The sequence below is a fragment of the Puma concolor genome, chromosome D1 (genome assembly GCF_028749965.1).
Source record: "Puma concolor isolate L17-30 chromosome D1, mPumCon1.1.hap2, whole genome shotgun sequence".
Lineage (NCBI taxonomy): Eukaryota > Metazoa > Chordata > Mammalia > Carnivora > Felidae > Puma > Puma concolor.
The window spans coordinates 66,581,595-67,158,310 of record NC_141676.1 but is presented as its reverse complement, the minus strand read 5'-3'; the positions used below and the strand labels follow the sequence as shown (position 1 = coordinate 67,158,310).

At 39.6% G+C, this 576,716-nt stretch overlaps 7 protein-coding genes, 1 long non-coding RNA gene, 1 other non-coding gene and 2 pseudogenes across 22 annotated transcripts; 4 read left to right on the top strand and 7 right to left on the bottom strand.

Annotated features, from left to right (window-relative positions):
• The first annotated feature begins 53,785 nt into the window (after nucleotides 1-53,785).
• Nucleotides 53,786-103,082, top strand: CCDC90B (coiled-coil domain containing 90B). Of its 3 annotated transcripts, none has more exons than XM_086678448.1 (9): nucleotides 53,786-54,266; nucleotides 58,968-59,087; nucleotides 61,309-61,412; nucleotides 80,735-80,836; nucleotides 81,479-81,520; nucleotides 81,613-81,684; nucleotides 81,781-81,827; nucleotides 83,295-83,409; nucleotides 102,569-103,082. In XM_086678448.1, the coding sequence occupies exons 1-8, from the start codon at nucleotides 54,167-54,169 to the stop codon at nucleotides 83,359-83,361; spliced, it is 654 nt and encodes a 217-aa protein (XP_086534574.1). In that variant the 5' UTR covers nucleotides 53,786-54,166; the 3' UTR covers nucleotides 83,362-83,409; nucleotides 102,569-103,082. The 3 variants fall into 3 exon arrangements, with proteins under 3 accessions (XP_086534574.1, XP_025783725.1, XP_086534575.1); XM_025927940.2 differs by having other exon boundaries at nucleotides 53,789-54,266; nucleotides 81,774-81,827; XM_086678449.1 differs by lacking the exon at nucleotides 61,309-61,412 and having other exon boundaries at nucleotides 53,789-54,266; nucleotides 81,774-81,827.
• Nucleotides 59,428-86,171, bottom strand: LOC147576785 (uncharacterized). The gene is made up of 3 exons (XR_015241131.1): nucleotides 85,371-86,171; nucleotides 59,887-60,102; nucleotides 59,428-59,687 (listed from the first exon to the last, which is right to left on the bottom strand). It is a non-coding gene; the product is annotated as an uncharacterized LOC147576785 (long non-coding RNA).
• Nucleotides 103,083-106,528: 3,446 nt separating the features above from the next.
• Nucleotides 106,529-180,541, bottom strand: ANKRD42 (ankyrin repeat domain 42; the record flags this gene model as incomplete). The annotated part of the gene is made up of 12 exons (XM_025928613.2): nucleotides 106,529-107,741; nucleotides 111,281-111,422; nucleotides 114,498-114,624; nucleotides 137,091-137,266; nucleotides 140,689-140,794; nucleotides 145,348-145,473; nucleotides 149,266-149,466; nucleotides 159,068-159,203; nucleotides 160,790-160,909; nucleotides 164,053-164,160; nucleotides 176,256-176,419; nucleotides 179,509-180,541. Coding segments are annotated over 12 exons (2,538 nt in total), but the record flags the coding sequence as incomplete, so codon positions are not given.
• A 7,647-nt stretch (nucleotides 180,542-188,188) lies between these two features.
• Nucleotides 188,189-211,998, bottom strand: PCF11 (PCF11 cleavage and polyadenylation factor subunit). Of its 4 annotated transcripts, none has more exons than XM_025928324.2 (16): nucleotides 211,480-211,998; nucleotides 207,638-207,763; nucleotides 205,539-205,727; nucleotides 204,991-205,185; nucleotides 202,928-204,045; nucleotides 202,360-202,540; nucleotides 201,770-202,253; nucleotides 199,671-201,235; nucleotides 198,060-198,159; nucleotides 194,676-194,795; nucleotides 194,064-194,166; nucleotides 191,981-192,164; nucleotides 191,312-191,467; nucleotides 190,969-191,061; nucleotides 190,421-190,456; nucleotides 188,189-189,310 (listed from the first exon to the last, which is right to left on the bottom strand). In XM_025928324.2, the coding sequence occupies exons 1-16, from the start codon at nucleotides 211,669-211,671 to the stop codon at nucleotides 189,095-189,097; spliced, it is 5,058 nt and encodes a 1,685-aa protein (XP_025784109.1). In that variant the 5' UTR covers nucleotides 211,672-211,998; the 3' UTR covers nucleotides 188,189-189,094. The 4 variants fall into 4 exon arrangements, with proteins under 4 accessions (XP_025784109.1, XP_025784107.1, XP_025784110.1 ...); XM_025928322.2 differs by having other exon boundaries at nucleotides 188,785-189,310; nucleotides 194,064-194,169; XM_025928325.2 differs by having other exon boundaries at nucleotides 188,785-189,310; nucleotides 194,064-194,169; nucleotides 202,163-202,253.
• Nucleotides 211,999-237,306: 25,308 nt separating this feature from the next.
• On the bottom strand, nucleotides 237,307-237,598 carry LOC147576784 (cytochrome c oxidase subunit 6C pseudogene; annotated as a pseudogene).
• Nucleotides 237,599-290,319: 52,721 nt separating this feature from the next.
• Nucleotides 290,320-374,039, top strand: RAB30 (RAB30, member RAS oncogene family). 4 transcript variants are annotated; one of them, XM_086678444.1, is made up of 5 exons: nucleotides 290,320-290,539; nucleotides 349,566-349,666; nucleotides 353,010-353,093; nucleotides 359,976-360,159; nucleotides 364,842-374,039. In XM_086678444.1, exons 2-5 carry the CDS (start codon nucleotides 349,574-349,576, stop codon nucleotides 365,090-365,092), a joined length of 612 nt encoding a protein of 203 aa, XP_086534570.1. In that variant the 5' UTR covers nucleotides 290,320-290,539; nucleotides 349,566-349,573; the 3' UTR covers nucleotides 365,093-374,039. The 4 variants fall into 4 exon arrangements, with proteins under 4 accessions (XP_086534570.1, XP_086534571.1, XP_086534572.1 ...); XM_086678445.1 differs by lacking the exon at nucleotides 290,320-290,539 and adding an exon at nucleotides 322,784-322,982; XM_086678446.1 differs by lacking the exon at nucleotides 290,320-290,539 and adding an exon at nucleotides 335,799-338,082.
• Nucleotides 374,040-380,041: 6,002 nt separating this feature from the next.
• On the bottom strand, nucleotides 380,042-403,272 carry DDIAS (DNA damage induced apoptosis suppressor). Its single transcript, XM_025929078.2, has 5 exons — nucleotides 403,163-403,272; nucleotides 392,091-392,219; nucleotides 385,798-385,959; nucleotides 384,788-384,905; nucleotides 380,042-383,449 (listed from the first exon to the last, which is right to left on the bottom strand). Exons 2-5 carry the CDS (start codon nucleotides 392,201-392,203, stop codon nucleotides 380,873-380,875), a joined length of 2,970 nt encoding a protein of 989 aa, XP_025784863.1. The 5' UTR covers nucleotides 392,204-392,219; nucleotides 403,163-403,272; the 3' UTR covers nucleotides 380,042-380,872.
• Nucleotides 390,684-392,061, bottom strand: LOC112865051 (zinc finger protein 232 pseudogene; annotated as a pseudogene).
• On the top strand, nucleotides 403,271-544,176 carry PRCP (prolylcarboxypeptidase). Of its 6 annotated transcripts, XR_015241129.1 has the most exons (12): nucleotides 404,412-404,593; nucleotides 446,977-447,117; nucleotides 450,354-450,455; nucleotides 456,535-456,716; nucleotides 457,772-457,929; nucleotides 458,501-458,673; nucleotides 469,484-469,648; nucleotides 470,339-470,526; nucleotides 513,419-514,912; nucleotides 520,047-520,133; nucleotides 535,577-535,717; nucleotides 543,376-544,176. XR_015241129.1 is itself a non-coding variant. In XM_025928077.2 (10 exons), the coding sequence occupies exons 2-10, from the start codon at nucleotides 404,426-404,428 to the stop codon at nucleotides 478,895-478,897; spliced, it is 1,494 nt and encodes a 497-aa protein (XP_025783862.1). In that variant the 5' UTR covers nucleotides 403,271-403,364; nucleotides 404,412-404,425; the 3' UTR covers nucleotides 478,898-479,426. The 6 variants fall into 6 exon arrangements, 3 of the variants coding, with proteins under 3 accessions (XP_025783862.1, XP_086534568.1, XP_086534569.1); XR_015241128.1 differs by lacking the exon at nucleotides 535,577-535,717; XM_025928077.2 differs by lacking the exons at nucleotides 513,419-514,912; nucleotides 520,047-520,133; nucleotides 535,577-535,717; nucleotides 543,376-544,176 and adding exons at nucleotides 403,271-403,364; nucleotides 478,681-479,426.
• Nucleotides 472,217-472,323, bottom strand: LOC112866272 (U6 spliceosomal RNA). Its single transcript, XR_003224107.1, has one exon. It is a non-coding gene; the product is annotated as a U6 spliceosomal RNA (small nuclear RNA).
• A 4,139-nt stretch (nucleotides 544,177-548,315) lies between the features above and the next one.
• Nucleotides 548,316-550,178, top strand: FAM181B (family with sequence similarity 181 member B). Its single transcript, XM_025929208.2, has one exon. It carries the CDS (start codon nucleotides 548,469-548,471, stop codon nucleotides 549,747-549,749), a length of 1,281 nt encoding a protein of 426 aa, XP_025784993.1. The 5' UTR covers nucleotides 548,316-548,468; the 3' UTR covers nucleotides 549,750-550,178.
• The last annotated feature ends 26,538 nt before the right edge of the window (nucleotides 550,179-576,716 follow it).

Here is a 576,716-nt window from a genome sequence, read left to right as displayed (position 1 = left end):
TGCTCATCCCAAAAGGTGCCCTCCTCAATACCCATCACCCACCCACCTCTCCCTCCCACTCCCCATAAACCCTCAGTTTGTTCTCAGTTTTTAGGAGTAGCTTTCCTTTTTAGAGGTATAAATCATGATTTGTTTATTTTTGTTTTAGTTTTATAAACCCTACCTAGTACTTTTCAAATCTACCTGCTCTTTTTTGCACAGTGCCTTTTTCTTAGAATTTCAATTTCTTTTTTGTGCTTCTTTAACTATCTCTAAACAATACTTATAGTCTCTCATTTGGTTATGAAATTCTTGGCGCTCTCTCGTTTTTGTTCATTTTTGCTCATTGCTTCCTTATGGATTTGAAAGTTTGCTATCTTAAGCTCGCCTCCAGCCAGGCTTTGCTCTTAGAATCCTGTACAGCTTGGGATGAGAGAGATTCCTCTGAACTGTGGCAAAAGGAATCAGGAGCCAACTTGAAGCAGCTCCCACTGGACAAAAATGGGACAACTCAAGCTTAAGAAGAATAATAGCTGTAATTGTTGGTGGGAATGCAAGCTGGTACAGCCACTCTGGAACACAGTATGGAGGTTCCTCAAAAAACTAAAACTAGAACTACCCTACGACCCAGCAATTGCACTACTAGGCATTTATCCACAGGATACAGGTGTGCTGTTTCGAAGGGGCACATGCACCCCCATGTTTATAGCAGCACTATCAACAATAGCCAAAGTATGGAAAGTGCCCAAATGTCCATCTATGGATGAATGGATAAAGAAGATGTGGTATATATATATACAGTGGAGTATTACTCGGCAATCAAAATCAAAAAAAGAATGAAATCTTGCCATTTGCAACCACGTGGATGGAACTGGGTATTATGCTAAGTGAAAGTCAGTCAGGAAAAGACAAAAATCATATGACTTCACTCATATGAGGACTTTATGAGACAAAACAGATGAACATAAGGGAAGGGAAACAAAAACAGGGAGGGGGACAAAACGGAAGAGACTCATAAATATGGAGAACAAACTGAGGGTTACTGGAGGGGTTGTGGGGGAGGGATGGGCTAAATGGGTAAGGGGCACTAAGGAATCTACTCCTGAAATCATTGTTGCACTATATGCTAACTTTTCCAAAATTTAATTTGGATGTAAATTTTAAAAAATAAAAAATAAAATTAAAAAAAAAGGATAGCTGTAATTGATTGGGATACTTCATATATGTTTAAAGTCATGAGTTATGACACATTAAAAAATTTTATTAGTCACCTTTTGGTGACTTATGTAAAGGTAACTGAAGAGTTGATAAGAAGTGTTCCTTTATAGAAGAATTCCAATAAATAGATGGAGAATAAAGAATACAATGAGAAATCACCATTTTGTAACTTGAGTTGATATAAAAGTTGTCAATGATCATCAATGACTGCTAATGTCATACAGAAGTATGCAGGACCAAACATGCTTTTAAATAGAAATATACAATCCTATTGTCACCATTGCAACTTTTAACACAAACTTGAGTGCCACAAAGTTTCAGTTTGTGAATGGCAGAATATGATTTTAAGCATTTAAACATGTGGAGAGACCATTAGGCTTATTTTGTACTGAGTTATCAATATTTTCCTAAGAGGTAGTCATTGACATTGAATCATTTTCCTGTAGCATATAGCTACACAATTCAAAAATATATATTCTATATTCTGTAGGCCCAGTTATTTGAGCACACCAGAAATCTCAATTTGCTTCCTTTAGGTGCTTTACAGGTAACAACCCATACCTATTGGGTCCCCCATTGGGTAACCACATGGTATCCACAGCCATTTATAGGACAACTTCCTATACCCATTAACCCTGCCCCTAGGCAGATAAGCTCATCTTTAAATGACCTCATAGAGATAAATAGATTAAGAAAGAAATTTTGAAACCCACAAACATTAACAGGACTTAGTTGAGGCAGCAAAAGAATTGTGGCATCTAATTTTCTGTGAACCCAAGCATAATTTAACAATAGCAGTTTATTATTCATAGTCTTAGGAGACGCTCAGAGCCACAGAAAGTAGCTGAGCCCTTGGTGAGAAATGAAATCAGGCATCCCAAGAGAAAAGCTTCTAGAAAAGTCTGTTGCAGTTGTCCTCTTCTGATTGATACAATGAATTTTATTAACTCTTTTCTATTAATGATGTGAGGACCTAACCAACTCAATCAAAAGTCCTTATTTTTAATCCTCTCTGCCATTTGTTTCTGGTACACTGGGTTCCTGGGTCTTTTGTGAAAAGGCTGGGAATGTGAAAGGCAACGTGTCAAGGTCTGAATGGAAATCAAGCATGAGGACTTAATATAGACCCAGGTGAACTGGAAATGAAATAAACAGTCACTATACCCCAAACAGGAAACCACTAATTAGATTTTTTTTTAGCTGAGCATAAATGCCTCCTAAGCTGCATGTTAATACAGGAACTCACTGTATATTGATTCAATTTACTTGAATCAAAGGATGCACTGGCTGATTGTGTCCCCAGAGGCTTAATTGTGCTGAACATCCTACATTATTAGTTGTATTGAAATGTAAATAATGTCATAAGCCACCATTTGTGTCTACAGTGTTTTGAAGCTGGTCATTCTAAATTATCATTTTTGTCTTGGCCTTGGGAAAGTGTCAAAAATGGCCAAAACTCATTCCTAGGTCAGACATAAAAACACATCTGTATTAATAACATGCAGAGCAGGACCATAAGTTTAAGTCCCTGGACTAGTCTGACAATCCACTAAGAAACTTCATCCATGAAACAGTCCTCAGTAAGGATGTGAGATTGACGAAACTTAGAGTTGTTGTCAGGTAACAACGAAGCTCTAAAAGCATAGCCTGCTTTTGATAATTGTATTACATCAGGAGGGAAGCAGGAAGGATCTGAAGAGAGCTCAACAAGGACCTAAAAAAAGAGTAAATGCAAAGTGGGGAACTATTTGCTTGGTAGAAAGGCAATACAGGAAGATTGAACACATAACACTTGAAGACATAAGACTAACTTTTCATCCTGATACAGCTGAATTCAGTCCATCATCAGAATAAACTGAGAACCAATCAGACATACACACAGAGCTCAGAGGATAGGGCAAATATTTTGGATGGATGGATGGATGGATGGATGGATGGATGGATGGATGGATAGATAGATGGATGGATGGATATCCTTGGGTTAACTTTCTGCCAGAACAATCTGTCTCCCAGGATCATCAAGGTTTAGAGAACAATGGTGGCTACCTAATTTTGAAACTTCCTCATATGCCCTCCACTGCATCCCCTACCCCCTGAGGCAAGAAATCTGCAGGGAAGGAGCTTGAAACTATATGAGACCAGATATGGTAACCCCAGGAAACATTGCTTTGGGGAGAAGTACAAGATACAAAGAAAAGGGGTGGACTAATTGGAGACAAGGCCATCAGTAATAGGAAAGAAATAATGGAGGAAAGTTAAGGATCCTACAGAAACAAAATATAAGACATGCCCATCCCCCCATCAGAGCACCATTAGATGACACTATTTTCCATAAAAGAAACTGCATAGAAGAGGATAAAATTCATAGAAGAGGGTGCTCCTACACTATCAACTTTGTCCATGAAGTTAATTGGGATAGAAGCAGACACATCCATACAAAATTAACATAAAAATGAAAATGAGAAAATGCAAATCAAAGCCTTTCTACTGATGAAAATTCACTCTAAAACCAATCACAAAACTTAAGAAATCTGTACAGAGAGTGTAGCCTGCTTGGAATTCTCTTTCTCTCTCCCTCTCACCCTCTCTCTCCTCTCTCCCTCTCCCTCCCTTCCTCTGTCCCTCTCCCCCACTCACAGATTCTCTCTTTTTAAAAAAATTTTTTTTCCAAACGTTTATTTATTTTTGGGACAGAGAGAGACAGAGCATGAACGGGGGAGGGGCAGAGAAAGAGGGAGACACAGAATCGGAAACAGGCCCCAGGCTCTGAGCCATCAGCCCAGAGCCTGACGCGGGGCTCGAACTCACGGACCGCGAGATCGTGACCTGGCTGAAGTCGGACGCTTAACCGACTGCGCCACCCAGGCGCCCCACAGATTCTCTCTTTAAAATAAAATTTTTTAAAAAAAATTTTAAATTTTTAAAATTTTAATTTTAATTCAATTCAATTAAAATTAATTTACTAAATTAAATTAATTAAAATTTTAATTTTAATTTAATTAATTAAAATTTAATTAAAATTTAAATTTTCTTAAATTTAAAAATTTAAGAAATCTGTAACACAGAACTCCAAGCTGAAGTAATATTCTCAAACAAGTATTTAAGACTATGGAAGACACCATGGTTCAGAAACACAAAACTTAAGAACATAAACGGGGTATGGGGGAAATTAAATGAGAGTTGACTGAGCTAAAGGTGGAAAGAGAAGAAAAAGACAAATCACATGAGAAAAAAAGATCAGAATCTTCCCTCCTGAAAGTGTCAGAAAGAGTCTCTCTTTTGCCTCCCTTCCTTTATTTCTCTCCTTCCTTAAATTTTCAGCTCCATCCTGCTCTGCCTGCTATGTTTATGAGGACAAGTTCTATACCACTTCACCACTGCTACAGCCACCATGTGAAATCCCTGAATAAGTGTCCTTCATCCTGGAGCTTCCTTATTTTCTTTCTTTTTTTTTTAATATTTAAAATTTTTTATGGGGCGCCTGGGTGGCTCAGTCGGTTGGGCGGCCGACTTCGGCTCAGGTCATGATCTCCAGTCCGTGAGTTAGAGCCCCGCATCGGGCTCTGTGCTGACAGCTCAGAGCCTGGAGCCTGCTTCGGATTCTGTGTCTCCCTCTCTCTGACCTTCCCCCATTCATGCTCTATCTCTCTGCTTCAAAAATGAATAAACATTTTTTAAAAATTTTAAAAAAAAGAAAAAAATATTTAAAATTTTTTAAATATTTATTTTTGAGAGAGAGAGAGCGTGCACGTGCGCGTGAGCGTGAATGGGGGAGGGGGAGGGGCAGACAGAGAGGGAGACACAGAATCTGAAGCAGGCTCCAGGCTCTGAGCTGTCAGCACAGAGCCTTATGTGGAGCTTGAACTCACGGACTGTGATATCATGACCTGAGCTGAAGCCAGACGCTTAACCGACTAAGCCACCCAGGCCCCCCAGAGCTTCCTTATTTTCAGAGTGGAGCATCTACGAAATAAATAAGCAACATAATTTTATAGCATTGTTATGCTAGAAGAGCCCATCCAAAGAATGTCAATTTCTCTCTTTTCTTACACCCTACCCCACCCCTACTTGAATTTTGAGGTGCTAGTATTTATCTTTCCCTTATTTATGCATTTTATCAGGTAAATACAGTCATATGAATAGAAACTCTCAGGAGTGTACAAAAATAGTCCCTAGTGTAAACATAGGCTCCTGGGTTCCTATCATATTGTCCAATACTCCACACTCAGGTGAGCCTAACAAGGAGATGGTTTAAGAAACACTATGTAGGAGAGCGGAAGATGGCGGTGTAGGAGGACGCTGGGCTCACCGCGCGTCCTGCTGATCACTTAGATTCCACCTACACCTGCCTAAATAACCCAGAAAACCACCAGAGGATTAGCAGAACGGAGTCGCCGGAGCCAAGCGCAGACGAGAGGCCCACGGAAGAGGGTAGGAAGGGCGCCGAGGCGGTGCGCGCTCCACGGACTGGCGGGAGGGAGCCGGGGCGGAGGGGCGGCTCGCCGGCCAAGCAGAGCCCCCAGTCTGGCTTGCAAAAAGCGGAGGGGCCTGATGGACTGTGTTCCGACGGCAAGCGCGACTTAGCGCCTGGGAAGTCATAAGTTAACAGCTCTGCTCAGAAAGCGGGAAGGCTGGAGGACAAAGGGAAGGAGAGCTGCTGAGCCCCCGGACGACAGAGCTCAGTTTGGTGGGGAACAAAGGCGCTCGCCAGCACCATCTTCCCCGCCCATCCCCCAGCCAAAATCCCAAAGAGAACCAGTTCCTGCCAGGGAACTTGCTGGCTCCGCGCGCAAACACCCAACTCTGCGCTTCTGCGGAGCCAAACCTCCGGCAGCGGATCTGACTCCCTCCTGCTGCCACAGGGCCCCTCCTGAAGTGGATCACCTAAGGAGAAGCAAGCTAAGCCTGCCCCTCCTGCCCCTGTGCACCTTGCCTACCCACACCAGCTAAGACGCCAGATCCCCAGCATCACAAGCCTGGCAGTGTGCAAGTAGCCCAGACAGACCACCCCACCCCACAGTGAATCCCGCCCCTAGGAGAGGGGAAGAGAAGGCACACACCAGTCTGACTGTGGCCCCAGCGGTGGGCTGGGGGCAGACATCAGGTCTGACTGCGGCTCCGCCCACCAACTCCAGTTATACACCACAGCACAGGGGAAGTGCCCTGCAGGTCCTCACCACGCCAGGGACTATCCAAAATGACCAAGCGGAAGAATTCCCCTCAGAAGAATCTCCAGGAAATAACAACAGCTAATGAGCTGATCAAAAAGGATTTAAATAATATAACAGAAAGTGAATTTAGAATAATAGTCATAAAATTAATCGCTGGGCTTGAAAACAGTATAGCTGACAGCAGAGAATCTCTTGCTACAGAGATCAAGGGACTAAGGAACAGTCACGAGGAGCTGAAAAACGCTTTAAACGAAATGCATAACAAAATGGAAACCACCACGGCTCGGATTGAAGAGGCAGGGGAGAGAATAGGTGAACTAGAAGATAAAGTTATGGAAAAAGAGGAAGCTGAGAAAAAGAGGGATAAAAAAATCCAGGAGTATGAGGGGAAAATTAGAGAACTAAGTGATACACTAAAAAGAAATAATATACGCATCATTGGTATCCCAGAGGAGGAAGAGAGAGGGAAAGGTGCTGAAGGGGTACTTGAAGAAATAATAGCTGAGAACTTCCCTGAAGTGGGGAAGGAAAAAGGCATTGAAATCCAAGAGGCACAGAGAACTCCCTTCAGACGTAACTTGAATCGATCTTCTGCACGACATATCATAGTGAAACTGGCAAAATACAAGGATAAAGAGAAAATTCTGAAAGCAGCAAGGGGTAAACGTGCCCTCACATATAAAGGGAGACCTATAAGACTCGTGACTGATCTCTCTTTTGAAACTTGGCAGGCCAGAAAGAATTGGCACGAGATTTTCAGTGTGCTAGACAGAAAAAATATGCAGCCGAGAATCCTTTATCCAGCAAGTCTGTCATTTAGAATAGAAGGAGAGATAAAGGTCTTCCCAAACAAACAAAAACTGAAGGAATTTGTCACCACTAAACCAGCCCTACAAGAGATCCTAAGGGGGACCCTGTGAGACAAAGTACCAGAGACATCACTACAAGCATAAAACATACAGACACCACAATGACTCTAAACCCATATCTTTCTATAATAACACTGAATGTAAATGGATTAAATGCGCCAACCAAAAGACATAGGGTATCAGAATGGATAAAAAAACAAGACCCATCTATTTGCTGTCTACAAGAGACTCATTTTAGACCTGAGGACACCTTTAGATTGAGAGTGAGGGGATGGAGAACTATTTATCATGCTACTGGAAGCCAAAAGAAAGCTGGAGTAGCCATCCTTATATCAGACAAACTAGACTTTAAATTAAAGGCTGTAACAAGAGATGAAGAAGGACATTATATAATAGTGACAGGGTCTATCCATCAGGAAGAGCTAACAATTATAAATGTCTATGCGCCGAATACCGGAGCGCCCAAATATATAAAACAATTACTCATAAACACAAGCAACCTTATTGATAAGAATGTGGTAATTGCAGGGGACTTTAACACCCCACTTACAGAAATGGACAGATCATCTAGACACACGATCAATAAAGAAACAAGGGCCCTGAATGAGACATTGGATCAGATGGACTTGACAGATATATTTAGAACTCTGCATCCCAAAGCAACAGAATATACTTTCTTCTCGAGTGCACATGGAACATTCTCCAAGATAGATCATATACTGGGTCACAAAACAGCCCTTCATAAGTTTATAAGAATTGAAATCATACCATGCATACTTTCAGACCACAATGCTATGAAGCTTGAAATCAACCACAGAAAAAAGTCTGGAAAACCTCCAAAAGCATGGAGGTTAAAGAACACCCTACTAACGAATGAGTGGGTCAACCAGGCAATTAGAGAAGAAATTAAAAAATATATGGAAACAAACGAAAATGAAAATACAACAATCCAAACGCTTTGGGACGCAGCAAAGGCAGTCCTGAGAGGAAAATACATTGCAATCCAGGCCTATCTCAAGAAACAAGAAAAATCCCAAATACAAAATCTAACAGCACACCTAAAGGAAATAGAAGCAGAACAGCAAAGGCAGCCTAAACCCAGCAGAAGAAGAGAAATAATAAAGATCAGAGCAGAAATAAACAATATAGAATCTAAAAAATCTGTAGAGCAGATCAATGAAACCAAGAGTTGGTTTTTTGAAAAAATAAACAAAATTGACAAACCTCTAGCCAGGCTTCTCAAAAAGAAAAGGGAGATGACCCAAATAGATAAAATCATGAATGAAAATGGAATTATTACAACCAATCCCTCAGAGATACAAACAATTATCAGGGAATACTATGAAAAATTATATGCCAACAAATTGGACAACCTGGAAGAAATGGACAAATTCCTGAACACCCACACTCTTCCAAAACTCAATCAGGAGGAAATAGAAAGCTTGAACAGACCCATAACCAGCGAAGAAATTGAATCGGTTATCAAAAATCTCCCAACAAATAAGAGTCCAGGACCAGATGGCTTCCCAGGAGAGTTCTACCAGACGTTTAAAGCAGAGATAATACCTATCCTTCTCAAGCTATTCCAAGAAATAGAAAGGGAAGGAAAACTTCCAGACTCATTCTATGAAGCCAGTATTACTTTGATTCCTAAACCAGACAGAGACCCAGTAAAAAAAGAGAACTACAGGCCAATATCCCTGATGAATATGGATGCAAAAATTCTCAATAAGATACTAGCAAATCGAATTCAACGGCATATAAAAAGAATTATTCACCATGATCAAGTGGGATTCATTCCTGGGATGCAGGGCTGGTTCAACATTCGCAAATCAATCAACGTGATACATCACATTAACAAAAAAAAAGAGAAGAACCATATGATCCTGTCAATCGATGCAGAAAAGGCCTTTGATAAAATCCAGCACCCTTTCTTAATAAAAACTCTTGAGAAAGTCGGGATAGAAGGAACATACTTAAAGATCATAAAAGCCATTTATGAAAAGCCCACAGCTAACATCATCCTCAACGGGGAAAAACTGAGAGCTTTTTCCCTGAGATCAGGAACACGACAGGGATGCCCACTCTCACCACTGTTGTTTAACATAGTGCTGGAAGTTCTAGCATCAGCAATCAGACAACAAAAGGAAATCAAAGGCGTCAAAATTGGCAAAGATGAAGTCAAGCTTTCGCTCTTTGCAGATGACATGATATTATACATGGAAAATCCGATAGACTCCACCAAAAGTCTGCTAAAACTGATACATGAATTCAGCAAAGTTGCAGGATACAAAATCAATGTACAGAAATCAGTTGCATTCTTATACACTAACAATGAAGCAACAGAAAGACAAATAAAGAAACTGATCCCATTCACAATTGCACCAAGAAGCATAAAATACCTAGGAATTAATCTAACCAAAGATGTAAAGGATCTGTATGCTGAAAACTATAGAAAGCTTATGAAGGTAATTGAAGAAGATTTAAAGAAATGGAAAGACATTCCCTGCTCATGGATTGGAAGAATAAATATTGTCAAAATGTCAATACTACCCAAAGCTATCTACACATTCAATGCAATCCCAATCAAAATCGCACCAGCATTCTTCTCGAAACTAGAACAAGCAATCCTAAAATTCATATGGAACCACAAAAGGCCCCGAATAGCCAAAGGAATTTTGAAGAAGAAGACCAAAGCAGGAGGCATCACAATCCCAGACTTTAGCCTCTACTACAAAGCTGTCATCATCAAGACAGCATGGTATTGGCAGAAAAACAGACACATAGACCAATGGAATAGAATAGAAACCCCAGAACTAGACCCACAAACGTATGGCCAACTCATCTTTGACAAAGCAGGAAAGAACATCCAATGGAAAAAAGACAGTCTCTTTAACAAATGGTGCTGGGAGAACTGGACAGCAACATGCAGAAGGTTGAAACTAGACCACTTTCTCACACCATTCACAAAAATAAACTCCAAATGGATAAAGGACCTGAATGTGAGACAGGAAACCATCAAAACCTTAGAGGAGAAAGCAGGAAAAGACCTCTCTGACCTCAGCCGTAGCAATCTCTTACTCGACACATCCCCAAAGGCAAGGGAATTAAAAGCAAAAGTGAATTACTGGGACCTTATGAAGATCAAAAGCTTCTGCACAGCAAAGGAAACAACCAACAAAACTAAAAGGCAACCAACGGAATGGGAAAAGATATTTGCAAATGACATATCGGACAAAGGGCTAGTATCCAAAATCTATAAAGAGCTCACCAAACTCCACACCCGAAAAGCAAATAACCCAGTGAAGAAATGGGCAGAAAACATGAATAGACACTTCTCTAAAGAAGACATCCGGATGGCCAACAGGCACATGAAAAGATGTTCAGCGTCGCTCCTTATCAGGGAAATACAAATCAAAACTATACTCAGGTATCACCTCACGCCAGTCAGAGTGGCCAAAATGAACAAATCAGGAGACTATAGATGCTGGAGAGGATGTGGAGAAACGGGAACCCTCTTGCACTGTTGGTGGGAATGCAAATTGGTGCAGCCGCTCTGGAAAGCAGTGTGGAGGTTCCTCAGAAAATTAAAAATAGACCTACCCTATGACCCAGCAATAGCACTGCTAGGAATTTATCCAAGGGACACAGGAGTACTGATGCATAGGGGCACTTGTACTCCAATGTTCATAGCAGCACTCTCAACAATAGCCAAATTATGGAAAGAGCCTAAATGTCCATCAACTGATGAATGGATAAAGAAATTGTGGTTTATATACACAATGGAGTACTACGTGGCAATGAGAAAAAATGAAATATGGCCTTTTGTAGCAACGTGGATGGAACTGGAGAGTGTGATGCTAAGTGAAATAAGCCATACAGAGAAAGACAGATACCATATGGTTTCACTCTTATGTGGATCCTGAGAAACTTAAGAGAAACCCATGGGGGAGGGGAACAAAAAAAAAAAAAAAAAAAGAGGTTAGAGTGGGAGAGAGCCAAAGCATAAGAGACTGTTGAGAACTGAGAACAAACTAAGGGTTTGTTTGGGGGTGGGAGGGAGGAGAGGGTGGGTGATGGGTACTGAGGAGGGCACGTTTTGGGATGAGCACTGGGTGTTGTATGGAAACCAATTTGACAATAAATTTCATATATAAAAAAAAAAATAATAAAAAAAAAAAAAAAAAAAAGAAACACTATGTAAAACCACATACATTCAAGACCCAAGATTTGTGATAGGTCAAATTCTAACCATTGGAGATTATTTTATGTTGACCACTATTATCATTCCACCAAGAAAAAAAAAATTGCCTTTTATTGCATACCCAAATACATTCAATGTATTCTCCCACTTGATTCCAAAAAGAAGCAAGTACTATTCTTTTTCCCTTTTTTCAGATGAGGAACTTAGAGAATGTTCATAATATTTCCCAAGGCTACACAATTAGGAAGGGGTAGAGCCAACATTCAAAACCCAGGTTGGTTTAGCTCCAGTGCCGAGGATCTTTTCCTCCACCACACAGCTCTGGAGAAAACGAGAACTTTACTTAAATTGTGCATAGTGATAACTTCTGACTCTGAAAAAAATCCAATGGAAATTTTTTAAATTAAAAAAAATTTTTTAACCAAAAATAAAAAGCAAAACCAAGTAGTTTAGACACAGATGAAAGGAGACTTTGTAAATTAGAAGACAGAATATTTTTTTTTTAGATTTTTTTTTTTAAGTAATCTCTATACCCAACATGGGTCTCAAACTCAAAACACTGAGATCAAGAGTCACAAATTTTTCCAAGTGAGCCAGCCAGGTGTCCCTAGAAGACCAAATTTTTTAATTCCCAGAATGTGGCACTGAGAGGCAAAAGGATGAGTAATATAAAAGAAATAATAAGAACACATGGAGAATACACACCAAAGTCTCACATGGATCTAATAGAATATTCAAAAAGAAATTAAAATAAATGGAGACAGGAAATCTTCAAAAAGATTATGGTTGAAAATTTTCCCAAATCTAATAAATCTATGTGCTCTCATTTCAAAAGTTCAAGTGACAAACAAGATTTTTTCAAAAACATACTACTAGATACAGTCCAGTAAAATTTGTGAGGATTAGAGATCAAGTAAAAGTATTCAAGTCTACAAGAAAATGAGAATTGGTTAGCAGAAGTGTAAACTAGGAATGGCTAAGAGGCTGTGATGTAGTCCAGGTAAGAGATGTTTGGACAAGACTGGCCTCAACGGCATTGTTGAGAAAATAAACCCATTCAGGATATATTTTGGAAGTCAAAACTAACAGAATTTTATTCCTTTGTCTATTAAGTATTAGTGTCTACCATTTGCTAGAGGTATGCCAGTAGATAAAACAAGTGGAGAATGAAGGAAAGAAGTTAATCAAGACTGATTCTTACATTTGGAGCTTGAGCAGTTGGGTAGAAAGTGGTACAATTTCATACAGTTAGGAGCAGCAATTAGCCTTTATTAAGCCCTATTAAGACTATATACTAGGTACTTTATTAACATTATCTAATTTAATTCTCACAATAAACTTATGAGATACATATTTTATCCCTCTATTTTATGCACAGAGAGGGTAAATTTGTCCAAGACATCACATTGGACTAAGCCAATATTCGAACACGGGTCTGTTCGAGGCCATACCATATCAAGCAGCTTTATGATTTACAAAGTGCTTTCATACCTGTCCTTTTATTCACTCTCACAGCAATCTCATTACATAGGTAGGGAGCTCTCATCATTTTTCCCATTCCATGAATAAGGAAATTCAAGTTCAAAGAAGTTCAATGATTTGTCCTGCATCACGCAGGTAGTGAATGACAAGTCTTACACTCATACCCAGGACTCTCCTTCTCCATCTTTTGTAATCTCTCCAGTATACCTTGATGATGTCTCCAAAACCAGAGTCCAAGTGATTTCAGAGAGGGCAGTGTGATGTTTCTCCATTCCTAACATGGAGGAGACCCTGAAAAGAATAAGAGGCAGAGAGTAAGAAGAAGAAGGAAGGAAACTTACCAAAAATGGATAAAGGCAATCAAGCTTCTCCCAAATCATTGGTTCTTAAAGATGGGTCCCTGGATTTATTAGCATCTGCATTATCTGGGAACTTATTAGAAATGCAAATTCTTAGGCCCCACAGCAGACCTATTATATCAAACTCTGGGTGTAAGTCTGGCAGCCTGTTTTTAGAAGCCCTCCAGGTGATTCTGATACAAGGCAGAGTTTGAGAAACACAGTCTTAAATCATTATCTTCCCAAGACTGTGCCCCTTTTCTTTTTTTTTTTTTTTTTAATTTTTTTTTTCAACGTTTATTTATTTTTGGGACAGAGAGAGACAGAGCATGAACGGGGGAGGGGCAGAGAGAGAGGGAGACACAGAATCGGAAACAGGCTCCAGGCTCTGAGCCATCAGCCCAGAGCCCGACGCGGGGCTCGAACTCACAGACCGCGAGATCGTGACCTGGCTGAAGTCGACGCCTAACCGACTGCGCCACCCAGGCGCCCCACTGTGCCCCTTTTCTAACCCAGCTGAGGAAGTCCCAGCAGCTCTCAAGTCAGCTGCATTTACTTCTAACAGAATAGTATGAATGCTGCTTAAAATCTGATACTGAAACTACATCTGAAGCTTTAGGAAAGGAAATTCAAATAGAACTTCTCTAGCAAACCCTTACCCTGGGGTATCTACTCTTTTACTCCATGTGTTCATGAACCCTGATCTTCTAAACTCAAGGTGTATAATTTGATTTTTCTTCCTAATTTTATTGTCTTGCCTTACAGAAAGGTTCTGCAAAGAATCCTTCCAGGAAATAACCAGGTTAACTCCATGCATTTTTCAAGGCTAAATTAGGCAGCATATTGATGTGGCCTCCAGAAAATTAAATGAGTAATGTGTCATCATATATTCATAGTCATGGACATTATTCTTTCATAATTTAGAAGCTCCATCTTATTAAGTATTTTTAAATCTGCTTATAATTTTTTCAAAGGATTTCTAGTATTATGTGTATAAACTTATATGTAAATATATATATATATATTTTTTTTTTCCTGAGGATTCCTATTTTAAAAACTTTTGGCTTTCTCACCTTTAAAATTAAATAGCAATACTAAACCCTCAAGATTATTGGGAAGACTAGACACAATACAGTGTTTGTCACCAGTATACACTTAATAAATTGCATCTAATGTGATATTTTCAGCTTAATCTATTAAATCTAAATTTTCCAAATGGCCCCAAATTTTTCACTCTAATAAAATTATTAATAGCCTGGGAGAATAATAGGAACTTAAATTTTTAATTTTAAGAAACTTTAAATATAGGAGAGAATAAGTACAGTAAAATAAACTTTATATTTCTCTTTTTCTTAACCATAATACACCAAGTAAGATGTTTTTAAGAGCTGTGGGTTGTCACTATCTAAGTGGGTGTGGAAGAGAAGAAATCACTAACAGAATGGCCCTAGTAGGGGAGAAAGTGCTCACAGAGTGAGGAACTTGAGGACTAATACGAAAGTGAATGGTTTCCATCCTACTTCTTCTCTACCAGAGAAGGGTAATGAATGTGTGCAGCCTGTGAGCTCAGGCTGACTGCCTTGGAATTTGGGTTCTATCACTTGCTAGCTCTGTGCTCCTGTGCAAGTCACTTAACGTTTCTGCACCTCATCTCTAAAATGGAAACCAAGGGGTGCCTGGGTGGCTTGGTTGGTAGAGCATGCAACTCTCAATCCCAGGGTTGTGAGTTCAAGCCTCATGTTGGGTGTAGAGCCTACTAGATAAATAGATAGATGATAGATAGATAGATAGATAGATAGATAGATAGATAGATAGACGATAGGTAGAGGCACCTGGGTGACTCAGTCAGTTAAGCATCTGACTCTTGATTTCAGCTCCGGTCGTGATTTCATGGCTCATGAGTTCGAGCCCCACATCAGGCTCGGCACTGACAATGGAGGAGCTTGCTCGGGATTCTCTCTCTCCCTCTCTCTCTGCCCCTCCCCTGATTGCTCACTCTCTCTCTCAAAAAATAAGCTAAAACAACTAATTAATTTTAAAAAGTAAATAAATAAAATGGAGACCAAGAAGCACTTAAATTGCCTGGCACATAAGACAAAAATGTTTTCAAGTGTTTTATATGACCCAAGCACTCTAAGTATATGTGTACAAATTTTTTTAATCCTCAGAACAGTCCTAGGAACTATGATCATTCTACAGCTAAAGAAACTAAGTTACAGAGAAGTTGAATGATTTCCCCCCACGGTCCCATAGCTAGTTCAGTTGCATATCCAGGATTCAAACCAAGACAGTCTGGATCCAGAACCTTCTTTTCATCTGCTACCCTATGTCTCCCTTATAGCAAACAGGAGCATTTATTATCGTCACCACCACCACTTCTGCAGATGAAGATGTATATGTTGTAACTCCACAAAACTGACAACATTGACCAAGTGCCCACTGTGTTCAGAACACAATGTCAGGAACAGTTCTAGAACTCTGTCACTCCCGTCAGCAGCTTTTTTTTTTTTTTTTAATTTTTTAAATGTTTATTTATTTTTGAGACAGAGAGAGAGCATGGACAGGGAAGGGTCAGAGAGAGAGGGAGACACAGAATCTGAAGCAGGCTCCAGGCTCTGAGCTGTCAGCACAGAGCCCGACACAGGGCTCGAACTCAGAGACCATGAGATCATGACCTGAGCCGAAGTCGGAGGCTCAACCGACTGAGCCACCCAGGTGGTCCCCATCAGCAACTTCTAATCTATTTGAGGAGATAAAATACACAGAAGTAGGCCAGAATCTACTCACTACTTATCAGATGTGCAAAGGAAAAAGAGGAGGAAGGGAGGAGAGAGAGAGAGAGAGAGAGAGAAGGAGAGGGAGAGGGAGAGAGAGAAGGAGAAGGAGAGGGAGGGAGAGAGAAGGAGCCTGTAGCTCTCATTTCCTATCACTTATTTCACCTTGCTCTCAAGCACTCATCCCACTGATGTGATGGGGGAGAACGTGGGAGGGAGACAGTTGGAAAACATAAAACCTAAGACAAGATGTGCTTCTTCGTCTTGTTTCCTTCCAGTTCCTGCTGCCTCTGCTATTCCTTGGTCCCTGACTAGCATCCTGTAGGCCTTTCTTTCACTGAAGTTAAAGACTGATGTCTTGCTCACTAGCGTGGCCCTACCCTGGTTCTCACTGGAACCACTGGTCCTCTAAGACATCTGCAACTGCTTTGAGGTCACCAGTGCAGGTAGCTGGCCCTGCTCTTTGCTGTGGTATCTCTTCACTTTTAACTACTATGGACAACCCCCCTTCACCTTCTCAGTTCGTCACCCAACATCTCCCAAGTATCCCAATGCCCCAAGACCACACAGAACTTCTGGATCCCCTAGGGAACAGACCATAGAAAACTAAGGCCAAACTCTTGGGCACTTCTTTCAGCAATTCCTACTCTACCATCTAAGCACTTCATAGTTAGGAATGTTATGCTAAATTTTGTATTTCTCTTTGGGGTTTACACTGTCTTTGGATCATGTGTGAGGACAGCAGGCCAGGAGATTACATGTTTTCTATCTTTATATTTCTATCTTCTTATCCACCAATATCTGATCCCGGGGGGCGGGGGGGGACATCATTTGTATCTGCACTTTGCCTCCTCTCCTGATTCCCCTCTTTCACCCAGCACCAGAAGGTCTTCTGATTTCATCTTCCCTCCAGGAAGGGACATTCCTTATATCATAGACTCCTTTCCTCATTCTGGCCTTTTGGTCTAGTCCTATTAGAGAAAATATTTTGGGAAAATAAACAGAATTAAGAAGAGAGGAAAATGCAACAGGAGTTATTTGAAAATATTTTCTGTTTCATAGACACACACCATTAAGCTGCCAAGGGGGGTTGGGTTAAACACTTGATAAGGTGCTATAAAGTTCAAAGGAGTTCAAAGAGGGAACAATCATCAAAGGTAAAAATAATCCAGGAAGGCTTCCTGAAACCAATGGGATTCAGGCTGAATTTTTAAAATTTTATATTCCTTGGACAAAAGGAAAAACCTAGCATTGCAGGAAGGGAAAACCAGGTGAGCAATGGCATGGTGTGTGTAAGGTTTCCTGTTTGAAGAAAGTGCAAAGGGTTTGTTTAGAAGAACAATGCAATGCAAATTGAGATTGGGCACTAACGGCCAGCTCATGATGGACTTTGAATGCCAGACTAGATGCTGTCACAAATGCTGCCTTTTTCATCCTCTCAGAAACCCCATTAGGTGGGCAATTCCTGTATCCCCATTTTAGAGAGGAGGACAGAGGCTCCAAGAAATTAAGTGGCTTAAGACCAAACAGCCAGTTAGTTGCAAAACTTTTAAGTCTCAATCTTCACGCAGACCAAATAAAGTTATGTTTAACAGCCAGTGCTTCCATCTTCCCCTGTGATGCCTTGCTGAGGAGAAGTTGATATCCATACACCTGGAGTCGTTTTCAGCCTCACCAACACACATGTTCACACACGTGCACAAATACATACACATGTGCACACAGAGTTAGTCTGAGGTCAGCATGGATTTTTTGTGCAGCTTGAACTTTCATCTGTGTGATGTAGGCAGGACAGATACTGTTGGTACTGACAGTTGAAGGCAAATTGAATTTTCTCCTCGACTTTTCCATAGGATGTCGTTTACCAAGCACATCCCTTTTCCATATGCCACAGGCTCTGAAAACATGACCACACAAGGCACAATCACATAATGTTGCTGTTACAAGCTCCATTCAATTTACTTTGAAATGTCATTAAAAATTGCTCCTGTCAGAGTACAGACCTTGGAAATGAGAAAGGCCTGTTGGTTGTTGCTGCAGCTGATGGGCTATCACTGTTTTAGGCCACAGATGGAAACGGGGCAAGGTGGAGAGCTGGGCACAGGGAGAGCCTTTCAACAGGGGATGAATATAAGGGTGTGGGGAGGCTAACAGGCACTGGAGGGGTGGATAAGGTGCTCAGAAGGGACCAGAGTAAATCAAAACACCCCTCCCAGTCTCCATTCCCACCTCCCAACTATCTATATGATGAGTAAGACTCTCAAAGCCCTACTCCTTCTCCACTCAACACCTCCACTTGGAAAATTGATAGAGGTCTAGGTATCCTTGAAATGTTCAACTCCAAATTTCCCTTAACCTAATTACAGTTACTTCGTCCCAATTAGGTTAAGTGTACCTACTTTCAATCCTAATCAATTTTTAGCATAGAGGTGTGGATTGTTTGATTCACATTCCTGTCCTTTCCTGCTCATTCCCTCTCTATTTTTAGCTTTTTCTCTTCAACTTCTCTCAGAAAATGGGGCAGAATTCTCAGCTGACTCTGTATTTTAATGGACTCCTGTTTCTCTTGCTTTTTTTTCTTGTTTTTAAGCCTATTTACTTACATTATATAATCATACCTATAAGCACAAGCCATTTGTTCTCTAAATCCTACACCAATGGATTTGAGACAAGGAGCAAAGTATATTAAATGTCAGTGCTTTTTAGCACATATTCACCATGAGGGTCAAACCGGGGGTGCCACACACAGAAGACTGTCCTAGTCATAGGTGCTTATGGGGAGACCACTCTGAACTCAGAGCTCCCTCCAGCTCTGGATAAGGCAGGCCAGTTTCTCTGGGTGTGACATGAGTGCTATCTCAGCATTTGTTTGCCTGGTTTCCATCACTGGACTCTAGTGTACAGTGAACTCTTTTCCCCAAGGAGAGTCTGTCTGTCCAGAGGTGTACACAGGCATATTATTGCTTTTCTTAACTTTTGAGTATTTTGTTCAATTGCTACATTTTGAATTTCTATTTGTCACCACTTTGTCCTGCACACATGGTCCTCAGGACACACTTTTCCCACACCTTTGGACATTTTCACATTGATCTCTCTAAGACCCTACCCTCCTAGAAAACAACTCCTGGAAAGCCTTCCCTAAGTATGCCCACAAGAGTACAGATGCTTCTTTGTGCTCTCATCATATTTTATACATGAAAGCAACTTTTAGGGCAATCTTCACACTGGAATACAATTGCTTGTTTGCATCTCTGTTTCAAGAGATGCTGGGTGCTAGAGAATAGGGACTCTATTAGGGTCTCCAGAGAAATAGAACCAACAGAATGTGTGTGTGTATAGAAAGAGAAATTAATTTATTCGATGACATTGGTTCATGTTACTGTACAAGCTTGGCTAGTTCAAAATCTGATGGGGGAGGAGGGTAGGTGACAGGCTGGAGACTCAGGAAAGATTTGCAGTTCAAGTCCAAAGGCAGTCTGCTATAGAACCAGAAAGAGGCGATGTTGCAGATGAAGTATGTTAACAGTCTGCTGGAGAATTCCCCTTGCTCAGGGGAGGAGGTCAGCCTTTTGTTCTATTAAGGCCTTCAACTGATTGGATGAGGCCCACCCATATTAGGGATGGCACTCTGCTTTACCCTATGCACATTGGTTTAAATGTAAGTCTCATCCAAAAACACTCTCACAGAATAATGTTTAACCAAATATCTGGGCTCCATGGCCCAGACAAGTTGACACATAAAATTAACATATCCCATGAACTTTGTCTCATTTGTCTTTGACATCCTCAGCACCCAGCAAAGTCTTAATAGACAGGATTTTTGTTGAATGAATGATGTCCAATAATTAGAGAAACAACTCTCAGAGACTTGAAACATCCAGTTTAATGTGACCCACACATTTCTTTTTGACTTATCAATAGAATTTTTTAAAATATCCTCTATAAAGTAGCAGTATTCTATTTAGAAATTGATGGAAAATCTGGACCTATTTAGAAATTGATGGAAAATTGAGACAAAAATGTTAGTAAAAAATCCTATTAAGAGAAAAATAAGCCTCTGTTCAGGGATAAGAAATGGTATGTCATGGCTGTCCTTAAAACTGAGACCGTATACTCTCATGGTCCTTCTCCTTCAAGGGCCCTGAGTAGAAATGGAAATACATACAGCAATAACTTTCAAACTAATCCCTAGGCACAGCCTGCACCTTCTCTACCATTGCTGTTACTCTTAAGCCACATGAACCACCGGTAGAGATAGTAATTGATAGAGTGCCGGGTTTTGTCCAACAAATTTGGAGAGGCCACTTTCCCACTTCCTCATTCTTTGGTCTGTGTTTGACTCTTCAAACCTTATATATGTCCCCTGAACTCAGGGGGAGAAGGGAGGTGAATTGGATGTACCACTGTGAATTATACTAAGACTATACTTAATAGAATGTCTTTGAAAGACCCATTATGATATCATAATACAGAGATCACATGTGAGCATTCTACCTAACCAGCAAGAGAAGAAATACTCCCAAAGTTGCTTGAGGATTTTATTCATTTATTCCAGTCCCTTGTTTAATAGCACTAGTGAATTGAGCTCCTTCTTTGGGACTCATTTTTGCAGTTTTGATGTAGCTGTACAGTTTTCGAGAGGAGCAAAGTGAGCACTTATTCATTCATTCAAAACCCACTTATTGATGCCCTGTGTTAAGCCATGAAGATGAGTATGAAATAGCTCCTGGCTTCAAATAGCCCAGTGGGTGGAGGCAGCCATATACAGATGGTATGGTAGCATTATCTGTGTTAACAAAATACTGGACACCAACCAAATGTCTCCAAGAAAAAATAGCAATTATGGAACAGACCCATAATCCCTAAACTTTGGAAACTGGAAGTGACTTCATAACTTACTTGGCAGCAGAGCCTGATATGATCTAACACAAAGCTATTTAATATCTGTATTATTCCTCTTAAAGTGAACATTCTCTACCTTTTAACCAGAAATATTCATGTGTTTGATTACCAAATGCCTCTCAAGACACTACTGGGGACATTATATAATTGATGGAATATATATCCTATTATCTTTATAAAAACAAGCAAAAAAGGCTGTATTTGGGGGACTCCTGGCTGGCTTAGTTGGTAGAGCATGTGACTCTTGATCTTGGGGTTGTGAGTTCAAGCCCCACACTGGGTGTATAGCTTACATAAATGAATGAATGAATGAATGAATGAATGAATGGCTATATGTGAAAACATATTTGGCCCCAGGGATTTTTACTAAAGCCCGAGGACCTGTGTACTGATAGAGTGGGATTCTATCAGCAATGACAATGAATGAGTCACATATAACATCATTGAGTTACAAAAACATGATGAATGAAAGAAAGCAAGTCACAGAACAAAACATTCAGTATGATACGTGTTTGCTAAAGTTCAAATCCTAACAAACTTAACACTATATTGCTTAGGAGTATGCATATTTTGCCAGTACTTAAAATTGTAACTAAAAGCACAGGACTCATAAACACAGATTGTGAATGGTGGTTCCTCTGTGAGGGGCCCTCAGTTTAAAAGTGATAGAGCAGTTGGTGCACTGGCAGCATTCTGGCAAAAATGCTTGATGAAGGCATTCAGGCAGGGTCCCCACTTGGGGCCAGAGAGTATAGGAAGAGAGCCAGTGGGGTGTGAGATGGAGTTATGTGCTCTGCTAATGGGAGGCCGTTATAGTTCTCCTACAATGACTTCTTTGCAAAGTTACTGTGTTGAACCCGTACCTAACCAGACAAGTGACTCACTTTTCTAGGCTCTTCTTTCTCTTTGCCCTAGTCTTAACTTCACATGCCCTGATTAGACTAAAGTGGAGTTGGTTCAGATAGAAGCTGGCAATAGGGGATACGCTAAAAATAAAGGCTGCAGTTGTGTGGGGAGCTCTGATGAGAAAGTATGCAATTAATAATCTCCACTCAACAGGAAGCCAAGGTATAATTGATTCATCTCTAAGTTTGCATTCCTGATGTTATGAGAATTTCAAACAATTTATGAAAATTGCTAATGAGAATGCAAACCAATTTGATATTTAGAACAGTTAGCCTCATTAAAAACCAATCACAATCTCTACTCACAGTCCCCCTACCTCATTCTACTTTTGCACACAGAGGCTGCCTCATTGGATCTGACTGATGAGTGGAGCCTGAGATGAAACTGTAGAATTCTTAAATGTTATAAACTTTAGAGTCAGATGGCAGTGCCCTCAGTAGTTCTTGGGGAAGATGTAAACCTGATTGGGAACAGTGGATGTGAGAGAATAATATTTATCACATATCCTTCATTGTAACTTACTGCAGATTTTCATTCATCCATTTATCCATTCATTCTCTCCTTAGACAATGTCCCAGGCACTGTGCCAGACAGTGCCAGACTGTGCCAGACTTTCCAACCTGCAAAGTTGAATATGGCCCATGCTCTTAAAAATGCTCCCCATTAGAAATGAATACAGGGGCACTTGGGTGGTTCAGTTGGCTAAGTCTCTGACTTTTGATTACGGCTCAGGTCGTGATCTCACAGTTCATGAGTCTGAGACTGCATCAGGCTCACAGCATGGAGTCCCTCTCGCTCTGGCCCCCCATCTCTCTCTCTCTCTCTATCTCTCTCTCTCTCTCTCTCTCTCTCTCAAAATAAATAACTAAACATTAAAAAATGAATACAAACAAGAGAACAGATGATTACAAGCAATATAATAAGTGCTGTTACAGAATAAACACAAGAGCCAACCACTGGACAATTCTATAGAATAAATAGACTGCTATTTACTTACGGAATAAAATTAACTGTGCTCTCTGGAGATGTGCATTAAGAGGACCAAAGGTGCTGCTGAAATATAAGGAAGTGCTAAGCAAGGACAGAAAGGCTCCATTAGAAGGTGATAGTGAGTTTTGAAGAATGAGTAGCAACCAGCCACGTGAAAGAAGGAAAACGGGAGAGAAGCATGAAGGAACAGTTTTGTTCCTCATGAAATAAGGTTTGTTCTTTAGCTTGAATTATTTGACCATGAAGATATCAAATCTACTTCCTGTCAGTTCCCTTCATTTTTGAGAAATTTTAAGTTAAAATTTTTTAGGTTATAAATCTGCAAATTCCATTTGGACAAGGAAAAATTCCTGAAGGTCCAACAGACCAAGTATACGTAACTATCCTGGGGAATCTGGAATTGAAAGCCTATGTGGGAACAAATAAGTGTAAAGAATAATAAAAATAGTTTCTATTACTTTAGTGCCCACTCTGCCCCCAGGCCCTAGATGGGGCACTTTGTAAATAACATCTCAGTGAGCCCTTGCAAAAACTGCAAGTGGTGTGCTTTATAGACGTTGCAACTGAGGCTCAAAGCAATAAATTTACCTGCCCAAAGTCACAGAGATAGTACGGGAAGGACTAGTTTTGTTTGATCTCAAGGCTTTGCTCCTGAAGAAAATGAAATGAATTAAGAAAGAAATAGTAGAAAGCTTTAAGAAGTCATATAAAGCTCTCGCTGTTCTGGATCTCTCTAACTGTAATTGTGTAGGAGAATCTAACCCACTCTATCACCTCCCATGACCTACAGAAGGACCCACTTCTCCTTGTGTAAATGTAATCAGAATAAAGTAATAGTTTTAAACTTGTATTCTTTTACACTCTTATCTTAAGTGATGCACATTTTTGAGAAGCATTTCCATCACTTCCTTACAGGTACAAAATAATCTTTGTAAGTTCCAAAGAAACCACCAGATGGTAACGCTGGCTTCAATAAAATAATCAAGAAGTTACTGTGTGCAGTGGATTTTATTACTGGTGAGAGTTACACAAATATATCCCACTTTCTCCAATGTACAACAACAGAATCCCAGAGAGAACATCGTCCAACAGCTCAAGGGAATAAATAAACAGTATTGATATCGAACCACAATATCCCCTGGCATAAACAACAAAAATAAGCCTTTACTTTCTCTTTTAAAAATTCTGAAGATTTACTTCAGCAAAACATTTCTGAATCACAAGCGTGAATAAAAAGACACCCTCCTGTAACGGTCAAGGTTGTCCAGAGAAACAGAACAAATAGGATGTATATCGAGAGAAAGAGACATTTATTTTAAGGAACTGGCTTACACAATTGTGGGAGCTGGCACTCCCAAATCTGCAGGACAAGCTGGCAGGCTGGAGACTGAGGGAAGAGTTAATATTGCAGTCTTGAGTCTGAAGGCCATCTGGAGGCAAAATTCCTCCTTCCTCATTGGACCTGTCTTTTCTCTGAAGGCTTTAGACTGATGAAGCCCATCCACGTTATGGAGGGTAATCTTCTGTACTCAAAGGCTACTGATTTAAATGTTAATCATAACTAAAAAATACCTTCACAGCAACATCCAGACTGGCATTTGACCAAATAACTGAGTGCCACAGCCTGGCCAAGTCAACACATAAAATTAGCCAGCACATCTCCCATATCCCAAATCTCAATAAATGGCAGCACCATGCACCTGACTGCCCAAGTAAGAAACACGAAATCTTCTAGATCCTTTGTCTTCCCTCACCCCACATATGCAAGTTCTAAAAAGACTAACTCCCAAATATTTTTAGACTTAGTTTCTTCCTCCTCATCCCCATGCCTACCACTGAACACATGTATCTTACCTGAGTTATTAAAATGGCCACCTAATAGGATTTCTTGCCTCAAATGTCCTCCTCTTCTTACATTTTGAAATCATTAGACTCCTTTCCCTTCTTAAAATGCTTCAGTGATTCTTCATTGTTTTCTAAAGAAAATCCAAGCTCCCTAAATTATGACCTACAGGTCCCTCATGATCTGGCCTCTGTTTACTTCTCCTGCTTCATCTCCTACCTCTTAATCTTACCCCAAACCTGGACAACTATTTGAAGATGCCAAATACTCCATGAATTTTTCATATTGTGGTGACAGTTCACATGCTGCTCCCTCTGCTAGTAATGTCATGTTCATCTGGCAAATGCCTACTCCTCCATGATCACGTCCCAAATTTTCCTTCTTCCTTGATCATGCCCACCTTTGCCACCCACACCTCATACCATGCATAGTTACATTCTCCTTTCCCTGAGTTCCCATGGTACTTCGTTCATATTTCTATCAATCTCATTTCATACACACATAATACATCTATTTATATGCTTGTCATCAGTGATCTTGTTAAAAGATTAGATTTTAGTCTTTATCTTTGTACCCACAGTTCAAAAGACAAAGATAATGCCCAGTATAATGCCCAACACAAAGCAAACACCCAACAAATGTTTGCAATGGACTTTTTACTTGTTTGTAAACATATCCTTTTAGACTTAAGCTCCTTAAAAAATGAGAAAAATAATGGTGTCTGTTTGGTTTACCTGATGTTTTTGGCATAGTGCCTGGTGCATAGGACACAGCTAATAAAGATTTGTCCAATGAATGAGCACCTTTGCTATTAAATTTCATCATCTCAATCTCAAATATTCTTTCAATTTGTCTTTTACTGAAGTCTTCAGCTAGGTAGAAAGGCTCTTGTTGGTATGAACTAGTCTTCTACTTTTTTGTTGTTCTTTATCCTCTTTCCCCCTACCCATCCTAGGTCTAGAAGAATGTTGGATACATGCTACGGATTTAATTGATGCTTTCTGATCAAATGATGAATAAGTTTTACACCTTTCTTGTGTATTCTTTTCTCTGAATCAGAGCTTCCCTATACCAAAACCTATCCCTGAACCTGTTATAGTGAACTGTTGAAAATCAGGCTGAGTGAGTCTACCCAACAAAGTCCACTCTATTCAAGAGAGATGGAGTGCATATCTCTTGTGATTAACCTGTACACATCTCAGAAAGGCACACACCCATACTCTCCAAGAGGATTATATTTCATCCTGATGCTCAAATGGATGATGAGGGCAGGGAGAGTCAGAAGGAGGAAAGCCTCTGCAGAAGAAGAGAGTTTCAGAAGTTACCTTGGGACTAAACTGAAGCCAGAGCTTTATGAAGTTGTGGCTTTATCTAGAACCAAAAAGCAACAGCTCACCCTGAGCCGAGCAACTCACTGGTACCTCATGGGCAAGCATCACCCGGGAGGTAATAAGCCCTTTACATCAAGAGTCTTTGATCAGAGTTCTGGGCATCCCAGCCACGTGTACAGCTAAAACTTTGGACTCCCACATCTCATTCCCACTTTGACTCCTCACTTCTGCTCTATTCCTTTTGACCGTGTCTTCTATTTTAGGTCCAAGGTCATACCTGAAAGGCCTAAAAACAAATATGACTTCTCCAATGTCACCCTCTTGAACATGGTTTTATAGGATAAACAGTATATCAGAATGGGGCTTTGGGTTAAGGCAGATTTAATAATATCTACTCCATAGATAATCTTAGTCCATTCAGGCCCCTACAACAAAATACCATAAACTGACTGTCTAATAAACAGCAAACATTTCTTGTAGTTCTGAAGGCTGGAGGGTCTAAGATCAAGATACTGGCAGATTCAGTGGTGAAAACCTACTTCATGGTTTATAGATGGAGACTTCTTGCTGTGTCCTTGCATGATGGAAGGGCTAGGGAGCTTTCTAAGGTCTCTTGTATAAGGACATTAATACAATTCCTGAGGACTCCATCCTTAAAGTCCTGCCTCCAAATATCACATTGGCCATTAGGTTTCAACATATGAATTTTGGAGGAACACAACATTCAGACCATAGCAGGGTAATTTTGTTTATTAAATGAGATAAACAAGAGTAGCTATTAGCATCATTCACCTCTCTTTGTCCTCAAATGTAGGGGTAGATGAGCATATAACCAGACCCAGTCAATTGTCCCACCCTTTCCTTCTGATCACAGTAATTGATAAATGGGCATAAGGCCCAGGTATAACAAATGAGCTCAATGTTTATGAAGTTTGGAAATGGAAGATGGGAAATTAAGTCTCACTTTTCTTTGGAATCATAAGCTCTAAGAATGACATAAGACTCTAAAAACAAACTCGATAGCCATCTTTACTCCCACATAGAAAGACCCTGGCTGAGAATTAAGCCAATAGATGAAATCTAACCAATACTTACAGGAACTGTATCTTAATACGTCTGAACTTCAGAATCTAGCAGTACGTAAAGCTAACTCTGATCTTAGATTTTCCAGTACATGGACTATTGTCTTCCAGTACATGGACTAGTGTCTCTTTTTTGCTTACTCTAATTTGAATTGGGTTTTCATCACATGAAACAGACTATGGAACTATATAGAAGAAGTTCATTTCCTCAGTTTCTAGGGGCCAGATTCCAAAGATGAACAGTAAGGGAAAGGAGTCAAAATCCCTGCTTACTACCATTTGTTCTCAGATCAGGTACCATCTGGCCTTTCTGAAAAACTGTGCATTCTAAAATTTACTGAATCATGTGTTATATCAGGAGGATGCGTAACAAGGAGGATGATAAGAATTTTTAGACAAAAGGATCTACTCTTCTCAGCTAACCAATAAGAAAACCGGATCGTGTCTACAGATCCATTTTTATATCAGTCTGTGTATCTGTCTGGGTTTGGTCTGGCCACTCTAAGCACTCCAACAGAGGGACCTTAAGATAGGAACTACTTCATGATTTATCCTGGTATTCAGAGATCTTGGAAGCCATGTAATTCATCTCCAACTTTGTATAGAGAGAAACTGATGCTCAGAGAGACAGTGGGGCATGACCAGAAGTAGAGCTGTTAGAGCTAGATTCAAGTCTAGATTCCTATCTAACCACCTGTCCCACCAGAAAAAGGGCAACCATGTATTTTCAATGCCACCAAAACCACCCCTTAGAAGCACAGATAATGGTAAGACACTAAGCTTTAAGGATTTCCTTCTTTCATGCTATGAGATCCTGAGCAGGTTATTTTTTTTATATAAATTTTCTTAACGTTTTTATTATTTTTGAGAGACAGAGAGAGACAGGCCATGAGCAGAGAAGGGGCAGAGAGAGAGGGAGATACAGAATCTGAAGCAGGCTCCAGGCTCAGAGCTGTCAACACAGAGCCTGATGTGGGGCTCAAACCCATGAAGTGGGAGATAGTGACCTGAGCCGAAGTCAGCTGCCCAACTGACTGAGCCACTCAGGCACCCCTAAATCGTGAGCAGGTTATTAACCTTGCTCCTCAGAGTGTGACCCCCATACCAGCAGCCTTAGCAATATCTGGGAGGCTGTTGGAAATGCAGAATCTCAAGCCCCACACCAGACCTAATAAAACAGAATCTTATTTTAACAAAATCTCCAGGCAATGTACATACACATTAAAGTTAGAAAAGTATGGACTTAAATTATCTGAACCTCTATTTATTTCTTCATCTGTTAAATGGGATAATAGTACCTACCTTGTGAGATTGTTCCAAAAATTATAAGGTAACTTGCAAACCATCAGATGCCTTGATTGAAAAGTTTAGATTTTTTTCAAGGAGATTTAAAGTTCAGCCACCTGGCAACATTACATATAAAGGAAATCTTGATACACTGCTTTAATTTAATTCAAATTTCTTATAGCTTATAGTAATGATTACAGTAGGAGCTAGAAAATAATTCAAATTAAGAAACAATATATTTAGTTGTTGGGTTTGGTGGGGGGAGTCTGCTGTCTTGGCTCATTCCCTAGAGAGACAACCTGGCGCAAGGAATTTACCTTCATTCACTTCAGTGTCTGCATCTGTGAAGCAAGGATAACAATGTGTTATGTAGTGATGAGAATTCAGTGAGATAATCCACGAGAAGCACTTGGCACATAGCCTAGCACATGGCATGTTCCCAGAGAAAACCAGCTACCATCACCGTCATCATCATCTTTGTCACCATCTTTCAGTCGTGTCTTCTAATACGTCCCCCAAGGACTGTGACTTGGGGAGGTCCCAACACAAACACTCAGGATAGGAGCCTGTCTCTCTTTGACGTGAATAATGAATTGAAATCTTCATTTTCCTTCCATAAACATACACTCATCAAGGGCAAGTAAACTCAGGTTTCTCATATTTAAACTTCTCTAACTGCTCACTAGTTCTCTTTGTCCTGGCTAAGGACATTTTTTTTCTAAATGTTGTGTACAGAAAAGCTCAAGATGTTTACATGCAGCCTGCTAACTTCGTTTTTATCTCCTTCAATAGAGCACAAATGATAGCATTTCAGGTGTTGCACAGCTACATTCAGTTCGGAATTACTATATTTTCACCAAGTTTTCATACTATCTGCAATGTGATTCTCCACAGGGGCTTTGCAGAATACTAGGATTCTAGTTACTTAATTTATTTTCCTGCCCCACCAATTATATAGAAAGAGCCACCTCCATTTTTCATATCAGAACAAGTTCCAGAAAAGGAGATTCAATCAGCTCACATTTTGGCATACATACTATATTACCTCAGTACAACCCCTAGGAAGTAACTGAGTCCCAGAGACCTTTGATAACTTAGTAAATGGTAACTGAGTCATGTTGGTAACTTGCCCAAAGTTGCAAAGTTGCAATGTTGTTAGAAAAGACAACACTCAGGTCTTAAAAAGTTCAAAGTCACACAGTCCAGGGTCTCCCAAACCATAAAGCTGGGTTATTCTTCCCAGTGTTTGACCTAATCTCTTCTTCTGTAGTCTCAGCCTAATTTATCTTATCCTGCCACCTACATACAAATCTTCAGGAATTCCTTTTTAAGTCTCACTCACCTTGCCCTTCTCACAGATATCTTCTTGGGAAAAAGTAGTTCAATCCCACTAACCTCAGAGCCAGCCATCTTTGAATGGGAGCAGGTGAACCAAAGTGTGATATGTTCACTCCCTTGAGGGTTAGGGTAAAGAAAGGAGAAGCCTGTAAATTGTGAACACCCTGCAGTCACAATCTGGGTTTCTGACTCTGAGCAACTGAGAGCACAGGGAGTAATTGTAGACTCTTGCTTTTGTATTACGTCCGACAATTTTCAAAGCACATTCACATCCTTTGAATCTTCCAACCATCACATGAGGAGGGCAGAACAGAATTATGGTGCCTCACACTTTCAGGTGAGTAAAATGAGGCTCAGAAAGGCCAAATGATTTTTCCAAAATCACGAAGCTAGTGAGCAATCAGGCTGAAACTAGCTGGAACCAGGCTATCTCTCACACATATTGAAAAAAAAAAAAAAAAGCTCAGGATGGATCCTGCTTTAAGCTACTGTTAGAAATGTTCTGATCATCACTTGCTGCTTTAATGGAGATGAACTGGCAGTTAGCTGAGAACAAGAATAGTACACAAACCTACTATCACAAGGAAGCCTGGAGTGGGGTTGGATGTAGAAAGGGGGTGTAGAGAGGAGTTACTAGAGCCAATATCTCAAACTCCATCATTTTATTGAAGACAAGATCTGACCATGCCAGACCAACCCATTTGCAAACGTTTTGGGCTCTGGTCCTAGATCAGGTTCCTGGGGAACAGGGACTTTATGTCTCCACTGGCCAGCACTCTGCTAAGCACAGAGTACATTCTTATACAGGTTTGATGAATGGATTGATTAATTGATTGATTAAAATGTGTCCATGATAACTCTTGGATTTTCTATTTTAAGGTCATTGCCATCAGCTTTGGTTTTCTCCCCACTTCCTCTCTAGTCTGTCTAGCCCAGGGTGGTGTCCGGGCTCTTTTAGCCTATTAAATAGTGCAAGCATCCCTGGTCCTGAGACAGCAGCTTTCAGCTGAACCAGCCAGCAGTTCTTGTTCATTCCTCTCAGACACATCAGATTTGACATTTCCCCCAGCAGAGGGATTTCTTGCTGCAAAACAAAATGAAATCAATACAGTTTTATTAGCCATCTAGTGTAATAAATTTGACCCAGATGACAGCCTCTAGGCTCAATCCAGGCTGAGTCTGAGATCCCAAAGGAACATGTGTAAATACTGTCTACACCTCCAGCCCTCTCCTCTCTGTTCCCAGCACAGTCATCCTGATTCCATCTTTTATCACTCTGCCTGAACTTATGCACAGTCTCTAAATCACTCTCTAGGGCTCCAAGCGCTCTGTTTTCTGCCCTTTCTGCACCTGACTCAACATTTCTCCCTCGTGTGGCGTTCAAGGTCCTTCACAATGAGGCTCACCTCTCCTGCTTGATTTTCTCACTGCTCTTTCCTTGCTTGATCATCCTACAGATCAATGGAACCATGCCCCAGATGTAGCCCATGATATGTAGTCCTCACCTCTGGGCCTTTGCTCATGCTAGTCCCTCTGCCTACAATGCCCTTCTTTACATCTTTACTAGAATTCCTACTCATCTTTCAAGACCCAGGTCTTCTGGGAAGCCTTCCCTAAGGGCCCCAGAAAGAGGCAGTTTCTCTCTCCTCCATGTTCTCTCAGTATCTTATGTATATCCTGATACCTGGCATATTATCTTTTACTTTTCATTTACTTGTCTCTTCCTCTGCTTGTAAACTTCTGCAAGATGGAGTGTTATTCAACTTCTAGGCATCCTTGAAGTCTCCATGCCTGCCTTAGTACTCATAAAAGGCACACAAAAGTGTGTTGACCTACACTGAAAGAGTTATTGATTGCCCACATCTCTGGAGAACTTGGGAACGATTGATTCAGGCAATTCACATGTTACAGGCTGGTAAGAGCTACTGAAAGTTAAGGAATGCCCTCATAAGAGTATGCAAATTAGTGAAGACTTTTAGGGTACAATATAACAATATATTTCAACATTTTCAATGTGCAAACCCTGACTTGGCCATTCTACTTCTAGAAATTCTTCCTATAGACATTCTCACATACATGTACTAAGAAATACCTACAGGAATATTCAGTGGAGTTTTGTTGATATCAGAAAAAAAAAGATACAACTTAAGTTCCATTAATAGAAAGAGCAGCTAAAAGGATAATGCCTAACCTTTACCATGTAACACTATGCAATTACTAAAAAGAATGAAATAGACCTGTATGTACTGATTCAGAAAGACATCTGAGATATGACAGGAAATCAAGTTGCAGCACCGTGGAAAGAAAAATACCCCAAACTGTGAACAATGATTATCTTTAGGACATTTCCATCTTTAGAACAATTTCATTCTGAACTCTATAGATTTCCATACCTTTTTTTTTTTTTAAGCAGAAGCCTCCCCACTTCCTCTCCAGCTTTCAGACTGGATGGACTGGAAGATAAGCCTGGGGCTATTCACAAATCAGAAAAGCTTTTCTGCAGGTGCTCCAAGAAGGAGGTACAGCTGGGACTGATGCTCCCTCCCAGTTGCCAATCAAGTCCCCTCTTTTTGTGCTTAAACATGGGGGGATGGGCAAAGGGAAGGAGAGTGGTTGGAACTGAACAGGAGGCAGGTTGGTGGAGAACTGTGACATCAAAAGCTGCTTCTGCCTCTCTATCCCCTCAAGGCTGCCTTGTCTACACCAGAATAAGAAAGGAAATGAACTTCAAGTACATCAACTAACTGCAAAAATAATCCTCCACCTTCACTTTCAGAGGTATTTCATCTCCCACCCCCCACCCCTCATCCCTCACATCCAGGGCAGTGTCACCCATGGCAGAGAATTCTGTAGACACAGAGGCTGGCCCACCCAGCACTGCCTGCAGAAGACAGGGACACAGCTCCTTGAAAAGAAAAAGGATACCACCACTGAGTGAATTACATGATTTGGTAAATTGCCTAATCTAAACTTTCTCTTTGGATGTGTCCCTTGTCTCTGCTTTAAATGGTGGAAAACGGTGCATCTCTAACAAGTTTAGTCAAAGAAAAGAGCCCAAAAATGAATATTAAGCTAAATGTAGGGAGATATTATAGACGCAAAGATTATTAAAATCATGAGAATAATTCTTTTCTGATACATTTGAAAGTCTAGATGAAAAATACTACTCTGTTAGAAAATATAAATTGCCAAAAATGATTCAAGAAAAAAAGATGAATTTCTGAATAAGCTACCAATAACCAAGGAAGATACTGAGAAGGGTTTCAAAATATCCCCTTTCAAAAGACACTTAGTTCAGACAGTTTTGCTTGAGAGTTCTACCAAACCTTTAGGAATAAATCAAAGGCACAGCAACAAAGAGCTATAAAATACCTAGAAATAAGCTTAATAATATGAAAAAAACAATAAAACTTACTGAATGACACTATCGGTCTTGACACACCATATTCTGAATTGGAAGACTTGATATTATGAAATATTGATTCTCCCTAAATTGATCTATAAATATAATTCTTTTTCCAAGGATAATTTCAGTTGGATTTTTAATAGAATTTGGAAAGAATGAGGAATACACTAAAAACCCTTTTTAAGCCTTTAATCGTTTCAATCCAAATATCACCTTTACTTGTAATTTTCTTTATAAAACCTGTGTTTTTTAGTTAAAAATCACCACTTCCTTATATTCTCTTTATTTCCATAAGCAATTAGGTTTCTTCATTGGACTACTATTTTGCAAAAAAAGAAACAAAATTCATTATATTTATAAAATAAACATAGCCTATTTAATATTTATTATATACCTTACCCTCTGTGTGAATGTATAAGATTTACATTATCTCATGTAATTCATGCATCCCTCTATAAGACCCCTTCAGTTATAGAAAGTACCATTTCTTTATTTACCACTAAGAAAGAAAAATCCCCACCATTTCATCTATACATCCCAATGTCAGAGCCAATAAAATAAAAAAAGGAAATGTTTTTCAAATCAGTGAAGGATGCTATTATCCCCATGGTGTAGATAAGAAAACTGAAGTTTATTTAGATTTAAGCCGCTTCCCCTCTATTAGTTTCTTCCGTGCTCTGGCTTGGAAACATCCTGTGTGGATTTTGTTTCCCCATCCATCCCCATCCCACACTTAGAGCTGGTTTTTTGCTTGTTCATTCATTTTTAATTAAGTATGTGCACAAAAACTGCACCACACTTTTCCAAGTAGAAACATTCAATATACTTAACTCCACAAAGGCCAGTACTGTTTTAGGCACTGGGTTCTCTGTGTTGAAAGGCAATTTTAATGTTTCATAGAACCTAAAGACTGGACCCCTCCCTCAGACTATTTCAGGTGCTAAATAGGGCTTTCCCTTTTAAAGCAAACATCTCAGTTTGGGGTAAGGCTGAACGGAACACTTGAAAAGAGAAGCAGCTTTCCTTAGTTAAAAAAAAAATTTTTAAAGCATTTAGGGACATCTGGGTGGCTCAGTCGATTAAATGACCAACTCTTGATTTCAGCTCAGGTCATGTTCTCATGATCAAGCCCCAAGTCCAACTCTGTGATTAGCATGGAGTCTGCTTGGAATTCTCTCTCTCTCTCTCTCTCTCTCTCTCTCTCTCTCTCTCTCATTCTCCTCTCAAAATAAATAAATAAATATTAAAAATAACATAACCAGGAAATATCATTTATTATTAACTACCTGCAACTTCCATCTTGTCCACTTCCTTGGTTATGACTTCTTGAACCATGCAGACTACGTTTGATTTGCACATAAGTGAAGAATGCACTTCACCCAAGTCTTTCCCAGATTAAACTGCACAGTCCCTTCAATCCTATTTTTTTGTGACATGATTTTTTGGAACCTCATGAACCCAGTCATCCTGTTGAAAATGCCATTTGTAAAATGTTTCTCTTTTAGTTTTTTAAGTTTTTATTTCCATTCCAGTTAGTTAAAATACAGTGTAATATTAGCTTCAGGTGGACAATATAGTGATTCAACACTTCCATACAGCATCTGGTGCTCATCACAGCAAGTGCCCTCCTTAATCCCCTCACCTGTTTAACCATCCCCCACTCCCTCCCCTCTGGTAACCATCAGTTTGTTCTCTATAGTTAAGAATCTGTTTCCTGCTTTATTTCTTTTAAAATATACATATTACTAAAGTGTCAACATAGAAAAAAAATGACAGATTATGAAAAAATATTCATAGCATATGTTAGAGGAAGGATAACTATTTCTCTAGTATTTAAATGCCAAAAAAATTCTATACCATATATATACAATATATAATTTTAAAAAATTTAAGAACCTAATTGATACCTGGACAAAAGATATGAGGCCAAAACTCATACAAGGGGATTTACAACTAGTAAACAAACATCTAGAGAAATAATCAACCTCATTAATTAAAAATATAAAGACTGGGGCGCCTGGGTGGCGCAGTCGGTTAAGCGTCCGACTTCAGCCAGGTCACGATCTCGCGGTCCGTGAGTTCTAGCCCCGCCTCAGGCTCTGGGCTGATGGCTCAGAGCCTGGAGCCTGTTTCTGATTCTGTGTCTCCCTCTCTCTCTGCCCCTCCCTCGTTCATGCTCTGTCTCTCTCTGTCCCAAAAAAATAAATAAAAACGTTGAAAAAAAAAATTTAAAAAAAAAAAATATATATAAAGACTAAAAATGATTATGAGGTGCCATCCTATATGTGAAATTAATAAAGAAAAAGAACTTTTTGTCACAATAACATTCAGTGGTATTAAGGGTACAGGGAAACAGATGAATTCAAAAGTACAAATACCAGGATAAATGTATGCAATTGCTTATAAAACAATTTGACAATATATAAAACAAGCAATAATATATATGCTCTTATCTCATAAAGTCAATTCTGGAAGTCAGTCTTAAAAATTGAAAATATGGGGCGCCTGGGTGGCGCAGTCGGTTAAGTCCGACTTCAGCCAGGTCACGATCTCGAGGTCCGGGAGTTCGAGCCCCGCGTCAGGCTGTGGGGCTGATGGCTCAGAGCCTGGAGCCTGTTTCCGATTCTGTGTCTCCCTCTCTCTCTGCCCCTCCCCTGTTCATGCTCTGTCTCTCTCTGTCCCAAAAATAAATAAACGTTGAAAAAAAAAAAAAAAACTTAAATAAAAAAAAATTTGAAAATTGAAAATATTCTGGGGCGCCTGGGTGGCTCAGTCGATTGAGCGTCCGACTTCAGCTCAGGTCACTATCTCACAGTTCATGAGTTCAAGCCCCACATCTGGCTCTGTGCTGACAGCTCAGAGCCTGGAGCCTGCTTCAGATTCTGTGTCTCCCTCTCTCTCTGCCCTTCCCCCATTAACACCCTGTCTCTCTCTTTCAAAAATAAATAAACATTAAAAATGTTTTTTTAATTGAAAATATTTTATATTGTTTATAAAAGAAGACTCAAATGTCCAAGAGTTTAAAACCAAGAGATTGGTTTTAAAAATTCAATCTACAAGGACACCTGAGTGGCTCAGTCGGTTAAGTATCCAACTATTGGTTTAGGCTCAGGTCATGGGATCGAGCCCCTCCTTGGGCTCTGTGCTGATAGAGCATGGAGGCTGCTTGGGATTCTGTCTCTCTCTATGCCCTTCCACCATTCAGGCTCATGCACATGCAAGCTCTCTCTCAAAATAAATAAAATAAACTTAAAAAAAATCCAACCTACATTGTCTAATATAATGGTTTAAAAGTCTCTGTGCCCACACGAGAAAATGGCAATAATATACAACTTATATTAAACAGTTAATAAATATTAAGTTTTTTAAAAAGTAAGTTATAAAGTTATACATGCACTGTTATTTATTGCAACTATGCTTTAAAGAAAAGAACTCATAAGAAAAAAGACTAAATAAATACACCAAAATGTAGATAATTGTTTTATTGAGATAGTGGAATTATTTTTACTTTTTTATTTACACTCTAGCCGGGAGATACACGGAGACTGTAGTCTGGTATACTCTGAGAGCCAGCAAAAATATCTAACACCTCTTCAGGAAAATTCAGTTCAGTGAATCTTTGCTTTGACTAAGAAATTTTATCAAAAGCATTTTTAAAATCACAATAATGCATTTATTTCAAAAGCAAGTGTTTCCAAAAACAATTTTCCTAAAACCACTTTACTCCAGTATCTGGAGGCTGGTAAAAAAAAAAAAAAAAAAAAACATATCAGTTCGTGAGGGATGCATATATATTTGTATAAAAAAAAATGTCATGGCTATTTTCATTTGGGAACAGATCTTGCAGTTGAAATTATAAATCTGTGCTGTTTTTACCAGAAGTAGATAAAAATATTAAAAGGACAGCCAGGGTAATATCTTGTTATGAATAACTTCCCAAACAGCTCCTTGAGAACATTTCGCTCTACCCATTTCATTCGCTGCCTATGGTGGAAAGGATCTGAGAGACCCTCTGATCCCACTTGGGACTCTGACCCCAATGCTGACAGATAATAAGGCCTTGCGCAAGTTACTTCACTTCTCTAAACCTTAGTTCTTTCATCTGTAGAGTAGGAATAAGAATACTTAGTTACAGAGGCATTGTATCATAAGGAATAAATGAGAAAAGGTGTGCATTTTCAAGAACCTAGCAAAGCAGATGGTTGGACACAGCATCCCATCCTCCTAACAACGGCCCTGAAGATCAGCCAATGGGGCAACTGGCAGGAGATTGGAGACTGGAGGAGAGAAAGGTCACAGTATTTAATCTTTGCACACCCCAGGTCTGGTGACATCTGCCTTCCCCTGCAGCCACAGTTCCCCATGAGACAGTCTTTAAATGGCAGCAACTCTCATCCAGCCTCCAAGACCACCATCTCTTCTCCTTGCTTCTATCAGCCCAGGAGTGATAATGGCTTCCTTCCCTTGCTAGTTTCCAGGGACTCCTTGTGGGATCCTTATCTCTACACCTTTACAAACAATCCCTTCATTTCACACTTGTTTCAAAAATTCCAGCTGAGGAATGCCAGCCATCTCCTTCTAGGACCTGGACGGATCCAAAGCCTTACAAAGAGAAACAAAGAAATAGCACCCTAATGGTCTAGCAATAGAGAGAGGAGCTACACAGTCCTGCTCCTGAGGCCCTGGGTTCTTAATGCACCTCCTGTTGATAATGCGTCCTCCTGTGCCTCTTGGGCTCCCTTATGCCTGACTGTGCTAAGGATACCTCGTCTCCCACAAGGTGAGGCCTGTCTTTCAACTTTCCAGTGCTTGGCTCACACATCTGTTTTCCTCACTACTACATATCTCTTCAATAAATGTCCCATTTTCTTCTCCTCACACCACCTTCAATGCCCAAGAGCCTGGAGGACAGGCCTTCACACATTGCTGGTGGCCCCTAGAGCCAGAAAAGCACTTTGCTGCAGCCCCCATTAGCTTAGCACTTAGCCCGTCAGAAGGAAGAGAGGATGAGGACTCAGATTTGGGCCAGGAGACCTCATACTGTTATCAAGGAGACAAAATAAATGAAATAGGAGCAATTTAGGTCCTGTTACTAAAAGGAAGCTCATGTATATACATTCTCTTCTGACCTAAGCAGTATCCTCTCCAGCTCTTTCTGTGACCATGATTTTCCCATCCTCTACCCTTCAGAGAGGATGCTAGAGCACAGCCTCACATATGTATTCACAATGATCTGCCGCAGTAACTAAGCTGCAGTGGGAAGCAAGCTCTTAATATTCCTTTGTGTCCTGATTTCGTTAACATTTTTAAACTTGCTGTTATCTAATTTTCCTTCTTACACCTGTTCACATATTTCATCTGGATGGCAGCTTGCCACATATTGACCCATAAAATGAGAACCTAAAAACTAAAGGATAAAACCAAGAGTCTGGAGAAAGCTGAAAATGATTTTAACTACTCTTCAGGGATGCTGGAGAGGAGGAAGCCTGTGTAACCACCACGGTTGGACCAGCTAACCACCAAGGCCCTTCCAGCTCTGAGAATCTTTGGAAGAGTGGCTTTTGCCTGGAAGGTTAATCTCATGCTAGCAGGCCCAGCCTCATTTACTGCCAGCATCTGTAGCCCCGGCCCTCCAGTGGATGGGCGCTAGGGGTGCTCCTTGACTCCTGCCTGCATCACCATCCTCACCCGGCCTCTAGAGCTGGTCCTGTCCAAAGGCAGGTCTGAGAGTTTCATCCTGAACATCTCCGCACAGGGTAATATCTTGCCCAAGGGGCAGGAAACAGGCCTCTGTACCTCTTCCAGTGCATGCCCTAAACACAGTGCGTTCTCAGAGAATATTTGCTGAATGAATAAGGCTGTGTAGTTCCCGATGCCTCATCCACATCTGGCAGCCTTCCCAGCAGCCACAGGGCAGACACAGTGGTGCACTGGTTTGTGCAGGCCCCTCCAAGGGTCTTTGAACAGGGGCTTCAAAACTGAAAACATAATTGCCCAAACTTCCTTTCACTGAGGTTCTGAATGTGATTTAGTTTCCCTAATCAGACGCCCTGTCCTGAGACTTAAATTCAGAAATTAATTTTGAATTAAATTCTGGGGAGAGAGACAAAGTATGAGGCATCAGTTCTCAGAGTAGAACATTGTTGAACCTCCTTAGGTTCAGAGACCACAGCTGGGACAGCAGCTTCCTGATTTTGGCAAAGGGAGGAACACTGCAGTGTGATTGGGGGAGTCATTTCTGGAAGCTCGTTTTATATTCTGTTTCTTTGACCCTCCCAGTAATTCTGTGAGCCATACGTGCTTTTTCACAAACCCTTTTCTGCTAATCAGGTGAATAGAGTCTGTTATTTCTATGACCTATCCATACACCCTCTCAGACTGATCCTGGCCTTTCACCTTCCATGATTATTCCCCAGATTCAGACTCGTACATGCTTCATCATGACTCAGTTTCCCTAAGCCATATTAACAACTTACTTTGCTAAGGGTCCTGGGCTAGACACTGGAGTTATGGGCATGACAAGGACCTAGTCACTGCCCTCCTGGTGTTTATAGTCTAGTGAGGCAGCTAATTATGTATTCACATATGTATCATCAGAGATAGGGACTCCAAGAAGGTTTTACATGGGAGATACGTATGTTCTGGAAAGTTCAGTTGGAAGGCGGCACATCTCCAATGCACAAGTGTTCACTGCACACCACTCTGAGCATCTTCTGGAAAGTGAAACAAAGATGAGGAAATGTTTTACAGGATGAAGAATTTTTAATTTTTTTTTCAACGTTTTTTATTTATTTTTGGGACAGAGAGAGACAGAGCATGAACGGGGGAGGGGCAGAGAGAGAGGGAGACACAGAATCGGAAGCAGGCTCCAGGCTCTGAGCCATCAGCCCAGAGCCCGATGCGGGGCTCGAACTCACGGACCGCGAGATCGTGACCTGGCTGAAGTCGGACGCTTAACCGACTGCACCACCCAGGCGCCCCAGGATGAAGAATTTTTAAATCTAACATGTGAAAACAACACTTGCTCACCGTAGTGACGCTGACTTCCATAAGGACAACACACACACGTGCCCCACCAACTCTACCCTGTTTCTTCATAATATAAGCTCCTGCCCATTGTTTACAACAGTGCAAGGGACACTCAAGATTTTACCCACCTGTGGCTGCTGGAAAAAAGTATGCTGCTTGTCTTGGAGCTTCCAATGTCCACATTGTGCCATCTCAACCTTATTTCCTGCCACCTCTCCATTCACCCTGAGGCTTGGGAACATCCAACTTTCACCATCCCCAAAACATGTCCTGCCCTGTCCCCTGTGCCTTTTCCCCTTTAACTCTTAAAGTTCTACCCATCCTCCATAGCTCCTCTGAGTGCCACCTGCATCAAAAAGACTTCAATCGATCCCTATAGACAGGAAGAACTTTTCCACGTCTGTATTGTAGACCCTTGACATTTACAGATTTTAACATTTTCCATTTTGAACATTTTCAAACCACCCTAAAGGTCTAAGACATGGGCTTCTCTGAAATTTTGTTAAGAAGATTTTGAATCACAGCTGCTGTAAGGCTAGTGTACAGGAAGGTGTCACTGAGCTAAAAGGATGTTGAGAAGATTGATATAAACAAGGCCCTGGAGGACAAAGAGGGCAGAGAATGGTGGTGCTTTCTATTTCCACCATCACCTTTATCCCACTCTGTTAGAGAAAAAATTATAAGAGGGTTGGTAAGAGATTAGAATCTAGTCCGTGAGCCCCAACAAATGGATCTGGAGGCATCAGGAGATACAAGCCAGGCTCTCTAAGAAGAGAAAAGGGGAAGGCTGGGTAGGGGGGATAGCCAAGGACCAAGGGGAGAACTGAGGCACTGCTGATTGTAAATCAGGGCTCAAGCACCAGATGTCAGGGAGAAGCTCAAGGCCTTAGGACCAGAGAGCTGACCAAGTCCCCAGGAATCTAGCATCAATTGTATTTCCGTAGTCCTTCATCATATCTACAAATAGAGCCTGATAGGATCACAATATTTCTGTTATATTTTTTCTGAATTCCATGTGTAATATGAAGCTATCGAGGATTCCTCAAGTGCAGAGACCCCAAAGACATTGGTACCCTCTGAAATATGAAGGTCCGTGGGACTTGGTGAATGCTTCCATCACTGTGCCTATTACTTGGGGGAGGTTGGGATCCAGCCTTCTTCAATAGACTGGCCAGGGACTTTATCTTGATGGTCTTTTGTGATCTCTATGAGACCACAGATCAAAGTGGGGCAATCATGGCAGTTGTCCACTTGACTATGTTGATTGGTCCGGGAGCAAAATCAAATTAAAGCTGTCCTGCGAATCTTTTCCCTTTGGATGTTTGGACTTGGGACCAGAGAAAACTCAGTCAGTCTCTCTCTGATGGCCAAAGTCAGATGTAAAACTTCTGAGCTGTCAGATGCTGTTTTCCTATCATATAGGAAAAGCCAGACTGCAGTTGAAGAATAGTAATAATTGCTAGAGCTTTTTAAACACCTTCTATGTACCAGGGACCATGCCAGGCTCTTTATGTGCATTAATTCACAACAACCCCAAGAGGTAAATAATATGATTATCCTTGTTTATGAATGAGGAAACTGAGGTAAAGCAAGGCTAAGTAACTTGCTTCATATCACACAGCTAGTAAGTAACAGAGCCTGAGGTCAGCTGGCTCCAGAGCCCATCATCATAACCACGACTCTACCTTGCAGAACTGGCAAAAATAAGAGAGTGAAAATAAGAGATAGCAAGAGGCCTGGTCATGTTCAAGCCCCTGTTCCCGATGTTCCAGACTGCATCTGGAACCATTCTGCCCTGTGTGGGTAGAGAAGGAAGCATGTGCAACCAATATGCAATTGGCTGTCAAGGTGAGTTGGTGCCTCTAGCAACCAAAAAATTCCTGACAAAAAGGTAGAGTCTCCCCAACATGTAGCATGGTGTCCACCACCTTCTTACTCTAAATCTTACTCTTCCCACTCAACTGGACAATCAATGTGAGAATACAAGTTCAAATAAAATCATAATTTTAAAACCTACAAACAGCCTTCCAGTGCCCCAGAAGAAAGTCAAAAGTTCTCTACGTAACAAACAAGGTCCTTCAGGGTCTTGCTCCTGCTTCACCTCTCGCCAGTCCCCTGCCCTTGCCCCTTTCCTGTGGTGATCTACAACTAGAAAGAGAAAAATGAGTATCTATGCTCTCGGGTCCTCTCCCAACCCCACCACCATTTTATCTAAGCTCACCTCAGTTGCTCACAAGTAGTTTGCAGGATTGGTGTCTGCTCTCTGTCCTATTACTATTCCTTTATCCAGGGACAGAATGCCAAAGACAGAAGCTCAAGACCTTTGCACTCCCAAAAAAGGACTGCTCCCTTGGCTGACTCTCAAACACTGTACCCTCAACATTTTCTTTCTTTTAATGTTTATTTTTGAGGGAGCGAGAGAGAGACAAAGTGTGAGTGAAGGAGGGGCAGAGAGAGAGGGAGACACAGAATCTGAAGCAGGCTCCAGGCTCTGAGCTGTCAGCACAGAGCCCAACACGGGGATTGAACTCATGAACTGTGAGATTGTGACCTGAGCTGAAGTCGGATGCTCAACCGACTGACCACCCAGGCACCCCCCGTCAACATTTCTGCCTACTGTGCCTGAGATTTTGCTACCTAATTAAAATGACATATGAGAAAGTGCCCTGCACAGTGCCTAGAACATAGTAGTTGCTCAGTATGTGATATTATCCTTCATTTTTCCTCTCGTCATGTCCTGAGATCCCTATTATTGAAGGGCTATTGTCCTCATCCTGCCCCTGTGAAAGCAACTCAGACCAGACTCCCCACTTGATCTGCCCTGTGGCATATCTGAGAACTATCAGGCCTCCTGTCCAAGTCCTAGTGTCTGATAAGAATGGTTCAAATCCCATTGTTTTAGGTCAGTGTGGGTGCTACTCTGGGTCTGGGTCTGTGGCTGCAGGTGGGCACCAAACAGCCTAGCTGTGCAGAGGGAAGAGCTTCAGAAGCTGACACCCCAGCAGACTCGATAGGGCCTGCCCACACAGCACCTTTCCCTGACCCTAGAGTCACTATAAAAAGAACAAGCTCAAAGCAAGCTGTTCCGGAAGTACCATTCCATCTTCATAGCAATTCTATTTGTGTCAGCAGAAGAAAGAGGGCTGGAGCATCCCATTCTGGTACAATTGGAACAATTACCCCTTAAATGTGATAATTACAGTTTGATCATTTTGTAGGCAAAGGCAAGATTAGTTCCAAGATTTTCTCCTCCTTGTTGGAACTTTCTGTGAAGAAACTGTTTATGTTTCAGGGCCACAGGCTCCATATTTCAGATCCAGATGTGAATGTGCCTGCCTGTCCAAAAGGACATAAATTCTGATGTTTATCTTTGGTGCTGTGCTGCTATTTTAGGAGTGAGCCAAAGCAATTGTCTGGATAATTTAAACCAGAAAGGCTAGACCCTTTGCATCTGCCCATCAACTTAAGAGTTAGCTGTCTTGTCAGACACCATACTGACATCTTAACATCCATTTGACCAAGGTGGCAACATAAATAGTGGCGTTTTTTAACGTTTTATTTAGTTTTGAGAGAGAGAAACAGACTGCAATTGGGGGGGGGGGAGGTGGGCAGAGAGAGAGGGAGACCCAGAACGTGAAGCAGGCTCCAGGTTCTGAGCTGTCAGCACAGAGCCCAATGCAGAGCTCAAACTCATGGACCGTGAGATCATGACCTGAGCTGAAGTTGGATGCTTACCTGACTGAGCCACCCAGGCGCCCCATAAATAGTGTTTTTATCAAGGTCTTGAATACAGAAAAAAAACTGTATTCAGATCACATTTTGTACCTGTAAGTTGCATAAATGATCTGCCCATTCTGGACATCAGAATCTTATCTGCATGATTCAAGGTTTGAAACCTTGATCATGGCCACAAAAAGTTGGGAATAAACAAACCTAACCCATCAAATAAAATACATAGAAATTACTATGCAAATTTTTAAAGCATAAGTATATGTGAAATCAATTATAACCACCACAGTGGGATGGGAAGTTATCTTCAGGAATGGCAAAACCATTTGATCCTGAGCCAGGTATATCTGAAGAAATATTTCTTCCCTATTCCTGTCCAGAAAGTCTTCATTTGTCATCCTGATTCTGCCTTACGATCCTTTTCTAGGCCCACACAGCCCATGTTCTGCATGTACTTGCCTTTCATGTCCACCTCTTAGTGTTGAGGTTTTGAGAATTATCAGTCACCCTTTCTGTAGTTCAAGTAAAACCTTAGATTGCAAGTAACTTGTTCTGTGAGTGTTCCTCAAGACGAGCAAACATTTCTAACAAACTTTAACTTGGTAAACGAACAATGTCTTGCAATATGAGTAGTTTGTGAGGCCGAATGTCACATGATCACAACAGGGCCAATGGTTCTTGAAATTCGCTTTGATGTAGAAGTGCTTTGGATTACAAGCATGTTTCTGGAACAAATCATGCTTGCAAACCAAAGTTTTACTGTAGTTCCAAGCTCATGCCTTAAGTGCTGATAGAATCACTACATCATTATTTTTATGGTTTGCATTTATGGCCATCATTCCTAATCTGCCAATACAAACATCCACAAAATGCTCAAACTTAAAGAGGTTCACAGTCCTGCTGTGCTTTCTGCAGCTGCTTAGAGCTGAGAAGTGTCACAAGTGGGCCTTGGGAAGAGTACCACCTCTAGGTGAAGGGCCATCTTCAAGAGATGCCCACCACCCACAGGCTTTCTACCCCAGGCTACTTTTCACGCCTCACAAACATCCCTTCCTGCCCATAGCACTTTGGGGTACTATAGTTTCTCCACTTCCAGTTCTGCCATATCCAGCCACACCTGTTCTGTTCATCTGTAGAGGATACCCTTTTTCATCTCTGGATCTTCCAAAAGCAAACGTTCCCTTTCATAAGGACTTCCCCATCTACTTCAACAAGAAATGGGTCTTGTTGGGTCCAAATATTAAACAGAATTACCATATGACCCTGCAATACTCCTAGGTATTTATACCAAGGAATTAAAAACAGATACTCAAGCAAGTACATGCCCACACATGTTCACAGCAGCACTATCCATTATAGTCAAAAGGTGGAAAGTGCATAAATGGATAAACAAATTGTGGTATGTATATCCAAAGAAAATTATTCAGCCATAAAAAGGAATAGAGTACTGATACATGCTACAACTTGAATGAAACATTATGCTAAGTGAAAGAAGCCAAACACAAAAGGTTGCATGTTGTATAATTCAATCGATTTCATATGAAACACCCAAAATAGACAAATCCACAGAGACAGAATGCAGAGTGACGGTAGCTAAGGGCTGAAGAGCAGGGGGCAGAGAAACCCTGCTTACTAGGTAAAGGGTTTTACATTGCAGTGATGGAAACATTTTGGAACTAGATAGAGGCGGTGGTTGTAAAACATTGTGAATGTATTAAATGATACTGAATTGCTCACTTTAAAATGCTTAATTTGGGGGTGCCTGGGTGGCTAGGTCAGTTGTGTCTGACTCTTGATTTCAGCTCAGGGCGTGATTTCGTGGTTTGTGTGTTTAAGCCCTGCATCAGCTCCATGCTGACAGTGTAGGACCTGCTTGGAATTCTCTCTCTCCCTCTCTCTCTCTGCTCTTCCTCCCACTTATGTACTCTCTCTCTCTCTCAAAATAAATAAATAAATAACTTTACATTTTTTTTAAATATTAAAAAATAAAATGCTTAATTTTATGTCATGTGAATCTCACCTCAAAAAGATAATTGTTTTTAAAGGAAAGAGGCTAAGTTACAGAAGAAGAAGCTACTAGTTAAAGGATGACTTTCTTGATGATGAGAGCTGAAAACAGGGTCAGGATGACTTGGCAAAATTAATCAAGGGCCCCCAAATTCTCACCACAGTGGTGAGATCAGCTTCTGCAAGGGCTGTGTGGAGTCCAGGGCTCCTCTTGAGAGCCTGGCGAAGCAGGCAGGTGAAGCCCTAAACCCGGAGTCTGAAGTCAGGGCTCCGCAGCTTACGAGCCAGCTTGACTTCTCTCGGAGGCTCAGGATCCCTCAGCTGCAAACTCAGAGAACTACCTCCCAGGGCTGTTGTGAGGGTCAGAACAAACAGTAAATAAGAAGGGACTCGTGGCCCACCACAAATACACAATGCTTACTTTTTGGTTCAGGGTTCAAACTCTAACTTCCTCATAGTGTGCCCTTGAACAAGTTATGTAACCTCTCTAAACCTTGTTCTTATCTCTACCTAGCTTGCAGGCTTGTTGTGAGGCCTGGCAATAATATGTGCACAGCTTCACACCCTACCTGCTCAGTCCATTGAAGCTAGTATTAAATGGGCAGGGACAGGTCCTGCAGGGAAGGGAAGGAATAAGGGAAAGTGAGCAAAATGAATATTGGGGGTGAAGGTGGGTGTCAGTGGACATGTCACGACCTAGCGCAGGATTGTGGAAACCCAAGGGAAGCATGATCTTTATCTACTAGAAATGGCATACGTCCTGCCCCTTCCCTCTCCTAGATCCATAGCAGACATTGCCAATCAACAGTAGTGTTCTTTCCTACTGCACCGGGATGTGGCCTTGTACAATCCAATGCTTTCTTCTGAGTGGTCCATCGAAAAGAGTTGTCATGAAGATGAAACCTATTTGCCACCCCTGTCTTAGAGAGTTTACATACTGAATGAATGAAAAAAGATGTGAAATAGCCTTTTGGAGGATGAGAGGTCATGTGTCCCTAACAGTAGCCATGATTTCACAGTTTGTGCCCTGTGCCCGATGAAAATAAATGGTGGAGGGGAAAGTGATGGTGCGACTTCTCTGTACCACGTATAGTGCGTTCAGTTCTGATCTCCACTCCTTACTTGCTCTGTGACCTGAGACACAGGTCACTTTAGTCTTCTGAACCTCAGTTTTCCCATCTGTGAAATAGGAGCAATAATCCCCAACTCATGGAGTTGCTAAGGAGCTCAAATGCGTTCATGTATATGAATGGGCTCCCATGAAGAGATAAAGCAACGTATCAGGAGTTCTTTGGAGACGAATGTCCCACTCCATGGTTAGGGAAGGGAGGACATGAGCCACGTGAGGCTTTGGCGAGATTTGCCAACACCAGCGCAGAAACTGGCCCTGAAGATGAGAAGACCCTGAAGTCTTTTTTCCCAGGCAGTTTCCTTTGAGATTCAAGGCAGCCAAGCCATCCCATGAGGAAGGTTTCTCTGATCAGGCACCTTGAGGCTGGAGCTATGGACTCTTCCAGGCAAGGGTTTATCTCTGGCCAGGAAAGATCCTGGCTCTCGAAGATCCTCCAGGTTGGTATCTAGGACAAGAGACCTAGGTGAAATGCATGGCCCTGATTCCCAGAAGTCTAGACTAAAGGAGTGAGTAAAGAACAGGCAAACACCCTTTCTTTTTAATGACACTCCCCAGCCTAACACCCTTCAGCGAATCCTCCATAGCCACAAAAGGAGTCAAAGAGAGCTTGAGGGCCAGCCCCACCTGTTCCAACCCCAGCCTCTGAATCCCTCTATCCTCAGCCCATTCTCTCCACCAGCAATTCTCTCAAAAGAATCAGACTCTCCCACGTGTACTTCTGGGCTTTTGCAAGTGCTGTTGCTCTTTGCACACTTCATACCACTATCCACCAACTCCACTTAACTAAATAATTTTTTTACTCATCCTTGCAAATGAAAGACTTCCCAGGGCTTGCTTCCTGCTTTGGGTAGTATAAGCCTCTCTTACACATCCCCTTGGCACCCTTGTCCTTCATCATACTATTGACTACAGTTAGGCTGATAGCAATCTGAGGGTAGGACTGTGTCTTATGTCTGGATTCTCATGGCTTAGCACAGTGTCTGATACCATAAATAGTGCTCAATACGGATTAGTTGAAGGAATAAATGAATAATCAATGAGAGACACTGTCAGGTGTGATGTAACATTGCAAAATATAATAATGTTTTACCAATTCTTTTGTTTTCTTTTTCTTTCCTTTTCTTTTCATCTTTCTCTTTGCTGTAATCAGCAAACTTGTATTGGGTGTCATTGTGTCAGTGCCAGCTCCCTAGTACAATCAGGAAAAAAAGGTCCCAGATTTGTAGGGGATAGAGGATGGTCACTTTCAAGCCGTGAAAGTGTGAACTGAAATATAAAATAGCACACAACTTTTGTGACAATGGGCTCTTCTGACTCAAGGATTCACAAAAACTGTAAAATTAGTTGCAGAAATAAAGACAAAGGATGGTCTTCTGTTCTGTCCACATACTCCCTCTAGTGTCAAAAACTCAGAGTAAACTAGGGAAGGAAAAGGAGCCCATTGGGTCCCACCTGTGTCTCAAATCCTCATTCACCTGCTTTAAAAAATGCATTTGGATTCCTTCAGATCACCTATTCTGAGAGAAAAGGATAATGCAAGGAGTGGCCCAAGCTGCATCTTCTCTCCCTGAGGTCACCAGAGCTACATTCACAGAACTGGAAGGCTACTGGCCATCTCTTGCAATTATGTCCAGCCTGGGTTCCCAGACCTCTGGGCCTCAGAAGAAAAGTATTGGGGTCCTCAGGAGGGACTTGGAATTTCACAATGCCTGAGGAAATTGTACCATCACTGGAGATGAAACTGAAAACCACCAAAAAAATAGGCAAGTATTTTCGCCTTTAGTTGGACATCATCAGCAAAGTGTTGGATCAGCACTACATATGTCCCACTCACTAAGTGGTAGTTATCTATGTCTTAAAATGATAAAAAAATAGGAAATTAAGTAATGGCTTCATGTATGCAGTTGGTAAAGAGTGTAAGATAGCTTTAAATTTGGGATTCATAGGAATAAAAACATAATTAACAGTGGTCCTTCACAATGAAAAAGGTAAGACCCACTCCCCTGCTACACTGTTGGCCTCTGAGGTGTGGATAAACTAGGCCAGGCCACGTCTTCAGACACTGAGAAGAGCAATGATTCATAAGCCTGTACTACTGAATGGCAAAAAGTGTTTCCTGGAAAGGTACTCAAACCGGCTTTTATCAGTTTGGGTTTAAAAACTCAAAATCAGGGCACCTGGGTAGCTCAGTAGGTTAGGCACCCGACTCTTGATTTCAGCTCAGGTCTGCAGAATATCTGTGAGTGATAGAAATGAGTATCTCATTTCGTTTAATAACTTCTCTGAGACGCTTCCAGAGTCCTGTTTCAATATCAACATTTTGTCCTCAAGACTTTCATTTCCTGTTTTTGTTTGGAAATCTCTGAGGTCTAGAGGTACCTGGGCGGTGCAGTCAGCTAAGTGTACAACTTTTGATTTCGACTCAGCTCATGATCTCACAGTTGGTGAGATCGAGCCCTGCGTGGGCTCTGTGCTGACAGCACAGAACCTGAGATTTTCTCTCTCCCTCCCCCTTTCCCTCTCCCCTTCTCCTGCTCTTCCATGTGCTCTTTCTCTCAAAATAAATAAATAAGCATGTTTTTAAAATAAATGATTTTTTTAAAAAACTTGCCAAATCTCCTGAGAGTCTACTGTACAAACTCACTTCCTTAGTCTTTTTATTCTTGTTTTCAGTTTTATCTCCACCCATCCCACCCAATCTTCCAAATGAATCCTGTGCCCCAGTCTATCAGATCTCCTCACCAAACTATGACTATATTTCAAACATGTATTGGTTCATTCAACACACGTTTACCGAAGGCTTGTTATGAGCCAGGCATGATGCCAGGTGTTGGAGAAAACAGTGACAGATGTGTCTCTGCCACCATGGAGAATACAAATAGGAAGTGCAGGGGCACGGGCAGGGACACGGGTTCCAACAGGAATTCCTAACAAAAACACAAAGTCTACATGTGACTGGGGGCACAAAAGAGCTGGCATTTAAACTAGGGTCTGAATGATAGGAAAGAATTCACCAGGTAAAGAGGAGGAGAAAGTGCTCCAAGTTGAGGGAAAACCATTTGTAAAAGCCCCGAAGTGAGGACTGTGGAGATTACTAAATTATCCTTATTTATGCCAATCCTTTCTCCTAGATCTTATCCCTACAATCTGTGCCTAAGGAAAGCCATTAACACGGGGCTTAAATCTTCTCTCTCCTCGATAACCATGACTGAGAACTATCATCCACAATTGAACTGAAGGATTTCTTCTCTATAACACTTAGATGGCACTAGTCCATCACTGCATTGTGTGGAAGTTATTGGTATACTTGTTCTATTCTCCCAACTAGGTTACAAGTTCTCAGAGAGCAGAAATCTTTGCAAATAGTAGGAACACAAGCAATTGATCAAGCTATGTTTCTTTTAAGTTTTTTTTTTTATTCTTTATTTCGAGAGAGAGACAGAGAGCGTGTGTATGCACACGACAAGAGAGGAGCAGAGAGAGAGGGAGAGACAGAGGGAGTGAGAGAGTGAAAGAGAGAGAATCCTAAGCAGGCTCCGCAATGTCAGCACAGAGGCTGATGCAGGGCTCAAACTCAGGATCCAGGAAATTGTGACCTGAGCCGGAATCAAGAGTTGGTCACTTAACCAACTGAGCCACCCAGGCGCCCCTGAGCTGTGTTTCTTTGCACTCCTCACAACATCTAGCCTTAAAGCTAGCTGGCACTCAGAGATTTCTGTGAGTGAAACTGAAAAAATGAAAATTGTCTTCAAGTCTAGAAAGGCAGTGATTGTTAAGAACTGTGAAGGGTCTGAGATCTTACCCTATTTGCAAATAACAAGTTAGCCAGCCACAATTTCATGAATGCTGACGGAAGACACGAGACTCCTTGGCCAGAGACAGGATGTAATTACTTAAGGCATGGCCAGCGGCCTGAGCCTCGGCATATTACACAGCTCCCCCAGCCCCCACTCCCATGGTGGTGACATACACAGGCCCAGGCGTGTGCCTGAGTGTGCACTACATCACAGAGAGGAACTCTGAGCAGAAAAACCCAAATCTTTTATAATAGGCAGTAAGCATGGGACGTTTTGCTCCAGAAGGACACTGAATTTCCCAAGGCTCCTCATTATACAAAATTCTTTAAAAAGAGAGTCCATAGCAAAAGGCAGGGAGGGCCTCTATGTGCAAGACATGCAGAAATGTGAGAGACTCATGGAGAATTACTTCCCAATATTGAGTAAAGTCAACAGGCATTATTAATAAAAGTAGCTCTTGCTTATTGGGTGTTTGTATGCGCCAGGCACTGTGCTAATTATTTTACATGCGTTACGTCTTTTATTCCTGCCAACAAACTTATGAGGAAATATTAACAAATATATGTGAAAATATTTTTATAAATTAAGGCTTTCACATACAAATGGAAAGCAACAATGGAGAGTTTGGAAACACTCACAGGTACATCAGGGAGGTCTCAGGGAGTGGTTAGATCTGTTAGCTGAATACTGTCTGGACTCTCGCTCTATCTGCTATTCCTGCTTCTACTTCTGTGCACTTCTCCTGCCCACTGTCAGAGTATGGCTGTCCCAGCTCCCAAATTCACTTGCTGTAGTGCCAACCAGCTTCAGAAGATGATTAAGAATTCCTGACTCGGCTTGCTCGTTCCATGAAAGAGAATGATTGGTGCAGCTTTGGTCACGTGACTAATCAAAACTTCATTTCTGTCGTGGAGTTTTACAGTAATGTAAATAATAACCAATAAATATTAATGTATAAAGAGGTGTAGCTTTTTTCATAATCATTACTTTAGGTAATTAAAAATATTGTGGTCCCACTTACTGGTCTTTATCCTCCAGTAGTCTGTAAGCTCCTCCAGAACAGTAATCATCATAACATTAGGCAGAATTACAGTCATATTGGATATATATATATATATATATATATATATATATATATATGATGTGCATATATGTATACCTATATATACACATACGTATATAAATATACGCATGTGTATATGTCATAACTTTGATGTATGTGTGTATATATAAAGAATTTTTTTAAATAATGATATCATACCGATGAGGTTTTGGGGTGATGGTGGGGGCTCGGGAGCTGGTGACCAAGAAAGAATTCTTGAAGATATCTTTGGTGCAAAAAAGTGATTTTATTAACACACAGAACACGACCCGTGGGCAGAAAGAGCTACGTGGGTTCTGTGAAGAATGGCTGGTTTTACACTATGGAGTTGGGAAGGTAAAGTCAAAAGGGAGGCCTCCAGAGGGACTTTGATATGCTAAAGACGACTCCTAAGATACCCAAAAACTTGCTATTGTCAAGCTAAGATTGTTGTCCCTCTAGTAAGGCATTAACATTAAGACAGTAGGGGGTTCCTGGAGAAATATTATACTCTGTATTTGAGAATTTAATTTTACCTGCCATTTCCTTCTTGCCTTTGTTTCCCATATGACTATGGAGGGGTGATGTTGGGGCTCCAGGAAACAGTCTACAGGCTTCTGGAGATTAGCAGAATAGATAAGATTGCCTTTTTCTTGGAACTTACTAAGATATTTGTAAACTGATGGAGACCCATGGTCTGTATGACTGTGATCTCTATCAATTGGCCATTTGTTTTCTTTCCTTTCCTTTGTCCTTGGTCAGCCAGAAGTGCCTGAAGAATCCCACCTTGGGGGTGGGAGGGGGGATGCTAGCTTGCACTTTGTCCTTAGCCCGCCCCATGTTCCCTCATCTATAGTGACGCTCATAGAATATTCCATGATTCTATAATATTCCCATTTGTATAATAATTCCAATTATATGACTGTATACTATTCCAATTTGGAACATTTGTGCAAGTTGCTGAATCACCTTGAATATTTAAATTATTTCTAAAGTTTTACTATTATAAATAACATTCCAGGGTTTTAATTCTTAAAAATCTTAGCTACAGTTACGGTTATTTTTTCTCAGAACAGATTGTTAGAAGTGAACCTCTGGCTATTCATTTTTATTAGAATTTCATATATATTATTAAATTGCTTTCTAAAGGTACTAACTTACATTCTTGCCAGCAGGGTAAATGACCTGATGTAATTGCATATTTGCTGGCATCGATAATTTTTTTTTAATTTTAATCAGTAAAACTGGTATATCTTTATGTTTGCTTTTTCATTTAACTGGTGAGATTAAACTGAGTTTTGTTTTGTTTTTCAATTTTTAAATAACCATTTATATTCCCTCTCCATAAATTGCCTGTTAAAGCCCTTGCTGGCAGGAATCAAGTGCTGTTCTTTAATGTGCCTCAGTGCTTACAATGGTGCTTGTTATGCAACTGATGCTGACAAAGCTTTGAAAACAAATAGCTAGAAAAATCTTAGAGTAACTGTTTACATCCTTGTGAGAATAATTAAGTCACTAAAACCCAACCATTGTGTACCACTTAAGAATTTACGAAGAACATATCAACATACTTGAACCCCAGAATTACTGTGTGTTGTTATTTTTAACATTTTTTCCGTGTGGAACAAAGTCTGAGGTAACAGGTCTCAGAGGGTAAGTGATGAAAAGCAGCATCGCTCTGGAAACGGAGAAATTGTTTCCCTCAAGACCGGAACTAAACTAACTGCAGTTCATCCTCCTGTACACAAGAGGGCAAAGGAGTAGGCCATGAAGCAGCAAGAATGAGCACCTCGCTGGACTACGTTTCCCAAGTTTCTGCGCGATTGCCCGGAACACTCAGCGGATGAGGATTTCAGGTCCCGGGTTGCTGGGCGGTGGGGTGTGACGCTATCTCACACCCAGGGGCGTAATGGCCTCTGGGTTTTCCCGGGGGTCTTCCGCTGTTGAACTGTACCTCATTGCTAGGAAACGGGCACCAGAAGGTTCTCAGACAAGGTCCCGCTTTCTTAGAGTGGTAACGTCGTGCGCCGGTTGGGAAAGAGCGGTGGAAGGAGCGGAGCCTCTGTGAACCATGCTCGCGAACTGTGGGTCCGTCTGTAAAGAGGCCCGTCTTAACGGTACCGAAGTTAGAATCTGCGCTGGGAAGGACGTTTGCTGCAGGCCGAAAACTACACTTCCCAGAATCCTCGTGGTGCCAGAACTACGTTGCCCGAAAGCCTGAGCGTGATTCAGCCAGCCTCTCACCTCCACCCGCTAGCCTGAAAACAGGAAATGTGGAGTCGCAGTGTTTGGCGGCTCCTGTGCTCTGACGGCCGTGCCGGCCGCCGGGTTTCCATCCTCGGCGGGCGTTTCTCGCCGGCCCTGCGGAGAGGTGAGACGAAACGGCTTGGTGTCGATGCCTGCGTGCTATTTGGGGATATTGCGGGTGGTTTGTGCCAGCTCCGGCGAGCGGTAGATAAGAGTGCCACGCCCCTCCCAGTCCCTGGTCCTGGCGACCCCGCCGCTGCATCTCGCCGGCTTAGATTGGGGCGGGAGGGGTCAGGACTGAGTAGAGAACCCCTTCTCCTCTTTTGCGAGCGAGCCCGTGAAAGCCTGGGGCTCCCACCTGGCTCCACCACTAGAGTCCCTCGGGCTTTTCTTTCTCAGCGCTTGGTTCCTTTTTATTATCAAATGAGGCTGGCAATCCCCGCCCTCTCCGAGGTCTGTCTGGAGTAATCTGTGTTCTGAGAGTTCTGGTTTCTTTCGTGGCTTGTTCAGACTTAAGCTGTTATTTGGGTGCTGTCTCGGACCCGGGTTTTTGGTAGACACAGCGTGCATTTCAGGTCAGGCCAGCTGTATTTCGCTGTTATTTCCAGTACTCGGCAATCACATTGTAGCCTTTCAAAGCAAAACAAAACGTGAATACTGGAACCTGCAAGTGTTGAACTTGTTACACCACTGTTAGCATTGTGTCCTAAAGGACAACCTGACTTGAGAGGTTAAAAGATGTCCAGAGTCTCCCCGCACTCTAAAAATTCTTTAAGGTTGTCCGCGGAATGGGCACTTAGGACTAACCTTAGCATTCTCTGTTCCCCTTCTTAAATCTTCAGTGCCATGAGAAATGAGCCACCCTGTACCCACTATACTTTGTTCCATTTTGCTAATTGCTTCATTTTACTCACACAGTAAGATTGCAGTGGTTGATCTTGGATCTGAGACCGCTGTTTAGCTGCCAGTGTCTGTCACAAGGTATTTGGTTATATATTTATATATACTAAATGTGTTTAGCATACATACACATTATGATGGACTAATTTGAAAACCTTGACCTTGACCCACAGAGGGATCTCCTTTAATATTCAGTTTCTTTTTAAAAGATGAATAAGAGAAGGCATGGGAGGGTAATGCAGTTTGTCTAAGTTTTAATAGTGCTGGATTCCTAGGTCATTACTACTTCCCAAACTAGGCAGAACAGAAATCCTGGGGGTACTTTTTAAAAATACATAATTTTAAGTCCCACTCCAGAATAACTGAGTCAATCTTCAGGGGTGGAGCCCAGGGATCTCTGTGTTACTTCTTAATTCTGGTAATTCTGATGTAGCTAGCAAAACACATGTCATCTGACCAGCATATAGAAATAATGTATTAGTAACCAGCTGTGTCACTGAAGTGTTGCAACTCTGAATGTTAGTAAGTTAATATAAAACTTGTAGCTTAGATTTAATGAGACATCATTTTACTTGTGTTATCAAAAGTAAAATCTGGCCTTTTCTGGCAGTCTTGGTGCAAGGTAGGCCAGAGTGCTAATCCAAGATATACGACTTAGTAGCTTTGTGATGCTGGTTAAGTCTTTAAACTGTGAGTTTTTTCTCAGTCTTAAGAAAACTACAAGATAGATATGAAAGAATCGGAAGAAATAAGAATGAAAGGAAGGGCTTGGGGTTTTGTACAATTGTATACGTTTTGGGAACTTTAAGGTATTAAGGACCTGTTATCCCACCCTGAGCTAAGAACAGTGATTCTGGTTATTTGTCTCGTCTACCTATTAATGTGCTTTCAAAGACTTACTCTTAAAAGTGCTTATGAGTTGAAGTACTTGTGACACCCTACTATGGATATCAAATGGCTTTTCCATTTCCTTATTGCCTCTAAAGAAGAGTGCTCTCTAAAGTCCTACTGCAAAGGAGGGGGTCAGCACCCATCTCTTAGGATTGTGAAGATTTAACCAAAGATTACATGACTATTTGAGTACACCAAAGGAATGAATGGTCCACAGATCCTTCTGAATTCTCGGCCCTCCTCATCCCCATAGTAAATAGTGCCCAAGGTAGGAACAGCAAAGGTAATTCACGCATTGGTGAATTTTGCTCATCCTGTTCCTCCTGCCTGGATAACTCCTCTTTAAGATTTACTATCATTAGTATCTTTTCCAGATAGCCATTCTTAACCCTTTATTCTCATTGAGGGCCAAATGTCTCTTCCCTGTATTCCCTTATGGATATACCTTGATAGCACATGATTTAAAACCACAGCCTTTATCTTCATTGTACCCGTAACACCTAGCACAGTTCCCTTTCAATGAGCAGCTTTCTACAGAACACTCAGAATTGTATTAGGCATTGGGGATTCAGTGATGAGCAATAACAGGTGTGGTTCTTGCTCACAGGGATTTCATAGTTTAATGCAGGGGTCAGCAAAGTTTTTCTGTAATGAGCCAGGTTACATTTTAGACATTGTGGGCAATACGGTCACTTGCGACTACTCTTGTCATGTTAACATGAAAGCCGCTGTTGATAATACGTAAATCAATGAGCATGGCTGGGTTGCAGTAAAGCTATTTAGAAAAACAGGTGGTGGTGGTGACGTGCAGGCTGTAGTTTTCTGATGTGATTCCTGACCTAGTGGGAAAGGTAAGCAGTTAACAGTCATATAAATGTGTAATTCATGAGGTGTGGCAAAACAGTGTTCTAGGATCCTGTGAACAAGCAACACCTGACGTAAAAGAGTCTGGGCAGGCTTTCTGGAGGAGGAGACATTCAAACTGAACTCAGAAGGATAAACATGAGCAGGCAAAGAAAAGGAGAGCTTTCTTAAGTTTTTCAGAGAATTAGAGAGTTAAAAGAATCCTTAAGAGCAGAGAGCCAAAGAGGGGAGACAGGAGACTGCAGCTGCACCCTGCAGATTGTGGCTGTGTTAGGTATTTGGTATCTCTCCCATATTCAGTAGGAAGCTGCCTTTTGTGAAAGGCATTCAAATGTTTGTTGACTGAAATCAGAGGAATTGTGCACTAACCTGCCTAGCTCTGAGACCATAACATCTCTGGCAGTTACTTAGCACTTCTGAGCCTGTTTTCCTCATCCATAACATGAGAATTTTAAGGATAAGTATTAGGTGTGAAAGCAGTATCATGTCATATAAATATTACCCTCTCTCCTCCCCCACCAAGTAAACCTTGAATAAAATACTAAACTTCTAATCAAGGAGAGATAACTTCAGGTACTAATCAATCCTAATACAATTGTTACTGGAAATATTGCTGAAACCTGCCCCTCTTTTTCCTCCAATTTTTTCTTTTCCTCCTCAGGTCTAATATTGACACACAGGCACATTGCTGAATTCTTCTAGATGGCACTCAAAGCCAAAAAGATTGCTGACTGCTGTGCTAATATGTGTGTGTATGTGTTCAAAATTGTTCCACTTTTACATCTGATTCCCATTATCTCTAAACAATTTATCTGAGTATTTAAATAAATTGATCTAAAGGACTGGCCATCACTTTTTCATCATTTGAATTTAGAGTTTATATTTAGATAGATACTGTTTTAAACCTATCTTTCCTGCCCACTTACTAGTCCACAAAGTCAGCAAAGACATCAGTTATGTCTGGTTTTCTCATCATCCTCTGTACCTGGTGCTCAAGTGTCTGTTGGCTGGAAGGATATTGCTGGAAAGATATAGGAAAGAATTGCATTTTCCCTACAGTACCTACCAGAAAAGCAATACTTGAGGTTGCAGCTGTGTCTTTAAGTACCTACGTATATTAAGTGGTTTGGGATAAAAAAGAGAGACAGCACAGGGTGACAGAGCCTGAGCTTTGGAGTCAGAAGACCTGAGTCTGAATCCACTAATGACTCTGTGACTGGAGGTAAAATGCTTTACCTTAGGTTCACTTACCTTATCTAAAATGGATAATGCCACCTTGCCTTTGTAGTATATAAAACATCTAGTACAGTACCTTGTGTTCAATTAATAATTATACTAATTAGCTGTTATTTTACTTAATATATAGTAATAGTAATGAAGTTGAATGTAAACAGAGTTCTTGCTGAAAGAGAATACTTTTTAATGAAATTCACCAGCAATATATGGAAAAGGACCGTACTGTGTCTAGGTTAAAAATTGGGAATTTATTGAAATGGTACATTTATTTCAAAGATAAGAAATTTGCTAGGGCTTTTGTGTTGCCTCTAGTAAATACTCCAGGATTTAAAATCAGATTAATTGATTGATTCAACAAAATATTGTGACCCAATTATTTGCCGAGTACCGTTCTAGGTACCGAAGATACAGTGATGAAAAACACAAAGTGTCCTAGAGCTTGTACTCTGGTTCAGAGAGACGAACAAGACGAGTTCAGATTAGAACTGAGGACTGTGATGGAAATAAGCTGGATATGTAGGAGAGTGGGAGTTCAAAAAGCTACTTTATGTGAGGATGTAGGTATAAATAATTATCATAGCTCTGTGAAAGACATCTTGGCACCTAGGAGAGTTAGATGGTTTCCACTCTTCCAGTAATGAGAGACATGACAGTGATATCCAAAGCTTTTGATGTATATTACATTACAACTTTTTACTGACTCTTAACAAATAAAACATCATACTGAAAGAAGGAAAGGAAGCATTTATTGAATGCCGTGTACAGAGTACTTTTAGACACTTTTCAGATAAAAGAGTCCAAGGCTCAGCGGAACCCGTTTTCTTCCTTGAAATTACAGAATTCCTAAGCAGAAGATGAGAGAAATGCTTGAGAAGCTAAAGTGGCACACTTGTGTTAGTTCCTACAAGGAAAAAACCCTGTCTTCTCTTTTCAGACTTTTTCACCACCACAACCAAGGAAGGATATGATATGAGGCGAGTGGACCTAACTCCTTTAGAACAAAGGAAATTAACATTTGATACCCATGCACTGGTTCAGGATTTGGAAACTCATGGTAAGAAACGGATAACTCTTGAAAGAATTTAACAACAGTCATAGTAAATTACCTAGTCAAGACAGTATAATTATTATGGACAATTAAGAATCAGTTGAAATACAAGTGCTGTCCATACAGTGGAATATTTTACAGTCATGAAAATGGTATTGCTTGAAGAATATTTACTGATAATGAGAAATACTCAAGATAGAGAACTAACATATAACATTACATATGCAGTATGATTTCAATTATGTAGAAAAAAACTGCAGAGTTTCTAGGCTGATACTAAAGTTCATGTGTAAGTACAAGGACTGCTTAGGAATAGCGAAAAAGAAAAAGGAACAAGCACAAAAAATAACCAGTTGTCAAAACAATAATGTAAATTGTGTGATAATACAGGAATAGAAAAGTTGATAAATGGGGCACCTAGGTGACTCAGTCAGTTAAGTGTCCAGCTTCAGCTCAGGTCATGATCTCACAGTTCATGAGTTCGAGCCCCATGTCAGGCTCACTGCTGTCAGCACAGAGCCTGCTTTGGATCTTCTGTCCCCCTCTCTCTCTGCCCCTTCCCTGCTCATGCACATGCTGTCACTCTCTCTCTCAAAAATAAATACACTGTAAAAAATAAAAAATAAGAAAAGTTGATTAATAAAATAGAGTTGTATTCAGATAGGTAAACATAGATATTTTTAGCTAACAATAAGGCATTACAAATTAGGGAAAGGAAGAGCTATTTAATAAATTGATAAGATACATGACTAGCCATTTGAAAAAATAAATTCCAGGTTGATTAAAAGTCAAATGTATGGGTTACCTGGGTGGCTCAGTCAGTTGAGCATCCGACTTCGGCTCGGGTCATGATCTCGCGGTCCATGAGTTGGAGCCCCATGTCGGGCTGTGTGCTGACAGCTTAGAGCCTGGAGCTTGCTTTGGATTCTGTGTCTCCCTTTCTCTCCGTCCCTCCCCCACTCATGCTCGCTCTCTCTCTCTCTCTCTCTCTCTCTCTCTCTCTCTCTCTCTCGCTGTCTCTCTGTCAAAAATAAACATTAAAAAAAAGTCAAATGTAAAAATATGAAGGAAAAGTTAAAAAAAATGCTAGAATACTTTAAGACTTTTAGATTGAGGAAACAAGACATAAAACTCAAAAGCAGTGAACTAAAGACTGACGTGTGACTACTGAAATATTTAAATCTGTATATCAAAGGGTGTCATCTGTAAAGTTAAAAATATTAGGAATAGACATAATAATGAGCCTATTGCTTTAATACACAAAATTCATATGAACCAATAAGGAAATGTTCAGTATCTTATAGGAAAATGGGTAAAGGCCATAAATAGCACACAGAAAAATATAAATAGGCAATAAATATATGTAAGGTGCTTAACTAAGGAAATGCAAATTTTAAGTATAAAAATGCTATGCCATTTCATTTTTTAATGCCAATTATAAACTGAAAAAAAAAAAAAACTAGCAGTATCCAGTGTTGATATAAATATGGGGAAATGGATCAGTGGGAATTAAAATTGCAGAATTCTTTTAGAGAGTAATTTAGCATAATCTGAAATTTTTTATTGTAACCATTTTTTAAAAAGTAAAAAATTTAAGGGTGCCTGCGTGACTCAGTCAGTTAAGCCTCTGACTTTGAATCAGGTCATGATCTCACGGTTTGTGAGTTTGAGCCCCACGTTGGGCTCTGTGCTGACACTTCAGAGTCTGGAGCCTGCTTCAGATTTCTGTCTCTCTCTCTCCCTCTCTCCCTCTCTCCCTCTCTCCCTCTCTCCCTCTCTCCCTCTCTCCCTCTCTCCCCCTCTCCCCCTCTCCGCCCCTTCCCCACTCATGCTCTATCTCTCCCTCTTTCAGAAATAAACAAATATTTTTTTAAAAAGTAAAAAATTTAAATGATGAGGAAAGTTATTCTAGCTGTCTATGTTGATATGGATATCATTTTTTAAAAATATAAACATATGTTGGGCGCCTGGGTGGCTCAGTCGGTACACGTCCCACTTCGGCTCAGGTTGTGATCTCGCAGTCTGTGAGTTGGAGCCCCACGTCGGGCTCTGTGCTGATGGCTCTGTGTTGACGGCTCCAAGCCTGGAGCCTGTTTTAGATTCTGTGTCTCCCTCTCTTTCTGACCCTCCCCTGTTCATGCTCTGTCTCTCTCTCAAAAATAAATAAACGTTAAAAAAAATTTAAAAAATATATATATATATACACATATGTATTTGCTCTCTACAGGATTTGACAAAGCACAAGCAGAAACAATTGTATCAGCATTAACCACTTTATCAAATGTCAGCCTGGATAGTATCTATAAGGAGATGGTCACTCGAGCTCAACAGGTAATATTTTCATTATTATCAATTGTGACCATTTCATTAGACAATCTTTTTCATATGGCATCTCTGTCAACCCACCCACCTGCCAAACATACCTGCATCTTTCTCTCTACAAAGGGACCAAAGAACAAAAGCAAAACTCTTCAGTAAAGTTAGTATCTAAAGAGATTGAGGAGTTAGAAGAGTCATAATAAAATTATGGTCACACAGAGAATGAAATTTTGTCAAAGCTTTCATTGTGTGAGATAATTATATATTATTTGAATTATTTGAGGTGGTGGTAGGTGATGAGTGAAACAACTTCTTCCCCACAGAATACCTACCACAGTAGAAAAGCTAACCTATTAGATAAAAACATTTAACTGCAGTCAGGTGTATGTTCTGGTTAACTTTCACAAACGGAAGAGACTTAATTAAACATGGCTGGAAAGGATTTCATTAAGATGCTTTAAATTTGGATACACAAATTCTTAAAGTCAGATAATGCCGTTTACTAAGAACTTACAGTGAGAGATGCACAGGGCTGTGGATTTCTCACATATTATCTTATGTAATCCCTCTAACAACCTTGCAAAGTAGATAGAATTATTCTACTTTGCCACTGAGGAGAGAATCAGATTAATTTTTTACAGTTGTCATTGTGGTGCTATGGAGAAAAAGAATAATTTTATATAAAACATAGAATAAGCTAAATGAGCTTGACTGTGGAATATAATTGATAAAACTCATAATCGTGAATTAATCACTATGCTTAAAAATGTTTACTTTCTGTAATTTTATACACACACACACATACATGTATATTTTCTTTCCCTTGGACTTGACAAATACTTCATTTTTACTTAGGAATTAAGATTTTCCTTCTTTTTTTATTCCTCCTCTCCCAAGTGATGCACTGTTAATACAACGTTGCATTAGTTTCTAATGTACAAAGTAGTGATACACCAATTCTATACATTACTCAGTGCTCCCCCATGATATATGTAGTCACTATCTGTCACTATACAGTTTTTTTATAAGAGTCTGTTTCTTGGTTTGTGTCTCTCTTTTTTTACCTTTGCCTATTTGTTTCTTAAATTCCACATCTGAGTGAAATCATAAGGTATTTGTCTTTCTCTAACTATTTTACTTAGCATTGTAGTCTCTGCCTCCCTCCATGTTATTGCAAATGGCATGGTTTCATTCTTTTTTATGGCTGAATAATATTCTATTGTGTATATATACCACATCTATATCCATTCATCATTCGATGAGCACTTGAGCTGCTTCCATAATTTGACTATTGTATATAATACTGCAATAAACATAGGGGTGTATGCATCCCTTTGAGTAAGTGTTTTTGTTTGTTTTTTAACGTTTGTTTATTTTTGAGAGACAAAGTGTGAGCAGGGGAAGGGCAGAGAGAGGAAGACACAGTAGCCAAAGCAGGCTCTGGGCTCTGAGCTGTCAGCACAGAGCCTGATGTGGGGTCGAACTCACAAACCATGAGACCATGATCTGAGCCAAAGTTGGATGCTTAACCAGCTGAGCCACCCAGGTGCCCCTTGAATAAGTGTTTTTGTATCTTTTGAGTTAAATACCCAATAGTGCAATTACTAGATTATAGGCTATTTTTCATTTTTTGAGGACCCTCCCTACTGTTTTTTATAGTGGCTACACCAGTTTGCATTCCCACCAACAGTGCAGGAGAGTTCTTTTTCTCCACATCCTCGCCAACATGTGTTGTTTCTTCTGTTGTTGATTTTAGCCATTCTGACAAGTATGTAAGGTGAAATCTCATTGTAGTTTTAATTTGCATTTCCCTAACAAGGACTGATGCTGATTGAGCATCTTTTCATGTGTCTGTTAGGCATCTGTATATCTACTTTGGAGAAATGTCTGTTCATGTCTTCTGCCCATTTTTTAATTGGATTGTTTTCTTGGTGTTGAGTTGTGTAAATTCTTTATATATTTTGGAAACTAAGCTGTTATCAGATGTGTCATTTGCAAGTATCTTCTCCCATTTCATAGGTTGCCTTTTAGTTTTGTTGATTGTTTCCTTTGTGCTGCAGAAGCTTTTTATTTTTATGTACTCCCAGTAGTTTTTTGTTTTTTTTTTATTTCCCTTGCCTTGGAAGACATATCTAGAAAAATGTTGCTATTGCTAATGTCAGAGAAATTACTGCCTGTGCTCTCTTACAGGACTTTTCAGTTTCAGGTCTCGTATTTATGTGGTTAACTCATTTTGAGTTTATTTTTGGTATGGTGTAGGAAAGTGGTCCACTTTCTTTATTTTGCAAGTAGCTTTCCGGTTTTCCCAGCACCATTTGTTGAAGAGGCTGTCTTTTTCCCATTGCATATTCTTTTCCTCTTGTGTGAAAGATTAATTGACCATATAATTGTGGGTTTATTTCTGGGCTTTCTATTCTGTTCTATTTTGGGGACAATACCATACTGCTTTGATTACTACAGCTTTGTAATATAACTTGAAGTCCAGAATTTTGATACCTCCAGTTCTGTTTTTCTTTTTCAAAACTGCTATGACCGTTCGAGGTCTTTTGTCATTCCATACAAATTTTAAGGTGGTTTGTTCTAGTTCTGTGAAAAATGCTGTTGGTATTTTGATAGGGTTACATTAAATCTGTAGATTGCTTTGGGTAGTATAGACATTTTAACAGTATTTGTTCTTCCAGTCCATGAGCATGGAATATCTTTGCATTTCTTAGTGTTGTCTTCAGTTTCTTTTATCATTGTTTTGGAGTTTTCATAGTACAGGTCTTTTACCTTCTTGATTAAAGTTATTTCTAGGTATTTTATTATATTTGGTGCAATTGTAAGTGGGATTATTAATTTCTCTTTCTACTGTTTCATTATTAGTGTATAGACTGCAACAGATTTCTATACATTGATTTTGTATCCTATAATTTTACTGAATTCATTTATCAGTTCTAGTGGGTTTTGGTGGAATCTTTAGGGTTTTCTATATATAGTATCATGTCATGTACAAATAGCGAAAGTTTTCCTTCTACCTTACTGATTTGGATGCCTTTTCTTTTTGTTGTCTGATTGCTGTGACTAGAGCTTCCAGTACTGTGTTGAATAAAACTGGTGAGAGTAGACATTCTTGTCTTGTTCCTGACCTGTGGGGAAGAGCTCTCAATTTTTCTCCATTGTGTATGAAGTTGGCTGTGGGTTTGTCATAAAGGCCCTTATTATGTTCTCTCTAAACCTATTTTGTTGGGGCACCTGGGTGGCTCAGTCGGTTAAGCATCCAACTCATGATTTCAGGTAAGGTCATGATCCCACAATTGTGAGACAGAGCCCCACGTCAGCAATAGAGCCCACTTAAGATTCTCTTTCCCTCTGCCTCTCCCCTGTTTGCACTCTCTAAACAAACAAACAAACCTACTTTTTTTGACGGTTTTTATCATGAATGGATGTTGTACCATCTTGAATGCTTTTTCTGCATCTATCAAAATGATCATATGGTCTTTATCCTTTTTTTTATTATTAATGTGATGTTTCATGTTGATTGATTTGCAAATATTGAACCAGCCTTGCATCCTAGGAATCAAACCCACTTGATTGTGGTCAGTGATATTTTTAATATATTGTTGGATTCAGTTTGCTAATATTTTTGTTGAGGGTTTTTGTATCTATGTTCATCAGAGATACTGGCCTCTAGTTCTCTTTATTTATGATATCTTTATCTAGTTTTAGTTATCAGTGTAATGCTAGCCTCCTAGAATGAATCTGGAAGTTTTCCTCCCTCTTCTGTTTTTTGGAATAGTTTAAGAAGAGTAGATATTAATTCTCCTTTAAATGTTTGGTAGAATTCACCTGTGAAGCCATCTGGTGCTAGATTTTTGTTGGGAGTTTTTGCTTACTGATTCAATTTCATTACTGGTAATTGGTCTGTTCAGATTTTCTATTCCTGCTTCAGTTTTGGGTGATGATTTGTTTCTAGGAATTTATCCATTTCTTGTAGGTTGTCCAGTTTGTTGGCATATAATTTTTCACAATATTCTCTTACATTTGTTTGTATTTCTGTGGGTTAATTTTCTTCTTTGGTGATTTTGTTTATTTCAGTCTTTTTATTTTAATGAGTCTGGCTAGAGGCTTATCAGTTTTGTTGATCTTTTCAAAGAACCAACTGTTGGTTTCATTGATCTCTTTCATTGGGGTTTTTTGTTTTGTTTTGTTTGTTTGTTTTTTAGATTCTTTGTCATTTATTTCTGCTCTAATCTTTATTCCCTTCCTTCTGCTGGTTTTAGGTTTTGTTCTTTTTTTAGCTGCGTTAGTATGAGGTTAGGTTGCTTATTTGAGATTTTTCTTGCTTTATGAGGTAGGTCTATATTGCTATAAACTACCTTCTTAACACCACTTTTCCTACATCCCAAAGATTTTGGACCTTTGTGTTTTCATTTGCATTTGTTTCCATATAATTTTTTATTTCATCTTTGATTTCTAGGTTTATCAATTCATTGTTTAGTAGCATGTTATTTAACCTCTGTGTATTTGTGCTCTTTCCATATTTTTTTCTTGTGGTTGATTTCTAGTTTCGTGGCATTGTAGTCCGAAAAGATACATAGAATGACTTTGATTTTTTTTTAATTTGTTGAGACTTGTTGTGTGGCCTAATATGTGATCTCTTCTAGAAAATGTTCATGTGCACTTGAAAAGAATGTGTATTCTATTTTAAGGTTGAATGTTCTGAATATATCTGTTAAATCCATCTGGTCCACTGTGTCATTCAAAGCCACTGTTTTCTTGTTGATTTTCTGTATGGATGATCTGACCATTGATGTAAGTGGGGTGAAGTGGGGTGTTAAAGTCCCTTACTGTTGTTGTATTACTACTGATTAGTTCTTATGTGTTTGTTGTTAACTGTTTTATGTATTTGGGTGCCACCATGTTGGGTCCATATTTACAGTTGTTATATTTACTTGTTGGATAGTCCCTTTTATTACAATATTGTGTTCTTCTTTGTTTCTTATTACCATCTTTGTTTTAAATTCTATTTGGTCCAGTATAAATGTTGCTACTTCAGCATTCTTTTGATATCCTTTACATGGTAAGTGTTTCTTTGTCCCTCACTTTCAATCTGCAGGTGTCTTTAGATCTGAAACAAGTCTTGTGTGGGCAACATATAAATGGGTCTTTTCTATCCACTTTGTCACCCCATATCTTTTGATTGGAGCATTTAGTTCATTTACATTTAAAGTAATTATTGATAAATATGTATTTATTGACATTTTGTTACTTTTCTGTGGTTGTGTTTTGTACTTTTTCTCTTATCCTCTTCTTGTTCTCTTTCACAGTTTGCTGGCTTTCTTTAGTGGTAAAGTTGAACTCCCTTCTCTTTAGTCTTTACATATCTGTTACTGGTTTTGATTTCTTTGTATACCATTAGGTTTGCATATAACATCTCCGTGTGAAGTTGATGGTCTCATAAGCTTGAACCCATTCTTTACACCCCCGCCCACCCACATTTTATGTATTGATGTCCTATTTTGCATCCTTTTATTTTGTGATTTCCTTGACTGATTTTTACTGATACACTGATTTTCACTTCTTTTGTGTTTCCTGCTTTTTATACAGTCCTTCATTTAGTCCCCTTTAATAATTCTCGTAGGACTGGGTTAGTGGTCGTTCACTCCTTTACTTTTTCTTTTTTTTTTTTTTTTTTTTTTTGAGAAACCATGTCTCCTATTCTAAATTATTGCCTTGCTGGATAGAATATTCGTGGATGCAGACTTTTTTCTTTTCAGCACTTTGAACATATCATGCCACTCCCTTCTGGCCTGTAAAGTTTCTGCTGAAAAATGCACTGATAGCCTTATGGGGTTTCCCATTTATGTAACTGTCTTTTACTGTGTTTAAATTTTTTTTTTAACTTTTTAAATTTTTTTGAGAGAGGGATCATGCACACATGAGCACAGGAGAGGAACAGAGAGAGAGGGAGATAGAATCTCAATCTCCATACTCCATGCAGAGCCTGATGCAGGGCTCAGTCCCATAGCCCTGAGATCATGACCTGAGCCGAAATCAAGAATCAGACACTTAACTGAATGAACCACCCAGGCATCCCTAAAATTCTTTATCACTACTTTTTGTTGTTTTAATTACTATGTGTATTTTTGTGCACCTTCTTTGGTTAATATTGTTGGGGGTTCCCTGTGCCTCCTGGATCTGGATATCTGTTTCCTTCCCAGATTAGGGAAGTTTTGAACTATTATTTCTTAAGATAAATTTTCTGCCCCCTTTTCTCTGTTCTTCCTCTGGGATCCCTGTATTGTGAACATTAATTACACTTGTTGGAGTCACTGAGATCCCTAAGTCTGTTCTCATTTTGCATTTTTTTTTTTTTTTTTTTTTTTGTCTCTCATATTTGCTCAGCCTGATTACTCTCTCTTACTCTGTTTTCCAGGCCATGAATTCATTGTTCTAATTCCTCTAGCCTGCTATTTAGCCTGTCAAGTGTATTTTTGTTTTAAATTTATTGTTCTCTTCATCCCTGAGTGTCTTTTTTGTCTTTAAGGGTCTCACAGAATGTCCTCCACTCTTCTCAAATCCCATGAGTATCTTTATGGTCATTACTTTAAATTCTCTATCAGGCACATTGTTTATCTCTGTTTTACTTAAGTCTCTTGCTGTGATTTTATCCTTTTCTTTAATTTGGTTTGGTCTCTTCACTTTACCTAACTCTGTCTGTTTCCGTGTGTTAGGAAATTCAGCTACATCTCCTCCTCTTGAGAGTAGTTGGTGGGATGCTCACTTTTAACAAGCTGGCTGGTCCTCTTTTATGCAGCTGCTGTGGGTACTGGAGTTGGCTTAAGGACATTCCACAAAGCACACGTGGGTGGGTGATGCAGTTTTAACAAGGTGCACACATCCCCCACAGGTGGTCGGAACACATTGTTGGCAAGGTTTGTGCTAGTCTTCTGGGGGAGGGGACCTTTAGCTGCTGGATTGAGGCAGGTTTAGCTGGAGAAGGTTGGGGTGGTGCAGTGTAAGCAAATTAAGCAGTGAATGCCCACAGGTGCTGGTTCCCACCAGTGGAAGGGTGATTGTGCTGGGGTTGGTGGAGGGAAATGGTACATGCCAGCTCCTTTTTCCCTGGAGATGTCCCTTAAGGAACTCTGAGATTACTAACTCTCCTTCTCAAATGCTCTCATTTTTCAAACTGCTGCCAGTTTTTTTATTGTGTGTGTTTAGGGTTTTTTGTTTTTTTTTTTAAACAAACTGATGCTTCTAAGCTGTATCTCCTGGGCTTTTGGGGGGCTATCTATTTAAGTGTCTCTTTAAGTGTGGGACTCAGCGTTCTGCTGCTCTCAGGGATTTTTAAAGTTGTAGGCTTTAAGTCCTGCTGGTTAAGAAATCACCAAATCTACCCCCTCTCATTTTCAAAGCCAAATCCTGTGGAGATTCATCTTCCCTGTGTAGGTTCCCTGATGTGATATTCTGTTTCTCACCCCTCTCTGTACCTCACAGCTCCCTTCCTCTGGCAGCCAGACCCATGGGGTTCAGCTCCCCACAATTTCTGTGCCTTTCTACCCTCTTTGATGTGGCTTCTTCTCTACAGTTACTTGTGGAGTTTGTTCTGCTAATCTTGGGTCATTTTCTGGGTTATTTGCATTGATGTGAGTGTCACCAAGTTGTATTCATGGGACAAGGAAAATTTAAAGGCTGCCTATTCTGCCATCTTCCTCAAAAGTCCAAGCTATTGACATTTTTTATAATATTCTTAAATTAGATTTTTAAGTTTACCTATAACCAGTGAATTAAAATTGTGGCTTAAGGAAGTTTTATGCTGGCAATACCATTTAATCCTACATTCAAAATGCTAAATTTTTGGTGTTTTTATGATTAGTGTGTGAAATTAACATCTCATTCCGTCATTGAGCCTAAACCAATTGTTGACCCCACCCCCACCCCAAAGATGTCATGAAAGATGGGTTTGAGGCTTAGGGCCTTGTACTTGATCACTGCAGAAAAACTATACTGTTAAGTACACTCAATCCAAAAATTCAGTTATATTCTGAATTCACATAAAAACTGAATTATAGGGTTTTTTGTTTTTGTTTTTGTTTTTTTGGTGGAGTTTAGGGCTTAGGGTTCTATGTATAGTATCATGTCATCTGTAGACAGTGAGCATTGTACTTCTTCCTTACCAATTTCTATGCCTTTTATTTATTTTTCTTGCCTAATAGCTGTGGCTAGAACTTCTAGTACTATGTTGAATAAAATTGGTGAGAGTGGGCACCTTCATCTTGTTCCTGATATTAGAGGAAGAGCTCTCTGTTTTTCACTATTGAGTATGACATTAGCTGTCGGTTTCTCATATGTGGCTTTTTATTATGTTGAGTTATATTCCCTCTGCACCCACTCTTTTGAGAGTATTTACATGAATGGATGTTGTATTTTATCAAATACTTATTTTGCATCTATTAAGATGACCATATGGTTTTTACCCTTCCTATTGTTAATGTGATGTACCACACCAATTGGTTTATGAACACTGAACCATCCTTGCATCCCTAGAATAAATCCAACTTGATGGTGGTAAATCCTTTTAATGTATTGTTCAGTTCAAAGTTTGGTAATATTTGTTGAGAATTTTGTATCTGTGTTTATCAGAGATGGGCCTGTAGTCTTTTTTTTTTTTTTTTGTAAAGTCTGTTTGGTTTTGGTATCAGTGTAATGCCGGCCTTATAGAATGAATTTGGACGTTTTCTGTCATCTATTTTTTGGAATATTTTGAGAAGAGCTGTTAACTCTTCCTTAAATGTTTGGTAGAATTCACCTGTGAATTTGTCTAGTTCTGGACTTTTGTTCATTGGGAGGTTTTTTTGATTATGTGTTCAGTGTCATTACTAGTTCAGATTTTCTGTTTCTTCCTGGTTTAGTTTTGTTTTTTTATCTCTCTTTTTTTTTTTTTTTTTTTTTTTAACGTTTTATTTATTTTTGGGACAGAGAGAGACAGAGCATGAACGGGGGAGGGGCAGAGACAGAGGGAGACAGAATCGGAAACAGGCTCCAGGCTCTGAGCCGTCAGCCCAGAGCCTGACGCGGGGCTCGAACTCACGGACCACGAGATCGTGACCTGGCTGAAGTCGGACGCTTAACTGACTGCGCCACCCAGGCGCCCCTTCCTGGTTTAGTTTTGAAAGTTTGTATCAGTTTCTAGGAATTTATCTGTTTCTTCTAGGTTGTCCACTTTGCTGGCATGTAACTTTCTGCAGTATTCTGTTATACGCTTTTCTATTTCTGTGGTGTCAGTTGTTACTTCTGTTTCATCTGATTTTGTGTCCTTTATTTTATTCACAATGAATCTGGATAAAAGCTTATCAGTTTTGTTTATCTTTTCATAGAATCAGTTTTTTGTTTCATTAATCTTTTTCTATTGTTTTTTAGTCTGTATTTCCTTTATTTCTCCTCTCATCTTTATTATTTTCTTCCTTCTACCAACTTCGGGTTTATTTTGTTTTGTTTTGTTTTTTCTAGTTCCTTTAGGTATAGGGTGAGATTATTTGAAATTTTTCTTGTTTCTTGAGGTAGGCCTGTTTCACTATGCATCTCCTTAGAACTGTTTCACTGTGTCCCACAGACTTTGGAGTATTGTGTTTCATTTTCATTTGTCTCCGTATATTTTTTTTTTCTTTCCTCTTTGATTTCTTCATTGAAGAAATTTGTTGTTTAGTAGCATTTTGTTAACCTCCCTCCCCCCACCCAACACCCTGCCAACAACCCTGTTTGTTCTCTATATATGAGTCTCTTATGGTTTGTTCCCCCCTACTTTTTAAAATCTTATTTCTGCTTCCCTTCCCCTATGTTCATCTCTTTTGTATCTTAAATTCCACATATGAGTGAAATCATAGAATATTTGTCTTTTTCTGACTCACTTATTTAACTTAGCATAATATATTCTAGTTCCATCCACATTGTTGCAAATGGCAAGATTTCATTTTTCTTGATCACCAAGTAATATTCCATTATGTATGTAATTATATATACATATATATATACCACATCTTTATCAATTTATCAGTCAATGGACATTTGGACTCTTTCCATAATTTAGCTATTGTCAGTAGTGCTCCTATAAACACTGGGGTGCCTGTGCCCCTTCAAACCACCACTCCTGTCTCCTTTGGATAAATACCTAGTAGTACAATTGCTGGGTCTAGGGCTAGTTCTATTTTTAATTTTTTGAGGAACCTCTATACTATTTTCCAGAGTGACTGTACCACTTTGCATTCCTACCAGCAATGCAAAAAGGTTCCCATTTCTAGGGGCGCCTGGGTGGCTCAGTCGGTTAAGCGTCTGACTTCAGCTCAGGTCATGATCTCACGGTCCGTGGGTTCGAGCCCCGCGTTGGGCTCTGTGCTGAAAGCTCAGAGCCTGGAGCCTGTTTTGGATTCTGTGTCTCCCTCTTTCTCTGACCCTCCCCTGTTCATGCTCTGTCTCTCTGTCTCAAAAATAAATAAATGTTAAAAAAAAAAAAAAAAGGAAAAAAAGGTTCCCCTTTCTCCACATCCTCGCCAACATCTGTTGTTGCCTGAGCTGTTAATTTTAGCAATTCTGACGGGTATGAGGTGGTATCTCATTGTGGTTTTGATTTGTATTTCTCTGATGATGAGTGATGTTGAGCATCTTTTCATGTGTCTGTTAGCCATCTGGTTGTCTTCCTTTGAAAAGTGTTCATGCCTTTTGCCCATCTCTTCACTGGATTATTTATTTTTGGGGTGTTGAGTTTGATAAGTTCTTTATAGATTTTGGATACTAGCCCTTTATCAGATGTGTCACTTGCACATGTCTTCTCCCATTCCATTGGTTGCTTTTTAGTTTTGCTTATTGTTTCCTTCACTGTGCAGAATCTTTTTATTTTGATGAGCTCCCAATAGTTCATTTTTGTTTTTGTTTACCTTTGCCTCTAGAGATAGGTCAAGTAAGAGGTTGCTGCAGCTGAGGTCAAAGAGGTTGTTGCCTGTTCTCTCCTCTAGGATTTTGATGGCTTCCTGTCTTATGTTTAGGTCTTTTCATCCATTTTGAGTTTATTTTTGTGTATGGTATAAGAGAGTGGTCCAGGTTCATTCTTCTACATGTCACTGTCCAGTTTTCCCAGCACCATTTGCTAAAGAGACTTTTTTCCATTGGATATTCTTTGCTGCTTTGTCAAAGATTAGTTGGCCATACGTTTGTGGGTCCATTTCTGGATTCTCTTTTCTGTTCCATTGATCTGTGGGTCTGTTCTTGTGCCAGTACTATACTGTCTTGATGATTACAGCTTTGTAATACAGCTTGATGTCCGGAATTGTGATGCCTCTAGCTTTGGTTTTCTTTTCCAGGATTGCTTTGGCTATTCGGGGTCTTTTCTGGTTCCATACAAATTTTAGGATTATTTTTTCTAGCTCTGTGAATAAGGCTGGTGTTACTTTGATAGGGATTGCATTGAATGTGTAGATTGCTTTGGTAGTATAGGCATTTTAACAATATTTGATTTTCCAATCCATGAGCATGGAAAGTTTTTCCATTTCATAAGTTTTCTATAGTTTTCAGTGTATAGATCTTTCACTTTTTTGGTTAGGTGTCTTATGGTTCTTACTACAGTTGTAAATGGGATCAATTCCTCAATTTCTATTTCTGTTGTTTCATTATTGGTATATAGAAATACAACCTATTTCTGTTACTTTGCTGAATTCATGTATCAGTTTATATGAGGCTGAGCATCTTTTCATATGTCTGTTAGTCATCTGGATGACTTCCTTTGAAAAGTGTTCATGCCTTTTGCCCATCTCTTCACTGGATTATTTATTTTTGGGGTTTTTTGGTGGAGTCTTTCAGGTTTTCCACATAGAGTATTATGTCATCTGCGAAGAGCAAAAGTTTGACTTCCTCCTTGCTGAGTTGGATGCTTTTTATTTATTTGTGTTGTCTGATTGCTGAGGCCGGACTTCCAGCACTATGTTGGATAACAGTGGTGAGAGTGGACATCCTTGACGTGTTCCTGACTATAGAGGGAAAGCTCTTAGTTTTTTCCCATTGAGGATGATATTAGCAATGGGTCTTTTGTATATGGTGTTTATGATCTTGAGGTATGTTCCTTCTATCCCTACTTTCTTAAGAGTTTTAATCAAGAAAGGATGCTGTATTTTGTCAGATGCTTTTTCTGCATCTGTTGAGATCATGTGGTTCTTAACCTTTCTTGTATCAATGTGATGTATCACATTGATTCACGTGCAGATATTGAACCAGCCCTGCATCCCAGGAATGAATTCCACTTGATGGTGGTAAATAGTTCTTTTAATGTATTGTTAGATCCTGTTTGCTAGTATTTTGTTGAATTTTTGTATACATGTTCATCAGAGAAATTGGTCTGTATTTCTCCTTAGTGGGATCTTTGTCTGGTTTTGGAATCAAGGTAAAACTGGCTTCATAGAATGAGTTTGGAAGTTTTCCTTCCATTTGTATTTTTGGAACAGCTTCAAAAGAATAGGTGTTAACTCTTCTTTAAATGTTTGGTAGATTCCCCCGGGAAGCCATCTGGCCCTGGACTTCTGTTTGTTGGGAGATTTTTGATTGCCGATTCCATTTCTTTTTTTTTTTTTTTTAATTTTTTTTTTTTTTTAACATTTATTTATTTTTGAGACAGAGAGAGACAGAGCATGAACGGGGGAGGGGCAGAGAGAGAGGGAGACACAGAATCGGAAGCAGGCTCCAGGCTCCGAGCCATCAGCCCAGAGCCCAACGCGGGGCTCGAACTCACGGACCGCGAGATCGTGACCTGAGCTGAAGTCGGACGCTGAACCGACTGAGCCACCCAGGCGCCCCATCCATTTCTTTACTGGGTATGGATCTGTTAAAAAATTTTTGTTTCTTCCTGTTTCAGTTTTGGTAATTTATATGTTCTTAGGAATTTGTCCATTTCTTCCAGATTGCCCAATTTGTTGGCATATAATTGCTCATAAAATTCTCTTAATATTGTTTATATTTCTCTGCTATTGGTTGTGATTTCTCTACTTTCATTCATGATTTTACTTATTTGGGTCCTTTCCTTTTTCTTTTTGATCCATCTGGCTAGATTAACAATTTTGTTAAATGTTTCAAAGAACCAGCTCCTGGTTTCGTTGACCTGTTTTGTTTTGTTTTATTTTAATATCCTTGATTTCTGCTCTAATCTTTATTATTTCTCTTCTGCTGGTTTTTGGCTTTATTTGCTGTTCCTTTTCCAGTTCCTTTAGGCATAAGATTGTGTATTTGAGACCTTGCTTCCCTCTTTAGGAAGGCCTGGATTGCTACATACTTCCCTTTTATGACTGCCTTTGCTGCATCCCAGAGGTTTTGGGCAGTCATGTTTTCATTTTCATTCACTTCCATTTAATTTTTAATTTTTAATTTTTAATTTCCTCTTTAACTTCTTGGTTAACCCATTCATTCCTTAGTAGGATGTTCTTTAATCTCCAAGTATTCATGGTCTTTTCAAATTTTTTCTTGTGGATGATTTCCAGTTTCATAGTGATGTGGTCTGAAAATATACTAGGTATGATCTTGATCTTTGTGTACTTGTTGAGGGCTGATTTATGATCCAGGATGTGATCTATTCTGGAGAATGTCCCATGTGCACTCCAGAAAAATGTGTATTCTGTTGTTTTACAATGAAATGTTCTGAATATATCTGTTAATTTCATCTGGTCCAGTGTGTCACTCAAAGCCATTGTTTCCTTGTTGATTTTCTGCCTATATGATCTGTCCATTGTTGTCAGTGGGGTATTGAAGTCCCCTACGATTATAGTAGTATTATCAATTAGTTTATGTTTGTGATTACTTTATATATTTGGGTGCCTCCACATTGAGGGCATAAATAAATACAATTGTTATATCTTCTTGTGGATAGATCCCCTTTATTATGATATAATGCCCTTCTTCATCTCTTGTTTCACTCTTTTGGTTTAAAATATAGTTTGTCTGGGGGCACCTGGGTGGCTCATTCGGTTAAGCATCTGACTTCAGCTCAGGTCACGATCTTGCAGTTCATGAGTTTGAGCCTCACATCGGGCTCTGTGCTGACGGCTCAGAGCCTGGAGCCTGCTTCAGATTCTGTCTCCCTCTCGCTCTCTGCCCCTCCCCCACTCACACTCTCTTAAAAATAAATAAACATTAAAACACATTAAAATAAAATCTAGATTGTCTGATAGAAGTATGGCTACTGCAGCTTTTTTTGATGACCATTAGCAGTATAGACAGTTCTCCATCCCCTTATTTTCAATCTGAAGGTGTCTTTATGTCTAAAATGAGTCTCTTGTAAGCAGCATATAGATGGGTCTTGTTTTCTTATTCATTCTCATACATCTTTTGATTGGAGCATTTAGTGCAATGACATTTAGAGTGAGTACTGAAAGATAATCATTTAGTGCTATTGTGTTGCCTGTAGAGTTGGTGTTTCTGGTGATGTTCTCCGGTCCTTTCTAGTCTTTGTTGCTTCTGGTCTTCTTTGTCTTTTTTCCACTCAAAGTGTCCCCCTTAAAATTTCTTGCAGGACTGGTTTAATGGTTATGGACAGCTTTAGTTTTTGTTTGGGAAATTATTTCTCTCTCCTGCTGTTTTGAATGATAGTCTTGCTGGATAAAGAATTCGTGGCTGCATGTTTTTCCAATTCAGCATGTTGAATATATCCTGCCATTCCTTTCTGGCCTGTCAAGTTTCTGTGGATAGGTCTGCTATGAACCTGATCTGTCTTCCCTTATAGATTAAGGATGTTTTTTCCCCCTTGCTGTTTTCATAATTCTTTCCTTGTCTTGTGTATTTTGTGAATTTGAGTATGATATGCCTTGGTGATGGGTTTTTGTTGAATCTAATGGGAGTTGTCTGTGCTTCCTGGGTTTTGATGTCTGTGTGCTTCCCCAGATTAGGCAAGTTTTCCTCTATAATTTGCTCATATAAACCTTCTGTCCCTTTTGCTCTCTCTTCATCTTCTGGGACTCCTATGGTTTAGATGTTATTCCTTTTTAATGAATCACTGAGTTCTCTAAGTCTTGTATTGTGATCTTTTGCTTTGTTTCACTCTTTTTTTAATCTACTTTGTCTCACTCTTTATCTACTTCATTATTCTCCATAATTTTACCATCTATATTGCCGATTCGCTGTTCTGCTTTGTCCATCGTTGCCATTGTGGCATCCATTGAAGATTGCATCTCGGTTATAGCATTTTTAATTTTGGCCTAACTAGATTTTATTTTTTTATCTCTGTAGAAATGTATTCTATGGTGTCTTTGCTTTTTTCAACCTGAGTTAGTATTCTTATTATCGTGGTTCTAAATTCTAGTACAGACATCTTACTTATGTCTGTGTTGATTAAATCCCTGGCTGTCATTTCTTCCCATTCTTTCTTTTGGGGTGAATTCCTTTGTTTTTTTCATTTTGGAGGAAGGATAAAAATTAATAAAATAAAAAATAAAAATTATAAACAAAACAAAGTCAAAGGAAGCCAGATCCTAGGTTTGTTTCAATCTCCTTGTTGAAAGAAACTTTATAGAATGTAGAAAATAAAGGAAAAGGAAAGGGGGGGGGGGAAGTGTAAATAAATAAGTTTTTTCTCTGTATTCAAGAGATAAAAGAAAACCGAAGTAAAGAAAATGAGCAAATAAATGAGCCAGCAAATAGAATGAAACCCAAAAGAATTTATATCCACTTTCCCCTAGAACTGAAACTATGAAGCACTCTATAGTCCACATACTAAGCAGATGGAGTGATTTGTGCTGGTCTTCTAGGGGATGGCTTGGAGGGCACAGTTGGGCAGGGCTTGGTGTAACAGCTCCGTTCTCCACTAGATGGTGCTGCTTAGCTTGCTGGGCTGGATCTGTGTGTCTGTGTACCTGTGCATGCGCGGTTGAGGTGGAATTGACTTCACCCAGCTCCCTAAGCTCTGGCTCAGGAACTTCGCAATCTCACCAACCCACAGTCAAGCACCGCTCCTTTGTCTCAGGTCTTGTTCACTCCCTGCCTCTACCCTGTCTGTCTAAGCTGTCTGCCTGCGAGACAAACCTCCTTCTTGAGATTTATCTCAGATGGGGTTGTGTTTCAAAACCCCACACTTTGGAAACCCCCACCGACTCTCTGGGGAGGGTCTCACTGAGCATTGGCCGGAAGCCAGCTTGCCCCAGAAAACGTTTGTGTGGTCATACGGTGGCAGAGGTTCAGAGATTATGGCAGTCCTTAACACACAGTTGGTGCCAGGTTTCACAGCGCTCTGGCATCTTTGTCCCAATACCAGCAAACATGGCTGCTCTCTGGGGTCCTCTGGGACCTTTGCCCACCAGGAGGCCGTATGGTGTCTACCAAATGCACTCCATGCAGGGGAACCACTTTTCCCTATGTGGCATATGGACCCCTCAAACCCCACTGCCTGCTCCTGGGGATTCTCTCTACTTCCTCACCAGAGCACCACCAGGCACGGGGCTCTGAATCTTCAGACTCTGTGCTCCACTGTGTATAGAATCCTGGTGGTATTGAAGCCCTTTCCTTTCTCCCTGTCAATGGTTTTGGGGAACAGATTTCTTGTTCAGTCCCCTGCGAGTATTTTCACTCTTTCTCTCTCAAACTACTTTCAGGGCAAGTGCTTTTCTTGTGCACAATCCTGATGTACCACACTCTACCCCTTTATTTTTTCTTAGTCTTCTCTCCACAAAAACAGCTCCCTACCCTCTGTGGCTTTTCTGTCCCCCAGTTCACCTCTGCACACCATGTATCTGCCGAGTTCTGTGGCTCAGGTTATACGGATTGTTGCATAAATCCTCAGATCAATTTCCTAGGTGTTCAAAATGGTTCGGTGTTGATCTAGCTGTGTTTCAGGGATGAGACAAGCTCAGGGTCTCTATACTTCTCTGCCATCTTAACTCCTTCCTCTGGCCTGTATAATTTCTGCAGGGAAATCAGCCCATGGTCTTATGGGGTTTCCTTGTATGTAACTCATTGCTTCTGTCTTTCTGGTTTTAAACTTCTCTCTATCTTTAATCTTTGGTATTTTAATTATTACTTACTGTGTGGACCTCCTTGGCTTCATCTTGTTTGGTACTTCTGCACTTATCGAACCTAGATACCTGTTTTCTTCCCAGAGATAAGGGAGGTTTTCAACTATCATTTCTTCAAATAAGTTTTCTGCCTCCCCCCGCACCCCGTGTCTTTTCTCCTTCTGGGACCTCTATAATGCAGATGTTCTTGCTTGATTTTGTCTAAGAGAGTTCTTAACCTATCCCTGTGTTTTTTTTCTTTTTACTGTTCAGCTTGGGTGCTTTCCATTACCCTCTTTTCCATATCATTAATCTGTTCTTTTCCATTCTCTAATCTGTTGATTCCCTCCAGTTTATTTTTCATTTATTGTGTTCTTCAACTTGGTTCTTTTTTTTTTTTTAATTTTTTTTTTTTTAACATTTATTTATTTTTGAGACAGAGAGAGACAGAGCATGAACGGGGGAGGGGCAGAGAGAGAGGGAGACACAAAATCGGAAGCAGGCTCCAGGCTCTGAGCCATCAGCCCAGAGCCTGACGTGGGGCTCGAACTCACGGACCGCGAGATAATGACCTGAGCCGAAGTTGGACGCTCAACCGACTGAGCCACCCAGGCGCCCCAACTTGGTTCTTTTTTATATGCTCTTTGTTCAAGTTCTCACCAAGTTTATGCACTCTGCAGTCCAGTGGGCATCTTTATGTCCATAATTTTGAAGTATTTATCAGGCATACTTATTTCCATTTTATTTAGTTCCGTTTCTGAGGTTTAGGCTTTGTTCATTCGTTTGAAGCAAATTCTTTTGTCTCTTCCTCTTGCTTTACTTTGTGAGTTACATACAACAGCTACCTTTTCAAAGTAGGATGATCTTGTGTATAGTCAAGTCATCCCCTGTGGAGAATGTGTGTCTGGTGACATTAGCTGGCTTTCTGAATATGTGGCTGTCATGGGTGTTGGGGCACTTCATGTTAGGGCCACTTTGGTGGGATGGCCAGAGCCAAAGTGGGTACAGGCCAGAACTGTCTTCGGGCTTTCCACATAAAGGTGCATCCTGGCCAGACAGCTGAAGTTGAAGTGGGTGCAAGCTGGAGGTTCCCAAGGCTCTCAGTGCAGAGGGCCCCCAGGCAGGACAACTGGTGCTATAAAGGGTATCATTTGGGGGGCAAGCCCAGTGTTCTTGCCATGGAACATACCCTGGTAAGATAACTGAAACTGAAAAGGTTCCAATCTGGGAGGTCTTGCGACTCTCTGTGGAATTAGTGCCCTGGCAGGACAGCTTAAGCTGAAGTGAGCATGAGCCAGGGTGGTCCGGGGGCTCTCTGCATAGACGGCACCATAAGAGAGTACCTGGTGCTGAAATGAGCGCAAGCCAGGGGTAAGTGCAAGCCCAAGACACACCCTGGTCAGGTTGCTGCAGCTGCTGCAGGGTATGGACCACTGGATCGCTGGACACACTCCACAGAGTGTGCCCTGATGAGTTGTCTGGAGTCAAATTAGCCACGAGCTAATTTGGAAAGGTAACAGGATGCTCTGAGCTGGGGGTGTCATGCCACATCATCTGGAGTTTAAGTGCTGGGATCCTGGAGTGTTCTGGGGTGCTTTGTACCTGCCTCACCTCGGAAGGTGAGCTGTTGTGAACACTGACCATGGGTATTCTGGTGTCTCCACGCTGGGGCCACGACACTGTGCTGGTTTGGGCTGGGGGCCTAGTGTTTGCTGAAGTGGTAGGCTGGCTATGGTGCCCAGACCCTACTCCTGTCTGTGCTCTAAAAATGGAAGGGGAATGTAAACAGTGATGCTCACCAGCCCCTCAGAACTAGAGAGTCCCAGCAGCACTCTCTAGAAGAGTTCGAGGGCTGGATCTTTTATATTCTAGTTGCCCTTTTAAACCTCAGCATTTGTTCTTTATCCCAGGGCAGGTGAATCTGCTCATGGTCATTCAGTACTGTCCCTCTTACTGCAGTTCTCAGTGTCAGGATTAGGGATTCCCTTCATTACTGTGCTTCTGTCTCTCTTGCCTTTCTCTTTGTGGTATATTTTTTGTTGTGCAGAAGCTGGCCGGTTAGCCCTGAGGTGTCCTTCAGGAGGAAATGCTTTATAAATAGGTATAGATTTGGTGTATCCATGGAGGAGGTGAGTTCAGGGTCCTCCTGTGTCACAACCTTGGACTGGAACCTCCTTTTCATTTTTATATATAGGTTTCATATGGTTTTGTTTAGTTGGCCAAGCAACATTACACCTTGTACCATAACAACAGATTCTTTTACATTCCATGAAAACAATTCTGTGTAAGGTGAAAGCATTCCATATATCACTAGGTTATTTCAATTTTGTTTTCCAGGAAATAACAGTACAACAACTAATGGCTCATTTGGACTCCATCAGGAAAGACATGGTCATCCTAGAGAAAAGTGAATTTGCAAATCTGAGAGCAGAGAACCAGGTGATACTAGTTTGTTTATTACTAATAAAATAACTGATTTCACATGTGTTCTAATAGGACCAAGTAATGATTTTATGTGGTCATTCAGTAACTTTCAACAAGTTTTTTGATCAAAGTATGCTAGATGTTTAACCTATAACTAATCTTTCTATGTATCAATCATAGTCTAGACCAAAGAATAAGAGTTGTATCTTACACATGTAAAAGTCAAATGTAAGGGGAAATCTTTATATATAAAATGTTTCATATTATATATAAAATTTCTAATATAGCTCAATATAATGTTCTCAAAATTTAAAGCAATGTGCCATTTTATATGAATCTGCAGTAATTTTTGTGAGTTAAGAGAAAACTTCTGTAATTCATTTGGAGTTTTAATTTTTTTTAATTTTAAATATTTTAAAATTTCAAATATCAGTCATGGTTTAAAACTAACTAGAATACATTTTTTACTGTTTTGTTCATAAGAATTTTCTGAATATGATGAAATACTACTTTTCTTTTTTGTCTATTTTTAGTGCTTCATTAGAAAGCTGTAGATCATCCAGTTTTTGCTAATGCAAGGTTTCAGATTTGTTGAATAAATCATGCTACGGGCTTTTGGCTTAATGGCACTTGCATGTGATTTTTTCCTATACCTAGAAAATGAAAACTGAATTGGAACAAGTTAAGCAGCAACTGATAGTAAGTTTTACTTTTCTCACTTTAAAATATTTTATTAATTTAAGAACAAACATTATGAGATTGCTTTTTTAATATTTTGATTTTCTGTAAAGAATGAAACCAGTCAGATCAGAGCAGACAATAAACTGGACATCAACCTAGAAAGGAGCAGAGTAACTGATATGGTAATGTGCTTCTAAATATACTTTCTTGGCAACTTATTCCTTCTAGTCTTTTTTTTTTTTTTAACCTTCTGATTTGTCATATCCTTTAGTTTACAGATCAAGAAAAGAAGCTTATGGAAGCAACCACAGAATTTACCAAAAATGTAAGCTAGTATGTAAAAATTCTCTTTTATACCACTCATGTATTTTATGTGTTGTATCTGAGCTTTTTTTTTTTCTTTTACATTTATTTATTTTTTTCTTCAACGTTTTTTTTGTTTTTTTTTTTTTATTTTTATTTTTGGGACAGAGAGAGACAGAGCATGAACGGGGGAGGGGCAGAGAGAGAGGGAGACACAGAATCGGAAACAGGCTCTGAGCCATCAGCCCAGAGCCCGACGCGGGGCTCGAACTCACAGACCGCGAGATCGTGACCTGGCTGAAGTCGGATGCTTAACCGACTGCGCCACCCAGGCGCCCCTACATTTATTTATTTTGAGGGAGACAGAGAAGGCACCTGCAGGGGAGGGGCAGAGAGAGGAAGAAAAAAATTCCAAGCACTAAGCCCAACATAGGGCTCAAACCCACAAACCATGAGATCATGAGCTGAGCCCAAATCAAGAATCAGGTGCTTAACTGACAAAGCCACCCAGGTGCACACCCCGCTCCCCCTGCCAGCTTATTTTTATATAGAAAAAAACTATTTTTTGGAAGACCTGGATTCACATTTAAATGAGGGCACAGGTTCAATGAAATTATCTTTAAAATTTTAAAATAGTGAATATTTATTGAGTGCTTACTATATATCAGATAGTTCTACCTGCTTTACTTCTATTAATTCTCCTTATCAGCCTCTGAAGTAGGCCCTCTTTTTTCTCATTTTACCAGTTTGGAAAATGAGACACACGGAAGTTAAGGTCACACAGCTAATAAATGGTGGAGCTGGAATGTGAGCCCGGATTCTAAACTCCATACTCCACTACTATTTACTTTCTCCTAATGCTAAATGGTAATCATTGCTTAATCTCTATGGTTTGAGTGAAATGTAGCTTTTTTACTCAGCCATCGTCTTAATAAAAGCCATTGGGTCTACATTCTAACAGAAGAGACCTCGTTCTTAAATAGAAGGGAGGGTCTCATTTGCCTTTCCATGTATTCTGTTATATTCTCTTCTTGTCAGGATAGAGGAGATGAACAAGGAAATCAACAAATTCTCTCAGGGCTAATTTCTGAGCTCTTCTACCCCTTAACCCCTCTACACATAGCATTTGTTTTTACCCAGCAAGCATTTCTGCCAGTTCGCATTGTAAGTCTGGTTGAGTTTTTTTCTTTTACACAATTGAAAGTTTTAACTGTGATATCCTAAGGAATTTAAGTTCTAGGACTAAAAATTTTCCCTCTTAGGTCTCAAATTTCTTCCTATGAGGCTTTTAATAGAATGTACTCAAAATGTGATAATCCTAATAAATAATCTCCAAATATTAAAAATAGAAGGAATTTTTGTCAGTTTATAATGTTCATGTAATGTTTTTTTTATCACCATTAAAATTTTTGCAATACACAGCCCATAAGTAAGGGTTTCTAATGTAAATATTTATGTCATATGGACAAAATTTTCTCATTTACTGCAGGATACCAAAACCAGAAGTATTATTTCAGAGACCTGTAATAAAATTGACACTGAAATTGCTTCTTTAAAAACACTGATGGAGTCTAACAAGCTTGAGACTATCCGTTACCTTGCAGGTAAGGTAATTCCATATTTTGTTAAAAAACAAAAATCAGTGGGGTACATCTGAAGATCTAATTGTTTTGTTTTCAAGTTTATTTCAAGAGAGAGCACAGGTGGGGGAGGAACAGAGAGTCTGATGCAGGGCTTGAATTCACAAACTGCAGACTTCTAACTGACTGAACCACCCAGGTGCCCTCTAATTGTTTGGGTTTTTTTTTGTTTTTGAATGATTTGAGCATTCTCTTATCTAGCAAGTAGAGGGAAGGTGGGACAAGAAAGTTACTAGCGAAAGAAAAGGATTGTTCCAGGCAAGGTCACTTTCTCTTAAGGGTAAAAAACAAGAAGTCTTACGCAGATTACACTTTGAGGAAAGGGAGAGGGCTGTGTGGCAGACCCACTATAACTAATGGGAAAATTCTTGACTGACCAGTTTGGACCAGTTAAACTACAATTAGATTAGCCATTAAGCCCTGGTTTTCAGACTAGGCCTGAGTGACACCATCTCAGTTTAACAGTTCACCCCCTTTGTTAAGTCTCAGTTTAACTAAAAAATACGATCAAAACTTAAAGCATTAGTGCTACTCTCAGTTACCACTATTTTGTTGTTCTTTTCTACGGTATTATCAGGGAGGAAGAATGTCCTTTGCAGTTGACATCAGACAGATTAACAGGAGAAAACAGACATGAAATTCCAAAGACATTCAAGCAACATAAGGCTTATATGACATCCTGAGCTAAGGAAAGGGGTTTAGGGGTCTGAGGATACATAGAGAAGGACGGCCATTGGCAGGAAGGTGAGAGGAGATGTTTGGAAAATAAAAGTTGCTGTTATGCAAATACTAGATATCTTAGGTAAAGAGGAATCTCCACTAATAGTTGTGTTCCTGGTATATAGGCTGTCCGTTATGTAAATGTAAATTTAGGCAGTTGAATGGGAGTACGAAGCTTTTCCTAATCTGCTACGTTTGACTGCTTTTAACTCAAAGTAATATTCATGCCAAAATCACCTGTCTTGGGGCAGTCTGCCCTTGGCACTTGAAGGAAACTTCCCTGAAGTTTCACACATGAAAGTTGAGCACTGGTAGATTGTTCTGTCTCATTGAACCAGTCTGTACAACAGATCACCTAGTACAATAGATCAGCTCAGTTAAACTCATTTCAGAAGGCTATGAGGTAGGGATATTCTCAAAGCTAGGCTTGTGATTTAAGTAATCAGGTATTAAATAAGTAATTGGGTGTTTTGGTTCTGTCAGAACAAAAGAAAACAATGGTTAATGATTGGGTCAAGTGTAGTCATGACTTCTAGTTGTCAGGCTGGAAGCATTTTCAGACTGAGAGCAAGCAGTGAGTCTGACGGATTTTCATTTATAGTTCAACTGTCTCTGATCTTTTGAGTGACCCATAGAATGACAGGCATGAAGGTTGTCTCTAGGTGTGAGCTAGTGTGATTTTTCTGAAGTTTAGTTTGTAGGGTTTCAGGGAAAAGAAAAGTTTTAGTTCTTAACATGATTCCAAGTCAGAAAGGTAGGAGAAAAATTGAAAATACTAGTTTAGACAGTTGTAGCCAGTCATTGGAGGAAACTAGAGGCAATCAGGCTCTACTCCAGTTTGATGAATAATATTAAAATCTAATACACAGGTATTAGACACAGGTGTGTCTTTCTTTCTGTAATCACCTTCATAGCCAAATTGACACTAATTGTATTGTAAAGTAAGTTTAATTTAAAAACAAAAAACAAAACAAAAAAATTTGGCCTGATTATTTACATAAGTGCAGTTGACTCTGTAGGCTCTTTAAGATCTCCTTTGCTGCAACTACTCATCAGGATTTCCAGATTGAACTTTTAACAGCATCTCAAAGCCAGAAGCCAAGCCAAATACTTGCGGTCAGACTTCACCTGCAATACCTGTATATTTGGGTGAATTCTCTTCTCAAGGTTACTGCACTGACCAGGAAGTGACCTTCTTTACTCACCTGGTAAAGCTGCTGGGTACTCTGTAAGCAAGGTATCAATCAGGATGATATTTCCAAAGGGGCTTTTTAGGCCCCATAAAGTCCATCTTAGTTCCTTAAAGCTGTCTGCTCATATCTGAATCTATGCAGATCTGTCTAAAATACAACATTCTAGTCAAAAGGAGAAGAGATTTTTAGTTAACTTATGCAAATATACTGTCATGAAAATAGAATACTCACTGGGTTTCTGAATGCTGGAGGGATCAGGTAGGGAGAAAAAGATAAATGTTTCAAATTGCTATTAGTTAGCTTAAGAAAAAAAGTTTCCATATATCTGGAAAAACAAAAATCATTGTTTCAAATAAAGTCTTAAAAATAAATCTCCATTCATTCAGTCCTATTTAATAATTCTTGTTCTGCTTAGATCTTGTTTTTTCACTAGTTCAAAAATTCTTACCTGGTTCAGTTATCTTAAAATTATTGGAAACCTGTACTCAGAGTTCTTTACATGAGTCACTAAAGACATTTGCAATAGCATCAGACTAAAACAGTAACATGACAAGACTTAAATATGACCATGGTTCTAGATCTGATTACAGTTGATAAGGAAATTTAGTTATTTCTGTGGTATACACTTCAAAGATAATAGATTTTTAGGAGTTTCACCCATTTTAATAACATATCTATATAAACAATCTAAGAGGGTTTAGTGTTGACAGTGCTTCCCATGCAATTTAATATACCAAATTTTCACAAAATCTTTTACATTTAAGATCATGGTCCAAAAACTTCAGAATTTTATTTTTGGAAGTTTATCAAAAATATTTAAAAGGTTTGTATATTTGATTAAATAGGGTCACAAATTATTTTGAAACATATTTATTTAGCCAAAGTGACAGTAAAAGATTCCAAAGGCAATTAGAGACAGTTACATAGTTGTGAGCAAAATTTAGCGCTTTTTTGTTTATTTTTTAGAGTGGGAGAGTGAATGGGGGAGGGGCAGAGAGAGGGGGAGACAGAATCTGAAGCAAGTTCCAGGCTCTGAGCTGTAAGGACAGAGCTTGACATGTCATATGTGAGATCATGACCTGAGCCAAAGTCAGACACTTGCAGGCGCCCCAAAATTTAGCCCTTTTAATATCAAGACTCAGTTTTCTTAAGTCATTGAAGACCAAACACAGAATCCTTGTTTTCTAGGCAGGTAACTTTAAATGTAAAGAAAAACTTTGTTTGCAATTACTTATTAAGAACAGACCAGTAGTTCAGGAAAATTTTGTTCTTATTTACTTAACTTCATCCTAATCTTAGCCAGTACTTACCACACATAGAATTCTTTTCTCAAATTTCTTGTTCCATAAACCTTCTACAACTTTCCGTCTTTAAATAACCTTACTCACTTTAGGACAAAATTATTTTCTTTTCCCTTAGCAAAACTGTATTTTGTCAAGTGAAAGAAAACCAACTTCAAAGTATGCTAATAAATGCTTTTTTTTTTTTTTTTTTCTTACTGAGGACTGTAGTCTGGGAGATGGTCTTTCAGATTGCTCTGAAGAACTGCTCAAAAACTTGTGAGCTACAGATTATATACATAAAAAGGAAGGAGTTTATGGGCTTGTAAGCATTCTCCAAATACTTGGGTGTCACAAGGTATAATCTGTTACAGTCCTTAAAATTCAGGTTTACTGATAGACACAAGAAAGACCCTTAGGTCATCTTAATACATTGTTTCTATCATATCTGATTGTTTGAAAATATTGCTTGCAATTTTGCTTCCAATTTGCCAGTTCTACCTGTGTGATTCCTCCTTAAGGTCACCTGAGACCTCAAGTCAGAGAAGGGTGACATCAGTTGCATACTGCAATTTTAGTGCACAATTTTTATTCCTCGTACTTTGTCTCACCCAAAACACCTATCTTACTTTCCCGGCATACACAGTTGTTTCCTTTATTTCTAGGAGTCTTAATTATTACCATTTATTAGAATCCTTAACTCTTAGAAACCTTAATTTCTAGTGAAAACTAAATAGTAAACAATTGTGAACTGTTTTGTGAGTACATTTCATAATTTCTAGAAACATGTGCTTTTTCACAATGAATTCCAAAACATGTTTTCTAACATCTAAACTTATCTCTAGTTTCTCTGTAATAAAACAAAAGTAGATAAATTTATGTTTAGCTTAGCAAAAACATTAAAGTTTCAGGTTACCAAAGATTCTGGAAGCAATTTAAAAGTTTATATGCAGGGGCGTCTGGGTAGCTCAGTCAGCTAGGTGTCTGAGTTTGAGCCCCACATGAGGCTCTGTGCAGACAGCATGGAACTGCTTCAATTCCTTTCTCTGCCCCTTCCCAGCTCGTGTTACCTCTCTCTCAGAAGAAACAAATTTTTTAAAAAATCAAAAGTTTACATACAAACCTTTTTTTAATCTTACTTACATCTAAATTTACTTGTTCTTAACAATTATGTTTACCCACAAAAGTTCATGAGGCAATAAAGTTACCCACTGTCCTCTAAGTTTTTTTTTTTCTGATAAATTTTCCAACAGAGATAACATGGACTTTTTTTTAATACTGATAACTCTTAATTCAAGATGTGTCTTTAATAACTTTAAATTGGCCTTAATACTGAATTTTTTCCCAGATCATATGAACTTGAAATTAGGGTTAGTTTCTAGCTTTCTGAGTTTTAGAACACTCAATTATAACCACTTGCCTTCACACCAACTGAAATAGAGCTATTACAGATTTTAATGTTACCATTCCTAGGTAGAGAAAATATCTCACACTTACAACATATACAGACCCATATATCCAGACAAGATGCAAAGAAAACTCTTAACTTCTGTTTTTACTCGTATTTGTGGAGAGGACATTACAGTCCCAATTTCCAAATACTTCCCCCTTTTTTCTCCTGATAAAAAGCTCCCTAATGTTTGTATTTCAAAGAATGGCTCTGACATCCTAGAGATGATGGGGGTAGAAATTTTATATCCCAAAGGTATGGAGATATTATCCAAGTTTTCTCCAAGGTGGAGATGGGACATATCTACTCCATTATCAACGGTCCTAGAGTCTGGACACAAGAGCCCATTTAGAAGTTTGCATTTTTAATTTTCAGTCTTAGGCAATTATAGACTATATTTCCATTTTAAAGACATGGTAAGATTTATAATTTCGAGAGAGTGAAAGAATACAAAACTATTTTTTTCTTTCAGTTTCAGGGTAACTCCTATTTAAGATTTAGCTTTTTTTCTTTCTTTAAGCAGGACAATTTCATTCCAATATCCTGATCTTTTCTAACACCTACAGACGTTGTGAGAGGGATAGGATTTGTTTCTGTAGTTGCATTTCTGGCTTTATAGAGTTTTTTTAAATGTTTATTTTTAAGAGAGAGAGAGCAAGCAGGGGAGGGGCAGAGAGAGGGAAACAAAGGATCTAAAGCAGGCTCTGCATTGACAACAGTGAGCCCGATGTGGAGCTCGAATTCACAGACCTCGAGATCATGACCCACTGAGCCATTTAGAGATTTTTAAGACAAAGACAGTTGTTACCAATTCCCAAAGAATGGAATTATAGCCTGAATATCAAGGGCTTGGCCTGTTTTAACTAAATTTGCTTCTTTATATCAGATTTTTAACAAAAATTGGAATCAAAAGCTTTATGCCTTGGTAAAATCTTTCTAAAGCACTTTATAACAAAAGCCTGTTTTCTGGGTATACAATTCAACCTTGGCTTTATCCCCTATCAGCCCCTGAATATTGGCTCTTCACAGCCCATTTGTAGGAGGGTCTAGGAGAAATTTTGGTCATTGTTTCTCTCTGAAGAGGGTTTGTGAATAGTCATTAACCTTTTCAATTCTCTAAATTTGGTAGGATCCTCTGAGAGGTAGAAGGGCTATATAACTTAAAAGACTTTTCCGCTGGCCAGATTTCTTTCATGTGATTTCTTTTGTGGTGAGTGGTCTGGAATATACTTGTAAAGGACATTGCATAGAAAGGCCTAAAGCTGGTAGAGCCCGATTACAGAGCCCTGGAAGGTAGGAGCAAAGAGAGCCTTACTGACAGTGTTGGGCATTTTAGTTAACATTCGTTTTCTGGCTTTCAGCATTCACGTGAGCAACCTGTATACTTTTAACCTAGAGATTATGCCAGACTTCTCTGTAAATCTTATAGGGAAATGGAAGTTTAAAGAGGCAGATAAGGCTAGATTTTAAGAAGGGGCATTATGTTGGATGTGGACATTGATTTTTGTCTTCAGTTTGATTTCTGTTCATCTCGTAAGGGAAGTCCCTAAGGCTAGTCATTATACTAATAAGATAATTGAAAAGCTCACTATAAAATATACATTTTTAAAATACAGCCAATTTAAATTGGCCATTGACAAATAATATCTATTAATAGCAACTCAAACCAATAAGCCTTTTAATAGCTTAGCCAAAGCCACAGGAGGCACCCAGAGAACATGTGGATAATGTAGCCCCTGTGATCCAAAGGTTCACTCCCAAAATTAATCGAAGGAAGCAAAGCCCTTTGTTGCACAGGTAGTGAGGATAATGCAATGAAAACAGTGTCTCTGGTCTCCCACAAAAATGAGACTCTTCCCATCACAAACTCACTAATCTCTTAACACCAGGCAGGCCCTACTAGAATGGAACTTTCTAATTACTAATAAGCAACAGAGGTTGAGATGACAAAGGTCCCTATGGCCTGGGACCTCTCATAAGACACCTGTGCTGAGCTGGCATGGCAGGGTAGAGAGACTCAGAACCTAATGGTGCATTAGGGTGCAGCCTGGATGCTGGAGACCAAAAAGGATATACTCATTGGTCACAAAGCTATGCTCTTAGGACATACAGTAAGACAAAGGAAAAAAACCATCTGGTTTTTCTTTTCGCTAAGCCTGTGTCTCTTGGAGCCACACTAATACATAGGAGGCTTATGTTATGGATTGTGAGGATTGAGGACTGTGTGTGTTTTACAGTGTACCTTGTTGCACAGAAGTTTTCTTGAAGTTGACAGGTGACCCAGTGCCAGCCTCCCCTGTTCCATGACCAGCTTATCCTAACCTGGGAGTCTTTGAGCTGGGTGGCAAGCACTCTAACAGCTTTTAAGTGTCCAACCTGTGCCCACTAATTTTGCAACTTTGGCTTCCAAGATGTCCCTTAGCAACAGCCTTTACCTAATGTATGACAAACGACATAAAAGACACAAGAATACAAAGACCACTCCCAGGATGAAATGGATCAGTAACCAAAAAGTTCTCTGACAAATTTATCAAGAGTCACTAAGGCCAAGGAACTAATTCCACAGATATTTTCTCCTGCTCGTATAAATTTAGAAAAAGGGTTCTCACCAGTGTCACTCTCTCAGACTTCAAAGATAGAGATTCCAGGAGACAGACAAGATAGGAAATCTTACCTCCTGCAGGCTGCATTTCAGATTTCCTGGGGAGCTCTCTGCTGCAGCAGCACCCAGGGATAATGCCATCAGCAGGTTATCCCACCAACTATGCCAGCTGTCTGGAAGAAGGAATGTCCTCTGCCCTTCAAGGTTCTTTTAGCTGGACTAAGAATCAAATTGACATGAGACAGTTTAATGGGAGGAAATCAGATTTAGTTTCACATATACACAGGGAGTCCCTACAGATATGAAATCACGAAGATAGGCAATGTGAGGTTACGTGACATCCTACGCTAAGGAGAGGGGTAGGGGTGTGGGAATACAAAGGAGAGGAAGACCATTAGCACCAGTCAAAAGCAAATAACTCAAAGACTCTGGAAGGAATCCACTTTTTAAGCTAAGCAACCTGTTCTTCGATCTTATATAACTGAGTTTCCGCTTCCCCGTATTACTCTAGGCATAGCAGATAGCTCCCACAGCATAGACACCTCTTTGCTCAACTAAAACGTAAGAGGTATTCCATTATCAAGGACAACTTTGGCTGCAGAATCTAAGATCTTTGCTGGGCTGCTATTTCTTTAGCAGCAAATTTTATAATTTAAGAATTAAGGAGAAGTTCTTGATCGCCGTCTCATTTACCTTTATCCCTAACCAGGGAAATACAGGGATCTGCCAAAAGGAGTGAATCCCAAATCACAAAAGCATCCAGTGTAGGTCCTTTTTAACTCAACAATTTAAATTTAGGGGAGCTAAAACAATGAAATGTCTTACTTTGCTTGTGAAAAGTTGAAGGCACAGTTGTTAGATTTTCTCCTACCCTGAAATAAAAGGTTGTTTAAATTCCAGAGGTTACCCTACTTTAGCAGTGGCCTGGGAGCTACAGATGAGGGTGTTATCTTTACAGGCCAATGTAGAATAAAGGAAAGGAAAAGAGGAAGAAGGTTTTATGTTGACTTAGAGTATGAAGTCTTGATCTGTCATCTTGGGCAGAAGCATTCTATGATGTCAGCTACTTCTCTTTCTTGTCAATTTGATTTTGAGGTCGATAGCATCTTCTAGATTTGCAACAGTGCCAGGAGCACTTGGGAAGGAAGGTCTCTTCCAATAGGGCTCAAGGGTTGTCTTCCTCTGGTGATATTTTTAAAATACCCAGTCACCAGGCTACAGATTGTGACTGAAGGTTTCCTTTGAATTAGGATCCAGGAAGGCTTCTCTAACCTGTTGATGACAGGCTTGAGCATAAGACATTAGAGACGTACTGTAGCTGGTCATGCCAGTGTGAGACAACAGAGACTCAGCAGAAGGTTGTGTAGAATTACGATAGAATTGAATTCAATTCTAATAGAATTCCAAGAAGTTGGTGAGGTTTTCATTAAGGCTAATTGATTTGCCCAGTGAAGTGTGATTTACGTAGTGCTTTGATTATTAGAGACCATGGAAGGTATACCCCAAGAGAGTATTTCACATTTTCTAGCAGTTTGTTTTTTTCAATGTGCCTTACAGCAGGAAAAGGCTTCAGCACATCTGGAAAACACACATACAATAACAAGAACACTGATAACCCATACGAAGTGATAGTTGAATAAAGTCCACCTGCAGGTATTAAAAGGGTCCAGAAGGAGATCTGAAGCCTCCAAATACAAACAATTTTTCCATGATTATGGACCAGACAGGTCAGGTCTTGGTAGACCGTTTTTGTAATTTTACACAAGCCTCACACCAATGCCTTTTCATAATTTGAGTCCTTTTAAATGTACAGTAGGTGAAGGTGTGCAAAAAATGGGAAATGGGGTTTGTCAGGGAGCCAGAAAGAACCAAGCTGCTGTCTTCAGTTTCTTTTGCCCCAACTGTAATTTACAGCCATTGCTTATCCCCTCTTACTTTCTCAGATTTGAGTACATTGTTGCCATGTTACAAGGACATTAGGATGGCAAAAGTCTGGCAATAAGGGGCCATTTTTGCAGCAACCAAATGGACTTCATCCACATGTGCCACATCTTACAAATATAAGCAAGACTTTGTATTACTTGTTTGCCAGTGCTTTCCATGTAATATGCATATCAAGTAAGCCTAATTGGTTTAGCAAATCCTTTGGTGTATGCGCTGTCAAAAAAAGTTTTTAAAGCACTTGCGTGAAGGATCACAGATCATTATGAAATTTAAATATAAAAGGTAAAGAAACTTTTGCAGTCTTATCAAAAGCAGACCAAAAGTGTAAGAAAACTTCATCCTTTTTTACAGAGGGAATACTACTTTCTAATTTTGTACCAGCTTATTTTTGATATTAAAACATTTTAAATAATTTTTATCTTAACCACCTTGACCACACATAAAACTCCTTTTTAAAGATTGCTTTTTCACAAACCTTCTATCCAACATTTTCTTTTTTCCTGCATTCTGATTTTGTCCTGTTTTTTCTCTTTAAACAACCAGGCTCACTTTAGGACAAAATTACTCTCTTTTACCTCAACAAAAAATACAAAATACGTCTCTGTTTTTCATACCTTTTTTTTTTTTTTTTTTTTTTTTTTTTTTGTTTGCTGAAAACACATCCTGTTTTCCTGGCATATGGAGATGTTTCCCTTATTATTTTTTTTAATTTTTTTTTAATCTTTATTTATTTTTGAGAGAGGGACAGCATGTGAGCAGGGGAGGAGCAGAGAGAGAGGGAGACACAGAATCTGAAGCACGCTCCAGGCTCTGAGCTGTCAGCACAGAGCCTGACACGGGGCTTGAACTCACAAACTGTGAGATCATCACCTGAGCCGAAGTCAGACACTCAACTGACTGAGCCACCCAGGCGCCCCTCCCATATTATTTTTAGTAGCTTCAACTACATATATTAATTAGAATTCTTAACTTTTGGCCGCCTGGGTGGCTCAGTCATTTAAGCGTCCCAACTGTTGATTTTGGCTCAGGTCAGGATCTCAGGGTTATGAGATCAAGCCCTGCATTGGGCTCCCCACTGGGCATGGAGCCTGCTTAAGATTCTCCCTCTACCATGCTCTCTCTCTAAATAAAAAAATACTCTTTAAAAAAAATTGTTAATAAAAAAATTTAAAAATAATTCTTAACCCTTAGAAACCTTAATTTCTAGTGAAAATGAAGCATTTGTGAACATCTGTTTACCAGCATGCTTTTAATTTGCAAATTCATGAATACATTTCAAATTTTCTAGAATCATTTTAAATGATTTAAAATTTTCTAATGTAGCTTTAATACATCCAGATGTCTTTTAGTTTCCCTGTAGTAGAAAACCAAAAGTAGATAAACCTATGTTTAGTAAATTAATGTTTTAGTATTTTGTTTTATTTGGAAGTAATCTAGATATTTAATGGATTTAAGTCATTTAACTTAGCAAAACTTTAAGGTTTCAAGTTACCAAAAAGATTTGGAGAAACTTTTTTAAAAGTTTCCTTAAAACTTTCTATTTACTCTACTTGTTCTTTAAAATTATATTTAAATTACTGGGGTGTCTGCCTGAGTGACTCAGTCAAGCGTCTGAATTTGGCTCAGGTCATAATCTTGCAGTTTGTGAGTTTGAGGCCTGTTTCGGGCTCTGGGCTGACAGCTCCGAGCCTGGAGCCTGCTTTGGGTTCTGTGTCTCCCTCTCTCTCTGCCCTCCTCTGCTCATGTTGTCTGTCTCTCTCTCACACACACAAATTTTTTTTTTTAATTTAAAAGTGCTTAAAAAATAAAATCATATTTAAATTACTTACTAAAACCTCATTGAAACATTAGGCAAAGTCAGCCATTATCTTAAGCTATTATTTTTTATTCACAGATCTTATAAAAGAACATGTACTTACTTACTTGGCTAGTAAATTCAAAAGTTTTATATATAATGTTGATAACTCTAAAGACATGTTTGTCTTTTTTTTTTTTTTTAATGCCTATTTTCTGAGAGAGAGCGTGCGCACGTGCACAGATTATGGAGGGGCAGAGAGACAGAGAGGGAGACACAGAATCTGAAGTAGGCTCCAAGCTGCTTCAGCACAGAGCCCGACGCTGGGCTTAAACCCATGAACTGTGAGATCGTGATCTGAGCCAAAGTCAGACTCTTAACCCAGTAAGCCACCCAGGCGTCCCAAAACATGTTTGTCTTAATTAAACCATCAACCTTAAACTAGCTTTCCTATCAAATATTTTTCCAGAATATATGAACTTGGAAAATACTTGGATTCGTTTTTATCTGAGAGTTTCAGAGTCCTCAGTTTTGTAAGTGCTTGCCTTCAAACCAACTAAATAGAGCTCTATTACAAATTAATTTTAGCAATACTGTCCAGAGGTAGGAAGTAACCACATAATTACAATGCACATATATAGACTTATGTAAACATACCAATGCTTATAGAGATCTTATAGCTTGTTTTAAAATTACTGCCATGAAATAGGTACTAAATTTGCTAGTTATAAAACTTGGGTCTGAATTTGTTTTTCTGGTAGATGGAATAATAGACATCTGGCAGATGTCTAGATGGCTAGAGCTGTTTCTAGTATGAGTGGAGAAGACACTTAAGATTTATATTTGTCCTTGGGGCGCCTGGGTGGCGCAGTCGGTTAAGCGTCCGACTTCAGCCAGGTCACGATCTCGCGGTCTGTGAGTTCGAGCCCCGCGTCGGGCTCTGGGCTGATGGCTCAGAGCCTGGAGCCTGTTTCCGATTCTGTGTCTCCCTCTCTCTCTGCCCCTCGCCCATTCATGCTCTGTCTCTCTCTGTCCCAAAAATAAATAAACGTTGAAAAAAAAAAAAAATTTAAAAAAAAAAAAAAAAGATTTATATTTGTCCTTAGCAAGTCAAGTTCCACAAGATTCTTCCCTTTTGTTTTTACTTGGTAAGAATTACCTCCCTGAAATTTGCATTTTAATGAGATGGACTAGGTAAGAGTTCCTGGAGAAGACCTGGTAGAACATTTTAAAGGCACAGGGAAATAAAGTACAAGGTTCTCATAGAAGAAATTTTTGTTTCCTTAAGGCCAGAATTTTTACATTTAAAAACTTTTGAGATAAATAGGGGAGGTTTGGGGGGTGGTAAAAAAAAGATTGGAGGTCTTTGAATTGTTTCTGGAATCACGGTCCTGATCCTGTAAAGACTAGATATATAAAATAGGACAGCTATTTTTAATTCCTCCAAGAATTGGGTTGCCACCTCAGTGATGCCAAAGGACTGACAAACCCATCCACCTATGAGAATGTCTTCTTTCCCTCTGGTACATATAACTGAGGGGAGAAGGCCTAAAAGTACTCTGTCAAGCTATCAATGTCAGCTTTCAGTTTAAACTCCTGGTTATTGAGTCAGTCTGTCAGGTTTCATCTGGGACAAATAGTAAATATTTCTGGCAGTATTAAAGAACTTCAGGGACCCAAGAGGCATCCTCAAAGAGGGTGTAAAAGGTACTACCTTCACAAGGTCTAGAGTCACTCCCAAAGAGAGCAAAAAGAGGAACCAACAACCTTCAAGTCCTAGGCAGGCAGAAAACCAAGCCATATTTAGGATATAAAAATAACAAGTAAGAAGGAAACAGCTCTTCCCACAAAAGATCAATAATCAGTGGATCTAGATTTGGAAAGGAAGTGACAGTGTGAAATTTTATTACCCTCTCTCAAGTGAGCTCAGGAGGTCAGGTGTTCAGAGAAACTCTTAAGGATCCTCCCTGAGTTTAAGAAATTCTCTAACTACAGCCCTTAATTTGGCCTTTGACCAAAGGGTGAAAGATCCTCTATAACCTCAGGTGGTCTTATTTTAAAAGGTAATTGTTGCCATAGTCTCTTTAGAGTGGAAAGGCAATGTAGACAGAGGATCACTGGGATGAGTACTCAAAGGATAGAGGGGAGAAGTAGGAGTTACAGCACATCTTATTAGTCTTGTTTTAGATACCTTTTCTCTTTTTCATTAGTTTTTTTTTTTTTTTTTAATTTTTTTTTTTTTAACATTTATTTATTTTTGGGACAGAGAGAGACAGAGCATGAACGGGGGAGGGGCAGAGAGAGAGAGGGAGACACAGAATCGGAAGCAGGCTCCAGGCTCTGAGCCATCAGCCCAGAGCCCGACGCGAGGCTCGAACTCACAAACCGTGAGATCGTGACCTGAGCTGAAGTCGGACGCTTAACCGACTGAGCCACCCAGGCGCCCCTTCATTAGCTTTTTTAATGAAACTATTATAGAATTTTAAAACCTTTTAGAGGATTCTGCTTGCTAATTGGACCATTTGTTCTGTTTAATTTGAGAGCCCTTGCTTTCAAGTATTCTTCTTAAATGAATGAGGTTGTCTAATTGGAGTGCTCCCCCATAATGGCCATTGTAATTCCACATTGTTCTCAGTAAAATTTATTCATTTTACTAGTTATCTGCATCTTTTAGGACTAAGTTTTTAGACACAAAATAAGCAGCTGTGCCAGAAGGTGGCACACTCAACTCTCTGAACATAAAGAATCTCATTTCTTTAGCTAGGCCTTTGGGTTTCTCAGAGCCAAACTAACACCTAAGAGGGACTTGCTGCTGTTTTGGGGGTTATACATGTGTTACAGTGTGCCTCGTTACACAGTTTTCTTGACGTTGGCAGTTGACCTAGTATCATTCTACCTCTTCCGTGACCATCTTTCAAACACAAGAGTCTTTGGGTCAGGTGGGCAAGTACCCTAATAGCTCTTAAATGTCAATCTGTGCCCACCAATTTTTGCAGCTTTTTGGCCTCCGAGATCCTAGCAGTAACCTTTATGTACACAAGACAGACATACATGCACCTCAGCACACCAGTAGTAACCAAAATAATGTCCCTGCAGACTGTCCAAAAGAAGGCCATGCACACCACCAGCAACTCCTAAAGTGTACTCCAGCAGATTCAAGGAGACTGTGGACTGGAACTGGGGGAAGGATTCCAATGTGGAATTATAGATTGAACCAGGGCACTCCATTAGAGCCTCTGCTGTAGGTCTAAACTGACTCCTGAACCCAGGACTGGAGAATCAATTAGATCCGCAACTTGAACACAAAAAGTGGAGCTGAAACTGAGAGGGACTTACCCCAGTGGTCTTCAGAAATGGCAAGGACAGCACACTCTAGGGTTTTCTGGGTGCCACACCTGTATTTCTCATTGTCCCCAAATGCCAACAGATGTTCGCTGCCACCGGATGTGTTAAAAAACAAAACTAAGTAAACTTGAAGATCTAATTGGCTTTATTAAACAGTTCATGAATTGGGCAGCATCTCATCTAGCAAGTAGAGGCGAACTCTCAGAAGTTGTACAAAATGGAAGGTTTGGGGGCACCTGGCTAGCTCAGTTGGGAAAGCATGCTGACTCTGGCCCTGAGTTTGAGCCCCACACTGGGTACAGAGATTAAATAAATAAAACTTGGGGAAAAAATAGAAGGTTTTTGTAGAAGGAGGGTCGGGCAAGAAGGTTACTAGCAAAAGAAAGGGACTGTTCTAGGCAAAGTCCCTTTCCCTTAGTGGGAGTGCAGGTAGTTTTATCATGCAAATTACTTCATCTTCTTTTAGGGGATGGAGGGGACCCTTGCGGATAACTGCAAAATTCCCACTGACTGGTTAAGACTACACTTCTGGGGCAGGTTTAAACTGCAATTAGATTAGGTAATAAGCTTCAGTTTGGGGACCCAGCCTAAGTGACATTTGGGGTGTGTGGTTTTTCCTTTTTAATACTGTGTTTGTCAGAGAAAGTAATTGCTGACATTTGATTTTGAGATCTGTTAGCTACTATCTCCCAGGGTAACTATGGAGCACAAGAGAAAAAAAGGAGGAAGTATAACAGGTTTCCTTTATCACTTGCAGTGGAAGTTTAACAAGCAGTTAGTATATAAGTTTAACGGGCAACTCTGCAACCTACTAATAGGAAAAAGCATATAGATGTCTAAGAAATGTATAAAAACAAGTACAGAATGATGCAAAAAAGATAAATTGGTTGCTCCACAGTGGAAAGAAATGGAAATTTTATTTTTATTCCTACATTCTTCCATAAGGATTTGAGTGGACCTCCAGAGAACGATCACTAAAATAGATACAGGCAAAAATGATAACAAGTATAGGGGGGAAATTACCTTTTTACCTTAAATCCAGCTGAGCACAGATACTACCCAAAAATTAGACTGTCACATACTGAGCTCAGGTACCATGTGACCTGACCCAGTTACAGGGCCCGAAGGAATGAGAAAAATGCCCTACATTCGTAGTACTTTCTTTTTATAAAAAGTAATGTGTTTTCATAAATTGTGTCCTATAACCAAAAGCAATATAGTTGAAGTGAAAGCCTTCCACTCCCTCCCCACATGTATTTACTATTAGTAGATCTCTTTCTAGGCTTTTTCTTATGTATATAAACATTACAGATTATTAAAAACAATAGATTGTATTGTACAGACTACAACTTTTTCAAATTTAACCAAATGTTTTAAGTATCTTTCCGTGGCAAAACATATGTATCTTTTTACTCAAAAGCAGAGTATTCCATTATATGAAAAAGCCATAGTTTATTTTTCCAAACCTCTATTAACATTCTGCCAGTTTTTCATTATGAGAAATAGTGCATCCAACAGCCATGTATGTGTAAACATTACATTCACAGACACACATCTTTGTGTCTTTATGCTAGTATTTCTATATAATAAATTGTTTATGAACATCTAAAATTGGGGGTCAAAGAGATAATGCACATTTAAAATCATTTATATTATTTTCCAAAATAAATTGCTGATTTATACCATCAGTGGTTTTCTGGGCAGCCACTAATTATGTTGACCTGGCAGGAGTAGAAGTGGAGCCTGCCCCGCTCCCCTGCCCTCAGTTGATACATACCCCCTTCCTCTCTTCAACTTGAATCTTTTATAATGTTTTGTCTTTTTAAAATACTGAGCTTCTGTTGAAGATTCATTTGAAAAATACTTCTAAGACTAAAACAGGTTTTGAAAACCACTTTTCTAGCAAAGTCTCTGGAACCAGACATCTTTAGTTCATTGGTGATGTTCAGGGGAAATTACAAAATAGCCCAGTTTGCAGCATTCAATTCCACCTTCAAAACAGATCTCCGAGCAACCCAGGTTAGGAGGAGCTTCAGATTCCACTCAGCTTCCTCTAGAATATTTATCCAAAGATCAGTATCTTAGTTAAAAATAAAGTCCCTTTTACCTTCAGTTTGAAGATGGTGGTCATCTCCAGAAAGCTTTCTTTCAGTAATGGCTGTATATAAGACAGACTTGTATAGATTTATTGGCAGTGACAAAGAAATTAACAAGTTATTGTTTAGAAATTAGCCAGTCATTCGGGCACCTGGGTGGCTCAGTCTGTTGGTAATCCAACTTCAGCTCGGGTCTTGATCTCATGGTTTGTGAGTTCTGGGCCTGCGTGGGACTCTGCTGACAGCTCAGAGCCTGGAGCCTGTTTCGGATTCTGTGTCTCCCTCTCTCTCTGCCCCCCTTTCCTGCTCACATGCTCTCTCGCTCTCTCTCTCTCTAAGATAAATATTTAAAAATTAAAAAGAAAAAAGAAATTAGTCATTGTTTACAAAAATACATCTAAGTTACCTTCGTTTCCTTCTTTTCACTGAGGATTTGGAATCATCCTCTTTGAAGGCATTTTCTTTCCTCCTTTTCCTTCAAATATATGTTATTGCTGAGGTTATTGTTAAGTCTTTTAGGAAATTAGAATCTCATACTCAGCAGGTGGGGAGGTAATGTCATGAGTAGATCAGTTGGACATAGAATACCTGAGATGTTGCACATAAAACAGTAATACTCCACTTACCTGAGATTCACATACTGAATTCAGTCTTGAGCAGAAGGAAAAAAATACTAATAAAGCCCCAGCATTAAAGATCTTAGATTTCCCTTAGAGAAGAAACCCTTATAAATTGTAATCAGTTTGGATAATTTGATTTCCCATCATGTATCAATCAAGACTCTTAGTTTCAATGATCATACATCCAACTTGAACTAGCTTAGGCATTGAAAGAAATTCATTAGTTTACATATTGAATTCTGGAAGGGCAGAGGTATAGCTTGAACTCCAGGATAATTAGAATCACAGTTTACTCATTATCTTGTCCCTGAATATCTGCCTCATTCTCTTATCCATCTTTCTTCCTGGGTTGGAAACATGGCTACTAATAGCTTCCAGACTCCTATCGTACCAGTTTCACCAACCAAGAAAATTTACCCCTTTCCTTATGTCCAATTCAGAAAATCCCCAGGAGGAGTCTCTATGGCCCATCTTGGGTCAAACACCAACCTTTGACCCAGATCACTGTTGCCAAGGAGATAAGAACTGTTAAGACAGTGGCAGTTTCCATTTGATCTATATAGTTAATGTGGTAGATTCTGTTCTAGGCAGACAAGTAATAACAGGAGCTAACATTTACAGAGTATTTAAGAGGTACCAGGTACAAGGTCACCTGAGCATCCTGTATAGGGATGTGTTCTTTACAGGCCATAGAAAATAACAAATGTGAAAGCTATTTGGGTGGCAGGGTAACAGTAATGGGAAGTAACAGCTGACAAGAGAAATGAGAAACTTAAATACAGAACCATTATGTTGTATATTGTACACATCAGGCTCTGCGCTGACAATGCAGAGCCTGCTTGGGATTCTGTCTCCTCTCTCCCTTTCCTCCACTCGTGCTCTCTCTCTCATGCTCACTCTCTCAACATATAAATAAACGTTAAACAGCTTTGGACATAGGTACACATAATGTTGACTCCTTGTCCACCACTTGCCAGCAATATAACTTGGAACTTATTGGCTTATCTATACAGTGGGACACCACCAATCTTGTATGGTTTTAATCGTGGCTACATAAGATAATGTTTATAATTGTTCAGCACACTGCCTGGAACATGGCAAATAGTTTCAGGATCCAGTAGGTGAATGTATAATTGAATTGACCAGTGGCAATAAGATAAGAAACTTAAGTGTTATTCTTCCTCTTCAAATATCCAGCCTCCCTGTGTGTTATCGTTAACCAAGTTTCAGTTAATCTTAGGATCACATGGATATATATTATATATTAAAATTACAGTAGCTTTATCATGAAAGGCTGTTTCTTGCATCTTTAGTCAAAAAAGTTTGCCACTCATCTCAGAGTCTCTATTTTAAAAGTTAAGGCTGTTAAAACACACTAGAAAAACTAAGGAGTCACTAAAAGCCTCACCCAGATTTAACTTCTTAAAGGAGAACAAGGTTTTCTATCTAGAATGATGTAACAAAGAATAGGTAGTATGTTAACTACTTGAAAAGCCTGATGCCTTTTCTGCCTTTTCATCTACCTCACTGAGATTTTTTTATAGGCTTTTCATTAAAATTTCATTTATAAATTTGTTAATCATGAAATTGTTTTTAAATGTACTGAAAAAGCAATTAAAATTTTTTCATGGATAATACAGATGTCTATTTTATTAGCTTCACATCATTTTTTCATATATAAGAAAGTTTTTCCACTTACAAGATCTAAAATTCAATTTCATAATTATTTATAGTCATTAAATAAAATACTTTATTTAATACAGTATTAAAGTAGCATTGTTAATGCTAATTATAATGACTTTAAACACTGTTCACAGAATCTAACTGACATAATTTGTAAACTATCATCCTTACTGAGGTTTTAAATACAGGAAGCTTTTAAAAATTGGTATTAATCCTGCCCTAAAAGATAGCCTTTATCCTTAGCTTAATTTTCTGGGAATAAAAAACGTAAGGTAGAAAAAAGATTGGATTTCCTTTGTCTTTTGCTCTTCATTTAAATTGAAGATGACATTGTTGTGTTTGTCTCTGTAAAATAATCACAAATGCATGACCCATAACCTGGATTCTTTTCACAGCCTCAGTGTTTACATGCCTGGCAATAGCATTGGGATTTTACAGAATCTGGAAATAGCAGAGAAACTACTATATTCTTCTACTGCTGGCCACTGCTATTGACTTCTTAAAACACTACACCAGGAGAGATTACTTGGAGTGAAATTTGCAGCAGGTACTTAGTAAAACAAGATTATTCAAAGCACATATGGACTAAAAAGAAATGTTTTAGAATGGGAAGATGTATTTTGTGTTTGTATTTTATATGTGTCTTTATTTTATCATGTTGAAAAGCTGTTCAAAGTCCTATTGAGATAAAAGGCCTTTTGTCTTTATCCTTTTAATAGTTCATAGAAGCTGAGCCTGAGCTTTCTTGTGTTTGCTTGAACAACTGTATATCATATAGGATTTCTTTGATGTCTGTTGCAAATTTAAAAACTATTCCTAAGCCTACATACTTGTTACTTTACTCAACTTTCCTGGTAACTACTGCACCATTACCTTTTCATGTAAAATAAAATGTTGTCCTGGATGGAACTGGAGAGTGTTATGCTAAGTGAAATAAGTCATACAGAGAAAGATACCATATGTTTTCACTCTTACGTGGATCCTGAGAAACTTAAGACCATGGGGGAGGGGAAGGAAAAAAAAAAAAGAGGTTAGAGAGGGAGGGAGCCAAAACATAAGAGACTCTTAAAAACTGAGAACAGGGGCGCCTGGGTGGCTCAGTCGGTTGAGCTTCCGACTTCGACTCAGGTCACGATCTCACTGTCTGTGAGTTCGAGCCCCGTGTCAGGCTCTGTGCTGACAGCTCAGAGCCTGGAGCCTGCTTTGGATTCTGTGTCTCCCTCTCTCTCTAACCCTCCCCTGCTCATGCTGTGTCTCTGTCTCAAAAATAAAACATTAAAAAAATTTTTATTTATTTTTTTTTATCTTTTTTTTTTTTTTTTTTTTTTTTTAAATTTTTTTTTCAACGTTTTTTATTTTATTTTTGGGACAGAGAGAGACAGAGCATGAACGGGGGAGGGGCAGAGAGAGAGGGAGACACAGAATCGGAAACAGGCCCCAGGCTCCGAGCCATCAGCCCAGAGCCCGACGCGGGGCTCGAACTCACGAACCGCGAGATCGTGACCTGGCTGAAGTCGGACGCTTAACCGACTGCGCCACCCAGGCGCCCCTAAAAAAATTTTTAATAAAAAATAAAAAAATGAGAACTGAGGGTTGATGGGGGGTGGGAGGGAGGGGAGGGGAGGGTGGGTGATGGGTATTGAGGAGGGCACCTGTTGGGATGAGCACTGGGTGTTGTATGGAAACCAATTTGACAATAAATTTCATATTTAAAAAAAAAAAATTTATGGGGCACCTGGGTGGCTCAGTTGGTTAAGCGTCCAACTTTGGCTCAGGTCATGATCTCGCAGTCTGTGAGTTCGAGCCCCACGTCAGGCTCTGTGCTGACAGCTCAGAGTCCAGAGCCTGTTTCAGATTCTGTGTCTCCCTCTCTCTCTGACCCTCCCCCATTCATGCTCTTTCTCTGTCTCAAAAATAAACATTAAAAAAAAATTTTTTTTAATTTAAAAATTAAATAAATAAATAAATAAAATGTCATAAAAAAATTGTTTGGATTTTAAAGGCAACTTACCATCTAACTGGAGATTTGGGGTTTTTTGGTAGTGGATTAAAACAATAACCTTTAAAATCATGTGTACCCTAGTGCAATTATATGACAGTATGAAATCTAAAGAGTTGCCAATGTCTTGAACTCTGAGTATTACATACACTTTTTTTGATTCACAAAAGCCAGTTTATCCCTGCTTTTTAGGAATTCATCTTAAACTTATTACATAAAATGAAGGGTTTTGTTTGTTTTTTTTATGATTCCCTTAAATTCAGTAAACTTCCATTCGGTGACCAAGTAGATCAGGCAGAGTTTTATAAGGATCAGTTGAGAGTCAGTAAAAACCCTTCAGTGTATTTAAAAAGCAAATCAAAGTTTATAATTCCCCTTTTGTCTTTAAGAATTTAGATATATAAAAGTTTGCAGTATTTTTTTTTTTAATATAAAGAAAAAATGAGGCAACGGAAAAAGCTATGGTCACCAACACTAAACTGATTGTCATTTTATGGACTAATAAATAAAAGGTTGAAACTCTTGATTTCAGCTCACCTCATATCTCACGTGTGGGTTCGAGCCCTGTGCTGGGCTCTGTGCTGACAGTGCAGAGCCTGCTTGAGATGCTCACTTGCTCTCTCAAAAAGTAAATAAACTTTAAAAAACACAACAATATTTCTACTTCTATCTCTAACATCTTTTTTTCACTTCTATTTTTGTTTTTCATTAACATAATTTGGCATAATAAAAATATATTTGGTCTTTGTCCCCAGTTCCTGGCACAGATCTCCTAAAACCCTTACCATTTCTTGATAGAGGTAATTACAGGCTTCTTTCCGTTTTCTTGGCACACAGCTCCTGAAATCCTTTAAATCTTTGGAATGATAAGAGTGGGTTTTGTATGCTGAGATGACTGGTGGCTGGGAACCCTTATATAACTTCAGAATGGGGACCGGTTGCCAAATAGACCAAGGCATGATTAGAGGGTGAAACTTTCAGCCTCCCCGACCTCCCAACTCAACTCAACCTTTGGGGAAGGGAGAAGGACATGAGAGGAGCTGGAGGTTGACTGAGTTCAGTCACTACTGGCCAACCCAAGGAACACATGAGGCCACTGGTGACACAACGGGAGAAGGCATGGAAGCCTCATGCACTGCTCACTCCATACCTTGCCCCCTGCCTCTCCTTCATTTGGTGGTTCCTGAGACGTAGCCTTTCTAATAAACTAATAGTAAAGTGTTTCTCCAAGTCCCTTCCAGCAAATTGTTGAACCTGAGGAGAGGGTTCCTGAAACCTCCAAAAGTACCGCTGATTAGTCAGAAGTACCAATGACAACCTGGGACTTGCAAAAGGATGTCTGAAGTGGGGGCATTCTTGTGGGACTGAGCTCTTAACCTGTGGAGTCTGATGCCAACTCTGGGTAATGTCAGAACTGGACCGTTGAACATCCGGATAGTGTCAGAAAATCCAAGAACTGGTTGTGCTGGAAACAGCACACATGACAATACATGTATGCGATTTATGATTAAATACATGTAATTTGAGGGTATTACAATCTTGATCTAGCTGCTCTCCTAAGACCCAAAATAATAGTTGTTTAAAGAACAAAGAGGTTTAGTTCTCACTTACCTGCAGTCCAAGTGTAAGCATTCCAGGGCTAATATGCCAGCTCCGGGGTATCTGGGCACAAGATCCTTTTCATCTTATTACTCTACCCTTCCTGGTGTTGCCTTCATTCACAAGGTCCTGTGACTCACCACCATATCCACATTCCAGAAGTAGAAAAGGGCAAGATGTAGGCAAGCCCTTTCCCTTTAAGGGCAAGACCCTGAGGTTTTATACGCCATTTTGGTTCATACTCTATTGGCCACAACTTGGTGTCTTAGCTGCAAAGGAGATTGGGAAGTTAGCCCTTATCCTGAGCAGCCACAAGCCAGGTAAGTCCTAACACTGGGGGAAAAAGGGAGAACAGGTACTGGGGGGCAACCAGGGAACCTCTGCCTCAAGGGTGCACGTTTCTATGACCACACTCATCTAGTTCTTCCCCACCTCTCTGCTACAGAGAGAGACGCGAGATGTGGCCTGGAGAAAACCAGAGCAAGAATAACAAACTAGAGTATAAAGCATTAACTTAGGGTCACCGGGTGGGAAGGAAGAAGTAAGGCTGTACGTAGTCCCAGAAGGTGAGAAATAATGGATTTGGGAATTCCTGTGGTGGTCAAGAATGCAGATGCTGACCCTTCCCCACTAAGGTTAGGGTCTTCCACATTGCTGTGTGATTCTGAGCAAATCAATCTTCCAGCTATAAAATATACCTGTCTCCCACTGCTGTGGTGAGAATTAAGAGATAATATGTGGAAAGGACTTACACATAGTAAGTACCAAATAAATGTTTTATTATAGATTGAAGGCCTATTGGAAACCACAGAGAAACTAACACTAATGACTATAAAGGTTATCAAAAGGATAGTTCAGGCATTTTTTAACACCTGTTTACAAACCCTTGATCAGCCTGATCTTAGCACTCCGATGCACCCATGTCAGGGCAAACTGGTCCTGATGACACTGTGTCAGAAAGGCCTTCAGCATCCATGTAAATAAAGCACATGCCAGGACTCAGAGGGTGAGCATCTGGTGAATGGTGAGAAAGCTGCTCCCTGGGAAGCCCAAAGCCAACAATCAGCTCTTCAGGAGGAGGCAAGATATAGACAACTGCCCCACGACCAAATCGGCTACATCAAGGAGGGAGCAGGTAGAGGTAGGAAGGGAGGGAATGAAGTCCGAACTGAAATGAAATGCTGGGTTCTTTTTTGGTCAGCAATGTCGGGGGGAAAGGAGGAAGAAAGAATAACAAAACCATGTGTCTTTTATCCTGTCCAGTCTGCCTCATTTCTGTGTTGCTTTCTTATAAAGCTTGTGAGACAAGGCAGTGGTTGAATTCTAAAACAGATTATTTGAATAGGTATCCTTAGCAAACACATACTATGATTTTTTTTTTCTTTTACAAGAACAGATTTTCACTTTACATAAAACTTCCCTGAGATACTTGGTTGTTATTGTAAAGACGTCCTTTTCTAAAATTTACTTGTCTGATGCTGCATTTTCTCCTAAATCCACATGCTTTCTAAAACTCATTTGAAAAGTTAAAAAATGATAGTCTCTAGAAAGTTAAAGAAAATTCTCTTATGGCTTCATAATAATTTTTAATGTCTACATTTCTTTTGATTACTGACTGTACCACCTTATAGTTTAAAGTTTGTGTGATTACTTGCAAAATTAATTACTCATAAATGTGGAGTCTTGCCTACATAAATATATAAAAGTATATTGGGAGAGGGAGTATAGCTAAGTGCATGCAACTTTAGCAATCCCTTTGATAGTCTATATTTCTGCCTTCATAACTGGGATAGCATATATAAGAGTAACTCTGAAGAGAACTTATATAGGTTTTATATCAATTTAAAAATGAAAAACAAGTTTATTTAAAGTTATTTCATTGATGAATACCTTCTCACAAAAACTCCCCCAGAAGACACTTTTTTCTTCACTCGCCTTTTATCTTTGCTTGAGTCAGTAGAGTCCTCTTCCTACAAAGAAAAAGGCCAAATGAGAGATCTGCAGTAGACACAATTTCATCTTTCTACATGATCTGTTCCAAAAGAAGAAATTTAGCCATACCGTTTATTTTCAACTCTGGGTTAAAATTTAGGCTTTTGTATAAATAAATTCTCAAATCTGAAGTATCAGTCCATCATACTGTGCTGATTCATGGACTAGGTAGGAGACACCTAGAGAAACCAACCAGTGCTGGCTCTGCCTGATACATCCCCAAAAGAGAACAGCCCTATTTCTGCTTTTTTTCTTAGCCTGTCACTTCTCAATATACTACTAAATGACACACACAGTGTTAGAATGTCATCGCCTGGATTCTTTGCAAGCCCGGTAGTAGTAGAAACCACATCTAGTTCCTTCCATTCCTTCATTCCACATCCACTTCATTCCTTCCTCTGTGTTCATACAACATCCTTCTACTGCCCTTGTCTCACTCTCCACTCTGCCTGCCACCACTGTTTCCAAATATTTCTCATCCATCATGGTATTCTCAGGACCTATCACAGAAGATTCACTTAATGCCACAAGGAGCAAGAGAGAGCTAGAAATAAGGTGACACTCAGCAGATGCTACTCATCCATGAGTAATTCTCCCAGTCAAAAATGCTCTGCACCCAGCTGGTCAGGACACAGCTGAATGCAGGGGCTCCAAGAACCACACAGGGCACATACATGTCCATGGGGAGAGCTCGTGGCTGGGGTTAGGATTCCACCAGGTGTTCCTGCCCACACCTTTGCACTATAAATATGGTCACTATTATCAAAACCAATTGCTGCTGTTGTTACTATTATCAAAAACTATTTAAGTACATTACAGATGTCAGACGATCCTAAGAAACTACCCTGAGAATTTTTTCCTGGATAAAAATATACTATTACAGACTGTTGCAGAGAAAAGTCTTCAAGGCACAGCTGAATGCAATCATAGGTCCTGACCAGAAGGTGGCAGAAGATTTGGTCAAAATTTCTTAAATCTGTATAAACGAGCACTGAACGGGAAGTTCATTTTATTTATACGTTATGTATTTAGACTCCCAAATAAACTAATTCTTCCTACTCTCAAGTATAGGGCTCCACACATTTATTTATCTACCGACAATGTTTATGCAGCTTGAACATGGAAATGAAAAGGAAAGAAAAAGAAAAGGATATGAAAAAGCGTGAATGTACTCCTATGAATACTACGAGACAGAAAATACCTCAGTATTGCCACTTAGTCTTTCATTTAACATCAATACAACTTTGTGAGACCGGTGTTATTCCCATTTCAAAGATGAACTGAAGGCTCAGAAGTTTTGCAGAAAAGAAGCAGTGGCAGGACTGCAGCTGCCAAAAAAGGTTGGTGACATTTGCTCATTTATGAAAAATCGATTAACCTAAAGTAGGACTGCAAAAGACGGTGAGCCCAGAGTACAGTGAGCTTGAGTCGGCTCTCCTGAAAACCACATGGTTGGTAGAGAGCAGAGCTTTAGGGGAGATGTGCGGTAGCATGTGGAATCGAGCCCAACCATGAGAACAGATGTTCTGGGGTAAGAAAACAATATTTTAAATAGCTACTAAAAAATAAAAATTTTCTAGGTAGACAAATCAATTTGGAATGACTCAAAGATGGTGAGGCTTGGGTAATCTCCAAAAGATGTAGGATCTGGTGCTGCCAGGAGGCGGAGGTGGCGGATCTCCTGCCGCAGGTTGAGGCGGCACATCAGGATTCAGACTGTAGGGGGTAGTTTATGAAATGTGTGTGTCCTCAGGTCCCCGGCCAATACCCAGTGACCGCAGAGGCTGGCCTCTCTACACAAAAGCTTCCCACAGTGGCTAGGAGTGGTGCAAGGTAAGCACTGCAAAAATGAAGAGAATGGGTTATAATTAATTCTGTCTCTTGGAAAAGTAAGGGCTGGTAAGATACCAAAACTGAGAGAAAGCGTGTGAATGCATGCATGCAGAGAAATACACACACGTGTTTGTAGATGAATAGAATGCTGTTGACACGAGACACACCAAACCATTACCAGTAGCTTCCTCTGGAGAGTTGGACTTGGTATGGGAAGGAACGACTGCCCTGCTTTTAACATTTTATAACAAGCACATGTGTTAATATTTTTAAAGTGGTTATTTATAAATCAGAGCTGAGAATTAACTCACCCACAATGACCAAAGAAAACATTTCCCTACGGAAAGAAAACACGAAATGCACCTGAATCGCTACCCTGTGTCACATGAGCTTCCACAAGGGCTACATCAAGCTGTCTTCGTTCACAAGAGAGAGTGAGGGTCACAGAGTCTCCCCAGTTTGCATTCTGCCTGCTCTGAGACCAGAGGGCCATGATATGAGCACCACTGTGGGTCACCTGCTGTCACTTTCACTCTATTTTCCATACTCTACCTGCTTTCTGTATTTGTTCTTTGTATCTTTCTTTGTTCTTTGTATCTTTGTATCTGACTCTTATATCCATTTCTTTTCAGCTTCCTCCTACACATTTGTCCTTTTTATTTGTCACTCTAAAGCATTTTTCTAGATTTTAGAGCTACATTTTGAATTCCAAATTCATAATTCTAGCCGAGAATTATAAGCAGAGCTAAAACTATGGGATCAAAAAGTAGAGATTAACTACTGATCTCACCATTACTAGCTGTGTGAATTTAGACAAGTCACTTAAAGTCTCTGAGCCTCGGTTTCCTCACATTAAATGAGGGCAGATCAAATGACATATGCTAACACATGAAAGAACTTTGTGAAGGTGAAGCGTTACAGATGTTAGTTTTTACTACTCTGCAATCTGAACAACGGGATGCTATGACCACTCCCACGTTGGCTCCTTTCTACTGTTCCAACTGCTTTTGCATCCAACTGCTCACATCGGCAGCACATATACTAACAATTTCTTTTGAGGAGCTGAAGCTTTCTTACATGGAATCATTATTCTGGCTATTTAGAATGTTAAAGTATACAGATTCCAGCTGTCTGAGAATTATTATTACTCTGCTTATAAAAAAATATTTTTCCTCAGGGCACCTGGGTGGCTCAGTCAGTTAAGCCTCCGGCTTCGGCTCAGGTCATGATCTCACAGTTCATGAGTTTGAGCTCTGCATTGGGCTCTGTGCTGACAGCTCAGAACATGGAGCCTGCTTCAGGTTCTGTGACTCCCTCTCTGTCTGCCCCTCCCCTGCTGAAGCCCTCTAAATAAATATTAAAAAATACATTTTTTCCTCATGTGTCACAAACAATGACACTGCACACCTCTGAGGATGCTATACTAGCCAGTATATATGTATATGTAAGTATGTGTGTGTACATATAAAGTTTTATACTGTTATACACATAACTCCTTTAATCTTTACAACACTTTACCAAGTACAAATTATTAACTATGGCTTAAAAATAAGGCACAGAGAGGTTAAATGACTTGTCCAAACTAAAAAGGGTTATGACCAAGATTCAAACCCTAGCTTAGACTCTTAGCTACTCTTATATACTACTTCTTGAGAGAGATAAATGTGTTAAGAAGGACACCAACCACAGCAAAGCTGGAGACCTGAATCTTTTCCAGTGTCTTCCTGAGTTGATCTACCTCTGCGCGATACTCATCCAGCTGACCTTCTAATTTTTCTCTGCGTAGCCGTTCATACTCCAGCTGGCCCTGCAGCTCCTTGATTGTCCTATCAAAAAAAGTTGTTTTCAGTCAGTCTTCAGTATGAGCTACCAATTATTTTTGGCAATAGCGAAAAGCATACATGCATTGTATTTAAGGCAAATAAAACAAAGAAATAATTTATTCAACAAATAGGTACTGAGAGTCTAGTATGAGCCAGCACTGATCTAGACACTGGGGAACGAAACAGGCCAAATCTGCCTTCCTCAGGCTTAGCTTAGCTATGGAAGAAGACAGTAAAGAAACAAGTAAATAATATGGTATGGGGAAAGGTGATGAATGCCAAGGGAGAAAAAATTTAAGCAAGAAAGAGTAATATAAAATGTCGCCAAGGAGGGGATTAATACTTCAGACACAGTGGCCAGGGAAGGCCTTCCTGAGAAGGGGGCTTCTGAAAAAAATCCTAAAGGAAATGAGAGAGGTAACGACGTAGACATCTGGGGGAAGAGCATTCCAGAGGGAATAGCATGTGCAAAGGCCCTAAGGCAGAAGTATGCCTGGCGAACTGGAAGAAAACCAGAAGCCAACGTGGCTGGAGTAAAGTATAAAAGGAAGACTAGTAGGTCACAGAGTCAAAAGAGAGCCAGAATAAGCAGGGCCTTCTAAGTCACAGCAAGAATCTAGGCTTTCACCCTGGATGAAGTGGGGAAGCCATTGGAGGGTCTGGGCAGAGAAACAGCATGAGCTTAGACTTTTGTTTTGCTTTCGTATTTTTTTGATGATCTACAATTTGAGTAAAATACAAATATTAACTGAACAATTCAAGGAGTTTTGATTAATGTGTAAACCTTGTAATCACCACAACTGCCAAGATACAGACTATTTTCATTGCGTCAGAAAGTTCCCTCATGTCCTTCCCAAGTGATCTTCATTTCTCATACGCAACCACATTCTGAATGTCTATCACGTTAGATTAGTTTTGCCTATGCTTATAAATGAAATTGCATATTACATACTTTTGTGTGCTTGACTTCCTTCAGTCAACAGTATGTGAGATTTACTGGACCCAGATTTTAACATGATTACTCTGGATGCTGTGTTGAAAAAGACTTCAGGGTTTGGGGACAGAGAATTAGGGGGCAGGGACAGGAAGCTGGAAATGCATCAGGGAGATGTTAAAATAAATCCAGACAAGAGATGATGACACTTGAACCGGGATATTTTTCTGCCTTGTTGCTGGATGGGGGGGGGGGGGGGGGGGGGGGACAGAATTTCCGAAGCAGGCTGGGTGGGATGTCAGGTTCCTGTGAGGGTGATCTAAGAGCATCAGTAGTAGCTCTCTCATGGAAGTGAGCGGGGTTGAGACTGGGAATAGGGAAGAAGAATGTCAACTGATTCAGCAAACAAGATTCAGCAAACAAGAAGGGAAATTCATTCCTAGGACAGAGTAACACCACTGGTGCTTTGCTGTATTGTGACTCTGATCTAACTAAGTGATAACAACAAAATCAAAAGGACGTCCCTCAAACCAATACTTGTCCAGTGTTTCTTTCCAATTAGACCTAAAAGCACGGGTTTGTACCTAAAGAATAAATGTCTTAAGATGTACTCAACACAAAGTGGTGAACAAATGCTACAGAAGAATTAAAGCTCACTCAGAAGACACTGAAGTCTCAGCTGACATGAAACTACACTCGGCACAAAGGCTAAAGCAATCTTTGGGGGAGAATCTGTTCAAAATCACATCAACAGGATAACCATTTCACAGTGAAATGTGAATATTAGCATTAAAAGTTCCGTTAAGGACTGTTAAAAATCATAATCATCTCAGATAACAGGTTTGGAGTCAAATAGACTCAGGCTCAAATCCTGGCTCCACTTCCCATCCTTTCTCCTGCCTTTGTGACTTCATGAGACTCACTTAACCTCTATATTAAGTCTTGGTTTCCCATACACGTAGTAAGACAATAGCTCCTGGCCCCGTGAAGGCTGCATGAGATAATGTATCTAAGAAGCTTATCTAGTGCTCAGCATACAGTAGTGCTCAGAAGTTATACAAACAGCCATAGAAGTACTAAGCTACCTTAGAAGGAAAGCAAAGAAAACCAAAGTTTAAAGCTCATTATCTAGGGGAAAAAATGCTCCAGTGTGAAGAACTTTTCCAGACCACAAGGGTTTTCACCCAGGCTCTTAAGCAAAGGCCAATACTAAAAATATTCTACACCTCAAAACACTTTAATCAATGTAGAGGCAGTGAACACCTGAGATACCAAAAAGGCCTCTAATTAAAAAGCAGTTCTTCTTTTTGTTTTGTTTTGTTTTGTTTTGGTCTGCCACAGCTTCCTAGTGTCTAAAATCCCACTAAGAGGGTATTTTGGCTTACAGCTTTGACTTCAGTTTAAATTCCCAAGTACCTGAGGCTACATTGAGAAGACGGTGGAGGAAAAGGAAACAGGTCCTAAGAGTGTGAGGGACTCAAGCAAAGGAAAGGGAAAGCAGAGTCCATGTGGGCTGCTCTTTACAGACCCATGTTTTGATTAGGCCAGAATCCCTTGTCCCGTCTCCCCTTGTTCCCCGTCTGGTGGGAGGAAGTGAGCACGAGGCACCCTCTCTTCCAGCAACACCAAATGTGCAGCAAGGCGATTCAGGGTGTAGGCAGTGACAGGTGAGGGCAGCTATGGAACCCCTCACTGCCCCTGGACACGACCACATTCTCTGATTGGGCAGGACAGTCGGGGAGCCCAGGACCGGGTCTCAGATTTACAAGCAATCAGTCCAATTTGACAGGAACAGGTAGAGACTGTTGGTTGATAAGCTCAAAGTAGGTGTGGTCTCAAAAAAATAGAGTTTCAGTTTTACAAGATGAAAAGAGTTCAGGAGATCGATTGTGCAAAACTGTGAAAGTACTTAACACCACTGAATTGTACCCTTAGAAATGGTAAAGATGATACATTCCATGTTATGTGTATTTTACCACAACCAAAAATCATCTTAACATCTTCTCCATCTGGGGGCTTAAGAGAAAAACTGGCTGGAACCTTACACCCTTTGGTGAGGATGGAAAAACAGGTGGTCAACAAACCCTTACACAGCGTTTAGAAAGGTAACTAAAAGCAAACCATAATAGTTCGGAGGACATTACTTTTCTGACTCAAGCTGTTCTTTCTTCTGCTTTAGATCTTCTTCTGTTATCCCTCCCAAATGTTTATAGTTGCTCTCAGCAATTTCCAGCATGTGTCTCAATTCAACAATTTTCTTATAAGCTCTCACTGCAAGACAAAGTTGAATAGGAAGCTTGTTTAGACAGATAACAGCTCATGTGTTCACAGGATGCTGGTCCTGAAACATGCTTCTTTGAGAGTGCCTCAACGCTCTGGGGAAGGGGGTGAGGGGAAGATGGCATACACATAGAGGATAAATATCAGCAACAGAAGATTAGGGTGAACAAGCAGTGAAATACCTGAATTGAGGATCCTTTTCTTGCTATGGGAGGATGTATCAAATTGCTATGGTTATTAATACTACAAACAGGAAGGCTTAAAAAACACCCTGGTTTCTTAGGATTAGTGGTGTATTTCAAGACCATGCACAATCTACTATAAGAAAATTAGAAAAACTGAAATATGCTTGATTTATTTTTTTTTAATTTTTTTTTTAACATTTATTTATTTTTGAGACAGAGAGAGACAGAGCATGAACAGGGGAGGGTCAGAGAGAGGGAGACACAGAATCTGAAACAGGCTCCAGGCTCTGAGCTGTCAGCACAGAGCCCGACGCGGGGCTTGAACTCACAGCCCTCACGGACCGCGAGATCATGACCTGAGCTGAAGTCGGCCGCCTAACCGACTGAGCCACCCAGGCGCCCCAGAAATATGCTTGATTTAAAATAAACCAGATCTAACCCAGCCCCCCAATTTTTTTTTAAGTTTATTTCTTTATTTTGAGAGAGCGAGAGCACACAAGCAGGGGAGGGGCAGAGAGAGAGAGGGAGAGAGAGAATCCTAAGCAGGGTACACACTGTCAGCAAGGAGCCTCATGTGGGTTTCAATCCCATGAACCATGAGATCATGACCTGAGCTGAAATCAAGAGTCAGGCACTTAACAGACGGAGCCACCCAGGAGCCCCAGCCCCCTAATTTTATCATTAGTCACTTGTAATATCTATTTAAGCAAGAGAATACTGAGGGAAGGAAGTTTTGAAAGCTGCTTTTAGCTATTATCCAACTACCAAAACTTTTTTTTTAATTTTGTTTTCTAATGTTTATTTTTAAGAGAGAGAGAGAGGGACAGTGTGAGTAGGGGAGGGGCAGAGAGAGAGGGAGACAAAGAATCTGAAGCAGGCTCCAAGCTCTCTGCTGTCAGCACAGAGCCCGAAGCGGGACTCCAACTCACAAACCACAAGACCATGACCTGAGCCGAAGTTGGACACGTAACCAACTGAGCCACTCACACGCCCCCCAAACTGAGTTTTCTATCCTTGTAGCAGTGGTTCTTAACCTTGGGTGATTGTCTCCTCCAAAGGCCATTTTTGCTCGTCATACTTGGAAAGTAACAGACTGTTGGCAGCTAGAGGCATGGGATGAAACTAAAATCTTAAAATGCACAGGAAAATCTCCCTCAACAAATAAGCATCTGGCCCAAAAGATCAATAGTGCAGAAGTTGAAAAACCCTGCTTTATGGGACCAGGTTAGCAAGTCACAGCCTCTTCTCCCTAACACTTAACACGTGGATTTCTCTCTCAATAGGTTATAGAGCTTCAGGTTCCAAGCTACATACATCAGAATCAGGGTCTCTTTAAAAATGTATGTGTTTGTGCCTCATACCAGACTTACAACTTCAGGTACTGGTACTAAGCCCCTCAGACAATGTTGATGGGCAGACAGGTTTGGGAACCACGATAACCAGCAGCAACAAGTAGAATTTAAGAAAAGAGAGGTTAAAGAAGATCAAAAGAACTGTGGCTATTTAGCTCATATAAGAATTCTTTAATATCCAAACGCTATGTTTTAAAAGAGCTGTTCTATGGGGTCATCAGAGTTAAGAGCTAGGATTAAATGAGATTAGCTCCAGGAAGAGAGATTTTTAACTCAACAAGGAGAAACTTGTCAGCAAAAACAGTAAGAGCTATTATGTATTTCTGGAGTGCCTGTGATGTGCAAGACATTACATTAAGTTCCCTACACATTTTAATCCTCACAAGAATTCTGTCAGATGAAAATGGGATCCCTGGAAAACAATGAGTGTCTTGTCACTGAAGGTGACTCAGTGGATGCTGGATGACATGTGACAGCCAAACTTCAAATGGGTATAGGGTTCTATGATTCCATAGTCCTAAATATAATTTATTAAAGAATGCTCTAAATTGAGGCTCAGTCCCAGGAATTGTCTATGTCAAGTAATCCAATTAGTCCCCTACAGGTGCTCTGGCAAAATGCAGTGTCCCAAGAAGAGGTCGTCTTGTCCTTCAGGTTTTGTTCTGGAATAAAATTAAATAAGGACGAGAAAAAAGCCCATGGTTTCATAACTTCACTAGCTACAAGCACGCCAGCTAGGTACCAGTGAGCTTCACTGTACGGCAAGAGTTTAAGACTGCATTTGTATCAAACACACCACAGTAGGAAATGGTTCTAGTCACATTCTTGGTCTGTCCTAAAACATCTTTTCAAAATGTTGTGATTCACTGACAATGATCCCCTTACAAATCTCTCTTACTCAAATAATTTCAGAAGTAAATTGAAAGTCTACAAATCAACTACTCATTCTCTGAGGCTCTAAGTTCATGCTACTTCCCAAAAGAATCACCAAAAATTAATTTCAGTACAAACAAGAAAATAAAAAGTAGATAATTGAACTTTATCAAAATTAAAAGCTTCTGCAAGATTTCAGTCCAACAGACATATCAAATCTATACCTATTTATAGAGCAGTTGCTTCTGAATAAGAAATGAGGGCTGACTGAGCAGCTTCTGCACAACAAAGGATGGAGAGACCACATAGAAAACAGCAAGAGAAACAGAGACATGGTAATGAAGGGAATTCCCACTCCCGATGTTGTAAACTACAGTAGGAAGGGACCATGAGCAGATTCATCTGCCCAGAGGCACAGAAAAAAAAAAAAAAACAGAGTTTAAAGGGGCAACTAGATGGGGCGCCTGGGTGGCGCAGTCGGTTAAGCGTCCGACTTCAGCCAGGTCACGATCTCGCGGTCCGTGAGTTCGAGCCCCGTGTCAGGCTCTGGGCTGATGGCTCAGAGCCTGGAGCCTGTTTCCGATTCTGTGTCTCCCTCTCTCTCTGCCCCTCCCCCGTTCATGCTCTGTCTCTCTCTGTCCCAAAAATAAATAAATGTTGAAAAAAAAAAATTTAAAGGGGCAACTAGAATATAAAGGAACCACCATTAGAACCCTGCCAAACAACAGGGGAGCTGTTGGAACTCTCTGTGAATCAGAAGGGCTGGCGAGCAGCACAGTTCATGTTCCCACTCTACCCTGATAGCACAGATAGATGCAGGGTCTGATGTCCATAGCCAGCCTATCCCCTCAGTAATCCTGGGGCCCCTAGCCCACAATAGCCCCATCAGTTCCACCAAGGCAGGCCTCAGTGGGGTGCATACTGGGACCCTCTGGTCTGCACTCACAATAGTTGCAGCCATCTTGCCAAGGTGACACAGGCTCAAAGTGCCATGCAACATTGAGGTCCATACCATATTGGCTCCAGATAACTTGCCAGAGCATCCCCAGCATAGCACAACTACCTGCCTGCAACTACCCCAGCCTGCAACTACCCCAGCTCTAGCCAATCAGCAGGGAACCCTCTGAATTAAGCACTTTGGGACACTCTGATTTGTACCCATTTCAGCTCTAGCTATCCTGCCAAAGTGCCTTCAATGCGCAGAGCCCTGAGCCATATTCACTTCAGCTTCAGCTGTACAGCAGGGTGCCCTCTGCATGCACAGCCCTAAGAATGCTCCCACCTACACCAACCTCTGCTCTGGCCATGACACCAGGAGAGCCCCAGCACAGAGTGCTCCAGGACCTCCATTCAGCCAAAGTTCCAGTCAGCCAGCCAAAGTCTAAACAGCATGCTACTCAACAATGAATGAGTCAATGAGGACATCAAAGAATAAAATAAAAAATGCATGGAAACAAATGAAAATAAAACACAATGATCCAAAATCTTTGGGATGTAGCAAAAGCAGTTCTAAGAGGGAGGAGTATAGCAATACAAGTCTACCTCAAGAAGCAAGAAAAATCTCAAATGAACAACCTAACCTTATACCTAAAGGAGCTAGAAAAAGAACAACAAATGATGCCTTAAGCCAAGAGAAGGAAGAAATAAGAATCAAAACAGAAATAAATGATATAGAAACTAAAAAAAAAAAACAATAGAAAAGATCAATAAAACCAGTTGTTTCTTTAAAAAATTAATTGATAAACCTCTAGCCAGACTTAGCAAAAAGAGAAAGAAAGTAACAAAATCACAAATGAGAGAGGAAAAAAATAACAACCAACACCACAGAACTACAATTATACGAGAATACTATGAAAAACTATATGCCAACAAACTGGACAACCTATAAGAAATGAATAAATTCCAAGAAATAAATACATTATCAAAACCGAAACAGGAAGAAATAGATAATTTGGACAGATTGATAGCAAAGAAATTGGATCAGTAGTCAAAAAACTCCCAAAAAACGAAGTCCAGGACCCAGATGGCTTGGGAGGCAAATTCTACCAAACATTTAAAGAAGAGTTAATGCCTATTCTTCTCAAACTATTCAAAAAAACAGAAGAGGGAAGAAAACTTCTCAATTCATTCTATGAGGCCAGCATTAGCCTGGTACCAAAACCAGATAAAGACACCACAAAAAAAAGATAACTACAGGCCAATACCTCTGATGAACACAGATATAGAAAACCTCAACAAAATACTAGCAAACTGAATCCATGGGATTTATTCCTGGGTTACACAGGTGGTTCAATATTCACAATCAATTAGCGTGATAGATTAATAAAAGAAAGGATAAGAACCATAAGATCATTTTGATGCAGAAAAAACCGTTGACAAAATACAACATCGATTCATGATAAAAACTTTCAACAAAGTACGTTTAGCGAGAACATACCTCTACATAATAAAGGCCATATATGAAAAACCCACAGCTAATATCATCCTAAATGGGGAAAAACTGAGAGCTTTTCCTCTAAAGTCAAAAACAAGGCAGGAATGTCCACTCTCACCACCTTTATTCAATATAGTACTGGAAGCCTAGGCACAGCAATCAGACAACAACAACAAAACCTAAAAAGCAGTTAGGGGCACCTGGGTGGCTCAGTTGGTTAAGCATCTAACTTTTGATTTCAGTTCAGGTCATGATCTTGCAGTTACTGAGTTTGAGCCCCGCATCAAGCTCTGTGCTGACAGTATAGAGCCTACCAGGGATTCTCTCTTTTTTCCTTCTCTCTCTGCCTCTCCCCTGCTTGTGCTCTCTCAAAATAAATAAGCTTAAAAAAAAAAAAAAAAAGACTGAGGATAACAAAAGGCTCAGAATCACTTGCTCAAATATTGCTTCTCCACCAATCTTTCCATTCTGGTTTATGGATATTTGAAAGTCTCATTTTATCATCTATTATTTGTATAGCAGTGTTGTCCACAAAAACCTTTTCATGATGATGTAAAAATGTTCTTTATGTGCGTTATTCAATATGGTCACCTGTGTCTAGTGACTACTACCCTGGATAGTATTGCTATAGAGTACTAGTTATTCTATTATTAGTTTTCATTTATCTTTGTCTATAAGTGCTGAATTCTGAATAAATTCATAAGTACACCCTAAAAATAATAAAAAAAGAAATGGCATCTAACTTGGTAAGAAATAAGTAAACCTTTCACTATTTGCAAATGGCATGATACTATATATATAGAAAACCCAAAAAACTCCACTAAAAAATTACTAGAAATGATACCCCAAGTTAGTAAAGTCACAGGTTACTAAATCAACGTACAGAAGTCTGTGGCATTTCTCTTACACCAATAATGAAACATCAGAAAGAGAAATTAAGGAAAGGATCCCATTTACAATTGCACACAAAAAGTATAAGATACCTAGGAATAAACCTGACCAAAGAGATGAAAGACCTGTACTCTGCAAACTACAGAACATTAATGAAGGAAATTGAAAATGACATAAAGACATTCCATGTTCATGGAATATTGTTAAAATATGTTAAAATGTCTGTACTACCTGAAGCAATCTACACATTTAATGTGATCTCTATCAAAATGCCAACAGTATTTTTCATAGAACTAGAACAAACAATCCTAAAATTTGTATGGAACCACAAAAGACCCTGAATACCCAAAGTAATCTTGAAAAAGAAAAGTAAAGCTGGAGGCGTCATAATTCTGGACATCAAGTTATATTACAAAGCTATAGGGATCAAAACAGTATGGTACTGGCACAATAATAGACACACAGATCAATGGAACAGAATTGAAAACAGAGAAATGAACCCACTATACGGTCAATTCATCTTCAACAAAATAAGACTATCCACTGAGAAAAAGAATGTCTCTTCAACAAATGGTGCTGGGAAAACTGGACAGCAACAGGCAAAAGAATGAAACTGTGCCACTTTCTAACACCATGCACAAAAATAAATTCAAAATGGATTAAAGACCTAAATATGAGACCTGAAACCATAAAAATCCTAGAACACCGGCAGTAAACTCTTTGACATCAGCCATAGCAACCTCCCTCTAAATATGTCTCTTGAGGCAAGGTTCACAGAGCAAAAATAAACTTTGGGCACTGTATCAAGATAAAAAGCTTCTACACAGCAAAGGAAACAATCAACAAAACTAAAAGCAACCTACAGAATGGGAGAAGATATCTGTAGACGACATATCTATCTGATAAAGGGTTAGTATCAAAATATATAAAGAACTTATAAACTCAACACTCAAAAAATGAATAATCCAATTTAAAAAATGGGCAGAAGAGGGGTGCCTGCTCAGTTGGTTAAGAGTCTGACTTCGGCTCAGGTCATGATCTCATAGTTCGTAGGTTTGAGCCCCTCATTGGGCTCTGTTCTGACAGCCCAGAGCCTGGAGCCTGCTTCAGATTCTGTGTCTCCTTCTCTCTCCACCTCTCCCTGGCTTCTGCTCTCTTTATCTCTCAAAAATAAATAAATAAACCTTGTTTTTTAAATGGCAGAAGACATGCATAGACATCGTTCCAAAGAAGACATACAGATGGCCAACAGTAACATGAAACTGATCAGGGTAATACAAATCAAAACTACAATGAGATATCACCTCACACCTCTCAGAATGGCTAAAATCAACAACACAAGAAACAAGGATGGCAAGGATATAGAGAAAGGTGAGGCCTCGTGCACTGTTAGTGGGAATGTACACTGATACAGCCACTGTGGAAAACAGTATTGTGATTCCTCAAAAAGTTAAAAACAGAACTACCCTACAATCCAGCAATCAGACTACTGGATATTTACCTAAAGAATAGAAAAATACTAATTCAAAGGGATACATGCCATCCTATGTTTATAGCAGCATTACATACAATAGCAAAATTATGGAAACAGCCCAAGTGTCCATCAATTGATAAATGGATAAAGATGATGTAGTATGTATATGTATGTATACACACACACACACACAATGGAATATTATTTAATCATTGAAATCAATGAAATCTTGCCATCTGCAACATAAATGGAGCTAGAGCATACTGCTAAGTGAAGTAAATCAGAGAAAGACAAATACCATATGGTTTCACTCATATGTGTAATTTATAAAACAAACAAGCAAAGGGGGTAAAAAGAGAGAGTGACAAACCAAGAAACGGACTCTTGGGCCTTCTTGGTGGCTCAGTTAAGCGTCCAACTCTTGATTTCGGCCCAGGTCATGATCTCACAGTTCACACGATGAAATCCATGTTGGGCTCTGTGCTGACAGTGCAGAGCCTGCTTGGGATTCTCTCTCCCTCTCTCTCTGCCCCGCCCCCATTGATGCACATGCTCTCTTGCTCTCTCTCAAAAAATAAAGACCGTAACAAGAGAAAAACAAGGGCATTACATGATAATTCACAGGTCAATACAGGTCAAGAGGATATAATAAATGTAAGTATCTGGGCACCCAACATTTCAGCAGCTAAATACATAAAGCAAATATTAACAGATATAAGGGAGAGATGTAATACAGTAAGAGCAGAGGATTTTTTTAAGTAGCCTCCATGCCCAACATAGGACTTGAACTCATGACCCTGAGATCAAGAGTTGGATACTCTACCAACTGAGCCAGCCAGGTACTCCTAAGAGTAGAGGACTTTAAAACCCCACTTACATCAATAGATAGATCATTCAGGATGAAAATCAGTAAGAAAACACTGTCTTTCAATGACACATTAGGCTAAATGGACTTAGCAGGTTTATACAAAACATTCTTTCCAAAAACAACAGAATACACATTCTTTTCAAGTGCACATGGAACATTTTGCAGGATAGATCCTATTAGGCCACAAAACAAGTCTCGATACATTTAAGAAGACTGAAATCACATCATCTTTTTCAACCATAACATGAAACTAAAAACAAATCCCAAGAAAAAAACTGGAAAAAAACACAAACACAAGGAGGCTAAACAGTATGTTACAAAACTACGAACAGGTCAACAAATAAAAGAGGAAATTTAAAAAGAAAAAAAAGGAGACAAATGAAAATGAAAACACAACAGTCAAAAATCTTTGAGATGCAGCAAAAGCAATTCTAAAAAGGAGATTCATGGTGAAACAAGTCTACTTCAAGAAACTGGAAAAACAAATAAAAAATCTAACTATGTGCCTAAAAGAACTAGAAAAAGAACAAAGCCCAAAGTTAGTACACAGAAGGAAATAATAAATATTGGTGCAGAAATAAATGAAACAGAAAGTTAAAAAAAAAATTGAAAAAATTAATTAAACCAAGAGCTGGTTCTCTGAAAAGGTAAAATTGATAAACCTTTAGCCAGACTCATCAAAAAAAAAAAAAAGAGGACACAAGTAATATTTGAAATGAAAGGGGAGAAGTAACAGTAACACCACAGGAATATAAAGGAATACAATAGAATACTACAAAAAATTACATGCCAGCAAAGTACCTAGAAGAAATGGATAAATTTATAGAAACATATAAACTTTCAAAACTGAATCAGGAAGAAAACAGCCTGGGTGGCTCTGTCAGCTAAGGATCTGGCTCTTAATTTCAGCTCAGGTCATGACCTCATGGTTGGTGAGATCGAGCCCCACATGGGACTCTGTGCTGACAGCATGGAGCCTACTTGGGATTCTCTCTCTCCTTCTCTCAGCCCCTTCTAGGCTCATTCTGTCTCTCTCTCTCTCTCTCTCTCTCTTTTTCTCTCATCTCTAGATCTTTATCTCTATCTCTCTCTCAAAATAAAAATAAATATTAAAAAAAAAACTAAATCAGGAAGAAACAGAAAATCTGAACAGACCAAATACTAGTAATAAAACTGAAATGGTAATCAAAAAACTCCCAATAAGCAAAAGGCCAGTACCAGATGGAGTCACAGTTAAAATCTACTAAACATTTAAATACGAGTTAATGCCTATTCTCCTCCAACTGTTCCCAAAAATAGAGGGAAGAAAAACTTCCAAGCACATTCAACAAAGCCAGCATTACCCTGACACCAAAACAAAAAAGAAACACTGCAAAAAACAAACCACCACCACCGCCAACAACAACAACAACAAAAACTACAGGCCCACATCTCTGATAAACATAGATGCAAAAATTCTTAACAAAATATTAGCAAGCCACATTGAACAATACATTAAAAGTATCATTCACCATGATAAGTGGGATTTATTCTGGGATGCAAGGGTGGTTCAGTATTTGCAAATCAAGCAACATGACACACCACATCAACAAAACAAGGGATAAAAACCATATGGTCATCTCAATAAATGCAGAAGAAGCATTTGACAAAATTCAACATCTGTTCATGATTTTAAAAACTCTCAATAAAATAGGTATAGAGGGAACAAACCTAAATACAATAAAAGCTATATATGACTAACTCCTAGCTCACCAGTCAATGGTGAAAAACTCAGGGCCTTCCCTCTAAGATCAAGAATAAGATGAGGATGTCCATTCTCACTGTTTTAATTCAACATAGTACTAGCCAGAGAAATCAGACAACAAAATAATTAAAGGCATCCAAATTGATTAAGGGAGAAGTTAAACTGTCACTACTTACAGATGACATGATACCATACATAGAAAATCCTAAAGACTATCAAAAAATATTGTAATTAATAAATGAATTCAGAAAAGTTGCAGGGGTGCCTGTATGGCTCAGCTGGTTAAACATCCAATTCTTGATTTGAGCTCAGGTCATGATCTCACAGTCCTGTGATCCAGCCTGGGTTGAGCTCCACGTGGATACAGAGCCTGCTTAAGAGTCTCTCTCCTCTTTCTACCCCTTCCCTGCTTGCATACATGTACAGGCACCCACATGTGTGCACACTCCTGGTCTCTCTCAAAAAAAAAGGAATAAAGTTGCAGAATACAAAATTAATTCCCAGAAATCAGTTCCATTTCTATACATTAACAATAAAGTGGCAGCAAGAGAAATTAAGAAAACAATTCCATGTACAACCAAAAAAGAATAAAATATCTAGGAATAAACTTAACCAAGGAGGTAAAAGACTGAAAACTAGGTGATGAAAGAAATTGAGATGACACAAACAAATGTTAAGACATACCATGCTCATGGAGCAGAAGAATTAATCTGGCTATCACACCCATACTACCCATAGCAATCCACAGACTCAAAGCAATCCCTATCAAAACACAAATAGTATTCTTCACAGAACTAGAACAAATACCCCTAAAATTTGTATGTAAGAACATAAGATCCTGAGTAGCCAAAGCAATCTTGAGAAACAAGAACAAAGCTGGAGGTATCAGAATCCTAGATTTCAAGATAAACTACTAAACTGTAGAAATCAGAACTGGCACAAAAATAGACACAGAGATCAATAGAACAGAATAGAAAGCCCAGAAATAAATCCATGTTTTTATGGTCAATTAATTAATCTAAAACAAAGAAATAAAGAATACACAATAAGGGAAAAGGCATTCTTTTCAATAAATGGTGTTGGGAAAACTGGATAGCTACATGCAACAGAATGAAACTGGACCACTTTAGTATACCATATACAAAAACTCAAAGTATATTAAAGACCTAAATAAAACCATAAAACTCCTAAAAAAAATGCAGCATAGTAATTTCTTTGACATCAGTCTTAGCAACATATTTATGGATAGGTCTCCTAAAGCAAGGGAAACAAAAGCAAAGATAAACTATTATTACTACATCAAAATAAAAACCTCTGCACAGTGAAGTAAACCATAAACAAAATAAAAAGACAACCTAGTAAAAAGGATATTTGCAAATGATATATCTAATAAAGAGTTAATATCTAAACTATATAAAGAACTTATAAAGCTCTGATTAAAAATCTGATTTAAAAACACACAGAAGATCTGAATAGGCATTTTTCAAGAGAAGACAAATGGTTGGCAAAGCTCAAAATCAATAATCATCAGAGAAATGCAAATCAAAACCACAATGAGATATCAGCTCATACCTGTCAAAATGACTAGTACTTAAAAGACAAATAATAACAAGTGTTGACAGAATGTGGAGAAAAGGGAACCTTTGTGCACTGTTGGTGGGACTGTGAATTGGTGCACCCACTGTGGAAAACAGTATGGAGGTTCCTCAAAACATTAAAAATAGAAATACCATAGAATCTAGTAATTCCACTACTGGATATTTACCCAAAGAAAACAAAAACACTAATTAAAAGATATATGCACCACTGTGTATGTTGCAGCCTTATTTAAAATCGCCAAGATATGGAAGCCTAAGTGTCCACTGATGAATGGATAAAGGTATAATTTACATATACAATGAGATATTACTCAGCCATAAAAAGGAGTAAGATCTTACCATTTGTGACATTAATGGACCTAGAGAGTAGTATGCTAAGTGAAATAAGTCAGAGAAAGATAAATGCCATATGATTTTACTTAGTTTTGAAATCTAAAAACCAAAACAAATGAACAAAAACAGATTCTTAAATATAGAGGGAAAAAAAAACAGATTTTTTTTACATTTTTTTGCATTCATAATTTTTTTTCAATATATGAAATTTATTGTCAAATTGGTATCCATACAACACCCAGTGCTCATCCCAAAAGGTGCCCTCCTCAATACCCATCACCCACCCCCCATCAACCCTCAGTTTGTTCTCAGTTTTTAAGAGTCTCTTATGCTTTGGCTCTCTCCCACTCTAACCTCTTTTTTTTTTTCCTTCCCCTCCCCCATGGGTTTCTGTTAAGTTTCTCAGGATCCACATAAGAGTGAAAACATATGGTATCTGTCTTTCTCTGTATGGCTTATTTCACTTAGCATAACACTCTCCAGTTCCATCCATGCTGCTACAAAGGGCCATATTTCATTCTTTCTCATTGCCACGTAGTATTCCATTGTGTCTATAAACCACAATTTCTTTATCCACTCATCAGTTGATGGACATTTAGGCTCTTTCCATCATTTGGCTATTGTTGAGAGTTCTGCTATAAACATTGGGGTACAAGTGCCCCTATGCATCAGTACTCCTGTATCCCTTGGGTAAATTCCTAGCAGTGCTACTGCTGAGTCATAGGGTAGGTCTATTTTTAATTTTTTGAGGAACCTCCACACTGTTTTCCAGAGTGGCTGCACCAATTTGCATTGCCACCAACAGTGCAAAGAGGTTCCCGTTTCTCCACATCCTCTCCAGCATCTATAGTCTCCTGATTTGTTCATTTTGCCCACTCTAACTGGCGTGAGGTGATATCTGAGTGTGGTTTTGATTTATATTTCCCTGATGAGGAGCGACGTTGAGCGTCTTTTCATATGGCTGTTGGCCATATGGATGTCTTCTTTAGAGAAGTGTCTATTCATGTTTTCTGCCCATTTCTTCACTGGATTATTTGTTTTTTGGGTGTGGAGTTTGGTGAGCTCTCTACAGATTTTGGATACTAGCCCTTTGTCCGATATGCCATTTGCAAATATCTTTTCCCATTCCTTTGGTTGCCTTTTAGTTTTGTTGGTTGTTTCCTTTGCTGTGCAGAAGCTTTTTATCTTCATGAGGTCCCAGTAGTTCATTTTTGCTTTTAATTCCCTTGCCTTTGGGGATGTGTCAAGTAAGAGATTGCTATGGCTGAGGTCAGAGAGGTCTTTTCCTGCTTTCTCCTCTAGAGTTTTGATGGTTTCCTGTCTCACATTCAGGTCCTTTATCCATTTTGAGTTTATTTTTGTGAATGGTGTGAGAAAGTGGTCTAGTTTCAACCTTCTGCATGTTGCTGTCCAGTTCTCCCAGCACCATTTGTTAAAGAGATTGTCTTTTTTCCATTGGATATTCTTTCCTGCTTTGTCAAAGATTAGTTGGCCATACATTTGTGGGTCTAGTTCTAGGGTTTTTATTCTATTCCATTGGTCTATATGTCTGGTTTTGTGCCAATACCATGCTGTCTTGATGATTACAGCTTTGTAGTAGAGGCTAAAGTCTGGGATTGTGATGCCTCCTGCTTTGCTGGTCTTCTTCAAAATTACTTTGGCTATTCGGAGCCTTTTGTGGTTCCATATGAATTTTAGGATTGCTTGTTCTAGCTTCGAGAAGAATGCTGGTGCAATTTTGATTGGGACTGCATTGAATGTGTAGATAGCTTTGGGTAGTATTGACATTTTGACAATATTTATTCTGCCACTTTGCTGAATTCATGTATCACTTCTAGCAGACTTTTGGTGGAGTCTATAGGATTTTCCATGTATAATATCATGTCATCTGCAAAAAGTGAAAGCTTAACTTCATCTTTGCCAATTTGGATGCCTTTGATTTCCTTTTGTTGTCTGATTGCTGATGCTAGAACTTCCAACACTATGTTAAACAACATTGGTGAGAGTGGACATCCCTGTCGTGTTCCTGATCTCAGGGAAAAAGCTCTCCGTTTTTCCCCACTGAGGATGATGTTAGCTGTGGGCTTTTCATAAATGGCTTTTATGATCTTTAAGTATGTTCCTTCTATCCCGACTTTCTCAAGGGTTTTTATTAAGACAGGATGCTGAATTTTGTCAAATGCCTTTTCTGCATCGATTGACAGGATCATATGGTTCTTATCTTTTCTTTTCTTAATGTGATGTATCACGTTGATTGATTTGTGAATGTTGAACCAGCCCTGCATCCCAGGAATGAATCCCACTTGATCATGGTGAATAGTTCTTTTTATATGCTGTTGAATTCGATTTGCTAGTATCTTACTGAGAATTTTTGCATCCATATTCATCAGGGATATTGGCCTGTAGTTCTCTTTTTTTACTGGGTCTCTGTCTGGTTTAGGAATCAAAGTAATACTGGCTGCATAGAATGAGTCTGGAAGTTTTCCATCCCTTTCTATTTCTTGGAATAGCTTGAGAAGGATAGGTATTATCTCTGCTTTAAACGTCTGGTAGAACTCCACTGGGAAGCCATCTGGTCCTGGACTCTTATTTGTTGGGAGATTTTTGACAACTGATTCAATTTCTTCGCTGGTTATGGGTCTATTCAAGATTTCTATTTCCTCCTGATTGAGTTTGGAAGAGTGTGGGTGTTTAGGAATTTGTCCATTTCTTCCAGGTTGTCCAGTTTGTTGGCATATAATTTTTCATAGTATTCCCTGATAATTGCTTGTATTTCTGAGGGATTGGTTGTAATAATTCCATTTTAATTCATGATTTTATCTATTTGGGTCATCTCCCTTTTCTTTTTGAGAAGCCTGGCTAGAGGTTTGTCAATTTTGTTTACTTTTTCAAAAAACCAACTCTTGGGGCGCCTGGGTGGCGCAGTCGGTTAAGCGTCCGATTTCAGCCAGGTCACGATCTCGCGGCCCGTGAGTTTGAGCCCCGCATCGGGCTCTGGGCTGATGGCTCGGAGCCTGGAGCCTGTTTCCGACTCTGTGTCTCCCTCTCTCTCTGCCCCTCCCCCATTCATGCTCTGTCTCTCTCTGTCCCAAAAATAAATAAACGTTGAAAAAAAAAAATTAAAAAAAAAAAAAGAAATAACATGGTGATTTTCCAAAAAAAAAAAAAAAAAAGAAAGAAAAAACCAACTCTCGGTTTCGCTGATCTGCTCTACAGTTTTTTTTAGATTCTATATTGTTTATTTCTGCTCTGATTTTTATTATTTCTCTTCTTCTGCTGGGTTTAGGCTGTCTTTGCTGTTCTGCTTCTATTTCCTTTAGGTGTGCTGTTAGATTTTGCATTTGGGATTTTTCTTGTTTCTTGAGATAGGCCTGGATTGCAATGTATTTTCCTCTCAGGAGTGCCTTCGCTGCATCCCAAAGTGTTTGGATTGTTGTATTTTCATTTTCGTTTGTTTCCATGTATTTTTTAATTTCTTCTCTAATTGCTTGGTTGACCCATTCATTCTTTAGTAGGGTGTTCTTTAACCTCCATGCTTTTGGAGGTTTTCCAGACTTTTTCCTGTGGTTGATTTCAAGCTTCATAGCATTGTGGTCTGAACGTATGCATGGTATGATCTCAATTCTTGTATACTTATGAAGGGCTGTTTTGTGACCCAGTATGTGATATATCTGGGAGAATGTTCCATGTGCACTTGAGAAGCAAGTATATTCTGTTGCTTTGGGATGCAGAGTTCTAAATATATCTGTCAAGTCCATCTGATCCAATGTCTCATTCAGGGCCCTTGTTTCTTTATTGACCGTGTGTCTAGATGATCTATCCATTTCTGTAAGTGGGGTGTTAAAGTCCCCTGCAATTACCACATTCTTATCAATAAGGTTGCTTATGTTTATGAGTAATTGTTTTATATATTTGGGGGCTCCCTTATTTGGTGCATAGACATTTATAATTGTTAGCTCTTCCTGATGGATAGACCCTGTAATTATTATATAATGCCCTTCTATCATCTCTTGTTACAACCTTTAATTTAAAGTCTAGTTTGTTTGATATAAGTATGGCTACTCCAGCTTTCTTTTGACTTCCAGTAGCATGATAGATAGTTCTCCATTCTCACTTTCAATCTGAAAGTGTCCTCAGGTCTAAAATGAGTCTCTTGTAGACAGCAAATAGATGGGTCTTGTTTTTTTATCCATTCTGATACCCTATGTCTTTTGGTTGGTGCATTTAGTCCATTTATGTTCAGTGTTATTATAGAAAGGTATGGGTTTAGAGTCATTGTGATGTCTGTAAGTTTCACGCTTGTAGCGATGTCTCTGGTACCTTGTCTCACAGGATCCCCCTTAGGATCTCTTGTAGGGCTGGTTTAGTGGTGACAAATTCTTTCAGCTTTTGTTTGTTTGGGAAGACCTTTATCTCTCCTTCTATTCTAAATGACAGACTTGCTGGATAAAGGATTCTCTGCTGCATATTTTTTTCTGTTCATCACATTGAATATTTCCTGCCATTCCTTTCTGGCCTGCCACGTTTCAGTAGAGAGATCCGTCACTAGTCTTATCAGTCTCCCTTTATATGTTAGGGAGTTTATCTCTAGCTGCTTTAAGAATTTTCTCTTTATCCTTGTATTTTGCCAGTTTTACTATGATATGTCGTGCAGATGGATTCAAGTTACGTCTGAAGGGAGTTCTCTGTGCCTCTTGGATTTCAATGCCTTTTTCCTTCCCCAGATCAGGGAAGTTCTCAGCTATTATTTCTTCAAATACACCTTCAGCACCTTTCCCTCTCTCTTCCTCCTCTGGAATACCAATTATGCATACATTATTTCTCTTCAGTGCATCACTTAGTTCTCTAATTTTCCCCTCATACTCCTGGATTTTTTTATCTTTTTCTCAGCTTCCTCTTTTTCCATAATTTTACCTTCTAGTTTACCTATTCTCTCCTCTGCCTCTTCAATCCGAGCTGTGGTTGTCTCCATTTTATTCTGCAGCTCATTTTTAGCATTTTTTAGCTCCTCCTGGCTGCTCCTTAGTCCCTTCATCTCTGTAGCAAGAGATTCTCTGCTGTCCTCTATACTGTTTTCAAGCCCCACGATTAATTTTATGACTATTATTCTAAATTCACTTTCTGTTATATTGTTTACATCCTTTTTGATCAGTTCGTTAGCTGTTATTTCCTGGAAATTCTTTTGAGGGGAATTCTTCCATTTCGTCATTTTGGATAGTCCCTGGAGTGGTGCAGAACTGCAGGGCACTTCCCCTGTGCTGTCTTGAATAACTTGCGTTGGTGGGCGGGGCCGCAGTCAGACCTGATGTCTGCCCCCAGCCTACCACTGGGGCCACAGACTGGTGTGTGCCTCCTCTTCCCCTCTCCTAGGGGCGGGATTCACTGTGGGGTGGCGTGGCCTGTTTGGGCTATTGCACACTGCCAGGCTTATGGTGCTGGGGATCTGGCGTATTAGCTGGGGTGGATCGGCAAGGTGCACAGGGACGGGAGGGGCAGGCTCAGCTCGCTTATCCTTCAGAGATCCGCTTCGGGAGGGGCCCTGCGGCACCGGGAAGGAATCAGACCTGCTGCCGGAGGGACGGATCCGCAGAAGCACAGTGTTGGGTGTTTGCACGGTGCAAGCGAATTCCCTGGCAGGAACTTGTTCCCTTTGGGATTTTGGCTGGGGGATGAGCGAGGGAGATGGCGCTGGCGAGTGCCTTTGTTCCCCGCCAAGCTGAGTTCTGTCGTCTGGGGCTCAACAACTCTCCCTCCCATTGTCCTCCAGCCTTCCTGCTCTCCGAGCAGAGCTGTTAACTTATAACCTTCCAGATGTTAAGTCCCGCTTGCTGTCTGAACACACTTCGTCCGGCCCCTCCGCTTTTGCAAACTAGACTCGGGGGCTCTGCTTTGCCGGCGGGCTGCCCCTCTGCCCCGGCTCCCTCCCGCCAGTCTGTGTAGCCTGCACCACCTCTCCGCCCTTCCTACCCTCTTCTGTGGGCCTCTCATCTGCGCTTGGCTCCAGAGAATCCATTCTGCTAGTCTTCTGGCAGTTTTCTGGGTTATTTAGGCAGGTGTGGGTGGAATCTAAGTGATCAGCAGGACACGGTGAGCCCAGCATCCTCCTACACCGCCATCTTCCCCCCGATTCTATCAAAAACAGATACTTAAATACAGTGAACAAACTGGTGTTTGCCAGATGGTATGCGAGTGGGTGTGTAGGTGAAATAAATAAAGGGGACCAAGAGGTACAAACTTCAAGTTATAAAATAAGTAAGTCACAGAGGTGAAAAGTATAATAGGGAATATCATCAATGATATTATAAGAATGTTTGACAGTTATAGATGGTGACTACATTTATCATGGTAAGCAATATATAAAATTGTCGAGTATATATATTGTATCCCTGAAAGTAACAAAACATTGTATGTTAATTATACTTCAATTACAGAATGTAAAAAAAGAAACTGCAATGAGATCCCACTTCACACTCATAGACTAGCCTTAATCAATCAAACAATAACAAGTATTGGCTAGGATGTAGAGAAAACGGAACCCTCAAACATTGTTGATGGGAATGTTAAATGATGCAGCCATTTTGGAGAACAGTTTGGAAGTTCCTCAGAATGTTAAACATGGAGCTACCAAATGACTCAGCAGTCCCAACTAACTCCTAGGTTTATACCCAAGAGAAATGAAAAAATATGTACACACAAAAACATGTACATGAATGTTCACAGCAACAGTATTCTTAATAGCCCAAATATGAAAACAACTCTAACATCCATCAACTGGTGAACAGATAATAAAATGTAGTGTATCCATACAAGAACACTATTTGGCAATGAAAAGTAATGAAGTACTGATCCACGTTACAGGATATAAAAACCTTGAAAACATTGTTCTAAGAGTAAGAAGCCAGTCTCAAAAGACCACATATGTATCATTCCACTCATATGAAATACCCTGAATAGGCAAATCTATACAGACAGAAAATGGATTACTAGTTACCTAGTGATGGGGTCTGGGGGGAAGGGAGAAGAAAGCAGGAGTAAAGGGGAACGATTACTAACAAATGTGGGGTTTCTTTTGGGAGTGACGGGAATGTTTAAAAATTTACTATAGTGATGGTTGCACAAATCTATGAATATACTAAATAACATTAAGCTGGGTACCTTAGATGTTGGTAAATTGAATGGTATGTGAATTATGTCTCAATAAAGCTACTGAAATTCTGAAGGGATCATTAACTCTGAGCTTCACTACAGGGTGATCTAGGTGGACTGTTTGTTGGGAGCCCCTGATATCAGCATCTTCAGGTCTTCACTTGCTTGCATCTACCAGGGAAGAGGCTTTCACCATACCCTGGAGAGTAATGATCTGCCTGACAATGCTCTGGAAATTCTTAACAACATTTTTTTAATTTCTTTGTTCATTTCTTTTGTTTCTTAGATTCCACTTACAAGTGAAATCATATGGTATTTGTCTTTCTCTGTCCAGATTATTTTCACTTAGTGTAATACCCTCCAAGTATATTCACATTGTCACAAACTGCAAACAAACAACAACAAAGAGAGAAACAGACTCATAAATACAGAGAACTAGTGGTGGCCAAAGGGGAGGGGGGTGGGAAGATGGGTGTTTAGGATTAAGAAGCACAAAGTTCCAGTTCTAAAGTAAATAAGTCACCAGGATGAAAAGTAAAGCAGAGGGAATATAGTCAATAATAGTGTAATGCACATCATGGTGAGCATTTCATAACATATACAATTGTTGACTTACTATGTTGTACACCTGAAACTAATTTAATATTACACATCCACTGTACTTCAATTAGAATTTTTTAATTTTTAATTTTTAAAAATCTAGACGGGAGTTAGAAATTTTCCTTAGAGAATGTAGTTTTGGTCTAACTAGTTCTTCCTGCCCAACAAACCAAAAATACTTTCCACAGATCAAGAGGAAGGGAACAGACATTTACTGAGCCTCTATTAAGGGCTAGGAACATTCCATTCTCTAGTGTATTAATCTTTTTAACTCTGTGGGGATGACATTATAACATTCTCATTTTTATAGATGAGGAAACTGAGGTGCAAGGATTAACACAGCTAAGAGTGGTGAAATTCTGATGTCTGAATTCAGTGCCCAAGCTCTACTCACTTTTTTTAAAATTTATTTATTTTTGAGAGAGAGAGAAGGAGGGGCGGAGAAAGAGAGAGAGAGAATATGCCAAGCAGGCTCCATGGTTCATGGGTTCAAGCCCCGTGTTGGGGTCCATGCTGATGGTACAGAGCCTACTTAGGATTCTATTTCCTTTTCTCTCTGCCCCTCCCCCACTCTCATGCTCTCAAAATAAATAAATAAACTTAAAAAAGAAATTCCTTTAAGGAGCACCTTGGTGGCTCAGTAGGTTAAGCGTCAGACTTCAGCTCGGGTCATGATCTCATGGTTCATGGATTTGGGTCCCACAGTGGGCTCTGTGCTGACAGCAAGGAGCCTGGAGCTTGCTTTAGATTCTGTGTCTCCCTCTGTCTCTGCCCTCCCTCGGTCATGCTCTATCAAAAATAAACAAACTTAAGGAAAAAATTCTTTAAAAAAAAAAAAGGCTGCATGGGAATGCAAGCTGTTGCAGCCACTCTGGAAAACAGTAGGAGGTTCCTCAAAACACTAAAAATAGAACTACCCTACCACCCAGCAATTGCACTACTAGGCATTTATCCATGGGATACAGGTGTGCTGTTTCGAAGGGACACATGCACCCTCATGGTTATAATAGCACTATCAACAATAGCCAAAGTATGGAAAGAGCACAAATGTCCATCGATGGATAAATGGATAAAGATGAAAGAGAAAGACAAAAATCATATGACTTCCCTCATATGAAGACTTTAAGAGAAGGGGCGCCTGGGTGGCGCAGTCGGTTAAGCGTCCGACTTCAGCCAGGTCACGATCTCACGGTCCGTGAGTTCGAGCCCCGCGTCAGGCTCTGGGCTGATGGCTCAGAGCCTGGAGCCTGTTTCTGATTCTGTGTCTCCCTCTCTCTCTGCCCCTCCCCCGTTCATGCTCTGTCTCTCTCTGTCCCACAAATAAATAAAAAACGTTGAAAAAAAAAATTTTTTTAAAAAAAAAGACTTTAAGAGACAAAACAGATGAACATAAGGGAAGGGAAACAAAAATAATATAAAAACAGGGAGGGAGACAAAACAGAAGAGACTCTTAAATATGGAGAACAAACAGAAGGTTACTGGGGGGGTTTTGGGAAGGGGGATGGGCTAAATGGGTAAGAGGCACTAAGGAATCTACTCCTGAAATCATTGTTGCACTATATGCTAACTAACTTGGATGTAAAAAATAAAAAATAAAAAATAAAAAATAAAAAAAAAAAGGCTGCAAAACCAGAATGGAGCTTTCTTTGTAACATCACTGGTAGTTTTAGGTCCACATCAAAGACCCCTGGAGCCCAGGAAATCTGTGCAGACATTCTGCATCTGCTCTTGTACAATTTTAATTTGGTGTCCTTAGCAAATTTAAATTATATTAAAAACTTCATCTAACCTTAGACTGGCAGGTGAGTATGTTCTCTTCCTGCCCATTCATAACCCACCTTAAATGCTATGCTCTCCCCTACCTCCCAGTCTACTCTCTACCCAGCAGCTAGAGTGATACTACTTGTAAACATAGATCAGATCATTCCCATCTCAAACCCAACCAGTGGCTTCTATTTAAAATAAGAAAAATTTTAAAAATTTAAAAACCCATAAAATCCTAATTAGGCCCTATACAATCTGACTGGGCCCCTGCTTACATCCCCAACTTTATCTGTTACCACTGCCTTGCTAATTGTACTCCAGCCACACTTATTGAGCTCAAGTCCACCCCATAGCCTTTACACACACAGCTCCTTCTGCTTAGAATGTTCTTCCAAGATCTTCATATGGCTCATCCTCATCACTCAGAGGTCTCTCCTCAAATGTCACCCCCTCAGAGAGGCCTCCTCTACTGGTTATCTTATCTTTGGCACTACTATACCTTATTTTCTTTGTGTACTTATTTTCTTATCAGCTAGTCATCACCTTCCCTCAACCACCACCACCAGTAGAATGAAATTTGCTGGCAGGGCAGGGATTTTGTGCTGTTCACTGTTTCATCGATATTTGCAACAGTGTCTGGCACACAGTAGACACTCAATAAATATTTCCTATTATTAATCTGTAAAAATCATTTGCCAACTAACCATGGAAATCCTCGAGATGTTTACTTCCCTGTTTCCTATGACCCACTTAAGTATTTTTTCCTCCTTATAACTTTTTCCTCCCTGAGGGACAGAGATTATGTCTTACTTTTTTTTAAACATTTATTTACTTTGAGAGAGAGAGAGAGAGAGAGAGAGAGAGAATGGGGGGGGGGGGTCAGCAGAGAGAGAGGGAGAGAAAGAATCCCAAGCAGGCTCCATGCTGTTAGTGCAGACAGAGCCACAAACTGTAAGATCATGACCTGAGTCAAAACCAAGATTCGGATGCTTAACCAACTTAGCCACCCAGGCACCCCTTTTACACTCTATGTGTTCACAAACCCATAGCACAAACATTTGTACTAGTCTGGCTTCCCCCAAAAAATATGAAAGTATTTTTGTTTGCAGATGGTTAATTAGAATAATTTCCAGATTTGTGGTAAAAACTGGCTATGGTATTTCTTAATAAATCAACATAGAGTTGGCACACTTACTTCTGGCATTTGTCTTATCCAACTCACTGAGACATAGATCATCCCTGGCATCAGTGCTTCCCTCAACACCATGTCTTAAGAAAAACTTTGTATCATTTTCATCAATTTCATTCTCATCATCCAAGTCATATTTTTGTAGCCCCTCTAATAGCTTTACAGCCGCTAAATGGGCAAACCTGTGGGAAAGAATCAGAAATTAATAAGATCCACAATCTTCTTCAAACTGAAATGACAGTTTGAACTTAATTTAGCAGATTACACTCTGTACATTATGCCACCAACCCATCTACCAGTAAAGGAGCAAAACTGTACCTGGGGGTGCCTGGGTGGCTCTGTCAGTTAAGCATCCAACTTCAGTTCAGGTCATGATCTCATGATTCATGAGTTCAAGCCCTGCATCAGGCTCTGTGCTGACAACTCAGAGCCTGGAGCCTGCTTTAGATTCTGTATCTCCCTCTCTTTCTGCCCCTCCCCCACTCGTGCTCTGTCTCTGTCTCTCTCTCAAAAATAAACATTAAAAAAAAAAATACAAAAAAACACAACTGTACCTGAAGGTCAGTGACAATTTGACATACATCCAGCTCAAAGAGTTACTGGACACTAAGGACAAACAGTCCTATTACAGGCTATTTCATAATTTGTATTGGCAAAAATCCAAATGGGAGAGGAGACCCAATATCAAGACAATATGTGGTGTGCCCTAGACAAAGCTGGTCAACTGTATAGAAAGCCCAGAACCACCTTATTTGTTACCTATATTTACTACCTTTTTTGATGGCCTAATTTAGATTGCAGAACTAGTTCTGTTTCCAGTTTTAGGGTAACTATATATCTACCCCCTTAATTTTCATCCTTCCTCAACCCAAAATACTTGGCATGGTTTTGAAATGTAATGGAAAAACAGTGATTTTTTCTATCCATGTTTTCTATTTTCCTTGATCTTGCCCACATCTCCATGAAGCTTCCAGTAATATACCCTAGGTTTTGGAGCTGACATGATTGCATGTAATCTGCATATTTTTCTCAGTCATGCTAATTGAAGTGCTTAATGTTTCTTCTTATCACATGGAGAACTACTCATTAAATACAAAATCTCAAATCCTATTTTTTTCCACATACTTACATAACCATATGCACACATATGTCCTCCCCTTTCACCAGGTACTACAAATATTAACAAATATTTTAGGAAGTTGTAAGGTTAACAGAATTCATTATCTCTACTACTAGGTTACAATTTAACAGCTATCATTTACTGAGTACTTGCTTTATGCCAGATTCAAGTGTATTTGTTTTTTTTTTTAAGTTTATTTTGAGAGAGAGCGTGCATGCATGCATGTAAGTTGGGAAAGAGGAGGGGTTGAGGGAGAGAGAGAGAGAGAGAGAGAGAGATTGAGAGAGGGAGAATCCCAAGCAGGCTCTGCACTGTCAGTGTGGAGCTCAAACTCACAAACTGTGAGATCATGACCTGTGCTGAAATCAAGAGTCAGATGCTTAACCCACAGAGCCACCCAGGAACCACCCCCACCCCACTTTTTTTTTTTTTTTTTTTTTTTTTTACAATTTATTCAAGGTTATTTCTATAATAGTACACATACACCTAAAATTTTGGTGCATGAATTACAAAATTCTAATAGGTATACAGTGGAATCTCATTGTGGTTTTAATTTGCATTCTCCTAATGTAAATGATTTTGAGCATTTTTTAAATGCATATTTGCCATTTGTACATTTTCCTCTGGTGAATAAACAGTATCAAATGCTTGCAAGAAAAAGAAAACAAAAGAAACTCACTGCTAGTGAGAATGCAAATTGGTATGATCACTTTTGAAGGCACTTTCGCAGCTTCTTATAAAATTAAACATATTCACAAACTTCGCACACGACCCAGCAATCCTACTCCCAAGTATTTACCCAAGTGAGCTAAAAACTTATGTTCACACAAAAACCTGTATGTGAATGTTTAAAGCAGCTTTATGCATAATAAACAACAAATGGATATAATCAAGATATCCATCTATAGGCTACTGGATTAGAGAACTATTAGAATACCATGGAATTCTACATCTAATGGAGTATTACTCAGCAATAAGAAAGAAATGAACTACCAATACACATAAAAGAATCTCAAAATAATGATGCAGAGAGAAAGACGCCAGATTTATAAGAGTTTGTACTGTACTCTAGGAAATGCAAACTAAACTACAGTGACAGAAAGCAGATCTGCATCTGCTGGAGGAAGAGGAAGCAGAAAGCAGTGGAAGGAGAGAGATACAAAGGGAGCACAAAGAGACTTTTGAGGATGATGGATATATTCACTCTCTTGACAGTGGTAATGGTTTCACAGGTACATACGTTTATCAGAACTCATCAGTTGGTACTATACAAATATGCATACTTTGTCATATGCCAATTATATCTTGGAAAAGCCATCTTCCAAAATAAAAATAAAGTGGGCCTCAGTTGATTATGATCCTAGGTATGTGGAACCGCAAAACCATGCTCCGGGACTTCAAAGAAATCCCTCAAAATTTTAAGGAACATGAACTCACAAAAATTGCAGAGCAATTCAGTGAATGATTACGTTCTGGCATCCTGTCAAACCTCATTTGCAACTTTTAGCCCACATTTCTACCTTAGATTCAAGCAGTTCTGAACCACATACAGCTCCTCAAACATACAAGGTACTATCTTACAATTCTGCCTTCTTAAAGCACCAGCATAAACATTGCTTCCTCCAAAAAAAGCTTTTTCCCTGACCTCTATATAAATTCCATCTCCCTTCAGGTTCCTTCATAACTCTTACCATCATCTGTGTTAACATTTCTCTCCCACAACTTTCAAATAGGAAGATCTGGGTACTTTTTCTCCTAAGTTCTTACTGTATCTTACACATATGTTATAATGATTATAGTTAATAATTATTATTATGTACATTGTCTCTTCACAAGATTGCAAACTTGAGGGGAAGGACTATGTTTTTTCATCTTTGTAATCCTAACACTAACCATAGCACTAGGGACACACTATGTATGCAGGAAATTGAATGAAAAACAACCAAATGAACAAATGGATTGACTGAATTTTCCTTGAGGACCTGACCTGAATGAGGGGGTGTTCAATATTAGGTGTTATATTTAATTCAAACATAAACATCAAAATTTGTTTCAAAACCTATGTGACTCCAAATTGATTATTCCTTTTTATCACACAGTATTTCACTCGGTATGAGCATTTGTGGGACACAACTCTCCATTGTGTACCACAGTTTTAAGCACTGTAGAATGTTTAGCATTCCTGGACCTGACCTCACTATACATCAGTGTTGGTCTCCAATCATTGTGACACTCACTCCTCCACACATTTCCAAATCCCCTCCCTCCCCCAGGAAAGGGGACAATATTATCTCCCACTTGAAAATCATCACTTTAGAGAGAACAGTTGATGTCTCATCCAATGTCAATTCAGCTTGAAAATTGTCATTCCATCAGTATTTGACAGAGTCCTAAAATTCCATTAAATCCTCAGAGTTTTCTGAGTATAAGAGAGTATATACAAAAGTTTAAAAACAGAAGAAAGTATAAAGCAGATAGGGATACCTCTTAGCCACATCGCTGGGTTTCTCCCCTGCTTTGTTTGTAATATTACTGTCTGCTCCCATTTTAATTATCCACTGCAAACACTCTATGTGGCCTTGCCCAGCAGCTGTTTCAAAAATACAAACGGAAAATATAGACAAAAAAAGTTAGTAGTAACAATTATCTGAAAATCTTGGACAATCCCATTACAGAGTATTTTCACAAATAGTGATCCTTATAATAAACAACAAAAGTAAGTTGGGCAGATGTTACTTTCTCTGTTAATTTACATATTCATTAGACAAATATTCTATCAAATATCTACTGTGCTAGTCTCTATACAGAGGACTTTCCCTACATATATAAAAGCTGAAGCTCAACGAGGTTATTTATTTAACATCACACAGCTAGCAAGGAATGGATTTGAAACTATAATCTAGGTGTTCCCAATCCTTATCCAGTGTTTGCCTGCTGCTATTTATAGGTCCTGACTAATCTTGTATCTGACCAGAACGTGAGCACAATCCAGCCACAGGGACCCACAAGGACTTCAGATATCTTGCATCATCTTATGTAAAGAGGTTATTCCACCGACTCTCAAAACTCAAAATTTGGGGCGCCTGGGTGGCGCAGTCGGTTAAGCGTCCAACTGCAGCCAGGTCACGATCTCGCGGTCCGTGAGTTCGAGCCCCGCGTCAGGCTCGCGTCAGGCTCTGGGCTGATGGCTCAGAGCCTGGAGCCTGTTTCTGATTCTGTGTCTCCCTCTCTCTCTGCCCCTCCCCCGTTCATGCTCTGTCTCTCTCTGTCCCAAAAATAAATAAACGTTGAAAAAAAAAATTAAAAAAAAAAAAAAAGACTCAAAATTTGCAGGCCCCTGATTATCAGAACCATTTACCACCTTTTTCAAAATCTTGTTAACACATGCTCTCAATACTAATTTTCACCTCCATAGCTCTGTTTACATGTCTTCTCACCTAGTACTCAGCACTCAACCAGTCCTCATCTAATCTCTATCCATCCTTCTAGATTCATCTCAAGACTCTGGGAAACTGGGAGAAAAAACTTAATAAACTTAAAAGACCTGATTTTAGGTCTACTAAACAATGAGACTGGAGGACAGGACAGAACTTAGCAAGTGGCTGGCACATAAAGACTCTCAATAAAGTCTGTAAAGTTGATGAGTGAATAAATGAATGACAATATTAATAAAATGTCAGCTTTGCTCTTACCAGCTAGCTGTACAACCTCAATCAAGAAAACGGATTCCTCTGGACCCAATTTCCTTATCTTTTACAAAGATGATTTCATATTTATAAGGAGGGTACACTGCTGCTTCATAAAATTACAAGGATTAAATGTGATGACAGTTTTGCATCCCGTTAAATATCATATAAGATATTATTTCTGAATTCCCATGAACTCTCCTTTAATAATTTAACCCTTACCAAATTCTTCTTTCCTCAGTTCCTACTCTTGAATTCTTATTGCCTGTATTTTAACAACCAAATCCTTCTTGCCATTTATTACATCCTAACTTCTACAAATTTCTAGTTGTTCATATTGTAAGTATGTGGCTCCTTAACAGGAAGGTCTGGATCTCATAGAGTCTACACAGTGCAAGCATATGGTTGGTGCTAAATATAAATGCCTCTGTAAAATAAATCAAAGACTAGGAACTTCTGGTCTATCTTTGGCGTCCCAAAAAGTGAATTCACCTCCAATATTGGCAACAGAGAAAAGAGGACAGAAAGTCAGAAACAGTGACAGAGTAACCCCATCACTACTGTACAAATTCTTCCACCATTCTCTTCTTCACTCAGAGCCGTCTACCAAACTCAGAGTTGGCCCCTGAAAAGCCTGGGCCTTCTTCCTGTCTCCTACAGCAAACTCAAAACCAGTTAACAAAGAATACTATAAGATTTCCCAGACCTTTAGAAATAACCCCACTTTAGACAAAGATGGCAACATACTCTGTTTTTAAGATTTACAAAATAGTATTTATGTATCATGGATAACAGTTTTATAAGACAGAATGAGCTTAACCAAACATTTCCATGTTATTACACAAATACTGTTTACAAAAAAGGGAAAGGGAGGCAAAAGAATTTCTCTAAAATGAATTACAATAAGAGGATTTTTACCCAAGATCCTTATTGTATACTGGTTAGGATATGTTTAAGAATTTAATCCATGTTTTATAAGAGAACAGATAAAATATGCAGTGGCTAGAAATTTTTAAGAAATTATTTGCAATACTTATGGCTTAGCAAATAGAAAGGAAGGAGCAGTCATGGTGGATTTAAAAATCATTAAATGATTAAGAAGAAAGCCTCAATAATAAACACAGCAGCTTATTTACTGAATCAATATATAAAATAAAGGAAAAGAAGCAGAAAGATTGATAAAATGTGGGAAAGGTGAATTAAATCATAAGGAGACATCAACTTTTATTTGACCAATTTGGCTATAATCTAAACATACAGATGTTTGCCAGGAAAGGCAAATGTACACAAAATGCCCCTTCTCCCCATTATAGCCACCTCTCACCCCTCTACCACACCACCTGATCCACTCCTGGCCCTAGGTGTCCTCAGTGGATAGACTGACAAGAGAAGGGGTGAAGAGCAAACACTACTGGTTCCTCCTCAGTTTTCACCCTCCCATCTCACAATGGTTGCATCCCAAACACCCTATCATTATACATCAGTCCCTTTAGAACCTTCTTCCAGATCTCTCATTTCCATCTTAGTTCCAGTGGTGAAGAAGTGACTGAGAAAGGCTGAAAACCAGCCTTCAATGAAACTTAATTGTTCCTGGAAAGATGCATATTAAGCATCATGAGCAAGCCTATCTTTTGCTACAGTGTCTAAATGATACTCCACATATCATAATATTAGTAATAAGAAGTGCTTATATCTAGGATATGAGATGAGGGCTTTGCTCCAGGGCACCACATTTTAAACTATCCATCTATAGAGCACATATTAAGTCTCCTCCCCATTCGCAAATCCCATGGTGAAGAGTTAAACCCCTAGACAGCCAGTAGAGACAAAGGAGTGAGATTTTCCAAGTCTAGGGTAGAGTGTTTGCCAGAGTGGAAACCTCTTTGTGTGTAGGGGAAATCTCTTTGCATTCCCCTTCTTCTTATGCCACCTAAGCTCTCTCTTCCAAAACTACTGGTACACATGGTACTTAGATTCTATACTGGAGATTCCTTATGAATTAAACCAACTTTAATAATTAAACTAAGAACCTAACCGACAGGAACATAGTCTGTGATCAGGACCAGCAGAAGTTATTTATAAAAATAAAAACCTAGGGGCGCCTGGGTGGCTCAGTCGGTTGGGCATCCGACTTCAGCTCAGGTCATGATCTCGCGGTCCGTGAGTTCGAGCCCCGCGTCGGGCTCTGTGCTGACAGCTCAGAGCCTGGAGCCTGTTTCAGATTCTGTGTCTCCCCTCTCTCTCTGACCTTCCCCCATTCATGCTCTGTCTCTCTCTCTCTGTCTCAAAAATGAATAAACGTTAAAAAAAATTTTTTTTTTTTAAAAATAAAAACCTAATCCAAACACATGACTGCAGGGGTGTCAGGGTGGCTCAGTTGGTTAAGCACCCGACTCTTGGTTTCAACTCACCTCATGATCTCACAGTTTGTGAGTTTGGGCCCCGCATCGGGCTCTGTGCTGACAGTGTGGAGCCTGCTTGGAATTCTGTGTCTCCCTCTCTCTCTGCCCTGCCCCACACTCACCCCCACTCATGCTGTCTCTCTCAAAAATAAACAACTTTTTAAAAAATTAAAAAACACATGACTGCATTAACTAGACTACTTACTGTCTTTTACTCTAACATTTTTTAAGGGCTTTTTAAGAAATCTCTATACCCAAAATGGGGCTACAACTCATGACCCCAAGATCAAGAGTTGCATGCTCCACTGACTGAGCTACTTGGCAGGCCCTTTAACACTTTTACAAGAATTACCTGCCGTTAGATTCTGAAGGAACTTATAAATCACAAATGAGGCGGAATGGAAATTTCAGATGGGGTAAAGATTTGGTTTTTGATTTTATAAATACAAGGAAGATTGGCAAGAATAAATCCTAGAGTACATACTCCCAATAAGGACTGACAATTTGACAGTCTGATTAAAACACCAAAAAGCTAGTTAACATGTTAGAATTTCACATAGAAGGAAGGAGAGAATGCAGAGAAAAGTGGTAGACATCTTGAAGATATGTTCAAATCAAACATTCATTGATATTTCTATGGAAGTAAAAACATTTTTTCAGAGTCTAAGAAAGAAGAAAAATTTGCTACACCTTTTTCTCAAGTTCTGGTATACCTTTTTCATGCCTTAGCATGAATTAATAGACCATTTTTAATCCAAAGAAAATGTCAGTCCTAAGAAATTTCTCTAGCAGTCAATTTCATATCTAAACATGTCAGTATCACAAGAGAATTTCTATTGGAATTACCCTAAATGTGACAATTTCTGACATCATAAAAGGAATATCACACTTCAATTGAAAATTAAGCTGTGTACCATATAAGGAAGACTTAAATGTCCTAGGGTATCAGGAAAAGTTTTACATTTTCACATGTTTCTGAAGTATAATTATTTTAAAAGGTAAATAATTCAAAGGTAGTTATGTCAGAACTGAAAACAAAACCAGGAATAACTCACCTTTATGCATAGGAGTTGATCCATTATTATCACGTTCATTAATATTGATTACTCCATCTTCTATTAATTTCTTAAGCATTTCCAAATCACCCTTAAAGGCAGCCATATGACCTGGAAATGCTAAGGCGATGAATAGAAATTCAGTATCTCAGTAAACACATGAGTTCATTCTATTTTTCTTGACTCAAGCAGTCACACATTTCAGATTTCAATATTAACTTAATTATGATAATGTTATATTGGAATTAGTTTGATTGATGCAATAACAAGTAATAAAAAGGACAATCATAAAGTAAGATTATTATTAATTGTGTAGCCCTTCCACCCCTCAGGACCTCAAACATGCCAAGTAATATTGTACCAGAACTATGCTTAGCTATATTCCATTCTTCCCTCAGGCCACCACAAAACACACGATGGTCATTTTCAACCCTTCACATAGAGACATTTTTGGTCTAAAGTCCTACATTTGCACAGAACACTCACTCTCTGTTTGCAAGGAAGTGAAGAAAGCAAAATAAAGTGGAAGCAGATAAAGTATACATAAGTATGTATACAAACACATACACATATACACATGCCTGTGTAAAAGGGGCTGACCTAGCTCCTAACTACACATTAAATACCCGATAAGATGTTTTACCCGATACAACTCCAAGATCAGGACCTGAGCCAAAATCAAGAGTTGGATGCTTAACCAACTATGTCACCCAGGTGTCCCTATTCTCATTTTTAAATCTGAAAAGGAAACAGAATAGCCAAAGAATATTAAAAAAAAAAAAATTTTAATGTTTATTTACTTTGGAGAGAGACAGAGAGATAGAATATGAGCCATAGAGGGGCAGAGAGAGAGGGAGACACAGAATCCAAAGCAGGTTCCAGAATCTGAGCTGTCAGCACACAGCCCAACGTGGGGTTTGAACTCACAAACAGATCATGACCTGAGCTGAAGTCATATGCTTAACTGACTGAGCCACCCAGGCGCCCCAACCAAAGAATATTCTTAAAAGAAAAAGTTAGAGACTTACACTACCTGATTCTAAATCTTACTATATAAAGCTAGAGTAATCAAGCTGTAGTATTGCCAGATATATCAAATATGGTACATCTATACAATAGAATACTATTGAGCAATAAAAAAGAATGAACTATTAATATACATTAGAGGAATCATTCTCAAAATGGTTCCATTAGAAAATTCAAACTAATCTATAATGACATAAAGCAAATAAAAGGTTGTATGGGGCCTACATCCATACAGTTGAATACTGTTGAACAATAAAAAGGAATGAACTATTAATATACATAACAGGGATGAATCTTAAAATGGTTCTACTAGAAAATTCAAACTTAGGGCACGTGGGTCGCTCAGTAGGTTAAACATCTGACTTTGGCTCAGGTCATGATCTCACAGTTCATGAGTTCGAGTCTGGCATCAGGCCGTCTGCTCTCAGCACAAAGCCTGCTTTGGATCCTCTGTCCCCTTCTCTCTCTCTCCCTCCCCTAGCTTGCATTCTCTCTCTCAAAAATAAAACATTAAAAAAAAAAAAGAAAATTCAAACTAATTTATACTGACAGAAAGCAACTAAGTGGGCCAGGGTGAAAAGAGGGGTGAAATATAAAGGGGTATTATAAAAAAAACCTTCAGAGGTGGTGGAAATGTTTTCTATCTTGATTGTGATGGTTTCATGAGTGTATACATCCAAACTCACCTAACAGCACACAAAATGAGTACAGTTTATTACATGTAAATCATACTTAAATAAAATTCATTTTAAAAAAAAGGAGGGGGCGCTTGGGTGGCTCAGTCGGTTGAGAGTCCAACTTCTGCTCAGGTCATGATCTCACGGTTCGTGAGTTCAAGCCCCACGTCGGGCTCTGTGCTGACAGCTTGGGGCCTGGAGCCTGCCTCAGATTGTGTGTCTCCCTCTCTCTCTGCTCCTGCCCTGCTCACACTCTGTTTCTCTCTCAAAAATAAATAAATATTAAAAAAAAATTTTTAGTAGAAAAAGGATATCCCCTTAAAAACAAATAAATAATAAATTAAATAAGTAAATAAATAAAGGATATCCTCATCAAAGTGAAAAAACAAGCCACAGTGTGAGAGAAAATATCTATATCTGATAAAATTAATAAAGGATTAGAATCTAGAATATATAAAGAACTCAAATTATTTAGAAAAGGGCAAAGAATACAGTTTTTAAAAAGGGAGAAAAGTATAGGCAGGCAATTCATAGAAGAAAAAAACTAGAAGAACCAATAACTTAAAGAAGGATGTTCAACCTCATTCGCAATCAAGAAAATGCAAATCAAAATACAAATTAAACCTTTTCATATCCAATCAGCTGGCAAACATTTTAAAGTCTGACAATATCAAATATCATTTCTCTAAATTCCCATCAAACGTTGCTGATTAGAGTGCAAACTTCTACAAGCACCTGATGAAGAATGTAGCAATGCCTGTTTATACTGACGAAGGGCATATCCCAACAAGCAAACCCTAAAGTAGAATATCACACCTATTTACCCAAACAGGGCTCTTAACTCTCAGTCTTCAGAGAAGACAGGCAGTTCCACCAGCAGCCTCATCCAACAATCCCAATGTGCCATAAAAATATTTTCTGTGTGGGCTCTGTGTTAAAAAGGTAGTAAAGCACTTCTCCACAGAATCTCTTGTATGTGTATATAAGAAGACACATACAAGAACATTCCCAACCACATTACTATAATAGTGAAAAACAATCTAAATGTCAAATTGGAAAATGGATAAATAATGATTTTCATAAAATACAATACTATACAAACAGAATAGGTATATCTATCAGCTTAATAAAAACCCCAAAACATAGTATTTTCTGGAAAAAAGCAAGGAATAGAAGAATGAATACTGTTTTATGTCATTTCCTTAAGACTTTAAGAGAAGTTTCAAAGACTACTAGTCATCCACTAAAATCCCCTTCCTTCAATATTAAGGGAGTTGTAGCTGAGTAAGTCTTCTCAGCTAAATACTGAATTCTCCAGGCATCCTCACAGCTATTATGCCCACGTGGCTAAACTTTTGCCAATGGAATTGTTAGCAAAAGTGAAGGATACAAATTAGACCTTTAAAATCTCTGGTCCTAACCTTACAGTCTTGCTCCTCCCCACCTCCTACTGAATTAGCTACAACCAGAGAGAGCTAGTTGGAAAGAAAGCCAGTTCTTGAATGACTGCACAGCATAGATTCACTCTCCAATCTGGGCTGTCATATAAATCCTTAAGCTGCTGAATTTTATGATTTCTTTGTTAGAACAGGTTAAGTCTCTTACTCCAAAAACACAGAGCAGTGCATATTTTTGTAAGTACATATACATTAAATATAAAACATGTAGGGACACTGGGTGGCTTAGTCAGTTAAGCATACGATTCTTGGTTTCAGCTCAGGTCATGATATTGTGGTTTTATGAGTTCAAGCGCTGTGTCAGACTCTGCACTGGCAGCATGGAGTCTGCTTGGGATTCTGTCTGTCTGTCTGTCTCTCTCCCTCTCTCTCTGCCCCTCCCCAATTTGTGCTCTCTCTCAAAATAAATAAACTTAGTTAAAAAAATTAAAATTAAAACCTGTAGAATGGAATTCTAAATTGAAAACAATATTTACCTCTGAGAAGGAAGAAAAAGAATGATATGAAGAAGACAGAACCAAGAAACTTTAACTATATGTATAACATTTTATCCTTAAATTAGTGGCATAAAGAATGTTCATGACATTAATCTCTATATATTTCTGCCTAAAATATTTTATAATACCGAAGACAAACTGAATGAATGGGTGGACAATTATAAGTAACATATTTAAATACAACATTTTTCTTATAACTTATTTTCCTTTTCCACTTACTCTACTTATTAAATGTTACCACACTCCAGGTTTATTACTTACTTTCCTGATCTTTTGAATCACTTTGTTCATACTCAGCCCCTTGGATAAACTGCAAAATGTTCTGTTTAAAGAACCTCTGGGCCAAATCCAGTACATTTTCTCCATTATCATTGAAGGCTTTTAGAGCCTGTGTAGTGCTGTTCATTCTACTGAGTAGGAATTTAAAACAGTGAAGGTGGCCTTCCATGGCTGCTAAGTGAACTGTAGGTGAGAGAGAAAAAGAATTTAATTTTTAAATTGACAATAAGATAACTTGAAGAAACAAAGAACAATATTGGCTCTAATCCTCACCAGGAGATGACTGTCCCTTCCCCATGTAACAGGGACATACTGTAAGCAATGGTAACACCTTCTCTGCAAGCCCACAAGTCCTTACTCAGCCTTCTAGTCGTGCTAAAGCAACAGACTAAGTGGAGTTACACTTACTGTGAGAGTGCAGAGGCCAGATGAGAGATACCAAAGAGCAAGCCCCAGAACATTTTCTTGAAAAGAGAAATCCCAATTATGCAGCTTATAATTACATGAGAAAATACTTGCTAGGTAAGACAGATGATAGATATATTTATTTTAATGTTTTGGAAAAAACGGAAGAAATAAACCAAAATAGTCACTATGGGGGCACCTGGTGGCTCAGTCTGTTGAGCGTGTGACTTTGACTCAGGTCATGATCTCACGGTATGTGATTGCTGCTATCAGTGCACAGCCCACTTTGGATCCTCTGTCCCCCTCTTCTTGCCCCTCCCCTGCTTGCACACTCAAAAATAAACAAACATTAAAAAAAATAGTCACTATGCAAATACGAATGTTATTTTTATCACTATGTATTTTGTCACTTTTCCATAGACATTTATTCTTTTTATTAAAAACAGGAAGACTGGATCAAAACTGCAGACAAAGCGCACATACTGCCTCACCATTTCTACTCTAAATCCTTGAAAACAATAGAAAAGAGACTTCCTGAAGCCAAAAAGATCTAGAAAAACAAACAAGAACTCCAAGAACAGACAAAAAAATGTTAAGGAATCCCTGAAAGAAAATATACTGAAGCAGGCTAACGGGGAGCCACAACCCAAAATCCACAAAAAAATAAGAATGGTTCTGGGGGATTACAAGCTTAGGGCAGTGACTACAAAGAACAAGAGCGCCTTTACATCTCTGGAGAAGGGAGTATTTGGGCAGCAGCCCAATCAATACGCAAATCTTACCACTGGAGAAGTAAGGCAGCACCGAAATGACCAGTGTAATGCAAGAGAAACAAGATGTAACAACACCCAAAAGAGAAGTTGCTGGCACATGCCATCTACACTTTCTCAGCTGACCTTCCAGGAAAAACACCAAAAAACTCCCCCTAAAATTTGAGAATCCTCTAACAGCTTACTCATCATATATACACATACATGTCTTACAGGCATTTCTAACTTAACACATCAAAAACTCAACTCCTCATCCCTCTTGCACACATTTTCCTTACATAGTTTTCCCCATCTCACTTAATAGGAACTGTCTCTTTTCCATGTACTTCATGCCCAAGACCCCGAAGCCATCCTTGACTCCTCTTTCTGTCACTCTCTATGTCTAATCAATCAGCAAATCTTATTGGCTCTATCTTTACAAAATACACAGACCCCAGTTACTTCTCACAATCTTTGCTGCCTCTACACTGCTCCAACCAAAGAGCAGCATTAAATTATTATATCAGTCTCACAAGTGGTCTATTTCTCCCCTTGCCATCCCCACACCCACAATGCAATCTATTATAAACAAAATAGCCAAAATGATGCTCTTAAATGTATTCAGATCATGTCACTGCAGTGCTCAAAATTCTTCAATGGCTCCTGTTACCTCTCTGACCTCATCATCTATTACTCACTCTCTGATATCTGTTCTAACCACACTGACTCACTGTTACTACTTGCTGTTACTCAAATACACTAGGAACACTCCTGCCTCAGGAGCTTTATATTTGCTATCACCTCTTCCTATATTATTCTTTCCCCACGGTAGTCATAAGACCTGCTACCTCAACTCTGTCAGGTGTTTATCCAATTATCACCCCCTCAGTGAAGGCTTCCCTGACCACGCTTTTTTAAACTTCATCGTCTTTACTCTCTTCTCTGATTATCCATACACATATCCCTACTTAATATAATTTATATTCTTTTGATTATTGCCTGTCTCCCTCTGACCAGCATCACATGAAGGCCGAAACTTTTGCCTGTTTTGTTTGCTGTGATATCCCCAACACACAAGAGGGACTGACACATAGTATATGCTCAGGAAATAAATGTTGGATTAATAATTTAAGACAGAGAGGAGCCTGGGTGGCTCAGTCAGTTAAGCATCTGACTTTGGCTCAGGTCATGATCTTGCGGTCCATGAGTTGGAGCCCTGCACTGGGCTCTGTGCTGACAGCTCAGACCCCAGAGCCTGCTTCATATTCTGTGTCTCCCTCTGTCTCTGCACCCCCCCCCCCAAATAAATAAACATTTTAAAAACTTAAAACAAAAACAAATAACAATTTAAGATAGAGATTTGAACACAAGCAGTGTATACTAAAGCCACATTCCTAATCTCTATATTATACTATTAAAAAATATACTATATATAGTCATACATGTTTTTATATGCTTAAAGAAATAAAAGTTGGAATTTTCTAATGAGCAGGCAAAAAGACTTTAACAAATGATCAGGCACATTTAATAAAGAACCAACTAAAAATGAAATTACCCCCTACCTTGTATTACAGAAAAGTCAGTTCCAGGTGAGCTGGTGATCTACATGTGAAAGTGAAATAATAAAATTTCTAGAATATAAAAGAATGTTTTCATGACCAAAGCGTAGGGAAAGACTTTTTTTTAACAAGATTCAGAAAGGAATAACCATAAAGGAAGAGCTTATTAAACTTGACTACATTAGAGTGAAAACTTCTATTCATCAAAAGATATCTTAAAAGAATGAAAAGGCAAGACAGAATGGAAAAGATATTTAAATAAAAGATATTTGCAACACATAACAGAGAGCTTGTATCTATTATATAGAGAACTCATACAGTTAATTTTTAAACACAGAGAAAACTCAAAAAAAAAATAGTCAAAACATTTGAACTGGTACTGCACAAAAGAAAATAATGAGGGGTGCCTGGCTGATTCAGTCAGAAAAGCATGCAGCTCTTGATCTCGGGGTTGTGAGTTCAAGCCCAAGGTTGGGTGTAGAGATTACTTAAAATAAATATATTTTTAAAATTAAAAAAAGGACAGCAAACATTAAAAAAAAAAAAAACAACCAAATGGCCATTGAACATATGAAATGATGTTCTGTAATACCAGTCAATAATTATTTTAAATGTAAATAAACTATTAAATACTCCAATCAAAAGATACAGTGTGACTATATGAATTAAAAAAAATAAGACCCATCCAGACACCTGGGTGGCTCAATTAAATGTCCTGACTCTTGATTTCAGCTCAGGTCATGATCTCATGGTTTCCTGAGATTGAGCCCCATGTCCGGGCTGTCAGCACAGAGCCTGCTTGGAATTGTGTCTCTCTCCTCTTTCTCTGTCCCTCCCCCCACTCTCACTCTCTCTCAAAATAAATAAACTTAAAAAAAAAAAGAAAAGAAAGAACAATCCATCTATATGATGCCTACAAGAAACTCATTTCAGACCTAAAGACACATGCAGGCTGAAAGGAAGAGATGAAAAAAGATATTTCACAAACAAATGGAAGCAGAAGAAAGAAAAGCTGAAGTAAAAATCCTTATATCAGACAAAATGATTTTAAAACAAAGACTGTAACAACAAACAAATAAGGACATTACATAATGATAAAAGATCTGTGCAAAAAGAGAATTTAACAACTGTAAATAACTATGCATCCAACACTGGAGCACCTAAATACATAAAGCAAATATGAACAGACATAAAGGGAGAAAATGATAGTAATACAATAATAGTAAGGGCCTTTAAAACTCCACTTACATCAATGGATAGATTATCCAGGATGAAAATCACTAAGGAAATAGTGGCTTTGAATAACAGATTAGACCATATGGACTTAACAGATACATACAGAATATTCCACCCCAAAACAGAAAAATATTCATTTCAAGTGCATATGGAATATTCTCTGGGACAGATCATGTCAGGCCACAAAACAAATCTCAATAAATTTAAGAAGACTGAAATCATATCAAGCATTTTTTCCAATTACAATAATATAAAACTAGAAATCAAGCACAAGAGAAAAAAAACAGAAAAAAACACAAGATGTGGAGGCTAAACAACCTACTACTCACCAACCAAGAGGTCAATGAAGAAATCAAAGAGGAAATCAAGGTATACATGAAGGCAAAAGAGAATGGAAGCATATTGATCAAAAATCTTTGGGATGCAGCAAAAGCAGTTCTAAGAGGTAAGTTTATAGTGATACAGGCCTACCTCAAAAAACAAGAAAAATCTCAAATAAACAATCTAACCTTACACCTAAAGGAACTAGAAAAAGAAAAAAAGAATACCAAAGATTGCAGAAGGAAGGAAATAATACAGATCAAAGAGGAAATGAATGAAACAGAGACTAAACAATAACAAAAACAACAATAACAGTAAAAGAAAAGATTAATGAGACCAAGGGCTGGTTCTTTGAATAAACAAAACAAAATTGATAAATCTTTAGCCAGAGTTATCAAGAAAAAAATAGAACTCAAATAAATTAAAATCAGAAATAAAACAGGAGAAATAACAACTGACACCACAGAAATACCAAGAAATATAAGAGACTATGAAAGATCATATACCAACAAACTGGACAACCTAAAAATGAAGGATAAATTCCTAGAAACATAAAATCTTCCAAAACTTAAATAGGAAGAAATTAAAAAACTGAGCACACTGTTTACTAGTTTAAAAAAAAAAAAAAAAAAAAAGAATTGGTAATAAAAAAAACTCTCAACAGGGGAGCCTGGGTGGCTCAGTTGGTTAAGCATCTGACTTCAATTCAGGTCATGATCTCACAGTTCATGAGTTCGAGACCTGCATTGGGCTCTGTGCTGACAACTCATAGCCTGGAGCCTGTTTTAGATCTTGTGTCTCCCTCTCTCTCTCTGCCCCTCCCCCACTCATGCTCTTTGTCTCTCAAAAATGAAGAAACATTTAAAAAAAAAAAAAAAAAGCCTCTCAACAAACACATCCAGGATATGAAGGATTTACAAATAAATTCTACCAAACATTTAAGGAAAAGTTAACACCTATTCTTTTCAAAATATTCCAAAAATTCAGAGAGGAAGAAAAACTTCCAAATTTGTTCTTCAAGGCCAGCATTATCCTGATACTAAAATCAGACAAAGATACTACAAAAAAAAAAAAAGATGATGACAATAATGATGATAATGACTACAGGCCCATATCTCTGATAAACATAGATACAAAAATTCTCAACAAAATATTAGGAACTGAATTCAATAATTCACTGAAAAGATCATTCACCACAATAAAATGGGACTTAGTCCAGGGAGCAAAGATGGTTCAATATTCAAAAATCCATCAGTGTGATACAACACATTAACAGGAGGAAGGATAAAAACCATATGGTAATCTCACTAGATCCAGAAAAAGCATTTGACAAAATACAACATCCATTCATGATAAAAATTCTAAACAAAGTGGGTAGAGGGAACATACCTCAACATAGTAAAAGCCATATAGACAAACCTACAGCTAACATCATACTCAATGTTGAAAACCTGACAGCTTTTCCTCTAGATCAGGAATAAAACAAGGATGTCCACTCTCACCACTTGAATTCAACATAGTACTGGAAGTCCTAGCCACAGCAATTAGACAAGAAAAATAAAAGGCATCTAAATCAGTAAGGAAAAAGTTAAATTATCACTATTTGCAAATGACATGACACTATGCATAAAAAAACCCTAAAGATTCCACCAAAAAACTACTATAAGTAATAAATGAAGTCAGTAAAGTGGCAGGTCACAAAATTAATATACAGATATCAGTTGTGTTTCTACATACCAATAATGAAGCAGCACAAAGAGAAATTAAGAGGTCAACTCCAGGAGTGCCTGGGTGGCTCATTTGGTTAAGTGGCCAACTTCAGCTCAGGTCATGATCTCATAGTTCGTGAGTTCAAGCCCCGCATCGAGCTCTGTGCTGACAACTCAGAGACAGACTGGAGCCTGCTTCAGATTCGGTGCCTCTCTCTCTAACCTCCCCCGCTCTGTCTCTCATTTTCTCAAAAATAAACATTAAAAAAAATTTTTTTTAATTTCCATCTAAAATTGTACCAAAAAGAATACCTAAGAATAAAGTTAACCAAGGAGGTGAAAGACCTGTACTCTGAAAACCATACATTAAAGAAATTGAAGATGACAGGGGCGCTGGGTGGCGCAGTCGGTTAAGCGTCCGACTTCAGCCAGGTCACGATCTCACGGTCCGTGAGTTCGAGCCCCGCGTCAGGCTCTGGGCTGATGGCTCGGAGCCTGGAGCCTGTTTCTGATTCTGTGTCTCCCTCTCTCTCTGCCCCTCCCCCGTTCATGCTCTGTCTCTCTCTGTCCCAAAAATAAATAAAAAACGTTGAAAAAAAAAATTTAAAAAAAAAAGAAATTGAAGATGACACATATGAAAACAGACACCAGGCTCACAGACTGGAAGAATTAATATTAATAAAATGTCCATACTACCCAAAATAATCTACAGACTTAACACAATCCCTATCAAAATACCAAGAGTATTTTTCACAAAACTGTAACAAATAATCCTAAAATTTGAATGGAACCATAAAAGACTCTAAAGAGCTGAAGTAATCTGGGAAAACAAGGACAAAGCTACAGATATCACAATCTCAGATTTCAAGAATAACTACAAAGTTACAGCAATAAAAACAGTATGGTACTAGCACAAAAACAGACACATATATCAGTGAAATAGAATAGAGAGTCCTGAAATAAATCCACAATTACTTGGTCAACTAATTTACAACAAAGAAGAATACACAATGGAAAAAAAGACAATGTCTTCAACAAATGGCACTGAGTAAACTGGACAGCTATATACATAATTATGTAATTAGACCACTTTCTTACCCCATACACAAAAATAGACTCAAAATGGATTAAAGAACTAAATGTGAGACCTGAAATCATAAAATTTCTAAAAGAAAACACAGGCAGTAATCTCTTGGACATGGGCCTTAGCAACATATTTATGGATATATCTTCTCATGCCAAAAAAAAAAAAAAAAGCAAAAATAAACTACTGGGACTATACTAAAATAAAAAGCTTTTGCACAGCAAAGGAAACCATCAACAAAACAAAAAGTAACCTACTGAATGGGTGAAGATATTTGCAAATTATATCCAACAAAGGGTTAATATCCAAAATATATAAAGAACTTAAAGAACTCAACAATAAAAACAGAAATAATCCAATTCAAAATGGCAGAGGATCTCAATAGACATTTTCCCAAAGAAGACATACAGATGCCCAATAGACGCATGAAAAGATGCTCAACATCACTCATCATCAGGGAAATGCAAATCAAAACCACAAGTTTTGGAGAGGATGTGAACAAAAGGGAACTCTCATGTACTATTGGTGTAAAGGTAAACTGGTGCAACTACTGTGAAAAATAGTATAGAGTTTCCTCAAAAAATTAAAAATAGAAATACCATAGGTCTAGTAATTCTACAACTTGGTATTTACCCAAAGGAAATGGAAAAAAAGTAATTCAAAGGGATATATGCAACCCTATGTTTATGGCAGCCTTATCTATAAGAGCCCAGATATGGAAGCAAGCTAAGTGTCCATAGATAGATGAATGGATAAAGAGGAAGTGGTATATATATACAATGGAGTATTACTCAGCCATAAAAAGAATGAGATATTGTAATTTTCCACAAGGATGGAACTAAAGAGTATTATGCTAAGTGACTGAAGTCAGATACAGAAAGACAAATACCATATGATGTCCCTTATATGTGGAATCTAAAAACCAAACAAACCAACAAAAAAAAAAAAAAAAAAGGAGAGAGGTAGAGAGAGAGAGAGAGAGAGACATTCATAAATACAAAGAATAAACTAAAGGCTGCCAGAATGAGGAAGGCTTGAAGGGATGGGAGAAACAGGTAAAGGAGATTAAGAGATAGAAACTACCAGTTACAAAATAAATGATGGAGATTAAAAGTACAGCATAAGGAATATAGTTAATAATATTCTAATAATGTTGTATGGTGACGGTGACTACACTATCATGGTCAACACTGAGTAATACATAGAACTGTCAAATCATTATGTTGTACAACTGACTAATACAGCATGTATGTCAAACATACTTCAATCTAAAAAATGAGAAAAAAAAAATTTTAAAGAGAGGTATAGACTTCCAGGAAAAAAAAAATGCTGTTCTACATTTTTAATCAAAAAAATGCAAATTAAAACCACAATAAAGTATTACACCCAAAAGAATGATTAAAACTAAAAAAAGTAATAACGACAAGTATTAATGAGAGAGTAGAGTAACTCAAAGTCTTAAATACCACTCAACAGTGTATGAACTGATAACAATCACCTTGGAAAGTCAAGTCAGACAAAAAGGAATACCAGTGTATTATTTTATCCCATAGAGTTCAGAAAGAAAAAAGTACTAATTTTTATGTTGGAAGTGAGATGAGTAACATTGGAGACTCTTTCTTGGTAACCAAAAGGAGGACATGAAAGAGGCTATTTCTTGATCTGGCTAATGGTTACAGAAAACTACTCATTTGTGAAAATTCAATGAGCTGTGCATTGAAATTGGGTACTTCTGTTTATAGTTCAGTTTAAAAATTTATTTAAAAAAAAGAATAAGAGCAAAACAATAATTTCCAGATATATAAAAATTGAGAGTCCATACCAACAGATCTTTTCTATATGAACACTAAAGGAAGTACTTTGGAAAGAAGCAAAACAATCCCAGAGAGTAGGGTAAAGGGGTGGAAGAGGAGGCCAAGGTACGAGTCAAATTATGAGCATACAGCACGCCAAGCTAAGAAATCAGAGCTCCATAGCAATCTAAGAAGTTTTTAAGCCAAAAAGTGATTTGAGTGAAGCTATTCAGATATGAACAAGTTTGCCTGGGCTTCCCCCTTCACTTGTTTTGCTACTTAAGATTCTTTTAAGACATAATTCGAGTATAGTTTTTAGTAACCTGCACTCCACTCTGTGACCTATTCCTCTTCTGAATTTCTACAGCACCTCTTAGAAGAAGACAGAGTGTTTAAGGTACAGGTCTCAAATAGCCAGTTAATCGCAGGCTAGCCAACTGTAGTTAGAAAATTAACTCAAATACATGAGTATCCACTATTTATATGATTTTTTTATAAACAGTAGTCTGGGAAGTGAAGCTGTATGAAGTTAAAAAATAATAACCCTAGCGTCAGGCTCTGAGCTGACAGTGTGGAGTCTGCTTGGGATTCTCTCTCTCTTCCTCTCTCTCTGCCCCTTCCCTGCTGTCTCCCCTCACAAATAAATAGACATTAAAAATAATAATAATAACCCTAGACAGCAGATAAACAAAACAGCTGGTGGGAAGAGTAAACCCAAGTTTAATTTTGCCAATTTCTCTTTTGCTGATACGGTTCCAGAAAAAAAAAAAATCTATCATATGACAGGTATATAACATAGGTGTAAGAGTAAAAAATGTTCATGTCAATGTATTTACTACTTTGGTTTTTGAGGGACTGTTAGAATGATGACAAGCTTAAATTTCTTAAACACAATCAATCATTTAAAAGTTGCTTTTGTAAAGAATACCTGGAAGGTTTCCATTGTAGTCCACATCTTCTATGCCGCATCCCCATTTAACTAGAAGCTGCAAACAGCCGAGCCTCCCATGAAAAGCTGCATAGTGCACAGGTTTCCATTCTCTCTTATCAGTCACACTGGGATCCTAGAGGTAACATTCACAAGAACTCAGTTTTTTTCCATTTTTAGAAGAAACACTAAGTCAAGCAGCTTAATTCTGCAAATGAAAATTGGAGGCTGTTCTTAAAAATATAAGGCAAACAACAAATTTAATAGAAAAATTTACTACTGATTTAAACATATGAGCTAATAAAATACTAATGAAATTTTATAAAATAGTCTTTAAAAAAACAATAGCTAGTTTCATAAAAATAGTTTTTAATAGGGAATTAAAAAGAACCTGTGTTCTTGACCAATAAAATGAAAGGGATGTACTCAAATGATCCAATCATATCTTTGAGAGCATAAACAAAGAGTTAATGACAAAATAAAAATGCTTAATAGTCCTTTAACTTTTTCTCAACTCTTACCACAATGTCTTCAATATGGTTAGTTCTTTTGTTGTTTTTTTTTTAACAACCACTGGGAAATATTAAAGTAAATATTACAATAAAGAAAATTTCTGGGGCACCTGGGTGGCTGTCGGTTAAGCGGCCAACTTCGCCTCAGATCATGAACTCGTGGTTTGGTGGTTTGCGTTGGGCTCTGTGCTGACAGCTCATAGCCTGCAGCCTGCTTCAGATTCTGTGTCGCCCTCTCTCTCTGCCCCTCCCCCGCTTGCATTCTGTCTCTCTCTCTCAAAAATAAAAAAACATTAAAAATCACTTTCTAGGGGCGCCTGGGTGGCGCAGTCGGTTAAGCGTCCGACTTCAGCCAGGTCACGATCTCGCCGTCCGTGAGTTCGAGCCCCGCGTCGGGCTCTGGGCTGATGGCTCAGAGCCTGGAGCCTGTTTCCAATTCTGTGTTTCCCTCTCTCTCTGCCCCTCCCCCGTTCATGCTCTGTCTCTCTCTGTCCCAAAAATAAATAAACGTTGAAAAAAAAAATTTATTAAAAAAAATAATAATAATAAAAAATAAAAAAAAATCACTTTCTAAATTAGTGTATGAAATAAGTTACAAAGCAAACAGGCAAGCACACAGAAATTCAGAAAGATTTACAATCACTGGTTAAGATGTATTTGAAAACTTCAGAATCTTCCCAGTTAAACTCTGAACCGACATAAAGAACCCACAGCTTCTGAAATACTTTGCACTGCTAAATTGGAGTTGGTTTCTATTTTTTAAAGTTTCTTTATTTTGAGAGAGAGAAAGTGCACATGCACAGTCAGAGAAGGAGAGAGGGAGGGAGGGAAGGAGGGAGAGAGGGCGTAAGGGAGAGAGGGGAAGAGTGAGAGTGACAGAGAGAGAGAAGCCCAAGCAGGCTCCATGTTGTCAGCATAGAGTCCAATGCAGGGCTTGATCCCATGACCCTGGAATCATGAGCTGAACCGAAATCAAGAGTCAGAAGCTTAACTGACTGAGCCACCCAGGCGCCCCTAAACTGGGTTTTTTTGAAGCTTTATCTAAATTATTGCTCCCATGTTTAAAGACAGAAAAGTTAAAGAGATAAAGCAAATTACTTCTCCAAAGTCATATAAGAGATTTTAAAAGTCAGGAAGAGATAACCAGGCTACCAAATGCTACTCTACATATCTGATTATACATTCTCACATATTAACAAGAATCTCTTACCACTCCACTTCGAAGCATTATCTGTAAAGTGAAAGAATGTCCGTGTGTTGCAGCAAGGTGTAAAGGAGTGCATCCACGATCATCTTGAGCTGCCAGATTTGCCCCATTGATTATGAGAGCCTCAAAATAGATATATAAGAGTTTACATAAATATATATATATATGCTAAATCATAAATGCAGATTCAGATTATTAGGCAAGCAATTTACCAATCTATAGCTACATTACTATATAAATTCTTACACATGTGCCACAGGCAAAGTATGAGAAATTCTTAGCTAATACTAAGAAAACACTTGAGATCCTTTTTAACCTTGTCTAAGAGATATTTATACTACCTGATTTCGCACTCTGATTTGAGCATGTACATATAATTTATAAGGCATGCTTTCAGGAACAGAGATTAATAATCACTAAATTAAATACTTTAATGCTAAGCTAATAAACTAAAAAAGTAAACTTCCACTATTTCAAAAGCAGTATCTTTTATTACCTGAGTTTCAAAATACTGTAAAAGGATTATTTATTAAAGTAACTAGCTCTAGCTCCAAATAAAATTTCTAACTGCATCTGAGGAAATCCCATCAGAATTTACAATTGGCCTAGTTTCTGTATATGGGTTATATCATATACATAGCCCATCTCTCTATATAGTATACCAAGTGATTGGTTTAAAAGAATTATTAGTTAATATTTTTTAATATTGTATTTCTTTAATGTTTGTTTATTTTTTAGAGAGAACATGAGTGGGGGAGAGGCAGAGAGAGAGAAAGAGAGACAGAGAGAGAGGGAGACAGAGGATCTGAAGCAGGCTCTGTGCTGACAGCAGACAGCCCAACAAGGGGCTCAAACCCACAAACCTTAAGATCACGACCTGAGCTGAAGTCAGATGCTTAACCAACTGAGCCACCCAGGTGCCCCTAGTTATACTCCCTCAGACTTTGCTTCTTTTTTAACCAGTCTGTATTTACCAGTATCTTAGCAAAAGACTCAGTCATAATTCTTATCAAGTTTTAAGAATAGTCTCCATAATTAACAAACTAGTCAATAATCATCACAAACCATATTCTGAGTGTTTGCTGTGTTTTAAAAATCACTACAAAGAATATGAAGACATGTCAACCTAGGGAATTAGGACATACATAGAGACAAAGATCATCAACTATACAAAGAAGTCCTGGATAAGCAACAACTACACAGTATAGTACCAAAAAAGTACTACAAAATCTCTGAGAATGAAGAGAACAAAGGGAATGGTTTCATCTAATGATTAGAGGAAGGAAAGCAACAAGTAAAGCTTCATTCGACCCTGATGTTCCCTGACGTTACTACGGTATTTGCTCTTCCATTGCCTACTTCTCAAACTAATACCTCAATGCCTCAACTTCAAATTCCCCTGCAAACCATGTGCCACCCCTAACACTACATGGAAATACAGCAATCTCGCCTGATAGTGAGCTCTCAAGTCCAATAGCATTTCCTTAGCTTCATCCTGTAACTGTGATACTCTACCTAACTTCTTATACTTCCTCCTTCATTTGCACAGCCCTAATGAACCCTGGCTCTCCTATCTCCCACTTCTTCCTCTGAATTCTTTACTCATTTCTCCACTTCCTACCATCACTGCTAGTAACATTCTTCAAAATTCAATCCTCAATACTCCCTTTTCTTCTCTATACTTTATTACTCCTGAAATCTTTGTCTCCAGCACCCTTTTCAGCTGCCTGGACCTTCTGCACGTGAATTACCTACAGGGCCCCTAAACAACATGTGCCAAATTGAACTCAACATTTTTGCTCCTATATCTCCCCTGCCTTTCAGATTTATGTATCTGTAGTGTCATACTTATCTGTCATTCTGTCTTTAAAATTAAATGAATTTAAATTTAATTTTAATTTTTAAAATAAATTTTAAACTAATTTAAATTTTCACTCTATTCTATCAATGCCTGCTTTGCAAGATGTCTTCAATCATTTTCTTTCTTTCCCAGTGCCACCATAAAATTTCTCCCTCTATGGTTAGTGATGACACCAAAAGTCTCTAACTGGTCTTCTTGCCTCCAAATCATCTCCTCATCCTAGGTAATCCTTGATAAATCTTGTTAGAATAATCTCCTGAAAAACTGCTTTCATTACTTCATTCCTCTATTAACGCTCATGTGCATGTGTACGTATGTATAAGTATGCATGTATTATATGTATGTGTAAGGTATATATTAGTATGCATATAAAAACTCTGTCTCTTATACAAATTAATCTTTATTCTACTTCTAAGATATTTTACATACCTGGCTATGCACACTTAATTCATAATAGTATATAACAACAAAACATCTACAATTCAAACTCATATAATGGTTTATCCCCTGAACACCCTTATTTTTCCAATTCCAGTATTTCACATAGAATTATAGATAGAGGTTAATAGAATAAAATCTAGGTTCCAGTCCTGGCTTTGTCACTTACTTAGGCAAGGTACTTAACTCTCTGAATCTGTTTCTTTATCTATAAAAAGGGGAACACATAAGATTGTTACATTAAATGATGCGATGCATAGAAAACTGTAATTGACACATAAAAAGTGATAATCATTATTTTTATTTGCTCCTGATATAAACTCTACTTACAATGCTTCCTCACTATTTAACTTTCTGAAATAAACCTGTTCTTTTAGACTTAGATGAAGTTTTATTTCCTCCATTTATGATTCCTCTATCACCTTCCAATCATTAGAATCTTAACCATAGACTGTGCTCTTTATTGTTTTATAACTCACTGAGTAAATGCTTACCATTCCCAAATAGAATCTCAGGCTTCTTATACCCAGGAACTGTTTGCTTATACAATTTTGTATTCCTCCAAATTCCAGTTTATTTCAGTACACTGATTATATCTAGTTACTCTAATAAGCTAGATCCTGCATATATTAATGTGTAACTCTGGTAAAAAAAATACATTAAATAAGAAATTTTAGACGTGGCAAGCTATGAAGGAGATAATCTGGGCATATCTATGACAGCCCTTAAAACAATCTATCAGATAGCCAATAACTTCAGAGATAAAAGGATCCCCAGTCTCACATAATTTGTTTAAGTTGTATTTGGTACCAAAATATCTGAGTCATAGAATTCAGTAAGTTCTTGTTTAGGACAAAGAACTAAATCTATGGATCAAATTATTAGAATAAAAGCAACAACCCAACCAAACTATGCTAAAGTAATTAAACTTACCAATTTTTTAAAAAGTAACCAAAGTTATTATTACCTGCATACAAGCATCTTGGCCTCTGATTGCAGCTATGTGAGCTGCTGTCCAACCTCTCATGGTTACTTGGGTGATATCAGCTCCATGCCAGAGGAGCCAGTGAAGACACTAAATTAAGAAGATAATCATGTTAACAAGTGGTAAGGCAAAACTGGTTTTTTAAATCTTTAGATCTTTGTTTTTTGTGGGGTTTTTTGGGGGTAAACATTAGGGAATGGTGGGAGCTATGGCAAAGTGAAGATCACATTCCTTGTCCATAAAATGTAGATGCTACTTAATCCCAGCCAGTTGTTGCTGTAAGTGAAATGCTGATCCAAATCTTTTATTTCACCAATACTGTGTAAGCCGAACAAAACACATCTGTGAGTCAATTTCACTCAATGGCTGCCAATTTGCAACCTCTGTCATAGACCTTTAAAGGGGGCCAAAAGCTTCTGTCAGAGCAAACACTGTTATTCTGATGACACTAAAAAAATTTTTTTTTATTTTTTTTTTTAATGTTTATTTATTTTTGAGACAGAGATAGAGCATGAACAGGGGAGGGTCAGAGAGAGGGAGACACAGAATCTGAAACAGGCTCCAGGCTCTGAGCTGTCAGCACAGAGCCCAACGTGGGGCTCGAACTCACAGACCGTGAGATCATGACCTAAGCTGAAGTCAGCCGCTTAACCAACTGAGCCACCCAGGCGCCCCAAAAGAAATTTTTTTTAAGTGGCTTTAAAAAATGGTTGAGGCAAGGGTTGGGGCACCTAGATAGCTCAGTAGGTTAACCATCCAACTCTTGATTTCAGCTCAGGTCATGATCTCACGGTTCCTAAGTTCCAGCCCTGCATCAGGCTCTGTGCTGACAATGTGGAACCTGCTTGGAAATTTCTCTCTCCCTCTCTCTGCCCTTCCCCCAATTGATTCGCTCTGGCTCTCGTTCTCAAACTCGAAAGAAAAAGAAAGAAAGAAAGAAAGAAAGAAAGAAAGAAAGAAAGAAAGAAAGAAAGAAAGAAAGAAAGAAAGAAAGAAAGAAAGAAGAAAGAAGGAAGGAAGGAAGGAAGGAAGGAAGGAAGGAAGGAAGGAAGGAAGGAAGGAAGGAAGGAAAAAGGAAAAATGGGGCAAGGGTCAAATGCATCCTCATTTAATATTTTAATTAACATAAGTCTCAATAGATTACAATACTAGAGGTCTGAGCCACATACGGTATTACTGTCTTCACATGTTCAAGTTTGGAGATTCTATCTGCAAGAAGTTTATTTTTAAAGAATTTATTGTCAGGGCACTTGGGTGGCTCAGTCGCTTAAACAACCGGCTTCAGCTCAAGTCATGATTTCACAGTTCGTGACTTCAAGCCCCACATCGGGCTCTGTGCTGACAGCTCAGAGCCTGGAGCCTGCTTCGGATTCTGTGTCTCCCCTTCTCTCTGCCCCTCCCATGCTCATGCTCTGTTTATGTCTCTCAATAATAAATGTTAAAAAATTTTTTTTAATTAAAAAAAAAAAGAATTTATTGTATGGGGGCACCTGACTGGCTCAGTCGGTAAAGCATGAGATTCTCCATCTTAGAGTCATTAGTTCAAGCACAACACTGGGTTGGAACCTACTTAAAATTTAAAAAAGAAAGAGAGAAAGAAAGAAAAGAAAGAATGAATGAATGAATTGATTGTATCATTGGGATACACCGTCACACCAGTTATAGCTGCATCACTTGTTAAAAGGCTTTTAACATTTAGGTATCATTTGCCTGTCAGAGAGATAAAAGGCCAATAAAATATGATGACAAAAAAAAGGCTCAACTTCACTACTAATCACAGTAAGTTATCAAGTTATCAACAAATATTTAGGGACAGACTACTGTATGCTAACACCATTCAGTTACAGGAGAATAAAATCATTGCAAACATTCATGTATAAGTTTTTTATTTCTCCTAGATAATATGTTTAAGCAGGATTGCTGGAACATAAGTAAAGCATATGTTGAACTTTATAAGAAACTACCAACTACATTTCTACTAGCAATGTACAAGAGTTCCAGTTGCTCCCTATTCTTGTCAATAGTTGGTAGTATCATTTTTGTTTTTGTTTTGCCATTCTAATAGGTATGTAGTGGCATCTGACTGTGGGTTTAATTTGCATTTCCTTAATGGCTAATGATGTTGAACATGTCATGTGCTCAATTGCCATCCAATTGCCATTCAATTGGTACTTTTGAAGTGTCTATTGAAGTCATGCACTCATTTTTTATTTGGGTTTTTTGTTTTCTTACTACCAAATTATAAGAGTCTCATATATTCTGGCTACAAGTTCTTAGATATATGATTTGCAAATATTTTCACTTATGTTTTCTCCCAGAAGTCTTACAAGATTAAGTTTTACCTTTGTTTATGATCTATTCTGAGTATATTTTTACATGAGGTGCCAAATATAAGTTGAGATTCATTTTCTCACATACGACTGTTCCATTGTGCCAGCAGCATTTAATGAAAATACCATCTGTTCTCCATTGGATTGCATTTGTATCTTTGCCAAAAATCAACTGACCAATCAATAAGATTTCAGAAATGGCTAAATGAGGAGCTTGGCAAATCCTCCCCAAGAAGCAATGATAAAACCAGATAAAGTTTTCAAAAACAACAATTTAAAGACTCTGGGAATTCATCAGAGGCATATAGCAGAATAAGAAGCATTTACTCAAGAAAATCTTCTGAATCTCAGTAACAACAAGTGGAATCTGTGGCAGATTAGCCTGAGACTACAACTATCCCTACCCCACAGCTATAGGGTACAGAATTTCTCCCCAGCTGAACAGCTCACTGTCTTGCTGGAGGGACTGAAAATTTCATGCCCAAGCACATAGTCAAAAACAATTCCAAACCCAAGTGGCCAACAATCTGGGAAAGCCAATATTAGAGCTCACCTGAAGTCACAATACTGGGTAAGACAAAAAACAAAAGACCTCCCATAAAACTAATAGAAACACCCAAGAAATTAGAGAGCCAGTGGGCCTTGCTAAGATTCCACTTATCCCTTGTAATCTAAAAGGCCATCTACATATACAAAGCTGCTTATTCTCAGGAAAGATTGAAGAGGGCCCAAGTTGGCTATATATCCCTGGCTAAACACATTATTTTAAAAAATTTAAATTAAAAAAAAAAAAAGCAAAGTCAAGCTGACTTATAATAAACTGCTTGGACTTGGAAAACATTCCCCAAGCCACACACAGACTCATCAGCGAAAGACAGAAACCTTACGGGCTCAAGGTACCTAAGCACAACCTCTGATCAGTCACTGATGCAATAGTAACCCCTAGGAAGCCAGGCTTAAAGATAATAAGAATTTTCTTTAAAAAAAAAAAAAAAAGTTTGGGGGCCTGGGTGGCTCAGTCAGTTAAGCATCTGATTCCAGCTCAGGTCATGATCCCACGGTTTGTAGGTTCGAGCCCCGCATCAGGCGCTGTGTTGACAGCTCAGAACCTGGAGCCTGCTTCCAATTCTGCGTCTCCTTCTCTTTCTGCCCCTGCCCCACTCACGTTGTGTCTCTGTTTCTCAAAAATAAAACATTTTTTTAATTTATTTAAAAAAGTAAAAAATTTTTTTAAAAATAATAAGAATTATTTTCATGTGTCTGTTGGCCATCTGGATGTCTTCTTTGGAAAAGTGTCTATTCATGTCATCTGCCCATTTCTTCACTGGGTTATTTCTTGGGTGTTGAGTTTGCTTTGGATACTAACTCATTATCTGATATGTCATTTGCAAATATCTTCTCCCATTCCATTGGTTGCCTTTTAGTTTTGTTGATTGTTTCCCTTGCAGTGCAGAAGCTTTTTATCTTGATGAGGTCCCAATAGTTCATTTTTGCTTTTATTTCCCTTGCCTTCAGAAACGTGTCAAGTAAGAAGTTGCTGCAGCTGAAGTCAAAGAGGTTGTTGCATTTTCCCCCCTCGGGTTTTTTTTTTTTTTTTTAATGTTTATTTATGTTTCAGAGACAGAGTGCGAGCAGGGGAGGGACAGAGAGAGAGATACAGAATCCAAAGCAAGCTCCAGGCTCTGAGCTGTCAGCACAGAGCCCAATGCAGGAATCGAACCCACAAACCATAAGATCATGACCTGAGCTGAAGTCGGTGCTAAACCGACTGAGCCACCCAGATGCCCCTCCTCTCTTGGGTTTTGATGGTTTCCTGTCTCACATTTAGGTCTTTCACCCATTTTGAGTTTATCTTGTGTATGGTAATAAGAAAGTGGTCCAGTTTCATTCTTCTGCATGTTGCTGTCCAGTCCTCCCAGCACCATTTGGTAAAGAGACTGTCTTTTTTCCATTAGATATTATTCTTTCCTGCTTTGCCAAAGATTAGTGGGCCATACATTTGTGGGTCCAATTCTACATTCTCTATTTTTTTAATTTTTTTTCATGTTTATTTATTTTTGAGAGAGACAAACAGAGCATGAGAGGGGCAGAGAGAGAGGGAGACAGAATCAGAAGCAGGCTCCAGGCTCAGCTATCAGCACACAGCACAATGCAGGACTCAAACTCATGATCTATGAGATCATGACCTGAGCTGAAATCCGACACTTAACTGACTGAGCCACCCAGGTTGCATCCTCTAGTCTCTTCCAATGGTCTATGTGTCTGCTTTGTGTCAAAACCATACAATCTTGATGATTACAGCTTTGTAGTAGAGGCTAAAGTCCAGGATTGTGATGACTCCCGCTTTGGTTTTCTTTTTCAACATTACTTTGGTTATTCAGGGTCTTTTGTGGTTCCATACAAACATTAGGATTGTGTGTTCTAGCTCTAAGAATAATGCTGGTGCAATTTTGACTGGGATTGCATTGAATACGTAGATTGCTTTCAGTTGTATTGACATTTTAACAATATTTGTTTTTCCAATCCATAAGCATGGAATGGTTTTCCATTTCTTAGCGTCTTCTTCAATTTCCTTCATAAGTTTTCTATAGTTTTCAGCATACAGATCTTTTATATCTTTGGTTAGGTTTATTCCTAGATATTTTATGAAAAGATGCTCAATATCACTCATCATCAGGGAAATACAAATCAAAACCACATTGAGATACCACCTCACACCAGTAAGAGTGACTAAAATTAACAACTCAGGAAACAACAGATGTTGGCAAGGATGTGGAGAAACAGGAACCATCTTGCACTGTTGGTGGGAATGCAAACTGGTGCAGCCACTCTGGGAAACAGTGTGGAGATTCCTCAAAAAATTAAAAATAGAATTACCCTACAATCCAGCAATAGCACTACTAGGAATTTATCCAAAGGATACAGGAGTGCTGATTCATATGGGCACATGTACCCAATGTTTATAGCAGCGATTTCAACAATAGCCAAATTATGGAAAGAGCCCAAATGTCCATCAACTGATGAATGGATAAAGAAGATGTGGTTTATATACACAATGGAATACTACTTGGCAATGAGAAAGAATGAAATCTTGCCATTTGCAGCAACATGGATGGAACTGGAAGGTATTATGCTAAGTGTAATAGAGAAAGACAGATATCATATGTTTTCACTCAAATGTGGAATTTGAGAAACTTAACAGAATACCATGGGGGAAGGAAAGGGGAATAAATAGTTTCAAACAAGAGGGAGGTAAACCTTAAAAGATTGTTAAATACAGAAAACAAACTGAGGGCTGATGGGGAGACTGGGGAGAGGGGAAAATGGGTGATGGGCATTGAGGAGGGCACTTGTTGGGATGAGCACTGAGTATTGTATGTAAGCAATGAATCATGGGAATCTACCCCCAAAGCCAAGAGCACACTGTACACACTGTATGTTAGCTAACTTGACAATAAATTACGTTTAAACAAATTTTTTTTAATTTTAAAAAAATAAGCATTTTTAAAAACAAAAACAAAAAAACTAAGCAGCGACTGCACACTGTGGGGAACAGATTCCATACACTTAGTCCAGGTAAGTCAACAAGCAAACACATAGCAACAAGCACACCTGAATAAGATCAGAATTCAAAGCTGCTACAATATATAATCTAAAACGTGCAGTTTTCTGGGGCGCCTAGGTGGCTCAGTCAGTTGAGCATCCAACTCTTGATTTCGGCTCAGGTCCTGATCCCAGGGTTGTGGGATCACGCCCCACATTAGGCTCCAGGCCTAGCGTGGAACCTGCTCGAGATAGTCTCTCTCACCCTCTGCCCCACTCGAACTCTCTCTACCTCTCTCAATTAAAAAAAAAAAAAAAAAAAGCGCTGTTTTCAAAATGTCTAGGCAAACAAAAAAAATTATGAGATGTATACAATGATCAACAGTAACAATATCGGAAAGGGCCCAGGGTTGGACTTAATATGACTTAATATGGCAGTTATTATAAACAGTTTGGGATAACTAAAAGGAATTTTTTTTAAAGAATTTATATTTAGGGGCGCCTAGTGGCCCATTTAAGCATCTGACTCTTGGTTTCATCTCAGGCCATGATCTCGAGGTTTTGTGACTTCAAACCCCATGTCAGGCTCTGTACTGGCAGAGCCTGCTTGAGATTCTCTGCCTCCCTGTCTCTGCCCCTCCCCCACTCACACAGTCTCTGTTTCTCTCAAAATAAATAAACTTTAAAAAATAAATAAAAATGAAAGAATTTATATTTAAAGAATTAAAGGAGGGGCACCTGAGTGGCTCAACTGGTTAAGCATCTGACTCTTGATTTCAGCTCATGATATCACAATTCATAAGCTCAAGCCCCACGTCATGCTCTGAACTGACAATGTGGAGCCTGCTTGGGATTCTCTCTCTCTCTCTCTCTCTCTCTCTCTCTCCCTCTCTCTCTCTCTCTCTCTCTCTCTCTCTCTCTCTCTGCTCCTTCTCCACTAGTGCTCTCTCTTTATCCCAAAACAAATAAACATTTTAAAAAATTAAAGGAAAGTATGATGACAATGACTTATCAAAGAGAAATAAGTCAGTCAGAGAAAGACAAATACATATGATCTCTCTCTTATGTGGAATTTAAGAAACAAAACAAATGAGCAAAGGTTAAAAAAAAAAAAAGAGAAGACAAACTAAGAAACAGACTCATAACTATAGAGAACAAACTGATAGTTATCAGAGAGGAGGTGACTGAGGAGTGGCTGAAACAGCGATTAAGGAGTATACTTATAAAAATTTTTTCTTAACACACACACATATAGGAGCCTGGCTGGCTCAGTCAGCGGAGCATACAACTCTTGACCCTGTGAGGGTTGTGAGTTCAAGTCCCATGTTGGGTATGGAGATTACTTAAAAACATAAAAGGGGTCCCTGTATGGTTCAGTTCATTAAGTGTCCAATTTTGGCTCAGGTCATGATTTTGCAGTTCATAGGTTAGAGCCCCACCTCAGACTGTGCTGACAGCTCAGAGCCTGGAGGCTGCTTTGGATTCTGTGTCTCCCTCTCTCTCTGCTTCTCCACCGCTCATGCTCTGCCTCTATCTCAAAAATAAACATATATAAAAAAAAAAAAAAAAGAGTGCACTTATCAAAAAAAAGGAGGGAGGTACCTGTGTACTCAGTTGCTTAAGTATCCATCTTAGTTAGGCTCAGATCATAATCTCGTGGTTCATGAGTTCAAGCCCCACATCAGACTCTGTCCTGACAGCTTGGAGTCTGGAGCATGCTTCAAATTCTGTCTCCCTCTCTCTGTCCCTTCCCAGCTCACACTCTGTCTCTCTCTCTCAAAAATAAATAAACATTAAAAATTTTTTAAATAAAATCTTTAATAGAAATAAATACACACTCATAAAAATGTATTAATTGAATTAAAGTTTTGCTTAATTCATGCTATGTTTGGCAAACAATTCAATTTCAAAGTTGTGGATAAAAATGAATTATATGAATTATAATAAAACTATAAGCATCTATGTTTTTGAGACTATTGTTCAGCTATAGATTAAGATTCATTTTAATTTCAAATAATTGTAATTATTTTGTGTCCATGAATATTAAAATATTGGTTCCTATCCAGATATATGAAATACTATTATATTTCCAAGTTAACTTTAAAATGTGAAAGTAGTAATACAATTGCAGAAAATGAAAAAAAAAGAAAATATACACAAAGAGACAAGTTATTTTTATTTTTAAAACATTTTTTTTAACGATTTATTTTTGAGACAGAGAGAGACAGAGCATGAACGGGGGAGGGTCAGAGAGAGAGGGAGACACAGTATCTGAAACAGGCTCCAGGCTCTGAACCATCAGCCCAGAGCCCGACGCGGGGCTCGAACTCATAGACTGTGAGATCATGACCTGAGCTGAAGTCGGACGCTTAACCGACTGAGCCACCCAGGCGCCCCGAGACAAGTTATTTTTAAAAAAAGAAAGAAGAAAAAAAAAATTCTGGAAGTAAAAAATATATCTGAAATAAAAAGTTTACCATAGGGGCTCAAGAGCTGATTTCATCTCATGAAGAAAAAAAAAAAAATGAAGTCTAATGAAGCATAGTCTTCACTAGTTGTTTATCTAGTGATTATGTTACCAACATAAGTACCACAGTCTTAAGAAATTTCAGAAAGGATAACAAAATGTGAGAGCAGTAATGTAGTAGGCAAGTAGAGAATGAGGAGATGATCTTTAAATGGAAAGGTAGACAGGAACCAAAATGTTTTGGTTTAACTTATTTTTGTTAAAATTCAACAAACATTTCTGGAATATCTGTTATGCACTATGATAACACTTAAAATATAAATTTAAGGGGCGCCTGGGTGGCTCAGTCAGTTGAGCATCTGACTCTTGATTTTGGCTCAGGTCATGATCTCAGGGTTGTGGGATCAAGCTCCATGTCATCTCTGTGCTGGGCATGGAGCCTGCTTGAGATTCTCTCTCTCTCTGTCTCTCTCTCTGTCTCTCTCTCATTCTCTCTCTCCCCCTCTCCCTCCCTCTCTCCCCACTTGTTTGCTCTCTCTCTCTCTCTAAAAATAAATCTTTTACTTTTTTTTTTAACATTTATTTATCTTTGAGAGAGACAAAGCATGAGTGGAGGGAAGGACAGAGAGAGAGGGAGACACAGAATCTGTCAGCACACAGCCCAACACGGGGCTCAAACCCACAAACCATGAGATCATAACCTGAACCAAAGTCAGACACGCAACTGACTGAGCCACCCAGGCGTGTCCCAAAAATAAATCTTAAACACACACACACACACACATATATATGTGGGGTTTGTTTTTTTTTTTTAATGTATATATATTTAGTTCAGCAAATTCAGCTATACAGCAAACATTTATTGAGAATCCAATATGCCAAATGTGGAAAAAAAGAGGAACAAAACCCAAATGGTACCTTCAAAGAGCTCAAAATCTAAAAGAGATTCAAAGTGATCAATTCAATGTGATAAATACAAATAAATATAGTTTTAAAAATATGTGTAAGATTTAGGTGTAGCTCCTAGGTAGGTTACTAAGGGATGTTGGGGGTGGGGGGGGGCGGCGGACACAGAAAGCTTTGCCAAGTGGGTGCTGCCTGACCTGGAATTCAACTAAGTAACCAGTAGGAAGAGGTGAGTGAAACCAGGCAGATAAAACCGTATGTGTAAAGTCTAGGATAACAAAGAACAGCAGGCTAGTTTGGGAAATGACAGTAGTCACCAGTATTACAGAATAAAACAAGTATGATGAGAGATGAGGTTGCAGAGAGAAGTCTCTTATATTAAGTTGCTTGAACTTTATCCTATAGGGGATAAAGAGTCACTACACAGACTTAAAGGTTTCAAAAGAAGAAAATCAATTAGATCTAAAGCAGTGGCTAAAAGGGTGGAGAGGACAAACTCAGGAGACAAAGATGGAACAAAATCAATGACCTAATGATCAGTTCTCACTGCATTATCAAGTGCACCTTCAGACAAATGTTGATATTGTGTTTCACTTCTGGACAAAATGGAGACAATGCAATAATGCTACCAAGTCAATAGCCTGGAAAACTAAGAAAGGGAGGGAAAAGAGTACTAGCTTAGTTTCAGACCAATTAGAGATCCAGTCAGATGCATATGTGCTGTTATTGATCAAGCACCTGATACATAAGCAGAGTTCAAGAGAGAAAGCAAATCAATAATTATGTAGTAGTGATAAAACCAAGGAATGCTAAAACACTGTCTAGAGAGAGTACATAAAGTAGGAGAGAAAAGGCTATTAGCAGAAATATAAAAAATACTTATATTTATAGAGTAGTCAGAGGAGGTTAACCAAAGAAGACTGGGAGTAATCAGAAAGGCTGAAAGGATACCACAAAAGAGAGGAAACCCCACTCTCTTTGAAATCATTAAAAAAAAAAAAAGCAAGAAAAACAGGAATAAAACTCTATCCTTGATGAAACTAAGAAACATCTGAAGCTACAAAACAAATGGGAAAGCTGCCAAAGTGTAGATCCAATAGGGATATGGAAGGAAACAGAGAACATACCCACCCAGGGCTACAAACTGAGAAAGAACCATCATGGCACATACTTCCTAGATGAGAGGGAGCCACTAATAGGCCAAATCAAAAAATCCTTGTTTACAACAGTTCAAGTGGGGCACACAACTGGTGGAGAGATTCTCCAGGCCAGATTCAGTTTTGAGAAGCAGAGAAACCCAAACAAACAAGAAATCACACAGAGAAGCCATTTTCATAGAAAGCAGTCTCTGTGGTAGGGGGAAAAAAACAAACACTTCATAGCAGACCTCCTGCAGCCTACCGGCTAGGGAAATGTGGTAATTAAAATAAGTTCTCCACACATAATCTCTAATCATGAGGAAAAAGTGCAGTTGGCCTTGTACACAACCTGAGAATAATTTTTGCATAAAAATATTCAGTAAGCACTGCCTGTACTAGCTAAAAAATAAAACCAACTAAATAGCCATTGAAAAATGGATGATATTAGTCTAAGAATAATTATAACATGCCTGAAAGAAATGGAATACATAAATGCCATCATAGTTAAGCCTCAAAAATACATTGTTGAACACAAAAAGCTGCAGGATGATGAACACAGTATAATGTCATTTATATAAAATGTTATTAAAAACAATGATACAATCATTTAATAACAACATAAAACATAGATAGTATTTTTTTAATTTATTTTGAGAGAGAGAGAGAAAAGGAGAGCATGCCCAAGGGCAAGGGAGGGGGCAGGGGGAAGGGAGAGAGAGAGAGACAGAGAGAGAGAGAGAGAGAGAGAGAGAGAGAGAGAGAGAGAGAGAGGCCCAAGCAGGCTCCACGGTGAATGGGGCTCAATCCCATGACCCTAGGATTATGACCTGAGCCCAAATTAAAAGTCTGACGCTCAACTGACTGAGCCACACAGGTGCCCCTACATGGGAATATCAAACACCAAATGCAGGGTAATAGTTACTTCTGGAGTTGTTAGGGGAGGAATGGCACCCGTGAGGAGTGCTAAGGGACTTCAAATACATCTGTGAGGTTCCATTTATTTTCTAAAAATCTAAAGCAACCATAGCAAAAATATTAAGATTTGATAGAATTAGGTATTCATATGTTACCCTCTGTAAGTTACCCTCCAGGCTTGCCTTTGGAACTCAGCCACCACATTGTGAGGAATCACAAATTAGCCCAGGTGGAGAGGCCTCACATAAAAGTTCACATGGAGAGGAATTAAGGCAGCCAGCCTGTAGCTTGCATCTTCCACCAGACATCTGCGTGAACAAGCCTTCAGAAGATTTCAGGCTCAGTATTTCAATCTTCTAGCTGAAGCCCCAGACATCATGAAAAAGAGACAAGCTATCCATGAGATTCAAATTCCTGATTCGCTTCTGAGTATCAATGTTTATTTTATGCCACTAACTTTTGGGATAATTTGTTACAAAGGTACAGTAACCAGAACAACAAATATCACGATGAATTGAAAAAGAAAAATACTTCTGGGGCGCATGGGTAGCTAAGTCGGTTGAGCATCCAGCTCCTGATCTCAGCCCAGGTCGTGATCTCACAGTTCGTGGGTTTGAGCCCCCTTGGGGCTCTGCTCTGACAGTGCGGAGCCTGCTTGGAATTCTCTCTCTCCTTCCCTCTCTGCCCCTCCCGGCTGATGCTCTATCTCTCTCAAAAAATAAATAAATAAATAAATAAACAAACAAACAAACAAACTTTAAAAAAAGAGGAAAAAGAAAAATATTTCAAATACCTAGCATAAAGTCTCAGTCCTATTTGCTAAATCTTCAAAATTGCTAACAGCTGTAAACTTACTTCAGTTTAATAATTTATACAGCTTCTTACCTCCAAACTTCCAGAATGTGCTGCCCAATGTAAAGGGGAAAACTTATGGAGAATGTCAACTTCATTAATGCTGGCTCCGCGTTCTATTATTTCTGAAAGCTGCTTTACATCTCCAGCCCGTACTGCATCATGTATGTTACCAAAATGCACTTTCTTCTGGGCACCTATTGAAAAATTGCTTAAAATATATTACAAAAAAAAAAAAAAAAAAAAGCCTAAAGCAATGATTCAATAGAAAGCACAAAATCACTTTGATTTTCCAAATAATTTATTACAAACATATTTGTGGTTAACATCTTAATCAGACTTCCATTTCAGCTCTAACACATAAAGAGCATTGAAGTTGTCACTCGCATAGATACAGGAAAAAAGCTGTCAAACAGAAAATCAATTACTTTTCTTGGACTTATCAGAGAGCTGAGGTCTCAAGGCCAACTGCGTCCTCAAGTCTGGAGAGACACACAAATACAGAAGCACAAACAAGTTCAGCTTACCTGGAGCAGAAGCCACTGGAGCCATAAACTCCTAGAAGCACTGAAATGGTAACTGTGACAAATTGCTAGATGTCGGGAAAGCATTAGCCTACTAGTGAGAAACTCTTGAGGCCACAGTCTTAGAAGGCCCCCACATTTTCATAGATTTTACCCCACTAGGGTAAATCCCACCAGGTTATCACTGTGAAAAGTCAAGAAGACTCTTTTCATGTCTTCGGCAGGGGAAGGGGGAAAGTAATGATTCTGAAATATACGCAGTGCATTCTCTGTAACAAAGGCCTACTCTCCAGTGATAAAGACTTTACAAGAGCTTCACCTCACATAGGCTGATACATTCTATCAATATACTTTTCTTATCTTTCTCATACTACTACACTAAGAAAGGAATGGCAGGTCACAATTTTTACTTCATACACCCTAGGGGTCTTATGTTTTATAATTTAATGTTCCAAACATCACAAAACTGCACTGTGACTGTGAAATATTTAATGTGTACTGTAAGCCAGAAGCAATACAGATATCTCAGCATGAACAGATGTTGGGGGAGGAAGAGTACAGAGTTTAATCAAAGCATTTCCTAAACAAAAAGTCATGATTCCTGACCTCAAACTGTTTTCAAAAGAACTCACCAACATTTCTGGTAGAAAATCTAGGCAATCTTGTACTACTACTTATCCATGTGTATGTCCTTTCTCAATAACTCAAATGTTAATTTCTTTGAGGGATGGAATTGCATCTCATGCCACCCCTTAGCAAAATGCTGTAACATTTTATTCAAAATCCTTTCTGAGCATCTAGCACATTCCAGGCACTAAGATAATATGATGCAAATGAACAGGGATTTAATGCATTTTATTTCCACCAACACTTTAAAATGTATTTGGATAAATTCAATAAAATAAAAAAAAATGACAGTATTGCCTTAAGTGAGTATAGGTGAAATTAAGACGTTGGAGTAGTAAACATGTGAGCAAGATCTTGAAGAACAATTAAGAAATATGCATATGGGGAAGGGAGTAAGGAGGGCACCAAAAATAACCAAGCCACTTAATGACGTTTAATGACGTAATCCCCTAGGTCAGACTTTCATTATTCTCCTTTAAACTAGTAATACAAGATCTACAAATGATGTTCTACTCACTCTAATCCATTTTATACAGGACATTCTAATCCATCATGTACAAGGACACTATCCTGATCACTCCATGCCTCTATTCCACTAACTGCATCTGGTTATCCACTGCTAGTCTAGAGAACAAAGCCCAAACCCTCAGTATGACAATGTATGCCCTCCACTAACTTGGCTACATCTAACTTTACAGACTTTTCTCCCCCACCACATTCCATCCCAATTCATTCATTCATCCACCCATGTATCCACTCAACATTAATTTGGTCTCTACCATAAAGATAAAAAGATGAAGGCAACATGGTCTCTATCCTCAAAGAACTCACAGAAAGATACAAACAAAAAAATTGTAAAATAATACAATAAGAACAATGACAAATATTCATAAAAACTTATGGAAGCACAGAAGGCTTCTAAATCAGCCAGGATAGAAGGAAATGAGAAAGAAAAGGATTTCTGGGGAAGGTGAGTTCTAAGATGAATCTTCAAGGATTAACAGGAGTTTGCCAGATAAAATGGGGACAAGGGAAAGGCATCCTAGACAGCATGAATTGTAGGATGTGGTCAAGAAACCACACACACACACACACACACACACAAACCCATCCTATTGCTGAAGGGGAGCAAAAAGGTAAGACTAGAGACTCAGGAAGACCTTGTAAGAAGCTACAGTGGTCCACACCAGAGAGGCTGAAACTCTCAACTGAGAGTAACAGCAGGAACAGAAAAGGAGACAGTCAACAAATATGGAAATAGGATGCATACAGTGGGTGAAATAAGGAAGGCATAATGGGATAATTCCAAGAAGGACGGAGAGGGCATATGGACACAAAATCCTATTTTTCTCATGTTGATCTTGAGGTGCCAAAGAGTTCCAGAGGGAGCTGTATATATTTGTCTGCAGCAGATCTCAGTGGTAGGTGTCTCGCAGTATTCATACATAGTTTTTTTCTGATACCTACCCCCACCCCATTCTGAAGCCAAGGACACTATACTCTTCTTTATAATATTGATCACACTAGTCAGTATTTGCTCAGTATTTATTTTTCCTCCTAAAATGTAAGGAATGTGTCTGTCGTCTTCACTGATATATCCTTAAGACACAGCAAATAGTAAGCCCTCAGTAAATATTTACTGGATGGTTGAATAATAAAGATTTCAAAGGGGTTGAAGTCATAGTACACGACCAGGAAAAAAAAAAAAAAAAGCATCAGTGATGGCACTATCCACGGCGGGGGGGGGGGGGGCGGGGGGACAGCATTTAAGGAGAGGATGGTAGAAAAGTCATCAAAGGGAAAGGGAGCGTCGGTAGATTGGAAGAAAACTAGGTAAATCTAAAGTCATCTCCACAGGGTCAAATGCTGCAGAGAAGCCAAGGGTCCATAAGATTTAACAAGCGTTGATGTCAATCTGGGTAGGAAGTCTCGGGAATATAGCAGGTGGAAAGAAAGTGAGGAAACCTGGAGGGAGGATGAGAAACAGGTGAACAGCCTTGGGACCCACTTAAAATATGTCAGAGGGAAATTAGGAGTAACAGCTGAGAAACGAAACTACCAGAAAGGGCCAACGGTGATGTGGGTGAAGTGAGGAGAGAGGCAGAGACAGGGGCAAGAGAAGTAGTCTGACTCACTTGGGGTTGCAGTCTCCCTAGAGGAAGTGGAGGGGCCTGAATCTGACACCCCGGGCATGGTGCGATCCCGCGGACTTCGGGGAGGAATCGAGTCCAGGCCCCTACTGCTACGGTGATCTTCACTTGCTGTCACCCACGAGCCACTGCAGCGGCTACCGCCTTCGTCGTCGCTAGCACCGGGGCCGCCGTCCTCCCTGGTTCTCTCCCAGGAGCTCCCGCAGCGGGAACCCTCGTCTATACTTTCTCCCTCCCAGAATCCACTGAGGCGGCGGCTGGCGTCTATGCTGACGCTCACCGCAGAGGAGTCGCTGGCCGCGTAGCCGCGATCTTCACTTACTCCGTCCCAGAAATTACTGAGGCTGTGGCCGCCATCGGCACTCCCTTCCTCCCAAGAGTCACTGAGGCGGCGGCTGTGGTAGTCACTGCTTCTCTCCCCGGAGTCGCTGGTTTGGGGGACTTCTCTGACCCCCTCCCAAGAATCACTGAAGCGGAGGCCGCGGTCTTCTCGGACCGGTCCCTCACAGTCACTAGTTTGGTGGCTACCGACTTCACTTAAATTCACGTCGCTGCTGCTGAAGCCGCGGTCTCCCCTTAATGTCTCCCAGGAGGTGCTGTAACAGCGGCCACCATCTCCCCTAACTCTCTCCAGAGGGACACTGCCAAGGTCTTCATTGACTCTTCTCGAGTCACTGCGGGAGAAGCTGATGTCTTCACATACTCTTCTAGAGCCCCTATAGAGGTGGCCGCCGTCTTCACGGATACTTCCCCTGTCTTCGCTAACTCTTTCCCTTAACTGGCCGCCGCTTTGACCATGTCGGCCGTTTGTCCTCCAAACGCGATGACTAGTGAGGCGGCCGCCGTCTTCGATTGCTACTCTCCGCGAGTCGCTCTGGCGGCGGCCGCCGTCAGCCGCTACCCTCTCCTCCGAGGTGCTTTCCAGCGTCCCGACTACAGCTAACCGGTTGTAGTTGCGGTGGTGCCGTTGCCTTGGAAACGGGTAAACTTCCGGCGTGCTGCGGTCATTTCCGGTTCCTCACGACCTTGCGTCACTTCCGGCCTCCCCTCAACCTTTTTCGAGGCTTCGCCTCTAGAGAAATCGGATGGTGGTGTGGGCTGGTGTTCCTGAGATTCCGCGGGGTCTCACATGCAGCCTGTCTAGGCCCCGTCTCTCTAACGGCCTGGCATCGATCACGCCTTCCATGGCTCAGCGACGCAGATGCGGGCTCCAGGACTGCAGTTTGCGTAGGTGACCTGTGTGGTGCGGGCCGGGCGGGGCCTTTCTTCGTCCTTGGCAAACCTAGTATAATTTTTCAGTGCTTGTTGGAACATTGGAGGAAATTTGTTCTTATCCTGTCATTTCACAGGTACTGAGAAAGACCCAAAGGAGAAGTTAGCTGCAGCCGCTTTCATTATTGAATGCTTTATTAGTGCCAGGCTCTTGGATAATTGCTTGGTACTTAATTCTGAGCATAATTGTGTAAGGTAGGTGTTAGCCCTGTTTTGTATGTGAGGCGATTCAAGGTATCAGTAATTTGCTAAAGCCAAACAGCAGGTAAGTTGTGGAGCCAGTATAAACACAGGTCAGTAGTCAAGACTGCTCCATGATTCCTGACTCTAACTCCTAGGTTCCCTTTAATGTAAAATGATACTTGCAGCAGTTTCGCTCAAATCTTTTATTTCTCCAACCTTATTATTTAACGGGTATTCTTCCATTCACTCTTTATTGAAAATACATGGTTCACGGGGCACCTAGCTACCTCAGTCGGTAGAGCACGGGACTCTTGATCTCCAGGTCTTGAGTTCGAGCCCCACGTTGGGCGTGGAGCCTACTAAAAAACGGAGACAGAGAAGGAATATGTGGGTTGGATATAATGCTAGCAGCAGACAATACAAAAATTAGAATTCTCTGCCCTTTAAGAGCATCACCCACCTTAATTGCCCTTTCATTCTTTTTTTTTTTTTTTCCATCCTCAGGGTTTGTTCCGTAAACACGTTTGGGATATTCCCCAGACCCTATCATTCCTCTCTTGAAGTACAGTGAATTGGCTTTCTTTAACTTCCATAGCCTCTTGTAATATTAGTAATGTTAACAACTGCTATTTGCTGAGTTCATGTGACTCTGGCACTTTATACTTTGTATTTGTTTTCTTATTCAATCCTTAACCTACCAGGACGGTATAGAGACAGAAAGGGACAGAAAGAGAAATAAAGCATCAACATTACTGCCTGAAGGTTCACAGCTAGTATTAAGTATCTCAGTTAGGTTTTCAACCTAGGTCTTTGATTTTGCTGCACATACTTTTCAAAGTCTGAATTTCCACAGACTTTATTAAACCACTTACCATATTACATTATAATGACTGTTTAATAGTTGATTTTCACCCCTACTCCCCAAGGACTCTGAGCTTCTGGAAGGTAAAGACCTTTTCATTATTCATCTTGGTGTTCCTGACATTTGGAATACTTAGTTCAAGTGGAAGGCTTAGTAATTGTGGTGGGGGTTCGTGGGTGGCTTGATCAGTTGATTGGTGGATGAACTGATAGACTGAAAATAAACTTTTCACACTTGGGAGGGAATTTGGGATTAGTCATCCCAATCCCCTTATTTTTAGAAATAGGGCAACTGAGGTGTTTTATCTTACCAAACACCTATTGAGTTACTAATAGGAGCAAGTTTCTATGCTAAATGATTTGCAAATAGTTTCAAACTTAATGTGTATTATTATTTCTGTTTTACAGATGAAGAAACTGCTCACATTTGGCCGAGATCTCATAAGTAGGAAGTGGGGAATTGGAACCCACTCTGACTCCAGATTAATACAGACTTTGTAGCCTGCATAGGCTACATAGGCTAATGGTAAAGGCTTCATATGTTGCTATGTTGTGTGGATAAACTCACTGAGGGTCAGCACATCCTTAAAAGATACACACATGGCAGGAAGGATCAGAAAAGAAAACAGAAACAGCAAAGAAGCAGAAAAAATAAGATCTCCCAAAATAAAAGGAATTAAAAATAAAAGATATTAATGAAATAGAAAATAAAATTAGTAATAATAGCTGTTGTTTGAAAAGAGTAGACACTTAGCAAATCTAAAGAAGAAAAGGAGAAAACAATTTTGGAAACAAAGGGAACATATTATGGATATTAGGGACCTCCAAAATTAGAAGTGAATTTAGCCTAGCCTTTTTTTTTTTTTTTTTATAATGTTTACTCATTTTTGAAAGAGAGAGGGAGATACAGTCTGAAGCAGGCTGCAGGCTATGAGCTGTCAGCGCAGAGCCCGACGTGGGGCTCAAACCCACTAACCATGAGATGATGACCTGAACTGAAGTCAGATGCTTGACCAACTAAGCCACCCAGGCACCCCTAGCGTAGCCTTATATACTAATAATCTTGAAAGTTGACTTGGATAATTTTCTAGGAAAATACAGATTTCAAAAAATTGAAGAGTTAGAAAACCTTAATAAAGGAAGCATAAAAGAATGCTCTACATACCCCTGACAAAAGTCACCAGGAACAAAGCATAGAGAAGAATGTAGTATATCCCAGATATGAAGGTAGCAGAACTGTAACAGAATCTAAACAAGGATACTGGAAAAAAAAACCCAGCTCAGTGCCGCTTAGGAATATACCTGCAAAGAAATTAAGGAAACTAAGAAGCCACCAGTGCATTTAGAAAATAACATAATAACCAAGTTGGGTTATGGTCAAGGATGATCAACATTAGACATGTAATGAAAATTTCCTACGTTGAAGAAGAAAAACTATATAATCTTAATTGATATGAAAATTACTGATTTCTTAAAAATACAGTTCACATTAAGTAATAAAAGGAAGCTTGCTTAACTGGATGAAGGGTATCAACCAAAGATAAACAGCACACTTAATGGCATTGTTTAGGTTATCTGCTGTCATTCCTACAATTAAACATTGTTCTGAGAATTAGGGATCCACTGTAGTAAGGTAAGGTATGAAATTGGAAGGGAAGAAATTAATGTATATGATAATGTTTACCTGGAAATCTAAAACAACTAAAAAACCAAGAAACATTGGAAGTAAGATGGTAGGCTCTCAGAGCAACATTGAGATTTTTTATAAACCAAATAAACAACTTCTAAAGAACTATTCACATTAGCAGCAACAATGGTGAAATCTATCAAGAAAAAAGGAAAACCTACATCAAAACATAAAATTTCATTTATGTATGTTACAGAAAATCAAAATAAATGGAAAGAATGCTGTGCCCCTACATGAGTAGGCTCAGCAATGGAAAGATAAGATTCACCTCAGATTATAAGTTTTTTGCATTTTGAGGAAAAATACTTAACAATTTTTAGTGGAAATCAACAAGATGATTTTTATTATCTGAAGTTTTGGGGTTTTTTTTTTTTTTAATTTTTTTTTTCAATGTTTATTTATTTTTGGGACAGAGAGAGACAGAGCATGAACGGGGGAGGAGCAGAGAGAGAGGGAGACACAGAATCGGGCACAGGCTGCAGGCTCTGAGCCATCAGCCCAGAGCCTGACGCGGGGCTCGAACTCACGGACCGCGAGATCGTGACCTGGCTGAAGTCGGACGCTTAACCGACTGCGCCACCCAGGCGCCCCAGGGTTTTTTAAAGTTCATTTATTTTGAGTGAAAGCACAAACGGGGGAGGGGCAGAGAGAGAGGATAGAAGGAATCCCAGCAGGCTCTGTGCTGTCAGTGCAGAACCTGACATACCATGGATCATGACCTGAGCTGAAGGATGCTCAACTGACTGAGCTACCCAGGCACCCAACAAAATGGTTTTAAAGTTTCTCTGGAAGAATGTATGTGCAAGATTAACCAAAATGTTTTTTAAAAAAATACAATAACCCAAATAAATACACATCACAAGTACAAAGCTAGAGTATTTAGAACAGGGAGGTATTGGAATAGGACTGGACAATTCGATTAATGGAACAAACTAGAATTCAGAAGTAATCCCATGTGTATGTTCATTATAGAGGTAGCATTTCAAATACAGGAATGTAGGCTCTTCATTTCCATATACAAAAATTTAAGAATTAACGGTTGTTTTATGCATATTGCGAAGGCCTTCCTAAGCAATATGAACCCTGAAGACCACAGAGAAAAAATTTATAAACATAAAAGGCTACAAGGTATGTTAACATGCAGTTGAGATCAAAGGTAGACCAGCTTTATTATCAAGTCTGAAAAAGAACTCTAGAAGTAATGCACAAAAAACGTAATTAAAAGAGCAAGTACACCTGAAACTAATGTATGTTGTATTAGTTGACATCAATTTGAAAAAAAAGCAAGTTAAAAGATACTCAAATGCACAAGAAGGAATGCTCTTTGCACATTGCTAGTAAAAACTAAAAAAATGGATAATGAGTATTGGAAGAGGTTTAAACAAAACACCCTGCTGGTGAGAAATTAAATTGGTGTGACCCAAGAAGGACAATTTGGCATTGTCAAAATTCTAAATGTACACTGCATACTTGGTAACTTTATCCAGTTGTAAAAATCTCAGAAATCAGTTACAGTAGGATAGTCGCTACGACACATTATAGTTGTGAATAGACACTTGAGTATCAGTGAAAGAATGGGTAAATTAGGCTGCATTCATATGAAATATTACACAGTTGTAGAAATGAGGATCTACATCAACATGGAAAAAGATACACTGAATTTTAAAAAAGGCAAACTGCACATGCAATCTCAGTTTTTTCAAAAAAAGGATCTACAGAAGATAAATTCAGTAGTTACTTTATAGAACAAGAAAGATGTGAAAGGAGACTTTGTTATTTGATTTTTTTAATTAAAAAAAATTTCTTCCTAAGTAAAAGTACAAAAGGATAGGAAAACATGCACTGCTGTATAAAGCAGAAGAAAGTACTTTTAAGGAGTATATGGGCCAGGAGCGATTAAGAGACTAAGAAAAACACTTGTTTTGGCAAGGAGTCATTGGGAATACTTAGGAGTCAAGATGTAAAAACTCAGAATGCACAGGATTTCAAGGTAAGTGAGGGACTGACTGAAGGAAATTTCTCAAGTGAAATTCCAGAACACTGAAGTGGGCATCTCAGCATTCCAGAGAAGTGGAAGCTTATGGTTCCACCTCTCAGGTTTTCCAAAGAGGGGTCTGCCTAATCCCCCATAGATAAACTCTGCATCTAGTTCCAGAGGAGGGAGTAAAGCCAACACCAGGTAATCCTCTCCCTTCTGTGTAGGCAGTCTCTTACTTCTCCAGCATCCTTGCTCTCCCTTTGGTGCACACCTGCAAACTGACTAGACACTCCATGGGTGCCTTGGTTCTTGCTCTTTCCCACCTGCACAGCAAAGTGACCCCGTATAGGATTAGGAGAAAACCCTACTTCTACAGAAGTTCAGGCCTTGACAGTAACCTGACATTCCATTTCTACATCCAGATTCCTCTTTAGTCTGCTAAATCTTTACACTTGCAGGAATGATTAGATAGATGTCTTCTTACATTTTTTCTGGATATTCTGTATAAACCTCTTACAGCATTTAATAGTTGCTAAATGGTTTGTAAAAACAAAGTCAGCCAGGAAAGCAAAACTGGAAGCTAGAATGTTCTATTTTAGGCTAAGCTGTTACATGGAAATCTTAGAATTTTTATTATATAATTAGGTCTTTTTTTTTTTTTTTTGCCAAAGCTTATTTTATTTTTAGCTGAATAAGGTCGTATTTTAGTATTTTCCAGAACATTGAAATTCAAAGTTTTAAGTAAACAAATTATGTTAAAATCAGAACATTGTAAAGAAAAAATTTGTAAGTTTTAGGAAATAACCCTTTTATTCTCACAAACTTCAACTATTACTTTAAAAGACAATATTCCATCTTCCCTGAGGCTTCCTTTGGCTTTCTTTGCTACACTTAATATTGTAGATTACTTACTAGTTCTAGTTCCCAGGGGTATGTGTTGACTTACTTTTCCATTTTGGGGGCCTATAATTCAGTGTTGCTTCTTTCTAGGTAAGTTATCAGATCTAGCTGTTCGTTAAAAATCAACTATGGTGTTTCTTTTAATTAAGATTTAATTGACATTATTTTCAGGTATAACTATGGAGCTTCTTAAATGGTAGAGGCACCTGAATGAATGAGAATCTACTAAATGAGACCCTCCAAACAATCTGTTCTTAATATTCACTGATTCTAATGCAGTGAAATTTCAGGGCCACACACCTAAATCACTATCCAACATCCAGCCTCCTGTGTCAAAAACTAGGAACTAAATTTTCAATTCCAACTGTAAATACCTGTAATCATCAAGTATTGTCCATCTGCCACTCCAAAGCTAATTCCTTTTGTGCTGTTGATAATCTCTTTCCAACTCTGAGATTGGTCAATCATCTGTCTTCAACATGTCTCTCCAATGAACTCCTTTTAATATACATGTTAACATCTCTTTTTTGCCTCATTCTAACTACAATTAAATCTCTAGTTAAATTTCATAAGAGTAGCTCTTACTATTGTGTTACCTCTCACACAACCCATTGCTACTGGTGTTGGCACCCATACCTAGCTGTTCTTCAGTCAATTGTTTCTCAGTCATTCCATATTTTCTTGACTTGTTTACTACCCAGTCTTTAAACTTTTGTTTTACCATTTTACCATTACTGGTTTTATTTTTTCAATAGGGCTTCTTTCTCACCTTCCCACCTAGGAGTCTAAATGTTTGCTCCCCAGGGACCTGTCCTTGACCTTCTTCCTTGGTATGGATACTTTTGGTACACTGGTAGGTTTGAATGTCACCTTTCTTTTGATTGTCATACCTTTAAGCCTTTGATAAAAGTTATGGTCTCCCCAAAGGAAGGTACAACAGAAAATTTTGCCTATGTTTTTGGATGCAGACCCCAGCCTTTCTTCCATGACAGTGTTCATGTATATTCCTAAGTTCAGCTATCACAAATATGTTACCTCTCAAATCCACTGGACACCTAAGTTTTCTGACTGAACCTCTCTATAATAGCATTTGACAATCTCTTGTATTCATTTGAATCTTAAAAAAAAAGAAAAACATGCAGATAGGGTCTGTTTACAATTTCTAGTGGTTCCCATGCTCCCCAGTGTAATACAACTAAGCATGCCGAAGGAGACTTCGTAATTTTCAAAGTTGTTTGGTTTTAACCACATAAAAAACATTTGAAAGCACGTGTTTTCAAGATTTTGTTTGCTGTTCATTCTCCACAGATATGTGGACTCCTAGTTATCCTCCAAGACTCAAATACCACCACCTTTAAGTCTTCCTTAACCAACTTCCAGGTAGTTTAGTGTACCTACTTATTTTTTTAATTGCAGAAATGAAGTAGTAATCGCAGTAAAATGAAGCAAAGCCAGATCTACATTCTTGTTCAACTGTTTTTAGTGACTCAATCTGTACACTGGGGGACACACTCTATTATGTAGTAGTATCTGTAAATACCACAGAAAATATATGTAAAAAGTTTGCCAATGCCTACCACATAGCAAGTGCTCAACAAACTGACTTTCACTGTTTTGTATGCCCATCTCCAATAGATGACAGGAAAGATTAATCTTGCATCTCAGAGATCCTGCCTTATATATAGCAGGTGCCATGCTCAGGTTTTAAAGAACAGAGTGATGAACAAAGACGTAAGAAAAAGAAGCCATTCTAAAGCCATTGAAGAAATAAAAAAAATACAAACTTGAAGTTTCTTCATCATTCTATTTATTACATGTATGAATATTAACATCTCATGGTATCCATCTAATTCAGTCAAAACCAACAAAGGAAAAAGGTTAACCATGTTTCAAATGAACATTCTTACAGATTCCCCTGTAACTTAAAATAGAAATATGTTCATCTGCATTAAATTGTTTGACAAATTTGAAAAATGTCACTTAAAAAAAAAAAAAATCACCTTTAGTACTTAAATATATTTGTTAATCGCTTGATGGTATCAGTGTCCAAGTTCAATAAAAGTTGCTTCATTAGATACTTTTCAAAAATGGACATCTGGATGGTTCTCTATAGCTGGAGAGATATATATGCAAAGTCCTATTTCAGTTTAAAAAATTTTTCAAGTCTGGCTTTTCTATTTGAGAAAAGTCCTGCAGTGCTCTCTCACAACCCTCATTTGAAGGATAAAACTAACCAGAATTTGCTTCTGTAATCATGTGAAGCTACTAGAAAAAAAAATCTTTTATGTTGAGGTTGCTGTTTAATTCCATTTTCACCCAATAAAAAGTACAGAAACACTGTCTTTATTTGATGGTGTGCATAAATATTACACTCCATGGATAGCAAAAATATTTTTTATTTATAATTTACAGTTTCACAAGTGAAAATCGTACATTTTTACACATACAATTTCATTTTGTTAAATTTGCACACATCTACAGAACTTTCACACAACAAGCACCTGAAACTGTGCAGGCAGTAGGAAATGCAAATACTAAAATGTATTTATTAACCAAATGAGAGCTGAAGGCCCTGCCTCAGCTAGACAATTTATATAGATATATGTCTATATATACATAAAAAATTCTTCACCTTCTAGATCCAACAGCAGCTTTTTTTTAAAAAGAAAAACATACCTTTCTCATTTTATTTAAACTGACTCGACTGTATCACTTTCTGTTTTAATTTCAGTGGGTGTTGCTATGCTTTCCTCTGTACAAGCTGGTGGGGTATCAATTCGTTCTTCCTTAACTTTGGGACTTTCACAGGGTTCCTGCAATTCATTTTTGACAATGTTCAACATAATGTTCAAAGGGTTTTCAACTGGTGTCTTGCTGGGAGATGGTGTACAATCAAATGAAGATGTCTACAAAATGAAAAGCCCTGTGAGTTCTAATTCAAGTTCAAAAGTACCACATTAGTTTTATTTATAAGACCTCTGTGTGGACAAAGAAACATACACGTAACAAATAAATAATACCTGCTTCCCCATACATTATAAAAGCAGGCAAATAAATATACTGAGCATTTAATACATCCTCAGCAGTGATCTGAGCTAAGAAAAGCAGTAACCACTGTCAGGCCAAAAGAAGTTGATTAGATATACTTCTATATTTAATCCCACAGAGATAGTAACCCCTACATATACTATGGAATTGTGACTATTGTAATTTCAAATACTCTGACCTCACAAACCATCAAATGTCCTAGAATGTCTACTCTCTTTTGATTACCTAAATGTATCTTCCAAACTGCCTTTTTAATTTTTATTTATTTTTTTAGTTTTTTTTTAAGTTTATTTGTTTTGAGAGAGAATAAGCAGGGGAGGGGCAGAGAGAAGAAGAGAGAATTTCCCAAGCAGACTCCGCACTGGCAGCACAGAGCCTGAAGTGGGGCTCAAACCTATGAACTGCAAGATTACCTGAGCCAAAATCAAGAGTCTAACGCTTAACTGACTGAGCCACACAGGTGCCCCTCAAACTCCCTCTTGAACCAGTCAGTGTTTATTGTTTGGTTTTAAGAAATGGTTACTCTCAAATATGAAAATTTGAACTTCTGAAGTCAAGACAGGTCTTTCAGATTTCACATGTGATCACTTTAAAATTATTCCTATGCTGGAATATGCTAAGTTTAAAAAAAAAAAAAAGGGCCGTAAACACTACCCATAACTCGAGAAATCTGTTCACATTATGATCATCCTCTTCAGTTTCCCTCACATTTCTCTGGGCCTACTGTTTTAGTAAAAAACATCAAGACTCAAGTGAATAGAATGCAAGGAATACAGAAATTTCAAAATCTAAATCAGATCCTATCAATCTAGCACCAATATTTAGTGAACAACCTAAATGCTACATCAAAACACAAAACAGCTCAATAAAGTTAAACAATATTGCTCTGATGCAAAAAAAAAAAAAAAAAACTGAAAATAGAATTTATTAATGTACATGACAAAAAACAGTAATCAAAAAGAACTTACATTTTGATAATCTTCGTAACATGATGGATGATAAATCTGAAGCAAAAAGAAAAACAGTAAGTAGGTATTCACATGTGTGTTCATTTCCAGTAGACTATTCTGATAGGATTGTCTTTTTTAATTTACACCAAAAAATAGCTACCTTAGAAAGGTGGCAAAAATCACTTGGTCACATATGTGGATAAAACAAAAATTTCATCCAGTTTCTCTGTAATCTTGCTTTATACATTTAAGTAGATAACATGGTATACTTTTAAGATAGTAACAGTTTTTTTATGATGAATTATAAATTCAGAATTAAAATGATGTGGTTTAGGTAAAAAGAAGATTGACTAGATTCAGATCTACTCTGGGTTTATCGTTAACTAATTCTGCAACTTCTTATATAAAATAAGTATAGAACCAATTGACTGCTAAAATAACTTCCAACTCAAACACTCTATACCTTTTTTATAAGAATCAAAAAACAAAAATTTTTCTTTCCAACTGGTGAGCTAGCCCCTACAAAAAAAATCTAATCTTAACACTTATAAAGAATTGAAAATTACCTTTCCATCTACTCTAATAGCATTTTTTAAATGCCATTCCTCCTCTTCTTCATCCCAGTATTGTTCAAATTGTTCTTGACAGATTTCACAACTCTAAAATAGAATCATAAAAATGAAATTTACAGAACACATTCAATCAACTTAGGTAAAAACATATAAACATTTTATTAAGTGGAAGAAAACTTAAGTGTTATCTGGAAGTTCAATATATAAATACAAAATAAGTTCTAAGGATTTTGCATTCTTCCATGCAAAAATAGTTAACATTTATTTTGCTGTTGTTGGTCACTGATAAGGAAGTCAGGGATGACCAGAGGTAGAAAATTTAATATTCTTTTCTTACCTCAACTGCTCCAGCTGGTCCAGCAGGTACACTTTGGAACTCCTTTTCTTTTGCAGCCTCCTGAGTTTTGAGCACAACTTCTTCATGCACCTTTTCAAAAAACTGGCTCTTTGCACGTTCTTCCAAATCAGCTATTTCCTCAAATTCTATCCAGTCCTTAAAAGGAGTTGATTTAAAAGGAATATTTTCATTTGTTTCTAAACTTTTACTGTTTATCTTCAATATAATAGCATTGAAAGATAAGGGTACATTTACCTATAATATGCTTTAATATTATTTAAAATTATACTTTCTCTGTGAACCCCACAACTTAGAGACAATACAAAGCAACTACTGAACAGTTAAGTTCTTAATGTTCATTTTCCATTACCTCTAGAGTTACAACTAATTTAAACAAGATAAATTTCACATAAAATTTTTAACCAAAAAAATAATGTCATAGGAAATTGGAATTTTACAGCTAGTAGAAACTTACGTCCTACTCTTATCTCAACAAAAAGCAAATACATACTCTTCAAATTTATTTTAAAAACGTTTTATATTCTAGGGATCAAATTCTATTTAGAAAATTGATGAGATAGCTCCCAGCAATTATTTAAACTATAACACTTTTTAGAATGATAAGATTTAAGGGTTAAAAGATGGTTTAGAGGTATACTGATTACTTACTGTTAAACTGTAGTACCAACGTCTATGAGTGACTTTTCTGCTAACATCTTTTTCAGTTCTGTTTTGCCGATAATGCCAGTCCAAGTGGTCTGCATATACATCTGTCTGTGATGTTGTAAACCTCATTCCACAAGAGTAACACTGAATACCAGTGTACAGTCGATTTATAACGCTATCATAACGTCTATTTTGAAAAACAAAGAAATCATCTTTAGTTCTGATAATTGGGAAAAATGGCCAAAAGCTGGCTGAAACAATACCTAAGATCAATATTGTTCTCTAATATGTCACTGACCCTCTTTAAATTAACTTTGGTGAATTTTAGAACATGGAGTCTATCCTCTTATTGATAGGCCTGGCCCAGTTATTTCCTTTCTAGCTAAAAATGGAATGATCATCTGCTAACTAATAAGCCAATAGCTGGCCTGCTCTTAGATTAGTGTCAACATCAAGGTGGACATAGCAGATGGGTATGGCAGAACAAATGGATTTCACCTCTTCAGATCTTTGGAGTTCTGAATGACTCAACTACCCCACCCTCATCTAAAGAATGGTGAAAGTAGTACAAAAGAAATAATAATAGTATACATAACTAAAAAGAAAAATTAGACTCATGGTAAACTGAGGTCACCATCAGTTCTTACAATTCTGAGCTTCCTATTTGGAAAGAAATAGGTATACAGACCAACTAACTGAATAAATAGGGCAGTTATGAACTGTTAATACTAAATAATGATTTAATAAAAATGGTTTTATAACTATATGGGGAAGAGTTGGTAGGACAGTAAAAGAGCTGGCTAAATCTTCATTTTCAGGAAATCAAAAGATTGTCTAAATGTGATAAATCAAGAAATAAAGAAAAATATGTATCTTTTAAGAAATAGAGAAATGCAAGGAACCATAACTAACAGTTAAAAATGGTTTAAAAAAAGCATCTGGGTGGGGGTACTGGATGGTTCAGTTAAGCATCTGACTCTTGATATTGGCTCAGGTCATGATCTCAGGGTTCGTTGAGAGCGAGACCCGCATCCAGCTCTGCGCTGACAGGGTAGAGCCTGCTTGGGATTCTCTCTCTGCCACTCCCCACTCACACTCCCTCTCTCTTTCAAAATAAATAAATAAACTTAAAAACAATTATTTTTAATGCTTCTGGGTAAAGAGTAAAGCCAGGAAAAAGGGATACTATCTTTTATTATAAGCCTTTATTAGAAGACTTTCATTATAAAGCTTTAATTCCATGAATTACAGTTAAAAAAAATTGAGTTTTAAAAGGTGTAATCCATTAGGTGTCTATATTTTTATGAAGTATTCATAAGGATATAATAAGTCCATAAAGCACCTTTAACTTTTTTTATAGGAGTAATACACACAAATAAAATATTAGGAAAAAATATGCACCAAATGTTAAAAGAGTGGTTATCAGTAAAGTTGGAATTGTAGGTTAAATTTATTTTCTTGATTTAACTGAATTTTCTAATTTTCTTTTTTTTTCCTTAATTTTTTTTTTTTTTAAGTAGGCTCCATGCCCAACATGGGGCTTAAACTCACAACCCTGAGATCAAGAGTCACATGCTCTACAGAGCATGTAGGAATTTTCTAACTTCCTACAATGAATATGCATTACTTATGAAATGAAAATAGATTTTTTTTAAGTTCTTAAATACTAGACTATAAAAACCTCATTTTCCTATCTTCAAAAGCACAAGAATATCAAATACAGAAAAAATGATTAAGAGAAATGGAGATAAAAGGAATACATCATGATTAATACCTATTATTGTAACTCCTTATATTTCCTATACCAAATACAGATATTAAAAAATTGAAATTTGGGGATGGTCTCTCGGCCTAAATACTTGTGCAGCAGACATATTTTAAAACAAAATTTAAAAACATAAAGGCTTCTTGAAGTTTATGTTATGTATATTTCACTACATTAAAGAAAAAGAAAACATGCTTCCTAAATTTTATAAACACTTGAAAGAGGGGTAAAATGAATAGCACTAATAATAACATCCACTGTTTAATTAAAGTCATTGTCCCATTTATCTTGGAAAATTAGAAAGAAAATTAGATTACATACTGTTTCAGTTCTTCAATTGTAAAATTGGTAAGATCTGGAACATCTTGATCTTCATTTTGATCTTCCTCCTCTTCAGGGGCAGGCTGAGCAGCAACTTCATTTACTTCTTCAATTGAAAAAAAAAACAAACTTCTCAATACCATTCTCTAAGCATTCATTATAGAGGAATACTAAAGTGTCATAAACATACAGAGAACCCCATCTTGTCTATTCACTGTATTTACTGAACAAGGAAACAAATACAATTCTTTGTTTTGATAACTGAAATTAAGTCTGATTTCTTAAAAGTCAATTTTCATGAAATTTTATTTCATCAATATTCAAATTATTTTTAAAAACTAAATCAATATAAAATAACTAGTAAAAAGTCTGCACATGGCATTTGCACGAACGTAAAATGAAACAATGTCCACTATAAAGTTACTAGTACCATCTTAGAAAATTTTTAAAGTATTTCATTATAAGCCAATTATATTTCATTTCCAGAAAAAAATTAAAAATGCAAAATTTTAATGACTTTTATCATAACTTATAACATTATAGCAATCATACATACACCTTTAAAACTTAATGAAGTTTTGTGTACATGCAGTATAGAAAAACCATACTCACGTGTTGTAGCTGAATCAGGCTGGGACAATTTGAGAATTCCTGTTTTTAGCAGTTTTGAAAATAATTCATTTACATCCACCTGACTGAGATGATTATCAGGATATGCCTTTGGAAGGGCTCCTTTAAAAAAATAGCACTCTTAAAATGAAAGTAGAACTCAAAGATGTAAATCATACTATGCATTTTTCAAAGTTTTCTTCAAGATGCCCTATCAATAATAAATTTGGGGAATGCATGGGTGGCTCAGTCGGTTAAGCGTCTGACTTCAGCTCAGGTCCGGTCAGTGAGTTTGAGTCCCATGTAAGGCTCTGTGCTGACAGCTCAGAGCCTGGAGCCTGCTTCAGATTCTGTGTCTCCCTTTCTCCCTGCCCCTCCCCCACTCATGCTTGCTCACGCGGCGCGTGTGCACGCTCTCTTTCTCTCTCTCTCAAAAATAAACATTAAAGAAAATAAAAAAATAAAAATAAATTTGAAAAAATCTTCTTCAGGATGAGTGTAATTATCACAGAAGCTCCTAAAGTGAACTTTTCATTTAGGTCAGCAAGTCCTCATCTCTTAAAAATCTATTCTAGGACAAATATTAAAAGTTAACACTGAAAACACTGATACTTTATGAAACTTTATAATAAGTACTTTATAAATACTTTATTGAGCAGGGATAAACCCACGACAGGGTATCATGACCTGAGCCAGAATCAAAAGTCGGACGCTTAACCGACTAAGCCACCCAGGCGCCCCAATTACTATTCTTTAAATCAACTGTAAACATAGTATTTTAATGTATTTGTATGTCACTATTATCTATTATGCATCTCACTATACCTCTAGAAAAAAGTTCTGAACTACTAAAAATTTCTCTTCATGACAGGAAATTCAGTTTGCATCCACAATATACATAATCCCTGCTCTTAACCATTGCATACTGTACCCTTAGCACAGTCCGTTGTACACTGCGGGCTAATTAATATTTGTTGAAATGTCTGAATACATGAATGAATAAATTAACCTCAACAGTCAATTACAACACCATTTCACACCCTAGTTTAACATTTACATTTCACTGGGATTAGCTATTTATGTTTCAGAGTTGTAACCAGCTATTCACAAGTCTGTGAGCAGCTGAGTTGAGTGATCAAGGGCATGAACTATGGAAACAGACTCCTGGGATTCTAACTGGAAATCCCATTTTCTAGTTGTGTGACATAACCAAGTTGCATATCTGTGCCTCAGTTTTATAGGTAAAGAAGAGTCATCCTAGAACAATACCTAGCATACAGCAAATGATCAATATGTTTAAATATTTACTACTAGGAGGTGTTTTTACTTTCATTTTCTTTTTTTTTTTTCAGCGTTTATTTATTTTTGGGATAGAGAGAGACAGAGCATGAACGGGGGAGGGGCAGAGAGAGAGGGAGACACAGAATCGGAAACAGGCTCCAGGCTCTGAGCCATCAGCCCAGACCCCGACGCGGGGCTCGAACTCACGGAGTGCGAGATCGTGACCTGGCTGAAGTCGGACACTTAACCGACTGCGCCACCCAGGCGCCCCTTTACTTTCATTTTCAAGAAGAAACCTTAAGAGAAGCTGAATATAGAACCCTGGATGCTTTTCACACCTCTTTAGTAGGAGTGAGCAGAACCTGAAGTAAGGCATACTTAACATCTCACTCAATTCCTCCAACCTACAGGAAAAAGATGTGATTTCCTCTGTGACATTGCTATGCCCTGTGTGTATACACATGCACCCCAAGGTTGTAAAAACAAAAAGAAAATCTGCAGTTTTTGCACACTATCTCGTGCTACTCAACCCAACATAACAAATCCTCTACTCAACAAAAAAAAAAATGAGTTCTAAAAAGAATACGTTAATACAGCACGTTACGAAGCACTTTTGCATATACTACCTTATTTGACTCAAAAAACAAACTTCCCAAGCAAATACTGACTTTATTGTCTGTCAAGAGGAAGCAACTGAATCCCGAAGAGGATATTTGCTTATACCCTGCCTACCTATAAAGTAGTAAAGTATAGTTTCTAACACTGGTCTTCTGACTTTAGATCCCAGTTCTTTCTTCCCTTTTCAATACAGTGACAACAAAAAAACATTTAAAAAATATTAATTTATCCTAATTGTCAATCTAGGAACTAAAAACACAAGTGTTTTTCAAATTAATTACATGAAATACTTGTGATGACACAATTTAAGAACTAAAGCATAAACTAGAACTTGACTGACTAGGCTTTCCCTAGTTACTTCAGAAGTTTTGGAAAACTCCCTAAATTTGTAAACTAAATAGTGCCACGCTACAGCATGTTTCTGAAAGTGCCTATTTTAATGATTAAAAAAATAAAGCAAGTACCACTACAATTTGGTTGGGCTAGTTCTCAATACACTAAAGCTTTGCAGTTATTTTATAAAATACCATAATTTATATACTTCCCATTGTTTTCAAATTAAATTTAAAATTCACTTTTTTTTTCTGTTTATTTTGAGAGGAGAGAGAGAGAGAGAAAGAAAGAGCGAGAGAACAAGCAGGAGAGGGGCAAAGGGAGATGGAGAGGTAGAGAATCCCAAGCAGGCTCTGCAGCATGGAGCCTGATGGAGTGCTCAAACTCATGACCTGAGCCAAAATCAAGAGTCAGATGCTTAACTAAGACACCCAGGCACCCCAAAACTAAAAATCGCTTTTAAAGCTCTCACATCCAATAGTTACTGTATCCATAACAATACTGTTATGCCTCATCTCACAGTAACAAAAGAGCTTCTCAGGGGACCTGGCTAGGGACTCAGGTTTTTCTACTTTTTTGTTTTTTTTTAAGAAGGCTCTACACCCAACCCAGGGCTTGAACTCACAACCCCAAGATCAAGGGTCACATGCTCTACCAACTAAACCAGCCAGGCACCCTATTTCTACTTTTTTAACATGTTGTGTACAATTATTATTTGAGTGCCCATAAAGACATATGAATGAATCAACTTTATAAAGCAAAGTCCCTAGTATTCACTTCATGTTTGCTGGATCATCACATATACACAAAACAAAAACTCAAAATATCAAATAACTGAGATTTCTGAGGTTTGTCATTTATTTCATTTTACCTCAACACAAACATCACCCTTTACTCCACCCTCCACAGGTTTCTTTCTTTTTTATGGTCTACAAAACCCTGGCTGACCATGTCTAGCTATAAACAGGATCCAAGTGAATACACATAAACAGTGGAAACAAACTCAAAAAGGGAACACAAATTTCTAGCCAGATTAAATTTCTCTAAACTGCATATCCCCTCTCAAAATTGTCATTTCCTAAAACTGACAAAAATAGCTACTCAACAAAACAGTATTTGGTTTTTGAAAAAACGCTAAGTTCAGAAAGTACATACCTGAAGGATTCTGAACAAATGCTCCAGGATTTTGTGGATGAACTGGTAAAAATTGTTGTCCTTGGCCAAATGCTACTGGCTGAGCAACACCAGTAAGAACCTTTAAGAGAAACCTTGGTTTTAAAAAAGAACATCCTTTCTGTATTTTAACTAAAACTTTAACATTCTGATCATATAAAAATACCGACAGATATCATAAGGTCTGGTTTCTACAATAAAAATGTACAAGTGTAACTTAACTGGATCACTTCATTTCTAGACTTTCTACAAAAATGAAACAATACTCCCTTACCTGTTTCATGGGTTATAAGATATATGAGAAGTTTAAGATACCATGCAAACATAAGATAGCCAACAGTCTGTGTGACCTTACACAAATCACTTTACCTTGCTGATGCTTTCCTTTATTTTACAAATAGAACTGATATCTAGAGATATGACCTGTACACAATCATAATGGCTAGCTGTCAGCAAAGCTGAGGCCAGAACTGCTGACCAGACTCCTTCCCACAGATATGAAAAGCCTGCTTTAATCAGCAATCTCTTAACTCTTTTTTGATCATCCTGCTTGAACATCATACTTTGGGTTGCAAAGTAGACTGTAAAAGACAAACAACTACTGTACAGACTGCTTGCTATCAATAATGCTTATAACACATTTTAAAATCTTTTTGTTTTACATTTTCTTCCATGAGACATTACTACTATAAAATGAATCTGTCCTAGTAAGAAAATGTCAGTGCCTAGCAAAAAAGTGAATTTAGCCCAGGAGAATTTCAGCAGGCAAGCAAAGTAGTCATTAATCACACAATGTAAGCACACTGCTTTATAATTATTTCAATATGCATTTTAAAATATATGCAGAACAAAAGCAAAAGAATACCAACAGATGATTGTACAAGTTGAGGTGATGCACTGAATGTATTTGGGAGACATGTCACAAGTTTCCTGTGTTTACATTAATATCACACAACTGTATTCAACTGGAATCACTGGAAAGGTGGTGAAAAGTAAGAAGAAAAGAAAAAGAAAGGCTGTAAAAGCATGGGCAGTTTGATTTTATTTAACTCAGGTTAAGGAAGTTCTTAAAAGTCTAAAAATCCCTATAACTTTAAGGGGCTCCACAGTTCTACAATGTAGCACGAGTCTATGAAACAAACTCACAATTGTGTAATACTTTACTACCTTTGAAACCAAAAAGGAAAAAACATAATGGGGAGGCTATGCATGTGTAAGGGGTAATATGGGAAATCTCTGTATTTCACAGCTCAACTTTGCTGTGAACCTAAAACTATTCTAAAACAATAAAGTCCATTAAAAAACAAACACTGTGTGTGTGTGTGTGTGTGTGTGAGAGAGAGAGAGAGAGAGACAGAGACAGAGAGAGATTTCTACAGATCCTGGGAGTGCTAAAATCAATTTTGGATTTAAATTGCAAATTTAAGGCTCAAGACTCTCATCCCACTTGCCTAGCATGTGGACTTTTGGAGTACCTTACAAACTGTCAATCTACAGAATAAATTATCTCCTAAAAATCTTCAAACCCTAGAAACATTAAAATGGTCCACATCTGCAAAGAACATCATTTTAGAGTAACTACAACAGACTTACCTGTTGAGACGCCTGAATATTTCCTACTGTTATTGGAGCAGGTAAATTGCCAAAGTTTCCAAATTGGGAACTCTGGAGATTCTTTTCATCAAAATAGTGTCCAGAAGCTCTGTTAAGGGGATTCGAGAAACTCTGGTTTCCAGGGCCATGTGGTCCATTAAAATTTGGTCCTTGAGGTGAATCAAACATTTGTTCATGTCTTTGGAACTGTAGTCCTTGGGATGGGGCATTAAAAGCATTGCCAGGTGGATCATTATATGGACCAGACTGATTGAAAGATACTGATTCAAGCCTTTGTGAAGGATGATTGTCAAATCGTGTGCTTTGAAGACCAAGAGGAATATCAAACCTTGATGCTTGCTGGTGTTGTGGGCCATCAAATCTTTGAGGTACACCATCAAATCTTGGTTGAACCTGCTGTCCAGGTGGTCCATCAAATCTCTGTGGGCCTGGCTGACCAGTTCTTTCAAATCTAGGACCTGGCTGCCCATGTAATCCATCAAATCTTGGCAAGAGTGATGGCTGACCTGGCTGCCCATCAAACCTTAAAGCATGACAACCTTCAAATCTTGGACCACCTTGACCTAGAGGCCCTTCAATTCTCAGGCCACCTCCTGGTACAGAAGGACCCTCAAACCTCATTCCACCTCCTTGTTGGACTAACGGTCCTTCAAACCTGATCCCAACCCCTGGCTGACCATGTGGACCCTCAAACCTAAGGTTCCCACCAAGTTGATTATGTTGTCCTTCAAACCTCAAACCAGCTACTGACTGACCATGGGGACCCTCAAACCTCATTCCAACTCCCTGCTGTAGCAAAGGGCCCTCAAATCTGATACCACCTGCTGGCTGACCATGAGGTCCATCAAACCTAATTGCAGCCCCTGATGGACCATGACCCCCTTCAAATCTAAGTCCACCTACAGGCTGACCTCGGGGATTATCAAATCTAAGTCCACCCACAGGCTGACCATGAGGTCCCTCAAACCGTAGACCACCCACAGGTTGACCCCGATGTCCCTCAAACCTGAGACCACCCACAGGCTGGCCCCCTGGTCCCTCAAATCGCAAACCACCTGCAGATCCCTCAAACCTCAGACCAGGTGAACCTTCAAACCGAAAACCACCTCCTCCTGCCTGCCCAATCGGCCCCTCAAACCGCAGAGGCGTCCCTACTGGTCCTGGAGGACCTTCAAATCTCAAAGGACACCCACCTCCTAGCTGACCTTGTGGTCCTTCAAATCTCAAAGGGCCACCTCCCCCCATTTGTCCTGGTGACCCATCAAACCGAAGAGAACCTGGTGTAGGAGGTCCATCAATTCTAGGGCTTAATTTATTAGGTCCTTCAAAAATCATCTTGGTTGGACCATCTCTTGTTACTGATGGCCTACTAGGTCCATCAAATAATGGTCTGTCTTCAGCTAAAGCTGTAAGTCGCTGATTTGTATCGAGGCCGGCAAATCTTGATGCTGGGCTATCTACAAATGGTTTATCTGAATCTTCGTATCTAGGTCGCTTAAGTGGAAAACGATCATTGAAGGGTGACCTCTGCTCTTCTCGTACACCTTTTAAAAAGAAAAAGATGTTATTTTCCCTGAATCTGAATTTTTATTAAATTATCTTAAATCTTTTTATTTTCATGTAAATGTTTAGCCAAAAATATCCAAAACTATCTCACTTTATTAGAGGGGAAGGAAAAGACAGCATATCAAGCAGCAAGAAAGAGGATGCCCTCTACAGTCAGACACACCTGGGTTTAAAAAAAAAAAAAAAATCCCCATTTTGTCAACTAATTATTTGACTTTGAGAGCAAGTTATTTAACCTCTCTGGTCTTGCTTCCTATCTGTAAAATGGGATAAAATATATTTAATTGGGTTATTGTGAGGATTAAATCAGATTACATATATAAAGAACCTAAGTACCTAACACATAGGGTGGCCTTAAGTATTAGCTCCCTTCCCTTCCCTTTGAGGGGAAAAAATGAAACAAAATAAACAAAAGGTAGTCTGAACAGTCACAGAAATCCATCCCCACTTAGCTTGTTCATTTTCCCTTCACTGCTGATTCAATAGGCATAATCTGATTTAACTTTTTCTACCTTTAGCAGAGACTTGCTCGTCATGTCTTCTCCGGCCCTCATGGGGTGAAAGATTCTCAGCATAAGTACGACTCCCAGATATAGGAGAAAGACGTCTTGCTCTTTCACTAAATTGTTCTTTTCTGTCAAACTGTGCTCCACTATTCCTACTTGCATGTTTACTTTTGGATGGCTCACATTCTATTCCAGACAACAAGGCATCGGTCAAAGGGTAGTCAAAAATATCAGGATCTAAGAGATCAAGTCTTGGAAATGAATGCTGAACCTGTGTCCTTTTCAGTTTTGCTTTATGTTCATAGTAGGTTAATTCAGCATCAGATAAGAGAGGTTTCTTTTTTAATCCACCTTTATTTTCTTCTGTAGGACTATCCCGTACATTGCATCTATGTTTACCTTCTTGATACTGAAATAGCTGTCGAATTTGATGCACAACAACAAGGAACTCATCCTGTGTAATTTCACCAGATGCTAAACGTTCACTCGTCTGTGTAGGGGTGATAAAAGGAAATCAAATATTTTAAGTATAAAAAGCACTTACAAAAAAACTTAGACAAAAGAGAATAATGACTACATGTGGTCATAGTAACTACCTTTTGAAGTAATTCTCTTTTGCTTGCAAGAGTTAACTCTTTAGGAATCTGAAGATTGGCATCTACACTTAATCGATGCTGCTGCTTTGGGGTTCGAGGTGACAAGATTCCTTTAGTGCTTGACCAGCTCTCCCTATGCCTTAGATGAGGAGATTTACTATGTTCATCACCCTGTTGTAAGCTGAAACCACAAAAACATGTTACTTCATGAAAATTTTTTCAATTACTCAGGACCATATTCCAAAGGATCTGGTTAAAATGAATACATGTAACTACAAAAGTTAACTAAATGATTAAGAGTACAAGGTCTGAAGTCAGGAAAATCAGACATGAATTCTACTTCTTGCATGTCCTAGACGTGCAGCTTTAGGTAGACTAGTTAACCTTTCTAAACTTGTTTCCTTATCTGTAAAATAGGAATACTAATGGTATTTCACCCACTTACTGAAAAATAAAAGGGAAAATAAAGCACTAATTACAGCATCCAATAAATATTACCCAATTTTAAAATTAAGACTGTCTTTAAAACATACATTATTTTACTTAATTAAAAACGTTAACATCCTACCTTTTATTTTCTTCCCAACCAGATTTCCATCTTTTGGTAGACTTGGAACTTTGCCAATTTTCTATATTCTCCTTTGGTTCAGTGCCGGATTTTGTAGAATGCTGATTCGCAGCTTCTTGTGGTCGTTCCTCTTCAGTCTTTTTTATTCGCCTCGGATCTCGAATATCTTGTTTATTACTCCTTTTAGCATTTCGCTCTTCCCTGGAAGGTAGCGTAAACTCTTCCATATGTGATTGCTTAACTCCTGATTGGCGAATCTTTCCAGCTTTGGGTGTGGAACTTGGAGACATACTCCTCTGCCTTCGTTTGGGTGACCGCCTATCTCTTCTCTTTGGAGAATGTATAATTGGTGATCGAGACTTGGGTGATCGCGATCTTGACCGCTTTCTAGTACTTGATCTCCCTGGTTTTGTCCCTTGTTTTTCTGATTCTTCCGTTATTGTATCCTGCTTTTGTACGATGCCATTGATGATTTTATTTCGACTTCCAACGAGTCGGTGTTCAGATGATTTCATGTGCTCATCTTTGTCCTTTTTTTCTGCAGTTTTTCTCTTGTCTTTTATATCATCATCTTTGCTATCAGTCTTATCCTGAAGATGTTTTTTTAGCCTAGGATCTCTCTTGCTCATATCCGACACCCTTGTACTTTCGGATTCTTGATTTTTCAAGTCTTTTGTGTGGGATAATTTGTTTTTCAAAGGTGATGGTGATTTAGATTTAGATTTAGATTTAGAATCTAATTGGTCAAGTTCTTTCTTGGTTATTTTTTCACCTGATTTGCTTTTCTCTTGCTTGGATGAGTTTAGTTTTTCAGAGGGTACAGTTTTACTTGTCTTAATATCAGATTGGTTCAATGTGTTCATTAGGAATTCTTTCCTGTGACTCTGATCTTTTCCATGCGAAGAATGTTGACTCATCCTATTAAGACGGGGATCCCGATTAGTTCCTTTCAAATCCTGAATTTGTAAGGATGGACCTGGACGGCTTTTCTCTGGTTGCACAGGAACTTGATGGGGAGGTTTAACAGCCAAAGGGGGAATTTGTGGAACATGTAATTTGGATGGTGCAGATCCAGGACCTAAGTTGGATGTCTCCTGCTGAACGCTAAGAGAAACTGCCTGAAATACAAAATAAACGTTTATGTTAATACATAAAACATGCAGATTATCTGTCAGGAAAACAAAACATAAAGAATGTAATGTTTTTTCAATAAATCCATTCAATACTACAGTTACATTGTATACTTCTAGTGTTTAAGTGGAGATTAAAATGAAGAGAGAAAGTTCATGTACTTATGGGGCTTGTTATTTCTTACTAGTCCTTTACTTTGGGGTTTTTGTAATGTAATCTTTAAGAGAATGAAAAAAACATCCTCCCTCTTCCTAATTATGCAGGATTCTGAGCCAGACTGCTACTAAGAAATTACCAAATAAATCACTGCACCCTAGGTGCACAAGAATCAGAGTCATTCCAGCTAAATTTTAGGTCATAAAATTTAGTTCCTCCTAATGTCACTGATAATGAACTTGATAAAATCTTGCCTTCCTGCACTTCCTCACTCTCAAATTCAAGTGCTAAGTAAAATAACTTAGTAAAAGGTCATTCATGCATGGAAGTAGGTAATCTTCCTGGCCTCCTTAATTTTGTGATGGCTTTTCTTTCATAGGCTTTAGGAACTGGATTTCTACTCCTGAAACCTAAGCTCATAAAACATTAAAGACTACGCAAAAACATTCACAACAACACACCTAACCATCTTGGGACAGGTCTTAAGTTCACTTGATATAATGTTAATTAAACTAAGGTGTTATCTTAAAAGATAGCAATTTAACAGAAAAAAGTACTTGAAAGAAACTAGTGTATAGTTTATACTCAAGTGAGTTTTACAATAAGGAAATAAAAATTTGGTGTAATAAAGGTACCATAATTTACAAAATAAATGTGGAAAAAGAATACACTCACTAATAAAAATAACATGCTAATACAATTCAAATACAAAATAATTACTTCTCTATCTGAAGACAGGTTTAAAATATTTAAAATGCCAAATCTCCTCTACTTACCAGTTGTGCCTTAGCTTGCTCTAGCTCAAGCTCCAGCTTTTTCTGCTGAAGTTCTAACAACTGTTTTTGTTTTGCCAGTAACTGCTGCCTTATTAGTTGTTCTTGAGTAAGATTCTTCTGTATATCAGGAACAATTGGAGGAGTGGAGATGCTAGGGGAACTGACCACTGTGCCAGGTGTTGAAGGCTCTTCGGGCTATAAGAGAAAATAATGTGTTAAAAATATATATTTCACGGCTAAAAAGGAAGCTAAGGAGGAACTAAAAATTATCAGCTGACCTCTTAATAAATATTATCCATAATCATAAATGGCTTGTCATGTTTAAAGCACACAAAAAATCTTCCAAAAATTTAAAAACCGAAATAAGGATATTATGTAACACCTCAACAAGAAGAATGTACTTTAAATGCACTGTGAACCTGAGTGAAAAAAAAGTTTTTTTGTAATGAAACTAATTTAGCACGGGGTATTCTTGAGATTTCAAACAAGAAATTTTAGGTAAATCGAAATCTGATAAAGTATTATATACCATTCATATTAAAACTTACCGATTTATTTAAAAATTTAGGATTCACATGGATGCTAGATGTATTCACATTGGGGGGCAGAGGTTTAATAGGCCAAGCAGGATCTAACGAATTGACTCTGACATCCAGGGCATAAAGTTTCTTCAAAGGGAATATTTCATCCCATGTGGAACGTAATTTAAATAAACTTTTTCTAGTATTTTCATCCACCTAGAACAACAGAACAATTCTATGGCTTGTTAAGTTACTATAGAATGTTTTAATTATTAAGAATTAAAGCTATATAAATCTCTGTTCTCAATACAGCAAACATACTACTCATTCATAAATATGTACAACAGTAATAACTTATTAAAGGTATATTTGGTTTGAAAATGTAAAGTTTAATAAGAAACTTCTCCTTCAAAAAAATTCAGAAAAATTAAAGTCATTGTCCCCTGGCCTTTATGAAAGCAAACAACTAAGCAATTCTATTTTTAACAGTACAAAATGTTTCCAAATTTTAGGGCTTGATATAGTATTCCTTATGTTACTCTTACTCTGGACAGAAGTCTAAAACAACTAGAAATTAGTTGAACCTGTAAGACAAATCTGTCTCCCTAACCAATCTTCTGCAATATAATATGGTTGGCACCTATAAACAAGTTATTTGTGGTATGGAAGGCACCATAAAAATTGAAATTCACAGGTATCTTATCCACTGTTGAGCTTCAGTGTTACCTAACTATGACAGGAATAACAATAACAATGATATTCAGAAACTAGTTAGCAGAGACACCTAGTACTTGGGAAAACTGAATTAGAATTTTAACTTTAGGATAATAAAGCCTGGCCTATATTCAAGTCTTTAGAGTTATATTTATTATAGTCATTTTCATCAGCTGCAGGGTCAAAGCCCTGTTAGATTCAGTAATATTCTACCAAACACCCAACTAAATTTGAACATAATGAAACTGAAACCAAGAAGCTGGTTTAGCTCCCCAACTCCTGTAATGCAAAGTTGGCTTCTTAGACTACAGCTTCAGGTAAGCAGTATTTAGCCAAGGTCTACAATACACTATTCATCAACAAGCCCCTTAATACAATTTGAAACCCAGCTTTCCAAATTTCTTCTGCATATACTTACTAGCAGTATTTTTTTCTAAGAACTGAGAAGAAAAAAATTACTCAAGTAGCAACTACTTGAGTAAAACAAACAAGTAACAAACAAGTAAAATCTGTTCTAACAAACAAGTAAAATCTGATATTTCTTTCAATATAATTCCAATTCTCCAAGTCTGACAACTGTAAGATTTCTCCAAACACAACAGGTTCAGCTAATAAAAGATAAGAACTACCATTTTTTTTATGTTAGGTAACAAGATTTAAAACTACTTATAAATGTCCTTTTGCTAAGTGTGAAAGATCAAGTCTGACAGGAAGAGAATGGATTACTCCAGCAAATCCCTTGTCTTCCTCAGCCTAATACTGTATTAAACAAACTACCAGATACAATGTTATGGAAGGAAGAAGTTGCAATCTCTGGGTATAGAAACTAACAAGCCTTTCTTCTAAACACTAAGAGGGGATTAAAAGTATTTCCAAAATAACTTAAAGCAATTAACTGGTCCACCATTCACACATACCTATTACATTCACAGAAAACACACTTGAACAAAGTAACAGGAAACATTTCCGGGGGCGGGGGAGGGGGGGTGGATCACAAAAGTTTCAGGCACCAATCACAGGCTGGGACACACAGGAAGATTATGCTTTTCCAGATAGGAATAGTCAACATCCTAACACCAAAAACTGCAACAATGAAATTTGAAGTATTCTTGATAGCTTCAGATATTTTTGCCCATATTCTAGTGATGGAACAGACCTTCATTCAAATGAACTCAATTAAAAACAAAACAAATTCTAAAAGCAAACCCCATCTATTCTTGAATGGATAATGGAAAAGCCCTAGAATCTGCTTTAAAGATCTAACATAAAACACTAACTTTAGCATGGTACTTGATAAATATCCAAGAGAATAAAACATTTCACCACCCAAGAAAACCCAACACAAACACAAGTATTTATTTAATCAGGAACACATTTTTTAAAAATTCAAATGTTTCTAAATGCATATATACCTTTTCAAACACACAAATAAATGTTGCAACTAGATTTTTAGTAAAGGCAGTGAGATACTCTCTTCCAACGTTTTTCACGATAGAATCCATAAGGTACATAACAGGAAGCTTCTCTGAGGAAGGAGCCTGAAGTGATAAAAAGAAACTGAGAAGTTTAGTATAATGAATTGTCACCAAAGAATCTTTTAAAAGTGAGTTTTCAAACATACAATACAGATTTCTATTCTTGTTGACGCTAAATACTTTCGAATTAATATTAACCTTTATGAAACTTAAATGTTCAATCAAGGTGTCATCTCTTACAATGATCTTTAGTTGAGCATATAAAATTAGCTCAGAAATACCAGAAAGACAAACCGTAATCTTTAGCACATTCATTTAACACTCGATGTAATTTCAGGTTCATACGGTATAAAGACCTGTGTTTTAAGTGAGCAAAAAGGGGAAAGGGTATTTTCTGTAACCCGAGTGTAAGCTTTGTGACTCCCATTAACTTAGAATAGTGTGCCTAGATTCAACGAAGTAAAGTTTCCAGACTTCTGGCAGAAGCCCTAATTTTCATAGGCATATTTTATATGTTAGACTCTATGACACTTTTGTTACCTGTAAAATCATTAGGATTACTTTTCTATAATCCAATGAACAAAGAAATTAAGTACACTTCACATATGAAGTTAATGGCAAAAAACACTCTGAAACTTGCACAAGGACATGCAGGAAGGTGCAAGTTGTTACTGATACAAGAAAAACTGGATGGAGCAGCTGCTGAGTCATGTAAATCAGGTTGAACTTGACTCTGGAAACCAGGATTTGTCCTGAAGATTTTCTTCACAGCATGGACTCTCCGTCGAAATATTTTTCCTCTGACATGCACAAACCAGTGTTTCTAAATTTGTGCAAAGCCAGTGTGGTGATGCTGATACAGGTGGCCCTTTCCAAAGCAAAGAAATGTTGCCCCCAGTTCAACTGCAATGCCTAACCCACCACTGGCTTTTAGAATGTACAGCAAGTTTCCAGAAAGCATCAGCAGGTTCACAGACTTGAGGAGCATTAAGACACACCATAAAAAGTGTTAACTCCGACTCCACAGGAGCACCCATGATTTAAAGACAAAATAAAAAAAAAATTATCCCCATTTACCCATCCCATGTGTATCGGAATCTTAACCCTGAACAACACTTACCCATAGCTATCTGTAGCTAGGGTAGGCTCACAGTTCTGCAGTACACAACGCCATCATATTTCACAAAACCAATTGCCCATACAAGTGTGTGGAAGTGCTCTTGCTTCTGATAACACCTTTACAACCAAAGTTGGCCAAGGAAACCTTTGAATAACTTTGTATGAAAAATTTCTTTTAGGGTCCTAATAAAAGGGTTCACAAGGCCACTGCATGTGGGTATACTAGTAAGTACCAACATGTCCAATGCTTTATTGCTGTGTCTTTATCTTACCATGTCATGTTTTATACCATTTTAGTCATTGTTGTACTTATGAAGACAGGCTCTCTTTAAAACCAAAATCTGTTCAGTAGGCTAATTTTTTTATTGTACAAGTGAATCCTGTATGTAATATTTTTTCACTACTACTGCCTCATGGGAAGAGTCAAATTAGGTGTGAATCCTTTAGTAATGCCGAGACGCTAGAGAATAAGGACACAAACATTCACCTCCAGAAACACAAAACCAAGCCAGTTTGCTACCAAATGACAGAAAATCCCTCCCCTCACCCTCAACCCCAACCCTGATTATTTCCCCAGTGACTTTTACATCTTTTCCTCAACCTGGCTTTCCAAAAATAACCAGGAAACGTGTGCCAAAAAAATTTCAGCTTTTATCAGCAAATAGTCCATCTATTTTCACCACTCTGTGTCGCCATACACAAATACAAATTTTAATGTGGTCACTATCGTCAGCATTTAGTTTTCACTTCTCGAAGGTCTTCTGGATCCATTAAAAACCAGCAAGGAAACTGTTGAGTGACAACCTGAACTGCTAAATATTAGACTCTGTGGAATATTAGTAATCCCCAAACTACTAGGTAATTAGATTTTAAAAATCAATGTTATTTAAAAAAAAAAAAAGAAAGAAAGAAAGAAACACAAGTGTTTTGTTTTTTAAAAAAGGCATTCAATGTCAAGGTAAGCCTTCAACAAGGCAAAAACTAAGTTTTCACGTCCAACATGTTTGTGATATCAATAAAAAGGATGTTGAGTATGAGGAATGCTTCCTTTTTAAGTCTCATACTTTAAAAAAAGAACAATAGCTGTTTCACAGACATTCACAGGAAAAGGTGAATGAAGACTTGTATTTTAGCTGTCAGACTGAGCATGACAAACTTGTTGGGCCCTTAAAAACAAAACAAAACATCTTTACTTTTTTGTCCTCTTTAAATTAAGGTATGAAAGGACCACCTGAAACCGTGTATCTTGTGAACAGATTTACCCAAAAGAGTGGATGGAACCTAAAGAATGAACCCAAGTCACTTAAAGACTTTTGTTTAAAACACACAACCACGTAGATAAAAATAAGTCTTGGAAACAGATTCTACACCTTACAAAGGTAAATAAAAAAGACAAATACATATTTTATATGTTTTATTCACAAATTTTATAATACCAGTCACACATTTCAAAACCATTTATTAAGAGTCAGACCACTCAGTTGTACACTAGACAGAAACCGCCTCTAAACAATATATTGGTGGTTGTTGTTAAAGTGGCCTTTTAAAAGGGGTTCACTCTGCTAAAAGGAGGCTCATCCTGTTAATTTCAATCACTAACAACTAGAAAAAACTGAACCATAGTACAAGCTTGAAAAATAACTTAAAACGTAATACTGGGAAGCTATTAAAACTCATTATGATAACTAAGTTTAACAGTAACTTAAATGACATCGCTCCCACATGAATCCACAGAAGAGGAGGACTACAGGGAAATATAGGGTGGCAGAGGACCACTTCTGTCAAGGGGTGAAGAAAAGCACGTCTTCACTATCAGGGAAGGGAGGAAAAAAAGAGAAAAGGAAGAGGAGGAGGGACTGAACTTTTCAAAAAAAAACTGCAAGTACTTGTTACCCACTGGGCCAGTTCTCCACCTACAGGTTGGATAAGATCTCCTCCCCCCACCCGAACCCCGCCCGAACCCCCAATTTCCCGTATTTTGGGGCAAATTAGACCCTCCGATAGGAGAATAAAAGTTCGATCTGGCCGCCCCCACCCCAAAACGGGGCTGACGGGTGTGAGCAGCTGCCTGGCTGGCAGGGAATGGATTCTCCTCTCTTCCCTTTCGCATCATGTGCTTTTCAGGCGCCATGTTGGGCTCCTAACAGGCGGCTGCTCCACTCGGGGCCAATTCCCTACTCCCACCCACCAACAGCTCGCTCCCAGGTCCCCCTTCACCTCCTTCCAACCCACAGAGCACAATTACCCAAAAGGGTAAGGGGGTGGGGGTGGGGGCAGGGAATGGGAGAACCACCACTCCCCACCTTCCCGGGGGTTAAAATGGTTTTAACTCTTACTTCCCCACACCACAAACTGCCTTTTAAGTACCCCCCTCCCCAAAGGGCTCTATTCAAAACGTGTGTGTCGGGATATACAATGCGGTGGCCTAAATAGGGAGTTGGTAAGCGGAAGTGGGACTCCACCCTTTATCCTCCCCACTCCCTCCCCCCCAAGAGAGGCCCACGCTCGAAGCCTGGGCCAGAGACCGAGCCTGAGTTGGAGGTGGAGGGTTGGAGAGGAGGAACACTGTCCCCCTTTGGATGGAAGCGAGACCTGGGATGAGGCTGACACTAAAATCAGGGAGTATTAGAAGAATAGGAGGCTGCGGGGTGTATAAAAACCTTGGCGGTTTGGGCCTCGATGAGAGAGACGATCTCCTTGGCGAAGGGCAGGTTCTCCTCGGCTAGAATGGTCAGCATATTGATGTGCGGTTTGCTATTGAAGGTCAGGTCTTCGAGTGATGATTGATAATCCCGACAGGCGTCCTCCCGGGCCCCCGCAGTACCGGCCTCGGCCGGCGTCTGCTCTGACATTGCGCCGCGGCCCCCCTCCGAGGTCCGCCGCAGCTGAAGCTGAAGCCGCTCTCGATACCCCGCCTCCCTTCCGACTCCTCTTCCTCTCCCCGGGTCTCTCGCGGCTCCGGCTTCACCACATGCTGACCGCGGAGGGGGGTTAGGGGACGACACAGGGGGAACCTCGGGTATGAAACGCCGCCGTCTCAAGGGTGATCTCCGTCCACTTCCAGCCGCCACAGAAGCTTCTTTCTCCACAGACACAAAATGGCGGCGGCAGTGGCGGCTCCAGCTCCGAAAATGTCTGTGTTCCCAACCGCTGCGTCGTGCGAAATGAGCAAGGGGAGGGGAAATGTGCGGTAAAAGGGCGGGGCCGTTGAGAAAACCAGGGGTGATTGGTTCATCCAGTAACGTCACAAGCCCCGCCTTCGGCCCTTCCGCAGGGCGTCCTGGCACCGCCTTCTTCTCCCGGCCCTACCCGGGCTTTCGCAACACCTACTGTTCAGAGGTGCGGTGAAAAAGACGGCCCCTCTCATTGGCTGATTCATAAGGGACTGTTCGGTCATTTGTTACCATAACAACCCATTCAGGGAGGCCAATAGGCTTGGGGGAGCCTGTTCCCGAGGCCCAACCCAACCAGTTTAAGGAGAAAGCTCAGCCGTTCCCTCCCCTCGTCCCTCCCTCCGCAATCCCCTAGCCACTGAGCGGTTCCGTCAATCATCCTCCCTCCCGCCTGCCCTGGCGGCCGCGGCCAGGGGGTGGGGGCTGAGGGGAGCGAAGGCTTTCGGCCCGCCACACCCCACCTCGCCGCTGGCGACTCAGGTGCTCCCGAGAGCCTGGGCGGGTCCAGCTGCGGGGCAGATTGTCTCTCCTGGAACTGACACAGGGAGTGAGACGCCGAATTTACCCGGAACCTGGGGAAGTGGTCTCCACGCTGCTTCCAACATCCACAAACAAAAACACCTAGGCCAGCTTTCTTGAGTCGAATCCCCGGGAAAAGGCTTTTATTTAGAGTTGTGTGCGAAAGGCTTTTCCGTAGGGATTTGGAGATCTTTGGGGAGCCGACTCAGATCTCTAGGAAGGGTTTCTCAAAAGCCACACCCAGCCTCTAGCCTGATACCTCCTCTGTCTCAATCTTCACTTCGAAACAGCCTTAGAATACGCTATTTGGGGCACGTAGGAGAGAGTCTCTTCGTGCGAGCGTCTTTTCCCAGACTTCTAAAATCCTATTTGGAGGCTGGAAGTGATGCTCTCGAAACACAAAGCATTCAAATAGTTCTGCCCTAGAGCTGCATCATAACACAATAAACTAAAAGGGTTGACTGTTTTTTGGTTTTGTTTTTTTTCATTGAAGAGATGGTAACCTAAATGTAGTTAAAAAAAAAACAAAAACAGGTATTAATTACGTAAAATTTGATTCACGATTGTCCTCCTTAGGCTACTAGGGCCTGCAGAAATACCTTGTTCTCCAGTGGAAACCGCTCTTAAGAATTAAGTGAATTCCTTTATTTGTCCCATATAAAGTAACCTTATCATATCTTATTTTTGTTCGGTTTTTGAGTTTTTTAAAGCAGCTTTATTGAGGTATATAGTAAACTGCACATACGTAAAACGTACAAGATTGTTTTGACATGAGACTATTTTGACGTGCTACCACATATGAATGAGAAGTAAAGTCTGGGTAAAGTAAAGCCTGTCTTTTCTCATTTGAAGCTAGGAAATATTGTTGCATATGTTTTATTGATTTCAGTAATTTCATACCACTGCTAGTGGTGATATTTAGATATAGTAAGCACAGTTAAAATTAAGGAACTTTGAAAGTTCCTGCTTTCTGGAGAGTAATGTCCCGGGTAAAGCAGTCCTCCAATAGGTTTCCTTGTAATTTTAAAAGTGAATTTAGTTACTAAACTTTGAGTTATAAAAGCTGTCCACCTTTTGTTATTTTTTATGTTCTGTTAACAACCAAGTGCACTTTAAAAAGAGTTTTCAAAGCTCTAATTTTGCTTCTATTGTATCCCTAACACATTGCAGAGCAAACAATATATGCTTGGGATTTAAATCAACAAATCTGTGTACCCTCAAAAGACATGAAAAACTCAAGTGCTGTAGCAATCTCTTTCAAATCATGTGCTAAACTACAAGAACCTTTATTATTATTTTTTTTACTTATTTATTTTATTTTTAAGTGAGCTCTGTGCCCAACCTGGGGCTTGAACACACAACCAAGAGTCCATGCTCTACCAACTGAACCAGTCAGATACCCCAAGAATTTTTCTTTTTTTATATCCTTAGGACCGACCACAAATTAGATCATCACTATTTTTAATTTTTTTTTTTTTTAACGTTTATTTCTTTTTGAGACAGAGACAGAGCATGAACGGGGGAGGGTCAGAGAGAGAGGGAGACACAGAATCGGAAGCAGGCTCCAGGCTCTGAGCCATCAGCCCAGAGCCCGACGCGGGGCTGGAACTCACGGACCGTGAGATCGTGACCTGAGCCGAAGTCGGACGCTCACCGACTGAGCCACCCAGGCGCCCCAAGATCATCACTATTTTTAAATATACAAATGAATGAAACTTCTCCCATGATTTTCAGCGCCAATTCTTTCATCAGAATATGCAGCTAATGCACTCTTTGTACCAACCTTAAGCCCCAGTTATGTGCCCTCTCTATGCTAGGTGCAGTGGTGAGCATGGCAGGCCCATGGACTGACCTTCATGAAATTTACAGTCTAATCTCATGGAGTAGTATGAAAAAGTACTGCATCTGACAGTGGGTTTTCCAGAGCTGTCTTCAAAAATCAAACCCACTGATTCTTGTGTTTCCACAAAATGTGAAGTCTTCCATTTTTTTGAGGAAAATAACTATATTCCTCCTTTGGTTCACAAAGTGTTAACAAGAGGAGTTAATTCCTCCCAAAACAACCTCTGTTCTAGACAATCAAGTACCCTTCTGATGTAAATAATTAATTAGCACTGCCAGCAGGTGGTATTTCCCCTTCAATATGTGAATCCAATGTGTGTAAATAATATGCAGGAATAATATTTACATGTATTGATATATATTTATACTATATTTTTATACTATGCACACACATATATACTGTGTACACACACACACAAGCAAACACACACAGTTGACCCATGAACAACATGGTGGGTTGGGGCACCGACCAGTAGCATGGTGGAAAATCTACATATAACTTTTAACTCTCCATATACTTAACTAATAATCTACATTGACTAGAAGCCTTACCCAAAACATAAAGTAGATCAACACACACTTTTGTACGTTATATGTATTCTATACTGTATTCTTACAATAAAGTAAGCTAGAAGAAAAAAATGTTAAGAAATGGATAAGAGAAAATACATTCATCGTACTATAAAAAAAATCCACCAATAAGTGGACCCAGGCAGTTCAAACCCATGTTGTTCAAGGGCCAACTGTATATATATACATATGTATGTGTATGTATATATGTATAAAATATTTACACATTATATATAATATATATTTTTACTAAAACATGAACAAGCATTTTACCTATTTAAACATTCTTTATTGTTTACACATTTTATAATTACAAAATAATTCGTGCTTATTCTAAAAAATTCAAGTACAAGCATATAAGTAAAAAATGAACATTCTCCCTCTCTGCCCTTGGGAACAGGGTATCTACAGTTCATAGTCTAATATGCATCCTTCTGTGCCTTTTTCAATGAACACACACACACAAACAGGGTGTGTATAGCTTTTTATTTTTGATCTTTACTGAAACAGGATCATTATATAATAGTTTATTACTTGCTTTTTAAATTCAAGGTATCATGGACATTCTTTCATGAACAGTCCTAAAACTATATAATTCAATCTTTTTTTTTTTTCAAGTGTGTGGCTTAGGAAGATAGCTATCACAAGAATAGGGCCATTCTGGTGTTAGCTCAAAAGGAGACTCTAAAACTGTCCTGTAGTAGACATTCAATGAATATTTGTTGACTGATCCAGATCTTCTGATTTCAATTTCACCTTGCCTGTCCCTGTTGTATTCCTCTAGTTCAAATAGACAAATACAGGATTAGCCGAGAACCTAGACTAAAGATTGGACTTGACATTACAGAGTTTAGAGATAGAGATTATCAGGGAGGGAGGCTGACTGACAATTCAAATGATGCAATCACCATGTTCCAAAAACCAATTCATAGTTTGGGGCCTTAAAATTTTTATTTTGCCAGCAGTGCTAGTCTTAGCAATCTTTTCACATATTTTCAGAAAAATATGACTGAGCGAAAATAATTTCTCAATTTAAGTTTTGCTCCCATATATTTATCTTAACCATGTTTCATTTCCTTGTAGTTGTGGGTGAAAAAGCAGAAAGACATGCAGTGAATTAATACTAACAGAAAACCTCCCAAATATTATTTCATAACAAAGTATAAATAGATTTTCTCACAAAAAAGTGTTCATTTTTTCATTAGTTCATTCAACATGACCCCTGCTGTCAGGGAGCTCAAGTCTGCTGGGTGAGATAAACAAGTAAACCAACAATTACCCTACAGGATGACAAGAGTCAGACCACACACAATGTGACAAGATAGCAGCATAGACTGGGAGCATGAAGGAAGCCTCTAAATCAGACTGGAGTGGTCAACTAAACCTTCCCTGAATTGTTGACAGTTGGCAGGTTTCAAAGGAATGAATTGGATTACCTAGATTAAGGGAAAAAAGGGTATTACAGACCAAAAAAAAAAAACAAAAAACAGAAAACAAAAAACAAAAAAAAAAAACAAAAAACAAAAAAAAACAGAAGTAGATCTAGGTTTTGTGGGGGCTCGAAGCATGTACAATTTGGAAGATATTCTTGGGGAAAAAGAATACAATATTATAAATATAAAATTTTATGGCTCCTGTGAGGGAAGTTTCATTGTATATCCACCTGTTTGAAGAGGCTTGTTCAAAGGAAATAGATCTTTGAGATCTGTATTTCGAAAGAGATCAAAATGTGTGTAGGAGAGTTTATGAGATAAGAACCAATCATGAGTAACCTCTTATGAGCTTTATAATACAAGGAATGGGAGTCCACTGAAGGATTTTTATGGGGAGTGGCCAGATTTTTGTATCAAAAAGATTTCTGGCAGTGCCAGATCTGGTAAAAATTAAATTACATTTCTTTAAAAACACTTAGGTTTTTCTTCTTTGTGTGTTTAAATGGAAGATGATGTAGCTTAATTACAGGTAACAGTACAGTATAAGTTTCATGGGGGTTAAAGTGGATATACATCATAATATTTTGTTTTGACATGTAGGTTTGTTTATAAAGTTTACTCAGAATTATGTGAATTAGTTTTAATTAACTGCATTGCCTTCTAAAATTTATTTCTGAGATTGTGTGGTGGTTGAAATTCTTGTGAGTCAAAATAAAAAGTTCTATTCTTCTTATCACTTAAGAAGTTTTCTGGTACGGACTTTCGCTTTGAGAGGCCCAGTGCATCTAATTCCAAAACTGTTCTATGCCAGGAAATAACTTGGGCCAAGGAGAATAGAGCCTGTTATCAGATAACTGAATATGTACATGTATTGCTTGGAGAAACCATAGCTCAGAATAGTGGCTCAAAGCGTGCAGTCTGCTAAAATGGTCTCACTCCTGTCTCTGCAACAGCTTCTTAGCCTGATGACTCTAAGACAGTTACCTCACTTCTTTAAGGCCCCATTTTCTCATATCTAAAAAAGAATTAATGACCACTCTCACCTCATAAGGTTATTACAAGGATGAAATGAGACCATATACACTTTTGTGAGAGTCTACCAAGGTATATTTGATGCAGCAATTCCACTTTGAAAAACACAAGACAAATTTAGTCACATATGTGAAAAATAAAATGCGTAAAAGTTTATTCATTTCAGCATGGCTTGAAGTTGCGATTAATTGAAAATAAATGAAATGTCCGTTCAGAGGGAACAGGTTAAATTAAGGTACATCTGGTCAACAGAACAGCAGTTCTCAAAACTTTTAGCCTCAGGACCATGTTACACTCTTAAAAATGACTGAGAACCCCAAATAGTTTTAGTTAATATGGATTACATCTATCATTGTTTACCATTTTAGAAATTAGAACTTAGAAGTAATAAAAATATTTATTCATTTAAAAATAACAATAATAAATCCTTTACATGGAATTTAAACAACATATTTTTAAAAAATAACTATTTTCCAACACACAGAAAAATCAATTTAAAAAGTGGTATGGTTTATATTTTTGCAAATCTCTTTAATGCCTGGGTTAATAGAAGACAGCTGGATTTTTAGGTCTGCTTCTGCATTCATTCTGTTGCAATGACACAGGACATATAGGCTCTGGAAAACTACTCTGGTGAAAGAGAGTAAAAACGAAAAATAATATCTTAGTGTTCTTATAAAAATAAAGTCAACCTCAACACACTCCTATCATTTTGAGAACCATGGCACTGGAATATTACATGGCTTTTTAAAAGAATGAGGAACCTTTTTATGTGTTGCTGTAGAACAAGCTCTAAGATATGTTGTTAAGTGAAAATATACATAAATAAAAGCAAGTTACAGGGGTGCCTGGGTGGCTCAATCAGTTAAGCATCCAACTCTTGATTTCAGCTCAGGTCATGATCTCATAGTCAAGATTAAGCCCTGCATCAAATCCCATATCGGGCTCCACACTGAGCATGAAGCTTGCCTAAGATTCTCTCTCTCTCTCTCTCTCTCTCTCTCTCTGTCTCTCTCTCTCTCTCGGGCACCTGGGTGGCTCAGTTCGTTAATCATCTGACTTGATTTCCGCTCAGTGCTGAGTGTGGAGCTTGCTTGGGATTCTCTTTCTCCCTCTCTCTCTGACCATCCCCTGCTTGCGGTCTCTCTCTCTCTCTCTCTCTCAAAATAAATAAACATTAAAAAAAAAAAAAAAAAAGAAGAAGGGCACCTGGGTGGCTCAGTCGGTTAAGTATCGACTACAGCTCAGGTCATGATCTCACGGTTTGTGAGTTCGAGCCCCACATCAGGCGCTGTGCTGACAGCTCAGAGTCTGAACCTGCTTCAGATTCTGTGTCTCCCTCTCTCTCTGCCTCTCCCCTGCTCATGCTCTTTCTCTCTCAAGAATGAATAAACATTAAAAAAAATTTTTTTTGTTTAAATACATTCTCTCTCGCTCCCTCTGGCCCTCCCCAACCTCATGTGTGCATACATGCACAATTGTGCTTCCTCACTCTCTCTCTCAAAAAAAAAAAAGGTACAGAACCCTGTAATCGTATATTAACAGTGAATTTATTTTAAAAAGTCAGGGAAACTATATACATATAAATACGTATTAAGTTTGTATGTACAGGTAATATCACAGAAAGAATATACAAAAATCTGATAAATTAATTGTCTCTAGATTGCAACCTGGGAATGGGGTGAGAAGGAATCTTTTCTCTTCGTTCCCCTATTTGTCTTTTGAACTATCTATTTTATGAAAGTATTAACTAATCAAAAAATTAAATTTGTTTTTAAAAGCAGGGATGATATATATACTTTCCACGGTGCCTGGCAGATGCTTAATAAATTATACATAGTGCCTTTTTATTCTGAGGTAAAATATATTTTTTTTAATATTTTATTTATTTTTGAGACAGAGAGAGACAGAGCATGAGCAGGGGAGGGGCACAGAGAGAGGGAGACACAGAATCCGAAGCAGGCTCCAAGCTGTCAGCACAGAGCCCAACGTGGGGCTCGAACTGACAAACCACAAGATCATGACCTGAGCCGAAGTCAGCCGCTTAGCCAACTGAGCCATCCAGGCGCCCCTGAGGTAAGACAATTATTTTAAAAGCTTTTCAACAATAGGAAAAAATATAAAACAACTGAAAATATTTTATTCTGAATATACATACTCTTATTAAACTGACTTAGATTATATACACAAAATCTAGGGGCGCCCAGATGGCTCAGTCTGTTAAGCGTCCAACTTCAGCTCAGGGCATTATCTCAGGGTTCACAAGTTTGAACTCCATGTTGGGCCCTGTGCTGACAGCTCAGAGCCTAGAACCTGCTTCAGATTCTATCCCCCTCTCTCTCTGTCCCTCCCCTGCTAAGCTCGCTTTCGCTTTCTCTCTCTCTCTTTGTTTCAAAAACAAACATTTAAATAAATAAATACACAAAATCTAAACAGCCTGATAATTGTGGTTATTTAAAATCTGTTATAAAATGATCATAATGATCATTGAGATAAGCAAACAAGTATGTAAAGATAATATCCAATTCAATCATGCAGCAAATAGATGACCTACGAGAGAGAAACCTTAGACAAATTAGAAAACTTCATAGAGGGGCGCCTGGGTGGCGCAGTCGGTTAAGCGTCCGACTTCAGCCAGGTCACGATCTCGCACTCCGTGAGTTCGAGCCCCGCGTCGGGCTCTGGGCTGATGGCTCAGAGCCTGGAGCCTGTTTCTGATTCTGTGTCTCCCTCTCTCTCTGCCCCTTGCCCGTTCATGCTCTGTCTCTCTCTGTCCCAAAAATAAATAAACGTTGAAAAAAAAAAAAAAAAAAAAAAAAAACTTCATAGAGACAAATCAGCATTAAACTTTTTAAAAATATCTGGGGCACCTGGGTGGCTCAGTTGATTAATACCTGACTCTTGATTTCAGCTTAGGTTCTTGAGTTTGAGCTCCTGGTCAGGTTTTGTGCTGATAGATAGCACAAAGCCTGCTTGGGATTCTGTCTCTCTCTTTCTCTGCCCCTCCCCTGCTCATACTCTCTCTCTCTCTGTCTCTCTCTCTCTCTCAAAATAAATAAATAAACATTAAAAATAATTTTTGTAAATGTCTAATACTAACCATTGGTTTGAAACAGTTTTTCCTGCATATCAATCAATTTTAAACACTCTGGGGCTTTTAGTCGTGGGTTTGAGCCACACATTAGGTACAGAGATTACTAATGCATAAGTAAATAAATAAATAAATAAATAAACTTTAAAAAAATAAATAATTTTGGGGGCACCTGGGTGGCTCAGTCTGTTAAGCGTTAGACTTTGGCTCAGGTCATGATCTTGTGGGTTCGTGAGTGCCAGCCCCACATCCGGCTTTCTGCTATCAGGAGGGAGCATGCTTTGGAACCTCTGTCCCCTTCTCTTTCTTCCCTTCCTCCTCTTGTTCTCTCTCTTTCAAATAAAAAAAATTTTTTTTTTTTAATTAAAAATAAACTCTCAGGGGCTTTTAGCAACACATGTTGATTTCCTCTCTCACAGGTCTGTAGGCTGGATGCAGCTTTGCTAGGCTTGACTGGAATCAGTTAGGCTTGACTCCAGGCTGCTGGTTGGGTACAAGCCCACTCCACATATTTCCTCATTCTCCTTGGACCAGTGGCTACCTGGGACGTGTTCTTCTCATGGGGGATTACTGGAGTCCAAGAGAGTAGGCAGAAACATAAGATGCCTCTTGAGGTTTTGGGCCTGGAACTGGCACGCTTGTCTCTTTGGTCCACATCTCACTGACCAAAGCAAGTTATAAGGCCAAACATGTCATCCATTGGGGTGAGGGGAGATGTCTTCTGCAATCTCAAGTGGGAGACACTGAAAAGTCATGTGATAAAAACATGAATGTAGAATTCCAATAGAGGAAGGTCATGAAGTATTTGGAATAATGATTTAATCTATCATATCATTTTAAAAGAGTTCCATATGTTCCTTAATGGTTCAAGAATAATGGCTAGGTATATGCAGCCCAAGGTACAACATCTCTGGTCCATAAACAGTCTTACCCTGCTGAACTGGTAACCTAGGTTTCCTTGGGGTGGTAAACATAGAGACAATGAAGTAAATCAAATGCTTTTGGAATAATCTATACCTGTTTGGTATTTATTTAGGGAAGAAGGAACCAAGATAGTGGCAGTAGTAGGAGTTTGTGGCCAGTATGAGCTGCCACCTTGCTCTGGCCCCAGGCTGGTTCCTCAGCTTTCAACCTTGCTGAGAATAGCAGCTCAAGGTGCCTCTGCCGTCACAACCTGGGTTGTCATGAAAGACAAGAAGGTCCAGCAGCAGGATATTTGCTGTGTGTGGCAGAGCATGAAATTGAAGGCTGGGCTAAATGGCAAAGATAGGGTGTTGTGGTACTAAGTTCTCAACATGCTACTAGAAGAGAGTCCTCTAATATACACAGAATCTATTTTTCCCTCAAGACAAAACTAATTAAATATGTAACCCATTCCTGACCACCTCAACCATTAACTGGACCAAAGTGATCAGCAACTCATCCTAAAGGCCTAACAAAAGAAAAGGTGGGGAGGTTATATGTACTCCAATCTGTATGGTTTTTTAAAAACAATGCCTACCTGACATCAATTAAAAGCTAAAAGACTTGAAAAGAAGCAGAAATATGTGACCCAAAATTAAGAGGGAAAAAAAGCCAATGGAAACAGATGACCCAGACATCGAATTAAAATAAAAGGATTTTTTTGTAATTTTTATTGTATCCCAAACTTATGTTCACACTTCATTTTTTTTTTTTAATGTATACTTAATTTTGAGAGAGAGACAGAGACAGAGCATGAGCAGGGGAGGGCCAGAGAGAAAGGGAAACATAGAATCTGAAGCAGGCTCCAGGCTCTGAGCTGTCAGTGCCCAGCCCGACCCTGGGCTTGAACTCATAAACCACGAGATCATGACCTAAGCCCAAGTTGGATGCTTAACCAACTGAGCCACCCAGGTGCCTCAATAAAAGGATTTCAATACAGGTATACCTTGTTTTATTGCACTTTATTGCGCTTCACAGATATCTTTTGCGCAAATTGAAAGTTTGTGGCAATGCTGTGTTGAGCAACTTTGTTTTTCTAACAGCATTTGCTCACTTTGTGTCTCTGTGTCACATTTTGGTAATTCTTACGGTATTTCAAACTTTTCCGTTATTATTATACTTGTTATGGTGATCTGTGTCCAGTAATTATGACTCACTGGAAGGTCAGATGATGGTTAGCATTTTTTAGCAATATAATTATTTTTTTAATTAAGGTATGTACTTCTTTTTACACATCATGCTATCACACACTTACTGGACTACAGTATGATGTAAACATAACTTTTATACACTCTGGGAAACCAAAAAAATTCATTTTACTGGCTTTATTGCAATATTCACTTTATTATAGTGGTCTGGACCCGACCCCACAATATCTCCGAGGTATGCCTGTATAGCTATTATAAATATGTAAAACAAAATTTAGAGGTAAGAAATGAACAGAATGAAATAAAAGATAAAAGGTCTTAACAGAGAAATGAATCTCTAAGAAAAGGAAATTACAGCAAAAAAGAAAAAAAATGAAGTTACAAATGCTACTCAGTAAATTTCTAGCCATTGTTTCCTAGTCACCATGATTCAATCTGTGAAATAGTTTGGGACAGCTAATCTAGACTTGAGAAACACCTTGATCTCAACAGCAACATGTCAGCTCTAAAGTAAATCATTTCTTCAGAGGATTTGTTTCATTCTCTTTATGTTAACGAATATTTTACTTTTTGCCAAACTCTGTGAATGCACCCTGTTTTGGACTCATGACCTCGTACACACATTTACTGCCAAGAACATTTCAGAGAGAGTTCTATTACAAACAAACAAATAACATGTATTTATTTTTAAAATTATTTTTATGTTTATAGATTAATCCAGAAAACTCAGCTGCCCTACGATCTCAGAGGAGCCAGGATTTTCACATGCGTCTGTTTACTCAATTCATTTCTTTTTAATGTTTTATTTCATTTTTGAGAGAGAGAGCGCCAGGAGAGGAGAGGCAGAGAGAAGGGGACAGAGGATCTGATGCTGGCCCTGCGCTGACAGGCTGACAGCAGAGAGCCTGATGTGGGGCTCAAACTCACGAACAGTGAGATCATGACCTGAGCTGAAATCGGACACTCATCCGTCTGAGCCACACAGGTGCCCCTCAATTCATTTTAAATCAAAGAAAAATTCTGATTGTAAGACATTTTACATGGTTTTATTGTTACCATCCTTAAAATATTTTTACTCTCCCTGCAACAAATCAAAGGCCTCAACAACCAAAGCCTTTTGTAAGAACATCTGCATCCAGGGGCATCTGGCTGGCTCAGTCAGTGGAGTGTGTGACTCTTGATCTTAGGGTTGAGTTCCACCCTCATGAGTGTAGAGATTACTCAAAAATAAAATCTTAAAAAAAAAAAAAAGAACATCTGCTTCTAAACCAGAATTGTAATACTGTGCCTCAGATAATATACTCTATATGACAATAGAACTCTCATTGTTTTGAGATGAATAGTATTATTTAAATAAATTGAATATTAAAAAAAATTTTTTTAATGTTTATTTACCTTTGAGAGAGAGAGTGTGAGAGAGAGAGAGCAAGCACAAGCAGGGGAGGGGAAGAGAGAGAGGGAGACACAGAATCCGTAGCAGGCTCCAGGCTCTGAGCTGTCATCACAGAGCCCTACGCAGGGCTTGAAACCATGAACCATGAGATCATGACCTGAGCTGAAGTCGGACGTTTAACCAACTGAGCCACCCAGGCACCCCAAATAAATTGAATATTATATCACTTCAGTAAGTCACTTTTAAAAAATACTATTTATAATTTTACAGAATTTAGTATTTTAAAGAATCAGACATAATTTTCAAACAAAATATGTAACTCAGTGATTTTAGACTTATGAAACAATTTTACTATTCATAAATTACTCCAATATTTAAAAGAACTCAAGAACTTGGAAAGGTTACCTATGAGATCAAGCATTTAAAGTGCTTGAAAGAAAATAGAATGTATTGAGTTCACAAATGCAGTTTAAAAGTTTAAATAAATGCAACTAACCATGTTGGAAATAGATTTAGTTGTCTGATGAAAATGTATTTACTCAAGTGGAGTTGATTGAACATTAATCAGGCAATTTGTAACATTTTCTAGGTGTATAAATAAAATAATTAAATTTATTATTTTAACCTAAAGACATAAAGAATACTACATTTCTTTAACTGCCATCTTAATATATTGAATATTAATTTTTAAAAACTTCAATACTGATGAAAATTCTCTTCTATATATAGAGTGACTCTTGGACAGTTAAAAATTCTCTTTAATAAAGCCCTGTGTCGAACTAGGTTAGGTAATAAAAATTAAAACTATCTCTGATTATTTGAAATGAATATATCATTTTTTTGTTTAAATAGCACAATAATCAGCCTGTTAGAAATCTTGCAGTACATTCTTGACAGCCTGACCTTCTTCACTTTGCCAAAGAATTTAGAGGCCAAGCAGTATGGTGTAGGTTCCTATTTTCTCTATTCTGCAGCCAGAGCCATCATTCTAAACATCTGCTGCAAAAACTTACACCCTTCCAAGCTTCCCATTGCCCTCAGGTTCAAGTCCCTAATCTCCTGGTGCTTGTTTACTGGAAGCCAGTCTGTCCTGGTTCTGTATATTCCAGCCACTAAAACAAGGCTCCAAGCCTCTTCTTTTCTCAGGGCTTTAACAATGCCATCATCTGCTTGGATAACTCCCCTCAGTATTCCCTAGCCCGAGGATGTGCCTGGCTATTGTGACTTTCCCAAAGAGGCCTTCTCTGACCTCCAGACTAGGTTAAGCACTCCTGGGTGTAAGCCTTTGAAAAAGCTCAATAGAAACCACCTCTTTGTCGTAAGGTTGTTCAGGGAAACTTAGCCAATCCCCTCTAAAGTATATTCAGGTCGTTTATTGTGTTTAACTATTATATGCAATGACTCAATTAACACCTTTGTATATTATTAGTATACTCCAACAGATGCTATCAAGTGCCCTGAAGATGTTCCCTTGGCCTTCCCTGTTTCCTTATACTTGGGGTTCTCTATTTCAAGTGCCTGTGAGTCCTCCACCTTAGGCTTTCTCAGTGGGAGGAGAGAGTTTTGTCCATGCATGGACAGGGCATTAACAACCCAGCAGCCCACCATCCAGTGATGAGTATTTGTGGAAAATGACCTCAACTTCTTGGGTAAGACACCTCTGAGGCAAATTCTGTATAGTCCTCCTGAGTACGATTGAGCCCCAGTTGGCTGCAGTAGTCATCTGTTAATTAATCTTGCACCCTGTGTGGTGACCATCCCTTTCCTCTCACTTCCCTATGCCCACACCAGTGATTCTGGGGTCACTGTCCAAAGAAGCCACTACACTGAAATCTTTGTCTCAGGGACTATTTCAGGAAGAACCCAACCCAAAATATTGTCATATATTTGCTTGCTTATATTCACTTGATAACTACTAAACTAATTGGCTTAAGGGGTAGGCTCCTGGCTCAAGGGGTGAGCATTTTAAATTTTGATGTATAATGCTCAATGGCTCTCCAAAAAAGTTGGTGTAAGGAATTCCTATGTAACAAGGACCATTTAAAATTTTAATTTTTTAAAACATATATCCTATTTTATTTCATATAGAATTTGAGACACATTTCTAGCAGGGAGCAACTGTTTGCTGAATTATTTACTAGGATCTTTTGGTAGCTTATTAAGAGAACAAGGGCTTTGGAGTCAAGAAAGCCCAGGTTGGAGTCCCAGATCTACTTATTAGCTTACGTGTTAATCTCACTTGTTAACTATGTGACCTTGACAAGTTATTCACATCTCTAAGCATCATTTTCTTTATGTCTAAAGTAGGGGCACCCAGGTGACTCAGTTGGTTAAGCATCTGACTCTTGATTTTGTCTTGGGTCATGAGCTCACAGTTTGTGAGTTCAAGCCCCACATCAGGCTCTGTGCTGACAGTATGGAGCCTGCTTAGGCTTCTCTCTCTCTGCCCCTCCCCTACTCATTCTCTCTCTCTCTCTCTCTACCTCTCTCTCTCTCTCAAAGTACATAAATAAACTTAAAAACATAAAACAAGCCAAAAATTTCAAAAAAAAATAATGCCAATTTCACAGAATTAAATGAGATGATATCATTTAAAAAAACAATTTAGGACATTGCTGGTGAGTAGTGAGAGTCCAATAAAGAGTAATTATTACTATTACTGGAAAGAAAGGATAATGACCTAATCATACTTATGTCTTATAGTACCAAGCACAGTACATGGGACCTAGAAAATGCTCAAATGCTTATTGAATTGAATTACCTAATCTACACAGCTGTTGTAGAGACAAAGTGCCAGGATGTGTATAAAAGTGTTTTGAAAACTGGAAAATACTGTAGAAATGTGGTGCTACCTGTCACCTACCTAACCCTTGACTGGTCACAAGCCTCACTTTTTATTTTCAGAGAATAGTTGGCTAAGTGGGTGTCACTTTTCCTGATATTCTTAAAATCAATAGTTAGAGGCATTTTTAGACCTCACTCTGTGTGAAACTGCCATTTCCTCCCCTCTCCTACTTCCAGTTGCCTCACTAATCTGTCGGGAGCAACTGCTTCAGTGTGGACTCCTACTGCCAGTTATCCTGAATCAGACTCCACCAGGCCAATTGTTTGTGCCACACGCAGTCAGATTGGGGTGAGAAGTACAGAGATTTCAAAATAAAACATAACAAAAAGTATAGATATTTGATCCAGAATTTTTGAGACAGTCCAAATTTTAAATATCCAAAGATTTTGTGACTTGTTATATTTTTTCATATAAATTTATTACCAATTTACTCCTTCCTTCTTTAGATTTTTATTGAATACCTATTATGAGAAAAGCAAGTTACAATATTGAACAAGACAGATAGGATCCTTGCCTTCGTGGAGCTTAGAACCTTGTAATTACACGAACCACTAGATAGGGTATAATTTTTATGCTTTTATACAAGTTTGTTTATGAGTAAGTTCACAAACTAGAAAAACAAATTTTAAGGCTTGTGTCTACATTTTTCATTTAAAAAAATATGGTCACTTTAGGGGTGCTTGGTGGCTCAGTCAGTTAAGCGTCTGAGTTAAGCGTCTGACTTCAGCGCAGGTCATGATCTCGCGGTCTGTGAGTTCGAACCCTGCGTGGGGCTCTGTGCTGACAGCTCAGAGCCTGGAGCCGGCTTCAGCTTCTGTGTCTCCCTCTCTCTGCCCTTCCCCCACTCATGCTCTGTCTCTTTCACTCTCAAAAATGAATAAATGTTTTTAAAAAATTAAAAAAAAATATATGGTCACTTTAGCTATGAAGAGGTGCAAAGGATCATATAAACTTTCCCAATAGTCCTCTCAGAAAGAGAAGGAAGAGAATTTTATTTTAAAACCAGGCACTTCACTTAAGCTATCTAATTAAATCATAACAACTTGAGAGGAAGATGTTCTCATCTCCATTTTAAGAAGAACTGAGACTCAGAGAGGCTAAATGTCTTGCCAAAGTCTATCACTAACAAATGCCTTTGCTAAAATTAGACCAAAGCACGGTCTGATTCTCCGACCTAAGCTCTTTCTCCAGCCCCATTCTACCCCAAATCAAGAAACCAATTTATTAAGCCAAATAACTATTAATGTGATGTGCCATGAGTGAGATACAAAAGAATTTAGTTCTTAAATTCCAAGGGCTTGAATCTTGTTGTGACACAAAAATAACATGCTCATGCTCATGCCCTGACTGTCTCTCTCAAAAATAAACATTAAAAAATTAAATTTATTTATTATTGAGAGAGAGACACACACAGAGCATGAATGGGGGAGGGGCAGAAAGAGAGGGAGACACAGAATCTGAAGCAGGGTTCAGGCTCTGAGCTGTCAGCACACAGCCTGACGTGGGGCTAGAACCCACAATCCATGAGATCATGACCTGAGCCGAAGTTGGACACTTAACTGACTGAGCCACCCAGGAGACCCCAAAATAAATAAACATTAAAAAAAAATTTTTTTTAAGAGTAACAAGGGAAGAGCACTCTAAGTGGGGGTGATATTGGGGCAAGGGTGAGGAAGTAGAATTGAATGTGGCGAGAGTGATAGAAGTCGTCTGAATGAAACAGAGAGAGAAGTCTGAGAAACTAAATTCCATAGTTGTTCCAGTGTTCATGAGGGCATCTGTGACCTAGAAAGGAAGAGTTTTTCGATCCAAACAACTAATCTGAGATTATAGGCACCTTAAGGGAAAATGGGAAAAGGTGGTCACAACTATCACGAAAACAGAAGCAGTAGGAGCACTGGAGAAACGTGCAAAATGCTCGTGATCTCCCAACAACAACCCGGACCCACTGCATGCGGCCAGCCCAGAGGAAACAGACTGTAGCTATCACCTCATCAGTGCTGCTAGACTGCATTCCAGGGCTGAGTTAGTGATCCCATCTTTCCATTTGATCCTTAAGTACAGCTCTAGGTGAGGCCCACGAAAACATCCTTGCCCTTCTTCCACCCTCCCCACTAACTCATAATGACTCCCTCTTATTGGCTGAGTTGCTAAATTCCTTAGTCTGCTGGAGCAAATCAAGGTGAGACTCAAAGGACAAGAGAGAAATAAAATGAGAGTTACACTCTTTCTCGCTGTATTAACAAGAGGCCCAAGTTTTAGAGGCTGAGGCAGGCTGAAGCCAGGTAGCCCAGGTTTCAAGCACAAGGAGGACTCGGATTTTGGCTGCTATTTATGGCTGGATTTTGTAGGGGCAAGAAAAGGTCTTGTCTTAAATATTAATCCTAAATGAAATGGGTACATCTCTAGGACTGGCTACATCAGCGGAAAGGATGCATTCGAAATCAGAGGCCCCCAAATGGAAGACAGTGTCCCAGAGAAAGTAATGATTAAGCTAAAATTAAGATATAAGTGGGAGTGTGCCTTGTGGACAAGGGAAAAAAGGCATTCCTGGCAGAATGAACAGCTCATGCCAAAGTGTGGAGGTGCGAAGCCATATTGCTTCAGTGTAATCATACCACGCTATTCAGTATAAGAGTTATACTTTCTGGTGTAACTCCTTCAATCAGCAGCGCCCATCTCTGCATTTTGCACCAGGTAACATTCATTCATTTTTTTCATTCATTTGGCAAATATTTAACAAGCCCCTGATGTATGGTGGACTCTGTTTTAGGGGCTGGAGATATAACAAAACAAGCAAAATATCTGCCCTTAGGGAGCCTACATTTTAGTGGAGGGAAAAGGAAATTAAAAAAAACCAAAATATTGGGGGGTAATAAAGGTTATGTAAACAGGTAGCCACCACAGCATAGATTCTCAGTTCCAGGAATACATAATTTAAGATGTGTTTGGCTATCTATAACAGAAAAACCCTATATAATAGAGGCTTACACAATATAGAGTTCATTTCTCATGTAAAAAAGGTAATCTATGGCAGTTATTTCAAGCTATTAAGTTGTCAGAGATCAAGGCCCCTTCTAACTCTCTATTCCACCATCATTAAGGTGTGGCTCTAATCTTCACGTTCCCAGACATGAGCTGGAGCTCCAGGAATCACATCATCATCCAGACAGCAGGATGGAGGAATAGAGAAGGGAAGCCTCTCTTCCTTTTCAAAAGATATTATTCAGAATAATAATATATCACTCCTACTTACTTGTGGTTCTACCTAGCTACAAGGAACCTTGAAATATATATATATATATATATTTATATATATATATATATTTTATAAATATATATATATATTTTATAAATATATATAAATATATAAAAATATAATATATATAAATATATAAATATATATAAATATATATATATATTAGCTAAGTAGCAATGGACTCAGTTAAAAAGACATTCTGCTTCTGAAGAGGGGGGAAATTAATAGTAGGAAGTATTAACAGTCAAGTTTCCAACAGAAGAGTTAATCTCAAAATAAGGCTGATTTATTTTCAGAGACTTTTCTTTTAATCCCCATCACCTATTTCATCCATCACCCCATTCACCTCCTCTGTGGTAACCATCAGTTTGTCTTCTATATTTAAGACTCTGTGTTTGCTTGTTTGTTTGTTTGTTTTTCTCCTTTTTCTTTGTTCATTTGCTTCTTAAATTCCACACATGAGTGGAATTATATGAGGGGCGCCTAGATGGCTCAGTTGGTTAAGCATCTGAGTTTGGCTCAGGTCATGATCTCATGGTTTGTGGGTTCAAGCCCCACATCAGGCTCTGTGCTGACAGCTCAGAGCTTGGAGCCTGCTTCAGATTCTGTGTCTCCCTCCCTCTCTGCCCCTCCCCTGTTCACACTCTGTCTCTTTCTCAAAACTAATTAAACATTAAAAAAAAAAAACCACATGGTATTTGTCTTTTTCTGCCTGACTTATTTCGCTTATCATTATACCCTCTAGATCCATCTATGTTGTACAAAATAGCAAGATCTCATTCTTTTTCATAGCCAAGTAATATTCCTGTATGTGTGTGTGTATCACATCTCTTTAACCATTCACCTATCCATGGATACTTGGGTTGCTTCCATATCTTGGCTATTGTAATTAGGCTGCAATAAACATAGGGGTGCATATATCTTTTCAAATTAGTGTTTTCATTTTCTTTGGGTAAATAACCCAGTAGTGGAATTACTGGAGCATATGGCATTTCTATTTTTAACTTTTTGAGGTATCTACATATTGTTTTTCACAGTGGCTGGACCAGTTTGCATTCCCACCAACAGGGCACAAGTGTTCCCTTTTCTCCACATCCTCACCAACACTTGTTTCCTGTGTTTTTGAGGTTAACCATTCTGACAGGTGTGAGGTGGTATCTCTTTGTGGTTTTGATTTGCATTTTCCTGATGATGAGTGATATTGAGCATATTTTCATGTGTCTCTTGGCCATCTGGATGTCTTCTTTAGAGAAATGTCTGTTCATGTCTTCTTCCCAGTTTTTAATTGTATTATTTATTTTTGTGGCGTTTAGTTGCATACGTTCTTTCTATATTTTGGATACTAAGCCATTATCAGCTACATCATTTGCAAATATCTTCTCCCATTGTCTTTGTTTTGTTGATTGTTTCCTTTGCTGTGCAGAAACTTCTAATTTTGATATAGTCCCAACAGTTTATTTTTGCTTTTGTTTCCCTTGCCTTAGGAGAGATATCTAGAAAAATGTTGCTAAGGCCAACGTCAGAGAAATTACTGCCTGTGCTCTATTGTAGGATTTTTATGGTTTCAGGTCTCACATTTAGGTCCTTTAATCCATTTTGAGTTTATTTTGTGTATGGTATAAGAAAGTGGTCCAGTTTCATTCTTTTGCATGTGGCTGTCCAGTTTTCCCAATGCCATTTGTTGAAGAGATTGTCTTTTTCCCATTCCATATTCTTGCCTCCTTTGTTGAAGATTAGTTGAACATATAATCATGGGTTTATTTCTGGGCTCTCTGTTCTGTTCTATTGATTTATCTATGTGTCTGTTTTTGTGCCAGTACCATACTGTTTTGATTACTACAGCTTTGCAGTATATCATGAAATCTGAGAGAGTGACACCCCCAGTTTTGTTATTCTTTTTCAAGATTGCTTTGACTATTCAGGGTTTTTTGTGGTTCCATACGAATTTTAGGGTTATTTGTGCTAGTGCTGTAAAATATGCTGTTGGTATTTTGGTAGGGATTGCATTAAATCTGTAGATTGCTTTGGGTGGTATAGACATGTTAACAATATCTGTTCTCCCAATCCATGAGCATGGAATATTTTTCCATTTGTTTGTGTCATCTTTAATTTTTTTCATCAGTGTTTTATAGTTTTCAGAGTACGAGTCTTTCGCCTAAAAGAGACTATTATAGGGGCACTATTAGGTGGCTCAGTCAGTTAAGCATCCTACTTTGGCTCAGGTCATGATCTCACAGTTCATGGGTTCAAGCCCCACATAGGGCTCTGTGCTGACGGCTCAGAGCCTGAAGCCTGCTTCAGATTCTGTCTCCCTCTCTCTCTGCTCCTTCCCCACTCATGCTCTCTCTCTCTCTCTCTCAAAAATAAAATAAACAACTTTAAAAAGAGAGAGAGAGACTCTTGATGTGAAGATCAAGGTCTACTGCACAAGGTACAATGCAGTAACCTGGGGGCTAATAGCATCTGTGTTGGTACCAACCCAAAGTACAAAGAGACAAAGTGAAGGATTTCAGAACCCAGAAGGGGATAAGGATGGATACATCTTATGGCCTAGAGAGGAACTGTGGCCTTGGTTGAGGGACTCAGCCAGATAGAGGTGGCTCCGCTGGGAGGAAGCCAAGAGAATAAATGCCCTGCCCTCCCCTGCTGCCCTCCCTACACTTTTGTCCTAGGGCTTCCTTATGCCAATGGGGAAGGAAAGTGAAGAGCAGATCTAGGGACAAACAGGAAACATTAAGCACAAGAGACAGTGGCAGTTCCAGCCACAGAGGCAAGTCTGGAAACACCAGACTTCCCTTTCCACCATGAGTTTTACATTCAGTCCTATTTCTCTCACACAGGTCTTCTTCCTCTTTATTCTTTTCTCTGGTGACCCCTAGGCCTTCTCCCTGCCTTTTTCTAATCATGCTATTTGGACTCTTCCTGATGAAGGTTCTACCTTTCCAACAGACCACATTTTATTAGATTACCTCTCCACATGGCACTAAACACTCTCTTACTAAGAAACTACTCTCATAGGGCATGCTCCCACTTCAATCTATTTCTGTTCTGAGAGTAGGACACAAAGTCTGAAACCTAGACAGTTCATGAATAATGATGCAAATTCAAACATGGTGATTTCAGAATTTTAGTTATCAATTTTGCACCTACCATCTTCTTCCTAATCTGCTATTAACTGGGCTATTCTGCTGGTCTCTGTGCTTGAGCTAGTTTAAATCTAGGTGTTTGCTAATAATAGAAATAAAGAATAGTTCCTCATGCTTCACAGTAACTGTTTTAATGTTCTATGATGAAGATACTGATGACCAATTTAATAACTAAACCCTGAAACAGGACAGTCAACCCAGGCACAATATCTGATTATGAGAGGAGCATCAAGGCGTATGAAGTAACTGTAAATCCTGGAGAAAAACCTTGGATGTTAAGTAAAGATCAAGCATTTCCAGGAGTCTCCTCTTTTGTGCTTGATTTTTGTGAGAAGTCTATTTTTAAAAAGTTTAAACAAATCCTTAGATCATAATTATCCTGTTTCTATAGAGAAACCCCCATTAAAACTTCAGTAGTAATGTACTCAAAACAGAATTAGTATAATTAGTTTCAATAAAGTGCCAACCACTTCATGTGTGACTCCAGGCAAGTTACCTCAGTTCCTAAGTCTCAGTTTCCTTATCTGTAAATTAGGATAAAAACATCTACCTCCCTGGAGGTTATAAGGATTAGGTGAGACAAAGTTTGTAAAGCTGGCATCACAATGCTTAACATTTAGTAGGCATTTAACAAATGTCTGAGCTCTTTTTCCTCCATCCTTCATGACACTATCATTTGATAAAAAAATTCTGTAATTACAACACATCTACTTCCTACCAGGTCTGGGCAGATAGCCTTTGAATTCTGGAAGAACTTATTAGCAAACAATATTAAGTTTAAAATTTCCACTGTTATATGTCAATTATACCCCAAGTAAAAAAAAATTCTTCCAGACATTCCTTCTCTTTACTAACACAATACCTGGCAGATAATAGGTATTCAATAAATGTTGAATGAATGAATACATAACAGAATTCTTTCTTCTTTGAAGTCCTGTATCATGCTGTTTGTGTTTCTCTCTCATCTTTAAAAATAGACTTTATTTAAAATTTTGTAATGTTTTATTTAGTTTTCAGAGAGAGAGGGAGAGAGAGCATGAGCAGGGGAGGAGGAGAGAGAGAGAGGGAGACAAAGAATCCGAAGCAGGCTCCAGGTTCTAAGCTGTCAGCACAAAACCTGATGTGGGACTCAAACTCAAGATCGTGACCTGAGCCAAAGTCAGATTCTTAACCAACTGAGCCACCCAGGCACCCGAAAAATATACCTTATGTTTTAGAGAAGTTTTAGGTTCACGGCAAAACTGAGAAGGTACAGAGATTTCCTATATACCTCCTGGCCCCACGTTATCCTCCCCATTATCCCCATTATCAACATCCTCCACCAGAGCAGTACATTTGTTATGGTTGGTGAACTACATTGATACATCATTGTCATCCAAAGCCCAAAGTCCAACCATCCAAAGTAAACATTAAGGTTCACTCTTGGTGTGGTACATACTGTGGGTTTGAATTTATGATAACATGCATCTACCTTACAGTATCATACAAAGTAATTTCATGGCTAAAAATCTTCTGTGCTCTGCTTACCCATCCCTGCTTCCCCCTTAACCCCTGGCAATAATCCATCTTTTTAGTTTTGCCTTTCCCAGAATCATAGCTGGAGTCATACAGGATTCAGATGGGCTTCTTTCACTTAGAAATACACATTTAAGTTTCTTCCATGTCTTCTCATGGCTTGATCGTTCATTTCTTTTTAGCACTGAGTAACATTCCACTTGTCTGGATATACCACACATTATTTATCCATTCACCTACTGAAGGACATTTTGGTTGCTTCCAAGGCTTGGCAATTATGAATAGAGCTGCTATGTGTGTAGGTTTTCATGAGGACATAAATTTTCAACTCCTTTGAGTAAATACCAAGAAGTATGATTGCTGGATTGTAAGGTAAGAGTATGTTTAGTTTCTAAGAAACTGCCAAACTATCTTCCAAGTAGTGGTACCATTTTGCATTCCCACCAGCAAGGAATGGAGTTCCTCTTGTTCTTGCAAAATGGTGCCACTACTTTGGAATATAGTTTGGCAGTTTCTTAGAAACTAAACAGGCTCTTACCTTACAATCCAGCAATCATACATAGGTAAGTATGTGTATTTATGTGAATATGTATATATACACACATATGTGTGTGTATATATATATATCTACCTTTTTTTTAAGTTTATTTATTTATTTTGAAAGAGAGAGAGCACAAATGAGAGAGGAACAGAGAGGGAGGGTGAGAATCCCAAGCAGGCTCTGCACTGTCACTGCAGAACCCAAAGAGAGACTTGAACCACAAGATCATGACTGGAACTGAAGTCCCACACTTAACTGACTGAGCCACTCAGGTGCCCCCCCCCCTTTTTTTATGTTTATTTATTTTGAAAGAGAGAGAGAGAGAGGGAGAGGGAGAGTGAGGGAGAGTGAGAGTGAGGGAGAGTGAGAGTGGGGGAGGGACAGAGAGAGAGAAAGGGAGAGAGAATCCCGAGCAGGCTCTGCACTGTCAGCATAGAGCCCTATGTGGGGCTCGAACCCACGAACTGTGACATCATGACCTGAGTCAAAGTCGGATGCTTAACCAAATGAGCCACCCAGGTGCCCCCTCTTGCTCCACATTCTCATCAGCATTTAGAGTTGTCAGTGTTCGGGATTTTGGCCACTCTCATAGGTGTGAATTGGACACTCGTTGCTTTAACTTGAATTTTCCTGAGGACTTATGATGTGGAGCATCTTTCCATATGCTTTGTGTTTCTCTTTTGACATTTATAGTGTTTTACATTTTATTTTAGTGGTATTTGTATACTTACTTTATCTTTGCAATTAACTTCATCCTATGACTTCCTCTAAGGATACTTCAATTTATTACAGTGTTAAAGCCATTTGTTCAACATTTGTCAGGATTGCTTCAATTTCATTCTTTTCAATAAACGTCACTTTACTATTTTCCTACTACTATAAGATGCTTCCAATCAAAATAATAGTACTAGTAATAATGATGCTGATGATGATGACGATGATGATAGAATCCTGTATCAGATGTCTCAAATTTTTATTCAGATGGCTTCCATAGTTATATTGAGCCAGAATATCTAAAAAAAGAAAAAGCTAATAAATCCAAACGACACACATAACAAAGGGAGGTAAAGTTAAATTACCTTATATAGCAAGAGAATTCATCAGAAAGCTGAGTGTATGTTTTGTGAGTAATTTGAGTCCAACACCCCATAGCTGCTTTGTCCAAGGTGGGCTACATGTTAACTAGTCTTCACCAGAACAGTGGTTCCCCTGGCATCCTGGCTAAAAATGCAGCTTTCTAGGTTCCACTCCAGATATTCCGATTCAAGTAGTTGAGGATAAAACCCTGAAATCTGTGTACATATTTTTTTGAATCTGCATTAAAATTTTTTTTAAATGTTTATTTATTTTTGAGAGAGAGAGAGAGAGAGAGAGAGCACAAGCAGGGGAGGGGCAGAGAGAGAGGAAGACACAGAATCTGAAACAGACTCCAGGCTCTGAGCTGTGAGCACAGAGCCCGACTCAGGGCTTGAACTCATGAACTGCTAGATCACAACCTGAGCTGACGTCAGACGCTTAACAGACTGAGCCACTGAAGTGCCCCTTAAATCTGTATTTTAAAAGATATTCCCAAAAAGAAAAAAAAGCTTCTCTGGGGTGATTTTTTAAAAAATTATTTTGCTTTATAGCTTTGTTTTCTAATTTTTCTATATTGACTGTGTATTGCTTTTTTAAATAGGGAAAGAAAACTAGTACTTTATTTTTTTTTTTAAATCTTCCAGGCTGTGTCCTGGAAAAATAGCTTTTGGCTATGTCCCAGCATAGAGTTTAGAAGATTAATTGACTCATTCTCTTGGGTACTGAAGCAAACTTTGAGTTATTTCTTGAGACTTCTTGAGGTGCACTATTTGGCCTATCCCCTTTTAGATTACTCCCAATCAATTGACACATTTGACAGCATTTTCTGAAAGTTGCAAGTCAATACCACAAGGCTTAGGTCCCAGTCACTCATTCTATTGTTAATTTGTTGTTATTGTTAGTTGTTTATTTATCATGAGAAACTATTCCATAACCCAATATTCATGTGTCATAGTTCAGGAACATAGGTTAGTGACAAACTTGCATGGAACTCAACCGAGAAAAATTCTTTACATTCCAACATCACTTTGCACTCTGAAAGATACCAACCTCCTTCATCTCCTCAAAATCTTTCATGGAATCATAATTTCTGTAGAAAACTGCATATTCTTTCTTGCTTTGTTTGGTCATAGCAAACATATAGAAAGATGCAACCTTCAGCTATATAGAGAAAGTTCCAACAATATGAAATCGCAGATGCTTGGCAAGAAGCTTCGCCTCTGAGGTTTCATCAAAGCTCAACACCAACCTCAAACCCAATGTCCTTCCTGATACATAAATGCCCACCATTAAAGCATTAAATGAGGAATGTAGGTTTAAACTAAATGAAATAGAGGAAAGGTAGAGGTTTTAGAGCCTTGATTAAATGAAACAGATAAGGATAGTGCATAAGTCTGTATAGATTAGATTAGTATTTTCTAAAATACTGGCTTTAGAGGGATGCCTGGGTGGTTCAGTCAGCTGAGTGGCTGACTCTTGTTTTCAGCTCAGGTCATGGTCTCGTGGATCGTGGTATCAAGTCCTGTTGGACTCTGTGCTCACTGTGTGGAGCTTGCTTCTGATCCTCTGTCTCCCTTTTTCTGTCTCTCACACTCACATGCTCTCTCTCTCTCTCAAAAATAAATAAACATTAAAAAATTAAAAAATTACTTAGAAATCAACGGTCAAACCTTTTAATTACAAAAATTATATGTAGTTACAATTATAAATTAATGCATACTCATTAAATACAATTTGGGAAAACAGAAAAGAAGAAAATTATTAATTTCCCATTAACTACAAATCAAAAAGAACCACTATTACATTTCAGTCATTTCCATCCTTTTTGTTTTATTTTGTTTTTTGTTTTTGGTAATACAGTAAAACTTTGGTTTGTGAGCATAATTTGTTCCAGAAACATGCTCGTAATCTATAGCACTTGTATATCAAAGTGAATTTCCCCAGAAGAAATAATGGAAACTCAGATGATTTGTTCCACAACCCAAAAATATTCATATAAAAATTATTACAATACTGTCATATAATAAAAAATAATAAAGAAAATATAAAATATAAAGAAAAATAAACAAATTAACCTGCACTTGCCTTTGAAAACCTTTGTGACTGGTATGAGGGAGACAAGAAAGAGGAAGGTTATTGTGTAGAACAACTTCCATTATCACTAATGAAATCACTGCTATCTATTGGCTCAATGGAATCATTTTCTTTTTGTGCAACTTTAACAAAAAACCTATCCAGTGACACTTGCTTTTGCCTCCTTTTGAGCATTTCACAGAAATGTGACATTGAATTGTCATTAAACAGATTCATCACTCGCACTGCTACAGCCTTATTCGAGTGGTGCTTTTCTACAAAACTTTGCACTGTTTCCCACATTTTACACATCTCCCTAATCTCATTTGAAGTGAGAGATTCCTCCACCTTTTTCTCTTCCTCCTCTGCAGACGATATGCAGGCATAGACTTCTTTAAAAAAATTTTTTTTAATGTTTGTTTTTGAGACTGAGAGAGACAGAGCATGAATGGGGGAGGTCAGAGAAAGAGGGAGACACAGAATCTGAAGCAGGCTCCAGGCTCCGAGCTGTCAGCAGAGACCCTGATGCGGGGCTCGAACTCACAGACCATTGGATCATGACCTGAGCCGAAGTCAGAAGCTCAACCAACTGAGCCACCCAGGTGCCCCATGCAGGTATAGACTTCTTACAAAATCTTGCAATTTCAGCCGTTCGCATACCTCGTTTGTACTTCTCAATGATTTCCTTTTTAACTTCCACCATAATCATCTATTTCTTCTTACCACTTTCTTTTCAACCTGTTTCTGCATGGGGACCATTGTATACACTCATGCGAATGTTGACTACCATACGGTATTAATAAACTCTTGTCATATACTGTATTTAATGTAACTGGCAATAAGGCAGCAGAGGAAGGGGTCTATATCTGCAGGCAGCCTGACCTAAAATGAAGCAAAGCATTCCTAAGCTTACTCTTGTATGGAAAAGCAAAGGATTGTCCATGGGTGCTTTGAAGTGACAAAAAATACACAGGTGCCAGTTGTGGGCACCTTCCAACGTTCTGAAAAATTAGATTCTGTCAAACACCATAGCCTAAGACCGAGCATCTAAGCATGGGAGATGATCACCCACAATCCTGCAGAAAGAGGGAGGGAGAGTGAGAGAGACAGAAGAACCATAAGCTCAGTTGTGATCATGTGACATTTGATGTCACGTACTACCATATTGCAATACATCGCTTGTTTATCAAGTTAAAATTTATTAGAAATGTTTTCTCCTCTTACAGAACACTCGCAGAAGAAGTTACAATTCAAGGTTTTACTATATACATAAAAGTATACTATATTTTGAACATCTTCTTTGGTCTTGCTGATTTTATTAATTTATACTTTGGGACAATAATACTTTTCACTATCAAGCCTTTTTTTTTTTTTTTTTTTAAGTACACATAGACCTCACCCCTTGCCATCATGGATCCCAAATTTTGAAAAATATTGTTAACCAAACTATATTAATTCACAATAATTACTTGTTTCATTATTTCTTAAATAGTTAAGTTTTAAGCCCATCAGGGCTGATCTGTCCTACTGAGTTGACCATTACAAACCCAAAGTTACCACTCTCACAGACCCCTTGAGTACCCAGGAACCCCATACTGTGAGTTAGTCTTACGGAAAAAGTGTTTGCTAAGCTAAGGTAAATTTATCCTAAACCTAGCCAAAATTATTACCACGAGTCTAAATAGACGAAATCTAGATTAATGAGTGTTCAGAACTCATTTGTTCTTACACTAAGCATGCAATCTTCACCTTGGAACTTGACACCTTTCTCATTAAAAACACGCCTTGAAATGGAATCATTTTGAAATTTCTTTTTGAATGGAATGTAGGTTATGCTTGAAAATATAAATTTGTGGAACTTCTAGTGGTTACATCATTTACTTCAAGAAAAGTCAGTGTCCATAATGATTTCAACAAGAAATACCAAAGTAAAAGGTGTCAACCATATTCTAGCCACACTCTTGAATGTCTTAATGCACACACAGCAAAACCTACCGGGCAAGATGAAATGTTAACATTAATGAATAAGAATTAAATACAACTAGAGTCCAGGGCTTTTACAAGTAGTCTTTCTGTAGGAGTCTGCATCTTCAAAGTATTTTCATATCATTAATTTGATTGATAGAGTCACAGACTCGCTAGAACAAAATGCTTCCTGGCCCTTTTAATGACTTTAAGTTGTAGCTACTAACTTGATGTCCTGAAGACCTACTCTAAATGTCATCTTCTTCACACCCTGGGGTGTTTATCATTGTAGAGTCACTAGCCCTGGGGGAAATAGACCTTTGACAATAAAAAATACCCCATTTTTCCCAAGGCTCCTTTGCACCAGACTGGGTTGGAATTTTAGCCTATGTGCAAAGTAGCCAACTGTTTTGATCAAAGAATAGGTAGGTAAGGACTGCTTTCCTGGGAATGTGTGGTGGTTCTCTTTGCTTTGGTCAAGGGGGTTAGAAGGAAAGATGTGAAGAGATTTCTCCAGTTCCTAACATGTGCAAGGCATGAGTGAGAAGCGTACAATGCAGCAGTTAATGAGCATGAGCACTGGTACTAGATTGCCTGCTCCACCTCTTACTCACTGTGAGACTGTAGGGATGTCAATTTCCTCATTTTTTATTTTAACATTTATTTATTTTTGAGAGAGAGAGATACAGAGTGCGAGCAGGGGAGGGGCAGAGAGAGAGGGAGACACAGAGAATCCAAAGGAGTTCCAGGCTCTGAGCTGTCAGCACAGAGCCTAACATGGGGCTCGAACTCACGGACCGCGAGATCATGACCTGAGCCGAAGTTGGTTGCTTAGCCGACTGAGCCACCCAGGCACCCTGGTCAATTTTCTCATCTTAAAATTAGGGTTATAATAGCCCCTGCTATGAGGATTAAATGAAGTGATGCTTACAAAGTGCGTTAGTAGACTATGTGGCATGTAGTAAGTACTATGTGTTTGATAAATTCATTTCGATTGTGTGTAATGTTTATTTATATATGTCTTGGCTTTTTCCCCACTGAATTATAAATCCCCACAGAATGAATAAATCTTGGAAAGAGAAGGGGAAATTCAAATTTCCCTTTGTGCTAGAGAATGCCCTTAAATCTACTCTGACTTAGATTGTATCTTATGCTTTACACACATTTAATTCCAACCTCCTGAGACAGATGTTATCTTTTTACAGTCAAAGAAGCTAAAGCTTAGCGAGTGCATTACTGGCAACAGATTCAAATCTGGTCTAATGACAAACTCCATGCTCACCACCTTAATAGTTACGAGGATATGGAGGGGAGGATCTTGTGCTGCTGTCATGATCACATTCTGCTCTTGTTATTATCTCATATCAGTTGCCCTACAGCATTTAGTGTATGTTTCTGAAAAAAACACAAGGACACATAGACAATATGGGCCAATAGGTCATAAGCACAAAAGCATTCATCCTGCTTTCCTGAAATAAATACAACTTTACGTGAGAGAAAAAGAAAAGAATAATAATTATATTCCCGTTGGGGGGGGGAGTGTTAAAGGAGTGGAAGGGATGGAAAGGGGGCAAAAGAGGAAGGGAGGGAGGATAGTTTGCTGACTAATAAATGCTATAAACTTAATTTCTAAGATGGATGAACACAAACATGCAGGAAGGATCATAAGGAACATAAAATTAGACTCTGCCTGGAGGAAAGAAAAAGCCAACACACAAGCATATCACGGGCCACCAAGAAGCACCCATGTGAACAGACTCAAGTGCAGTCAAGCATAGGAAGCATTCCAAGGACAGCTGAGTTTCAAGGTAGGTATTAATAAAATAAGAAGCAGGAGTGAAGAGAAGACTGGGACCCATTGTCAATGCTGCTGACCTTCAGGTAAGACTGACACATCAGACACAACAGTGGGTTTTGGAGTTGGGTTTTGAAAAATGCTGTTCAGACTACTTATGAAAGATTGTTATATAAGACAAGGAGTTTAATGAGAAGCAGAAAGGAGATTGAGAGAACAGATGTGGAATAGGTAAGAGGAAAGGAAGAAGGGAAAAAGAGAATGGGGTCAGTAGAGAAGAATATTAAAAGTACAGATTAAAAAGAGCAGACCATCAGTCATATTTTAATTTAGCACCTACTACTATATGCAGAACATTGAAACTATCTGCTGAGGACACAACAGAATAATAACAGATACCACCATTTTTTGAATGTCTACAAAATATCAGGTACTATGGTCACAAGTTACACCCTTTTTTCCTGTTTTAATCTTAACAACTGCCCTGTGAGCTGAAGTTTCTAGGCTTAAGCGGTTAATCACAGCTAGTTACTGGCAATCGTGGATTCCTAAACCAGGCCTGGGCAGCTCAGTCAGTTGAGCATCAACTCTTGATTTAGATTCAGGTCATGATCTCATGGCTATTCATGAGACAGAGCCCTGAGTTAGGCCCTGTGCTAACAGTACAGAGCCTGCTTGGGATTCTGTCTCTCCTCTGTCCCTCCCCCTGGCTCACACACACTCGCACTGTCCCTTTCTTCAAATAAATAAATGAACATTTAAAAAAAGGATAAGATACCTTCCTTCTCCTCTCTCTTCATCTTTCTTAAATTTTTATGGGATTTTTAAAAACGCATTTGTGTATATTGTTACTTGTAAAAAGGATACATATTTGTTATAGAAAAACTGGAAAACACTGTTAATATGATAGAAAGGTAGTAAGATTTTTAAACCCATGCTATTTTAAAGAAGTATAAAAGGGGTGCCTGGGTGGCTCAGTCGGTTAAGCGTCCGACTTCAGCTCAGGTCATGATCTCACGGTTTGTGGGTTCGAGCCCCACGTCGGGCTCTGTGCTGACAGCTCGGAGCCTGGAGCCTCTTTTGGATTCTGTGTGTGTGTGTGTCTCTCTCTCTGCCCCTCCCCCATTCATGCTCTGTCTCTCTCTGACTCAGAAATAAACATTAAAAAAAAATTAAAAAAAATAAAAAAAGAAGTATAAGAAACATCCTGCTAAAAACGTGTGTGAAAGATCCTGTTCTTGCACTCACATCAACATTGACTATCATTCTTTTTTTTAAATACCCATTTGATAAAGGGAAAGAAAGCTTACTGTAATTTTAATTTCTCTAATACTACTGAGGTTTTATGGCTTTTTATGTTCCTGGCCTCTTCTGCTTTGTGTCTGTGTGTGACACACAAACATCTTTTCTTCATTTTCTTTTGGAATGTCTGTTTCTTACTGATTTGTAAAATTATACTAAGAATATGAACTTTATTTTATGTAGCAAAGAATATGAACTTTATTTTTCCCAGTTTCTCTTGTTTTGTTTGTGGGACATTTTGACACAAAGAAGCTTTTCATTCTTGTGTAAGCAAATCTATTGAACAATTTGTGTTTTCCTCTTTTGCCTTCTTCCCTGTGGAAAGGCTTTCTCCATCCCACAGTTGACTTTGTTATCTTCTAATGGGCTGGGTTTTGAAGGAAGCAAGGGACATGGATTGACCCAGAGGAGGAGGAGGGGATTTAAGGACTCAGGGCAGATGCAATGATGGGGCTGATGCAGGCAGGAGGAGGAATGAGGCCCAGGGATTGGCAAATAGAAATGGGATTGCATCAGTCTATGGAAGGTAGGCAAGGCAAGGAAACTATATAGGCTTGGGGCCTTGAAGGCCAGGTCGTGGAGCCTGGTATTGACTTGTTAAACAGAAAATAGAGACTCATGCCAGCTTCTCCCAAAGGGGAATCCCAGTGGGAAAAGAATAGTAAATAAGGATAAATTTGCAGAAAGTTGCGCAGTACGGCAGCCAGAAGGGCTGGGACAATTGCTGCAATCCAAGCCCCAGGTGATGACATACTAAATTGGCACAGCCGGCTGGAGAAGTGGACTGGAAGAGGCAGGTCCGAGAAATGTTTCTGTAGGGGAAACAACAAAAAATGCATAACAGCGACAAGAACAAACCCAGGACATCAGGAGACATACAAAAGACAGACGCTGTAACTTCTGGGTGCTGATGGCATATCCGCAAGCACCTATCCGATGGCTTACTGGTGAAATGAAGGAGGCTTGATGTCAAGCAGGAAACAGGGGTTTGGTTCTCTCTTCCCCAACACATGACTATGAGTAAGACCTTTGCTTAAAGGAAGATAAAGCAGCTTTCTGTCTCCGTAGGGATGTTTGGAACCCAACTGATTAATGAGCACAGAGCCTAAAAGGTGTAGTTTTAGGAAATGACAATATCCATGTTGGTATCATTGCTTATGGTAAGACCCTCTAAGAAGGGTTACCAGATGAAATACAGATCTCAGTTACATTTGAATTGCAGATATACAGTAAAAAATTTTTTAGTACAAGTATGATCCAAAGGTTATACGGGAAATGGTTATATCTACAGAATTATTGGGGTGCCTGGGTGACTCAGTTGGTTAAGCATCTGACTTCAGCTCAGGTCATGATCTCCAGTTCATGGGTTCAAGCCCCGTGTCAGGCTCTGGGCTGACAGCTTGGAGCCTGGACCCTGTTTCAGATTCTGTGTCTCCCCCTCTCTCTGCCCCTCCCCCACTCACACTCTGCCTTGCTCTCTCTCAAAAATAAACATTAAAAAAAATTACAGAATATTTACCGTTTATCTGAAATTCAAATTTAACTTGGTGTCCTGTATTTTTATTGACTAAATCTGGAAACCCTTCCTATAAGAGGAGATTCCAGAAGCCTCCAAGAATATGGCAATTTTTACCCGAGGTTGTTGGCAGCTGGGAAATGGAAAACATGGCAGGAAATTTCAACTGCCTAAAGAAGAGAAGATGCCAATCAAGCAGGAGTAAGGATGATAAATGCTGAATTGATGAATCAATAGATTCTTGTTTCTTGAGTACTTGCTTGGAAGTGTGCTAGGTACTACAGGGGCTTCACTCAGGAGCTTACAACGAATTTTATTTTATTTTATTTTATTTTATTTTATTTTATTTTATTTTGTTATGTTATTTTTTTTAAGTAATCTCTACATCCAATGTGGGGCTCGAACTCACAACTCTGAGATCAAGAGTAGCATGCTCCTCCAACTGAGCCAGCCAGGTGCCCCTGAATTTTATTTTATTATTATTTTTTTAATGTTTATTTATTTTTGAGAGAGAAACAGTGAGCAGGAGAGGCGCAGAGATAGAGGAGTACAGAGAATACGAAGCAGGCTCTGCACTGGCAGCAGAGAGCCTGATTTGGGGCTCCAACTCGTGAACCGTGAGATCATAACCTGAGCCAAAGTCGGAGGCTCAACCAACTGAGCCACTGTGGCACCCTTGAATTTCAAATTAATTCCCAGGGTGCTTGGGTGGCTCAGTCAGTTAAGTGACCAACTCCGGCACAGGTCCTGATCTCGTGGTTCGTGAGTTCAAGCCCTACATCTGGCTCTCTGCTGTTTGCATAGAGCCCTCTTAGGATTCTCTGTCTCCCTCTCTCTGCCCCTCCCACACTCACGTGTTTGTGCATGTGCTCTGTCTCTGTCTCTCAAAAATAAATAAACATTAAATTTGTTCCTAGAGTTAGTCATTTTAACAAGCAGGTATTGAGAACCTATATGCTGGGTTCAGGACTTGGCACCAAATTCTCAGATGAGGAAGATAGTGTTGGAACTTACAACGATAGGGAGACTAGAATAAGGAAAAAACATTTGGAGACCAATTCAAGATGGAATCTAATTGACATCTAAATGTGTGGCTTCTAAGAGCAACCGGGTGAGCTAAGAAGTGCGGTCTCTATCTTCAGGGCTTTCCTTAGTTAGCTTCAAAAGGCGGCCATAGTTCAAAGGATATAGCGATCAACTGAAGGTCACATATTAATTAAAGGACAGGGGCTCTGAGCCAAGTCTTGAGTCACTCTAAAGTTCTTTCCAGGACACAACACTGCTACTATAAGGAAGAGCTCATGAAACATGCCAGTTGTTTGTCCCCACAGGAAGATGAGCAGTCTGTCCTCACAGGAATATCTTCTGAGAAGAAAGTGCTAAGCAGGAGCACTCTTCTCCAGCCTCCTCCTTACTCCCAAGACCTTGGATTCTCTGTGAGACTAATTTCTTCTGTGAGGAAGCTGAGAGTGTGGATGAGTTTTCCTGATGAGGATGAACGTTGGTGAGGGATTCCTTGCTTGACAGACCTGGAAAAACTGACTAGCCTTTCCTTCTGCCAGAGCTCTCCTTCATGTCCTCCTCTATCAGCCTGATACAGGCACAGGCACAGGCACAGATACAGATAAGAGGGAAACCTGGCGCCTTACTGATGGCACCACATCTCCTTTCTTAGGGCACAACTCGTATAGGATCAGCAACAAAGGGTCTAATATTTTTAAGAGTACTTCACAATTTATAAAGGGCTATAATCCATGCATTTCCTTGTTACTTGTTTTCAGATGGGGAACCCAGATCACAGAGATAATAGGTGATTAGTCCAAGTGTGCCCCGCTGAGAAATGCTAGGCTTGGGACTTGGGGCGTCGGTTCTTCTAATGGTAAATCTCACACTTTGCTCACATCACAGCTGCCTGTCTTCTAGGCAATTCCTTGTAAACATACCAGTAAAACCCTGTTCCTGGGGCCCATCTTCTGAGGACTTGAGCCCTTGGATATGAGAACTTATAAGGGATTTGCCTCTAACTCTCACCTTTCTTTCTCTGGTAATAAAAGCTAAGATTTACTGAGCACATTCTGTGTACCATACCTCATCATGCTAAGTAGTTTACAGTCTCCATTTATTTAATCTCCACTACCATCACATATGTGTATACTCATATACACTGTGTGTGTGTGTGTGTGTGTGTGTGTGACTTGCTCAACCTCACATACTAGTAATTGAGTGGGGCAGAATTCTAGCATTTTATACTTTATTATTATTGCATGGACTTTATGTTATATACTTTCCCGTTCCTTTTCTAGACTGTTGTTCTCATCTTTGAAATGCACAAAGTGACAATCAAACATGCTTTCATTTTTAAATTTTCACATTTCTTTTCTACATGTTTATTCTGTCACAGATATAAGAAGAGAACAAACTGTAATCTCCCAAAGGACTCTCAATTTGGATTTTATTTTACTAGTTGGTAAAGAACAATCATTCGTGAATGCAGTTTTAGGGTCATGTTTATATTTATGCCGTGTGTCAAAAATATTTGTTTAACATCTCCAAAGCTTAACTATTGACTTATTCAGGCTTAACCATGTGTTTTTCCAAAACGTGAGTCCTTCTGCCTCCAGCAATGTTCTAGTCTTTCAAGAGTCTACCTTTAATAAAGACTCTACCACAGTTTCTCAATTACATATGAATGGCCCAATTTTTTTAAGTTTATTTGTTTATTTTGAGAGAGACAGAGAGAGTGAGAAGGTGAGGGGCAGACAGGGAGAGAAAAAATCCCAAGCAGGCTCCCTATAGTCAGTGCAGAACCCCATGCGGGGCTCAACTCGGGGAGCTCAAACTGAGGAACTGTGAGATCATGACCTGAGCTGAAACTAAGAGCCAGACACTTAACTGATTGAGCCACCCAGGTGCCCTGTGAATGACCCACTTTTTAAACTTAGGGTGGGGGTGCCTGGGTGGCTCAGTTGGTTAAGTGTCCGACTTCAGCTCAGGTCATGATCCTACGGTTTGTGGGTTGAAGCCCACATTGGGCTCTAGGCTGACAACTCAGAGCCTGGAGCCTGCTTCAGATTCTGTGTCTCCCTCTCTTTGCCCTTTCCCCATTTATGCTCTCTCTTTCTCTCTCTCAAAAATAAATAAATATTAAAAAAAAAACTTAGGGTGAACTTTACAGGACTGGCATTTCAAGGAAGGGTCAGAGGTTTGTTTGCTTGTTTGTTTTCTAATGTATTTATTTATTTTGAAAGACAGAGAAAGTGTGCATGTGAGAGGGAGCAGTGGAGGGGCAGAGAGACAGAGAGAGAGAGAATCCCAAGCAGGCTCCCCACTGTCAGCACAGGCAGGGCTTGGTCTCACAAACCAAGAGATCATGACCTGAGCCAAATCAAGAGTTAGACGCTTAACCAACTGAGCCACCCAGGTGCTCCAGGTTTTTTGTTTAAGGCATACGTCTTCTTACCTTTCATTGAGGAGGTCCCTGTGTTGATTTCTAAGCTTCAGGATGAGAGAGGAAGTCACAAAGAAGAGAGAGGGTCTGGGGCAGGAATGGGGGCTGGTACCTTCTTGATAAGAAAGATCCAGAATGGAATCCCTGCATGCTCACCCCTTCTACTTGGTTGATTAACAAATATATACTGAGCACCTACGATGCCTATGTGCTGGCTGTATAGGGACCCTGGCCATACCCTCCCAGCACATAGGGGTAAACAGAAAAGTTAATAGGTCATTTCAGGTTTCCTCTTCCTACACAAAATGCATGCAGACTATAATAAAGGATCAGTGCCCAACTTTAAGTTCTAATCACAGATCCTGATCTGCCAGTTGGAGACCATGGGTTTTTTTTTTCTTTCTTCAAGTTCACATATTTTGAGCTTTTACTATTTGCTGGGTGATGTGCTAGTTATATATTCTTCATCTAAAACTCTGTTTCCTTGTCTGTAAAACAGAGGCAATAAAGTTAGCTACCTCTCGGGTTTATATTAAATGAGATGATAATAATAGCTACAATTTGTTGAGAGTGAGCACCATACCAGGAACCATGGTAGGTGTGGTAATTATTTCATTCCACCCTTGCCAAACCCATGAGGTAGGTCCTTGCGTTTTGGCCACATTTCACAGATAAGCACACTGAGGCTCAGACTGGTTAAGTAACCTGCCCAAGCTTACACATAAAAAAATAAGTGACAAAAGTTTGGATTCTAATATAGGTTGGTCAGAGGTTCAAGCTATGTACTCGGCTAGTGATCCATGGTGTTTTCATAACAAAAGTACAGGAATATTAGAATGCATGGTTTGGTAATGGCTGCTCTCTGTTGGTTCTCTTTAATACATTCTGCAACACTATGGATAGGTTTAAAAATTAAAATCTATCATTTTCTTTGTTAAACAATATTCAACAGATTTATTTTGATCAAACAAGTAGAAAAACAAGGTCATCCTTTGGGCGCTTGGAAGCTAAAGTAATTTCCACTGCAAGCTCCCTTTTAGCCTTAATTAATTTTTTCCTGGGTAAACACAGGCTTTGGTGACCTTTAGGAGCAACACTGAAGGGGAAAAATTCACCAAAGAGCAACACATAGACTGAACTAAAAGTGAGAAGTTAGAGAGTGGGAAGGGAATTAATACTTATTAAACTCTTCTGTATGTGGTCATCTTAAATATGTAATTCACTCACTTTGCTCAATAAGATTTCTTGAGCATCTGCTTCTGCTTGGAACTGTGCTGCTGATGATCTATCAAGTTCTCGCCACAACATTGCAAAATGAGGTCGCAGAACCTCAAAGTGAAGTAATTTGCCCAAGATCACATGATCACTTGTTGACAGAACCTAGTTTCAAACTCTGGTCAGACTACTTTCAGTGTGTGCTATTTTCATCATACCTTCCTGCTTTGCCCAGGTGATGATGGGAAAGGATCCTTTGAGATTCTAAGTTGGCAAGCCCATGTTTAAGTCCCAATGGATACATTCAAATTGCTCCCCCGTCCTTTGGTTTCCATTGGTTGACTCATACTTCCAGAGAAGGTGGGAAATTAGGGGAGACCAATAAAAGATTTCTGTAAGAAATCTTTCTTACGGATTCAGGAAACTAAGCGTTTCTTGAAGCACTATTTTGTAAAATTTTCAGTAACTCTGAATTTGGCTTTGAAGAAATAAATGCCGTTTAGGCATTGCTGATTGCTTTGGAAATTCTCTAAATACCTCAGTTTCCCAGAGGCTGGAAGTTTTGCAGTGAGTGTAGTGAATGCACATCTCAGAGGCAGGTCACTACGGCTGGTGGGGACACAGGCTTCTTCACTGACGTGTGACAGAATTCTCCAGGCACAAACAGGCTAGGGGCCAGGCAGTGCTCTGAGCAATCCAAATGGAGCTAGAAACAAGAGGCAGTGAGTAAAAATGTTTCACGAGATAAACCACAGGGTCAGTCTTACACTCGCCCCTGTCAGCTATGTGGAGAAGCACATGTTTTTAGAATATTTTGAATTATTCTCCTACGCGCTGGAAAACAAACATCAAAAAACCCAGCTTGCTCTTCAATTCTGTGGCTGCAGTGTTGACCATCACCATCTTGTTTTTTCCTTCTTACATTGCTTGGTATGATGAAGACACAAATCAAAATAGTCTACCTTTGTGGCATCTGGCTGGCTCAGTTGGTTAAGCGTCCGACTTCAGCCCAGGTCATGATCCTACACTTCATGGGTTCAAGCCCCACGTTAGGCTCTGTGCTGACAGATCAGAGCTCAGAGCCTGAGGCATGCTTCGGATTCTGTGTCTCCCTCTCTCTCTCTGCCCCTCCCATTTGCACTCTGTCTCTCTGTATCCCCAAAATAAATAAATATTTTTAAAAAAGATAGTCTACCTTTCAGAAAAGAATTTACCTCTCCATAAATATCTCATTGCTTAAAGAAAATCTTTCATGTCAATAAACTTTTATTGAGTTCTTAATATGTGCCAGGCTGATGATAAAGTGATGAATGGCTCCTGCTTTCAGGAAGCCTCCAGTCTAGTGGAGAAAAAGCATAGATATGCAGAGTAATACTCAGAATACAATGGAGTATTTTTCACAACTGAGGTATTTTCAAGGAAGGTTCAAGTGTGCTGGTGCCAGGTAAACCTGGGCTTACGTCCCTATGCTTCCTAATGACACTGAGACTTTGATCAGTTACTCTCATCAATCAGCAGCTTATTCCTCTGTTAGAGCTAAACATCTCATAGGACTGTTGTGAGATGCTGTACAGTAGCAGTCGCCTATGTTATCAAGGTGATAGGCCATAATTTGCTTAACCACTGCTCTGTTTTTATTTTTGAAAACGAATATGTGTGCCTGATTAAAAAAAAAAAAATGCAAACAGTACTGACGAGTATAAAGTGTAAGCTCTCTACATCTTGTCCCAAATTCACCTCCTCAGAGGGAACCACTCTCTTCCAGCCTTTTTATATCACCCCAGAGATGTTTTAATACTTACAACATATATGCACATACATATATTTTAAAATTCCATACAGATGATAGCATCCTATATACACTGTTCTGCACTTCACTTTTTATTAATTTTCAAAATCTTTCTATATGAGTGCACATAGATTACATCATTCCTTTTTTGTGGCTCTGTAGAATTACATTTTAGGGACATGCTGCAATTTACATAACCATTATCCTGTTGATAGATCTTTTGGTTATGCTCCATCTTTTGCTGTTACAATGGTGCAAGGAATATTCTTCATGTATATCTTTGCATGTGTATTTCTGCAGGATAAATGGGATGCTGGGTCAAAGTTATGGTCATTTTTGATAGATACTGTCAAACTGGTTGTTTAAAAAGATTGTACTCCTTGGGGCACCTTGGTGGCTCAGTCAGTTAAGCATCTGACTCTTCATCTCAGCTCAGGTCATGATCTTACTCTTCGTGAGTTTGGGCCCCTCATCAGGCTCTGCATTGGGAGCATGGAGCCTTCTTGGGATTCTGTCTCTCCCTTTCTCTCTACCCCTCCTCTGCTTGTGCTCTCTCTCTCTCTCTTAAAATAAATAAACTTTAAAAATAAAATAAAATAAAAATTAAAAGATTATACTCCTTTACATTCCTATCAACAATGTATTAGAATATTTCCCCACACCCTAGCCAAAATAATGTATTGTCAAACTTTTTCATCTTTGCCAACTGACGAAAAATAATATCTTACTTAATTTTAATATTCAGATCTCTTAATTTAAGTGAAGTTGAATATTTTTGTCATGTGTTTAAAAGCCACCTAGAGATCCTTTTGTTTAGAAAGTTTGCCATAACTTAATCCAAAAACAGAAAATTGAAGAAGATAATAGAAGACAGTGGTTAACATAGAACCCTGTTTGACATCAAAGACAAAAGTTGAAGGAGACAAATCTGTGCAATAAAGATTGGGCATTAAAAGTATTTAGGCAAGGGGCACCTGGCTGCCCCAGTTGGTGGAACATGTGACTCTTGACCTGGGAGTTGAGAGTCTGAGCCCTACGTGGAGTAGGGAGCTCCTGGGTGGCTCAGTCTGTTAAGCATACGACTTAGGCTCAGGTCATGTTCTCACAGTTCGTGCATGGGTTCAAGCCCCGCGTCGGGCTCTGTGCTGACAGCTCGGAGCCTGGACCCTGCTTCGGATTGTGTCTCCCTCTCTCTTCCCCTTCCCAGCTCATGTTCTGTCTCTCTCTGTCTCAAAAATAAATAAACATTAAAAATAAATAAATAAATAAATAAATAAAAAGGCATTTAGGCCAGAAAAGTTGACTCATAATCAGAAATGTGTTTTGAGGAGCTCTGGACAGCATAGAAGATATGCTAGAAGTAGCAAGACTGGAGCAAAGGGTATAATTAAAAAGTTGTTGCAATAATCTAAGCAAGAGACAATAGTATCCTGAACGAAGGCATTGCCAGAAAAAACGGAGATGATGAAACCAATTTGAGAAGGCTTTTGGGGGCAGAATCAAAAGAACTGTGATAACCCAGTAAATTTCACATATGAAAGAAAGAAGCCATTTAGGCAAATGTATGGACTACAAAGAAAGGGAGTACGTGGTTAAGAATTTGGCCTCTGATATTACGAAACACTAAGTAAAGGTTTTGTTAATTATACATACATTTATATATACATGAGTATCAAATAAATGAAAATAATACACATACACACTGGGGGTGCTTGACTGGCTCACTTGGTAAAACATGCAACTCCTGATCTTGGGTTTGTATGTTCAGGCCCCACAAACAGTGTAGAGATTGCTAAAAATAAAAATCTTAAAAAAAAATACACACACATTGCATTTATTCAATTTCACAGTACCCTTAATAGAGAAAATATTATAACTCATTTAAATATTAAAAAACCAAATTAGAAAAGTTAAGTAACATACGCAAAATGTTAAAAAACCTGTTGGGTTGTCCTGATTCATATCAGAATTTAAAGGCAGACATATCTGACTGCAAGACAAATGCTATTTATGCTATCCCAAGTTACCTATGCTTAAAGACAAAATTTAGGGAGACAAAATAATCTTGCATCATGCGGGGAAGCAAACTGCCCACAACACTTGAAAAGCACCAGGAATTATTTCCTGAGCTACCATATCATCAGTTTAGTTTAAATATGACAATTCTCAGAGGAACCCATTATAATTCATACTTGTCTCCATTCTGAATTGACCAGGGTTACCCTCTTTACAGGAGAAAAAAAACAACAACAAAAACCTCTTCCCTTCCCCCCAGTCATTTCTTTGTAAGTCATTTGGGAAACCCTGTCAAATTGTATTATGTCTTTTGACACTGTAAATATAGTCATATTCAAATGTTACACAAAAATGTCTCACCAAGAAGATAACATGTTCATTAAATATATTGACCGTTAAATTGGACGGGGATTGTGAACACATAATTAACATAATTACTTTGGAAGAGTAATGGGCTGCTGAGGGGGGAAAAAAAGCCTGATTGTTCGGAACTGGATGTTATATAGTATCTGTAAAAGTAGACTCTATGTTACTGCTCGCCTTGAAGAAATCATATGTTTATATTTCACTCAACACTGATCAACTTGCTAGCTTCCTTCCATATGCATTAATAGTTTATTTTCAGTCTTTCCATTGAATAAATGTCTTCAGGCTTGTAACCAGCTAGTGTTTGCTGAGCCTAGCAAGGTAAATGATTGTACAGCTGTTTAGTTTTTCATTTCCAAAGCTAATTATACACTTCATACACTAAGTTCTTAAGGAAGACAGTCTTTTTTTTTATTTTTTTATTTTTTTTAACGTTTTTTTTTTTTTTTTTTTTTTTTTTTTTGGGACAGAGAGAGACAGAGCATGAACGGGGGAGGGGCAGAGAGAGAGGGAGACACAGAATCAGAAACAGGCTCCAGGCTCTGAGCCATCAGCCCAGAGCCCGACGCGGGGCTCGAACTCACGGACCGCGAGATCGTGACCTGGCTGAAGTCGGACGCCCAACCGACTGCGCCACCCAGGCGCCCCTTTTTTATTTTTTTTAATGTTTCTTTATTTTTGAGAGAGAGAGAGTGCAGAGGGGGGTAGGGGCAGAGAGGGAGACACAGAATCCAAAGCAGGCTCCAGCTCTAAGCTGTCAGCACAGAGCCTGATGTCGGGCTTGAACTCATGGACTGTGAGATCATGACCTGAGCCAAAGTTGGACACTTAACCGACTGAGCCACCTAGGTGCCCTGAAGACAGTCTTTAAAAAAAATTAAACACTAAGGGAAAACCAAAAATATGAACAAAGATATCTAACAAATGAACATTAACTTCCCAGGTATTGAATTATAAAGGTAAAGAAATGACATAATAACTCTTCAGAAAAATAGCACAAAAGTACAAGTTTCAAATTTCCCAAATTTGGACCAAGATAAAGAGGGAATTTGATATCAGATCAGACTAAAAAAAAAAAAAACAAAAAACAAGGACGAGAAGATGAGAAACCCCCAAAAGCTATGATCATCTTTGCAAACACCTGAGGAGTAAGTAGCCTACGAAGAGAGGTCAGCCTTGTTCTGTATGAGGATTCAGACAGGAAACTAGAGATTAAGATCTGCCTGGAAAGAGACTTTCTAAGAGAGCTGTTTCTTTCTCTGAGTTTCCCCAGGGAGGGGAGGAAGGGGTGATTATTCTTATTTCCTAGGGCCCCGTACAGTACCTGACACAGACCAGGGTTTATGGGAGAGAAATGAACAAATGGAATGGGTGTCGTGGGAGTTTGTGAGTTCTCCATCACTGGACGTGGCTAAGAAATTGGAATGAATCCGAGAAAACGTAGGATTAGGGTACACAATTGATTATATTTATGGTCCCTTCTAACTATGATTCTTATGTTCTAAGGTTCCCAAGAATTTTACAAATCATTACCATAATATAATCAGACGATTATCTGACACACTTAAAAATATATTTCCAGTCTACCCATTTCTGCCCATCTCTGTTGAAACTCTCTTAGCTGAGGCACCGTCTTTTGCTATCTGGACTACTGTACTGAACTTCTAAAACATTTCCTTAGCTCCACTTCTGCAACCAATGTAATCTTTATTATTGTAATCTGATTAGATAGCCCTCCTGCTTAAAACTCCTTGATGGAAAAAAATAAAAGAAATAAAAAGTAGAAAAGAGGAAGTAAATTGTATGTTGTTTATAGATGATATAATTGCTTACCTGTGGAAAACCAAGAGAATCAACTGAGTAGCTTTTATAGATAAGAGAATTTAATTTGGTGGTCAGGTTATAAAATTAACACATAGAAAAATTAATATACAACCTTCAAACAAACAAATAATGACCAGTTTGAAAATACAATGGAATAAATATTTTCATTAACAATAACAGCACAAAGGATAAATGTCTAGGAAGAAATTGTTAACAAATGCACAAGGTCTATATTAAAATGCTAAGGAACACAAAAGATTTGAACAATTAGAAAAGCAGCCCCTGTTCATGGATCCAAAGACTCAAGGTCAAAAACAGAATCCATAATTTAAAGCTCACCTGATATACCTATCTGGTTTAGTATGTAGAACATATGATTCTTGATCTCAGGGTTGTGAGTTTGAGCCCCAAGTTGATAGATCTTACTTTAAATAAATAAATAAATAAATAAATAAATAAATAAATCTCACTTAATAAAAATTCTAACAGAACTTTCTTTTTGCAATAGATGAGCTGATTTTCAAATTCATATGAATAAAATAAATAAGAATGGCAATAAATATTCCAAAAATTAATGTAAATTCCTACCAGATATTAAAACATTTTAAAGTTATAATAACTAAAACAGAAATCAGTGATGATTTTTTTTAATCAGTGAATTTTTTTTTAATTTTTTTTTTTAACATTTATTCATTTTTGAGAGACAGAGAGTGACGGAGAGGGTGTGAGTGGGGGAAGGACAGAGAGAGAGAGAGAGGGAGACACAGAATCCGAAGCAGGCTCCAGGCTTCGAGCTGTCAGCACAGAGCAGGGCTCGAACTCACAGACTGTGAGATCATGACCTGAGCCGAAGTCGGATGCCCAACAGACTGAGCCACCCAGGAGCCCTGAGAGGAAAAACTATTAAAAATGCAACCAAATATATGTAAGAATTTAATATATAGTGAAGTCTCATTTCAAATCATTGAAGAAAAATGGCTTATTCAATAATTGTTACCTAAAAAGTCAGGATATCCATCTGGGAAAAAATTAGTTTAAGGTATATGTCATACTGTATACCAAAAATAAATTCCAGGTAAATTAAAGAATTAATCATAATTCTAAAATTACTAAGAGAGAGAGGATGTATTTTATAATTTCAGAATGAAGAAAAGCAATAAATAAGTTATCATTATTCATACATGAAATGGTTACATACATAGAAAATCCAAAATAATCTACACATAGATTACTAGAATTAAAAAATGAGTTTAAGAAGTTTGCTGGATAAAGAGCCAATGAACAAATCAACTGTATTTCTATATACCAACAACAAACAGGAATGAAATTTTTAGACAGATATTTAGAAGATAACATTTAGAAGCTTCAGATACTTAGGGATAAATTCACACACCCACACACACAAATCTGCAAGATCTCTACATAGAAAACTATAAACTTTATTGAGAGAAATTAAAGACTAAGTAAAGGGAAGGCTTTACTATGTTCATGGATTGGAAGACTCAATGATTTTAAAGATGTCAATTTGCCCCTTATTATCAGTAGATTCAATTCAATTCCAATCCAAATCCCAAGAAGATTTGTTTTATTTATATAAACTCCATAAACTGATCCTAAAATTTAGAGAGACATGGAAAGGATCAATAAGAGCTAAGACATTTTTGAAAAGGAACAAGGTAGGAGTTATTGTTCTATCAGATATCAAGACTTATTATAGGAGTACTGGGTGGCTCAGTCTGTAAAGTGTCCCACTTCAGCTCAGGTCATGATCTCAGGGTCCATAAGTTCGAGCCCTGGGTCGGGCTCTGTGCTGACAGCTCAGAGCCTAGAGTCTGTTTCAGATTCTGTGTCTCCCTCTCTCTGCCCCTCCTCCATTCATGCTCTGTTTCTCAAAAACTAAATAAACATTTTTTTTAAAAAAGACTTATTATAAAGCTATAGTAATTGGCCAGTGTATTAATGTTGCAAGGAAAGAAAATAGGCCAATAAAATAGAGCATAAAGCCCAGAAATGAACTGCCACATGAACACCTGATTTATAACAAATGTGGCACTTGAAAACACTGGGACAGACAGTTTTTTAATAAATGGAGCTGGTGGTGGGTGGGGTGGGTGGGGGTGGGGGGAGTTGGGGGCTGGCTCAATCGATTAAGTGTCTGACTTTGGCTTAGGTCGTGATCTCATAGTTCATGGGTTTAAGCCCTGCATCAGGCTCTGTCTGTGCTAACAGCACAGAGCCTTCTTGGGATTCTCTCTCTGTCTCCCTCTCTCTGCCCCTCCCCCAGTGGTGCACACTCTCTCTTAAAATAAATAAAACTTTTTTTAAATAAATAAATAAATAGTGCTGGGTCATTAGAGATATATATGCTAAAAAAAGGAAAGACAATATACAAAACCATAAAGAAAAGCTAGAAGTTATCACCATGAAAATTCAGAATGGTGGTTACATCTTGATGGGAGGGAAGGGGCATAAGGAGGCTTTGGGGATGCTAGCAGTGTTCTATTTTCTTGACATCACTGGTGGTTACTTGGATGTTTGTTTTGTGATCATTGACTGAGTTAAAACATGTTGCTTTGTGGACTTTTTTGTACATGTATTATATTTCACAATTTGAAATACAGTTTTTAAAAAGCTTTCTCCAGAGAGAAAGCAAATGTGGCAAAATGTCAACAATTGCTGCAACTAGGTGAAGAGTATTGCACTATTCTTCCAACTTTTCTGTTGGTTTGAACATTTGAAAACAGGGGCACCCAGGTGGCTCAGTTGGTTAAGTGTCTGACTCTTGCTCTTGGCTCAGGCCTTGATCCCAAGGTCATGAGTTTGGACTCTGTGCTGTGCTTGAAGCCTACTTTTAAAAAAATTAAGTCTATGGAGGAGGGGAAGGACAAAAAAAAAAAAAAAAAGAGGTTAGAGAGGGAGAGAGCCAAAGCATAAGAGACTCTTAAAAACTGAGAACAAACTGAGGGTTGATGGGGGGTGGGAGGGAGGGGAGGGTGGGTGATGGGTATTGAGGAGGGCACCTTTTGGGATGAGTACTGGGTGTTGTATGGAAACCAATTTGACAATAAATTTCATATTAAAAAAATTAAAAAATAAAAACTAAAAACAATTGGAGGAAAATCTCTTTTAATCTAGGTGGCTCTGTGGTCACTGCCCCATTTCATCCCCTTACATTATGGCAAAGCTCCTTGAAAGTATCTCAGGTCAGGGTCTCCAGTTGCTTTCCTCCAACTGTCTCTTGAACGTATTTCTACCAAGGTTTTGCTTCCACTACAGCAGGAAACTCTCTTCTCTAGGTCACCGATGACCTCCATGTTGCTAAATCCAATGATCATGTCTCAGTCCTCATCTTTATATACTTGCAGCATTTTTACACCATTGATGTCTTTCCTTCCTGACACATTTTCCAGCTTTCAGGACACTTGCCTGACTTTTTTTTTTTTTTTTTTTTTTTTTTTTTTTTTTTTTTTTTACTATTCCAGGTATTTCTTGTCATTCTCCTTTCCTTTCTTCTTCTTCATCTTCCCTGACTTCTAAATATTGAAGTGGCCTGGGGCTTTTTGCCCATGGATAGCATATGGACACTTCATATCTTTAGTTAAATGTAAGTTTTTTTTAAGCAAGGCCTTGTCTGGCCACTTTTATCTAAAATTGCAACCTTACACTTCTTAACTCCTTTTCTTAGTTTGTTAAAATATTCTTCCTGGGGTGTCTGTTTGGCTCAATCAGTAAAGTATGTGATGCTTGATCTTGGGGTTGTGGGCTCAAAGCCCCATGTTGGATGTAGAGATTACTTAAAAAATAAAATCTTGGGGCACCTGGGTGGCTCAGTCAGTTGAGCATCCATCCACTTCAGCTCAGGTCCTGATCTCATGGTTGGTGAGTTCAAGCCCCACTTCAGGCTCACTGCTGTTAGCTCAGAGTCTGCTTCTGATCCTCTGTTCCCCTCTCTCTGCCCCTTTCCTGCTTGTGCTCTCCCCAAAATAAATAAATACAAATAACATAACATAACATAACATAAAAATAAAATAAAATCTTCAGGGGCACCTGAGTAGTTCAGTCAGTTAAGCATCCGACTTCAGCTCAGGTCATGGTCTCATGGTTCATGGGTTTAAGCCCTGCATCAGGCTCTGCACTGGCAGTGTGGAGCATGCTTGGGATTCTCTCTCTCCCCCTATCTCCTCCCTTCCCCCACAGGCGTGGACTCTCTCATAATAAATAAATAAATAAACTTAAAAAAATAAAATCTTCAAAAGTAAATAAATAAAATATTCTCCCTAGAACTATCTAAAAATGGTATTTTGTTTTCTTATTTAGTTTCCTGCCTGCCTTTCCCACTACAATGTAACTTTCAAAAATTACTTTTGGCATACCTAAAACTAATATAACATTGTGTGTCAATTATACTTCCATTTAAAAAAGTTACTTTCAATGTTATTGCTGCATGCCCAGAGCCTGGAACAGTGCCTGACATACATTAGGCACTCAATCAGTATTTGCTGAATACTTAATGAATTACAGTTAAAGTAAAATCTATAATCCTAGCTTCTAAAACGCTGCTTAATTTGTCATCTGACAGCCTCTCCACTCTCATTTCATACCTCTTTATTTTCTCTACACATATCAAGCCCTTCCCCCACTCAGAGACCTTTGCGTTTGCTGTTCCCTCTGCAAAGAAAGTTTTTCCTGGCTATTCACATAATTGGCACCTCAGGTCTCAATCTAAATACTCACCCCTCAGAAAGGCCAACTCTGGTCACTTTTCACCTCCCATTCTATCCAATTACTCTTTTAGACATTTGTCTGTTTAGTTCCTTCATAGTACTCATCTATCACAATTTTCCTAATTTATTTGATGACTTTTTTTGATGGTGGTCTACCCTGGTAGAATGCAAGCTTTATGAGGATAGGGGTATAGTCTCTTTTTCACTGATATATCCCCAAGATCTAGCACAGGCCTTGCACATAGCTAGTGGTCACTAAACGTCTATTAAGTAAATGAATGAATAAACAAATAAATAAATGAAGAAAACAACTTTCTCAGTGTTTAAAGAGGGTTCAAATAGACATAAAGGAGTTGGGCCATCACTATCCAGAGGACAAAGGACATTTGTCCTGATGCATCAAGAGTCCAAGAATGACGTACTCAGCATTCCTCTAGAGTCAACTTTTTTACAAGATCCTTTTCTCCCTCTGAATAGTCTGACTGGATACTGGAGCATAGAAAACAAAAAGAGTAAAAAGAGTAAAAAGAGTCCACCTGCACAAAATGGGGTTTTTTTGATGTACCTATCAGAGATGGCTTGAAATGCTTGGTTATGGACAATTAAGGAATGACTGGCCTTTGAGATCCAGTAGTTTGTGCTTGAAACAATGGTGGCTATGTGGGAAGAGGAACAGGAGGGTGGTTTCCTTGTGGGAGGCAAAGTACACCTTGTGTCCCACCCACTTCTCCATACATTTTATTATTATTACTTGATCAAGGTGCTTAGGGGCACCTGGGTGGCTCAGTCGGTTGGGCGTCCGGCTTCGGCTCAGGTCATGATCTCACAGTCTATGAGTTCAAGCCCTGCGTCCGGCTCTGTGCTGATGGCTCAGCTTCAGATTCTGTGTCTCCCTCTCCCTCTGCCCCTTCCCCACTTATACTCTGTCTCTCTCTTAAAATAAAATAAAAAACATAAAAAAAAATTAAAAAAAAAAAAAAGAGCAGGGCTTATAGCAAATTAAGATCAGGCTTGAAGGGAACAGGAAACCACAAAGAGAAAAGTGCAACTTGGAAAAGTTAGAGGGGCAGATGCCCATCAATTTCATAAGAAAAAGGAGCCACCAAGGGCCAGGCACTTAACCTAAATGACACCATTGAATCCTCATTATAATTCTTCATGGTAAGTATATAATTCCCAGTAACAGATGAAGAAACAGAGATCTAAAGATACAAAGGATTTGTTCATGTTTATATATAAAATAAGCAGCACCTTTCTTTAAACCGCCATCCCTCTGATGCCAAGCTTATACATTTGTCACCATACTTGCTAGTCTGCCTCCTCTTCCTCCAAATGAACAGTCTTGGACCCTCAGAACTGGCATGCCTGAGATGATTGCCCCAGAGTTCCTTTGGGGCAGTGCTGATGATATAGTTTTCTCCATTCTCAGTGACTAGCATAGTGTCTGGTACATTGCTGGCTCCTCAATAAAGGTCTATTGAATAAAAAAAATAAAACAATAAAGATGCCTGGGTGGCTCAGTTGGTTAAGTGACTGACTTTTGACTTTGGCTCAGGCCATGATTTGAAGGTCATGAGATTGAGCCCTGAGTTGGGTACCATGGTGGGTGTGGAGCCTGCTTAAGATTCTCTCTTTTCCTCTCTCTCAAAAAAAAAAAAAAAAAAAAAATTAACTGCCGACTTGTGAGGCAAATACTGTAAAGTCCTTACTTTTTTCTCTCCTTTCCATCTATCCCTTCCCTTCTTAAGATGTAAAAGTATAATGCCTACGGAAACTCAATTGTTTGAGAATAGAGGCATCTGGAAAAGATTTGTTCAGTCAAAAGACTCAATCCATGGCACTGCATTTGCCCTGGTAAATGAGACAGAGCAGGGCTCCTATCAAAAATGCATTTTTTTAAAGTTCATTTATTTATTTTGAGAGAGAGAGTTACAGAGAGAGAATCCCAAGCAGGTTCTGCACTGTCAGTGTGGAGCCTGACACAGGGCTCGATCTCACACATCATGAGATCATGACCTGAGCCAAAATCAAGAGTTGGATGCTTAACCTACTGTGCCATCCAAACACCCCCCAAATGCATTGTTTTTATAGAAGATAGTGCATCAAATTTGATGTAAAAGGCCCTGGATTTGAGTTCCAGCTTCATGAATGATTGTGGGTCTTTGGCTGCCATTAACATTGAAGAGCCTTAACTTTCTCACATATGAAATGGGGATAATGCAAATCCTCTCCTCCTGGGCTTGTACCCAAGGTCAGAAGAAGGCATGTAATTTGGTTAGAATGAATCCATCTATAAATGTTGACTATTCTTCTGTTTGGAGATGAGCTGGGCTTCCCTGACACTCTCAAAGATCAGGGTCTACCATGAAGCTCCAGTAGAGTCATTGCCATCAGACCTGGTGACACTGGGCTTGGGTCCAAAATTGGACACAACAGTGCTGAGACCATCAGGTGCTGTTTCTTTAGTTCTTCCTTCTAATACAGGCATTTGTTTACAGTAACAAATAAATGGGGTCGGGAAAGCCTCTGAGGCACCAGGACTTGGGTTCCAGGTAGGGTACTATACTCAATACTATATATATGTTAAGGAGCAAAGTAAAGGGGTGCCTGGCTGGTTCAGTTGAGAGAGTATGTGACTCTTGATTTTGAGGTTCTGGGTTCAAGTTCCAGTTGGGCATAGAGCTTGCATTTAAAAAGGAAGGAAGGAAGGAAGGAAGGAAGGAAGGAAGGAAGGAAGGAAGGAAGGAAGGAAGGAAGGAAAAGAAAGAAAGAAAGAAAGAAAGAAAGAAAGAAAGAAAGAAAGAAAGAAAGAAAAAGAAAGAGAGGAAGGAAGGAAGGGAGGGAGGAAGGAAGGGAGGAAGGGCATAGATTTATTTAAAAAAAGAAATGGGGGAAGAAAACAGTCTGAACATAGTATACTTCTCCATTTATGTCTTCTCTAATGTCTCTGAACAGTTTTAGTCTTCTCCTTAGAGACACACGCATCTTTTGTTAGATTATGCCTAGTCACTTGATTTGTTTTAAGTAGGCTCCAGGCCCAGCATAGAGCCCAACAAAGAGCTTAAACTCATGACCTGTGATCAAGATCTGAGCTGAGAACAAGAGTTGGACACTTAACAGACTGAGCCACCCAGGTGCCTCAGGCACTTGATATTTTCATGCTTAATTTTAAGTTGTCTATTTCAGATACTTTTAAAAACTATTTGTGGTACATAAAATGCAATTAATTTTTACATATTAGTGTTGTATCCAATAAACTTTCCAAGCTCTTTTTAAGTCTTAATAATTTATATGTAGTTGTTTTTTGATTTTCATTCTTCCTGAATATCTATCCTAAATTTTTCCCCCTTAGCTGGCTAGGACCTCTAAAGACAATGGTAAATAAAAGAAGTCTCTTATTCTTTTTTTTATTATTATATTATATTATATTATATTATATTAATTAATTTTTTTAATGTTTATTTATTTTTGAGAGAGCACATGTGCACCAGCAGGGAGGGGCAGAGAGAGAGAGTGAGAGAGAGAATCCCAAGCAGGCTCTGCACTGTTAGCACAGAGCCAGATGCAGGGCTAGAACCCACAAATCATGAGGTTCTGACCTGAGCCAAAATCAAGAGTTGGACACTCAACCGACTGAGCCACCCAGACGCCCCTATTTTTTTTTTTTTAAGTAATCTCTGGGACACCTTGCTGGCTAAGTTGGTAGAGTGTATGACTCTTGATCTCAGGGTTGTGAGTTTGAGCCCATGTTGGGTGTGGAGATTACTTAAAAATAAAATCTTAAAAAAACAAAAATAAAAAGTAATCCCCACACCCAACACAGGGCTTGCACTCATGACCGCAAGAGGAAGAGTCACATGCTCTACTGACTGAGCCAGCCAGCCATCCAAGAAGTCTCTTACTCTGGCTTCAAAGGAAAATTTTTCATCTTTAAACCATTAAGTATGATATACTTCTTAAAGTTTTCATTTATCAATAATTTAGGAAAGCTTTTGCCTCTTTAAAGTACAATTTTTAAAATAGATATCCTTTGTCAATTTAAGAGTTTCTCTTCTATTCCCAGTTTGATAAGAGTTTTGTTTTTATGAATGGATGTTAAATTTTATCAAAAAATTTTCTGTATCTGTTGTAATAACCATTTGTGCTTATCCCATTAATCAGTTAAGGCATAAATTACATTTTTATTTTTAAAAATATTAAACCAAACTTATACTCTTGATATAAATAAATGGTTATGATGTATATTTGGGATTTGGTTTGCTAGTATTTTATTTAAGATTTTTGTTTCCATATTCAAAAGTGAAATTAGCCTATATAACCCACTTACCTTTGCAAAGTGGGTTTTCTCACCATTCTTACAAGTGGATTTTACCGTCTCCATTTTAGTTGTGACTCTTTAAAAGTTGAATAACTGACCAATGTCATATATAGCTAGTTGGTGGCTATGTCAGGGCTGGAAATCAAGTCTGTCCTCACACAAAGTCTATTTGCTTCCTTTAAGCTACATAGCTTCTGTGAGCATGTATCAAGGCCTTAAAACCAATTGCCTAGCTCATGAATGTTTTGAAAATATAAGACTGAGGGAAGGAACATGACAAAGGTAATAGCAATAAAAAGTTTTGGAAGGCTGTGCTAATATTCTGATTCACCAAAATCAAGGAGAAATAATTTATCGAGAAATAATAATTTTGAGGACAAAATGTGAAGCCAGGAGTCTAAGTACCCATTTATGCAATTCCACACAATCAACTCTGCAAATAAGCATGACAGAAAAAGAGGAAAATACAGTAGCGGTTGCTACATCAAAAATGTGACATGAGATTATTCAGAGACCAAGGCCAAATTACAGGAATTCAATTTCTAAAGATAAAAATATGGCTCCAGCTAAGCACTGTAGTGTCTAGAAAATGTGTTACAGGAAACTAGTGAGAGAGAAATAACTTCAGAGAGAAATCTAAAACATATATTTTAGCTCTTGGATTTGAATAAATGAAGAAAACCTCATTAAAATAGAGGAAGGGTTCTGGGGCACCTGGGTGTCTCAGTTGGTTAAGCATCCAACTTCAGCTCAGGTCATGATTTCACAGTTCACAAGTTCGAGCCCCGCATCGGGCTCTGTGCCCACAGCTCAGAGCCTGGAGCCTGTTTCGGATTCTGTGTCTCCCTCTCTCTCTGCCCTTCCCTTCCCCTGCTCGTGCTCTGTCTCTCAAAATTAAATAAATGTTTAAAAAAAAGAAAAAGAGGAACGGTTCCTAGCACAGGGCAAAAGATGTATTCATACTGGTTACATATTGTTATGAACCTTAGAGGAATGTGCTGAGCTGATTTAGCAGTCTGTAGAGTGTGAGGTACTGCAGGGGTGGTATATCCATTCCTTGAGGCATCCCAGTGGTATCTATGAAAAGTTTTGGAAACCAGACTGTATGCCTGTGATTCCTGACATTTTCTCACTTTACCCAAAGGACTTTTAGATATTTGCTCATAAGCTCTCTCATGAAATAACCTTCTTCACCTTTCTTAAATTAATGAGGGTAATCACCCTTTTTTTATTGTACATCATATGCCAGACACTGTAAACAATTTATCTCTTCCTTCTCTGGGTTCTTGTCAGGCCATGTTGTATTAGTCAGGTTATACTAACTGCTGTAACACACTATCCCCACAGCTCAATGACTTAACACAATAAGAGTTTACTTCTGGCTCCTATCACAATCCAATGCAGGTTAGAGGTAGGGAGAGGACAAGAGAGGCCCTTGCACTACTGGTTTTGCTGGATCTTCTGACAGAAGAGGGAAGAGAGCATGGAGCATCACAAGGGAAAGTTCATGAGTCAGTCCTGAAGGTGACGTTGATCACTTCTGCTCATATTTCATTGGCCAGAACAAAGTAATGTGGTCACAAGGAAGGCCAGGAAATGTAGTCCTTTTGTGTCTTAGTGAAATGTCTCAGTGACAAATTAGTTAGCCTTTACCACCCTAGGATATCAGGAAGATTAAAGGAATTCTTGTAAAGAGTTTAGCTCAGCATCTCTGTGCACACATAGTGAGGGTTCAACAGTATCACATTAAACGTCTCAGTGAGGTAGGTACTGGCATTAATCTTTCTTCTCTCAGAGATGAGAAACAAATGACAAAGAGGTTGTTGCTTTCCCCGAACTGCATGGCTAGTAAGTAGCAGAACTGGGATTAAATCTAAGTAGGTAGGACAAAGTCCGTTTTCTTAAAAACTAGAATGCATTTCTTTGAGGCACTCAATGAATGTAGGTTCTGCCTTTGTGCAGACAGGCCACATTCTCAAAGGTCCAGCTGTGCTTAGCTCTTCAGATTTCCTGGGAAGTCATATTGTGCCCTTCATATCTGTCATTCATAAATGAATCTGGACCAGTCATTGCTGAAGATGAGACTGGATATTCCCACTTCATGGCCGCAGGTCCTGTTGCTTAGATCAATGATCTGCAAAATGGAGTGTGCTCACCCTCGAGGTAGGTATACAACACAATCTACTGAGGTGTGACAAGAATTCTTCTTACTTGTACATATGTTTGTTATTCACAAAAACATTAACCTCTATTAATACAGATTGAGTTTGGCACCTTCACATGGTCCCCATGTTTAATGCTCACATTTCACATGAAGTTCTTTCACTTTCAGAATTTAGTGACATATTGTAGTTCAAAAGAGGACTTATGGATTTTTTTAAGTCTAATGTTCACTAATCTAAATCTCACAAAATGAGCAATTGGTTAAAGAAGAATTGCTTTAGAAAACTCTGAAGATGATACATAAGAAGACAAAAAAAATGGGTAGAACTGACACTTCTACTTGGTACCATTCGTATTATGAGGTTCAATACAATGATCATCTGATCAAATCTGACAAGTTGACCAAAAAAAATTACTAAGTAGCCTATTTGAAATATCAGTTTATATCCACTATTAATACAAAGGTACAGAATCCCAAGTATATATTTTACCCTGGGATAAAATAGTTGGTTTCAACTTCATTTCATCCCTTACAATTTTTTATTGTCTATCTCTACATTTCCTAGTATGTAGGAAGTAATACACATATATCAGGGATATTTGCCTAAATTAAGCATACTTAATTTGAGATTACTGGTTGAGGCAAAGCCTTTCTACCTTTCTCTAGTTAAGAGTTGTGGCCTGTGATCACAGTAGTGACTGGTACCTAACAGTCATACAACAGGAGTTAGTTGCTATTGTTAGTTCAGTTACAAAGCCCAAGGAGGTACAGATACTTCTGATGCAAATAGACATTATTTGTACATAACCCCCACCATTTCTGTTCAAGTAAACATAATCTTGTCCCTCTGGAGACCATTCCTGCACCTGTAATAATAACATTCGCTGCAATTATAATGCTTGTCATAGTGCCAACCCCTCTTTGAATGTCACTTGAGGAAACCCAGAAAGATCTCCCTTAACTCCTCTACTACTAGCAAAAGCCCCCCACTCATTCCTGCCCAAAGCCCCACTATTAGCATTTATTCTGTTAAGATGAGCTTCACTCTACCTGGACACACCATGCTCCGGTTCGCCTTCCCTCCCCAGTGCTCCCAATCACCCAGTGTAACCCTCAACAACATCACTTTGAGTGTAGAAATTTGTTTATGTGTTTGACTGCCAGCTGAAATAGCATGTTCCAGTGGGGAGAAAGTCTATCGTATTCACAGGTTTTGGAGTTACAGAATGCTGACTATACAATCTTAGTCATGTTACTAAACCCCTCTCAGCCCAGGGTCACATTAATAAAGTAGTAAAATACTTCATAGGGCTGCTGTGAACATTAAACGAGACAATATGTTTTTAGGATAGTTGGCTTATTTTAAGTGTTCAACAAAAGTTGTTAGTTTTCATCATCCTTGCCACCTAACACAATAATAAATGTTTTTTGAATGTACGTTAAATGAAGGAATAATGAATCAATTGATTTCTTTAAGCTCCAAGATTCTCTTATAAAATATGAGTTTTCTCTGAATAATAATGACTAACATTTCAAGAGATTTTACCATGTCTCAGGTACTGCTTTTTATTCACTTAATACTTTATACTCACTTTAATCTTAACAACAATCATATGAAGTAGGTATTTAATCTCCCATTTCACACATGAGAAAATCCACAGTTGAGTGGTAGAACCAAGATTGGAATGCAGGTCTAACTCTAAGACTCATATTCTTTTTTTTAAATGTTTGTTTATTTTTGAGAAAGAGCGTGCATGTGTGTGTATGTGTGTGTGCATGTGCACGAGGGGGGAGGGGCAGAGAAGGGGGACAGAGGATATGAAGCAGACTTTGTGCTGACAATAGACAGCCTGATGCAGAACACAAACTCACAAACTGTGATATCATGACCTAAACTGAAGTTGGACACTTAACCGACTGAGACACCTGGTCACCCCTAGGACTCATATTCTTAACGGCTGCATTTACTGCAGAGGAATACTTAAGGTTTAGATAGCCAGTTTTAAGCCATGCTTAGGGCTGGTCCTGTGGTTTTTATTGCCAAACCTAGAACAAGCTGTATATATTGGGATTTAGAGCAAACAGTGCCTTGGCCTTTTGCAAACACTTCCTGGAGGCCATCCTGTTCCCTCCCCCACAAGGTTGTGCCCTCTGAAAAGCAACGTGCATAGCAGTGCCAGGAATCAGATCCTTTGAAGTATACAGCCCATGAAATTAACCTGCCTGGGCTTTGGCCCATCCGCCAACTCTGAGTCAGCTGGCAGGCAAAAGGGCCAGAGGCTCAGATGTAATCAGTTCCTGAACAGGTTCAACCACGCCACCTCCACCTTCTCCAACCTTTTTTATCTGTCCAACCTGATTTCACCACAAGAAAACTTGTTTGCGAGGTAAGGGACCATTTCTCTCAGAAAATGGTCCTCCTTTAGTCCCCCTTTACAGACTCCTCTACAGCCATACTTTGTAAATGACAGTGGTGATTAGTGGTTATTAACCTTGGAAGCTTTGTAAATGTGCGGGAATGAAGTACAGACTTCAGCCAGGGTTCAAAGTCTCAGCTTTGCAATATTGTTGGGCAAATTGTCTAATCTCTTTAAATTTCAGATTTATTGTTGATATATTAGTGATAACAGTATCAACAATATCTTAGTTATTACAAAGATTGAGAAATGTGAATGAAATAAGTGTAAATGCACTTGGAACAATGCTTTTGTTTACAGTAAGCTCTCAAAGGATAGCTGTAACTATGTAGCCTGGGGTAACTGAACAATGAAGACTCTGTTACTCTTCACCCAGAAAGTTTGTGTCAATTAAAAAACTCTGCGCACATAATAAGTGCTCAAAATATTGATCCATTTGATCAACAAACCCCTATTTTTCATTTTAATAATAATAATAATAATAATAATAATAATAATAATAAACAACTCAAGTTTCTTCCATCACAAGCCTGGATGAGATACAGTCTTGCTGTCAAGTATTAAAGAGAAAGGAGATATTGGAGATTAGATAAGCATCCAAATAATTTCCCTAGTTATGACTGTACTAGGCCTTGGATTTTATATAAAGATAAGAGCCAGTTGTGTTTAGAAAATTATACAGTTTATACAACATTCAGTTTTCCTTTAACCAACTTGATCCTCACAACTTTATGGGGTAGTTCTTATACCATATTTGGCATTATTTAGAATATTTGCTTTATATGTCATTCTCCACCACTATGAGATGACATTTTTTTTCAACCTCTTTCTCTACCCAGATAAAATTTCACAGATGAGGACACTGGCCTAACAGTGTTTGAAGTGGGTTTCCGAATGGGAAGAAGTACAAAAAAGAAGAAACAAATAGGAATCATTCCACTTAGAAAGCCAGAGATGGGGTGCCTGGGTAGCTCAGCTGGTTAAGCGTCTTAGTCTCAGGTCGTGATCTCACGGTTTGTGGGTTCAAGCCCTGTGTCCGACTCTACTAACAGCTCAGAGCCTGGAGCCTGCTTTGGATTCTGTGTCTCCCTCTCTCTCTGTGCTCCCTGGCTTGCATTCTGTCTCTCTCTCTCTCTCTCAAAAATAAATAAACATTGAAAAAAAAAATTAGGGGCACGTGGGTGGCTCAGTTGGTTGGCTGTCTGAGTTTGGCTCAGGTTATGATCTCACATTTTGTGGGTTCAAGCCCCACATCGGGCTCTCTGCTATCAGTGTGGAGACTGCTTCAGATCCTGTCTCCCTCTCTTTTTGCTCCTACCCCCCTCTCAAAAATAAACATTAAAAAAACTACATCCTGTTATAAATAAGTGTATTTTTTAAGTGTATTTTTTTTAAGTTAAAAAAAATTATAGAAAGCCAGAAATGTGTTACTCACATAAAATAAGCTTTGGGACAAACCTTAATTTCTTCATCTATAAAATCAAACAATACCTACTTCAAAAACCTTAAAAAGATAAAAAATATGATAAAACATCATAAAACATAAAACATGAAACATAAAAACAAACAAACAGACAAACCCGATAGTCAGGAGGCATGGTGTCATTTTCCCGAACGTATAAAGGACCAATCAAGGATGATAGCTCTATAAGCATTACAAGTTAATGGAATTATGCTTCTAGGCTGCCTAGACATCCAGAGGTGTTTCCAGGGCTAGGTTCTTAACCTGGGGCACATGAATAAATTGCAGAAAGGCAGAAAACATTCCAAAATTATGGATTTTGCTCAAATACAGATGTGGAGGTAGTTAGGGCAAGGAGAGGGAGTTAGCTGGTTTTTTTTTTTTTTTTTTTTTTTTTTTTTTTTAATTTTGTGGTGTTTGTATAGTGGGAGAGGTGACATCCTAGATGGGTCCATAGCTTTTATAAAATTCTTAGAGGTCCATGGACCCAAAGAACCACTATTCTAAGGACAGGAGAAAAATCCCTATTCATTCAATAAACATTCACCAAACACTATGCAGAAGCACTCTGCTGTTTGTGCCCTCATAGGAGAGAATGACATGAAAAAAAATACTCTGAATAATTCTAATGATTTAAGGGATGAAAGATTTTTTTCCTTTTCCTTATCAAGATAAACAGGCTCCTACCTGTCTGCTTATATCAATGACCTAGAGAAGATAGGTGTGTGTAAGGTGGTGCACGGCACGTGGTAGGCCCTCAACTGTTACTTCCTTTCCCTTCACTTATCAACTGAAAGCCACACACATCTTCTTCCTCTTCTTCCCCTCTCCAGAGCTACTTTTAATATTCACTGAAATGATATCTTGCTGTAGAAATATGTTATCCAGGATAGGAGTAGGAGGCATGGTGTGATTTTCCCATACTTGCACACCTATAAAGGACAGCAGCACTGTAAATTTTCTTAAATAACATAGGTATTTCTTAAATATCCTACATTAAAAGTTCTGGCACACAAAAAGCACTGAATGAATAGTGACTAATAAAAACTTAAGAAATGAAAATCAGAATTGGTATAGACCCAGAGGAAGTGAGAATAGAAATAACACTGGTAAGTTTTAATAGGTTTCACATTCATAAAACACGAAACTGTAAGGAACCTTAAAGTATATGTAATCATTCTATAAATGCGAACGCGGAGGGCCAGAGAGCTGTATCACTGGAGCTCAATTCAGATCAGCATTAACTTTGCTCTGCAGCTTCTGACATCCAACTACACATTTCAAGAGTCCTTAACACTTGCTAGAGCTGGGTTATTCTTATCTACAGATGTGCCTCTCCAGTTAAAATTGGAACCAGCCCAGAAACTCAGAACCAGCCCATTTCCTCTATCCACAAGTTTTGCCTCTAGTGGGAGAACACTGAAATAGATTTTTGAATATACTTTAATCCAACCCTATTGATTGATTAACTGATGAAATTTAGGCCCAGAGAGGGGAAGTGACTTTTCAAGAATTAGTTACTGTCAGAATCAGTTCTAGACTCCCAGGACTATAGCTCCAGATAATTATAGACCAATCTACACATGAAAGCCACCCCTCTTTAGGACTCATCTCTTTTTTGTTGTCCCCTGTATCTTTGACAATGCAGGGACCTTATACTACTCAAAACATGCTACTCTTATCTATTCTTCTATTGCACAGTGTTCCACTGTCAGGCCCTAATCTCCTCCTCCACCCCGACTCCTATTCTCTTTCTAACCTAGCATATACACACCACACTCACCCTTTACCTTTTAGAAAAGAAATTTTTTTTTAATGTTTATTTTTGAGAGACAGACCGCAAGCAAGGGAGGAGCAGACAGAGGGGGAGACACAGAATCTGAAGCATGATCCAGGCTCCGAGCCATCATCACAGAACCCAATGTGGGGCTCAAACCCACAAAGGGTGAGATCATGACCTGAGCCAAAGTCAGATGTTTAACCAACTGAGCCACCCGGGCTCCCCTCCCTTTACCTTTTTTGAATCCTCATTCTATTCGGCAGTTTAATCTACCAAGTGTGGATGATTTACAATGGTATAATAATTCAGCCCTTCCTTGGATATCTATATTTCTCCAGAAGCTTAGTAGAAAAGGTACTGTCTTAACCCCCAAACATACTTTTTTTGATAAGGAAAAGACATACAATGGAACAATCAAACCTTACTTTTTGAAAAATATTTTACCAAAAATTATAAAAAATATATTATAAAATTATAAACAGGGCAGCATAAAATAACTCTGTGGAATGATGGAACTGTTACGTATTTCAGTTGTGGTAGTGATTAGAGGTTGTCTATGCATTTGTCAAAACTCAGGAAATTATATATCAAAAAGAATTGGATCTTAATATATATAAAGTTAAAAGATTTTTAAAAAGAGGGAAAAAGTAATTCCACAGCCCATTGATGTCCCTTAGCTCTTCTGCCCAGAGGCAACCATAATGCAGTAATGGTCTTATAAAGAAATACATTATTTTTTTTAGTTTTATTTTTTTTAATGTTTCATTATTTTTGAGAGAGAGAAAGAGACAGAGACAGGGTGTGAGCAGGGGATGGGCAGAGAGAGAGAGGGAGACGCAGAATCCAAAGCAGACTCCAGGCTCTGAGCTGTCAGCATAGAGCCTGACACCACTCTTGAACTCATGGACCATGACATCATGACCTGGGCCAAAGTTGGAGGCTTAACTGAGACAGCCAGGCGCCCCTAAAGAAAGACATTCTAATGGTGGAAATTCAGTCACTGAAGCAGACTTATTGGGGAGATATTTTTGGAAATGATTTTTCAGTCCTCTTAAACCAGAAAATCTCTTACTCCACTACATCATATTATGTAGGTTTGTTTTTTGTTTTGTTTTGTTTGGGGCTCACAAATACCTTTTTCTACCTCTCCCCTACAAAACTGTTAGATTTCCAAGGGCATGTCTGTATTTATCTTGGTGTCTCTACAATCTACCTAGTATATCTGACACCTAGTGGATGCTCAGTGAATATTTGCTCAAGAAATAAAGGTCCTGTTTTATGCACATAAGGAAATTTGAAAATAAATGTTATAGCTCCTGCTCTCAAAGAAACTGACAATTTAGTGGTCATGTATCCTCAATATAGTTACTACTAAAATATAAGTGGGAAATAAGAGGGCAGAAGGTAGGGAAAAATTGATTATGGAAGGCTTCAACCTATCTTAATGTTCTATTATGAACATTAGTGCTATACTGTTTAACAGGAGACCCTTTAATGTCCTTTCATACAGCTGTGGCTGATGTTGAAACATTACTGGGTAACAGGAAAATAGCCCAGATGGATGTAATCTATCTCAAAATGCTTTACCTGACTATTGTATTTTTTTAAAGATACTGAGGATGAAACAGTCTTTGACAAACTGCATCGTTTAGGAATCTGTTACTAGAATCAAGTCCCAAAAGAAAATAACTAATGTCACTAAAAAACAAGTCATTCTGGGGTACCTGGCTGGCTCAGTTAGTAGAATGTGTGACTCTTCATCTCAGGGTCATGAATTCAAGCCCCCTGTTGGGCCTAGAGCTTAAACACACACACACACACACACACACACACACACACACACACACACACACACCAAGTCATTCTGTGGTACCTGGCTAGTACAGTTAGTAGAGTATGTGACTCTTGATCTCAGGGTCATGAGTTCAAGCCCCACATTGGGCCTAGAGTTTATTTAATGTTTCTTTTTTTGAGAGAGAGAGAGACAGAGTGGGGGAGGGGCAGAGACACAGAATCTGAAGTAGGTTCCAGGCTCCAAGCTGTCAGCACAGAGCCTGATGCGGGGCTCCAACCCACAAACCTCGAGATCATGGCCTGAGCCGAAGTTGGATGCTTAACTGAGTCACCCAGGTGCCCTGGCCTAGAGCTTATTTAAACACACATACATACCAAGTCATTTTGGAGACATTTTACAAGCTTCCTTGAGAAAATGAACTTAAGTATTACAGGAATGGCTTAATGGTTATAGCATTAAACATGACATTAAGCTCAGCTATAAATAAAGATTTTATTCTCAAATATCATGGCCCTCTCTACCTCTCCCTTTCTCAGACTAGCTATGACACACTGGAAATCAAGGGCTCAATTCAGTCTCCTGTCCAGGACAAGGGTTGGGAATCAGCAATTAATGTTCTATTTCCTTTATTGTCTGAAAAAGTCCACTTCACTAGGAAAGAATGTTACAGGGCACCTGGCCTGGGGGGCTCAGTTGGTTAAGTGTTTGACTTTGGCTCAGGTCAGGATCTCACAGTTTGTGAGTTCATGCCCTGCATTGGGCTCTGTGCTGACAGCTTGGAGCCTGGAGCCTGCTTCGTATTCTGTCTCCCCCCCTCTGCCCCTCCCCCACTCACACTCTGTCTCTCTCAAAAACATTAAATTTTTTTTTAAGAAATGAACTATTGGGACCTCATGAAGATAAAAGTCTGCTGCACTACAAAGGAAACAATCAACAAAACTAAAAGGCAAACGACAGAATGGGAAAAGATATTTGCAAATGACATATCAGACAAAGGGCTAGTATACAAAATCTATAAAGAACTCACCAAACTCCACACCCAAAAACCAAATAATCCAGTGAAGAAATGGGCAGAAAACATGAATAGACACTTCTCTAAAGAAGACATACAGATGGCCAACAGGCACATGAAAAGATGCTCAACGTCGCTCCTCATCAGGGAAATACAAATCAAAACCACACTGAGATATCATCTCACGCCAGTCAGAGTGGTTAAAATGAACAGATCAGACTATAGATGCTGGAGAGGCTGTGGAGAAACGGGAACCCTCTTGCACTGTTGGCAGGAATGCAAACTGGAGCAGCCACTCTGGAAAACAGTGTGGAGGTTCCTCAAAAAATTAAAAATAGATCTACCCTATGACCCAGCAATAGCACTGCTAGGAATTTACCCAAGGGATGCAGGAGTACTGATGCATAGGGGCACTTGTACCCCAATGTTTACAGCGGCACTTTCAACAACAGCCAAATTATGGAAAGAGCCTAAATGTCCATCAACTGATGAATGGATAAAGAAATTGTGGTTTATATACACAATGGAATACTACTTGGCAATAAGAAAGAATGAAATATGGCCTTTTGTAGCAATGTGGATGGAACTGGAGAGTGTTATGCTAAGTGAAATAAGCCATACAGAGAAAGACAGATACCATATGTTTTCACTCTTATGTGGATTCTGAGAAACTTAACAGTAGACCATGGGGGAGGGGAAGGGGAAAAAAAAAGTTAGAGAGGGAGGGAGGCAAACCAAAACTGAGAATAAGCTGAGGGTTGATGGGGGGTGGGAGGGAGGGGAGGGTGGGTGATGGGCATTGAGGAGGGCACCTGTTGGGATGAGCACTGGATGTTGTATGGAAACAAATTTGCCAATAAATTTCATATTAAAAAAATTTAAGAAACCCGGTCACAAAAGATTCAGGTGATAAATGGTGATATAAGTCAATGTTTACCTACAGGACTAAGCAATCCATCAAAGTTTTATAACTTAACAACTTACTTATCCATCAAACAATTGTTGCATGCCAACTGTGTAGGTGCCAGGCAGAAGAAAATAGCATATTACCTACTGATAGCAATAACATCTGGCTGGCCTATGAGCCAGTGATTTTGTAGCTTTGTGCTAAAAGGGAAGGAGAGTTAGAAGATAGAATCAAGTTGTGTCCTAGACATTGTAATTAGCTTTGAAGGAACACTGTGAATAATTTTCTAAGCCCCCATTGGCCTACAATTAGTCACTGGTTCTACCTTTTCCAAGTCAATAAAGGATGCAGTTGATTTATAATTATTTTCAAAATATAAAACTGCAATGTGACCTGCACAAGAAAACTACAAGTCAAAAAGAATGCTTGAACTAAAAATTGTTCTGTAAAATCTCGTAACACATTGTCACTGTGTTTTTTTCTAGGTACCAGATCACCTAGATGACTGCTCTGGAAAGAAATTAACTATAGGTCGACAATCCCTTACCCTAAACAAATTGGGACCAGGTTTGATGCAGAATTCAGAAATCCTTGTAGTTTAGAATGGCAATAAGGTCCATACACCATGAATTATGAAATGGCCCCAGCTGGGTCTAAGACAGAATGCTCACACCTAGTAGCATAGGTAAAGCCTACAAATGGTTTCACATTAATATACGTCAGGCTAGGTTTTGTATCCCAGCTATTCAATTTCCTCATCTATAACATGAAGTCCTGTTTAACTTCAAGTTATGGATTGATCAACATGAGTATGTCTGAGTCAGAACTGAAATTGTCTGTATTGGTATCATGCACTAATTTAGAGATATTGGTCTGGTTCTTCCTGTGTGGATCAAAAGGACTTTGAAACCACTCTTCAGTTTCATTAATGATGCTTTTGCCCAAACTGCTTTACTGCCTTTTAAAAAAGCTATGTAAAAATATACCCATCAATGGGAGGGTGGGGAAGAATGGGCATTAAAGATACCTATTAGCTGTAAATCACCAACACAAACCCCTGAAATCTTGAAACGTTTTTCTTGGAGGGTAAAATATAAATGATGAAAAGATACCAAGTATGTTGTGAAGGCAAAGCAGAGAAAATTACTACAGCATAAACTATAGCTTATCTATATTTAAAGTTTAAAAATATTTTTTAAAAAATTTTTTTTTCAACGTTTATTTATTTTTGGGACAGAGAGAGACATAGCATGAACGGGGGAGGGGCAGAGAGAGAGGGAGACACAGAATCGGAAACAGGCTCCAGGCTCCGAGCCATCAGCCCAGAGCCTGACGCGGGGCTCGAACTCACGGACCGCGAGATCGTGACCTGGCTGAAGTCGGACGCTTAACGGACTGCGCCACCCAGGCGCCCCTTTTCTTTTTTTTTTTTTAATTTTTTTTTTCAACGTTCATTTATTTTTGGGACAGAGAGAGACATAGCATGAATGGGGGAGGGGCAGAGAGAGAGGGAGACACAGAATCGGAAACAAAAAATATTTTTTTAAATACGAATTTTTAAAGATGTGCTTAGCTATGAAACTTATGTTTTGTGACCCAGTCTGTTTCGCATGATTGTACTTCTGGGAAATAGGAGGGAAAGACCATATTTGTAGTCTTGGCCAAATGGGAGAGATACCTAGGTCTGGGACATCCACTTCATTTCCCGCCGCGCCCCCCCCCCCCCCCCATTCCTCTACTAGTTAATGATTGATTCTGGGCAGATCTGTGCCTTAATTTTAAAATAATGACAATTCTTACCCTCACTACTGTTGAGTGAAAATCGTAGCTACACATATATTTATGACAGCATTTATTAGCTTTCTGTTAGAGAAAGTATCCCTCTTTATTCACCTATTGAATGTCTGCTAAGGAAAAAGAGTTATTTCTACTTTGGGTAGGTTAATGCTCAAATATTTCAGCAGTGTCTAGATTAATAGAGGCACACAGATCTGAGGGCTATCAGGTGAGGACAGATTAGTTGAGTGTGGCAGGCACTTTCCTAAGTTTTTGGGATACATTATATCATGAGCATTATATCATGAGCAAACTAGACAAAAATCCTTCCCTCGTGGAACTTACACACCAGTAGGACCACTTGAGGACGTTAGCCCTACCCTTTATAAGAGACTACTTGGGTTACAAACAACCTCTCCTCTGTTCATTTATAGAGCAAAGAGCATTTAGTGTCTACTATAGTATTCCATAATTGGTGCACCTTGATGAATTTAACGTTCTCTGACATTGTGAACCTCTTATGGAAAAGTTCATTTATTCTGTTATTGCGCTCTTACTATATACCAAGTGTAGTAGATACAATTTTACCTATACTTTCAGACAATAGCAGCCTCTTCCCCTGCTCATCCACAATGAAACAAATACTTAGTATTTGTTTTCAGGGATAATTTAGTACTTTTTAAAGAAGCATCAGAGTTTTCTTTTTTAAAAAAAAAATTTTTTTTTTCAACGTTTATTTATTTTTGGGACAGAGAGAGACAGAGCATGAACGGGGAAGGGGCAGAGAGAGAGGGAGACACAGAATCGGAAACAGGCTCCAGGCTCTGAGCCATCAGCCCAGAGCCTGATGCGGGGCTCGAACTCACGGACCGCGAGATCGTGACCTGGCTGAAGTCGGACGCTTAACCGACTGCGCCACCCAGGCGCCCCAGCATCAGAGTTTTCACCATGAGAAACAACAGAACGTCCTTTAAATCTACTTTATGGTGTATTTTGATTTTGAATTATATGAGGTAAGGTATCACAAGTTTTTCAGTGCTTAGGTATCTAAAGATTAATTAAACCTTGGATACAACAGTGAAAAAGAGAAAATTCTTATCATTAAAAAGTTTAACGAATATTCTTAATCAGGGGTTCATAGAATTTAGTGGGTCCATGATTTGGAAGGGGAAAAATTACATCTCTTTGTGCAATAACTTCTAATAAAATTTGAATGTAAGCATCATAGTAGTGCTAGCAGTAAAACATAATTTAAAAAAATGTTTAGCCATTTATTTTTGAGAGAGCGAGCGAGCGAGCGAGCAGGAGAGGGGCAGAGAGAAAGAGGCTCCACACAGTCAGCGCAAAACATGATGCAGGGCTTGAACTCACGAACCAGGAGATCGTGACCTGAGCTGAAATCAAGAGTTCGATGCCCAACCGAGTGAGCCACCCAGGTGCCCCAAAACATAATTTTTAATAGTTCACAGATGAACTATATTTTCATATATTACAATTGTGCACAATTTGAAATACCATTTATACTCACCACTGTTGAAGTTGTAAATTATTAGAGCTACTGCTAGGTCTTGTTAATAAAGCATATTTATTTTTATGTAAAAGCTTTTGGTAACTATTTCATTATCATTGGCTTTTTTTTTTTTTTTTATGTTTATTTTTGAGAAAGAGCGCGAGCGGGGGAGGGGCAGAGAGGGAGACACAATACGAAGCAGGCTCCAGGTTCTGAGCTGTCAGCACAGAGCCCTATGCGGGGCTCGAACTTAAAAACAGAGAGATCATGACCTGAGCCAAAGTCAGACACTTAACCCACTGAACCACTCAGGTGCCCTACTCCCTGTTTTTTTAAATTTGAGACAGAAAGAGAAAATCCCAAGCAGACTCTGTGCCTTCAGTACAGGGCCTGATATCACAAAGTGTGAGATCATAACTTAAGAAATCAAGAAGCTGACGCCCAGCCAACAAAGTCACTGAGGTTCCCCAATCATTTGCTTCCTTTGTAATCCAATATACTGTTCTCTATACATTTAAAAACATTTTGTATTTTTGGAAAAGTGACCCATAGACTTTACTCGATTGACAAAGGGGTACAGGACACTAAAAATGTTAAGTCTAGAGGGCCATAGTCTTCTTTATATCTCCAGGGCCTTTAGCTTGGCAATTACGCAATACATTCTTACAGAATCAAAAGAAATCAATTTAGAATGGATTGAAACTGTGCCCCAAATATTGATATTTTGTATGTCTATAATACTTTACGTACGGCTTATTATTCAAAAATTTTAATGAAAGTAGTATAGGGCATTTTGCTCATTTTTCAATCAGACGCTTTAGATTAAGATATAACTTGTTCATTTCCCTTAAGAAAACCCTATATTATACACCTTAATTAAGCAATTCATGTGGTTGGGCTTTATTTTTCACTGAATATATGTGTGCAGAAATGCTTTTTAAATTTTGGCATCTGTATCTTAGAGTTACAGCAATAAGAGCTATTGAGCACAAAGGAAAGAAGACTGAGGAACACGAAAAATAGAGGGCCTATCTTTAGAATATTTAGAAGTAACTTTGGCAAGCTATTTCACCATGGTGCTTTCAAGAATAGGTAGAGAGCAATCACCCGATGAATTTATTAAAAATGCAGATCCCTAGATCTCAACCTTAGATTTTTTTAGTATATCTAGGTGGGACATCCGAATCTGCATTTTTAGCATGTATCCCAGATTTGGATGCTAGAAGCCTGTAGATCATACTGCAGAACTAACATCACAGAGAACCATGTATTTGGTATTGTTAAATGCTTTTTCTTTTTCCTTTAAGTAGGCTTCATGCCTAGCATGGAACCCAGTGTGGGGCTTGAACTCAGGACCCCAAGATCAAGACCTGAACTGAGATGAAGAGGTGGATGCTTAACCAACTGAGCCACCCAGGTGCCCCTAAATGCTACATTTTTAAACATAAAGAAACAGCTTAGATTCAAGGGGTGTTTGGGTGGCTCAGTTGGTTAAGCATCTGACTCTTGATTTTGGCTCAGGTCATGATCTCACAGTTCATGAGATCTTTCAGCGCAGAGCCTGCTTGGGATTCTCTCTTCCTTTTTTTCTGCCTCTCCCCTGCTTACACTCTCTCAAAATAAACATTAAAAAAACCCCAAAACAGATTCAAAAAGTTAATTTGCCTAGGCTGACATCTTAGTTACTAATTATCAGACCCCAAATCCATAACCCAGGCCTGACTCCAAAGCATTTCTTTCAAGTTAAGCCTTTCAAATTTTTTAGATTAATATTCAAGTGGGCCATAAAGCTTGAGCTCACCTGAAAGTGGTTTTTAGACAATACTTTCCCTACCTTCTCAATCTTTAAACTGTCAGTGTGATACAGTCCTTCAGTTAATCGTAAATCATGGCATATTGTATGATACACATTATATATATATATATATATATATATATATATATATATATATATATATATATATATATAAAATGGTGTAGACATTACAGGATATATTTGTTATATACACACCATACAGATAAAGTAGTTATATAAAGTACCACTTACTAAGTTAGGTATCAACCCAGTGAGAAAGGTATCATTCCCACTGCACAGATGAAGTGAGGTGGTTTAAAAACTTGTTCAAAGTCCACATAGAAATTGGCAGAAGTGTGATTTCAACCCAGGTAGACTGGCTGAGACTGCTGTAAGCCACCATAGCATACTGCTTTTTGAGGGCTTATTAAATGTTAATCATTTTCATTTATTTCCTTCTTAGGAAAACTCAATGAATTCAGCAACTGTTATTTTTGTAAGATTGAAAGTCTCAGAATGATGAATAAGTGCAGTCACTTAAGTATTGAGATTCAAACTTAGGATTTGTTGAAGTCCTTACTTTTTACTAAAGCAAATTTCCACAATCAAGTTGTGATCTTAAAAGGATTTATCCATCATAATTTATAATACTATTGGCAAATACGTGATAAGTAGGCTGTAGTTCTATTTTGACCTCAACTAGTTCACAAGTATTTTAACAGGATGTTCTCACCAGTACTATAAGAAAAATTATTTTTCAGTTTCCTGTGAACTATTAAGTGAACTTGAAGTGAATTCTATACAACACCAAGATATATTCCAGAAATTTAGGGTTATCTTAAGTTACAATGGGCCATAAATAACTTTCCAGTTTCTACTGAAAACCAGAATGGGCTCAGGCACACAAATGAACCTGCATGAAGTCTATTTCTTATCTTAGACTACTGAGCAGGTATTAATACTTAACAATTAAGATAATTACCCACATTAACAGTAGTAAGCAGGAGTATTTGATAGGTTTCCAAATCTGGGTCTAACTTTGGGCCCATGACAATAAACAATTACATAGTTAACATTTATTTTCATGTTTTTTCCTCCTTCCAGACAGTTGATGTGGTAAGGGCGCTAGACAGCCTTACATTTGCCAGAAACATGTATTAGCCTGGACACAAAGTCAAGTGTTAGCTAACTTGGGAGTCATGTTGGATGTATGGGGCTTTGCACAATGCCTTGGTGTTCAAAATGTAACTTGGTAACAGCAATTCGATTGGTAGCCACAAGTCTTTTCTCAGAAATACTTCCAGTTATTTCTTCTGGTACCTATTTCATCAAAGGAAATGAAACATATTTGGACATACAGAGTGTCAGGATCTAGTAATAACCAACTTCTTTTGAGATTTTTGATTATACAGAATCCTTACCTGTCTTAGCTGTTCTCTTGCTGACACCTATTTATTCTGCTAGTTAAACCTCTGAAGGGAAGCAGCAGCTCACTTAAATTATTGGGTAATGATAGTGAGTTCAAGCAATGGAGAATTTAGTTCATAACTGCCAGAAACGGACTTTTTGTTGAGGGCTTCGTTGCCCTAAGATGTTAGATGCTTTTCTCTCGTGCATTTTTCTCTATTTCCACAATCCTACCTTCCTTATGTAAATAACTTAAAGAATCTATTTCAGATTTCTCCTCCTCTAGGTAATGTATCTTGAAAACCACAGCTAGACAAGGACAAATTTTGTTCAAGTTTAATCTCCTGGTTCAAATGAGCACTGTTTTCTCTGACAGTGATTGTGAGGATCTCAGTCAGGTTTGCTTCGTAAGTATTAATGATATAGGTATAAAGGGCAAACACCACCTTTTTAGGACCAATAAGTTCTCGAAAGAAGCCTAGACTCTTGGTCATTGCTACTCTTTTTTGGAATTGTCATAAAAATGCACTATTCTTCAAGCAGAAGTTTGGTCAAATGGTAGCCATGAAAACCCTTGAAGGAACTGGAAAGGAAAAATAATCAAATCAAATGGAAAGTACGGAGTATAATGTAGAAAAAAATTACAAAAGTACTTCAGAGCTCTTCCCCTCCTCTCCTGGCCCCATTCAGAGCAGGGTAGAATCCTAAATCCTGATTGCTTTGAGAAATGATCAGAGTGCCCTGAAGTAGTGTGATTTTGGCCTCTAAGTAGGAAGATTTAAATATAAACAAACCCTCTTTCAATCCCACATGCCCTCTTTTTATATCCTATTATTTCTTGCCTCTTTCAGAGACAAACTTCATAAAACAAATTATCTACATTAAGTACCTACTTCTTACCCCACTCCCATTCATTCACTCCCCAAACCCCTCAATTCTGGCTTCTTCTCAGTACTTGATTCTTCAGCTTTTCCATTATTAGCAACCCAGTACTCCAACAAATGCCAAACAGGTCCCAGGAATGTGAAAGAGCAGAGTTTATCTGCAAAATGAGAAAATCCAGCAACCCATCTCAAGCAAATACACAGTAACATGAAAAGCAACAAAAATTGCTCATAAATTATCTCAAGACAAGCAGGAAACAGAGAAGCAAACAATTTTGAAAAGACACACAAAAATGAATACTGAAAATGGGTCATGGGACTGAAACTCAAAACAGGCATAAAACCCAGCATTAAATACACAAAGTAAACAAAGTGGCATTGAAATGGAGATGCTTGCACTGAGACAGTCAAAAGCTAAAGAAGGTAATAAATGTAAAGTTCATCACCAAAAGTAACACTTAACTTTCACCACATTCATAACTGAGACAAAGGAAATGTACCACACTATTGTTAGTAAAGTATTTCACTGAAATAGGACGAGAGTGGTAAAGGTCATTTATTACTATACTTAATATAAGTTGCTCTTTAGTATCAATATGTCAATTGTAAAGTAAATGCTCTAGTATGTCAGTGTTATTTGCAGTTTACTCTTATATGACCACTTCTGCAACTGCTTTACTTGACCATGTTTAAAAACTTAAAAAAGCTATTCAATTTGATAAACATCTATGTGTTTAATTCATCAACTCATGAGTTAGGTGTTAAGAGGGTAACTGATGAACACTTCCTAAAAGGGTTTATGATAGGACTGAGGATTGACCTTCACAGCAAGTTCAAATCCATATAGCACCCTCAATGTCTATGTATCAAGTTAAGAATTTTAAGTATGTGCATACTTGCATAATTGCTTACAACTGCATATTTCTGCAGTTTCCTTAAAAGGCTTTATATTCATAAACATTTATGTTTGATTAAATTCATCTTCATATACTTCTGCAAAGAAATATTTTCTAGTGTTAAAATTATCCAAACCTATTAAAAACTGAGAAATCAAATCACCAGATAAATAGGGCTCACTTTTCTGGTTAATCATGAACTATGGACGTTTGGATTTTAAATCTTGACCTTGGGATATTTACTGCATTTACCTTCAGTGGCCTATAAACTCCAGCAGCTAAAATTATGCCAATTTGTTTCAAACACCATGCGTCATCTAAGACTAGAAAACATACATTTTAGTTTCCTGAATATTAACTCAAAGTAGTATTTAAAATATGAAATATAAAGTTTCCAGAATGTGTTAACATCTTCCCTAGAGAAAGTCCAACCGCTAAACTCTGTATGGCACATGCTGTGTTCACTCATAGAAATGTACACTAGAAAACATCTAACTTAATCTAAGGTGAGGTCTGTAAAGATGTTTCCATAAAATGTTTTTTCCCCTTTAAGTTTACTTGTCTCAACTCTGTGATCAGGTTAGAATAACTTTTAATGTACTTGTTGGGTCTATATCACCTTTGGGTTGCTGGCATTTCATTTCTGAGAAAGGTTAAGAAAATTATTTCTATTTTGGAAAAGAGATAAAGATAGCAGAAGAGATAGTTGTTCTCTCAAATTTTATAGGTTGGCATAGAAAAGTATTATTTTAGAACTTTTTAAGATATAAAACACTTCTTTTATGCAGTATGGGCTGAAAAAGATTGTTGCCCCATATCACTGTATCAAAGGAAGAAATGGAACTATTTTGCTAGGAACTTGGTCATGTAAATTTGACCAAATTGTTGGAAGACTACATCTAAGGTAACCTCTGTCCTTATCACTCTAAACTACTCTGTGGCTAATTTTTAAAAGCATCCAATAGAAAAATTACCATTTACCCAACTGTTAAAAATTAAAAAAAAAAAAAAAGATCCACAGCAAATTTACATATTCCAAAATCCTTTCCTAAATGTTTTACACAATTATTTTTGTTTAATCTTCATCAACATCCCTAGAGGCTGCTATTATCAATGAGGCTTAGAATGTTACTAATTTCTGTGATACTGAGCAAGCTATTCAAGGTAGATTTCACACTGAAGCAGCAGGAACGGAAGCCAATATTCCTCAAAATACTGAAGTCAGTCTTCACATTCCATATCCAATAGGACTTCCCTCAACTAAAGATGGACCCATTAAGTGCCTGAATTCTAGGACTGCTTTCATAATTTGAAATGCTTGTCCTCTTGAATGTTGTATTCATTCCTTAGCAGACACAGATGACAGAATGTTACAGGATTTTGAATGCAAAGACCCCAGACAAATTCAGTAATGAATCAAAGAATTTGGAACTTACAAAAAAAAAAAAAAAAAAAAGATACTCTATTGTATACCATTCACCTAAATACCAAGAATACTAAGATTGTTGGAGAATAAGAAGCTGGAGGCACTGGAAGAATGTCTTGAAGGAAAGGGACAGAACAGCAAGAAACCAAAAGCAGTTTCATTCTCAGGACGGAAAGCTGCTGGGACTGCTCGTTCTCTCCAGAAGGACATCATACAGGCGTGAGGCCTGGGGATAAGAATGTTTTGTCTGGTGCCAGACCCATGACCCATGGTCTGGTGCCATGACCCAGTATGGAATACACTGCAGGTGCGTGACCTGTCAAGATGCCAAATACTATGTTGTATGTGCTTGCTGTCATCAATTTGCAAAAATAAAAGAGGCTTGAGCCAGGGGACTGATGCTTGGGCTCCTGGAATCTTAGCCCCCTGCTTTCCAATTCTCTTGTCACTGCACCTTTAGGACTTGTCTCTCTACATAAGATATTTATTTTTAAAAGTTTATTTATTTTTGAAACAGAGAGAGCATGAGCACAGGATGGACAGAGGGAGAGGGAGAGGGAGAGAGGGAAGGGGGGGGGGGGGGAGGGAGGGAGGGAGGGAGAGTGAGTCAGAGTCCCAAGCAGGCTCCACGCTTCCACCACAAAGCCCAACACAGGGCTCAAACTCATGAACCCGTGAGATCATGACCTAGGCTGAAACCGAGTCAGATACTCAACTGATTGTGCCACTCAGGCACCCTGACATCACCAATTTTAAAAACTTAGGATTCACAGCAAGGAAAGGAGTTATTGAAAAGTTATTTTCAAAAAATTCTAGTATCTTGTTGCCTTCTTTTTAGATACTTCTTTTAAATATTTGAATAGCTTGGGACACCTGGGTGGCTCAACAGGTTGAGTACCTGACTTGATTTTAGCTCCAGTCATGATCCTAGGGTTGTGGGAACAAGCCCCACATTGGGTTCCATGCTCAGCATGGAACCTGCTTGGGATTCTCTCTCTGCCCTTTTTCCAGACTCCTGCTCTCTAAAAAAAAAAAAAAAAAAAAAAAAAAAAAAAAAAAAAAAAAATCTGAATAGCTTTACCATAACCTTGTGATAGCATGAGCTCTTATTCAATAAGTGTCTCTTATCCTTACTTTCTTAGTATTACACTCAACTCTAAGAAATAACCAGATAATTCAAGATATCATGGTACTCATAAGGCTAAACTAAATCTCCCCCAACCCACTCCCCTCACCAATGTATAGACTGATGCCCAGATCATTTCCTCATCTACACATTTTCAGAATTCACTTATGGGTATAATTACTAACAAGCCTGTAATCTTTGCCAAAACTTTTATTATTACTAGTGTAATGCACCACAATAAACACAAATATGGGATGTAGAGAACTACTCTACCCTACCACTGTCCACTCACTCATAGTTTTAAAAATACACAATGGGTTCCAACCTAGCAGAATAATTCAACAATTCAACAGATGAGTGGACAACGATCTGTTTTATTTTATATTTTTAGAGTTCTCTATATATTTTTATTTTATTTTAGAGTTCTCAGCTATATATTTTTGGAGTTCTCTATGTGATCCTGACACTTGAAGCTGTTGAAAAAAAACCCTGCCATAAGAGCAAATGACTCCATACTCTTTAATAAGCTACCTATAATTATAACACAAATCAATATCCTAATTCTTTTCTGAGATGAAAAGAACTTAAGTTGCTTTATCTACTTCAAGCATTCCTAATCCCACTTTTCAATGTTCACCTAACCCAGGGCTTTCTCTGGATCACTGAGGCTAATCTTTCAGAAGCTGGTGTCCAATTCCTCAAATATTAACTTTGTAAATAAAATTTCTAAAGAAGGATGCAGACGTTTCCCCCCTAAAAGTTAAAGGTTAAATCAGAGTCTTTTAAAAGATATTAAATAGATGTTTCATTTCTTTATGGTTAGATGTCCACTGGATGTAAGCCTGGAAAACTTCAAACTACCGAAACATATGACAAATTATACACTATAGAAATCACTGCATCATATAGGTCTAGTTTCTCACATACAAGATTTGTAAGCAATCTGCCCCCTGCCCCTGCAAATTTGTCTTCCATAGTAACTCAGATTGAGGATGTTATTGCTTATATAAAGAAATATCTTCGGGGAGCCTGGGTGGCGCAGTCGGTTAAGCGTCCGACTTCAGCCAGGTCACGATCTCGCGGTCTGTGAGTTCGAGCCCCGCGTCAGGCTCTGGGCTGATGGCTCAGAGCCTGGAGCCTGTTTCCGATTCTGTGTCTCCCTCTCTCTCTGCCCCTCCCCCGTTCATGCTCTGTCTCTCTCTGTCCCAAAAATAAATAAACGTTGAAAAAAAAAAAACAAAAAAAACAAAAAAAAGAAATATCTTCTACAACGAACAAGATTCACTAAAGGTTTGTAAAATAAGACACACCAGTGAACCACCAACCCCTAAAAATAATTTAAGAGTTTGAAACTAAGCCTAAATGCAAACCTGTCCAATTTTCTCTGTTAAATGTAAAACACTTAAGGGCACCTGACTCAGTCGGTTAAGCGGCAGGGCTCTCTGCTGTCAGTGCTTTCGATCCTGTCTCCCATTCTCTCTGCCCCTCCCCTGCTCATATTCTCTCTCTCAAAAATAAGTAAACATTTAAAAAAAAAAGTGAAACACTTCTACAGTTATACTGAAGGTCAGAAAGAAATCAGCAAACATTTTGCTCCCTTTCCTATACTTACCATTACTTGCAAAGACAGTATTTCTGAACAGAAATATTTGTATGAGTCTTTCCCATTGTATTGTATGGATAAATGAAACCAACACATATTACTTTTGTTAAAAATGAAATAAAGCCTTTCATGTTGTGACTTGTTCTCAGAAACATGGCAGACCATTCTTCTATGTTTTTGAAGTTGTCAGCTGCATACATCTGAAAGACTGTTTCTACCATGTTTTTATCATTTCTAATCACTCTGCTTAGCCTTTCCTGATAGAATACATTCATCACCTGTAGTATTACTAACAGAGAGGTGAAATGCATACCCTTACTGACCCAAAGTAACAAGTTTTGTTTTCAGAATAATTGTGCAAAAGGGAGAAAAACAGCATAAAGTATTATTGCATTTTAACCCTTCAGACACCCTCAGGAGGAAAAGAAATTTTCCATCTTTCACAGTGTAGACAGACTCTGAAAAAGAACAAATACACAGCATTGTTTCAGTAACACAATTAGGAAAAAATACAGTTCATTTGAGATACTGAGCAAGATAACTTAAGACCAGTGACTTTCGTTTCATTTTTAAAAAATTAGTTCTTAAAGTAATAGTATATATGGAATACCAAAGGTGAAACACTAAATGTATTTTTAAAATAAGTTGATTAATGCTAATGAACACCCTGTCTTCTCAGTATTTTAGCATACACTCTAGTTTATTCAAGAACCCACGTTACTCCGAAACCGATAGCCAGCCGTCAATGGGCCTGTCATCAAAAATATCCTGGGCATTTTAAACCGGGTGTTACTCCTTTAGACCTCTCTTAGTCTTTTCTTAATTGCGGCGCCAAAGCAACGTCCCTTTCCAGCTTTGGCTACTAGAGCCAACATCGATTTTTCGACATCGATTTCTTTGGACCCTTCTGCAAATCATTCCTTTATGAAAAAGCAAAGAGGGTCCGAAACTTTGCGGAGGGTTAAGAAGGTTGGAGTATCAATGACAAAAAGATAAAAATAAAATTGGGAGAAATAACCCAACTCCGTGGGTAGAAGCGGGCTCCTCCGAAGTGAAACGGGTAACCGTCCGGCGTCCCCGCAGCCCAACAAAGACACTAACCGCTCCGAGTGTCCTGTTAGCGGGCCGAAATGATGCTCTGAGCTCAGAAGTAAACCCACTCCCTCAATCTCTTAATAAGAAAAAGGAGCAAGAGGTGTAGGGGGCCTATATACAACCCGCTGGACCGTAAGGCCGAGGCCCAGTCGGCCTCTTGATTCTGCCTCCAGCCGGACCCGCCCTACAATCTGTCCCCAGATGCCGCCTCCACCCCAGGTCCCCAGGTTCGGGCCTTAGGCTCTCCAACCGGTTTATCCTCCACCTCACCGTCCCCACTGCACCACCACTCGGCTCGCAAGCTCCCTAAAACCTCAGCCGGGATCCGCAGAATCGTCCCAGCACTCCTAACATGGCGGCCGAGTCCCCTTCGCTCCTTTCGCCCACTCCGGGCACGTCCGACCTTGGCGCATTTTGGGCATTGTAGTTCCCGCGATAGCCTCGGTGTCCTGCCAGGCCTTTAGAAGACTACGACTCCCAGAATGCACCGCTCCTGAGCATGGCTATTGGGGCCTTTTGGACAGAGGGATGATGTCATTGCAAAAACCCCACTGCATTCATTGTGCTACGGTCTATCCACCCCCCTGCTGCTGCTGGGCTTGCGATTGCCGCTTGCTCCAGCTGAGCTAAGAGTAGCAGCAGCACCAGGGCAGGGACTCACTCCAGCCCTTGGACTTAGGACATCGCAACACGTTCCCTTGCCTGCGTGACTCATTCTCACATCATTTTTGTTTATGCCTGGGGTGGGGAGAAATATCCCAAACCAGGTGAGTTGAAGTGATTTATTCAAATGGTTCTACCAAGTTATTCCTCCCGCTTAATTCTCAAGGCTTTCTTTTGGGAAGATGGGGGCGGGAGGGCTGGAGAGGTGCTCGCAAGTGCTGCTAAGCGAAAAGCTCTGCAATTTGGGTCACTGCAAAGAACAACTCTAGCAACCTTCCCCCGCCGGAGGACCGATTCCTGCCAATTCCCTAGTCGCAACTCCCCTCAACCTTTTTGAGGGTGGAAGAGGGGGCTGGGCTGGGGAGGATGTTGGGAAGTGCTCTTGGAAAATCAGAAGAAGGCAGAGGTGGCGGACTGCAGTCCTGTCACAGACGGCCCCGAGTGCTGAGGTTTTGAGTGGGAAGGGGTGATGCGTGGGGAGAAATGGAGACAGTGATTTACTGTGGTTGCACTACTTTAGAACATTTCTATGTCGCTCGAGCAAGCACACACTATTTTTAAGATGAGCGTGCTTCTCCTGAGTAGGTTAAGTTTTGTGGGGCTCTATTTTATGTGTGTGTGCCTATGTCGTTTGTCTCGCCTTTTCTGATGATTTGAGGTGACAGTGTCCTTTAATGGTGCACTCCCTGCCAGTCAGAAACATTTCACGTGTCTAAGGAAGCTTCTCTTAGGCTGCTGGAAGCAGCATTTTTGTTAAGTGTTTTTCTTCTCCCTACTGCAGGATTGTTTGGAAGTGGAGCCGACAGATTTGTGCTCGTGTGAGTGTTTTAAATTATGTTGCAGTAGGCTCCTTGCCACTGACAATGGTACCATAATGAGCTGCCTTTTCGTGTGGCACAGTCACCAGTCACAACTAATGGTTTGGAGAAGGGATCATTAGGGAAACCCTGGTTCATTTTAACGCATTGGGGAAAGGGAAAGTTAGAAGCACTGCTAACCTTCATTTACCATTACTGAAAGGTACTCACAAGATACCTTCTGAAAGGAAGAGCGATCCTGGCTAGGGAAACTCAGGAGCATAGTAGTGTTTTTTTTGTTTTTTGGATTTTGTTTTTAAGCCAACTGATGCACTTAATAGGACAGTAAGCATTCTGGCTTGTATGATTTTGGCTTTTTTCTTGTAAGAGTTATTAGGATGATTAGTGCAATAAATGTTACTTGGAGATACACAGCTGGCTGACTCCAGAACAGATGGGGCCAGTCTTAGCTGAGAGATCTACAACCTTGGAAATGAATGGACTTGGGGTCAACCACACCCCCTCCTGGAATGTCAAAAGAAGGAGAAATGCCAGAGCATTTTATGCTTACTCCAAACTGCCAAACCTTTTTTTAGCCAGGTCAGGCGTTGTGAAAGTCATTACTGGTTGTCTTCTGCTGCTGAACAAATTTTGTTCATTTTTGATTCAGACCTTAGGTCTCCAAAGTTGCAGCTGGGTGATGCTTCGTTAAATGCTGCTTGTTACTGAATGCAAAGGACAGTCTATTATATGGGCTTTGTAGTAGAGTGATTTATTGGGATGCAATTAGCAGCTTTGGGATTTGGGAAAAGACTGCTTGGCTTTGCCTCTCTCTACGTTTCTCTGGTGCTTACTGTGTATTCTCCTGGCCAGCCTACCCTTTTCGCCTGTAACTTCCTTGCCCCACCCCTCTATGTCTCTTGAAGTTCTTTCAGTTTCTTTCCCTGTTTCTCCATTTACAATTCCCATTTTTCCTCTCCATGTCAAAATTTTCCTCTTATTACCAATATATCATGTCTAAGCCTTTTTCCAATCTCTGAATACCCTCCTCACCCCTTCTTTACCTCACTCAGAAACTCAATGGTGGATGTAGACTTGGTGAGTATTTATTCCACAGAGTCCTCTTGGGCTTTTCTCTTTCTTTCAGTGGGTGCCAAGCAAGATGAGCAGCAATGAGCCTGACCTTGTGGCCTTTGTGGCTTCTGTGACAGACATAATTTGGCCTCAGCAGCTTGTGGACAGTGCATGTTGCCACTGAGCGCATGTCACTGTTCTTTCCCTTGGCACTTGTATTAAGAACTGCCAGTGTGTTAGCAAGGTTTTTAAATGCTTTACCTGAGGGGCACCTGGCTGGCTCAGTCGGAAGAGCAAGAGACTCTTTACCTTGGGGTCATGGTTTGAGCCCCACATTGAGTGTAGAGATTACTTAAATAAATAAAAACTTAAAAAAATTGCTTTACATGAAATGTTCTCTTAATTCCCAAGGATAAGAAGACTTCAAATGGCTTCTGCGTCATTTAATACTTTTTTTTTTTTTTTTTTCTGATTCCTGCTCCAGTGAGTGGTGGGAAGGCCATCTTCTCTGTTGACCGCTGAGGAGCAATCCAAGTGGCCAAACTGCCCTTTTTTTTTTTTTTTTTAAAGACAATTGGAGTGGCAACAGTGTTCCCTCCTGTGGTGTCTTCTTTTGGATGAAAACATTTGTTATTTTATATCGCCCCTTAAGGAGAAGGGAGTGGTGGTGGTTATGTGTGTTTGTTTAACATTAGTGCTTTTCTAGGCATTGAGTCTGACTGTTGGTAGTATGGAGGCAACCAGTGTGACAGGCAGATTCAGAAGGTCTTCTAGACATGTCTCTCACCACCTTCTCATTACTCATTTTCTTTTTTTAAATTTTTTTTTTTCAACGTTTATTTATTTTTGGGACAGAGAGAGACAGAGCATGAATGGGGGAGGGGTAGAGAGAGAGGGAGACATAGAATCGGAAACAGGCTCCAGGCTCTGAGCCATCAGCCCAGAGCCTGACGCGGGGCTCGAACTCACGGACCGCAAGATCGTGACCTGGCTGAAGCCGGACGCTTAACCGACTGCGCCACCCAGGCGCCCCTCATTACTCATTTTCTTAAAAAAAATTTTTTTTTAATGTTTATTCTTTGAAAGAGAGAGAACATGAGCAGGAGAGGGACAGAGAGAGGGAATCACAGAATCTGAAGCAGCTTCCAGGCTCTGAGCTGTTGGCACAGAGCCTGACTTGGGGCTTGAACTCACAAACCACGAGATCACCTGAGCCAAAGTCAGACGCTCAACCAACTGAGCTTCCTAGGCTCCCCTCATTACTAATTTTCTTATTTTAAGATCCTCCCCCTCCTACTGATGCTTTGTAATGTTTTAAAGGGACAAATGAGCTGACTGGTGGGTTAGATTTAGCGCCATCACTGTCTCTGTGACCTTGAATAACTATGCATTTCTTTCTGCCTCTGTTTGCATATTTGCAAATAGATAACGATCCTTGCCCCTTGGCTTACTTAGCCTCATATCATCATAGCCTGCTACCATTTGGTCCCAGTTCATCATTCTGACAGCAAATATTAATTGAGCAACTACTGTGTTTTCAGGACTGAGGATATATCAGTGGGAAGAGAGGTTTCCCCTGCCCTCATGGCGTTTCTATTCTACCAGGGAGATAATCATTGGACAAGTAATCACAGTGTGATGAAGTTACTGACAAAAAGGAGATGTGCTATAAGGTCGAATAGGAGTGCCTCACTGGTGCTTTCACCCTGTCTAGGGGAATCAGAGAAGGATTCCTATAGGAGACAACACTTCAGGAAACTTGAAGAGTGAGTGAAAGTAACTTAGGTTGTCAATGAGAGGTGCTTACAGGGACACAAAGAAGGCTTCTGACAAGGGAAACTGCATGTTCAAAGTACAAAAGACAGAGGAGTGAATATGAGGGTTTGAAAGGACGTCAGTCAGTATATGGAAGCAGAGCAAAGGGGAGCGAGACCAGAGCAGGCTGGAGAGGTGGGCAGAGTGTAGAGTTTTCTGACCCTTATGTGAATTTTGGTCTTTATTCTAAAAGTAATAGGAACCTAATAAAGGGCTTTAGTTAGCCAAATGAATTATATATGTAGAATGATATGGAAAACATCACCTTAGCTGTTATGTGAAGAAGAGATTAGAGGAAAGGACTGGCCAAAGTGAATGTGTGGATGACAAGTAGCAAGTCATTCTTGTAGTCTGCATGAGGGATGATGGTGGCTTGGGTCTAGGGTGGTGGCAGATAGCTTGGAGAGAAGGAAAGAGATTGGAGAGATGCTCAACTTGAAGATGATAACTGATAAGATTGTTGATTGAGTAGATGTGAGAATAGAGAGGAGTCAAGAGAGTTTTTCCTTGAGCAACTGGGAATGCCATTTTTAGAAAAAAAGAACACTCGACAGGGTCCAGATTTTTGTCTGTTTGTTCAAGGAGGGACTTTTGGGCAGGTTGACTCTGAAGCTCCAGACAGACATCAAGATCTTTCTCTCCTTCAGCCTGTCCAACTGTAGAATGTGGCATAGTGGACTTGAAGACAGCTCTGTGAAGCTTTCTAAGATCAGGTGCTGCTTATTTATTAGCTGTATGATATTGGACATGTTATATTCTATTTCTGAACTTTAGTTTCCGCATCTGTAAAATATATTTATTCTATTAATTTATGCTGATTCCCCCTAGCTGTATATGCACCATGCTAAGAATACAGTATTGAATGAGATAGTGTTTGCTTTGGCAGAATTCATTTGGTGAGAGAGACAAACATAGTCACATAAAGAGAGTGATGTAGGGCACCGTAGGAGAGCACAGCCCCAAGGAAGGCTTTCATTCTTTCTTATTGGTGAGAGGGGCAGGAGACCTTTGACCTGAGACATGAAGCAAGAAAGGGCTCCAAATAGAGTATCTTGCACAGATTAGGGACTCTGAAAGTTTGTTGACTGAGTAAATTAACTTAAGTCACTGAGGGTCCATTCAAAAGCAGGAAGTATCAATGCATTGGAAGAGGACATTTAGTAATGCCAAGTGGCAAATGTGAAATGCTTTTAACAAATCCTTTAAAATGTGTTCCTGAGACCTGCAGCCTTTGAGATATTTTGTAGATGACTTTTAGGGAAATTCAGAAATATTTCAGATCTGGTTTCTTTTTGGGCTGAACTTCCTTTATTCAAGTTAGTTTCTCAAAAATAATTTTAAAATTGTATAGTGTTCCCTAAATTAGTGGGTCTCAAAGTATTGAATTTTATAAGAAGCAGAATTACAAAAAATAAGATAAAATTGGCTGTGCTATTGACAATGGTTATTTTTCTATAGTAAAGATATATTTTTTCAAAAATGACCTCTTCACTTTTATCTCATAAAATAAAGGACATTTAATACCAAAAGTTGAGGGAGACCATACTTTTAAAATTAAAAATATATTGAGCTTTATGAAAAATTCTCTACATTGTCTTTATTTTTTCTCACTTTGTTGCAGAAGAGTAAAAAAAAAAAAAAGATGAACAAAACACCAGAATGTTATAATAGTTTATGGAACCATTGCCTTATTTTCTTGGCTATGATGGAAATGTGGCTCATCTCCAAATAAGAACACTTCCAAGTATGGAAGAATTTTATATAGACCATAGATAATTTGTTTTCAGTTCCTTCTCCATAGGAATCCAACCATTGAAAACTAGATAGGTCTCCGCAAGATGTGTCTAAGGTAGTGGTCTTTAGTCGTCTCTAGAGGGTCCTTGCAGAGACCATGATGCCAGGATCATATGTTAAAGTGTGTGTGTGTGTGAGTGAGAGAGAGAGAGAGTTCATGTGTGCATGCACATATTTTTCTGTCACTATATGTGTGTCTTTAGGCAAGTTATTTAATGTCTCTGGAACTCAGGTTTTTTGCAAGATTGTTGTGAGGTTTAAATGAGATAATATATTTTTTTAAATGTCTGGCACTATGCCTTGTATACCTGGTGGTCATAGTAACTGTTTTTAACGTTATATTTATTTCTTGGTTTAAATATTTTATTTATTGGCTGATACTCGCTTAATAACCACAATGATAACACAAAGAAAAAAGATAACAGTAAAACTGGACAACCTGATGCAGTGAGAAGTACACAATATCACTGATGCAGAATTCTTGCCAAAAATGTTTAACCTAAATCTAATCATGAGGAAATAATCAGGCACATCCAGATTGTGGGACATACTGCAAAACAGCTGGCCTGCAATCTTTGAAAATGTCAATGTCGTGAAAGAGAAACAAAACAAAATAAAACAAAATACATAGGGGACTGACCTAGATTAAAGGAGACTGAAGAGCTATGACAACCAAATGCAACATGTAACTCTTGATTGGATCTTGGACTTTAAAAAAAAAAAAAAAAGCTATAAAGGACATTTTGGGGGCAATTGAGGAAATTTGAATGGGAGATGCATATTAGATAATCAGTAACAATGTTAGTTTTCTTGGATGCAATAATTCTTCCATCTGCTTAGCCTGACATATTGTGGATATTGGTGTCTAGATCAGTTGCTGTTCCTGAATGTCATCATTAGGAATGTCACACCAAAGCTAGAAGACATCAAGGGTTGCTTCAGAAGACAGTGATTTTCTTGGTTACTGCAAGTATTTAATCACCCTATGTATGGGCTGTGATACCAATTATTGGGGATATTGTAAGGGATTTTTAACTGTCCTTTCTAAACACAATCCTGTCATTCTGTAAGAATGCAAACTTCTAGGGGTGCCTGGGTGACTCCATCAGTTGAGTATCTGACTTCAGCTCAGGTCATGATCTCGCAGTTCGTGGGTTTGAGCCCCACACTGGGCTCATGCTGTCAGCACAGAGCCCACTGTGGATCCTCTGTCCCCTTTCTGTTACCCCTCCCCCACTTGCACCCGTTCTTTCTCTCTCTCTCTCTCTCTCAAAAATAAATAAAACATAAAAAAAAATGCAAACTTCTGGAGCTGGCACGCTATCTTTGATATTACTAGAGGTAGTGAGGTAGCTGGAGCACTAGCTGCTCCCAACGAAGAGGATGGCAAGTGGCACGTTAAATATCCTACATTTTTTTTTTGAGTCTAGACATAAGATTAATCAAAATTCATTACAGAAATAGATAATGAACTGGATACAGGAGATTCCCCTTAATTACACCTCACATAGATTTGATTCCACCTCACTTTGAGATTTTGATGTATCCCTCTGTCATTTCCCCCCACACACACATATACTAATGATACTATTATAATATATATAATTCTATTTGCTGCCTCTTAATATATTTTGAGTATTTGTCCCACACATTTGCACGTTGTTCTAACTTACCTGTCTTAAAGGCTGTGGGATACCACTGCAGTGTGCATTTGAGTATGCATCCTTTTGTGATCAACTTGTGGGATTATTTCTGTCGCATACACTTCTGGGGGTGGACATGCTTGGTCAGAGGGCATAAACAGTTCCCCGTTAATTGCTCCCCGGTTTAAATTTTTACCAACAGTCTGTGACAGTGCCATTTCTACTTACCTTTGCCAAGTCCAATAGCCACTTGGGGTAAACTCTTATTAAAGGGAAGGAAGTTGTGATGGGTGGACAGAAAGTGGGCAAAAATGGAATCACGGAGCTCCTGCTGCTTTTGTAATGGCTGTGATAATACAGGTGAGTATGTAAATAATGTGAAAATCTCTGGAAGAAAGAAATAAAATACATTATCTCTGCCTACAACACAGTGTGATGTTTAAAAAGTGAACTGAAACAATAAAACAGCCAAGAGTTTTCCCCAGAAAATTTTTCAGAAAATTTTTGAGTTATGGTTAATTTCACTAAAATGTAGACAGCATCACCTTGAGATGAAAATAACCTCTACTGCTCACTTCCTCTCTATTGCAGTCACACAACCACACTAGAAAGGGGAATTTAAGCTCCACTTTTAAAACAGCTGAATCAGGTAGTTGAAAGGCCCCACCGTTCATCTTTCTGAAGATCAATAGAAGCAATCCCAGGGCAGATTTTTGGCATTTTTTTTTTTGGAGAAAAGGTATGAATTTAGGAGTGGCCATCAGTGAGTGACTCACTCTGTTCCAGCAGAGACCCTGGGGAAAAGATTGCAAGGTTCACAAGCTATGAATTATTTCCATTCTTATGTGGCTGGGTGGAGCACACAAATTTGAGCTCTGTGCTATGTGGAAATTTATCTCTTCAAGTCTCAGTTTCTTCTTCTATTAATTGGGGGTTATTTTGAGGTCAAAATGAGATAATGTGTCTAAAAAGACTTTGGCAAATTTATATGTACATAAATATGTGCTGTTGTTAAGGGGCTGCTGTCTCTCACTGGGGCAGCTCATATTATTCTTTCATTTAATTCCAATGCCATTTGTATTCCAAAGGACTTTTTTAAGGCATTCTGTCCTGTAATGTCTTATTGTTACTTCTTTGGCCAATATTTGTGAGCATAAGCTAAATGGGAGATTCTGTGCTGGGTTTTCTGAGAAGGAAACAAAGGTGGAAACATCAGGAGCCTTCCATATATATATATATATATATATATATATATATATATATATATATATATGTATATATATATACATATATATATGTATGTATGTATATATGTGTGTGTGTGTGTATAAAGTTTATTTATTTTGAGAGTTTGTTTGTTTATTTATTTATTTATTTATTTATTTATTTATTTATTTATTTATTTTGAGAAGAGGGCATGAGCAAGGGAAGGGCAGAGAGAGAGGGAGGGAGAGAATCCCAAGCAGGGTCCACATGGTCAGTGCAGAGCCAGATGCAGGGCTCAATCTCACAAACAGTGAGATCATGACCTGAGCTGTGATCAAGAGTTGGACGCTTAACTAACTGAGCCACCCAGATGCCCCGAGACTAATATCTTTTAATGAGAGTGTTCAATGAAAGGTGCTTTACAAAGGTGTATTTTGTATGCTGTTTTATAATCTCAAACTTAGGGGTTGCCTGGGTGGCTCAGTTGGTTAAGTGTCTGACTTCAGCTCAGGTTATGATCTCACGATCTGTGGGTTTGAGCCCTGCATCGGGCTCTGTGCTGACAGCTCAGAGCCTGGAGCCTGCTTCGGATTCTGTGTCTCCTTCTCTCTTTGACCCTCCCCTGGTCATGCACTGTCTCTCAAAAATGAATCAACATTAAAAAATAAAAATAAAAAAATATATAATCTCAAAGTTAGGTGGTAGATTTTACTTCCATTTTTTCCCATATAAATGAGGAAACAATTCTTACTGAGGTTAAGTAACTTGTTTTGTTTTGTTTTAAAAGTTACCTAGCTTAAAAATAATTTGCAGATGTAGGCCCTAGGTAGATTTTCTGGAACCAAAACCAAAAGCATCTCCAGCTGCTTCCTGTTTTTGCCTTGCCTTCTGATCAAAAGTATAAGCTTCATGAAGGTAGGACTGGCTGGTGGCATTTACTTTGATATGGTTCCTTTTACCTTCAGGCACATGGGGAGGAGGTTTCCTTAGATCTTCGGAGTTAGTTGAAATGTGTGCGCATGTACACTTCTTTTCCCAAAAAACTCATTTAAGAGTGAGTTGCAAAAAGGCAACCAACGGAATGGGAGAAGATATTTGCAAATGACATATCGGACAAAGGGCTAGTATCCAAAATCTATAAAGAGCTCACCAAACTCCACACCCGAAAAGCAAATAACCCAGTGAAGAAATGGGCAGAAAACATGAATAGACACTTCTCTAAAGAAGACATCCGGATGGCCAACAGGCACATGAAAAGATGTTCAGCGTCGCTCCTCATCAGGGAAATACAAATCAAAACCACACTCAGGTATCACCTCACGCCAGTCAGAGTGGCCAAAATGAACAAATCAGGAGACTATAGATGCTGGAGAGGATGTGGAGAAACGGGAACCCTCTTGCACTGTTGGTGGGAATGCAAATTGGTGCAGCCGCTCTGGAAAGCAGTGTGGAGGTTCCTCAGAAAATTAAAAATAGACCTACCCTATGACCCAGCAATAGCACTGCTAGGAATTTATCCAAGGGACACAGGAGTACTGATGCATAGGGGCACTTGTACCCCAATGTTCATAGCAGCACTCTCAACAATAGCCAAATTATGGAAAGAGCCTAAATGTCCATCAACTGATGAATGGATAAAGAAATTGTGGTTTATATACACAATGGAGTACTACGTGGCAATGAGAAAAAATGAAATATGGCCTTTTGTAGCAACGTGGATGGAACTGGAGAGTGTGATGCTAAGTGAAATAAGCCATACAGAGAAAGACAGATACCATATGGTTTCACTCTTATGTGGATCCTGAGAAACTTAAGAGAAACCCATGGGGGAGGGGAACAAAAAAAAAAAAAAGAGGTTAGAGTGGGAGAGAGCCAAAGCATAAGAGACTGTTGAGAACTGAGAACAAACTAAGGGTTGATGGGGGGTGGGAGGGAGGAGAGGGTGGGTGATGGGTACTGAGGAGGGCACGTTTTGGGATGAGCACTGGGTGTTGTATGGAAACCAATTTGACAATAAATTTCATATATAAATAAAAAAAAAATTAGAATATAAAAAAAAAAAAAAGAGTGAGTTGCAGACGTTACAACACTTTATCTCTAAGCTCTGGAGCATGTATCTCTTAAGACACAGGGAATTCTCCCATTTACCACAATATCATTACATTGAAACAATATTTTTCAGATTTCCACAGTTCTAATGTTTCTATAATCAGTCTCTGTTCCTTTCTCCCTCTCTCTCTGTCTCTGTCTCTCTCTCTCCTCTCTCTCGCCCCCTCTGCCCTTTAACACAAAGTAATTCTGTTTAGTTTCCTTTAATGTAGTGTAGTATCTCGGCCTTTTTTGTCTTTTATGACATTGAAATTTTGAAGATTTCAGGTCTATTGCCTGGTAGACCATAAATTGGATTAGTCTGATTGTTTTTTCTGTAACAAACTCCAGTTAAATGCTTGTAGTAGGAATTCCACATAGACAATGTTGCATCCTTTTCTTTGCATCACATTAGGTGACACATAGTATCAGTTTGTAACATCACTGGTGATGTGAGATTTGATCATGTGAATGAAGTGATATTGCCTTGATCTCTTCATTGTAAAGGTACCTGTTTCTCTTTGTAATAAGCAAAATTGTGCGGTGATACTTTGAGATTGTTTGAATATCCTGTTCCTCAACAATTTCTATCCAATGATTTTAATATCTACTGATAATCATGGCCTAAGTCAAACGGTGTCTATTAAAGGATGATTTACTTCTATATTTATGAACCATGTGTTTTTTTTGATAGATCAGCTTTCAATTCTTCCTCTTCCTCTTCCTCCTCCTCCTCCTTTTTTTTTTTTTTTTTTTTTTTTACCTGGACTCCTCAATTCTTTTTTTCTCCCATTGTGTTGTAATCCATTACCAACCTTCTGCCCATTTACAAGTGAGGAAATTAAGAGTCAGAAAATACAAGTAACTTTCTGAGAGTCACAGCCAGTTAGCAGAAGAGGCCAGACGCACACCCAGTTTTGACAACTCTGTTGCCTCACTGGCAGTCCAGGAACAGAACATCACCTGATGAAATCAAGTTAAAAAGAATGAACAAGGAGGGGCGCCTGGGTGGCTCAGTCAGTTGGGCATCTGACTTTGGCTCAGGTCATGATCTCACAGCTCGTGAGTTCAAGCCTCGCATCAGGCTCTGTGCTGACAGCTTGGAGCTTGGAGCCTGCTTTGGATTCTGTGTTTCCCTCTCACTCTATACCTCGCCCACTCATACTCTCTCTCTCTCTCTCAAAAATAAATAAACATTAAAAAAATTAAAAAAAAAAAAAAGAATGAACAAACATTGCATCATTGTTGCTTATAGCAAATGATTGGAAACAACCCTAAGTGTGGGTCAGTAGGAAACAGGTTAAATAAATGAGTATGTTCACACAAGGGAAACTGTTAAACCACAAACAAGAATTAGGGTATTCTGTAAGTACTAATATAGAAAAATCTCAAAGGATATATTATATGAAAGAAGGAATGTGCAGAAGAGTGCATATTTTGTGAAAGAAGCAGGGATAAGAAAATACATTTAAACTTGCACAAAGAAACCCTGGAAGGATCTTAAATAACGAAGTAGTTACTGGTACAGGGCTGTAAAAATGAGTGGAATGTGTATGTGCATGCATGTGTGCGTTGTGAGATTTCTTAACATTTACTATTTTATTATAAAGTTGACTTTTAAAATACCTTTATTTGGGGGGCACCTGGCTGGCTCAGTCGGTTAAGCACCCAACTCTTGATTTCAGATCAGGTCATGATGTCACGGTTTGTGAGTTTGAGTCCTGCATTGGGTTCTGTATCCATAGCATGGAGCCTGCTTGGGATTCCGTCTTCCTCTCTCTCTGCCCCTCTCCCACTTGTTCCCTCCCCCCCCCACTAAAAAAAATAAATAAAAGTAAACTTAAAAAAAACAAAATTGGGGAGACAAAATCATATTTAGTTATCCATTTAATAAATTATCTCAGTATAGTGTTAAATTTACAAGGAACCATGATTATCTTAAGAAGGTTAGGGGTTATGATCACTTGGGGCCATTTTGGGGCCAGTATTAGCATTTGGGCAACTTCCCCTTACCTTCTCTTTTTTTTTTCTCTTCCCTCTTCCCCCAACTACATGGTCAAGTTTCTGATTTTGTCTGGGAGAGCCATTTGAATTAGCCATGGCAAATGTTAATTGTTTTGGCAGACAAAAAGAAGCTTGAATAAGCTTTTCCTTCTAAGACTCAAAAACTTGCCTTTCTAAGAGCTAACGTTGGAAGGAATGTTTCTGGTCTGGAAAATTCGGATAGCAACCTCAAAAGGAATTCATGTCCTAGAGGAACCGGGAGTGGGGTGGGGAGCTCAATTTCCTTTGAGACAGATTGAAATAAATACTTCTGTCTGAAACAGTACTAAAGATCAAGATCTATTTATTTCTTTCATCTTTTACTAAAAGCTTCAAAACCTGAATTATGATTAAATTCAAAATAGATTTAGCCCAAGCACCCAAAAAACCTCAAGTAATCCTGATTTTAAAACATTCATGAGATTGGGGCACCTGGGTGGCTCAGTCGGTTAAGCGGCGGACTTCAGCTCAGGTCATGATCTCACGGTCCGTGAGTTCGAGCCCCGCGTCGGGCTCTGTGCTGACAGCTCAGAGCCTGGAGCCTGTTTCAGATTCTGTGTCTCCCTCTCTCTCTGCCCCTCACCTGCTCATGCTCTGTCTCTCTCTGTCTCAAAAATAAATAAATGTTTAAAAAAAAACATTCATGAGAACTTGGACAGGCTGCTTTTCTAAATGAGATAATCTTTAGTATAAGATGTAAGTCTGTCCCTTTGAAGTGACAAAATTTCCAGCTCATGTGCTGCAACTGTATAGCTCAAGATTCCACATTCAGTGATATCAGTCCAGAATCATTGTTGCTGCTGTGGTAGTGTCTTTCTGTTTTGACTATTACCTGCTATAAATGGTTTGGTCTGAGAATTTTTTTATGTTCTTTGCCTTTAAGGTTACCATGGCTAGGAAGCTAAATGGCATGTTTGTATGTGCAATAAGAAGATTGTTTTTGTTTTTTTTGTTGTTGTTGTTGTTGTTTTGAGTAATCTCAGTGGGGGCTTGAATGCATGACCCCGAATCAGGAGTCGCATGCTCTATTGATTGAGCCAGCCAGGCTCGAGCCTCCCCAAGTTACTTTTATTATAGGACTTTATAATAATATTGCTAAACATTTTTTGAGTTTATGATGTGTCAAGTGCTATGTTAACTGCTTTACATAAGTTATAGCTTTTAGTTGTGGCAAAAACCACATGAGGAACTGCAGCTCTGAGAGCTTAAGTAACATGCCTAAGATTATAAGACTAATAAAATCAGATCCAGGACCAGAAATCAGGACTGTCTTACTGCAAAGCCCGTGCTTTTCTGCTGTGTGATACTACCATTTTGCAGATTTGTGGGGAAGATGATTACTTTTTCACTTCATTTTTGGAGCAGATTCCTGTCTTATTTACTTAATGGATATTTACTGAGTGCCTATCACATGTTAGGCACCTAGAGAAGATTGAGACCCAGGCTTTGTCATTAAGAAGCTCACACTCAAGTAGAGGAGATCAAACAGATATATCCCTATATGTCCATGTTCATAACAGCATTATTCACCATAGCCAAAGGGTAGAAGCAACCCAAGTGTCCATCAACAGATGCATGGATAAGCCGAATGTAGATGTACATATAGTAGAATATTATTCAGCCTTAAAAAGGAAGGAAATTCTAACACATGCTACAACATGGCTGAATCTTAAGGACATTATGCTAAGAGAAATAAACCGAATACAAGTGGATGAATATCATACAATCACACTTATATGAGGTACCTAGAATAGTAACACTTATAGAAACAGAAAGTAGAATAGTGGTTGCCAGGGGCTAGAGGGAGGGAAAAATTGGGGAGTTGTTGTTTAATGTGTATAGAGTTTCAGTTTTGAAAAATGAAAAACTTCTGGATATTGGTTTTACAACACTGTGAATATACCTAACACCACTGAACTGTACACTTACAAATGGTTAAGATTATACATTTTATGTGATGTATATTTTATCACAATTTAAAAAACCCAAACAGATATACTCTCCCCTACTATGTGGTAGAAAGTAATTAGTGAGACAAGAAAGACAGATGCAGTCATAGGAATTAGAGAGGCTTTCTAGACAGGGCAGCTCTGACTAGGCAATGGAAGATGGGTCAGATTTATGTGGCAATGAGGAAGGTGGGAAGGGCAGCCCGGGTAAAGGGAATAGTGAGCAATGTTATAGAGGCTTGAGGCTGCTTAAAGATCCAGTTTTAGCAAGGAACAAATCTTGAAGTGAGTCTATAATTATGGGTGTCCCAACCACCTTCCATGTGGGCAGAGACTTAAATGCAAAGTCTAAACCAGGTTCATGAAGTTGTGGTATGCCGGACAGGGACTCATTCATGATTCATTCAGTAAACATATATTTAGCACATAGTGCCCGTGCTATGCTAGGCACTTTATGTATGTTGGCAGATGCAACACCCCCAACAACTCTGAAGTTATTAATATCCCTAATTAACAAAGGCCGGGATTGTGACTCAGAGAGATGAAGTAACTTGCCCAAAGTCACATGACCAATAGGTAGCCGAAGCAAGACTTTGCCTGGGGAGCCCATGCTCTCTGTATCCACAAAGCTACGCTATCTTCTCTTGGATATGAGTGTGAAGTGATGTCTGCCTTTGAACTCACGGTAAAAATGGCATGTGACCTCCACCACTTGTCATCTTCTTGCTGCTTTGAGACTACCTTGGTGGAGTTACCTGACAGCTCTGAGGCCCTGCTTCCGTGTCTGTGAAATGAAGACCTGGTATTGGACTAGATTATTTCTAAGGTTTCTCCCAGCTCAAAAAACCCTATTTATTTTTTCATCTATCCATCTACCCATCTACCCATCCATGCAACACTAATTTGGTATCTATTATATACCAGGTATTGAGCTGGTGGGTACTGGGACTGGTTATTGAGATTTGGCATAACACAGTTCTTGCCTGAAGGGAGATTGTGAAGGAGATGAAATGGATGATTATTGTACAGTATGGCCATAGCATTCGTAGTGGTGTAGACAAGAAGACTGGAGCATAGAGAAGGGACACCTGTCCCTGTCTTGGATGAGTGGATGTCAAGGGGAAATTATCCCAAAGGCTAGGAAGATAATGAGGAAGACCATGAGAACTTTATCCTTCCTGTTGTTCCTCTGGTTATAAGAACACTGCATATTTATTAAATTCAGTTAAGCTTTGTTGACCTTAGAACTCCTTTTTATTTTAAGTCTTGTGGAAAGTGTAGTTGATTTTGACAAGTGAGTGCAGCCAAATATTGATATAGTTTGAATTCTCTTTCAGATTGGAGAAAGATGATAAAGTTGAAGAGAGACCTAGGGGTTAATTTTTTTTTTTTAAGGAAATTTAGGAAGCATGGAGTAGACTAGTAAGAGGCCCAAGGACCCAGAGTTATTTAAGGTGTTCACAACTAAAGTCACAGATGATTATGTTTCAAAGAGGCAAGTGAAATGGCCAATATATTCTTTCAATACTATTAAGGACCAGTGAATTACTAAGAATTAGAATGACTCAGTATTAGAATTGAAGTGAGGTTTGAGGGGGGAAAAGTTAAAAGAACTAAATGTATTGAGCAGCTAATACATATCAAGCATTGTACTATGTCCTTTACATTTATAATTTTGTCTTATTCTCCCCAAGTCTTATCCTTCACAGATATGGACATTAAGCCTCAAGGAGGTTTAACATGCTTAAGGTAACAGCTAACAGGAGACTGAGCCGGGACTCAAGCCCAAGTTTGTTAAAATCAAGGCCTTTGCCCTTTCTACTACCCCATGCTTCTTCAGGTTCCTTGATTTTCTGTTTCTGGATACAAAATCCACACCAGGCAACAGGGCTTCCCTCTCATCCTTGGAGCCTAGAAAGTAGCGATATTTAGGGGTGGCTTGCTCTTGAAATTTTCCAACATGCCAAAGGGCAGCTCCCCCAATTTTCTATGTCTTCCTTCTGAACTGGTGGGTCACTGGCTCCCACAGATAAATGACTCTTACTAAAATGTTAATTCTCCCCATGCCTTTTTTGCCTTTCCTTATAGTATATGAATGTTTGATGTTGGCAGTTTGTCTCTTAGAAGTGGCTCATAAAAGTCATCTGAGAGGGGCACCTGGGTGGTTCAGTTGGCTAAGCATCAGACTCTTGATTTCAGGTCAGGTCATGATCTCAGTTTGTGAGCCTGAACCCCACCTTTGGCTTTGCACTGACAATGTGGAGCCTGCTTGGGATTCTCTCTGTTCCTCTCTGTCTGCCTCTCTCTCTCTCTCTTTCTCTCTCTCAAAATAAATACATTTTAAAAACTTAAAAAAAAAAAAGTCATCTAAGAGAATGCTGATTGAGACCAGCTCAGTTTAATGTATTTGATCCCCTCTCCTTCCCCCAAAAAGGGTAACTTTACTTCCCTTGCCCCAGATCCCCTCTTTGGGGTCCTGATAGAGCTTAGCCTTTTGCCTGGCTCTCAGAGGCCTCCGTCTCTGAGGTTTTGACGGGATCACATAGAAGTTTCCACTTTTAACCCCTTATTTCAGGCTCCTTCCTCCTTGCTCAAGTCTTTCTGTGCACATAAGCTATTGTGTCTTGTCAGGGAGTGTTTTCCCAGCTTGTTTTGGAAGCAGGCCAGGCATTTATCCTGGGCCTTTAACCCCCCAAAAAGCTCCTACATATGGTTGCACAAAGTAGCAAACTGACCTCCAAATGAGCTAATGAATTATAGCAGTGGTGAAATGACACCAGTGGGCCGTTTCTCTGCCCTGGTATTCCAGTTTGGGCTACAGTGAAATGGACAGAGGATGTAGGGTAAGGGGATTGGAGTTCAAGTCTTGGCCCAAGTCACAAATCCTGGGGCTGTGAGACTTGACCTGTCTGAGCATGTGTTCTTAGCTCTAAATGAAGAACTGATGACAATCCTAACTTCATACCATTGTGAGAGGCAAATAACTCAATGTATAGTATTGAAGTGCTGTATAACAAGCCCGTAGAATGTATAACAGATGTCAGTGCTTGTTGTTATAAAACAAATTTGGCTCAATGAGAGACATTTCTGGAAACTGAGCAGGATGCATGCTCTGTCATCTCTGGCCCCAGTTCCTGGCAAATCTTTTCATTGCTCAAGTAGGCATGCATGGTATCATTCTCATGTTTATTTTTGTAATCTTTTTCATTTATAGTCTTATAATACTCCCAGAACCTTTGGTGATTCTTAATATTTTCTTCGAAAACTCTGGTCAGGGTTATACACTCATACCCAGAGCTAGTCACCCCAGAGTAATTACTTGGATTCTTAGAGCTGTATGTGGATCCATTTCCCAAGAAATCCAGGGACAGCAAAGCTGGCTGTGTATGATAAATAAGGTTTATCTTGCTTGCTAGGGCTCTGGATGGTTGGGAACTCCTGAGGATATTTGATAGTAGGTGGACCCTAAGGCAACACTATTACAACTTTGCATATGCTTCTGGTAATGAAATGAGAATGGGGAGGGAGTATCTCACTGTAAGTGGTTTATGAGTTTAGAGCCAGAAAGCCCTGGGAAACTGAAGAGTCTTCTGTGTGTTGTCATTAAGTGTGTTGGGATTATTTCTCTGTTCTGAGAAATCTTCTAGGTGTGTTCCTCAGACACTTGGGGATTGTTGCTTAGCACTATCTTTATGCCATTTCAAATTATTGTAATTCATTCTTCTTAGCTACATTTCTCAGAATTCTTTGGGTTGTAAATGAAAGAAACCCAACTCAAACTAGCTTGGGCGAAGAGGGACTTGATGAGAAGAATGCTGAGGTATTTCGTAAAACCATTGGAAGGAGGGGTACAGCTGGAGCTGAAAGGTTTTAGAGTAGGTAACTGCCCTAACAACCCCCAAATTTTGGTGCTTAACACAAACGAAGTGTTTTTCTTGTTCAGACAGCAGTTCAACATAGTTTCTCCTGGTTAAGCCAGTTTCTGTGTTTCAGGGACACACTTCTTCCGTTTTTTGGTTCCCTTCTCCTCTGTGTTAGAATTCTCTCCTTTTAACCTGCAGATGGAGAGGTAGATTCAAGGATCTCATGTGAGAGGTTTTCATGGGCCAGGTCTGGAAGTGGCTTATATTACTTCTGTCCTCATTCTATCAATTATTACTCAGTACATGAGTACATGACTCCACCTAATGGTAAAGGAGGCTGAGAAATATGGCCTGTTTGCCCAGGAAGAAAAAGAATTAGGTTTGGTGAGCATGTAGCTAATTTGAGCCAAACAGGTACTCAATGTCAAAATTCTGCCTGTTGCCTTTGATTTTCTTCCTACATGGTAGGGAGCATGGTCACCAAATGCTCCTAAACTTTGAATCTCACTGTTGTCAAAGCAGAGAAGTGACCTACATTCTTACTGGCTCTAAGTAAAAATTTTCAGAGTAATGATTGGCTCAGTTTGGATCGTGTGACCATCCCTGAACCAATCAGTGCCCCAGAAAGGTAAGGTCACTTAGCATAGTGGGAGCCCCACTTGGGCCGCTTCTCCTCAAGGGGGACTCATTGTGAGACCCAAAGCCACTCTATTTACTAAAAAGGCCCAGCCTCTCTTTTTGTTTCTACTCTTGTGGAAAATTCAGTACAATTTTATAGTCATCGTTCCAGCCCTTCTTACCTCAGTCACATCAAAAGATTGTATTTCACTGAGTCAGTGACACCATCATTTCTTTTTCTTTTTAAGATTTTATTTTTAAGTAATCTGTTCACCCAGTGTAGGGCTCAAAGTCACAACCCTGTGATCAAGAATCACATGCTTTTCTGGCTGAGCCAGCCAGGTGCCTGAGACCCTATTGTTTCTAACGTGTACAGCTATCCTATTCACCACTGAGAAAGAAAGAGAAAATAAGGTTCCAAATAAACTATGACACCATGCAAAGATGCCATTCATTATAAAATGCATCCTAATGTCCTGTCAAAATATAAGAAAAGATGTTTTAGAATTGATGAAAGATGACATTCATTACAGCCAAGCTCTGTACTTTCATGCCTTAGTACTGCTGTTCTTTTGTTTCTTCAGTCCATCCATTAATTTCAAAAATATTTATAGGCCAGGCAACAAGGAATAAAAGATTAAGGTTCTGCCTTCTTAATGCTTACTGCCTCACCCCCTTTTCCATCCTCGTGTTATGAAGCACCTGCTGTGTGCTAGGCAGTCTATTGACATTGAGGGCTCAAGAAGGAATAGGAAGTTTCTTTATCCTCAAGAGACTTATAGCCTGGGGAATAGAAACAGTGGGGTGTAGGAAGACAGTCATACCCACAAAAGACTAACTAAAGGATCACAAGTTCCATTATTAAGGTCCTTACAAGGTACATTAGGCCCCCAAAGTAGAGGGAATAGTCAATTCTGCTTTGAGGAATGAGAATGGATGTACTGTGTTGATTAAGATAACTGTGCACTGTTGAAAGAGTAAGCAATGGTCTATTTTGAGTACTAATATGCAATTTTTGCATACATACCTAATTATAACTAAGTAGGCCAACATGTTCTCCAATGCCTATTTGAGTCAATGCAAACTTCCTATTAAACTTCACAATCAAGGGGTGCCTGGGTGGCTCAGGCAATTAAGCATCTGACTCTTGATTTTGGTTCAGGTCATGATCTCACAGTTGGTGAGTTTGAGCCCCACACTGGATGACACCCTGAGAGCAAGGAGCCTGCTTGGGATTCTCTTTGTCTCTCTCTGCCCCTCCCCCCACAATAAATAAATAAACTCTAAAAAAAGAAACATCCCAATCAAAAGGCACATGTGGGTCTCTTTTCTTTATGCAAACATTAATGAATAGTCTGCAAAAGCTTTTTTAGAGATAAAGTGAGTAAATACCAGATTTACCCTATGGTGGAGGCAGTCAGCTTTTTTTGTACATTAGTTACCAAGCCTCCTTCCAGGGATTGTTTTTAACTGTGTGATGCTTTTTCTCTCCCTAGTGGATGCTCTGGATCACATCCAGAGGGAGAAGAGTGGGAACATCCAAGAAGGGCTTGATGCAGGCTCAGGGCGGGACTGGGTCCCCAGAGCAGGGTTTACAGTGATGGGATTTGGAGAAAATGTAGATGAGGCTGTTTGGTCCTGGGCTCAGAGAACAGCCATTGCAGGACTTTTCCTGAGAGGGTCCCAGAGCTCTGACAATATAACCTGAGTGCTGGATCCTTGTGTCTCAAGCAAGGATGCCAGCTAAGGTTAAGGCCATTTTTATTGGTTGAAAAACATGAAAACAACAAGGCTCTCAGAAGTAAAGAGTTTTTTGGTTTGTTTGTTTTGAGGTTCATGCAGAGGTCAGCAGAGGGTCAGTGTCTTTCCGACTGTTCTGGCTATTAGGAAAAGCTTACTTAATGAGTCCGGAAAAGAATCCAAATTTAAACTATTCTTTGCTCCTCTGGTTTATGAACAGCCTGGAAATGAGCCCTGAGATATACAGGATTTTTTTTTTTTTTTTTTTTTTTGAACTTTCCAGGCCAGTATGTCTGGAGCATAGTGCCTGGGGGTGGGGGTGGGGGTGAGAAGTGGAATCCACCTCATTCTTGGTCATGTGTTGGGGGAACTTCAGACTTCTCTGGTCAGCTAAGAGAAGAGAGAGCTCCAAAGAGCAAAGGGAAGGTTTAAAAAAAAAAACTCCACAAAAGCAGAAACCCATCCTTTGAAATCAGCACAAGGTATATGCCTAGGAGTGATTTATGGGTGTACAGAGAAGGAACATTAAAAGAATAATTGTTGGCTGTTTATTTTGGAAAAGTATCTGTACTGAGAGTGGAAGCAGGGAGCTTTATTTTCTCTTTTACCTTGCTCCAACTTCCATTAGTGTTAATAGGATCATATATTCTAGACTTTACTTGGCTTCCTGCCCTGACATAAATGTTTGAATTCCTTGTTTTGCTATTATATATGAACAACAAAAGGGAAAGAAGAACAGAATGTTGAAAGCTAAATTATCCTATATGCCTTACTGTGGATGGGATTTATTCTCGTAGGTCCACCACTATTAAGATTATCTGATCAGATGATCTGTGTTTCTGATAGCTACATCTTGACAGCTATATAACTTGTTTGTTTGAAGTGGTTTGTTCAGGGGATAGCTAAATGTATTTTTTACTTGGTGGAACAAGATGAGTTGTGATCCGGGTTATCCGAGCTCCGGGCCATCACAGGTGTTATCCAAAGGGCCAATGGAACTACATGTTCTCCTTGTTGTGGCCAGTCAATCCTGGGGGCATTTACTAGGTGGTCATTTGATCCACATTGACCCAACTTACCCTCCTGGTGTAGGATTCGGTTCTTAGGGTTACTGCAACAGATCCATTTATTCAATTAAACAAACAACAATTAAGGTCCTGCTGTGCCTCAGGTATTGTTTCAGTCTTGGGAATACTTGGTATGTAGAGCCAGAATCTGACTGTTCAAGGAAACCCAGTAGAGTTAGAATGCAAAAATTTCTGGATTTGAAGGGACCTTAGAGATAATCTCATCCAGGGTCAGCAAACTTTTTCTGTAAAGGGCCAAAAAGTGAATGTATTTGGTTTAGGGGGCCACATACCATCTCTGATGCATATTGTTTTTGTTTGCTTTTACAACCATTTAAAAATGTAAAGATCATCCTAAACTGGGGATGAAGGGCATAGGCTGGATTTGGCCCATGAACCATAATTTACCAACTCCTGATCTAACCCATTCCCCACCCCTTTAAAAATTATTATTATTATTTTTTAAAGTAGTCTCTACACCTAACATGGGGCTCAAACTCATGACCTGGAGATTAAGAGTTGCATGCTCTAACCACTGAGCAAGCCAGTGTTCCCAGTGCTACCTCCCCCTTTTTTTTAATCAAAGAGGAAACTAAGAGCCAGAGGGTAAAATAATCCCCCTCTGTACACCAACACCCCCCCTTCGCCTGCACAGCAAGAACACAACTAGTTCCTGAGACTGTTGGATTGCTGACCCTTAATAAAGGATCCTTAGAGGTTCAGGCCCACACCTCAAACTGCCTAGTTACTTTTCAAATGTATAGTTTTGGTCCTGAGGGAAGTAGGAATTTAATTATTATATTTTTAATGTTTCTTTATTTTTGAGAGACAGAGAACAAGCAGTGGAGGGGCAGAGAGAGAGAGGGAGACACAATATGAAGCAGGATCCAGGCTCTGAGCTGTCAGCACAGAGCCCTACATGGGGCTTGAACTCATTCCCGTGAGATCATGACCTGAGCCAAAGTCAGACACTTAACTGACTGAGCCACCCAGGTGCCCTGGAATTTAATTAAGTAAGTTAGGTACATACCACATTCTAGGCACTGCTGTGGTAAAATTAGCATGGCAAGATCCCAGCACTCCATCAGGCCAGTTGTTGGTGCGGGCAGGTAAGATGGCAGTGTGGAAGACAAAGAGACAAAGAGTGGGTGTCTTTGGAGCACAGGAAAGCACTCCTCCCTCAGTATGTGGGGTGCTTCAGTGGGAGTATAAATGAATACATTCATTCATTGCACCTCCCACACTCGTGTTTTGGAAGCCACTAACCGGCCTAAAGGAAGGGGACGGAAGCTTGGCTTCCTCCATACTTGCTTATTTTTTTTCTGTGGTACTGATACTATGCACATGCTATATATGCATGGGTGGGTTATGAGATTAAAGGAATTAACGTGAAAAAAGATAAAGACTGCTTATCTGGCAGTTGCTTTGTACCAATTTATTTAGGCAGGGGCACTGACACACATATGAAAACATAGAAGATCAATCATAGAACCATTTAATATTTTTGAGCTGGAGGGGATTTTAGAGATCACTGAGCTATATATACCCTTTGATTTAACAGATAAAGAGCATGAGGCCCAGAGATGTCAGATTTCTTACTGTGGGTCACACAGCTAATTAATTCATAGAATCTTAGAGCTGTAAAGGCTCTTAACAGATATTTAGTATAACCACCCAAATAATGATAAAGAATAAGAATCAGAGCCAACATTATTCAAAGTTTATTGACATAAATAATAATACATATTACCTCATTAATTCTGACAATAACTCAGTGTAATAGATAAGATTACCATCCCCATTTTACAGCTGAGGAAACTTGAGGAAACAGCTTGAAGAGATTAAGTAAAATTTGCCCAAAGTTACCCAGTCATTAAGCAGTAGAAGCAGGATTCAAGTCCAAGCTCAAGTGCTTAAGCCGCTCAGAGCCCTTTATTCCCACTTGACTGTGACAACTAAATGGGAACTCATTGGCTAAGCAGACCCATGCCAGGTCTGCTGATGTCTCATCCTTCCACCAGATGTATATGCTAATAGGCAGATGTGGGCCAGGAAAGCCTATTGCTCTGCAGCTGTCTTTACAGTGTCACAGAAGAGTTTTGAGAATGTGCACAGTAGAATTCTGTTTGGACGTCAAATTTCCCTTGAAGATGTGAGAGCCTGGTTGGTTTCCCTGAATCTGATGACGTTTGCAGAGGCAACTGGAAGATTCTGTCTGCATGTGTTACCCTCTTCTTTTTGCACAACCATTTAGATTTAAAATTGTAGTTTCAAACTATAGTCTGAGGCATCCTGGGGTTCATGCTAGAGAATTGAGGGATTCTGTAAGAAAAATTTGGCATAGGTTTCACTTTGAACCAAATGATGCCTAAAACAAGTATCTTCGCTGCATTAAGTTTTTAGTTCTGACGGATGGGCAGAACCTATTCATTAGATGTACAGTATACCTTGTGATGTTTTCTTTCCCTTCTTATGTAACTTGAATGTTTTTCTCACCTGACAATGGCAATACATGGGTTTGCTTGATTGGAGGTTTTTTGTTTGTTTGTTTGTTTTGTTTTGTTTGAAGTCAAAGACATTTTAACAGATTTGTAGAGGTTATTCTTAAAAAAAAAAAAACCCTCTCTACCTAAATTATTGTTTTTTACATAAGGAATATTGTGGGCTTTGTTTGCCATCCATTCATTGTAAGCGGAGTTTCTCTATATGGCAAGGTTCTTAGATTTCATCTAAGGAAGCTATATCCTTTGAACCTGGGCCCCTGGGTTGGTATGTATAAGTCAATACACAGCATTAATAATTGCTGCACGTCACTTGGAGGAAGATCCAAATTAAATAAAGAAGGATTTCATTAGGTTGTGAAAAGACAGATTTAGGCTCTCTTGGTAAGAATCTTGAGGGATTTTGCAGGGGGAAGAGATGTAATGCAAGATTGTCTTCTCATTTGTGGGCGTTTGAGAAATCCCTTAAAATAGAGAAACACATGAATATTTGTTTTCTAACAGAAAATAATTCAAAGACCTGCCCATGTTTTCCTGCCAAAGCTTTTTTTCTTTTCAAGCTTCAGCCAACCCGCCAGAAGTTTTTTCTGATTATGTCAGGGAGAAACCTCACTTAGCAATTGCTTGCCATTAATACCTACTTTTAAACATTTCTTATCCGTTAATGATTTATTCTTTTAACTATCTCAGGGCATATCCCTCGTTTACTGCAGCTTATATCTACTCTACTTCCACCTTTAGTGGTCACCTTCAGAAAAAGGGGTAGGAGGTAGAGGATGGCTTAAAGAATGAGAAGGATTTATTTTCACTCCGTGGTAGTATGCTGTGTTACCCGATAAACATTCCGCACTATCATGTTCTGGACATAGGCGTGTGTTTTTTCTTTCTAACTTTTTATTTTGAAGAATTTCAAACAAGCAGATTAGTGAAAAGAACATTCAAAAGCTCTTAAATCTACTAGTTGTTAACATTTTGCCACGTAGGCTTTATTTTTTTCTGTATGCAGATTTAGATTTTTTGGGGGGTGGGTTGGGAGGCAAGACATCATGATACTTTGTTTCTAAATACCTTCCTATTTCTCTCCAAAGTGTAAGGACCTTCTTCTCCATAACCACAATAGCATTATCATGCCCTGGAAACTTAACATCGATTCCATAATGTTGTCTAACACGCAGTCTATATTTAAATCTCGCCTTCAATCAGTTGCTTTTTTGCTGGGTAACAAACGGTGCCAAAACTTTGTGGTTTGAAACAACCACCATTTGTTAATGCTTGTGATTCTGTAGGTCAACTGGTTGGTTCTTGTAATGGGGATCAGGCTCAGCTGATCTTTGGTGGGGCCTCTTCAATATCTGCAGTCAGCTGCTGGATCCACTAGGGGCTGGCTGCTCTAAGCTGGCCTCAGTTTGGATGGCTTGTCTCTGCCCTAGAGGGCCTCTCATCCTCCAGCAGGATAGTCCACACTTGCTTCCATGGCATGTAGGCAGATTCCAAGAAAAAGTGGGAGTGTGCAAAATGTTTTGAGGCCTAGGCTTGGAGCTAGTATGGCATAACTTTTGTTGCGGTCTTTTGACCAAAGCAAACCACAAGTTCTTTTTTTTTTTTTTAATTAAAAAAAAAATTTTTTTTTTAATCTTTATTTATTTTTGAAAGACAGAGTGTGAGCAAGGAAGGAGCAGAGAGAGGGAGACACAGAATCCAAAGCAGGCTCCAGGCTCTGAGCTGTCAGCACAGAGCCTGACGTGGGGCTCAAACTCAGGAACTGTGAGATCATGACCTGAGCCGAAGTCAGACGCTCAACCGACTGAGCCACCCAGGCGCCCCAAACCAGAAGTTCTTGACAGGAGGAACTGCAAAGTCGTATTACTCAGAGGCATAGATACAGGGGAGTGAACAATTGCAGCCTCTTTTGTAATCTGTTGTACCCCTATTGTCCAAATAATAATAATGTTAATAATTTAATTGTCGATTTGTTTTCAAAGGTCCAATCAAAGATTACACATTAAATTTAGTTGTTATGTATCTTTAGTCTCTCTCTGTTTTTTAGTCTTTTAATCTGTGATTTTCTTCTTATTTTTTTGTATTTTGTGAAATTGATATTTTTAAGATTCTTAAAAATATCTTACAATTTAATTTGTCCAGTTATTTCTTCATGATTAAATGGAGGTTAAATATTTCTGGCAAGAATTCTAAATAGCTGATGTTGTATACCTCCCATTGCTTTACAAGGAAAAGCCCAAAATGTTAATTTATCCCATTATTGGCAATGCTCAGTACAGTCACTTGGATAAGTAGGGTCTGCCAGATTTTGCAATCATAAAGATGCCATTTTCTGTAGATAGATGTGCACTAAGTCTGAACATTTGGTGCTGAAGTTCTTCCAATATATCAAGATATATTTATTAGATACCTACTCTTCATGTAGTCTTGCATTTAGTACTGTGGTGAATCTAAAAACATTGCAAGGAATGTTGCCCGTCTGAAGGAATATGCAATTTTCTTGCGGTTAAGTTACTCTTTTAAAAACTGACAGAGTATAGGAATGGTGATTTATTTATTTTTTTTTTTTGAGGGAGAGTGAGAGAGTAAGAGTGCAAGCAGGGGAGTGGGGCAGAGGGAAAGAGTGAATCTTAAGCAGGCTCCATGCCCAGTGCAGAGCCTGATGCTTCAGGAGTGGTGATTCTAAGTTAATAACTAGTTTATGAAAACTTTTTATTGTTATATAATGTACATAGAGAGAAGTGCACATATAAGTGTAATAGCTTAATGAGATTTTCAAACTGAACACACCAGTGTACCCAGCACCCAGATTAGAAAACAGACATAAGATATAATAAACACATCTCAATAAGTCTGATTTTTAACTGTGTGAAACTTATATCCAAATAATGGTTGTCTTTTTCCATACCAAGTAATTTATGAGTGGCCCAAGGAAATCAATATCATTTGAAGCTTAAAATGGTGTTCCCTAACTTGATCAGTCTCAGGATCCATCCATCTTGATTCAGAGTAACTTGATTCACATGGGGAACCTGGTTAGCTCAGTCAGTTGAGTGTCTGACTCTTGATTTCAGCTCAGGTCATGATCCCAGGGTCATAGGATCGAGCCCTGTGACAGGCCACACTCAGTGTGGAGCCTGCTTAAGATCCCCTCTCTCTCTCCCTCCTCTCCTCTGCCCCTCTCCCCTACACACGGTCTCTTTCTTTCTCTCTCTCTTAAAGAAAAAAAAAAAAGGCAGAGTAACTTTCACAGTGTCCATTTGTGGTAATCTTTCCTCCTTCATTCCTATCTCAGAACAGAAGGTGACCTCTCCTTTGCCAAGGGTAGCCGTCCTGTGCATTCCATCCCACCCCTCTGGACTTCCCTGGGTTTGGTCCTTCTTTTTCTTCCTTGCCTCTCTTCCATGTATCATCACTTTTCAGCTTCTCCTTTCCTTTGGTTCCTGCCCCTCACCTTCTATACTTAGCAGTAGTTCTTCTGCTTCTCCTCACCAGGCTGCTATTCTCTCTCCTTTTTATCACCAAACTTTTTTTTTTTTTTTAATTTTTAAAGCTTATTTATTTGAGAGAACAGAGGCAGCATGAGTGGGGGAGGAAGGGGGGGAGAGAGAGAGAGAGAGAGAGAGAGAGAGAGAGAGAATCCCAAACAAGCTCCATGCTGCTAGTGCAGAGCCTGACGTGGACTTGAACTCATGAAACCGTGAGATCATGACCTGAGCTGAAACCAAGAGTAGAATGCTGAGCCCACTGAGCCACCCAGGTGCCTCATCACCAAACTTCTTAAAAGATTGACTCCTCTTCCTCTTTTCTTTTTTTTTTTAAAGTTTTTTTTTTTTTTTTAACGTTTATTTATTTTTGAGACGGAGAGAGACAGAGCATGAACGGGGGAGGGGCAGAGAGAGAGGGAGACACAGAATCGGAAACAGGCTCCAGGCTCTGAGCCGGCAGCACAGAGCCCGACGCGGGGCTCGAACTCACGGACCGTGAGATCGTGACCTGGCTGAAGTCGGACGCTTAACCGACTGCGCCACCCAGGCGCCCCTCCTCTTTTCTTTTTTTAAGTTTATTTATTTATTTTGAGAGAGAGACAAAGAGAGTGAGTGGAGGGAGGGGCAGAAAGAAAGGGAGAGAGAGAATCCCAAGCAGGCTCCCCACTGTCGGTGAAGAGCCAGATGTGGGGCTTGAACTCACAAACCATGAGATCATGACTTGAGCTGAAAACAAGAGTCAGATGCTTAACTGACTGAGCCACCCAGCTCCCCCTGCCACCTCCTCTTCCTCTTTAGTCCTTTCATCCAAATGCTCTTTGAGACTTGGTTTCTTTCCCCACAATTCTAGTGAAGTTCATAAGCAAATTCCTAGGTGTTAAGTCAGCCTTTTTAAAAGCCTTGTTCTCTTAGATTTCTGCTTCCTATTGAAGTTTTATTCATCTTACCTTTGAGACTATCTCCTCCATTGGCTTCTATTTGCGTGGTCTTAATTTTCATCTACAGTTGGACTTCCCAAAGAAAGAACAACTAATTCTGGCTTCTTTTGGTCTGAGAATGGCATTTCTTAGGACCTTTTTCCATGGAGTATGGATTAATATCTTAGAATTTATCTGTGATTTGAAGATTGTGGTTTTCACAGCAACCTCTCAATTAAATTAATGTAAATTCTGTGTAACCCTAGTTTTTTAATGCTGTGCCTGCTAATAACTCAATATATGTTTTCTGGGATCATTTAATCATTCAGTTATTTGTTTATATGTTGAATAAGTATTTACTAAATGTCTAGTAAGTGAATTAAATTCCACAGTAGATTATTACATTTTTTAAATATCTAAACATCTATTGAAATACATATCCTTTCTTTTTCTTTTCATTTTTGTTGAAGTTTGCTTGTTTCTTCCTAATTTGAGCAATTACTACTTATCTGACTGTTGGGTAAATTATTTTATCTCTAGAACTCTTTACTCTTTATTTTTTTAAAATTTTTTTTTAACGTTTATTTATTTTTGAGACAGAGAGAGACAGAGCATGAACAGGGGAGGGGCAGAGAGAGAGGGAGACACAGAATCTGAAACGGGCACCAGGCTCTGAGCTGTCAGCACAGAGCCTGACTTGGGGCTCGAACTCACAGACCGTGAGATCATGACCTGAGCTGAAGTCGGACGCTTAACCGACTGAGCCACCCAGGCGCCCCTCTTTACTCTTTAAAATAAGGATAATAATAATATCTGCCTTCTGGAATGTTGTAAAGATTAGATGCAAAACAATGCACAGAGAGCACAGAGCATATGCTAGGAGATAGCAATGACTCGATAAATGTTGGTTATCGTTATTACTTGCTGTGATGGGTCAGTACTGGACTTTGGTCCTCACAGCGAACATCCTGAACTAGGCATTAGTCTTCCAACTTTTCAAAGAGAGAAACTGAGACTCAGAGGACTTAAATAACTTGCCACAGGTCACAGAGCTAATAAATTGCATATCTGGGATATCTGATTCATAACTTGTGCCTTTTACAGAACTACATGGAAAGCCTTTCAGCATCTTGTAGGATACTTAGAAGTAAACTAGGAGTCTCTTTTTAGTGGCTGAAATCAACTAATATTCTTCTCATTTGCCTTCTAAAAGGTAGGACATACTAAGGAACTTCTTCCTGGTCGGGGAAGCTCCAGTCCTAAAGGGCAGATTAATAACGATTTTATCTTAAAACCACAGAATTCTAGGGCTTAGAAGGATTTGCCCACCCAATTATTGAATTTTCTCTCTAACCATCTAGCCAAGAAGTCATTGGTTTATTCTTTAACGCTTCCATTGACAGGGAAGTCATCATCACTCTGAGGCAGCTCATTCCCCTTTCCATAACTCTCACCATGAGACTGTCCTTCTCCATCCAACGTCCAACTGAGCTTCCCCTACGTGTGCCTTCTGCCCATGGGTCCCAGCGTGGTAGTGGATAGCCACGTGAAGTAAGCAGAACCCCTATTTCCTAAGGCAGCCTTTCAGATTCTTGCTGTTTACTCTCCGTTTTCATTCCCAATACCTCCTCACCAGGTTGAGCAGCTTCAAGCCTTTCATTTACAGCTTCCCCAGAACAAACACAACTGGGTATACTCTTTTTTTTCTTCTTGGTGTGACAGAGAATAAAAACCATGGCTATCTCATGAGCATTTTGCTTTTCCTTCAGTCTTTCTCATTATATATGGTACCACCATCCACCCAGTTGGCCAAGCTAGGTACCTAGGAGTTTGCTCCCTTCACTATTTCATATAGTCCATCAGCTACTCTTTTCAATCCTATCTCCAAATATAAAATCCATCTCTACTACCATCACCCTAGTCTAAGCCACATCATTTCTACCCTCATTCCTTTTTCTTTAATTTTTTAGTGTTTTATTTATTTTTCAGAGAGAGAGAGAGAGAGAGAGAGAGAGAGAGAGACAGAGTGCGAGTGGGGGAGGAACAGAAGAGAGAGGGAGACAGAGAATCTGAAGCAGGCTCCAGCCTCCAAGCTGTCAGCACGGAGCCTGATGTGGGGCTCGAACCCACGAACGACAAGATCATGACCTGAAGTGAAGTTGGCTCCTTAACCAACTGAGCCACCCAGGCGTCCCTCTCCCCTGATTCCTAACTCTTGACCCGTCCTTGCACAAAGCAAACAGAATTATCTCTTTAAAGCACAAATCAGATCGTGCCACTGCTCCCCCCCTCCCCCCCCCCCCCCCCCCCCCCAGTCAAAACTCTTCTTTGGCTTCTCATTGCCCTTACAACAAAATCCAGACTCTTTTCTGTGGTCAACAGGCCCTGCGTCATCTGAAACATTCTTTCTTCCCTGTTATTCGTTCAGCATTGGTCCCTGGTGGCCTTTATGTTCTCTAGACATGCCAAGCCTTTTCCTGCAGCCAGCCTTTGCACTTCTTGGTACTTCTGCCTGTGCCCTTTGCCGAGCTTTGCAAATAGCTGGCTCATTTTCATTTTTCAGGTTTCAGCTCAGATACCACTTCCTCAGAGAGGCCTGCTCTGATCACTCATCAGAGGCCCTAATCTCATTAGTTTGTACCTGCCTTTCAGATCTGTACTGCTTCTCTTGAGAACATAAGTTCTTCAGTGACTGGACATAGGATGTCGTGTTAGCAGCCACAGCTTCTACAAGTGGCATAGTTGCTGCCCTTAGAAGGTACTCAATAAATATCTGCAGGATAAATAAGTAGCCTCATGATTGACTGGATGTAAGGGTGTTGGAGTCATATTAAGAAAGGATTTGGGGTGCCTGGATGGCTCAGTAGGTTTAACATCTGACTTTGTCTCAGGTCATTGTCTTGCAGTTTGTGAGTTCGACCCCCACATCAGGCTCTGTGCTGACAGCTCAGAGCCTGGAGACTGCCTCTGATTCTGTGTCTCCCTCTCTCTCTGCCCCTCCCTTGCTTGTGCTCTGTCTCTTTCTCTCAAAAAATAAATAATAAACATTTACAAATTAAAAAAAAAAAGAATGGATTTGATTCTGAAGTTGCCACTTCCTGTGAGATTTGGGGCAAATCATGTTACCTTTCTGGGTTTCAGTTGCCTTATCTGTATAAAAGCAATCTTATCCAAAAAAAAAAAAAAAAAAAGCAATCCTATCTACCTCACAGAATGTTGTGAATATTAATTAAGATATTGGCCATGGATGTACCTGCCATGGTACCTGGCACATATTAGGTGTTCAGTCTCCCACAAAGCCTGGTGCTTAATTGCGATGTGTGGAAGCATTCTATCAAGTTTGAACCTGATTTACAGAACTGTTTCTGTGGTGTGCCTGGGAGTGCATGACCCATAAGATGCCTGCGACTCCCCTCAGGTTACACTTGCCAGGCTGTGAAGTACTAACTCTGGTTATCCGCAGTTGTGCTGCATGACACTCAGTCTGATAACCCAGAAGTGCCAGGCCCAGAGGCTTCACTGGGGTGCTGAACATTCCACCCCAGAAACCTAAATGATCAAACCTGACAGTGTGTGGCCCATCTCTTGTCAAGATGGATTGGGATGCTCTGTCTAGACAGTTGTCTCCTTTGGGAAATCACAGTTGCTCTGAGAGGAGGCACATGGTCTACTGTTAAGAATACCAAATAGGCCTGTGAGCTGGGGCGAGGGGGGGGGGGGAAGGAGTTGCTGTGAGGTGGGTGGGCCTGTGCTGCGGAGCCTGCAAAAAGGAGCTGTCAGCTTCTCTACTCACAGGCCTCTCCGAATCATGCTGGGAGCCGTCTTCTTCACACATGCAGTGCCAACAGAGCTCCCAGTCCATGGGAAGGTGCAGATATCACTGTCAGCCTTCCCAGAGGCAGTGATTCTGTGCCCCCACCGAGGAGTGCTAGAGGAATTGAAAGGTAACCCTGTAACATGGATAACCTGCTGGGAAGGAGGGCTGAAGTCTTTATGCAACATGTTTGGTTGGTTTCTCCGGTAGGTTGGTAAGAGTGAGTATTTTAACATGAGGCTCTAGAATTAGTTAGACCTAGATTCACATCCCTAGATTCACATCATGACCTTGGCTGAGTTACTTAACATCTTGCATTAGCTTCTCGTCTAAAATGGGGATTGGGGCACCTGGGTGGCTCAGTTGGTTAAGTGTCCAGCTTCGACTCAGGTCATGATCTTGCGGTTTGTGGGTTTGAGCCCTGAGTCGGGCTCTGAGCTGACAGCTCAGAGCCTGGAGCCTGCTTTGGATTCTGTGTCTCCCTCTCTCTCTCTGCCCCTCCCCCGCTCATGCTCTGTCTCTCTCTGTCTCAAAAATAAATAAAACACTAAAAAAATAAATAAATAAAATGGGGATAATAATGACTCCCTATCTTATCTGGTCATTGTGAGGATCAGATGATACAGTACATGCAAAATCTTAGTTTAGTTCCAGGCACATAGCTGATGTTCAATAAATGATCTTTCTCTTTATTAGGTGGGACAGGTTGGAATTTTGAGTTTGTTCCAGATGAGCCTCACCCATATTGAACTTTGGGCCTTGGTTCTCCCTTTGCCAGCTATGTGCCTGGGACAACTTATCTAGCCTCTCAGTCAGTGTTTTTATCTGTCACATGCAGTTTATAATTCCCACCTCATAGTGAAGGTCGAATGAGATCAGAGTGCCTGACACGTAGTAAGTGCTCAAAATACTCATTTCTTCCACCTTTGGTTCTTGAGTATCTGAAATACGGTCCCTTTAAGCTTGTTAAGATTCCTCACTAGCCTTGTATGCAGCTGTGTTCAGACAGCTTTGGCAGAAGGAAAAGCTTTTTTTATTTTTTTAAATAGACTGTTTCATAATCTTTTGGCTCAGATCTGCTGCTGCTGTACCCTGTGCTCCTCAGGGTCCCTGGGTCCTCCTGCAATCAGCATGTGCCTTGCCTCTCACCTAAATGACCCTGGAAAGCGGCTACCTTGGAATATGTTGCTGAATGCTCAATGGATTTTCCTCCCTGCTCTTGGGGGTGAAACTGGTTCAGGGATTCTTAGCTGAAGGGGGAGGGGCTATTGGGCCTGAACTGCAGTTGGACATAGTGGCCAAGACTTTTCTGGTTTTCATTAAAATTCTCTGGCTGTCTTTCGGGATTGCTCATTGGATATGACTGTGAGCTGGAGGTGGTTATGCTGTTCTCTCGGCTACCCACACCCATCAAGTCACAGTGGCTCTGAGGATGAGAGAAAATTGAAGGTGGAGAACAGGCTGGCTAAGGGGTCTTGCTCAGCAGTCTTTGTGATAGGAGCCCTCTGTCTACAACTACAGAGCTTGAGTGTTAGAAACTCTTAAATACAGATGGGGGAGCAGACATAGCCCAGCTGGGAATGGGTAGCAGAGAGAATCCTCTTACAGATGACCCTTGATGACAGGCTTGCTTTTCAGGGCAGATAGATAGAGGTTTCCTGGCAGCTGTCAGAGGGTCCCCAAATGTTACATCAATGAATGAAGTCAGTCTGATCTAATCATTTTTCTGAAGTGCTTATACCCTTACATGCCCAAGGGGGTGGGGGTTGGGTGGCAGTTCTCTGAGGGTGACAGACTGAAGTAGAGAAGACTCACTTCTTTAAGAGTTAATTTCTAGTAGTTAAAGAAATCTCACTTGAGATTAGAATTTGAATCTGAAAGTCTAGGTTCAAATGATGACTCTGCTATTGACTTGTTCTGTGATCTCAGGCAACTTGCTTCCGGGGGATAAATTATGTAAAGCTTGTGGCATATCATATGTTCTCAGTAAGTGGTAGATGTTGTTCTAAAGTGCGCTAGGTTTGACCTGTCACTCCAGCTCACCAAGATATATCCCAATTCTGTCATCTAAAACATTTGTTCTACATCCCTCCCAGCCTTGTGTCATTTAAGAAGTTGAGGCGAATGTGTTCCCTAGGGCAAGCTGTATCTTCTTTCACTGGAAAAATACATCAAAACCATATTATTATGTTTCCCAGTGAGATGCTCACAACGTCAGATACTTCATTGCTTGGTAATTTAGTAGGAAGAAAAAAAAGGGGTTTTCCTGTCATTCTTGATGGATAGATCATGAGAAGGCCATTTAATTGATCTTGGGTGTAAATGTCCCCTGACTCCCAAGAGAGCAGCACTGAGGCTGCCATTTGCCTTCACAGTAAAACCCCATTTCCAGTCTTTTCTCCATTTACTCTCAAACCTCTGTGTTCTAGCCACAGTGGACTGCTCACAAAAAATTAATATGGAACATATCCTATATACCAAAAAGTGTTCCAAATATGCATTTACAGCTCAAATAAGAACAATAAAATGAAAATCGTACATCCATCATTCAGCTTATAAAATTGAATGTTATTGACCTTAGTGGCTGCTTGTATACCTTCTGCCCCCAAATCATGTCCCCTTTTCTCTTCACCACAGGCAGTGGTTATCTTGACTTTTGTGTTGATCATTCCCTTACTTTTAAAATGGTTTAACCACACATGTTTGTTTTACTAAACTGTATATATTGGATAGTTTTTTAAAACAAGGAGCAAGTACAAATCTAGCAAGCTTTGTAAGAAAAGGGCAATAGTGCCACTATTAGGTCTAAAAATGAGCTGATTTGGGTTCATAGTTTGACTTTAGCTTTCCTAGGGGTTACAGAAGGTCCTGATGGGGAAGTTGGTGGGCAAGATTATAAGTGGATCCTAGGAAATTTAAAGCCCACCATTATCAGGACATCTGATGAGGCTATACTGTGGGTCAGGCACTGGACATCTAGTAGGATATGGTCACAGAGTGGACTATTCTATCTTTTCTATCTCTTATTTCTCTGTGACCTACCTCCAGCTCTAGGGATTAGGTCACAGCAAAACTCGTCTGTGGGATGAAGTGAATGCCATCAGCTAACCCACATGGACAGCATAGAGGAGATGAGCAGGCACTTCACTAGCACAAGGTCAAGGCAAATGGAATCAGCAAAGAGTTGGGACCAACTCTTTTACCCATCGTTCTTTGCCTGGTTAAAAAGAGAATATGCAGTACCACCTATGGAATTTTCTTACCTAAAAATTGACCCCTAGGGGCGCCTGGGTGGCGCAGTTGGTTAAGTGTCTGACTTCGGCTCAGGTCAGGATCTCGCGGTCCGTGAGTTCGAGCCCCGCGTCGGGCTCTGGGCTGATGGCTCAGAGCCTGGAGCCTGCTTCCGATTCTGTGTCTCCTTCTCTCTCTGCCCCTCCCCCCTTCATGCTCTGTCACTCTCTGTCTCAAAAATAAATAAAAACGTTAAAAAAAAAAAAATGACCCCTAAATCTAATCAACCCTCTAAAGCTAACTTTGATTTATCAGAAAGATGGAAAAAAGTAAGTTATACTCTAAGGAAGCAAATAGATAAATGCAGAGTGCTGGACAACTGATTCGACATTTGCAACAAGTCAATGGCATGAAAAAATAATAATGTGACTTAAAAATTATAATCAATGTAATAAATGAATCTTTTTTTTTTGATTCAGATAGTCTATGTATTAGTTTGCTACAGCTGCCATAACAAAATACCACATACTGCGTAGCTTAAACAACAGAAATTTATTTTTTTTCACATTGCTGGAGGCAATGATTAAGGTGCTGGCAGCCTGATTTTCCCCTGAGGCCTCTCTCTTTGGCTTAGAGATGTTACCCTCTTCCTCCCTTTTCACATAGTTATCCCTCTGCACACACATGGCCCCAGTGTCTCTCTATATGTCCTAATCTGTTTTTTTTTTTTTTTCTTATAAGAACATCAGTCATATTGGTTGAGGGACCACCCTAAAGGCCTCATTTTAACAAAGTTACCTCTTTAAAGGCCCAGTTACAGTCACATTCTGAGGTACTGACACTTAGGGCTTCAACATATAAATTTGGGGGTCAGGGGTGACATGATTCAGCCCATAACGGTCTAATTGTAAAAAAGCATTGTTGAAATGTTGGGGAAATTTTATTATGGACTGATACCAGGGGGTCACTGTTAATTTTTCTAAGTATGATAATAGTACTGTGATGTTAGAGAATGGGTAATGTAGAGGTGAGTTCTGAAGTATATAGAGATGAAATGATATGATGTGGAATTTGTTTTAAAACATTTAAACAAAGAAAAAATAGAAAAAGGCCAAAGTGTTCATATATGAAGTCAGTGATGAGTATCATGGGCTTACTTTTCGGCATGTTTGAAAATTTTATAATCAAATATTAAAAATATTTAGATCAGCAATTCCAAAGAGGGCTTAATGGCAGTGGGAAATTTGATGATGGCCATCTTCAATGTCTGTCCCTTGAGTTTTACTTCTACTCTGGTTGGCTTCTTCATGTGGTAGTCATTTTGGGGTTCTGTGCTGACTGCCTCTACTCAGTCCTTGGTGAAGGACATCCTTCAGGAACTTCTTAGGTAAATGGAATGTGAATTTCTGAGATCTCGTATATCTGAAAATACTTTTGTTCTATTCTCACAGTTGATAGTTTGGTTGGAAATCATTTTTCTTCAGAATTTGGAGAGTATTGCTTCATTGACTTGTTTTTATTGATGATGCTGAGAAGTTGGAAGCATTTGAATTTCTTATTCTTTGTATATAGCCTGTTTGTTTGCTTTTCTTCTTACTGATGGCTTTTACAATCTTATGTCTGTAGTTTTCTGAAATTTCACACTGTGTTTTCTGTGCTGGGCCCTTTGAATTTGGCAACCTGCACCCCTTAGTTCTTCAAAGTTTTATTGAATTATGTTGTTATAATTTTTCTTCTTTTTTTTTTTTTTTTTCTGTTCTTTGTTGGGAATTTCTCTTAGTCAGATATTGGACCTCCTGTACTGAACCTCTAGAATATTCTTAGCTTCTCCTGTTTTCCATACCTTTGCCTTGTGATTCTCCTCTCCAGAAGATTTTGTGAACTTAATCTTTCAATCCTTTTATCGAATTTTTTTTTTTATTTCTGCTATTAAGTTGTCAATTTCCAAGAGCTCTTTTTTGTCCTCTTGGTGTTTCCTTTATATAGCATCCTATTTTCATTTCATGGCTGCAATTTTATATCATTTTTGTGAGAATATTAATGGTAGGTCCCTCCCACGTTGTTCCCTGCCTCATATAGTATGTGTTTCCTTCCAGTTGCTTTTTTGTATTTTCTGTGGTCTGTATCTTCATCAGAGACTTTTCCAAGATATCACTCTGAATGTGATCCTTGGGTGTGTGGTCTCATTAAGGTTGGGGGCAAGGAGAGGGAGTGATAAAAAAAAAAAAAATCTGTCGAGACCTTGACATGGTAAGTGAAGGACCACTCACAAAAGACCACATAGTGTATGATTTCATTTATATGAAATATCCAAAATAGGCAAATCTATAAAGACAGAAAATAGATTAGTAGTTGCCTGCGGCTAGAGGTGGGTGGGGGATATGGATGGAGTGACTGCTAATCGGTTTAAGGCTTTCTTTGGGGTAATAAAATGTTCTAAAATTGATCATGGTGGTGGTTGTACAACTCTGTGACTATACTAAACACCACTGAATTGTACACTTTAAAAGAGTGAATCGAGTGAGTTATATTTTAATAAAACTTAATATTATATCTTAATAAACCATCCCAGTGGTGATGGTTGTACAACTCTGTGAATATGCTAAAAATCATTTGAATTGTACGCTACATTTAAAAGGGCAAATTGAGTATGTGAGTTATATAAAGCTGTCACAAAACAAAAAAGCTGTCAGACTGAGTATGGGATGGAGATCATTAACTGTGGGCTTCACTATAGTGTGATCTGGGTGGGCTGTTTGTTCAGAGCCCCTAAGGCTGCAATCTGAGGTTTTTCCTTGGTTGCATTTACCGGGGAGGAGAGTCTTCCTCATTTCTTTGGCTGGAGAGGGAAGAGGGAAATCTCTAGAGGAGAGGAACTAGGAAAATCTATTGTATTTCACCTTCACCAGACATAGTGCCCTTGTCTTTTTTATGTTCCCTTTTAACCACGCTGGGTATTCCTGGACCAGAGCCACTCTTACTTTTTATTATGGAAAATTCCAAAGACTACAAAGTAGAGAGGATAGTGCAATGAATCCTCATGTTCCTATCACCCCGGTTCACCAATGATCGCTTCACAGACATTTTTGTTTCATCCGTGTCCCCGTCAACCCTTTTCCCTAGATTATTTTAAAACAAATACTAGATATTTCTGTTTTATGCTGTCTAGTGTCTAAGCCTCCAGAATTCTGTCAGTGAGGAGAAGGATCTAGGGATTTAACTTCTTTTCAAGCAGCTTTCACTGTTTTCTTTATTTTTACATCCTGTCCCTCTGCTCCAGGAGTGAGCATTACTGCCAGTCCCGGGCCTGGCGAGGACTCTGTGGTTTCAGTCCGCCGCACACTCAGCTTTTCCTGCATCTGGTTTAGATTCAGATTTCTTGAGTCTGCTGTCAGTTACTTGCTCATCTGTTTCCCAAGATTCCAAAATTTGACACCATTATCTTCTCTCCTCTTTCCCTATACTTGAACGGTTTTGTTATTAGCAAAAAAAAAAAATGTCTCTGCTGAATTTTTGTCGGGTTTCAGGAGTAAGTGAGATTAGATGCAGCTGTTCAGCGTACACCTTCTTAGGAAGATCAGCTGCTCCCCCACTTTTTTCTTTTCCGTTTTGCTTTTATCCTACCACCTGATTTTTTTTAATTAAAAAAAATTTTGTTTAATGTTTACTTATTTTGAGAGAGAGAGAGAGAGAGAGAGAGAGAGAGAGAGAGAGAGAGAGACCGGGTACAAGCAGGGGAGGGGCAGAGAGAGAGGGAGACACAGAATCCGAAGCAGGCTCCAGGCTCTGAGCTGTCAGCACAGAGCCCGACGTGGGGCTCGAACTCACTAATGATGAGATCATGATCTGAGCCAAAGTCAGACACTTAACTGACAAGAGCCATCCAGACACCCCTATCCTATCTGATTCTACTCAAACCTTGACCCTGGACAGATAGGTAGGTAGGTAGTTAAGTAGGTAGGTAGGTAGGTAGATAGATAGATAGATAGATAGATAGATAGATAGATAGATTTGCCAGGAAAGGTCCTTTCCAATCTTCTAAGAACTGAGAGAAATCTTATTATAACACACCTCTCTTCTGACCCTAAGCCCAGGCAGAGGGAAGGAGCGCCTGCCTGCCTTTGTGCCTCACTGGCATTTTGCACTCACCTCTTATAGAATTGTTTGCTTACACTTTGCTGCATTGCAGTGTGGTTACCTGCCTGCCTTCCCTGTTGGCCTGTGGGCAGGACTGGGGAGCAGGGCTACGTGTTGTTTCTCTCTGTATCATGAGCACCGTGCCTGACTCCCAGTAAACATTTGTTAACTCACAGACTGGATAATTGAGCACGTCGCCTCCAGGGTAAGGACAGAGAAGCATACAATGCCCCTTTCCAACTGCCCCTTTGCGGGCACTGCAGTTTGCTAAATATTAAGGAGGGAAACAGGCCTAGTCGGCTTGTTGTTATGCAATGTTGTTCCCTTTGCTTTCAAGTCTGGTGTTTTTTACCCAGTCAGCAGGTCAAGCGAGCGGGGAGAGGGAGGGGAAGGGGAGGGGAAGGGGGAGCCCACTCCCGCCCCAGAGTCCTCCCCCCATAGGAGTGTAAACATCCTACCAAAGAAGGAATGGACTCCAGCAGAAATGCCTTCCTTCCCTCCCTCGATAGAAAGGCTTGTGGTCTGCACATCACTTTACCCTAGAGGAGTCCATTTGTTCTGTCTTGACAGCAACTTAGTTCTGCAAGGTCTTTCATTGCTTTTTTCCTTTTGGATGAAATGCCAGAAGAATTTTTTAAATTTCTGATTACATTGTTTTTAAAAATCTGACCGTTAAAATATGATCTAGCAGAAGTCCTGTTAAAATGCAAATACGTAACTTTAAAAGCGTAACATTTAACCTGTAGTTTTTTCAAGTATGTTACTCAAAATGCTATATATAGCCTCTGGGAGGAAAGAAATGGAGAACTATAGGTCAAACAAATTTGGGATGCTGGATTAAACACACTTAAATAGGGTTCCCTGTACAAGACTTATCAGAGCTTTGCTACTATGCATTGTGAATGTCACAGAGGGGCACTCAGTAGGCAGCATTTCCTAAATATACCTTACTTTTCATCAGAGGAGGAGCATTTCAGTGTTATGTTTTGTGGGAAACACACAACTCTGGAAACAGCCCCTTAAGCTCTTTGAGCTCTAGTTGAAATGCCACTTCCCCTAAGGCTTTCCTGAATTCCCCCAGAGATACATAACTTTTTTCTTCTTTGAATTGTACTGCCTTCATGTGTCTTATTGTCTCCCTACCTCTTCCCTTACCCCCTAGTAGATCATAAATTCCTTGTATATGTTGTATCACTTGTTTTTTTCTTAATGTTTATTTATTTTAAGAGGGAGAGAGAGAGAGAGAGAGAGAGAGAAAGAAGGAGAGACAGACACAAGGGAGGCAGAGAGAGAATCCCAAAGCAGCATGGAGCCCGACACCGGGAGCCCAACTTGGGGAGCCTGATGCAGGGCTCGAACTCATGAACTGTGAGATCATGACCTGAGCCGAAATCAAGAGTCGGACGCTTAACTGACTGAGCCACCCAGGCGCCCTGTACATGTTGTGTCACTTCTGCTGCATCTGAGACATTGCCTTGCACACAGGTGCTCGAGAAATGTATGCAGTACTGCACTGGTGCCTTAGCTAAGTCATCCTCGGAGTTCAGAGGGCACTGGCAGGGGTGCGAACTCCAGACAGATCTGGAGCTTGGGACCCTCATATGGATGGGGGAGAGGGCTCACAGGAAGGACACAAGGTCAGTTGAAAAGCCTGTTCCTAAAGGACAGAATAAGAAGGCCAAATCAGGAGATGCTGAGAATATAAATCAAATGTACCGATGGCTGGCTGTATGCCAGACACCCTGTGGTAAAATGAATATTTAAACTTAATTCCATCCCTTCAAGTAGGTGATATTATTCCTATTTCATAGATGAAGAGACAGGCATCAGAATGGTGGAGTAGAAATAAGTACCTTTATGCAGCAGGTGCTGTGCTCCTGGGGATACAAAATGAATAAAGTTCAGTCCTTTCCTTCAGGGAACCCTGGTTTCATGGAGTAAATAGTCCTGTAAATATATAAGCAGTGGGGGTAAGTGCAGGAATGAAGCTATGATTGGGGTAATATGGGAGAACCAAACAGGAGAACCTAACCTGTGTGGGGGAAAGGGTGGAAGGTGACAAGCCCAGATTGCAGGGGGAGAGTGACACCTGAGCAAGGTGGCATGAAGGTGCAGGGACTGAAGGGACCAAAGGCAAAGCATGGGGTGAGAGATATGGGGATGAATTCGTTGTCACCAGCGTAGGAAATGTGAGGTAGGCTAGGAATGAGGAGAAGCTGACAGGATGTTGTGAACAGGTTGAAGCATTTCAGACTTGATTTTGAAAACCATGGGTTTGTAGTTTTCAGCCAAAGAGCAAACTGCCCAGCATGTTTTATTTTATTTTTATTTAAGGTTATTACATTTTTTAAAGTTTATGTATTTTGAGTGAGACAGAGACAGTATGAGTGGGGGAGTGGCAAAGAGGGAGGGAGAGAGAGAATCCCAAGCAGGCTTTGCACTAACAGTGCAGAGCCTGACTTGGAACTTGAACTCATGAAACCATGAAATCATGACCTGAGCCAGACACTTAACCGACTGAGACACCCAGGTGCCTCCCAGCATATTTTAGACACATACCCAGGTGGTGGGCAGTGGTAGTATTATTCCCATCCTAGGTAGGGGAGCCACGGTTCAGAAAGTGACTCACCCAAGATCACTTAGCTTGTTAGAGTTGGAACAGAGCCACAATTTCAACTCAGATCCATCTGAATGTTTATACTACTGAGCTACCTCTCAAAGTAACAATGGCCAACAGACTGAAGAGTATTTACTCTCACTCTGATATTTGAATCAGAGAATAGTTTTAAGACTTCATATTATGAAGAGCCAAATTTATGTGGTACTGGTCCTTAGTGCTATAAAAGTTCAGAGAAGGAGAGATTAGGGAGGAATTCATGGGGGAGATGGCATTTATATTGCCCTGAGAGAAACTAGAACAGATAACAGGAAGCCAGGTGAGAGAAAAGTGAGGCTGTGCGCCATGTGGGAGGGCAGGAGTGGGCCTGGGAAACAGTTGAGGAGAGGCCACTTCCTGATATAATCACGGTCACTTGCTTCCTGAGATGGCTGTGTAAAGAAGAGAGAGACAAATGATCACATACCTCAGTTCCCATCTTTACTTTTGCAAAACACACAACTGGCATTGAAAATATATTTTGATTACTTTATTATCGTCACTAGAGAGTTTATTCAACAGTGTTCCCTTACACTGCACTGTAATTTGTCTCAGTATCCCTGTCCTCTCCTCAGAAGCACTCCAAATATATAAGGGAAACAACTGAAGTTCCTATAGATAGTAGAACGACAACCAGATGTGTAAGTGGAAATGACATTTGACAGTCTGTGTGTTGAAATGAGCTTGCTTATATAGAAGGGGGTGTTTGTTTGTGTTGGCTCTCCCAAGTTCTCGTAAGAGTCCTTCCAACTAGATACTGATTATCTTCAGAGCCTGGAATTGGGATCTTTTGTAAATGCTACTGTATTTATTACAGTGAATGGTATGAAAAAAAGGATGCATTTATGAGTCAGAATAGATCTGGGTTAGTATCCCAGCTTCCCAGACTACCAATTCTTCTACCTTGGGCACATTATGAATTTTGTTAAGAATAAGTCTTATAGATCTTTGATCTTGTAATTATGCCCCTTCTCTCTGCCCTCATCAGATTTACCCTCATCACTAGGTAATTCTCAGTAGCAAATAACCATGCTCCAGTATTTCTTATCTGAAAATAAACAACCCCCCCATCCAAAATCCCAAAATGTTTTCTAATTTTGTCCCTTAACTATTGCCAAATAAATTCATTATGTAATTTACACCTCTGTTGACATTATATCCCCCTCTAACTGTCTTCAAGTTTCTTTGTTCCTTTTCTCAGTAAAACTTTCATGGGGCGCCTGGGTGGCGCAGTCGGTTAAGCGTCCGACTTCAGCCAGGTCACGATCTCGCGGTCCGTGAGTTCGAGCCCCGCGTCGGGCTCTGGGCTGATGGCTCAGAGCCTGGAGCCTGTTTCCGATTCTGTGTCTCCCTCTCTCTCTGCCCCTCCCCCGTTCATGCTCTGTCTCTCTCTGTCCCAAAAATAAATAAACGTTGAAAAAAAAAATTTAAAAAAAAAAAAAAAAAAAAAAAAAACTTTCAGGTTGTCCACAGTTTGGGCTTTGATACCTTTCCCTCCCTCTAATCTTTTTCCATTGTCCCACCAGGACTATTGCCAATGTCATTCAATGAATGACCTTCATGTGACCAAGTTGAAGGCCACTGCTTTCTTTTAATCTTATTCATTTTCTCAGCAGCATTCGACAAGACTGATTTCACTGTTTTCTTGGACTCTACTTTCCTGGGTCTCTTCCTACCTCCCTAGGCTCTCCTCCTTATGTCCTCCACCTCTAAGTGGTAACACGCTCCATGTTCTGCAATGGTCTCCTTCCCTTCTCCGAGATAGAGAATAGATATCCTCTTCTAATCCAATGACTTCCAATAACATCCATTTGCCTATGACCTTCAAATTTGTATCTTTATCCTCAAACTTCCTCTAGAGCTCCAGACTCATGTCCAAATAGATGCCTAAGAGGCATTGCACATTTAACGTGGCCGAAAGTGAACTCTTGACTTTGTCTCCACCTGAAACTTGTTCTTCCTTCAATCTTCCCAACCGCAGTAAGTGGTGCTATGTCCCCCCTCAGTGCTGAAGCCAATCTAGGCATTGCTTTTGATTTCTTTTTTTCTTCCCCATTATCATCCATTCCTTCAGCAAGTCTTATCTTCTCTGGCTTCAGAAACATTCCCAAATGTGCCTGCTTCCCACATCTCCACCATCAGCACCTTAGTCCAAGTCATATCATCCTCCACCTAGACCATGTGCAGTGACCCCCTAACTAGACTCCTTGCTTCTGCTTGTATCCACACCATTCATTATACCCTCCATTACAGAGATCAGAGAAATCTTTAAAACTGTTCATTAGTTTGTGCCACACTCCCTACCCGCCCCTTGTAGTTGGCCTCCCATTGCACTCAGAATGAAATCCACACTCCATGCCTTGGTGGACCAAGGTCTCTGGACCTGCCCCATGTCACTCACTCAGCCCTCTCCTCGTGGACTCAGCCTTACTGTGCTGGTTTGGTTCCTTGAACTTGCCAAGTCCATTCTCATTTTAGGGCCTTTGCCCTAGCTCTTCTTCAGCCTGAAATGCTCTTCTTCCAATATGCATGTGCTTGGTTCTTTCTTGCTCAAATCTCATTGTAAATATAGCCACATCAGAGAGGATTTCTCTGACATCCCACTCTAAAATTGCCGTCTAGGGGCGCCTGGGTGGTTCAGTCCATTAAGTGTCCGACTTTGGCTCAGGTCATGATCTCACAGTTCATGGGTTCAAACACGACGTTGGGCTCTGTACTGACAGTTCAGAGCCTGGAGCCTCCTTCAGATTCTGTGTCTCCCTCTCTCTTTGTCCATCCCCTGCTTGTTTTCTCTCTCTCTCTCTCTCTCTCAAAAATAAACATTAAAAAATTTAAAAAATAATAAAATTACTGTCTAGTCACTCCGTCCCTTCTTATTTTAATTCTCTACCTGTACTTGTTGCTATCTGATATTTTTCTTGTTCATTAATATATATGCTCATTTCTCCATTCATTCATTGCTCTGCTGCCCAACTGGAATGCATATTCTATGAAGTGGGGCAGCTCTGTTTGTTTATTGCTGTATCCTGTAGTCCTGGATCGGTACTTGCACATGGTAGATGCCCACTACCAATGAATGGGATGGGTGAGCATGTTTTCCTCATCTGTAGAATGGAGAGCCTAATACTTATGTCTCACAGTCGTTAAGGACTTACACTATCAAACTTGATAATGCATGTGAAGTGAATAGTTCTGTGCCCAGCGTATTATATTTAATGAATAGAAAATATATATATTTTTTAAGTTTATTTATTTATTCTGAGAGAGAGAGAAAGTGTGAGTGGGGGAGGGACAGAGACAGAGAGAGAGAGAGAGAATCCCAAGCAGGGTCTGCACTGTCAGCAGGAACCGTGAGATCATGACCTGAGTTGAAGTCAGATGCTAAACTGACTGAGCCACCCAGATGCCCCTAAAATATATTATTTTTTAAGCATCTGGCTTATTATAGATTTTCAACAAAGATTCATTCTCTTTCTTACAGTCCGGATCCCCGTAGTATTTTTGTATTGAGACAGTTTACACTCTGGACAAGGTGAAAGGTACTTCCCAATCAGCTATAACTCCACATTTTTTTTTCTGAAGAAAAGGTTTAAAAAGTACTGTTCAATGAATAGTTGACATCAGCTAGTTTAGAACCATTATCAATGTCACTTCTGTCCCCATCCCCTAATATACACAGAGACAACTGCATTACAACAAGGTTTGGCATTACAAACAAGGTTTCTCCTGGGAGATCATAATTTTCTTCTTCTCTTTGGTTATATGATCTTTTCCAATTAACTTTCCTTCGAGTCAGTGTTTTGGGATTTGACTTCCAAATCCTGGTGTTTAGGTTCTCTGAAAAGCTTTCCCACCTTTTGTGTGTTCTGATCAATATTTCTTTTGCATTTATTTAATAAGTATTTAGGGTCAACTGAGTGCCAGGAAATGGGGATACGGTTAAGAATTCATAGGGGCCTCTGTCTTTAAAGTCTAGTGGGGGAAACAGGATTCATAAATCAATGAGGATAATACAGTATCTATGAAGAGAGCCTGAATAGAAAATAGTGGAGGCACAGAGGAAGGAGTGGCTAATCCACATGGAAGAGGAAGGAAGGTTTCAGAAATCTATAGTTGCTCATCAGCCAACAAGGAGAGAATGGCTGTAGAGGAAAGGTGAGCAAAGGTGTGGAGGGATGAACCTGCCTTGGGGTCTGCCCTCTGGGAGCCTGGCATGGCTGTGTGATCACAGTGGCAGTGGTAACTCAAAGGTCACAGGAAATAGCTAGAAAGATGGGCAGGGCCTAGGTCATGGATGGCTCTGTATGCCCTGCTAGAGAAGTTGAACTTTCTCCAACAATAGCAATAACAGGAACAGCACTTAACATTTACTGAGTGCTTCCTATCTGCCAGACTTTATTCTTTGTTCTTTATTAATTATTTTAATATGCACCATAATCCTATGAGGTAGGTACTGTTATTATCCCTGTTTACAAATAAAGAAACACAGGTACCAAGAGGATAGGGATCCTGCCCAAGGCCGCTCAATACATAAAGGGCAGAGGCAGGACTCGGTCAGGCAGTTTGGCTCCAAAGTTTGCCCTCTTCAACAGGGCACTTTACTTCCTCTCACAGACAGCTTTGTGTGGGCAGCCGGGAGCCCCCGAGGAGATTTAAGTGTGGGATTGACATGGTCATGTTGTTGCAGTGGAATTACACTGCATCTTGTACATGGGTTAGTTGCTAAAAGCCTCTAAGGCAAAAAATACAGCTACCTTTCTCCTTGAAGTGAGGAGTATTTGAGCGAGGTTTCCCATGTCAGCAGTGGCGTCTCATGTCACACTTCGCCCAAGGCTGCAGCTTTTCCCCTAGCCTTGGGACAGAGGGCGGTCTCTGGTAGAATGCATGTAAGAGATGAATAGTTGGTTTGTGTGGAGAGGCCCTGTTGTTCAAAAAGCACAAAAGCATCACACTCCTGCAGAAACTGAGCCCCTCCGTAGCGACTGCCAGCTCAGCCTCCCCTCTCACTCTTGCCAGGGCCCACTCTCACATCATGGGCAGCAGAGCCCATGCGCTGCTTAGTGATTGTCCCTGTCTCCGTGTCTCTCCCCGGAGGAGTCCACGTGGCATGGAGGAAGAACAGGGCAGTTGCTGCCAAGGTATTAGAGGTTGGCCCCACTGAAGTCAGGACAGCTGGACTGGAGATGATATGAGAGATAAAAAGGAGGTAAAATATTTCAGACCTAATGACCAATTGGATTTGTTCCCTTCAAGCTTTTTTTCTGATCTGAAAACTTGGTACATCGTTGTATTTTTTGTCTTCCAAGTCTGGTAAAATTCCTTCTAAATTTCCCACTATGTCAGCCTCGGTAACACAGTATTCTCTCTGCTCCTGACCTGTGACTACTGAAATAAGCTTAAGAGTCTTCTGCAGGTGTTTATGGAACTTTGATCAATCCATCTATTGTGACAATGGTGCAATACGTCTGTTTTTTGCTGACAAACAGACATTGTGTTAGGTAAGTTCTCTTGAAAACACTTGAAAAACCCACTACTATGTTCTCTGGCAGGACTTTTGTTAAGTTCACTGATTATTTTTAAAAAATTGAACTGGGGCGCCTGGGTGGCGCAGTCGGTTAAGCGTCCGACTTCAGCCAGGTCACGATCTCGCAGTCCGGGAGTTCGAGCCCCGCGTCGGGCTCTGGGCTGATGGCTCAGAGCCTGGAGCCTATTTCCGATTCTGTGTCTCCCTCTCTCTCTCTGCCCCTCCCCCGTTCATGCTCTGTCTCTCTCTGTCCCAAAAATAAATAAACGTTGATAAAAAATTGAACTGATTTTATAACTGCTTTAAAGAAAACATTGGCATGATTATAGTGGTAAAAACCAAACCAAATCACCCAGTGCATAGGAAAAAGAGACAGGGAAGAGGAATGTGTCAAAATGCTGACAGGGATTGTGCTCTTTTTGGTAATTGATTTTCCTCTTTTCTGTGTTTTCCAACTTTTCAAAATATGTGTCTATGGTGCATGCAAAAACCTAAAAAAAAAAAAAAAATGGACAAAACTTAAAAAATAAAAAGCTCCCTGTAATCCCATAATCCTAACATGACATGCTCTTACTTTTAAAATATCCTTGTTCACATACATGCTTATTCTTCATAGTTGCACTCCTGACAAACGCAGTTTTGTGTATTCTTATTTTACAGCCTATTGTCAACATTATTTCATATTTCCACATAGTTTTCATAATTGGCATTTCTAATGGCTGTCCCACATTCCATGGTGTTGAAGTTCCATACTGAACTATCCCTTGTTGGACATTTGGATTGTTTCCAGTTCTTTTAGATAAGATGTAATCAACATTTTTGCACATTTAGCATTTTGAGTTTGTTCAGTTCTTTCCTTAAAGTGAATTCCCAGCAGTGAGCTCACAGCATGAAAGGTTTGAACTCTGTTACGGCTTTTGGTTTGTACCTAGTTAGAGCCTGTTTTCGAAGAAGAGCCAATTGAATGTGGATGGTCGCTAGCTGTGTACATGTGTGTCTGTCCCATGTTCCCTTCGCTAGTATTGAGCCTCTATGATATTTTAATAAGGTGTATTATTTCTGTCATGTTTATTGAAGAAAACTTTAAAAAAGATACATATAAAGAAGAAAACAAACTATCCATAATCCCATTACTCAGAGGGAAGCATTTTAAAATGTACTTCAAAGTATATATTTCATAATGTTACATCATGTGGCTCAAAAAATGCAAAACTGTAACCTCTTTTCTATTTTTGGATAGAGGCTTTACTTCTCTCTCCATTCTGAGGTCAATTCTAAGTAATATTGGAATGAACTTTCTTGTGAATAAATCTTTGTACACATCTTGGAATCATTCCTTAAGAAATTCCCAGAAGCAGAATTGTTGGATCAAAGAATATGATTGTTAAGGCTTTTGAAGAATATTGAAAACTTGCTGTTGAGGAAAGTTGTGCCAGTTTATATACTTCACCTGTTTAGAAGTCCATGGCAGGCTGATTGGGTAACAGCTAAGCCTTGGGCTGGTTCTGAGCCAGGTTGCTGTGGTAGGGACAAAGGTGGTGCCAAGGGGGAATTCGAGCTACATTTCTGACAGAACATCTGTAGGCACTGGTGACAGATGGCTGATGGCATGCTGTGTGTGTCTGTATGTCTTGGGGAGCCATGTTGAACGAGAGTTTCTACTCTATCTTTTTGCACAGGAATTTTCCAGGATGCAAATAATAAGATAATTTACAGGAAAGCACTTAGCAAAGTTGAGGTGCTCTATAGATGTAAAAGATTATTGTTAGTATTGGTAACTAAGAGATCTACCCCCCGTGCCCTTGGAACAGGGTGTTTCAAGGATGAAATGGCTGGTGTGTGTCATGTACATAGGCTCTAGACAAATAGTCATTCTCTTGAGTGACACAGGAACTAGGACAAACTTGAGAGACCAACCTGGGAGAATTCCTGTATTTTATTCTCACCCGCCTGAGTTCCAGAGCATGGGGACACTTGCTTCCCCTTCACTTTTTCTCATGCTTCCAGTGAGGAGGGAATCTGTTTAAACAGCTGCAGGAAGGGTCCAGCCTGGAATGACAGTCTTCTGGCAGAGAAGGAGACACCTCTGTCCTTGAAAGGCCTTGGGTCCCTAAGGCTGGGGGAAGTGCTTAGGCCCACTTGTGGGCTGCAGCCCTGCGCCCTGGCTGCCTGGCGGCGTGGGTATTGTGTGCTCAGCCTGGGGGAGGAGACTGAAGATGCCGGTAAGGAGGCCCTTCCGGTCCAGCCAAACAGGCGCAGGAAAGCTTCTGCAGAGGAAAGATTAGACACAGCCCCCAACTTAGAGAACACAGAGGGGAGGGCATTGGGACAAACCCCCAGAGCTCTTTGAGGGTGATATTGTTTACTGTTGGAGAAGGACAACGGAGGGAGCTCGGCCTGCTTGTGCAGATGGCGGCAGCTGCAAGTTGGGTCTGGAAAGGCCTTTTTTTAGATCAGTTCCACAAACATGTTTTGCATATAGAAACTCCCCACCTTGGAAAGGGATTAATGAGTGGGAAAGGTATCGTTCATTTCCCCAGGAAACAAGGTGCCAGTATTTACTGGCGCGTCCAAGACTCTTTGCCAAGCACCTGCGCCCCAGTGCTTTGGTACCAAACAACCTAGAGCTGCCTGGGGAGCTAACTGACTGGGGGCCCAAGTGGCTCTGTCGCAGTGGTCCTCCCTCCTCCTCTCACCTCTGAGGAAAATCAAATCTGTGCTCAGTACAGCGATGCTTTCTTACTATGGAAAGTGAAAGAGCGCACTTACTTCAGCAAGAGAATTCAGACATTTGCTTTGGTTAGTGCTGATGAAATGCTGTTTCATGGATTCACTTTCATTTCCCTTACATGCCTGGTTTCCCAGATCTATTGTGTATTTCTAGGAAATAGGAAAATATGAAAGGTAATATATACAAAGCATAAAATAAAATATTTCATTGTCTTTCTTTTTGAGAATGATATTGTGGCAATCTCAGGCCTGCCTTATTTTTATTTTTAGTTTTCACATGTATTAAAAAATATTCCCAAAGCCTGCTTTTGAGCTCTTTCTCATCCGCGGGTCCATGTCAGCCTCCCCTGGTGCTTAACACCTGTGGTCTTGCCCAGGAGGGATTTATGTTTGCAGGCCTTGTTTGTCCTGGAGATAGCTCTGATTTAGAGTCAGGGGACTGCCCAGGAGGGATTTATATTTGCAGGCCTTGTTTGTCCTGGAGATAGCTCTGATTTAGAGTCAGGGGACCCGTTGTGCATGCTTTTCTGGCTCTCTTGATCACATGCTGTATGGCCTGAGGCAAGTCACTCTTTGGATTCCAAGTCCCATTTCTGTAAAATGGGGAGAACAAGATAGGCTCCTCCCCCCTCCTCAGGAGGATTCTGTATCAGAGTGCAGTGAGTAATTTCTGAGCTGTAATACACGATACAGATGTGTGAGAGTTTTGTTTTTACTAGTGAAATAAACAGACTTGTTCTATCTATTTGGCTGTGATAGGATGGATGCTTGGTTTTGAAGGCAGTTGATATGAAAGAATGAATCCACCGTGTAGGAACTGAGTGCTGGGACCTGGAGAGAAAACCATGGCTCACACAAGGGCCTGGAAAGGCAACCCCTGAGGCTGGGTGGGGCTGGGTGGGGCATTCCTTCCCTGTCACGTGAAGGGATGCGGGCGGACAGACAAAGAGAAAGACAGAAAGATAGAAACAGAGCACCCCAAACAGATTTTTTTTTTTTTTAAAAGGACTTCTCTCACTGTTTTAGGAAAATCATCTTGCCTTTCCAGCACTACTGCAGACCAAATGGAAGGTCGGAACACAATTTGTTAAGAGCTGGAGGTTATCCTCTTTCCTAGAGCTGGATACTAGAGCCTCTCCAGAGGCAAACACTATTAGTAGTTTTCTTTTGTATCTTTCTGGAGATTTTTTTATGCTTATACAGATTAAATAACTGAATGTGCCCTTTTCATACTATACACACCATTTTCTACCTTGCCTCTTTCACTTAGTGCATCTTGCAGATGTCCACAGCAGGCTTCATGGTATATTGATGTATGGTTTTCATAATCTTACAACCATTTTCCTGCTGATGGACTTTCAGGTTGTTTTTCATATTTGTTAGTACAAATGTTGTAATGAATACCCTACTACATGTATCCTTGTACACATGTATTACATAACTAGGATAGATTCGGAGAGGTAGAACTGCTGGGTCTGAGGGTTTGTAATAGCCTTTTTAGTTTTAAATCAATATTGCCCTCCGTAGAGGTTGCATTGATTTACTTCCTACCAGTGGTATACCCATGCCCAATTTCTCCGTACCCTTTCCTATACAGAGTGAACTTTGCCAGTCTGAAATGAAAAACGGCTTCTGATTATGAATTTATTGTAGTTTTCATTATAAATTATAATCTTAATTGTCTAGAATTATAATTTAGAATTATAAATTAATTAGAGTTTGAATTTACTCTTAGGAGTAAAGCTGATCATTTCAAAAAAAATGTGTCATTTTTATTCCCCTGCTTGTAAACTATCTGCTCATGTCCTTTGTCCATTTTTTCTATTGATTTGTTCAATTTTTCTTATTGATTCATAGGATCTCTTTAAGCATTTAAGGAAATTAGCCCTTAGTTATATGTACTTCAGATATCTTAATCAGTTCATCTTTTATTCTGCCATGCAGCATTTTTTTTTTTTTTTTTTTTAGAGAGAGAGTGTGTGTGCACAAGTTGGGGGAGAGGAGCAAAGGGAGAGAGAGAGACAATCACAGAGCAAGCCCCATATTCAGCACGCGGCTGGAAGCAGGGCTCAGTCCCACAACCCAGGGATCATGACCTGAACTGAAATCAAGAGTCAATGCTTAACCAACTGAGACACCCAGGCACCCCATGCCATGCAGAATTTTTTTTTATTTATTTAGTCAAATTGGTCAATCTATTTATTTTATGGCCTTGATTTTGAGTAATTCTTAGAAAGCCTTCCCCACTTTAAGATTTTATATAGACCATGCTTTCTTTTAGTACTCTTATGTTTTCATTTTTCAAAATCTAAATCTTTAATCCATCTGGAATTTATTTTAGTATAAGGAATGAGATAGAGTTCCAACTTAATTTTTTCCCAGAAAGACGTGGGTTTTGAATCCTGGCAGTTTTACTCATTAGCTGTGTAATTTTGGTGGAGGCTTAGAGTTTCCTCTTCTGTAAGCTGGGGGTAATGATAATAGTACCTACCTCCTAGGGTTGTTGTGAGGATTAAATGAGTATGTACATGTAGAAGAGTATTTGGCACATAATAAGCATTGAATTAAGTTTCAGCTATTACTATTATTAACAATGATAGAATGTAAAATCCTTATATCCTAGGTGACTAGGATATAGAGGCCACCTTGCAAATCACTAGTGTGTGACTTAGGGTGACACTTTATTACCTAAACCATCAGTTTCCTCACTTGCATAACGAATGATAAGAACCAGCTCATGAGATTGTTGGCAGGTGCAGATTAGATCATGTCTGTGAAAGCATGTTGTAAACTGTAAAGGGCCACGTCAGAACACTGGAGATTATGGTCGGGTGCGTGAGGAGCAGCCATGGCACAGGTGGGTGTTTGACATCTCTGGCCAAGGAGAATGATAACTTGCAATAACATGAAATTAGCAGCTTATGTAAAGCAAGTAGGCTTGCAGCAGTTGATTATAGTAATGTTTAGTAATTGCCTTCTAGTAATTAAGCACTAACGAGCTTCCTGAGACAGAACCTTGTCAGAGTGAAAGATCAAATGCTTGCAACCCAGTGTCTACTTGAACATGGCACTAGGATATGCTGACGTGAGTGTCTTATTGAAGCATGGTCCTTGTCCTTAAGGATACTAGGGGCAGGGGTGCCTGGGTGGCGCAGTCGGTTAAGCGTCCGACTTCAGCCAGGTCACGATCTCGCGCTCCGTGAGTTCGAGCCCCGCGTCAGGCTCTGGGCTGACGGCTCAGAGCCTGGAGCCTGTTTCAGATTCTGTGTCTCCCTCTCTCTCTGCCCCTCCCCCGTTCATGCTCTGTCTCTCTCTGTCCCAAAAATAAATAAACGTTGAAAAAAAAATTTTTTTTTAAAAAAAAAAAGGATACTAGGGGCAGTAGATGTGTAGAGCACAGCTCCCTGGACCAGGCAGGCGTACATATGGAAATGTACTTAGAAAAAGGTCCACTGTGCCCTGGGATTGTCCAGAAGGGGGAGACTCACCTGCAGAACTCTGTGTGCCAGTCTGAACCTGGTCCCTGGAGTATGACTCAGATTATAAAATACCCAAGCTCAGTAATACCTTCAAATGTTACTTGTTGCCCTTTTTTATTCCTCCGTTTGTTGTTTTGGATTCATCAGGCTTATCTTGTTTCTGATGCCTTGTCAATCGCCCTCCACAGCTTCTGGGTACACATGATATTATGTTTGGGGCCTCTGTTTCTACTAGATCTGACTACTCAAGTTTTCTCTGGGTAGTATTGCCCAGTAAATTTGAATTTCAGATAAACAGCTAATAACTTTTTAGTAGAAGTATGTCCCATGCAATATTTGGAACAAACTTGTGTTAAAATTTATTTGTTGCTATCTGAAATTGAAATTTATCTGGGCCTGCCCTTCCCTTACCTCCCCTCCCCTCCCCTCCCTCCCCTCCCTCCCCTCCCCTCCCCTCCCTTCCTTTCCCTTTCCCTTTCCCTTTCCCTTTCCCTTTCCCTTTCCCTTTCCCTTTCCCTTTCCCTTTCCCTTTCCCTTTCCCTTTCCCTTTCCCTTTATTTATTTATTTTTTCATGTAGCAGCCCTACCTGGGTGGCAGCCCTGATTTCAGGTGCTATAAAATAACATTTACTTCACTGATGCTTCATGGAGCCCTAGTAGTGTGGAATTTTTTTTTTTGTTAAAAGGTGTTGGATGAGAAAAGAACTCTCAGCTACAATCACATATGGTAAATCCTGGGTCATTATGGGAATTTTTAGAACCTTTTAAATAATTTGTTTTAAGTTTATTTGTGGGAGAAAAAGAGAGAGAGGGAGGGATGGGGAGGGGCAAAGAGAGGGAGAGAGAGAATCCCAAGCAGATCCCATGCTGTCAGTGCAGAGCCCAATGTGGGGCTTGAAGTCATGAACCATGAGATCATGACCTGAGCTGAAACCAAGAGTTGGACACTTAACCGACTGAGCCACCCAGGCACCCCTAGAATCTTTTAAATCTTCAAGATTGAGTCATAGTATTTAGTATTTCTCAAAGTTTTGTCACTGTGAAGCTATCCTCCTGCCACCCCTTACTTGAGTATTTAGGGTCATGGGAATAAATGTTGAATGAATGCTGAGAGTCTTTGGTAATCAGTTTTGTTTGTAGACCATGTGTTCTGATTTTGGGTTTGGGGAAAATACCACTCTATAGAAAACAAAAAATTCTGCCTAATGTTATAATCGCTTTTGTTTTTAAAATCTATACATTTAAAAATCTATAAATGTATAGGTCAGTGTATATAAACAAAAAAACTAGAAGGATGTATACCAAAATGTTAACTATAATTATCCCCAGGCAGGGATGTGGTTAGGGAAAGAGATTATAAGTGATTTTCTCTTCCTTTTTGTTTGGCTGTATTTTCTGCAATCAGTATATGTAATGCTTGTCATATATAGCTCTAGTCATATGACATTTGATTATTATATTTTTTTAAATGTCACTTTCCATGCATTATCTTATTTGCCTCTCAAGCAACTCAGTGATAATAGATTCTGTTATCCCCATTTTATGGATGAGGAGACTTTACACAGCTCTTTAGCAGACCCACGTCTCTTGATGTCATTACCCATGCTGCCTCTTTGGTATGAGAGAATGGCAGCACACGCTGTCCTCAGAAGGGCTGTGGTGCCTCCTCACCCAACCCCCTCGGTTTACAGTTCAAGGTTGAGACCCTGAAAGCGAAAAGGACTTGAATGAGACATGTGGTTTTTGAACAAGGACAAGTCCCCCAAACTATCATTTTCTGGAGCAGGGCTGGGAGAGGGAATCAAGCCACTGTTTACCAGAAGCCTTGACTTTATCTGTTATACTGAGCCCAGAAGGGTGAGGGGAAAAATGTACTGATGTGCAATGGAGAATACAGTGTGTGTGTGTTTTTTTAAGGTCACTTTGATAAATGGTTTATGTTGCCAAGATCACATTGCTTTAGAATTTTTTTTTCTTTTCATAGTATACCTCATTTAACTGTGTCTTTTTTAAATGCATTTTTTTCTTTTCCTCATCTATTTTTCCTGTGAATCTTATTCACATATCCATTTATGTAGAGCTACTGTGGTGATTATGATGTTTGGGGTTTTGCGGGTTCATCTGAGTAGTGTTCCTGTTTATTGCCCCATGCCCAATACTTAGTTACATGGATGAATGAATTGTGGGAGTGGTATTTGGGGGAAAGTCAGGGTCCAGCTCCTCAAAGAGACCTGGGGTCAGAGGACACTGTGAAGAGTTGTGCTTGTGTGATCCGGAATCAGTGTGTGGCCCTATCAATGTGGCTGTGCTGCTTCGAGAGGAGGGAGATTCTAGAATATTGCAGCTCACAGGCATTGAGGGGTTCCATTCAGCTGAGCCTCCAGCCATTAGGACAGGTCCAGCAGTGCTGTCTACCACAGGGCAGGGGACAGCAGCATCCTACTTCAAGAGGAGCCAGGCTTTGGAGTCAGATGGATCAGGGTATGAATCCTGGTCCTAAGACCCACTAGTTGTGTGACTTCAGGATAACCTCTCTATGCCTCTGTTCCCTCCTCTGTAAGCTGGGGATGATAATAAAAACACCTCATAGGATTGTTGTGGGGATTAAATGAGTACGTACACATGGAAGAGTACCTGGCACGTCATAAGTACAAATAAGTGTCAACGACTATTATCATTAACAATGATACAACATAAAATCCCAAGAATAAGGACGCCTGGGTGGCTCAGTCGGTTAAGCGTCTGACTTTGGCTCAGGTCACGAGCTCATGGTTTGTGAGTTCGAGCCCCGCATTGGGCTCCGCATTGACAGTGCAGAGCCTGCTTGGGATTCTCTCTCTCCCTCTCTCTCTGCCCTTCCCCCCTGTCTCCTGCTCTCTCTCTTTAGATAAAAAAAGAGAGTTGTCAGTTGGCAATGAAGGCAGAAGCCAGACCATGGAAAACAGTTGTTATATTGAGGAGTTTGGATGACTAAAGAGCCAAATTCTATCCTCAGGGATTTCCATGAATTCCTTCAAGCATTACAACTCTGTGATATAGGTGTTATTAGCCCCATTTTGTTAATGGGGAAGTTGAGGCTCCAAAAAATTTTCACTTATCCAGAGGCATAGACTTAGAAGATAGTAGAGCCAGGATTTGAACCTAGTTCTCTCTGGCTCCAAAGCTAGAGTTCTTTTGATGGCAACCTATGCCTTCTGAACTTGAACTCTGGCTATTAGCTTTATGACTTCAGACTACCCTCAGTTTAGTCACCTGTAAAATAGGTAACATTAATAAATGCCAGCCTCAGAGACTTGTAAAGACAAATGAAAATACATCTAAAATGCCAAGAATAGTGCCTGGCATATTAGCGAATTCCACAACGGGGGACCCTTGACAGAGAAGCGTTTTTCCTTCACAGGCCCGGTGAACTGAGAGAAAACCCCATGAGCTGCCATATGCATGTTGGCCTGGTTGTCGGTCATCTTTCCAAGGATGAGTTAAGACCCACATAGAAATCATCTCTGCACATAGGGAATCTCCTCCCCCTAGCTACTTGACAAGTCTCAGTGGCGTGGCCTCTCTTTCGACCCTGCAGCCCCGTAGCCATTTGAGCTTCAGCTCTGCTGGTAGGCATGATCCTGAGGCTTTCTTCAGCTCTCCCAAGCACCCTTCCCCTCATGGGCTCAATGGGTGTCCTTTTCCTCTTCTTCCGGAGTCCACCAGGCCTGCTCTTCCTGCACCTTATGAAATGAGCTTCACTGCTGGTTTGAAATATATTTGACTTTGTGGTTGTTGTTTGACTTTTCTCACACTAGTCTCCATGGCAGAGCCTGTCTCATCTCTGTTTCCTACCATAGTTAGCCCAGTGCTATAGTAGGTACCCAATAGATTATAATGGTTTTCACCAGGATAGAGCTTTGTGGATACCAAGACTCTTCTGTACAGTTAAAAAAAAAAATCTTTACAACTGTCCTCTGAAGTAGACACAGCATGTAGTATTCTTTTCAGCACAGTTGGAGAAATTAAGGCCTACACTCAAGCATTAGGCCTACTAATTAACTTTTTAATTCTACAGAGTAGACATTTACTAAATATAACTGTCCCATGCATGGGCTAGGAAATAGAGCCAAAAGATATAATCCCTTCCCTCAAGGATGAAGCAGACACTTAGTTTTAGGACAGAGGGATGATGAAAATGTTTCAATTTATTTGGAGGAGAGCAGCAAAAAATTCAGAGAGAAAGAGATGCTTGCATTGAGCTTTACAGGATTGACTTGGTGGCACAGAAAGGGCAGGAGGGAGGGGATTCCGGGCAGAGGGAGTGACACGTGCCACAGCCCATAGGAATGAGGAGCCAGGCACCTTGGAAGGTACTGCGGTGTCAGCCTGGCTGGCAGGAGGCTCTGCGGTGGTGGCAGGGGAAGATGGCGATAACTCCCTCGGTTAAGACTCCAAGACATCCAGGACTTACCGGGGACTGAGAGGTTTGTTCCTAGTTCCTTCCCTTCATTCAGTCTCCCAGTCACTTGGCATTCTTCCCAGAGGCACATACCGCATGTGCATAAACCACCTAGAAGCTTTGGATGGGCTCTCTTTTGTCCCTGCTTCCTTGCACTCCCAGCTCATCTGCACATGGGTTTGTAATCTCCTTTCCATGCTGAAAGAAAACAGATCTTGCTACATGAGTGACCTGTGACCTGACAACTTAGCAGAATAAAGGTTACCAGGTGAAAGGCCATTGGTATCATTTCCGCTCTGTGGCATGAGGTAACCGCGAAGGAGTAAAGTTCATCTGTGACCAGACACCTGTGTTCCTGTCTCACTGGCAAGATCACCGTTAAACTGAAGAGCATTAAATTGCTCTTCGAATGAGTCAGATCCCTTGTTCCCGAGGAGACGAGCCTGGCGCAGCTTGAGCTCTGTGGGCAAGTCTGACCAGGCCTCATCTCACTCTTGCCTGTGTTTGCCTTGCAGCTGTGTAAATGAGTATGGAAGATTATGATTTCCTGTTTAAAATTGTTTTAATTGGCAATGCTGGTGTGGGGAAGACGTGCCTAGTCCGACGATTCACTCAGGTAAGAGAACTTGGAAGTCCAGAGTTGGGTTTCTCAGCCCAGCCTAAGAGGATGGGTGAGCGGTCCCAGTGCCGGCTTCTTGGCTGCTGGTTCTTAATGTGACCTTTGTGCACCAGCTCTTGTAGCCTAGGTCAGAGTTTTGGAAACCATCTCAGGGGAGCATGGCTCTCTGGGTGCACCAATCAGTCCTCCCCACACTCTTGTTGCTTCCTTTGTGAAAGGGGCAAGTGGTTTTGCTTTTGGTGTGCTATTCAAAACAGATTATTAGATTAAAAATAGATTATCACTTAAGAATCTAAACGTGTTAACCAAATGAATCTGGACCTCAGACTAAACCTAAATACTAATTAAACATTTTTTTCTTTTTATTTATTTATTTATTTATTTATTTATTTTTTGAGAGAGAGTGTGCACGCATGAGCAGGGGAGGGGCAGAGAGAAGGAGAGACAGAATCCCAAGCAGGCTCCACACCATCAGTGCAGAGCCCGATGCAGGGCTTGAACTTACAAACTGTGAGATCATGACCTGAACCGTGATCAAGAGTCGGATGTTTAACTGACTGTGCCACCCAGGAGCCCCTAAATATTAATTTTTTAAAAACTCAAATACAAATTAAGCCAATCAATCCCTTGCCTATGCCCTCTCATATCCTCCTAGGCAAGTGAGTGAGTCATTTTGGTTTAGAACCAAATATGCTGATGTTTTGAAGTCTATTAAATGGGAGTGAAATGAGAACAGTGAAGGACTATTTGAACGAAATTAAATGTTCCCTCTGGATTGAGTCCTTATCGTATGATCTAAGTACAAGTTCCCATCAGGGCTGCTGCCCTTTTGAGAATTACTGCCAGAGATTATATGCCTGTTTTTGTACAGAAATGAGTGAGAAATCATTCTGAAGTTGGCCTTCTTTTGTATTTTCCTTGAAAAAATATGAACGGCATCCTTTTCAGGATTATGATGCAGGCATCTTGCATTTTTTCATAAAATGCCAGTTGGGAAAGCTGAGACTAGCTGTGCTAAGGCATAGGACAGCTGGATGCCCTGGAAAGAGCACCAGCTTGAGTGTGGAGACTCGGGTCCTAGTCCCCACTCTGCGCTGGCCCATCCTGTGGGCCTGGATAAGTTACCTCCCCTGCTGGGCCTCCCTGCCACACGTAAGGGACCTGGTGATCTCTGAGGCCACTTCCAGCTCTGACAGTCTGTGGTTCTCTGCAGAACTGGAGAGACAGATTGGATAACACAGACGGCTTTAGGGCATAATCACCTTTGGAAATGCCAGGGATTTTCCCATGGTAAATGAACACGGAATAGAACTCATGCTTTTTACTAAGTCTGGGCCCGGTGAAATCAAAAGTAAGAAGCTACCAGGCATCTGGGCTTAGTCAGCCGCTGTGGCGTTATACTGGAAACTCCAACTGGTTTTACTTCCGCCTAACGGTAATCTTTTCTGCTTTGGCAGGAGGACAAGACTGCAGAGTTGTAGAAGAGTTTTTAGTACCTTTATCAAAATTTCCTTTGACCTTGTTTTATTACTGAAATATCCCTTAGAGATTATTCAGCCTATTCCTCTCATAACACAGATGAAAAACTGAGGTCTACAGGGACAAAGGACCTCTTAGCATCATACGTCATGTTAGTGGCAACGATAGGATTAGAACCCAGGTCTCCTGCTTCTCAGCCTGGTCGTTTTTATTTTCTGTGTCCTAACCTCTGAGACCATAGGAATATGGCTTTTGTCTTTAAACTTTGTCATTAAAGGTAAAATGCTTCCATTTTTGAACATTAATTTTTACCAATAAGCACAACTACCCCTTTCTTTTCTCTCTACTTTTTACACCCACCCCATGCCCCAGACCCTTAACTCCTCCCAAAAGTAACATTCCCTAGAGAGGATTATGTTTGGTTTTGTTATTTGGTAGGCAGTTAAAATGAATTGGATTCAGCTGTTTTTGAGGCATGAGGAATTGGGGAACAAAATGATGGGGGAGATGCTGGGAAGGATCTGCTTTATTTTTTTGGCATTTATTAGACAGCAAAACAGCTGGAGTGATAAACTCGAAGCTTGGCAGCCTTGTGTTTGAGCCAAACTAAAATAGAAGAAAATTGATTCAATATTTGTAAGTAAAGTTATGAATGTTTATATTTACATCTTTTGCAGACATGCAGTGGAATATTTTCTATGGGTTTGAAGCTCAGTCTTCTAAGTTCAAACTTTAATTAAAGAACTCTCCTGTTAGGGAATAGACTTAATTAAAGATGCCCCAATCTTAGCTGCCAGAGCTAATAAAGTCCATTTTACTTTAATTTCTGGCAATTCTGGAATAGAAGTGGAGAGGGAATGGGACTAGGTGCAGAGCTCTTCCTTAATAGAATTCCTTCCCACCTCCAGGTCCCTCCCTGAGCCTCTAGGAAATATTGTATACCAGTAACGCACATTGTACGTGTAATTTCGCTAAAATGGTATCTTTTTAGTTCACCTTTCAGTTTGAGGTACCGCTTTTTTTTTTTTTTTTTTTTTTTTTTTTTTTTTTTTTTGCTTTGTTTTCTTTTGAAATGCTTGCATCAGCCTCAAACCCACTGAATTTAAGACCCAGAGAAGGGGACTCGTTTGCCTAGGACCACACAGAGAACCTCCGGGCTCCCAGTTTAATGTTCTTCCTACTACACTTTCTCCCTGAATTTTATTTTCTGTGATTATCTTCCAAGTGTCATGGGCCCTGATCTCATGGAATTCTATATGTGTGGTACAATGCACTAAGGGAAATTGTTATCACCCTCAGGGCAGAGGGAAATCCAAAAGCTTCACTATCTCGTTCATGTTTCTTGTAGTGAGTTCCTGTTTGCTTTTTCATGTTGCTTGTCCACCCCCGTGACTGTCCATGCCCTAGACCAATAACCAGTTTTAATCTTCCTGGAATTTACCTCTTTGGGAGCACTATCCTTTTTGCCCCTCTTCCAACAATCCTGATCTCATCCTGATGGCTTCATGCTCCTCGGTCTTACCCTTGTGTCTGACTTTTGCTTCAGTCTTTGAAATCAGGGCCCCCACCACTTCTCCGTTCTCTCCCTTCACCCCTCTTTCTCCCCCTTTTGCATCCCCCTTTCAGTTTCTTTGTTCTTTTAGCATTCCTCTCTCCACCTTCTCCCTCCTTCCTCCTCCCCTCATACATACATACAAAATCAAATTAAACAAGGCTCCCCTGACACTAACCAGAGTTCTCTTTTCTTCCAGTTAACTCAGCCAAAGGAAGGGGCTGGTGATGGATAGCGAGCGGGGAGAGGGGAGAACATTTCATTTAGTTGAAAGATTTGCTTAATTATTTTCCTTTATTTCCTCTTTAGGGTCTTTTCCCTCCAGGGCAAGGAGCCACGATTGGAGTTGATTTTATGATTAAGACAGTGGAGATTAATGGTGAAAAAGTAAAGGTAAGATGCTAAGTGTTCAATCAGGATTTCATTGTGCTATGTGAGAGGAAGTAGTGTTTTCATAACATTTATTAAATCTCCTAATCAAATCCCTCATTGAAAATAATATACTCAGCCATGGAAACTTATTTCTAAACAGAGTTCTTCTATTCCCTTTGTAGATGTTGTGTTTATTCTTAAGAACAGCAGCCCCATGAAAGAGCCTGCTGATTCCCACTTTGGTTATGGGTCATTCGGTCATATGCATCACTTATTGGAGTTATTGTGTCTCCCACCATAACCCTATTTGTAACAGGGGAGAAATTCTAAGTGAGGGGTCCAGGAAGGATCCACTATCTCCCTTTTCCTCTCTGTGGCCTTCCGGACTGTTGGGTACCTGTAAGAACCATGGTATGTCTAGTAACCAGGAGAAGGGAGGTAGTGTTTATTGACCTAATATGTCAGTCATATTATTGACCTAACATTCATATTTAACTTAGTTCTTACCGTAACCCCTGTGAGGTAAGTGGCAAATTACCTTCCTTTTATAGGTTTCAGAGAGATTGAGCAACTTATCCATGGCTACACAGGAAGGAAGGGAGGTAGGCGATCTGAACTACTTTTGCAAGCCGGTGATCCACTGCCTCCCTGGGGTCTCCTCTGCTATGCAAAAAGAGGGGGATGAAGGCACAATAGGCCTGTCACCTTGAAGCAAGGAAAGGAGGAAGGTGATGGGAAGAAATGTGGAATAACATTGAATTATATGGAAAGAGGGTAGAGAGGCTGATGGTTGGCTCTGTGCTCTACCTGCCCCTCAGAGTTAGTGAAATTCCACTGTCACATCTTTCAGAGCTGAGTCCCATGGTGAGAAGCAGTGACCCATAAACAGCCAAATGAAAACTGCGGCATCAGAATTCCAACTAGATCTCACTTAAGCATCCCAAGTTTGAATCCATGTCTCTTGCATCCTTCTCCCATATATACCTGCACTCCTGCCTTCAAATGCCTCGGGAAGGGCAGAGAAGCTCCAGGGTGCTCTTGCAGCATTTCAGAGATACACAGTGAAGTGTTTAGGGTGAGGTTCCTGAGGGGGGGCAGAGCTATCCCACTTCTCTTCCAGCCCTGACTCCTCAAAGTGGTTCCTTAGGCAGAGGCGTCCACATCAAATACAATAGTGAATGGAGAACTGGGGGCGCTGGAAAACAAAGCAGGGTGTGAAACCCATGTAAATGCCAACCAGAAAGCTCAGAAAAGCAGTGCATTGGGGTGGGGAGAAGGAGCTAGGGTGTGCGAGTAGGAAGGAGACAAGAGTGTGTGTCCAGGGAGTATTGGCAGAAGAGCCAATTTTAAGTACTATTCCAGCCGAGTGGAGGTGATGGCCACCCCTAGGAGTTGAGTAAGGATAACTAGTGTTTCAAGCATTTTACTTCCAGATGTTTGGGTTTCCTATTCATATACACATAAATGTGTGAATTCATTCCTTTGACCACAAATGCTATGTGCCAAGCCCTGGGAATGAATAGGGGTGAATATTCATTTCCCCACTGTGATCCCCACTGTTAAAGAACAGGCTTTTTTTTTTTTTCTGAATCCCCAGGTTTAGGTATTGCATTTATTCCATTTTCTACAAACCATAAGCTCATTGTTACGTGCTTATTATACTCAGCTAAAATCCATCTTTTCATAACATCTAACTCTACCATGAGACCACAGGCTCCCCAAGAACGAGGTTTGTGTCTTACTCATCTCTGTATCCATGGCATAGTTCCTATCCTGTTACCTCTCCTGGCCCCTAGAACTTCACCTTTAAACAGTAAGAGTTGGGGGCACCTGGGTGGCTCGGTTGGTTAAGCATCTGACTTCAGCTCAGTTTATGATCTCACCATTGGTGAGTTTGACCCATGCATCGGGCTCTGTGCTGACAGCTCAGAGCCTAGAGCCTGCTTCAGAATCTGTGTGTGTGTCTCTCTCTCTCTCTGCCCCTCCCCCACTTGCACTCTGTCTCTCTCTGTATCTCAAAAATAAACATTAAAATAAAAAAATAAACAGTAAGAGATTTAATCTTCCAAATGCAGTCCTAATTAATTTGTTTGAGTTTTTTTCTAGCCATTTATATAGAATCAAGATCTAAAATAATGCTCTGAGAGTGGTGCCTGGTGGCTCAGTTGGTTGGGTATTCAACTCTTGATTTCAGCTCACAGTAGTGACATTGGGCCCTGCATTGGGCTCTGCACTGGGCATGGAGCCTGCTTAAGATTCCTTCTCTCCCTCTCCCTTCATCTTTCCCTTCTTTTCCTTGCTGGTGTGTGCATGCACACTCTCAAAACAAAAATAAAAATAATAAAATAAATGACCTTCTTCAACCACATTAATCCAAGGGCCTCATTAACACATGGATACAAAAAAAAAAAATAACACGGGGATACATGAGGAGCAACTTCTTCAGTCTTTCAGTAGAAGAAGGAAGAGCTGCCCAAACTTCCCTAGGGAAAGAGTTTTTGTCTTACTGTTATCCTTGTTCTTTAATGTTTACCGAATACCTCTTCTTGGTGATGTTTAAGTGTCGTTTTGCAGGTAGTGTGAAGGCTTTCTTAGAACCTCGTAAGTCAGTGGAAAAGAGAATCTACGGGTAGTTTGTGCAGGATCACCTGCCTGGTGAGTGCCAGGGCAGCACCACAACCTAGGTCTCTTTCCTGACTTTCCATCACCCCGCCTCAGCCTCCCCTATTAAGGCTCATTCCTTCTAGGATAGCCTCCAGGACTGAAGGCAGGAAATCAAAGGTATTAGAAAAATTCTTGTGGCTGTTAAGCCTTAGTGCCAAGTCAGTAAAGGCAAAGTTGAGGCCCTTCCTTAAAGTGGTCTGCACCTGGGTAACTTGGCTGAGCATCTCATTTGGGCTCAGGTCATGATCTCACGGTTTGTGAATTCAAGCCCCACATCAGGCTTGCTACTATCAGTGCAGAGCCCTCTTTGGATCCTCTCTGCCCTTTCCCTGCTAGCATACACACATGTTCTCCCTCAAAAACAAATACATAGAAAGAAAGAAAGAAAGAAAGAAAGAAAGAAAGGAAGGAAGGAAGGAAGGAAGGAAGGAAGGAAGGAAGGAAGGAAGGAAGGAAGGAAAGAAAGAAAGAGAGGTCTGCATTTTGCAAATGACCTTGAGTAGAAAATGGGATGAAAACAGATGTAGAATTTTCTCCTATCCTTTTTTTTATCAGTCTATCATAAATAAATGAGTAACAAACAAAGCTTTAAGCTCAGACTACAACATTTTAACTTTAGGAGATTAATTATAATATAAATAGAAGAGTTACTATCTTTGTGTCAGGTATATATTACATAGATAAGAAAGTCTTTTGTTTTTTAATTTTATTTAAGTCCAAGTTAGTTAACATATAGTATAATAATGATTTCTGGAGTAGAATTTAGTGATTCATCACTTACATATGACCCCCAGTGCTCATCCCAACAAATGCCCTCCTTAATGCCCATCGCCCATTTAGCCCATCCCCCAACCTAACACCTCACCAGCAACCCTCAGTTTGTTCTCTATATTTAAGAGTCTCTTATGATTTGTCTCCCTCTCTGTTTTCATCTTATTTTTGCTTCCCTTCCCCTATGTTCATCTGTTTTGTTTCTTAAATTCAACATATGAGTGAAATCATATGATATTTGTCTTTCTCTGACTGACTTACTTTGCTTAGAATAATACACTCTAGTTCCATCCACATTGTTGCAAATGGCAAGTTTTCATTTTTTTTTTTTAATGTTTATTTATTTTTGAGAGAGAGACAGTGCAAGTGGGGAAGGGGCAGAGAGAGAGGGAGACAGAATCCGAAGCAGGCTCCAGGCTCTGAGCTGTCAGGACACAGCCTGACGTGTGAACTGCTAGATCATGACCTGAGCCAAAGTCAGACACTCAACCGACTGAGCCACCCAGAGGCCTGAAGATTTCATTCTTTTTGATCACCAAGTAATATTCCACGGCATATATATATATATATATATATATATATATATATATATATATACACACACCACATCTTCTTTATCCATTCATCCATCAATGGACATTTGGACTCTTTCCATAATTTGGCTATTGTCAGTAGCCAATGAACATCCATTCATCCATATATCCATCCTGTAGTATAGTAGATAATATGCACCAAGAATAGGTAAAGCATTTTTGCCCTGTAGGAACTCGTAGTCAGCTAGCTCAAACATTTTATGTGTGAAACCTTCCTTAATATCCTACTAATCATTTAAGCAGCATTAATCAGTCCTTTCTTTTGATTCCATAATCCTTTGTTCATCCAGGTAGCCATTATTTAATTGTGTCTACCATGTACCTTGTACCCTGTTAGGAAAGCACACTGGAGTATAAGGTTCAATAAGAGACAGCCCTTGCCCTTAAAGTACTGAGTCTAGAAAAGAGGCACACCTATGACTACAATACATTATTGAAACAGTGAGACAATAGAGATAAGTAGTAGTGCAAAGAAGAGTGGAGATGAACAGTGTAGCCCCATGCTGGACATGAAGGTGGTTAGAAAGCCCATGACTGAACTGTTGAGAACATACTGACAGCATGAGACAAAAACTAGGAGGCACTCTCTCCTGCTGACACCTCTGTAATAGGACATCTCCTATTTTATTATGGTTACTTTTCTAGGTTTGTCCTCCCTGTAGACTGTTTGCTCTTTGAGATTGGGCATTATGTTTTATTTGTCTTGAGATCCTCCCTGCACCTATCATAGCAGCGGGCATATATTAATGACGCAGAAATGCTGAAAAGGAACAAATGAGTTGTAGAGAAAATAGTGAAACCGAACTGAATGATGAAGGCAGTGGAATATGGATATCCTTAAAAATCAACTCTGAAGCTAGAAACAGACAGCCCCCTATGAGAAAGCAGCATATTATCTTGGCAAGGCCATACAATCACTATTCTAGAAAATATTTCAGTGGTTTTTAACTCTCAAAGCTGTTCTCAAGATGTGCCAATCATGAGAACATACTGATATCTAATGATTGACAGTATTAAATTCAATAACAAGTGTTTCTCAAGGCTCATTGTAGCATTAAAATAATAGTCTGTTGTTCTAAGACACATCCTGGCAGAGGGGAACCATGTCCCTAGGTTTGAAGCAGAGCAGAGAAATAGCTTTTGTCCCAGCAAAAGCCATAACATCTGTATGGTTGCCTTCAGCACACAGACTTTCATGTACATCATGAAAAGCAGCTGCGACTTCAGATCAAAGGAGAGCCTTGTGCCCCTGTTTGGGGGCAGGGACCGCCAGTCCCTCATTAGTCTCCTGAGGGAAACTGGTATGAACAGAGGGTGACACCAACTGACTCATCATCTCTGGATGCAGATGTATATTTAAATCAGTCTCTGGGGGCAAAGGCAGCATGGTGGTGGAATGTGTCCGCACCTGGGAATGAGAAGGTCTGGAGTCCGAGCCCCAGCTTTGTGAGTAACCAGTTAAAAGGTGGAGGGCAGGCATAAACTTGCCTACCTCACTGGGTTGTTGTAAAGATTAAAGGAGACCTGTAATAAATATTTGAATGTTTGGGGTGCCTGGGTGGCTCAGTCAGTTAAGCGTTTGATTCTTGATTTCAGCTCAGATCATAATGTCATGGTTTGTGAGTTCGAGCCCCTCATTGGGCTCTGCACTGATGACATGGAGCCTGCTTGGGATTCTCTCTCCCTCTATCTCTGTCCCTTCCCTGATCATGCTGTATCTCTCTCTCTCTCTCTCTCTGAAAAAATAAACAAACATTTTTTAAAAACCTATTATTACAAATAAATGATTTGAGTGTGTCAGGCGTCATGAGGAAGAATTACAGGGTGGGGTGTGGGAGGAAATATGTGGGGATTGGAGGTTGGGTATGGGCAACCTGACCTAATCTGAACATTCCAGAAGGTGTTCCCTGAGGAAATGATGTTCTCTTAATGGGAGTGAATGCCTTTTGTGAGATAAGGTTTATGCATTTAGAAGGGAACATTCTTACTATTGCTGATGTTATTCCTCAAGGCCTTGTGCATTGTTCTAGAGAGCTGTTCTCTTGGCAGCCTTCTCTGTGCAGAGAAATCCAGGGAGACGGGATGTTTACTCTCTTCTTTGTTATTAGAAAATGTGAACTTTCAGTAGGCTTGCATATTACTGATTCCTTTTTCTAAAGAAACTACTGAAACCCAGAGATTAAGTGACTTGTCCAAGATCTCAGTGCTTCAAAGGGGTGGAGGGAAATTATTTTCTCTATCCGCCATGGCACTGTTTCTGTTTTCATTAACAAAGATAATATCTTAATAGATGCATTGAATTTTGAACTGGGAAAGGTGGTTGAGGTTGGATGTTCTCCTGCTTCAGTTGCTGACTGAAGTGCCAACTATCATAGAATGACAGTCTGCCCTGTATCCTGATGTTTGTAATATGTTGTTGTGGTCAAGAACATGAACTCTGGGACCACAAAGCCTGCTTAAATTGGCTCTGGAATATACTGGCTGTGACACCCTGAACAAGTTATTTAATCTCTCTGTGCCTCAGTTTCTTCGTGTGAGAAATGGATATGGTAATAGTACCTACTTCATCGAGTTGTTACATGTAAAATGCCTAGAGCTTGACACATAATAAATGCTCAGTAAGTTTTTTTTAAAAGGATAAAAGAAATTCTTGGGTAACAAAACAAATGAAAAGCCTAAAACAAAAAAACAAAGCAAGCCCCTCTCCCTAACCAGGCATACCCAACACATTAAAAAAAAAAAAATGTGCATTTTTTTTTTTTAAGGGCAGAAAGCAACCATGAAGTTGAGTGACGTGTTTCCATTTCTAAACCAAAGCAAGGCAATACTTTCTTTTCTGCTTCTCCAACCTGATCTTTCTCTTACGTTTTTACAGCTTCAGATCTGGGACACAGCAGGTCAAGAGAGATTTCGGTCCATTACCCAGAGTTACTACCGAAGCGCCAATGCCTTGATCCTCACCTATGACATAACCTGTGAGGAATCCTTCCGTTGCCTTCCTGAGTGGCTGCGGGAGATAGAACAATATGCTAGCAACAAGGTCATCACTGTGCTAGTGGGTAAGTAAGGACTAATGAAGAGGGAAATTGGTTTGTGGCCATCAGAGAATTTATAATCACATAATACTTATGCCTGGTATCTTCCAGTAATATAGTCTACAGCTATATAATTCATGCAGTCAACATTCAGTTTCTCCTGAGGTTGAAGAGAAAATGAAATAGGTCATATCCCAAGGTGATGGTTTAGAAAAGTAAAGTAGAAAATATTGCTGATTGATTTTTCTGTCAATGAAGGCTCTAGGGAAGAAGGTGGACTGCCATGAGATTTATGTGGTCTGCTAAACATTAAAAAAAATCTAGTTACAAGATTGTGGAAACTGCTGGTCTAGAAGTAAAACATGTCTTGACAAAGAATTTGTTTTTAAAGCAATTGTTTATTGCCTAAAAAAATGGACTTTGGGTAATTTTTTCTCTTCTTACATTCATGCTGACTTGAAAAATTCTAATTTCAGAAAGAATCCACTAAAGGAAATTCTGCACTTTGTTTCATCTTGTAAGAGGGTAGAACCTGTTTAGCATGAGGGAAAAGCAGAAAACAACCCATGATTTTCTTTTGTGACAAATACACCCATTAGAAAAGGAATTGATGGTTAAAAACTCCTCTTGTGGTGATGAAAAATGTTAATAATATATGGCTGTTAAAATGTTTACTTCCTAAAAAGGAACATCACTATATATTCTAGCAAGACTTGAATTTTGGAAATCAGGGTAGAGAATCTCAGAAACATTGTTAAGTTACAAATTATGGTTAACAATAAGCTAAGTAAATACTTCTGTAAGCATTATAGCTAGCATACATGTGCCAGGAATCATATCAGAAAATTTATGCGTGATGATTCGTTATTTATATACAAGGAAACCAAGGCTCAGAAAGGTGAAGCTCTTTGCCTAGGGTTGCACAGCATGTAGGATCAACTTCAAACCCTGTATTTGTCCAGCTGTAATGTTCTGCTTTATAACAAATTGCTGGACTTTTCTTTCAGGCTGCTGGGTTAAGTATCCACCTGTCTATGAGCTAGTACTCTATGCCCATTCCTGAAAACCTTCTTGCACATTGGAGAATGTCTGTCATGAAGCACTTGAAAGCACCCGTCTCAGGACTTGGGCTTTCTTTCTATTTGACAGAAAGCCCTTGAGAACTTGAGCCAAAGCATTATTCCTTGGGATTCTGTCTAAAGAAATTAAATGGAAGTTTGATGGGAAATAATTAGTCCACTCAGTATGAAAGAGGCACTGGCTTAAAAAAACAAACAAACAAAAAACCTTTTTATTCTTGAAAATTTCAAACATAAGCAAAAGTAGAGAAAACAGTATAATGAACTCCCATGAACACATCTCAGCTTCAATGATTATCAACTTACGGTCAATCTTATCTGTTCCCCCTCTTTTCTGTCTGCCCTTCCCTTCAGATTATTTTGAAGCAAATTCCAGATCTTCTATTAATATATCTTTCATTAGTTCAATGAATATCTTTAAAAGATTTTTTGAGAAAGAGAACCTATCCACAATGCCGTTTTCACACCTAAAACATATTAACAGTTCTTGAATAGCATCAGAAATTTAGACAATGTTCAGATCTCCTTGATTGACTCCTACATTTAAAAAAAAAAAACTGTCCACATCAAAGATCCCAATAAGGCTCATATGTTCTAATTGATTTTTGTGTCTTTAAAAAAAAATTGTTTTATGTTCATTAAGTTTTGAAAGAGAGAGAGACAGAGCATAAGCAAGGGTGGGGTAGAGAGAGAGGGAGACACAGAATCTGAAGCAGGCTCCAGGCTATGAGCTGTCAGCACAGAGCCTGATGTGGGGTTCAAACTCACGAACCGCAAGGTCATGACCTGAACCGAAGTCAGACGTTCAACTAACTGAGCCACCCTGGCACCCCGATTTTTGTGTCTTTTAATTCTCCTTTTATATGTTAGTTATCCCTCCATTTTTCTGCCTTGGAATTTATTTGTTAAAGCATATGTTAATCCTCCAGAGTTTCCATGTCTGAATTTTGCTATTTCACCACTATAGTGTCATTTAACATGTTCCTCCATCACCTGTATTTCCTGCAGATCTGTAGGTAAATTTAGAGGCCTGATCAGATTCAAGTTTTTTTGTTTTTTTTTCTTAGCGAATATACTTCCTATTTGATATTCTGAGGTACAGTTCTCATAGGACAGCTAAGAAAAAAATTTGATTGTCTCTTTTTTATTTCCCAATTTTAAAATAATGAGTTGGTTCCCTATTATCTTCCAAAAGTCACTACGGAAATTTTATATTTTTAGTATTATTAGAGATTTAAATATATGCAGTATTTTCTAGGCTCTTGCAATTGTAATTATTGAAGGTCCAAATGTTCCAACTGTGGAGCTGCTTCAGATGGTCTCCTGAGTCCTTTTGACATGACCTCACTTGCTTTCTGGTTTAAGGGTTCCAGGCACAACCAGCGCATTTCCTTCCCCGGACCTGGAATTAGCCATTTTTTCAAGACACACATTTATTATTAATGGCAAATTATATTTAGAGGCCACAACCAAAGTGATAAGAATCTTCTGTACTAGTAGCTGGTCATTGTTTTTAGGCTTTTCAGTGGACAGAACTAATGTGTGTGTGTGTGTGTGTGTGTGTGTGTGTGTGTGTGTGTGTGTGTTGAATTCTATAGCACTCACAGGGGGTTGTCTCTTAGGCTCCACTAAGCACTTTTATTCACAAGACTACTATAGGCCATACTTGGCAGGACATTCATTTAGAAGGATTCAGAACAGGAAATAACAGCTTAATAGTAGGTCAGCATCAGGCATTACTCTTCAGTGGAAGTAATCCTCAATAGCAGTCCACATAGCTGTCCAGGGCCTTCCGGACAGTTCAGGTGAGGAAAAAGACTCATGTCAGGCACATGATGGGCCTGCCCTGGCCTAGAAGCCTCAACAGGAGCCAGTCTCTCTTGTAACAACTCTACAAACCTGACTTTCAGAGTCTCTTCAAGTGAGGAATCACCACACTACGGGAAGCCCAAAGTTGTGGTTTCCCACTAGATATGTATAATTCATATGTACAATTCCCAGGCCAGATGGAATTTGACCTGATGATAAAAGGTCACTTTTATCATAAGCTGTGTTGCCAGGTAACATGGTTGACATATCACTTTTGTCAGGTTTCCAGGAGAACAGAGGTAGAACATTTTTTAATGATAAAATCCATCATGAATTATTCACACTGATACTTGCATTTATAATTCAGGACTGTACAAATTTTACTTAACCTCATTAATCTTTTTTTAATTAAAAAAATTTAATGTTTATTTTTGAGAGAGAGACAGAGTACAAACAGGGGAGGGACAGAGAGAGAGGGAGACACAGAATCTGAAGCAGGCTCCAGGCTCTGAGCTATCAGCACAGAGCCTGATGCGGGGCTCAGACTCCCAAACCATTAGATCATGACATGAGCTGAAGTTGGATGCTTAATTGAGCCATCCAGGTGCCCCTTTAACCTCATTAATCTTATATCTCTTTTTCCTTTTTCCCATGCCCAAGTCACAGGACCATGACACCAACACAATTACTTATTTGCTTTATCCTCTAATACCCGTATAGCAGCCACAGAATAACAATACTCACACTACCACCGACAGGACGATTACTACAAGAGTTCAAGGGTTTTTCCTTCAACTCTTTTTGTCCTTAGGGTATATACCACTGAGGATACATGGTTAAAATACCAGAGAAATAGTTCCTCTCTGTGTGGTTACACCATTTCATGATAAACAGGTTCATTTGTTTCATATTGCTTTCCATTCTTAGGGATTGCTTTTTAAATTTAATTTTGTATTAATTATATAGTTTTAATTGTACAATTATGTGAAACATTTCTAAGATTCTGAAGTCAAATCTATTAGACAAAGTGTAGAGACATCTAGTTTCTATCCTTTCCTATCTCCCCAACTTTGCTCCTTTCATGAGTAACCATTATCTTTAAAATTAAAATGTTGGCTTATTCTAACATTAAAAAAAATAGGGGCGCCTGGGTGGCGCAGTCGGTTAAGCGTCCGACTTCAGCCAGGTCACGATCTCGCGGTCCGGGAGTTCGAGCCCCGCGTCGGGCTCTGGGCTGATGGCTCAGAGCCTGGAGCCTGTTTCCGATTCTGTGTCTCCCTCTCTCTCTGCCCCTCCCCCGTTCGTGCTCTGTCTCTCTCTGTCCCAAAAATAAATAAACGTTGAAAAAAAAAATTAAAAAAAAAATTAAATAAATTAAGTCTGTAAGTGTGCCCGTGTGTATTTTTTTTACATCCCTTTTGCTTAAGCAGTTGTATATTATATACCTTTTTTATACTTAGGAAAAAGTAGAACAGTATAGCAGGTATACGCTTAACAGTATATCCTAATGTCTCATTCCATGGCAGTATATAGAGATATTCCTCATTGCTTTCTACAGTGGCAAATAACTGCATTGTGTGCATGTGCCATACTTCATCAAGCCAGTGGCCAACTGGTGGTCATTTGCGTTTCCAGTTATTTGCCGTTACACACGACACTGATATTTTAAAATAAACATTCTGGTAATCACAGCCACATTTGCTCTGCTTTACTTGCCCATCTGTCTGATTTGACTTCAGATTTGAAATTACATTTTGATGCCTCTGAGCCTGTAAAAAGTCAAGTGATGGTTCCTTCTCTGATTTATCCCTGTTCCAGGCAATAAGATTGATCTGGCTGAAAGGAGAGAGGTCTCCCAGCAGAGAGCTGAAGAATTCTCAGAAGCTCAGGACATGTATTACCTGGAGACCTCGGCCAAGGAATCAGATAACGTGGAGAAACTATTCCTTGACTTAGCGTGCCGCCTCATCAGTGAAGCCAGGCAGAACACGCTTGTAAACAATGTATCCTCGCCCTTGCCTGGAGAAGGGAAAAGCATCAGCTATTTGACTTGTTGTAATTTCAACTGAAGGCTGATGCAAGGAGAAGCGAAAGGAATCAGCAGCTGCCCTGATGGGCCCTGAATTGCTGGGCAGATCTGGTGATGACTGTGGCTCCCGCTCTTAGACCCTCTGACTCCTGTGGGATCCAGGGCTTACACAGCATGGCAGGCCAAAGGCTTTGTCCACAGGCCAGCATTAGCAGAACATACAATGGTTTCACCCTTTCGCAGTCAGGAGTTGGAGCAAGGAGAAAATTGCGCTAGACGCTCCATGATCTGCAGAGCATGTTGCTTTTGTTCTTTTCAAAAAGCAAGTAAAAGCGCATTCCTGAACACAGTCCAGGGGGAAATGTACTGTAGGGACCCCTCCTGCACGTCAGTGGGTGCATGTGGGGGCTGTTCTTTAGGGCTTCTGGGGGCCCTGGTTTTCTTGTCTACCAGATAAACCAAAACTGGGAAGGCCAAGTACTGTCTTTGTGGTGCGTGTTGATGACTCCACGGAGACTTTGAAAAGTGTTATTTCTCTTGTCCACAGGCACTTTCAAGAACTTTGGGATGTAAAAATAAAACCTTTACCCCATGACCAACAGTAACAATCATTGGTTTAATAATATATACAAGCCCCATGACTCCTTCTGGTGCTAATGATTCTGCTCTTTCACAGACCAAACATTTTAGTACATTGATGTCCTTAAATGTATTATATTGAAATAAAAAAAAAAATAATAATAAGGGAAGTCCATGAATCAGCACTCTTTCTCAAAGTCTCCTTACTACCTTTTCTAGGGTAGATTTGTTGGAAAATAAAATACTATTCCTTTCATGTTCTTTCCCCTCGAAATCTCTACCATTTTATTCTTCTCTTCTCCCATCTTTCCTGCCCTTTAAGTAAATGAAAACACTAGAAAAATGAAAAAAAAATGGTTGATGATATTCTAATAAAAAAGACTATCTCTAAGACATTATGAGTAGTATGAGAAAACAGACCAGATCTGACCAAAATACTGTGGATTAATGGACTGCAATGCAGAGTTCTAAGCAGAGCACAGTCCTTGATAGCAGGTGACATCTTTTACTTCCTGGTACTATCCATCTTGGACAGACCAAGGCTTAGAATTTTGTACATGTTTTTAGTATGATAAGTGACAATAGCAACAGATGAAAAGTCTCATGAACCATTTTTGTATTGTCAAGAACCTTCGACAGATTCTGCTTGTGGAAGCAGGTGGAGCTGTCTTTTGTCACCTCCTTCATGTAGTGATGTTACTCTCAGACTCACGACCATACGTTCTATCTTATTTCCTTTCCTCTGCCTTTCTTTCCTGGTCTTCTCCTCCTTTCCTCTTTTCCTCTCTCCCTTCATATGCATGTGTTACTGCAAATCTCCAATTCAAATGGAGGTGTATATGCCTTTACTTAGCCAATTTTAAAACAAGACTCAAAGTGGAAGATGTGCTGCTGAATATGTGTTACTAATTTCTTTAGTGCCATACTTTGATGCCTTCCAATTTGTTCACCGATATAAATGCAAATTGGGGAAATAATTAAACCTGTATGCTGTTGATGCTGTCAGATGTTTCTATAGCTTGCTGCTTAGCATCACTGAGGGCTGAGGAATGGGATAAGGATATGATATGCAATTCTGCTGTTGTTGTCGATGGTGGCAATCTCGGTCCTGATATGTTGATATTTGAAAGCTATTTAATTTTAAAGAAATGAGACACGTGGAGACATGATGTTGATAAAGCATTTCCAGCATTTCTCCAGCAGATTTCAGAGTGACTCATCTTTTGTATAGAGATTATATACATTGTTTAAGGGGTTGATACCTTTGGTTGGCCTCACTGTGTTTGTCCTGGTCCTCTGCATGACAGAAGGAGATCTCAGAAGTTTAAATTGCTTTTATTTTGAATCTGTGTCTACAGGAAAGAAAAATCATTTTAATAAACACCAACCAAAATCAGTGATAATTGTTGCTTTTCCCTCCCCATTTCTCCACTAAGCCAGCAACAATAAAAGTATTCAGAAAACAAGCTGATCAAAGTGGGCAGAAGAACTTCTCTTTTTAAACTGTGAGGAAGTATCCCTAAGTGTAGATTTATTGTCTTTCATTTAGGGCAAAAATCTAATTAATATCCCACATCATGACCCCACCTTAGCAGCAAGTGTGTTGAAACTGAAGCTGCTTTGAGAACTCAGATAGGACTTTGTTAGATTGGGCAAATTTGGTCATAAAACAACAGTTTCTAGGGCTACTTTTGCATCTGAAATTCTTCTTCCTTAGGGCTCAGTATTCTCTGTCCACCCGTGGCCATACTCATAAATAAGGGGATTAGAAAGTTCTGCTCTTGGGCCTTTCCTTCCCTGTTACTTCTCCTAGCCTTTCCGTATCTTACAGTCACCCATCCATGGCCCATAGTGGAGATGCATGAGAATTTGAAGCTTTTCTCCATGCCCCGACCCCTAGTTGTGTGAAGGCCTTATGGACACTTGCTCACTGACACATTTCAAGTTTGAGAACAATCCCTGACAATATTGTAGGTGCTCAATAAAAGCTGAATGAAGACTTTGTGCCAAGTGGAGCTTTGCCAGTGAAATAGAAATTTCTCAAATAGAACTTGAGAAAGGGTCGTAATGAAACGTGGTTATCTTAACCTAGACCAAGACCTAAACTTACTGGTTTGCTTACTAGTTGTTATTGCCATGGCAACATTTGCTAAGATGAGCCTTCTTAAATAAAAATGAATTCTTATTTAATGGTGGATGAAAGAAAGAGTGCTTTCTCATTAATTTAGTTTGGCTTGGTCTGACTCACACTACCAGAGTCCGTGTCCACTTGCATTTTTGCTGTAATCTTTTTCTTCTTTTAATAAAGTTACTAAATATATGGCAAAACTTTTTTTCAATTTCCAGTGAAAACACATCATATTCATGTTATGGAGTCAGGTTTGGGAAAATCTGAAATCTAAAAGCTTGCTGATATTAATGATATTTTATATGGCTTTCTATAGGCTGCATCCTCAAAGGATTTTGTGTTTTTTCCTTTACCTACATAAGGCTTTTTATTTCTTTATATGCTTTTATTATTTCTAATGTATTAATATTTAATATTGATTTTGCGGGGCCACTTATCCTTTCTGTGGATTAGAGTAGGCCATTAGCTCTCCTGGCCTTTCTTTTTTCCTGTCTTTTCTAGTCATTTCATGTTACTATCTCTTCCTGAGTAAAGCAGCAAGAATAGAACTAGAAATGAAAGTCAAATGGATTGATTTGACAGTGTGTCAATTTCTGAAAGAAACATGAAAACCACTGGCCAAAATAATATATCTGAGTTAAGGTTATTTATTTTAAGCAATTTAGATTTGTTGGAGAGAGGAGGCAGAATCTGACAGAGGACTGGATTCTATTTGTGAATGTATACCTTTGGAGGACACTGGTGACTTCCAGGGTTAGGTCAATGATTTGTCTCATTTACCTTCTTGGCTATTCCACAAGCCTTCCAGATTAAGCATCAAATTTCAGCTAATGAATCATTCTGAATAGATACCAGTTGCAAGTGATTTTGAATTGCTCTTCTGACTAAAGTGAAAACATCTTTTTTTAATAAACTAAGCCACATAAGATATCATCTTGTAACCAGAAAAAAAACCCTTTCATTTTCTCCCCCCACATATCAAACCAATGGCTTTAAAGATAGACATTTTCTGTTTCTTAATCCTGCAAAACTTGTTACCTTTCATAGCTGTTAGTACTTTAGGGAATACTGCTCTATTAGCTTCTGGAAGAGCTCTTCTAGGGTTTGCCCTTTGTTTTCTTTAGAATTTTTTTTTTTTTTTAACTCCAACTGGTTCCTTACTCTCCTCAACGATGGTCCTGACAGATGTGTTTTAATGCAACTATAATACTTTTGAGACTTAACTAAAAATTCAAAAACAGTAAAAAGACATGTTTATCTCATCGTTCAGACAAACAGTACTCCACATAAGCAATCAGGTTGAACACTAATTTTGGGATAAGAGAAAGATGTGCTTTCTTTTCTTTTTTCTTTTCAAATTTAATTTCTGTCCCATGAGTGTATTTGTGTTTAAAAGGAAAGCTGCCTTCCCTTACATTCGTCACACTATGTAGAAAGCACACTGAATTAAGAAATTATCATCCCTTCAAACAATTAATACAGTGATGTTAGAACAAGAGAGATGACGGTTCATCTTTCCTAAGTCTATTTATTACATTGGAATGCTACAATCATTTTTGAGAGCTATACTTTGAAATTAAAAACAAATTGAGGCATAACAAAGATGGTGAAGGAATTTAAAATTTAAGACATTTGAAGAATATTTGAAGGATTTTTGGAAATTTAGCCTGGAAAAGAGAGGAATACGGTTAGTGAATTAGAGCAAGACTCTGGTTCAGAGGGGTAGAATGAGGCCTACTGATTAAGAGCCATAGGACCACAGATTTGGGCTCTATGTCAGGGAGAACTTTCTCAAAAAGATGGTTGACCATGAAAGGCACTGCCTTAGGTAATAGTATCTGTCAAGCAGAGGCTAGATAAGAACTTGGTGAAGATGATGTGGAAAGGATCTCAGCATTAGTTGGAGGTTGGACTAGATGACTTATTAACTTATTAACATAATTCTATGTTCTAGCACTTTGTCTTTCATATCATGTTCAGTTAAGTATCTTTTGACCCACAGCTAATGATTTTTTTTTAAAGGCTTTGCTGTTCTGCCAGTCCGGGAAGGAGGTTGGTTACATGTTGTTAAGCTAAAAGACTGGCTTGTCGTTGTGCTCGAGGGATTGCTTTGTCAGTCCATTCACTCATGTTCAGTTGAAATCACAAACTGGTTCTTGAGTTAAAAAGAAGAAAAGGTATTTTTTTAATAGAAGTTACATGAAATCAGGAAAATTAAGTTTTTGTCACTTGCCAAACATAGGCCATGTTCAATTTAGTGAATAACTGGTATCCAGGATTTCAAGCCAGTCCTTTTTAAAGCAGAACAGAATCTTCAGTTAAAGATCCCATAAACATACCAATGTGAAGTTTTGCAGCTTCCATTAGAGATGGGCTGGTATGTTACTGGCATAAAGCAGACCCTAAGATCTATTTTGGCAAAATCTCAGATGACATTTGGTTAGTTGGCTTGATTTTCTTGAAAAAGCATGATCTGCAAATTATTTTATTTTAATAGAACCAAGGCCAAATTACTTCAGGTAGGAAAAGTAACAAAACATGGGTTTTCAAAAATCAGAGATAACCATAAGCAACATTTGCTAATAAAGCCCATGACCAAATGATTCCACCTGCAAAATAACTTGCATCCCTGTTAGGTTGATAGATAGCTTTTCATTAGTGTTTATAACGTCATTGGTCTTGCATCAGTATGGTGAGAAACACATGAGTTTGGGTGCGACTTTCCTTGACTCCTTTAAATAAGAGGTCAGAGCCCAAAAGCTAGCTACCTCTTTAATTGACTTACTGAGGTACCTGAGACAAATTTTTACTTTCCTACTGAATTAGAGCAGAATTTTTAGGGATGTTGTGCTCTAGTTCCTGATGGATTCTTTGGTAGGTTGTAATTTTAACATTGCAGAGAGTGATGTAGAGAGGTGTGTAGAAGGGGGAACACCGGGTTAGGTATGAGGAGTCCTAGTACTGCCATGAATTAGCTGTAACTTTATGCAAAGCACAATCTCTTGAGCATCAGTTTCGTCATCTATGAGAAGACTCATAATACCTGTCAGGATTATTGTGAAAATTAGATAAGATAAATTGAAAGGACAATGCTCAGTAAACAGTAAGCACTCATAAATTCTTTTCTCCTTGATTAAAGGCAGACTTGGATGGTCTGATAAAAGTATAAATCCTTATGGGAAAACAAAGAACCGTTTTTAACTTCAAAGAAAAGAGCATCATTTCTGAAAGGGCATTAAAAGGAAGTCACTTATTTGATCTATCTTTCTGCCTTTGGGCATTACTGTTACCCAAGAGTCTCTTTATTTCTTTACACACTTCAGGAAAGGTATTCTCTCTCTCTTTTCCAACAGGCAGTTAGTTCCAAGGTTGCAAACTCCTCATAATCAGGAAACTTAACATTATTACTGAAATACCTCACAGTGCAATTTGAACCTCTTTCTTCTTGATCCCATTCTCCATGGGAAGAAAAATGGGTTTATCCTATCATCTTTTTAAGGGACTGTGTTTGCCATGCGTTATTGCCCTTTGCCTCATTTTTTTCCCTTTAATGACAGTCAGAAAAAGCTCATTAAGGTGATAATCATTATTCCCTTGGGGAATGTCAGGCTAGGTATTTATACTCTCTTAGTTTCTTATTAGTGTCAGATTTAGATCGTAATCTTAGTGTTGATTAACTCTTCAATTATCCACGTAGTTTTCTTCCTTATATACTTGATAACAAAGTGTGCTTCTGAAGAATTATTCTGGTTGTGTGACTCTTATTTCCTTGTCTTGGTAAAAATGGAGTTATCAATCCTAGTTTGTCATCTACTTTTAGAATTTAATTTCATAGATGACATGTATTTGGTGGACAGAATTACCAACACCCAAATTTAGCAGGGTTTCTTAACCTTTCTACATGTGCACTGTACTCTGAAATAAAAATTGGAGTACCAAATGCCTAATAAAGCAAAAATTCATGTATAGAATAATAAAAGATAAGAATCTGGTCTGTAAGATAATTTATCACTAGTTAGTTGAATGGTCCACAGCTTTGTTTAAAGTTACACAGTTATGCCTGGATTAAATAACAATAGCAAAACTTGATAAGCCCTCTGAAAAACAGCTGCTAACCATATTGCTTTCTGGAATGTAATTATTAGGAATATTCTCTTATCCTATACAATTGCAGAATGCTAGTGGAACTTTCTTGTAGGCTGTTTGACAATGAATGTCAATTGATTTATTAAAAAAATTTTTTTAATCCCCTTATTCCTTTAAGGCATGTTGGGGCTTTCATGTTCCTTTGTTGAAAATTTCAAATGACTGGAATGCTGGCTTCTAATTTCTGCTCACTGAAGTGTCCTCTAGACATACCAGATGGCTGGAGCTCCTTTGATGATATGTAAGGGAGCTACATAAATGTATTTATGTAAATACACTTACATAAATGTGTGTGAGTAAAGTTGCTGTTTTCAGCAAAACACACACACACACACACACACACACACCCCTCCAGAAACACCTCTGCTTAAAATTTCAAATAATAAAGGATTAAGAAGAGATTTCTGATCATCTAAAGGGAAAAAGTTGTGCCCCATATATATTGTTACATATACCTTAATGCATGACTTTTAGTGTAGGGATGAAATAAAATGCAAAATATATCATTATGGAGGTCTTCTCAGCAGCTAGTTAAAATATTTAGAGAAGCTGTTTTATGAAGACTTAGAGAACCCCTGATTTCCCCTCTTGTCCTATCTCTTTCCATTAAAACATGGATCTTTAACATACACATAATTTTAACAAACATGTTAATTATCAAATCTTATGAACTCAGTTATTAATATTTGGCTGTTGGTTTTAAGCATAGGCTTTCAGTAATATCTGAATACACCAGTATATAAAATCTAACCATCTGCTTCTATACAGGCATAATACTTGATTTGAAATGTTAATATGCAGATAATAACAGTACACTGTATTGTCCTATGTGTACATGTATTTTGTTTAATGAAAACTCTGTTAGAAATATAAGCCCACAATGACCTGAGTGCACTTAGCTGAAGTGCACCTCTGTAGAAAGGTGATTGCATGAAAACTTCAATTAGCATTAAAAAGAGGGGATAGGGAACAGGAATGTGAACAAAAAATTTTAATGAAGTTGCATCCCTCTTTTTAAAATTAAAATATAATCCACATACAATTCATGCCTTTAAGTGTTCACTTTGGTATTTTTTAGTATTTTCACAAAGTTGTACAACACTCACCACTATCTAACTCTTGACTATTTACATCATCCCAAATGAAAAACTCTGTACTCATTACCAATCAATCTTTTCCTGTACCTACCACCCCTCCCAGCATCTGGTAACCACTAATCTACTTTCTGTTTCTCTAGATTTGCCTGTCTTGGACATTTCGTATAATTACACAATATGTGTTTTTTTTGTGTCTGACTTCTTTCACTTAACATAATGTTTTCAAGTTTCATGTAGCATGAATCAATACATTCTTTTTATGATTAAATAATATTCTATCGTATGTATATTCCTCAATTTATTTGTCCATTCATCAGTTGCTGAGCATTTGGGTTGTTTCCATTTGGGATTATTATAAACAATGCTGCTATGAACATTTGTGCACAAGTTTTCCATGTGGGTATACATTTTCATGTCTCTCTTAAAAGCAGTAGTCTAGCAAATCAAGTCATTTGTGTTCCTTAAGCAGAACCTCTTAAAATCCCACTTGGAGATGCAACTTACAATCTTAGGTCAATTGGTCAATTAGGAGATCCCTGAATAATGGCTAACTTCCCAATATGTCCATAGGAATCTTTCAGTGAGCCTATCATTTATATACGGTAATCAATTTCATGAAGACTGTTTCAGTCTTGTAGAAATTGTCATTGCACAGAATGAATTTATAAAGTCCTCTGCATTGTTTTAAGGGACAGCTACAAACCATGTTGGAGAGGAGTACTCACTCAATCTTCTAGGATTCAATGAAGGAGCACTTTTAATATACAATTTCCTTTACATATTGAGTGTCTTTAAAGTTTGGATTTTCCTTCTTGAAAAAAGATTGTCAAATCGCCAAACCATCTGACTGTCCATTGTAGCTTAAGTTTTTATTATTAAGAAATAATTCATACTGAGAGTAAAAGTAAAAAGAATGTATTTTGTGTGCAAAGGATGAATGTATTAATAACTTTTTATTTGTATAAATTTTTTAAAAGATGAATGGAAATTGCTTTCTCATGTACTTGTATATAAATAAACATTTCCTGTTGCCCATATGTGGAGTATAATATGCCATCAAAGCATGTAGAAGTTAATAAGCTTTTTAAGTATACCAGTGTCCTTCAGCATGACATGGAAACTGCTCTGGATTTGGGCACTTGAGTTTGTTTATTCTCTAACTGCCTAACCTTGGACAAATTATTTAACATTTTGCACCATAGATTTCTTCTCTGTAAAATAAGGGGCTAGATTAAATAATCTTTAAGTCCTTCCACTTATAATACTAAATAAGACTATATTCAGGGTATGAAAATTATTTGCTAATTGTTTCTAATGGTGAGAAAGATGCTTTATTGGATGGTATCCTGGAAAGAGTATTACACTGAGAATCAGAAGACATAAATTCTAGTCCCAACTCTGACACTGATGAGCTGTGTGACTTTGGACTAATCATTTAATTTCAAGCCTTGATTTTCTCAAATACTAACTACACACTAGATTAGATATCTTTAAGTTCCCTTCCATCTAAAACACACTATATGGTTCTGTATTCTTTAGACATATCACTTGAGATCTTACCCTTCACAATTAGGAATGAAACTACATACTCATCACTAGAAAGGCATTCATTTATTCACCCATTCATTTATTCACAATTTACTAGCATATGCTATAAGGCAGGTGCAGGAATCCCTCCCCTACCTCTACTCCAAGAGTCGGATTTGTTCTTTTTCTTGAAATTCATCCCCTTTCCAATCCTTTCCTCTTATTCTCTGCATTGGGACATGCACTTGAGAAATCAGTGTCTTGGATTAAGAGTGAGTACATGGGTCATGGAACATGCTAGGTAGGGTTAACGGAATGATAAAAGAATCAAAAATTTGGGCTCCCTGACATGGTGTTCTTTAGTTACTAGATCATAGGCAGTATGATTATTTGACATGATCATTTAGCATTTATAAAGTATTGGGTTTTAAAAAATCATTTACTATAAATTCATGTTATTGTCTAATTATAGCTTTTCTACAGTTGGTATGAAACTCTTATTTTTGCTATTTTAGCACCTTCATTAAAAGGATGTTTTGTTGAATTTCTCTTCTGCATTTATACATTCTGTGGTTTTAAGTGTTCTATTATTAATATTAACTTGCACCACAAAAAATTTGTTTTTGTAGGTCAAAACCAGTCAGATAATTTCTTATCATTCTAATATGACCTAGTATGCTGTAAGCTGCAAAGACTGAGATGCAAATACCACTAGCCAGTGAAGAAATGGTTTCTTACGTATTTTCATTCTATTTTTTTTTCCCCACTAAGGAAATTTGGACAAGTTATTTCACTTTGAACATTGATTTTTCCATTAGTTAAATGGGATACATTGCAAACTTGAATAGAATTTTTAAATACTTATTTATGCATGTACAAATATTTACAGATCATTGGAAGAAAAGTATGAATGTGATTTATTCCCCAAATAGCTTATGTTTAGATCACTGTACTTCTCATTTGGGCAATGTAATGCTTCAGATACACAATTCCTTGGCAAGCTGGAAATCAGTGTTTTAAAAAATTTTGAGGATAACTATCCTCAGTTGACTCAATTATTCCACATCTGCTAACCGGCAGACTATACCTCATATAAGCTATGTATATGCCCCAAAACACATCTGCAGCTGAGATGAAACTGGGAGCTATGTTTAAACCACAGTCATGTGCCTGTGCTTTTGTCCAGGTGCTCACCTCGGAATATTTTAAGAACTAAAATATCTTATTTCCATTCCTTGCAGGAAACCACATGTTAGTAACATTAAGACATCATATCTAAATTTTCATACCTGGAATTTATTCAGGTTCCTAAAGAAGAGTTACATTTTCACATTTAGATAAAAATAAGCTTGAAGAAACAGGCTGGTCTTTCTGACTTTGATCTCAAGAGATGAAACCACAAGAACTAACAACTGTATGTGGCCTAACATTCTACAAAGTTTGTTGATGTTTACATTCACATTTAATCCTCATTGTAACCTTGTGAAGTGCTTTCAGCAGTTGAAGTAGAAAGTACACAAGTTTTGATGGAAGACAAAGATTAAGACATGCTTTGAACATGGAAAGCATTCCAAACAAAAGGAATGAAGAGTAAAAAGGCTTTAGGTCAAGATATCTGTATTACTTTGGGCCAATTAGCCTTTTTAATGTTGCTTTCCTCGTTATAAAATGAGGATCTCAATGTTGATAGCCTTCAGTTATCTGTCAAGCACCTACTGGGTGCCAAGAAGTGTTCTAGTCACTGAAACTATAGCAGTGAACTATAAAAACTTACTCTAATGGAAATTATAGCATAGGAAGAATAGAAAAGAAATACATAGTAATATAAGATGGTGATAATTACTGTGAAGAAAATAAACATTTTTTTTAAAAAGGGCCAATAATAGAACACTGACAGGCACCATCTTTTTTATTTTTATTTTTTATTTATTTATTTTTTTTTTCAACATTTATTTATTTTTGGGACAGAGAGAGACAGAGCATGAACGGGGGAGGGGCAGAGAGAGAGGGAGACACAGAATCAGAAACAGGCTCCAGGCTCTGAGCCATCAGCCCAGAACCTGACGCGGGGCTCGAACTCACGGACCGCGAGATCGTGACCTGGCTGAAGTCGGACGCTTAACCGACTGCGCCACCCAGGCGCCCCAGGCACCATCTTTTTTAAAATGCAGGCAAATAAAAGGGTAGTCAAAGACATAAGGGGAGATGATCAGACAATACTTCTGAGACTTGAGTATGCAGGGATCCTGCTCCAGCACACATGCTTCCGGGAGACTGGTACTTTAGAGTGCCTTCAAGATTTTCTAAGTTCTCCAGTTTCTGGGACTAAGCAAGGCACCCTGAGTCTGGATCTGGTCCCACATGGGATCTGGTTGCTGGAAGTACCTCCCTTGGAATTTTCTAAGTTTCACTTAGTGCCTGGGATAAGTACCATTTCTCCCCTTTCAGGTACTCTCCAACCCCCTAACTCATGCTGGGTGTGCAGCAAATGCTCACAGGAGCTCTGGGTCTTGCACCTATGGCATCGCCCTGGGTCTGAAGAAATATTTCATTCACATGGCAGTATGTGATTGGGCTGCAGGAATGGTGCTTTGTTTAGGTGACTCTCCTATTGAACAAATTCCAGGTTCGGGGCTACCAAATGTCACCACTGACCTGTGGGATTGAGTTGTGTGTGTGGGCTTGTGCATGGGCTCTCATTGTTTTAGCTATGGTGCTGCCTCTGGTCTGTAGACGCCAGGCTTGTGAGGTGGTGGCAGTTGTTCTTTACCGTTTACGTCCTGCCACTGGCACTAAGGAGGTCCCCTACCCTTTTGCAGGTTTTGTACCTTGTGCCAGGCCAGGCCCTTCTCATCTGAGGCCTTTTATGACTATTGCTCCACAATGCCAATTGTCCCTTCTAACCAATGTCCTCCTTTCAATTGATATTGACATTGTGGTGTCAATAAGTTTGGACTTAAGCCATGCCGATGGAGAAATGGACATTCCTTGTACAAATGAAACCCCTCTTCCTGTTCCATCTCTGGGACTCTTGTCTATTCTTCCTGGGTGTGGCCAGAGATCACAGCCTAGGAATGCAATTACAGCCTAAAAAGTTCAAGAAAAGACATTGTGAGAATATGTGTTCTGTGTTTATGCTACAAAAGTCCAAATGATAAATACAATATGACCATAAAATGAAATATTATTCATTTTCCTGCATATTCTGGGTAAGGCTTGCATTTTTGGTAATCATCAATGAAACACAGCAACAACCTTTGATAGTCACTGGAAGCCAGTATTCAGTGGCACAATGGGTGCAGCATCCTAAGTAATGATGTAATGAGCATTAAAAAAATGGTATTAGGGAGCTCTAGAGGGAAGATCCATATAGTTCAATACAAACAGGTTCTTAAGAGCCATAGCATTGTGAGTAACTGCACTACCATTCTTTTATTGCAGTTGGGAGATACATTATAAAGAATCTTTATGTGCACTGATTGAACAATAAGCGTGTACCTTTTCTATTCAGTGTTCTAAATCTTTATTGACAAACCACATTACCTTATGTGGGCCCATGAATTTCATAATACATTTTAAAATCAAACTGTTTATAGACAAGGGCCCTGCAAAAAAAGATCTGCCCTGGAGGTAGCCCCAATCAAAGAGGAGCAGAAACTAGGCAAAACCAGAAACGATGAGAAATGGTAACTTGGAAAAGGGGGAAATGCAGAGATCACATAAAATAAGAAATGACAAGTCTGGGGCACCTGGGTGGCTCTGACGGTTGAGTGTCTGACACTCACTGCTTTGGGATTCTCAAAAAACAAAACAAAACAAAACAAAACAAAAGACAAATCCATTGGATTTGGAAGAGACAGATTGCAGCAGGTTGAACAGTGAGTGGTGAGAAAGTTGACCGTGACCATTTTTTTTTTTTAAACATTTATTCATTTTTGAGAGTGACAGAGACAGAGCATGAGCAGGAGAGGGGCAGAGAGAATTGGAGACACAGAATCCGAAGCAGGCTCCAGACTCAGAACTGTCAGCACAGGGCCCAACACAGGGCTTGAACTCTCGGACCACAAGATCATAACCTGAGCCCGTCGGACGCTTAACCGACCCAGGCGCCCTGACCCTATTTTTTAAAGGACCCTGGTTATGAACAACAGTACTTAGCAGGGAGGTAGCAAGGACTATTATAGCAAGAATATCAAAAAGAATAATGAGTGCAATTGAGTAGTAAAAGTACTTTTACAAAAGTGAGATCTGGTAGGCACAACTGAACCAAGCAATCTAATTTAGCATCACCAATAGACAGCTTGACATTGTCTCTTAATGAGAATTCAATATGAAGTACATAATATAACCCATGAAGTGTCTCTGCCAAAACCCTGAATCTAATCAAGTCTTCAGGACTTTTTTACAGGAAATAGTGGGGGACATAGAAATAAGGTACCGTTACTATAAAGAAGCAAACATACAAATCTTAACTGTGGGATGTTCTACAAAACAATGGTCTGATTTCTTCAAAGAGCCAGTGTTGAAAAATAAGAGGTAAAGTTCTAGAAGAGACAAGAAACATAATGAAACACCATGAATGAAACTTAATGAATTCCTGGTTAAACATCATCAACAATTATAAGGTAATTTAGGGACAAGTAGAAAAATTTGATTATGCACTGAATATTACATGATATTTGGACAATTGCTGTTATTTTTCTTTGGAATGATAATGATACTGCAATTCTGTAGAAGAAAAACACTTACTCTAAGGAAACTCAGGTTGAAGTATTTGGGAGTGAAATGTCCTATCTGCAGCTTATCTTCAAATGGTTCAGCAAAAACAACTATATGTATCCATTCATACACAATAAAAACAAATACGCATACACAAAAGGCAAAATCTTAAAAATGATTTTACTATTCTTCCAAATTCTGTGTTTATATATTTTCAAAATAAAAGTTGGGTGGGGGGAGATCCAAAAAGCCAGTAGTGACAAGGCAATGATGGGTATAATAATCAACAGCCCAACTAGAAAGATGAGCACTAAACGGAAGGTGTGTATCATTTTCTGAGATTAAAGAAGCTGTGGAAGAGTACAGATATGGACAAGTGGGTAGCTATGGGTGTGGGAAGTTGAGGGAATACCAAATGAGCTCAATCTTCCCCATGATGTATGAGGTGAGGAGAGTAGTGTGGGTTGGAGGTATTAAGAGTGAAGATTTGGAATGGCCACTGTGACAAACAGCAAAGGAAGCTGACCGGACATATGTAAAAGATTTCACAGGGTACAGCTGAGGTGCTGCTAAGGATAGTCTAGAAACTACTCATTTTTGCTCCTCTAAGCTTTTCAAGCTTATCTCCTATCATAGGACTTACCAGATGCTTACTAATTGTTTATTTTACTAGACCTTGAGTTTCTTGAGGGAACAGGCTTGACTTTCATTTTTGAGTTCCTAGCACCTAGCCCAGTGCCTGATATGTAGTGACCATTCAATAGTTACTAAATAAAATAATGACAGTTTCACATTTAACTGTAAATAGTAGGTTTTTATTGACCTTTCTTATCCCCAGCCCATAAATGTTGCTGGGTTAAATTAATTCTGTACCACACTCCCATAGCATAAATGTTTTAGTACCCATTAAAAACCTCTATCACTGCATTTACTGCATTGCCCTGAAATTGTGTTATATGTCTGTCTTATCCAGCAGACTAAAATCTTTTGAGATTACTGATCTGGTAGCTTTGTATCACAAACTCAGCACAGTAGTTGGTCCTAACATATAGCAGGCATTTTCTGAGATGAACAGACCAATCAAGACTTTAAGTTTTGGTTTGCAAAAGCTTTATTTCTAAATATACATGTGATTTTAACAAATACTTTTAATAAGCAAAATTAACAGTGTTACTAAAGGACAATCAACAATATAAGATAAAGTGCCAAAGTGTTTGAACAAATGTATGCTGGAAAAAACAATGGCTTTATTTTTTATTTTTATTTTTTTAAGTTTATTTATTTTTGACAAAGAGAGCACACGTGCGCACAGGAGGGGCAGGGAGAGAGGGAGACAGAGAATCCCAAGCAGGCTCTGCACCCTCAGCAAAGAGCCCAGTGTGGGGCTGGAACTCACAAAACATGAGACCATGACCCTGGTCGAAATCAAGAGAGTCAGACATTTAACCGACTGCAACACCCACGTGCCCAAACAAAGGGTTTATGTTTTAAAAAGCACGACGATACCTATTTACTATTTGCCTCTGTTCAAGTTCTCAAAATGGCAAGATTGCCTTCCATACCACGGGAGCCAAGTTTCCAAACAGATTTACTTTTAAAAGTTTAGCAATTAGGTTCAGGTGACTTACGAAAATAATTCAGGAGACCAACTGCTTTTAGTCTCAGGCACAGAAGGTGGCCAATTTTTTGAAAACGGAAGGCAACATTTGACTTCTGAACAAGAATCAAGTCCCAAAACTGACTCTTTGCAAAACCAGTCTGAACTTGTGTTAAGAGTTTTCTGTTTTGTTACTCCTGCTGTAAACATGTTCTTTAACTCCTTTTTAATTAAACATTTTTCAATTCTTCGTTTGACACATTTCAGTTTCTTTCTCAGTGGTTCTTTTTGATCAGGAGAATCACAGGCAGCAGAGCATTTCCTTAGACTCAAGGCTTGGAATCCAAGCATTTCTGAAGGAAATACTTTTTTAGTGGTAGGAGGGACCCATTCATCTTCAGTTTCAAGACACTCAGCAAAAGGACTATTGTTGAAAACCTCTGATTGTGGAATACCAGATATAACAGGGCTTCTGGATTTCTGGCTCGGCGTCCTTACATTGTTTGGACAGCTAGGGGTGGCTTGCTGTGCATCATTTTCAGAGGAAATCTTTCTTTTTTTATAGTTACCATCAAGATCCAAATAAAGGTCAGGTAAATTTTTGAAAGCTCCTTTCATCCCATGAATTCTTGTTTGGTGGAATCCTGCAACTGGAGTTGACTGTGAACATGGAACAAAGTCTTGGCTATCTACAAAATCATATTCTGAATCTGACTGACAATGAGGTGGAGAAGAGCATGTTCTTGGACATAGAGTGGCAGACATACTTTGCAAAGACAATTTTTGTGAAAACTGGCTGGAATTCTCAGGGAGTGATCTCATTAGAAAATCAGATTCTATATGATGACTTTCTGCCAAAGATTTTCCCCACTGTAACAAAACATGCTGTGACTTTTTCGTAATTTCTGTTGTGATGTCCATTTCTTTAGCACTATCATCAAAGAGATCAGCAGAAGCATCGTAGCTACCTTCGTGACCAGTAGAATAGTTCTGTGTTAAGTTATTATTGATATGTCTACCAGGCATTTCTTTCAGTATAATTGTAGTTGTATCTGGACTACAGCCAAGAGCTTCTGGAGGATACGTAAGTTTCCTGCAAATTGTAAAACTGTCATCTTGGTTCTTTGGCCATCTACAATGTTGTTTATTTTCTAAGTTACAAAGGTCAGAAACATCATTATATCTCCTAGAACCCAAAGCTACCAACTTTTCACTCATTTCTGAAAGTGATTTTTCTCCACACCTATTGAAGTATTTGCTACTGAGACAAGAATGGTCACTCTCTGAAGTAGTGAGCTTAAGTGAAATTTCAGCCCTATGTAGTGGAATTCTGGTAGACTTCAGAGTAACTGTTGTTCCTAAACTTTTTGAAGATGGAAACAGAGCTGAGAGATAAGCATTTGATGGAAAATATTCAGAAATATCACTTCCATTACTATTTATAGAGACAACCTCTGCTGTGTTATTTAACTGTGACTCCTTTTGAACACAAGGACTTGAATTTGCTTCACAGTTGGAAAAGAAGTTATCTTTGCTACAGCTTGCCTTGACTGTTGCTTGTGATGATCTTAAAGCTACAGGTGGTGTATGCAAGGCTCCAGTTCTCTGGGAAGCCACAGATAACCTGACGTGGTCTGCCTGTAATCTATCGATATTATCTAGATGACATTTCCTATTACTGGCATGTGTCTGAGTTGTAGCAATTTCACTTTCGATAACTGCCAGGAACTCGTTCAGGCTTTCAGAGAATGGCAGATCATCCCAAATCTCAGTGTCACAGTCCTGGGAACCACTAGCTATTTCTCCAAGTCTGAGTGATGAAGGTGTACAACATGTAGATCTCTTCTGAAGACGAGGGGGGTTATCTAAATCAAGATACTGGTCACATGTTAGCTCATGCTGGGAATATTGATTTTTAATTTCCACTGCGCTGTGGAAGGATTTTTTATTATTTGACTCCAGGAGCTCTCGCATTTTTAAAGGGAAAAAATTAGAGTCAACAATTCCGATTTCATGACTGCTATGGACTACACTGGGCTGATAAGCTTGCAAGACAAGTTCTTCATCCAACTTCTGGGCTGTACTCTTTTTATCCATGTATGAAACAAGGCTCCAAGAACCCCGAAAGGCATCATGGCAGCTATGGGAACCAGTGGCCTCGGAAAAAGAGATGCACTTTCTGTTCTGGTGAAGAGTACCAATGGCCTTGCTTTGTTCTGAAGCTGAAAAATCATCACCTGTTAGGTGTGAAAGTGTGTAAGTGAGTTCAAGTGATGCCTGCCAGAATCTTGAAAAACTATCTCTGCCATGGGACTTGAAGAAACCAGAACTGCTGTCAGGGCCACATATGCTGCTGAGATCACTATTTGTGTGTTCTAAAGCAAGTAAGTGGCTATTTGGTGCCTGGGAGCCATCATGAAGTTTCCTGAAATGAGAAAGCTGTAAAAGCTGATGGAAGTAGTCAATGACAGTGAAGCCTGCAACACCTGGGTCTGGTAGAACAATCTGGCAAGCTATTAGTGTTCTTACTTCTCTCTTGTGGTCAGAACGTTGCTTTAAGAAGTTATTGGAATCTGAACCTCGTCCATGTTGGTTTCCAAAATTCTGTCAAAGTAAATGAAGTTAAATGAGAATACACATTTTTTCCTTTGACTCAAAGGTGAAACAGGGACTTAACAGATTAAAACAGACACAATTACATCTCCTACTCCTATAGTTTTAATTTCTGTAGTGTTATAGGTAGAGAAGCATAAGTAATAGAAATAAACCTTGGAGTAAAGAGACTGGTTCTAACATTTACTAGGGTTGGGGCTTAGGACAAATTATTTAACTTCTCTGAATCTTAGTTTTCTCATGTATAAATTAAGGATAAATATGCAGGACTACTGTATTATCAATAATACTTGGAAAACTATAGTGCTTAGCAAATAGTAGTTGCTCAATAAATAGTGCCTACTATTATATTTCTCATTAGTGTCCATAAACTTCGAATGTTTAAGGAAGTGTTCCCACTCATAAAGAAGAAAAAAAAGAAAAAAAAAAAAAAAAAAGGAAGAAGAGAGGCGCTTGGTGGTGCAGTTGGTTTAGAGCCTGACTTTTGATTTTGGTTAACGATCTCACAGTTTGTGAATTTGAGCCCCACATCATCTCTGCACTGACAATGCAGAGCCTGCGTGGGATTCTCTCTCTCTGCCCCTCCCTCACTTATGTCCCTTCCTCCCTGCCCCCAACCCCGCCAAGATAAATAAACTCTAATAAAAAAAAAATAAGAAAAAGAACAAGAACCATCTAAGACTTTAACAGGAAAAAAAAAGCTCTGTAACTCCTAATTTACTGCTTTGAGTTTTTCTCACTGTTCAGCTATGGAATGCTCTATTCCCACTTGTGAAACCCTGAATCCAGTGTGGGCAAAATTTCCATTTGTTTCCTTTAGCATAGAGGAGACAGAAAATGATTATTCCTTTAGAGTCAGTATATTCTTGTAACTTCTACATCACTTTTGTAATTCTTTAAGGCCATCCTTCCCACTTATCCTTAAAGTAACCAATATTCAGACGCTTTGCTTTCCATGTTCGTTCCCTCCTTCTTTTACAGCTGATAGAATCAAAAAGCTAAAGAGTTGATACAAATTTTACTACAGAATTTAAACAAAATTTGGAGATGAAATAAACACCGAATATCAAAACAAAATTATGTATTCTGAATTTAAAATAAACTTGGATTTTTAAAGCTCTGAAATCTTTGAACTGGGATCTTCTGACTTTTGAAAGAGGGAGTTGTCACATTGGTGTTTTAACAGATCATGTATAACCTATTTTTTATACATTTAAAATGTTATAGACTCTCACATTTATGACTCCTAAAAACTACTCAGAAAAGTCAAATCATTTATTACAATGGAAATGTTAAAGGAATACTAAAAAGAAAGCTAGTTTCAATTACCGTCACTCCAAAAATAAAGCTTTGTCCAATGAAGCAAATTTCAACTGCTTTAGTTAATAGGTTCTGAATTGCATCACTGTCCAGTGTTTCTGAAATTTCATTATGGTCCTGAATGTACCTTGATTGGAAAGAAAATTAAAAACGTGAAGAGAAAAAATTTGAAATTTTAACTTGCCATAAAGAAAATACAATTAGTTTGAAAATGCAGTATAACCTTTTCAGTTACCTGTAGGAAAAAAGTGTCTTTAAAAATAAGGCATTTTGCTCCCTCTCTAGTGTCCCATAGCCTAGAAAGCCAAAAACTATCAAGTGTATTATAAAGTAGATGCCTTCCTAGTAATCAGGCCCAGTATTTATTCCAAAAGTGGCTGTAGGAGTAGTAATGGAATCTCTAGCCCTTGTCCTCAAAGCAGAGGCAATTCTTTTCTCTTCCCTGGCAATGCAGTTTGCTCTCAACTATAAGGAAATAGAGATTTCTTCTGTCAGGGGATTGGGGGAGGAGGGTGGAAGACTGAAGGGAAGAAAAAGTTTTAATTGCTTATATATATCTTTCATACGTCTCAGGACATCTTATTAGGTCAAACTATGCAGATGAAGACACAAGGTAAGTGAGAGGAACGACAACATTTCTACCTCTGATATGCAAATATTCCCTCAATAGCTTCTTCAACCTCAAGGGACTTTAGCCACTTCAATAGTTTGAAATGGTTTGAAACAATTTTACTTTCTTATTCCGTATTTCTCCAATCTGGATTGGACTATTGTAAATTAATATTTTAACTACACTTCAGTTGGTCTAACTAAAAGGAGCCTAGTTTAACATCACAATGTGTAATCAGAAAATAAATACCTTTCTATTTCTTTGATTATCTTTTAAAGGAACTGATGATCTGAGGTCAAGCTATCATATTTTAACTAAATGCATACTATCTTAAAAACATGTATCTTCAAATTCTATTGGTATACTAAATGAGTAGCTAGGAAAAAAAAAATGCTTTAAATATTCTTACCTGTGCAAAGCAGTGGCTGTAAGACCAAAAAATGCATCTAAGCAGCTCCCAAATACAGTAATGCCAAACAATTTGCTTGATTCTGCAACTTTTAAGGAAAGTTTATATCTGTAACTGGCATTTTCAGCTTTACCAGTGGAGCCACATTTTGGACAATTAGACCTGAAAGAGAGGAGGAAATAAAAAAGGATAGAGATGTTCATTAATTTTTTTTTATATTACAGGAAACAAATCTGGAAAAGATTAAAAATAATATTGTGTGTACAAATGTACTTATATAACTTATATCCTTCTTAAACAATTTCAACCACCATCTTTTGAATCTCTATTCATAACAACTACTTTTACGATTTAAGTAGCACCAAATTGATAGAAACCTGAAGAAAAACTGTGTGAGAGAAGAAAGTGGAAAAAGAGGGAGAGAGAGTGAGAGGGAAAGGAGGAAGGGAGGAACAGATAGATTTTCTTATTGGGTAAATTATCATTAACAAATCGAGGCATATAATAAACAGTCTAGAATTGGGAGGCAAAGTAAACATTAACGAAGTGAACACCACACCAACAGAATACCTGATGTTTAATGTCTATCTTTTATTTAGAAAACAGTATCTGTGAAGAGAATAATGAATAATCTTGAAATATTTAAAAAATCTTGATACACAAAGTACCTAGTTCCATGGTCAACTGTAACTCTACTATTATGTACTAGCAGTCAGGTCTTGGGATAGTTACTAAATCCCTTAAAACCTTGATTTTCTAATCTGTAAAAATGGGGTTGAAGAATAAAATGAGACAAAATCTAAGAAAAGAAAGTAAAGAAAGGATCTAGTGCAGATCTTGCCAAATTAATGACTATTGGTCTGCTTCTTCCTCATAGTTATATTAAATACTGTGATGATTACTGTCAACTCTACTTAGTGTTTCCCTCCTTTCTAGTTGTTTGCAAGGTCTTACAACTGTGATAGCCATCTTTCAGATTCTTAAATTTAGCAAAATAACCCCTTAGTACATCTTATGGTAGTTGTTAATCCTAGGACTTTATTTTTGTCTCGTGTCCCTAATGATCTGGCTTCAAAATGAGTGGTAAAATGCAAATAGAAAATAATGTTAGAGATGGTTGTATAATTGATGGTTGCCAGATAGCCACTAGGGGGAGCTTAAAATCCATAGTTCACAAGGTGACTATTTTGAACAGAGGTTAATCCTTTCTATAAGTTACTGATTCATAATCACTAGATCTGTGCTAATTATTATCTTTTTGCCACACTGAAAATGGCTCTGTGCCAATCCATTCATCTAACCTTACCCTTATGTATTAATAATGCATTTGGGTCTAATGTAAAACTATTATTAAATCTTAGAAAAATATGCATCAGCATTTTGCAGTTTACAAACTAAAGTGGGGGCCCTAGAGCCTACCTACTAGTCAACCCTGGCCACTACTGCTTCTCTAATTCCTACTTCCCTCTAGAAGCACCTCCTACATGGAGAATGCAATTTGAAAATCATCACTGCTCTAATTTTGAAGGTTAAAAAAAGAAAAAAGTTAACTCCATAGGACACAAACACCTATTTTGTTTGCTGTTGCTAAAGATTTGAGGTTCAATAAAATTCTTAGGGAGCAGACCTTTTTCTCTTCATTGTCTCTAAAATGTATAAAGGCTAGAGTATAGAATTCTTCTGTCATAAATTTGCTCTTCTGTAACCGTGGGGAAATGAGAGAATTCCTTCCTTCCTTCCTTCCTTCCTTCCTTCCTTCCTTCCTTCCTTCCTTCCTCCCTCCCTCCCTCCCTCCCTCCCTCCTTCCTTTCTCTCTTTCTTTCTTTCTGAATGTGGAAGCAGGGCAGAGGGAGAGAAAGAATCTTAAGCAGGCTCCATGTTCAGCATGGAGCCAATCACGGGGCGGGGTCCCATGACCCTGGGATCATGACCTGAGCCAAAATCAAGAGTTGGATGCTCAACCAACTCAGCCATCCAGGTGCCCCAAGAGGGTGAGGAATTTGTTTCCTGTGTTGGCTTACAAATGATTCCAAGTAAGAAAAAAGGGAAGCAGAAGTAACAGTAGAAAAGATACACACTGGAAATCACAGGGATGTATTTTTTATATAATGTCAATATAATATATAGAGACAATAGGTTATATTTCTGTGGACTATAGTTCTACATGCAAGGACAATTGCTGTGGGTTTTATGTACCGAAACAGTTCAGTCACAGCTCCCTTACCAGGGCATCTTAAGCTCTGGAACGGGGTCAGTGATGTCATTCTGGATACATATTCCACTGCTAATTTGAAGGTAACTTGGTAATTAGGAATATAGCCAGTAGTCATGTTGTTTAGGCTTGAATATGTTTCTGCCACTAACTAGATAGCTGTGTTATTTGGGGCAAGTTATTTAACTTTTCTAAGCTTTAATTTTTCTCCTCTGAAGGCTGGCATTAACAATAGCATCACCTCATAGGGCTGGTGTATTAAAAAATACAATGCTTACAAAGCTCCTAGCAAAGTACTTACATGTATGGTAAATGTTTGTTCATGTTATCTATTATTATTACCAGACTCAAGAGGGAACAATGGCACTACTGTTCAACCTAAATTTTTGAGGCAGATTACCTTTAAAAAAATTTTTTTTACTGTTTATTTTTGAGAAAGAGTGCAAACAGGGGAGGGGCAGAGAGAGGGGGAGACAAAGAACCGAAAGCAGGCTCCAGGCCAAGCTGTTAGCACAGAGCCCACCATGGGGCTCAAACTTGTGAACCATGAGATCACGACCTGAGCTAAAGTTGACTGAACCACCCAGGTGCCCTGAGGCAGATTATCTTTAAAATAAATGACTTGGTAAAAAAACACACCCCAAAACCAGTTTTAAAAATATTTCACATGTATAGACTACTGATTATGTAGCACACAATGTCCTAATAAGCATTTCATGTATCTTAACTCATTATATCCTTTATAACAACCCAATGAGGCAGTTATTACCTTCCCCATTTTGAGGCCCAGATAATTCAAGTGACTTGCCCAAGGCTACAGTTTCAATTGGCAGGGTTGGGAGTTTGGCTCCTGAACAGGCAGTTTGGCTCCAGAGAATTATGCTTTTTAATCACCATAACATACTGCAATACGTAAAGTGTACCTATAGAAACTATCATATTGTCATTCATTCATTCAACAAACGTTTTTGTGCTTTTGTTATAAACTAGACCTTGGCCTGGATGCTGAGGATTTAATGATGAATACCACAAGCGGGGTTGTTCTGAGTTTATAAATGCATACCTGAGAGAATGGCTCAATAAAAGAACAAGTGATAAGGGGATCTTCTGGAAAGATCCCTTAAAGTCTAGATGGGTGTTGGAACTGCTAATTCTTCCCCATTGAATGCTAACTAGACAGACTATTTAAGAATATTGCTGGGGGTGGAGGGGGGTGGCGCTTGGGGGCTCAGTCGATTGAGCAGGAGCATCGGACTTCCGCTCAGGTCATGATCTTATGATTCAGGGCCCCTGTCCAGCTCTGTGCTGACTGCTGAGCCTGGAGCTTGCTTCGGATTCTATATCTCCCTCTCTCTCTGCCCCTCCCCTACTCACTCTCTCTCTCTCAAAAATAAATAATCATTAAAAAAAAGAATATTGCTGGCATACTATTCTTCCATACTACTAAGTACTTACTATATATCCTCTATGCAGAAAAGAAAGTGTTCTTAAAAAACTCCAACCCTAACCCTTACTTGTACTTTAAAAATCAAAGAATCTTAGACTCTCAGGTATAATTGGCCTGTATCTCAGGACCACAATAAAGTATTATGTGTCAAGCACCATTCAAGCTGCTGAAAGGTAGAGATTTCTAACAGTCTCTGTTCTCAAGGAATTTATTTAAAAAAATAATCTAGGTATAATGCAAAAATAAACCAACAATAAGGAAACAAAGAAAAAAACCCTATTTCTAGGGATATTCCAGAAGTGGACTAAATTTTCATCAGGATTGAGATGTACTCTCAAGAAGTTATTTTTCTCCTCTAAAGTAGAACCAATCCAAGAAAATCTTATGTCCTGGTACGATGAATTTTTTCAAAAGAACTTATTATAACTAACTTTTATGTAATCTAGTCCTATAATAACTTACTTTTTTTTTAATGTTTATTTACTTATTTTGAGAGAGAGAGAGAGAGAGAGAGAGAATGAGAGCTAGTGAGCTGGGGAGGGGCAGCTGTCAGCTCAGAGCCTGATGCAGGGCTCGATCTCACAAACTGTGAGATCATGACCTAAGCCGAGATCAAGAATCAGACACTCAACTCACTGAGCCACCCAGACGCCCCATAGTCCCACAATTTATTAAACAAAAGTACAATTCTGTCTGTAGGCACTTTCACCTTTAGTACATTGGGCAGGCTTTTCTCTGGAATGAATTCTCTGACGATTAAGGAGCTCTGAACTCCACCTATAAGCTTTCCCACATTTTTTACATAAAAAAGGTTTCTTTCCACTGTGAAGTCTCAGATACTGACTTAGATATGAATTCTGACTGAAGGTCTTCCTACACTCATTACACTCATAGGACATTGATATGCCCAAATTCGAAAGACCCCCAAGAACAAACCACCAGAGTCCAGAGTCAAAGCCAAGCAGCAAGGGTCGTTTATTGCAGGTTCGAACCCGGACCTCCGCGCACTCGCTACCGGTGACGCTAAGAGGTCACGAGCGAGGATCTTACAGCTTCTTTTATAGACAGGCACAAACAAGTTAGGGATTTTTCAGGGTTACAGAGCTGTTATTGGTTGTCATTTAAATTTGAACGCTCAGCAGAACTTGTTTGGTTCCCGCCTTTATTTCAAACCACTCAGCAGAACTTGATTGGTTCCCGCCTTTAGGTCAGACTACAATCGGGCACGCCCTGGCTGGTTCCAGGAACGGCTGGGGGGGGGGGGGGGGCTCTTTTCTTTGCAGTTGAGGGTACACCTGGTAATTTTTCTCTTAGTCTCTCAACATCTCCCCTGAATGAAACCTCCGATGCCAAAGAAGATGAGCACTCCACCGGAAGGACTTCCTACACTCATTACATTTGTAGGGTTTCCTCTTGTATGAATTCTCTGATGTTGAATGAGGTTTGACTTCTGGTTGAAGGTTTTCCCACAGTTGCTACACTTACAGCATTTTTCTCCAGAATGAATTGTCTCATGGATATACGGTGTGAGTGATAAATGAAGACTTTACCACATTCACTACATTTACGGTCTTCCCTGTGGGAGTTTTCTTATGAGTGAAAATCGTCTGCCTGAAGCATTTCTCCTGGACAGGGGACCCCCTCGTTCTCTCCACTTCGGGATTTCTCTGTTGCTGCTCTAAAGTGCTCTGAACTTCAGAGGTAGCTTCAAAAGTAGAGGTGCCAGTGGTGAGTTTTTCTGAGAACACCTGTGATTCTACTTTGTAATGAGTGGTTGTGGCAGTGATCCTTTGTCCCTGGACTGTGTGTCATCTTCACTCATTGGGAAAGGCCAAGTCTCCTGAGATTCACACTGGAACTGGGTCTCCTTAGACTGGAGTTGGATGCTTGGTGCCTCCTGGGCTGCTCCCAGAGGTGCCTTCTCCTCCCATGGGTCTTCTTGTACAGGTCCATGTGTAGGGCCTAGGATCTGGAGGTGATCAGGCACCACCTGGTTTGCATGGAACCAAAACTTCCAAGAGACCATCCTCAGAGTAAGCCCAAGGGGAAGGAAGAGTAGCTTGAATCTTGTTCAGGGCTTTGAAGGCAGAAAAGACACACAGAAACACACACTAACTGCTCCACCTGGCCTGAGAGAGATCTGAACTTGGCAACTCCCCCTCTACTGTTGCTTCTCTGTCCAGCCTAAAGACCAATGCTCTGGCTCCCCTAATTGATCACATGTCCCCTTCTCACCTATAGTCCTGGTTCACCAAGTCCTTTCTGTAAATGCTCTAGCACAGTTAGTTTCCTTTCCACTTTTGGGATGGTTTCTGGTATGATGGATGTAAACCTTACTTGCCTTGAGTCGTAGGAAATCTATAGTGTACACATGTATTTCCTCTCATGCTTACAGACTTTACTTTTTTTTTTTTTAAGTTTATTTATTTATTTTGAGACAGAGAGAGAGAGCAGAAGGGAAGGGACAGAGGTGGGGGCAAAAGAGAGGATCCTAAGCAAGCTCCATGCTGTCAGTGCAGAGCCTGACACAGGGGTTGAAATCATGAACCGCGAGATCATTACCTGAGCCAAAGTCAAGAGTCGACGCTTAACAGACTGAACCACCCAGGGCACCACCACAGGCTTTATTTTTACCTTTTGGAGACCAGGATTAGTCGAGAGAAGCACTTCTGACATGATGGATAGATAAAACTGGAATTCTGGAGAGCAAGAACTGAGGCAAGAAGAAATCTTCTCCCTCCATTCATGTGTTCTTACTGTGTCCTACAAAACAAAATAGCCATGGGATGATTGGCAAATCTTTAACTATATGTACATAATTCATCTCTTAGGAAAACAACTTAGCCTCCACTGTAAAGCAAATAGATAGATGGCTTTTGTGGTTAAGTGCCAATGTATTGGAAAACTCATTTTATTTTTCTGCCTAATTAAAACTATTAATAGTAAGAAGACAAGATTTAAAACAAAGTAGCTCAAACAAATATTCTGTTTTTTAATAAATGCTGCATCCCAGTAACCAGGAAAGATATCATTTAGACCTTTTCACATATTTAAAAGAGCTATAAGAGCTTGTTTCTTCAATTAATAGGAAGGAACTTAAAGAAACTTACATGATTCTTTTAAAGAATCTAAATTGGTAGGGGCGCCTGGGTGGCGCAGTCGGTTAAGCGTCCGACTTCAGCCAGGTCACGATCTCGCGGTCCGTGAGTTCGAGCCCCGCGTCAGGCTCTGGGCTGATGGCCCAGAGCCTGGAGCCTGTTTCCGATTCTGTGTCTCCCTCTCTCTCTGCCCCTTCCCTGTTCATGCTCTGTCTCTCTCTGTCCCAAAAATAAATAAACGTTGAAAAAAAAAATTAAAAAAAAAAAAAAAGAATCTAAATTGGTAAATGGTTCTTTTTGGCTGAAAAAAAATCGCCTTATTAGATTTCGGTGTATATATTTTACACAGCCTAATGAAAAAAAAAAAAGATAATTCTGATTCTGCAAACAGAAAAATAAAAATGTTACATGGTCAAGAGAGTACAAAGTACTTTAAGATCCTTGTATAAAACACTCAGAGAAGCAGAACAGTAAAATAGCAATGGTCTCCTCTTTTTAAAAATTCAAATGTTGGTTTATCAAAAATTTAAAAATTGATTAGCTTGGGGCCCCTGGGTGGCTTAGTCGGTTGAGTGACTGCCTCTTGATTTTGGCTCAAGTCATGCTCTCGTGGTTTGTGGGATCAAGCCCTGTGTCGGGCTCCACACTGACAGCACAGAGCCTGCTTGGGATTCTCTCTCTCTCAAAATAAATAAACTTAAGAAAAAAATTTTTAAACGGACTAGTTTATTCAAAGCATGTTTAAGATAGAGTTGCATCAATAAATTTTCATTTGTAAACATATGGCAAAAGGTTTCAATTTCTGAAAATGGGTGGAACTGTTTCTGTGACTGGCATCAGCAAATTCAAACAAAGTGATACTGATTCTATCAATCAAATATTTCTGTGAAAATAAAATCTTGCCATCTAGGCAGTAAGATGAAAACCTGCAAAGATGAAACATAAAGGGGCGCCTGGCTGGCTCAGTCAGTAGAGCATGCAACTCTTGATCTCAGGGTCATGAGTTTGAGCCCCATATCGGGCATGGAGCCTACTTAAAAATAAAAAGATGAAACATAAAGGGATTTATATAAATCACTGACCTATGTTATTAAAGGGAGCATAGAAAAAAGAAAAAATCTAATCCTAATTCTTTGTTGTTAATCCTTGTTTTGGGACCCTTAGGATAACGTGAGCAGTAAGGTTTTATCATAAGCAGATATGTAGTCCCAGATTTGGTTGTCCTCTTAGGTCACAAGGCAATCTCTAAGGGCAAAGTAGAGTAGGTGAATGGGCTACAAGGGGAAGGCAGAAAGGTCACAGAATACTGAATTAGTGCTCTTAACCTCAAGTTCCTTTCCAACACAACAAATGACAGAATGTAAGTCAGCAAAGGCATCTTCCCTCTAAATCTCCTCTAAAATCCAGTTTGGGGTAGAGTGTAACACGGTGGTACACCTATCTGTGAGCTATGGGAGATAAAGGCACAGCTCCCTCCTGAAAAATGTTGTCTCTTACCTGCTTAAAATGATGCTATTTAGATTGAAGCCACAGTTCCTTACAATGGTCTATGAGGCTCTTGGTCATTTAGCCTTACCTCCTTGACCTCACCCTGTACCACACTCCCTCTTAATCTCTGCACTTCAGTCCATGCTCGCCTTTTTTCTGCTCCTCAAACACACCAAACAATTTCTCTTCCCAGAAGCTTCTGAGAAGAGTAATCTGTAACTAATGTTACCCCTGAGAGAGCCCCACATTATTTCAAGTAGACTCACCAGCTTTCCTCTTAGCTTCTGTGGCATCACCCATTTTATTCCTTCATAGAACTAATGCTGCCTGTGATATATCCAACCATGAAAATGCATATATTATCTTACTTATTTTTGTTTGTTCTACTCCTACTAGTCTGAAAGTTCCTTGAAGAAAGGGATGTAGTCTAACTTGTGTTCTACTATATATCTCCAGTGCTCAGAATATATTATACTCTCAATATTCTGAATAGAAAACTATAAGCAGAATTTTGCAATTTAAGAAAAAATTTCATGATAGTAGGTATATGCAATATAACAGAATTTCCTTTTTCATTTAAAGCTCCATTTAAAAAGCCTTCCTCTGGGGCACCTAGGTGTCTGAGCCGGTTAAGCTTCTGACTATTGATTTCAGCTCAGGTCATTATCTCTTGGTTGGTGGGATAAAGCCCCATGTCAGGCTCTGTGCTGACAGCACGAAGCCTGCTTGGGATTCTCTCTCTGCCCCACTACCCTCCAAATAAATAAACTTAAAAAATACAAAAGGCTTCCTCTTTTAACAAAAAGATGATGGCTTTTCTTTTTTTCCAGCATCTTATACTACTGTACTTCTATAGTCCTACCATCTGTTTTCTTTGTCTACTCTGATCATTTCCATTTGGTTTTATTCTCCCAAATACCTTTTCTCTTGATTCTCTCTCGTTATTTATGTGTCAGTAATCTATGCTTAAAGAGAACACATCCCTTGTTCTCTTCTCAACCCTCCAACATTTCCCTATTACAGTATGTTTTACATTTCTCTGCCTTTGCTTCTTTTCATTCTTCCCTCTAAAATGTTCTTTCATTTTCCTGGCTAATGCTTATTCTTCTTTAAGAGTCTTCTCAGGGGCTTTCATCTCCAGGAAGCTTCTCAGGTTAAAGACCCTACTTTTTTCCACATCATAGTAAACTTACCTGTTTAATGTTTTTTTTGCTGGAAACCAGTGTAAGATCTTAGAGGGACCATCTCATTATATCCCCAGGGCCAAGCTCAAAAACTGTCAATCTGAACTTCAGCTGTTAACTTTCTTCTTGATGTTTAGCTTTCCTTTACCTAAGCCAGTTTTGCCATATACCACTAAATACACAATTTTACCAAATCACAAAATAATCTTATATTTATATAGAGAGTGCACAGAATAGTTTCACATATAATACCTTATTTAAAACTTATTTTAATCATCCACATTATATCTTCATTTCCATTGTTCCCCCTTAATTGTGGTCAAATTATGAGCAGAGACTATCTTCTTTAGGGCTCTAAAATAGAATTTTAGGGGCACTTAGGTGGCTCAGTCAATTAAGGGTCTGACTCGATTTTGGTTCAGGTCACTACCTCATGGTAAGATCGAGCTCTGCAATGGGTGTGGGGCTTGCTTAAGATTCTCTCCCTCTTCCTTTGCCCCTCCCTTGCTCACGCTCTCCCTCAAAAAAATTCTAGACATAAAAAAAGATTCTCTGGGTTCACTGGGTGGCTCAGTTGGTGAAGTGTCCAACTTCAGCTCAGGTCATGACCTCATGATTCATGAGTTCAAGCCCCACATTGGACTCAGTGCTGATAGTGCAGGGCCTGCTTGGGATTTTGTCTACCTCTTTCTCTGCCCCTCCCCTGCTCATGCTTGCTCTTTTTCAAAATAAATAAACTTAAAAAAAAAAAAAAAGAAAAAGATTCTTTCTCTCACAAAAAAGTAAAACAAAATATTGTACCACAACTATATGGGCATTCATCAGATCATATTCTTAGACAAACTGTTATCAAATTCAAACCTTAGGAAATAGAATAAACCTTAAAAGATAACTAACTAGGACACTGTGCTATTGTAGGGAAAACAATGAAAAGATGTTTACTGTCTAATTGGGCAGACAGCTCACCAACAAATGAAAAACACAAGCAGAAATATTTGGGTTATTTCTAAATTCACTGTGCAAGCACTAATTGCTAGATTTTAAAAGTAAAATTGATTAAATTATATTTATGTAAGGGTTTATTGCCCTCTAGTGGATCAAATAAGTATGTCTAAAAAACTACAGTATTCACAAATTACTGGCAAAATGAAAAAGGTCATTAAACTATTTTTACTATTTATGTTTCACCTGGTAAACTTCAGAAATGGAAAGAAGGCTTCTCATTAATTGTCTAGTGGACAAAAATGCATTAAGATCCTTTCAGGCAGTCACTGTTAGTTATTCCTTTTGCTGTTTTTATAGTATTTCCTTCAGGACACTTGTTATCTAGTTGGTTTTAGCTCTCTACTGTTTGGCTTGTAGTGTGGTAAATTCATGTTTGATGGAGAACTGAATGAAGCATCAGGAATAAATATATACTAAAATTATGAAACCTTATGATAGACTTGGGAACAATTTCATATTTAGTAGCTCTTGCTTTTGATAAGGATGGTGATATAGCGTTACAGTTCTTTCAGCTCCAGCACAGCCAGAAAACCATATTCCAATACATATTGTCAATTTTTTATTGTGCAGCTGCTAAATACCAGGTACTGGGGATAATATAAGTGATGGGCAAAACAGACAATAATCACATAAAAAATTTAACTGAATTTTAACATAGTAAACTCTATAAAAAAAACTAGGGGCTCCTGGGTCACTTGGTTAAGCATCTGACTCTTGATGTTGGCTCAGGTCATGATCCAGGGCTGTAGGTTCAAGCCCTGCATTGTCCTCCTCACTGAACATGAAGCCTGCTTGGGTTTTCTCACTCTCTCTCTCTCTCTCTCTCTCTCCCCTCCCTGCTCACATGCTCCTTCTCTTTAAAAAAAAAAAAAACGTACATAATGCTAGGAGAAAATATAACAAGGAGACTTTTCTAGTCTTAGCTTGGAGGAGTGGGGAGAAAGGAAAATAGGCAAACACATAATCTTTGTTTGAAAAATATTTTGGGGGCACCTGGGTGCATCAATCAGTAAAGTGGCCGACTCTTGATTTTGGCTCAGGTCATGACATCATGGTTAGTGGGATCAAGCCCCACACTGGGCTCCACAGTAACAGTGTAGAACCTGCTTGGGATTCTCACTAGCCCGTCTGCCACTCATGTGCACTTGCATGCTCTCTCTCTGAAAATAAACTTAAAAAAAAAAAAAAAAAAAGAAAAAAGAAAAGGTATTTTGAAAATGCATTACATTTATACTTTTAAAAACCAATAAATATAAAAAAACACTAGGTAGGGAACACAGCAATAACATATAAAGCAAATCTTGGGTCCTCTCAATCTCTCATACATAAAAGTAGAAACAAGGAGGGGTGCCTGGGTGGTTCATCTATTGAGAATCCGACTCCTGATTTCAGCTTAGGTCATGATCTTGTGGTTCATTGCCTTGAGCCCTGAGTTGGGCTCTGTGCTGGCAATTCAGAGCCTGCTTGGATCCCCTCTCTCTCCCTCTCTCTGCCCCTCCCCCTTATATTTGTGTGTGTGCTTGCACTCTCTCTCTCTCTCTCAAAATAAATAAACTTTATAAAAATGCTCTGGAATACCTGCTTTCTTTCTTTCTAGTCAAGCTATATGAGAATATGAACCATATCCAAACGTGCTTTACTAATTTGCCATGAAAAATTATAATCACAGGGGACACATCTTAAGCCCGTATTTTCTTTTGGGTATAACTGTATGTCAAGCCAAATTATAAAGAGAAAGTTGCTTGAAGAGGGGGCATTACGTGAATCAAATATTTTAATGGAATCGGGCTAATATAGCTGATGAATCTTTTTCACACGAGAGATGGTTTTGACAATGGGCCCAGATACATAAATCATTGATTACCATCCATTTTCATACTAGCCAAGTGGTTCTCAAACTTTAGTGTGCCTCAAAATCACCTAGAAGGCCTAATAAAATGGACTTCTGGGACCCAATTTGAGTTTGACTCAGTAAATCTGGGAGGAGGACCAGAGAATTTGTATGTCTCACAAGTTCTCAGATCATGTTTATGCTGCCTAGGCTTGAAAATCACTGGCTAGCCACTGAGGCCATCGGATAGTGAACAACACTTGTGATTAACATGGTTATAGTTAAATCGTAAAGCCTGAGAGCATTACAGTATCTTTCATATTACTTTGTAAATCTTTGCTCTAATCTATTATCTGGGGACCCTTCAGCTTACCTCCTTCACTATCAATTTCCTAGAAAGCAGCTTAATATGAAAAACCATGCCCCTAGCCCCTACATACACACACACACTAACATACTTTTTTTTCTCCTCTGGGCTAACCTAGAAAATCAGAATAATTTTTTTAAACATGTTTATGTATTTTTGAGAGAGAAAGAGCACACAAGCACACAAGGGGCAGAGAGAGAGGGAGACAGAGGATGCGAAGTGGGCTCTGTGCTGAGAGCAGAGCCCAAAGCAGGACTCATGCTCACAAACCTCAAGATCATGACCTCAGCGGAAGTCAGATGCTTAACTGACTGAGTCACCCAGGTGCCCCTACAGTAATTCTTATTAAATGTTAGATCTTGGAGAAAAATTTAATTAAGTGTTTAATATTGCTGGGGACACACATTCCTGTCTCATTCAAGGTCCTTTTACCTAGACTAAGAATCAAATTGACATGAGACTGGTTAACAAGAAATCAAATTTAATACACGCATACGTACAGGAATCCACACAGACATGGAAATTCCAAAGACAGTCAAGCAAAATGAGGTATACTGTATATGTCATCCTGAACTAAGGAGAAGTGGGTAGAGGAAGTACAAAGCTTTTCCTGAATCTGCTACATTTTGATTGTTTTTTAACTCAAAAGAATCTTCATGTCAAAGAGGCCCATCATGGGGCAGCTTCCATACTCCCCAAACTGTTCTTGCTTTGCAAGAAAACCTGTCACTTTGCTGCTCTCAGATTTCCTGTTTCATACTATATAGGCCAAGAGGCCTCACCTATGGGAAGGGTGGCTATTTTGAGCTGTTTACTTAAAACTATCTAAAGGTCACCCCCAAGGGTACATTGTCTAATTTTTCTAAAAGTAGTCATAACAAATCCTTGAGAAATGATTTACTGACAGTAACATGAAAATTCTAGAAAGGGATAAGAGAAGGCAGGAGACGGAAAATTAAACAAAAAACAAAGAAAGAAAACCTCTTTTGTTTGGAGAAGTATTGGTGAAAAATACTTTTATTAATTTTTTTAAGTTGATTTATTTATTTATTTTGAGAGAGAGAGAGAGAGAGAGAGAGAGAGAGAGAGAGAGAGAGAATGCCAAGCAGGTTCAGTGCTGTCAGTATAGAGTCTGATATGGGGCTCGAACTCAGGAACTGTGAGATCAGGACCTGAGCCAAAATCAAGAGTTGGCTGCTTACCTAACTGGGCCACTCAGGAGCCCCAGTGAAAAATACTTTTAATTTTTTTTTAACATTTATTTATTTTTGAGAGACAGAGAGGCAGAGCGTGAGCAGGGGAGGGGCAAAGAGAGGGAGACACAGAATCAGAAGCAGGCTCCAGGCTCCGAGGCTGTCAGCACAGAGCCTGACACAGGGCTCGAACCCACAAACTGTGAGATCATGACGTGAGCCGAAGTCAGACGCTCAACTGACTGAGCCACCCAGGAGCCCCCAAAATACTTTTAAAATACTACCCAAGAGGGGCAGCTGGGTGGCTCAGTCCATAGAGCATACAACTTTTTTTTTTTAATGTTTATTTTTGATAGCATGCTTGAGTTGGGGAGGGACAGGAACAAGGGAGACAGGATCTGAAGCAGGCTCTGTGCTGACAGCAGTGAGCCCGATGCAGGTCTTGAATTCACAAACTGTGAGATTATGATCTGAGCCAATGCTCACCGACGAGCCACTCAGGCACCCGAAGCATGCAACTCTTAATCTCAGGACACCGAGTTCAAGTTCCACGCTGGGTATGGGGCCTACTTAAAAGAAAAAACCCAAAACAACAACAAAAAACTCAAAACACTACCCAAGAATATCTTAGTACAACACAGTCTGTCTAATGAATTTATGATACATGCAGTACTATTCTAGGGATGGGAAAGGGGACAGTTACAGATAGAAAAGACAGGCTCTAGTGTTCAAGAAATTTATAAGGTACATATAATATCTGCAAGATCCAGATTTCCACATCTCAACAGCTTACCAGAGAGCCAACTATTTTGATATTTCATAGACATCTCAAGTAAAAAAGGTAAAAAAGTTGAATTCTTAGTTTCCTCTCAAACTGCTTTGTAGAAGCTGCTTTTATTTTTTTTTATTTTTATTTTTTTTAAATTTTTTTTTTTCAACGTTTATTTATTTTTGGGACAGAGAGAGACAGAGCATGAACGGGGGAGGGGCAGAGAAAGAGGAAGACACAGAATCGGAAACAGGCTCCAGGCTCTGAGCCATCAGCCCAGAGCCTGACGCGGGGCTCGAACTCACGGACCGCGAGATCGTGACCTGGCTGAAGTCGGACGCTTAACCGACTGCGCCACCCAGGCGCCCCGAAGCTGCTTTTAGACAACAGTCTTGAGCAATGGAACGTAGAGCAAGGCAAAAAGGCGCACAGTGACCACCTGGCTGAATACAGACAGGCCCGTCAGGTGACCCACCTCAAAATATCCGTAGGCCCTAACAGACCAATGGACCAGTTACCAAAAAAGGGAAAATTCCATTCGAAGCCACACCTCCTCATCTTCTCCCTTTAAAAATGGCCCCCCAACCTCCACTGCCTTGAGGCAGATGGTCTCTCCTTTGCTGTCCTGCCCACTGCTCCCTTGTGGTGTATTCAATAAACTTCTATCTCCTTTGTTCTGCCTTGGATGAATCCTTTCACCACCTGCACTGCGCCACCGGATTCTATGCGGTTATCTCCCCACATTTGGGGGCCGCCATCCGATCTGACAGACATCACATTCTTTTCTTACAATTTTCTTCATCTCACCAAATGGTACTACTCTCCAACCAGTTAAGTCAGGTCAAATACCTAGGAGTCATCTTTCATTTATTTTTCCCTCAAATCCCACATTATACCCATCAGTGTGTCCTTGGATCTATTTCCATATCTAAAAACCATCTACTTTCCCTCCCTTATATTCTGCCACCAACTTAATCCAAACCACCATCACCTGCTTCTGCTGCTGCATTAACCTAACCACGTGATCTGGTCCCTGCCCATCTCTCCAGATTCATCACCTGTTCTTTCCGAATATATTCCAGCAACACTGGTCTTTTCCTAGGTTCTTGAACACTCAAATGCCAAGCTCTTTCCTGCCTCTAGGCCTTTGCACAACCTATTCACTCTGGAATTTTCTTCCTTTTCTCTATTGTGTGGGTGGATCATTCTCACCTTTTAAGCCTTGTAAACTGTCCACTCCTCTGTTAAAAAGAAAATCACAGATCCCAAATGGAGTCACTTAGGCAGAGTCCCCAAACCAGGGCTTAATATCTAAATCTAACTGTAGTTTCAACCTTCCCCAGAAATGTAGTCTTAACTAGTCAGTAAGGAATTTTCCGATCTGTGCCGACGTCGGGCTCTCTCCCTCCTACAAAGGTAATCTGTATAAGATTCCTCGCTCTCCCCTCTGAGGGAAAGTGACCTTGCCTGGAACAATCCTTTTTTTTTTTTTTTTTTTTTGTAATAATTTTCTTGCCTCACTCTCCTTCCTATAAAAACCTTCCATTTTGTACAACTCTTCAGAGCTCCCTTCTACTTTCTAGATAAGATGCTGCCTGAATCATTTAATAAAGCTAATTCATTTTCAAATTTACTTGGCTGAATTGTTTTTTAAGACCTCAGGGAGGCCTTCCCAGACCAACCTAACTCCATCAGATTGCCCTGTTATCCTTAACTCCCTGCATAAAAGGTTTAAGTTCCATTAGGTGAAGAATCTAACTTCTTTACCATTGTAATCTCAGGGCCTACCAATTCTTGGCAGAGGGAGGCACTTACAACTATCTATGGAATAACTACTGGATATTTTGTGACCCAATCTTGCAGGGCAGTAAAGCCTTCCTGACTGAAAAGGCTTAATAAACTGAGACTTTTAAGAATTGGCTACGTTGGGGATGGGGTTAGAAGAGGTCTGCAGGTGAGATGGGAAGGTGCATTTGAGGAACTCAAAAAAGGCATTTCGTAGGACTGGAGCCTAGAGTGGTGAAAAACAAAGAGAGGTAGGCAAAGGCTAGGTGAGAAGGACCCTGTAAAACATGTGAAGGAGTTTAGACTTAAACCTGAGGGCAAATAGGAAGCAAGGAAAGGCTTTAAGGGGGGGGGGGCGGTGTGTGCCCTGATCAGATATGATTTACATATAGCCTGGCAATACGGAGACTGGATTGGAAAGTAACATGATTGAAAGAAGACTCGCTGGGAGGCTGATGACTTAAGTGGCGAGAACTTTAAGGATTTGAGATATTTAAGAGGCTGGTAATGAGTGGCTGGATAGGAGATAAGGAAGGAGTCTAGAAAATTGCCAGTTTCTGGTTTGAGCACACTGGTCACTTAAGCGAAGCACTTTTCCCTCCAGGCTGTCAAAGAGGTTTGGAAAAGACTCCCTTTCCGTACGTATTACTCGTCATAGCAGCCTGCTAAAACCATATCTCTGAGCACCTCAAAAGCTGGAGTAGTACTTTTCCTCTTCGTATTACCGGTTCCAGACACTCCCCCGTAACTAGCTCGATGGCACAGTAAATGTTGAGTAAACGTTCGCTGAGCGGTTATCAACAGCACTAAAATTTAAATGACCGACCTTTTTACCCTTTACCCTCCCGACCACTGTTTTACGGAAAAGACTAACTCCCGAAGAAACAAAATAGAATGCTGTAAGTCTCATTTATAACAACAATGAAGGCTTCGTTAGGGGCCTCGCCCTTTGCGCGCCCCGTGACTCTCTCCCCACAGCTCCTCACCTGAGACACAGAACCGAGACCTGCCCGGGCGACGCTCGTTGGCGCAGGCCACCAGGACTCAGCGACCAGCCAAGCGCCTTGAATTGAATCTCCCGCGTCCTTTTCCGCAGGAAGTGACGCTTTGGCCTTGGTCCCTCAGAGCCAATCAGAAGAAGGCGCCGCAGAGGGTGGAGATTGAACACTGCGTTCTGTGAGCATTCGGGTACGACCATTTTCATCGAATTGCGAGTAGAGAGACAGGGTTTGGCGAATGTTCTTCCCTGACTGGTGGGGTAGGGGCACAGTCTATAAAGCTGGTTTGGGGGGTAGCATAGGAATCTCAGGAAAGGGTGGTAGCGCCTCTCCAATCGGGGTTCAGCAGGGTGACTGGAAGGAGGAGTGGTAGCTGGCCGAAAGGGGTTGGCGGCGCGGTGAAGACGGAAGGGAGGCTACCCGGAGCCGGGAGAAGAAAGGGGGGCGTATCCTGGGAGAAGGGCCCAGGACCAAGCGGGATTCGGGGGCTACCTGGGCGACTCCCGTTATGGGATGAGTTATTTGGGCAACATAGAAATTTGGGTGATTCATGAACAGAGAGTACCACAGGAGGTGGTTGGCTAACATACTGGAAGTGGGTGCAAGGAGCCAGACCGAGTGGTCTGCGAAGCTGTGCTCCATTGCCTCCTGAGTCACCCAGTGCAAGTCCCCACACTTCTCGGAGTTTCAGTTTCTTCGTCTGTAAATGGGAGTAGTAATCATACAGGACACACAAGATTGCTGCGCTGCTTGAGTTAAATGAGTTGGTATGTGTGCCATTATGCCTAGCGATAATAGTGACATGTAAAGAACGCTCAATAAATTGTCATGGTAGCTATTATTATTACCATTATATGGGGTTTGCTGAGGGCAAGGGGTGTGGCAGTGGAATTGAGGCAGACAGGGCATGGCAGAGAAAGGTGGGCTTGGGGAGCGCTCAAGGAAAGGATGGGATTCCGGCAGTCAGGTAGGAGGGGTCCTGAGATGGTAAGGGCAGACTTGGAGTGTGATCGCAATTAAGGTGGACTCTAAAGAGAGAGACTGCACGGGAGGAAAATAGAAAAGTTGCGGCACCTTCTGGGACGCGGGCGGTGTGGTTTAGGTTACCAGGTTTGGGCTGTGTTGCTGTGGGGCAGAGTGGCTTTGGGTTTCACGGGGGAGGAGCCCATCTGCGGTGGGTGGAGCTTAGGACTCTAGCTCCCCGCATTTGCTGGTCTCGCTCCCACTCACTCTGCAGCTGCCACCCTGGCCATGGGGCGCCACACTGTCCTGCTCCTGCTCCTGGCTTTCCTGACGCTTCGGGAGGTCATCCCCGTACCGCTGGCCCTGAGGGCCCTCAGCAATCTGCACAGGTCAGCCAGCTTCACATCCCGCCCTGCTGTACCCACGAAGTACACGGTTCACTACCTCCAACAGAAGGTAAGGCGAGGCGGGGCGGGCGTGGTAGAACACTGGGGCTTCCCAGTCCCCCTGGGGCTTCCCAGGTCACCGGGCCTAACCCACCCCAGCTGAGGCACCGGAGCCCACCCACAGTTTCAGACCCCTGGTGCCTAGGACTTGTCTAATCTTGGGCTCACAGTTTCCAGAGGGTGGCACCAAGCCCCAGTTCTGTTTAAAATCTCTTCTCCCATTACCAGTACTTTAATATCAGCTCTGGCTCCCCACTCTCTTCCGTAATTTGACTTCCCATCAAATTAAAATTATTTAATGCCAACTCTGGCTCCTACTGGTAGTGACAACCATCCTTTGTCCCAATGCCGCCGTTAAGTACACACTTCCAATATCTTATTAGATAATATTTAGTATTCAGCGTAAAACACCAGTCTGTCATCTCATCCTCAGCTCAAAGTTGATTTTGTAGCCCTTTTGTTGAGAGTTGTTAACCTTTCCTTGGTGGCACAGTCCTTTAAGTATCTGACTCTTGATTTCAGCTCAGGTCATGATCTCAGGTTTGAGATGGAGCCCCACATCGGGCACTGTGCTGACAGCGTGAGCCTGCTTGGGATTCTCTGTTTCATTCTTTCTCTTTCTGCTCCTCCCCCACTCTCAAAATAAACTTAAAAAAAAAAAGGTTTTTAACTTTTCCTATTTTCCATAAGACTGAACATTTATGTAACCCATACTTGTAAAGGAAGTTGTAGAGTTATGTCAGGATTTGACGGTCAGCATGGGGCTGGGGGGTGGCATTTATATGGTTCTGAAGATTGAGTTTAAAGTAGGCTTGATGCCTTTGTGTTGGCTGAAGCATGAGGCACTCTACAAGTCTGGATGGAAAAGTACATCCTGTATGAAATGACAGGATCCCTTACAATTCTCTATTTCTGGGGGCCTGTGTAAAGGTAGGCAAAGATTTGGGAAAGTTTTAGATTAGAAAGAATGCAAGAGTCTGAGGTTTGGCTTTTGGAGTAGCATAGATCAGCATTCCACTCTGCTAGCTCCGTGACCTTGGGAAGGATACAGTACCTCTCTGAACCCAGTTTCTTGATCTGGGGCTTTGGTGATGGTTGAATGAAAACAGATAACATGTCCCTAGCAGAATATCAGACCACGAGTAGACACTTTTTAAAGTTCGGCTTATTGACCTGTGTGAATTTTAATAGGAATTTGGGATAGAAGGGGTGCATGAATTTGTAACTGATAAGAAATGACTTTTAACCCGGAAATTTAAATTAGAGTTTCTGAGGAAGAGAAAGCATTTCAATTTCAGCAGCGACACCAGGAAACGGGCCTTTTTCTCAAGCAGCTCATTTAAATTCACTCTCTAGGCTATGACTTCCTCATTTACAAATTGAGCGGTTTGAACAAGGAATGACATGTTACACACTGTATTGAGCAAAATTTATGACTCTTTGGGAAGCTATCTCAGAGAGGTGGTAGGTGAAGGCCCAAGTGAGAGTGCTCCAGTAACCTCTCTCTCCCCGAACTCTTTGAGCCTGAACTTTATGCTTTGGTGTGTTTTATATATTTGTATTTTATATACGACTATTTGCAGAGTTTTATCAGTAAAGTAAAATTGAAGGGAAACTATTGGAATGAGGGTGTCTGAAATCTCTTTAAAAATGATGAAAAAGAGAACTAGCAGCTGAAAAGGAACAAAAGGTGGGAGAGACCAAATGATCTGTGAGCACTTAATTTATATTCCTTCATTATAGATTACTTTTTTGACCACTTTACTGTTTAGAAACATAATTTAAGATCAATTCTTTTTCCATTCTTGGTGGCTTGCAAAATCTGTTTGGCTTTACTCAGCCACCTTTGCCCTCTGGCTTAGCTTGTATTTTAGGACACAGATCCCACATGTTTATTTATTACTATAATAATAATATCCATTACATAAGTTCCAATTGAATTTTATTTCATTTTTTGGAGAAAACTTCCACATATGTATTTATTGCATAATAATAGTTATAGTAGTTACCAATTCTGGACTGTAGATTTTTAGTTGGGACTTACCATGTCTGTATAAACTCAACTTGATTTTTTTTTTTTTTTTAGTTAGAGCACATGAAATATTTTTATGCCTTTTATTTTTTTCTTTTTTCAAGTTTTTATTTAAATTCCAGATGGTTAACATACAGAGTAATTTTAGTTTCAGTGTGCTTTTATGCCTTTTAAAAATAAATGTTATTATTATAACTGTAAGGCTCAGTTTTTATTCAAGGCTTAATTTTTATAAAACCTTGTAATGATTTTCTTTATCTGTAGTTATATCTGTCCAGTTGACAAAGCTATTCCCAGCTATCCTTATATGAACATAAGCTCCATTTATGGTCTGGGTAAAAACGCCTTAGGGGAGGCCTTTTCCTCTCCTTTGCCCCCCAACACACACATATACTTTTAGCAACATAGAATGTAGACTCACTTGAATTTTACAGTGGTTAAAAATTCTATCTGGCATACCATGTCTCTTCTCCTAAAGTTAAACTCATACCTGTATCCCAACTGAAATGTCCCCTCTTCTGTGAAGTGTTCTTGACTTTAGGACAACTTAGTTGATCTTTTTTCGCTCTGCAGACTTATTATTTTGGTGTGTCCCCCATACCTAGATAGCACACTCTAGTACCCAGAGGAGCCCATAAAAATTATAAAGTACAAAATACATATTTGTGGAGGGAGTGAATGAATGACTATCCAAAAAAGCCTAAACAAGGCAAAGTCTGTCATCATTTAATTGACACAAATCACTTATTTTTATTTTCATCTTTTACTTCTATTCTTTACTAATTATTTTTTCTTTTCTTTCAGAGTCTTCAAATGTTGTTGATTTAGTAGGAATATTTGATTTCTCTTATCTGAAGTAACTGAATCGGGAGACCAGAGAAAGGATAGTACCTCACTTGGTCACATCCAGGCTTTGGGCACATGCGTGATGCCAGTGTTGTAAGGGACTCCTTGGAATCCATGGCTTGTGTTTACAATGTTTCCCTACTTCTCATTATTCTTCATCTCTCACCCAAGCCTGTCACAGTAGAATTTGAGTACTGAGAGCATTTTACTATGTGATGTACTGGGAAAAGGGAATGGGTCCTTTGAGGCTCTCATTTTCCTCAGTGGTGACTTAGGAAACAGTATTCATTGTATTAATCAGACTTCTCTACAGAAACAGAACCAATAGAATGTGTCTGTGTGTGTCTGTGTGTCTCTCTTTTCACAGAGATTGATTTATTTTAAGGAATTAGCTCATGTGATTATGAAGGCCTGGTAAGTTCAAAATCTACAGGGGAGGCTGGCAGGCTGGACACCCAGAGAAGAGTTGCAATTTGAGACCAAAGAGCCTACTTGTATAATTCCTTCTTGCTCAGGAGAGGTCAGTCTTTTTTTTTTTTTTTTTTTTGCTATTCAGGCCCTCACCTGGTTGGATGAGGTCCACCGACATTATGGAGGGTAAATCTGCTTTATTCAAAGTCCAGTGATTTAAATGTTAATCCTGTCCAAAAATATACCATCATAGAAACATCCAGAATATCTGGACCCTATAGCCCAGCCAAGTTGACATGTAAAATTAACCATCACTTCTACCAAGGTTGTTTTGAGGGCCAGATATGGTAACCCATGAAAGCACATGCACAGTGCCTAGAATACGGTAGGAACTTAAGGAAAGTAATAGAGTAGTGCTGGTTTCTTCCCCACTCTGTCCTAAAACCACACTCTCATAGTATTATCATTTCAGATTGATCCAAATGCATGACCATTGTGGTCATGCCTCTTCTAGAAATTTAGTGGTCAGTCATCTATACTCAACTATTCCTATTTACTGACCAGTGTTTATGTTAGAATTCTGCATCTTCATGCAGCATTAAGCTCATGGCCACTGACTTCTGCAAGGCCTTCACACAGCTCCTTCCTTGCCTGCTGTGAGGTAATCCCATCAGTGGGCTGAGCTATTTTTATTTGTGTTACAGCTTTACTTTCAGTTCCTACTCCAGGTTCTCCTTTCCCACTCATGTCACGGTGGCCCTAATGTCTAGTAAAATATTGCTCTTTTCCTCCTCTTCTTTTTAGTTTTTGCCCTCTTCTCTTCTTATTATTAATTGGTTCATCTGTTGATAGTTTTCCCCTTGCGGCCTGGACCACATGTCACAAATATTATATGAACTGATTTCTGTTTTTAGTCATGGAATCAATGCCAGAAGTGGTCTTAGAGATCATGTCGTCCATCCCTTAGATATGATGAAGTAACCTTGATCTAAATTATGGAGAGTCAGGAACTTGATAGAGATCGAATACCATACAAGTTTGAGAACAAATTCTGTTTCTCTGAGCATCTATTTTTATAATCAGCAAGATGGGGATAATTATATTATTCATCTCACAGATTTGTTGTGAAATGAGCTAGTATGTGTAAAGAGCTTAAATAGCACAGTTTATATCACTTCACTCAATAAATGGTAAATATTTTTATTTTATCTTGTGGTTTCTTAATGCATGTGGCTTTAATCTACCCCCTCTCCACACAGAATATTTAAATCATCACTTAGCATACCTAAAGTAGTTATTTTGTAAAATATGAAAATCTGTATGAACTTTTCAGTTACACAATAGTAATATATGCCTTTTTATCTGTGAGATATAATTTAATACACTTAGAAATAAGGCAAAGAAATTAACTCTTTCCTTGTTTGAAACAATTTTCTTTTACATAAGACTGATAACGGAAAGCATATAAGCTATTTCTATTATTTTTTTCCTGTTCTATTTTGTGTTTTGGTAAATTGTGGAGGGGACAATATGACAGTGAATGCATTATTTTAGGTGTTTCAAGTATCTTCTCTTTTTGATACTAATACTAAATCTAACACTATCTTTCTAATAGCTCTCAATGTTTGACTAGTTAATGCTAAAATGTAATTTCAGTAAAAATTAATTTTAAGGTTTTGCTCTGTCATATTTATGTCCCTCTGCAGCATATTACAAGGACTTTAAGTACTTAAACATTTTCAAAGTTTGGGTTCTAGTATCAACCAGACTTGTTACTAACTCATATAATGACCTGGGACAAGTTGCTTACCTCTAGATCTCAGTGTAAGGTCTCTTATGTAAGATAAGAGGATTCCATATGCAATCTGTGATACATGTGTCATTCTGTTCACTGAGTGCCTCCTGTCTGTATGGCCCTATATCAGGATCAGTGGGGATTTGAATATAGGTTGTGTTTTTTACCCTTGGCATTAATTGCATTTGGCACAGCAGACATGAACAATTTTTCCATCTGAACTTTGAATTAGACACAGACTCATATAAAGGGTTTTTTTAAATTAAAACTACTTAGCTCTATGGGGCACCTGGGTGGCTCATTCGGTTGAGCGTCTGACTTCAGCTCAGGTCATGACCTCGCTGTCTGTGAATTTGGGCCCCACATCGGGCTCTGTGCTGACAGCTCAGAGCCTGGAGCCTGTTTTAGATTCTGTGTTTCCCTCTCTCTCTGCCCCTCCCCCACTCACGCTCTGTCTCTGAAAAATGAACAAACCTTAAAAAAAAATTTTTTTTTAATTACTTAGGTCTACAATTAACACAGTATTTATAACATAGAACACTATATTTATGATTTTGAAGTTTGCTTGGTTATGGGTGGATTGGAGAAGAAAGAAGAATCATAGGGAAGAAGAATACTTTGATGATATGTCTTATTTGTCTTCATATTCCTAGTGCATTGCACAGTGCCATCTACATAATAGTTCTTTTTTTTTAATGTTTATTTGTTTATTTGTTTTTGGGGGGAGGGCAACAGCAGGGGGAAGTAGAGAGAGAATCCCAAGCAGGCTCCATGCTATCACCATGGATCCCAATGTGGGGCTTGAACCCACAAGTCATGAGATCATGACCTGAGTTGGAATCAAGAGTTGGATGCTTAACTGATGAGCCACCCAGGTGTGCCTACATAATAGTTCTTAATAAAAATTTTCTTTGAATGGAAAAAATTGGCTAAAAATTAAAATGAATAAGGAGTAAGAGGAGGGAGAATAAAATGAAATCTGCAGTATATAAATGTCTAATGCACTGATAATACTAGTAATCTGCTACTGTTGATTGAAAACTTTATATGCCCTTGGTTTTTTGTTTTTGATTTTTTAAAGTTTATTTATTTATTTTGAGAGAGAAAGAGAGAGCGTAAGCAGGGAAGGGGCAGAAAGAGAGGGAGAGAGAATCCCAAGCAGGGTCCACACTGTCAACACAGAACCCAATATGGGGCTCTAACTCATGAACTGTGAGATCATGACTTAAGCAGAAATCATGAGTTGGACACTCAACCGACCGAGCCACCCAGGTGCCCCTTATATGCCTTAGGTTTTGAGTACTTAATAGACATTCATTTATTTAATTTCTATAGCAGTCCTATGAGGTAGATGCTATTATTATTCCACTTTATAGGTGAGAGAATGATCATACAGAAATGTTGAGTTACATGTTCAAGATGCACTGTCCCATTTTGTTTTTCTGAAAATAAACTCTAATGAGTTTCTAGTTCTAAAGTAAATGTTATAACCTTGCTTGTTATACTAGGTGGGATAGGATAGGTTATGCTGCTGTAGCAGAACTCCAAAAATTTAGTGACTTAACCCCCCGAAAATTTATTACTCAAATTGTATTTCCATTGGGGTGAGCAGAGGGTTCCCTTATTACATTCACTTCAAGACTAAAGGACTTATGGAAGCTTCCTCTCAACATATACTTTCATGATCACCATAGCAGTGGAAAAAGAACATGAAATGATAATAAATGTTCCAGTCTGGAAATGGCACATTCATTTCATAATTCATTGGCCCAAACAGACTACATTGCTGCATCTGAGGACAGGGTGGGGACACAAAAAATACTGATTCTGGAGTGCCTAGAAGGAGAAACAGCACTAATGACTACCATACTCATTCAGTCTCTTACCCACCCACCCATCCACCTACTCACTGTTCGTCTAATTCCTTTTATATGTCAGGCACTGGACTAGGTCCCAGGAAGGCAGAGATGATTATATCCTGGAAGACCTCACATACTTGTTGGCCATTGCAGTCATACATACTTAAGCTTGTATCTGAAAAATATGGAAAAGGACTAATACATTTGTAATGTAGATTACTTCAAAAAGTCCCTGAAGTAAGGCGGGTCTACTTAATATTTTCTTGCTCAACTTACCCTTATCATGATAGTTCACTGACCTGATGTATATATACATTGGAGCATGTAGTAAATAAAGGAATTTATTTATTCATACTGTCATTCAGTAATTGAAAAAGATTGTTTTGCCTGTTTTTTTCATAATAAAGGAAACAAAATTGATATAGAGATTTATGTAAAAAATCTGATGTATGCTTTGTAAGTGTTCATCAAAGGGACAGTTTTGCATTGACAGTGTGTATGTGATTGGGGTGTTTATAAAATTTGTTTTTTTTTAAATATTTTTTATTATGATTCACAATTTAAGAAGAGTCATAGTTGTTTATGAGCGGTGAATGAATAAACATTTATTGATTGTCTTCTCTGGGCCAGGTATTATTTTAAACTCTGTTATATCCTACTTTTAATTATTACAATCACTTTTAAAAATAAATACTTTTTTGTGGGGCGCCTGGGTGGCTCGGTCGGTTGAGTGTCCGACTTCGGCTCAGGTCATGATCTCACAGTTCGTGGGTTCGAGCCCCGCATCAGGCTCTGTGCTGACCGCTTGCTCAGAGCCTGGAGCCTGCTTCAGATTCTGTGTCTCCTACTCTCTCTGCCCCTCCCTCGTTCACACTTTGTCTCACTCTGTTTCTCAAAAATAAATAAATGTAAAAAAAAAAAATTAAAAAAAAATAAAAATTAAAAAAAAATAAAAATAAATACTTTTTTAAAGTTATTTATTTATTTTGAGACAGAAAGAGAGAACATGCAGAGGAGGGGCAGAGAGACGGGGGTAGAGAATCCCAAGCTGGCTCTGCTAACAGCACAGTCGGACTCAGTCTCATGAACCATGAGATCATTCAATCTTTACAACAACCCTGTGAGGTAGATATCATGCTCAGTTTTAGAGGTGAAACTAGGAAGGTTCAGAAAAATCAAAAGAAGAAATATTCAAAATATCCCACTTTTCAATTTGCTGGTTTCTCAATCCCAAATTGTAAATGATTTATTATATATCCATAAAAGGGAATATTATTGTCTCTTGAAAGTGGTGGCCTTGAAGTATATCTGGTAGTGTGGGGAGATGTTCATCAATTAATGATAAGTGAAAAAAGCAACATAGAAAACTTGAATGTACAATGTGTTTCCAAATTCATTTACTCAATTTTTGTTAAGTTCCTACTTTTTGTAAGGCTCTTCTAGGCACTGGGGGAAGAGCATTCAAGGCATAGAAAAGAGTAAGTACAAAAACCCTAAGGTAGGTGTGTGCCTGGTGGGAACAACTACAAGGAGGCCAGTATGGCTGGAAAGATGTACCCAAGGAGAGAATAGTAGGGGATGAAGATAGTGAAGAGGAAAGAGAACATAAATACTTCACTAGCAGAGAAGGAAAGTAAATGGACTAGGAAAATGCAGTGTGATGCAGGCAGCTTTGAAGCCTCATACATATTAGACCATTTGACAGGCTGTGTGTTTCTCTAGCTACATTTACTTTCTTGGGTATGAGTGAGAAGTTGGTGGAAAGTTCTTTTTAGCCAGGATTATCCTTTTGCCAAATCAGTAAAAGAAAGTCAGAGAGAGACATGGGGACCGAGGGGCATATGCAAGGGAGTAATTTACTCATTGACCATGAAATTTAAGCCAAGTCAGAAAGGGAGTGAGGATGGGGTGAGGGACAGTAAAAGGTAGATTATATGAGGTTGAAGGTCCTCCTTGCTTCCTGCAGTGCTCCCTCTACTGTAGTCCCTATGGGTCACATTAATCACATCTCCTCCCATCAAGCCACTTTTCTGCTCAGAGCCTGCAATGATTCCTTATTGTTTGCTTTATTTAGAATAAAATCCTGTAGCATTCAAGGCCTTCCACCTTGTGACCCCAACCCACCTTTCCAGTGTGTTAATCTATTCTTCACACACGCTCATTCTTTTCCTGTTTCCTTGCTTTAGCCCATATTGTTCCTTTGGCCTGGAGTACCTTTCCCAATGCTGTCCCTGCTTTACCAATCCCATCCATTTTTTAAGCCCCATCTCAGATACTGTCTGCCTCCTCCATGAGACATTTCTTAATATCCTGGAAAGTGTGTGAAAGTCAAATCTTTGTTTGTACTTCTCTCATGGCATGTGTCTTATTCTAGCCTTGCTTTAAAATCTTTTGTATCCTTGTCTTACTCCGTTTTTAAAGCAGAAATTCTGTCTTGTATCCATAGTCCTCTATAGAATGCTGCCCATAGTTTTACATAGTTTTTATAGTTTTATAGAGTATCATTTTTACAAATGCTTGTTGAATCTGTATCTTTCTCCCTCTCCCTTTTCCTGCTTCTCTACCTATTGAGGTAAGGGAGGGGTGTGTGTGTGTGTGTGTGTGTGTGTGTGTGTGTGTGTGTGTGTGTGTGTGTGTGCAGGGAGGGAAACAGTATAGAAACTTGATTCTCAACTCTCTAAATCCTTTTGGGAAACATTATAGAATGCCAGGCAAATAAAAACAGGCCCACTTCTTCACATTCTCTTATTTTCACGATCTGGAAGCTGTAGCTAGTTATCTGTACTGACCCTTCTTATATATGTACAGAGAAAGAATAGTGGGAGGGAGTGCAGCAATTTCTGTTTGCTCTTTCCGTTGTGTATGGGTGAGGGCCAGGGAAAGGGTAGAGGATGAAGACATTAGGAAAAATGTCCCCCTAAAGCTTACTTCTGTGGCAATTCTATACTGCCCATATTTATTAGAGAGCTAAGGTAAAAGGCAGTACTTTTTATGATTTGGGTTTGCATTTGCAAAAAGAAGCCAATTAGCTATGTGTATTTGTAAATCCATACTTTCTATTACATATGTGTCAGTTCTAGGTTGCCACTCAGTGCTGTACCTGAAGAGGATCAGCTGTTGTGTCTCTGTCAAGCTCACAATGTTCTCTTTCCTGTTGCTCATGTTGTGGGGTCTGCCCACATGGGTTAGGAAAAGGCAGATTTATTAAAGTACAGTTTCCTTAGGAGCTTTCCCTGAGCAGCTCTTCAAATTGGTTGTATGATACAGGGAAATATCATTCTGTTATAGCAGACAGGATATCTAACATTTATATAGTAAAACAGCACAGTTGTATGTTCATTCAGAAACATTTACTGGCTCTTCCTATGTGCCACGTGTCGTGTTAATAAATGGGGATAAGTGGAAAGCAAAGACAGACCTCATGAAGTTTACAGGTTAGTGGGAAAAAACACAATAACAAGTAATTACAAGTGGGACAACACATGCTTTAAGGAAGTAATTTGCTGTGGGATCTACGATGGAGTCCTGAGTCCTGAGTCTTGGGTGTTAGAGAAACCTATAGGCAGCTATAGTATCAAAGCAGAGACTGGGAAGCTGAGCAGGAGTTAGCCAGAAGAAGGGAGATGATTGAGATTTCTGTCCAGGTAGAGGGTGTATCATGTACAAGATCCTAAAATAGAAAAGAGCAGTGTATGTTGGAGGAACTGAAAGTTCAGTAAGACTGGGAGAGGCAAGAGGTTGGCCCTCAACAGTGTGAGGTCAGTATTGTCACTATTTCCATTTGCACACGCATGGTATGGGTATTCCTTCTCTGAATCTGTCATTGACTTTAAGAATATAACTTGGTGTTGAAGTGGTAAGGGGCAAAGCACTGCTCTGCTGACCAGAGTAAATGCATTCACCTTGTGACAGATACTGCATAAGTGTTCTTTTTTTGTTGTTGTTATTTCTTTATTTATTATATGAAATTTATTGTCAAATTAGTTTCCATACAACATCCAGTGCTCATCCCAAAAGAAACATAAGTGTTCTTAATATATTTATCTTCCACCTTGCAAGGAGGTACTGCCTTTCTTTTTATAGAGAAATAAAGGGCTCAGAGGTAAAGTAATATGTCTGTGATCACATAGCTAATAAGTGGTAGTACCAGGATTTAAACTGAGCTCTGTTGAAATCAGAGCTCTTGATCGATGTTGTTTCTGTACTAACTGTATTTCTGGAATAGACAGAAGTTTGTGTAACTCATGGCCTTAATTAGAGATAGTGTGGAAGTCACATTAAAAAAATTTTTTTAATGTTTATTTATTTTTGAGAGAGACAGTGTGAGTGGGGGAGGGGCAGAGAGAGAGAGGGAGACAGAGGATCTGAAGCAGGCTCTGAGCTCTCAGCACAGAGATAATGACCTGAGCAGATATGATAACTAACTGAGACACCCAGGTGCCCTGGCGGTCACATTTGTTAAGGAAATCTAGATTAAACAGTAATAAAGTAGAATAAAAGGAATCTTAATTCTCTAGCACTAGGTTGGTTAATTTTGGAGAGAAAAAAAATCATAATGGAGGTTTTAATAATACAGAACTTTCTTCTGACTTGGCTTTTGTGTTACAGAAAGAATACTTTTACATGAATGGGCTTTAAATAAATGAACCATGTTAACAGGAGAAGGGAACTATGAAACCTTCTAAGATATAGACTGTGAGGTATTTGTGGGTGGCTCTATACATTCTAGACTAAAGGATGTTAAGAGACCTCCACTGATGATCCCAAAAAAGGTACTATCCAAGGAAATAAAGGAGGAGACTAAAGTGGTAGGTCAGGAGTGAGGTCACTGCTTTAGAAATTGTCCCTATAAATTTGTACAGTTTACCCTAATTCCATTAAGGAAGCCTCCTTTTTAAGCTTTCCCAACAGTCTGTGTACAAAATTGGCCTTGGAGTATGTTGAAGTTCACGTAAATGTTCCTCATCTATGCTGCATGGACTGGTCACTGCTATATATTCATCTTCTACTCCACTTGAATGTTCCTCTCTTTTCCAGTAACTCAAAGGAACAGAGGTCACCCTTTGGCACTTGGCTTTTGAAAGTCTTCCTTGATTAGAAATTCAAATTCAGGGCTGCCTGGGTTGATTGAGCATCTGATTCTTGATTTCGTCTGGGGTCATTTCGTCCCAGGGTTGTGGGATTGAATCCCGCTCTGGGCTCTATGCTGAGCTTAGAGCCTGCTTGGAGTTCTCTATCTGTCTCTCTCTGTCTCCCTCTCACTTTGCCCCTCTCTTCTGCTGTGCTTTCTCTAAAATAAAATAAAAGAGGGCACCTGGGTAGCTCAGTCGTTTGAGTGTCCAACTCTGGCTTAGGTCATGATCTCATGGTTCGTGGGTTCAAGCCCTGCATCAGACTCTGTGCTGACAGTTCAGAGCCTAGAGCCTGCTTTGGATTCTGTGTCCCCCCTCTCTCTCTGCCCCTCCCCTGCTCATGCTTTGTCTCTTCCTGTCTCTCAGAAGTGAATAAAGATTAAAAAATTTTAAGGGGGAGGGGTAAAAAAATAATAAAATAAAAGAAATAAAAAAAAAAAAAAGTTCAGTTAACCAGACCTAGGTATTTTGTTTTCTATAAAAGCCTGGATGGTAGTCTCATCTTTAAACATGGTGCTTAGAATGATACTGTTATTCTTCTGTTTAATAAAGTGTTATTATTTTAAAGAATATTAGACTGAAAATTTAAGCTAATACCTTTACTTTTATGAGAAACCTGGCTGTTTGAATCATGATTGTAATTCTATTATTCTGATACCTTAGAGGAAATAAGTAGTGCTTTGAGATGTGGATTTATAATCTTCAGCATATGAGGTGATGAAAGTGATGTCACAGATTATTTTAAAATTCTTTAGAAGTGGATATTCAGTCATGTTTTATTTCTGTGATACATACTTTTCCTCAGAGCTATACAATTCATACAGGGATGAATGTGTACTAAAGGTGTATTGTACTGTCACAGGACTGGATTGAAAGTCAAAAGCAGAAACATATCACATATCAGGCCACATGATATTTGGTGTGTAAGGGGCTCTTACTGTCATCAAGTCATTGCTTTTTTGCTGTCTTCAGTTCCATGATAACTGCAAGTTTTTTTCTTAATTTCACTTTGCAAGGTCATATTGTTTTAAGTGGTGAAACCAATGTTGCACTCTGTATGTTAACTAACTAGGATTTAAATAAGAATTTGAAAAGAAAAAAATAACTGTTTTAAGTGAATAGTCAGAACAAATTGCTAAAGTTTTAATGTCACAATTTCTTTCTCATATGTAGTACTATTAAACACATAACATACCATTGTAGATGTTTGTGTGTGTATTTGGCAGTGGTTTCAGACTGGGGAGGTGAATGCTAATAAAATATACTCTACAAAATGTCCTAGTAATACATCAAGCTCTGACTTCATGCAGCTCCTTGCTAGGCACTCTCATGCATGCATTACCCAACTTAATCAACATAAGACCTCTCTAAGATAGGCAGTATTTTTTCATTTTACGTACAAGAAAACAAGCCCAAAGACATGAAGTAACTTGTTCAAATTCAAATAACTCTGGTAGTTGGCAGAACCAGTACTCAAACCCAGATCTGTCTGCAAATTCCTTTCTCTTTCTGCAACGTCACAGGACATTCATTTATGGTTTTCTGGGGGGGGGGGGGAAACAGTTTTTGAAAGATATGCTTGGTGCTGGTCAGATTTTATTAGTGCAAAAGCAAGTGTCTGCGTGTGTGTGTGCATTTAAACCTTGCCACACACTGGTATTTTTTATTAAGTTTTCCTGGTGGTGTATGACTGCAGGTTTGGCCAGCATCATTGTGATTTAATAACCTAATTTAAACAAGGAACTACAACCCAAACAATGGCTCTGATTCAGCTCAGAGGAAAGTGAGGAAGTACTTGTTATCATTTGTCAGTGAATTCTTATTTTTATGCAGTTTGAACCATGGGTCACACTGCAGACACTATCCTTTAAAACTGTCGGAAACCTTTGTCATTTCCTGAGCACTGATGGCCTCTTCCTTGGAGGGAGCTGCTCATTGCAACAATTTCAGAAAGCAGTGATGATGACTCCCCTCTCCTCCGCCTACGATGCTTCCTTTCTCTTAAACAATTAGCTTTAAATGACAATGACTGGTGAGGGTAGTGCAGACCCAAACAGGCTTTTTGTTTGCCTTTTTATATAGTGTGATTTCTAGAAAATGACCACAGTTTAAAAGATAAGAGAATTAATATTTGCTGACCACCTCTCCATGATCTCTTCAAGGGCAGCAACCTTGGGTCTCATTCATCTGTGGATCTGGGAGGGTGCAGTACCAAGCTCTGTACATGTGGAGCTGAGCTGATAGAATGACACTGCATGTCATGTCCTCTGTTATTGAAAACATTAATTGCAAATAAACATTAGGCAAGGTATAGAAGAGCCTATTGCTGTTACTTACATACACCCAGTGCTTTGGTTCATCTCTGAAGAATTTGAATGTAACATGATGAAATGAATATTGGCTAAGATGCTTGGACTTACTCTCCAAAAAATATGGATCACGGTTTTTAAAGATTTCCAAAAGGGCTTTTTGCAGTTAAATTCTGTAACATTGCCAAACCCTTTTCTTGGTTTGAATTTATAGTCATTTATCTATAGTCTCTGTTCTCCAGATGATCTTTCTCCATTTCATACTCCAGCCAAGCATATACATACATTTACTCTTTCCTGTTGGTATTCCTCTGAAGATCTATTCTTTAAATACTTCTTTGATCTTCAAGACATCTGGCTTGTTTAGCACTTGCTTGTTCCTTCTGTTATAAAATATTCCCCTCCAGGAAGCCCTTGTTAATTGGAAAAGGAGTGAAGTCTTCTGCTGTTTTTTTGCTTCTGTTTCACACTCCAATTCATTCACTGCCCTTTGCTCATCTTTGCTTACACACATCTAACAAGTGCAGGCAACTCTAGTTGATTTGTGAATTCCATGTGCTTTGTTTTTATTTATTTATTTTTTAATTTTTTTAATGTTTATTTTTGAGAGAGAGAGAGAGAGAGAGAGTGCATGAGGCAGGGGGAGGGGCATAGAGAAAGAGGGAGACACAGAATCTGAGCTGTCAGCCCAGGCTCTGAGCTGTCAGCCCAGAGCTCAATGCGGGACGTGAACTCACAAACCACGAGATCATGACCTGAGCTGAAGTCGGATGCTCAACCCACTGAGTCACCCATGCACCCCAATGTGCTTTATTATTTTTCATTTATTTTATTCATTTTAATTTTTTTTAATGTTTATTCATTTTTGAGAGACATAGTGTGAGCAGGGGAGGGGCAGACAGAGAAGGGAGACACAGAATCCAAAGCACGCTCCAGGCTCTCAGCTATTAGCACAGAGCCTGATGCAGGGCTTGAACTCAGGAGCTGTAAGATCATGACCTGAGCCGAAATCGGACGCTTAACCGAGTGAGCCACACAGGACCCCATAATGTGCTTTATTTTTAAATTCCAAACTGACTGACCTCATGCCTCCCAGGATATGTTGATTTCCCCATTCCTTGCTCAGCTAGTTCAGGCTTAGACAAAACAAATGAGTTTTAGGATCAGCCTTTAAAAACATAATCAGAGAAGTAAATCTGCTAGAAAAGAATCTCTAATATTAATTCTATAGTTATTTATTATTGACACTGTGTGCCAAGTATTACACATCTGTCACTTCATTGTTTTGTACACACTGTGTGTGTGTACACAGTGTTTTGTACACACACTATGCTGGGATGTGACTCACACAGTACTGGTATCTCTCTACTCGGAATGGTTTGTCTTCCTCCTTTCTCTGCCTGGCATTCTTGTACATCTTTCCTGGCTCAGGTCTTATATATCACCTTATCTGTGAAACTTTATTTCTCTTTATTTCTCTTCTCAAGCTGGGTATTGACTACTGTTCCCTTTGTGTCCTCCATTGTACTTTATAAATGCTTCTTTTGTACTCAGTTACTCTGGATTGCAATGATTTGTTTATATGTTGGTCTCTGTATAAGGATGTGAGTAGCCTGAGTGCTGGGACCACACCTGTCAGTGTATCCACAGTGTATGCCCTCAACAATGGTTTAAATGAGTAACTGACCCAACCTGAGGTGATTTCTCCCTTTTCTGAATGCTGTTAACACTTGCTTTTATTTTATATTTTGTCTAGTACTACCAATATGGTATAGACACTGTCCAATCAGAACAGAAACTGATCATAGAACTGAGGGTTCTTGCAGTGCTGTGGGTTGGTTCTTTAGACCTGAGGTCTGGAGAAGGAACTGGGACAGCAGGATTGGTGGGCATAGAATGGGGGCAGATATCACTCAAGTTACTAAGATAATTATTTGCCAACTGGTATAGAAGGATTTCAATATTATAATAACTGGCTGAGTATCAGCCTTGGTTCTTCCAAGTAGTAAGTGCCTCAAGAATAGCATGCTACTTATACTGGATAGTATCCCTTATATGGATACCTAAGTGCAAATGAGAGGTATGGGTGTTCAAAGCAAGTTAAACTTTAATAACAAGTATTAATGTCATTATATAGCATTCCCTTCTAAAACTCCTTTGATTTTTTTCACATTACTATTAATGGCACTAATCTGGTCATCCAGCATTAGAGTATTTTGGAATCATCTGATTCCTTCACTTTCACCTCTACACCAGACCAGAGTCCACTTAACCATCAAGACTCTTCCATGATTCCTTCTTAGTTCATGCCACTTACTTTGCATGTTCAGGGTTATTAGCTTTTTTCTACCCACACAACTCCAAGCTAAACTATTACAGTAGCCTCCTCAGTCCCTTTGTTCTATCAGCCTCAGTCCAGGCCAGCTGGCACTGTGTTTTTTTCTCCCCTCCTCTTTTCTAATCTAGGTCTTTACCGGGCCCTGCTTAAACCCCACCTCCTCAGGGAAACCTTCAATTGACTCAGCTTAGTATCAGCTATCTTTCCCTGGGCTCCCAGAATACTTATTGTCTGTAGCATTCATTAACTATACATTAACTTTCTGAAATGGCTCTTGTTGCCTGAACTGTAATTATATCTTGGAATGTGATTTAACAGGTAGTTATCTCTCAGGTAGAAAGCATACTTGCCCTAGAACTAATATCCCCACAGGGGCATAATGATTCAGAACATTTAGAGTTTTAAAATTTCCTGATTGACATAATTTCAAAATCTGTAGACAGGCTGCTGAATAGCATGCAATTCTCTTTAAAAGAAATGCTGACTGTGACCTGCTAACTTCAGTTTATAACCCACGAATGGATCACAACCTCCTTTTTATGAAACACTAATGTAGACTATATGGGCTCTACAAAGATGGATGTTTCTCCTATAATGGAGAGGTAAGGCCTGGAAGCAAAAATCTTTACTAGGTTGTATGTAAATTATTGCAAGAGAGATATATAGCACAAGATTTTGGAGGAAGGAGAATTGCATGGTGATAACTACTTCCTATTGTAGGAAGATTCTGTTTGGGAGAAAAGGGACTTGGTATTTCTTAGAGATTTTCCCTTGATAGTTAAATCATTCTTTTCAGAGTTTTTTTTTTTTTTCAAGGGCCTGTAGGAATAATATACATCCATTTCTTCTTTCTTTAAAAATATTTTTAATGTTTATTTTTGAGAGAGAGAGAGAGGGACAGAGAGACAGAGCTTGAGGAGTGGAGGGGCAGAGGGAGAGGGAGACAGAATCCAAAGCAGGCTCCAGGCTCTGAGCTGTCAGCACAGAGCCCGACACAGGGCTCAAACTCACAAACCTTGAGATCATGACCTGAGCCAAAGTTGGATGCTTAACCAACTGAGCCCCCAGGTGCCCCTCCTTCCACTTTCTTTAAATTTTTATTTCATTTCCAGTATTATTAATGTACAGTGTTATATTAGTTTCAGGTGTACAATTTATTTTTTAGATGGTACCACAATTCTACACATTACTTAGCGGCCATTATAAGTTTACTCTTAATCCCCTTCACCTATTCACCCGTTGCCCCACTTACCTCCCCTCTTGTTACCATCAGTTTGTTCTCTAAGAGTCTACTTTTTTTTTAAGTTTATTTATTTATTTTGAGAGTAAGGGAGAGAGTGAGAGAGAGAGAGAGAGAGTGAGTGAGCATAGGGAGAGAGACAAAGAGGGAGAGAGAGAAAATCCCAAGCAGGCTCTGCACTGTCAGCATGGAGCCTGACATGGGGCTCGAGCCCACAAACCATGAGATCATGATCTGAGCCGAAACCAAGAGGCAAAAGCTTAACTAACTGAGCCACCCAAGTGCCCCAAGAGTCTACTTTTTGATTGCTTCTTTTCTTCTTTGTTGTTTTGTTTCTTAAATTCTGCATATGAGTGGTATTTGTCTTTCTCTGACTGACTTATTTCTCTTAGCATTATATTTTCAAGATCTATCCGTTTTGTTACAAATGGCAAGATTTTTTTTTTATGGCTAAGACTATGTGTGTGTGTGTGTATATATATATATATATATATATATACACACACACATATATATGTGTGTGTATAGACATATATATATATATATATATATATATATATACACACACACACACATACATACACACACCACATCTTCTTTATCCATTCATCTATCCATGGACATTTGGGTTGCTTCCATAATTTGGCTATTATAAATAGTACTGCAGTAAATGTAGGGGTGCATACATCTTTTGAATTAGTGTTTTCTTATTCTTTGGGTAAATACTCAGGGAATTACTGGATTAGATGGTTATTCTATTGTTAATTTTTTAGAAATCTTTACTGTTTTGTACAGTGGCTGCACCAGTTTGCATTCCTGCCAATAGTGCAAAAAGTTTCCCTTTTCTCCACATGCTCACTATCACTTGTTTCTTCCGTTTTTGATTTTAGTCATTCTGATAGGTATAAGGTGATATTGTGGTCTTGATTTGCATTTCTCTGGTGATGAGTGGTGTTGAGCATCTTTTCATGTGTCTTTTGGCCATTGGATGTCTTTTTTGGAGAAATGTCTGCTGCTCATGTCTTCTGCCCAGTTTTTATTTGAATTATTCATTTTTTGGGTGTTGAGTTGTATGTGTTGGATACTAACCCTTTATCAGATGTATCATTTGCAAATATCTTCTCCCATTCAGTAGGTTGCCTTTTAGATTTGTTGATTATTTCCTTCACTGTGCAGAAGCTTTTTATTTTGATGTAGTCCCAATAGTTTATTTTTGCTTTTGTTTCCTTTACCATGGGAGACAAATCTAGAAGGATGTTCGTATGATTGATGTCAGAGAAATTACTGCCTGTGCTCTCATCTAGGATTTTTAGGGTTTCAGGTATCACATTTAGGTTCTTAGTTCATTTTGAGTTTGTTTTTGTGTATGGTGTAAGAAAGTGGTCCAGTTTCATTATTTAGCATGTCGCTGTCCACTTTTCCCAATACCATTTGTTGAAGAGACTGTCTGTATCACATTGGGTATTCTTTCTGCCTTTGTTGAAGATTAATTGGCCATATAATCATGGGTTTACTTCTGGGCTCTCTGTTCTGTTTCATTGATATATGTGTCTGTTTTTTTGTGCCAGTACCATACTGTTTTGATTATTACAGCTTTGTAGTATATCTTGAAATCTGGGATTGTGATACTTCCAGTTTTGTTACTCTTTTTCAAGATTGCTTTGGCTATTCAGAGTCTTTTTGTGGTTCCATATGAATTTTGAGATTATTCTAGTCTAGTTCTATGAAAAATGCTATTGGTATTTTGATAGGGATTGCAGTAAATCTGTAGATTGCTTTAGGTACTGTGGACATTTTAACAATATTTGTTCTCCCAGTTCACGAGCATGGAATATATTTCCATTTGTGTCATCTTCAAATTTCTTTCATCAGTGTTTTATAGTTTTCAGAGTACAGGTCTTTCACCTCTTTGTTTAAGGTGTTTTGTTTTATTTTTGAGAGAGAGTGAGATCTCTCTCTCAGAAGTGATCTCAGAAGCGTGAGATCATGACCTGAGCTGAAATCAAGAGTTGGACGTTTAACTGACTGAGCCACCCAGGCACCGTGTCACCATCTTAAGTTTATTACTAGTTTTTTTAAAAATTATTTTTGATACAATTTTAAATGAGACTGTTTTCTTAATTTCCCTTTCTGCGACTTCACTAGTAGTATATTGAAATATGACAGATTTCTGTATATTGGTTTTGTATCCTGTGACCTTACTGAATTCATTTATCAGTTTTTGTAGTTGTTTTGGTGGTCTTTAGGGTTTTCTATATGTAGTATCATGTCATCTGCAAATAGTAAAAGTTTTACTTCTTACCAATTTGGATGCCTCTTATTTCTTTTTGTTGCCTGATTGCTGTGGCTAGGGCTTCTAGTACTATGTTGAATAAAAGTGGTGAGAGTCAACGTCCTTGTCTTGTTTCTTACCTTAGGGGAAAAGTTTTCGGTTTTTCTCCCTTAAGTATGATATTAAATGTGGGTTTTTCTTATCTGGCTTTTATTTTGTTGAGGTATGTTCACTCTAAACCTGCTTTGTTGAGGATATTTATCATGGATGGATGTTGTACTTTGTCAAACTTTTTCTGCATTTTCTGTATGATCTTTGAAATGACCATGTGGCTTTTATCCTTTTTCTTGTTTCACGCTGATTGATTTGTGAATATTGAATCATTGTTGCCTTCTGGGAATAAATCCCACTTGATTGTAGTGAATTATTTTTTAAGTGTGTTGTTGGATTTGGTTTGCTAATATTTTGTTGAGGATTTTTGTATCCAAGTTCATCAAGAGCTTGGTCTATAGTTCTCTTTGTTTGTAGTGTCTTTATCAGGTTTTGATATCAGGGTAATGCTGGTCTTGTAGAAAGAATTTGGAAGCTTTCCTTCCTCCTCTATTTTTTGGAATATTTTGAGAAGACTAGGTATTTAACTCTAAATGTTTGATAGAATTCACCTTTGAAGCCATCTGGTCCTGGACTTAACATTCATTTCTTCTTTATTCACCATCTTGTTTTTCTTCTCAGTGTTGATGTGTTTGCAAAGTAGCAGAGCTTATAATTGAGGTTTCCTGACTTGGACTGTATTTCTAAACATTAATGAGCAAAGCAGAATACTATAAGGGAGAAAATTTATTTCTTTTTTTATAGTCATGCATTTTGGGGCCAAACAAAAATGACTCTTTTAAAAACGGGGAGCTCTAAGAGGTACTAGGCTGTGGGATGAAAGTATTACTTGTGAATAGTTTACCTTCTCATTGTAGGCTGCTTGGATTATAGTTTTAAAGGGAGACAATGTCCTATTGTAAGTAGTTTTGGGAGATTATAATTATTACTCTTGAATAATTTCCTTCAGAATGTGCTGTTTGTTTTCTACGAACTTTGCTTTTTAAATGAAATAAACTTTTGAGGTGAAGATTTCCTTGGTTTTACTCTTTATGGCAACTCTCTTCTCTTATAGAAGATCCTTTATGTAAATTCTATCTTTCATTATTTTTACTGCCTTAATGAGAACAGAATTGCTCCTGGGGAAAATGTATTATCAAACTGCTTTTTAAGGTTTCCCAGGGGTCACATGCCAACTGTTGTGAAAACATTGCTATGGTTGTAATGTACTTTTATGCGTGTGTGTGTGTGTGTGTGTGTGTGTGTGTGTGTGTGTTTAATACCACAAAGTGTGGGCTGCCTGGGTGGCTCAGTTGGTTAAGTGTCTGATGTTGGCTCAAGTCATGATCTCGTGGTTCATGGCTTTGAGCTCTCCGTTGGGCTCTGTGCTGACAGCTTGAAGCCTGGAGTCTGCTCCGGATTCTGTCTCCCTCTCCCTCTGCCCCTCCCCTACTCACACTCTTTCTTTCTGTCTCAAAAACAAGTAAACATTAAAAATATATACCACAATGTGTAATTACTGATGGCTATCAATCATCAGGGAGTATTTGGTATAATTCAATAAATTTTGAGCCTCTACTGTGGTCAGGGATTTATACAAACACTACCTTCTAGGGAAGATATTAATATTCCTTTTAAAGAATAGGCAACTAAGGTTCAGAGATGTGAAAAAATGTACTGAAACTCACCTGGCTTGGAACGTGGCACAATTGGGTTTTCAACTCAGGATGTGTCAGGCAGCAAAGCTGGGCTCTTTCCACTGGAGAAGCAGCCACTCTGTAGGCCTGGGATTGTCCTGGAAAACTTTATGGAGGGGACACTTCTTAAATGAATACTTGGATGGATGGAGGATGAAGTAGGGAGTTTTCTGTAATGACGTGGGTAGGAAAATATTCCAAGCAGGGGAAAATTCACGTGCAGTAGCCTGGAGACTTGAGAAAGCATATTATGTCCAGTGGGTTTCTGAATTATGAAATAGGAGAGGGAAGCAATGGAAGATGAGGTTGGAAAAGAGGTGGGCAGGGTCCCAGTAGAGGCATTATCATGTCCTCTGTGTTTGCCTTCATTGCATCCTCCTATACCAGCAGTTAGTTAGATTCTGTTTCCTCTTTGCTGCTATAACGAACATCTTGTGCTACCCGGATTCATGATAGCATCCATTGTGTAGAAATAGTTTCTTTACTTGCTTGTCTCAACTGGGCTATGACCTCTTTTAGAGCAAAGACTGTCTCTTTTATCCTTGTGTCTGGTGTAGCCAGGCACATGCAGTAGGCAGTCAGGAAGTAGTGGGAGGATGAAAGGGCCTTGTCCTTGCTGAAGAGAGTCAGTATTGAGTTGGATTTTAACATGATAATTTTTGGATCTGTCCATATTTCCTGATGCTAACATACCTGATAGAAAGATAACATAGTGTCACTGGTAGACAAAAGGGGTGAGAGCAGAGTTAATTGGTTCAGGTAGGCTACTTGGTCCTCTGGTGTCACATTACACTTCTCACTTTTTCTTTCCAATTCAACTCAACAGTTATTGATGAAACAGTGCTGTACCCATTGTGCTTTGTGCTGTGGGGGTTCAGATGTGAATAAGAGAGAGGAGGCAGACTGTTATTGAACATAGTAGTGGAAGTCTTAGCCTCTGCAATCAGACAACACAAAGAAATAAAAGGCATCCAAATCGGCCAGGAGGAGGTCATACTTTCACTCTTGGCAGATGACATGATATTATATATGGAAAACCCAAAAGATTCCACAGAAAAACTGCTAGAATTGATTCATGAATTCAGCAAAGTTGCAGGATATAAAATCAATGCACAGAAATCAGTTGCATTCCTATACACCAACAATGAAGTGACAGAAAGAGAAATCAAGGAATTGATCCCATTTACAGTTGCACAAAAAACATAAAATACCTAGGAATAATCTAACCAAAGAGGTGAAAAATCTATACACTGTAAACTATAGAAAGCTTTTGAAAGAAATTGAAGAAGACACAAAAAAAATGGAAAAAGATTCCATGCTCCGGCATAGGAAGAACAAATATTGTTAAAATGTCAATATTCCCCAAAGCAATCTACATATTCAATGCAATCCCTATCAAAGTAACACCAGCATTCTTCACAGAGCTAGAACAAATAATCCTAAAACTTATATGGAACCAGAAAAGACCCCGAATAACCAAAGCAATCTTGAAAAAGAAAACCACAGCAGGAGGCATCACAATCCCAGACTTCAAGCTATACTCCAAAGCTGTAATCATCAAGACAGTATGGTACTGGCACAAGAACAGACACTCAGGTCAGTGGAACAAAATAGAGAACCCAGAAATGGACCCACAAACGTATGACTAACTAATCTTTGAGAAAGCAGGAAAGAATATCCAATGGAATAAAGACAGTCTCTTCAGCAAATGGTGCTCGAAAACTGGACGGGGACATGCAGAAGAATGAACCTGGACCAGCTTCTTACACCGTACACAAAAATAAACTCAAAATGGATGAAAGACCTCAATGTAAGACAGGAAGCCATCAAAATCCTCGAGGAGAAAGAAGCAGGCAAAAACCTCTTTGATCTTGCCCGCAGCAACTTCTTACGCAACACGTCCCTGGAGGCAAGGGAAACAAAAGCAAAAGTGAACTACTGGGACCTCATCAAAATAAAAAGCTTCTGCACAGCGAAGGAAACAATCAGCAAAACTAAAAGGCAACCGACAGAATGGGAGAAGATATTTGCAAATGGCATATCAGATAAAGGGTTAGTATCCAAAATCTATAAAGAACTTATCAAACTCAACACCCCAAAAAAACAAAGAATCCAGTGAAGAAATGGGCAAAAAACATGAATAGACACTTCTCCAAGGAAGACATCCAGATGGCCAACGAACACATGAAAACATGCTCCATATCACTCATCATCAGGGAAATACAAATCAAAACCACAATGAGATACCACCTCACACCTGTCAGAATGGCTAACATTAACAACTCAGGAAACAACAGATGTTGGCGAGGATGTGGAGAAAGAGGATCTCTTTTGCATTGTTGGTGGGAATGCAAGCTGGTGCAGCCACTCTGGAAAACAGTATGGAGGTTCCTCAAAAAACTAAAAATAGAACTACCCTACGACCCAGCAATTGCACTACTAGGCATTTATCCGTGGGATACAGGTGTTCTGTTTCAAAGGGACACATGCATCCCCATGTTTATAGCAGCACTATCAACAATAGCCAAAGTATGGAAAGAGCCCAAAGGTCCTTCGATGGATGAATGGCTAAAGAAGATGTGGTATGTATGTATATGTGTGTGCGTGTGTGTGTGTGTGTGTGTGTGTGTGTGTGTGTGTGTGTGTATGTATATGTGTGTGTGTGTATATATATATATATAATATTATGTATTACTCAGCAATCAAAAAGAATGAAATCTTGCCATTTGCAACTACGTGGATGGAACTGGAGGGTATTATGCTAAGTGAAATTAGTCAGTCAGAGAAAGACAAAAATCATATGACTTCACTCATGAGGACTTGAAGAGACAAAACAGATGAACATAAGGGAAGGGAAACAAAAATAATATAGAAACAGGGAGGGGGACAAAACAGAAAAGACTCATAAATATGGAGAACAAACTGGAGGGGTTGTGGGAGGGAGGATGGGCTAAATGGGTAAGGGGCATTAAGGAATCTACTCCTGAAATCATTGTTTCACTATATGCTAACTAATTTGGATGTAAATTTTAAAAAATAAAAAATAAAAAAAAAAAAGAACAACAAAAAAGAGAAGGCAGTATGATGTGGTGGGAAAAGTCACCTTCATTAGAATTTCTGTGAAGAACAAATGAGAGAATGTACATTTAGGCCTTAGGTGCAGCCTTTGCACTATTCACAGGTACAAGTGGGATTAATACACAATCATTTGATCAACAGATTCTAACATCTTATTTAGGGTTACTTTAGGTTTGGGTTAATAATAGTATACAGCAGGGATAGGATATGTGTCTATAAATAACAACCGTGAAAGAGTACATTTGAAAAATGTTATAAGAGAACTAAAATTACCAGAGAAGCACAAAGAAGGCAGGAAGGCCAAGGATTGCTTTGCGTAGAAAATGGCATTGAATAGAATCCCCTGGACCTCTTTACACAGTGACATAACTGATAGAAGGCTATGGAGATTAAAGGCTTCATTAACTGTTATCTGCTCTGAGACCCCTTCTCTGACCATTGTATTAAAATTAGGTGTATCTCTGTATTCTGTTATGGTTTCTGAGTGTTTATTTGTGTCTTTGCTTATTTGTTGTCTGTTTCTATCATTAGACTATAAGCACTGTAAAGGCAGTGACCATATCTAGCTTGTCCACTGTTGTCTGTAGTACTTACCCATGGTAGGCACTCAAGAAATGCTTTTAAATGAATAAATGACTGTAACTACTCACTGTCACTTCTCTGTACATCCTATTAACTCTGGGAAGTTGTTATACAAGATGGTGACACAATGGCAAAAGCACCTGAAAGTAATCAAAGAAGCAACTTGGTCGTGTTTGAACTTGTCATTGTTCTGAGTTTTTTGGTTTCAGCTGAGGATATCCTTTTCCCTTTCCTTTATCTTTTTTACAGTGTCCTTATCACTCAGACCGGATGAATGCTGAAAACAATGAGTAGTCTATAGAGTGTATTTTTAAGTTGATGATTAAGGTCTCTAGAGACCATTTTATAGTGAAATCAGGACTGAGAACTTTGACGCTGGAGTTCCCCAGGAAGAAGCTTAGGCAGCTACTTTTCTTCAGTTGCTTCCTTTTGTGGATGATTTTCATGTGAGGATTTCGTAAAGTTTAATATTTTGGAATGCTAAAAGCTTTTAAAATCTTGTATTATTCAGTGTATTAAAAATAATTCATTTTAAAGCAATCTCTGAAAATGAATGCTATAGATTTTTGTTTCAATGGTTCTCACAGTGTGATTCACAGAAGATCCTCCATGGTGGAGGAGGAGATGCATTTTAGCATGTGGTAACATTTGACAGAGGTAACAAGGTAAAGATTGTGGTCCCTGATGGCTTTTGTCTCATCAGAGGGGAACAGAGGCCGTAAAGTTTGAGAACTTCAGGGTCTCACTTTGTACAATTTCTTTAATTAGATTTTGGAGGAAAAAGGTGGAAATAGAATCTACTTTATTAACTTCCACTATTTACTAGGAGGAGCCTGATGGCCTTGGAAGTCTTGTATTAGTTTAGTGGGGATCTTACTATTTAGAATGCCCACAGTCAGGTTCAGTGCAGAATCAGTCATTAAAGAGCAGCAATGGTGGTTACACTGGTTTGGAAGACTTCATTTTGTTGATGGCTGTTGTGCATATACTGCTGATATTATATACTGGGCCCTTTTTCATTGTGATCTTTCCTGGGTGTATTATGATTTTGGAAAATGAACATTGTTATATGTGATATATGTAACAATTTAAAAGAGATCTGGGTTTGGGCGGCTAGTGGCTCAGACAGTTAGGCTCCTGACTCTTCATTTTGACTCAGGTCATGATCTCATGGTTCGCGAGTTCAAGCCCTGTGTTGGGCTCAGTGCTGGCAGTACAGAGCCTGCTTGGGATTCTCTCTCTCCCCTCTCTCCCTGCCCCTACGCTGCTTGTTTCTCTCTCTTGAAATAAATAAATAAACTTAAAAAAAAAAAAGAGAGAGATCTGGGTTAAAACTTAGCTTATTTATCAGTCTTGCAGTGATCTTTCATCTGGCCCTTTCAGTAGTAACCTTCTGTTTATTCTTTCTCCCTTTTTAAAAATCGTCTTCTCTAGGCCTGCCTCAGCAGAATGGCTGGAGTGATCTCTTTAAGACATGGATGGGAACAAGTCTTAAGGCTTTTAGGGAAAGGGGAGGGGGCGCTGCCTGGATGGCTCAGTTGGTTAAGTGTCTGAGGTCAGATCAGATCATGATCTCATGGTTCATGGGTTTGAACCCTGCTTGGGGCTCTGTGCTGACAGCTCAGAGCCTGGAGCTGTTTCAAATTCTGTGTCTCCCTCTCTGTCTCTCTCTCTGTCCCTTCTCTGTGCGCTTGCTCCCCCCCCCCCCCCCCCCCCCCCGTCTCTCAAAAACAACAAACAAACAAACAAAAAAGCTCTTAGGGCTTCCCATTGCCATTAATGTTAAATTTAAACTCCCTACCCTAAGCCTCATCCCATATTCTTCTCCCCCTTATTCACCATGCTCCAGACACTCTTGATGCCTTTCTGTTTCTATAACATGCTAAGTAAGCCCTTTCTGGCCTCTGAGCCTTTATATTTTCCATTCCTTCTTTCTGGAATTCTTCCCCTGGCTGGCTCCTTTAGTCTTTACCTTCAATGCCACTCTGTGGAGAATACTTGTGTGTTAGTTTCTTAGAGCTGTTGTAACAAACAGCTGTTTGTGTTAGTTTCTTAGAGCTGTTGTAACAATTCTGTTGTTGCCAGAATTGGTTTGTTAAGGGGGACCAAAGGGAGAATCTGTTTCATGCCTTTGCTAGTTTCTGCTGGTTGCTGGCAGTCCTTGGTGTTCCTTGGCTTGTAGCTGTGTAATTTCATTGTCTCCCTCTGTTGTCACATGGCTGTCTTTCTTTTATTCATCTGTACCTTTACATGGCATTCTCCTCTCTGTCTTTGTCTCTGTGTCTCTTCTCATTAGGACATTAGTATATTAGATTAAGGGTCATCTTGCTCCAGTATGACCTCATCTTAACTATTTACATCTACAATGACTCTATTTCCATAAAAATTCATATTCTGAGGTCCCAGGAAGGATATGAATTTTGGGGGGTTGAGAGAAACCCTATTCAACCCAACACACCTTTCCTGAACTCTTAATTTAAAGTAGGCTGTAGCAGTGGAGCAATATCAATGAACATACTCACAAATTATTTATTTCTGGCCAGTGGTGAGGAAAGCACTTCATTAGACCGCATTTCATGCATTTTACTCAATTCTGGGCACGCCATGCATGAGAGGAACATAATTGAACTAGGATGTGAATGGGGTTATGAACATTTCAGAAAGTGTCATATGGGTAAGAAACAGGGTTGCTCTGTTGGAGAAGATCTGAGAAGTCATCACAGCCCTCTGTAGGAGGACCGTCCCTTCAGAGGAGGGCAAGTACAGAAGATTGAATGGTGTTACTTATACCGCAGGCCTGTGGTCCTGTATGTGGAAAGCATGGTTTTGCCTTTTTAGGGGTAGGGCTGGGATATTTATTTTTTTACACTATAGCAGATACCAGCCTCCATCTCTCAGAAGTTCTGGGATGGTATACGATTATAACAGTGCTACCAGAAGAATATTTTGTGTGTACAGAAACATTTAGAACACTAGAGTATAGGGGCACCTGGGTGGCTCAATTAAGCGTCTGACTATGGCTCAGGTCATGATCTGGTGGTTTGTGGGTTCGAGCCCCACTTCAGGCTCTGTGCTGACAGCTCAGAGCCTGGAGCCTGCTTTGGATTCTGCGTCTCCCTCTCTCTCTGCCCCAACCCTGTTTGCGCTCTCTGTCTCTCAAAAATGAATAAACATTAGAAAAAATTTTTTAAAGAACACTAGAGTATAAAGGAAGAAAAATGATGGTAATACATCATATTATATTTAACAAAGCAGGAGAATATTAACATGTAAAGCTTTGTTTGGTAATATACAGCATTATATAACTTTTATAAGATTATCATTGAAATACATATTGCATATATGAGTTCTGTCAAGATTTTTTACTCCATGAAATGGAATAAATATAACAGAGTTTAAATTCCCTTTCAAGTCAGCAAGTGGATTTCGATAGCATTTGTCTGTGGTGTAGAGGACCTCGTGGTTCTAGGTATTCATGTTTGTGTAGAGATCAGGGATGATCTCCGGTCTTTTTACCCCTGTCCTTCTGTCAGCTTCTTTATGGAATTCCCATCCTAGTTTTATATAGCTGTTAAATGTCTCTACTCCTACTCCTGGGTTGTGGATCTCTGCTGAAGCAAACCTACAACTAGGCAGATTGCTATCTATGCCTGCAAATTCAGCCTCCACCTCAGGGACCCTTAGGAGGCCTAAGCATCAGTTCCTTCTTCCATGTCACACTTTTACCTCTATCTTCAAATCATTGAAACACTATGCCCTGTCCCCCACTTCACTGATTAAGAAACTAAGTTGCTGTGTAACAGGCATTTTAGCTAGAACCCCTTCAGTTTCTTCCCTTTCCACCTAGAAATGTAACTCCTCCTGCAGCCATCTGTTTCTCAGTGAAGGAGAGGTTCTTCCTCCTGTCCAAGTCAAATCCCTCCATCTGTGCTGTTGACCGCATTCTGTCTTGCCTCCTCAGACTCCCCCTGCATCATGATATGCCTCCTTGTATATATAGTTTCAACTGTTTTGTCTAATCATGTGCTCTTGGCCATGATACCTCTTTTGTGTTTCTTCCTTCTTTATAAAACCCTGTTGTTCAATAAGTGTATCTTACACATTGATCAGATCAACATTTTGTAGCACATTTGGGTTTACCAAATACCAGTATGCTGCTGAATGAGCCGTTATGATATACATTTTACAGGAAACTGTCATTCAGGTTAGGTAACTGTGCACTGGCTGAGAACCACACCTTTAAATTCTTTCCAGTCCTGAAAATTGTGACTATAACCCTGTCACAAGGTCAGGTATATTTTAGGTTGTATACTTCAGAAGAATGCTTATTAGTTTTCCCCCTGCCCCTACACCCAGATGCTGGTCTATTGTCTATATTAATTTCATACTTCTTTATCTTCCTGTTTGTACTCTCAGCAGAGGGCATGCAGTTCCTGTGTCCTCAGCATCCTGGATAAGGCTAAACTATTGTGAAATGGTTTTAGATTTTATGCTTGGGTCAAAAGGCACAGCCACTTACAGTGTTCTGCAACTCTTCCAAAGCCAATAGTAGACTCATGCAGTAAATGAGCCTGCACAAACTTCACTCTTGGGCACTTTGATCTCCATTCTCTTTGCTTTGAACCATGCTGTTCTCTGAAGCCCCGTTGGGTCTAATTTTACACCAATAGCAGAGCTAGGATGTATGCATGCAATCATTCATTCTCTGTATATTCACTGATGTTCTTTTATGTGCTAGACATTATACAAGTCCCTGGACATTTAGTGGACAAACCAGACAAGTCTCTGCCTCATTAAGTCTGTTTCCAGTGAACCAGTTTCATTCAATGTTGGTTTAGAGATGCAAGCTCAGATTTCAGGTAAGTTTCTCTTTATAGGAAGATTTTCATTGCTATGTCTGGAGGCAGCCTGATGAATATAATCTGATCTCTCATTTCTTCCCCTCATAAACTGTATACCTCCTGCCATAAAACAACAACAGTTCTTGAATAGGCTTGTTCTGCACAGCTTACCTTGTTCGCTTTACTTGAAATGCTCTTCTGTTTCTTCTGTACCTGAAAAAATCTTGTTACTCTTCAGAGTTAAGCTTGGATATTACCTCTGTGGTAAAGCCTTGCATGATTGCCTCAGGCAGGATGGTAACTACCTCTTGTGAGCTCCCATAGCCCTTTGTAGAACTTAACTACACCATCCTGTGATTGTTTATTAGCATGTTCACCACTTTTGTTAAATTCAAAACTTGACAGATGGAATTGTATCTTAGTTCTCTTTCCTTAATGCCTATCATTTAATGAGTACTCAATACATATATTTATTTTTTATTTTATAGAGGGAGAGAAAGCACAAGTGGTGGAAAGGGGTAGAGGGAGAGAGAATCTAAGCAGGCTCCCTGCTCAGCATAGAGCCTGACACAGGACTCGATCTCATGATCTTGTGATCCTGACCTGAGCTGAAATCAAGAGTTGGGCGCTCAACCAACTGAGCTACCCAGGTGCCCTTCAGTACATATTTTTGAATGAAAGAAAATCTAATACAGATGTGATTTAGTGCAGTATAATTTCCATATGATTATAGTGAAATAGAAATATAAACATATATACATATACATGTATCTTGGAGGAAATCTTAAATGTTTACAAGTCTATTTTGTTGATTATCTTATACATATAGAAAAACGCACCATTCTAATTCTAGAATCCCCTTATTCTCTTTTAGAGTCACTTTCCCCCTACAAGAGTAACCACTATTCTGATTTTTAAAAGCATGAATTTTTGAACCCTTACTTTAAAAAGGATGATGAATGCCATATTTAAATTATGTGACTATATCTTTATTTTAAAAAGATAGATTTCGGGTGCCTCAGTGGCTCAGTCAGTTAAGCGTCTGACTTCGTCTCAGTTCATGATCTCACGGTTCGTGGGTTCGAGCCCCACGTTGGGCTCTGCACTGATAGCTCGGAGCCTGGAGCCTGCTTCGGATTCTGTGTCTGCCTCTCTCTCTGCCCCTCCCCCTCTTATGCTCTGTCTCTCTCAAAAATAAACATTAAAAAAAATAAAATAAAAAGAGAGTTTTAAAATAATTGGCATCACTATATCTCATTTAAGAGTTTGGACTTGAGATCTAATCTGAAATGTTATGAATCTAGTGTATAAAACTTAATAGGCTCTCCCACTACTTATACAACAGCGCCCTCTGACTGTGTAATATTTCCTAAAATGTATGTATTTAGTAATCACAGTAACACTTTCTAATTTGAGAGTTTAAGATGTGGCCAGGTAACTCTAGTGGTACAAAGCTTCCTAAAGCCATTGGGAGTTGATCATGTGATTACTGATCATCTGATGCTTGCACAAAGTTAGTCAACAGATGATGCCAGAATTGTTGTCTGATCCATCACTTAACTGTTTTTTGACAAAACATGTTTCTTTTTTTTCCCCCAAAGTCTTAGAGTTCTTTTTAGGTAAGTAGTATTTTTTTAAATTATTTTTTAATAATAAAATTTAAATCCAAGTTAGTTAACATATAATGTAATAATGATTTCAGGGATAGAATTTAGTGATTCAGCACTTCCATATAACACCCAGGCTTGTGCTCTCCTTAAATGCCCATTGCCCATTTAGCCCATTCCTGCACCCAGCACCCCGCCAGCAACCCTCAGTTTGTTCTCTATATTTAAGAGTCTTTTATGGTTTGTCTCCCTCTCTGTTTTTATATTATTTTTGCTTCCCTTCCTTATGTTCATCTGTTTTGTTTCTTAAATTCCTATGAGTGATATCATATGATATTTGTCTTTCTCTCAGTGACTTATTTTGCTTAGTATAATACATTCTAGTTCCATCCATGTTGTTGCAAATGGCAGGATTTCATTCTTTTTGATTGCTGAGTAATATTCCTGTGTGTGTGTGTGTGTGTGTGTGTGTGTGTGTGTGTGTGTGTGTACACCACATCTTCTTTATTCATTTGTCAGCTGATGGACATTGGAGCTCTTTCCATATTTTGGCTTTTGTCAATAGCGCTGCTATAAACATTGGGATGCATGTGGCCCTTTGAATCAGCACTCCTGTATCCTTTGGATAAACATCTAGTAGTGCAGGGGTGCCTGGGTGTCTCAGTCGGTTAAGCATCCGACTTTGGCTCAGGTCATGATCTCATGGTTCGTGAGTTCAAGCCCCTTGTTGGGCTCTGTGCTGACAGCTTGGAGCCTAGAGCCTGCTGTGGATTCTGTGTCTCCCTCTCTCTCTGCCCCTCCTTTGTTCATGCTCATGCTCTCTCTCAAAAATAAATAAACATTAAAAAAATTTAAAAAAATACCTAGTAGTGCAATTGCTAGAATGTAGGGTAATTCTATTTTTAACTTTTTGAGGGACCTCCACACTGTTTTCCAGAGTGGCTGCACCAGCTTGCATTCCCACCAGCAGTGCCAAAGAAATCCTCTTTCTCCGCATCCTCGCCAACATCTGTTGTTGATTGAGTTGTTAATTTTAGCCATCCTGACTGGTGTGAGGTGGTATCTCATTGTGGTTTTGATTTGTATTTCCCTGATGATGAGTGATGTAGAGCATATTTTCAAAAACATGTTATTTCTTGATTTACTGTAATGTTTTAGGTGTTTCAAGGGCAGGATATCTCCACCTCTGTTTTAGTAGTAGAGCAGAGAGTATTTTGTTTTTGTAGAATTTTGGTAATTTAGAATGTGTTTCCCCCTTGAGGCATACAGTACGTGGTCAGAGGAAAAGGGAGTAACTGAGCACTGCGCAGTTATTGGAGAGGGTGCATGAATCCATTTTCTTGCCAAGCATATACTGTTTTTTTCAAATGTAATTAGATGCTGTTGTGTACTCATTTATACCAGTATTAAATTTATATTAGCTTCTCCTGTATATTTTCTCAAGCAGTGACTATTAAATAGAGCATGTATGAAAATGCTAACATTAACAACGGGGCTTCATACATAAAAATGTGAGGAACCACTGATTAGAAGAATTGAACTATATTCATTTAATGATTATTTATTAAAAAAATTTATTTTTTAAGTGGGGCCCCTGGGTGGCTCAGTCAGTTAAGTGTCCGAATTTGGCTCAGGTCATGATCTCACAGTTCATGAGTTTGAGCCCTGCGTCGGGCTCTGTGCTGACAGCTCAGAGCCTGGAACTTGCTTTGGATTCTGTGTCTCCCTCTTTCTATGCCCCTCCCCTGCTCACACTCTGTCTCTCTCTCTCTCTCTCTCTCTCTCTCTCTCTCTCTCTCTCTCTCAAAAACAAACATTAAAAAATTTATGAAATATCTTTTTTTAATGTTTGAGAGAGAGAGAGAATGAGAGCACACATGCAGGGAGTGGCAGAGAGAAAGATAGACTGAGGATCCAAAGGGGGCTCTGCACTGACAGCACAGAGCCCAATCCAGGACTAAAACTCATGAACCATGAGTTTATGATCTGAACTGAAGTCAGACACTTAACCAATTGAGACACTCAGTTGCCCCTAAAGTATCGGTCTTTTAAAAAAATATTTATTTTGAGAGAGAGGAGGGGATGCATGAGCTGGGGAGGGACAGAGAGAGAGAGAGAGGAAGAGGAAGAGAGAGAATCCCAAGCAGACTCTGCACTCTCGGTGAAGAGCCTGATGTGGGGCTTGATCTCATGAACTGCAAGATCATTACCTCAGCCAAAATTGAGAGTCAGATGCTTAACCGACTGAGCCACCCAGGTGTCACTAAAGCATCTGTCTTATACAGGTACACTGTGGTAGCTATTGTGTTCTTGCCTTTCTAACTATCCATTTATGAATATAGGAGACTGGATGGTCTAACTTTTTTCTACAGTGGACTCTCCCATATCCCCCCTGTTCTATACTTCGCCCCATGTCATTTTCTCTTTAAATAATTTATTTCTAATTGTTTCCTTTTTAAGATTAGGAGTAGGTTACCAAAAAAGTATGGAAGGGGGGAATACAATTCTCTCTCCTGGTTAATATGCACAGAAGGATGTGTGCAGAACAGTGTCTTATTATACAGAATGATGATTTCATTTGAAGGGTATGTCTGAGGAAACTTCCACTTTCCTTGTTAAAATGGAAACTAGACCTGCAAAGGATGGCAATGAAGAGAACATCCCTGTGGGAAGGGAAGGACAATCCTGTCTCTTAGACTCACCTTCCCCTTGGAGGGACTTGGACCATTTCCTTTGTCATCACCACAATATCCTCAAGGAATATTGATCTTGTTTTAGCTTGGGCTACCTCCTGTATGAGGGATAACTTAACTTAGTAGGATTCCGCTTGTAGATATCCAACCTTCTTCGGGTACAGACCCATGGCCTGCCTAAGCCTTACCTTCCAGATTTTGGTTCCTTCTTTGAAAACCTGTGTCCTTCCAACATGAAGGTGTCTACCCTTTCAGGGGAGATCAACCTTGCCTAGAAACAATGTGTCTCTATTTAGGAACTCTAACAGAATATAATGCCACGGTTCCAAAATTAATACAGGACATACACATCAAGTGGAAGAAAGGGGGTCTTATTTCATTTTAGCATCTTTGGATTAGAATTGGAAACCAGAGAGCCCTCTTTTAAGGTACTTTTGTTTATTGGAGGTATGAGTCCATTTTTTTTTTTTGTCCTGTATATCTCTGAGTATACTTTTCATACCTTTAGTAAAATTTCAGTTAGCTATGATCATATATCTGGATGCATAAATAAAACTGTGTACTATGTTTTCTAAAATGAAAGGCTATTGTATAAGAGTTAGTGTAATTTAAAAAATTTTTTTGTTTTATTTTTTTGAAAAAGAGAGAGAGAGAGGCAGAAGGAGAGGGAGAGAGAGAATCCCAAGCAGGCTTCACGCTCCACACGGAGCCTGACTCCAGGCTTGATCTCACAATCATGAGATCATGACCTGAGCTGAAATCAAGAGTCTGATGCTTAACTGACTGAGCCACCTAGGCATCTCTGTGATTTTGTTTTTTATTAGTGACTAATTAAATGGGTTAAAAACAGTAATAGTAACAATTTTTGAGTCAGGCTGATGAAAAGACCAATATTCCACATATTCTTCACTTTAACCATTAGTAAATGGCTGGAGGATATGTCCTTCATTTTACAAATTTGGAGAAAGCTAGTATAGTGTCTCCTGCTTAAGGTTGACATTGGTAGTCAGCTCTCTCTGCAGTAGTATGTTACAGCGAAAAATCAGACTGGGTTTCTTTGGAGGTAGGATTGGGTAGGGGATAAAAACACATGAAAAACTTGTATTTGATTTTTATTTTTTAGTTATGTTGTCGTGTGCGAGTATTCTGACCTCTCTGAGTGTCGGCAACCTTTTTGTAAGACTGGTGTAATGAAAGTGCCCCTAGAGCTCCACTGGGAAGATGGTGATATGATCTGTATAAAGAAAGCCCCAGCATGGTGCCAGAGACGTAGTTGGTGCTCTGTGTGATTTACTTTCCTTTCTCCCCTGCATCCCCAAATTGCCACCCAAATTGTTGGTGACAGGTATAATGTTCTAATAGGCTCTTCTGGATGTGAACTTTATTCTTTGAACAGTTTTAAAGTCCAATAGTTATTTTTGCCACAATAAATTTTACTTAAAGGATATTATTCTCTTTGTTCCTTCTTGCCTACACATTCTTATGGATTTCTTTCTTATCTACAAGGTGGAGGGAATTATCTCTTGAAAACTATTGGGACCACATTTTAGAAAGAACTGCTGTATGTGACTAGAGGTGTGTTTGCTTTTTGAGTTCATGCTTTGTTGCTTTTACAGCACTATTATCTATTTTAGTTATTTCAGTAACCAAATTGCAAAAATAATTAAAACCTCTAGTTCTGCCTCCAACTTGTGACCTTGGTCAAGTCACTTGACCTCTTTGAGCCCAGTTTCTTCAATTGAACACAGATCAAATGATTTCTAAAGCCCTTGTTCCCTTTCATGCTGTGATTTATGAAATCTCTTTATTCAGGAGCAGAGCTGAAAGTGGCATGTGGATCCTAGTTCTCAACGGCAGAGGGCACACGGCCCCTAGTGTGCTGGGCCGTTAGGTATTGGAAACATTCTACAGTTTTGTAGCCTGAAGTTGATATTCTTGAAGCTAGGAAAAGCCAAGAAAAGTGTAAACTAATATTTTGCAAACAGGATTTCATAGCCTGTTTCTAGCTATTTAATATTTAGGTGAAACACTAAAAAAATAGGAGATTTCAACATTCCAAGGGTACTTCCTATAATTAAGTGAAGAGCTTTAGAGTTTTGTTTTGTTTTGTTTTGTTTTGTTTCTGAAGAGCTTTATCCTTTCCCTCCCCCATATTTACCCCATCTAAGTACCCCATGCTTAGGATTGGTTTCCAAATGGGATGGAGAGGAGAACTAACAATTATTAAGTACTTATTATACATTAGAAACTATACCTGGTACTTTAGGTACACTTTCTCTAATCATCACAGCAATCCTTTATTTTATTTATTTATTTTAATTAAAATAATTGATTTTATTTTATTTTTATGTTTTTAAATTTTTTAATGTTTATTTATTTTTGAGAGAGAGAGAGAGAGAGAGAGACAGACAGACAGACAGAATGTGAGCCGGTGAGGGGTAGAGAGAGGGAGACACAGAATCCTAAGCAGGCTCCAGGCTCTGAGCTGTTAGCACAGAGCCTGATGTGGGGCTCGAACCCACGAACGATGAGATCATGACCTGAGTGAAGTTGGGCACTTAACCGACTGAGCCACCCAGGTGCCCCTAAAATAACTTTTTTTTAAATCTTTATTTGAGAGGGAGACAGAGTGTGAACGGGGGGAGGAACAGTGAGAGAGGGAGACACAGAACTCGAAGCAGGCTCCAGGCTCTGAGCTGTCAGCACAGTGCCCAAAACAAAGGCTCGGATCCATGAACCGTGAGATTATGACATAAGCCAAAGTTGGACACTTAACTGACTGAGCTACCCAGGCACTCCAGCAATCCTTTAAATTGTGTTATCCTTATTTTATATAGGAAGATACTGGGCTCAGAAAGGTTAAGTGACTTGCCTGAGGCCTCACAGTAGAGATTCAAGTTTAGGTCTATTAATTTGCAAACCTGCTTTCTCTACCTGAGTTCTTCCCTTCTCTTCCTAATCTAAATAGTTAGGGATGAATTGCTCACAGCAGTAGTGGCCAGACAGTGGTCACACATGGAAGTTGGCTTTCTCTGGTTCTAAAGTTTTTGTGGCCCTTGTAATTCTACATGGTTTCAAATTTCAAACCTTTAGACTGGATTATTGAAATACGGTTTTTTGTGGGCTACTTTTTAAGGGTACAACAATATCTCATTTTACAAGAAGCAGAATAATCTTTGAGAATCCCATGGTAAGGTGTCTTGTTAGAGAGACATGTACCTACTTTCTTTAAGTCCAGCACAGCCAGTCTTTTCTTTTTTGGTGAAACAGATGATGGTTTTTCCTTTTGAGCTTCAAATGATGAAGTTGGCTTGTATTTGGGGACCATGTTGGGTGGTAATGCACATCTTTAAACACCAGAATCTCATTCAGAATGGTGAGATGTTTATAGTATTAGAGGTATTCTGAAACCTAGATCAAGAGAAGGAATAGCAGATTCATGTTCCATTTTGTGGCTTAGGCTAACTTAGTCATTGTTAAAACTTCAGCTGTACACCTGAATCACTTGGAGGGCTTGTTAAAACACAGACTACTGGGTTCTACCATCCACAATTTCTGATTCAGTAGTTCTGGGATTTAGCCAGAGCATTTGCATTTTTAACAGATTCCCAGGTGATGCTGATGCTGACTTGTAGGGACCTCACATGGAGGAGCGCTATACTTACTGAATGGAGGCAAGTGGAATCACTTGTCTATCTTCCCTCCATTGTCTGTTTCTCTTGCTCTCTTTTATTTTTAGGCTGAGTGGGTATAGTTGAATTAGTTTATTTGTCTTTAATTTTCTTAATGTTTATTTATTTTTGAGAGGAGGAGGGGGAGAGAGAGGGAGACACAGAATCTGAAGCAGGCTCCAGGCTGTGCTGTCAGCATAGAACCCGATGCAGGGCTTGAACCCACAGGTTGTGAGCTCATGACCTGAGCCGAAGTCGGACACTTAACCGACTGAGCCATCCAGGCGCCCCTAGTTTAAATTAAATGTAGGGGTTGTGGCTTAGCCAACACTTTATCCCATTGCTTAACTTACTTCTTGGTCCAGAACGAGAACTTGGCCATTCAATAGATGCTGGTTGAATGAGTGATTGATTATATATGTTGAATTAACATATATAATGCTACTGGTTTTTAGCACATGGACATCATTATTATAAACCTGTTCTATACAAACTGTTTATTTTCCTGAGGGAGGCCATCTTTAGATTAGAATAGCTTATGTATTAGGACTATATATAGCAATGATCATGGACATCAGGAGGTATGCAATTTAGTGCAGTTTTGAGAAACTTGCCTTTTGGGACCTCTGGTATGAATGTGAAGTAGGTATGTGTGTGTAGATGGAGCTGGGTTATGGAGTCCCATCTGTTTTAGAATGGCCTACGGAAGTCTTGGAGAGCCTGGTTTAGGCTGGACAGGCTGGAGCAGCTCTGGATCACTGGGTCTGCCTCAGACCAGATGCAGCATTTTCACTTCTGTGTCTCCCAAGTACTAGAGAAATTCATCTCCGTGATCCTTTTTTTAAAAGTTAATTAATTTATTTAGAGAGAGAGAGAGAGTACATGTGCATGGAGGAGGGGCAGAGAGGGAGAGATTGAGAATCCCGAGCCAGCTCCACACTGTCAGCACAGAGCCCATAGGGCTCGAACTCATGAATCGTGAGATCATGACCTGAGCCCAAATCAAAAGTCGAATGCTTAACCCACTGAGCTACCCAGTTGCCTCTGGCCCTATGATCCTAAAGGCTCAGTGGGCGTCTGTACTGTGGGATAACACTGTAAATTCAGGTAGATTGCGCATGAATCTTGCCATGTTGTAGGATTTGATAATTATATTTTAAATGGTGAGTTTATTAAGTGAAAGGTTAAAAAAATCCCCAAAATTTAAAGTTCATTTAAAAAAAACCTGTTTTTAAAAAGTTTTATTTATTTTTGAGAGAGAGAGAGAGAGAGAGAGAGAGAGAGTGCAAGCAGGGGAGGGGCAGAGAGAGAGGGAGACACAGAATCTGAAGCAGGCTCCAGGCTCTGAGCTGTCAGCACAGAGCCTGATGCGGGGCTCGAAGCCACAAATTGTGAGATCATGACCTGAGCTGAAGTCAGGAGCTCAACCGACTGAGCCACTCAGGCACCCCCTAAAGTTCATTTTTTTTAATGTTTATTTATGTTTGAGAGAAAGAGAGCGTGCACGTGGGGGAAGAATAGAGAGAGAGAGATACACAGAACCTGAAGCAGGCTCCAGGCTGTGCTGTCAGCACAGAGCCCAATGCAGGGCTTGAATTCATGAACCGTGAGATCATGACCTGAGCCGACTGAGCCACCCAGGCGCCCCTAAAGTTCATTTTAAGCTTGAAATTATTATGTCATTTTTATCATTTTTGACACGTTTTATACACGTTTTAAAGTCTCACTGTGTATTTTGTCTCTTTCAGTATAGATTAAAATTTCTTCCTTTAAATTCATCTTACTTTTTTGCGTTGAAATATTTTCAAGTAAATTGCAGACAGCATGACATTCTATCTCTAAATCCTTCAATATACAGGTGTAAAAAGTAAAAACATTTACTTATGCAGCCACAATATGATCACCCCTAACAAAATTAACAAGTTATTAGATTCTTCTAATACCTAGTCCATATTCACATTAACCTAATTGTCCTAATTATCATTTGTATCATTTGTTCAAACTAGGATACAATCTGGAATCATGCATTGCATCTGGTTATTTTGTTCCTTAAATTTTGTTTAATCTAATTTATTTATCATGACATTGCCTTACCATTGTCTTATCGCACATTTGGATTTGTCCAACTGCTTATTCAGAGTGCCTTTCGCTTGTTGTTCTACACTGTGTATTTCCTGGAAACAGGAAATTAGATCCATAAGAAATTAGATCTAAAGGGTGGAAAAAGATACAAGTTGAACATTTTGGGCACGATTTTATCATAGGTGAAGTTTGCTTTGTGTTGTACCACGTGAGGAGGTGCATAATCTATGCCTGCCCCACTGTTAGTGATGCTAATTTTCATCACTAGATTGAGGTGATGGCAGCCTGATTCTTCCATTGTAAAGTTCCATTTTGCCTTGGTGACAAGAGAGCACTCTCCATGATATTACTCTGGCACTAAGATGAATCTTCATTTCCCTGTCATTTATTCTCCTAATGTTTTTAACACCATGTGGTAATTCTTGCCTGAATCAGTAACTTCATAAGGGTTTGCAAAACTGTCATTTTTCTAATTCTGTCATTCCTTCTGCATTAGCTGACATTTAATTAAACAGAGGTCTTTTTCATTAACTGGGACTATTTGGTACCTTGAAACACAATTCTATTGGAAACTCAGGTTAAATATTGAGTTCTTTTTTGTATTCCCAATTTCTAAATTAGGAGTTGGTTTAATAAATACCTTAAATGGTGGCATATGACCATATATATTTGTTTCCTTTTTGATATCCATCTGAACTAGTAGATTTTTGTGAATTGAATGCTTCAATCAGCTACAATCATTATTCTTTATATGTTCAACTTGTTTTATGTTCAGTTTGTTAAAACAAGCCAATAATATAGTCCCTTGTAGTTGGTTCCTATATCTGTTAGACATCGCTGCATTAATTTTTGAGCACTTCCTTCCTTCCATGCACAGCAAGATGTATAGGTTTATCATTTAGCTTCCTTGTCCCAAAATGTTAGTCAGCCACTTCACTGACAAGCCCTAGTTCCTTTTAGTGTGGAATGGTATTAAACACCAAAATCCTAGTTCTTGGAATGTCAGTTGTTACTGGGGTGACAGTGTTTATAGACCTTTTCAGTGGTCTGTTTAATCCATGAATTTTGATATTGAAAGTTTGGATAATGAAAATTCAAAACATAAGGGATATCTGTATTTTAAAAATTTAATGAATTCATATCCTATTTCCACTTCAGTTTTACCATACTGTGTTTTTAAGTAACTCCTTGATTTTATAATTGTTATCTTTTATCTTTTCTGTTATCTTATCACTGAGAATCTTGAGTACCAATAACATTGTTTTATTGTTGTTGTTGTGTTTAGATAGGCTCCACACCCAGCGTGGGTCTTGAACTCACAACCCTGGGATTAAGAGTCACATGCTGTCTACCAGCAGAGCCAGCCAGGCACCCCTAACATTGTTTTATTTTACAATATAAAGAAAGTAACTTCAAAATAACAGTGCCAATATTACTACTGCAATTAAAATCAATTAAAACTTTTTTTTAACATTTATTTATTTTTGAGAGAAACAATGCATGAACAGGGGAGGGGCAGAGAGAGAGGGAGACACAGAATCTGAAGCAGGCTGCAGGCTCCAGGCTCCGAGCTGTTTGCACAGAGCCTGACACAGGGCTTGAACTCATGTACTGCGAGATCATGACATGAGCCAAAGTCAGATGTTTAACCTATTAAGCTACCCAGGTGCCCTTGTAATTAAAATCAAATGAAGTTTAAAAAGTTTTGTGAATATTTTTGTAGCTTAGTTCGGTTTTAATGAAAGAATAAGTTTAATTACTTTTTTATTGATCTCATTTACTTTCCTCTGAAATTTGTCTGCTTTGTTTTTGTCATAGGTTGATCATTTTGGATTTACTACAGATAAAACTTTTAAACAGCGGTACTTACTAGCTGATGAACACTGGAAGAAAGATGATGGATCAATACTTTTCTACACTGGTAATGAAGGAGACATTGTCTGGTTTTGCAATAATACGGTATGTGCAAATTTGTGAAATTCCTATGCTCACTTTGCCTTTTATTATGACAAACTAGAAGAAAATGTTTTGCGGTATATATGAACAAATATTACTGTACTTAATCAAGAAGCTCTTTAGAGTTTAAAGAATTACTCATGAAAAGAGTGAAATACTATTTTTGGACAATTGAATCTTAGATTTTTTTTTTTAATCCCAATTTATTTCTAGAGTGAATAAGGATATGAGGGACATGGGAAGAGGAATATTATTGCATATAGATTTTTTTGGTTTTTGTTTGTTTTGATTATGGTCTCCAGGATATAAACATGAGGGCATGAATTTTTGTTTTTTTGTTTAGTATTGTATTTTCAGTCTAAGAACTGTGCTAGACATACAGTATGTGCTCAATAAATATTTGTTAAATGAATGAATAAAATCTAAACAATGCCAGTGCAAATAAGAAAAACAAAATGCAAGTTTGATTGTCAAATAGAAATGGACAGAGGTAAAGTTGTAGCTATATTTTAGTTTAGCTTTCCTGTTCTACTATTTTTCTTATATTTGTGAGTAAAAAAATAGTATAGATGTTAGCTTGCTTTCCTGACCATACATTCTATTGTCTTTTATAATAACACTTAAATCCATTAACAAAATTTACTTTAGAAGGACACTTGAAAGGAAGATATTTTCCTTTTTTTATGTTCTAGTGCTGTGACTAGAAAATGTCAATTTTCTACCAAAAAGCTAGTCTGTGAATTACCTTAAACTGAAGACTGAGTCACATTTTCTCCATTGCCAATGTCCACCACGGTGCCTGGTATTCAAGAGGTCTTAGTAAATGTTTGTTGAACTAAACTGAATTGAAAGCAAAGATATCGACCCAATTATAATGTTATTGCATTTCTCATTTTTCAATATTTCCTTAAGACTGTTGAGTCTAGATATGTTAGTTGAAATCAAATAATTCAGATCCTAGGATGTCTCTTTCTCTTACATCAGTGACAAGTGAAATCAGGATTTATTTTCCATCAGATTCCTGCTTAGTTATTCTGTGAAACAACTGAGGCTGCTTTGTCTTTTTCTCTTTCTCATGGGGCACGGCCCCATTTATGCCACGGCCATGGGGCAGCTTCTCGTGTCCATTTATTTTTCCCAGCTCTTTTTCCTCTTTCTTATAGACAGGCAGATGTTCTTGCCTCCACTGCTCTGACAGGCAGCATAATTTAAGGCTTACCTTAGAAGTGACAGAAAGGAAGAGCTACACAGTGTAGGAACAGTTCCAGGGAAGTGACTAGATGTAGATCCTTAGAAGGGTCCTGGCCCTTTCCCAGCCCTAGACACCTCTCTTTATACTAAAATGTCCTGGTTGCACTATCACATAATCTGGATGTTCATTTATTAAGAGACTGTAGCAGAATGGTCAAGAGTGACAGACTGGTTAGGATTGAATTCTGGTTTTGCCATTATGCTGTGTGACTTTGGGCAGTCTCTTCTTCTGTGCCTTGGTTTTTTTACCTGTTAAATGGGTGTAGTGATAATAATCTAGTTCATAACAGTTGCTGTGAGGACTAAATAAGAGTTAGGAATTTAGGACAGTGCTGGCACAGAGTGTTATTAAATTGTTAATATATTACATGGACCTCTTCTGAAAAATAAAAACACCCTGAGATAGATGCAGGCAAAAATTACTGACTACAATCAATGTTCAATTAAATTGCTTCCTTTGAAAGCCTGAGTTCAGCTCCCCAGAGGCCTGGCTATTTTGATAGATGATCCTTATCCTTAAGAAGCTCACAGTCTGGGGGCACCTGGGTGACTCTGGGTTGAGCTCTTGGTTTCAGCTCAGGTCATGATATCATGGTTTGTGAGTTCAAGCCTTGTGTCAAGCCCCTAGTCGGGCTCCAGGCTGGTGTCTCAGAGCCTGCTTGGGATTCTCTCTCTCCCTTTCTCTTTACTCCTCCCCTGCTCGTGCTTTCTCTCTCTCAAAATAAATAAATAAACTTAAAAAAAAAGAAGTTCATAGTCTGGTAGGGTAAGACACATATAAACAAATATTTCAGCGTAGTAATAGAGATCTATACCTAGCACGGTGGTGTTGAGAGGCAGGACTGATCAGCAATGCCAAAATGGGGCAGGCAGAGGAGGGCATGCTTGAGATGGTTGTTACAGGGTCTGCAGATAAATGGCAGGAAATGGGCAAGGAGTTAAGAGAGAAAGTGAAGGTTATTGAAACCATCACAGATAACAGGTTAAATTCTCCATCGTCACGTGCATGTAGCTCTTTAAATTGTTCATTTATTGATCAAGATGAATAAAAACTTTAAGAGGTTCTTAGCCCTTGTTAGGAAGCAGCAGTTCATTAAAAAACAGCAGTGTGCCCTAGGAATGACACATAGTTTTTAATCTGTGCTAAATTTAAATCTAATCGATTGATGTTGGCTGTCTAGAGTGCTTTGTTGAGAAGGATTCTGAGGGCACCACTTGAGGTAAGAGAAAAAATTCAGTGATTGATTAATGACCAGCATTAAGTATGGAAATAAGATCTGAAAGCATTTGATGATTGTACTGTGAAGCTAGCCTGTGCTTGAATCTTGGCTCTGCCGCTTTCTAGCTGTGTGACTGTTACAGGATATTTAAACTACTGTGTCTCAGTGCCCTTGTCTGTAAAATGGGGTTACTAAAAGTACCTATCTCTTAGATTGTTGTGATAATCAAATGAAGTAATATATATGGAGTATTTAGAGCAGCCCGACACATTGTAAGTACTCAATTATTATTAGCTATTGTTAGCTACTACTTATTTTTGAGAAAATAAGATTAATATAAAACCCAAGGGAGCCCAGTATGCTTATTTGTATTTCTTTTTTTTTTTATGTTGTAAATGTTTATGGGTAGGCAGCTAACTTAGATATCTACAGTTTTTCCTAGACTATTTTATACACAGTGCAATTTGAAGACTATTTTTGACAAAATATTGATTATGCAGCTCCCGTGTCAGAATAAGGAGAGTTGGAATGATAGGTGGTTGAGTGACTTGGGCTTATTTTTAATTATCTCACTGTACTATAGTATGAGATTAACATGCAACAACGAAACAACAGTTATTTATCTGTAGAACAAATATAAATTGTGCAACTTCTCAGAGCTCTTTTTGGTCTGGTTTAACATTCATCTCATATGACTTGGCAAAAGGTTCAATGACTGTTAAACATAAAAAATGATTTTTATCCTGTGAATTTGTAAATTCTCCCTAGGGGTTCATGTGGGATGTGGCTGAGGAACTGAAAGCTATGTTGGTATTTGCTGAACATCGATACTATGGAGAATCCCTACCTTTTGGTAACAATTCATTCAAGGTAAGTACAGGCATACCTTGTTTTATTGAACTTCACTTTACTGGACTTCATAGATCATGTGTTATTTGCAAATTGAAGGTTTGTAGCAACCCTGTGTTGGGCAAGTCTATCAGTGCCATTTTTCCAACAGCATTTGCTTACTTTGTTTCTCTGTGTTGCATTATGGTAATTATTGTAATATGTCAAACTTTTTCATTATTATTACATTTATTATGGTGATCTGCAATCAGTGATCTAGAAGATGCTCACATAAGATGGCAAACTTAATTGATAAATAATGTGTGTGTTGTGACTGTCCCACCAACTGGCCATTCCCCCATCTCTGTCTCTCTCCTCAGGCCTCCTTATTCCCTGAGACATAAAAATGTTGAAATGAGGCCAGCTGGCCTCTGAGTGTTCCAATGAAAAGAAGAGTTGTATGTCTCTCACTTTAAATAAAAAACTAGAAATGATTAAGTATAGTGAGCAAGGCATGTTGAAAGCTGAGAGAGGCTGGAAGCTAGGCCTCTTGTAACAAACATTTAACCAGGTTGTGAATGCAAAGGAAAAGTTCTTGAAGGAAATTAAAATGCTCTTCCAGTGAGCATACAAATGACAAGAAAGTGAAACAGTCTTACTGCTGGTAAGGAGAAAGTTTGAGAGGTCTGGGTAGAAGAGTGCTGATGTAGAAGCTACAGTAAGTTATCCAGAAGATCTAGCTGAGATAAATCATGAAGGTGGCTACAGTAAACAACAGATTTTCAATATAGACAAAACAGCTTTTTATTGAAAGAAGATGCCATTGAGGACTTTCATAAAGAGAAGTCAATGCCTGGCTTGAAGTCGTCAGGACAGCCTGACTCTCTTGTTAGGAGCTAATGTAACTGGTAACTTTAAATTAAAGCCAATGCACATTTACCATCCTGAAAATCTTAGGGCCCTAAAAAATTATGCTAAATCTACTCTGTGTGTGCTCTATAAATGAAAGAACAGAGCCTTGATGACTATACATCTGTTCACAACATGGTTCACTGAATACTTTACGACCACTGTTGAGACCTACTGCTCGGGAAGAAAAAAGTTCCTTTCAAAATATTATTGTTCATTGACGATGCATCTGGTCACCCAAGACCTCTGATGGAGATGTATGACGAGATGAATATTATTTTCATTTCTGCTAACACAACATCCATTCTGCAACTCATGGATCAAGGAGTCACTTTGATTTTCAAATCTTATTTAAGAAATACATTTGTGGGGCACCTGGGTGGCTTAGCTGGTTAGGCATCTGACTTTGGCTCAGGTCATGATCTCACAGTTCTTGGGTTTGAGCCCCACATCGGGCTCTCTGCTGTTAGCAGGGAGCCTGCTTTGGATCCTCTGGTGCCTCTCCTCTGCTCATTCTCTCTCTGAAAAAACAAACAAACAAACAAACAAAAAACATTTTGTAAGGTATAGCTGCCACAGAGAGTGATTCCTCTCTGATGCATCTTGGCAAAGTCAATTGAAAACCTTCTAAAGGATTCACCATTCTATATGGTATGAAGAATATTCAGGATTCATGGGAAGAGGTCAAAATATCAACATGAACAGGAGTTTGGAAGAAGCTGATTTCAACCGTGTGGATGACTGTGAGGGTTTCAAGAAAGACTTCAGTGGAGGAGGTAACTGCAGATGTCGTGGAAATAAGAGAATCAGAATTAGAAGTGGACCTTGAAGATGTGCTAAATTGCTGAAATCTTGTGATAAAACTTGAATGGATGAAGAGTTGTTTCTCATGGATGAGGAGTTATTTCTTATGGATGAGCAAAGAAATTGGTTTCTTGAGATGGAAACTGCTGCTGGTGAAAATACTGTGAATATTGCTGAAATGTCAACAATGAATGTAGAAAATTAAACAAACTTTAAAGCAGCTACAGGGTTTGAGAAGATTGACTCCAATTCTGAAAAAAATTCTGAGGGGAAAATTCTATTGAACAGCGTCACATGCTACAAAGAAATCATTCATGAAAGGAAGAGTCAATTGATATGGCAAATTTTATTGTTGTTTTGTTTTAAGACATTGCCAATGCCAACCCATCCTTCAGCAATCACCACCCTGACTGGTCAACAGCCATCAACATTTAGGCAAGACCCTCCACTGGTAAAAAAGATGAAAGCTCAAAAAAACTCACTGAAAGCTCAGATGATGGTTAGCATTTTTTATCAATGAAGTATTTTTAAATTAAAGTGTATACATCTTTTGGGGTGCCTGGGTGGCTCAGTCGGTTGGGTGTCCGACTTTGGCTCAGGTCATGATCTCGTAGTCTGTGAGTTGGAGCCCTGCATTGGGCTCTGGGCTGACAGCTCAGAGCCTGGAGCCTGCTTCTGATTCTGTGTCTCCTTCTCTTTCTGCCCCTCTCCTGCTCATGCTCTGTCTCTCTGTGTCTCAAAAATAAATAAAAACATTAAAAAAAAATTTTTTTTAAATAAAAAAAGTGTATACATCTTTTTGGAAATAATACTAATTCACACTTAATAGACTACAGTATGGTGTAAACATAACTTTTATATGCACTAGGAAGCCAAAATAGTCATTGGACTTGCTTTATTAAGATATTAACTTCATTGTAGTGGTCTGGAACCAGACCTGCAATATCTCTGAGGTATGCCTGTATAGTTTTTAATTTTAAGTTTAAAAGGTTTTTTTTGAAGTTTAGAGTATTACATGTTCTAATTACATGTTCCACTTTAAGAAAGAAATGATAGCTTTAGCTTGAATAGCCTGAAATTTCAATAATTTGTATTTAATCTTTCCTTTTTTATATGCAGCTGAACAGATTGGGTGCTTTTTATTTATTTTTATTTTTATTTTTTTAACATGTTATTTATTTTTGAGAGACAGAGAGAGACAGAGCACGAGAGGGGGAGAAGCAGAGAAAGAGGGGAACACGGAATCTGAAGCAGGCTCCAGGCTCAGAGCAGTCCACACAGAGCCTGATGCAGGGCTCAAACTCATGAACCATGAGATCATGACCTGAGCTAAAGTCGGATGCTTAACCGACTGAGCCACCCAGGTGCCTCCAAGCCCTTTTTAAACTATAATATTATCATTTCTAATGTTGATCATTTTTTAACTCAGTGGGAAATCTTAAGATATGGCTGCAGAGAATGTGAGGGGAACTTCTCATTGTTTCAGAAATATCAGTAAATTATTCTACTTTATAAATTATACACTTATAATATATATTATATTAATAATGTATTATATATTGGGTCTACCACAGGAAAAAGTATAATGAGCACTCAAATGTTTAAAAAGGTATTTTTCTTTTTTTTTTTTTTAAAGGTATTTTTCAATAAAATAAGGACAAATTATCTCTGTCTCAGTGAGTCCAAATAGCCACTTGGATTCCCTTCTGACCTTTCCTAATCTCACAAGGAGTTTTGGCCTTGGCCACAGACTGTACACCCAATAAAAAGGATACTATTTCCTCAACTGAGTCACTCATGTACTTTGTGATTCTGGGTATATGAATTTGCTATCTGTGCTATTATTTACATAATACTTGTCTTTGAACAACTAACTTTTCAAATTTTGCATTATCTTAACAAGGGTTTTATGTACTAGTTTTTTTTTTTCTAAATTACATTAAAACAAGTATTAAAATAAAAAAGATTACCTAAGATCATTATGCATACTACCAGTATGTATATACCATCTTTTTAGAAGAACTTGGGGCCAGTAATTTTCTAGGCTGCCTATTTTGAAAGGAGTTTATATATGTATATTTGTGTTTGTTTATTTTTGAGAGAGAGAGAGGGAGACACAGAATCCAAAGCAGGCTCCAGGCTCTGAGCTGTCAGCCCAGAGCCCAACGCGGGGCTCAAACCCACAAACCATGAGGTCATGACCTGAGCTAAAGTCAGATGCTTAACTAACTGAGCCAGCCAGGCACCCCTGAAAAGAGTTTTAATTTTCATTCTCAGAGGTTTTATTAGCTCATATTATAAGTAAATAAAATAAATGAAAATTTCTTGTGTTGTGAATGAAGAACAGAACTATTTGCTGATATTTGTTGGGCTATGGGGGGAAACTCAATTCTTTAGCTTATTATTCTGCATAATTATCTGATTAGGAGAGTTGATAGATCTTGAAACCATTGGAAGAAGTCAGCTTGTTGCAGATAGAAACATAATGTCACCTAGATCCCCATGGTTCATACTTTGTTAGCAAAATGGAACTAAGGGCTCTTTTTGATACGCTTCTTTCCCTTCATGTGCTCACAGAATTTGTCAGTAGCATGGGGGTTAATATTACAAATGTTATGCAAGGATTAGAAAAAAATGACACTCAACTATACATAGAAAATTGGAAGTAAAAACTAGTGATAGATAATGAAAGAAGAGGTAAGAGGTCAGAAAGTATGTATCTTGGGGTCCCTGGGTGGCTCAAGAGAGAGCAAGGTGGAAACTGCAGTGCTTATTGTGACTTAACATTGGAAGTTATACGTCACTTCTGACACATTAATTAGAACCAAGTCACTAAGCTCAGCCCAAGCTCAAAGAGAGAGGAATAAGACTTTTTCTTTCAAAGGAGAGATACTTTTTTTTTTTTTTTTTTTTAATTTTCAAGTTAGTTAACACACAGTGTAGTCTTGGCTTCAGGAGTAGAATCCGGTGATTCATCTCTTACATATGACACCCAGTGGTCACCCTGAGAAGTGCCCTCCTTAATGCCCATCACCCATTTAACCCATCCGCCCTCTCCCTCTCCAGCAACCCTCAGTTTGTTCTCTGTATTTAAAAGAGTTTCTTATGGTTTGCCTCCTTCTCTGTTTTTATCTTGTTTTTCCTTCTCTTCCCCTATGTTCATTTGTTGAGTTTCTCAAATTCCACCTATGAGTCCAATCATACACTTTACTAGCTCCCTTAGTTTAGCAGGACTCTGAGCTTTACCCCACTACGTTGCACTGAGGAAATTGTCTCTAGGCAGAGAGACAGTGATCATGGGGCTTACTTTATGAATATCCTTCTCTCAGGGATCAACGTCTTGTGTTGCCTGTTTTCTAATGCCTGGATGTAGTTGCTGTATTGCATTTTGTAACTCCAATTTTATAGTTGTTTACAACAGGGTAATTTCCAGTTGTTGGTATGCAGATATAATGATAATCTTTCTGATAAGGAAGGATGAGTTTGATTTTTATTGATGATTCTTCAGTTTTTCACAAGATTCAGTCTACCTTTGCCTGTATAGTAGCCATTTTATTTTTTAAATTATTTTTAATGTTTATTTTTGAGACAGAGAGAGAGAGAGAGAGAGAGAGAATACAATCAGGGGAGGGGCAGAGAGAGAGAGGGAGACACAGAATCTAAAGCAGGCTCCAGGCCCTGAGCTGTCAGCCCAGAGCCTGAGGCTGGACTCGAACTCATGAACTATGAGATCATGACCTGAGCCAAAGTCGGATGCTTAACAGAGCCACCCAGGTGCCCCAGTAGCCATTTTAAATGTTAAAAAATTTAAAATAAAAATTGTAGGGGCACCTTGGGTGGCTCAATTGGCTAAGTATCCGACTTCAGCTCAGATCATGATCTCGCAGTTCATGAGTTCGAGCCTGGCCTCGGGCTCTGAGCTGACAGCTCAGAGCCTGGAGCCAGCTTGGGATTCTGTGTCTCCCTCTCTCTCTGTGCCTCCCCTGCTTGTGCTCTGTCTCTCTGTCTGTCTCTCTCAAAAACAAATAAAATTTAAAAAAAGTAATAAAAATTGTAATACAGCAGTTGTCTGTTAAGCTGAGAATTGTATTCCATCACATTTACTATTAAATATTACAGTTTGTTTCTATTGTTTCTACAACCTCAACAAAGTCTTTGGTAAATAGCATTTAATAGAAATTACATTTGAATGCAAAATACATTATGTTCTTCGCACAAACTTGAAATAATTTTTTAATGATTTATTTAAATCAGCATTGTTATTGCGTTGACTGGGCATTTTAACTCAATAGCCTAGAAATTCTGTTTGGAGTAAAACTTATCTGACTGGCTTTTTCCCTGGATCTATGCTATGCCTAAGCTGCTATTATGTGCACATTTATACTTGTTCTTTGTTACTTTTCTTTAGGATTCCAGATACTTGAATTATCTGACATCAGAACAAGCTCTGGCAGATTTTGCAGTGTTAATCAAATACTTGAAAAGAACAATCCCAGGAGCTAAAAATCAACCTGTCATTGCCCTAGGGGGCTCTTATGGTGGCATGCTTGCAGCCTGGTTCAGGATGAAATACCCTCATATGGTGGTTGGGTAAATGCATTTATGTTGAACATGAGCACTTCTTTTTTTATTTTTATTTTTTTAATTTTTAAATTTACATCCAACTTAGTTAGCATGTAGTACAACAATGATTTCAGGAGTAGATTCCTTAATGCCTCTTACCTATTTAGCCCATCCCTCCTCCCACAACCCTCCAGTAACCCTCTGTTTGTTCTCCACATTTAAGAGTCTCTTATGTTTTGTCCCCCTCCATGTTTTTATAGTATTTTTGCTTCCCTTCCCTTATGTTCACCTGTTTTGTATCTTAAAGTCCTCAAATGAGTGAAGTCATATGATATTTGTCTTTCTCTGACTAATTTCGCTCTAGTTCCATCCACATAGTTAGAAATGGCAAGATTTCATTCCTTTTGATTGCTGAGTAATTCTCCATTGTATGTATATATCACATCTTTATCCATTCATCCATCGATGGACATTTGGGCTCTTTCCATACTTTGGCTATTGTCGATAGTGCTGCTATAAACATGGGGGTGCATGTGCTCCTTCGAAACAGCACACCTGTATCCCTTGGATAAATATCCAGTAGTACAATTGCTGTGTCGTAGTGTAGTCCTATTTTTAATTTTTTGAGGAACCTCCACACTGTTTTCCAGAGTGGCTGCACCAGTTTGCATTCCCACCAGCAGTGCAAAAGAGATCCTTTTTCTCCACATCCTCGCCAACATCTGTTGTTGCCTGAGTTGTTAATGTGAGCCATTCTGAGAGGTGTGAGGCGGTATCTCATTGTGGTTTTGATTTGTATTTCCCTGATGATGAGTGATGTTGAGCATTTTTTCATGTGTTGGTTGGCCATCTGGATGTCTTCTTTGGAGAAGTGGCTATTCATTGGACATGAGCACTTCTTAATACTGTCACAGCATACTTAGATATTTGTTTCTGTTGTACTGAGATTTCTGGTTTTTATCTCATTAACAGCTGTTATTTTTCTCACCATTTTTGTTCAATGTCCGTTTCAATTTTAAAACTTGAATTTGATGAGTTACATTTTTTTTCTGTTTGCCTTTATTATTTTCCTTCCAATTTAGAGCTCTTGCAGCCTCTGCCCCCATCTGGCATTTTGGTAATCTGGTACCTTGTGGTGTATTTATGAAGATCGTAACTGAAGATTTTAGGAAAAGTGGCCCAAATTGTTCAGAGACCATCCACGATTCCTGGGGTGCTATTACTCGACTCGCAAGAACAGGTAAGCTTTAATTAATAGAATAAAATCATGGAGTGTTTTACCTTTCACTTGTTAAATTCAACACTTGCTTGTTTTTATTTTTAAGTATAACATACAGAAAAGTACACAAATCAAAATACATCACTTGATGAATTTTCATGGAGTGAAACGTAACCAATATGGTATATTAGTATAATAATCATCCACTGTAATCAAGAACATAGTACTATGTTTTGTATCTGCTGTCTTTTGATCAACACTATGTTTGTCAGATACTTCTGTTTGTTTTATTTCATTGTGGTTTATGCATTCTGATTGCTCTCTGATGTTCCATTTGTTTATTTATTTACTTATTTCAAAAGTATCTTTGAAACAGGAAATAATTCAAATAAATTCTGGCACACCCCATGAAGATAGACAACTTGTTTATCATGGGATTTTCCAGTTGCTTTAAAAATATTTTATTGAATGTTGAAAAAGCATACTTGGAGAAATGGTATAGAAGATTGAATTTTCTAAAATACCAAGTGATCAGTAAAGCCTTCTGTCAAGTAGTGCTTTTTATATTCCAACAATGTGATTCTGTTTTCAGGCAGTGGCTTGCATTGGCTTTCTGAAGCCCTTCACTTATGTACCCCATTAAGAAATTCGCAGGATGTTCAGCATTTGAAAGGCTGGATCTCTGAAACCTGGATAAATCTGGCAATGGTGGACTACCCTTACGAGTCTAACTTTTTACAGCCTTTGCCTGCTTGGCCTATCAAGGTAATAGGAAAATATCCTTTCGTTACTTTTTTTTACTTAAGTTTACTTATTTATTTTGAGAAGGGAGAGGGGCAGAGAGATAGGGTGAGAGAGAATCCCAAGCAGGCTCCATGCTGTCAGCATTGAGCCCAACATGGGGCTTGATCTCATGAACCGTGAGATCATGACCTGAGCCAAAATCAAAAATCAGATGCTTAAGGGACTTGTGCCATCAGGCCCCTCTCCTTCATCACTTTTAATATGAACTTTTCTCTCTCTTTTTGTTTTGTTTTTTAAACTGGTGCTTTCTATGACTGTTAGCATCAGAGGAATTTCCAATGACAAAGGGGCTCTGAGTATGACCAACCTGAGCAGAAATTCTGGCTTCTGTCACTTTCTGGTTACTCAACCTTGGACACCTTACCTAATGTTTGTAAACATCAGTTTTCTCTGATTTGAATAAAGGAGATAAATGTATAGATTATAGAGTTGTATGATTTAGAGCTAAGACCGGTAGTTGCTGCTAATGGAACGATTACTGTGTGCCAAGTCCTGTGCTGAACACTTTGCATGCACAATTTACTCCATCTTTGTCATACATCTGAGACACATAGACCTATGTCATATATGGTTAGTGCTTAATAAAAGGCAACTGCTATCATAGTGCTATGACTCAGTCAACTGCTAATGTGTTCTAAGTGCTCGACATATCATAAAGGAGTGATCCCCATGCAGCAGGGTGGAGTGGAAGGAGTACTGACTCTGGATCTTTGATCCAGAACCACCATATACCAGCTGTGTGATCTTGGGCAAGGCTGTCTTCTACCTGAGCCTCCCTGTCTTCCTCTGCAAAGTGAGGTAATGATACTTACATTCTCCATAGGGTTGTGCTGAGGATCAAATAAAATATTAGACATGAAAGTACTGTGGAAACTGTAAAGATACATCGCACCATAAATTTTAAAGTTCTTTTCATGACAAAATTCTTTATTGTGTATTCATCCTCTTTTAAGCATTTCTTTGTAAAGAATATTCTTATTAGTTTTAAAATTAAAGTTTGGCTAACTTGATGGTTAAGTTTAGAGAATATAATTGATTCTACAGGTAGAATGAGTGCTGGAAATATAAATAGACTTGGTCAGATGAAAACCAGTTTTCAAAAGCACTTTGAACTTAACAGTCCCTTTGAACTATTTAAAAAAATTTTTTTCTTAATGTTTATATTTTAGAGAAAGAGAGAGAGACAGAGAGAGAGAGACAGAGAGAGAGTGTGAGCAGGGGAGGGACAGAGAGAGAGGGAGACAGAATCCATAGCAGGCTCCAGGCTCTGAGCTGTCAGCCCAGAGCCCGACGTGGGGCTCGAACTCATGAACCGTGAGCTGAAGTCAAGACGCTTAACTGACTGAGCCACCCAGGTGTCCCATAAGTTCCTTTGAACTATTAAATGAACATTTTACTTAAAACTTTGTAACCCAAATAGAACAAGGTCATTTGCTATTAGAGATCCTATTCATCTAAAAACTAGAATGAGAAGTGGATGTCTTGCACATAGCAGGCCAGATAAATTTGTATTGAATTCAATTGAATTTAGACAATACAGAGTTATTTAAAAGATCAGATCTCTCTCATGGTAAGAAAACCTGGATCAAAGTAATGAGAAAAAAACTAAATTTGAGCCAGTTAGCCTCCATACATGTCTTTGTGCTAATAATGCCTTATCTCTCTTATTTTACTATTTACAGAACACTTTCATATATGCTGTCCCATATAATCCCCACAAAAATACTCTGGGAAAAAGAGGTACAATGGAGTGGAAATTTAAGCTCAGTCAAGAAATGGGGAAAGCACAGTTTGAACTTGGGTCTACCATTGTTCAGAGCCTCTGATCTTTTACCTTATCGCACTGGATTAGGAGAGGATTTGGCTGGATTTTGGGGTGGATCTCTAGCCACATTGTGACAACTATCAAATTTAACTATAGTCTGTTTACAAAGTGAAAATTAAGTTTGCATTTTTATGCCCATTTGAAGAACAAATGAGTTGTCACATGATAAGCATATGGGAATGGGGCGCCTGGGTGGCTCAGTCAGTTGAGTGTCCAACTCTTGATTTCGGCTCAGGTCATGATCTCACAGTTTATGAGTTCAAGCCCCGCGCTGGGCTCTGTACTGTCAGTGCGGAGCCTGCTTGGGATTCTTGCTGTCTCCCACTCTGCCCCTGTCCTGCTTGCACTCTGTCACTCTCTGAAAATAAATACATAAATCAAAAACATACAGGGAATTCCCTTGGTATTTGGAACAGAAGTTGGCAAACTTTATTTGTAAACAGCTAATAATAAAAATTTTAGGTTTTGTGGGCCATTTGGTCTCTGTCACAGTTGCTCTGTTCTGCAGGTGTGGCAGGAGAGTAGCCATAGGCAAATACAAGTAAATGAGGAAGACTATGCAATAATACTTTATTTATAAAATAAGCAGTACCCTGGATTTGGCCTGGGGATGTGCCAACCCCTGATTTAGAAAAAAGCCAGAGGAATACAGCTTTTTTGTATTCGTTTGTATTATGATTTGGAACAAGGAACACTAACTTTGCTTTTCTCCCCATTTCTTTAATGTTCCTTTTGAAAAATTTGCTGATGCATCTCACATGTAAATAAATATCCTATCCTTCCTCTCTCCTAAGTATTCATTAAAAATTCATTCATTCAAAATTAGTAGAGTATATCTCAAATATTCTGCCATTTATTTTTGATTTAGCACAGTCCTTCTTTTATCTTCTGTATATATGCATTATTAAAGTTTATTTTTAAGGCAAGGTAATTTGTGTCTTTGCCCGACAATCAGGTTTTACTTCTTTTCTCCAGGACTACTTCTTGTTATTCTCTTCAGTCATTTCTTACTGGTTTTATCCTTTCTTTTGGCATATTAAGGAATTCTTGGTTGCTTATAATATATTTATGTTTCTGTTTCTTGCCTGCACCCAACCAAAAGAAATCTCTCATTGCCCCCTGCTTGAGAACTTTCCATTGCCTCTATTTCCAGTTTTATCCTATATGATTTCAAAGTTTTTCTACTACATGTCTCCCTCCCAAACTTTTAGCTTCAGATCACTTTCTTTCACTGTTCATTCTATTTCTCCTTTCTTGACCTCCTCTCTGTTCTCCCAACCCACTAATCCCAGGAACACTACCCAGTTGGGGACCGCTCTTTCACTTGGATAGTTCCATTTAACCATAACTCCTCCTCCCTCTGATACACTTCCTCCTTTTTAAAAGGCTGACAAACAGCCGTCCTTTTCTAAGTCTGTAACTTAGGCTTAGGATAGTGAGATAATGTGTAACAGTTGGGTTATGAAAAAAAGTAGGTGATTTCCAATTCTGCCTGGACCCTGTATGGTTCTGAAAGATCCAGAGGCAGTGATTGAATGCCTTTTCCGTGTCAACTCAAGTATCGTTCTTTTTAATTTGTTTGTGGGCTTTGCACACTCAGACTCCATTTGCTTTTGTTTACTGTTAACAGAAGCTGCAACATTCATGCAGAAATAATCATGGACTTGGCTGAGAGAGCACAAGGAAGAAGAGAAAAGGGAAATAGAAAACCTCTCTGTCATTTGACTGCTCTGTCAGCATAGAAACTACTAGGTCTCTTCTCAGCTTAAAGAACAGTTTTTAAGGATACTATAGCGGTTATTGATTTTGGAATAATTTTTTAGCTGATAACTCACCAAATCTTTTGGCTTGGCCTTCTGAGCATGCAGTTAGATGTAGTGAAATAATAAGACATAAAATGGAAAATCTCTTCCGTTTGTCTTGGTGTTTGATAATGTATGCGACCTCTCTGGGTGGTTTAAGCGGTTTAGGTGCATTCTATGAAAAGGGAGCTTTTAATGACAAAACTAATGTGATTATCTGTGAGTGTGAGAGGGGTATTGAAGCCGTAGAGAAAGAAAATCTGTTAGAAAAGCTGAATGTATCTGCTTAATCCTTTCTCTAATGTGGATGGGCCATACTTTCTGAGAGGAGGTTGGTCTTTTTTTTTTTTTTAACCCATCTTCTTTCCTTCTTTTAAAAAATTTTCTTTGCCCCCTTTTTATTTCTCTTATTCAGACGTTTATCCTTATAGGTAAGGGGACACATAAAGCTTTTAAACAAATCATTATCTTTACACTGTCTAGTGTATGTGGGATCAAAGGGGAGATTCTAAATATCTGGGTATAGAGCTAATTAGTTTGGTACTAAGATTGAAATGTTCTTTCACCATGATTTCTACACTCTTTAAAACAAGAATTATTAAAATGGACTTCTAATGCTCTTTTTAAGTTTTTCCTGAATGTTTCTCTTTGTTCTAGGAAATAGAAAGTGAATTAAGTCTATTTCATATGTTGATTTTTGAGCCTCATATGAATTACTCTACTGTTTTACAGTTTTCTTTTTTGTTGCATGATAAAAAAAAAAGTTGTTTGGTTTTTACATTGCCACAGAATCCCTTTTATTTAAGTTTTTATGTAAAACAAACTTAGAAAAATATAAAGATAATCTAAGAATAAAAAAATTTGCGGAGCGTCTGGGTGGCTCAGTCGGTTGAGCATCCGACTTTGGCTCAGATCATGATCTCGTAGTTTGTGAGTTCGAGCCCCGCATCAGGCTCTGTACTGACAGCTCAGAGCCTGGAGCCTGCTTCAGATTCTGTGTCTCCCTCTCTCTGCCCCTTCCCCACTCATGCTCTGTCTCTCTCTGTCTCTCAAAGATGAATAAACGTTAAAACAATGTTTTTGCTTAACAAATTAAGCGTGAGACTACAGGTATATTTAGGCACTGTTTGTGTTGTTATTTTTCTCTTACACTACAGTTTTGAAGTTGAGTATGTGTAGTATTGGCAGTTACAAATGGAAGCTCCACAGCGAATCTTGCATTTGAATGCCAGCTCTGCCACTTTCTGGCTGTGTGACTGGGACAGGTTTCTTAACCTCTCTGTTCTTTAGTTTCCTCATCTGCCAAGTGGGGATAATAGTAATTGTAATTACTAGTAATTATTAGGGTCATTATGAGAATTTAATAGGACCCAGTGCTTAGTAAGCACTAAATTGATACTAATTATATAATAATAACAAGAGCTATTATTGTTGTATATAGTAACAAAGAGGCAGTGTTGTACTAGGACTTTGTGGCCAAAGTGTGGGTTCAGAACTTATATTCATAGTTTTAAAATTGTATATCTTTAGCCAGACCTCTCTGAGCTTGTTTTCTCCTCTGTGATATGGGGATGGTCGTTATATGTTTTCCCCTGGGTCATCATAGGGAAAGTGCCTGACCACAAGGAACCACAAGTTGGACTAGCAGCCTCAGTCCCAGTTGCTCTCATATCACTGAATTTATGACCTAAATAGAAATGCTATACCTTATATAGAAAGTGTTTGAAAGAAGCTAATTTGAGAGTGTCCACAAGATAAATAGGAAATATAGTACAGGGGCTACATGAGTGTTGAGTATTCTGAATGGAAGTGGTTGGCAGGGACTCTTTCCTTGTTATTACAGGCCCTCAATTAACAATCAACAGGCCAAGTACTTGTACTCCTCAATTGGCTAATAACTGCACATTATCAGGCTTAAGGTGAAGGGAGTATTAGATGAAGTTGAACCAAAGATGCTGATATCTGACTGTGTTTGACTTATAAACATGGCAACTTCATATGGTTCAACTTAACATTTAGATAAGTTTTGTGCATCCTGTGGATCTTTTATAAAAGTACATGATTATCTTTTTTTGAATAAACATGGGAATAGTGCTGAGGTTTTGCTAGTATAACTCCAGTAATTTTTTGAAAACTTTATTCACTCTTTGCTACCATAATTGTTAAGGTAGTATACAGAGATATGTAGAGATTGTGTTGTTTACACTAGAGAATGATGCTTGTACTCACAGAATTTTTCACTTAGAAAGGAACTTTAGAAGCACCTAAAATAATAAAATTCCCTTAGTAAATTTGTAAATATTTTACTAAAAAAAATTTGTAAATATTTTACAAAAAGAAGTTTTTTTAGGCCTTCTATCTAATGTGCCACTAGGATTATAAATTGGTACTTTCTTTCTATCAGGCAGCTTGATGTAGCAAAAGCCTTAAAAATGTTTATTTCCTTTGAACTAATAACTCCTCTAAGAATTTATCTCAAGAAAACAGTTCAGGGTGTACGTAAAGATTTAGGCCCAAGGTTATTTATTGTAGCCTTATTTGTAGTACTGAAAGATTGGAAAAATGATACAAACAAACAGTTGTAGGATTGCTTCAACTTTTCCTCAACTCCCCATCCTGATTGCTCCCCTCTACATTTTCTCATGTTGGTCAGTGTCCTTTTTAAAGTGTGGTGCTCGGAACTGGACCCAGTGCTCCAAGGGAGCCCTGACCTTACAGAGGACAGTGGGCCCAGGAGTGCCCTTAATCTGGATATGGAATTTCTATTAGTAGACGCCAAGTTTCTGACCACGATGTTCCCTCTGAGTAACTGGCACTGCCGAAACCCAAGTATTGTCAGCCGGTGCCGGTCCCCAGCCATGCCTGTGTCTTTTAAGGAGTGACAGTAACTGCTGTTTGCAGAGATGGCTATTCATGGGGACTCCTTTTCTTTGCCTGACAGAGGCCCAGTGTTCTAGCTCTGAGAGGGGATCTGATGCCAGCATGTGAGTCACACTTACTTGCTACTGTTCTTTAACAGAGTTTTAGGCAACTTGTTTGTTGTTGCTCATCAGCGCTCCCTTTTCCTCCTGCCTGGCTTACATTGTCACCCTGCCTCATCTACTGTGCTGTGCTTGGACATAACGCTCTCCTATGCATTCCGCGGGTCCATTCCATACCTTTATGCTGCATTTGGAAACAGCTGAATCCACCGTTAGTGTCCACAGTCAGGAAGCAATGCTGACCAACTGTTGGCAATAAGTAGTTTAACAAATTCTGTGATTGGTTCTTGATTTCCATATTTTCTTGAGTGTTTCTGATTGGCATATTTCTTAGGGACATTTTCCAACAACTGTTAGGTATTTTTTGACTTACCATGAATAAATGAAAGTTGTAGAAAAGTAAAACACTGTTTTGCCTTTTTTCTTCAGCTTTCATTTTCTTATTGCTTTAGGCTTAACAGGTTTGCGAAGCTCTGAGGTTAGCTCAGTACTGTTTCTTCCTGTACACCTTTTCAGGTTTATCTTACTCTTATGACCTCGCTGTTACTTTTTAAAGGTATATCCAGGTTATTTGGACATCTTAATTTCTGACTTTTCTTTTTTTTTTTAATTTTTTTTTTAACGTTTATTTATTTTTGAGACAGAGAGAGACAGAGCATGAACAGGGAAGGAGCAGAGAGAGAGGGAGACACAGAATCTGAAACAGGCTCCAGGCTCTGAGCAGTCAGCACAGAGCCCGACACGGGGCTCTCCTGGAAGATTTCAAGTATTATTAATAGTAGTCACCAATATCGTCATTAGATCTCCAGAACTTATTCATCTTATAACTGAAAGTAGTTTATATCCTTTGACCAACATTTCTGCATTTACCCATTGCCCTTCCCCCAGCCCTTACCAACTGCCATTCTACCTTGGTTCTATGAGTTTGACTTTTTTAGATTCTACACATAACTGAGATCATACAATGTTTGTCTTTTTGTATCTGGCTTGTGTAATGTCTTCCAGTTTCATCCATATTCTCACAAATGGCAAGGCTTCTTTTTAAAGAGTGATTAATATTCCATTTCATTTATATACATCTCACATTTTCCTTATTCATTCATCCATCAATGGACACTTAGGTTTCCTTATCTTGGCTATTGTGAATAATGGTGCAGTGAACATGGGGGTGTAGATATTTCTTTTAGATCCTAATTTCCTTTCATTTGAATATATGCCTAGAAGTGGAATTGCTGGATTTTATGGTAGTTTTATTTTTAATTTTTTGAGGAACCTCCATACTGTTTTCCACAATGTACCAATTTATATTCTCACCCATAGTGCACAAGGGTTCTGAGGAATTCCATGAAGATCCCTTATAGGCGCCTTATGAAGGCCGTGGTGGTGACCACCTGGTACACATTTCCGTATCACCTTTTTTTCCTTACCTTTTTCTGTCCCTGTCGTTTATCTTCTTTGGGATCACATTCCCAAATAAACTATAAGCATGTATGTTTTGGTCCCAGGCTCTGTTTGTTTGTTTGTTTTTAATGTTTTAAAATGTTTGTTTTTGAGAGAACAAGAGAATGAGAGAAAGAGCACAAGCAGGGGAGGCTCAGAAAGAGAGAGGGAGATACAGAATCTAAAGCATACTCCAGGCTCTGAGCTGTCAGCACAGAGCCCAATGCGGGCTCAAACTCACAAACCGTGAGATCATGACCTGAGCCGAAGTCAGACGCTTAACCGACCGAGCCACCCAGGCGCCCCAATTTCTGACTTTTCTTACATTTGTTATTTCCAAAAACTTACTGGAAGTAGTGCACACTCTCTATCCCTTTTGGAAAGTCATGTTGTAGTTGAGCATGTTAACGGCTCTGAGGATTCCCGCAGTCAAGTAAACTGTTCACATTTGCTGACACAATATTTCTTAAAATTATTTGACTCTGAAACCTTTTTTTTCACAAAGTGCCATTCAACATTTCACAGAAATATTTTTGTGCTGAATGCATTTGGAGAGAGACTTTGAATTTTCCTTATGATTCATTTCTGCAGTCTTTTCACATTTCCTCTTTTTTCAGAAAGGTGTTGCTGGAAACTGGTCCTAAACAGAACTAGGAGGAGAGGCTGGGTTTGCTTTCTGCTGTTCACTTCCTTTCTCAGTGCCTCCTTTTTGGGCATGTCCCCAGCCTGGGCCTTGTTGCTCCTGTTGCGTGGAGTCTCTCCCTGAAGTAGGGTAACTAGGCTCTTTCTTTCCTGGCTCCTTTTTCTCTCAGCTTGTCCCTCTCTCTTCCTGTCTCTTTTTTTAAAATCAGACTTGCCTGTTGTATACATCTTTTCCATATAAAATGAGAAAGGACCAAATCACTGACTTCATGATGCAAGCTGAGTGTGTTTCCCTTGCCATCGGGGCTATTTGCAGTTTTACAAAGGATGCTCCCTAAGCCGTGTAGCATAATGGATAAGATGCCTATTTCATAGCTAGAGAGATCTGGGTTATATCTAGATCTTAACATTTACTAGGTGGATGACCTCGAGTAAAGTGATTTAACATAAGATTCAGTTTCTTTTTTGTAAAATAATGGACAATAATATATCTGATAGGATTGCTTGAGGATTATATAATACAATGGTTGTAAACCCAGAGCTCAGTAATCAGTAAGTGGTGGTATTATGCAGCTGTGAAACCATTGCCTGTGATTTTTCCCCAGTATTTTATTGTGAAAGATTTCAAACACAGAAATACTGAAATAATTGGACAGTGAACACCCATTAAAAATACCACCTAAATTCTATAAAAGTATTTTGCTAGATTTGATTTAGCACAGATATTTTTGGCTAGCCATCCCTCTATCCTTCATTCCATCTTATTTTTTTTTTTTTTTTTTTTTTTTTTATTTTTGGGACAGAGAGAGACAAAGCATGAACGGGGGAGGGGCAGAGAGAGAGGGAGACACAGAATCGGAAACAGGCTCCAGGTTCCGAGCCATCAGCCCAGAGCCCGACGCGGGGCTCGAACTCACGGACCGCGAGATCGTGACCTGGCCGAAGTCGGACGCTTAACCGACTGCGCCACCCAGGCGCCCCCCATCTTATTTTTAAAATGCATTTCAGAATAAGTTGCAGACATCAGTATACTTCTCAGGGATACTTCACCTTTATCATCATTAATTAAAGTTCAGTATTTCTTTTTTTTTTTTTTTTTTGAGATAAAATTTATATACAGTGAATTTCACAAATCGCAAGTGAACTGTTTGTTGTGTGACCCAGACTTCCATGAAGATCAGGACTATTTCCCTACCCCTGAAAGTTCCCCCATGCCTCTATCTAGTCATTCCTGCCCTCACTTCTGACCCCAAGTATTCTCTGTGATTTTTAGGTACTAGATTTCAGATGCTGATGATAGTCTAGTGGCAGGAATATTTGGAAGCTGGGTTGCTGCCTGATATATTTCTTATCACACCACAGATACTGGAGCTTGGTATAGTTTTTCCATAAGAAATTTTATAAATTTTACATTTTCACAAAAATGTATTTATTCATTCAGCTAGCATTTAGTTGTCAGATACCTTGCTGAGTGCTGAGGGGGATGTTGTGGAATCAAATGAGTACAGTACAGTGTTACAGGGGTTTTGATAGAAGCAAGTACAGGGTATAAGTAGAAGCACAAAGGGAGTAGTGATTTAGTTCTCCCCAACTTGAGGGCATAGCTAATGATGGCCTCATAGAGGAAGTGATACTTGAGCTAAGTATTATAGAAGGTGTATTGGTGTTTGCCAGACATTACTGGAGTGCGAGAGTGAGAAAAGGGTATTTTAGGGTGAACAAAGGCAAAGAGGAGAAAAAGACCCTGGTGTGTTGAGAATGGTTTTGCTAGGCTGGAACAAAGCGTGCAAAAAAGATGAGGCTACAGTGGTAGGTGTGGAATACTTTGCATACCATACAAATGCCTTTGGTTTATTTCTATAGCTTGGAGAGTAATTTAAATTTTACACTTGGAGAGTAAGGGTTTATTCATTTATGAACAGGATTATACTCAAGAGATAGAAATTGTCAAGCAATGCTATTAGATGTTTAAGATTATTTTATAGGCAAATCACAGTCATATTTCTTCTTTATTTCATTAAAATTATGATTTTATAAATATATTCTGACTCTTCTTCTTTTATGTCTCTTTAAAATGACAGGTAGTGTGCAAGTATTTGAACAATCCCAGTTTATCTGATGCACAGCTGCTGCAGAATATTTTCCAAGCTCTGAATATATATTACAATTACTCAGGCCAGGCGAGATGCCTGAATATATCAGAGACAACAACTAGCAATCTGGGAACCCAGGGTTGGAGCTATCAGGTAAGCTTCCATAATTTCCTCAAGTGGAATTTCCTGCTGATATGGTTGTACTGTAAGATAGTTCACAAGATTTTGTCACTAACCTGGGTCCAAATCTGGGCTCCATTATCTTTTTTTCTTCCTTCCTTCCTTCCTTCATGTATTTAATCATCACCAAATATTTTCTGGGTACCCATGTGCCAGGCAACCCGCTAGACTCCAAAGATACAAAGATAAATACGGCATGATCTCACCTTTAAATATAGTTTGTTGAAAAAGATACTAATATTACAATATCTCTTGGTAAGTCCTATCAAAAGCAATGCTTCCTATCAAAAGGAAGCATTTTATGGATGAAGAAAAGAAGGGGAGTCTGACTTGACTCTCTGAGCCTCCATCCCTTCACCTGCATGAGACTAATAATACTAATACTAATACTTTCCCTCCTGAGGGTTAAATATGATAATAGATGTGGAAGAAAGCAATTTACCGATGAAGAATATATAGCCCTAACTTTTGTTCCTTCTCAGCTGAGCCTTTCCAGGAATAATGAGAGGTGGTATGATGTAGGTAAAGAGCAGGAGCTCTGAAGCCAGACCGCCTGAGGTCAAACCCTAGCTTTGCTGCTACCAGCAGAATAACTTTGGACAAGTTATTTAACTCTTTGTGCTTTATTTTGTCATTGGATTCTCTTTTGTTTTCCTTTTTTAGGCTTGCACAGAAATGGTCATGCCTTTTTGTACTAATGGTATCGATGACATGTTTGAGCCTCGCTCATGGAACTTTAGGGAATATTCTGATGACTGTTTTAAACAGTGGGGTGTGAGACCAAGGCCCGCCTGGATCACTACTGTGTATGGAGGCAGAAACATCAGTTCACACAGCAACATTGTTTTTAGGTGAGTTTTTACTGGTGCAGAGAAAAACTTTGGTTGATGAAGACATTTGTAGAATAGCTGAGAAGGTAGAACCAGAAAAATGCTGATAGTAAAACAATATAGAATACAGGAGTGGTATCCATCATGTCTTTCTTTGAAAGACAGAGGATGCTGAGCAAGAGATACACTTTTATACTCTATTACAAACATGCTTAAAGGCTTAAAAACAGTAACAGCAACAAAACTTAAATATTTTATTTAAAAAAACTAGCACAAAATGAAGTATCATTTGCTGTTCTCAATTTGTACTGCCCTTGTTACTGTTATTATTAATTGATAGTAAATATTTTTCACTCTTTTTTCAGCAAACACTTTTGAGGTGCCTACTCTGTTCTGTTTCAGGCACTATATGAGGCACTTTAAATAAATTGCCTAATTGAATCCACCCAGCAGTCCTCTGAAGTAGTTGTTATAGTCTCTTTTTTACTTAGGAGGAAAGCGAAGGTCGCTGAGTTCAATCTCTTGCCAAACCTCATCCAGCTTTGTAATGGTTACTAAGTGGTAAACCAGATCTCAACCTTGGCCTGCCTGACTATAAAACCTGTGTTTGCTCCTCTATGTTACATTGCTTCTTTAGAAGGGATGTATTTGGTATTGGCTCACATCAGGGTTAATTGAGTAGACTCTATGTGTATGTGATTGTGATTTTAAAATTTCCATATTTTGGTTTGAACCTTAGCCTATCAGCTATTAAGAGAAAAACAAGTTACTTAAAACATTTCCCCAAATCTACATGGAAATAGTAGAGAGATAGCATATAGGCCTCTTAACCTGGAGCCATTGTTTAAACTGTAAATGTCATTCTTTTACAATCTCTTTAAAATGAGAGTCAAATTTGACCTTCTGAACATGTCCAATAGTTTTTTTGTTTTTGTTTTTGTTTAGTTTTTTATTTTAGTATGTATTTTTTCTTAATATGAAATTTATTGTCAAATTGGTTTCCATTCAACACCCAGTGCTCATCCCAACAGGTGCCCTCCTCAATGCCCATCACCCACCCTCCCCTCCCTCCCACTCCCCATCAACCCTCAGTTTGTTCTCAGTTCTTTTTTTTTTTTCAACGTTTATTTATTTTGGGACAGAGAGAGACAGAGCATGAACGGTGGAGGGGCAGAGAGAGAGGGAGACACAGAATCGGAAACAGGCTCCAGGCTCTGAGCCATCAGCCCAGAGCCCGACGCGGGGCTCGAACTCACGGACCGCGAGATCGTGACCTGGCTGAAGTCGGACGCTTAACCGACTGCGCCACCCAGGCGCCCCAGTTTGTTCTCAGTTCTTAAGAGTCTCTTATGGTTTGCCTCCCTCCCTCTCTAACTTTTTTTTTCCTTCCCCTCCCCCATGGTCTTCTGTTAAGTTTCTCAGGATCCACATAAGAGTAAAAATATGTGGTATCTGTCTTTCTCTTTATGACTTATTTCACTTAGCATAACACTCTCCAGTTCCATCCACGTTGCTACAAAAGGCCATATTTCATTCTTTCTCATTGCCAAGCAGTATTCCATTCTGTATATAAACCACAATTTCTTTATCCATTCATCAGTTGATGGACATTTAGGCTCTTTCCATAATTTGGCTATTGTTGAGAGTGCTGCTATAAACATTGGGGTACAAGTGGCCCTATGCATCAGCACTCCTGTATCCCTTGGGTAAAAAAAATATGGAACGCTTCACAAATTTGCATGTCATCCTTGTGCAGGGGCCATGCTAATCTTCTCTGTATCAGTCCAATTTTAGTATATGTGCTGCCGAAGCAAGCACTGTATGAATTTGTTTAATGTATGAGTTTAATGTATGAGTTATGGGATTCAACCATAGATGAGTATCTTAGTAATCTATTTGCCCTTTTATATTATTTTCCTTAGGCTATCAAACTCATCATCATCATCATCATTGGGGGAGGGGGCAGATTTGGTGAGAAAAGTTTTGGGAATAGAACTGAAGCAAGAAGTGGAAATTCTAGCTCAGTGTTAGAAACTTTTAACTCAGTGTTAAGAGAGGACTTTCCAATAGAACTTTGCAAAGGTAAACTGAGCTATTTTAAGAAAAATTACTTAAGCTCTTAGATCCTCAGACTTCTTTTCTATAAAATGATAATAATAACTCACCCTACAGAGTTGTGTAATGCTTAAGAATTAACCCAAGAAAGTATTTGGCCCAGATTTGGCAAATATATGTGCTCAAAAAAGATTTGTTGAATGTATAAATGGAAGGACACTCTGCCTTGTACACATGTCCTAGACATAGGGAGTTATTCGTCTTTGCATGTCCTTCCCCTTCATCTTTTTCTCCTTTTCCTAAAACTCAGGCACCTTCCCAGAAACCTTCCCTGACTCCTCCAGGGAAGTGAGATTTACCCCATTCCCGTAGCTCCTCTAGGCCTGTGAATATCACTTAGCACTCTGGACATGATCTATTTATGTTTCTGTCTGCCCCATGAGATTGAAAACTTCTTAATGGCAGAGACTTTGACTTAATTGTATCTGTGCTTTCAGCATTTGCATCCAGTACCTGGCACATACTAGATGCCCAAGAAATATGTGTGTTGATAAAAACAAGGAACAAAATACAAAGTTTAGAAAGTCTGTAGAGGCATATGAGAGTGTAAAGGCAGGACTATGTGAAGGTACTCGTTTATCTTTTTACAGTGGCAAGTACTTTTAAAAAGAAATCTTTATGCTGCTAGGTGTGAGGAAATCCAGTATGAAGTTTTATTTTTATTATTATTATTTTTTTAATGTTTACTTATTTTGAGAGAGAGTGTGTGTACATGTGTGTGTGCATGTGTATGCACATGCACATGCACAAGTGGGGGAGGAGCCGAGAGAGTGAGAATCCCAAGCAGGCTCCTCTCTGTTAGCACAGAGCCCAATGTGGGGCTCGATGTCAGAACCGTAAATGAGATCATGACCTGAAACGATATCAAGAGTTAGAAGGTTAACCGACTGAGCCACCTAGACGTCCCCAGTATATTTAAAAATTCAAAATTGTCCTGCTTTTCTAAAGTAAACACATTCCCAAAGTAAAGAAACAGCCTTAGGTGTGCCTCTGTTGTCTCTACTTAGTGGCTACCAACTAGAAAACGGTTTTGGTTGATGAGTAAGAAAATGTCCAAGGAACCAGGTGGAAAGTATCTTTATGTCCATGCTTCTCTCCTTAGGTCATCTCACACAAGTCCAACTGTGACTGCTTTCCTGAATGGAAAGTTTAGTCCATATCAGACAGGAAATTTGTCAGTGCAATTAAAACCTTGGGCTTTGAAGTGAGGGAGACCAAGTTAGCTGTATAGACTCAGGCAAATTGCCAATATATAAAAGTTAGAAATAATGACTACCAAACAAGGTTACTTTAATGAGTAAATAGATTATCATGGAAGTAAGCATCATGAGGACATTTTGTCTGTTCACTGTTGAACACATAGTAGGTACTCAGTAAACGTTTGTTGAATGAATGAGGAGTTAATAACTAGGAGCCATTAATCATTCCATTTCAACATTTTTTTTATTGTACGGTTGTTTTGTTAGAAGGATTTCTTTTTTTCCCCAACCCCAACTGGTAAGAAACTATTTTACCAATGGTCATGCTCAGTATTTTAAATATAAATCCAAAAGGGAGTCCCTGAGGAGCTGGTTAGTTTAATATCATTTCTCAGGCAAATTAATTGTTGCTAGTGATTAGAAGCTCACTGTTGGGAATTTTATCCAGGCATCTAGACTCTCTCATGAAAGCCAGTATTTTTTTGGTAAATGTCCCAGTGGCTGGTTAAGCTTTCACATGTCTAGGACCAAGAAATTCAAGTCCATGTGCATCTTGGGTCTCTCGGCAACTCCAAACACTGTTGCTAAGCCACTGGGCTGATTCAGATGACCTTTTAAATCAAATGCAGTTTGCTTATTATGTGGCTGTTGGGATGGCTTTTTTGTTTTGCAAATAATGGAGAGTTTCCTATCTGGGTTGGTCCTGTTAAATTGGAATGATGATAAAGGCGATTTGTTCACTTAAGAAAATCTAACCCCTTGTGTAGTTTACTTTAAGAATTTATCTGGTAGTTGAAAACTAAGACTGTTATTTTGCACGTGAGTTTTCCTTTTCATTTTTAACAAAACCAAAAATGTACATTTTTGGAGCGATTTCTTTCCAAGAATGATGTTATTAAGTTGAAGTTGAATTAATTTTTTTTTAAAGAGAAATGTGGTGGGAATTGTAAAAGGAATTTAAAATTGTATCTCAAACACACATATATTTAATGTACCTAAATGCTTATTTTCTCATTTAGCTTGTACATTAACTGGAAAATGTTGACCACATTACTTTTCTGGCCAAATGTCTGTGAGACATGCTTTCACATCCCTTTTCATGATTCATTTACCCCTCAGAAGTATTAACACTTCTCATACTTACAGAATATGATAATTATTATAATAATACTGCACATTTGTGTAGTATTTTATAGTTTATATCTTACTACCACATATATTATTTAACTTGAGCCTCACAAGATCTCTGTGATGGAGGGGCATTATGTTTTAAAAAAATTTATTTTTTGTTATATATGTGGGAATTAAGGTTCACATATGTTAGGTGACTTACTTAAAGTCATGGGCTGGTAGGGCAATAAAACTTACATCTTCTTAGTTAGTGGTTCTTCTCACTACTACACACAGCTGAAGGTTAGTCTCTCTAGATTTATATTGATCATTTATATTAACTTTGGTTTCCCACATAAAAAGTACTGAAGTGATTTCATATGCCTGAACTTGCCTACATATATTTATATATCTCTTTGTAGGGCATTTGGTACAAGGCCGCAGACATCTAAACACTTAAAAAATTTTTTTTCATTCACACAATAAACACCTGGCTCCTACCATGTGCCAGGTCTGGTCTAGGCACTGTGGGCAGTAATAAACAAAAGAGACAAAAATCCCTGCCCTCATGGAATTGTAGTTGGAGAGCTGGCAGTGCAGAGCCTGCTTGGGATTCTCTTCCTCTCTCTCTCTCTGCCTGGCCCCTGCTCATGCTCTCTCTCTCTCAAAATAAATAAGCATTTTAAAAAAAGATATTATTGGATAGGCATCTGTATAGATTGTACTTATAGATGAGACTTTTAAAAATGATTATGCAAATTATGGGAACAATTTCATATATCTGATAATGTGACCTTGAATATTTGTTATTTCAGGCTTTGTAACAATATCAGCAAAATGGAGTGTACATGAAACAAATGTCAGAAAGCATATAGAAATGTTCCATAAGTGATATGTAGATAAAGATATACCATAAAGTGCAGTACCGGGGGAAAGTAATCTAATAGCTACCAGGTTCTTAATCCAGGTATTTTCAGTCTTTATTTTATTTTGAGGAATCTAAACTTCCATAAGATTAGGAAGGTGAGGCGCAGATCTGGCACTGGAACCCAGGTGTGTCTGATCCCAAAGCTCATGTTCTTATTCTGCACCATACAAGTCAAGAGTGCTGTTGATTTACGATGTGTGCATGAAAGATTGAACATTAGACTGGGGCTACAAGGTCTGAATTTGTATCTCAGATTTGCCGCTGCTAGATGAATGATATGGGCAAATCTTTTAGTTTCTCTGGGTACTAGTTTTCTTGTCTATAAAGAGTTGTTATTAAACCTACCTCACAGAGTTGTTATAATAGTCAAGGCTTTGTAAATTCTAAACTACTCTATGCAGATATGGAGTTAATAAATGTTAGGAAGGAATTTGATTTCTAATAGCATCTAGAATAAAATACTTAGGAGTAAGTTTAACAAAAGAAGTGTAAGACTTATACAACTACAAAACATTGTTGGAAGAAATTAAAATCTAAATAAATGGAAAGACATCTCATGTTCTTGTCGAAGAGATAATATTGGTAAGGTGTTAATAGTCTGTAAATTGATCTACAAATTCAATGCAATCTCTATGAAAATCTCAGCTTGCTTTTTCACATAAATTGACAAGCTGATCTTAAAAGTGTAAGGGACCCAGAATAGCCAGAATAATCTTGAAAAGGGAGGACAGGGGCACCTGGGTGGTTCAGTTGGTTAAATGTCCAACTTTGGCTCAAGTCATGATCTCGCACTTTGTGAGTTTGAGCCCTGCATGGGGCTGGGCTCTCTGCTGTCACTGCAGAGCCTGCTTCAGATCCTCTGTCCCCTTAGCTCTCTGCCCCTCCCCCACTCCCCCCTCCTCTCTGTCTCTGTCTCTCAATAAACATTATGAAAAAAAAAGAACAAATTTAAAGAACTCATACCTCATACTTCCTGTTTTCAAATTTATTATTATAAAGCTACCATAACCAATATATTAGGATACTACCATAAGGACATACAGATCAGTCAAAGAGAATTGACCGTCTGGAAGTCAACCCTTGGTATATATATGGTCAATTGATTTTCGACAAGGGCCAAGACAAATTATTGGGGAAAGAGTATTTTTTTTCAAGAAATGATGCTGAGAAACCTGGATATTCACAAGCAAAAAATGAAGTTGGATCCCTATTTCATAACCATACAAAAAAGTAACTTAAAATGGATCAAATGATATTAGTTGATAACTCAATTTAAAAACAGTCAAGGATCTGAAGAGACATTTTTTTGCAGAGAAGACATACGCATGGCCAGTCAGCACATGAAAAAACGCTCAATACCTTCAGTCATTTGGGAAATTAAAATCAAAACTACAATGAGATTCCATTTTATACCCACAGAGGATGGCTATAATCAAGAAGACAGATAATAAGTATTGGCAAGGATATAGAGAAATTGCAACCCTCATATATTGCTAGTGGGAATATAAAATAGTGTAGCCACTTTGGAAAAAGTTTGGCAGTGCATCAAAAGGTTAAGTCACCATACATCCCAGAAATTCCATTCTTAGGTATATACCCAAGAGAAATGAAAGCCTGCACCCAAGCAAAAACTTGTATATGAATGTTTATAGGAACAATGTTCATTATGGCCAAAAAGTGGAAACAACACAAATGTGCATCTAATGACTAGATAAATAAAATGTAATATACCCATACAATGGAATATTATTTGGCAATTAAAAGGAATAATGTACTGATACATGCTACAATATGGATGAAACTTGAAAACATTATGCCAAAGTGAATTAAGCCAATCACAAAAGACCACGTATTGTATAATTCCATTTATGTGAAATGTAAAGATAAAGGCAAATTTATAGAGGCAGAAAATTGATTAGTGGTTGCTTGGGGCTGACAGTGAGGAGGTATGGGGAAGGGAATAGGGATTGACTGCCATGAGTATAGATTTCATTTTGGGGGTGATGAACTTTTCTAAAATTGATTGTGGTGATGGTTGCAAACTCTGAATATACTAAAAGCCATTGAATTGTGCATTTTAAGTGGGTGACTTTTGTGATAGGTGAATTATGGCTCAGTAAGAGCTGTTGATAATATTCTTAGGAATACTGTCAGTGGTATATTGGTTTTTTACTCAGCTAAACTAAATAGCCTATTTTAATGACTGATCCTGTTTACATCATTCTGAAATGTGTTGTGTGAAACAGCCAAGACTAATAAAATACCATTTCTTTAAGTTTAAAGCTAATATAAAATGAAGATCTTTGAGTAATGCCCAAATTTTCTGAGTTGGGGTCCTAGGTAGTAAGGAAACCAGCATTAATTGAAGGAGTCCTCTGTGCCTGACACTGTGCTTATTCAGTACATCCGCATGTGCCATCTGGTTTAGCCCTTATTAACAACCTTATGAGGTCAGCCTTGTTATCTCTATTTTACAGATGAAGAAACTGAGTCAGTAACTTGTGTGAGGTATCCAGCTTTTGAGTGATGAAGCTGGGATTAAAATTCAGGCTTCTATATTCCATGTCCTAGTAGAAGCTGGGTTGATTCATATAGTACCACCTTCAGTCTTCTCTGATTCTATTTCTTGCACCTAGTTACAGAAATTAAGTAAAATTCCAGCATGAAGCACCTTCTTATATGACAGATTAGATCTCAGATCAAATCCCCCAGGTTATAAATTTGTAATTTTTGATGTTATGCACATAATAGGTTTCTCCTATCTTATCTGGGTGTAGATATGAAAAACTAACAATCTTATTTTTTCTTTTTTCCCTCACTTAGCAATGGTGAACTAGACCCCTGGTCAGGAGGTGGAGTAACCAAGGATATCACAGACACCTTGGTTGCGATCACCATCCCAGAAGGGGCCCATCATCTAGATCTTCGAGCCAGAAATGCCTTTGACCCCACGACCGTGCTATTAGCCCGCTCCTTGGAAGTTAGACACATGAAGCGGTGGATCAGAGATTTCTATGCCAGTCAGAGAAAGAAGCACTGAGAAATTTTGATCACTTTCAGTTTCTTTTCTGTTCATTCTACCCACGTTCCCATTCACTTTGGTTTTCTACATGTAATTACTTTCCCTTGTTTGTCATTAGATTTGATGAGGCAAAGGTTGAGATAGAAGAGAGGGTGATGATGGTGACAGCAGCCATCCCACACCCTGAATCGTCGCCCTCTTCACACCACCCCTGGGAAGAATCTCTTTGTGACAGTTTTCCTATACCATCAGTGGCCCTCATAACCGGAGCAGAGTTCCTGACTGCCTTTCACAAGAGGGAGGGTCACTTCCTTTGTTTCTCTGCAAGCAGAGCTTCCTCTTGGGTTTGAGGGTAAAGTCTCTTTGGTCCGTTTGTCACTCCCTATCCCTTCCCTCAAAAAAGAACAGCAGAAGATAGACAAAAATGATGTAATTGCAGCTGGTAGGAAGGATGTCCGATGCCAATCCAGGAAATGGAAGCCATTTCTTTTGTACTTGATTTAATGATTTTGACTGTGCTGTAAATAAAGAATAAGGCTGGACCTTATACCTGTGTGTTGCTTCTGAAGCTCACTCCAGCTGTTGGGAATGCTGTGTGCATTGGGCTTGGCTGCTTTTGGAAAATCCTTTAATTTTCTCTCTTCCACTTGGCAGCTTTTCTCAGTTCTGGGATACTTGCCACTGTGGTACTGCCAGTAAGAAATCTGGCCTTTTTCTGCTCCATTTCTCTTTGTTTCTAAGGTCAGTTTTGTGGTAATTTGGTTACATTTTGCCAGTTTAGGAGAATGACTCTGTTTTGCTTTTGCTTTTACATCTGAGCAAGCTTTTATATGCTGTGGTTACTGATGATACTTCAGCAAGAAGCCTTTAAAAATTGATGAATCAACTACTTGGAAAGTAGAATATAGTCATGTTCAGCATTTTGTTTTTTAGATTTTATTTTCTTGTGGTTGTTACTGCTGTCATTAAAATCAGAAGCGTCCAGGCACCAAGAGGCAGGTGTGCGAGAACTTTTCTGTTTGGCTTCCAAGGGACAAGCTGACTGATTCGTGCAGGCAGCATATTTGACATTAATAAATGGCTGAGCCGTTCCTATTTCCAAGGGGTTGGCTTCTTTCAAGCAGTTCTTACACTGAGACCTTTCTTCAGAGGAGCTTTTCTAGGATAACAAATAGGGTTGGATCAAAACCTTTCAGGGACACACAGAGAGACTAACAGTTTCTACTCTGTTGAAAGATTTCTTCCCCCTTCTTTTTATTTTCTCTCAATAATTTTTTTTTCTTCACCCTGCCTTGGGAACATTTTCTGCTTTTCAAAAACTGTACCTTGAGTTCAGTCATTTCTAAAGCAGTTATTTTTGTTTTTTAAGTGCAGACATAGAGTTCATTCTTGGGTGGGAAACTGAAATATTTCCCTTACTTTCCCGGCATCTGGGAGATACAGAAAAAAAATCTTTGTCTGGTTTCGGAAGCCTTCAGTTCTCATTGTAATGAGTTGTCCATCAAAGCATTTGGTCACTATTTTCGTTTCAGCATCAGAGAAAAGTCTGCTGGAGTGAGAATTTAAGGGTCAAAACAATACTAGTTTTTATTCTTTATATAAGCAGGGTTTATGGGCTTAGTAGAGGATATTCATACTATTTACTTTAGGTACTATTGATTTTATGGTATTTTCCTTGAAACCTTATACTTGGTTAAAGTCTTTAAAATATTTTGCCACTTAATTTAACATTGTTTGGATAAGTTACATTTTTGTGAAGAGAAAAACTGCCAAAATTACTATATTTGTATGCAATTATAATTTGGTATTACGTACACATTTTTCAATGTACATTTCATTACAGACAACAACCTTAGGTTAGCCTAATTACAATGCTAGAATTTAATTTACATTGAAAAAGACTTAGAACATGAAATAAGTTATTATTTAAAGCATCTCTCTCATTAATAGATGATGCTTTTGAAAGACAAGGAAAGAGAGACGTAAAGAATTGTGGTATTTCTGGGGTGCCTGGATGACTCACTTGGTTAAGCGTCCAACTTCAGTTCAGGTCTTGATCTCACGGTTCGTGGGTTTGAACCCTGCGTCGGTCTTTGTGCTGATGGCTCGGGGCCTGGATCCTGCTTTAGATTCTGTGCGTCCCTCTCTGCCCCTCCCCCGCTTGCACTCTGTCTCTCTCAAAAAAGTAAACATTAAAAAAAAAAGAAGAATTGGAGTATTTCTATTTTCTATTTTTGGTATTTTAACTACCTCAGTCAATGGATAGAACTAAAGAAACTTAGGAAACTTTCTTAAGGGATCTGGAGGATCAAGAGATTATCCAGAGGAATCAGTGTCTAGTGTATTAGAAGGTGAGGGAAATTAGATATCATCCAGTCCAACCCCATCATTTGTAGGTGATGGCATTGTGGCTCAGAGAGACGGGACTTGTCATAGCTCATTTTTGGTAGAACCAGGCTTTAAATCCAGGTTTGTTTTGTTTTGTTCTGCTGTTGTTTTTTAAATTGATGTAGCTAAATCTCTATTTGGATAAGTAACAAAACCTCAACAAACTAGTTTAAGCAAAAGAGGAAATTTATTGAAACTATGCAGGCATAGCTCCAGGATTTGAATAAAACCAGGAATTGGTGGGGGGGGGGGGGGGGGGGCGGGAGCCAGTGTCTAGAAAGTCATGAAAAAAAGACTGCTACTTTCTGTTTTGTCTTGCTTTCAACAGAGGTCACCAGCCTGTGGGCGAGATTTGTTCCTCAGATTTTTATAGTTTGGCCAGCAGTATAAAATGCAAATGAGCATCAGTAATTACTGATTAGAATTACTGAAAACACTGATTGCTGAGCTTCACCCCAGAGTTTGTAATATGTCTTGGCGGTCGACCCTGGGAAGTTACCTTTCTAACAAGTTTCTAGAGGATACTGGGGGATCATATTTTGAGAACCAGCAGTTGAAAGAATTCTGAGTTTGAATATCTTGAGACAGGACATGCCCTGTCAATTTGCCTCACTCCTGTTGTCCTGCCTAATTCCATCTGAGTGTGGGAGCCCTGCCTAAGGCTTCCCTTCCCATGGTTGCTTTGTTCTTTCTCTGCCAACCAGCTTCTTTTCTGCTGGCACAAGGACCATGATGACATCCCAGCATGGTGTCCTCAGGCACCTGTGGCTGCACCACCTAACAAGCCCATAGGTGTTTAGAAAGGGATGAGGTTATAAAACCATGGCTTCAGAGATACACTATTTAGGATGGAGAGAGAGCAGTTCAGACAACTCTATCTATCTATCATCTATCTATCTATCACACAGTGTTTTTCAGAACATAAATGTCCAACAAAATGCCAATGCTTAAGTAGGAGAAAGATCCATAGTTACGCAAGTTTGGAAAAGGATGGCTTAAGGCCATCTACAAGGCTTAAGGCATTCTGGGACCTGGAGAAAACGATGGTGAAAAGAAAATATAGTATCTGTTCTAATAAGGTTTATGGTCTAGTGGAAGAAAGACACGAAATGTCAAGTTCTATAATGAGTTGGTATAAGTGCCATGAAGAGTGGGGGCTATTTTGGCAGGGAATCTGAGCTAGTCTACAGGAATATGAGAATGCTTTTTTGAGATGTGATGTTTTAGCTGTGATCTAAATGATAAATGGGAGCTGTATAGGAAGCGGAGTGGAGAAAATGGCTTGTGTGAAAGTCCTGAGTGTTGCATATTCCAGGAACTGAAAGAAGGCCACTGTAGTAGGATAGCAGACCATAGGGGAAGTGATATAAGATAAATCTGCAGGCTTGGGCAGGGAGAAAGCTCATTCAAGTAGACCATGATAAGGAATCATTACAGGGAATGAGAAATCATTGACAGTCCTTAGTTGGGAATGACATGAACAGATTTTCATTTCAAAAGGTCATCCTGGGAGTGCCTGGATGGCTCAGTTGGCTAAGCGTCTGACTTTGGTCAGGTTATGATCTTGCAGTCCATGAGTTTGAGCACTGTGTCAGGCTCTGTGCTGACAGCTCGGAGCCTGGAGCCTGCTTCAGATTCTGTGTCTCCCTCTCTCTCTGCCCCTCCTTCACTTATGCTCTGTCTCTGTCTCTCAAATATAAATAAAATGTAAAAAAATAAATGAATTAAAAAATAGAAAGGTCATGCTGGCTAGGGGCGCCTGGGTGGCTCAGTTGGTTAAACATCCAACTTTGCCTCGGGTTATGATCGCGCAGTCTGTGAGTTTGAGCACTGTGTCAGGCTCTGTGCTGACAGCTCAGAGCCTGGAGCCTGCTTTGGATTCTGTGTCTCCCTCTCTCTCTACCCCTCCCCCACTCACACTCTGCCTCTCTGTCTCTCTCTCAAAAATAAACAAACATTTAAAAAATAAATAAATAACCATATGTTTTCACTGTTATGTGGATCCTGAGAAACTTAACAGAAACCCATGGGGGAGGGGAAGGAAAAAAAAAAAAAAGTTAGAGTGGGAGAGAGCCAAAGCATAAGAGACTCTTAAAAACAGAACAAACTGAGGGTTGATGGGAGGTGGGAGTGAGGGGAGGGTGGGTGATGGGTATTGAAGAGGGCATCTTTTGGGATGAGCACTGGGTGTTGTACGGAAACCAATTTGACAATAAATTTCATATATTAAAAATAAATAAATAAATAAATAAATAAATAAATAAAAAGGTCATGCTGGCTATAGAGTGGAATATGCATTGTAGGAGGCAAGCATGTGGTGTAGAGACCACTGTTGCATTTGTGCATGTTAGAGAAGAGGGTGGCACTGACTAGGGTGGTAGAGGTGACAGCGAGAAGTGGAGGAATTTGAGAGTTTTAGTAAGGAATGTCAATGGGATTTGGTGATGTGTTCTATGAGATATGAGTTGGGCAGGTGTCAAGGATGATGAATTCTGGCTTATGCACTTGGATAGATTGTGGTGCCATGCACTGGCAAGGAGCATCAGAGGACAGAGGGTGACCAGGTTTGGTAGGAAGATTATGGGTTCAGTTCAGTTTTGTCAGGCTGAGTTTTATGTACTTTTGAAATAACCAGGTAGCTGTCAAGTAGGGCTGTTGGATGTAAAGGTCTGGAATCCAGTCTGGGCTGGAAAGCCATGGTGAATGGATAGTAATCAAAGCCTGGGATGTTAGTTCACGGAACTAGTGTTCAGGAAACTTCAGGAGCCACTAATGTACTTACCATGATGCATTAAGTAAGCCCCAAACATCTTGTACTACAACTGTAGGACATATGACCCCACTTAGCCAACCCACCACTTGTGCTGTGGTACAACCATGGCTTAAATTGGGATCTACCTCTCTGCACTCATTTCCCATTCTTACTTGCCTCCTATTACTTTCCTTATGCCCTGCCATTCAGTCACACTAAAATTCCTCTGAAATTCCTTTCCTAGCATTACCCCCCAATATGTTTTTCCAATAGGTGTTCACTGGCAAACTTGTGTGCATCTTTCAAAGCCCAGATCAACTTGATTACTTACACTGTGAAGTTCTTTCTCAGCTTTCCTAAAGGGAATGGTTTCCTTATTTACGCTCTCCAAGAACAAGGTTCACACCTAGTATGTCAGCTCTAATGTAGGCTCCACCAAGGTAAGGATTATCTGTTTTATTCATCTCTGCATCTCTAGTACCTTAAACAGTGCCCGACTCCCTGTAATTTAACACACATATCCCAAATTGTAATGTTTTGCTAAATGTTCTCACCCTCTTAGGAAGACCAAGCTCTCTGAGAACAGGAACTATGCCTCCTTCTTTCTCGTAACCAGCATCTAGGATGGAGCCTGGCAGCCAGGTCTTGGTAGGCCCTCTGTAAATTTATATGAATAGGTACATTGCGGGGTGGAAAGGCCAAACTTTCTAGCCCTCTGTCTCTATAGCCAAGTACCTTTCACAGCTCTGATGTGATCATGTGACCTCCTGCCCCAGGCTTCCCTGGATTTTGGAAAGGGGATCTCCTAGTACTCAATACCTCTAGAACACAGACTTCCCCATTCAGTTGAATGGGTCTTCCCCATTCAGTTGAAGACCCTCTCTTCAACTGAGTGTGTTCCTGGCTCCCTCTCCCACTCTATCAGCCTGGCAGTCTTTATCAAGGGGATGAACCTCTCTTGAGGTTAGGTGGGAACTAGAACACTAGAAATGGAGACATGCAAGTGGATGGATTTCTCTGAAGCCATTTTTCAATGCAAAGAGTGAAAGAAGGGGCTGGTTTCAATAGATTTTGTTACCTACTAAGGAAGATCGGAGGATGGATGCTTACAGTAGCAAAGTGCAAATTCAGTCTTAGTTCTGCATGTGTGTTTAACATGGCTAACACCTTTAATAAGTTCAGGCGTGGAGTGTGAAAGTTACTTGCCCAAGGTCATATAGCTAACAGTTTATTTATTGTTTTTAAATTTTTGTCACACCTCATTCTGAAAGGATTTCAGATGTTCTAAAGATAATAGATTAAACAGCCTATGGGACAGAAGAGATTTAAAAGGGAAAGAGATGTAAAATGGATCTAAGTATGCAAACCATAAAGTGGCATTTATCAGCTAGGTTCCACAGAATGCTAATATGGCCAGATGTTAGTGGGTAGGTCATTAAAAAGGTATACGTGATGCAAATGCTTGAAATAAATGTAAACAGCTTATCTTTATTACAGAATCTCTCAAAACTTTGATATGCCATGTGCATTGTGAATCACCAAGAATGCAACATTTTCCAAACTTGTTTGATCCAGAACCCCCTTTTCAACAGCATTTGAGGAAGCCATTGAGAAATACTGTTACAGAATTCTATATATTTTCAGAAGACAGGGGCCAAGAAAAGTTGGCTAACTTTTCTAGCAGCCATCTTCAAAGAAGACAACAAAGTCAGTTAAACAGTTCACACAGTGTGTAAGATAAACCAGACCAATCAACTTGGAGAAGCCAAGGCAGGAATGTTCTAAAGGAGCCTCAGAAAGGGGAAAAATGTAATGAGATCTTCAACTTCTCTACATATATGGCTAGGTTTCATTGTATTCATCCATATGTGATCCTTTAGTACAGAGGAAAGTCTTAACACCAAAGTACAGCAATTATTCTATAATGAACTAATGAAATTTACTACTGGTGTGTATATATTTTGCTGATCTGGCTTCATCTGAAAATAGATTTTACAGTGTTTGGAGGAACACTCTCAGCCAAAATTTCACCAGATAGATGTGTCTTGGCCAGTTTGAATGCCTCAGTAGGTAGTTGAACAGGGAGAAGGAATGCTGTTTTATAACACAAATGAAGTAGTTTGAAAAAAAAACAAGCTCGGACACCTGAATATACTGTTAACTTACTATGGGACCAACAGTAGCTCACCAGCCATGTGGATGCAGAGCGAGACAAGGAATCACGTGCTTCTTCCACTGCAGAGATGTTCGCATGTGTCATCAAACTTCCTCTATGGCTTTGGGGGATGATTTTAACTGTTCTCTCTGTTTTGTAGCTCCTGAAGCCCAGAGGTAAATAGCCAAATAAAGATTTACAGAAAACCATCCAGTCAGTAACTCTAAGATATTAAACTCTAAATGAAAACTTTTTGCTCAGGTGATATGTAAAGAGCTATGACACTGAGGGTGTACAATCAGTGACCTTGAATAAGTGCAATACAGTGGAAGTAACTAGATGATAAATGGCTCCCTTCTCTCATCAACAAAGGCTGTCGGATTATTCCTGTTTCAGAAATATCCCTTGCAGCTGACAGAAGACGTTTTATATGTTACCATGATATCAGTTCATTTGTTTAATACCTGCCTTCAGAATGGAAGGTACAATGTAAATCAGTAAAACAAACCATCTGCTATGTCTTAAAGAAACTCATGGTCATAGTTCCACCATCTTCTTTGCCTCATATTAAATGCTTATTTATTTATTTTGAGAGAGAGCAGGGGAGGGGCAGAGAGATAGAGGGTGAAAGAGAATCTCAAGCAGGCTCCATGCTGTCAGTGCAGAGCCCCATGCTGGGCTCCATCTCATGAACTGCAAGATCATGACCTGAACCAACATCAAGAGTCAGATGCTTAACTGACTGAGCCACCCAAGCAACCCTTGTCTCTTTTTCTGATGCCACATAACCCTCACGGGCAGGAATTTAGTCTTTAGGCCTAAGCAACTGGTTTTCAACTGGTGTCAGTTTTGCCCCCCAGGGGACATTTGGCAATGTCTGGGGTTATTATTGGTTGTCACAATTTGAGGTGGGCTGGTGTCTAGTGTGATTTGACATCCTACAATGCAGAGGACAGCCTGCCACAGCAGAGTCATCTGACTCAAAATGCCAATAATGCTGATGTTGAAAAACTCTAGTCCAACCTAAATCGCTATTGTAATCTAAGGCCCTTTCCTCAAGTTTTACCCCACAAAGAAGATGAAAAACTTATTGTTAATTCAATTCATCCAATAGCCTTATGCTGTAAACCATGCAATAGCACAATGTTTAATACAGACACACTCCTCTCTAAAATTTAATAACCTGTATGTATTTTGGAGACTGATTCTCAAGTTAGTCCTTGAATTTACTTTTCCTGGACCAAATAACTGTAATTCTTTGGATTGTCCCTTTGTTTATCATTTGTTCATTCAAACATTAATTGACTATGCAGGATAGTGTTAGGTAGTAAGAATTCAAAGGCAAAGCCCAGTTGTTTTCAAGAAGCTCAGTGTTAATTAATAGGGAGAGATGGTCACAATGTTGGGTGATGGGGCTAAGAATTTGTGTTGCACTCAGGATGCTGTGGGAGCATGAAAACAGAAGTGATGGATTCGCCCTGAAGGTTTGAGGAAGGCTTTAAAGGAAAATTATTAAGTACACATTATGTACCAAGGGTTAGGCACAGATCATGTTACTGTGAAAAAAAGACAGAAGGACATAGTTGCCATTTTACTAGGGTTCCTAAAAAGAAAGCCAAGGGAAACCTCCCCTGTAATGCTGGTATCATACTTTATAGATCGCAGAACGCTGCCACCTGCCTTTGCTCATGTGAGCTCCTCAACATGCCTGGCAGATATTACCTCCATTTTATACAGGAAGATCATGAAGCCAAGAGAAATGAAGTGACTCCCTTCCATCCCCCCTCTCTTCTTAAATTCTCTGATCCCAGATCCTGTGCTTTTCTATCCTTCCTTCCTTGGTTCCAAATGCAATTTCCTGTGCAGAGAAGCAAGCACACTTCGTTCTACCCTCTCCTTTCTACCCTCTCCTTGCCCTGCTGTCTCCATGTCTGTTTTAACTTTTGTTTTCTGCTGGCCTCAGTGCTGAAGGGGTTTTCCAGTCCTCCCAGTTGCAACTGCCAAGGGAAGGGGGGAATGAGAATTGCTGTCCAACCACTGCCTATTTGAAAAATCATCGCTACCTCTATTCCCCGCCCACCCGCCCTTTTTTTTTTTTTTTTTTTTTTTTTTTTGTGGAATAAGGAAAACTGAGATGTGGAACAGAAAATCCCTTTTGTTTGTCTTGGTGTTTGATAATGTATGCAACCTCTCTGGGTGGTTTAAGCGGTTTAGGTACTTTCTATAAAAGGGAGCTTTTAATGACAAAACTAATGTGATTATCTGAGTGAGTGTGAGAGGCGTATTCAAGGCTTAAAGAAAATCTGTTAGAATAGCTGAATGTATCTGCTTAATCCTTTCTCTAATGTGGCTGAACAATGCTCTGGGAAGCCATTGGTCCGTTCTTTCTTCTAGTAAATGCCTGTCTCCAGAGGTAGGGACTGTTTGCCACTTTTGATACCCGTACGCTTCACCTTCTCAGCTGCACAAAAAGCACAGGAAAAGTCTGGAGGAACCCAAAGGACTGGCAGAAAGCAAGTGTTTCCTCTGAATGCTGAGGGCAAAATGTACAGCACATGCCTGCTTTCCCCACAGCGTGTGGAGACACCCGGGGCCATGGTCACCAGCGGGAATGGTTTCTCTGAGAAGGGCCCAGGTCTCATCAGCGCTCGCTTTCGTTGAGTGCTGGCTGAAGGATCACTTGTGGAAGCTTAACATCTTACACCTGAGTTAAAGTGTGGCTTCCACTACTCCTTTTTGGGGCAGGGCAAGGGATGGGCAGGAAAGAGAAGCATAAGAGGGGAGAAAAGTGATACACGTTTGGATTCTGCAAATTGCTCTGTTGACTTTGGGCCAAAATTAGATCCCTCAGAGTCTGTTTCTCTAATTCGTGAGCTCAGGATAATAATGCCTGCCACTTAAAGCCACTGTGAGAACCATACTGAAAATGTGAACATAAATATGAAAGTGTCACAGCCAATCTAGAACATTTGCAAATAACATGCTCACTTTTATTTTACCTTACTTTGTTTAAAGTATTTTTTTTAACTTTTAATGTTTATTTATTTTTGAAAGAGAGAGAGAGAGAGAGAGTGCAAGTAGAAGAGGAGCAGAGAGAGAGGGAGACACAGCACGAAGCAGGCTCCAGGCTCTGAGTTGTCAGCACAGAGCCTGATACGGGGCTTGAATTCACCAACAGTGAGATCATGACCTGGGCCAAAGTCAGACACTTAACCAACTGAGCCACCCAAGCGCCCCTAACGTATTATTTTTAATATTTGTTCTTTTAAGAATTCTCTTCTAAGTGTTTAATTCATTTTAACTCAGCAGAATATTTGTTGACTACTTACTATATGCTGGGCATTATGCCTAGTTCTGAATAAGTCTAGCCTTTAAGGAAGTCACAGTCTGGTAGGGGAGGCAGGCATGTAAATTCAGCTTGATAAATGTGCATCAGAATTGGTTAATTCTAACTTGAGGTCAATAATAATAGCTAACTCTTATACAGTGCTTATTATTTGCCAGGAGCTGAGCCAACGGCTTCACCTAAGTTACTTCATTCAATCCTTGTAGCCCTGTGAGGTAGAAACTATCGTGAGGCTGAGGCTTGGTCAGATCAGCTAAGTCACTTTTCCACAGTGGTAAGTGGTGGGCCAAATTAAAGTCCCAGATCTGTCTGACTTTACAGTCTAAACTCTTACTCATTGTGCTGGGTGGGCTACACTTGAGATCAAGAAAGACTTCCCAGAGGAGGTAACCATAGCTGGGCTTCCAGACATATTTAGAAGTTTTCCAGGTGTACAGAGGAACAGGGCATTCTAAGCAGTTGGAATAGCATAGGTATAAAGGTACATTGGCTAGAAAAGCATTTGTGCAGAGAGGAACTGTGATTAGCAGTGGAGTGTGACAAGTTGGAGGAGTACATAGGAGCCAGGTTATGATCTCTCACACTGCACCTTTGTGAGGAAAGTAGGTAAATTCTTTATTTTAATTAATTTCTTGATTTCTATTCTGTCTGTCAGGGGGTTGCAGCAAAATGGGAACTGTTGCCCCCTTTATGCTGCAGAAGTACAAAGTACACTTCAAATTTTAGGATGAGAAAACTTTCAGAAAAGCGGGCACGTAAGAGATCACGAACTCCTTCTGTGCAAGAAGAAATCAAGAGTGACTGCATACAAATGTCTTCATCGAGGCCATAAAGCAGTTTAATCAGCTGATCCAGGAATATCTGTATTTTTTAGATGGATTATGAGGTAAAAGTAAACATTTAATGAGAGTTACAGGAGTATCTTCAGGTGCATCTATAGAAATTGGTACATTGAAAAGAGGGAGAGATTTGTAGTAGATAATTCCAGGGAATGGGAATAAGGTCCTTAGCTGGAGCTATAGTTTCTCCACTGGGAAACAGCCGTCTTTAGAGAATGGTGTTGCATAAATGAGTGTCTTGGCTGAACTGAAGCTGGGAATCAGGTTTGCCGGGAAGGTAGAGTTAGGGGGATATCTTCCTATGTCTATTTATGAATTTTCTTTGGCTACTTTAAATGGGGGCCTGGAAGCGATGTAGGACACTTCTTGTTCTTACCGAGCTCACAGTCTGAAAGACAGGCTAGGCAAGAAAACAGGTAATTGCAACCAGCTGGAGTTAGTCCTATAAGGCGGCTTAGGATGGCTATGCAGTCCCAAAGGGGTACGAGTAACCAGACAGTGTTACAGATAGGTGGGGAAAAGCTTTCTGGGTGGAGGAAGTGACATTTAAGAAAGACCTGGAAGGTGAGTAAGTGTGTGGTGAAGGTGAGGGCAATGTGTGCTTTAGATAAAGGGAACAAATGCTCCAAGGAGAGACTCCTGCATTTGGGAACTTTAGCTCAAATGTACTGTTCCCGTTTGGTATAGCTGAAGTGTAGTGTGTGAGGTGGGAGTGACATGAGATATTTTTTCTCTGACTTTCCTTTCCCCAATAAGCAAGATTACATAAACAGGTAATTTACCGGAATGTGTCATAGCTCTGACAAAAAAGATTGAAATACGTTTGGGGGTGCCACAGAGAGCAGGTGCTGGTGTGCTGGGAGCATACTAAGTGATTGTACAAAACAAAACCTCCAATATTCTCCCTCCCTGTGTCACTACACTGACCTGAGAACTAGTCTCTCCAAGGGGTCTACTTCTTACCTCTAAGATGGAAAACAAAAGGCATGAAATCGATGCTCAGAATGTAAACTAGACAAATAAATGCCAGGGCAGCAGGAGGGGAGAGCAATAAAGTGAGTAGGCCTGAGTGATGGTGGTAACCTGCTGAATTCCCAGGTCACAGAGTAATTTACTGACTGGTCCTAGGCCACTAGATAATTATCCAGACAGCCCTGATTCTGGTGCAAAGCCTCCTGCTGCTTAGGTTATTAATACCAGCAGCAGCCAGCGGGTGATGGTGGGAGCAGAGAGGAGCAAACCGAGCCCCCAGGCTGCTAAGTGAACACAGTCACCTGTCAGGACCCTCTGAGCTGGACCTCCCCAAGAATGCTGGCCAGCTCCAGCATTTAGCTCTTAGCTCAGCTGTTGCGTGGTCCCCAGGATCGGCTCCCCAAATTTGGATGAGGGCTTGGGCAAAGGAAGAAGATAACCAAGTCCTGAAATTTGACCAACTTGTGCCAAAGAAATTCTGCTCTGTTTCCCCTTGGAGCTGGCTGAAAAGCGATCTTGAGTCCTCCCCAGAATAACAAATTAATACCCATGGAGCAATGTCAAATACTCCTCTTTGACATGGCGTGGGAATTAGTCTTCACTGTGCTCAAGTGGGGCTAGGGAAAGTGATGGCATCTGTCCTAGGACTTAATCATTTGGGAGCTTGATGTCAGGTAATCCTGAAGGGATTTCAGGGAGCAGGTGGTGTGGGGTAGGGCTCTCATGTCCCATACCCCTCTTTAACATATGGTAACATATGTAAAGTGCCCAGCACTTAGTAGACATTCTCAACCAACGTGACTGCACTTCCTTCTTCCTTCTATAACATTATTTGGTGAACAGTCACCTGAAGGATCGTTCATCTTTTCCCTTTAGGACAATGGTTCTCATCAGGGGTCATTTTGCTTCCCAGAGAAATTGCCAATGTCTGGAGAGACATTTTTGGCTTTCATAATTGAATTGAATGCTACTTAGTGGCTAGAGGCTAGGGATGTTGTTAAATATCTACAATGCCCTGGACAGCCTCCCACAGCAAAGAATTATCCAGTTCAAATACCAGTAGTGCCAAGGTTGAGAAAACCTGTTTTAGGAGATTCTGCACACTGTAGCCAGAGTAATCCTTTTAAACACAAATCTTAAGTCACTTTCTTGCTTAAGAAGTCCCAAACGGTTTAGTCATCATACACGCTTTCCTAATTATTCACTCAGTACATGTGGGGTTCTGTTCTGTGTCAGGCACTGTGTGAGACAGCAAACACACATCTGCAGAGACCCTGCTCTTGAATTGATGATTCCAAAACACTGACTTTGTGTCATCTCCAGGATACAGTCCAATCAACTGAGGCTAGAGAGAGGATGTAGGCAAATAGAAAATGACAATTTGGTTTTGGGACATGAAGCTACTGCTTGTGAGACATCTAGGGAAATCAGGGAGAAAGGACAGGCACTATTACTGTAGATGGAGCAGAATGTTCTACAACCAGAGGGGTGGGTGTAGGGTATTTTTTCTTGTTTCAGTAAATAGAACTCCCACCTTCTCAAGTCCCAAGCCTGAAACCCAGGCTTCCTTCTTGACCCTTCCCTCTTCCTCAGGCTATTAAAATCTTTCTCATGTATTTCATGAACGAATTATGCCCCACTGTTTAAAGTATCCACGGTGGGTAATGAACTCACTTTTCTCCATTGCATCTGGAAATGACCCTAGCTATGCACCATCTTTAAGAGAATTTATTCAAAATATTTTCTGTAAGATTTAATTTTCTCAGGGGATTCTCACTGAGAAAGTTTGCCAAGCATCATGTCTCTCTGGCTTGTGTTTTAATTGAACTCTTAATCTCATGTTCTTTACATAGTTTTTTCTTTGAAGAAATGTCTAGATTGGGTTTGTTTGTTGGTTTGTTTTTGTTTTTTGTCCATTGTTAATCAGGTTATTTGGTTTTTTCCTACTGATTTGTGAGAATTTCTTGTATATTTTGGATATTAACCCCTTATCAAATATATGGTTTGCAAATATCTTCTCCCATTCCATAGGTTACTTTTTCATTTGTTGATTGTTTCTATTGCTGTGCAGAAGCATTTTTTGTTTGATAGAGTTCCATCTATTGATTTTTGCTTTTATTGCTTATGCTGTTGGTGTCATATCCAAAAACTCATTGCCAAGGCCAGTCTCAAGGAATTTTTTTCCCAGTATTTTCTTCTAGGAGTTTTACAGTTTCAGGTCTAGTGGTGATGGATTCCTTCGGCTTCTGCTTTTCTTGAAAAATTGATGCCTCCTTCAGTTCTGAAGGACTACCTGGTTGTAGGTGTGCCAAGACCCAGCAGTGTCCCAAAGGGGAAGATCAAATTCAGCACTTAGATGAAGGCTGATTGGAAGCTGGACCCTCAGGCAGCTGTTAGAAAAGTATGTAATTAACCCCTTTCATGTTTTTGCTTGTTTCCTCTGTGCTTGGCCCAAGTGTATAGCCACAGGGTGGGTGCACTGCTGCTCTCGTTAAGAACTGCGTCTTTATTTGCTACAGTCCCATGGGACTTGTGGACGCAAGCCCTGTTGGCTATCAAAGCCAGATAATATGGGGACCCATCTCTTGGGTGGTGGCCGCAAAAACTGGGTGCAGAAATGTGTACATTTCCTTCCAGGTTGATACTGGTGAATTGAAACAGACTAGAGGGAGAAAGTAGGGAAGGTATCCATTGTAGTAAATTAGAAACCTGACCCACAGACAGCAGCTTTCAAAAGTATACAGATGGAGAGTCCTTTCAGGGAAAGACTGGAAAATGGTCATTTTTGCCTGCTCCTTCTGCACTGAGCCCTGGGAGAGAGTGTTTATGCACCCCTTAAGAACTGCTTCTTTGTTTACTATAGTTCTGTGGGACTCATGAATGCCATCCCTGTTGGCTTTCAGAGCTGGGTGCTTTGGGGGGTCCATCACTTAGGGGTATTAAAAATTAGAGCACTTGGGGCACGTGGGTGGCTCAGTTGGTTAAGCCTCTTGACTCTTGATATCGGCTCAGGTCATGATCTCATGGTTTCGTGAGTTTGAGCCCTATTCTGTCAGTGCAGAGCCTGTTTGAGATCGTCTCTTCCACTCTCTGCCCCTCCCCCATTCGCTCACTCTCTGTCTCTCTTAAAATATATTAATATACTTTAAAAAAAAGGTAGAGCACTAAAAATGGGGTCCAAACTCTGTGCACTTCAGGACTTGAGTTCTTCGTCTCAGCCTTTCCTACCTGTTTCAATGTGGGCATTTTCTCATTTGCCTGATGTGTAAAACTTGCTCAGCTAGTTTCTGGGTTTCTTTCTTTCAGTCAGCTCTGACTGTAGCTGTTTATTCAGTGTGTCCATGAAAGGAGGGGAGTTCAGAAGCCCCTGTGTTGCCATCTTGGTCAATCTCCTGCATGTCTTAACAGTTTAAAAAAACTGGATAGGATATGAGAGGAAAGATGTATGTATGTATGTATTTTGACTGGAAGGTGAAGTGGGGTGTGTGTGTGTGTGTGTGTGTGTGTGTGTGTGTGTGTGTTAGCGGAAGGGGAAGAGGAAGGTGGTGTGTGTGTATAAAAGATTTCCTTTTTACTCAGAGTGTTGTTGTGATGATAATAATGGTTTTACCATACTTTGGAAACCATTAAGCGCTGTTGAAATGTGGTTGCTGTTATTGTTAGTGCTTGGAACATATAATCCAGGCTCTTGGTGATGGCACCACATTGGGCCAAGCACCAGGATTTTCTCCTCTTTGTTTCCTCTTTACTGCCTTCACAGGGCTTTTCGTAGTTTAGAAATACAGAAATTATACCACTTGTCCAAGTCAAGACAGATTAGAAAGGGAGGCAGAAGAACTTCCCTAAGCACTGTGGCAGAGGTACTGTTCATGGTCTCATTCTCCTTCCCCTTGCAGCAGGGAGTGAGGACCCTAGGGAGGCTTCTTGGTAGTTTGTTTGGCCCAAGCTGAGAGGAGACATCATGTTGGCTGTAGCCACACAGATACTGCCAAAGGACATTGCCTGCTTAATATGCATGACAGCCCCACAGTGAGCTGCAAGATAAGATGTGGCTTCTCCACAAACAGGTAGAGTGACTTTATTGTCTCTGGGGGGATTTCAGGAGTGAGCACTAGCCTGGGTGTAAGGACACCTGAATTCAAGGCCAAGCTTTGACATTCACCAGCTATGTGACCTTGGGCAAGCTCTTTGATCGTTCTGGGCCATAGTTTCCTTAAGTGTGATTAGGGGGTACGATTTAGAATGTAAGGGTAAATACAAACTAAAAATAAAAGACTTAATTCTCCCTGTTGAGAGCAAGGAAAAGACTTCTCTTTTTTCTTGGAGTATTTTCTTTAGGTAACTTATAAATTCTTTCTCCGTCCCTTTGAGACGTATATAAATCCTTTTAAAAGCATCCGCCAGGTTTGCAACCCAGGAATGTCTTTCTCAAGGACTTGGGAACCATTTCTCCTTTTTGTATTATGGTAAAATATATATAACATAAAACTTATCATGTTGGCCATTTTATTTTTTTTAATTATTTATTGATTTTTAAGAGACAGAGAGAGACAGAGCAAGAGCAGGGAGGGGCAGAGAGAGAGGGAGACACAGAATCTGAAGCAGGCTCCAGGCTCTGAACTGTCAGCACAGAGCCCAGTGTAGGGCTTGAACTCACAAACCACGAGATCATGACCTGAGCCGAAGTCGGATGCTTAACAAACTGAGCCACCCAGGCGCCCCACGTGTTGGCCATTTTAAAGCAAATGGTTCAGTGGAGTTAAGTACGCTCACATTGTTGTGCAATGACACCACAATTGATCTTGCAACAGATGGTACCCCCATCTCCCAGTTCTGTGGAAAGGTAGGAGCCTAACTTCTGTGGGTGCCCAGCTTCAACTTGTGAAAATACTTCCTTTCATAAAGATACAGAAAATATATTTTAAATGTTCATTTATTTTTGAGAGAGAAGAGAGCAGGCAGGGGAGGAGCAGAGAGAGGCTGCTCCATGCTGACAGCACAGAGCCTGATGCGGGGCTCGAACTCACAAACTGCGAGATCATGACATGGGCCGAAATCAGATGCCTAACCAACTGAGCCACCCATGCACCCCAATTTTAATATTTTTTATAAAGCCAATTAGCCAACACAGTTGGCCACCTCAATTACCAGGTGAATCTAGAATGCATTGAGTGTGACAAATGGTGCTGCCACGTCCTCTTAACTGAGGACTAGTTATTGTTTATCTTTTTAAAAATTTTTTTTCAACATTTCTTATTTTTGAGAGACAGAGCATGAGTGGGGGAGGGGCAGAGAGGGAGACACAGAATCCAAAGCAGGCTCCAGACTCTGAGCTGTCACCGCAAAGCCCGACGCAGGGCTCAAACTCATGAACCATGAGATCATGACCTGAGCCAAAGTCGGACACTTAACTGAGCCACCCAGGCACCCCATATTATCATTTATCTTGAGAACATGAACAAAATGGGTTGCATCTGCTTGGCTCTTGATTTGCTAGGGCTGCCATAAGAAAGTACTACAGATGGGGTGGGGGAGTGGCTTAAACAACAGAAATTGATTTTCTCACACTTCTGGAGACTGGAGGTGTCAGCAGGTTTACTTTCTTCTGAGGCATCTCCTTGGCTTGCAGATGGCTGCCTTCTCACTGTGTCCTTACATGACTTTTCCACTGCGCGCACACCCCTGGTGGCTTTTTGTGTGTCCCAATTTAGTCTTCTTAGAAGGATACCAGTCAGATTGCATTAGGGCCTTCCCTTTAACTACCTCTTTAAAGGCCTTATCTCCAAATATAGTTATATTCTGAGGGGCTGGGGGTTATGACTTCACTATATGAATTTTTTTTTAAATTTTTTTAATGTCTATTTATTTTTAAGAGACAGAGACAGAGTGTGGGCTGGGGAGGGCAGAGAGAGAGGGAGACACAGAATCCGAAGCAGGCTCCAGGCTCTGAGCTGTCAGCACAGAGCCCGACGCGGGGCTCGAACTCACGGACCGCTAGATCACGACCTGAGCCGAAGTCGGACACTTAACCGACTGAGCCACCCAGATGCTCCAACATATGAATTTTAAAGGGAAAAAAATTCAGCTCATGGAAACCATATAAAAGGGTGAGGTTTCTTTCTGTCTTTGTAATCTCTGTGGATTGATTGCCCATGATATGCATCATATTCTGGTTTAATGCTTATTTAATAATAAAATTATTTTCTTTCTCTGCAACCTTTGTGGAGAAGTTTTCTGGATCAGGAAGATAGTTTATAATTGCATTTCCCCAACAGTGTAAAAAGTACTGAGGTGGGAACCAGGGTCAGAAGTTTGAGATCTGGCCCCTATAGAAAGAGCTGCATGAATCACTTCCTGTTTGGGACCTTGGTTTCCCAATCTTGATGTGCAAGTGGAAGGCTGTTTTCAATTGAGATTCCAGTGATTTCTTCAAATTCTACATCCTCTGGAAATAAAATTTCTCAATTCTTTTTTTATGAAATGCATTGGCGACAGTGGTTTAGGGGGAGTGGGGGAGGGGAAGGACCAGAGCAAGAGCAGTCTACGGGAGCACATTCTCTGAAGGACAGCAGCTCAAGTTGCCTCCAGACCTCTATTGAAATATCTGGATAAATGAAGCACCTTGTATTAGCATTCTTCAAGGGGCCCTAAGACTCATGCAGATTACCCTGGTCCTAAGGGCTCACTGACCGTGAGGTGGCCACAAGTTCATCTCCTCAAAACCAGTTTCCCACTTTCTCTCCCTTTTTGACAGAGCACAGAGGGGAGGCCCTTTTTTGTTCTGAATAGCCTTATTCTTCCGCCTTTGGTGTTCCTACTGGGTCAAGTATTCATTTGTGCCCTGCTTCATCCAGTGGCATACAGTACATGGAGGACAGGAGATGAAGAAGAGGGTTACAATGCTAAGAAGCTGTCTTGTATAACAGTTAGCTAACTCTTGGGTTCTGGAGCCAGAATGGCTCTGTTCAAATACAGACTCTGCCACTTTGTGGTTGTGTGACATTGGGCAAATTATGCAGTCTCTCTGAGCTTCCGTTTCCTCATTTAAGAAAATGGGGATGCGACATAGAACACATGTTTACGGTGTTATTATGAGGACCCAAAGAGTTGATTTATGTCAGTGCCTGACACATAGTGTATCAAAAATATCCATAACTCACTAAGAGAAAGCTCAACAATTAGGATATACAATTTATAAATAAGGAAATACAAGTTGCTGCTAAGTATGTGAAAAAATAGTCAACTTCATTCACAATAAAACCACTTTTTTCCTACCAGGTTGGCAAAAATGGAAATGTTTAATAACACCTTGCATTGGTGGGGGTGAAGGAAATCAGACATAGTTTGCTAATGGAAATGTTAACAAGAGAGCAACTTGGCAATAAGTAAAAAAAGTTAAAATTAACATATCCTCTTTTTCTGCAATCCACTTCTTGGACTTTATTCTAAAAACTGTAAATTAAGGTACCAAAATATTTATATAAATAAATACCAGAATATTTAATAAAGGCTTTTTTTTTTTTTTTTGGTAATGCGAAAATCGTGAAAAAGTCAGAACAATTGTATCTATAATGAGATGGAACAATGTCCAAGATAAATTTCTAAGTGGAAAAATACAGGTACAGAACTGTTAGTATAGTATAATAGCATTTGTATAAATAAAAGGAAGTATACAAACAAGGTTTTATTAGTGTAGAATATATTTTTATTTATATAAGAAGAATATAGATACACATGAAATTGGTAAGTTACCTCTGGAAGGGATAAATGGAAGTGGCTAGAGACAGGTCGATTTCCTTTTCATTGTAACCTTTCCTACCTTTAGAATTTCTTTACCATGTGCATGTATTTTCTAGCAAAAAAAAAAAAATGTACAGTGGTAAGAAAAAAAAAACTATCTGTAAAAAGTAATGTTTGTATATTAACTTCATATAAACCTAGTTTTTCATTGGAAAACAATTTGACTTACTAGTGTCAGGTGTTTTTACAAAACTCAGCAAACTGGATCCCTGGATTTTAACTCAAACACAATCAGTGACATCACTTAAGATAATTCATTAACAGACCTACAGTTTTTTCAGTTAAGGGCTACTCATGGGTCCAGCTTTTTCATCTCTTTAAAGTGAGGACAACAAGTGTCCTCACTTGCTTGACAGGGCTGCCAGAGGAATATCTGATGAGGGTTTCAGCAGTAATTCATAGAGGTGGTGGAGTTGCAGAAGTGGGGTCTGTTACAATTTGAGGATGTTGGGCCAAAGTTAGCTAAGTGTCCTCTCTCCTGCTCACCGCTTTCAGAAGCATAAAAGCGTCTGAATTTTCCCCACTGGTTGGGATTTGTGGATCCACTCAATCTGCTCTTTCCTCTTTGCCCTGAATGAGCAACTCTGCCTCGTTTCTTGGGAGATTAATTTGGGGCATCACCATCTTCCTGCCACCAAGCCCATCCTCAGCCATCTTTGACTTCTCCCACTGCCCTCAACCCATGTCCAATCCATTGATAGGTTTGGTGGCTTCTGTCATCCCACTGTGCCATCTGTTACTGAATCTCCCCTCATCCTTGATGAGTATGACGTTTGATGTAGTTTTACTGGTCCTCCTCTTCAGATGGTCTCCCAGTTTCCTTAACTTGGTGAATTATTTGATTTTCAACACTCAGATCGAATTTGGCTCTTTGTTAAATCTGTGCTGAAACTTTCCCTTCACGGTGACTATTCTGTGTACACTCTACTTCATACTTACATTTGTGTACACCTTTTGTAGCCTTTGTAATATCACAAAGCACAATGGACTGAATGTGCCCCCCTCCCCCACCCTTGCCAAATTAATGAAACCCTAACCTCCAATGCTATGGTATTAGGAGTGGTGGGGGGGCTTTGGGAGGTAATTTTGTCATGAGAATGAAGCCCTCGTGAATGGGAACACAGCAAGAAGGAGGCAGTCTGCAACCCAGAAGAGGGGTCTCACCAGAATCTGACTGTGGGACCCCCAGATTTTGGACTTCCAGCCTGTAGAGCTGTGAGAAATAAATTTCTGTTGTTTATAAGCCACCGGTCTATGTTAATTTGCTACAGCAGCTAGAACTTACTAGGACGCAATGTGACTACTTATGTTTCATGTTGTTCTCACTAGACTGGGAGGGTTCCCCTTCCCCTTTCTAAACTATCATGGATTGATTAGCTTCTATGTCCCAAGCACATACCACATAAGAATTTTACCTATATTGTCTCATTTCATCACTCCCTCAGCAACCTCTGGAAATAGATATTGATGAAATCTACATTAGAGGTGAGGATTCCAAGAACAGAGAGTTTAAGTGGTTTCCTGAGCTGTGATTGGGAACTTTCCTCTTTACCTTCTGTTACATCATCCATCTACATGGCCAGGCATGTGGCAGATGTTCAATACTGGGTTATCAACTAAAATTCCTGAACGTAAGCCTCAGTTTAGACACTACCCGTTCTAGGAATCCTGGAATCTAATGTCGCCCCTGTTGCACATGAACCCTGATCAGACCTGTTACCATGCTTATCTCTCTGACTTGTGATCTTTCACCAGGCTGGTCAGTTTGCAAAGTCTGTTGAATGGACTAGGCGGATTATACTTCTCCTCTGGTGAGAGTAAGCAGGGCAGGAATGGAGGGCTGGCCTGCTGAGCCAGCTCTGGAAGAAATACTCCCAGAGCACCCAGGGCCGAGGCAGTTAATTTGCCCCAGTGGTGAGGAGGAAATTTCTTGTAAAAGCAAGCTCCCCTCAGAACAATGTGGCCTTTTATTTTTTAGCTTTGGAATGGAGCCTAGCTGTCCATGGAAACAAAGAGAGGAGAGAATCACTGAACCAGTCTTGCACATAAAAAACTGACCATGTCTGTCTTTGAAGTCTCCTTTATGTCGTTTAGAAAACTTTGGATTATAGGGGTGTTTTTTCCTCCTTTTCTTCCTCAGTTCCTCACCCACCCCAATTTTTTTTTTTTTTCAGAGAAAAGAGAGAACTGGGTGTAAGGGAACCTTTCTTTGAAATAGGGCAGAAGTCATTAATTAAGGCTCCCATTCATTCCTGCTGACACTTGCTCATCAATCAGATTTCCTCTTAGCATTCTGATGACCCTGCTGACCTGGGGTCCTCCATACTGTCTGCCAGACAGAATTGAAACTCAGACCACACACCAGAACAGGAGTGAGCTCTGGCTCCTAGCTTCCTGAGACTGAGAAGAAAGAGTTTGGGGACAAAGCTGGCTGGTCAGGAGCTCTTCTGACTTGAGGTGAAGGTAAATAGAGAAGATATTTTCTTTACGGAAGCAAGTGTTGCTCACTTCACCAAAGCAGTGATCTATAGTTGCCTTCCCTTTCTCCCCCTACCCCAGAGCCAGGCATGGAGCTCGGAGCCCAGCCAGCTGAGCCCGGGAAACGAGGCTAGCAGTTCCCCTTTGCCAACTCGGCACTGCTGAAAGAAGTTAACAGCTCTAAGCCTTCTCTCAGAAAAGTACAAGTTGCTGTTCTGGACATGACAGTGGCATTTCATGGCGGGGGGGGGGAGGGGTTGGGTCAGCCTGAGGTGTAGGACCTTTATTTCATTACTTATTCATCACTCATTCATTCAGTAGCCATTTCCCCAGCACCCACTACATAGTAGATGTCATGCTAGGCGCTGTGAATGAAGCAGATGCAATCTTAATCCTCATGGAGTTTATAGTCTAGTTGGGAATATATCGGGACTTTCCTGCAAGAAAAATTAGGTTTAGGCAGACTCACTGTGGTTATGTGCAATTAAAATTCAATGAATATTTATAGATCTCCTTCTAGGTATTAAGCACTGTGTTAGAAGCTGAGAATACCAAAATTGAAAAGAAAAAGAAAATGCCCCCACCCCATGTCCTCAAGGAATTAATAGAGTAGGCAATAACAGACCAGTGAATAAGCTCATTAGTATTCAGTGTGAGAAGTGTTATCACCGTGGTACATACAGGACTCAGAGAATAGAGAATGGTTTACTCTATGGAGCTTCTTGGCTCTTATTCTGAAGGAGATAGGAACCACTGAAGGGTTTTGAGCAGAGGAGTGACACAAACTGACACATTTTAAAAAGTTTAGAGGATAGATTTAGGAATCAAGGGAGGAAGTAGGGACATTGGTCAGGAGATTTATTGCAGTAAACCAGGTTTAGTATCTTGGACCAAAGAGGTAATGATATGGGTAAGGAGAAGAGGTTGGATTTTAGATGCTTCCAAAATACAACCAACAGAACTGGCCCTAGGTAGGAGCAAAGACTTTTCATTCACAGGAACAGGGGAGAACGTAGAGAATGTGGGCACAGATGTGTCTAAGGGAAAATGGGCTGATGCAGCTGCAGGAAGTTCTGTAGACTGTTTCTACTTTCTCTGAGAAAGAAGAAGCAACGATGGAAGAAAAGATGGAGGTTTAAAGAGAGGAAAATGGGTGAACTACTTCCTTAAGAAAGCAGGAGAGAGACTAGACCATGGACCTGATTCCTGAGCAGCTCCAAGAGCCTGCTCTAGTTTAGGAGTCAGGAACACAAAGTCAGACCAGTCAGCACGGCTGTGTATTTACCTCCAGCCAGGTTCAGCTGCTCAGAAGCAGGCTGGGAGAAGTGAAGAGGTGCATCTCACTGAGGCTGGGGTTTTTCAAGATGAGTACAGTGAAGCAAGAAAGGGAAAAGAAAGTTGAAGGTGCATGTAGCAGAGAAATTATAATGACAGAGCGTGGACTGTAAGCTGGGTCAATTGAGAAGTGAAACTGCAGCAGGGTGCTAGAGTGGGTGGTAGTGAAAAGGAGTGGGGTCCATGCATTGCAGGTTACTGTGTGGTCCAAGATTTGTTGGAACTGGGATACTAAGACTGGAAAGATACGAGATGGTGTTGATCAGCATGTGGCATGTTTGAAACTGAGATGAGATAAATGCTATTATTGATTCACAGTAGGGTGTTGGATAAGACTATGGGAATGAGTGGCTGGGTTGAGCTGTAGGGTAATATCATCAGAGGAGATGAGACCAAGGAAAACAGAAACCAGGATACAGGAAGGAACATCTATATGATTACTGAAATTATGTCTCAATGAAATTATTACATTATAACTAAGTAAGAATAAAAGTGAAATACAGTTTCCAAGAAATGAGGAGGCATGACCTAGAGGTCAGTAGATGACAGCAACCAAGAGAGGGTAGTGGGCAGTATGGTCTGGTGACATGATTTAAAACTAGGAGGTTTAGGGGTGCCTGCGTGTCTCAGTTGGTTAAGTGCTGACTTCATGATCACGATCTCACTGTTCACGAGTTTGATACCACATCTGGCTCTGTGCTGACAGCTCAGAGCTGCCCCTCCTCCTGCTGGTACTCTGTCTCTCTCTCTCTCAAAAAATAAACATTAAAAAAATAAAAACTAGGAGTTTTAGGGACACGCAGAGGCGTTATAATGGGCAAGGAGAACATTTACTCCACCTGGACTCCATAGACCAAGGAGTTTGGAGATTAAAAAACAACCACTTGAGAGGGTTTCTGGGGAAGCAGTGTCCTCCCAGAAGGATCAGGTTTCCATTAGAACAAGAAGGCAAAGTAAAGATTGAGGATATAAGGGTTGACTGATGACTGGCTTTGATTTCCAGGTGGATACAGTGGAAGGGTTTCCTAAGGTATCTCCTGAGGTCAGTGGCATCAGAAAAGAGGATATAGAGAACCAAATGGGGATGAAAGCCCAGAGGATGAGGATGTCCAGACTCCTTTTGATGTCCGACTTTAGCATAAAGGGCATATGAGATTAATTCTGATGGTCTTGAGGCAGACGGTAGTAGTGTGAGGCTATGGGTGTTGAGCCAGGGAAGGAGAGAGAGGTGAGGGCCCCATCAGGAGCATGGAATTCTGAGGGAGGTGGTCTTACATTGATTAAGCCAAACTCCAAGGCATTCTTCTCATATCACGCAAGGTACTCTGAGTCTTTCTCCTGATTCTATTGGTGGATTTTTTTTCCTAGTGAAACGGGCAGCTGTCACTGTTTAAAACCGTTTGTGTGGATATGATACGATCCAGACCTGCTTTCACTCTCCTTATAAATTGGGATCTTGGGAAATGGCCTGGCTGGCCTACCCCTAAATTTGACTCTAGGAATAATGAATAACCCAATTTTGCTGAAGATAATCACTGGATTATTAATGGACTGTTTGTAATAGGATATAAGTCAGTCAGAATGTCTTTGATTCTGAGATATCTGGCAAGACATCAGGGGGTAATAAGTTGTGTTATTACCATGGGCCATGGCTGCCAGGGGCATACATGCTTTTCTACAAGCTATATTGAGGATCATACATTTTAGACTAGTCAGATGAATCTTAATATAAATTTTATTATCTTTGGCTCCTTTTTTTTTAAATGTTTATTTATTTTTGAGAGAGAGAGAGAATGAGCAGGGGAGGGGCAGAGAGGGAGACAGAGGATCCTCACTGACAGCAGACAGCCCAATGCGGGGCTTGAACTCATGAGTTTTGAGATCATGACCTGAACTGAAGTTGGACGCCCAACCAACTGAGCCACCCAGGCGCCCTGTGGCTTCTTATTCAATGACTCAATGTCATTATCTTTCACTGGAAGGGCAGATACCACCTAGAGCAAAGTATTCATCATTCAGCTTTCAGTTTCAGACCTGAATTCTTTGCCGAATCCTTAGAAAGACAATAGTTTTCAGAGTCAGGCATTTTTGACAAAAAAGATGGATTTCTAGAGGTCTTAAGCTACCCTTATATATCAAAAGCAAAGCTTAAATTTTTAACAAGAATTTAAATTTAGCCAGTGATTTTCAGACCTTTTGACCACAATTCCTGGTAAGAAATACATTTTTTTATCCTCACCTAACACACACACACACACACACGCACACACATACACATATATTCATGTAAAAGTGAAACAAAAATTTCAGGAAATAGTATTGCCTTCGGGAAGACATCCCACCTCTCCTAGCATTGTTAATGTTGGGAGGAGAAGACAGAGCATGGAAGAGGTAGGATAAGATAGACACTGGAGTCCTTATTCCCCCGGCCCCTCAGTCCCCTTTGAGGGTATGACCTTGAGTTGTGTGTGTGTGTCTGTCTGCCTGTCTGTGTGTCTGTACCATGGAAGTCCTCAGATGAGCGTGAGGATAGTGAAAGCACTGAAACTAGTGGCCTGGGTCCAGGGCCCAGGGATGCTGTCCGCCTCTAGTAGAAGTTATGCCTGTGGGTTAGCACTGAGTCCAGCCAGACTAGGGAGCTGTGGCCAAGAAGCAGTCTAGCTAGGTGGTATAGGTAGTGCCTCTTCCCCTGATGTGTGAAGAGCACACAGGGTGTTCAGAAGTTTCTGCTCAGCTCGGTGCTGGTGCTCCGATGTGCTGAGAAGACTGGTGTAGGACATCCCCAGAGATCTGGTAGGACCAGTAACACCTCCGTGTGTACCAGTCTAGGGACCAGGTATAAGGAGTTTCCTGAAGAGATGTGAGGACCTCCTCCCCAGCTGCCACCAACCTATGCTGGTAACCTATCTTACTCCTCCTCACAGATCCAAATGCCATTCCTGGGGTGGATCAGAGGAAGGAGGAAAAAAAGAAAACCTCAGCATTTATTCCGAGATACCAGGATACAGAAAAGAGACTGTTAAACCAGAAGAGAAAGAGATACCATTTAATTGAAAATTTTCAATCCTCTTGCTCCTGCAACTTTTGAGGAAGATTGGAAAAATTAAAGAAAATATGAAATGGTAGTTTGTGAAACTCACATCTCCAGTACAAAAGTACCAGTTTCCAGTTGTTTTGTCTTAATGATCTGGGCACTTAAAATTTTTTTTTAATTGTTTATTTATTTTTGAGAGAGAGAGACAGCGTGTGAGCAGAGGAGGGACAAAGAAAGAGGGAGACACAGAATCCGAAGCAGGCTCCAGGTTCTGAGCTGTCAGCACAGAGCCCAATGTGGGGCTTGAATCCACAAACCCTGAGATCATGACCTGAGCCAAAGTTGGTCGCTTAACCGATTGAGCCACCCAGACGTCCATGGGCACTTTAGACAGTATGACACTTAAACTTAACCTTGAAGGTGTATGCTATTAGCCCTATGGGACACAGAGAAAATATTGTGTCAGGTGTCACATAAGTGGTAAGAAGCAACACTGGATCCCCAGCCTGTCAGTGTTCAAAGCCTTGTGTTACCTTGCAGCTGCTGTGGTGGTATAATTAGACTGCTGTCCCAGGCAGCACTGAAGTTGCTAATTCCTTCAGTCCCTCTGGGCACTGATGGTTCTACATGGTTCTACACAGGAAAAAACAGAAACAAGGGGACGGTAACACTCAGACCCAGGTGGCTTCCAGGGAGTCTTTAGATACTCAATAATCACACATATGGTGCTTTACAGTTCATAAGCCTCATCATATTTTTTAGCTGATCTCTGCAAAAACCTTGAAGCAGGTGTTCATATTGTCCTCCTTCTACAGATGAAGGAACCAGGTCTTAGATCAAGTAAGTTTCTGAAAGGCACACAGTTGTTTTTTTTTTTTTTAATGTTCATTTATTTTTGAGAGAAATTGAGAGAGAGAGAGAGAGAGAGAGAGAGAGAGAGAGAGAGAGAGAGAAGGAGACACAGAATCCGAGGCAGGATCCAGCACAGAGCCCGATGTGAAGCTTGAACCCACAAACTGTGAGATCATGACCTGAGCCAAAGTTGGACATTTAACCAACTTAACCACCCAGGCGCCCCTGGAAGGCACACAGTTAAGGGGTAGAATAGAGACCCTCAGCCTGATCTTTTTATTTCTAAAGAGACACACATTGGAAGACTCTGCCTTCCTACTTAGACAGAAAGACAATAGAAATGGGGTGCCATTGCTGACAGCACAAAGCCTGTTTGGGATTCTCTCTCTCCCTTTCTCTCTTCCCCTCCCCTACTCTCTCTCCAAATAAAAAAATAAAAATCTAAAAAAAAGAAGAAGGACATTGGCAAACCATTGTTACCTTTCTTTCTTCTTCCCTGCAAGTGGGATACAGGCCCCTCAGCCCTCCTTCTTATCCTCTGACTGGTGGTCTCCTTTTTGTGTCTGGCTATGCTGTTCAGGACAAGCAGAGTCTGAATTTTTGACAGGTGATAAATGGCAACAGTTTATTCCTCTTTCTCCAGTCTGTGGGCTGGCAGCCGCTGCAGCTGGGGAGCAGCTGCCCAAAGCTGGGGTGTGGTGGGCGAGGGGAAGTCCGAAGATGCTTGGCCACAGGCGGATGCAGGGATGCAGGCTTCTGGTTCCATAGGGCCTTTGAAAGAAGGTCCTGCATGAGTGCAGACCTTTCTGATCAGCTGGTTTGGCATCTTTTCCTCTCTGGTTTTGAAGAGTCAGAGAAGATGAGGGATAAGGAACAAATGCCCCTCTGCCGAGTAGAGACCTAGCTTGCATATCTGAATAAATTGGCTTCCATATTTTTTTTTAGAAAAGGTTTAATTGAATTGTGAACAGAAGAACTGATGTGTCTTTTATCGGTCTGCTGCCTGTTGACTTTAGCTGGGAGATAATCACCATGGTTAACAAGGATCCTGGCAGCCCATTATTACTCATTCCTGACCATTCCTGTTCACCATTGTTTTGGTATATAATACCCTGAAAGAATATGAAATCCCAACGCTCTGCAGTGTGGTGGTTTCTTTTTATGAACCACAACCTCCTCATCCTCTCCTCAGCTCTCTCCCTTCCTGCTCCCTTCCTCCCACCCCTGCCAACTGCGGCGGACAAGGAGGAGGCTGAGCAGGCCTCGTATCCTCGTGTCCTCACTCCAACCACAAGAGCTCTGCCATCATCTGCCTTATGAAATGACTTCCTGGATACCATTTACTCCAAAAGGTTCCTCTGTGAGACAGTTGAAAACCACATGCTGTCCGATGTTCATGATGTCCAGCTACAAGCTCTGACGGGAGTGAGGCAGTTGCATTGAGGCTTCCCGTTCTTCATCCGTTGTATAAGTGAAGCGAATTATTGTTCGTCCATATATTCTGTCCTCCCCCATATCTGTGGCACGAGAAAGCAGGTGAAGAAACCTTGGCCCATCTTGTTGGTACAAGTGTCCAGTTGCTGACTGAATTCATTTTTCTCATCGGGCCTGAGCCTCTAAAGACACAGCTGGTTTTCCTGACAAGGGAAATGGTGACCACTCTCAAATTTCCTCAGTCTTGGTCCAAATTTTGTTTGGGACTGGGGTAGGTTTAAACCTCCACAGGTTAACAGTGTCCATGTAGTTCTGTTTCTTTTAGTTGGGCCGCTTACCCAAATGCATAGCAGGAGCATCAGGGAGCAGCAGGCAATGCTGGTCTCCAGAATTAATTTGGTCATTGCCATGGGCTTACTCCTTGGTGCGCAGTCTGGCTCTCATTGACCCCTTGCTCTCTTCAGTTGACATACTATCTTGGACTCATTTTACATCGGCACTTTCCTTTAAGATATATATAGTTAAAATTCACTCTCTGGATCCATCAATCCAGAGCAAAATCTCTGTTAAGGATGGGAAATTAGGCTAGTACCTAAGGTCGTGAATCATTACTAGGCCCTGAGGCAGTACTGAAGACCCAGCTTTTACCTTCATGGTTCTCACAGGCCAACAAGGGACTCAGCTTCCAAAGCAAATAATTCCAATACATTTTGTGCAATGTTATTGTAGATTTTGTATCAAAAACCAAAGGAAGGAGAGAGTAATTGTTGGACCATAAGCTCTTTGAAAGCAAAGATCCCATCTGTCTTATTCACTGCTATTTACCTAGAACTCAGCATAGTAGCTGGAACATGATGGTATTTAATATTCATTTGTTTAAGTGAACTGATTCATTTGTACCAGGTATATGCAATAGTCTGATTGATTCATTCAATTATTTAATCATTCATTTAATCATTTATTCACTCCTTAAATAATGTTAGCTATTTTTAAGTAGTAAGGCAATTTATTACCGTTTAATTTGAATGTAGTTATTCTTCAATAACAGTAAAAGAATTTTGACTAAATATAAATGAAGATAATGATCTTGGACACATCTAGCCTTTACTGAACAATCACTGTGTGCTGATTCCTCACAAGGTACATTGTATCATTCTCCATAGACAGGTAAGAAAATAGAAGTTTATAGAACTTCTGAAATACCTTGCCCAGCTCATTTAATGGGATTCAAACCCAGGCCTGAATGCCTGACTCCAGAGTCTTTGATAATTGCCTACTAAACACTGCCTCTGCTAGAGTGTGTGGAACCTTACTATGAGGCCCTAGAGAAGTGGATGGGCTGGATTTAGGCAGGGCCAGGGGAAGTAAACTGTAAATCCGATCCCTAAGGGGGATGGCCAGGACCCTAAGGGGTTGTAATGAACTTGATTTTATCTGAGCTGGTATTAGGAGGCAAAGACTTATCTGGGAACAGGACAGGGCATGACTTGGCCCCAGGCAGTGATGGTACTTAGGTAACTACAAGGTGGGGATAAGGCAGCCAGGATTTGATATAGGACCATAGTTAACAAGAGATTAACTGAGAGAGAGATGGGTGAGAGAGATGAGATGAAGCCCATCCTATTTTATTTTATTTTATTTTATTTTATTTTATTTTATTTTATTTTAGGGACAGAGCAAGCGAAGGAGGGGAAGAGTGAGGGGGACAGAGGATCTGAAGTGGGCTCTGTGCTGACAGGCTTGACAGCAGTGAGCCCGATGAGGGGCTTGAACTCACTGAGCCACCCAGGTGCCCCGGAGCCCATCCCATGCAGAGAAGAGGCTCCTCAGGAAAGGTTGGGAGGGCTCTGGAACCCAGGTAGAGCAGGCTGGATGCAGGGAACTAAAGCACAAACCAGGAAACTGTTTGCTGAATTGCACTGAATGTTGCTGTTTGGAGCATACCTCTCATTTCTTCATTTTGTTGACATCTTAACACAGCTGCAATGTGGTGCAGTATAAAGAGTCTTAGACTTGGGACTCCTCTCTTTCTACTTGCTAGCTAGCTTTGAATGTTTTGTCAAGTGGCCTCATCTCCTCGGATTTCATTTTCCTTATTTAAAAAAAAATTTTTTTTAACGTTTATTTTTCAAACAGAGAGAGATAAAGCATGAACGGGGGAGGGTCAAAGAGAGGGAGACACAGAATCTGAAACAGGCTCCAGGGTCTGAGCTGTCAGCACAGAGCCCAACGCGGGGCTCGAACTCAAGGACCGCGAGATCATGACCTGAGCCGAAGTCAGACGCTTAACCGACTGAGCCACCCAGGTGCCCCTCATTTTCCTTATTTTAAAATGTGACATTTTTAACCTAATTTCATTTTGTGGTTAATAGGATGATGTGAGAGACAGGTTGTGCTGAGGGTTTGTATCCACTGAAGTCCTGTTCTTCTGTGTTACATTTCCCATGAAACCAGGGCTTGAAGCTGTGTGAGTGGACAATAGTCCTGGAAAGCAGAGGTTGGAAAGGTACATGTCAGTGATTCTAGGCAAGGGGGCATCAATTAAAAATAGACTGCACCCTTGTTTGGAAGAGGTAGTGGGACTTAATGGAAAGTAACAAGAAATGCTCATAAAACAGCTCTTTATGCACAGAGAAGCCAGTTTTTGCCTTGTTGCTAAGGTCCCAATTGTTTCCTGGCTGTGTTTTGTGTGTCTGTGTCAGGCCATTCTGTGGGTTCCTTTCAAGAACTTGGTGATATTGGCCTGCAGATAATTAGATCAGTGTCATCACTTTCACTGTCCCCCTTTTTATCCTGCTGGGACCATTTGCATGAAAATAGAAGTGGGCGATATTCCTTTCCCATTAACAAGGCTTAATTTCTTACTGGGATATATCTTGGGAGAATCATCACATATAGCAGCTTTGGAAAAAAGTCCCAAGTCGATGTGTAAGTGAACTTGCTTTAAAGAGGCTTAAAGACGCAAATGTTCAGCTAAGCCATCCACTTCCCAAACTGACCTTCAAAAATTTCCCCTCATGATATAGAAGATCTTCATCTGGGGTTAATCAGGTTGCAGCCTGTATAAGAGAAACTTTTAGGAAGCTTACATTCTATAGTGAAATTGGTTCTGATGTTCATAAACATTTACCTTTTTATAGGTCTTTCCTCAGCCTAGGGCCTTTCAAAGAGCTAGACCTAAAAGAAACCTCAGTTTGCAACAGTGAAGTTTGAGAGGAAGAGATTCACATGTTTATCATCAACTTGTAAAGCAATGCAGGTGTAGTAGATGTGAGAAATAGGAACTCTGATTCATTGCTGGTGGGAATGCAAAATAGTACAGCCATTTTGGAAGAGTGTGTCAGCTTAGAAAGCTAAACATAGGCTTGGCATATGAGTCAAGATTGCACAACTGGGTAGTTGCCCAAATGAGTTAAAAATGTATGTTTACACAAAAACCTGCATAGGAATGTTTATAAAAGCTTTCTTCGGGGCGCCTGGGTGGCGCAGTCGGTTAAGCGTCCGACTTCAGCCAGGTCACGATCTCGCGGTCCGTGAGTTCGAGCCCCGCGTCAGGCTCTGGGCTGATGGCTCGGAGCCTGGAGCCTGTTTCCGATTCTGTGTCTCCCTCTCTCTCTGCCCCTCCCCCGTTCATGCTCTGTCTCTCTCTGTCCCAAAAATAAATAAAAAAAAAAAAAAAAAAAAAAAGCTTTCTTCATAATTGCCAGGACTTGGAAACAACTAAGTTGTCCTTTAATAGGTGAATGGATAAACAAAGTGTGGTACATTCATACTATTGAGTATTATTCAGCAAGAAGAGAAATGAGCTATCAAGCTGTAAAAAACAAAACAAAACAAAACAAAACAAAACAAAAAAACCCCAAAAAAACCCATGGAGGAACCTTAAATGTATATTGCTAAGTGAAAGAAGCCAGTCTGAAAAAAGCTGCATACTGCATAATTCAAAGTATATGACATTCTGGAAAAGGTAAAACATGAAAACAGTAAAAAAGATCAGTGGTTGCCAGTGGTCCAGGGGAAGGGAATAAAGATGAATGGATGGAGCACAGGACATTTTAGGAGAGTGAAACTATTCTGCATGATATTCTGATGGCAGACTGTAGGATTATGCATCTGTCCAGATCTGCAGTGAATCTCGCAGAACTGTATAATGTAAACTTTGAACTTTTGTATAAATATTGGTTCATCAGTTGTGACAAATGTACCACACAAATGCAACATATTAAAAATTGGAGAAATTGTGTAGGGGAAGGGGGAACAGATATATTAGAGCTTCCTGTACTTTCTTTGTACATAATATACATATATATTTGGATACTACAGAGGCTCTGGCAAGCTTCTGAAGGAACTTACAATGTAGGCCTTTAGGATTTTGGAGCAAAGCTATATTTTCTCTAGAAAATTACTCTTTCCTTTTGGGAAAACTTCTGAAATGCTATTAGGCCTCGGTGGGTGGGTAGAAACTTAATACCTGATCATGGGACTCTAAGAGAACATGCTGCTGGAGATGCATATTATAAACTGGATGTCATTTAATCCAAGCCATGATGTTGGGTGTGTGCAGTAACCAAGGTGACTTGCTTTCCCAGTTTACCTGCACTGAGAAAGTTCCTAGGATTTGGGATTTTCAGTGCTAAAACTGAGACTGCCCTAAGCAAACTGGAAAAAACATTCCACCAATTAAAAGTGACTTAGATGGAGAGCAGGACTTGATGGGACACATAAGGTGTATAATTCAGACTTTCATCCATCTACTGTTGTTTTGCAAACTTTCCCTAAGCCCATGGCCTCATGGGGAATTCTCTGTAATCCTTTGACAAAGGAAGAAAATTCTAGCCTGGTCTATATACGGTTCCACGTATTTCTAGCAAGAAATATACTTTTTTTTTTTGATAGGAACTTTTGTATGTTTTTATTTATTTTCATTTTTTTAATATGAAATTTATTGTCAAATTGGTTTCCATACAACACCCAGTGCTCATCCCAAAAGGTGCCCTCCTCAATACCCATCACCACTTTCCCCTCCCTCCCCCCCATAACCATAATAGACTCTTAAAAAAATCCCCCCATGTCCATCAACTGATGAATGGATGAAGAAATTCTGGTCTATATACACAAAGAAATGTACTTTAAAAAATTTTATTTTTATTTTAGAGAGAGAGAGCATGAAAGGAGGAGAGAGGCAGAGGGAGAGAAAAAGAGAGAATCTCTGAATGGATCCCAATGTGGGGCTCAGTCTCACAACCGTGAGATCAAAATCTGAGCCAATATCAAGAGACGCTTAACTGATGGAGCCACCCAGGTGCCCCCAGAAATGTGCTTGAGGAGCAGAAAAGCCAAGGTTTGTAGAAGTCAATCTGTCTTTTTATTCAGCCACTCTGATGCTTGCTCAAAGTTGTGCATGGGTTTCACAACATGGGACTCTCCCTCTCCATGACTGAACTATCATCACAGTTGGAAGCCCAACTTGCCAACATCAAAGATGAATGCTATACCCTGAGAGTACCAACCAGCCACCTGGTAACAAGTTGATTTCAATGTCCTTTCAATTACTGACAGAACAAATTTTCTCACTAGAATAGTCATTCTGGGTATGTATTAACTTTCCTCCTCAGATGCTTTGCCAGCTCCATCATCTATAGACTTTTAGAATGCCTTATTCACCCTCACAGCTCTCACATTTCATTGCTTTTATTCAAGGAAATAATTATTGACAGCAGAAGGAAGAAACGATGGGTTCTAGCTCATGGTATTCACTGTTTTCCTTGTGCAATCATGTTTTCTACTATCCATAAGCAGCTGGCTTTATAGGACAGTAGAATGGTCCTGCTCCACCAGCTGGGAAACCACACTTTTGGAGGTGGATGCTATTCTACAGTGTGAAACATGTGCTAATCTAACAACCAATATACAATGCTGTTTATCTCATAGCTAGAATGCACAGAGCTAGAAATTTAGGAGTTAAAGTGGGAATTTCTCCTTTTACTGCCCCCACAATTGCAAATTTTTTTCTTTCCATCTTTAAATATTTGGTCACTGCTGATTTTAGAGGGCTTAATGCACAAAGAAAGAATGTTTTCATGAGGAGACATGCAATAGTTCCATCAAATTAGCAGTTGAAACTGTCACCTGGGAATGTTGGGCTCCTCGTGTCACTGATCTAACATACAAAGAAAGATGTGACTGCAGTGGCTGATGTGATTGATTCTAATTTCCAAGAGAAAACAGGGTTTGCACAATGGGGCAAAGAGAACTGTGTTTAGAAACACAGGGGATTCTCCAGGTGCACTACAGTGACCAAATAAAGGTAGGACTGCTAAAGCTTCAGACCCTTTAAAAATGAAGATCTGGACAAGGTTGTGAACCTTAGAGAAATGAGAATTGTGGTAGTTATGCATATTTTCTTGCTTTGTCATGTATATATTTGTATTTATTAACCTTTTTCCTTTATTCCACTCTTCCTTTCCCTTACCATACCTATTTTATATAAGGTATGTTGTTGGTGCTTAACTTTATAATTTGGTTCATTGGATTATAGGATATCAAGATGGGATTGTGGCTGAGCTGGAAGAGAAAAGAACATCACCAATAGAAAAAAAACTGAGAGTAATGGGGCTTTAGGTGTTAAGCCCCTCTTTTGGGCAGAGGGTAAGTGCATTTTCATTTAAATGAGGGGTAATTATATTATATTATATTATATTATATTATATTATATTATATTATATTATTACTATATTATTATATTTTCTACTTTGTTGATTGGAAGTTTACGTATGATAGAAACTTATGTATTATGTCAGCAAAGGGGTGGAATGTACTATATATTATCTATTGTTACTTAGTAGTTGTTTCTACCTCTTCTGTGTTCTCAATCTCTCCCTGTATTACAGATTTTGGAAAGGTAAAAACGTCATTTCCAAGACTCACTTGTTACTAGAATTCCAAGTGCAATTTAGGTTCCTCCAATGAGGTACATTTGTGTTAGATTTGGAAGATGGAAGGAGGTAGAAGTCATTTTTATTGGGGTGATGGCAGCTGATGTATGGACATCAGCTGTCAAGAATTTTTGCAGTGGCCAGATTCCACATTCTAAGCCAGCAGCTTTGTGAATATTGGGCAGTTGTGTCAACTGCAGTGGTTTCCTAGTTTTCTGAACTTGCAGTAGCAGAAATAATTTCCTGACCTTGAAACCTGGTGGTGATGTGACTTTAATGTGTAGTGCTGGCTCCTTGACTGCCATTCCTTCAATCCCTTTAATGATTTATAAAACATTTAACTCATAGTACACTGGAATCACTGAAGTATAAAATCCTTAACCTGAACATAAATCAATAGAAACCAACAGTGAAACACAAATTAAACAGAGGGGACAAAAACAAAAGAGAGCATCTGGAGATATGGGGCAATAAAAAACAAGTCTAACATATTTGTAACTAGAGTCCAAGAAGGAAAAGAGAGAGAGAAAGAAATTAGGCAAGAAGAAATATTTGAAGAGATAATGGTTGAGAAATTTCCACCTCTAAGTTCTGTTCATCAAGTAACATCAAGAGTTCATCAAAAGTTCATCAACTCTTACAGCCACTTCTCCTTGGATGTTGCCTTTACATTTTTAGCTAATATGCTTAAAACATTTTGTGGTTATAGATATTTTTAACAGATTTATTGAGATATAATTCACATACCATAGAATTCATCCATTTAAAGTGTGTAATTAAATGGTTTTTAGTATATTCACAGAGTAAATATAATCATATCAATTTTGAATCTTTTCATTACTTTAAAAAGAAACCCCGCATGCCTTAGCCTTGTATTAGTAAGGTTTCTCCAGATAAACAGAATGAATAGAAGGTTCTCTCTCTCTCTCTCTCTCTCTCTCTCTCTCTCTCTCTCTCTCTCTTCTTTCTCTCTCTCTCTCTCTCTCTCTCTCTCTCTTCTTTCTCTCTCTCTCTCTCTCTCTCTCTCTCTCTCTCTGTGTGTGTGTGTGTGTGTGTGTGTGTATTTTAATAAATTGGCTCACATAGTTGTGAGGGATGAAGTTTGCTGGGATGAGCTGCAAGCTGAAAATTTCTGCAGGAGCTAATGTTGCAGTCTTGAGTTCAAAGGCAATCTGTAGGCAGGGTTCCTTGAAAGAGACTTTAGTGTTTTCTTTTAGGAACTTCAGTTGATTGGATGAGGCCCACCTACATTAAAGAGGGTAAGCTGCTTTAATCAAAGTCTACTGATTTAAAATTTAAACATATCTTAAAAATGCCTTCACAGCAACATCTGGACTTTCAGCATGCAACTGGGTACTATAACTTAGTCCAGTTGACACATGATATTATAACCAGCCACCCCTTGTCATCTTGGCACCCATATGTATCTCTTAACCATACTTAATCTCCAAATTAAGACAATAAGAAGCAGTTTTCTTTCAACACCTTCACTATCCTACCTCAGGGGTATATCAACTCTCCAGCTCTATATCATAATTTAGTTTGCAAGGACTCTGATCATCTTTCCCTTCCGCAGTATATCACACTGAGTCCATTATATTGAGATGACATTATGCTGATAGTGAGCCAAGTAGTGATGACTCTAGACTTACTGGTCAGATATTTGTGTGTCAGAGAGTGGGAAATTAATCCAACAAAAATTCAGAGGCCTTCTACCTCAGTGAAATTTCTAGGAGTCCAGTGATGTGGGGCATGTTGGCCTATTCCTTCTAAGAAGGATTAAGTGCTTCATCTGGCCACTCCTATAACAAAAATAGAGCCACAATGCCTCATAGATCTTTTTTGATTTTGGAGGCTGCCTATTTCTCATTTGGGTGTGCTACTCCAGCCTGTTTGCCAAGTGACCCAAAAAGCTGCTGGATTTTTTGGAATGTATGGTAACTCTGAGGTTAATAATTTGAGGAATTGACACACTGTTTTCCAAAGTAGCTGCACTTTTTAACATTCCCACCAGCTATATATCAGGACTTCGACATCACCACCAAAAATACTTATTTTCTGTCTTTTGGATTATAGCCATTTTGTGAGTGTGAAGTAGTATTTCATTATAGTTTTGATTTGTATTTCCTTAATGGTTAATGATGTTTAGAATTTTTTATATGATTATTGGCCATTTGCATATGTTCTTTGGAGAAATGTTTATTTAAATCCTTTGCTTATTAAAAAAAAAATACAGGGGCGCCTGAATGGCTCAGTCAGGTAAGCATCTGACTCTTGATTTTGGCTCAGGTCATGATCTCACGGTTTGTGGGATCGAGCCCCGTGTTGGGCTCTGTGCTGACAGTGTGGAGCTTGCTTAGGATTCTCACTCTCTGCACTTCCCCACTCACATGCTCAAAATAAATAAATGTCAAAATAAATAAATAAGCATTAAAAAAATACAGGATATTCCCATATACTCCCTCTCTCCCTAGCCTTCTTACTGTTAACATCCTACACCAGAGCAGTACATTTGTTATAACTGATGAATCTACATTTATACGTCATTATCAGCCAAAGTCCATAGTTGATATTAGTGTTCATTCTTGGTGATGTTCATTCAGTGCTTTTTAACTAATGTGTAATGATATGTCTCCACCATTATGGTACTATTTGGAGTAGTTTCACCCCTTTAAAAATGCTCTGTGCCCCACCTATTCATCCTTCCCTTTCCTCTACCCCTGGCAACCACTGATCTTTTTACCATCTATCATTTTGCCTTTTTGAGAATGTTGTATATCTGGAATCATGCAGTCTGTAGCCTTTCAGATTGACTTCTTTTATTTAGTAACATGCATTTAAAATTCCTCCATGTCTTTTCATGACATGATAGCTAATTTCTTTTAAATTTTTTTTTTTTCAACGTTTATTTATTTTTGGGACAGAGAGAGACAGAGCACGAACGGGGGAGGGGCAGAGAGAGAGGGAGACACAGAATCGGAAGCAGGCTCCAGGCTCTGAACCATCAGCCCAGAGCCCGACGCGGGGCTCGAACTCACGGACCGCAAGATCGTGACCTGGCTGAAGTCGGACGCTCAACCGACTGCGCCACCCAGGCGCCCCAATTTCTTTTAGTGCTGAATAATATTCCATTGCCTGGATGTACCACAGATTGTCCTAGCTTCTGGTCCCCTCAAACATTTCTTGGCTTGGAGTAGTGTAACTTTAATGTCTGCTTCTATCTTCACGTGGCTGTTTTCTCCTTCTTTCTCTCCAGGTCTTCGATGCCATTTTCTTCTCTGTGTCTCTTTTCCTCTCCTTATAAGGACACCAGTCCTGTTAGATTAGGACTCTCCCTAATTCAGTATGACCTCGCCTTAATTGACATCTGTAAAGACCCTATTTCCCAATAAATTCACATTTGCAGGTACTGGGGATTAGGACTTCAGTCTATCTTTTTGGAGGATGGAGTTCTATCCATATCATTCTGCCCTCTGACTGCCCCCTCAAATACATGTCCTTCCCATATATAAAATACATTCACCCAGTCTAAATGTTACCCAAACTTTTAACTTATTCCAGCATCAACTCTAAATCTAAAATCTTGTCTAACTATAATTAACTCAGAGTCTTGAATTCCATCTTCTAAATCATTTCTATCAGGTATGGGTGAGACTCCAACCATGATCCATCTAGGGAGAAAATTCCTCTCCACCTGTGGACTTACAAAATCTAAAAAACAAGTTACCTGCTTCAAAAATAGAAGAGGATGGAATAGACATTGCATTCCAACAAGGAGAAATTGGAAGGACAAAAAGGGTCACAGATCCCAAGCAAACCAAAACTTAGTAGAGGAAATTCCACTGGATTCCATGCCTAAGAATAATCCTTTGTGGCTCAGTGCTCTGTCCTCTGGGCATGCTGGGGTGGCAGCCCTACCCTTTCTGGACTCTGCATTTTTGGTTCTGCCACAGGAATAATTATTTCTTCATTCTGTCACATCTCTGTCCCTTTCAGTCCAGTGTTTCTGCTGGTATGACATTCTCAAAAACAAAACAAGTATCTGTGAAATACATGGGGAGTCCAAACCATCCCATCAGAGGGTCCTCCACAGTCTTTCTGGATAACCACATCTCTCCTCCTTGCTTCTGCTGAGATGGTTGTTTAACATGCATATTCATGTATTCATAAGCATCTTTAACCATCTCTAGGAAATGGTTTTCTGGCCATATCCCTAGTCTTGTTTCTAGAGCATGCTATCTTGATAGCCAGGAAATTTTCCAAATCATCAAGTACTGGTTCCTTTGTGTTTAAAAGTTTATTTTTTCAATTTATCCTTTCCTCTTCCATTTTATTATAAGCAGCAAGGGTAAACTATCTTCCATCCAAAGGTAGAACACAATTAGGGTTGCTATAGAAACCTACCCTCCCACAGACAAAGGGAGATTCTGGCCTAAGGGAGATAAACCTCTGTTACTCTGATTCTGTAGTCACACTTTCTCATGTGCCTTCCTCCTTTCATCTGCAGTGAGCTAAGTGAGTCACCTAGAGCACAAATTTAAAGAGGCACTCACTCGCACCATTACTTTCATGATCTCAGAATGAGTGCCCTGAATGCCTTGCTTATCTCACCCATGTCCAGGCCTACCCTTCCCACCTCCAACGTCTCCAACTCCTTCCTTGTTCTATGTTCAGGTCAGAAAAGAGACCCCCCCCAGAATCCAGTAGCTATCCCCTCTCAGACCTTGTCCCAGGGCTTTGGGAGGGTAGAAACAGCCAACCATGTATATGTAGTCAAGCCTCCTCTATCTGCCCAAACTTACCTTGAGTCTTCTCAGATTCCATCTCTGTTCTCTTTCTCTTTTCAGAAGCATCCAAATCCAAGAGGCCTATGAACCTGGTGGTAAAGCAGATCTGCTCTGCTTCTTTTTGCCCAAAGTACTACCAACATGCAGGTGAGCAGATCCTACTCCCTGTATTCCCACAAAGGTGGAAGGCACCAGCCTAAGGAAGCCATGAAGGAGTATGTGGGGCTAAATAATAATAAAGAGACTTATGGCAGAGAATATTAGAAATGGGTAGAGACTATTTGTGCTGGACTGTGTTAGGCTCCTATGTAGCCCGGGAGTCTAGATCCCTAGCCTTTGTTTGTTTGTTTGTTTGTTTGTTTGTTTGTTTTAGAGAGTGAGAGAGCATGAGCAGTGGAGAGAGGCAGAGAATGAGAGAGAGAGAGAGAGAGAGAAAGAGAGAGAATTTTAAGCAGGCTCCATGCTCAGTGCAAAGCCTGATGTGGGGCTCGATCCCACCACCCTGGGATCGTGACCTGAACTAAAATCGAGTCAGACGCTCCACTGACTGAGCCATCCAGGTGCCCCTAGATCCCTATCCTTTGTTGCCAAGACTTCGTCAGAGCCCCAGTTTCCTAATCCATACATTGGCGTCAAGTCCATAGCAATAACTCTTTAGGAGGAGGGCAGGAATATGTGTGCAGGAAAATGAGCTTAGAACCTGACATCTTTATCTTCCTCTTCCCAGCTTGGCCTAGATCCTTGCTTCCATCTGGAGGTCACTAAGTCCAGGGAATTCCAATTGGAATGTTAAGTCAGTAGGCTTGTTCCTTCAGCCAAAGGTCTAGTGAATAGACTTGCATGGAGGGAAAATACCAGCTGTGTCCAACCAAGCCTCAGACCCAGGACAAAAGTGCTCTCTTCCATGTAACAACATCACTGCTACTCAGAGAAACTTCTCAGAAGAATCTAATATGTTTTATCTGGAACCTAGTACTGAATCAGGAAAAGGAAGAACAATTGTCCACAGGAGGTCAATTTTCTCTTTCCCCTCACTGTGTCCCCTAAAATGGGCTTTTATGGTCCCACTCCATGGCAGAGGCAGTTCTAACACACATTATCTTGGGTTTGGTTGATATTTTCTCATGTTAGATTCAGATTATGTATTTTAGGCAGGAGTATCTCAGAAATAATTCTGTATTCTTCTTGATGTATTCTATCTCAGTGGTGTGTGATTTTAATTTGACCCATTACTAATAATATTTACTTTGATCACTTGACTGATGTGGTAACTTCCAGGCTTCTTTACTATATGAAGTTACTCTTTTCTACTTTATATATAATACATATTTTGTTAGGAGATTCTTTAAAACTATGTAAATAGTTTCTTACCAAACTTTTAATTTATTCATTTATATAAGTATATGTTTGGACTCATACTTTTCAGTTTTATTCAATAGTTTATAATCTGTTATGATCATTATTTATCTGATGCTCAAATTGTTTTCTATTTAGTCAGTGGGAACCCCTTCAGGCTGGCGTCTGAGTCCTTTTGGCAGATCTCCATCTTTATTTGAGCATTTCCCTTCCAACGCAAAGAGATATTCCAGACTCACCTCATACTTTCCCTCCTCAGGAATGGAACCAGCTAATTACTCAAGGAATCAAGATCTGAGTGCAAAGTATGTTTATTGCTGTTGGACTGTTGCTGCTCCTAGGTTCTCCCAGTAGACAAGACTAGGGAACACACGTTTATGCCTGTATTTATTTCTATATTTATCTACATATATTAAAAACCATAAGTTCACAGCAAAACTGCCAATTCTAGTAAAATACCCCAGGGCTTATTTTAGACCCCCTGCTCTTTGAATATTTGTACCTCTCTTTTCTAAAAGGGAGAATCCTGGCTATTGATCTTTAATATATTTAATTTTTGATCAATCCCCCTGTATAAAGCCAATTTCTCATCTGTCTCTACCCCTTGTTCCACATAAATGCCCTCCTTAACTCTCTCCAATATTCTGTGCCGGGCCTTTCCTCCACAAGGATGCCTCCTTCCCCATGTTTGCGCTCTGAGATGTCATACCCCATTCCTCACTGTGCTTTGGCTCTGACACTGAACAAGGAGCTCTCCTCCATGGATTCTCTCCTTCCCAACATTAGACTGGCACATGGGTTGATATCCCTTCGTTGCTCAGGCTCTGACACCTTACAGTGGGCCACTTCAGTTCTCCTACACCCCACCCATCTCACTGCTAGCACAGAGATTAGCTTTGCTCTGCCTTTCCTGAATGCTTTAGGACTGGATTGTTCAGGAAGAGAAAGGTAGAGCAAGAAAGGAAAAGGGAAAAGGAATGGGAGAGAAAGGAATGGTTATGACTTTCTCTCCTCTTTTTAATTTCTTTTCAGTTATTTTAAATGTTCATTTACTTTTGAGAGAGAGAGAGAGAGAGAGAGAGAGAGCGAGTGGGGGATGGGGGGAGAGAGAGGTAGACACAGAATCTGAAGCAGACCCAGGCTCTGAGCTGTCAGCACAGAGCCCGATGAAGGGCTTGAACTCGTGAGTGAATCGGGAGGTCATGACCTGACCTGAAGTCAGTCACTTAACCAACTGAGCCACCTAGGTGCCCCTCCCTCCTCTTTTTAAAATAAAGACAGTTGTGAGAGACAGGATGGGAAATAAACGTCTCCAATCAATTTTAAGAAAGAGTACATATGAGATTTGAGGGTATGGACATTCATCCTGTTTCCACTACCCCTATCCAAGTATTTTGAAGAGTCTTTTTATACCCTCAGGTGTATATACACTCTAGTTAAAGAACATTGGTGTAGGAGGTCACATTAAATGGAATGGAAATGCCTAGGAAGACATTCCCCACCTCAGAATCCTGACAAAAAGGCCTCCAGACCTTTTAATGACCATAATTTCTTTACTTAACCTGTACTGTTCTACTCCCTTTTTCCTCCCATCCTCCTTATCCTTCTTCCTGTCAAGAAGCAAGCTCTCTCCATCCACACCTCTGTGAGGTAGAACCTTTAATGTGACACTGACTCAGGCCCTTTCTTCAAACTTCCTCTTCTTTCAACTTTGGGATGACCTCCTTTATGGGTGGGCCAGCAGGAGAGACTTACCTTTGCCTCTGTTGTGGGCCTGGGTCTCATGGCTTGTGGTAGCTCTGGTTAGACCTCGGTGCTGGGAGCTCTGAGGGAATCTGGGTTAGAAGAGGGATGTCAAGAGGTAGTGAAGGGGAACTTTGGGAGAATGGGGTATTTTCTGATGGGCTATGGGCTTGGGCTGGGACTGTATATGTGACATATCTAGGGTGGAAAACAAGTTCTAATTTCCACAAAATGATATTACTAGATAAGCTTTTTATCATCACTATTTTAGAATGTGGAACTGAAAACCAGAGAAGGAACTTGGCAAAGGTTGTGAAAATAGAGCATGTAATTAGACAGATTTTCTATAAATTAATGATTAACAGCCCCAGGTGAACCTGAAACACTGTCTGGCAATCATACCAGGTTCCTGGAATGTGCTCCTTTACCCACTTTCCATAATGGCTTTTCATACCTTTTTCTCTCTCCTCAAACCTCCTACCTCACTCTGCTTGTCTCCTCAGCTTGTCTCCTCCTCCTTCCATTGACCAAAAGAAGCCATTGGTTGGGGACTTTTTCATCTTCTGTGCATCAAATCTACATATCTATACCCACTCTCCCCAAAACAAGGCCCAACTGTATCTGCTTCTAGTTTTCCCTTTCTTGTTGTAAGAGAAAGTAGTCTTCTATTTCCATGCCCTAGCCCTTCCTATCATTTTGCAAACTCATAATTTGTGTATGAAATTTCTGTTTGAACTGTCTATAGATGTTTCTATTTCAAATAGCATTTTATGCTGACCGATACATTGAAGTCCAGTTTTCTCAGTTGTTAAATGAGTATAAGATCTACTGTATTTGGAAAAGATGGGTCCTTGCCCGGGTCCCACACTTTAGAGACCTCACATATCACAAACACATACAAAAATGCATTTATTAAAGGTCATGTAAGGGCACATGGGTGGCTCAGTCAGTTAAGCGTCTGTCTTCAGCTCAGGTCATGATCTCATGGTTTGTGGGTTTGAGCCCCTCATCGGGCTCTGTGCTGACAGCTCAGAGCCTGGAGCCTGCTTTGGATTTTGTGTCTTCTTTTCTCTCTCCTCCTCCCCTGCTTATGCTCTGTCTCTCTCTCTCTCTCTCTCTCTCTCTCTCTCTCTGTCTCACAAAAATAAATAAAATGTTAAAAAAATATATATTTTAAATCTTGTAGATAGCACTGTGATTTGGTCATTGGTGCTTGTACTCTCAAACATCTGCTCTCATAATTAACACCATTCAGGTCCCAGGGAAACACACCTTCATATTTTTGTCTTGTATCCTTAAAACAAAAGACAACTACATCTGAATACAGTAAAAATTTGTGGTTGAATTGTAGATTTTTTGTTTGTTTGTTTTATCCAATGCCAATTTTAAATTGCATTTTCCACTTACCATACAGTACTTATAAAGTGTAATGTTATTTCCTTTCTCTATACACATATTCCGTGTTTAAGTATCAAGAATGCCCAGTTATTTACTATAGCAGCTCAACTTTAAAACTTCCATGGAATTTACTACAGATTTGGGTCCTTTGATGTTCTGTGTATAGCAATGCTAAACCTATGCTCATGTTGGCTTAATCAACCTCTTCGGTGGTAGGCCCAGAGGAAGCAATGCCAGATGGAGGAGCTCCACCATGGGGCGAGCCCTCAAGCATTCCTCCCCTCACACCTGCATTCTGGTACAGTTTGGTAGTGATGGAGTTGTAGACTTCCTCCAGCTCTTTCTGCTGATGTTCATATTCTTCTTGCACTGTGGTTCCCTGAATTTGGATTTAATTTCCTCTTCTTTTCCTAGTTTCCTAAGGTGGAAGCTTAGATGATTGATATTAGATGTCCCTTGTCTTCTTTTTATTTCTTGTTATTGAAAACATTTTTAAAAAGCTGTTTCTTGTTTTCTAATAAGTACATTCAATGCTATAGATTTCCTTGTAGCATTGGTTTGCTGCCTCCCACAAATTTTGAAAGTTGTACTTTAATTTTCAGTTCAAAATATCCTTTAATTTCTCTTGAGGTTTCTTTTTTGGCCTATGTGTTATTTAGAAATGCATTGCTTAACCTCCAGGGATTTAGGGATTTTCCAGTTCTCTTTCTGTTATTGATTTCTAGTTTAATTTCATTATGGTCTGAGAGAAGACACTGTATGATTTCTATTGTAAATTTGTTAAGGTTTGTTTTTGGCCCAGAATGTAGCTTATTTTGGTGAATGTTCCATGTGAACTTGAGAAGAATGCACTTTCTGCTATTGTTGGATGAAGTAGTCTATAGATGTCCATTTATATTCAACTGATGGATGGTGCTGAGTTCAACTATGTTCTTACTAATTTTCTGCCTGCTGGATATGGGGTATTTAAGTCCCAAACCTAATAAGGGATTAATCCATTTCTCCTTGCAGTTCTATCAGTTTTTGCTTCATGTATTTTGACACTCTGTTGTTAGGTGCATATGTGTTAAGGACTTATGCATTCTTGGAGTATTGACCCCTTTATCATTATATAGTGTCCCTATTTATCACTGATAACTTTCCTGTCAGTCTTCTCTGTGTGAAATTAATATAGCTAATTTCATTTTTTTATGTTAGTGTTAGCATGATGTATTTTTCTCCATCTGCTTACTTTTAATCTATATGTGCTTTAATATTTTATTTTATTTTATTTTATTTTATTTTATTTTATTTTATTTTATTTTATTATTTTGAGATTGAGAGAGAGAGCGCAAACAGGGTGGGAGCAGAGGGAGAGAGGAGAGAATCCCAAGCAGTCTCCACACCCAGCATGGAGTCTGATGCAGGGCTGGATCCCATGACCCTGGGATCATGTCTTGAGCTGAAATCAAGAGTCAGGCACTCAACCAAATGAACCACCCAAGCACCCCAGTCTATATGTGCTTTATATTTAAAGTGGGCTTTATGTAGACAAAACATAGTTGGATCTTGTTTTTTAATCCACTCTGACAATCTCTGTCTTTAAATTGATGGATTTAGACCATTGTCATTCAAAGTGATTATTAATATAGTTGGATTATATACCATATTTATTGCTGTTTACTAATTGTTGCCCTTAGTCTTTGTCCCCCTCCCCCCCGCCTTTTTTTTTTTTTATACATTTTTTTTTTTCAACGTTTATTTATTTTTGGGACAGAGAGAGACAGAGCATGAACGGGGGAGGGGCAGAGAGAGAGGGAGACACAGAATTGGAAACAGGCTCCAGGCTCTGAGCCATCAGCCCAGAGCCTGACGCGGGGCTGGAACTCCCAGACCGCGAGATTGTGACCTGGCTGAAGTCGGACGCTTAACGGACTGCGCCACCCAGGCGCCCCTCCCCTCGCCTTTTTATTGTGGTCCACTCTTTTTCTGCCTTTTTGTGGTTTTAACTGAGTGTTTTGTATGATTCCATTTTCTCTCTTTTCTTAGCTCATCAGTTATACTTGTTTTTTACTTTTTTTTAATGGTTCCCTGGAGTATGAAACATACATTTACAACTAATCCAAGTCTGCTTCCACATAACACTACACTGCATTGTGCATAGTGCAAATACCTTCTAATAACAAACTAATCCCAGCTCCCCTTTCCTGTCCCTTGTATCATTGCTGCCCTTCATTCCATTTATACATAAGCAGATATATATATGTATATATACATATACATAGGCATACATAATCAGATACATTATTGCTATTATTATTTTGAACAAATTGTTGTCTGTTAGTTCAGTTAAGAATAAGAAAAAATAGGGGCACCTTGGTGGCTCAGTCAGTTGAGTGTCCAACTTCAGCTCAGGTCATGATCTCACACTGCATGAGTTTGAGCCCTGTGTCGAGCTTTGCACTGATAGCCCAGAGCCTGGAGCCTGCTTCAGATTCTGTGTCTCCCTCTCTCTCTGCTCCTTCCCCACTCACACTCTGCCTCTCTCTCAAAAATAAATAAACATTAAAATTTAAAAAAAGAATAAGAAAAAATAAAAATTTAAAAACAAAAAGGAAAATATTTTTTTCCTTTATTTATTTATAAACCTTTATTTATTCTTTCTCTTATGCTCTTCCTTTATGTAGATCCAAGTTTCTGACCTATACTATTTTCTTTCTCTTTAAAGAACTTCTTTTAACATTTTTTGCAGGATAGGTCTACTGGCAACAAATTCCCTCAATCTTTGTTTGTATGAGGAAGTCTTTATATTTCTTCCTCACTTGAAGGATAAGTTTATAGGGTACAGAATTTTAGGTTGGTGTTTTTTTTCTCAAACATTTTAAATATTTCCCTCTACTGTCTTCTTGCTTGCATTGTTTGTAAGGAGAAGTTGGATGTATTTTTATCATTGTTCCTCTAAAGGTAAGGTGTTTTTTCCTCTGGCTTCTTTGGATTTTTTCTTTATCTTTGCTTTTCTGTAGTTTGGAAAGGATATCCCAAAATGAGTGTTTGGTTTGTTTGTTTTTTGGCATTTATCCTGCTTGCTGTTCTCTGCTCTTCCTGGATCTCTGATTTGGTGTCTAACATTAATTTGAGAGAATTTTCAAGCAGCATTGTTTCCAACATTTTTTCTGTCCCTTTTTCTCTTTATTCTCCTTCTGGTATTTTCCATATTATTGTGTTATACCTTTGGTGATTGTCCCAGTTCTTAGATATTCTGTTCTGTTTTTTCCCCAGTCTTTTTTCTCTTTGTGTCTTAGTTCTGGTTGCTTCTGTTGATATATTCTCAAACTTAGAGATTCTTCCCTTAGCCTGTCCAGTCTACTAATAAGTCTATCAAAAACATCCTTTATTTCTGTTACAGTGTTTGGATCTCTAGCATTTTTTTCTGGTTCTTAGAATTTCCATCTCTCTGCTTGCATCACCCATCTCTTCTTGCATGCTGTCCACTTCATTCATTAGATCTCTTAGCATATTAATCATAGTTAAATTCCTGGTCTGATAATTCCAATATCCCTGCTAAATATGAGTCTGGTTCTAATGCTTGCTCTGTCTCTTCAAACCCTGTTTTTGCCTTTTAGTATGCCTTGTAATTTTTCTTGATAGTTGAACATTGTGTACTAGGTAAAAGGAAGTAAATAAGACTTTAGTAATGTGATAGTGAGGTATGGGGGAGGGGAAGCATTTTATAGACCTATGAATAGGGCTTAGTCTTTTTATGAGTCTGTGCCCCAAACTACGAATTTCACAAGTGCCTGGCAGGTGTGTGTGTGTGTGTGTGTGTGTGTGTGTGTGTGTGTGTGTGTGTTGTGTGTGTTTTCCTCCTCTTAGGTGGGACAGGATGGCAAGTGTGAGCTGGAATTAGGTATTTCCTTTTTTCCAGGTAGGTCAGGCTCTAGTTAAATATTTTTTCCTGAGGGCAGACCTTCTTCAGGACAGAATGGTCTGGCATAATTCAAGGTGGTTTCTTTTCTTCTGCCTCTCTTATAAGCACAAGGGGATTTTTTTCCTCAGTTATTTACTGTGAGAACTGGGGGAGCTCCAGGAACTTATAAAATTTGGGGGAATCCCATGATGACGGGGTCCCTCTGAAGTTTTTATTTCTCAGGCTTTTCTACACTGAGCCCCCAGCATTTTGCATTAACAGTTCAGGTTATCTTACCCCAGCACTGGTCCCATGGATGTTTCTGTGCCAGTAAATGTGGTTTTCTGTATTTTTCTCTCCCTCCAATTTGGGGGATGGGGGTTTGCCTTGTGACCTTATTTCTCTTATGGATCTAAAAAAGAGTTGTTGATTTCTCAGTTTTTTCAGCTTTTTGATTGTTTGAATGGGATAGTGACTCTTTACACCCAGGACCCAGAAATCTCCAACTTTCTACTTATAGCTCTTGGTTAAATTATTTGGTTTCTAAAAGAATAAATGTAATCCTTTTCCCAAATGATGTACTTTAAATATATGAAGAAAGCTATCATGTTGTTTCTAGTTTTCCCTGGACTAACATCCTCCTTTCCTTGTCTTACATTCCCTTTTTTCTCTTTTCTTACCTTCCTTTCCCTTCCTTTTCCTCTTTCTTTTATTCCCTTGTCAAATATTTATTAAACCCCTACCTAACACATTTTCTGTTAGGCACTGAAAATAACTTCTTTCCTTTCCTCAGAAAAAGTATGCACTGGCAGGAAAAAAAAACACATAAGATTTTATTCATTAAAATGAATAGAGTAATGAATTAATAAGTGTTCTGAATCCTATAAAAGCATACTTCCTCCTGTGCTTTGGTTTTGATCACCATTGCCTTCCCAGTCATTTTCCTTTAGATAAGCTGTAATATATTAACATTCTCCTTAACTTGCAGTCTGGCTGTAGTCAAATCTGTGCAGATTCAGAAAATCCTCTTATCTCCCATCTTCAAGCTAAATATGTTTTGAATAGGTTAATGATTGCTTGTGTAGGAATAAGTCATGACTAGAAGAGTGTGTTTGAATGACTGATGCCATATGTAAAATATGGACTGGTCTAATATGAATTTTCTAATGAATAGTTATCCCAATGCTAATTGTCAAAATGCAATCAAGCCACACAATCCACACAGGATGGCATAGCCATTTTGGAGTGTGGTAATCTTTAGTGGAAGGTGAATGAAATTGTCCTGATGCAGGTGTAGACCCTAATAACCATCAGGGCTCATTATGGACAAAGTTCATCCTAGAATTTGTTAAAGTAACAGCAGTTTTATTATGAATCCAGAATTTCATGGTGTGGAGAGCCTATGATTTACACTGGTTGATTGTGACTCATTAGTGGTAGATGAACAAAGAATAAAAAAATACTACTTATTGGGTCACCATAGTTACCATTTAAAATAAAAACATGCACAGATATATTTTTTCAACTTCAGGATATTCTCTCAAGGTGGCTTTGAATCGCCTATTGCAGAATCCTAAAAAATTAAATCGATGGCTTAGAATTTAAATGAAAAAGTAGGTTTCAGAAAAAGAGCAGATAACTTCTTAAAAAGGAAGTTTTGCCCTTTCTATACAGCTTTGCAACTGAAAATCTGTGTTTTGATTCCAGTGACCCTGAACAGTAAGGCTGGAAGTTGGCCTTTATTTATTTCACATTGCTTTTCAGATTTCTCTTTAAATTCCCTGTGATGACTGACTGTTGTTGTTGATGGTCAAATGATGCTTAACGATGAAAACCAGAAAAGGCCTTGACTAGGGTACTGAAGCCTGTAACATGCCCAGGAGCAGATTCTATGTAAAGATTTGAAAACACGAAGCATAGGGAAGCATGTTAAGAAGAATTCCCAGCTCACAACAGCGTGGCAGAGAAAAGCTAAGATCACCATATGGTTATTCTATCTGCCAAAGCACAGTGGCTTTTGCTTCTTGCACCTGAGAGTTATTGGAAACAACATTCCAGCGTATGTTAGTAGATGTTCTCTGTCACCATGCCAGGAAGTTATATAACTCAGAAAAATAAATAGAGAAGAAAGTTCTTCGGAGCACTTATGCATACTTGTGAAAATCTCAGATTTAAAAGAGAGACTACTCAGTCAGACGTCAGAGCACAATACTTAAACCAAACAAAACTCTGAGGTGTAGTGTGAGGAGAAACAATTGGATTCCTCCCAGAAAAATTTCTTATCCCTGAAAGAGAGCAGAAAAATTGAAAAGAATGGCTCCTGGTCCTTTGAATGTTCCAAGAATGAAAGAGAGAGCCTGGTCTTAAAATACTTTTTAAAGTTAAAAACAAAAACAAAAACACTTCTTGTGGCATATTACAGAATCTTTTCATATTTTCTTCTCAAAATGAGATCATTCCTTTGCACCATTTAAGAGCCTGAGACTCACTTAGGGATGGTGAATAAAAAGCACCACTATCTCAAGCCTGCATTCTGAGCTTTTATGTCTCATTGCCTGTCACAAGGAAGCTTCCTGGACATTTTAAACTTTTTAAAAACTTCAATTCAATAAAAATGAAGATTTTCCTTTTAGGTCACCATTTCTTCTGGCAGACTGAGTCTAAAATGCACTTTATTTCCCTTTAATTTAACAGCTCCAGCAGCTTTTCCAGTTAAATCGACTGTTCATTATTGAGCCCCATTTATGAAGGGGCTGTGCAGTGCAGTTTAATGAATCCTTGGCACAAAGCTCCCTTTCAGGACTGGGAAAGAATAGAGGCTGTTCAGGCCCTGTAGGGCTGTATGTCAAAGCCAGCCCATAATGCCTGTCAGCCAAGGGCAGAAATTCCCACTGATATAAGAATGTGCAAGAAATCAACTTTCACCACCGACGAGCAGATTAAGACACGATCAGGAAATGAGACTGTAGGTTTAGAACAGTGACACCTGTTTGAACAGAGGGATTTTCCCATCCCTTGATCACTGTGTGCCTGGAGTGGGGGCTGGTAGAAACGGCAGCCCAGCCAAGGCCTCAAAGCCTTCCAGGGTCTTCTGAGAGGGGACGATCATTGTGGGTGGAGGCACCTTTGGGCTAGGTCTTGTGCTAAGCGCACTCATATTCCTTTTTCTACTTTAATCTTCATAAGAAGCCTATGAGAATTATTTACAGGTAACAAGAGAGGAAACAAAGGCTCATGGTGCTTTATTTCTGGTTCAAGGTGGCAGTACTAATTAGCCACTAAGTGGCAATGAGGAGGTGGAATGTAGGCCTGTCTGGCTCCCCAGTGTCTGTCTTTTCTAGTGGTCTGAAGTGAGGCTCATCAATAGATTTTGTCCTTTGGAAATATCCAAGTTCTAGTCACTAGGAAGAGTTAAAATTTTTTAATTGCATGGGACATATATTGATTGCCTACTTTGTGCTAGGCATATGTGGTATACATTGGGATTGCAGGCAGATGAGCTATGGCATGAAAATATGAGCAGTGGTAGTGATGGGCTTCCCATACTGCTAGACAGGCCTGGGTTTAAGTCCTAACTCTGAGTATATATAACTTGCATACCTTTCAGACCTTGGGAAATCTTGGGAAAGTCCCTGTCACTAAGCCTTGGCTGGGCTGCTCTTTTCCCAGCCTCTACCCTAGCTGCACAGTAGTCAACTGATGGTGGCTATGGTGCTGCTGACTACTCTCCTAAGGGTAACACAGTCCAGAGGATTTCTGCAGAAAGAAGTCCTGGATACTTTTGTGTAGATACTATGAGATCCCCTGATTCTCAAAATGGGTGTGTAGCTTCGTTTTCTTTCAGCATCATGGAGCAGATCAAGCCTGTTGAAGTATAATTTTTAAAAAGGTAAAATCATGATTCTCAGGCAAATATAAATGAACCACAGGTAAGAGAGTCTATTTAATTTATGAATTAGTAAAGAAGCCATTAAGATGTTATGGTTGGTTCAAAGAACATTTAAAAAGCCAGGTATATATTATTACAATATTAGGGTGAGTTTGCATAAAAGCTGGGCTATAGGTCTCTGTGGTTCCATGGATAGAAATTTGCATATCTACTGGGCAAAATTCTACCAGGTGATAAGTAGTTTTACTAAATCTGGAAACTTCAACTAATAACAAATTGTGAGAAAAATTAAATTCATTATTCTAGACAATCTCTGGGTGGTCTTTGTGCCTGCGTAACAGTGAAAGAATGTAGGACTCACATTTCTACTTCATTTCCAAGTTTTGTGTAACTTTTATGACAAGCCTTATATTTTATCGACAAGTAAATTTGGAACCACCTAGAGAGAGGAAATGATTTTCCCACATCATAGTGAGTTATTGGCAAAGCCAGAACTAAAATCCTGGTCTCCTGTCTTCCTAAAAGTGTTTGTTCCACTTTACTGTTATAGAACCACATAGCAACCCTATCTCCTCCTCTAGAGACCAGAGAAGAGGAGAACTCACACTTTTCTGATTGTAGAGAGCGAAGGGGCATGTATTTTCTAAGGCAGCTTTTAAATTAAGATCAATGAAATATGGAAATAAGAAATAAATGCTAACTGACCCATTTTACTAAGATACAAATTAAAAAGTTAACCTTGGGGTTTACTTCTTACTAACAGCACAGAAGGTAGTTTGGTTCCTCAGATAAGGATCCCTAGAAACAGACCTTGAGATGGAGAGTTGTGCTCAGAAGGTTGATTGAGGGGGCTCTCCGTAGATACACCTGTAGGAAGTGAGAAAGTCAAGATTGTGCAGAAGAAGGTGACCTGCTATCAGCCTCAGCTTATCTTGTGGAAAGCTCTGGACCTAGGATGGCCTTTCACACTTGACTCAAATTGAAGCAAGGTGGGGGTTCTGGCCTTTGTAGCCCTCCATCTGCCAGTCATTGGTCTCTGGTGCACCTGGGGAAGGATATGACCTTGAGCAAGGCAATTCCCTCAGCAGTGGGCAATGCTTGATAAGGGCTAGGGCTGTCAGCCATTAGTAGACAATAGAGTCAGCTGCTGGGGGATGGGTTCATCAGCTCCCAGAAGGGATCTGGGCAGAGTACCATGATTTCCACTTTGTATGATTTTTATTACAAAGTTACCTGTGATAAAAAGATTTCAACTCAAGGGCCAAAACTGATAGATTAGTAGTGTCAGGAGTACTATTTTGAGAAGGGTTCTAAGCTCATCTGAGCTAGGTAGAAAGAATGTGATGATTGATTAGTGATGTCTTTCGAACAGTGAGTCTTGATGCCACAATTCTTGGATTTAATGATGGTATAGAGTGACTGCACCATGAAGTTTGCCTATGACCATCCTGGTTTATGCCTTGCTTCCAGTGTAATTACTGATAAGCAATTTTACCTTTTATTCTCAAAAATGTGGGGGCTCTTGGGTGGCTCAGTCGGTTGAGCTTCCGACTTTGGCTCAGGTCATGATCTCATGGTTTGTGAGTTCAAGCCCTGAGTTGGGCTCTGTGCTGCTGACAGCTCAGGGCCTGGAGCCTGCTTCGGATTCTGTGTCTCCCTCTTGCTCTGCCCCTCCCCCACTCATGCTCTGTCTCTCTGTCAAAAATAAACATTTAAAAAAGTTGTTTTCAAAAATGTACTCCCTTGGAAAATCAGTCATACTAAGACAGAAATTCTCAACCTTGCCATTCCTGCCTCTCTCTTCTGAAGAGTGCTCCTTTCTCTCTGGGCCCTATTTTGGAAAAAATAACCTAATATCCTCAGTGCATTTAGGCTTTCAAAACAGACTGGTAGAGGGACGCCTGGGTGGCTCATTTGGTTGAGCAACCAACTCTTGGTTTCAGCTAGGGTCATGATCCCAGAGTCATGGGATCGAGTCCCAGATTGGGCTCTGTGCTGAGCATGGGTCCTGCTTAAGATTCTCTCTCTTTCTTTCTCTCCCTCTGCCCCTCTACCCCACTCATGCTCTCTCTCTCTCTCTCTCTCAAATAAAGAGAAAAAAAAAAAGACTGACGCAGAGGGTTTTCTTTAGCGACTTCTGCTTCTAGCTTGGCAACACAAAACTCTCCTGAGGCATAGGTGCAAATGTCCCTAGCAACCTTTCTAGAAAGGGCACAGAGTTAGTTCGTGGTGGTTGGACATGTAAGGCAAAGTACAGAGAGAATAAAACAAATTACAACCACAGAAAATTATTCTGCTGCATGGTAAAGCAGAATGTTGTAGATATAGCTACCATCTGGCCCCACTGAAGGTATGTTGGCAAGATTCTCAAGTCTGGAAGAGAATGTCGAGATCATCTATCCATTTTATAGATGGGAGACAGGCCAAGGTAACACTCTAGGTAGTTGTGAAGCAGGGATCAGGACACTGGTTCCTTAAATCTCCCAGTCTAGAGCTTCTACTGGACCAGCTTCAGTTCGCCAAGGAGAAATTAGCAGAGTCTGTAGCAGTGACAACAACATGGAGTCAGCAATTTGGCCTTGGATAAAAGAAAAAGATTGCTCTCAGACCTGGGATGACTTGGCAGAGGCGCTGGCAAGGAAATTGCTATACGCAAGAGCATGGGCATTATTTTTCTTCTGTAAACAGAGCATGGCATCAGGTTGGGGGCCAAAGTCTTCTCTGGTGCCAGGAAAGTGACAGAGGCTAAAAACTGCTACCACGGATGAGGCGGTTTGCCACATGCCATGGAACACAAAGATAAATAAGCTCCTCTGCTCAGAAATCTCCGGTGGTTCTCTCCATTTTCCTAAGATCAAATCTAAGCTCCTCTGCATAGCATTTGAGGCACCCTTTCTGGTCTTGTCCCTCTCTACTCCCTGTCTCACACCCTATATTCCAATGACATGGTACTCCCGCAGTTACCCTGACACTACCCTGCACTTTTATACCTCTGTGTCCTGGCTCACGAGGCTCTCTGTAGGATGCCCTTCCCACCACCTTTTTAAAAACTTTTATTTACCAGGGGCGCCTGGGTGGCTCAGTCGGTTGCGCATCCGACTTCAGCTCAGGTCACGATCTCACGGTCCGTGAGTTCGAGCCCCGCGTCGGGCTCTGGGCTGATGGCTCAGAGTCTGGAGCCTGCTTCCGATTCTGTGTCTCCCTCTCTCTCTGCCCCTCCCCCGTTCATGCTCTGTCTCTGTCTCAAAAATAAATAAACGTTAAAAAAAAAATTAAAAAAAAACTTTTATTTACCAAAACTCTCCTTATCTTTTACAGCACAACTCAACGGCATGTTCTTTATGAAGGCTTCTCCCCCTTCTGTGCTCCATGTGCCTCTATTCGAACGTTGTCCTGAGGACAGAAAACACGTCTGGCATTTCTCCATGTCTAGAGCGTGGTGTACCTAGGATATTGCAGGTGCTCAGCAAATGTCTGCTGAATGAATAAATTGACATGACTGTTGGACTAAAATAAATCATTGGGAATATATCTGTCTTCTTAGGACCAGGACTTAATTACATGTGTATCTTTGGTGCTTAGGATGGTGCCTACCACATAGTAGGTCCCAATAGATATTTCTTTTTTTTTTTTTTAAGTTTACTTATTTTGAGAGAGAGAGAGTAGGGGAGAGGCAGAGAGAGAGGAAGAGACAGAAAATCCCAAGTAGGCTCTGCACTGTCAGCAAGGAGCCTGATGCAGGGCTTGAACCCATGAATCATCAGATGCTTCACTGACTGAGCCACCTACATGCCCCCCAATAGATATTTCTTAAGGGACAGAGATAGACAAGTACACAAATAGCTGATATACGGCAGACTGGGCATGGAGACACTGGACTTATATTTGAAGCTAAACGCTGTCCGTACCAGCTCCTTGACCATCAACAAGGTGCCTAAGCTCTGTGAGTTTAGGTATCTTCAGTACAATGGGGATGATATTAACTACCTGAAAGCGTTATTGTGAGGGTTAAATGAATAATGAAGGTGCCCAGTATACTTCAGATGTACAGTGGGAACTCGGTAAATGCTTGTTGAGTGAATGGGTGGATGAATAAAAAAGTGTCATTAAAGAGACTGAGGTAAAGCATCAGGAAAGCAGGAGGGAGGGAGATATGGCAGCCTGAGTTGGTGGTAACAAAGACCTGGCAGGGCTTTTTGAGAGAAAGGTTAACATTTAATATGGATTTGAAAGCAGAATAGGATTCTCAGAAAGTGCAGTGGAATTAGTGATACCTTATTCTACCTTATAGACCTATACCCTAGTTTATTTTCAGCTGCCCCTAATGCTATGCCCAACAAAAGTCACTGTAACAATAATGAGGAAAGACCAAGCATAATATAGCAAAACAAGTGTTTAGGTAGGGGAGTCTAAATTCAGGTTCTCTTTTCATAAAAGTGATTTTGAGGGATTGGGGGAGGGAGATTGAAAGATAGGGTGGTATCCTAAGACTTAAAAGCTCCCCCTTTATTCATTTCCTCCTTGGTGCTGTCAGGAAATGCTTTCCGGAAAGAACAGGCAGGTTTAATGCAATTATGTCGTGTTGGCCCTCCCCAGTTTGGCCATGTGCTAGGCAACTCCAGCTGGCCTCACACAAGAGAAAACAAACTTCAGCTGCCCCTTAGGCCATTGTTTTAGCACTCCGCAGAGAAGGGTTCCAGCGGCTGATCCGAGCTGCTTAAGCTGTTTAATTGAATGAATTCAACCTCATATAATAGGATCTAGGTCTTTAAGCATTTCTGTCTGGCGTACCGGATATTAGGCTGAGGGCTGCTCAAGTTACCCGGCCTTGCTGAGACCCTGCGTGTCTCCAGTGTTGGCACTTGTCACATTCTGGTGTAAACCTCCGTGGGCTCAGAGCAGCCTTATGCTCTGCCCTGATGGATATTGCTCCGCATTGATTCAACTTCAGTCTCTAAGAGGGGTATGCAATCAGGTATTTGAATGAAGTCTGAACCAAAGAAGATTCCACATGCAGGGACGTGTAATTTTTCTCATTTGTTCTTTTTTTTTTTTTTATGCTTATTTTTATTTTTTGAGAGAGACAGAGACAGAGTGTGAGCAGGGGAGGGCAGAGAGAGAGGGACACACAGAATCTGAAGCAGGCTCCAGGCTCTGAGCTGTCAGCACAGAACCTGACCCTGGGCTTGAACTCACAAACCATGAGACCTGAGCCAAAGTCGACCGGCCACTTAACCGACTGAGCCACCCAGGCACCCCAAGCTTCTTCTTCTAAGCTGAGATCATGCTCTCATTGAGGCGACCCCTTCAGACAACTGCTTGAAGTGGTGATGCAAAAACCTAGCTACTTCTGCCTAGTGCAGTGCTCCTTTAATGAGTCCTCTTTGCAGCAGACGTCTCTGGGCTTGCAGAGACTTCTGTCAGATCTACAGAACTGTCTGAGGCCCTCCCTGCTGGATTTGGCCTCTTCTTTCCTTTCCTTTCAGAAGTCTCAGATATGCATTGGAATCTGAAGGCTCTCCTTGTCCAATTCTGATTTCTCTCCCTTTTATCTTCCGTGTTATCCCTCAAAAGGCTGCCTTCCCTGAAACTATTGGTTATAGAACACTTAATATCTTTTCCATCTGTTTTCCAGTCCTCCCTTGATATAGTTCTAGCACAAAGTTTAGTTTAATTAATATTCAATGATTATTCTATTATTAGTAAATATTCTTCACAGCTCATTTACATTTTATTGAAATTTCTTGTACAGCTTTTGTTTTACCCTATGTTAATAACTGCCTTATTTTGGTGGAGGGGGACTTAGTTTTCTATATACATTTCACTAATTCTTCCCTAAACAGGTTAACAGAATGGTAACACCTTCTTATAGAATTTAGAATGCTTTTGATTGCGAGCAGCATTATGCCCAGCTAAAAGTAGCCTAAACAAAAGAGGTTTATTATTTCACCCTTCAAGAAGTCTGCAGATAGAGAGTTCTGGGGTTAGTTAATGCAGTGACATTATAATATCATTGAGGATTCAGGTGCTTTTCACATTTCTGGTCTGCCAACCTCAGCATGTTGATTTTTTTGTTTTTTTGGCTTGCCCCTTCATGGTTATAAGATGGCTGCCACAGCTCCAAATATCATTTGCATATGAACAAAGGCAGGAAGGAGAACATTTCTTCTCCTCTTTCTTTTCTCTCCTTTTATCTCTCTTTTTGATATGTAGGTAAGGGGGTACTTTCCTTGAATTCCAAGAATAGATTTCTCTTAATGTCTCATTGGCCAAGATTGGATCTCGAGCCCATGCTGTAGTTAAAAGGGAAGTGCAATTGTCTGTCATATTCAGCCTCCACAGAAGTAGGTGGGCCCTGTCAGGTAAGGATAAGAATAAGGGTAGGATATTGAGAGCAGCAAGGGTATCTGCCACCTCCTACCATTATGGTCAAACACATATGTATATCTATCATTTCCATTTATTTGTTTTGAGACATCCCCTCCTTCTCCAGGAATTCTCCATTTTCCTGTTTAGATTTGGATTGATTGTCATCCCTCAGTCTCTATATGGTTATTGTTGTGATATTTTCTTGGTCATCATCCAGGGAATTCTATTTGATTCTATCTCATGATGGATCTCCTGTTTTCTGGATACTCTTTTCTTCTATTTCTTAATGGAGTACATTATTCTTGGTTCCCTGAGAAAAGTTTCTTGAGAGATAATTTTATAAGATATTGTATCTGAAAATGTGGCTATGCTCTGCTTATGCTTGAGTGACCATTGGGTTTGGTATAGAATTCTAAGTAGGAAATAATTTTCTTTCAGATTTTTAAGTTCATTGCTCCATTGTTTTCCAACTATTGTTAATGAGAAATCTGATGGTATTCTGATTCCATTTTTATTTTCATTTTTTGTTCATAATGGTAATTTTTCTCTAGAGTCCTTTATTCCTTGATATTCTAAAAATTTATAATATGCTTTGGTGTGAGTCTTTTTTCATTAAGTTTGCCAGGCATTTAGGGGGTTCTTTTATTCTGGAAATGCATATCTTATAATTCTACAAAATTTCCTTCTTTAATTTCTTTCATAATATTTTCTTCTCTGACTTATCTATTCTCTTTTCTGAAATTTCTTTAGGCTAAATATTGAACATCTCTTTGACTTTTTGTTTTTTCTAGGATATTTCCTCAACTTTATATTCCAATTCTTCTCTTGACTTTTTAAAATGTATTACCACAAGTTTCTAAGAGCTCTTTATTTTTTGATACCGTTTCCTTTTTTGGTAGCATCTAATTCTTGTTTCATGACTGCAATATTTTCTCTTATCTTTTTAATGTTATTTTATCTCTTTAAATTATAATTTATAGGGAGTTTTCTTTTGTTTTTTGCATTGTCAGTTTCCTCTGGGACTCTCATCTCCCAAGGTTTTTGCTTTTGTTTTGTTTTGTTTTTGTTTGTTTGTCTCTTCCATCCATGTTGAGGACATTGCCCAAATATTTGATGAACCTTGCATGACAATTTATGTTTAAGAGTGGATAACTAAAAAGCTTACTGGAAGGCCACCCAACTTTTTCTCTTGTGCTGGTAACTGCACAGAGAAGACAACTCCAATTTCCTGATTGAGGGGTAGGTAACTTGCTGCAAACATTCTAGAAACTGACTGAAAAGGTTGAAGGTCATAATTCATGATGCAGAACCTCATTTAATCCTCTGTTTTCAGTACAATGTCTCATTGCTCCCTCTCCATTGCGCATGGAATCTCCTAGACTAGAACCATTATGGTTCAGTTTCATAGAAATAAAAATCTTGTTTTCAAATCCAATTAGGAGAGATGTTGTTATGTGGCTGCATGGGTTGGGGAAGGGATCTTAGAACCTAACTGCTTCTTACACAGGCTTTCAACCAATTCTCCTATTTTCAGTACCTCTCCTCACTCTTGCTTTCTTAAATACTGAAGCTTTCCTGGTCAGCTAGTTTCCAAATCAGCTAGCTTCCAAATTTCTTCTTCCTTTTTCTTTTCTTTTGCCATGCTTTTATAAATTATTATGCTTATAGATACATTTATGCCAGCATATACATTTTATATTTTCATTTGTCTTATTCACTATACATAACATATATTTATAATGTTTTTTACATTTCCTCACTAATTTAGTACTACAAAAACTGCTTTGAAGCTATTGATCTGCTTTCATAGATTTAACATCCAGATGTACTGTATTAATAATGAAGAGAGTGAAAATGTTACCAACAAAACCTGTAATGTGTAAATTATATAAAAATGAGGTGAAAAGCACCTCTCTTAACTGAATGGTCACATAATTTAATTAGAACAAACATATTCAGAACAAACATATTATAATACATGTGTAATAACTAGGATGTGATGATAAAGAATAAATTGAGGGGTGCCTGGGTGACTCAGTCAGTTAAGCTGCCAACTCGGTTTCAGCTCAGGTCATGATCTCAGGGTCATGAGACCAATCCCCACATGGAGCCTACTTAAGATTCTCTCTCTCCCCCTCCTCCCCACCCCCACTTGCACCCCCTGTTTGTGCTCACTCTCTATCTCTCTGTCAAAAAAAAGACTAAATTGTGATTTCTGTGAAAGTCATAATTAATTTTTAATTTAAAATTTATGGAATATATTCCCACAAAATTGTTTCAGCTCTCTTTTCTTTTGAAATCACTAGGGATCACCTGAGCAATCAATCATTGATAACAAGCAGGGGATGGAGGGCACAGTATAGGAAACACTGGCTTAGTGATTGTCTAGGGTAGGAGAGTCTAATGTTGCTTTTATGGTACAGCTTGCTGCCCTGGTTTAGCAATATTCTAGAAAGCTCATAGCATTAAAAAAAAAATTGGACAGGGCTCCTGGGTGGCTCAGTCTGTTGAGCGTCCAACTTCAACTCAGGTGGTTTGGCTCAGGTGGTTCCCATGGTTCACGAGTTCGTGGGTTTGAGCCTGCATCAGGCTTGCTGCAGAGACTGCTTGGGATCCTCCATCCTCCTCTCTTTTTGCCCCTCCCCCACTTGCGCTCTTTCTCTCTCAAAAATAAATAAACCTTAAAAAAATTGGACAGACACTGGTAGGATGCGTTCCAGTTTGCAAAGTGCTTTCACATCCATTATCTCAGTTGAAATAGGCAGGGCAGGGATTAGCCTTTTTTTTTTTTTTTTAATTAAGGGATCATCTTTTATGTTTTTATTTCAAGTTTTTATTTAAATTCTGGTTAGTTAACATATATGGTAAAAATTGGTTTCACGTGTAGAATTTAGAATTTAGTGATTTCATTCTTTTATTTCATTCTTTTTGATGGCTGAGTAATGGCCATTTGGGCCATTTATCAGTCAGTGGCCATTTGAGATCTTTCCATAACTTGGCTATTGATGATAATGCTGCTATAAACTTTGGGGTGCATGTACTCCTTTGAATCAGTATTTTTGTGTCCTTTGGGTAAATACCTAGTGGTGGCGATTGCTGGGTGGTTGGGTAGTTTTATTTTTAATTTTTTCAGGAACCTCCACACTGTTTTCCAGAGTGGCTGCACCAGTTTGCATTCCCACCAACAGTGTAAGGGTTCCCCTTTATTTGCATCCTCGCCAACATCTGCTGTTTCCTGTGTAGGGCAAGGATTATCTTGCTCAAGAGATATTTCCAAGGTATTCCATTAGAGTGAAAGCTTTCTGTTTAGTTGCTTTTGATAGATTTATTGAAGTGTGGGGCTATTCTTCTGCAGAGAAGGCTATTATTTAACAAATAGCCCATGAAAGTTATTTCATGACAAACCATCACAATATTTATTGGCTTAGAACTAAAATTTATTACCTCATATGGTTGTATAGGTTGGCAATGTGAGTGGTTATTTCGCAGGTCTTTCCTGGAACCACTCATGTGCTTCAGTTATCTGATGATTTGAGTGGGTTTGGAAGGTGCTGAGTGGCTTCACTGGCATGCCTGGCAGTGGTGCTGCCCATCATCAGGATTCTCCTGGGATTGTTCATAGTGTGGGGGTCTCAATATGAAAGTGGAAGCTGCATAATCTCTTGAGTTGGAAGTTGCAAAGGTTTGGAACTTGTGTGCTATCTCCAACACAGACTTAAAAGTGTGGAGAAATAAACCGCATGGGAAGTTTCCATGTCACATTGTAAAGGGGCTTGGACCCAGGGATCAGTGATTTATTGGGGCCATTTTTATAATGATCAGCCACAGCTGTTATTTATGAAGATTGGTCACTCCATTTTATACTTTCCTCTTGATGGGAATCCTTGAAAGAAATATCTGAATGTGTCTAGTAGCAAGGATTCTTCTTTTTATCCTAAGCAATTCATAACTACACTGATACCATGAAAGGAGAACCAGACGAATAGGTAGTAAATCTTGGTTTTACACTGAAGCTATTCATTGCAGCACTATTTGTGATACAAAAGGTCTGGGAAAAAAACCCAGCTAAGTTAATCATAACAGGACAGGTTGAATAAACTGTGTTAGATCCACCCAGTGGAATACTATACAACTATAAAAGAAAAGGAATGAAGATATATTATTGTGAAGTAAAAAAAAAAAAAAAAAGATAGAGGGAAGCATATATATGATTATCTAACAAAGAATAAGCCTGAACCCAAACAAAACAACAACGATGATAACCTATTGGAAGAGGGGACAAAATAGGGTAGAGGGGCTACAATGAAAGCTAGCCCTTCCTGACTATGTCTTATGGTGTAGTTTTGAGTTTGAAACCATGTAAATGTTTAAAAATTATAAAACAAAATTAAACATGTATAAAGCAAATTTTATATGAAACAAAGTAGAACAAGTGAACCCACCTGTCTATTGAATTCGTGACATAACCGCTAGGATTTTTGAAGTGAAATTTAAAACATAGTAATTAGACTGTTCCTCACCAGTGGGATATGTTTGAAGGACAAAAGGATGGGGGAAAAAAGAAGGAAAGAAAAAGAATTGTTTGTAGTAATTATATTATTAAGAACATTGGCATTGTTATTATGAAAGTATTACACATTGTAGCATATATTCTATAGTGTGTGTGTGTGTGTGTGCATGTGTGTATGCTATAGCATAAAAAAGAACATGAATCTGATCAAGCCTCTTCTTCTACTTCCCATTTACAGGAAACAGGGACCAAAGAAACATGTTAAATGACACCATGCAGATTGGATGCAACTAACCAAGTTTAGAATGTGGGAAAGATGACAAGGCAAAGACCAGTTTCTTCAATAAACCAATTGCAAAGAAAACAGAAAGTGGAGGCAATATAGATTAACAGAGATTTAAGAGACATACCAAAACAATTCTTTGCTATTTCTTCCATTGAGGGTTGGATTCTAATTTCCCTCCCCTTGAATTTGATCTGGCCTTAGTGACTTGCTCGATCAACAGGATGTAGTGAAAATGACATTCTGGGAATTCTGGGGCTAGTTTGTAAGAAGCCTGGGAGGTGCCACATGAGGCCACTTGCAGCACTGTCTCTGGGATACCTGAGCCTAAGAAGTCTGAGTACTCTTAGACCAGTATGTTGGAGAGGCCAGCATTGTAGGCACAGGTGCAGTCATGTGAATGATGCCATCTTGGATCCTCCACACCAGCTATAGTCGATGTGGAGTGGACCAGAAGGATGGCTCAGCCAAGCATTGCTCAATTAGTAATCCATAATACTGTGAGATATAATAAAATGTTTGTTTTTAGCTACTCAGTTTTGGAGTAGTTTGCTACACAACTATAGACAAACAGAATAACATCTAATATTTTAAGATGGAAATTAAGATCTGGTGTTAGTAGAATGTGGTTTGCAGGAGGAAAGGATGACAAAAAAAACCAAAAACAAACCAAGAGATATGTTTTTGGGCATGTTCAATTTGTGAGGTAATGTTATTTCATGATGAAAATGATAATAAATTGTGTGGTGAAATTGAGGAATTGATTTATTTTATTTGAGGTTTCAAAAATAGCTATGAGAAATTGGTATGGGGGAGGGGAGAAAAGATGCATAATTATTTTTCCCTTTACGAATGTGCATTCCTGACATCTCTGAGGACTAAGATCATCCTGCAGGGAGTATGATTAAAGTTACAAAGAGGAAAACAAAATAAGTAAGTCAGCTCTTGATCCTGCTGCTATATTTACCCACAAGAAAGGAGGCAGCTCTCAGGTGGGCTTTTGTTTAAGTAATGTCCTGAAATCCAAGTGTAAAAGAACAATATGAAATCTCAATTCTCCCAAACTGTTTGGGGCAGTTCAGCCCTTGAGCCCCTGGGGGGCTTGGTTCCCAAGGAGACTAATCCCACTTGCTTAGCATTAGGTATCACTAGGGCAAAAGAGCTCTAGTCTGGAGCTCTGCAGAGAGGCCCTTGCGCAGGCTGGAGCTGGATCCCTTTGCCCCATAGGAAGTGAAGTGTATTGATGTCAAAGCCATTCAAGTGAGTGTGCTCACTCAGGGTGTAGGAGGAGGGGCTGATGGGCTTGGCAGGATCTGGCCACTGACTGCTGAAACTAATTTCATCCCAGATAGAGCTCTTCCCCAAAGGAAAGTAGATCAAGGGGGAAAGAAACTGAGACCATGAGGTAGGGTCTACATGAGCAATTTAGTTGGATATTGGAAACTCTAAGGATTTATTTTGGCTTCAGGTGTTAGTTATTTCAAGTAGAAGTTATTCTTTATTGCCTTATTTTCTATAGTTTTCCATAAACACCCTTACTTTCACATAACCATGTCTCTGTTCGGGCTGTTCCCAGAGATATTGCTTGTTTTCTCGGTATGCTCAAATGCATCATTTAAGTCTTAGCTCAAATGCTACCTGTCTATGCAGGCTTCCCTGACTTTTCTGAGCCGACTGGTGGGTCCTTTGATCCCATCAACTATTACACCTTTAACTTACTTCCATTGAGACATGTATTACATTATATTACAATGACTTGTTTGCATGTCTTTCCATCAGAAAGGGTAGAGATCATGGCTTCTGGTATCTGTATTCCCCAGTACTAATACCAACATTGTTGGTGTCAATAATATCTGAATGAATAAGTGACTGGATGGATATTTTATGTCTAAGGATCAATTTTGTGAATCAGGCTATAGAACTTCCAAGCCATGAGTATCTTATATGTCTTTATATAGCTTTATGTTGACAAAGAACTTCCTCTTGCTCACATGGATTTTCACAATAGCCTTATCAAATTGGCTCACATTATTATTCCCATTTTATACATGGGAATATTGGGGGTTCAGATGGTTAAGTGACTTTTATATAACCAGTTGGATAATAAAAGGCAAGATTGGACTCCAATCTCAGGCTCTAATTTCAGCTCTTCCTCTGCTACATTATAAGTTTCTATAGCCGGCAAGTATAGCTGCTCTCTTGCATTTGAAAATAATCACTTTGTTGGGGGAAAGAACAAACGATGCTGATTTTATAGAGTGATGTGTTGTTAAGAAACTGGTGAGACCTAAGGAATCAAGAACATGGAAATTTGTGGAGCTGCTGTTTCATGCCAGGAGCCTTCATATGCCCCAACTCACAAAAATCTTGAGGAGTTGAGATGATCTCTGTTGTACAGAGAGAAAAAAGTAAGACTCAGAGGTATTATTTGCCTGCTATGTCGTGTAATTCTCACAAATACTCTGAGAACAGTTATGACCATCCCAATTTTCAGATAAGGAAACTGAGCCTTAGAAGATGAACTGACTTGTCCAAGGACATTCACCTAGCAAGTGGCAGGCCAGAATTTGAACCCGGCCTTATTAACTCCAAACAATCTCTGAGCTTAAAACTCCAAAGATAAGGAAGTGAAGGGATTTTACATATGAAACTTTTCACATTCCATTTATTTTGAATATGATTACGTTAGGGCTTAGTTAACTCTCTGCAGATTACAAGAGATTTTTCAGACTAAAGATATCAATTAAATGTAAAGCCATATGCAATCTGTGTCTGGGGATTTGTAAGAGTTGCTCAGTTAAAAGAAGGTGAAAATAAGATGTTCTTAGCTGTCAGACCTGAAGGCCTATGGAATGGTCATGTCAGAAAGGAGGAGGTAAGTGCTGACAGCCACATCTGACAGGTGAAAAACACAAATCGGTAACAGGCTCAAACAATTTTCTTACTGCAAATGTCACCAAGAGTAAAACAGCCCGATCATGAAGAACAAAATCCTGTGTTACTCTAATAAAAGGAATATTATAACTGAGCCACCTTAATTAAAAAAATAAAAAGTTTGATTGAGCCATGTTGGCTTGGATAGTGTCTACTTCAATGGGAATGCTCTCTGGCTTCTCTTCTTTGCTAAGTCTGTACCTTCAGGGTGCTCAAAAATTTTGCTACATCCTGGAAAATGGAGGCTTAAAGAAAATAATTTTTTAATTTTTTTTTATTTTAGAGAGAGAGAGAGAGAGCACACACATGTGAGTGGGGGAAGGGCAGAGGGATTGAAAGAGAGAGAATCCCAAGCAGGCTCCGTGCTCAGGGAGGCTGATGCAGGGCCCAGGACCCTGGGATCGTGACCTGAGCTGAAATCAAGATGCTCAACCAACTGAGCCATGCAGGTGCCCCTCAAAGAAAAGAGTTTTATAAGAGATGGTCTGCATTTCCCTGGGGCAGACTCTGCACCTAAATTATCATAACTTACTTAGAGAACTCTTTATCACACATCTTATGTGTCTTTTCTATCATGATGTCTTCATATATGTGATCTCATTGAATCCTCACGAACACCCTGTGACAGAAAAGACACATAAGGGAATATAGTCACCTTTGTAGCGTGTTAGAAAAGGGCAAATACCCATCACAGGCTATGCAAGAGTCAACAAATAAGGATTTTCCACAGGATGTTTCCTTTAAATATGACAGGCACCCATGAGGTGGGCAACCTTACCTCCATTTAATGTGAATAAAAGACAGAAAGAGGTTAGCTGGTTTGACCAAAGCCATGTACTCATCAGAATCTGGATTTTAACCCAAACCCCAGAGCTATTGAGTGGTGGAGCTAAGACAGAATGGGGGAAAGACCAGTCTTTTCTGAATCTTCTATGCTCTACCATATTGCTCATTTTCTCCATCTGAAGAGGATTGCCCAGGTGAAACTGGGTCGAAGTGAACTTCAGAGTGATCCTGAACAGAAGTTCCAGCTGGACAACTTAAATGGCATGACAAGTAGGGGAGAGGTTCTGATCCAGATTTTGTCCTAAGGTGCTGAGAGTTTTATACACACACAGGGTTCTCTCTCAAGCACCTGCTGGCTTAGTGGAGCAACTCCTTTCTCCTTTGCCTCCTGCTGTCTATCTACAATACTAAAAGATGGACCAAGCGCTTGCCTCAATTTACTATAAGCTAGTTGTTACTTTTAATAGAAACAAGGGTATAATAGAAATAGGGTAGAAGAAAGAGCATTGGTCTTAAGAGTCCTACAGACATTCCAGTTAGAGTCTTAGGACTAGGGCTACATCTTAAAGAGACCCTGGTTTCCTTTTCCCATCTTATAGATGAAGAAGAGGAGGCCAAGAGGGAGCACAAGTTCTGTCAAGAACTTAGGAATGGCTTTGGTGTTGAACTGGAGGGGATATAGCTTACGCGGCCAACTCAACGAACCTCTCTGAGGCTGTTTTTTCATTTGTTAGATGAATATATGGTTACAATATGCACTTCACAGGGATACTGCTCACAGATTCAATGAGATAATGTACGGATAGCGCCTGGAATAAGCGAGCGCCCAGTAGCTGGTGGCTATTATTGTTACCAAAGCTGGGCTGAAACACTTCTCTGGACTCTTGCCTTCTCGACCTGACAGAGAGTCTCACGCGCCAGGGCGTGGTTGTAGAGGAGGTAGAATTTGTGGACGGGCCATCTAATCCTCGCCTCATGCAGCTGCAGCTAGGCCAGAAAAGCGCCCCAGAGCGAAGGGAAACGAAGGGGTTAAAGTGACGAGCTTGAGAAAGCCCAGAAAGCTAGAAAAACGGCTCCCCTCGCCCCACCACCCAGGCTAAGTAAGCCCCTCCCCTCCACCACCGGGGCGGTAGCCGCGCTCTCCCTCCCTCCGCCCCTTGCTTACAAGACCTAATGAGCTCCCCCGCAAGGCCGAGCCGCGAGCCGGGCCTGGAGCGAGGAGGCTGCGCCGCGCGCGCCGCGCGAGGGCGGGAGCCGGGCCTGGGTCGCGGGCGGGAACCGGCCGGGGACGCACCCGCCGCGCTGCGGGTCTCCTGGGAGTCGCGGCGATGGCGGTGCAGGCGGCCCTCCTTAGCACGCACCCCTTCGTCCCCTTCGGCTTCGGGGGCTCCCCGGACGGGCTGGGGGGCGCCTTCGGAGCCCTGGACAAGGGCTGCTGTTTCGAGGATGATGAGACCGGGACGCCAGCGGGCGAGCTGCTGGCGGGCAACGAGGGCGGGGACATGCGCGAGGCCACCCGCGACCTGCTCAGCTTCATCGACTCGGCGTCCAGCAACATCAAGCTGGCACTGGACAAGCCAGGCAAGTCGAAGCGGAAGGTGAACCACCGCAAGTACCTGCAGAAGCAGATCAAGCGCTGCAGCGGCCTGATGGGCGCCGCGCCCCCCGGCCCGCCCTCTCCGGGCGCCGCCGACACGCCCGCCAAACGGCCGCTCGCCGCCCCCAGTGCCCAGGCCGTCGCGGTCCCGCCCCACGGCAAGGCTGTCCCCCGGCGGGAGGCATCGCAGGCCGCGGCGGCCGCCAGCCTACAGAGCCGGAGCCTGGCCGCGCTCTTCGACTCGCTGCGCCACGTCCCTGGGGACACCGAGCGGGCCGGGGGTTCGCTGGCTGCGCCCGCCGCCGGGCTCGGCGGAGCGGGCGCCGGGGGCTCGGGAGGGGAGGCGGCCGGCACCGCGGGAGGTACGGCGGTCCCCGGCGCCAGGAAGGTCCCGCTGCGGGCCCGCAACCTGCCCCCGTCCTTCTTCACCGAGCCGTCCCGGGCGGGCGGCGGCGGCTGCGGCCCGTCGGGGCCCGGCGTGAGCCTGGGCGACTTGGAGAAGGGCGCCGAGGCCCTGGAGTTCTTCGAGCTGCTGGGGCCCGACTACGGCGCCGGCACCGAGGCGAGCGTCTTGCTCGCCGCAGAGCCTCTCGATGTGTTCCCTACGGGAGCCGCCGTCCTGCGGGGCCCCCCGGAGTTGGAGCCCGGTCTTTTTGAGCCGCCACCTGCGATGGTGGGGAGCCTACTGTACTCCGAGTCCTGGAGCGCCCCGGGCTGCCCCCAAACCAAGAAGCCGCCCCTGGCTGCCCCCCGCGGCGGCTTGACCTTGAACGAGCCCTTGCGCCCCCTGTACCCCTCCGCCGCGGACTCTCCGGGAGCGGAGGACGGGCCCGGCCTTTTGGCGTCTTTCGCCCCCTTCTTCTCAGACTGTGCCCTGCCCGCGCCACCGCCGCCGCACCAGGTGTCCTACGATTATAGCGCGGGCTACAGCCGCACGGCTTACTCCAGCCTCTGGAGACCGGACGGGGTTTGGGAAGGGGCGCCCGGGGAGGAGGGGGCGCACCGGGACTGATGGAGGGGTACCGTAGCCTCCCCTTGGAGACCGCTGTGGGGAGGCCCCGCCTCTGGGTCTCTCCTAAGCTTAAGAACGGTGGGAAAGTGCACGTGGAGATGAAACGATTTAAAAATATTCACTTAATAAAAGAAACTTACGAAAAAGAATTGAAGAGGAGTTGGGGGTGGTTTTAATCACAGCCTCAAGTGTTTAAACAGAAACAAAAAACGTTGGTAGGTTCTTACTGGACCAGACCAGACCAGACGGGCTTTGGGGACTGGGGTGGGGCTGGCGGAAGGGGCAAGCGGTGGCCCCTGCAGCCCTTCTGCAACTTTTCAGCAAAAGGTCAGTGTGTGTAGTGTACTTGCGCCTTCCAAGCGGTGCGCTGGTCCCTCCCTTTCCTTCTCCTTTGAGTGCATTATGAATTAAAGCCTATATTGAAAAGAATGGAGCGAAGATATGTTATTGATTTGGGTGTTTTCTTAGAGGATGGTTCTCATTACGGTCTCTTGGCCTTGCTAGGTGAGAGTGTTATTGAAGACAGGAGGCCAGTGGCCCACTGCTGACCGCCTGGGTGTGGGACTCCTCTCTGCCCTCAGTGTTTTCTGCTCCCTTCCTCTTCCATTTCTTTTCCACTCTTAACGGTGCCGTTGCTTCCCTTCCTTCTCTTTCTCTGGTCTCTTGTTGCTCTCTTTCGAGATGTATAAATAGAAATACACACACACACACACACACATACGTATGTGTGTGTGTATATATATATATACATATATATATACATACATATATATTTCTGTCAGCTTTTCACGAAAATCTCTGACGTAGGAGGCTTAAATTTGGCAAAACTGGGGGTCAATTTCTCTCCCTTTCCCTTTCTTCAGCCACTTTGCGAGGATGGCACTAGGCACCTTATTTAAGTTTCCTTATCTGAGAGGAAGGGGATAATATGCCTTCACTGACCACTTCTTCATAGCTTGGTGGGTAGTGCAGAGGGGAAATACATAAAACTCCTTGGGGCTACTTGATTGGTTCTGCAGGTATACGTATTTTATATACATATATTCATGGTTTATACATATGGAAGCCATTAGGATTGTGAGTCCCATGTTCTTTTTTGGCCTCTGCCTGGTGATTGCCCTTTCCCTTACAAGCTGTACATGCTCTCTATCCTTTCTCCTCCTGTTTCATTGCCCAGCCCACCCGCCTAGGTTGGTTTCTACCTCCCTGTGCTTCCTTTTTTCCTGTACTCCTCACATCCCTCCGTGGAACCGAATGGTGAGGGTGTGATGTTTCCAAAGGAGTCTCTATTCCCTGAATAGCAGATTTGATGATTGGAATCTGAAGGGACCCCAAAGAGTCAGATCTGTTAACTGAGATTTAGGGGAAAGTCAGATGAATGTTTTAAGCAGCCATGATGTGGCAGAGAGGACACATGGCATTACCAGGATGGTAATGCCTCTTTGAGGGGCAAAGGACGAAAGACTGGGTGGGGAATAAGCAGCTGGACAGAAAAGAGGGAGCCCTTTAGTTCTGCAGACCTGCCATGAAAATGCATGAAGACCAACACTCAGGAAGTGTAAGGAGATGTCATTTACTGATTAATGACATTGCAAAGAGAGCTGCCTCAGTTCCAGGCAGCCAAGATAGATGCTAGGAATATCTACATGTGAGAAAGTAGAAACCCCAGTGTTACTGCGAAAGATGTTAAAATCCAGATTAATGTTTGTACAAATCAAAAGTGCTGTGATACTTTCAGAAAGGAATTTGTCAAGAAACAAATGGGTATCAAGCCATGGCAGACTACTTTAAATGCTGTTACTAAGTCTCTTTATTATGATTAAAATCTTTCTTTAGATAGCACCACAGGAAATACAGCAATGAGTCTTGTTAATGACGAAGAGAGCTTTTCCAAGAGAGCTTGACCAAGAGAGCTTGTCCGCTGGATTTCTTTCAAAGTGATAAAAAGGGATTAATTCCATTGTGTAAGCAGAGTAATATTCCAACTGTCATTTAATTTATCTAAACTACTGTACTATGAGTACAATCCAGGACAGAATAGCATAATAGGAAAACATTAACCCCATGACACTGACTAAGGCTATAGTAGTCACTGCAATGTTTCTTTCTTAATTTCTTCTTTCTTCTTACCCAGTTCAGTGAAACAGGCTATCTGACTCCCAGTATTTTGCCATGCCTTTCATTAATAACGATAATACCAACACTGTGTTTCCATGTGTCAGCACTGAGCTTCTGAACAGGTGCTCTTATTATCCCCATTTGAAAAGAGAGGCTCAGACAGGTTAAGTAACTTGTTGAAAGCAAGCAATGAGTCCAATATCCAGATCTGTAAGTGTCCTAACACCAGGACCTGGCCGCCACTTGCAAGGCTCTGCTATGCTTTGTTAGTCTTTATGGCTCCCAGTTCCCTACGTTATGCTACCAGCAGGGTTTCTCAACCTCAACCACTATTGACATTTTGCAGGAGATAATTCATTGCCGTGCAGGTTGTTCTGTGCATAGTAGAATGTTTAGCGGCATCCCTGGCCTCCACTCACTATATAACTCCTCTAGTAGCGACAGTAGAAAATATCTCCATTACCCCATGTCCCCTGAGGGACAAGATGGCTGCCAGTTGAGAACTATTATGCTAGACAAATATATAGTGTCTATGGGGTGCCTGGCACTTTCACAGACATGGCCTCATTTAATTTTTACAAAGGCCTGTACTTAGGTATTTGTTATTTGTTACAGGTGAAAAGGCTGAAGGGAGGGGGTAAATCAATTAACTTAGCTGTATCTTATCTGTGCTAATTTAAGAGTCATGGACCAGTTACTTAGCTGTATTGAGACACAGTCTTCCTGTTGGCAGAATTGGACAACAATCTTCACAAAGAGTTATCGTGGGGATTTGGCTTAGGGACTATATGCATACCCACCAAGAGAGAGGTAGTCCTTAGCAGGCTTGGCATTATATCAAGGTTTCAAACCATTCTGTTATCCAGGATGCCAAGAATGTGTGCTGGGTCACTATGTAGCCTCCAGATTGCCCCATGTCTAATTCCTTTTCTCCCCACATTGCCTTCCAGTCTGAGCACGTGTGTGTCTGACCATGCCACCTGCTGTAAGTAGCAGCCATTAATAATACTCCGCAAAGGGCTGAATGTATTGTTACTTCCTCCCACATGTCATTTTCTACTGCAGCCTGTGTTAGAAAGTATTTTTGTCTCTTGTTTAGCCACATAATTGTTTGTAGAGTTTTCTTTTTAGGTACAATGGTAGATATTTTTCAAGATCAGAAATATAATATGTAGTTGTATGACTTTGGACAGGCTGGGGATTCTAAACTAGTTGGTAACAGTAATTACACTGTATGCTGCATATTCGTGATTCCCCATCTCAGCCTTGGTGCCTGGAATGTGTTTTAGTGTCTTCCTACATCCTATAAGTGGCTGTCCCAAGCCATTGCTCATCTCCATTCAAGCCTCTGCCCTACCCTTTTCCTCACTCCCACATCCTGACAAGATGGAGAACATCTGTTGTAAGTCTCCCTCCATTTCTCATCCCCTCTTTCACACAGGAGTGTTTCTCTCCAGCAGGCAGGAACTTCTCCTGCCCTCCAGGCTCAGCATCCTGCCCTTTCTACCTCATGAGAACAAGATGTTTCTCCATCAATTAATTATCTTTAGTCTTTTATATCTTTAGCTTCACCCTCATTGGTTCCTCTCATCCTAGAAATAAACTTTTAGTATGGATTAAAAACAAGAAATAAGGAGAATAAAGAAGTGAAAAACTCTTTTCTAGATATTAATCTATCTTCTCTTTAGAGTTGAGTCTCTCAAGGAAAGAATCCACGTTTTTTTGCCTCCACCTCACCTACTATTTATTTATTTATTCATTTATTTATTTTTAAATGTTTATTTATTATTGAGAGACAGAGAGACACAGAGTGTGAGCAGGGGAGGCATAGAGAAAGGGGGAGACATAGAATCTGAAGTAGGCTCCAGGCTCTGAGCTGTCAGCACAGAGCCTGATGCGGGGCTGGAACTCACAAACTGCGAGATCATGACCTGAGCCAAAGTCAGTAGCTTAACCAGCTGAGCCACCCAGGCGCCCTCACCTACTATTTAAACCTTGCCTATTTGGGGTCTTAACCACCCAGTTTGCATGAGAGCATCTCAGTTTTAGCACTGAAAGTTCCAAGAAGCCCCTCGGTCCTGGGCAAACTGGGACAAATGACCACTCTACTTCTGCCCATTGTTTCCCCAAAATTGCTCTCACTGAAACCGTGGTCACCAACCATGAGGTCTTTAGCCTTCACCTTTTTTGGCTTCTGTGCTGCATCTGAACAACTGGGCTCCACCTTCCTGAAGCTCTCCTCCTTGGGTTTTGTGGAATCTCATTTTCTCCTAACTTTCTGGCCATGCCTACTTCTTGCTGGAACTCCCATACACTGGTGTGACCCTGGCTCCTCTCACTTCTGTCCTTTGCTCTTCATACTCTATACATTCTTTCCTGGTGGTGGTAGCTGTTCCCAAGGCTTCAGCCATCACTTAATGTGCTGTTGACCCCCAAATTTAGGCCTGCTCGGCTTTCTTCCATCTTAGACTCATTTCCCCACCAATTTCCTAGACTTCTCTTGGAGGGGTGGGCTCATAAGCTTTCAAGCTTTATGTCCAAAATCAAACACACACACAACTGGAGTAGCCCACAGTCAGCCTGGCCACACTTTTCTCGTAGTATCCTGACCCAACAGTTACCTTGGCCTATTCCATACTAGCTTCTAAGTCAGTATGTCTCAAATATTTTTATTCATGACCTTCAGAAAAACCTCATTTTATGTTATGTCTCAATATATCCATATCCCTATTCATGTGAATTCACAGCCTTATAAACATACTCATATTTGATAATTTAAATATTATTAGATTATAATCTATATTAATATTCAATGTCTATTGTCTATTCAACAGACAATCGATTTTTTTTTTTTTTTTTTTTTTTTTTTTTTTTTGCAAAGCCAAGATTCTTCTTAGGAGCTATGTGAAACACTGATGCTTTCTTTTCTATTTACTAAAACCTGCCTATTATCCACTCTATGGCTTTTATGACTCATTAATGAGTTGGGCCTGCTGTTTGAAAGATGCTCTTCTAAGGTACTCTTGTGTATCACCTCGGCACTCCTTTGCCAATGTCACTTCCCTAGTTTGGGCACTCATCACCCCTCACCTAACCTAGTGTGATGATCTCCTAATGACTTTCCTGTCTATGAAGTCATGATCATTTAATCCATCTTAACCATCTCTCTCACCGAGATGATATTTTTAGAAAGCAACTTTAGTGCCATCATTCCTTTCCTTAAACTCTCTCAGTGGCTCCTGTCACTTTCAAGGTGAAGTTCAAAGTCCTTAGCTTAAATGTGTGGCTCCTGCCTAGTCTCACCTACCAGTCCTCTATAGTACCTGTGTTTCAGGAATTTAATTCTAATTATAGATAGGTGCTCGAATACTCCATACACATATCACCCCCATAAATTTGTGTCTGCCCTATCTATACCTAGAGTGTATGCCTCATTTTCTCTGCTTGCTAATTTCTACTAACCTTATTATTCTCAGCTTAAGTCTCAACTTCTTTTTTAACCTCCCTAGATCAATTAAGCACTTCTACTCTGGAATCATCTATGATATTCTGAAACCCCAGGCTTACTCTCTTGTAGCAATTGCACTGTTATAACACTTGTTATTCCTCTGCTTCCTCTATCGGGGGCAGGTACTTGCTTCTGCATTCTTCTCACTTTTTGGAATCTGGTAATGGTAACATGTTATAAATGATTACTGGATAAGATTTATGGTGCTTTAGAGATGAAAAAGAAACTTTCCATTCATCCGCACATTTGAGCTTCACCCCAAACTTGTCAATTTCCCAAATAATCATATGTCACTATTTGTTAAGGATCTACTGTGCAAAGAGAGCCCCTTTCTGTAGGAACCCTAATTGTGGCAGGAATTGTGTATGTGGAATAACAACCACAATAGCAATTTTGTCAAATCAAAGAGCAGAGTTGTTTTGCCTGGAGCAGTGTATTTGGTGGCAGACATTGAGGATATTGTGACACGCTTTCAATCATTTGTCCCATATATAGAGTGTGACCAGAATTTTCCTCTGTGAGATCAACAATAAGTAGAAACCTTGTTCTTAATGAGTCTGAAATTGAGTTGAGCAGTTGACGCAATGAAATGTTCAGTGTCCATAAGGAAGTGAAGAAACAAAATCATCTGAAAGATGTCACAAAGTAGTAGTTTTTTTGCTAAATGAATGGTATAGGCATTTTTTTCACTTTCAAAAGGTGATGTGACATTCCTATAAGCATATTTCAAATTGATAAAAATCATATATATTTCCCCATAGAATGTAAAGGCAGAGAGGGAGGGAGGGAGAGAGAGAGAGAGAAAGAGAGAGAGAGAGAGACAGAGATAGAGAGAGGGAAGTGGGGGAGGGGAACCAATATATGGCTAGATTCCTGGCAAGTGGTTCAAGATCCATTTACTACCCATAGTAAATGTTTTGCATGGAATTGTGTTCCCTCAATAAGATATGTTGAAATGCTAACTCCCGGCCCCTCAGAATGTGATCTTATTTGGAAATAGGGTCTTCACAGAGGGAATCAAGTTAAAATGAGGTCAGTAGGGTGGGAGCTAATCCAATATGACTGACACCTTTATGAAAAGATGCCAAATTTCCAAAAGAAATTTGGACACAGAGATAGATACCTACAGGATGACGATGTGATCAAATGAAGAGAGAAGACAGCCTTGTGACTGGATTGATGTGTGTGAAAGCTAAGGAGTACCAAGCATTGTCCACCAAACACCAGAAACTAGAAGAGGCAAGGAAGGATCTGCCTCTAGCATCCTCACAGACAGTTGTACCATAGCGACACCTTGATTTCAGACTTCTACCTCCACAACTGTGAGATAATAAATTTCTGTTGTTTTAAGTCACCCAGTTTGTGGTACTTTGTTACAGCAGCCCTAAGAAAACTAATAAAATAATGAACTCTATGGCAACTAAAATTACTCCTATTTATTATGCCATAATGTGTTTTTTTTTGTGCTTAAACAAGACCTATATAATCAGACCACATTTATTTCATTTTATTGCAGGGAATACTAGGAAAGGGACTTTGTATAGATGTAACAAAAACCCTGGAAGCTGTCCATAATTTGAGGGAGGGGCTCTCAGTAGCCCCTTCCTTGCCTCAGCCTTGGTCAGAATGAAGCATGTCTGGTAAAGTGTTGTGTCCACTACTTGCTGGACTACTCCACAGTAGTTCAACTACTATTGTAGTTGTTCTACAACTACTATTGTACTATTGTTCACCCCTTCCAGCTGCACTCAGCTGCAAATATTCAGCATCTGGACCAGTAAGAATCTATCTTGACTGTGCATGGGGAATCTGCTCTTCAACAAAAGGTGGTCTAATGGCCACCTTGATACCCCGTGGTGGGGGTGGGGAAGCAGGCAAGCATGCTCAAGATGGTACAGCCTTTTGTCTACTCTCCTTGATGTGTACGTGATCTGTATGACATGGTTTTTGCTCTGTCTCCCTCTGAAGCTCAGCTGGGTCTGGAGGTCTATTAGGATGCCCAGCTGGGGCTGGCACCCTTCCTCTTTGCTAGACTTTAGGCTTGTGTGTGCAGGCCCTGTGTGTCCTGTTTATTGTTATACCATCTGGGACCATCTGACATTCAGGGACTCAAATATTGATCACAAGAACAGATTTCTAGCCCTCCTTGCTATTGTCCTTCCTTGCTACCAAATTCTCAGCACTTACAGCACTTCTTTAAGTAGACTCAAAGATGCCTTGGGATAAGAATACTGTTTCTTATGGGACCATCATTCATAGAGTAACAACCCTGAATGTCTCACATGCCCTTCTCATCCTGTTCTTCCCCTGACACACATCCAAGTCACACTTGTCTTTAGGCCCTCATGAGTAAGCTGCTGTTTCACTTTGACTATATCACCCCTCTCCCAGGCCAGCACAGCACCCCACCTAGAGGGTGTCCCTGGGCCTACAGTTTTTCCTAAGGGAAAAGAGAGCCCAAGGTGGACATCCAGCTCCTCTAGCATTCTGGGATGCTTCCCAGGAGGTCCACTTTGATCTTACCTCATCCCTGAGGCAATTAGTGACTCCCTCAGGGCTAGACCTCCAGGGATTAGCTAGAGACCGAGAAGAGGGAGAGGCTCAGAGCAGCTAGTGTGTAGATTGGCCGATTGCATTCCTGCTGGTGGTGGCACCCCAGTGGAAAGCCCAGCCAGGGATTTTACCTATCTATCTGCAGAGCCCAGCCAATAGCCCTGTCTGGCCAGGGAGGTTGGTTGGCAGTTCTGCCCTGTTTGAGTTGCCAGCTGTAGATCCCATTCTATGGACCTGCCCAGACAGGGTGGCAAGCTAGCAGACCTGCCTAACTACTGAGCATAGCTTTCAGCCCTGCTTAATAAGAGAGCCCGGCCAGAGACCGTAGGGAGGCTTAGAGCTCAGTTCATCACCCTGCTCGGGCAGGAGGCTAAGCCAGCAACCCTGCCTAACTGCAGAGCACTGCTTGTAGCCTTACCCAACTAGGGAGCCTGGGTATCTGCCTTGCCCAGTCTCAGAGCCTAGGTTGATTGCTAAGCATAGTCTCCAGCCCCACCCCATCAAATATCTTGAATAGCAAGCCCAGCCCACAGGAGAGCAAACCCAGCAGCCCTTGCATGAAATCCAACCTGTGGTCCCACCTAACTACAGGCACAACCTGTGGCACTACTTGATCATGCAGTCTAGCCAGCCACATTTTACGAGGCCAGCGTTACCCAGATACCATAGACATATAACAGCACTAAAAAAAAAAAAAAAAGAAAACCATAGGCCAACATCCCTGAAGAACATAGATGCAAAAATCCTCAACAAAATATTAGCAAACTGAAGTCAACAGTACACTAAAAGGATCCTATACTATGATCAAGTGGGATTTATTCCAGGGATGTAAGGATGGTTCAATATATGCAAATCAATAGATGTGATACACCACATTAACAAAATGAAGAATAAAGTCATATGACCATATTAACAGATGCAGGAAATCATCTGACAAAATTCAACATTGTCTTAGGATGAAAAGTTTCAACAAAGGTACAGAGGGAATATACCTGAATGTAATAAAGGTATTATATGACAAACCCATAGCTAACATCATACTCAACAGTGAAAAGCTCAAAGGTTTTCCTTTGAGATCAGTAACAAGACAAGGATGCCCACTCACCACTCCTATTCAACATAGTATTGGAGGTCCTGGCCAAAGCAATTAGGCAAGAAAAACAAAGAAAAGACATCCAAATCAGAAAGGAAGAATTAAATTGTTTCTCTTTGCAGATGATGTAATTTTATATGTAGAAAACCCTAAAGCCTCCACCAAAAAAACAGAACTAATACACAAAATTTATAAAATTTCAGGGTCCAGAACCAACATATGAAAATCAGTTGTGTTTCTAAACACTAAGTGAGCTATTTGAAAAAGAAATAAAGAAAATAATCCCATGTACAATAACATCGAAAAGAACAAAATATTTGAAATAAAATTAACCAAGGACAGAAAGATCTGTACACTGAAAACTAGAAAACTTTGATGGAAGAAATTGAAGAGGATGCAAATAAGAGGAAAGATATCCTGTATTCATGAACTGTATTAATTCTGGGGTCTGATAAATATGCTGCCATCATTGCCTGTCATACAACTCAGGATCATGGAATTGTACAGATAAGACACATGGCAGAGATTGAACAGCCAAGGAGATGGATGTTGACTAACCCCCAGCCCTTGCTTTCTCTGCTCTCCCTGAGCTATGTACCCAAGGAAGGGGATGTTGTCATCTTGTTCCTCTTCTTCCTCCTTCTTCTTCTCCTTCTTCAGATTTGCACAAAGGTACTGTGTAGGTAGCTGTGGCCCTGGGGGTCACCGCTGACAACTGATCCTACTCAGAAGAACAGACTTGCTCCCATTTGCTGAGAAGGTCTCATGTGGGAAGACAATCTCCTCTCTCAAGATCAGAGCCCAGGAACATTGGGTCAGGACTGGCTGTGGCATATGTCACCTCAGGGATCCAGCCCCACCATGTTCCTCTTTCTTTCTTTCTTTCTTTCTTTCTTTCTTTCTTTCTTTCTTTCTTTCCTTTCTTTGGATCTCCTTGGGTCATCAGCTTTTCCTTTTAACCCCCTTCTCTGAACTGTGGGTGTTATGGACTGAATGTTTGTATCCACCCAAATCTGTACATGGAAAATTAATCCCCAATGTGGTGATATTTGGATGGAAAGGCCTTTGGGAAGTGATGAGGTCATGAGGGTGGAGCTCTTATGAATGGGATTAGTGTCCTTATCAGAAGAGGCCAGAGAACTAGCTCACTCTCTTTCTATCCTGTGAGGACGCAGAAAGAAGACAGCTATCCATAAACCAGGAGAAGGGCCTTCCTTCACCAAGGACCCAAGCACACTGGCACCCTGATCTTGGACTTTGAGCCTCCAGAATTGTGAGAAATAAAGGTCTGTTTTAGCCACCCAGTCTATGGTACTTTGTTATAACAGCCTGAGCTAACTAAGACTGGGGCTCCTTACCTTTTTTTTTTTTTTTTTAATATTTATTTATTTTGGGGAGAGTACAAGTAGAGGAGGGGTAAAGAGAGGGGGATAGAGGATCCAAAGTGGCTCTGCGCTGACAGGCTGACAGCAGCGAGCTTGATGTGGGGCTTGAATGAACTGCAAGATCATGACCTGAGCTGAAGTCAGATGCTCAGCTGAGCTACCCAAGTGCCACTGGGCTCCTTACTTTTAAGGTGGGGCTCCCTCAATGTTTCTGGTTTATTTCCTGTTCCTGTCTGTCATAGTTCCTATTGTAGCTTGCAATTCCCACCTTCTGGGAGGGCTCACTGAGGGTGGGTGCTGGCTACATTAGTCAGGGGCTCTGAATGTTGAAGGGCATCTTTGGAGGATCTGCAGTCAGACAGAGCTGACTGTTAATTCCTGCCTTTCCCTTGTAGCTGTGTGCCCTTGGGCAGATTACTAAACCAGAACCTCAGTTTTTAATTCCATCAAATGGCAATGACGATATCACATAGGATTGTGGCTGCACTAGATGACATCTACAGAGACCCCAGCATTGTATAAAGACCACTCATAAACAGTAACTATTATTGTTACCATTACTGCTCAGAGAGGCCTCAGCAGAGAGCTTGAACTTCTCAGCCCCTCCCTTCTTTGCGTCGAGTGAGGAAGGGCTCTGGAAGCCCCAGGATTTTCATCTCGGGATTTAAAAGGTCACTGGAAGCTCTGGTGCTGAGAAAGGCCCATCCCTCCACAATGACTCAGAAGCCGTGACTAACCAGTCCCTTCACACGAGCTGGCTCATAAAGGAGCAATGGCAGAGCGAGACTTTACCCTAGAAGACAAAACAAATTCCCCCACAAAGGACCCCCAGCAGCGGCTGGCCAGGAGTCTGCATCTTCCTGGCTTCTGTGTCTCGTCCTTTTCCTGGCGGGGAGCTGGCCTCCCTCTGAGGGCCCGAAGGTGGATGGTCAGTGCTGTTCCCAGGGAGCCTCCGGGGACACCCGAGTCCTGGGTGCAGAATGCTGCTCAGAACCTGATCTCTTAATCAATTCTGTCCGTAACAACAGGACTTCAATGCATGGCCGGGGATGAAGTGGCTGAGAGAAACTCGGGACACATTTGAACAGTAGCCCAGAACTCAGACAGAATCTGAATCACCTTGGCACAGGCCTCGGTCTTGGTTGCTGCCAGAACATTGTAAGAAAAGCCATTCTTGCCCACACAATGGCATGAGGAAACAGGAAGTGCGGCAACATGACTTTAATTACTATCCTTTCTATAGGCAGGGCCACAATTCAGTGCGAGGGCCTTACCTTTGCTCCTGTATGTTACCACACAGCAACTGCTGAGAGCAAGTTGGAAAATAGTGGAAAATGGGAACAATTACAAGTGCAACAAGAGTGACCCTGGGCCTGGAGATCCGACGCTGCACTAGACACAGACCCAGGCTGACCTGTGCTGAATTCCGCTTCTGTCTTTTCCCAGGGATGCCTGCCACTGGTAGAATTATTGAACTTTTCTAAGTGTTGGCTTTCTCATCTGGAGAGTGAGAATACAAATACTCCCTGTTTTTTAGGGTTGGTTGATGATTAGAAATCCTGTATATAGCTACTGGCAAAGGGCCAGGCACAGAGCTGACTCCCAGGCAAGGGTAGGTATTGTTATTTCTAACCCTTGGATGTAACCAATCCTGCTACTTACAAGCGCTGAGTGAGTCAGTCACGTGACCATTTTTGAATGTGTTTTCTCAAATGAAGGCTCTGGGGTCTCTGCTGGTGGCTGTGAGATGAACTAAAATATAAACAGTTGCCAGCATAGTTTATGCCATGTGCAAGGCATCAGTAAATATTAGTGGAAGCTGAAACTCACATGGTCAGACAACACAATCCTTTCTTTAGCTGTGAACTTTTTTCCATTTCCTTTGGAGTCTGAGGAAGACCAAAGTCCTGTTGGCTATTTAGTGGTGTCCCACTCTATTCCTAATACTTGTAGCCGAGTTTTAGATGGGCTTGATATCATTTCTTCTTCTTGTTTAATTTTTATTTCATAATCATAAACTTTGTACTCCAGATAGACTCGGAAGGAGTAAGAAAAATATGGAACCCATAGACTTGCAGTGAGATATTACTTGTCCTGCTTACTTCCTTATGTCGTAGTGAGGAGCAAGGGAGGCAAAGCATTGGCAATAATATGTAGAAGGCAAAGAACACAACAGTGGAAAAAGTCACAAGTTCTGCATCTGCCCTCAGTTGCCTTGTGATCTTGGGCAAATTAATTTCCCTTTTAGTCCCTTAGCTTCTGCAACTGCAAAATGGGACCAGTAATGCCTAATGCTGGCCTCGGTGGGGGACCGATGTCATGGGGACCAAGTAGAGGGTGTTTGTGAAAGCATTTGAAAAAGTCGAAAGCTTGCATTAAATTACAGTAGTATAATAGTCTTTATTTCACAGATGATGAAATGGAGTTAGTGTGAGGTGACATCCCCCTGAGCATTCAGGGCAGAGCTGGGGATCTGGCCAAGCCTTGTGGGCTCCGTGTCTCTGCCTCCTGTGGACATCCTCCGTGCTCTGCTCAACAGCACTGACTTCTCTTTACTCTCGGTTGCCAAACTTCCCAAAGTGAAGGCAGGCCCAGACCCATTCTTTGCGGGAGGCCACGAAGAATAAGGCCATTTATATCTCTGTTCAGATGACTGGAAAATCCTTTTGTCCTGCTTCACTGAAAAGCATCTCAGTTCAAAACTTGGGGAATCAAAGAGCCTAAAGAGCCATCTAGTGGCAACACCTGTGAATGACTCCATCTTTGGTTGGTAGCTCCACTGGCATGGAGGTAAGAGGAACAGATTTGTTTTCTTCCCCTCTTAAATTTGTCAACCCTGGCAACCACCAAATGGAAATTGATGTAATTCTCCACCCTCTCTTCTTGTAGACCAGACTGCAGAGTGGTGCTGGATGAAAACTGGGAGCTTCTGCAGGCTTGAACTGCTACAAAGTTACAATTTCTATTCTTAGGTTCTGACTTGCAGTTAGATGTGCCCATGTGACTGAGTTTTAGGTGGTGGAATGTGAGTGGAAACAATATGATTCACTTGTAGGTTGGGCTCATAAAACTTCCCACATGTGACCCTCTATGCTTTTTGTCCTTTTGTAGTTTGATGGAGATGGGCAAGACTGTCTTTGAATTCATGACTAACTCCGTGACATTGCTTAGCCAGTTGCTGGACTGGCTTCACCTCTGCCCATGTGCCACTGGGCCATCACTGTGGGTTCTACTGACAGGTGGTATGGGAGACTGTCCACTGTCACTGAGCTCCTCCACTGTCAATGTTAGGAAAACCCTGTTGTGCCATGCTGGGGTTTTGTGTTATAGTCACTACCATGACCATTTCTCCTAGTCTTGGGTCTAAGAAAACCAAAGATCTTTGCACCATAACCTTTTAAAATTCATGAGGTCCTGGGTTTTGGCACCAACCTCTGCCCTCAACCCCTCCCAGCCACAAAACTCCACCCCCCCCCAAACAAAACAAAACAAAACAAAATTCCCAACAAACTGACCTCAATTCTTATTCTGCATAGGCTTGTCCAGCAGGGCCAATTCAAGTGTGGCCAAGTAGATTTAGGGAGGCCATTCTGTAGCAGACTTTTCATATCAAAGCATGTGCAAATGTTGTAGCTGGACTGCCTGCTCTATCATTTGCTAGTTCTTAGCATTTGAACAATCTACTTAACTTCTCTGCTTGGGTCCTCTCCTCTGTAAAATATAGATAATACCAAGATCTACCTCATAGTGTTATTATGTGTTATTGTGAGGATTGAATGAGAGACTATGCTTAGAAGGTGCATGGCACATAGGAGGTGATAAAGCCTAATTTAAGCAGAAGCTTAATTTTCTAGCAGATGGGGAATCGCTTCTGCATTACAGTAATTCCTGGCCTGACCAGCTAGTCTTCTACAGCATAAGCAGTTACAAACCAGGGAAGGGGAGAGGAACAAGGAAGCATTACAAGCTTGAGCCTTTCACTCAATAACTGTTTACTGAATGACTTCTGTATTTGACAGGCTCTGTGCTAAGCAGTGGGGAAGCAGTGGGGAGCAAAATGTGCGCGGTCACTTCCTGGAGATTATAGTCTAGTTGGGACACACATATTTTTTTAAAGATTTTATTTCTAAGTAATCTCTATACCAATGTGGGGCTCAAACGTAGAGCCCCAAGATCAAGGGTCACACGTTCTACCAACTGAGCCAGCCAGGTGTGCTGGGACACATATTTTAATCAGTTAAATACACAATAAATAAATGGCATGAGCTCTGATAAGTGATATGAAGGTAGGGTACATGTTGTGTAAGTGTTTGAAAGGAACATAAGCCTGGGCTAGTCTGAGAAAGTTTTTTGCTGCCTAAGAGGGGACTGGTTCATCAGAAGCCTGTTTGCCTGAGGGTCTGAGGAGCCTCTAAAAAAGACCTTGCCCTAAGAGGGGAAAGGTCTGGATAAACTAGACCCAACCAGGAGGCCTTGGTGGCAAACTGGGAAGGGCAAGTTTGAGTATAGTGTGGTGTCTGCTATTTCAGTTTGTTTCCTCATTCAGTCCCTATTGGTTCCGGGTCTAAGTTTTTGAAAAGTGAAGAAGAGGGGTGGGAAGAGGAGACAGATTATGTCACTCATTTGGTAGTGGCCTGGCTTTGTTCCAGAGCATGGGTGAGACATATCTCAGGCATTCTTAAAAATATTCTGAAACTATTTTTGCAGAAGTTGGGGTTCTACATATACAAGCAGAGGCAAGAAAGAATTGAATTTGGATTTTGACCATTACTGTGACCCCAACCTCACTCACCGGTAGCATTTGAAAGTTTGGGGCAATATGGGACCCGTGAAAATTTCAAGTATATTCTTCTGTTGCATGAAGCAGTTTAGACTCTGGGTTACACCACAATGTACCAGGCACTGAGTTGGCATTAACATTATGTGACACAGCTTTTGTCTGGCTCATAATTTGGAAGGGGATACACAGAACTCCAGTTCAAGGCTGATCTTACACCTGAATTTTGTTGGAGATTAAAGTCCCCAATGATGTCACAGTTTGGCAACACTGGGAGGAGGTATTGAGATCTATAATAATGATGTGGTTTAATCATGGCAGGAAAGACTCAATGAAAATTACTCTTATATGCTTGACCCTTAAGAAATGAATAACTGCAAAATAATCCAGTGAAGAAATGGGCACAAGACATGAATAGACACTTCTCCAAAGAAGATATCCAGATGGCCAACTAACACATGAAAAATGCTCAACATCACTCATCATCAGGGAAATACAAATCAAAATCACAATGAGATACTACCTCACACCTGTTTGAATGACTAATATTAACAACTCAGGCAACAACCGATGTTGGTGAGGATGTGGAGAAAGAGGATCTCTTTTGCATTGTTGGTGGGAATGCAAGCTGGTGCGGCCACTCTGGAAAACAGTATGGAGGTTCCTCAAAAAACTAAAAATAGACCTACCCTATGACCCAGCAATTGCACTACTAGTCATTTATCCACGCGATACAGGTGTGCTGTTTTGAAAGGACACATGCACCCCCATGTTTATAGCAGCACTATCAACAATAGCCAAAGTATGGGAAGAGCCCAAATGTCCCTCGATGGATGAATGGATAAAGAAGATGTGGTATATATATATACACACACACACAATGGAGTATTACATATATGTATATATGGTATGGAATATATATATATGGTATGTATATATATGTGTATACACACACACACACACACACACACACACACACACACACACTGGAGTATTACTCGGCAATCAAAAAGAATGAAATCTTGCCATTTGCAACTACGCGAACGGAACTGGAGGGTATTATGCTAAGTGAAATTAGTCAGTGAGAGAAAGACAAAAATCATATGACTTCACTCATATTAAGACTTTAAGAGACAAAACAGATGAACATAAGGGAAGGGAAATAAAATAATACAAAAACAGGGAGGGGGACAAAAGAGAAGACTCATAAATATGGAGGACAAACTGAAGGCTACGAGAGGGGTTGTGGGAGGGGGGATGGGCTAAATGGGTAAGAGGCACTAAGGAATCTACTCCTGAAATCATTGTCACACTATATGCTAACTAATTTGGATGTAAATATTAAAAAATAAAAAATAAATTAAAAAAAAAGAAATGAGTAACTGCAGCCATCTGCCCATTAAAAAGAAAGGCAAAGGATGCCTGGCATGTCTTTTTTTTTTTTTTCTCTTTTCTTTTTTTGCCCTGGGATAGTGATCTCCATGTTGTTTTGACAGAAACAGTTCCATTCTGGAATCTACCTCAATGAGTTTTTAATCCTCTAATTAAATCACTCTTCTGGATGGTCCAAAAACACGTTCTGGGATAAAATATTTTACAAGATTTTCCTTTAATGAATCCCACTGGGATCTAGCAGAAGCCTAATTATTTCTCTTAATTAGTTCTCCTATATGAGGAGGCTCAAGCCAACTGCTGCTGCTAGTGTCCTCACTTTGCTAAGAGCTTCAGCCCCTGGTATTTGGCAGTTATCACTTACCCAGACAGATGGTGGATGGGCTCATCATCCCAATGACTTGTGTACCCAGTAGAAGAGGATAAATGCATGCTCCACTCAAGAATACTAATTATCTCTCCAGAAAGTGGCTTTGTGAATTAAACAAGTTTTGTTTCAAATTTTGTAGCCACCATGATATGACTCTGGGTCACATATGCAAAGCTCATTTGCATAAGAATGTGATATCAGTGGAATATCTTAGAAGGCCTCTGATACTTGGGTTTATCCACTATGTATTGTCTCAGGCCCAGTTCATATACCAGATCCATGTTAAGTCACCTTTGACCTCCACTACAATGGGTAACATGGTGTCATGGAAGGACATAGGTTTTGAAGCAACACTTAAATTTGTATCTTATTTCTATTTAAAGTTAGCTTAGTGATGTGCAACTTCCTTAATTTTTCTGATCTCAGTCTCCTGAGCTATACAAAGGACAGAAAATATACTGAGCACTGTTATTGTGAGGATAAAATCTGACAAGCTAAACAATAAATACTAAGCAGAAAATATCATTTCTTCATTTGTGCCCCTCAAAGCACATGACTTATATCTCTACCCAGCATTTACTTCATTCTACCTTGTATGACAAACAGTTTTAAAATTAGTATGTGCAGTCCAGGCATGTAATGGCCTGTAATGGCCATGTGTGACCCACACGTGTAATGGTTCAACATAGTAGAAGTTTATTTCTTTCTCTTGCAACACTCCAGAGGTCCACAGAAGGGGATCTGTTCTATGTAATAGAAGAAGATAAGGCTGGGAAAAGTTGGATTACTAGGCACATAAATATTTCTTTATTAAATATAGGACATTAAGCAAATACAAGATTAAGGGTGTTATTTTCCCATTCAAGCCTTTCTTTTAGTTAGTCTGAAGGTAGCTAGCCTCATGTTGAAAAAGAAAGAGAAACATGGGAACAAACTAGAAAAGAAATAAAACAGACCTCAGAGCTGTGTCTAGGAAAGAAATTAGGTTGTGGTAATTGGCACATAAAACCGAAAGCAAATTATATCCAGTCCAGAGGGGTATATATCTGTCTCTGTCTAGAATGCAGTTCCTTTAAGAGCAGCGATTTTGCTTAATACTCTGAATCTGCTTTTACAGTACCTGGCAATTTATAAATGCTAAATTGAATTGTAGCTCTTGTATCCTTTGAGTGAGAGCTACATTAGTATTGGAGACTTAAATGCCAGCGTTTGGACACTGCCGGGGGGGGGGGGGGTGGGTGGTGGCTATAATGGCCTTGATGCTAATGATAAGAAATGGGTCAAGGTAGAATCCCAGAGCTGCTGCAACTAAGGAGGATATGATGTTTATTAAATGTGCCCACAGAAAATATTTTGCTACTTACAGATTCCCATATACCTTTAAAGAGAGCAGGTAATATTAAATGGCAGGTTCTTTGTTCCTTTCAGTGACTTGATAACTTTGGTTCTATAGTTTTGGATAGAAAGGGAGAAAAATAAGGAGTTTCTGGCATAGGGGATGAGGTGAGGACAACTGTCAGGGTAAGGTTAGGGGCAAAGAAAGGAGGACGGAGAAGTTGAGACAAGAGAGGCTGGAAGCAGGTGGCCTGAAGGGTCTCTGAGTCTCCCTGGTGCAGGGCCTCAAGGGAGTGGTGAGAGAGTACAACCATTCCACTGGAAGCCGCTTCTGTGCTGTGCTGTGTAGCCCCCTTCCCTCCCCAAATCTCCAGCCAAGGCAAGCAGCCTGCATAGGCACAGGTGAGGGGAGGCCTCCTTGTGAACTGAAAGAAGAGGAAAGTTTCCATTCTGGGAAAAGTGGTATAAACCAGAAAGAAATGTGGAAAAACAGGCGCCTAGAAGGTAAAGCAGTGGAAGCTAAGAGATAAAAGCCCGCTTCTCTCTCCAGTGCTCGAGGGCTTCCTGCATCCACAGTACTTGGCATTGAGCTCATTGCACCTTGATCTCCAAAAGCTGGTGGCCCCAGCTGGCATCTTTTCCTCTGAGGAGCAGGGGTTGAAAATTGGAATCTCTGAGCAAGTGCTCATGGTGACAGTACTCATTCCTTCTGTGTCCTAGAAGGCAAAGGGACAGTTTTAGTTACTATTAAATGTGGTCCCTAAATGTCTCTGCGGATCCTTCCCTAGTTGGGCCAAACTACCTGTGAGTGCTAAGGCCTCCTTTCACTGCGACTAGACATAGGTCAGAAGGTCCTCTGTGCCTACAGCTGAACAGGGCAGGGGAAATAAGCATTCGTCATTTGTTGGGTTCTAAATAGGTGTCAGGATCACTTCTAGGCATCCCAGCATTGATAATACTCACAGAAGCTTTACCAGGAGATATTGTTATCCCCATTTTATCTATGAGTAAACTGGGCTCAAAGAGTTTAAGTGACTTGTCCGAAAACACATGGCTGCTAGAAGGCAGACTTGAGACTCAAATTCAGACTATTTTATTATTTATTATGCATCTACTTGTTCATATTATATGTGTATTTTTGGTAAAACCTTGTTCTAGGTGCTGCAGTTATGACAGGAAGACGCTGTCCCTGACCTTACAGAGCTCACAGTATAGCAGGGAACACAGATGAGGGAAATGGGAGTTAAACGTATAGAAACCAAGGAGGCAGGTGCTGGCTTACTGCAGGTTTCCAGGCAGGTTTGAAGGAAGGCTAAAGGGAACTGAAATTGAGGGAAATGACAAGAAAGTAACTCAAGTGAAGAACCTTGGGATGGAAGTTTTCATTTTTTCAATCTTCACATTTTTCATTTAGTGAAAACAGTGTGTTCATTTAGTTTCAATAGGGTCTGCCTCCCTGTCCTGTTGTGAGGACCCCATTTATTCTGAAAATATACTTTAAAAAACTCTTCTAGTCATTCATTCTTTACGCATGCAACTTATGCACTTTTGATGCCGATAGTATTCTAGGACTATGCTAGGTGCTGGGAACACACTGGGAACAAAGCAGATGTAGTTCCACTCCGCCCTCTTGTGGCTGTCAGCCCATGAGGGACCCACCATTTATCCAACAGTCACAGAAATATTTAAACTCTAATAAATGCTCTGCATGTTACTTAAAGCTGAAAAGATGGAGCAAACAAGCAAAAGGGAAAAAAGTAAGAGAGAGGCAAAGCAAGAAACAGACTCTTAACTACAGAGAACAAATTGATGGTTACCAGAGTGGAGGGGTTGGGGGATGGGTGAAATACGTGATGGGGATTAAGGAGTTCACTTGTGATGAGCACAGAGTGATGTATAGAAGTGTTGAATTACTATACCATATACTTGAAACTAATATAACACGGTATGTTAACTAATTGGAATTAAAGTAAAACTTAAAAAAATTTAAAAACAAAACAAAACAAAAAAAACTGAAGAGAAAGATGAGTGGCTAAATGTCAGGTATTATGGAAGGCTAGTGTGGGGGCCCCTGGGTGGCTCAGTCGGTTGAATGAGACTCTTCATTTTGTTTCAGGTCATGATCCCAGGGTGGTGGGATTGAGCCCTGAGTTGGCTCTGCACTGAGCATGGAGTCTGCTTAAGATTCTCTCTCTCCCTCTGCCCTCTCGCTTGCTCATGCTCTCTCTCTCTCTTAAAAAAGAAAGAAACAAACAAACAAAAAGAAAGGCTAGTATGAGAGGGAATTAACTGCAGACACAGGTGTGTTCGGAACGTACTGAATCCCTCTCTGGCAGGCAGCTGCTCATTCTACTACACAATACCTAGCCTGCGAATGTTTCATCAGATGATGTTGTGGATGGAACTCACTTTTGAAGTCAGGTAGATTGGACTTCACATTTTGGTTCTGCTTTTTACCAGTTGGGTCACACTTACCCAGTGTGGCTGTTAATTAAGTGGGGTTAATGATGATGATGATGAAGCCCCACCGTGTGCTCGGCAACGTCCCGTGTACATGAATTCATTTATCAAGGTTGTTGTGAGGCTTAAGTAGTGTATTTAAAGTATGTGGCACAGTTTGTGGACAAAGCAGGAATCCAGAAACAGTAGCCAGTAACAGTGGTGTAACAGGCAGGTGGAAGTGTCTGCCCCCTGCATAAGCAGTAAAGGGGCGCACTGTCTGTGGAGAATTTATAAACAGTAATAAAGCTGTCTGGAAATTGGTTTGCTTTTTATTATCACCATAAACTAGGAATTCTAAACAATGTCAGCTACAAAATACTTGTCCCTGAAAGAGAAGAAAAACAAACCACCGTGAGTACTGTGGAGTTTGAATTAATTATGACATGTACACATATATACGCTTCATCCAGTATGTTTTTTTACTGATCTTTTATCAAAGATTGGAATTTACATGGAAATTAATTCGGAGAACTTACAGTTCTTCCATGAGCCCTCAACACACGTGGACTCAGCTACATGTGTGGGTGTGGAAAGTAAATTCAAAATGATGTGGAATTGTTTTAGCCCATTTGGGGCATGGTTTCCTATGGATCTATATATGTCTGCATTTAAGCAGTAGATTCAAAATAAAAATGGATAGCACAGTGATTGGGAGACGAAGAAACTGGAGTTACTTCAGTTCCATCCTTCTCTGTGCTGATCATTCTTGGAACATCATGCAGTTCGGTCTCTTGGAAGCATTTCTTTATGTCTTTACTGCCCTCTCTTTTATTTTTAAAAAAATTTTTAAAGTAATGTTTTATTTATTCTTTTCTTAAAAGATTTTTTAAATGTTTATTTATTTTTGAGGGACAGAATGTGAGTGAGGGAGAAGCAGAGAGAGAGGGAGACACAGAATCCAAAGCAGGCTCCATCCAGGCTCTGAGAGGTCAGCACAGAGCACAAAATAGGGCTCGAACTTACGAACAGTGAGATCATGACCTGAGCCAAGTCAGACGCTTAACCAACTGAGCCACCCAGGCACCCCTGTTTTTTATTTATGAGAGAGAGAGAGAGAGAGAGAGAAAGAGCACGCGCGCACGCGTGCGCATGAGCGGGGCAGGGGGCAGAGCAAGAGAGGGAGACACAAAATCTGGAGCAGGCTCCAGGCTCTGAGCTGTCAGCTCAGCCCCACGTACTGCCCTCTCTTTTAAAGAAAAAGTAAGTTAATATAAATATGAAGTCTTAATCCACAGTTCCTTCGTTTTCTACTTTAAGTATTTCAGTTCTTTTATGTTTATTTATTTATTTTGAGAGAGACAGAGTGTGAGCAGGGGAGGGGCAGAGAAAGAAGGAGAAAGAGAGAATCCCAAGCAGGCTCCGCACTGTCAGTGCAGAGCCCGAATCAGGGCTTGAACTTCGAACTGTGAGATCATGACCTGAGCTGAAATCAAGAGTTGGATGCTTGACCGAGCTACCCAGGCGCCCATAATTATTTCAGTTTTAATTTTATTGGCGCGAATATATATATACATAGTGCAAAAAAAGGGAACAATTTTATCACCTGCATTCCTTGTTTTATCATCCTGATTATTTGTTTTAGTTCATGATTATTACTGAAATCAAATTTATTTTATGGAGGAAGGAGATGTTAAAAAATAACCCCCACTAGATGTCAGATATGTTGGGTATGGGCCATGAATGCTATTCTCCTCACTATTTTTATTCGTTAGATCCGTTAGATGCTTCGTTGTCTCTGCATAAACCTGCCGATAAAATACTATTGCTTCAGCTTCGCTGCTTCAGTTTTGCCTTGGAAGGAGATTGAGGGGGGTGAGTAATGACTAATTGACTTTCCTGTGACCACAGAAGAAATTCCTGAAACTCAGGCAATTAGTGACTGAGGGGTAGATCATTTATTCTAAAAGCATCAATCACAGGAACAGAGGGATGTGATCAAAATACATGAAAGTCTTTAAACTGCTCGCCTGAGACAGAGGAAGAAAGGGTGTTCATTGAATTGAAGAGCTGGAGTGACAGGGGAGAAATCCTCAGGCACACTCAGGTCTTGGTAGCACCTGAAACTGCCCCCTGGACGCTGTTTTGGTGAGAGGTGGTCTGGGTAAGGGAGCATGCACTGCCTCTTCCATATTCGTTGTAATTTAACCATCTTTACTGACAGGTTCAGGTATATGATGGCAGTGGGCTGGGCTGTGCAATCCATTGTGCAAGTTTCCACTGAACAGCTGCCATTCTCTTCCAGCATTTATTGAGTGCCTATGAGGTACAGGTGCTATGCTAGGAAGAACTTTCACATACACTCTTTTAAGAACGTGTGAGACGCTATTAAGAGACAGCAATATGTGAGGTAAACAAGCTGGGCTTTGCTGTTAAACAAACCTAGGTTCAAACATGAGCTCTGCCAGTTCCCAGCTCCGTGACACTGGGCAAGTTGCTTAACCTCTCTGAGCCAGCACTTTCTCATCTGTAAAATGGCTTCCCTGAGTAGTTGAGAAAAGTGAGGGCCGCAGTGTAAGTAAAGCCCAAGCATGGCACGTGACATAGTAGGCCATAAAATGGGTACTGTTTTTTCTTTTGTTGCAGACGAAGAAGAACTAGAGAGGTGTGTGACTTATTTAGAGTGTAACAAACCAGCTTTTAGTACTTGGTATGTTTATTTCTTACTAGGGTGCCCCCTGCTATGGTTTCCCTCCAGGGGTTTGCAAATCCATACTTCTTTTGTTAGGTGGGGTCTGTCCCCCACATTGGTGTTGACAGAGGTGATAGAACCACATACAGACATAACATCCCCTGTTAGAGCAAAAAGAGAGTATTTCCCAGAAGAAGATGTTGTACCCTAGATGGTGAAGGTGTGCAGGTGCTGGATAGACAGAATATTGGGTGTCCACTCAGTGGTATTATAGGTCATATAGTTCTGCATTTTGTTAACTATTCAGAGCTACTAGAGACAACACATGCACCTCCTTAGAATTCCTGGCTTTCTCCTCCTGATAGGTGATACGTAGTCTATGTGATATGGTTTTTTTGTGAGGCTGGCATTGAGTTAAGGTGCTTTAGCTTCCCTAATGTTGAAATTCATGATGGAAGATTCGAGGAGCTCACATTTAGAAAATAGGTGGGGAATTCCCAGGACCTGCATCTCTGAATTAGGGGTCAGAGTATTGGGAGCATCTGACATCTCCCCAAGAATGCTCTTAATTGCTTCAGTTAAGGATAGGGGCTAAAGCGAAGAGGGGTAACAAAATGCTGCCACGGGAAAGGTCCTTTTTCTACCCCCCTCCTCACTTCTAACTTAAAAAAACAATTTCAAAGTGTACCCTTTGTATCCATGTGGGAAATATTTGTCCCTTTCCCCATGATTGGCAGGTCATATGACATTGATAAAACATCAATGTGGCCCTGATGTTCTATTTATTTTAGTTACTGCAGCACCTCAAAGAGGGTTTTGCTACTATTAATTTGTTCACCTGCTTTATTTGTACTCTTGCCTGCCTATAAACCAGCTGACAGAATTAGGAGCTGCATTTAGACGAGTTTAAGCTCTAGATTATAGAAATAGAGAATTCGATCTTCTATCTAATTCATTCCTTAGTACATGCAGGCTTAGAAAATGCTTCTTGAATAGAGGAATAAACAGAGATACTTCCACATTTCAGAGACACAGTGTTGTGGATGTAGATTCTGTGATGCAGTTTAGTGTGTAGGATGGTTATTAACATGTGCCCTTCAGATAGACACCTATGGAAAAGAGGGACAGGAAGCAGGACTGGGCAGAGGGGGAAGCTCTTTGAATGCAGGTCTGGTGACAACCCCAACCAACCCATGGGGGAGCTCTGGAGAGAGAATGGCTCTTCAGGGGTATCTTTGTTGGGCCAGGATCACCAGCCTTTATATCACTGTGTCAATCAGACATTGTATATAAGTCTCCCTAGGAAGGATGTGACCTTGGGCAAGGCAGCTCTCTGCAGCTGAGGCAATTCTTAGGGCTGACACCAAAATGCTGTCAATAGTGGTGCACTCCTTTACTGACAGGGAATGTAAGCAGAGCACACTGTGTCCACCATACAACGGTATTTTATCAAAGGGTGGGGTATATATGACTGTGTGTGTGACCATTAACATTCATCAACCTGGAAAAAAAGTGACTTCTACCTTATTTACATGCTTCAACTGGGGTGACATAATGGCCTTTGAACACAAGGTGGCGCTGCAGTGCCAGTTCTGAGGCACTTAGATGAAGCTAGGAATTCTGGAAGAAAGGACCATCCTAGTCTCTTGAGAGAGAGAGAGTGAGAGAGCGAGAGCGAGAGCGAGAGAGAGAGCGAGAGCGAGAGCGAGAGAGAGAGAGTAAACATAGGAAAGAGGCTGAGATGCTGTTTTGAAGTTGCTTGTTACACTGACAACTGACTCAGAAGAGGTGAGATACCTTCCTTTCTCCCTCCCTCCTTCCCTTCCTTCCTTCTGAAGATACTCACCTTAGTGCCTGCTCCTGGGCTCCAGGCTCTGGCTTATCACTGAGGTAACACAAATGTCAATATTTGGCTTCTCTTTTGGGAGCTTTGATGGAACAAGGAAATGACATCTGTATGTATTCCACAAAGCATGGGCTTCATGGGTGTTACATTCCCAAGTCAGAGCTTAGGCAGTGATGGGGGACCTGGAGAGGAGTTAAAAGCATGGAATTAGAGTACTTAGCTCTCCATCAAGAGGCAGCTGGTAGCACAGGGGTTCAGCCCATGGTTCTGAGGTCACACATCTGGATCTATATCTGACCACTACTGCATTCCAGCTGTGCAAATTTAGGCAAATAACATAATCACTTTGTGCTTTTAAAAGGCCTCTTGGCTAGAACTATAATCACAGTTCCTCCATCATAAGGCTTCTGTGAGAATTAACTGACAGCTAATCCATGTAAAGGGTTAAATGCCTGGCATATGACTGGACGAACTATTATTTTCAATATTTTCTATTAGTTCCCAGATGTTCTCGAGGATTTATACTTTTCCAGGTTCTATGCTAGTTGCCTAGGAAGCAAGGATGAACACAGAACCCTCATGGAGCTCACAGGAGACAGGAGTCCCTATCAGGCAATTAAAATGAGGTGTGAAGTCCTAGGATTGAGACACATGCAGGGTTTATGGGAGCAGGAGGAGAGGCCCCAAACTCATTCTTGATGGGGAAGGACATCAGTGAGGAGCTTGGGGAAAGCTTCTATGCTGAGGTGCTTCTTGAACTGTCATCAAAAGATGAGTAAGAGTTCAAGTGAGGGTAGAAATGGATGTCTGGATAAGAGCAATCCAGGAAACTAGTGACAGAAATTTGTGAGCAGGGAACAACTAATAGTTTAGTGTTGCCCAAGTATGAAGTTTGAGTATGAAGGGCCAAGGGTTTAAGTGCCAAAGTTTTAGTATGAAGTGCATCACAGACTTTGTCATGACTGGTGAAAGTCATTGCAGGTTTCAAGCAAGACAGTGATCAGGCACTCAGAGCAGATTCAGTGTTAATGGCTGAATGAATAAAGGCTGAGTAGGATTTTCACAAATCAGTGTAGGGAGTATCAGTGGGATTAGGACTAAGGTGGATGACGGCATCAGTCCAAGTCTAGAGACTCAATTGTAAACAACAAATATATGTATATGTTTATGTATGTATATATACATGCACATGTATATGTGTCTATATTGTAAAGGCAATGCATGCTTATTATAAAAATAGTCAAGTTGTACAGAAAGCCATAAGTTAAAAGATAAAACTTTTCCTTCTATTCCTTCAGTTTCCTAATCCTGACTCTTGAAGGTAACTAGTGTTGAAAGTTCTCAGGGAGCCTGGGTGGCTCAGTCAGTTGAGCGTCCAACTTTGGCACAGGTCATGATCTTGTGGTTCATAAGTTCGAGCCTGCATGGGCTTGCTGATGTCAGCGCAGAGCCAGCTTCG

Bases quoted from the DNA above. Each gene is read 5' to 3' on its own strand.
- CCDC90B (XM_025927940.2), top strand. From the start codon at position 54,167: ATGTGGAGTCGCAGTGTTTGGCGGCTCCTGTGCTCTGACGGCCGTGCC. The intron at 61,413-80,734 runs GTAATATTTTCA...TTTGTTTTCCAG, and splicing joins TGGTCACTCGAGCTCAACAG to GAAATAACAGTACAACAACT. The intron at 81,685-81,773 runs GTAATGTGCTTC...CATATCCTTTAG, and splicing joins GGAGCAGAGTAACTGATATG to TTTACAGATCAAGAAAAGAA.
- PCF11 (XM_025928322.2), bottom strand. From the start codon at position 211,671: ATGTCAGAGCAGACGCCGGCCGAGGCCGGTACTGCGGGGGCCCGGGAG. The intron at 204,046-204,990 runs GTAAGTAGAGGA...TTTGTATTTCAG, and splicing joins AGCAAGCTAAGGCACAACTG to GCAGTTTCTCTTAGCGTTCA. The intron at 189,311-190,420 runs GTAAGTTCTTTT...TTCATTTTGTAG, and splicing joins GTTACGAAGATTATCAAAAT to ACATCTTCATTTGATTGTAC.
- RAB30 (XM_086678444.1), top strand. From the start codon at position 349,574: ATGAGTATGGAAGATTATGATTTCCTGTTTAAAATTGTTTTAATTGGC. The intron at 349,667-353,009 runs GTAAGAGAACTT...TTTCCTCTTTAG, and splicing joins TAGTCCGACGATTCACTCAG to GGTCTTTTCCCTCCAGGGCA. The intron at 353,094-359,975 runs GTAAGATGCTAA...ACGTTTTTACAG, and splicing joins TTAATGGTGAAAAAGTAAAG to CTTCAGATCTGGGACACAGC.
- DDIAS (XM_025929078.2), bottom strand. From the start codon at position 392,203: ATGAATGGAGGGAGAAGATTTCTTCTTGCCTCAGTTCTTGCTCTCCAG. The intron at 384,906-385,797 runs GTAAGAATATTT...TTTCCAATCAAG, and splicing joins ACAGCCACTGCTTTGCACAG to GTACATTCAGGACCATAATG. The intron at 383,450-384,787 runs GTAATTGAAACT...TTACTTTGACAG, and splicing joins GCTTTATTTTTGGAGTGACG to AATTTTGGAAACCAACATGG.
- PRCP (XM_025928077.2), top strand. From the start codon at position 404,426: ATGGGGCGCCACACTGTCCTGCTCCTGCTCCTGGCTTTCCTGACGCTT. The intron at 447,118-450,353 runs GTATGTGCAAAT...AATTCTCCCTAG, and splicing joins TCTGGTTTTGCAATAATACG to GGGTTCATGTGGGATGTGGC. The intron at 457,930-458,500 runs GTAAGCTTTAAT...TTCTGTTTTCAG, and splicing joins TACTCGACTCGCAAGAACAG to GCAGTGGCTTGCATTGGCTT.
- FAM181B (XM_025929208.2), top strand. From the start codon at position 548,469: ATGGCGGTGCAGGCGGCCCTCCTTAGCACGCACCCCTTCGTCCCCTTC.